This window comes from Tenrec ecaudatus, chromosome 15 (assembly GCF_050624435.1).
Source record: "Tenrec ecaudatus isolate mTenEca1 chromosome 15, mTenEca1.hap1, whole genome shotgun sequence".
NCBI classification, from domain to species: domain Eukaryota; kingdom Metazoa; phylum Chordata; class Mammalia; order Afrosoricida; family Tenrecidae; genus Tenrec; species Tenrec ecaudatus.
Window position 1 is genome coordinate 8,093,632 of NC_134544.1, and position 576,716 is coordinate 8,670,347.

Sequence of the window (576,716 nt, forward strand, 5' to 3'; positions counted from 1 at the left end):
CCATACAATGAGTTCGTTAGCCGCCTCAGCCCCCTTGTTGTTGTTGTTTGCCTTGGTGCTCGCTTCAGGGGCATGCACGGGTTATCCCGATGATTGGACTTGGTGACAAGAGTTTGTCATTTTTTCCTTTTATTTTTTCGTTTGCGTAGTTTTTTCAGTTTGAATTGTCTGTAGAGGGGACCAAGATGTTTGTTTTCGCCTCCTTTTTATGCATAAATGTCCTTTTGAGACCCTCCCTTGCTGCGTCCTCGCACCAGCTGTATAATTATACTTGGAGCCTCATTAATCAAGCAGGTAGCACCGTTAATTCCTCCTCTCAGGTCGCCGGCACCCCCCATTGGCCCACTTTCCAGACAGATTTATGCATTTTAGCACTTGGTGCTGACCCAATATGGGGAGTCCCTGATCTTTTTTGGCCACACAACAACAAGCACCAGAACGTAATAACGACGGGACCAACGGGGCCCCTGCAACAACCGATGGGGAAGAGGCCTCCTTCGCGACAAAAGTCATGGGGTCTACGTCTGCCCAGGACCCACTCATAGATCCTCAACACTTAACTACAAGTGTGGTTACGGCCCAGATTATTATTGCGCTTCCTGGGGCTGCAAGACCACCAAAAACACTTATTGGAAGCCCAGCTCCTCTTGGGATTACATAACAGTGACCCAGCCCACCACGAAACCCCCCTGTAATAAAAACCAGTGGTGTTTTCCCCTTATTATTTCCTTCACTGAAAAGGGAAAGGGCAGTTTACAAGCCTGGGAGTCGACAAATGTAGGGCTAGAGTGGAGCCTCCGTATATACATGGCTGGGCCAGACATAGGACTTCCCTTTAAAATAAAATTAACTAAATCACTTCCCAATGCCCAACGTCCAGCCGCTGTTGGGCCTAATCCGGAGCTCCACAATAGTCGTGGCCATGGCCAAGCCCCTGTACTAAGGCATAATCCGGCTGTTCCTACAAAATGGCCCTCTGTCACCCATTCCTCAGCATTGTTTCAACCTACCCTCCCCGTAGGGCCCCCCTCAACCGCGGATCTTTTGTTGGCAGTAGTTAACGCCTCGGTGCACGCCCTTCAAAAATCTAACCTTACTTTTTCAGATAACTGTTGGGTGTGTTATTCCTCCCTTCCCCCTTTTTATGAAGCAGTAGCTCATTTTGGCAACCCAGTATTCACCAACTCAACTACTGAGCTTCGATGGAACCCCGAGGAGCAGCAGGGCCTCACTCTCAGACAGATCTCAGGAGTGGGGCTCTGTCTTCTAGGACCACGCATGTTGCCACCCAAAGAATTAGTTGATATTTGTAACCAAACCCTTGTAGTGAACGCTTCTTTTACGTACGTTTCTTCTACAAATCATTCCTATTTTGCTTGCTCCTCAGGATTAACCACCTTCATAATCACTGCCACCTTTTTAAAAAATAAGGAATATTGTGTTCAAGTTTTACTTTTTCCCCATTTAACTGTCCACAGCCCCGCAGATTTTTTGCAGTTTTGGGAACAAAAAACGCCTCCCTCCTCAAGAGTCAAACGTGAGCCCCTCACTGTACTCACCTTAGCTGTGGTCCTCGGCCTCGGAGCCGCTGAGGCAGGTACTGGAATTGCTTCATTGATTACCACCCATCAACAGTATACCCAGTTAAGCGCAGCTATCGACAAAGATCTTCAAGACCTACAGGCGGGGCTTGCCAATCTCAAAGATTCAGTGAGCTCCCTCGCCGAAGTAGTCTTGCAAAATAGAAGAGGGCTAGATTTGCTTTTCTTACAACAAGGCAGCCTATGTGCCGTGCTTAAGGAAGAATGTTGTTTTTATGTGGATAAGTTAGGATTGGTGGAAAATAGTTTGCAAAAGGTCAGAGATAACTTGGAAAAAAGGAAAAAGGAAAAAGAGCAGCAGGAATCTTGGTATGAAAATTGGTTTTCTACTTCCCCTTGGCTTTCCACTTTACTTCTCAGCTTGTTGGGACCTCTTGTAGGTCTTATTTTACTTTTAACTTTTGGCCCTTGGGCCTTTAGCAAGTTAACCAGTTTTGTTAAGTCACAGATTGACGCCGCCTTACGCTCGAAGCCGGTTTCCGTTCATTACCATCGAATCGACACCCAAGAGCTTGATGACGTGACATCCCAGGAGGACCTGTCCCGGGAAACAGAGCCCCCGGGATTACGATTCTCCACCCTTGTATCTGAGGTCACTCTGCCTCAATTCTGGCTGCGCAGGGCCTGGAATTGGGCTAAAAGCCATTGATAACATTGTCAGTGCATACAAACATCCGTTTTGTTCCCTCCCCTGCGGTGCGTGACCGGGCCATGGTTGCCCTCTTCGGGGTGGCATATTTGACCAAATTGTAAGACCAAAAGCGGCATATTTGTCAATTGTAAAATCCCCTGCCTTCAGTGCTGAGTTTGCAGCCAATGACGGGCAAGGACTGGGGGCACTCTTTACCAACCTAGGACAGGCGTTGGCCGCCAAGAGGGCCTCTTAGCCGGTGACGGGTGAGGACCGAGTTGCACCCTAGCCACCTAAGACAGGCGGAATTCCCTGAAGGATGGTCACTGCACGCCATACCCCCCTTTTAATAATGTAAGGAAGGGGGAGATGTTGGGAACCGGACATTATCAGCCTGACAAAACAGACGCCATACTGTCTGCCCGGCAGGGCTAAAGCCAAGTCACCTCAACCTTATCTTATCCTGACACACACCAGATGGCCTACCCTTGTCTGCTCCAGCATCAGACATTCCAACCGCAGAATTGCGGCCATCTGCCCTGTGTGCTCTACACCCCTGCCCTTCCTTTTGTTATCTTCCCTTGGAATTCCTTTGTTTGCCTCACCCTTTATAGGGAGGCTTGTGTAGCAATAAACTCAGAACTTGACAAGAATCTGCTTGGTCTCGCTCCTCTCTCTTGCCTGTTCCTCTTTCAGGCTGGGTCCCCCTCAGAACCCCTCGAATAACTGAGTCCCGCGGGTCGGGGCAACCTTTATCAATTTTTTTCTTGGATATGCCATCAATGATATTATTCTATAATTTGCATCTTTTGTTGGGCCACCTTTTTTGGGGAAGGGATACAAATCTGGATCTCTTCTAGTCAGTTGGCCAAGTAGTTGTCTTCCAAATTTCCTGATGGTGTTGATTAAGAACCTCCAGTGATTCATCAGTTTGTTGAAACATTTCAAATGATATTCCATCAATTCCTGGATCATTGTTTTGGCTAATGTTTTCAGTGCAGCCTGAACTTCTTTCTTCAGTACCATTGGTTCTGGTTCATATATGAATGTTGACTAGTTCTTTTGAGTACAGTGACTGGATTCATTCCATCCTATTTGATGGGTTCTGCATCGTTCAATATTTTGTATATTGACTGTTTCAAAACTGCTGCTCAAGGCTTGCATTTGTTTTTATCGAGTTATTTCCGTTTCAGGTATGCTGAGCTTATTCTTCCTTTATGTTTTTCAAACTCTAGGTATTTGCACATTTCAATATATTTTACTTTGTCTTCTAAAGATGTTCTTGAAATTCTCTGTTCAGCTTTTTGACTTCATCATTTCTTTCATTTGTCTTAGCTACACTATGAGTAAGAGCACGTTTCCACGTCTCTTCTGACATCCACCTTGATCTTCTTTTCTTTCCTGGCATTTGGATGACCCTTTGCTTTCTTCACGTAGGGTGGTGTTGTCATTCCCCAGCTCATCGGGTCTTCTGTTAACAGTGTCTAATGCATAAATCACTTATTGAGATGTTCTCAAATTTCAGTGGGATATATTCAATGACACATTTTGGCTTTTGTAGATCTGCTTTAATTTTCTTGAACTTCAACCTGAACTTATAAATGGGAAATTGACGATCTATTCCACAGTTGTCCCCTGGCCTGGTTTTAGCTGCTGACATTAAACTTCCCCCATCGCTTCCTCCCACAGAAGTGGTCAATGTGATTTCTGTGTAGTCTGTCTGGAGAAGACACACATCGTTGCCCTGTTTGTGTTGTTGCAAAAAGGTATTTGCTATGAAGCTATTGGTCTTGCAAAAATTCCATCATTTCTATTACCAAGTCCATATTTTCTAACTACTAGTCCTTCCTCTTTGTTTCCAACTTTTTCATTCCAATCACCAATAATTATCAATGCATCTTGATCACATCTTTGATCAATTTCTAACTGAAAAAACTGGTAAAATGCTTCAATTTCTTCATTACTAGCGTTTGTGGTTGGTGTCTAAATTTGAGCATTAGATGTACTGATCAGATTGCCTTGTATGAAGATAGACATCCTCCTATCACAGATAGTGTTGCCCTTCAGGATCTTCAAGCACTTTTTCAACTCTGAATGCAATGTCAGTCTTGATAGTGTCATTCCTGACCTAGGAAATCGTGTTATTTTCTGATTCAGAATGGCCAATTCCAGTCCATTTCAATTCACTAACAACTAGGATATTGATCTTTAGGTATTCCATTTAAATTTTTAGAATTTCTAATTTTCCTCGATTCATATTTCATATATTCCAGGTTGTGGGTCTTCATTCATGTTTATGACTGTTTCTTCTTCTTTTGAGTCAGGCCCCATCAGCAAATGAAGGTCCCAAAGGCTTTGCTCCCACAGGCTTTGCTCCATCCAGGGCACTACGGTTGACTCTACCTTGATAAGGCAGTTCAGCGTTTTCCATAGTAAGATTTTAAGAACTTTCCAATCTGAGGGGCGAATCTTCTGGCCCTATCTCTGACAATATGCTGTTTCTGTTCGTTCTTAGGTTTTTAGCAGCTCACGGTGTCTTGATGCTGTCCGTAGGGTTTCCAGCAGTGAATTCCTGTGAAGTGGACTGCCTGTTCCTTCGTCATAGTCTGTTCTTAGTCTGGAAGCTCTTCTGAAACCTATTCATTTTGGCTGACCCTGCTGGGATTGAAAACATCAGTGATGTAGCCTGTGGCGTCACAGCCACATACAAGCCATCATGGTTCGTCAAACGGACAGACGAGTGGCGAACACATCACGATAAAAGCAAACACATGTCCACATCACTCTATATCATAGTGCTTTCGGTATTTCGTTTTCACTTTCCCCTGTGTCTAAATGGGCATCTCTTGCAGCATGGCAGTAGTTCCCTCGTAGGACAAAGCTTGGTGTGGCTCTGCTGACTCCTGATGTGCTGTAGATTACCATCTGTGTAGCTTCTCTGGAGACATGTCTGTTCACCTCTTTTGACCATTTAAAGGTTGAATTATTTGACCCTTTATTGGTCGAGATGCAAGGCTTCTTTCGGTGTTTATTTTCAGCCAGGCCACCTCCACCGTGGACAGTCCTGGACCTTCTAGCCCCGAGGGCAGACATGTTCATGTCCACTGCTCTCTCGGAGTCACCTCCCTCCCCCTCTCTGGCTGGTTACTTCTTCCCTCACCCTTTCTGGTAGTTCCTCTTACAAATTCCCCTCTCCTGATACCATGTGAATGCACTCGCTTTCCCTGACCGGATCAGGACTGGGAAGCTCGGCGCCCAGGAGAGCCATTACTGACACTTCTGTCTAGGTTGGTTGACAAACGCCTGGCAACCAGTTCCTTTCTCTTCCACCGCATGGCGACCATCTTCGCCCAAGACAAAACCATCCCTTGCTCACATGATCACAGTGTCCTAACAATTCCTAGCCCCTCTTCTTGTTCCTTTTCAATCTAGTTTTCATTCAGCAGCCAGAATGATGGAACCAGCAAGGGTGTCCATGGGCCCAGGCAACAGGGACCGACTGATTTATAGAACAAGAAAATGTGTCACCTTACCCAATAATCTCAGACTCCAGTGTCAGTTGGTCCAGTAGCTCACTGATGCCATCAGAGAGCCGAGTGATCGCGGTAATTTTGTTTTCTTTCCCTTTCTGCCAGCCTCCATGAACCGCCTGTATTTTCAGGCCACTTCCTTTTCTGATGGCCACCTGAAGTCATTGGGACATTTTTTTTTTTTTAGTTCAAGGATCGTTTGTTGGCCTTTAGGAGTGTTTTACAGTCCAGTCTGTTGGGGCACCCCGCCCTGGCCCCAAAGTCCACTTTCAGCATTCCCTGGGGACCTTGCCACTCCATTCCATTGCTGTTCCGCTGCACTCCCCCAGTGCTTTGCCTCGGTGTGGTGGGATCAGGTCAGGTGCAATTCCCTCACTTTGTCTCCGGTGCTGTCCCCTGTAGCATCATTGGTCACTGAGGGGCATCATGTCTCAGTGGGGCCAGCCATGTTGTCCTCTATGTGGACTGGCTGCTCTACTCAGGATCATCATCCTCATGGCCTGGTGGGCCAGGCTGTGCTCTACTCTCTCCTCCTCCCCCTTCATCTGCTCCCGTGTGCTCTGATTCGATATGTCCCTCTCCCGGAGCTGCAGAATTAACCACATTTTTTTTATTGCTACCATGGGATTCAAGAGATTGGGGACAAGAAGAGAAGTAAAGAGAAAGAAAGGGAAACTTGTCTTTCTGGCATGGGATAAAAAGATGACAGTGCCAACTTAGCCGGTGGATTGCATCATGGGCTGAAATTTGCCCCTGTCCGAAATGTGTGAATGAGACACTGAGGGTGTGCCTTTTTAAACATTTTATTAGGGACTCATACAACTCTTATCACAATCCATACATATACATACGAGGGTGTGTCTTGAGTCCATCTCTTGCAACATATAAAAAGCAGATTAGGACCAACAGGCAGAGATGCAGGGAGCGTGATGCCACCCAACAGGCAGAGATACAGGGAGCGTGATGACACGCCACATGAAGGTCAGCCAGGAGGAGAAGCTCCAAGAGACAAGGACCTTCCCTCAGAGCTGACACACAGAGAAAGTCTTCCCCAGGGGCTGGCACCCTGAATTCAGACTTCTAGTCTCTGGAACTGTGAGAAAATAGAATTTGGTTTGCTCCAGTCACCCACTAGTGGCATTCTGTCATAGCAGCTAAGTCAGATAGCTTCCCCCGCCCCACTGCCCTCTCACATTAAGAGTCAGGGGAGACCTGCAGGTGGAGCGGCTGCATGCTGAGCTGCTGAGGGACAGGACAGCAGTGTGTGAGTGCTAGCCACACTGCAGGAGACAGATGGTGCTTTCTATCCACGGAAAGAGGTCCAGCCAGGGGACTCACAGGGCCAGTTCTTCCCTATGCGATATGCCCCCTGGGGTCAGTGTCAGCTCCATGACAGCGAGTTTGGGTTTGCTTTGTTTTTGAGTTAAGGGAATGGCTTATTGTAATCCTAATATCTTTGTGATATTTGGGAAGGAGTGACATTTCCCAACAAAGTCAAGCTTATGTTAGGAATGAGGAAGGAAGACGGGCAATGTTCAGTTACCTTCCTAAGATTTCAAATCAGGTCCTGTAGTTCCAGTATCTGACAGCATCAACTTTCGGTTGTCTCTGAGTCAGAAGTCTACATGTGCAAATACAACTTCTCCTGATCTTTCATGCAATCTCCAGCTATTTTTGGCACCCCTCCTGCTCCCTTCAAAGGTGACAGCACCCTTGAAGAACTTCCAACTAGTATCTGAGTTTGTTCACCTGCTCTCCATCTGCAGGGAGATCTTGCCTCTGCAACTGACCACCAACTACAGCCTCATTTTGATGTTGAGTAGGTAATACCTATGGCTAACCTCTTGGATTGACTCTCATGTGAAGTTCATGTGGACACCAATCAAACCTGTCTTTAGTGAGTCCTGCTTCCTCTTTCCCAGTTTTTATCTACCTTTCCTGCGGACCCTCTGGTGATTAGCTCAATGCATGCATACAACCCCTCTTGTTATGGAAGAACACACGGAGTCTTACAGTGTCACGCTAATGTGTTCCCAACAAGGCCGACAAAGTCTGTTGACAAGAGAGCAAAAGAAGCCGTGTAGGACCTCAGAAATCAACCACATTTTTATATTGTACTAAATAATGTGAGATCTGGCCACTGGGAGAAACTGGGTCAAGGCCACACAGATCCTCTCGGTATTATCTTTGCAACTTCCTGTGAGCCTATGATTATTTCAAACTAAAAAGGTAGAAAAAACAAACAAGCCGACAAACAGGCAAACTCAGTCACGGAAGGTGGGCCTGTGTATATCTTTCATAATCCTTGTCTTATATCTAGAGGGCCTCCAAAGCCCCGTCCGTGGCCACCAAAGTGGATATCTGAGGTCAACAAGGGGTGAGTGTGACAAGAAGGCCAAGGGAAGCCATTTTCTCACCCTGTGAGCTGTCAGTTCTGGATGAAGCCCCCCTGCCCCACCCTGAGAACCACAAGACTTCCTTGGCTTCCTGTTTAAAAGAACACCAACTCTACCCAATTCCTGGTGCCCCTGTGCTGCCCGCATGGTCCTCCAGCCCCTTCCCCCAACCTCTGTGGTGGTTGTTAGCGGCCAGTGGGTGACTTCCAACTTGTAGCAGCTCTGTGTGCAGCAGGAGGAGGCCTGCCACGTCCTGTGCCACCCTCCGCATGGCAGTTACATTACGCTGCAGCTCATTGTTGCAGCCCGCGTATCACCCCTCTCCTGGGGGGACTTTCTCTTTTAGCTGACCCTCTGCTTTACCAGGCATGGTGTTCTTCTCCAGGAACTGGTCACTTGAACACGTGATGCTCTTTCACCTCCTTGCTTTAGTCTCTGTCTCCCTCCGTACCCCACTAGACTGGTTGTTCCATATTGGCAAGAGATATATCTATTTCTCTCTATATATTTGTAGATAGATATTTCTGTCTTCTCATCACTTAGTGTGGGCTCTGTGCACATATGTGGAATACATGAATCTTCCTCGGAGATGAAAAGCGTGGAAACAAGCTATTTCCCCGAGAGGAAAGTCATTTAAATCTACCCATCCTTATACGAAAGCAAGCCTGCCTTTGAAGCTGAACCCTTTTTCCTGTGCTCTTTCTTCAGAAAAAGAAGCCACTGCTGAGACAATCTGAGTGGAAGGAAGCATCGCTGTGTGTCACATCATAAAAATTGTCTGTTTTATAGAGCAGAGGGATCACCAAAGGCTCCAGAGATGGATTACCGAACTTTCCTTTTTGTTATTCTTCATGTGTACAAAGGTAAAATAAAGAAAGAAATAGGGAAAACCCTATGTCTTCATTCCAACCTTTTACTGTTTTCCTGGTCTTATGGTTGTGACCTGTTCAGAATGTACTATGCTCTTTAATTGGCTTAGGCAATTTCTCACTTGTCCATAAAAATGTAACGTTGGGATTTTCAGTGGTAGAAACCTTCTCAGACTAAGGTGGAAATCTTAGACTTGTATGATCATCTCTATAGACTCTCTTCCTGGGTCTGAGAAAACACAGAGTATCGATTTGATGTTTCACTCCCCAAGGCTAAGTGGATGAACGTGGTATTGTGTATTCCAGCCCTAGGCAAGGAGATAATGTGGGACACAACTGTGAAGTTTGCAGAGAACATGACTCTCGATTGTGTGTATCCATCGACGGACACTTTAACCCAAATGGAATGGTTCCGGATCCAGGCAGTGAAAAGAGAGTCCATCGCGATTTTCAACCCCATGTATGGTGCCCTCATCAGAGATCCCTATGAAAATAAACTATACTTCTTAAACTCCACCATGACTGCCAACGATATGACCCTTGCCTTTTATAATGCTTCCGAAGCTGATCTTGGGTTCTACTCCTGCTTCCTCTACATGTTCCCGTCCGGACCTTGGGAAAAGGTGCTACGAGTGGTTCATTCAGGTAAGGGCATGCTTCTTCTTCCTCTCTACCTTCCAAACCAGTGGGTCTCAACCCATGGGTCTCGAGAAATGACCCTTTCACAGGGGTCGCCAGATTCATAACAGTAGCAAAATTACAGTGATGAAGTAGCACGAAAATAATTTTATGGTGGGGGGAATCCCCACAACATGAGGAACTGTATGAAAGGGTCACGGCATTAGGAGGGTTGAGAACCACTGTTCCAATCTGTGTTACTTGAGTCCATACGACCTAAGTGGATACCAAAAAGCAAACAAATTTTAAAAAAAGTAAACTGGTTGTCCTCAAGTTGAAAATTCAAGTAGAAGTGACAAAATATATTATTTTTCCAATTCCCAAATCTATTCTATTTGGTTTGATTCGTTTTTTTTAAATAATAGTGAAAGTCAAATTTAGGTTTCTTAAGATGCTCCCATTTCTATGTTTCACACCTTTGGGTGTCAGGGGAGAAAGCAGAGGTTTCATATTGTTTGAAGACTAACTGGAGCCTAGATGTACCTGGTAGTGACAGTGTTTGGGCTTGGGAATCAGGGATCTCTGGGTGCTTTATCCCGGGGATGTTACACCGTTTCCCCTCTCCACTAGCCCTCAGCGCCAACCTTAGTGTCCGGACGTTCAATAGCCTGTCTACAGCATGCAATCGCGAGCTATTGGTGAACCCTGGGAGGGTCCCATTTTGCACTGCCTCTTCCATCTCATCCACATTCAGCTAGAGAGAATTTAAGAGGTGGTTAACTGCCATGTTGGAAAGCTTCTAACGATCTCTTGGAGTGTGACCAACAGTGCTTTTGGCGTGAAACTTAGTATGTTCCACAACCCAGTATTAGCCACATGGCGTGAGTTTGTTAGACTGGAAACTCTTGAGTTTTACAGTCATTACATTCTGCATAACCTGTGTTAGCTGCAACATAAATTGGAATAACAGTAGCTTTCTCCTTGCTGACTGGCTCAACGAATGGTCCATCCATGGCAGTCAGAGGAAAGTAGTTATGATTACTGTCCGTAGTACTTTGGTTGGTTCTTTTCCTTTTGGCATAAGAGCCCAGTGGTGTAAGAATAATAATCAAAGACCCCCGGTGTGTAGTGGTTATCTGCTGGGTCTTTCACCCATCCTTTCCTTATTTGAGAATCCTCCTCGCCATGTCAGTCCTTGTTTGCTATTGTTGAATGTGTTTGCCAGCTTTCAGTTGGTGGTCCACCTGTGATCAGCTGTGCCAGTATAGGGGTGCACTGGCAGGGGTCTTACAGAGACTGAGCCTCCAGCAAAGAGGCGGACCCGCTGAAGCTGCACAAGAGGGACCCATCACTGCCCTGTGTGGTGAGTCTCTGCCATGGGACCCCCAGGTCGGATGTGCCATTTTCTGCCAGAGGATGATAAGGGAGCTTGATGTTTTCTTGTAGTTCAAGGTGGAGGCTTGGGTAAATTGAAGAAAGTTCAGTGGTGCTGCACCACCAAAGGAGACCTGTGAGCATCATTATGGGGGGAAATGGCAATATTTTTGTCACTCAGATGGATTGCTTCTGTTATCTTTTGAGGACAGGGAATGAGCAGTGGTCATGATTCTCCGTGTCCTTTGACTTCTTGATGGTGTCCTTAGCTAGGGTTGTTGCTGCTGCATTTGGACATTTAAATTGTGCAAGAATGGTTAAGGTCAAGATTCTGTGCTGGTGTTGCATGTACATTCATTTTGGCTTGGTTGCTGTTGAAAATACGCACTGTTTGACATACGCCTACCCAATGGTTTCTGCATCCACAACTCTGTGACACATTTGACGAAGGCCTTTGCTACCTTCCAAGGTGCTCTTGTCATTTTGAGCTCCTATAGAGAGTTCTTCAAAGAGCAGTCCAGAGACTTCAGGATCACCTCAGGGCAAGCGGGTCAGGGGTTCATCCTGCCATGGCTCCCGACAGTCTGGAGTCCACGGAAGTGGGAAGCATCTTCCACCCACTTTTGAGATTTGGGAAGAATCTTTTATTTTAAAGTAAGAATTAAAGTGAGTTACAAGAAATCAGAATAACCCATTTTTCGAAATTAACCTTAATATAGTTTTAAAAAATTCCCCTTTGTGCTTTATTAAAAACACACCAGGGTTTATGAATATTGAGGTTTTGTGTAAGGTAAAGGGAAAGTTGAAGATCTACTTGACAGTGGAAAAAATAAAGGGTGGTGGTGGTGGTGAGGGGGACTTGGACTCCAGAAAGCCCCATTGGCATAAATGATTGGAAGTGCTTCAAACGAATTGGGAATTAAGCCACTGGCTCTGGAAGCACATGGATTTCTGCTCTTTTCTGGTGACTTATCATGTGCCAGGCACTTGGTCTGGCCAGGATGCACATGCGGAGGTTTCCTCACATGTTCCCCTCACCCACGTTGATGGGTTTTTACGGGGCACGGGGGCAACATAGGAGCGGTGTCCTCACACTGGGGACTACCCTCAGGGCTCAAACATGACCCAGTCCCAGCCTCCCTTCTTCTTAAACATTTCAATAACATTCACTTGCTCAGGCAAAAATATTAGCCTGTAGTCCCTAAAGGCAGGTAAGACTAAAACAAAGGCTATGAGTGAAAGGTTGGAGATGGAGGTGTGGAACAGAGATTTAGCCAGGAATGTGAAGTTGAGAAAGATTTTATTGAAGCAGGGAAAGAACTCCCCAGAGGGAAGGGAGAGCAGGGAATGGGACAGGGGCATCTTGAACTCCCGGATGGGTTCCGTGACCCAAGGAGTTAGGTCAGGGAAGTCGTACCTGGTACTGGGGCAGTGGGACATGCATGAGCTTAAAGGCATATGAGCCCGTAAGGGGAAGGGAGGTTCTTAGTTTTTGTGGTTGCAAGTCTCAGGCCAGGTGACGTTTTGTTAGTAAATCATGTTGTTCCTAGGAAATAATGTGGGGAGAGAGGGGCTGTGTTCTGTCCGAGGAGGTCATTTTGTTTTTAGGAAACAATGCTAGGGAAAGGGGGCTGAGTTCTGTCAGGGGAGGTAAGCTCTGTGAAATGCTGAAGGCAGGTGCTTTGAAGTTCAGGTGCTTTGAAATTCAGCCAGGTCATTTGTCTTTTCGAGAAGCTGGTACAAGGGGTTGCCTTGGTCTGGACCCAGCCCAAACAATAAGGATGGGTGTCAAGCACATGGCTAGTCTCCCCAGCACCTGCTAGCCAGCCCAGCAACTGAAGTGGCCAGTTCTGGGCACCTCAAGAGCAATAAAGCTTGCAGCAAATCCCAAAGAGACCCTAGACCCTGGCCCTGGAAGAGCTATGCCCTGCTATGCCCACAGAAGGTGCAACTGCTTCATGCCCCACCCAGTCCCTTGCTTTCTGATGCCCATGTCTAAGCTCCTTGCTTGCTGCCAGATGGGGCTTCCTCTCGCTTCTGTTTCTAGAAAGTCCCTTCTCGGGTAGCTCACTCTGGCGAGGATTTGTTCAGCGAGTGTACATAAAAGTGAACTGGCTAAGAAACAAACACTCATGATGGACCCATTCTGTAGCCCACAGGGGACAGTGAGAACCCACCCAAAACCAACCCAGCACTGCCTTGTGGGTTCTGACCCACAGAGACCCTGTGGGACAGAGTGGAACTGCTCTATAGGGTCCCCAGGACCGCAGTCTTTCCAGAAGGTGACTGACTGCCTCGTCTTTCTTTCACGAAGTGGCTGATGTATGCACTGGAAACACCAAGCGCTTCACAACTCTGCCACCGAGGCTCCTTCCAGTCAAAGCACAGCGGTTACGTGTGTGGAAACTGCTCTCAAGAGAAGTGGCTCATTTAGAGTATGTGTCAACAATAACAAAAAAGTCACGGTTACAGTCAATTCTGATCCGCAGAGACCCTCCAGGACAGACTGCGGCGGGTTTCTGGGACTGGAACGCTTTATGGCAGTGCAAAGCCCCCGAGAGGCTGATGGTTTCAAGCGACTGACCACGGCACCACCAGAATACGTGTTACCTAACTTTCCTCGGGTGTCTGCTTTGTATAAGGAGGGTTCCTGGTGGCATCGTGGTTAAAGTGCTTGACTGCTAACCAAAAGGTCAGTGGTTTGAGCCTACCAGACCTTTCCAGGGAGAGAGATGAGGCTCTCTGCTCGTGTAAAGATCTACATAACCTGGGAGTGTCTGTGTTCTACTCTTGGACCTAACAGCCGGGGGCGTTTGGTTCTAGTCTGTGTGAGGAGTCCCACCTGGTGAGCTTGGCTGCTAAACCCAAAGGTTAGGCATTCCAGTCTAGCAAGAGGTGCCCCAGAAGAAAGGAACTTCTGAAAACATCAGCCACAGAGAACCCAGTGACACTCAGTGCTACTCTGACACACAAGGGGTCGCTATGAGTCAGCAATGACCTTATGCTAACTTTCTATTTACTCCCATTGAGGTAGATGAGCGCCATCTTGTTTAGTGCCCAGGAGACACTGGGGGGCAGGTCAAGGTTTCCCATTCTGAGGCTCAGGCTGGTGAGCAGACTTGCCCCCGGTCAGCTCGAGGCTGAGTCCAGACAGTGGTTCTGGGGCTAGGAAGGTGAACGGGCGATTCCCACAGGCAAGGACACCTGGACAGGGTCTTGAGTGGGAAGGAAGCTTCTAGACAGAGATTCTCAGGACAAGAGAGGTGAGGCTGTTGCAGCACAGGTGCAGTTATTGAGGTAAGAGCAGAAGACACCCCTCTCATTGACAGAGGCAGCTCTGGGAATCATGTTCCGTACTTCAGAGTGTGTTGAGTTAGCGGTGCCCCATATTTTCCCCACTTGGTGACCCTTGAGGATGACACTCTTTCTCCGGCCCTCTCTCAGCTCAGCACACTCCCTGCATGAGTTGTATTGGGGGCTTGCGTTGTTAGCTTCCATTGTGTCGATTCCAGCTCATGGGGACCCTATGTGACAGTAGAGTGACTTGGGAGGATTTTCTTGCCTGTCATCTTCACAGGGCAAGCTGCCAGGTCTCTTTTTCAGAAGGGCTGGTGAGCTTGAACGCTAACCTTTAGGCAAGTAGCTGGTTGCTTACTGGTCTTAACCACCCTGGTTCCATCTCTCCTTGGTGGGAGAGCCGCTCTCTGTTAGACCCCTTCCTCTCTCCATGGCCACAGTGTTCTCTGCCCAGGCTACTTACTTTGCCACATCATTAGAAACCATCTTCTCTTGGTTGTCTGTGGGGCTGAGAAGCTATGGAGACTCCATTGGTCCTGGGGCTGTGCATTGCCTGGCAGTGCAAGGTGTCTCCCCCAAAGCTCATGCTGCCCTGGGGCCTCACTGGATCCACCATGACCTTTGACTTTCCTCTTAGCCAGTGGTTTCTTTTTTCCTCAAACTGGCATGGTGGGGCGGTTTGAGGGTGACTTAAAGCTGGGGAGGGGCGCTGTTTGTGGAGGTGGTGACATGATCTTGCTTGAACTAGTGTGAATGAGTGTGCTGACTTGTGGGGACAGAATTCACCTCCCAATGAGCTCATGCATCGAATCTTCATTTGGAATCTCCACCATTCAAGGTGACCATTGGATGACCTTGAGGATGACAGGCACCGACCTCAGCACTCAGAATCTTAAGAGAATCTGTTCTGCAGAATCTTAGGAGGGAGATAAGCCACAGGGGGTAGGTTTTCACTTCAGGTAACAAGTAATGTGTTGTTAGAGTTCAGAGAATTAGAATTTGCATTTAACCAAGAGGTTCAGGACAGAGTCCTTGAGGAAGAATGACTTGAATGTCCTTGGAGTGGGAGAGGGAGAGATGGGGGGAGGTGCATGGTTTACAAATATGTGGACAAGAGATGGCTTTGGCTCTAGCCTGGGCTGGAAAGTACATACCATTAAATGAAAGATGCTAGCAACGAAAAAGACAGAGAAGTACGTTGACGGAGGGTTTAACTGGATGCTGCTGTTGATTTGATTTCTTGAGATGGCTGTGTGTGTTTCATTAAAAAAAAAATGCCTCCAGGTTTCTTCCTTGTCTTTCCAACCTAAATAGTGGCTAAAGAAAATCCAAACACAAAGGAGGACAAGTCATACTGAAATGGGCTTGCAGCCTGTAGTCACAAACAAGTCCAAACGGAGCCATGCAAAGCCTTTATTAATCAGCAGGTTAATGCCATAAGTTGTGGTTTGTAATGCGTGGCTTGGTTTACGGTGACACAAACCATCCGAAAGCAGAGGATGCTGGCCGCACCGTCCCTTTTTATTGTCTAATCGCTCCTAAGGCGTTTCAAACCCATGAGCAATTGCGAGGATGGCGCAGGACCACAGTTTTCCTTCTGTTGGACACAGGGCCGCTCTGAGTCGGAACCCACTGGGCGGCACGTGACACCAACCACAGCCACCAGTAGGCACATACCTCCATCCCAGGTTCTGTGTGTGTCTGCCCTGCAGTCAGCAGGAGGGAAACAAGTGTACGAAAATGACGCTACTTTATATACATTCTAGTCCCAGGCACAGCGGTGCCGACGTGGCCTTTCCTCTGTGGATCTTCCACAAAGGGTTAGATCGAAGCACCACACGGCCTCTGCCGTGTTCTCCATTCCTAGGCTCACCAGGACATACCAGCTGACTCTCTCCAGTGTGGATCCCTCTGGATTTGCCCCTTGTGTGCAGCTGGATGTCTTTTTTAATTTTAAAAAATATGGATGGGAAGACATTGCTTCACATGCGATGATTAAACATGGAAACCGTGCACCCGCTCCTTGAGCTCATGCTAGCGAGCTCAGAAGGGAAGCATGCCTCATCTCCCTTTGCTGATCTGCGAGTGTGTGAATGAAACAAGGGGTGCTGTCCAATCCTACCCCGCCACAGTAGTACAAAAGATGGTCTATCGTCACCCCTCCCAGAGAAGGTCCACGCTGAAACAAAGACCTTGCCAGGGCACGGACAGCACACTCCTCACGCACACGCCTCATAAGAGAGCGTGTCCCTGGAGAAGACAGACCGTCAAGAGGATTTTAGGGCTTGTTGAGAGCCAAGTGATGGGCTTGTACTTCTCCAGGGTGGGAGGAATGGGAGCGGACCAAAACCTGAGTCCAGTCATTCTTATGGACTTGTTTTCCATGCTGCGGGCATGCCTCGCCCATGGGGTGAGGCTCTATCAGCAGACACCACCGGCAGAGAAATGAGAAAACAATGTGGGGAGGTCATCAGGCTGCACTCCCCCGTGCACACATGCAGGCGAGGTTGGATTACAGAGCTCACAGTGGTACATGCTGGGCTTTTGTGGGAGAGCTGGCTCCCAGGGATTCTCCCTGCCTGTGCCCTGATGGGCGGAGCCCTGGTTCCAGAGTGGTTATGCCTTGGACTGCCAACCACAAAGTCACCAGTTGTAAATCATCAGCCACTCTGTGGGAGAAAGAGGAGGCTTTTTACTTCTGTAAAGTGTTGTAAACTTGGAAGTCCACAGGGGCAACTCTGCTTTGCCCTACAGTGTCCCTATGAACTGAAATGGAACAGATGGATCTATCTATCACTACCTGTACCTCTATCTATCTATCTATCTATCTATCTATCTATCTATCTATCTATCTACCTACCTACCTACCTACCTATCTATCAAGAGGTGTCCTGAGCCAACACCTCACCCCTGAGCCTGCCCCCATCACGGTGGCCCCAGGCAGCACTGGATGAAAAGCTGCCTGGCCCAGCATCACCCTCAAGATCATTGCAGATCAGACCGTAGTGATTCAGAGGGTTGTCTCCAGGAAGTAGATCTCAAGGCCTTTTTTCTTAGACTGTCTCATTCTGAAGGCACCCTGGTGGCAGAGTGGTTTTAGCACCTGTCTGCTAACTACAAGACTGGTGGTTCAAGTCCACTAGCTGCTCTGCAGGAGAAAGAAGAGGATGTCTGCTCTGTCAAGATGCCCAGCCATGGAAACTGAAGGACCAGGCCTACTCTGCCCTAGAGGGTCCATTGTGAGTCGGGGTTGACTCCACAGCAGTTCCTAGGTCTAAGCATGGAAACTCTGCTGAAATAAAACCTGTCCACTACACCCATCCCTCCATGGCAGACAGTGGTGGCTGCATCAGCAGCATCAGCTGAAAGGGAGCCAGGGCCTCCCAAAGGGGTGTCCAGAATTGCACTGGACCACCTCATTCCCTTTCACATGTTCTCATTCTTGCCTGAGAGTTGGATCTGACTCACAGTGACCCTGTAAGACACAGTGAACCTGCCTGTGTGCATTTCTGTGGCTGTAAATCTCCAGGGGGGCAGCAAGCCTCATCTTTCTCCCTTGGAGGGCTTGGTGACTTTTGAACTGCTGACCTGTGGTGAGCAGCAGAGCACGTAGCCCACTCTGTCGCCAGGGCCCCTGGCAACTCCTAGCTTCAGCAAGTTCCAGAAGAAACCCTTGGCTCCCGAGTTGTTCCAAAGTGCATGCCGGCCACGGCGTTTGTAAACACTAACGCCCCTCTCTGTTAGAAGTGGTTTGGATTTCCAAAACGACCTCAGGGACGGGGCTGTGTCTGAGTTTCCAGCTTGGAAACAGGCCTGTCCTCTCCCCCACCACCCGCAGACTGCGCTCCTGTGTGGAGGCTGCACCGTTTTTGGGTTTTCCTCCTTTAACTCTCAGTAATCAAGCATGTTCGCACTTCTCCCACCGCTTCTAACCACAGCGACTCCTACCCCAGCGCCCCAGAGGCTGCCAACCACAGGCTTGGGGCCCGTTTCCTCTGCCAGTGGGCGCTGGCGGGGGCAGGGCGTGGGACAGGAGCAGGAGCTAAGCCAGCGACCTACAGCCTGCAGTGTCTGTTGGAATGACTGGGGGCCTGGCCGGCCTGCTGGTGGCCCAGCCACTGCTTACTAGAGAGGGACTCTTTTAAAAATCATTTTATTAAGGGCTCGTACAACTCATCAAAATCCATACATCAATGGAATCAGGCATGTTTGTACATATGTTGCCCACATTCTCTTTTAGACATTTACTTTCTATTGAGCCCTCGGTACCACCTTTATTCCCCCCCTAGCCCTTTCTGCATCCCCCTTCATTTGTCCCCGGTAGATTGTACATTGTTATTATTTTAATCTCTCCCACCGACTGCTGTCTCTATCACCCCATGTTTTCTGTTGTTATTCCCCCTGTAGAGGGGAGTATGGTTATGTGTCGATCATTGGGATCAGTTCCCCCTTTCTCCCTTCCTCTCCCCCTCGCCCCGCTACCCTTCTGGCATCACCATTCCCACTCCTGTTCCTGGACTCTGTGTGTCATGAGCTCCCATCCCTTTCTTTACCTGTGTACAGGTTGCAGTCTAGTTTGAACTGGGACGCATCACTGGGGTCATGGTAGTGAGAGACTCTTTTTTATTGCTTGATTTTGGTGAAACGTTTCTAGAAGCAAACAGTGGCCAGTTCTCTCGCGCCATTGATGACAGGTGTGTTCCTGTCCCCACCATCCTCCCTTACTCATGGAGGCTCATGCCACTAAGAAATCACTCTGCTTTCTGCCCCACCCCTGCCCTGGGGACCTCCCTAACTGGCAGAATCACTGCTGTCAGTCGAGTCTGACGCATAGCAACCCTATGTCATCACGTCATCACGCTTCTAAGACAGTAGATCTTTTTGGGAGCCGACAGCCTCATCTTTCTCCGGTGGAATGGCTGGTGGGTTTGAATCGCTGACCTTTCAGGTATGCAGCCGAGCTCCTTAACCACTCCACCACCCGTGCCCCTTCTTCCTCCTCTGACTACTCAACCCCATGGCCATCGTGCCACCCTGACTCACGGCAACCTGACAGGACGGGAGAACTGCCACTGTGGGTTTCTGAGACTTTGCCTTTTTATGGGAGTGGACACCTCCTCTTTCTCTGGCAGTGTGGCCGGTGGGTTTGAACCTCAGACCTTGTGGTTAGCAGCTCAGTGCAGACAGCCAAACACTTTCAAAGTATGAGTGATGAAGTCTTGACTTCAGTCTTACCATTTAAATATAAAATAGAACCCTTAGCCCTAGTGTTACCTGGGCTCCATTTCATCCCTGGTGACCTCTAGTAAGCCCTGGTCCCCTTGCCCTCGCTGATCTCCCCTAAGCGGCATTGTACTGTAGCTCCTCTTTTGTAACTGGGTTCTCCACTCCACACAGTGTTTGCCAATCCAGCCACGCTGCGGCGGCATCCAGACCCTGCTCCTCTTTATGGCTGCGAAATATGGGAACCCTGGTCTGGTGATCGAGAGCCCTGCAGGTAGCGTGCTGCTCCCCAGAACCCTCTCTGGGAAATGCTCTAGAGATGTAACAGGCAGATTTCAAGGTGTTGTTGACCTTCAAAAAAATGACAGGAATTACACACTGACTGATGACATTGCTGACAAAAGTCAATCTCTTACTATAGTAGCTTTGTTTTATATCTAAATGGTAAGACTGAAGTCAAGACTTCGTCTGCCCTACTTTGGACTTGGTGTCAGGAGAGCCCGGTCTCTGGAGTAGGACATCGTGCTTGGTAAAGAGCGAGAACTTGGACTAGATGGGTTGACACAGCGGCTGTCTCAGCGGTTGAGCTTGAAACCCATTGGGAGGATGGTGGAGGTCTGGGCAGCATTTCATGCTGTTTACAGAGGTCTCTATGAGGCAGAACCCCACAACAGCAAGTAGACACGGATATGGAACACAGGTGTTTAGAACAGAATACAGCAACATGACCCAAAAGGAGACTACGTGACTGAAGATTTGAGGAATAAGCAAAGCCCTGGCTTGCTGCCACCTCGGGAGCCAGGGTGGGTTTTGTTTCTACATTCGCACCATGTGGTGCCAACCTCTTCAGCACTGGTTCCAGGGCCTTGCTGTCTTGGCTCTGTGTTGAGTGTGTAGCTTTTTGGTTTCCTAAAGGATGGGTTTGCAGGCAGGACGCCTACTCATTTCTTCTGAGAAAATGACAGCAAGAGTCTATTTCTGAAGACAACCGTTATGGTTTTGAGTGGGTTCGGAGTTTGAAGATTATCAAGCCAGTCCTTCAGGGAGCAAAGCAAAATGATTCCCCCATGGAAAGTTTGTTCCTACTTACCCCAGAATAGTTTTAATTAAATAACTCAGCTGATGGGGCTCCTGGCACTTACTTCCCTGGAGAGGCTATTCACAACCCGGGAGGCTTGCCGCGAGACAATTTCCCCTGACTTCAGTGGCTGCTTCTTTTAAAAAGCCATCTTCGTAATCTGTTCATAGAGAAAGGCCTCCATTTCTGGAAGATGGATGGAAAAGGCTTCCCCAGGACTGAGATGAGGTGTGCAGGATCCACACGCTCCGTCAATAGCTCCATGCGTCACACCTGCTGATTGCAGTGGGGCGATGATTACGACCAATAAGAATAAAGTCAGTGTAAGGATGTCTGAGCTTGGAAGTGCACCATTGAAATGGCAGAATACTGATGGAACTCTGCACGCTCATTGCGCCAGACTGGCTCTTCAGAACATATTTGCCCATTTCTTGGCTGGCTGCATCAGCTGCTATCTGCTACCAGCATTGACATTTCTAGAACAGCACAGTGAAGGAGTCTCTCTCTCTGTATGTGGTATATAATTGAAGGAGTCCTGAGGGTATACTGGTTAAGTAGTGAACTGCTAACAGAAAGGTCACAGATCCATTCTGCTGGAGAAAGTGGAGGCTGACCACGTCTGTAAATACGACAGTCTTAGGGCTCTGGCGGGGAAGTTGTCCTCTGTCCTGTGGGGTCACCATGACTTGGGATCGACTCAATTGCAATGGGTTGCGTGTTGGTTTGATTGGTAGAATCATTTCCTTCAGGACAGGTCAAGAACCAAAGACTAGAGAAGGTTGGCTTGCCTGCTAATCGATCCCGCTAACAGAGAGAGGCCATTTGTTTCTATTTACAAGCTGGATGCTACCAGGGAGGCCAGCCATTCTTTTTATGTGAGAAACACCAGTGCATCCAGTCACTAGGTCTGAGGCAGAGCTTGGTGACATGAATGCATGCTTCCAAACAGGGCCGTTTCCTCTGTCCCATCAGCTTATGATGTCCCGTTTCTCAAACTCTCTTTATTCTCTTTTAAGGAGCATAGTTGCTCATCTAAATAAGTGAATACATATCCATTTAACCTGGAATTTGTCCCTTCTTACTTGATTTTTATTACATTTCTGGACACGGTCCCTGGAAAGAATGAAGGTTTAGTACAATGGAAGCATTTCTAGTCACGGCATTTTGTTTCTCTGAGCCGACACGGTGTTTGAAATTGTATACTCAACACAGACCTGCTATTATGTTTTCAGGGAAAATGGCAAAATTGAACCAAAGGGAAAATAGTAAGATTGAACCAAAAGGGGAAATGATTTAACTTCATTGTTTATGTGCCACTCTGATGTTTTGAACTTTGTTTTAGTCGATGAATGTTGACAACGGTAATTTCCCAATTTGGATCCATCCCTTCTAATCACACAGATAGGTATTGCTTGTTGGGGGCATAGAAATGAGTCTTTGTTTCTGAGAGGGGAGGCATGCAACTCGCTCTGCAAGCCAAGTGCTCACCATCAGGTAGAGAGAGAGGTGTAAGCAGCACAGAGCAAGGCTGGGGGCTTTGAGAGGGGACAGGAATGGCACCAAGCCCACAGACACCACAGAAAGTATTTGCATTAGGCGTGGAAATGGGCTTCTGACTTGTTGGGTGGAGATGAGGGAATGTGGGAAGGAGGGAGCTTCGAAGGAAGAGGAATGTCCCCTTTTTACTATATTTCAAAGAATAAAGTCATCATTGAGAGGCGAACATCTGAAAGCCGAGTCTGAATAATATAGCCCATCATAGACCTAGAAGTGAAATTATTCTCGGGCCCAGTGTTTGGCCTGGTCTCTGGACCCGTAGAACCATGCTTCGGGTAGTTAGCACAGCCCCAGCGGCACAGGGGTTAGGTGTGCCTGAAGTGGGGCTCCTAACTTTGTAAGGTTGTGAGTTCAAACTGACCAGTGGCTCCAAGGGAGGAAAATGAAGCTATCTGGGTAAGGGTCTAAGACGTGCTGGTAATTGTACAACCCCCCTTGATGTGATTGAACGATAGAACCGTTCAATTGTACAATATGTGAATCCTGTGCCAATGAAACACTTGGGACAGAAAAAATTTACAGCTGGGAAATTCTACACAGCATTGTTGTGAATTGGGATCAACTGGATGACGGTGGCAGGTTTGATTTCTACATACCGATGAGAACCATTGGTCTCTCTTAGTCTTCATTACCTGCAGAAAAAATACAGCTCAGTCTCTGGCGTCCTTGGAGTGGCTCCAGGCAGAAGATTCTAGAGGATCAGCATTGAGAAGTGAAAGGATTTCCCTGTGGATGAGAAGTTCTTGTGACGCAGGCTCACTCAAGAATAGCCCCAGGGTTCAGTTTGGGATCCTGGTCGCTCACCACTGCCCACTGCCATAGAGTCAATATCGGAATCATAATGACTCTACAGCACAGAATAGCACTGCTTCCAGGGGTTTCCAAGGCTGTAGATCTTTATTGGAACAGACTGCCCCATCTTTCTCCCTTGGAGCAGTTGATGCCTTTGAACGGCTAACATTGTAGTTAGCAGACAGTACGTAATCTGCTCTGTCACCAAGGCTCATCGGCTGACTTAGGGCACATGAGCTGAGCAGAGAGTCTGGGAATTGAGCAGGTTGGACTATGACATTTGAAGGGATCTCTGCCTGGCAGGATTGAGCAGTCAGAGCTCCAGGGGAAGCTGGGTTAGCGATGTCAGTGTGGTCACGCGAGGTGTGCATGCGTGCGTGCACACAGGGACCATTGACACTAATCACAAACCAGAGGGGCCAAACCACTCCAAACCAACCACAACTGAGTTGATTCCAACCCATAGCAGCCCCAGGGAACAGAGGAGAACTGCCCCAGAGTGTGTTCAAGGCTATAATCTCTAGGGGAGCAGAGCACCAAGTTTTCCCTATGGAACTGTGAGGAGTTGGACTCACCGCCCTTTTGGTTAGCAGCCACGTGCTTAACCACACTCACAACACAAAACCAAACTCGCAGCCACTGAGTCAGGGCTGATGCATAGCCATCTCCTGTGACTTTCTGAGACTGTGAGGGAAAGCCCAGTCTCTCTCCCTTGGAGTAGCTGGTGGTTTCACACTGCCCACCGTGCAGATCATGGGCCCAACTCATAACCATGACACCACCACCATGTATTTAGTGTTTGTTATGCAGCAGCCCAGGCATATGGATTGTTTAAAGGCTTCTCATAAATTCTTTCATTTAACTCCAATAATACCCATAGACCTCAGCATATGGTGGCAAATGGGACATGCGTTTGCCTGCTAACCACAAGGTCAGCAGTGGGAGTCCACCAGCCACTCTGTGGGAAAAAGAGGAGACAGTTCCTCTAATAAAGACCAACAGCTTTCGAGAGCCCGGGGACACTGCACTCTGTTTTCTGGAGATGGAAAGTTCTCAGTGACAGTGGGTAGGGCTTTGGGTTTATACCCACATGAAAAACAGCAACAAAATAACGCACATCAAAGCTGTTGTTTTTGAGTTGATTCCAACTCATTGCCACCCTTTAGAACAGATGAGAACTTCCCACTAGGATTTACAAAGCTGTAATCTGTATGGAAAGGAACCCTGGTCATGTAGCGGTTACCCATGGGGCTGCAATCTGCTTAGTCAACAGTTTGAAACCACCAACAGCAACAAGGGAGAAAGAGTGAATCTGACTGGAAGCAGAGAAAACAGCTCCTTCTCCCAAAGAGTGGCCAGTGGGTTAGAATCACTGACGTTTCTGTGATCAGTTGATGTCTAAGCAAGCTCTTAACCACTGTCCAGCAGGGCTCCTATTATTATTCATGCAGAATTTTAAAAAATAAATGAAAAAATAAAGTGAAGGCTGATGGAGAATGTTGAGAGAACAGCCACCCTTCCCATAAAACAACAGGCAAGCTGAAGGCAGGGTGCCCATTGAGCAGTGTTTGATGTGCATGAGGAAAGCCAGACAGAAGGAGGCCACGAGACTCGGCTTCCTCACCACCCAGGGACGGCAGACTGAGGGCTCCCCCACCCAGCCCACTGGATTCTCACCGTCCTAGGAGCTGGTCATCCAACAGGCTCGGTGGGCTGTCGATATTGGCCTGACCTTTCGACTGGCATCATTTTTCTAGGGTCAACCCAAATACATTGTCATGTGTTTGTCCTCTGTGGATGCTGTTTTCATACAGGATCAAGTTTCTCTCACCCGTTCTGTCGCTCTGATGTATCTGAAAGCTTTTTGGCGTGTGCTTTGCAGTCTTTCCCAGGATCGTTTTCAGATATTCCTTTGGTCTGCTTGCTTATCTGTGCTTCCAGGCTTCTTCCTTCTCCGCCATGGAGTGAATGGGCTCTTTGTTTGGGGCAACACCTTCATCCTACTGAGGCCCTTCGACTTTGCCAGTCTGGCCCTGGGGGTTTTATTTCCGGCTCCTAGCCCTTTAGGCCTGACGCACGTATTGTCCCAGGATTTTCAGAAATGTGTTTCAGCAGTCTTTGGGGATTCTTCTGGGACTTTTTTTTAACCCACTGTTTCAACTATATATTTTATGCAGTTTTTTTAACCTGAATATTTGCATTTCATTACATTTTCTGTTTCCAGAGAATTTCTTTGACCTTGCCCTTCGAGTCAGAATTGCCCTTTACTCATTTGAGGGTGTTGTGCTACAAGCGTACGCTGCATATGTATACATTCCATTCTGCAGTCCAATCTCAAGTTCAGAGGATTTCCACTGTTTGTGAGCTCAGGGACCAGTTTTGTGTTTGAGCCTGACATAATGGCCCATGATCCTTCAGAAGGAGAACTTAAGATGGGATGGAAATGATTGCTAGACTTCACGAATCTTCTCTGGTGGGATTTCCCAGGTTGTCAGTTGTGTTTAATCTCTCTTTCTTGGCTTTCTGCTGTTGGGTGTGGAACCTGTAGTTCAACCCTAGAAGTAGCTTCTACCAGGCAAGGCATTGATCTTTCTGCAGCCGCTGGCCTCCTTTCTGTGGATGCTGTGCTTTATAGGGAGGGCAGTATCTGTCTTCAAGAAATATCTCTTTAGTCTGCAGGCACAATACCCCATTGATTTCTATTGATTAACCTCCTTCCACTCCGAATCGCATGTGTCACTTATATCTAGGTTGTCACTTTCTTCCAAGTTTCCCATCAATCTCCTTCATTTCTTTAGTCCTTGGAGATTTGTAGCGATCACGTCGTACATTTCCACGGGTCACTTTCTGAATAAGGAGGGTTATAGAGCCATCACTAGGGAACAGTCATGTTTTAAAGGCTGGAGCTGATGGGGCAGAGCAGGGATGAAGGGAGAAGAACTTCTATCACTTTTGTCAGTTGCTACTGAGACACTAAGAAAGATAACATAAAACCCCCTCCGTTTGGAGAGGCTACTTAGTCAAAGCTTCAGTCCTTACGAACTGGACACAATTTGAGGGGTCACCATCTAACTTGGATGTCCTCTCCCGATAGCCAGAAGACGCCACTCCCAAGAGAGATGCCTCAGGAGGTTTCCAAAGTTTCCAGGCAGAGAGACCAGACATAGAGGGGTGGATAAGACCTGTGAGTTTGTCCTGAGTGCCTTGCAAATGTGGAAGGTAGTGGTCTGCGGTGTGGGCAGAATTAGGGTGCCCTTCATGAGATTCCCATGAGGCAGAAGCTTTAAAAAATGTAGGCTTGTAAGGAGACAGACTTTACCTGGGGAGAGATTGCCCCCTTGCAGGGAAGACTAGACAGAAATCTCCACAATCTTAGGGTGGAAGATAGAACCCTTGGCCTTGAAGGTGTCAGTGACCCCAGGACTGTGGCCCTTCGTCACCCTTCCAGCCTAGAATGGAACCCACCTCTGCAGATCAACATGGAGCCCAAAGCCTGGCAGACCTGTCTAGTGAGCAGTAGCACCTCAAGGAACAGGGCCCTCGGAGCAATCAGCCTCCCGAGGGGCAGCAAGAAACCAGTGGGAACTAGAATTGAAAGGGAATGTAACATTTCCATGAAGTTTTTTGAAGCTTCTGCATGTGTGACCCAAAGGGCAATATTTGACTAAAAAAAAAAAAAAAGTTCTGTGGGCAAGAGGGGGCAGAAGAGAACCGAGAGAAGCAGGAAACTGAGGGAGGAAGTGGGATGAGGGCTGTTAAATTGAGGGGACCGTCACCAAGGTCAGCAAACAAGATGCGTACACACAGCGAAGTGGGAAACGCATGCGATCTGTGAACGAACGGTCACCCCAAACACACACAGGCACACATACCCACGCAGACGCACACACACGTGCATGCACACACTTACGCATGCACGCACGCACGCACACACACACGGTGGCGGTGGGGCCCAAGGTGTGCGACTAGAAAGGACATTCCCGTGGCTGATTGACACCGTGCATATGAGAGTAGACATATTTTCCTCCAGCAGGTTCCAAACACCTAGCTTGAGGCTGTCACGTTAGGAGGCTCTGTGTGCTGCGTAATGGATATACAGCTAGTATTCTGATTTACGGTGAGTTTTTGTCACTTGGGCCAGAATGGAGTCACATGTCCAGGTTTTAAAACTGACCCTACCTTCCCCAGTTGTGAACTTTGTCCCTTTGTTGCTGTTGACAGGGGCCATGGAGCCAGTTCTGACTCAGAGCCACCCCTTGTTCATCAGAACCCATCCCCCCCCATCCTGGGGCCCCTCTCCCCTCGGGTCTCCTCTGTGTCGCTGCTCATCCACTTTACCAGGCACGATGGCCCCTTTCAGGGACGGCAGCGGCGACACTCTAGAAAGAGCCTGCTGCCTAACGGCAAGTGCTCACCTCATGCCTCCATGTCCCGTTTTGGTCCCTCTCACCATACTTTCAGACTTCTTCATCAGGTTATTGCTCACTTCATAGACTACACTGCAGGGTAAACATCACTTTCTATGTACTGAGAAGGGAAAACTTGTGTGTGACTCATTTTACGTTCACGATCACTTTGCTGAGGCGGTCTGGCCCGGAAACTGCGGCATCTCTCTCTGAGCCCTGCTTTTACTCTGGCCCTAACTCAAACCCGAACCCTAATCCTAACCTGAACTCTCCACCTCTCTGTGCGGCCTGGCTAATGTTCCCAACCATCTAATGTTCCACCTGTATTTACAGAGAATTCCTCCTTTGCTCTGTAAGGGGTCTGGCTGTTCGCATCTCTGTGGCTGTGCTGACAGTTAAGTCACGGCCCGTCAGCCTGGTGCCTGGACCAGAACGCCCCATCACTTCCGGCGCGATGATCTGCTCAGTTTCCTGACTTCCTGACCCGGCTTCGAGGAGTCCTGGGTGGTTGCAGCCACTCCATCAACCCATCTCCTGGAGGGTCTTCTTTCTCTCTGGTACCACACACAGTGTCTTTCTCCAGGGACTGGTCCCCTTGATACCATCACTACAGTTCCTGAGCAAGTCTCCTCCTCCTTGTTTCTAAAGAAACTTCTATCTGTACTTCTTCTGAGGCAGCCTTGTCCTGCTTCCGGCAGGCCGAGGCCAGTCCCATTGTCCTCGCCAGCACCGTCATTCAAGTCTGCCAACTCTTCTTCTGTCTTCGAATGCATTGTCCAGCTGCCGCTGCACATCGATCGGGTCCTTGAAAATCGCCAGGCTTGGTTCAGGCGTTCTTTCCTCCTCAGACCATCTTTGTTCTGAAACCTGTTAAGAAGGTCTTTTGGAGTAGACTTGGCCAATGCAGTACCCTGGGGTGAAGAGAGGCATATAGGGGACATCTCTTTCATGGGAGTGAAGAGAGAGCCAGCTCCTGGACTGAGACAGTGTTATGGAATGCAATGCAGGAACGAAGGGCAGGGGTGCAGCAGTTTAGTGCTTGGCTGCCAACCCGAGACGGCAGCACTTCCAGTCCCCTAGCCACCCCCAGCCTGCTTCTTGAAGACATCCAACCTTGGGAACCCCGAGAAGGGCTAGGAGTTGGAATGGACTCCAGCACAGGGTTATTTTGTTTGTATTTGGGAACAGAAGGAAGAACTACTAAGGCAGTTTGGAATCACATGGGTGCATGTGTGTGGGGGGAAGGTGAGGGGCTTCAAAAAGTTTGTGGGGAACGTCTTTTAATTTCATTTCCCCACAAACTTCTTCAAGCCCCCTCCTTTGTGCTGAACGGCATGGGGATCTGCTTTGATTGTGGATGTACCAGGCCATCTGAAGGGAGGAGAGGAAGTGCTTTCTGCGGGGCATCTTATGCTTCAAAGAACACGAAGAGCAGGTTCACCGAGGTGAAGAACAAAGAAAAATAAATCGACAAAGAGACCCCAACGGGGCCACCTTCTCTCAGAACCAGAGCAGGGGGTCAATCCTAATAGCGTCTCTGCAGTGAGCAGGATGGGTAAGCTCACCTCCCATTTTGCCCTTGTTCACTTTGGGGGAGTTGAGCCTCGGTGGGCGCCCAAGAACAGCAGGCACTGGCAATGAGGAGCCAGGCCCTGCTCCCCAAGGAAGCTCGTCGGCTGTGGTCTCAAAGGCCTCCATTTGGTTAAATCCTCACACTGCGTCTGTTCCGGCTCAGCAAGTGGCACATCTTGTGACGTGTGGTTTGGGATTGGTCACGACAAACAGTTCTCTCCGTCTGACTTCATCATCCTGGTGCTAAAAGGAGAAGAAAGCCCGCTCCCCTGCACGCTGTTTCCCACACGCAGAGATAACGGGCCTCGCTCCCTCGGCGGCCTTTCCCTCTTAACGCGGAGACCATGCTCTCCACTTTGCCACTCTCCAGAGCCAGTCACTCACTCTCTTTCGATGCTAGCCATTGTTTGTAGGGTTTTATCTGCCTCCCGGTGAGCCTGTAAATATTCTGGTGGAAATAATGCTTTGTCTTACATGATGAAAACCCCCTGATTCAAGGCTTCCTTTGCAACACTTCAGATATTCTATTCAGCTCTGATAAAAGGCCACCCTCCTTCCCTCCTACATGTGGGAAAAGCTCCTTCACCACTTTTGGGGGATGTTTGAGTTGGCATTTCTTCAGGGCTCTTCGCCTTCCTCACCTGGGGCCTAGTGGGGACGGAGAGACCGTCATGGGTTCTCAGGTTGGCTGAAAAAGTACACAGGCCTCCAGCCCCCAGAGTAGTTGCCTTATAAAGTGTTAGCTTTGCTCCATGTTTGCCTCTTGCTTTCTGCGGTCCAGGCCCAGGCGGGATTCCTGGCTAATGCCTCCCGAGCTCAGGCACCGCTGGTCTCTTAGTGCAGGCCTGTGCGCTGCTGGGCTGTGAAACAGATTTGGGCAGAGCTTCCACATTCACATGGCCTAGGGAGAAAGGCCCAATGATCTGACTCCTGAAACCAGCCAGCGGGACCCCCACGGGCTCTCCCCGCCACAGGTCCAGGGGAGGGTGCAGACTGGGCAGCACCCTGGCTCTGCCCCGAAGGAGGTCACCATGACTTTTGGGCAGACTCCATGCTGCGCTAGCGAACCACACCCGCTTGAAACCTCCTCTCCCTTATTTTTGCTCCTTCTCTTGTTTACTCTGCAGCAGCTCCGCGAGTTCCCACATGTTCCTGCATCTTACAGGATGCATCTTACAGGATGCAGGGTGTGGGGCAGGCTGCCATGCTTTCAAACGCTGAACAGCAATCGACCCGTGTCACTCCCTTGTTTGGGGGGCACTTCACTTTATTGTGCTTCGTAGATACGGGATTGATTTTTCAAAAAACTAATTGCAGGTTTGTGGCAACCCTGCATCCAGCAAGGCCGTTGGTGCCATGCTGCCTCATGTGGTCACTCTCACAACATTTCGGGCTTGGTTGTCATGCCACTGTGTACTGTGTGCGCTACTCTGTCGTGTAAACATCACTCTTACACATACTGGGAAACCAAAAACAAGGGTGTGACACACTTTAGGGCAATCACCACTTTATTGCAGGGTCTGGCCAGACACATAGCCCTAATCCTAATCCTAAACCTACCTCTTCCTGCACATTAGCTCATACTCCTGACCTCTGAGTGAATTTCCAGTGAATTCCCCTTTTGCTGTGGAATTATCCTGGCTGTTTGCCTACTCTGTGATTTTGCTCAAAGTCAAGTCGTAGCTCCTCTGCCCAGGATAGAACTCCTCTCTCCTCACTCCCATCCCCGCTTGGGGGTGATTATCTGTGCAGGGTCCCATCTTCCTTCCCAGCTAAGGGGAGTCCCTGGGTGGTGCAGGTGGTTCAGACCCTTGGCTACTAACCAGAGGCTGGAGGTTCAAGTCTACGCAGCGGTGCCTGAGAAGGAAAGTCTGGGGACCTACTTCTGAACACTCGGCCAGTAGGACAATGGATCCTTGTTCTTCCCCGACGCACAGGGGGCTCCAGCAGTCCCAGGCAGCTCCTTGGCAGCGGGTGTAGTTTCTAGTGCTTGAGCTTCGAGAGGGCGAGGACTCTGTCTGCCTTATTGCCTGCTGTATCCCAATTCCCTTTGCAGTCCATGTAGCCCATTATGGCATATTTTTTAAAAACGTGGGGGAAAGGAAACAGGGTCAGTGTAAGATATGAAAATAATAATATTTTATAATTTATCAAGGGGTGGTGGGGATGGGAGGAAAAAAGAGGAGCTGATACCAAGGGCTCAATAGAAAGTAAATGTCTAGAAAATAATGATGACACCATATGTACAAATATGCTTGATACAATTGATGTATGGATTGTTATAATAGCTGTAAGAGTCCCCAATGAAATGATCTTTTAATTAAAATATTTTTTTAAAGATTGGGATAAAGGAACCCCTGTGTGAGTGTCTTCAGGGGAGCACTTGCTCATGTTTCTCCCATAAATATTGCCTCACAGTTCGCTCCAAGGAAACTCTCAGGGCTGGGTTGGTCAAACCGAAGGACCCTCCCCTCTCTGTGGAAGGCTGGAAGCATTCTGTCCCTCGTGGGGAAGCACTGAGTGGGCATCTCCGTGTATTTGCTACCATCCAGAGCATCTAGATGTTGTCTGACAGGATCAGGACCTTGTCTTAATACTCCTCTCTCAGAAGGAACCCAAAGACACTTTCCTTGCCCCAACTTTCTGCTCAACACTTCAAAAGAAGAGCACTGGGTGGGCCTAGTCTTACCCTGGAGCCGCCATTGGTGATTCTTTTCCGGAACTCCCCACTCCCACAAGCTTTAAGAGGAATGGAGATGCTTTGGGTCACTGTTATGCTGCAGGATGGAGAGATGTGAATGAAGATTTGGGAAAATGAACTTAAACTAAGTAGATAAAACTCAGGCAGGAAACAAGTTCATCTTTCTGTTTTATTTTTATTGTTTTTAAGTTAGCAACTGTATGAGTGGGAGGTGGGGCCTCACAAAGTTCATGGAAAATTTTCATGATTTTTTAATTCCATTTCCTCATATAGATTTTTGAGGTCCTCCCACATAGCTTAGCAGAGCATTGTCAATAAAAAAAAGTAAATATAGGTTAAAACTCTAAACCATCTCAGTGAGAGGTCAACTAAGTCCCCATGGCAGAAGCACACCATCATCGGTCACCGACAGATTGTGAAGCACAGAGCCTGGAGTGAAAGGAGCGATTTGTATCAGAGCCTAAAATGTGAGAATCTGGTTTGCAGAAGGTGATGGATGACAGTGGGAGCCCATTACTGGAACCACATAAGCCATAACCCCCCAGAGAACTCCCCCTATCCACAACTGAGGGACCGGAGGAAGGCGGTCACTAAACAGAGTGTGTGGGAGAGAGGAGCAGACGATTAAGGCATGAATCTGACCTGAACAGTTAAAGTTTTGTCAGCAGATTCCAGCATAGGATACAGGCTGGACCTGATGTGGTTTCCAAAATTTTCTGTATTTTTTTGTTTGTTCACATTAGATTGTTTCTCAGAGGTGTTAGGTCATTGGAGGTCACCCTCTTGAAGTTGTGTTGTATGATTTTTGGTATATGAAATCCAGATGGATGGACCTATAGAGACAGCAAGTAGAATAAGGCTTTCAGTGGGTGTATGGGGGTGGGGGCAGGTCAGTGGTCATGGCAGGGTAAAGGGGAGACAATGTCCAGGAGTCCACGGAGGAAAATAATGTTTGGAAACTGATTGTGGTAACAAATATAAAATTCTGCTGGACATGACTGAACTATGGAATGTTATGATATATGGATTCATTCCCAATTAATAATAAAACATTTTAAATCAAAGAAAAAAATAGAGGACCTTAACTATGTGTAGAAATCTTGTTGGTGCACTAGTGACTTGTAAGGCTGTTAGCCACAGACTAGTGTTCAAACCAAGAGTCACTCTGCAGGTGAAAGATGTGGCCGTCTGCATCTGGAAAGACTTACAGCCTCATAAGCCCTGTGGGGAAGTTCTACTCCGTCCTCAGGCTGCTGTGAATTAGAATTTCCCTTGTGGCAGTGGCATATGGGTTCACTAGTTTGGTGGTGCAAGGGTTAAACAATCGCTTCCTTACAGAAAGGTTGTCAGTTCAATCCTCTCAGAGACGCTGTAGCAGAAATGTTGACAGCATATATATAGCAACACCCTAGTCTACGGAGGACGGAGAGGGGGCTCCGGAAGCTAGGGAAGGCACGGCACCTGATTCTGAAAGGCCAGAGGAGTAATGGCAGCCAAGATGGTGACGGAGAGGGGAGGGCCGCACCAGAGCTCACAATTGAGGCCACGTGTATGGTGGGTTAGTGGCCCTGTGTAACCAAAGGCCAACAGGAATGAAGCGTGTTGTGGAAGCACAGAGAACCAAAGCAAACACAACAAAATCCAAACCCACTCTCTGGAGTCTGTTGCGACTCATATCGACTCCACAGGACAAAGGAGAACTGGTCCAAGGGATTTCTGAGGCTTTAATCATTGTGGAAGTTGACTTCCTGCAGTGTGTACGGTGGATTTGAACCACTTCCCTTTTGGTTAGGAGCTCAATGTTTCACCCACAGCATCATCATGGCCCCCAAAGATTGGAGAAATAGAGTTTATCCCATCAGGTCTTAGACTATGTACCAACGTGTTTGAATTTTATTCTGAAGATGTTTTATTCTGAGACACATGTGAATTTTAAGCCAGAGAGTTACAGGGTCATATTCGTGTCTTGCAAAGATTGCTCGGGCTGTTTTATGGGAGGTAGATGGAATTGGGGCAAGTTTAAGCCGGGAGAATAATTACAAGGCTCTTGAAATAGCCCGGGTGAGCAGAGATGGGTAGGAATGTGTGGGTTTAAGGGAGGAAGACATGGCAGAACTTGGATGAGCGTTGAATTTCAGTGGTGGGCAGGGAAGACTGGCTTCTCTCTGGGGACTGGCTGGACAGATGTGTCATCTGCCAGGGAAGAGCATATCAGGAGACTGCCACCTGGCAGAACTTCACAATGTATGTGGCCAACATTATACCGTTACTTCCATAAAGCAACATTGATGAACATATAATGAACGCTCCTTGGATATAATTTATTGAGCATAATGATGTTCTCTGATACAAAAAAGGTCTACGAAAAGTATGCTTCATGCCTTTGGTACTTATATACTCAAATCGATGAGCCAGTAATGAATGACTCAAAAAAGGTTTTTGTGGTTCTACTCTCGTCTAAATGTGGAGAAGATGGGCCTTTTGTGTTGCTCTGGGAGTCAGCCCCATCTCTGTTTCTAGTTGAGATGACAAATGTTTTGAGTCATAGCTTTCTGTGCAACATATTGTTTCATAGAGATTAGTCTGACAGCCTGTTTTTCTCTTTTATTATTGAAAAGATATCTGTACTTCTTTTGCACTTGAGCATGCACACTACACACTGTGTGCACACTCTGATCCGACATTTTCTGCAGGCCCCACTGAGGGACTTCAGTGGCATGGTTTGAGTTGTTCAGCTAGGCTCCCTTTCCTCTTCTGAGTTGTTTCTCTTCCACGAGCATACACTCACCGCCCCTTGGGTTCCCATCAAATCATTGCAGTTATATCATGAGCGGAGAGTTCTGTGGCTATGGAGGCCTCTGCATTTGGAGTAAGCCTCAGCGGCATCTCCTCTGACTCTGGACGGGGGAAAGGCGTGTTTGCAGACAGAGGACGCTGTATGGCATCTGCTCTGCACTTGTTGTTAGGTCAAAGTGTGACCCATGTCATTTGATCTCCCTCTGGATCCAATGTACAATTGTTCCAGTTTTTAATGTTTTCTACTTTAATTTCGATTGAGCATTTTCTCTATTTCATTCTGTCGCTGTTGTTGGGTAGTTTGTTTGTGTTTTCTTTTGCGGTTACATTTTTTTCTCTATGTGAAACTCTGGATAAATAAGCCTGTAGAGACAGCAACTAGATTAATAGTCTCAAAGGGATCTGTCAGGGCAGGTGGTTGAAAAATGGGGAGCAACCCTCAATGCAAGAACACTTTATTCTATTAAACTGGCATTCCATGATGCTCACCTTCCCAACACAATCACTGAAGACAAAGTGGGTGCATAAACAACTTTGAAGAAAGTTGATGGTGCCTGCCTATCAAAAGATATAGCACCTGGGTTTTTAAAGGCTTGAAGATAAACAAGTGGCCATCAAGCTGAGAAGCAGCAAAGCCCACATGGAAGAACACACCAGCCTGTGTGATCACAAGGTGTTGATGGGATCAGGTACCAGGCATCAAAGAAAAAAAACCCATCATATCACTGTGGATGAGGGGGAGTGCAGAGTGGGGACCCAAAGCCCACCTGTATGCAACTGGACATCTCTCACAGAAGGGTTGGGGGGGAGGGGAGGAGAAGACAAGCCAGCAGTGTGCAATGTAGCACCGATGAAAGATACAACTTTCTTCTAGTTCTTTAATGCTTCTTCCCCCCATTATCATTATCCCAATTCTACCTTACAAATCTGGCTAGACCAGAGGATGTACACTGGTACAGATCAGAGCTAGAAACACAGGGAATGCAGAAAAGATAAACCCCTCAGAACCAATAATGAGAGTAGCGATACCAGGAGAGTAAGGGGAAGGTGTGGTAGAAAGGAGGAACCGATCACAAGGATCTACATATAACCCCATCCCTGGGGGATGTACAACAGAAAAGTGGGTAAATGGAGATGTCAGACAGTGTAAGACATGACAAAATCATATTTTGTAAATTATCAAGGGTTTGTGATGGAGGGGGAGTGGGGAGGGAGGGGAACACAGGAGGAGCTGATACCAAGGGCTCAAATAGAAAGAAAATGTTTTGAGAATGATGATGGCAACAAATGTACAAATGTGCTTGACACAATGGATGGATGCATGGATGGTGATAAGAGATGTACAAGTCCCCAATATAATGATTTTTAAAAATAAAAGAAAAATGAGAATTGAACAGCAACACATACAAGGAAGAAGAAATGTTGTGCACTTCCTTCTTTTTGATTGGGAATTTCTGTGGAATCTTTGATCAAAATGTTCACTAATGGTAGCCAGGCACCAGGCAAGTCTTCTGGTCTCATTCTCAAGGAGGCAGTTGTTGATGGAGGTGAGTAGCCACATATCCCAACTCTTCTTACTACTCCCGACTGTCTTTCCTCCACCATTCCAGGGGAATAGAAAACAATGCTGTGTTTGAACAGTGGCTAGCAAGCTATTAAGACCGCAGGTACCACGGACAGAAGAGGAGGTAGATCAGAGCACAAAACATGTTATTAGGCCAATTAATTTTGATGAATTATGAAACCATGATCTTAAATCTACAAATCAAAGAACCAAATCTAATGAGGTTTTGGGATGTACATAATCAGCCTTAGCACCTCTGTTTGTCCTTTATATTTTGATTTTGTGAAGATAAATTTTGGAGGGTGGGAGAGTGGGAAGGTGCAGTGACCTATGTCCTAGTCAATTATTTCCTAGGAGTAGAGTCAAGATTCATGATAGTGCTGTGGGTTAGATTTTAGGCTGTGAACCCAAGACTAGAGGTTCAAACCCACCAGCAGCTTCCTGGGAGAAAGCTGAGGCTCTTGGCCTCTGCCAAGCTTTACAGCCATAGACACCCACAGGGGCAGTTCCCCTCTGTCCTACAGGCTCACTGAGGGTTGGCATTGACTGGATAGCAGTGGACTTTCTTTTTAGGGATAGAATGATACAGAATGACATTCCTTAAAGTGATTCTACTTTCTTATTCTAAGAGAGCTATATCTATAAGTGCCTATGCAGCTCAAATCCATGAGCGGGAACAGTGTTCCTGTTTGTTTTCATACAGACTGCCAGCCTGTGGAATCCTGTGGGATAGTTGGATTCTATCCTTTGGCTCACTGTTAGAATCAACTCAGTGGCAACAGATGTGCTCCTGGCTGCACCAGGTTATTCTTTCCCTAAAAGATCTGTTGTTAGGTGCCGCTGGATCAGTTCCAACTCATAGAAACCCTGGGACAAAAGAATGGCACATTCCCATTCTGCACCATCCTCACCATCATTGCGGTGTTTGAGACCACGATTGCAGGCCCGGAGTCGCACTGTCTCACTGAGGAACGTTCTCTTCTTCAACGACCCTCTCTTTGCCAAGCATGTTGGCCTTCTCCTATGACTGGTTCACCTGATAACATGTCCAATTTATGGGAGACTAAGTCTCCTTGAAGCTCTTTGCTGACGAAGATCAAGGATTTCAGCCTTCAGGATATGTTACAACTCAATGTAAAGAAACCCATCATACTCATAACTGGATCAAGAGACACCATTATGGTACATTTAGAGCTTAATGAAATTCTCGTTTTTCATTTTGCTTGAATCCAAAAGCAATGCTCAAGGAACCAGCACTTGATAAAAAATTCAAAGGATGTATAACATTGGGCATATCTGCCTCGTAAGACTTCTTTATAGTGTTGAAGAGCAAGAATATCACTTTGAAGACTAAGGTGCACCTAACCCAAGCCATGATATTTTCAATGGCCTCACATGCATGTGAAAGTTGGACATTGAATAATAAAGACTGAAAAAGAATTTATGCACTCGAATGATGGTGCTGGTAAAGGATATTGACAGTACCACAGCGTGCTAGAAGAATAAACAGATCTGTCTTAGAAGAGGTCGACCAGAATTCTGCTTAGACTTGAGGATGGCATGGCTTTGTAGCATATACTTTGGACATGTTATCAGGGGAGACCATTCCCGGGAAAGGACTCTGTGCAGTTGCAGCAGCAAAAGAAGACTGTCATTAAGACAGATGGACACAGTGGCTACAGCCAGGAGCACACATGTCACACACCTGTGAGGACGGAGCAGGACAGGAGTATTCCTTTTCTTTGTACATCGAGTCCCTAGGTGTTGGAAAAGATTTAAGAGCATCTAAGAAAAGAAGTCTCCCATCTTTGGTTCTTAGGAATATTCTAGATCTACTTCTTCCAAGAGAGGTCCCCCCCCCCCCATTCTTCTGGCAGCCTAGGGTACATTCAGTATTCTTTGTGAATACCCTAATCACAGGAAGGTCGTTTGTTTGTGCCCCTAACAGACTCAGAGTCCCATTGGAGTGGTTATCTCTAGGCAGTGAGATCATAAGGGATTTGTTTTTATGCCCTACTAAGAAGGATAATTTCATCTTGTGAGCACTGTATGCTGGATACTGAAGATAATTAGTCTGTGATGGCCACAAGGGATGCTTTCTTCTCCTAACTGACTCCATGGCAGTATTTATCTGAAGGACAACATAGCTGCAGTCCCTCTGCAGCTGAGTGGAGTGCGTTTGGACGGATCTGGGGCTGCTCTGACTAATTCAGTAAGGACCTGGGATTAGGCTCCAAGCCCTGAATCTCAAGGCTTTTTGTTTGGTTCTGCTTTTAAAATGCAAACCCATCATTTATTATGAATGTTATTTCAAGATAATGGAGCCAGGAAGCCATCACAGAGGGTCATTTTGGGGAAAATGGAGAGTATACAATTATAACCTTAAAATATTTAAACTTATAGAGGTAGAAATTACATCACATCCTTTGGAAGGAAGTGTGTACCTTGCAGGGGAAATGGAATTCATCACTGATTTAGAGAGCATGGTGGGGAGGGGGCGGAGGAGTCATTTATAGAGACATAAAAGAGCCAGCGAGAATGACCACTGTTTCCAAAGTAACCCTTTTAATTTTTTTTTCACTGAAAAGAGTGGTACACCCAGGGTTCAAGTAGAAAGCAAATGTTTTGAGAATGATGAGGGCAACAAATGTACAAATGCGCTGGACACAGTGGATGGATGGATTGTGATAAGAGTTGTATGAACCCCCAATAAAACGAATTTTATTGAAAAGGAAAGAGTGGTACACAGCAATAGAAAATACCAACACGGCTCTTGAGCTAATTCTGATTCATAGTGAGCCCACAGGACAGAGTGGAAATGCCCCTGGGGGGTTTCCATGGCTGCCCTCTTTATGGAAATAGACTACCTCACTCGTTCTCACGAAGCCTCTGGTGAGTTTGACCCATCAACCTTTCAGTTAGCAGCTGAGTGTTTAATCATTATAGCAACAAACTTCATTTAGCAAGACATAGAGGTCTATTTATCTAAGCCCTTTCTGGTGGTCTAGCTTCAGATAATTTATTTGAGAGCTGTGACAACTGGGGTTTGTGTCAACTTGGCTGTGTCAGGATTCTTGCTTCTTTAGAGAACCCAGCCTAACACAGGAGCGAATCCAAAGCATTTTCTTTCTTCTTGGTGTCCAGGGGAAAGCAGCTTTTGGATGAGGTCTACAAATGGTGAGCAGCAGCAGCTGCACCGCACAGCCACACGGGCCTCTCTCACAACTGCTGCTACCGTTGGCCTCACTGCTGAGATTGCAAATACATCACACTGGCTCTTTGGCTGTCTACTGAAGGACTATGCATTGCTGTCTCTTTCATCTGATCAACTGCTAATAAATAAAAGCCAAGAGCAGTGCTTCTCAAAGGCCCATCAGATGCACCATTCCCTTGCATCATAAATACTCTGTTAGCCCCTGTAACTCTTTTGAAATCATATCTATAGGTAATGGAACCTACCTATAGAAAGTCAAGGGCCCATTTGTGGCACAGTCCTGTGAAAAGCAGAGCAGCATCTGCAGAAATCTCACCTTCCACAGGGGAGACCTGGGATTGACTCTGGCCAAGCCACCTCCTGCACAGTCCCCATCCATCTGTCAGTAGAGGTTTCAGTCACACTTCTAGACTATGTCAGTCAACAAGTGAAATCCCCATGGATCAGAGCTATTGGATATATAACTGGTACAGGACTGGGCAGTGTTTTGTTCCCTTGAGCCTGGGATGCCCCTGAATTAGGGGTTGAATTAATGACAGCTAATAATAATACTAACCCCACCCTACATAGGGATGACTTCACAAGAGTGAATATCAAGTGCTAACTCTAGTGGGAATTGACATGATGGCAGTAGGTGCAGCTAGGAAAGGCGTGCTACTTGTAATAGAATAGCCTGTCTTTGACTATGTAGATGACAAATGTCTGTCCTTGTACTTAGAACTGGTGTCACTTCTACAGCTGCTCTCACGCTTGCCTTTCCATCAGTGATGCTTCAACAGCAGCCAGAGTCTGCTAAAACAATTCTGGAAAAAAGCATGCGGTGTTTTCTTGTATTTCCTTTCAGATGGGCTGAAGGCTTCTGACATTATTCATAGTAATTCCTTTGAAGGTTGGTAGGTTTGGGCCCAGAACACCATCTTCAAAGAAGGTCCTCCTCAATGAGTGACTAGTGTCTATTCTTCAAATCCTGACCATCTCGGCTTCTGGGAGTTACACAGTGAGAACTGAACATGAAGGGGAAGAATGATTAGGTCTCATTCGCAGCCTCATGATTACTGTGAGTTGGAATCAATTGAAGGCATACCCAAATAGCCACAGCAGCGACCTGGGACCAAGCCCCTCTCATCCTTTCCCTCATGCCGATGACACTTGTATGTGAGGTTGTGGACAATCCAAGAAAGTCTCATCAAACTTCTTGAGCAGGCTACAGAGTGCACTTACTCTTGTGGCTTTTTGGCATTTGGAGAGTCCCAGTGTCATTGGACTGTGAGCCTCAAGGGTGGTGATTTAAACTCACCCACTGCGCCTTGGGAGAAAGCTGACACTGTCTGCTCTTGGATAGACTTACAACCTCAGAAGCTCTGTAGAGGAGCTCTCCCCTGTCTTAGAGAGTCGCTCTGAGTCAGAATCCACTCGAAGACAGTGGCTTGCTTTGGGTGCTTGGTAGGTTCAGGACTGGGCTGTGTTTCTTCTATAGCATCTCGGGTCACTATGAGCTGAGGCCACCTCAGCAACACCTAATAACCAGAACCTCGTGGTTACACCTGGGGCTGCTAACCACAAAGCCAGCAATTTGCAACCAGCAACCAAGCTGTGGGAGAAAGGTGGGCCATTCTACCACCATAAACATTGACTGGTTCAGAAACAACAGTAGTTCTATCCTGTCTTATAGGGTCACTATGAGTAGGCATGGACTCTATGGCACTGTGTTTTTATTCATTTTTAAAATATGTAAATCATTTTATTGGGAGTGCTTAAAGCTCTTAGAGAAATCCATACATCATATCTGATCAGGGCACATGGGTGGAGATGAAGGGGGAGGAGGAGAGCGTGGAGCACACCCTGGCCCACCAGGTCTTGAAGATGATGTTCTGGATTAGAGCAGCCAGTCCACAGAGAGGACCACATGGCCAGTCCCACTATGAGACATGATGCCCCTCACAGACCCATAGCCTTACAGGGGACAATACCAGAGACATAGTGTGGGAATTGCGCCCGATCTGATCCCACCACAGCAAGGCAAAACACTAAGGGGTGCAACAGAACAGCAAGGGAATGGAGTGGTGAGGTCCCCAGGGAATGCTGAAGGTGGACTTTGGGGCCAGAGTGTGGTGTCCCAACAGACTGGACTGGAAAACACTCCTAAAGGCCAACAAACAATTCTTGAACTAACTACAAGCTTTTCTTTCTTGTTGTGTTGTGTGTTTTTTGTCATTGGTTTGTTGTTGTTTTGTTGCATATTGTTGCTTGGTTTCGGTCTGTCTTGTTTTTGTGCATACTATTATCTCAGCAGGCCTGTCTAAATAAGTTAGGCTGGATGAACAATCTGGATGAGAAAACAATGGGACCGGCAGTTCTGGGAAGACATGGGAGAGGGGGAGGTGGGGAGAAAGGTAGTGGTGTTAACAAACTCAGGGACAAGGGAACAACAAGGGATCCAAAATGGTAAGGAGGGTGTGGGAGGCCTGGTAGGGCATGATCAAGGGTAATACAACCAAGAGGAATTGCTGAAACCCTGTTGGGGACTGAGCATGATAGTGGCACAGGAGGAAAGTCAAAGGAAATAGAGGAAAGGGCATTTATGGAGGTCTAGATAAAGACTTGTACATATGCAAATATACTTATATATGAGGATGGGGAAATAGATCTATGTGCATATATTTATAGGTTTAGTATTAAGGTAGCAGAAAGACATTGGGCCTCCACTCAAGTACTCCCACAATGCAAGAATACTTTCTTCTATTAAATTGGCATTCTATGATGCTCACCTTCCCGACACAACCGCTGAAGACAAAGAGGGTGAATAAGCAAATGTGGTGAAGAAAGTTGATGGTGCCCGGTTATCAAAAGAGATTACATCTGGGGTCTTAAAGGCTTGAAGGTAAACAAGCAGCCATCTAGCTCAGAAGCAACAAAGGCCCATATGGAAGAAGCACACAGCTGGTGCAATCAGAAGGTGTCAAAGTTATCAGGTATCAGGCATCATCAGAACAAAAAAATCTTACATAGTGAATGAGGCGGGAAGTACAGAGTGGAGACCCAAAGCCCATTTGTAGGCCACTGGACATCCCCTTACAGAGGGTTTCGGGGAGGAGACGAGCCAGTCAGGGTATGATGTAGCAACGATGAAAAATACAATTTTCCTCTAGTTCCTAAATGCCCCCCACCTCTCATGATCCGAATTCTACCTTGAAAGTCTGGCTAGGCCAGAGGATGTACACTGTTACAGATAGGAACTACTGGAAACACAGGGAATCCAGGGTGGATGATCCTGTCAGGACCATGGTGGGGCGATACTGGGAGGGTTGAGGGAGGGTGGGTTGGAAAGGGGGAACCGATTACAAGGATCTACATGTGACCTCCTCCCTGGGGGACAGTCAACTGAAAAGCGGGTGAAGGGAGACGTCGGACAGGACATAATATGACAAAGTAATAATTTATAAATTATCAAGGGTTCATGAGGAATAGGGGAGTGGGGAGGGAGGGGAAAATGAGGACCTGATGTCAGGGTCTTAAGTGGAGAGCAAATGTTTTGAGAGTGATGAAGGCAATGAATGTACAAATGTACTTTATACAATCGATGTATGTATGGATTGTGATGAGTTGTATGAACCCCTAATAAAACAATTAAAAATTTAGAAAAAAAAATCATACATCAATTGTATTGAGCACATTTGTACATATGTTGCCATCATCATTTTCAAACCATTTTCTTTCTACTTGTGCCCTTGGTATCAGCTCCATTTTTTAACCCCCCTCCCTACTGTCGCACTTGTGAATCCTTGATAAATTATCATTGTTATCTTCATATCTTACACCCTTTGCCGTCTCCCTTTGCCCACTTTTCTGTTATTCATCTCCCAGAGAGGGGGGTGGGGTTATACGTTGATCATTGTGATTGGTTCCCCCTTTCTCTCCCTTCTCCCTACCCTCATGGTATCGTTACTCCCATTATTGTTCCTGATATGTTATCTGTCCTGGATTCCAGAGCTCTTAGCTGTACCAGTTTACATGCTCTGGGGAAGCCAGATTTGTAGGGAAGAACTGGCATCATGATAGTTTGGGGGAGGAAGCATTAAAGAATTAGAGGGAAGTTATGTGTTCTGTCGGTGCTATGCTGCACCCTGGCTGGCTGTCCCTTCCTTGTAACCCTTCTGTGAAGGGATGTCCAATTGTCTACAGATGGGCTTTGGGTCTCCACTCCAATACCCCTGGTTTATACTGATATGATTGTTTGCTTTGGGTCTTCTGATGCCTGATACCTGATCCTGTTGATACTTCTTGATCATACTGGCTGGTATGCTTCTTCCATGTGAGCTTTGTTGCTTCCATGCTTGATAGTCTCTGTTTACCTCCAAGCCTTTAAGACACCAGATGCTATATATTTTAATAGTTGGGCACCATCAGCTTTCTGCACCACCTTTGCTTATGCACCCATTTTGTCTTCAGTGATCATGTTGGGAAGGTGAGCATCACAGAATGTCAATGGCAGTGAGTTTTTAAACAGCTTAAGAGTCAAAAAGTTTTTCGGCACATGCTGCATGGCATACTGTAGAAAGGTAGTGTTTCAGAGCCATAAGACTTCCCACTTCTGTGGTAAGATTTAAAAAAGAGTCTTCTGGGGAGTCTTAGAATTGAATTGCGTCATCCAAGTCGATGTTCTGTAAAGCTTAACTCCTGTACCCACTGTTGTGGTCTCATTTGAGAATGGACTAATTCATAAACCCCCACATTTATTTAGCCCACAATTATCTTTTCAGAAAAAAAATTACTCCATATTTTCTGGCAGTCACAAACATTTGTACTATATATAGCCCATAATCCAGGATAAAGGGTAGGCACCTGCTTTTGCAGCCCCTCTGAATCCTTCCGATATCCCGCCCCCTCCTGGGGGTGGGGGTTGTTAATAATCCACTTGGTAAACCCTGGGTTAAAGAGAAAGTAACATCTGTCTTAATCTCTTTTGAGACACAGAAGATCAAATTGACCAAGGAGCAAGCATGCACAGCTGAAGGGAGACAGATGCCACACCCACGTAGATGGCCATGGAGCCAGGGAAAGAAGCTGTCAGAGAAAAGGCCCTTGCCAAGAGGGGCCAGAGACAGAGTGCCTTCCCTTCCCACTGGGACCTGGCATTCAGGCCATTAGCCTTCTGAATTGTGAGAAAATCATCTTCAGGCCATTGGGGCCCCGTCCCACTCATGGCCTTTCAGTTACAGCAGCCGTAGAGATGGGATCTTAAGAAATCACATCAGTCTTCTGAAATAATTCCCATGTAACTTGTGTTAGTCTGGGTACTTTAAAGAATTAAACCCACAGAAGCTCATGTATAAGAAAGAGTTTTATAAAAAGGTTAAATGCTCATCAAGAAAACATCCCAACCCAGTACTGCCCAAACCCTCAAGTCCAACATTAACTCATATGTCCGACATCAATCCACAAAGTCCTCCTCCATGTCACAAAACACACACTATGGTGCCGACTGCAGGAGGAAAGCCAAATCAGTGAACGTGTAAGCATCTCAGCGCTGGCAGTGGTCTCCACACAGCTTCTCCAGCACCCAGGGATGCATCAGGGTAGGTCCATGTGGCTTCTCTTCGGGGCTGTCTTGCAGGAAGTCAGCCTTGCAAGCTGGAGCAGGGAACTGCTAAGGCAGCTGCACCCTGATGCGACCATCACAAAGCAAGAGACCTGAGAACTAGAAAGGTGAGGCTCACTGAGCCATTTATCCCACTGCCCTTCAAGTAACCCAACATGTGTTTATCAGCCAGGTTGGTACAATAAACTAACTAACAACTTCATCGGGAGACTGTGTTCTGAATCACAGAAGGAGGTTTTCCCAGACTCATTTTGTCCCATTTTGTTTCCGGAAAATTCTTTGACAGTTGCAGCTAGTCTAGAGAAAGCCTGGGGCATCCATTGATGCCACCCTCCTTTCCTCAGACGGCTTCCTTTCCCTTCCCTTCAGGAGTTGGCCTCTTGCCTTCCTACTGCCTAGGTTGTCCCCTTTCTCAGGGGATGAGCACCTGGACCTGCAAGGTCTCAGGCCAGTGCCTCTCCTGCTTTGCAAAGGACAGAGCAGTTCCTTCTCAAATCCCGCACTTCCATTCTCAGGGAACTTAAGCAAACAATGACAGAGGCTCAGAACACAGCCCAGGAGCCCTGCTGTTCTCAGAGGAGGAACAGCCCCCCTGTGCCAGATCAGCCTGGGTAATGGCGCTCTGGCCATTTCAGGCACGTAGAGAACAACACACATTCAGAAAATGCAAAGCTTGTGCTGTTGCCCAGTTGTGGCCATGCCAGTCTTGCTGCCACTCCCAGCATGAGTGTTGAGAAATTTCAAGGGCAAACCAGCCTCCTCGGTTATTTCAGCGCCGTTATAGGCTCAGTGGGGACTTGTTTTGCTTTCCAAGCTGGACCCATCTGCGTTCTGACGTGTGGCCGCAGTCTGTCCTTTTTCAATGGTGTTCCTGACCTTTTCCAAACCCTTCCTTGTGCCTCTCCAGACAAGCCTCTCCGCCCTGCACTGCTTCTTGGAAAAGGGCAGGTGTGTGGCTGGGGAGACAACTAGTAGCTTCGGACACACTGTTGCCTGGGGGCACTGGGCTGGCTGTGAGCTGCGTGTGTCTGTCTCTGGTTGCAGGATGCTCTGCCCAGCAGATATGACTCACCTCACTTAGACCTGGGGCCACCTTAGTCTAGGGACCAGAAATCTTGGAAGCCTGGGATTGGTGTGGTTGTTCTCCCAGATGCACCACCCGCTGGCTCCTCATCAGGCTGGGCTGCTGAGGGCAGGTGGGCACTATGCACACTGGTTGTGAGCACCTGTCTTCTCTTCATTCTCTGGCAGATTCACCATCTATATAACGCAGAGCTTCTTAGATGATTGTAAACGTGAAGGTGATGTAGGATGTTCAAAGCCAGGTATCAAGAGTTCTGTTGGTGAGCATCCTTACCTCAGAACCAGAGATTGGATGGTCACCATCCTGCGTGATGATAAACCCTCCCTGGAAGTGTGCACTCAGCAGGAGTGACGCTCCCCGCTCTCTGGGGGAGTCGCACAGCCTGGAAATCAAGACCTCAACTTGGATGACTCTTTTATCAGCCACTTTGTAGGACTAAGGAAGAGAGGGTCGTGTGAACAGAAGGACCAAGAGTTTTCAATGGACCTTCATGAATCCCCTGCTTTGGGAGTCTCGTGGATCCTTCACAATGCTGGACTCAGTCATTTTCTATTGAGAAGAAGCTCGGAGAGGAGCCTGTTGAGTAGGTGTGAGGAAATCATTAAACTTTGTACTCTTCTCAAATGAACAAAAATGTATGAAGGTGTTCACAGCCAAGGAGCATGGTAGGCAGAGCGCTTCCGGCGGACAAGATTTCTCCATTCAGTGTAATATCAAGTCATTTAGATTTTACTTTGAGAAACCAAAGCAAACACCCAGTTTGCTTTGTGATTTGCACCCAGGCCTTGGCCTCTTTGTCGTAACCATGTGATGGGCAGATAGAGGAGGCAACACGAGGGTCACGCTGAGGGGCAGTTTGTGGTAGGGAGGTCAAAGGACTTTGGTTCGGCTTGAGTGACACTGGTGGCTTCTCATACGTGGCCTCGGTGTCCTGCTCTGTAAGGTGGGAGAAGTGCTACTCTCTTCTAGGGACCACATGAGTGACCAGGTTGTTCATTTTCTTCCTCTCTATCAGCTTTGATTTTGAGGCTGTCTTTTTACACAAGGTTGGCAATCAAAGGAAGGCATCGTTTTCTATGTATTTTGGTTCCAGGACCTGGTGGCTTTTCGTAGCTCAATATTCCAGCTGGTTCCAGCACAGACCAGAATCTAGGGGACAGGATACTGGAGCCCAGAAGCTTTGATAATGCACTTCTCCCCTTTTTCCTTCCCCAGAAAACATGAGCGGCCTTCAAAAGGTGTGTGAAAAAGTGGAATGAAGAGAGACTTGGATTTTTTTCGTGAACTGTTTGAAGTCCTCTTATATAGTTTTACTGCCATCTTCAGCACGCAAAACGACCTCGCTGGGGCTTTTGCTGAATTTTCTGACACATACAACTAACTTAAAAGAAGGGGATTAAACTCTGCTTCTCCCTGAGGCGGAGAAAGACAGAGCTTCCACCCCCCCTCCTCGGGGGCGGGGCGTTCTACCCTGTCCCACAGGGCCATTGTAAGAGGGAATCGACTCGATGGCGGTGTGCTGGGTTTATTGCTTTTCTCCAGGGTGGCGCGTCTCAAAAGAAAGAGAGAAACTTGCATTTCTCAGCTAGGAAAACATGGGGCGATTTCAACTATGATCAGGTCTCATGTGAGATTTGAGAATGCTGGGCTAGCCCCCCCACTGCCCGCCCCTCCCCGCAGTATGGTCCCAGCCGTGGAACCAGAACTTCCTATTATCCTCCTTCTCTGAGCAGCTGTGTTCAGTCCCAATGCCCCCGCTGTGTTTCTGCCGTTTTCTTTGTACGATCCAAAATGACACCACAAAGCACTCCTTCTGCCTCACCATCTGCCTTTTCTCTCTCTGCTCTCCTCGGCTCCCAAGCCCCTCTCCCCTTTCTAATAAGATTTTTATTTCTGAGTGGCTTTTGATTTACAGAAACATGGTAGAGACCGTACAGGGATGATGCGTGTCCCCTGGTGGACTCTCATGCGGTCTTTGTCACTGCTGTTTGGAGTTGAGTCTGTTCCAATTCATGCTGGCTCCGCGTGTGAGGATGTGGCTGTTCTCTGCACCAGAGCAAGCTGCCAGACCTTTCTTCTGCAGAGACCAGCACCCTGGTGGTGCTTTTGGTCCCAGCTAGACACTGACTTTGGAAGACAGACGTACCTCAGAGACCCTTGAGCTTCTTCCAGAACACCACACTAAAGAGATCCTCACCATAAGGTGAGCCACACACACACTTAAAAGGGATGTTTATACTTGACTGTAGACTCTCGGGCAGTCAATAGCACGATGGGAAAGTGAGCCATCGTGTGAGACTGGCTCAGAGGTCACATGGAGGCAGGAAGCATGACCAGGCCGTTGGGAAAATGACACCGATAGATTTGTTCAAGTCAGGCTGGCTACACACCATCCATTTTGTGAAAAAGCATAGTATCTTAGAAGTCCCAGAAAACATAAGCCTCACACGCTGCCATTTTCAGATGTGGGATAGCCCTGACTGGTAGACTGGGGCTAGTGGAGTTTGTCCAAAGAGCAGAGCTTGGAAAGGAAAGGCAGAGGCTGCAGAGAGTCCCTGCAGATGCTGCCTGGACCACGTGACTTAGGTGTGAGGACAAGGATGAGGATGCTCCCCTGCTGTGATCCAAAAAAACCCAAACTAAAAGCACTGCCGTCGAGTGGATGCTGACTCATAGCAACCTTGTAGGACAGGGTCGTTCTGCCCCTGTGGGTTTTCAAGACTGTGAGCCCTTATGGAAGAAGAAAGCCCGGTCTTTCTCCCACAGAGCAGCTAGTGGTTTTGAACGACTGACATTGCAGATTGCAGCCCAACTCAGAACGCCTGTGCCACCAGGGCTCTTAAAATGTGATCGGGCTACAAACTAAACTCCATTTGGAATTCCCCACATTTCCATTAAGGGCCTCTTCCTGATCCTGGATCCAGTTGAAGGCCTTGCTTGTATCTCCTCATTTCACCTTCCCAGTCTCCTCTTTTGCTCGGGGAAAGTTTCTGCCTTTGTTCTTTGCAAACCTGGCAGTCTTGGGGTTGAGCCAGTTAGAATCCCCCAGTGTTGATTTGCCTGGTGTTTTGCTCATCATCCGAGTGGGGTTAAGGCTCTTGGAAAGAATACCACAGAGGGTGCGCTGGTGGTGTAGGGGATACACATTGGGCGGCTAGCTGCAGGGTCAGTCGGTCAACACCACTAGCCACTCTGTTCTCAGGCTTTCTCTCCTATAAGGGCTCACAGTCTTGAGAACCCACAGGGGCAGAACGACTCTGTCCTACAAGGTCACAATGAGTTAGCATCCACTCGATGGCAGTGAGTTTGGTTTGGGTTTTGGGCCACAGAGGGGAAGTGTCCTCAACCTTGTCCTCACACCTGGGTCATGTGGTCCAGGCAGCCTCTGCAGGGACTCTCTGCAGCCTCTGCCTTTCCTTTCCCAGCTCTGCTCTTTGGAAAAGCTCCACTAGCCCCAGTCCACCTGTCAGGGCTACCTCACTTCTGAAAATAATTGTTGATGTGAAGGACTAAGGATATTATAACCCCAAAGGGCGGGGGGATTTCAGAGGCTGTGACACAAGGAAGCTAAAGAGCTCGGGGTTGTCCGTTCTTCTGGATTCTTTTTTTGCCGTAGAAGCACCGCATGCTTGCTTCTCATCCACGTGTAGCATCATGTGAAATTCTTCTTTTCGCCTAACATGGTATCATAAACCTCCCCAATGTGGATCTATCAGTGTCCTCCTTTCTCCTATTCCATAGAACTGTACTATGTTGCTGGGCATTTAGATGATTTCCCTTATTTGTGGTCTCAAGTGATGAGGATCCCTTGTGGTACTGCAGCTGCTAACAGAAAGGTCAGCGGTTCAATCCCCCAAGCTGCTCTGCTGGAGAAGGTTGAGGCTGTCTGCTCCCACAGTCTCAAGATCCTCTGGAGGCTTTCTCTGAGCTGGAATGGGCCCTGTGGATGGCAGTTGGTTTCTTTAGACCCTTCTTCACACGTGAAATGCATTTACATTTTTCTCATGTCCTAGGATTGATGTGCAGACATTTTCCTCCGAGTTATCATGAGCCTGAATGGAAGCTGGATGATTGTCTGCTTCTACTGGGGCCTGGTTTTGTTTATGTGCATCCTGGAGTGCCTGGCAAATCCCAAATGTTGGGGCCCGACCCTGCCTTTCCCTTGCTGTCCCTGGCTCTTCCAGGCGCTCGGGGGAATGACAGCCATTCCTGCCCGCAGCCACACTCTTGCTGGCTTTTTGGGATCATTATATCTTCCAATTTAACTTCATTATAGCTGTGCGGAATCATTCAGCCTTTCTTATCTTGGTGGGTGGTGGGAAATACCGCCGCCTGAGCAGGGGTGTGAGAAACACAGGGGCTCTCTGCTGGGTGGGTATTGAAGCCGTATATATGACAGTGTGGGCTGTGTTACTGCCCCACTCGGTGAGAACCATGTGCACTGGGCACCTGGGTTGCAAAGGGCTCCCAGTTACTGGTGACAAACAGGTGCCATTCAGTCCACAGCCACTCACGCTGTTACTGTGCATCAGGGCAGAGCTGCGCTCTCCTGGGTTCTCTGAGGCTGATGTTTCAGAAGAACATTCCCAGGCGGGCACCCTGGTGACATAGTGGTAGGACACTCACCTCCATGCTGGAAACCTTGGTTCGATTCTAAGTCCAAGTGTCTCATACGCAGTGTGGTAGTTAGATAATTGTGTGTCAACTAGACACTCCTGGCTAGGGATGGAGTGAGTCTTGTCAATCAGGTCACAGCCTGAAGCTCCCTGGAGGACATGGCCTTGAACCTCCGAGGAGGTTCCCTTCACCTCTCCCCCTTCACCTCTCTGTCACTGACCCTGAGCACTGCCATGCCCTACTGTACCTCCACCAACCTTAAATCCACACCAGTCTGCACCCAACAGCTTGTGATCTTCCTGCATCCTGCAGCATTGCATGTGGTGGCGTGAGTCTGAAGAGGGACTTATGGACTAGTGTCGGACTTATGGACTTGAGATGGACTGGGCTGGGATGATTACTTGATATATAATTACTTCTTAATACAAAGTTCTTTCTTCTACATTCATGGGTGTCATTGGATTGGTTTCTCTAGTTAACATACACCGTCACCACTCGTCTGAAAGTGGAAGCTGGCTTGCTTGCTGCAGAGCTTCTAGATTATACTAGACAACGATGAAAGACTTGGTGATCCACTTCTGAAAACCTGCCACTGAAATCATTGTGGATCACAGCAGTCTGATCCCATTGTGCACGGGGTCCCAAGAGCCAGATGTTGATGTAACAGCAATTGGTAACAGTGACAAAAATAGCCAGACCTTTGTACTGAGGTGCTTCTGGGTGGACTCCAATCTCCCACTTTTGGGTGATCTCTCTTAGAGTTTCACAGCCTCTAGAACCCCAGGTTCCCCAGGTCACCCACTGACTTGACGTCACGTTGTCACCTTCCCTTTAGCCCTCAAACACTGAGTTCCTTCCTGTACCTGGCCTCTTGGCTGAGACTTAGACTGAGATTCCAGATCAGAGCTGGGATGGAGGACTGAGGCATTACTGCTCGCTCCCTCCTAGGTGATCGGCATAGCTTGCCCTCCTGTGATTTTGTGCTCTATCCATGACAGTTGGCTGGAACTGTTAGTTCACTTGGGTCCTACTAATTTGATTTTAAACATGTGTCTCAGTATTACAGATAGTGTGGTGCACAGGCCCATCACCTTGCACACTGATGGCAAAGAGGAATTTAAAATTAATTTTTAATTCCAAGATAAGCATTGAGTGCTCACTACAGGCAGAACCTCAGTGCACATTGCTTTTTCATGCTTCATGGAGATTGTGCTTTATGTGCAATAAAAGGTGTGGTGGCCAGCCTGTACTGAACAAGACCAGGAGTGCACAGGAAAGCCCCAAAGATCATGTGGCTAGTACACTATTCGCTTTATTGCTGTGGCCTTGAACTACACTCAGAATATCGCCAAGGGTTGCTAGGAGTCGGAATCGACTCTGGAGCATGGGTTTGGTCAAATTGGTCTTCATGGCTGTGCACGCTACGGTTGGCCTTAACTCCTCAGGGTACAGTGGCAGGTGGGGTAGATAAGGTCTGTACAAAGATAGATAGATAGATAGATAGATAGATAGATAGATAGATAGATAGATAGATAGATAGGTAGATAGATATTTATACCAAGAACATGGCTCACAGAGTTGAATAAGCAGGCAAGTCCAATCCAGGCAGGTTCCAAGGCCATGGGTGAGATGCTATGTTGGAGGTTTCTTTTTCTTGACTCCTGTAGCTGCATGGGATGATGAAACCAAGATAAACAGAAACATTACAGGCTGCTGGCTGCAAAGGTGAATGTATCCAAGTCAGGCCCTTAGCTCAAATGTAAAGATTTGTAGACAGATGAGTTGGATGCAGAATTCTCAACCCATCAAAAAGTAATCAAGCTTTCATACAGCATCCACTGATAATGGAAGCAGGCCACACACCCCTAGGAAGTATCTTCTAAATTGCGTTAGGGCTGTGACCTGAGTAAGGGGGGGTGCCATCTAGTTTAGTCCTCATTCCAACTGCTTGACTGCTCACAGCAGATCTTATGATGGAGTTGATTACATTGTCACATCCTGGAGGATCGGTAGGTCATGGCAGTCAAACTATGGAGAATCCAAGGCCATCCATGTTGACACAAAACTCAGCTCTCTCAAAACCTGGTGTCACCACACCCGGGGGTCTGTGGAGGTGATTGATGATCAATGATGCTGAGTTCCACAAGCAGCCCACAGAGCCTCTTGCCTGTAGGGATGGTGAGAGGCATATGAGGAAGTAGAGAGGTGACGGGCACCAGCCTGACCTGATATACAGCTCTGGGTATTCCTTGGAAGAGACACACTTCTCCAAAAATGAACAAGAACCTTTCTGAAGAGCCAATCTCAGTGCAGCGAGGAGTTTGGTCCTGATGTTGTGCAAAGATAACAGCTTCTTCTCGGTGTGTCCTGAGGACTCCCACATAGAAGGAGATGTTCACTATCAATATAAGGTAGAATGACCTTTGTTTCTATATAGAGAACTGAATGAGCTCACACGTTTCTTTCTCCCTCACTCTCCCACTTTGGTCCTGTCTTCTTTGTATGGCATCTTCCCGGTCGCTATTATTGGAGTCTCCTCATGTGGTCTCAGCTCAACAGGTGCTGTGGAACAGGTTATCTCACCCAAACCCAGCAAGCTGGGCCCACAGGCCTCATCTTGGTCTCCATTTCCACCTGGCACAGCCAGAGCGTGCAGTTCCGCACTTCTGAAGGAGTGCTGGTGGTACAGCAGTTCAGCTGCTAACCTGAAGCCTGGAGGCTGAAACTTGCCGGTGACTCCATGGTAGAGAGGTGTGGCAGTTTGCTGTCACAAAGACAGCCTTGGAAACCTTATGGGGAAGCTCCAGGTTGTCCTGCGGGTTCATTATGAGTCAGATCATCCACTTGCTAGCAGGGAGCTTGGTCTATTTCTACACCCTCTACTTGTGGCCCAGGGGCTGCTCCTTGGATGGTCCATGCTTGTGGACAAGTGGGTCCCTGCTTATGCAAAGGAGGGCAGTGGAAACATCTGTGCCCTTTTCCTCAGGGATAGCTCTTCTGCGCCTGCAGAGCTCGCCACTAACTCCTAGATTTTATGATAATTCAGACACTCCTCTGTGAGGCTCCCACTGGAGAATGGAGAGCACAGGTACAGGATGGGGCAGGGAGTGCTTCCTGAGAGCAGGCTATGGGGAGGTTGAAAGCCCCGAGGGTGGAGGAGGGCAGTGTCCAGAGAGGAAAGCAGTAAAGAAATGAGTGAACATAGTGTGTTAATCTGGATTGACTAGAGAAACAAAATCCAGAGACACTCGTATATGTATAAGAGCAATTTTACTTTAAGAAAACCTCCCAGCCCAGTCCAGAGTAAGTACATAAGATCACATGACCACATAGGTCAATACTGGTCCACAAATTCCTCATTAGACTCATGTAGCCATGCAATGATGCTTAATGCAGGAATATCACAGACCAGTGGGTGGAAAGTCTTGTGGATCCAGTGGTGGCGGAAGCATTTCAAGGCACTGGCAGGGGTCTCTATGGGGTTTGTCCAGCTCCAGGGCTCTGGCTCCATCAGGGTAGCTCCATGTGCTTGTCATCAGGAATACAAAGCAAAGAGTTTGTGTGTCCCACCTCTAGGGAGGAAGACAGGAGTTCCCAGAATCCCTAGGAGAAGGCCATGCCCACGCAGAGGCCTCTTTGGCTGTGACTTGATTGATAGGCTAGACTCCACCTTTTCTCAAGTTGACAGGAGCTGATGTAACTGCCACACATGGGTAAGTGTGACCACTGAAGATTGATGCTGATCTGTTCTACCTTCACGGTTTCCTTTCATTCCCCTCTTAGCTTCTCTCTCTCTCTCCCTCCCTCCCTCCCTCCCTCCCTCCCTCCCTCTCCCTGTCCCCCCCTTTCTTCTTCTTCTTCTCCTCCTCCTCCTCCACCTTCTTCTTCTCCTCCTCCTCCTCCTCCTCCTCCTCCTCCTCCTCCTCCTCCTCCTTTCTCTCTCTCTCTCTCTCTCTCTCTCTCTCTCTCTCTCTCTCTCTCTCTCTCTCTCTCTCTCTCTCTCTTCTCATCTTAAATAAATGCTCCCTTTCCCTCCAAGGACTAGTGGTGGTGTGTTACTCAGAGATGAATTTTTTTTCCGGGTGCTTGTTATGTGGGCAAAGTGTTAACTGATAGACAAGTCAATGGTTATAGACCCAAAACTGGAGTGCTGTGGTTTTCTCTTCCAACAACATTTTGCCCAAAGGAACCCTTTTCTGTGGGTTATGAAACTAACACAGACACAGAGTCTCCTTTAATCTGGACAGACATCTAATGGGGCACCATGCCACCAAAGCATCTTGCCGTAACTGAGTCTTAATTTCTCCCATTCTCTCTCTTTTTCAAGTGTATTATCATCCCTCCTTTTGACCCTTCCTTCCTTCTTTCCTTCCTCTCTCTCTTCCTTCCTTTCTTCTGCTGGAAATCAAGAAAGTGGCTCCCAGCCATCCCTGGGCAACATGGTGGCCTGGGTGAAGTGATGACAGGTACTTGTCACATTCTCTCATTCCTTACTGTGCCCAGGTGCTGGGTGACATCGTTATGACAAGGCCATCAACAGGATGCAAAGGCTGCTTGGCGGCAGTTGTAAAATGATCCCATTAAGCAGGGTGGTCAGTGAAACCACACCAAACTCGCCAGCATGGAGTAGACACTGACTCCTAGTGACTCTATCGGGTTGGGTAGAACTGTCCCTGTGATTTTTGGAGATTTGCTACTGTTTATGGGATTAGAAAGCTCTGTCTCTCTCCCCTTGGAACTGCTTGTGCTTTTGAGCTGCAGGCTTTTCAAATTGCAGTTCAACTCATAACCACGCTGAGACCAGGGCTCCGGGAGCCAGGTACAGTGACTAATAAATAGCTCCATGTGGGTCTTAGTTACTTAGTGCTACCATGGCAACAGAGGAAAACACATTGACCGAGTGGTTTTATAAAGCAGGCATTTGTTGGCTCACAGTTCTGGAGGCTAAAAGTCCAAATCAGGGTCTCAGTCCAGAGCAGTTGTGTCTGTTCAGTCTGGGGTCCTCTCCTCATTTGGGGAGCTGCTGCTGATCTCTGGTGACTCTGCTGGCAGATCTGTCCTCACTTGGCTTCTGTTGTCCCCCATGTTGGTCTCCATGTCTATTTATTTTACCAGAAACCACCCGGAAGTAATTGAGTTTAGGACCCACCCTATTCAGTGATGACCCCATTAACATCACAGATTTAACCCACTCTTGTAGAGCAGGTGATCATCCCAGGTTCAGGGATTAGGACTAACACATTTCTTCTGGAGTGGCACAGTTCAATCCATGGCAATTTCATTTTAGTTTTGAAAGATAATTCTTGGAGTTCATTCTTTATGTAAACTTCAGGATATTCTCTTAGCTTTTCAAATTTTGTTGGTCTCAGGATCCTTTTAAAAATTATAGGGGATTTCAGGCACTTTTGAAAAATATGTGGAGGGTTATATCTATTAATATTTTATGTGTTAGAAGTTGAAATTGAGTAACATTTAAGACCTAAAATTTAGTAGGGCACATCCAGGGCCTCTAGAAATACATCTACTGTACACTTGGGAGAGAAGAATAGTGAAAACGTAAATGCACCCATGATTACAAAGGAGCCCTTGTAGCACAGAAGATGAAGTATTGGGCTGCTAACCAAAAGGTTGGTGGTTCAAACCCCTCAGATACTCCAGGAGCGAAATTTGGGCCAGTCTGCTTTTGTCACGATCTATAGTCTCAGGAACACCATGGGGCAGCTCTACTCTGTCCTATGTGTCAGAATAAACTCTCAATGAAAGCATTTTTAAAAATGATGATAATTATTAAAAAATAGTTTTTACCTTGAACATATCCTGAGATGGGCACAGGGACTCCTGAAGCCTGCAGGACGCACAATCAGACTCCCACTTCACGTATTCACTAGAAAAAGTAAAACCTTTCAATTGTGAATTAGATGGAAGTTGACAGAGCAGATCATAGTTCCAACAATTCAACCATTCATGCATGTCATGATGCAACTCATCCCTTGCAATTTCCTCATTGCTCCTTCCACTCCCTCCCCCTGCTTCCTGTTTCCATTCCGCCATCTTTCTTAACCCTCTGGACTTTGTCCTTCCAGAAATCCTGTCCTTTTCATGCACATGGTTGATTAGTCTAATAAGGGTTTAGTTACAGACCTGATACCACATTCTGAGTTCTGCTCCGCTTTTTTCTCCCACTCGAACCAGGCTCTTCTGATGTGATTCTGTTCAGAGCAGTAGGGATTAGTAGCCGGACACCATCTGGTTCTGGCCTCAAGGTTGTATGTTTGCCTATAGACCTCTGCATTAGATCTTCAGTGATTGTTTACTGAGTACTTGATGCTCAATTTTCAGGAATGGTGGCAGGGTGGTGGGAAAGTATCGAGGGCTTTCGTATTGCTCCGGAATCCATATTTTATGTGGTCACTACAACACCTGTGCATAGGCATTTCTGTATGCCTGAAAAATGGATTCCTTTAACGAGCCCTACTGGTATAGTGGTAACACATTGGGTTATTAAGAGCAAGGTCAACAATTCAGAACCACCAGCTTTGCCAGGGAAAGAAGAGTCTTCCTGTTCCCATAAAGAGTTACACTCACAGGGGGCAGTTCTACCCTGCCCTATAGGGTCACCATGAGTCTGCATCAACTCGATGGCAGTCAGGTTGGTGTTTGTTTTTTAATGAAAATGATTTGGCATGTTTTCTGTGGTCATCACAGTCTGAAGGTTGTTGTTACGTGGTCAAGGGCTGTTGAGTGGACTTAACTCATACTGTCCTAGAGCAGAGTAGGACTGTCCCACGTTTTCTAGGCTGTCAATTTTCCTTTCAGACCATTTTATTAAGAGCTAATCCAGACATCACACCCTTCCATAGTTCAGTCATATCAAACAGTGTTGTACGACTACTACCAACATCAATTCCAAAATAGTTTCTTTATTCTTGAACTACTTCACATCAGCTCCCCCTTCCAGGAACTCTTATTCTAGTTGTCTCTATAGATTCACCGATCCTGGGTTTCATCTACCGAAATACATACAAACACACATAACAAAGAGACAAGAAGGCTACCAGCAATGACAACATACAAAGAGATCAACCCCAAGATTTTAAAAAACAACAACACAGAAAGTATTAAAAACCAGATCAAGCACAAAATGTTTCAGAAGGGAAATCAAGTGACAAGGACTTCACCATTCAAGTCAGATTTATCATTTTTATTTACTATAGTTGTCTCTCTGATACTCTCTGTCTGATTCCCACTCCTCAAAAAGTTGATGAAGGCTTATTCCCTGGGTAGATCCTGCAAACATATTTTGGGTTTCCATTGTCATCCATAGCCTTCTTTCTGTACACCAGAATCATAATTTACACTCTGATACTGTTCCCTCCTTTGGATGTGGATTATACAGTATAATCCTTGGATCACAGATATTGGTGTGCCTCTTCTGTAGGGGCTTAGTTGATGTCTCATTTAGATGGCGGCTTGTTTGGAAACAAAGCAGACCATCAGGTTTCCTGTTCCCAGCACAGCCAATGGGTGGTTTGAACCACTAAACTTTTGGTGAGCAACGAAGTGCTTAATTATAATTATCATCTGGAAATTCAGTACTGGAGGTCAATGTTTGAGTCAGCTTGAGTCAGCAGCCCAGTGCTATTAAGGAAGAGTGTTTTGTGAAATTCATCTCTTTAGGATGGCTCCTGTCAGAAACACCAGGGAGTCTCAGTTTTGCATCTAACCGTATGATTGACTAGGTCAAACTTAGGGGAAGGTGTGTGAACTCATACATATAACTCATACATTTTCTTTTGTAATTTCTGCACCAGACTCTTCTTTGATACTTTCTTTTACAAAAACATGTCCACAGATGAAACAATGGTAAATAACATAATCAATTATTTTAGGGAAATTTCTTGGCAGCTTCCACCTCCATATTTATGGATCTGATGACCTAAAACCAGTCACGCTTTTCTTTTTCAGATCATTTTGAGGCAGCTGTGCCACCCAATAAGAATCTGGTCACTACACCGGGAGAAAACATCACCCTTGCTTGTCAGCACCCGAGCAGGCAGCCCATGCAATTCGTGATGTGGGAAAAGATCCAGCCCCATCAGATCGACCGCCTTGTGATCTGCAACTTGTCCCAAGGAAAAAGCTACATTTCAAAACACCAGAGACAAATACTGACCAGCTGCAGCCAGGGAATGAGAAGTAGCCTCCTTATCATCCCCTACGTAGATGCCTCTGACTCGGGACTGTATCGGTGCTGCTTCAGGAACAGCACAGGGGAGGAGGAAACCTTTGTGGTTCAACTGACCGTGGCCCATGGTGAGTGGAGCATGGAGGTCGTCCAGCACCAGAAGGAGGAAGGTCACCACTGATCTGGGGTTTCTATTGTTTTCTCTCATCTGGCTCATGTTACTGTTTTGTTCAAAACTTTTCTTTCAGTAGTTGAGTTGAGGTAGGTTGACTCATCTGTAAATAACCAAGCTTAAACCCATTGCCCTTGAGTTGTTTCCCGCTCAGAGTGACCCTATGCAACAGAGTAGAACTGCCCATGAAGTTTTCTTGGCTATGATCTCTTCCCTCTTCCCTCTTCTTCCTGCCCCTCCACCCCCAGCCCTCTGTTTAGAACATACCTAGCAGAATGTTCACCAGTTTTGCTGTTCCTACATGAGCAATTCCACATCATTGATTATCTTCTTCATGACAGTCACTTTCATCCTCCTTCTCTGAGTTGGTTCCTCCCCCCTATAAGATAGGCTTGCTGCACCCCGAGGCACCTAGCTAATATTTCTAGTTGCTGTTGTCACTCTTAAAGAGCATCTTGCTCAAGGCAGACATTCATGACTAGTTAAGCTAAACTGAGTTTAAAAAGATTTTGGTTTTAAGAAAACTTTAGGAGATGTTCTCAGTGTGAATCAGCTATGATCTTTATAGACCAGATTGCTAGGTCTTGCCTCCCACAGAGCCTATGGTTGGCTTTGAACTGCTGACCATTTTGGTTAATAGTCAAGCAATTAACCACTGGGCCACCTGGGTTCTTAGCTTATGGATCACTGATTTTTTTTTTTTGATCACTGATTTAACAATAGTCGATTCCCCCTGCTATTTTCTTGATGTGCAACATTGCCATTTTTTTTTAAAAAAAGTCATTAAGCTAGAAAAATGCATGCTCTCAACAGTCTCTATATTTGAGATATGCAACTCCTATCTCTCTAATTGCATTACAACCTTCACCAATGGTGATGAGATCTCATCACACACACACACACACACACACACACACAGATAGCAAATGAAGATAAGGCTACCTGGGTGTTTGCTGACTTGGAGTGGGTTTGAATTCAGCAGGTACTCGATCCCATGGACACTCCTTTGCTAGAAACAAAGCCTGTACATTTCAGACATGGGAGCAAAGTCTTGGAGGTGGTAACCAAGTTCTCCTTCAGGGCTTCACTCATGCCCAGGTCCCCCTCCAAGATGTGATCCGTCTTGTGCCAGGTATGGAAATGAAAAAGGTTTGCATAAACATCAGCTCTTGCTGCTGGTGCTCTTTGCAGTAAGGACTCTGTCAGAGGTGTGGCGATTCTTCATATGTAACCCCCACCTTTCAAAGGAGAGCTCATGGGGCAGCTGGTTACGTGATAAGCTGCTAACCACAAGGCCAGCCATTGAAACCCACCAGCCATTCTGTAGGAGAAAGATGAGACTGTGCTTCCATAAAGATTGCAGCCTAGGAAACCCCATGGGTCAGTGTCCTCTGCCTGACACGGTTGTTATGGGCCCCTGTTTGAGGAAGGCTATTCCCGTTTCTGTTCCTCTCAATGATCGGAGCTGTGGGCGAGGTCGACTTAGGACTCTAGCGGAAGGTAAAGGAGGGGTTGGTGCAAGATGTGGCGAAGGAAACAGGAGCAGAAATTCCTCATTTTAAATGTGGACTCCGTTCTTTCCAACAGATACAGAGAACATATTTCTCATCACAAACAAACCAACAAACCTGGTAGTGTTGTCAGGTAAGCGTTGGACCACAAGTCGGACGGCTGCTCTGCAGGAGAAAGACGAAGCTGTCTGCTTCCCTAAAGACTGACAGCCTCAGTAGCCTGCTGCCAGGCCACTATGAGTGGGGCTTCGAGGCTGAGATCGGAGTAGTACAGGGTGTTCTTTTAATGTGGTAGGAAAAAGGGAACGTAATGTAGTTACTGTACTCACCTTCACTCAGAGACCCCGGCATGGAAGTGCTCTGTCCGAAAGTCCTAAAGAATCATGATCAAACACTTCTGAGCCAGAATCATACCCACTGCCTGCTAGGAGAATGACTCTGAATACCTGGGTTGGAGGGGAAACAGGGCCCTAGATTTATTTGTAGTTGGGTTATGTAAGTCTTAGCGATAAAGCAAAGCATGGCTTTTCCCCCAGAAAGGCATCACCTTTCTTTGTCCACTGTAAACACTGTCAGAAGCTGGATGAGGAGTGAAAGGTAGGGAATCTGGTGGTCAGTGCCTCCAGCTTCCATGTGGTTTGCATGACCACAAAAACAGACCCTCCTAATGTTTTAAACGTGAGGTGACTCACACACTGTTTCACGGTTGAAGGGCTCCCCAGTATGAAATGCTGTGAATTCTGAATGAAAGCGAGTCACTCCCATATGAGTAGAATGTCAACATGAAATACCTTAGATGAGCTTAGTAGATGGCTGGGGAACTTGAATGGCTCCCATCAGATTGCTCCTTCTTTCAAGAGTCCAAGATTAGGGGCCCCACCGGTATCTGTGTTACTGTCTCCTCTGTGTCTTGGGATATTAGCCGTTAGATTTAGGGACAATGCCAAGCTTGTCATCTGTACCCTTCTTGCAGTCACCTTGTCTAAAGACAAACCCCTTCACTGGGACCTGACATGTCTGTCATGCACAAAGCAGCCTGGCAGTTATCCAGGGGGCTGCCGTACAACTAAAGGCTGCAGAGTTGAGGATGCCTGTACTCGACTTGGGTTCTCCAGGAGTCCTGATGTGGTTCAGGTGGATCTCAGCTTGCTAGTCACGCAGAACATATTCTTCTGTGTCATCTCCCCCAGTGGGCAAATTGACAGGCTGAAAGAACGTTATCTGGACTGAGTACCCTTGAGTGAAGTGTCAACATTGGCAGAGGGTAACAGCCATTGGCTGTGTGTTTTGCTTGATTTCCTTTTTCCACTGGCTATAAAGTGAAGATTGAAATCAAAGCATCAATTGGAAAGTGAAATCTATCATTTCCCTTTTCTCTGGTGCAATTAGATTATTTCAAGTCTTGAGGCTGTTTGGTCAAAATCAATGTTGAGATTAAAGCTCAGAGGCAGGTCTAAGATGGTGGAGCAGATTTAATTTATTTAGGACGTCGAGGGAGATGTGGTTATGGCTCAGATTTCATAAACTGCTATGTCTCCTTTTGTTACCTCTCATAATAGATATATACATATATATAAAATATAAACGGTAGTATGTAGAATCCAAAGAGAGATTTTTTAAAAGGCTGTTTGGAGAGTATATGTGTGTAACAAGAGCACTTGCTATTTCAACATAGTTTCCATGGAAAGTTTAGTGACATGAATGGCATTGCGGTGCTGTGAAACCAGCACCCACCACTCCCATTTCCAGAATTCTCCATCTCTCCGAACACAAGTTCAGTGGCCCCCAACGAGGAGATGCACTTCATTCTCTCTCTACCAATAACCTGTGGTCTCTGGGCATGTATCCACCTGCTCTGGACACTTCATGTAAGGAGACAGGGCATGCCATGCAGTATTTATTAGGTCGACTGATTTCACTCCATGAAATGTTTTCAGAGTTCTTTCTAGGTATACCATGTTTTGTGACAAAAACAGATGTCTTCAGACTCTCCTGTTCTACACATCCACACACCATTTGATCACTCTTCCCTTGAGGGTTTTTTTGGCCCTACCGACATATGTCTTCAGACAAATACCCAGGAATCAGAAATCACCCTTGTGCCCCGCAGTGCATTCTCTATCCCGCCTGGGTAGTGTCTGAACAGAGGGAGAAAGCTGCCGAAGGAGGAGTTAGACCTGAATGTATGGAGGAGACTCTTTACAGAGCAGAAAGACTCTCCAAACTTGTGCTCTGCTGACCTGGGGAGTTGTGTGAAACTGCTCCATGCTCACTTCTCTGTCCCAGCCTGCAGGGGCAAGGAACCCGGGGGGCTGTTTGTCTATAGACAGTGACACTTATCATTCTGGATTCTCAGATTCCTCTGGATTCTCATGAACCATGCACTGAGTGTTTTGAGACCCACCCAAAGAATTGGTGATGTCTTTTGAAAGATTTTCTGAGTGAGGTTTGGATGAGCCATTCATTCACTCATTCATTTATTCAATAATTGAGTTTTTGGACTGTAGAAAGAATGAGCACAAATGAACTGAAAGTAAGTTTCTGGAGGTGGCTAGTTATGAGAAATTTCTGCTTGGTGAGGATTGTCATTTCTCATGTCTTTCTACAGCCTTCTTCCACCAACAAGACACCTCAGCTAACCCACTAAGTTTAAAATGACTCACTGGTAACCAGATTTGTGGCTCAGAATAAAACAGATGATGAGGATGAGCATAAAGAAAATAACATACTGGGGGACAGGGAAATTGTGTGTGGGTGATGAGAGTCAAATGGCAAGGCTGCTCCAGAGTGTGGGTTATGGATTGATTTAATAAGAGGTAGGCTTAGTGGTCACGGGCGGGAAATCCCGAGTTCCATGTAAGAGGTCGTGAAAAACCACACTCAGCTCTTGAGCAAAGGTAGCAAATTGCATTCAAGGAAGATGACGTCCAACGTTGGTTATAGATTAAAAAAGAGCTTTGAGGCCGAGGAAATTAGAGTCCGTTGCAAGATTGTATGTAGGAAATCTCTCAGAGTAGACCTACCACTCTTACAAGATAGACGGAACCCACTGCAGGGAGACAAATCGCAAATGGTACCTTGTCTGGTCACACACATGAAAACAAGGACTCCCATTCTGCAGGAGACACAGACCCTCGTGGGCTAAGGGATTGATAATAAAATGCTGAAAGGACTCTAAATAGGCTCCTGGTTGGCCACCTCAGCTGGGTATATAGGTGAGGGGCGCGGGTGTCACCAGGGTGATCTGAAGACTAGCACGCACTTGTCACTTAAGACGGGTACTTACATTTTCCTACTTCATTCTTCCTCTGTCTTAGTTCCTTAAGGCTACTCTAACAACAACAACAAAACCAGCAAAATATCACAAGGGATATTTTGAGAATTTCTGAAGTCATGGTTTTGGAGGATAAAAGTTCCAATTGAGGCATTGGCTCTGTGGAAGCTCCCTCCCTGATCGCTCTGAACGTTTCTTGGATGACTTTTCTTGGCATTCTTTGACTAGCTGGCAGTTCCTCTCATAGTCTCTTCCCTGCTTGTGTCTCTGTGTTCTTGTTTTCATGACCCATTCAGAGGAATGAGAGTTAGGACCCTTCTTCCTCCTGTACAACCTCATTCATATAACAGATAGGAAAACACCTCTTTCCAAACAGAACCATACATACAGGTAGGGACTTATTATAACTTTTTGAGCAAGGGGACACAATTCCATTCATCACACTAACCAATTTATACATTTTCCCTGATTTCACCTCCTTGGACGTTGTTTTTCCAAGTTCTGTTCAAGACTCACAGCCTCCATGTTCTTTTTATATCTCCTGTTACTGCCTTTTAATCATTGAATCCGTAGTATCTTGAGTTTCTCAGTTTTGTAACTGAAAAATCCGTTTGCGTGAGGGACTGGGTAATCGGTCCTATTTGTGAGTTCAGGCTCTTGAGCAACAGAGACGTTTCTTGAGGTTAGAGATTCGGAATCCCTGCATGGGGCTGTCAACGTGCCTTTTGAGGACACACTCAACACACGTTGTTGATGGGTTCTGGGTTGATATTTCGTTTTATTCTAGTCGGGGTCTCATGCGTTTATTAAGTTTTCCAGCCTGATTATATATAGATTTTCTCCGTCAACATTCGAGGTTTAGTGATGGCAGATCAAAGACACCTAAACGTTCAGAAGATCAATTGAAGTGTGTGGGTAGAGAAGAACTGTGAACTTTTGTTTCCATATATGCTTTTTTTTCTAAAATTCTGCTTCCCTTTTCAACTTCCTTTTTTAATTTTCCAATTTTGATGTCAATGATAAAACCATTATTGTTTATCACCAGCACTGAAGGACACACACACACACACACACACACACACACACACACACACCTGACATTGAGTTGATTCTGACTCACAGCAACCTTCTATAGGAGAGTTTCTGATGCCTTGTGAATCTTTATAGGAACACACTACCTCATCTTTCTTTGCAGGAGTGGCTGGTGGGTTTGAAACTCAGACTCTTGCAATTCATAGTCCAAAGCTTACCTGACAGCACCACCAGGGCTCCTTAGAGCAAGAGGATGGAATCTATAATAGATGGATTAACAGGGGAATCTTTCTACAGCTATGAGAATTTTCCCACATCTTTCCTGTCTTCTTTGAGCCTGACAAACAGATAGGATCAGTGAACAGTTTGATAGAAGTTGTGAATCTTGCTTAGAGATGGCCTGGGGCAGATTACTGGCATTGGGACCTTGTACTCCTTAGTTGAACTGTGGGCATCCTGGGGAAGAGAAATGGTCTGTTCTCACTTCCTGGCTTGTTTTCTCTCCAGTTGCCATCCTGTGTGTCCCTACTGACAGCCGCCCCATGTGTAACAGAGCAGAATGCTGCTCCAGGGTTTTCAATGGCCGGTTTTTCAGAAATCAATCACCAGGCCTTGTTTTCTTCCTGAAATACTTCTGGGGTGGTTTTGAACTTTTAATCTTACAATTAGCAACTGAGCATGCAAACCATTAGAACTGCCCAGGCACTCTGGGCCTAGAGTTTCTGCTACAAGTGAGCCGTTTGCTACCCACTAATTTTGATGCCAAACAACCCTGGTGGTGCTCTTGGGTAGGTCAAGGGTTCAAACCTTCCATCCGCTCTGAGGAAGAAAGATGAGGTTACCTGTGCCCCTTAAGACTCACAAGCTTGGGAGCCTTAACTAGGGTCGATGTGAGTTGGAATCAACTTGATGGCAGTGGGCTTGGCTTGGTTTGCATTTGGATGTCCAGAGAGTTTCCAACAGTGGAGAGGGAGTTGTGTTTTCCTTTCCAGATTGTGTTAATGTGGGGCCTTCTGTGAAACCTGTAGATGGGGGAACTAAACTGGTAGGCCTGCGACGGCAAGCATGTCTTTTTCTCTGATGGAAAATACATCGATAGCCCTTAGATTTTTTGCTATCTTTGTTGTTGTTGTTGGGTGTCAAGTCAGTTCCAACGCATAGCGACTCTTATGTACAACATAACACAACACTGCCCGGTCCGACGCCATCTTCACAGTGACTCTTATGTTTGAGCCCATTGTTGCAACCACTGTGTCAATCCATCCTGTCCAGGGTCTTCTAGTTTACCAAGCATGCCGTCCTTCTCTAGGGACTGGACTGTCGTGACAACATGTCCAGAGCACGTGCGTAGGGACACAGAGAATAAAGTGTCCAAGGCTGGTGGTTCACATGAGGAACACAACCAGAATTCCAGTGTGCTGGGAGCACGGTTTGTAAGTTAAAATAGCCACTTCTGAAATGGACCTGCTACAGACAGTTTTCAGCCCAATGTCGCACTGCTTTTAAAATGCTTGGCAATGACTGGCTTCCAGATGAAGCATGGTGTTTCCAGAACCACATGTGAGTTGATTACTCAATCTCTAACGCCACTGGTTTGTTCATTTGCTTTGGAAGCCCCATACACTGATTTATTCTTTACTTTTCTTACGCACAAAGTCCCAAAACGTTTGCATTTAGTCATAGTTTATATATGACGTGTCTGTGTTGATAGACAAGCTGTTACATTAACAGCGATGGTGGCAAGTTAATATCAGAGAGGGAAAAAAAGCTCAGGGGGTCAATTATTAGATTGACTTGATGAAATTTTTATATAAGCCTAAGACGTGGGAGCCAGACGTGGGAAATTTTGAAATTCTGAAACATACCCCCAAATACTCACACACCTTCAAAATTAAACCCATTGCCACCCAGTCGATTCCACTCATAGTGACTTACTGGATTTCTAAGGCTTTAGAGAGGCAGGTTGCCAGCTTTCTCCCATGGGGTGGCTGGTGGAATTGAACTACAAACCCTTCAGTTAACAGCAAGGCCGTGCCTCCAGAGTTTCTTACACCACCACCACCACCACTACTGTCAAGGTGATTCTGACTCACAGTGACCCTCTGGGACAGAGTAGAATGGCTCCTTAGGGTTTCTAAGACTGTAGATCTTGTGGGACTGTAGCCTCATCTTTCATCCTCAGAGCCGCTGGTGGATTTGAATTGCCCAATGTTCCCCCACTATGGCTCTTTTAAAGAATATGTATTTATAGAACTCAAGCTAGGTGCTCAAGAAAGATGAACTAATACTAAGAGCCAATCGAGTAGAAAGACAAGACATCTAAGCTGATGGAAACTGCAGTAGGTGTGGGAAAGCAAAGGTGTTCACCGTGCTGTATTTTCTATACCGAAGAGGAGACCCTCTACACACACCAAGCCCTAGACAGCATCATGGTTCAGAGAACATCATGGCAGGAGATGAACCAGAAAATGCAGTTGAGCCAGTCATGTGTGTTATGTTGGCGAATAGCCAACCAATTTTAAACTATATGCTTCTCTCCTGAGGTAAATTTTAAAGTACCTCAGGCATTTGAGAAATCACTTCCCATCAAGTGCGACAAAGCCATTGGAGTGAAATTGGTACACGGAGTTAGGGCCTCACTGCTGTGTTCAGCCGTCACAGTGGAGCTGCTCAGTCCCCTCCGTCTCTCAGGAAAGACAGGCATTCCTCATGTTGGGAGGAAGCTTGGATGTTGTTTCCTTACAAGAAGGAGTAGAAGTTGATGACATGACCCTTTCATTCTTTGCAAGAATTCCTTCCCTAGGGATGTCTTGCTATAAAACAGGGAGGTTTCTGAAACAGAGAGAATATAAAATGGCTTTGCACAAAGTAATTTGACCTTTTCTACTTGAAATATTATTACCATAGCCATAGCCACTGGGTGTCAGGAAATTCAACAACCTTGGGACCTGCTTTATTTCCCATGGTCCTCCAAAGCTACAGTTTCTTCACCTGTTCATCAGCATGAACTCTTCCCATTCTCAGGAAGGTATATTCCTAGCTACCAGAACAAATACCTCCCAGGAAGGTATATTCCTAGCTACCAGAACAAATACCTCCCAGGAAAGTATATTCCTAGCTACCAGAACAAAAACCTTATTTTTTACATGCCTACTTCAACCTGTTATCAGGAGGAACTAGTCCCTGGAAAAGAACATCATGCTTGGTAAAGCAGAGGGTCTCAGAAATAGAAGAAGACACTGGAGAAGATGCATTGATGGAGTGACTGTATCGGGGCTCAATTGTGAGGATGGCACAGGACTGGGCAGTGTGCGGTTCTGTTCCATCTGGGGGCATGATGAGTCAGAACTGACACAAGGGCATGAAAGTTAAACCTGCGAAGAATAGAAATGATTATCTCTTTAACCTTGATGTTGAATGTGTAGATATAAAATATAAATGCATTGTGAACACACTATATTGCTTAGTGTTTACATACAGAGAAAGCACATCTACATCTTTTACTGAAGCTCCACTGCAGCCCTTGTGGTTGATTTCATCATCCCCTCACTGTTGTCAAGCAAAGGGTCTGGAAGATTCAGGGTCCTACCCAAGGTCTGCCATTGAAAAGAAAAGAATTAGATGGTGGGACTCATTAATCTTTGTCCCTTCTGTAACCCAGTGTCTGCAGTGGATGTTGGTTAGAGATGCGTCCACATCATAATGTTGTTGTTGTTATTTGCTATTGATTTGGCTGATGGAGGACAATCCAACTTACAGTAGAGCAACGTGTCACCCTGACTTGTGCCGTGTTCTTGTTTCTTGCAATGGTCATGGTTGCGTCCCCTGTGGACGTGGGGTGCCTCTCTATGAAGGGAACCCCTGTTCCAGGACTATATCAGACTCCATTCTTCTGTGACCCATAGGGTCTTCACTTCATTTTCAAAAGTAGAGCTTCGGGACTTTCTTCTTTGTGTGTTCTACTCTGGAAGCCTTGCTGGAACCTCCCCACCAGGGGTGATGCTGCCTGGATTTGAAGACCCTGGGGCATAGCTTGTAGCATTGCAGTAACGTGCAAGCCAGCGCAGCACAAGCTAAGAGATACCTGGTGACTGAGTCATAGAAAACCTCAAAGTAAACTCACTGCCACTGAGTCAATGTCAACTGGTAGAGACGCTCTGAGACAGGGTGGGTTTCTGAGACTGTGACTCTGCATAGGAATGGAAAGTCACGTCTGGTAGTTTCAAACTGCTGACCTGCTGGTTAACAGTCCAATGTGTAACCACCACGCCAATGGGGCTCCTGCAGTGAGTGTGGCTGGGAGAAGGTAGAGTCAGGAATATGGCACAGGTCAGGACCGCATTTCGCCCTGTTAGAAATTGGGTTGCCCTGCATCAGTTGACTCAGTGGCAACTAACAACGACAACATTGAAAGGCAGACACATCTCCAACCAACATCCACATAAGGCATTGGTTTACAAACAGGACAGACCTCCCTCGTCCCAGTGAACTCACACACCTGTCCCCTGTGGTCATACCTGGAAAGACAGTGACTAGTCCTGCTCTTTTTATCTGGAAGCTCTTGACATCCCTACCCGCTCCTGGCTGCCTGGCAGCATTTCTGTCATGAGCTTGTTCAGGGGTTTATGACTCAACCATAAATACTTGTCATTGGCTCAAGCCTTGCCTGGTGGGTCACAGTCAGGCGTGAATCATTCAGTTCTATCTTTCCCCAACTTGCTTTGAATTGCTGTAACTTTGGCATGGGAGGGACCATTATTGCTTTATGGTTCAGGATGTGGTTGTCCTTCTGTGGGTTGGCTCAAGTGGCGACTGAGAAAGAATCATAACTCTTACATGGTTAAGAGGGGAGCTGCCAGAGGGAGCCAAGTTCATTAGCAGAACCTGGGGGAGGCTGTGAGTGGATGCTGTGAGCTATGGGCCAGCTCCCTAAAGCAGTCATCCGGACCCAGTGCCTTTTCTTTGATGACATTTTTCAATATCATTTTACTGATTGATTGATCTATTTATAGATCAATTTGATTGGGTATGATTTGGGTACAGTGCAAACTGATTTCCTGTTCGACAATTCATACACATTTTGTTAGTGACCTTTGATTGCAGAGCCCCCAGGTAACTGCGCTCTCCCCCTTCTTCCTGGGGTTTTTACCCTTTCCCTATCTCCTCCTCTCCTCCCCCTTCCTGCCCTTCTCCTTGGGAAAATGCTGCTCCTTGGGTCTCCTGGAGTTGACTTTTCTGAACCCATTCCCCTTATTTTTCATTGTGTTTGCTTTTAAGCCACACGGGACTGTGCAGGTCATGTGGGAAGACCAGTCTGGCTCCAAAGTACTAAACAGCAGGGAGAGGACAGAGAAGCAGAGAGAGAGAGAGAGAGAGAGAGAGAGAGAGAGAGAGAGAGAGAGAGAGAGAGAGAGAGAGAGAGAGAATGAGCTGTAGGCTAGGCTAGGACACTTTAGATTGTACAGTCTCTGGAGTGTAGCTGATATTCCGCTTCCACTCTGCCTCTTATGGGAAACACTTGTTACCTGGGCGTTTAAAAATTATCCAGAACTTTTCCAAACAGTTTGCAGGCAGTGAGCCAGTCACTGCGTTTGATTTTGCCCAGCTCCTTATCTCCCGTGACAGAGACCCAGCATGCGCTGGAAGGCTCTGTGTTAAAGTAATGGATGAGTAAGTGGATCTAACTCCGAAAGGTCAAGCATTATAGGAAGGGGAGAAAAGGAGGTGAACACATTTCATATCAAAGAGTGGCATTTGCGGTGTGGATTTATAGTTACCCACTGTGACACAAATGACTATGCTTTTCAGAAGATTCTCCTTCCACATTCATGTGCTGTCGAGCTTAATGAAGGATGGGGCTGAGTCGTTAAGGATTCTGAGTGTTCTCCTAAAACGAAGCTGTGCACCCTGCCCTTTCCAACAGAGCCACCACCGTTTGCTAGAGAAGAGTCTCAGCCTGCACACTTCACATTTTTGTACCAGGGCCCCCACACCACCCCTCCCGTCTCATCCTTCAAACTCCCCACCCTCCCCGAGGAAACCTGAAACCAATACTAAACTAGTACCGACCAGAAGAAACCAACCCTTCCCAGTCTGCTTTCTGGCGTCATCACTCGCAAAGGTCCCAGTCTTGCCTTGCAGGCTTCCCCTCCCCCATAGTTCCCTAGAGGAGGCAGTCTAGGCCTATGCAATTTGTGAATCTTGCTCTTCAAATTCTCTCTCCCGTAGCTGCTCGCCCTGCTGTCCCACTCACTGAAGAGAAGAAGTGCTCTGGTGGAGGTGCTTAGGTTCCCATAGCAGTTTGAAGGGATACAAACCTTGCTTGAGCCCAGGGCAGTGGCAACAAGGTGGGAAATGCTACGTGGATGTGGGACCCCACCCTTCAAACCCTTGTTGCTCAAGGTCCAGCTGCACTCTGGGTGATCCACCAAAGGTGCAAAGATACCTAGTCAAGGCATGAGCCACAGAGAAGGCCCTCTTCTTAGACATGGCTTATAGCAGCATTTGCTCCCCTAAGAGCTTTGGGTACATGCTCGCTGCTAACCAAAAGGAAAGGTGGGAGGTTCAAAGCCACCATATGCTACGGGAGAAAGATGAGCTCGTCTGCATCTGTGAAGATTAACAGCCCCAGAAAGCCTGGGCAACCGTTTGCCTCAGTCCTATCGGGTCTCCCCTCATTGGAATTGACTCCATGGGAGGGGTGTGGTTTCAGTATTGCTTAGATTATCACCTCATTATATGCTTCCTTTCATATAAATGTATTAAGTGGTTTCTGTTAAGAAGTTGTTTATGGCTTTTGATTATTTTATATGACTTAATATTAATAGTAAGGATTAAGTTAAAGGTACTAGCCTTTGATAACAGACTACAGAACCTTCCTTGTTGAAAGGTGGGGGACTTGAAGCAATTGCTGATGAAGATCAAGGATTGAAGCTTTCATCCAGGACTACAACTCAATGTGAAAAAAAAAACACCAACATTCTCACTAAAGGACCAATAGGCAACATCATGATCAATGGAGAAACGATTAAATTTGTCCAGGATTTCATCTGGCTTGGATCCACAGTCCGTACTCATGGAGGCAGCAGTCTAGAAATCAGAAGAAAGATGTCTGTTGCTAAATCTGATGGCACAAGACTTTTTAAAAGTATTGACTAAAAAGGATGCTACTTTGAGGACTCAGGTGCGCCCAGCCCATGTTAGGATCTTTGCAATCTTCACATAGGCGTGTGAAAGTTAGAGATCAAGGAGGGGAGACTGAGGAAGGATCGGGCGCACCCGAATAATGGTGCTGGTGGAGAATATGGAAAGAACCATGGGCTGCCAAAAGAACTGGTGCATCGGTGTTGGAGGGAGTACAGCGTAGATGTTCCTCACAGACAGAGATGGAGAGACTGCCTCACATGCTTTGGGTGTGTTCTCAGGAGAGACCAGTCCCTGGCAAAGGACATGATGCTTGGGAAAGCAGAGGGGGTGGTGAAGCAGAGGAAGGCCCTCGACATGACGGATGGACACAGTGGCTGCAAACATGGGCTCAGCTGTAAGACCTGGTCACCTCCTGGGTACCCCACGGGGCAGTTCTCTGTACCCGCAGGGCCAGTCACTCGGGGCTGGAAGTCACCGTGGTGGCCACCGTGTGTGGTTTCACTGCCAGCAACATCAGGGTAACCACCACCAATTATGAGGGTGGTGCAGGATCGGGTGGTATTTAGTTACATGGCTGTAAGTCGGGACCATGGCTGTAAGTCGGGACCAACTTCCCAGCACCTAACAACCACAACCACACCCATACCCACACCCTCTTTACAGAGCTGGGCTCCGATAGATGTGCTTCTCTCCCTGCACTGGGCTGTGACTTGCCCAGACGAGAGTGGCATTCTGTTCCCAGCTGCTGTGACAGGGATTGGACTCTGGTTCCCGGGGTCCCCCTGAGTGTCAGAGCACAGCTGGGTCCCAAAGTGGTTTCCATGGCTATGTTTCCACAAGTAGGTTTCCAGGCCTTTCTTTTGTGCCACCTTTGGGTGGATTCAAGCTCCAACCGTTGGGTTAACAGCTCTGGATACAACCCAGCATTTTCCTTCTCCCTGCCTGGAGCCAAAGGTCGACTCAAAGCAATCCTACAGGACAGGTGGAACCGCCCCTGGGAGTTTCCGAGGCTGCACTACATAAATTAGCCCATTTATTACAGGCCAGAGAGGTTTCAGATAGTAGAGCTTCTGCTGGTCTTTCAGTTCCTTCAGTCTTCTGATGGCAGGCTCTACTGTGACAGTGGAGGGGGTGCTGTAGGTCCAGGCCCCACCAGCCACTCTTCTCATGCAGGAAACATGCCCACAGCGCATCTCCTCATTTTGGTTTTGCAAGTGTACTTGGCATGTTGGCTGATTTCAATTTTCTTCACCATTTTCCTGAGGGAGGCACCGGAACGGGTCCCATATTTTCCGACGATCTTGGTATATTTGGCCACCTTGCCACAAACTAGTCCCAAGTCAGACAGCGAAACTGTACTCTTCAGGAGAGCAGAAAGCCCCTCTTTCTCCTGAGTTGCTGCTAGTGGTTTTGAACTGCTGATCTCCTGGATCTCAGCCCAGCCCCTTGACCCCTATGCCACCAGGGCTCCTTAGGTGTAGCAAATGAGGTCATTTTATATGTATGAGCATTAATGCAAATCACTCTTCATGTTCTGCTTATTTAATTTTTATTCTGTGACCAGAACTCTTTTTAAAGGGTGGGTTTCATATATAGTGGGGGGAAATGCTCTCTCCACTTGTGAGTCACTGGTCTGTGTTTTCGTTGAGAACGGCTTAGCTCTCTGTCCCCAGCCCACTCTGACGGAAGCAGGGTGGCTTTGAAGTGTCCCCACACTTCCTATATTCATTCACCTTGCAGGTGAAACCAGCTCGACAAATAAAGATGACATTCCTTTTGCCTTCTTAATGTCTCACCAAAGAAAGAGTAGGGGTAGACTTTGAACTCTCCTCAGGAGGGGAAAAAAGTGCAGTAAATAATAGATGAGGAAGGAAGACATGATGGGAGCAAACAATAGGGAGATACAGTTGTGTGGGCTTGTTTGTGAGAAAGGGAACATTTGCTGTCTGTTCCCTAGGCTTTACCTGCATGGCAGGGGGGAAACTCAGAACTTGCTGCCCCGATGAAGAGTTTTGCTTGTTTGTTGCCAACAAGCCTGCTTCCTCCCACAGGGACTCTATGTTCAGCATCCTGCGCCATTTTGATAATTGTTGGGCTGTTCAAGTCCATGGTTGTAGAGGTATGTGTGTTCTGAGTGCCTGCCAGTCTCTAAGTCCACTGCCTATGAGACCTTTCCAGCACACAGTGACACTGTCGGACAGACTAGGACTGTCCCTGCTAGCTTCTGAGACCATCACTCTTTATGGGAGAAGAAAGTTTCAGCTTCCTTTTTTGGAGTAACTTGAGATTCCAGACTGCCAACCTTGTGGCTGGCAATACACCCCTTATGCCCCCAGGGCCCCATGGTTCCCACCTGGGGGGCTTGTTTCCATTGACCGGTATTCCTTTGTGATGTATCAGGTTCTCACTGAGTACTTTTCAGAAATAGATTGCCAGGTTTTCTTCTGAGTCTTCTGAATCTGGGAGCTCTGCTGACGCCCGCCCACCCTTGGCGAGCTTGCTGGTATTGGAAATACTGTTGGTGCCACCTCATTGCTGCATGCAAGCCTCCCCGTGACTCCCAATGACAACCAGCTGGCGGGTCCCAAAGGGAGTTGGTGTTACACATCATTCTTGAAGTTCTATTCAATTCTATTCCCAACAACTCAGATCCATGTGTTGTTCTTCATGTTCCCACTAAGAGTTGCTTCTTCATGGAAAGCACCGCCTTTGACCCTCTGTTGGTAGGAGCAGGCAGGTGGTGCAGATGACCCAAACCCAAGGGCGTGAACTTGACTGTAACTCATAGCAACCTTACGGCTCAGAGTAGAACTGCTTCTTAGGGTTCACCAGACTGTATACTCCCTTTATGGCAGCAGACACAGAGATTGGAGCTATCTCCTGGCTGGCTGGGCTTCTCCTCCAGTTGAAGCCTCCCTGCTACCTGCTTGTCCTTTAGGATGCTGCCTGCCACCCTTGTGTGATGCAGTTATAACCAAGGGCATCACATCTTGGCAGCAGAAGACACGGATGCTGAGAAGGGACTTGGGTGGAATTCAAACCAACCAATTGTGAAAGAAGCGTGGTGAGAACCTCAGATTCTAGACCCCCATTCTGTTTGGCGAGGGACCACGTTGGAGTGACTATTATCACGATTACTTCTGATCCTGGACCCCCACTCCGTTTGGTCAGAGGCCATGTTGGAGTGAATATCATCCCTATTTTTAACACAGACTCAAATCAAGCAAAAAGACTTCTTCAACATGAATTTTTGTCCTAAGCATCCAGGTTACGTATGGCTGCATGTGGACTATGCTTGCAATAGCAGATATCAAAGTGACATTCATTTGTGAACGACTTTGCTCCCCCCACCCCAGAAGAGACTTTGTGTCTGTGATCAGATTTGTATTGGACTGTCGTGATATTGTCACCAGGGCTTCTCCCATCCAGGTTCTCTTTAAGGCCTTAGACCTGTGGGATCAAGGGCTTTAAAAGAGAGAGGTCAAGAGTAGGAAATATTTAGGGACTCTCCAAGAAAACATGTCATTTTCCTTGCTCTCACGCTCCTGTTTGCTGGGCTGGTAAGGTATGGACAGTGACTGTTATGGTCTCTGCAGCCTTCTGACCTCCTTTGTCCTGTGGGAATTGGGCTTCTAATTCCCATTTTTTCTTTTCTTTCTTGTAGGTCAAACCAGTAATCAACACATCTACTTCTTAGCTGGAGGGGCAGTTGTTCTGTTGCTGTTGGCTACCCCTCTTGCTGTCAGCACTGCTGTTTACTGTAAAAGGTAAGTATCGCGACTTCTCTGACTCCCTTCGCCTTGAGAAGTTTGATATGAAAGGATCTTTATTAATAACTCGATAGTGTGTCAAGCTGTCTCCAGACTCACATATGTTTGCTTTGAGCACAATTCCCTCATGAAGGAAGAGAAGTGGCTGCAGTAATGGGAGAGTAGAGAAAGCTAGTCTTATTTTTTTAAGAATTAGTGGGAGCTGGTAAGCTGCTGCTATGCTGTCCCGTATCTCAGGTATGTCTTTCTTCCCATCTATTTTCCTCTGTCCAGGAGACAGTGGGGAAGTGATGGAATAGGGTGTGTGTGTGTGTGTGTGTGTGTGTGTGTGTGTGTATGAAAGAGAGAGAGAGATGTTATTGATTGATTCTTGGGGAAAGGGAAGAACAAGGCTTAAGGCAATAATACCTGGATTTATCCATTCATCAGATGTGCCAGGAGGTTTAAAAAAGTTCATCGAAAAAATTCCACTATCTTTTAATTCCATTTTCTCACCAACTTTGTGAAGCCCGCTTGGATATTATGAACAAGCTGTATTTCCCGTTGTTGTCTGTGCTCTGAAACTAGCAATCAAGGTGCTCATCTTAAAAATGATTGAGGGGCAAAGGAGAACTACTTTAGGAGGATAGATCATCCTTTGCCCTCTCTAAGGCTGCAGTGGTTGACTCTCAGATGCTAACTGAACAGTCAGGGCTTCATACTTTCACTACTGACAGCTCAGCAGGGCAAAGATGTAGCCGTCTTCTGTTCCCGTAATCTAGAGCTTCCCACAATTATTTGGCCTACCACCTCTTTTTCAGAAAAAAATTTACTCAGCACGCTCCCTGCCTCTGGCAGTTAACAACTGTTCCATTCTAGTCCATAAGCCAGGAGAAGGTGTGGGTGTCTGCTCTGAAGCACCCCCGAGGGGGTCTGGGATGCTCAGGGAATGGCATTCCCACTCTGGGAAACACTGCCTGCAGCATCACAGCCTACAGACCCAGTGGGCAGTTCTCCATCTTTTGAGTTTCAAAATTCACTTTGCATTTTTTGTTTTTCTTTTTTGGTGGGTACATTTGGGATAGAACTTCCCCTGGTATTTCCAAGGCTGTAAGTTTTATGAAGGCAGCCTGCTGTAGCTTTCTCTCTAGCATCTACTGGTGGGTTTGAACCTCAGAATTTTCCCTTAATAGCTGGGCATTCACAGCGGCCCATGTAAGACTCAAAAAAAAAAAAAAAGGATAAATTATTAAGGGTTCATGGGGGTGGGGAGGAGATATCAAAGGCTCAAGTAGAAAGAAATTGTTTTGAAAATTATGATAGAAACATATGTACAAACATGCTTGACACAATGGATGTGTGGATTATGATAAGAGCTCTCAGAACCCCCAATAAAATGATTTAAAAAAAAGAAAAGAAAAGGATGATGGCAATATATGTACAAATGTGCTTGACACAATGGATGTATGGGTTGTTATAAGAGTTGTAAGAGCCCTGAATAAAATGATTTTAAATCTTAAATAAAATAGCTGAGCAGTCAACAGTTGTATGACTAGGACTCATTCCCATCCATGTTTGTCAGTCTGCTTCTCTAGGCATTTGTTGGATTGTTGGGTCTTCATTAGGCTGCTAACCCCAAAGTCAGAGGTTCAGAACCCTGAGCCACTCCTCAGGAGAAAGATGAGACTGCCTGCTCCATAAAGATTTACAGCCTCAGAAACCTTACATAGGATCGCTATGAGTTAGAACTGATCTGATGGTAGTGGGTTTGGTTGAACATCTTAGCTATAATTCTATAGTGTTGTAATTACTCTCTGTAGTTACCTTTCAACTGACATTTACCTTCTCAATGGAGGGAAGGGCCAAACCATCGATGTCCATCGTGTGAGTGTTCAGTGCAGTATAGACACAACATGTCTGTTGAATGATGGATATATCCATCTTTACTTTTCTCTTGCAGTGAATGTTACCAAGAAAACACACACTCACAGTGCACCCACCCATGTGTGGGCTCACCCAGGAGAGTATATTTCCCACCCATCCTTTGTTCTTTGGAGGCCCTGGATTTTTGTACCACTTCACAGTTCGCTCTCCTATCAGTCTCCTATCAGTCTTCTGCTGTCAGGCATCTCTCTAACCCACCCAGTTTTCCTGGTCCTGCTTCCAAAACCTGGACTGGCTGGCATTTCCTGTTTGAAAGCATTGTAGCTGCCACTGCCCCTAGAATGAAGTTAAAACTCATTCGCCCCGTAGTCAAACATATCTAGATTCTGACCCCAGAGTCATTTTCAACTTTACTTACTCCTCCAATACTGACTAAAAATATAATCTTAACTAGAAATACAGCCTTGGACTAAAACCACAACCATAATTGTCTACACTCCTATCTTCCCAGTTAATGGCTACCTTACCCAAACATTGCTTCTTTCACATTTGACTTTACCCAGGTGCATGATCTCAGAGCTGGGCACATGCCCCTATGCTGAAGTTTGCCCTGTGTGTGTCACTCTCTCTCTGCAAGTAGACATGATGCTACCATGTTCTCTGCTGCTCCCTCCCACCTTGCTTTGTAATTTAATTATCCTCATAGTTCTTTCCCCTGTTTTTTCTATGACAGACATGGTGTTTTATACAGTGTTAAGTGTTAAGTGTTGTGTAGGGTTCGGTACCCAATTTCCAAATAATGAATCTACTGTAAACCTTTGTTTGACTAAACCAGAGTTTCATACTGGTTCAAACTGGTCCAGGCAGGGCTGGAACAGAACTGGAATTTTAAAATTTCGGTGACCTGGAATACTAACTAGAATGGGATAATCAGGAGCTGGAGTGGAAGGAAGACTGGAGAACTGCCTGAACAGTGGAGAGGTCAACACACATGGAAAGTAGTGCCATCTGTGAGCAGAGCACCATTGTTTTAGACTCAACTGGTTAATATATTGGGGTTGCTAGGCAACATGCAGAGGAGTCCTGGTGGCAGAGGGGGTACACATAGGGCTGTGACCCATAAGGTCAGCAGTTTGAAACCACCAGCGACTCTATAGGATAAACACAAGGCTTTCTACTCCTGTGAACAGAGTCTCAGAAACACATGGGGGCAGTTCTACCCTGCCCTATAGGCTCGCTATGAACTGTCATCAACTTGATGGCAGGGAATAGAGTCAGTAACGTGTGTGCTGTCTTATTTTCTGAGAGAGGAAATGGAGTTTCCATTCAGGTTCTGATCTGTAAGTTTTCCTATGCTCTTTCGCATTGTCTCACTCTATGGGTGTCCTGTATGTTCACCATCACATAAAAAACTGGAGTTCCTTCTTATGTCCCTTGGTCGGTCATGACTGAACCAAGAGCAATGGACGCCAGGGCCTAAATTTACCTGAAACTTGAAAAGCAGGATTTTCTTTTTACTTGATACTTGAAAAGCAGGACATCCTTTTACTGCCCCAGTGATCAAATTAGGGTCAGAAACCCAGGCTGTTAGTGACACGGCATGTTTCTCTGCTGCTTCACTGTGGACGGGATCAAGTGCACAGAGGCCAGAGGAGCCCCGGGGATCAGGAGGGCGAGGGTCACAGTGTGGAGGTCTGCAGGGCACACCTGTTGGGCGTGATGGTGTTTGCTTCATGGTGTTTGCGTTGATTTGATACAAATAGATAAATGGAACTGTAGAATTGGTTGTCCCCATGTTGTGATGTGGCAAAAGGAAGATGGAGGGGAAAGAGGGTGTTTTCTTTACTTCAACATGAGGATCAGCTTGGTACCTTGGAGGGGAATGTTTTGAACATTGACCTGAGGGCTTCAACATTGCCCTGTGAACTCTGCAGTTAGGGGGCTGGTTCAGACAGAGGAAGTGGTAAGACAGGGCACATCACCCTGGGCACCAGGAGCCTGTGTGCAGGGCTGGTGGAACGCTGGGTCCAGCCACTTATTTGTATCCTTGTCACTAACTGGTAAGGGCAGGGGCACTATTCATGGGCATGACTAGGGGGAGTGTGCAGTGCTGATAAACATGGAAGGAGCCCAAATATATTCTGCACAGGGTGCCTGTGTGCACAGGGGGGAAAGCCTGTTTTGGTGAGACCTTCACAATTTTGGGTGCTGATTTTCTTTTTTTTTGGCTCTCAAATAAATTTTTTTATTTAAAAAATTTTAGTAAATAATTTTATTATGGGCTCCTATAGCTCTTATACCAATCCACACATCAATTGTATCAAGCATATTTGTACATAAGTTGCCATCATTATTTTCTAAACATTTACATGCTACTTGAGGCCTTGGTATCAGCTCCTCTTTCTACCCTGCCTCCCCACCTCCCACCCTCATGACCCCTTAATAAATTATAAATTCTTCATCTTCACATATCTTACACTGTTTGCTGTCTTGCTTCATTCATGTTTTTGTTGTTCATCCCCCTAGGTGGGACAGTGTTATATGTAGATCATTTCTCCTCCTTCTCCCTACTCCTTCCCTGCTGCCCTCATGGTATCCCCACTCCCATTATTATTCCTGAGGGGTTTAGCTGCCCTAGATTGCATGTTAGGCCTCTTTTCTGTACCAGTGTACGTGCTCTGGTCTTTCCAGGTTTGTAGGGAAGAACTGGGGCCATGATAGTGTTGGGGGTGGGGGGAGAAAGCATGAAAGAACTAGAGGAATGTCGTGTGTTCCATCAGTGTTATGCTATACCCTGACTGGCTTGTCCCTTCCTTGTGAGTCCTCTGTGAGGGGATGTCCAGTTGCCTACAGATGGACTTTGGGTCTCCATTCTGACTCCCCTCATTTGCATCGAAATTGTTATTTGTTTTGGGTCTCCTGATGCCTGATAAGGTGCTGACTTTCATCTTTGCTCTCCACTTGATGTCTTTTTGACATTAACCACAAATAAAGTGACAAGCTTGTTTCCTCAATTCTCCATCGAAATCCCCGGAACCCTCTGTCCCAGGCACACCGGAATGACTGAGCAACCTAGAATAATCTGTAGTAAATCATGTATATACTTGTGTGTATATTATGTATACAATTTACAGATAAGCTGACTAAACTTTAAAAATATAAAAGATTCAGCTGAAAAGTTACAGAATATAAGTAAATACTGTTTATCAGACTTAAAGATTTATATTCTGTTTTCATTACCATATTGTCTACTCTAGTCCAGCTGTTCTCAACCCGTGGGTCACGATCCCTTTGGGGGTTGAATGACCCTTTCACAGGGGTCACCTAGGACCATTGGGAAACACATATTTCAAATGGTTTTAGGAACCAAGACACTGCTCCTCTATCCATCTCCATGCGGGTCCACCCACATACGGGTACCTGACATGGTGGCATCATCATACCAACCCTATCACACACACCCCATACAAATACATGTTGATGTGGAAGGGTTGGCACCATAATGTACTTATGCGGACTAGTCACACATGTGTAGAGAACAGATACTATGTAGAAAGCAGCTCCTGTGTTGAAAGAAGCTACTGTTAAAAGCAGCTACTGTGTTAAAAGCAGCAATATTGGAGGTAAAACACTTCATGAATTATAATTACTGATATCTATACCATGGGAACTTAATCTGGATGCTGATTGCTCTTTTTATATTCAGCTGTGGTTGGTGTGAATACTGCCCCCTTGTGATAGTAACAGGTATATAAAAAACAGCAACAACAGAGAAGGGTAAATCATAGGAAACTTAATGAACTGTATTAACGGAACTATGCCATGTATCATCTTCTGTATTATTAAAGTTAGTATTATATATTATTTTCATTAGCAAACCATCCCATGACAATGGATTGTGTAGAGAGGGACATTAAGAAAAGAAAATACAGTGATGATTTTTTATGGTATGGTTTTGCCTCAATAATTGCAGCCTCAATAATTGCCTCAATAATTGAGAAACCGTAATGTGTTCTCTGTTGTGATATTCTATCAGCTGAATCTATGAAACCAAACAAATTAAAATGCCATTTTGATAGCAAGCATCCAAGCTTTGCTGGCAAGGATACCAACTATTTTAGAAGCAAAACTGATGGACTCAAGAAAGCCAGATGTGACGCTGGTGGCAAGTGCCACAAACAAAGCAAAGCAGCCATTGAAGCTTAATATTTGGTGGCACTCAGAATCACCAGAGCTATGAAACCTCACACCATTGCTGAAGATTTACAGATGCCAGTAGCTAAAGACATTGTTTGAGTTATGACCAGAGATGGATTTGTTACAAAATTGAATGCAATTTCCTTATCTAACGGCACTGTGCACAGAAGAATAGATGACATGTGCTGACATTCTTGATCAGGTAATCCAGGAAATTAAATCTGCTCCACTTCCAATATTTAGCATCCAGCTTGATGAATCTACAGACATTACAAACTGTTCAGAGTTACTGGTTTACATGAGGTATATTAATGATGGCGACTTTAACGTTGAGTTTCGTTTTTGCAAACCTCTTGAAATGACAACTACTACATGTAATGTATTTGAAACAGTTGGTTCATTTCTGAAAGAGCAACATCTCTTGGGAAAAGGTGTGTGGTGTTTGCACAGATGGTGCTCCAGCTAAGCTAGGATGTTAATCTGGATGGATTTCAACGTTTGTTACTGAATGAGTCACCCAAAGTCAGCGGAACGCACTGTATGATTCACCGACAAATATTAGCAATGAAGACGCTGCCACAGAGTTACAAGAAGTAATGAAAAGCATCATAAGTTCTGTCAATTGTGTAAAGGCGAGTGCTTTAAACACTCGACTGTTTTCGCAACTGTGCAATGAGTTGTGTGCGCCGAATAATGCTCTGCTATTTCACACTGAAGTGAGATGGTTGTCAAGAGGAAAAGTTTTAAGTCATGTTTTTGAGCTTCACATTGAACTCAAAAACGTTTTTTTAATCAGAAAGCAAGACCACAGTTTGAAGCACTTTTCAGCAATAAAAGTGAACTGCAGAAAATAGCTTACTTGGTTGCCATCTTTGCCATCTTGAATAAGTTAAATGTATCACTGCAAAGACCAAAGGCAACATGCCTCGATTTGTCTGAAAAGACCCCATCATTCCAAGTGAAACTTCAACTTTGGCAAAAGAAAATTAGATGAAAATAAAAATTACAGGTTGCCTACCTTATCTGCTTTCTTTGAGGAACATGACATTGAACCAGACAAAAGGATCATGGTGATCATTTTTTGTGGAAGAACATGTGCACGTGCTTGCCGACGAAATTTCATTGTACTTTCCAAATCTTCCTGACATCCCATTTGCATTGGCCGATTCACAAAGTTGAAGATGATCCTGAGACAGCACAAGAGGAGTTCATTGAACTTATTAACAGCGATGCAGCGAGAACTTATTTCTCTATAATGCCAGCAACAAAATTCTGGATCAGGTGTTTTCAGTCATATCCTGATCCAGATTATGACAGTCTCTGTGTTGCACCTTCTTCTTCCATTTCCAATAACATATCTTTGTGAAACAGGGTTTTCTAGCTTGTTGGTTATCAATACAGACGTAGACTTGTTGTGGAAGATGATCTTTGTTGTGCTCTTGCAAAGACTTCCCCGAGAATTTCTGCTCTGGTGAGAAAGAAGCTATCTCAACTTTCACACTGATGTTGGCATTTTATGCATACTGTCACAAAAGGTAGTTTACTCTTGTTATGTTAAGACTGTTAACCATTCTACACCATGCTTCAAGACAAAATTTCATTTATTTGTAATTAGAAATAAATACTTCACAATATATAATTATGTATTGTGTTTGTGATTAATCACTATACTTTAATTATGTTCAATTTGTAACAATGTAAATACATCCTGTGTATCAGGTATTTACATTATGATTCATAACAGTAGCAAAATTACAGTGATGAAGTAGCAATGAAAATAATTTTATGATTGGGGGTCATGACAACATTAAAGGGTCGTGGCATTAGGAAGGTTGAGAACCACTGATCTAGTCTTATTTTTAGAATGTGTATATGTATATTTATAGTATATATATTATTCACACATATACACACACTTAATTAGCTGGAATATATAAAGATGAATGTAGCCTGAGGATTGAAGAGAGACTCATTAACAACCTGTGATATGCAGATAATGCAAGCTGACTTGCTGAAAGCAACGAAGACTTGAAATACGTTTGGTAGGGATTACACTTCAACATAAATGAAACAAAATCCTCATCACTGCACCACTAAGTAACATCATGATAGACACAGAAAAGACTGAAGTAGTCAGGGATTTGAATTTACCTGGAACTGAATCAACACTCATGGAAGCTGCAATCAAGGAAAAAAAAACAAAAACAACCCACAAGTTGTCCTGGTGAAATCTGCAAAAGATTTCTGTGAAGTATAACAAAGCAAGGATGTCACCTTGCAGTCCCAGGTAATCCAGACCCAAGCCCTGGTATTCTCAGTGATCTCTCAGGCACACAAAAGTTGAATAAAGACTAGGAAGCCTGAAGAAAAATTGGTGCATTGGAAGAAGTACAGCCAGCATGCTCCTTAGAAACTAGAATGCTGACACTTTGACTCAGATACTTTGGCCAATTTCTCAGGAGGGGCCAACTCCTGAAGCAGGACATCCTGCTTGATGAGCTCGAGGGGCAGTGAAAAAGGGGAAGGCCCTCGACATGATGGGGTAACACAGAGGACCTATCAGGAGCTCAATCACGGCAAGGGTTATTAAAATGGCACAGGACCGGGTAGTGTTCCATTCTCTTTCATCTATTCTTGCTGTGAGTTGGAACCGTCTTGATGAAACCTAGGAACAGCAATAGTAACATATCATACGTGTGAGGATTAAATAACTTAGTCTCTATAAAACCCCCATTAGAAGCATGCATTACACACAATAACATTAAATCAATGTTGCATGCTATCATATATACATTAATCTTTGGAGGAAATAGCATGAGGGCATATCTGTCCTCTGGCTACACTAAAAGTAGGAGACTCCAACATCTTCGCAGCCCAAGGCCAATTGCCAATCACAGAGGCCAGCCAGGCCACATCCTTCTTTACCCGATTCTGAGAAAACCCTTCCCCTGCATCCCTGCTGGGTTCAACAAATTCTACAGTGGCCACCCAGAACTCACAGACGATACTCAGAATTAAAAGGTTTACCAGGACAGCTAACGGGTTACAAATTTTTGAGATAGTTCTGTCTGCAGTGCCTGTTGCCAGCCATGAAGGTTGGCCTCTCTCGTTCGTCACTTCTTGAACATGTGGTCCCTTGTTCTCTGGATTGTTCTGTGAGCTGAGAAGCCTAGTCCTCTGCCTCGAGGTCTCAGTATTGCTGCTCTGCTCTGTCTCATGGTGGTCCCTGTGCTGCAGCCTTTGGGGCCTCAGCTGATTCTGCCACTTCAGGCATGTTTCTTGATGGTCATGAAAGTCCTCTTCCTGCTTTGGAGGTGGCTTATTCTTGCATTCCCAGCAGTGCACACCCTATTTGTATGGTCCTAGCCAGTCATTTGGCAGAAGTTACAAGGATGTGTAGAGAAGAGCTATTCCAAGGAGTTTCATTTTATCACATCATTGTCTGTTGCCATCTTCACCTGCCATTTTGCTGAGAGGGATCTTGGCGGTCGGTTGGCACTGTACTGAGATTACAAAGAGTGGAATCAGTCAGGACTCATCAGCTAGGCATGGTCTCCTTGGATAGAGCCTATCTTGCCAGGTTTTCAAGATTTTTATGGAGTTACAACCTCGTCTTTAATTAAAAAAAAAATCAACAATTAAAAAAATAAAACAAACCTTTGCACTTTCATGTGACCCCCCTATGGTTCTCTAGAGAGATTAAATAATCTACATCTCCGGATAGCTCTTTTAAGAAACACCCGGCCCGTGAATGCCAGAATTTGATGGGACTGCCTTGCTTTTCAGGACCTCAAACTCTTTCTGTCTTAGGCAGGGTTCTGTCTTACCCCCTTTCTCTTGCTCTTTTTCGTAGAAGAGGTTTGCGTTTTCCTTCTCTGACAGGTTTATGCTTCTTACAGGTTCTGATCTTCACAGGTTTTACTGTACTCGGGTAGATGTTTCATCTGCGACATTCAGTTGCAGTGCTCACCTTTCATCTTTTGTGCTTTCTCTTCTAAGACTCGTCATGAAGTTAAGTTTCCACAGCTTTCTTTGGAATTGGGGAGTGTTGATTTAATACTGTGGCTCCACGTGGGCCCTGCTACACAAGGTCATGCTTCCTGAAGAGGCAGCCCTGATCCTACCGCTGATCCATTGTGTGATATGAGGCCCGTAACTGCTCTTCATTAAGCTTCAAGTTCCTAATCATTCAATATAGTGTAGTGATGGAATCTGAGTTGACTAATGCATATAGTTGATTTAGAATAACACCAGGATGATTCTAAGAAGCTTAAGTGTCATTATAATTGTCACCCAAGAATTATACCATTGGAATTTCAAAGGCTTTAATTGATGGGGAATCTTGGAGTAGAGGATGAACCACCTGGTGGCCTGGTGCTATAGTGATTATACACTGAGCTGTGATATTCAAGGTCATCAGTTCAAAAACACCTGCTGCTCCATAGGAGAAAGATGAGGATTTCTAAATCCATAGCAGTTACAGTCTTGGAAACTCATAGGGAGAGTTTTACCTTGTCCTATGTTGACTCAATGGCAGTGGTTTGGTTTGGAATTGGATGAGCCATCTTTGTCATAACCCCAGTATGAACCACTCTGGGAGGAAGCCACTGGAATGAACAGCTAGGGTGCCTTGGCTGGATGCCCATAGAGTTGCCTTTCCCAGCTGGGACCTTCTTGTAAAAGGTAGGGAAAATGAAAAAAATCAAGTTAAATAGAATTTTTGTTAAGTTAGTATAAGACAAGAGACCCAGTGGTATATGGTTACATGGTGGCCTGCTACCCACAAGGCCAGCAGTTTGAAATCACCAATCACTCTATGGAAAGAGACCGGATTTCTACTCTGGTAAAGAGTTGCTGACTTGGAAACCCCAGGGAGAGTAGTTCTGCTATGTTCTATCGGGCTCTATGAGTCGGCACCATTTCAGTGGCAGTGAGTTTGGTACTTTTGATTTCTGGCTCGGACAGCTACAGCGACCTCCCTGAACACAGTCACAGAGTACATATGGGGTGCGGGGACCGGTGAGAGAACATTTGACATAAGACTCATGCTGAAGTTTAACGTCTTAATATCCTTTCCTGAATATTCCCAGAAGGAGGAGATGGAAAAGAGCTCTAGTTCAACAGTCCCAGGAGGCCAAACATAAGGTAAATTCACTCAGAACTGTCGTTTTGACGCATCATAAATGTCTTATAAAGTCATTGTGTTCACAGTTAACAATTGTATATTTGTTTTTCTCCTTTCAATATCCTGACCATATGGTTGCCCGTAATTCAGCAGTTCCGTTATTTACTGGACTACTTTCCTTTTATTGATACCTTTTGATACTAAGTCTGTGAGCTCAGCATTGGCGTGAATTCGGCAGGCAGTCTGTGGGAGGGCGCCAAGGTTGGGCTTTGCAGCCAATATGCAGGCTTTGCTGCTCTGCTGTTCTAGTAGGGTGAACCTCACCATGTCGCCGAGTGCCTCAGTTTCATCATCTGTAAGAAGGGCACAATCATATTTGGTGTGTTGTGATTTACTCTGGGGACTGCATTACATTTAAGTATAGGAAAGACCCAGAAACACATCATGTGCATAAAAAGGTTCATGGCTTCTTATTTATTATCATTACATTTGAATTAATGTATTAATGACTGGATGCTCAAGGTAGGTAGAAAGCTCAAGAACAGTGTTGAGTCTTGGCAATAAGAACCTGAGAAAGTATAAAAATCTTCTCCTCACCCGAATTAGATGCTGCCCTTTCTTGTTCAATTAACATTGTCTGGTGCCTGTTTGTCAAATACTGGTCTTTTGGTCAGCTATCACTGGCTAGTACCTATTTGATTGTCCATAATTTTACAATAAAACCTTTTCCTCGAGTTGTATCTAAATTACATCAACTTCTCTTAGATTTAATTGAATTCTACATGACCAAAAAAATAAAACTTAGAGTTTCCAATGATCTAGTTAATGCTCTTCTGACTTCTTTTTATTTTTCTAATTAGCATCTTGCTGTATACTGGCTATAGTTTACAGAGTGGAGTAGTTCACTGTTTAAAAAATCATACCCACAGTGGTTGTATAGTGGTAACCACAGCTGCCTTCCAGATCACACCCATTTTGTTTCATGTCACTGATGGCAATCCCCACAAGGTACCGTCACTTATCTTACTTCCGCCTTGTGCTTCCTGTTTCCTGGCTTCCTCCTTTTCCAGCCCTTCTGAATTTGGTCCTTGGGTCAATGCTTCCACTTTTATCTCAAATAGTTGAAGATTCTCAGATGTGCAAAGCGCCCTAGTGTTACAGTCCCCTTATAGATCTGTTTATTGTTTGGCAGAAACGTCAGCCATCAGGGTGAGTTCATTTCCAGGTCTGAAGGTTGACTCAAGGACATAGTCTCAAGGTGGCCAGTAAGCCTGATGTCCATGACTTTGCGTTCTGGTCGATGTTTCTCTCCCACTTTATCCAGGATCTTCTTATTTCTTTCAGAGCAGTTGGTAGGGGTAGCTGGACACCATCTAGTTCTTCTAGTCTCAGGGCTGTGGAGAAGGATATTTTCGTGGTCAATTAGTCTATTTGAATAATTGTTTCAATGTGTCGCCAATTCTCTGGACTTCTTTCCCCCCATGGACCAGCGAAAGACCAACATTGCATTCTGAGTGGCTGCTTTCAAACTTTTAAGATTTCAGTTGCTACTCACCAAAGTAGGATGTAGACCATTGTCTTTGTGGACTATGTTATGCCAGTTGACCTCAGGGGCCCCTGAGCCCATGATCCCGAGTCTCCAGGCCCAGCAAGTGACTCATTCCCTCGAGGTGTTTGGTTAAGCCTAAGATATTTTCATAACTCCCTCCCACCCCTGCATGCTCCACACCATCCACAGATATATTTGTAACAAAGGTCAATGCCAGTGTACAAATATCCTTGGTCTAATCTATATGCGTGTGTGAGTGGAGTCCCACACTCCCTCCTACACCTGCTCAGCCAGGCATCTCCTGGTAGAGCAGTGTTAGGACGGGGCTGTGTATGTATCAGGACTTACCTCTCTTGCCTTTAACTCTTGCACTGTTTCAGACTTCTTACTCTAGCAGTATTTATTTAAGTAGTTATTCTTTTCAGAGAAAACTCCCTAGCTAATTCATGGGATGATTCTTTCAATTGCAAAGACTCTTCTTCCTGAGCTGTTGTCTTCTTGGTCCCTTCCAAAGGCAAACCCAGCAACCAGCATGTCACGGGAGGAAGGGAACTTTGACACTTTAGACCAGAGCTCTCCGATGCTCCCAGCTTCCCATTTGTTGTTATTTGGTACTATTAATTTGGATACAAATCATGGTAGCCTTATGGATAGCATAATGGGACAAAAAGTTGTCTGGTCCTGAATTATCTCATTAGTATTTCTGGAGAAAATTAGATTGCATGTTGAATTTGAAATCTTCAGACATTAGAACAAGTTATAACTTCTTGATTCTCTTGTTGAGATAGGCTACATTTGTATGAAGCAATGACACTTGGCGTCTCTCACTGAAAAAAAACAAAATCACTCTAAATGTTTAACTCTCCATCAAAAGATGGTTCTCTCTCTCTCCCCCTCCTTATTCCACCTTCCCTTCCTTTTCCTCACCTTTTCTTTCTCTTCCCTTGTCACCCCTTCCTCTTTTTCCTGTCATGTACACATGAGTCGTCTAAGTAAGTTGGTTTGGGTGGAGATCTAATGATTACATAACATCATCTTGAAAGTAAATGGCAGCTTGTTTTAATTCATTTTTCTCTTGTGCCTATTTCACTGCTGAAATGAGATACGTTATTCAAACCTTCTGCTGTTTGTCTTTCTAGGTAGTCACCAAATACAGACGTCCCATCTCTGCCAATCAACCCTCAGATGACGCAAGAGAGGATATTTACGTCAACTACCCAGCCTTCCCACGTAGACCCATGCTTAGAACCTAAGCTTTTTTCCTTGATTTGAGAAATCCACTAGGGTCATGATGAACATGAGATCTTCAGAAAATTTCTTCTCATTACTCAGCATCTACCTGAGATCCAAGTTGAGTGAATTAATTTCACCTGGTGGGAAGAATGCTGAATTACCAAGAAAAGATTTGTAAGAGGAATGTTTCGGAACACCAAACTCTAATCAGTTTATACATGAGAATGCCTTTACTGGCCCATGTAATGGAGCCTTCCAGGCTCAGTCTAACTTAGGACAAGGCTTAAAAGACCAGGGTTTCAACAGTGGCCAAGAATTAAGCATGAGCATAATTATATGGATTTCTGAATCCATCTCTGTGAGTTGGCTTTATTTTCAGTAAGGTTTTGCTTTGTGTTTTCAAGGTGGGTGCTGATAACTCCTGGCTATTCACAAACCCTTGTTTGCATTTGCTAGGAAGTTTACTTCTCTGATGGAGCAAACAGATTGGGTCATTTGCCCATTATTGAACTGGCATCGCGACCAGAAAGGATGGATTGGTTTAAGGGTTTAGTTCTAGAGCGTGGAGTGGGGTCAGGCGACACTACAGAGAAGTCCTAGGTATTGTGAGACAGAGGAAAGGAGGAATTGGAAGTGGGATCAGTGAACAAATGTTCGTGGCAGTGAAATCCCAAGATAGCCCTCATTAACCAGTGACTATGGTGGACATGGTGATGGCGCTCTCTCCGATCTTTCGGAAGTACTTGGTCAGCATAGTTGGAAAGAGAAGCTGGCAGAAGAGTAAATGGATAGGCATGGGGAACATAAGCATTGGAGGCAGTTCTCTACATTTTTCTTCCACAAACACATTTATCTTTGATTCTGTCTAGAATTTTGCCACCACATCCAGCCTCGTGTTTTTGACGTTGATTTTTTCTTTTTAAAATAATTACTTTTTAATATATAAATTATCTTACAATAATGTGAAACCTGACTCTGAGAAAAAAAAATGATGGAGGTGATATATAAAGTTAAAAAACAAAACAACACACACACAGAGGGAAACATCCAGTCCATTGCCCTTATGTCAATTCCAATTCACAGTGAGCCTGGGAGACAGAGTAAATCTGCTCTGTATAGTTTCCGACACTGTAAATCTTTCTGGTAGTCTCCAGCAGATGGTAGATTCGAACCGTCCTGGCCATCTTGAAGTCACAACGGCCCTTATCAAATGCAGTGAGTGACCTTTCATCTCTAGAAGATCCCTTCATAACTCATACTGATAAAACTTCATTTAAATATCAAAGTTCTAGACTTCTCACAACACTCTCACACTGTGAGGCAAAATAATTTTCTCACATCAAACTAGTCTGATTTTAAGTTACAATTTATTATTTTCAACAGATGTGTGAATATGTCTTATGACTTGAGCTTTCAGTGCTATCGGTGACAAATAATGCACATATTCTGTGAGTCACAGATGTGGTGAGCAGCCCCCCTTTACCCTCCCTGAGAAGTGAGGACAGTGGGCACTGTCCCTAGTTGGCTCGTACATATGCAAGAAGAGTGAGCCACTCCCATCTCTGATAGATCTGCATGAAGTGTGTCCTTCAGGGGGCGCCAGAAAGTTCACGGACCTTTTCCAGTATCTTTTAGCTCCATTCTTCCTTGAACTGTTTGGAGTCCCCTTGCATTAGAAAAACACTGTTAAAAGAGCACTTCGTGAGAACATGACCCATGTACTGTTAACGGCATTAGAACTAGGAAAGGTGGCAGCTGAGGTGTCAACTTTAAAAGGCAGGCTATCCACTTCCTGGTTAGTTGTTTCAGACAGTCCACAGGCTACTTTCTGAATGGTCCTGACAGCCATGTGCCAATGACCAGTGTCGGAGAGACGGAGAGCAATTCTACCATGGCAATGGAGGGGAGCATAAGTCCTACTTTAACAGAGGAAATGGCTATTGGGGTGCGAGCTGTGCAGACAGACACTGTTGTCCTGGGATCTTTTCTTTGTGGTTTTGGGCATCATGTTTGGTACAGGAGAGAGGGTCAGTGGAAAAGAGGAAGGCCCTCAACGAGATGGATTGACACTGTGGCTGCAACAATAGGCTCAAGCATAAGAACAGTTGTGCGATGGTTCAGGACCAGGCAGTGGTCCGTTCTATTGTACCCAGGGTCCCTGTGAGTGGAAATCCACTCTATGGCACCTCACAATGAAAATAGTTGACTTTTGGCTATATCACTTCAGGGGGATCTTGCCTTTTTCTTTTCTTTCTTTTAAATCATTTTATTGAAGGCTTGTAATAGCTCTTATCACAATCCATCCATCCATCCATCCATCCACTCTATCAAGATATCTGTCCATTTGTGGCCATCATAATTTTCTTTTTTTCCTTTTTTGCCATCATCCTTTTCAAAACATTTTCTTTCTACTTGAGCCCTTGGTATTGGGTCCTCATTTCCCCCTTCCTCCCTCATGAACCTTTGTAAAATATTATTATTTTTTCATGTCTTACACTGACCAAGGTCTCCCTTCACCCACTTTTCTGTTGTCCATTCCTCTAGGAAGGGATTGTATGGAGACCATTGTGATTGGTTCCCTCTTTCTCCCCCAACCTTCTCCTTACCCTCCTGGTATTGTTATTCTCATTATTAATCCTATGGGGTTTATTTTTCTAGCTCTTATCTGTACCCATGTACATGCTCTGGTCTAGCCAAATTTGTAAGGTAGAATTGGGGTCATGGTAGTGGGGGGCATTAAAGAACTAGAGGAAAGTTTTATGTTTAATCAGTGCTAGACTGCACCCTGACTGGCTCGTCTCATCCTGTGACCCTTCTGTAAGGGGATGTTCAATTGTCTACAGATGGGCTTTGGGTCTCCACTCTGCACTCCCCCTCATTCACATTGATATGATTTTTTTTTGTTCTGGGTCTTTGATGCCTGATACCTGATTCTATCAATACCTCATGATCACACAGACTGGTGTGCTTCTTCCATGTGGACGTTGTTGCTTCTGAGCTAAATGGCTGCTTGTTTATCTCTTTTGAAAGCTGGGCACCATCAGTTTTCTTCACCACATATCCTTATACACCCATTTTGTCTTCAGGGACCGTGCTGTGAAGCTAAGCATCACAGAATGCCAGGTTATTAGAACAAAGTGTTCTTGCGTCGAGGGAGTACTTGAGTGAGGTCCTATGTCCATATGTTGCATTAATATTTAACATATAAATATGTGTACATAGATCTATTTCCCTATCATTATATATAAATATATTTACATATATCCATGCCTGTATTTAGATCTCTATAAAAGCCCTCTGTCTCCTAGTTCTTTCCTCTATTTCCTTTTGCTTTCCTCTTGTCCCACTATCATGTTCGGCATTTATTCACGCTTTAATAATTCCTCTCAGTTACATTGCACTTGATCAAGCCTTACCAGGCCTCCTATGTCCTCCTCCCCATCGATTTTAGATCACTTATTGTTTTTCTATGGGTACTTTATATTTACTCCAGAAAAATCCCTCACATAACCATTTATGAAAGCCTGCTCATTTTCTGCTCTCTCTGTTCATCCTTCCGAAGCTTTTCAGAGCTCAGGAAGCCTCCAAAGTTCTGCTGGAAATTCTCTGACCTCCTGGGGGTTCCCATCACTCTGGCTGTGACTAGCCTGATACAGTTCAACTCACCCATTTCCTTTCTTTTTCATCCCCACTGAACAGAACACTTCTTTCATGCTTTACTTGGCGCCCTGGGGTGGTGCCAAGAGTTAATGGGACCAAGTACACTCAGATGCACCTCAGAAGAAAGGCCTGGTGATCTGAAAAATCACTGACAACCCCATGGAATTCTACTCAGACCCACACTGGGTGGTCATGAGTTCGAGGTGGCTTGACAATCACTGTTTTCCATTTTAATGTCATATACATATTCATTACAGTGCGGGGTCTTCACTAATTCTGCAGTTTGTCTTCCCCTGATGTGCTGTAGCTACTGTAAGGTTGTTAAGGAAGCAGATCCAATCAGGTCCACAGGATGGCAACAAAGTGTGTCTTCAATGTGTCTTAGGAAAGGTGCCACTTAGGGGCCAAGGTGTTTCCTGAGATTCTTTTTGACTATGGCTACGCACCCCAACATTAAATGGAAAGCTGATTCCACTGAGTGAAGTGGCTTCATGTCGACATTAGAGTGACCACTGAACGGGGCTGGCTGTGTGATAACAAGGTGGAACCGAGTCAGGGAACGAACACAACTTACGATGGCTCCCCATTGACCAGCCCATCAGAGAGACCATCAACCATTAGCCAAAGATCTTCATGTGCTCTGAGGAAATGGGTAGCAAATTCATGACCTTGTAATCATGTTTGTGGGTGGGAAGAAGGGTGGTGGAGGCTGTAATTTTCACTTAGTTGAAACTCCAGCTTTTTTTGAGTGAATTGATTTGTTTTTCCCTAAAAACACTATATGCTGAAATTTAAAGCAAGAGACACTTAAAAAGATCCTGAGGAAAATTTCAATGTATTTCAAGGACATTTCCACAGACTGTTTGAAGCCCCATCATGTGTTGGCTACTACTGTATAAGATAAAGTACAATAAGAACTGTTTGAGTAAGTTGAAGTGTGTTGGAAATATCCAAGTTCTTCTGGTTTACTATGTTAACCAAAATTCAGAGCTTAGTAACTGTAATCTTCCAAACCTACAGGGTCGTTTCAAATTAGAAATCACTCCATCAAATATGCTTCCTCTGGATTTATCATAAAGGTGTCTTTGTATATTTGGGCTGTTTTTGTATATTTTCCATGGGTCATCACCATCAGTTTGCCATGAATAAGAGGTGTCTAGGAAATGCCACCTCTTCTGTCCAGGTTGTATATAAATTAGTTTCTCGCTGGAATTATTCTAGTTGATTCTCTGGGCTCTTGAACATTCACCTGAAAAGTAAAAACAGCTATATTTTTAGAAAGGTCTCTATTGCTCGTGAGTCAGTAGACAGCACTACAATGCTGTCTGGAGATGGTCTATAAATTTTCAAAATTTGTTTACAGATCTGTTTTCCAGATTCCAAGCACTAGGTCATAAAACAATAAAAGAAATGATCTCACTGTGAGTGATGGGGTGAGGAATGTCTGAGGTGATCCTGGTTTCTGGCTTTTGCCCCTGTTTGAATGATCAATTCCATGCTCACCCTCTCTGGAGGATGCTGTTCAGTTTTCATCTTTGATTTCTGAATCTTTTCTTTTTTCAAATGTTTTATTGCGGGTTCTTACATTTTCTGAATCTTGATTAACGAAAGCCTGTATGTGTCTTTGCCTGGATGGCCTACATCCTGTGGTTTTGAATGAACCCAACAGTTCTCCACAATCATGAGTACTTCCATTTGCTAGCAAAGCGTAAGGGAGAGTTGTTCGAGAATGCAGCTACTTTGGAGCGCTAATGCAGGAGGAAACTCCAATCCCTGACTCTGGATAACTTTTAAATCAGTGCCATTGTCTCAGCTCTCCAGTGCTGCTGAAGTGGAAACCCCACGAGTGAGTGGCTTTCATACAAGTCCTTCCGTTTCTCACAGTTGGTGGTGGGGGTGGTGGTGAGGGGACAGCCAGTTGGTTTGAAGTCCCAAACACTGCACGCCCAGCAGATGGAAACAGTGCTCCGTCTTGCACCAGCCTCGCAATTGTTGTCTGTGCCTGTACTGGCAGCCACCCCACCGGGTCAAGCCTTCTCCTGAGAGTCTTTCTCCCTCTCACTGTCCCTCTATTTGACCTAGTCTGGTATCCGTGATATTCCAACAAAATGCGGAAATGACTGGACAGGGTCATTAAAGATAATGAAGATGATTTTTAAATGTCGGTAGCAGTACTTTGACAAGGAGCTGCGGAAATTCAAACAGATCCAGAAGAGGTGGTGGCTCGTGGAGTATTCTCGCTGATGACAAGTGAATCTTGGCTGAAAGCAGAGACTCCCAGATACATGTTACCTATTTTTTATTGACTATGTTGACCTTGGGACTTATAACAAATGATGGACAGTGCAGGGGAAATAAATTATTTAATGTGACTTTTCTAGCCAAAGCTGCTCACCAGCTACCTTTCCTTGCACATGTCAGGAAGAAGGCGGGGGGTGGGGGGGATGCTCATGGGATTCACCTATGAGTAATTATCAACAGGATTCCCTGGAGTGCTCTCCAGCTGTGTAGAATATGTGCCAGCCCTATGAGAAGCAGGAGGCTGGACTCTCATTATTAGCAAGAGCCAGGAGATCCCTGCGCAGTGAACCTTCTGGATCCTAAAGACAGCTATTGCATCTGAGGAGCAGCAGCTGAGCAGGCGCGAGGGCACAGAGCACAGCGACGGACTTCCCAACCAACTGAGCAAGTGAAGAGGAATGCTTCTGTTCCAGGAGGTTGGCTCATGGAGCAGGGCGCCTCTGAGCCCTTCATTCAGGGAGCTGCGTTTGTGGAGCCACAGAGCTTAAGCAGAATGCGTTTGGGTTGAGGCATGTAGCAAAGTCCTGTGCCCTTTGGGCATTTATTAGCAGTTTTGACAGAACTTTGCAATCTGTCCTGACAATCAACTCAACCCTGAGCGTCCCTCATGGGCATCACAACTTGTTACGTTCATTCATCAACCCTTCAGTCATGGATTTTGTTTGTGAGTCCTGTGCAGTTAAGAATTATATGTTACTTGGATCCACAGTTAATAATTATGGAAGCAATATTCATGAAATGATGTATCGGGCAAATCTGCTGCACAATACTGTTTTAAAAATCATTTAATTGGGGGCTCTGACAGTTCTTATAACAATCCATACATCAATGGTATCAAGCATACTTGTACATACGTTGCCATCCCCGTTTTCCAAATACTTACTTTTTGTTTGAGCCTTTGGTATCAGCTCCACGCTATATTTCTTTCAAGTGTTAAAGAGCAAAGGTGTCGCTATGAGGTCTGAGAAGTACCTGGACTGAGCCATCGTTTTTTTAATTGCCTCATAATTCTAATTGCATTGGAAACTTGGACAATGAATAAAGATCAAGAAATATTTATGCTCTTGAATTATGGCATTAACTGAGAATGTGCCATTAACATTGTGGAGAACGACCAAATCTGTCTTGGAAGAAGTGCAGCCAGAATGCTCCTCAGAAGCAAGGATGGGGAGACTTCCCTCAAGTGCTTTGGGCATGTTCTCAAGTGGGACCAGTCTCTGGTGAAATATGTCATTTGGTAAAGTGGAGTGTCAGCAAAAAAGACGAGGCCCTTCAAAGAGATGGTTGACACGCTCGTGGCCACAATGGGTTCGAACACAGTGACAAACAGGAAGACGGCTCAGGACCAGGCAGCGTTTGATCCTGTTGTCAATAGTGTTGTTAGCGGTCAGAACTGACAACAGCACTGAACATCAACGACCGCATGTGATGATACCAGAACATATCATCAATGACACATGATACCGAAACATATCATCAATGACAACACGTGATACTGGAACATAAGTAAATCCAAATACATTCAAGAGAGTTTTAAAACAAATTAGCGAATAAATGTACAAATGCAAGTTAATATCTATATCAATGCCCTTAACTAGTAGTCTCTGAGTAATGGAAAATAATTCACATTTAACAGTTCAGTTTTAATAATACATTCATACTGAATTTTGTAGACTTTATACTTTAACATCACTCATATTTATAAGTGATTTTTGAAATTGCAACTTCTATCCAGACACAGGTGTGTCTTTAAACGTTTTTTAAAAACATGCTACTTTAAAATTCTACATCAGAAGCTCACTTCTGTCCACTTGGTATGGAAAACAGCTAATTAGGATGCCCTAGTATTGCATCACTTGGCCTGTAGAAACAAGGATGGTAAAAAGCAGGAAGCCATGGGTTTGCAGTGTAAGTCATCAACTAAGTCAAGGCTGGGACACGTTTTCATCCACTGGAAGGCTCGGCATCACTTCTCTAAACGCTACAGAGCAGCGTCTTTGTTGTATTGCCAAACCGCCTTTACAAACAAAATGTGAGAACAAGTTTGGATCACTTTTTTCTTCACTACTCTAGATTTAAATAATCCCAACTGGGTTCATATTTTCTGAAATTTATTCTTAAGATGATCTCATTATTATTAAATTATCTTTTCATGACATCCTTTATCCCAGACATTCTAAAGCACTTAACAGCGACTATGACTATGATTCTTCAGTCTGGTGGCTGGAGAGGTTTGGGGTTCTCCAACTTACTGTCAGTGTTATTACATTTCCTTATTAACAGCTTTGGGTCTGGTTGCAGTTGGGTTGATTTGACCCACGTTGGTTTTTTACCATATGGAGGTCATCGGAAGCACATTCTGATGTTCTTTCTTGGAACATACTAGCTGTACAAAGAAATGTACACAGCCAGCTCAGTGCCTTCTGGGACATGCAGTAAGCTACTCTTCTTCCTTTTGTCACGTCGCATGTCTGTTGGATTCTTCTTTCTGTGACTAGGAGCAGCTAAGGATTCTAAAGTTGGTCTGTTGATTAAAAAATATTATTTGTATGTTTATATTATGAGCTATATATTTCAAAGCTATTTCTTTAGTTCTTCTAATTCTTGCAACCACTCTAAGATGGAGGCAAGAGAAGTATCATTTTCCCGATGGACAATGGAAGAAAACTGGACCAGACGGGTTGTGTGTCAGATTGAGCAATGCTATTTTGGTGAAGATTGGAATGATAATTCCCAGAATCCCCTTTCCTCTATGATTCTGGGCTGTTGTCAGATGTCATAACGTGACCTCTGACACAGTGACCCTGGGCACAACGGGATGAAACCGGTGCTGGGCCCCGCGCTGTCCTCACCCTCTACGGCAGGTTTGAGCGCCTTCTGGCGTCCATCTTGTGACAAGTCAGTCCATCTTGTGACAATTCTTCCTCTTTTTTTACTCACTCTCTACATAACGAACGGTGCTGTTCTTCACCAGGAAGTGAGATGTTTTGACACCCTCACTTCAGAGAAGCAGGATTAGTCAAAAGAGGAGGGAACTTTGAAAAGTGGGTAGAAATTGCAAGGAAAAGAGCCTGGAATTCTCCTGCGGCCATTTTGAAATTTCCTTGGAGAACTTGCATGTGAGTGAAGCACTGGACACGGCGCTTGAATGAATGAGACGCTGGACAGGAGCAGGGGGCCAGTAGGATGTTGGCCGCTCTGGCTCTCTTCTAATGTGTGTCTGTTCGTCTATTCTTCTGGACAAGCGGTTCTGGAGACCCTCTGCCATCCAGGCCCACTAGTCCCTCTCTGATGGCAGAGCCACAGAGGCAAAAACTCCCCAGAGGCAGCAACATCACAGGGATGCCCAAGCCTCTCAGTCCTACTCTGCTTTGGTGGCTGTCTATGGTTGGCTTCTCTGACAAACCTGGACGTGACTTTTTCTGAGCCTCTAATTTCTTCCCTAGACCTTCCTTACCTTAGTACCTTCTAATATTATCTAATGCCTATTGCTGGTAATCAATCCTACACCCCACAACAATCACAGTCACCGTATTCCCTTTATGAAACCACAATCATGCCGTAATTGGTATCAGAAGTAGTTCTAGGGGCATAGAACTGAATGAATGGAAAACTTCTGGAAGCAGGCTTCTGATCCAATTCGATTTAAAGGTGCTAATCATCCTGTTACCAGAGATAAATGGGACCTTAGTAGTCTGTGGCATGTGCTGTTACAACGGTCACCTACTGTGCTATCTGTAAACCATTGCCCAGAAGAGGCAAGACTTTATATGACCAAGGTACCTCGCTGAGGCTCTAAAATATTTCAGTGGAAAATGGGATATAATAGGAGTGAGTTGACTACTTCAGAGGATGCTGGATAACTTAGAGAAAAAGCAAAAGATGTTTTGGGGGCTTTCACCTCCCAGCTCGAGATTCAAATCAGGAGAGAGAGAGCACACTGTGTGAGTTCTGTAGCCAAAGGGCTGACCTCCCAGCAGCCAAACACCCACTCTCATTTGGTGGAGGGAATCACACTGTTGGAAGGGCTGCATTTTTCAGAAATTAGAATGTGGATATTTGGGAAAATTTGATGATTCTAAAGTCCCCAGGTCTTCAAATTTGACCGAGTCTCCTTTGACCACAAAACCATTCCTTCCCATATGTCTGAAGAAGGGGTCTTCTCTTGCCTGAAGAACCTTCCGTGAGTTGGTATTAGTTACTGATGACTGCTCTAACAAAATGCATAGTGAGAGACTGGCGAGACCATAAATGGATGGCCTTACAGTCTAGCCACCATTAGTCCAAATCAATGTATGGACAGGCCATGCTTCAGTCGAAGGCTCTAAATCTAGGGGATGGTTCTTTCTTGTTTTGCTCAGCCCTTGTAGCTCAGACATCTCTTGACTCCATCTCCACATGACCTTCCTTCTTCCATGTCTCTTCTGCTCCTCTATGAGGACACCCTCAGATTGGATGACCAGTCTGGTTTCAGGAAGTTTCAGCATTTAGGAAGTGAGGGTGCTTTCACCACCGCCACCACCACCGCCACCACTGCCACCACCACCACGTTTCAGCATTCCACACACTCCACAGGCTGCATAGACTTCAAAGGGACTTTGCTCATTATATTTCTTCAGGGTGTGAATTCAGACAAACCCACTTGTAGTGGGGCATTTAACAGGTTGAAACACTCTTTGAACCACTTGATTTCGTAGGGAAACTCACATTCTTTTTTAAAAGCATGATACCCTTAAAGGAACAAAAAGATCTAGAACTGAATGTTGTCAACCAAGAAGAAATGACTTGCTAATATTTAAAGGCAAAGTTTGCTGGCTTTGTATATAAAGACTAGGATTTCAGGGCAGGTCTAAATCCAAGTGCTTGTGGATTAGAAAATGGGAAAGGGAGCCATTGGTCTCTGTTCCAGCCATGACAGCATGCATGTGATGTGGATATGAAATTGTGTCCCCGAAATACTAATTTTTCCTTGGTTCTCAGAATAAACTCAGTGCAGGAGGGAAAGTTGTGCAATGCTGTGCAAGCCCCTTGAGCTTTGGGCTTTAATATAGATTTAATTGCACCCCTTCAATGAGAAGTTAGAATCCTAACCCCTATTTCTGTCAAGGTGACCTTGTTGTGGTGTGGAATAGGACCTTCAGAGCTGTTATCAGGCAGGTTGATAGGAGATCAGACTGGAGCTGTTCCATGCCTCACGTCAGCTCTGACTCGTGAGCTCCTGTAGAGCAAACCAGTACCCAGGCTTGTGGTATCCTCACGACCATCCATAGATTTAGGTCCATTTTCAGAGCTTTGTCAGTCTATCTTGTTGAGGGACTTCCTCATGTTCACCGACCATCTATTTTTCCAAGAATGATGTAGTGTCCTTCTGCAGGGATTGGTCTTCTTCCCGACCCCCCATGACATGTTCAAAGACAGGCAGACAAAGTCTCATCATCCTTGCTGCCAAGGCGCATTCTTTCGCACCCAATCTGAGTAGTGTCCTTACTGAGGAGCAGAAGATGGCCAGGTGCAGATGCATTAGAAGTCAGCAACTCCAAGGATCCCTGTCTATCAGCAGAAGCTAAGAAAGCGGCCTGCAACCCCTCCTCCTCAGAGTTCTCAGAAATAAAACCACCACCATCTGGGCTTCACACTCCTCGCCTCCAGAACTGTAAGACAAGACGCTCTTCCTGTTCCCATCAGCCACCATGCTTGCAATGTACTGTCACAGCACCGGCAGCACCGTGGGAAACCCCGACAGCACTGCTTCCTGTACCTGGGAACAGAAGAGTTTGGGCATTTCTCAGGCCATCTTCAGTATGGATCTTCTTCTAGATCATATCAAGGCAGAGTCATCCTAATCAAAAGCATCCTCGAGGATAACACAGAGTTGCGAAAACACTGGCAATAGTAATCAAGTCTCAAGAACCTTACATTTCACAAATGGCCCTCTTTTGCTTTACTTTGAAAATTGCCAGCTAGTAGAGTGAAGGACTAAGTGACGTTTTCAAAGTCAGCAGCATAGGGTTGTCAGAATTCTGCTTAATTACACCATAGCAGGCTCATCACATGATAACAGAAACCAAGGACACCATCTGGGATTACAGTGCTGACATTGTGAAGTTACTCCTGGGCAAAAACGACCCCTGTGGTCGTTCAAAATCTCCATCATGCGAGGTTATGGTGGAGAGTGGTACTTTGGAACTACGTCACCGTCTTTCAAGTGCTGGAGCAAAGGTTGGTATAGCGTGGCCACAAACGATTCTCCGGCCATCACACTGGCTGCCTACAACCACACGAAAGAAATTGACAACAAGGGACTTGGCTTATCCCTTAAGTACTGAGTTGTAGATACTACATATCCACTAATTAAGTCTTCAACTATATGTTTCATGTGTTTTCACTAGGGGGAAAAATCACACACACAGATTTTTAAAAATTGAATTTCCTAGTTTTATTATTGGCTCATTAGAATATTTTTCTGCTCTGCCAAAAGTTCACATTTCGGTTCCAGGGACAGATACTCTTTTGCGTTCCATTCCAAAAGGTTGTTCGAGTAGGGTGTAAGTACAGGTGTACCCCAAAGAAAAGTCATCTGGAATAGATTCCAACCAATTAGGAGAATGATGTCAAGTCACATACACGTATTTTGCAAAAGAAGCAAATTTATCAAGGGCGTTTTATTTCTTATCACAGGTCTAAATGTCCAAGTTCAATTTGCTCAAAGTGACCATCAACAGTATATTTAATCAACTACAAACGACATCCCTTCATAATATACAATATAAGACTTCACCAAGTATATATAAATTAATTAAATAAGGAGCTACAGAAAGCGAATGATAAGGATTTCATATATTTGAAAGATTCATAGGGATTGGGGCTTTACAAGACGTCGGTACCTTCATGTGTGGATCTGAAAGGGAGAAAAGGTAAAACGTGGTACAGACAGAGTTAGTCAAAAGGTGTGTGTGTGTGTGTGTGTGTGTGTGTGTGTGCTTGTGGAGGGGTATGATGGGGTCTTCTCTGGGCCCACAGATTACCAGGGAGTAGACAGGTTTGTTGACATGGTTTCTATACCACCTGCTTGAAGTGAAGTAAGACCAAGCTTCTTGTAATCAGCGAGAATCTTATGTGAGTTCAGGTTGTCACAAGGCTCATAGCTTTAGCCATCCATCCTACTCACTGCTACCTTTTCCTTTTGCACAAGAGTGAACATGGCTCCTTCAATTATGCAGCAGATTTATAAATTCAAATTTGATCCATTGCTTTATGTCATATTGATCTGTAGCTCATGCCACTTGGAGATTAGTATTGATTACTGAGATACACTTGGCATTTTAGTCCACATTTTCTCTGCATTTCTGCTGTCCCATCCTCAGCCCTGCCGTCCACTCTCTCATGACCTGGAACCACCAGAGAAACTGAGGATGCTCTCTTTAAGAAGAGTTCTTTCGAGACTTTTCAAACAACAATAAACCATTCGAATCATTCTATTAATCCTCTCTGCCTTCACTTGGAGTTTAAAAATGTTCTGATTCTAGGAAACAGCACAGTCTGAGGCTGTGGGTCACTTGCAAGGATGAGGACTGCAATAAAAATCCCTGTACTTGACCAATTACAGAGAGAGGGTATGGATCTGTGCCACTGAATGGGCAATGCTGGGCCGACTTCCTGTTCTCTGTATGTCGGAGATTCTGCTTACAGGCATGGGAAAGTTTGAGAAGGCCCATTCTGTCAATTACTAAAATTGGCTCCAAATAACTATTCCAAAAACAACCACCACCCTAAAACATCTCTCTACCCACTAGTTGATTCCGACTCATGGCCACCCTATGAGACAGAGTAGAGCTGGCCCTGTGCATTTCTGAGACTTGGAAATCATTACGAGAGTAGAAAGCCCCCTCTTTCTACCTCGGGGGTGCTCGTGGCACCAAACTGCAGACCTTTTAGTTACAGCCCAGTGAGTAACCTAGAAACCGCAGGGGCTCCTGGTATATTGAAACACTTAGATTCATTCATTCTTCTGACAATTGGAATGTGGACTAGGGAACAGAAAAAGGGATTGAATTAATGAAACACAAACTTATTAGTCAAACAGAATTATTAGGAGGAAATGGGATATTCTTATTACAAATGCATTTTTCCTCTCCATTGCATGGTTGCAGGGTACTAAGATTTTTTTTAAATGTAGGAGTTTGCCCCCGAATCAGTCCACTTTAACAAAATGTAATACATTTAGCTTACTCTGTATTTACTGAAAATTTATTTCATTTAAATAATTTCCGACTGGAATTTCTAAGGAAAAACTCAATGTGTCAGGCATTTGGATGTAAGAAATAAATCTCCCCAATCCTTTGAAAATGAAATCTGTTCAAAAGTCACATTTTTTAAAAAAAGCAAACATGTGGCCAATTTATCTTACAAAATTTTGACAAATGCATTAAATAATGACACCATAAAGTATCACAGAGTGGGAGAGATCTCCCAAATTATAATCACAAAATATGAGTAAGACTGCAAAGCACTCCTACTTAATTTTAAAACAAAATTCATAATCACTTAAGATTAAAAACAAAAGGAATTCAAGCAAAGAACAGGATGGTAATCTGAGGGTTAATAAAGCTTACAACATTCATTCATGGGCTTATGGCAGCAGGGTGGTGTGAGTCAAATAGTTTAAATGGTCCCAGAAAGCCTTTCCCAGTAATATTGTTGCAGAGTCCAGCAAGAGTTGGGACATCTGAAAAATACAGGAAAAGACTTGAATGCCAAAGGCTTATTTCTCTAGAGCCACTGTGCTGCTTGTCGACTTTTATTATGACAAGATGGTGTCCAGGCAACAGTCCTGGATCAGGATCTTGAGAGAAGGCCACACTTTGGTCATTTCGTGCATTTGGTCAAATCACAACATCTATGGGTTTGGTTTTCTACACGATCTTCTTCCAGAGTTAGCATTCTTCTTCTTTGTTTGGACTATGTACCCAGCACCCTGTGAGACTTCCATCAGAGCCTGCAAATCCACTAATGCCTGCTCCAGACATCATCATGGTAGCATGTACACAAATGAGATGCACAGTCTTGAGTAGGAATGTGTGGATTTGTAGTATCTTCCTGGAGAACAAAGGCATGAATCTTCGCAAGAATACTTACAAAGAATATAGACAGACGTGGGTTTGATTACCTTTTCTCAGATATGGGAGCCCAGCCAGTCTCAGTGATAACACACCTTCATGATGAAACTCCAGTGTCGCTGGCCACACAACAGTGATTCCCATGGTACCCAAGAGAGGTGTCAATCAGGATTTCATACATATTCATTTTTGTTCAATAATTTTCACTAGATGGAAAGCAGCATACTTATTGGTGATGTATTTCTTCCTGTGGGCACTTTAAGACACCAGCTTACTGAAGTACTCCTCCCATGATACACTCAGTACAAGCTTAAGCTGGCAAGAAGACCAAGGGTCATGGTGACAACATTCAGAAGGCGGTGTGATCTTAATCATCTTGTCTAAGTCCTTGCCCTCCTCACCAGGTCCCATCCTCAACTCTGCCCCAGCCTGGGAAATTGCACTAGATAAATGGCCCAGCCTACAAATATTCACTCTGTCAATTTCTTTGGCTAGAAATCTATTTGTGTGGCACATCACTTACTTGGATGATTACAAATGCACCTCAAATGGCAAGTGCTTGCTGAGGAAGTCAAGCCTGGGGGTTTACACAGCGTGGTGAGTAATCAAGTCGTCTGAGATGGCACCACAGCTCTCAATATCTCATAGGAATGGAATTGGAGAGCTACGTCTACTCTGAGTAGGTATAGAATTTATTTTGGTTACAAAACATGAATGAGTAAAGGTCAAATGCTCAGCCTTCACCCCCATATTTCTCGCCCACTTATTGTGCTATGTTATGATAGTCAAAACTGGCCTAAAAGGTTTCACAAGGATAATTGTCTTAGCTTCTTTTTCATTGTAGCCTGGACGGTTGACTTTAGCAAATGGCTCAGATAACTTAGGGATTTGGGGACTCATGCTTTTGTTGCCAAGGCTTCTGAATGATTGGCTGAAGGATAGCAGGAAACATCAGTTTTTATCATGTGCTTCCCATCATTATGAGATAGATAATTGCATGCAATTAAGTGGGACCTGTAGAAGCTCCTACTACCAGTGTACAGTTACTCAGGAAGCCCACTGTTTTCTATATTGGACAGCAGGTAGACGTGGCTGGCCATTTCATAGGAGAGAAGAGACTTTCAAATACAATTGGCCAGTGAAGACAGAAAAGAACTTTACAAGATCCTAGGACCAGTACTCTAGCTACAAGCTGCTAGAAAAGGGTGAGGGTTATTGTGAATAAATAGGTTTTGTTTTATTTTACATGCCCTATCAAAACAGCATCTTTCCTAAATTAGCAGCAAATTATGTTAATTTTTCAATTCTTTCAAGTTCAGATGTGGCAGTGGCCAGAACCTATTGAATCCTAAGTGACGTTGACACTGGTATAAAGCAATTAGCTCCGAGTGCCTAGAAGTAGTTTGGCCAGCAAGTCGCCGCCATGTTTTCTTTAGGCCCACCAGTCATAGGCAATTGGACCAAGGTGAGTTTACTTTGAATCTAAAGGTGTGGGTTGGCCAGGTGTCCCAGAAATAAGCATTATCAGAGGAGGAAACCAGGGCACATAAAAAGTACTCTCCTCAATCTCCCTCTGAGACCAGCTGGTGGCTCCCAGGTTCTCTCTGCTCTGAGAAGCGTTTTTATCACTCACTTCGCTCCTTCCCCCTCTCTTCCCACCTGATTTGGAAATTGCAAACATCTTCATTCATCTCCACAAGCTCCACTGCATCAGCCACACAAGGAGCTCAGGCTACATCACTGGTTCTTCTCAGTCCCTGCCTTGGAATGGAGAGCCACATGCATAGTCAAGGAATAACACAACCCCTCTGAACAGAGGGGATCAAGGGCAAGTGTGAGAACATCTCCAGGCCAAGGCCTAGGAGCTCCAGTGGATGCCATCCAAGTCTCTGCTCCAGCTGGATGCTCCGGCAGATGTTGCGGAGGTTCCTGGAGACAGACATCATCACTCTTCATCTTTGATTTCTGTGGAAGGCTTATGTGCTCGCCATTTTTATGATAGTGCCCGATGCCTGACGTCCAGTACATTTGGCTAGGTAAGATCTCTTATCTGTTCAGTTAGCCATTCTGACCTAGTGGCAACACGATCACCTGGAGGGGGATGCTGGGATCCATCTCCACAAATGTACCATGAGCCACTGCCCAGTTAATTCTAATTACGATTTGGATGGGTCGAAGACTCTGGTTTCTTTGTCTCGCATAGTCTCTCCGTGACTTAGTGTTGTCTGAATGGCCTGGCCCACTGTGAAGACTGATCTTTGGTGTCCCTCAGTGAGGCTAGCTGATGGGATCGGATCCAGAGCGTGACCCTGACACAGCATCCCATGGGTGCTCTGTCTCCCAGCAAGTAGACACCAGAGCAGACCCTTCTAATGGGCACCTCGCCTGGGCTCACAGACCAGGTCATGAAGCTGAGATGTGAACCAGGACCCCAGGGAAACGCCTGGTCTCTGAGCAGCAGCAGCTCGACTGAGTGAGCGGGCCGGAGGCTCTCTCAGAATGAGGCGCCACCAGGAGCTGTGCTGACTGGTCTCAGGGTGGGCGGCTGCTCGTGTGTTTTCTACACTCAGCCTTTCAGCAGCAGGTGCCATGTGCTACAGTAATACCGAGTGTGTATCCCTGACACCTGAGACCTCGGGGAGCCTGTGTCCCAGCAGACCTGTCACTTCCATTCAACCAGAATTCACAGCATTGAGAGTTTGGGGCGTTTCCCTTTAAGCGCTGAAAGCTGAGGATCATTTTATTTTTCGTCATATGACACTTCTGATTAGCATCTTGATCGAGTTTCCATACTTCTGTGAGAGACTCAGAGACTCTGGCTGGGTCAACATGCACATTGGTCCAGGAGGTCTGGAACCCTTTTGATTCAGTAGTTATTCACAGAAATGAATTGTCAACCTGCACTCCAGCTCTGGCGAGGGATGGGGTGGGGTGAGGGAAAGATAGAAACATCTTACCACTGATCAACAAGGTGAACCCCTTCCCCCAGACTGTTGAGTATCAAAATGCTCAGAGTTTTCCTCTTCCGTGAGCTAAGATCTGGCTGCATTGGCTTTCAGTCTGACCTGGGCTGTGTGAGAGCCCACCAGCTGAGCACCGTGGCATCAGGTGACTTGGAAAGAGCAGACACCAACGGGAAAGACAAGCAAAGCAATTATCCTGAGTTTGCCAAGCATGCTCCATTCATGGAAAAACCATCCTTCGCCTTGGTGACCTGGAAAGTGTCAGGGCTAAAAATAGGACATTTTGGCTTCTAGATTCAGCCAAACAGAAAACCCAACTGAACTGCGGTGCCCATTCCTTCCCCAGCCCCCAGGGCACTGTGAGATGGGGCATGGGCTTCCAGAGCTCTCAGTCTACAGCCCTGCACCTCTTGGTCTCCAACGGCTGGCAACCAATCGGTGCTCTTCCCTGTGCTCTTCCATTTCGGCTTGCAGACTTCTCACAGGCAGCCCTCTGTGTCTCGATGTGACCTGCTCAGGGCACGAACCCGATCTTTCCACGGGCCGGGTGGCCAAAGAGACAAAAAGGCTAAAACACCAGGGACTCCTCACTGGAAATGCCACCTGAGGGATCCTGCGATGAGGAAGACCAGCTAGACTTGGTGCTTTACTTTCCAAGCACGCCCTCTGCCTGCACTGCCATTTATGCCTGGGCTAGAATCGCCTTGATGACATAAATACTTTTGCTAAGAAGAAGCTTTTTTTTTTTAAATAGCACTATTTTAAAAATAGCCACTCAACATAACAAACTTAATTTTAATGCACCAAATAAACAATTGTCACCAACTGAAGTGGACGTATCCTGTCACCCTGAGCACACGTTTGAAATATATTTGTTATATATAGAGGGATATCGTGATACCCATTTCTCTATTTCGCTACCCACAAGCACACGCATGTGCACACACACACACACACAACACAGCTACAGGGCCCTGCACAAATGATATTGTGTTCTTTGCTTTGTGTTCCCGTCATTGTTAGGCATACCTATACAGAAGATTATGATGCCACTGGGGGAGCGTATTGGTTTGCTGGGTCTGTCCCTTTTGTCCCTGTTGATACCATCACAGCCACATACTGGGGGGGGTGGTGTCACCATTGATGTCTAAGGGCAGGTCCTGTGGTCATAAGGGCAGATGGAAAAGCCCTCTGTGAGGTCAGGGACTCTGACCCATCATGGACCTGCATCCAGGGTAGACAACGTCCCATGGTGCCATGGGTTCAGCTACCATCAGACCCAAAGAGATTTTTTTTTAATTTAAGTGACTGTTCACACGATTTAGAGTCTGTTTTTGTAAAATATAGTTCCCCACCCGAAAGAAACTCAATAAATAAAGGACTTAGCCACTAACTCAAGGAAGCAGAACTCCAGTTTGTAACCTTCCACCAGGACTGGGCCGAGAGAGACCCGACCCATTGCAAGTTGACGGCCCTCGCTCTTCCAAGATGCAGAGGAGACGAACTATTTCTTGACTCCCAGGCGGGTCCCGGGCAGACTGTCTCTCTGGTCAGCGGTGGCTCCCTGTGTGTCGTGTCATTGGATGAGGCTGGAGCTGTAGCTGAACCCGTAGCTGCTGGACCTGGACAATGGCTGCTGGGCCTCATCCCCCGGCTCCGAGGAATAGCTGGGGAACGTCTGTGCACGAGACATCTTTGAGGAACCAAACCCGTGACCTAGCGGGAAAACAAGAGAGCTGAGCTCAGAAGAACACACACGCATGCTCAGCCCCAAACACGACTGGTACTCTGGTGACAGAGTCGACTCCCTCAGGCCCATGGGGATGAGCCTAAGACAGGCAGGGGTGAAGGGTGGGGTGGGGTAGAACAAGAAGTTGTCTGCGCCTTTATCCATGATGAGTTAAAAATACTGTATTTAGAGCTCATTACTTCCCTCTGGTCCATCTTGTCAAATGATTGCTGGACAGCTAGGCGGATTTTCAAGGGCCTCAAGCCACTACTGTCCTCAACATTGGGTGCGGAAAAATGCCATTTTGGACAAAGAGGCTGCAAACTGCTTTCTTTTTTTTACTTCCTTTCAGTGCCTGAGAGCAAATCATGCACTTTGTGCAACACGTGTGGACAAGCAAAGTACCTTTATCTGCAAGAAAACCCAGCCCTTACTATCTAGTCGATTCTGACTCGCAGCGACCCTCTAGCCTTCTCGAGACTGCCGTTCCTTATGAGCAGGAGACCTCATTTTCCTCCTCAGAGTGACTGGTGGGTTTGAACCACTGACCTTCTGGTTTGTAGCTCAGCATCTGACCACAGTCTCACCAGGACACCTTTCTCATCAATTAGCAGAAAGTTTTTTTAATCAAAACTCAGTTTGTGGCCCTGGGTCTGGACTGGGTGGATTGGTGAGTCCCTGTGCTTGAAGCCTCTTCATATTAGCTACACCCATAAACTTAAGCAACTAACAAGTACATCATAGGTTTTTGCCAACCTAGAAAACCCCTCCTCTGCATATAATTTCCATGTGTGCTATGCCAATTTCCATATAACATCTGTGGGCGTGTTATTTACATGGGAATATTAGTTGCTAAAAATTGTTATTAAAATGGCTTAAACTACAACCAAGGAAAATGCTTATCTATGATTGTGGCAGTCTACTTGCACCCCTGTGAGGTGGAACTTTGCCTTCCCGTAAACAAAAACAAATATGTGGTTGAGAAATGGGTCAGGGTGCTAAGAATGTGTAGAGCCGGGGGGTGGGGAACCCCAGACATGGGTGAAATAAGGCTTAGGAAATCATCACTGCCAGCTAATTGCACCCTTCTCACCCAAGAGGAGCGGCCCCTGCCATCACCTTCACCCAAAACAAATACCCTGCCATCGATCGGGTCAACTGCCCCACAGGGCCCCTGTAAGACAGGGCAGCACTTCCCCTGCACATTTCTGAGACCGTAACTCTTCATGGAAGTAGAGACTTCCTTTTCTGTTCCACAGAGTGGCTGCGGGTTTCACCACTGCAGTAGGGGTGAGTTAATTAAATGTTTGACCAATATGGCCTATGAGTGATAGAATATTCAAATGGCCTTTGGCAGAAAAAAAGTGTCTTTGCCCCTGGTTTGGAGAGACGTGCTTATCCTAAATCTTCACTGGGACCCCAAATGAAGTTTGTCATCCTTCCCCTCCCTTCTCAAAGGCCAGGCTGCTTCGCAAAGACCAGTGTTAGCAAAAATGGAGGAGGACCACATCAGATCCCAGAAAGGAGCTGGACCCCAGCGCTCCACTGCTAAGTTACGCCGTGATCTAAGGGCCGTGCTTCATCATGACATAACTGCTAAATGGCATCCTTACATAACTGCCAGGTTACAGCATTATTCAATGGGCACACTACTGAGAATCACGGCCTGGTCAGGTTGACACATCCCCTTAACCATTACAATCACAGTGACTCTTGCTTCCCATCTGGGCAGTTGTTATCACCAGATAGATGTCTACAATGTACAAAATAGTCTGATATTTATTGATTATGAAGATGTGAAAATGTTAAAAGATGGAGACAGTCGCTATGTGAAGACTAGGCGTGTTAGTCATGCTTGCGAATGACTGGCATCCAATGCAGCATGAGCTGAGCTTAGCAGGAAAGGCAACAACTAGAGACTCTTGGCTAGAGATGCATCGAGTTGGATTTGATTTAAAAGCTTGGGCTGAGCTCCATGGAGAGGGGTCCACAGGAGATATTTGGGGACACGGGGACATGGGGACATGCCGCTTCTTGTTCACCTTGTCAAGTGGTTGAGCACTACAAGCACGGTGCCACCAGGGCTCACTTCCTGGCACAGTGGGTGCCCAGTTAATGTTAGTTTCCTGTCCCCCTCCCCCTCTGCTTGGGTCCATGAACTTGTCATTCCTCGTAGCCCACCCTCTCCATGTGCTGTCCGTCACTACGACGTGTTTCAGATAACATTTTCCTTCAAGGACAAAAGCTCTCTCTTTGCCTCCTCTAGAAATAATTTCCAGTCTAAATGGAAGCTAAATTATGATTTTGCGTACTTCAACTATTTCTTGACAATTCACAAATGAAGGGTATTTACCACTTATCACAAAAATAGCACACCTTAACAAGAATTGTACATTGGAAGGCTGTCTGGTTTTAGTGACAACGGGTGTGAGAACAAAAGAGAGAAATAATTAAGCATTTTCCTCTACGATTCTTCTGCCCTTAGGGACTGTCGGTAAAAACAAAACAAAGCAAAATCGATGTTGTGATTTAAACAAAGTGGACAGAATGGATGCGCTCATCTGGGCTACGTCAGTTTCTGGGGAGCGGATTGTAACTCATGGGGTTCAGATAGTATGATACTCCCGAAGGTTTTCAAGGGTTGGTTGTTCATGAATGGGTTCACCAGGCCTTGCTTACAAGGTGCCTGGGTGGACTAGAACTTCCAACCATTGGTGCGATGTGTTAGTGATTTATACAACCAGGTGCTCTGTTGCCATATTCTTCACCGGTCTTCCACAGCACCCTGGTAGTGGTTAAGAGTGACTACCTCAGACCCAAACGAAACTCACTGCCACTGAGCTGGTGTCAACTCACAGCAACCCTACAGGACAGGGTAGAACTGCTGCTTTAGATTTCTGAAATGGCAAACCTTTATGGGGTCTGACAGATTCATCTTTCTCTCTCAGCATGCTTGCTGGGTTTCAAACAGTTGACCTTGTGGCTAGCAGCTCGAGGTATAACTCTATGGGTCTCTTACAAAAAACGACACTCACTGCCATCAATTCGATGATGATTCACAGTGACCCTACAGACAGCTTCTGTGAGCAGTTTCTGAGACTGTGACTTTTTATGAGAGTAGAAAGCCTTGATTTTCTTCCAAGGTGTAGCTGGCGATTTTGAACTGCTGACCACGCATGCATGAGCAGCCCCAGCATAACTGCTATGCTAGCAGGGCTCCAGGTCCAGGGCTCCTTCAGAGTAACTCCACACCCTGGGTATCTGACAACGACAAATCCAGTTAGTGCCCGTTGGCCTATCTGGAAAGCCATCTTGAATTTTGATGACTAGTGTATTGTAAACTTGTTTGTTGTAACAGGAAGTGATATCCAGACAAGACTGATCATGTGCAGGTGGGAACTTCTCATATTTGTCTGGTGATTTCAAGAACCTTTGGAACAAAACTTCCCACTCCTCCTGCCCCGTCTCCCTGCCAGGGAATCTGTGCTCCAGACTGGGAAATAAAAGGGACATGCAAAGTCATGGTGTCAAAGGAATCGTCCACCTTCAACCACTTCAGGAGGTAGCGTATGATGGGGAACCAATGATGCTGAAGGACGAAGTTCAAGCTGCACCAAAGGCATTAGCAAAAACAAGACTCTAGGAAGAGACGAAATACTGATTGAAGTGTTCGCACAAGCTGCTGAAGCACTGGAAGGATTCAATCATCGATGCCAAGACATTTGCCAATTGCCAATTGGAAGAGACTCCACTTTGGGTTCTCTCCAAATAAAGGTGACCCAACAGGTGTAGAAATTACCGGACAATATCACAGGCAAGTAAAATTTTGCTGAAAATTATTCTTGAATGGTGCCACAGTCATAAATGGAGAACTGCCAGAAACCCAGGCCAGATGCAGAAGAGGAAGTGCAGCAAGGAATATTAAAGCCAGGAGCACTATAAAGACACAAGGATGTTCAACTGTGTGAATCCTCACAAACTCCAGCTAACCCGGTGGAGAATGGGAACCTCAAAATACTTGCTTGTACTCACACAGACCCCGTACACAGACTGGAGGAATACTGAATCCTTTAAAATCAGGAAAAGCGTGCAAAAGCATTGTCTCCTACCACCAAACATATGCACTCTATATGCCGAGCAAGAAATTCCAGAAGCTAGACGAGATGAAGAAGAACATGGCATCAGACTTGGAGGAAGGCTGGTGAACGACGTGTGACTGAGAGGAAAGAGGACCTGGAACACGTGTTGATGAAAATGAAATGTTACAGATGTCAGCGTGGATTTCACCTGAAAACGAAGGGGGAAACACATCCTCACAACTGCACCCATGTCAACTGAAGGAGAAAAGGTGGACGTTGTCAAGGATTGCATCTGACTTGGGTTCATAATCATCGCTCATCGAAACAGCAGCCAAGAAATCAACATGGGTGTTGGCATTGGGCAAATCAGCCATGAAAAGATTCTTTAGATCTGTGAGGAGGGAAGACGTCCGTCTGAGGATGAACGTTTTCCAGAATCAAGGCCAGGTATGTCTGACAGTTTTCTGCACGTGGGGCAGCTGGGCAAGGCATAAGAAAGATGAAAAGAGGAACGCGTGCATTTTCTGTTGTTGGCAAAACTATGGACAGTACTGTGGAGTGTGGGAAGAAACAAAGACATTTGCTCTGGAAGAAGCACAGCTTGACGGCTGCTTCCCTAGAATTGAGACGGATCTCAAGCACTTTGGACATGCTTGATCATGAAGGATGGACCACAGTTTGCTTATCGCTTCCTCCGCTGCTGGCTTCTAGGGGGTTCCACTGCTTGGCTGCTGCCAGGAGCGCTGCTGCGGATGTGGGTCTTCTGTGCTGCAGCTGTCAAGAGGCTTCCTCGCGCTTTCTCTCACGCATCTGAGGCGACTGGAGTTACCCTGGCTTGATTCCGATGTACCTGAATATTCAGTGCAGCCCCCTTGCTTTTCAATCCTTTTCAGAAGTCGCATGCAGCCAATTTTCCCAAGGCAATGCGTCACTCGAGTGCTGCTTTCGCTAGCATTGATGTGGATGAAATCCTTGACAACTTCAGTCTTTTCGCCAGTTGCCATTTACCCATTTTATCCAAATCTTGTATCCATTTCTCCACGAACTGGACTTTGTGTGATGTTCTGAGGACTTGGGTTTTCTTTACATCAAGTTGTAATCCTTGATCTTCATCAGCAAGTGCTTCAAGTCCTCCTGGCTCCTTAGAGGCAAGGATGGTGAGACATCCTCTGATGTACTTTGGACATGTTGTCAAGAGAGACCAGTCTCTGGAGAAGGACATCATGCTTGGTAAAGTAGAGGGGCAGTGAAAAAGCAGAAGGCACTCAATGAGATAGACACAGGGACTTCAACAATGAGCTCAAACAGAAACACAATTTTGAGGCTGGTACAGGACCGGGCTGTGTTTTATACTGGGTTGTACATCAGGCTACTCTGAGTCTGAACTGACTCAAAGGCAACAACAACTAGCTCTTGATTTATTTTATAATTTATTTTTTAAATTTTAATAAATCATTTTATTAGGGCTTTTACAGCTCTTATAACAATCCATCCATTAACTGTATCAAACACATTCATATGTATGTTGCCATCATCATATCTCTGGATTTAAAATTCATGATTTTTATTGAACTCACTGGATGTGGAGTGTTACTTGGTAACTATTTTATAAATTATTTTCCAGGTTAAGGAAGTGAATGTTACAAGGTTAAACATAGATCTTTAGGACCACTGTCCAATTTACAGCATCACGTTGCTTGGGTTGGTGTCCACACAGGATGGTCAAGTGCCAAGAGGGCAGACGATGGGGCCAGTCCTGGCCCTCACCTGCTACCTCGGTCCAATGTCCTCAGATATTAACAAGCACAGTGGTGGGCTCAGAAGGCTACCCACAAAACAAAACAGATAAAAACAATAAAACTCCAATACAATCAAGCTGATTCTGACTCACAGTGGCCCTATTGGGTACAGTAGAACTAGCCCCTTGGGTTTCCTAGGCTCTAAGCATTTACAGGAGCAGAACACCTCATCTTTCTTCTTTAGAGGATATGATGGCTTTGAACTGTTGACCTGTGGTTAGCAGCTCAGCTTGTAATTCACTATGCCATCGGGGCTCCTTTCTTTCTTTAAATCATTCTATTGGGGCTCTTACAGCACTTATTCCATACATCAATTGTATCAAGCATATCTGTACATATGTTGCCATCATTTCCAAAATATTTTGTGCTTGAAACCTTGGTATAAGCTCCTCTTTTGTTCCCACCCTCTTTCCCTGTGAATCTTTGATCAATTATATATTATTATTTCGTATTATACACTGTCTGTTGTCTCCCCTCACCCACAGTTCTGTTTTCTGTCCCCTTCAGTAGGGCGACTATATATCTAACTCTGTGATGGGTTCCCTGTTTCTCCCTCTTCCCCATCTCCAGTCACCCCCCTACTACTCTTCCTGAGGGCTTTACCTGTCCTGAGTTCCATGTGTCAAGAGCTCTTATCTGTACCAATGTGTGTTCTCCAGTCTAGCCAGATTTGTAAGGTAGAACTGAGTCAGAGTGGTGGGAGGTGTGGGGAGGAAGTATTCAAGAACTAGAGTAATGACGTGTGTTTCATCGGTGCTATACTACACCTTGGTTGAATCATCCCTCCCTATAACCCTTCTGGTGTGTGTGGGGGGGGGATATACATTTGTCTACAGATGGACTTTGGGTCTCCACCTCAAACCCCTTCATTTGCATCAATAAAGTTGTTTGTTTTGGTTCTTTTGATATCTGATGCCTGATCCCATGGATACCTCATGATCACACAAGTTGGTGTGCTTCTTTCATGTGAACTTACTTGCTTCCCTCCTGGATGGCTGCTTGTTTATCTTCAAGTCTTTATGACCCCAGACGCTATAGTTTTTGATAGCCGGGCAACATCCGCTCTCTTCACCATGTTCACTTATGCACCGATTTTGTCTTTAGCAATTGTGTCGGGAAGGTGAGTATTAAAGAGTGCCAGGTTGTTAGAATAAACTGTTCTTGTGCTAAGGGAGACCTTGAGTAGAGGTCCAAAGCTTGTCTGGTTATCTTAATATTTAACATATAAACATATGTACATTGGTCTCTATCCCTTTCATTATAAATGAGCATATTTACATATATACGTGCCTTTAGTTATACCTCTATAAATAGCTTTGCCTCCTTTTTCTTTCTCCTATTGCCTTTCACCTTTCTCCTATCTGGGCTCCTTTTTGACTGATATGGACCTTATACTTAGGGTTCCTGAGGCTGTAAATCTGTACAGGAGCAGAAAACCTCAACTGGGGGATCTGAACTGCTGACCTTGTGATTAGCTACCCAGTAGGTAACCCACTGGGTGACTGGGACTAGTCCAGGAGAGGACAATCCACAGGCGATTAGCACTGAGGATGCGCCTCACCTGCATTCTGTTTATTTTTTTGCCTGAGTTCTCAGCTGCGAGCACCACACAAAATTTTCACAAGGTATTTCAAATTGTTTTTCTTGTTTATCCCTACGTATAAAAGAAGCCAGAGTATAAAACCAGGCCATTCACGCCTGTTTAGGACACCCAGTCTGAAAGTCAAATCCCGTGTCTACCTTCTCTGGATCCTAATGGCAATCTATCCTTGGGAGCCTTGCTTTCAATAAGGATTTCCCAGGAAAGAGTGGTGTGGAATTCCTTATTTACTCTCATTAGGTATTCGGACTTGAGCCTGGGAGCTCTGAGGGTGAGGGGTCATGAGGGCAGTGGCAGGTGGGCTTGGTGGGGGTGGGAGACAGTGAATTGTTCAGGTGGCAGTGTTATCTAATGACTAATTATGCATCGAACTTCTAAATGAAAGGTCAGTGGTTGGAACCCACCAGCTGCTCCTTGTGAGAAAGATGAGGCTATCTATTGCCATAAAGGCGTAAAGTGCCAGCAACGCCGAAAGGGCAGTTTTTAGGTTTAGGCCAAGGGTGAGCAACTTCTGGTCCTCAAAACCAGCAATGCTCGCTGACAGTACATACTTCAAGGAGAAGTAGTCCGGCCATCCTAACGGGCGAGTCACTGAGATGACCAAACAGCAGAGGGTAAGTGTGAAGTTAATAGTTTTTCATGGCATTCGAATGATACTGTGAACGTCCAAGTGGCTACTGGCAGGAAAAAGGCTGGATCCCCCACTCAGCTGTCAGTCTCTCGGAGTTGGATCTGCTTGGCGGTGAGGTTGATTTGAGTTTATTTTAACTTTTTAAAAAAATTTTCGGCCTGTGAACATGAAAGACAAAATCATGTTTTGGTAAATCAGCTCCTGTGTGAGGAAGCTGGGAATGAACCTCTGGTGCAGACAGGGTCCTGTAGAACCCGAGACTCGGCCCCCTCGGTGCTCGACATCCTCGGATTGCGACACAAATGTCTGAGCTTGAACAAAACTTTGGAATCTGGCCCAACGCACGTGGTTTTTATAAACGAAAGCAGCTTGTGTTTTGGTCACTCGGCGTTAGTTGGCGTTGTTAGTACGTGTTTAAACCTTTTGCGGCTGTGTCCCAAGTGTTTCGCTATGATTTTCTTAGTTTCTGTGGTGTTTTATACTGTTTTCAGATAAAAAACAAGGGTCATAAGAGTTTCTTTGAAAATAATCGTCATGATAAGGAACTGGTTAACCGTGTTATAAATATTGATAATTTAGTAAACCTTTTTAGAAAACAGTTAAGGGCACGCCAACAGCAGACCACATGAGGCAGATTTTGTTTTTTTTTTAGAGAGGAAGCCAGCAGGTCCTAGTGAAAACAGGCAAAGGGTAAAAACCTCCTGAACAGCAGCTACCAGATGATTTTTATGGAAGGGGGACTGCCCTTCCAAACAATGACTTTCCCTCCATCCCTCTTCTCCACATCCGTGTCCACAGATCCAGATCCTCATCAATCTCAAGCTGCAGTTGGTAAAAAGTAAAAATGTTGTTTCTAATATTATTTAACTCTGAACTTTAGTTTGAAATTTCTGTGTCATGTTTTGTCTACAAAGCCAAGGTTAGGGTAAAAACTTGATGGTCGAGAATGGATTAATCCATGTTCAGTTATTTCTTATGGGAAAAATTGATTCGGAACTTGACTGCGTCACATATCAACGCTCCTTCTAGAATGGATTCGCGTGGAGGTGCGGGAGCCCACTGTCCTCTTAAGGTAGCATCATTGTTCCCCTGGATGGATGAACTGAATTGACCAGGGACAGAACTGCAGTATGAGAGCGCACCCTGAGGCTGCTGCTGGTTCACAGAGCTGTGGCTCAAACAGCAAGTGCGGTGCAGGGGTTACGAGCAAAAACTGCAACTCCCAGGCATCCTATCCACTCAGGGCACAAGGATTAAGCCTTGAAGCCTTCAGCTGCTCACCGGAAGGTTGGTGGCTCAGTGGGAGAAAAGACTTGGTGGCCTTTTCCTGTGAGGATCCCAGCTTTGGAAACCCAATGGGGAGGTAGTTCTGATCTGCTCTGTAAGGCCAGCCATGAGTCACGAATCGGTGACACAGCAAACATGGACAATGGGCTGTTTTTAATACTAGACTCACTTTGGGATTCCAGCCCATATTAACGACTATATTAAAAAGAAAATCATGATTTTTCACAAAATGGATGACACCTTGCACAAAATAAGTGGCAAAGGGATAATGTTCAATGTATCAGGGATGAGGTTCTGGCATTCAGAAATGGCTGGTGACTGGACTTTGTTAATAAGAGTAGATAGAGATGGTGATGACCTGTATGCCGTTCATGTAACTTTCTTGTTCGCTGGACACAACTTTAAATCTCAAAGGGGGAGATGCAGAATCTAAGAATGGTGAACTTGAGGCTGAGTGTCCCTCCCCTTCACCCTGTGTCCTAATCCCCCAAGCATGCTGTGGGGCCGAGCCAGGCTAGAGTTCCCAGGTATTTTGCTTGGAGCGTCCTCAAGTGTGTGTGAGTGGGAAAGAATTAATTACCTGCATAATTAAGCAGGGAGTTCTCTTTAGTTTCCTCTGAAAATTGGTTTGCATATTTTAAAAGCTACAGGACAGAGATCCTTTTTGCTGTTAGGTCTTTGTGCTTTGTGGTCCGAGTCTGGTGCTCAAGACCACTGAGGGGGCTTCCAGACAGCCCCATGGGATGAAACGGATCTTTAATCGTTACCACAAAGTCCTGGGGAAGGGACATTTCACAGGTGCGCTCACAGGTGGGCAGCTAACTGCAAGGTCAGCAGGTCCAAACTAGCAGTGCTGCACGGAGAAAGAGGAGGCTTTCTACTTCCATAAAGAGCTAGTCTGGGAAACCCGAAGAGGCAGTTCTACCCTGCTCCATAGGGTTGCTCTGAGTCGGGAGTGAGTGTGGTTTCGTTCACCAGCTTCTTAGGGATTGTGGGCTGCAGATGTGTTGAGAAGCTGCATTAAGGCGAGAGCTTTCTGTGTGGCTGATTTTCTTGATAGGCTGTGATATTTTCCCTCCTGTGATTAAGAATCTCCTGCGAGATGGCTGGCGTTCTGAGGAGCTCGTGGTACGGAGGAGATTGGGTTACAACGAAGAAGTAGATGAAACTCGGGGAAAGTAACAGAGCAGAGTGTGCTCTTACGGACGCGATCCGCTCAACACCGTGTCCTTACTTGTCAGAACATCCAGTTAGGGTAAAATTTGACACCTTATTTGATCTCCCTTCTAATACATTCTAAATTCTAGTTTTTAATATTCTGTTCACCTGAGGTTCTTTGGATTTTTATTTTTGTGCATTTCTCTGTACTTGAAATTCAGGATAGGTAAATCAATAGACAGGAAATGGATTGATGGTTTCTTGGGTGTGGCAGGAGAGATTGGGGTGGGGGCTAATTACAAGTACAAAAAAGATGACTGTGGTGATGATTGGACAATTCAATATGATTGGACAATTGAATGGAATGATATGAATCATAAGTCAGTAAAACAAACAAAAAATATCTACAGGTTGTAGAATAAAATGTGGACCTTACATGAAAGCAACACTAACATGGTTTAAAAAAGGAAAAAGTAACCGCAAACTCCAGTGTCTGTGGGCAACACTTGTTAGAAAGACATGTTCAGTTTCTAACAGCCTTGTAAAGGCCGGTCCAATGAGAATTACAGCTGAGTTCACAGGCGCCATATTGGAGCTCTAGCGGTCCCTTGTGGTCCCAGGTCCCAGGGCTATGACTTGCTCTGTGGAGGTAATCGGGGTCAGTGTAATGTCTGGCCAACAGCAGCTCCTGGCTGTCTTTAGAGAGTGATGAAATGCTTCCGTGCTGTGACATTTTCTGTTCGTCAGTTGGGTGAGGCTATCACCCAGTTTGAGTCTACTAGTAATCCACGTGGTGCCCTGCAGGCATTTTGCAGTTATGGTTGCATTCTATCATTGGGGAGATTATCACTAGATAACCTGGGTGGGCCTCATACAATCAGGTGACCAGCATTTTGAGCAGCCTTTGGGGCCTTTAGTTAAAAATCCTATGGGTACAGTGTAAGCCTAGAGTACCAGCCTTGCCTTTCCCTTGAAGACAGCCCACCCATAGATAGAAGACTTGCCTGGTGGCTTTCACAGCTGTATAAGCCAATCATCAGCACTAAGTCTCTTTAAGATGTACCTCCAACTGGCCCTGCTCCTCTGGTTGGACCCTGACTGATAGACACACAAGGATGTCCACTGCTAGCTCTTCTCATGCTCAGCACACTTCCTGTCCTCATCGTTCTACCAGAAGCACTGTGGTTCGATGCCACTGACCGCAGTGGCAGACTAGAATGGCTCTCCAGGGTTTTCAAAGCTACAGCCTTTCTGAAACGAACTGGTCAGGCCTATCTGCAGAGGTGCCTTTGGGTGAGATTGAACCCAACAACCTTTAGGCTGGTAGTTGACCATATAATCATAGTTGCCAAATAGGGTCCACCTGCAAGCTCTCAAAATAGCCCCTGGTCAAAGACCAGGGGCACTACTGGTCCTACTAAAGTCTCAAGAGTTGAATGGTTTCCAGGCACCCAAGTACCTGTTGGGGGAAGCATGTACATGCTCTCTCTCTCTCTCTCTCTCTCTCTCTCTCTCTCTCTCTCTCTCTCTCTCTCTCTCTCTCCCTCTCTCCCCCCCCCCCCCCTCTCCATGCACACACTTAAGCACACCTTTGTTGTAGTCTGGATTAAAGCTTCCTGAAACCAGGGTCCTGATGGGTTTTTCTGTGATACTAAAGGTGATGCCAATGGGATGCCTAGCTTGGGAGGATGGCACAGGGCAGGAAATGTTTCATTCTGTCACATACAGGGCGGCTGTGAATCGAACTGACTCGATGGCGCCTACCAACCACGGCTTGTGGCTCCTGGGGTCCTGCAATGAGCACACAGTCACGTTGACCAGTCCCAAAGCTGATGATCTTTAGCAGAAACCTTTTCATCGCTGCCCTTTTTCCTCATGAAAAATATTCACTAGAGGGGAAGCACATCTGACATCATCTCTAGTACTGATCATACGATGCGCTGGCGGTTCAAGCAGCATTTGTTGGCTAGGCGCTGAAAAGGTCTAACGTGTCCCAATGAAATAGAAGAAGGGAATAGAAACCCTGGACAACAATCTCGAAAAGCCAAAGCCTACTTTCAGAGACTGGTGACAAGATGACACGTTTCCGCTGAACTGTTGATCTGCGCACCTTTTGGGGTCCACGGAAGGAAAGTCTCTAGTTACTGTTTTCAAGGGCAGGCAGGAAGGTGTGAAGTGCTCTGCTCTCTGAAATCGAGTGTAGATGCAGAACTTGCTTCCTTCAGGATTGTGGCTGGCTGAAGTGATTCCTGATGGGATTTAAGACGTTGCTGTAAGAGGCAGGCATCCTCAAACTACGGCCTGCGGGCCACATGCGGCACGTCGGGGACATTTATCTAGACCGCCTGTGTTTTTGCCCCATTTGTTACTTTGCTTCAAAATAAGATATGTGCAGTGTGCATAGGAATTTGTTCATAGTTTTTTTTTTTAATATGGTCTGGTCCTCCAATGGGTCTGAGGGACAGTGAACTGGTCTCCTATTTACAAAGTTTGAGGACCCCTGCTATAGGACCTTGATTTGGCCCCATCTTCCTCTTCTCTTGGTCTCATTTGCCCTTATTTAGCTCCCATTCATTGGAAAACTAGTGGCTCAAAAACTGACCTCTAAGGCACAGGACAGGCGTTTGGCTGCAGGCTGAGCTAGGCTGAAATCCTGTCTGCCTTTTTCATGGGAAGTTCCTTATAGACCCTAGGTCGTTCATTTTTAAAACCCAAATCCTTCAAAAACCCAGCTTCTGATGCCCTTGAGTTGACTTTTTGACCACCTGAACCAGTAGGATAGAGGGAGTGCTGCCCCACACGGCTCCCAGGTCTGTCAGCAAGGAGCTTGATGGTCTGTCTCTACCATCAGCAGCTGCTGGGTTCTGGGTTCCAGCTGCCAGCCCTTCCTGCTTGTTAGTAGCCAAGCCTTGAACCATGGGGCCAGCAAGTCCCTTTGCTTTGAAAACAGGCTGACACTTCATGAATAAGGCTACATAAAATGTTTAAATCGGGATCATGTGTGTGCATCCCTTCCCACAGCGCTTGCCTGCATACATGTTTCATAAACACCAGTTGCTCACGTGTACTGCCACGGAAGAAGACACTCCAAAGTGACCACGCTCTGACATTTCGCTGAATGCAATCCCATCACCACGAACCTGCTCTGGGCTATCTCATTAATTCCCTCATTTGCTTATTGGGAACATGGTCTCCTTCTAATGATATGTGTGGTCACAACTTCCATTAAGCACAGTTCCTGTTCTTTGGAAGAAAAGAAATTGCATGAGAGAGAAAAGGGTGAGTGCTATTGGCAGAAAGCAATATGGGAACAGCTGCTCTCGTTTCTGTAACCAGTGGATGGGGAGCTTTGGAAAAGGGAACTGGCAATGCCAAGTCCTTTAAAGTCAGGAATTTGATTCTTCAGTAATTCCAATTAGGCACATTGGGAATGGGCATAGTCTCCCAGTGGATTCACAAACCTGTTTGTTATTTTCTAAGATGAGTTCAGTTGTTTGTTCTTTCTTGGACCGCCATTAATGCTAACATACTTGGATGTATTCCTTTTGCCCTCTGGCGCATACTTAGTGCTTTATTTTTGGATAACATCCTACCCGTGTTACTGTTAGATGCCATTGACTCAGTGACACTCTGCACATCTGAACAAAGCACCCCTCGGTCCTCCGCCACCCTCACCACGGTGATGCTTTAACTCACTGTTGCAGCCATTGTGCTGATCTGTCTCAAGGGTCTTGCTCATTTTGGCTGCTCCTGTACCTTACCAAGCGATGTCCTTTCCAAGGATTTGTCTCTCCTGACAATGTGTCTCAATAACAGACCAAGTCTTGTGATGCTTTCCTTCTCCCAAGATGGACTCGCTTGTTGTTTTGGCGGTCCCTGACATGTTCAATATCTCAGGCAGCACCACCAAACGCATCCAGTCTTCTTTGGTTGTCCTGATTCAGTGTCCAACTTTCACATGAACACGAGGTGAGTGAAAGTTCCATGATGTGGGTCAGGCACACCCTAGCCTTCGAAGTAACACCCTCGCTCTGCAGCACTTTCAGGAGGTCTTGTGCAGCAGATGTACCCAGTGCAGGGCGGCATTGCTCTCCCACTGCTGCTCCTATGGGCATGGACTCTGGATGGCTCCAAACCCCACAGGGGTAGTTTTCTTCTGTTCTCTGTAAGGGTCACAGTGACTTGGAATAGACTCTAGTAGTGAATGTTTTGGGTTTACAGCTTACATTTCAGAGCCCCTTGGGTTTATGAAAAAAAAAAAAACATCCATGTATAAGATTGGACTGGACAGGGATCCTATCCATACATGCTGTATTTTTCCGTAAATATTCCAACTTGCAGCCATTGGTTGAGTCTGGCTCCTAGAGACCCCACGGGATAGAAATCCCCCCATGGGTTTGAGATGGCCTTGAATGTCCTGTCTTTCTCCTGTGGAGCAGCTGGAGTTGGAGAGCTGCTGACCTTGTATATCAGCCCAAGGAGGAATTACGATGCTGCCAGGTCTCTTCCTAGTGGATGTGAAATTTAGGATAAACCCCCAAACGCTCAAGTACACCTCTCCTGATTTAAACCCTTGGTTTCTTTGCGCAACTGCCTCTTGCTCCATGTACAGGTTCTGCATGAACACAATGAAGTGTTCTGGAATTCCTGTTCTGAAGTTGATCTAGTTTAGAACCACACAGCTGAATGCCTTTGCATAGAGCAGTCCCTTCCATGGCAGCAGGGTGTTCCTGAGGAGTCGGTAGAACTGAGGATCACTCTGATGGTGCAGCATCCCTGTATCGCCTAGAACTGGACAGACGTGAGGTGAGGTGACAGTGCCTGGCATCCAAACCAGTCGCGGAATTGTGCACAAGGTTTGCTTAGTTGGATTCCTTGGGTCTGCTTTCCTTCACACCTAGATTTCTGGCCATGCAAGTCTGAGGAGGAGCCTGAGAACTTGCATTCCTAACGTCTCCTCGGGGGGTTGGAGGGGGGAGGATGCTGCTGCTAATATAGGGACCACACATGGAGAGTCACTAGTCTAAAAAGAATCTCCAACTTCCTTTAAGCTTTAATATTTTACAACTGGAGTGTTGAGGTGTGGTAGCTGAGCCCACCAGACCATGGCACCTGGACCGTTCAAGGATGAACATGCAAGACAATGTCCTCCCGGTCAAAGGGGGGGGGGGGCTCAGTTTGGGGGGGAATCCCATTAGCTTTTGATTCCACTTCTCCATGAAACTTTTGAAGCCCCCTCTCAGATCCACCAGGCTGGCAGAAAGCTTCATCTGGCCTAAATATTGGTTCCATTGGAAAACATGATGGGTTTGATGGATGAGTTTGTTCTGAAAACTTGTGGGGACAAGAGTTAACTTGTGTGTGGTCCACTTGAGCAGGAGCTAGCCCTTTAAGCCAACGATACGATTCAATCTCCTGTCCAGTGATGAGTCCCTAACTGCCTAGCCAGACTGGTAAAATCCTGATCCTTCAGGCTGATGGCAGTGCAACTGTAGTGGTTTATAACATGGGATTTGTGCTGCAAACCTGGGTCTCACGAAATTAGATAAAAATCCATTTACACTTGAGCTGCACAGCTCGTTCTACCCGGGGCAGCAGCTGCCACCGGATGTTTATCCGAGCATTAGGTCCATGAGCTCTAAGGGAAATAACCCTATTTCCCAGCTTCATAAAGACAGGGCAAGCCCACTGATTACTCTGAGATTAATGTGGCATTTAGGGTAGGCACTAAATGCATAGTTTCTGACCTTTTACATTATTAAAAGTTGGAATAACATTTTAACATGCAGCACAGTCCTGAAATAGAATGAGCATGCATCCAAATTCTTGTATTCAGCTTCCTCTCTGTAAGGTTTTAGAGGCTGAAAAACCATCCAAAAAAGCATGAATGAAATGAATTGGATGAACAGCTTATGAACCTCACTTATTGGACTAATTGGAACAGGACGGGCTGGGGTGTAAGGAGAGAGGACTAGAAACAGTCCAGAGAAGAACGATGTTCCGATATTTACAGGAAAAAAGTAGCCCTGTAAAACTCAGATACACATAAGGTAGCTGGAAGGGACTGTAAAAACAAACCTACTTTTCTCCTTGAAGCAGTCATCATATGTGCATACCTGTGCACCCAGAAAAGGAGACCTGATGCTGCTGCCGCCGGGTAGCCATCGGACCACTAACTACAAGGCTGACTGTTCAAACCTACCCAGCACCTAATAGGAGAAAGCTGAGGCTATCCACTCCCATAAAGATCTACAGCCAGATCCTCCTCACTGCCAACTCACAGTGCCCCTACAGGACAGTAGAACTCCATAAAGTTTGGGGCTTTAAAAGAGTGGCTGGTGGCTTTGAACTGCTGAACTTGAGGTTAGAAGACTAATGTTCAATCCACTACCATGTTGTGAACCCAGGGACCTTGTATTGGAAGGCAATTGGCACCATGGGGGCTTTCATGGGCTTCTCCTCACCCTTGAACTCATCCTAACGGTAATTGGGAAAAGAATCCATGCGTAAGGGGGGCTGGCCCAGCTCACTCCCAAGGTGTTAAAAGGACAATTGTTCATTATAGTTGGACTTTTGATGAAGAGGCCAGAATCCCACCCCCCGTGTTATTCAAGGCCCAACCCCCAATTCATACGAAGTGGAGAAGGAGTTGTCTCATAAGATCTATGCTGTCAGGAGAAGCCGGCCCTGGAGAAGGCCATCCTGCTTGCTAAAGTTAATAAAAATAAAAAATAAAGACCCTGGACGAGGCAGCGCACACAGTGACTGCAACAAATGGCTCAAATACAACAGACGGTGGGGGCGGCGTAAGTCCAGGCCATGCTGCTTGTTCCATTGTGCACGGTGCAGCTACGAGGAGGAGCTAGCAGGAGGGCCCTCGGCCATGAAACAGCCTCTATCTTTGTGTTCTTGTAGGGTGTGGTTCCCAGCCTTTGCTAGGTCTCGGCTGCTCTCAAACCCTCCTGTTGGCATTTCCTTCCTGAGCTGGTCTGGAGTGGACAGACTGCAGCAGCTTGTGAGTCAATAGTGCCTTTTGCTGTCCCCTCCCCACTCTCCCCCTCCTGTGGGCCAATGATTCCCATCCTGGCTGCTTATTCCCTGGAACGTTTTCTCAGTGCTGTATGAAACACATTGTCATCTTGCTTTGCTGTACAATTAACCTAAGATTGGACGTGTGTGAAGTTTTGCTAGGAATGATGAAGTCATTTTGGCAATTCTCACATTGTGAAGTTTCCCAGAGTTTATTGGTGTACGAGTAACTTTGACGTTTACTGTGAAGCCAGAAGTCCATGTGCCTTCCTTGAGTGTGTGAATCTCTTCTGTGGCGGGGCTCGGAATGCGTCTACAATATCTCTGAGGAATGGCTATGTCCTCTCATACTCCATTTTCATGATATCTCGGGGACTATCCTTTGTGTAAGCTCTGTATCGTGATTTGGGTGGAAGCTTACAGAAAAATGGGTATCCCACTCAATCGTGCACAGATTTTGCTTGCTGAAATTGCTGGCGATGGCCACAGTGTAACTTCACCCCGCTGACTTCTTCCCTATGTTCTCCATTTCCACCTGTCCTCTCCACTCCCTTCTAAGCTCCGTCTCTCCGCAAATGATGCCCTCCTGATCGTCTGTGGCGAATTGTTACGTGTTACTGTCTATTGGGTTGTCCATCATTGGGCTGAAAGTTGAGCTGTAAGAGAGAGTTCAGTTCCATCCTGAAAGGGGACGAATGGTTCCATGCCTCAATCTCTGACCAATACCCCTGGTTTAGCAGAGTACGTATCATTGGAGTTCCATGTACAAGAATCTCCCTCAGAGTGATGGGTATTGGGGACTGGGCATCCCCTCGTTCTTGTTTCATCCACGGAGGCTGCTGTTTGCAGGGTTTATTGAGATCACCGTCTCCATTTCTCTCATGTCCTTCACTCTTTTCCTGGACAGGGAAACCGACAGTTGCACTGGTGAAGAGTTCTTCTGAGCTTTTCGGACCTGAATAACTTACTACTAAAGTAGGATGTAGAGCGCTGTCTTTGTGGAGGAGGCAGATGAACCTTGGAGTCCCGTCAGTCTAGGGCCCTGAGCTTCTAGAAAGAGCAACTCTGGGTCATAACTTCTCATACCCTTGACGCCAATGTGTTCTATGTTCAGTAATGTATTTGTAGCATGTACATATGTAGAAATATCCTGTGCCAAACTTAAATGAGGAGGTTTTAGAAATGTGGTAGAAAAATTGTTTTCTAAATTCCATTTCCCCCCCATGAACTTTGTGAAGCCTGTGCGTATATGTCATGAGCCAATGTATATGGCCATAGCTGATGTCTTCACTGTTGTGGGATTGGACAGCTAACAATTTTGACCTTGGTGGTCTTATGTCTTCCTGTGTTTGACTCTCCGGGGCTGACTCCCCTCACCGCCTTATATGCAAAGGGGGCTTTAAAGAGTTTGTGGGAAAACGCCTTTATCTTGTAGTTTCTATTTTTCCACGACCTTTTTGAATGTCTTCCGACTATATTAATAAGTTGTATCTACCCTCTAGTGAGTGGTGTACCCTAGCTTCCTCTACTGCCCCTGGTGGGGACACGTGTCAAAAGATGTTTCTTACTGTGTGTAAAACTCCTCGTCACTTGGTACAGTAGTTTTCTCATCTCTATTCTTGCTGTTTGGCAAATGTCACTCAGCATAATGCCCTCCAAGTTCCTCTGTGTTGGGAGTTTTTCCTGAAAGAACTCGCTAAGTTAGGGACCTCTTAAACTCCTGAGTAGGTCACTCCAGATTCTGGATCTGTGTTTTGCTCACTTTTTTGGAGCTGTCTTGTCTTGGTTGCACATGTGTGCATGTGTGTGCACATGTGCTTGTGGTTGTCTGATGTCTGAGACATCACAGTGCTACTGCATGATTTGTGGATTGTGTGTGTTTCACTATACCTGGGCAGCAGGGCTGGTCACCTGTCTTGCAGTACTGCAGTGCCTACCACCTGTCTTTATGCAGATCTGGCAGCAGTGGGCTAGACTTACGACTGAGGACCTGAGAGCAGGCTGAACCAGTGTCACCACTGGTTACCAGAATGGTGGCACTTGCTCAGTGGATCGGGTGGCAGGTGGCTATGGTCGAAGAAGTAGCAGAGCTATTCTGACTTCTGAGAAAAATAAAAGTGGGGTGCAGGGGAGCAAGAATGGAGAGGGAAGACTTCTGAATATAGATCACCAGTGTGCTCGCTGATGCAGTCCTGGAAAGCAGTCTATTCCAATTGGAATGTGGCTGTGATCATTCAACATGGCACCTCTACTGGTCGTCTGTTCCCTGTTCCACATGCCTCCTTTTCCTGTCTCCAGTTTTGTTTTTTTTAACATTTTATTAGGGACTCATACAACTGTTGTCAAAATCCATACAAACATCAATTATATAAAGCACATCTGTACATGCTTTGCCCTCATCATTTTCAAAGCATTTGCTCTCCACAATCCCTTTGAATCAAGTCCTCTTTTTCCCCTCCCTCCCTGTTCCCCCCCATGAGCCTTTGATAATTTATAAATTATTATTTCGTCATATCTTGCCCTATCCGCCGTCTCCCTTCACCCCCTTCTCTGTTGTCCGTCCCCCAGGGAGGGAGGTCACATGTAGATCCTTGTAATCGGTTCCCTCTTTCCAACCCACTCTCCCTCTACCCTCCCAGTATCACCCCTCTTACCCCTGGTCCTGAAGGTATCATCCACCCTGGATCCCCTGTGCCTCCAGCTCCCATATGCACCAGTGTACAACCTCTGCTCTATCCAGACTTGCAAGGTGTAGAATTCGGATCATGGTAGTGGGCGGGGAGGAAGCATTTAGGAAGTGGAAGAAAGCTGTGTTCTTCATCGGTGCTACATCGCACCCTGACTGACTCATCTCCTCCTCTATATCCCTCTTTGAGGGGATCTCCAATGGCCGACAAATGGGCTTTGGGTCTCCACTCTGCACTTTCCCCTTCATTCACTATGGTAAGATTTTTTTTTTTTGATGATGCCTTATACCTGATCCCATTTGACACCTCGTGATCCCAGCGGCTGGTGTGCTTCTTCCATGTGGGCTTTGTTGCTTCTGAGCTAGATGGCCGCTTGTTTACCTTCTAGCCTTTAAGACCCCAGACACTATCTCTTTTGATAGCTGGGCACCATCAGCTTTCTTTGCCATATTTGCTTGTTCACCTGCTTTAGCTTCAGTGGTTGTGTCAGCAGGGTGAGCATCATAGAATGCCAATTTAATAGAAGAAAGTATTCATGCATTGAGGGAGTGCTTGAATAGAGGCCCAAGGTCCTTCCGCTACCTTATTGCTAAACCTATAAATACAGGCACATATATCTATTTTCTCATCCTCATATATATATATATATATATATTTGCATGTACATGTCTTTGTCTAGATCTCTATAAATGCCCTTTGCCTCCTAGCTCTTTCCTCTATTTCCCTTGACTTTCCTCCTGCCCCACTATCATGCTCCATCCCCACCTGGGTTACAGCTATACCTCTTCATTACCTTACCCTTGATCATTCCCTACCAGGCATGCCACTCCCACCTCACCACTAATTTGGATCACATGTTGTTCCCTTGTCCCTGTATTTGTTAACACCACTTATTTACCCCCTACCTCCCCCTATCCCAAGTCCCCCAGAACTGTCGGTCCCCTTGTTTTTCCTCCAGATAGTTGATCCAGCCTATCTTATTTAGACAGACCTGTGGAGATAATAACATGCTCACCAGGATTCACTTGGCTTTTTTCTTTCCTGGCTAGCTCCAGGTTCCAGGGTAGCCGCCTGTATCTTTCTCCTGAGTGTGTGTGGCAGCGGGGCTGGGCGTGTGTGCGGCAGTGGGTCTGCTGAGTATATTTGCCTATTCTGTTCCCTTACTCCTCAGTATTATAAAGACAATTCTCTTGTGGGTAAAGTATGTAACAAAACCTTTGTCCTTTTCGGCCATCTCCAAGTGTACAACATAGTGACATTTGCCGTAGTCATCACATTCTGCAACCATGACCCCTGTCTGAAGAGACCCTCAGCATCCTAGTAAGCAGCAGTTGCTCCAGGCAACCACTACAAAATGTTGTCTATGTTTCACGGGGCGTGATGTTTTTCAAGACTGAGTGATGCCACGGCTTGCATCAGGATTTCCTTTCTCTGTGTTGTTGGGTTCTGCCCAGTCTATTTTGACTCATGCCACCCCATGGACACACTGCTCCTATGCTGTGCTCACGGTTGTGACATTTGAGCCCATTGCTACAGTCACAATGCCAAGCTGTGCTCTGGAGGCTCTTCCTCTGTTTTATTGACTCTACTTTCTTCCAGGACATAGTCTCCCCTGATAACATGTATCACAGTATGAGAAATGGGGGTCTTACTATCCTTGACTGTAGGGAGCATCTGGCTGTACTGCCAAGCCCCCCTTTTGGGGTTATTTTTGAAGTCCATGATATTTTCTCTTTGTAGCTGAGTAGCAATCCATTGTTTCTCTCCATAAAATCATTTTTTCCATTCATCTGTTACTGGACAGTAGGTATATTTCCATCTTTGGAATAATGCTACAATATGACATGTTTCGATAGTTACTAATTATCACTTCTTCCTTCTTCAGTGTTTCTAATAATAGCAGAGATTTTACAGGATTAGTTTTTATTTTTTTTAGAAATGTGTACTTCCATTTGCTTGGATTTTTTTATAGAAAAATGTTTGGATTATTAAAGGTACATCTCTATAAATTTGACACACTGCTTTGTGGTAGGCATTCTGCATGAGAGGGAAGGAACGCTGTCCCTGCTCTTTCGGAACAGGAGAGCTGTTGTCGACAGAGACCATTACACAATTCAGTGTACAGCTAGCTCTGTAATGGTAATGCACCTGGTGAAGGGGAGATGCTCCAGACGACAGCAGGGAGCCTTCTGGGGGACACAGGGTGGAGAAGAACGGTGATCAGGAGTAGTACATCCTACAGAAAGGGCTATTTAAAAAAATTCATTTACATTTCTTGTATTTACATGGGCTAATGGTAAGGGTTCCATGTAAGTCCTATCTTGTCTGACCTGATTCTATTAAAAAGCCTGAGTTTTAACCAGAAATGGGAAGCAGTACAGAAGCAGTACAGACGAAGCTGTCCAGGCAAGGGGAATAACATAGAGCTTGAATTTACTGAGCATGAAACTTTCAGGAGCCCTGATGGTATACTGGTTATGTGATCTACATGGTTGGCAGTTCAAAACCACCAGCAGCTCAGAGGAGAGAAAGACTGGGCTTTCTACTCCCATGGACAGTTACTGTCAGGGAACTGCATGGGGTGCCCTAGGGGTCAGTATTGACTGGCCTGCAGTGAGACTAGGAACCTTCAGTGATTAAATGAACATCTCATGACTGGTGCCACAGCACAAGGGAACAAGCAAGAAAGACATGGAGGTGGAGATGCAGATTAAATGGAACCAACCTTGAGGAGGGTGACTGGTGGCACAGACTGTATTTGAAACAGGGGAGCCGCACCACTGACAATGATTACCCAGAGAGGAGAGACTGCAAGCGGGTGTGCAGGAGGAATGAGTTTGGAAGATGAATTGTGAGTTGTTTTCATAGCCTGTCATCCACAGATATGTGGTGGCCTTGAACATTATCATGAAAGAGGACATTTTAATGTTTTGGGTTTTCTAAGCAAATATGTTTGAGTGTATATGAAATATCTCTTCACAACGGTAGAAAGTCTTGTCTTCTGTGGAGCAACTGGTGGTTTTAGAACTACTGACCCTTGTGGTTTGCACCCCAACACAAGCACTGCACCACCAGGGTCCCCAGTGAGACCCTATCTTTGAAACGGGTCAAAGGGCAGGAGGTGGCTTCTAGCTGTCTGGAGTTCATTGTGATGGGAGAAACTAAACCCGTGCAGTCAGTGGCTCTCAATGGACAGCAACCTGGCGCGTGCCCACGTTCTCTGATCACTGGGCACTCTGCCTGTGTCCCGCTCAGTGTTGTCTGCTGCCCCAGCTTCACTCCCAGCGCCGGCACTGCACATCTTTGAACAAATAAAGAAAACTTACACGGTCTTAAACTATGAAGAAAGTCTGCTCTTTGATAGTTTCTCGATGATTAATGAAGCTATTTGTCAAGAGCCCAACTGTTCTAGAGCACAGAAAGACTATTCCAGATACACACTCTGCTCTAAGGATAAGCCCAAAATGCAATAGGGGAAACTAGTCATCGGAGAGGCAGAGATGAAGTGAGAATTCTGGAAACATCGATAGCTACCAGGATGGTTGTACTAGTTCCTATTGCTGCTGCAACAAAGTACTGTGAATTCAGTGGTGTCAAGCAACCTAAAGGTAGTGGTCTCCGTGTTCAGGAGGCCAGAAGCGGAGTGGATTTGCCTGAATGGAGGTTGAAGTGTAAGCAGCGCATGCTTTCCAGGGTTCTCCCTGGTTTCTGCTTCTGGAGGCTGGTCCCCTGGTTTGGGGCATGGTCTCACGTCACCTCCCAGCTTGAATAGTGACGTCACTTGCATTCTGTCTTTCCTGTAGCCAAAGTCTTGTTCTCCCTCCCTCTTAGAAGGTTGCTTGTCCTTTTGTTGGGGCCCGCACCTGTATGATGGGTGTCTGTCCTGAGACCCTTAACTCTGCATCATAGCTACCAAACCCCCTTTTGCCACAGGTACAATTCACAGGTTGCAGGATTGGGAGCTGAATCACTTTGGAACCATGAGTCATCTCATATGGTTGTGGTGGTTAGCTGCCCTTTCGCTGCTCCTCCCCCCCCCCCACTAACTCCCTACAATAAGAGGGGCATCAACAGCTTCCTGGAAAAAGCCCATTATCTTCTAAATCCATATTTTAGTGAACTCCTTGAAGCTCCCGTGTTCAAGGAAACATTGTCTGATCCTACCCTCTCCTCAAGATAATTGTGCGTCATAACACTGGCGGCTGCTCCAGCTCCGGGTCAAACCAGCTCTTCAAGGGTCGTCTCTTTCTCACTGCCCCAGTACTGAACATGATGTCTGTCTGCAGGGTTGGTCCCTCCTGGTAGCATGTTCAAAGTACGAGTCAAAGTCGTATCATCTTCACGTGTAAGGAACATTCTGGGTGTATTATAAACCAAGCTCGCCAAGTTTTCATTCAGTCTAAAGTATATTAATAGTATTCCTCAGCACCATAATTCAAAGGTAATATGAATTGGCTTTTCTTATTTTTCCCATGCATATTGAAATGATTAAAAATAAGATTGAAAATATAATTACCTTAGGCAATTATGTAAACCAATGCTGATACTTAATCCTTATTGTATTCTATGCATTGCTCTAAGACCCCAAAGACCAGAAAAATAGAAAATATTTTAAAGGATGAATATAAATCCATTTAACACTCATAAACACAATTATCCTCCTCTAACAGATAAGGTATCAAACCCGAGAGAAGTTAAGAAATGTACCGGAGATCCTAATATTTGAAAATAACAGAGCAGGGATTTAAGCCTAAGAAGAGCCCTTACTTTGCTTTAGGTCACACTTGTCCTTGATCTTTGGGGCTCTAGTTTCATGGGTGGTGGGAGGAAGTAGAATTAAATGTTCTCTATTTCTTTTGAGTCTTAATATATAAGATCTTTCCCAAACTATGTAAGTATAGTTTTCCTGGTAGGAAACATTCCAATTGCATATTTGTTGAGTCATTGAAATCATTAAAGTAAAAAAAAATTTAAAAGTCATTTATTTTGCTCTTTGGGAAAAGTGTAATGCAGGAGGGAAAAATCATATTTCTGCAACAGTAAACTTCATCCAGGTATGCTAGTGAAAAATTAAGACAGACTGGCCCAACCAGTCAAATGCTGATTCTGAGGGAACAGGTCAAACAGGCATGTGATACACCGTATATACTTGAGTCAAGGCACCTAATTTTACCACAAAAACTGCATAAAAATGTGCTGGAAAACTCAGCTTACACACAAGTATCTATGATAAAAGAAAAGGGGAACTGATGCCTTTAAGTTATGGTGCTAAACCATGTTAAAAACACCAGTGACTTGTATAAGAATGAATGTGGTCCTGGAAGAAATCTAGCTGGGATGTGCCTTGGAAGCAAATGTGGCAAGACTTTGTCCTCCGTGCTTTGAACACAGAGGTGCACTAGCTTCTGGAGAGGACCTTTGTGGCCATTTAGAAGGGAGAAACTGGGAACTTCTTTCTCTTGCCGTTTGCCTTCCTGGGGCTCTGTGCATGCGTGCCTCCAGGGGCAGCCTCAGGTGGGCTGCCGGACCCTGACAGCTGCTGATGCCCTGTCGTGTTTCCACTGACCTTAGATCCAAGCCACTCTGCTCCCACTGGCCTGAGTCCCTGCTTCTTGCTTCACGTCTGGGCGTCACCAGCCAAGAGTGAGTCTGAAGAGGGCCCTGACTAGCATCAGACACATGGACTTGAGTTGGCCTGGGATGCCTTCTTGACATGGAATTGCATGTTGACAAAGTTTTTTTCTTTTACATAGATGAATGTCATTGGATTTGTTTCGCTAGACAACACAGCTTTGCTAGGTAAAGGACCAATGGATTGACAGTGATCTCAAACGAGCTCAACAGCTGTTAGAACAGTGCAGGATGGGACCACCTGGTTTGACACAGGGTGACCATGAGTCCGAATTGACTTGACAAAAAGTGCAACCCAAGTTGTTCGGAGGTGATTTTCATAAATAGGTTGATTCATTGATTCACAATTTCTGTACCTTGTTATGTATGCAATGGAAAGGGTACCAAAAGAGAACAAGTCTTAAGAAAACATTCACGTAAAAATTACTGGCCCCCTTTAAATTGTTGACAAATAGTTGTTTGGTTAAACCAAATCTATTCAACATGTATGTATATAAAGTGCACTGGATGAGTTGTGTGTAAAAATAGCACTGACTATCTTTTCCTGAAACGAGTAATTCCAGAAGTATCAGTGATTTCTGAAAAGAACTAAACAGACAAAATGTAGAAGTGATTTACCTTCGTTACTATAAGCCATCTAAAAATACAATGGCGAAGAGCGGAAGCTAATTGTAACGTAGAACATATCTGAACATCCCTCTGAGGATGCCTTCAGCACGTAGCCCAGCACAGGCAGCCATGAAGGCACTCAGTGGCCAAGTGCCCTGACAGCTAGCTTGGACGTTTGGCTGCTGTGATCTCATACTGTGCCAGGTTGAGTGGCGCCAATGCCTGGGTCTTTGAAGCAAAACTAAAATAAGTTTACGGAGTTCTTCTGGAGACTTCCTTAAGAAAGAAAATCTGAACCACAAATGCTTCTTTCCCACTGCTTTCAATTTGTTGCCTGAAAACTGCATGTGCAGGAAAGGGATTCCTACCCCTTGCAAGATGCCGATCATAATCACTCACTTGCTTTTATACTAAAATCAAAGGGCTTGTCCACTTACAAGGGCTTCTCAGCTGATGAGAGCTGAGCCTGGGAGCACTGGATGGGAGATGACAGTGACAGGATGCTGCAGCCATGGAGGGCCCCGTGCCCACCGACCAGAGGTTCTCAACCTTCCTCATGCCCTGACCCTTTCATACAGTTCCTCACGTTGTGGTGACTCCCCAATGATAAAATTATTTCCGTTGCTACTTCATAACTAATTTTGCTACTGTTAAGAATCAGGCAACCCCTGTGAAAGGGTCATTCAACCCCAAAGGGGTTGTGACCCACAGGTTAAGAACCGCTGCAATAGACCATACGGCCATCGAGTCAATGCTGATTCATAGTGACCTCCTGTGGGTTTCTGAGACTAACTTTACGGGAGTAGAAAGCCCAATCTGTTTCCTGAGAAGCACCTGGTGGTTTCAAACTGCAGACCATGAAGATCATAGTCCAACTGGTAACATCTATACCATCAGGGCTCCTTAAGGGGCACATTTGGCGGATTTCATCCCAAGATGGAAGCACCCCCCATATTCACACTGCCACTTCTTCCCCAAATGAATGGAGCTGTTTGAATTCTCAAGACATTGATTCTGCATCAGAAACCCATTCTGTCCCCTTTATTGCCCGGCCGATTAGCTCTGGCTGACTTGCTCAGGGCTGGTCAGGATCTTTGACGCCTGATGGGACACTACTAAAGATACCTGAGTGATGCTAAAAAGCAGGGGTTTCTGTTTTATTGAAATTGATGGAGAAGGTATGAAACTTTGTTTATCTTCCCCCTCCAATGGACAATTTCAGTGATTTTGAGAATGATATGCCTTCCCTGGCCCATACATTGGCTTTTGGAGCAGAGTCAAGTCAGAGTAAATGAGTGCATTTATTGAGAATGAGGTTAGCTGCTCCCAAATGTTAAATATTTAATCTTAATTAATGTTCACATTTCTGTTGATACATTTCTGGGGAAAAAACAAAATTTAATTCCTAATGTTTACATCTCTGGGTTATTAAAAACAACCAAACTCACTGCCATTGAGTTGATTCTGCCGTCATGACAGGCCTACGGGACAGGGGAGCACGGCCTCTGGGTTTTTGAGGCTAAAACTCAGAGGAGACAACCTGTCTCCATAGGAGCAGCTGGTAGTTTCAAACTGTTAGCAACCCAGCGTGTGACCTCCGCATCCCCAGCGTTATGACAGGGAGATGATATAAAAATGTGTAAGTGATCTGGAGAAATACTATCATTTAGCTCACAATTCAATTTCTTGTAGGACTGTGTATTAGTAAAAATGTGTAACGATAACCAAAATAGTGACAGTTAACAGATTCTAAACTTAATATACATAGGTTCATGACTTTTCAAAGACCTTCAGTTTACCAACTGGTGACTGAGTCAGCCCTGGTTGTGGTGTGGTTATGCATTAGGCTGTGATCCTCGTGGTTGGTAATTCAAAACCACCAGCAGCTCCTTGGGAGGCAGACTTGGCTTTCTACTCCCAGAAATACACTCAGAAAACCACAGGGAGTCACTATGCATCAGCATTGACTCAGTGGCCGCAAGTCTGGTTCGGGATTTTTTTAACTGGTGACTTGCTAATGATGGTTATTTTATACATCAGGAGACCAAGGCAACATAGTTCTCAAGTTTTGCCCCCACAGTTGCATCGCGAGGACTTGGCAGGGAGTTTTGATAAGATTGTTCTGCCCTTAAAAACCAGTGTACTTGCCGATGAAACACAATATTTCTCTGGTTCCTGGAGATGTCCTCATTCCCTCTCCCCACCCCCACCCCCCTATCATGACTCCAGTGCTGCCTTTTACTGCAGGCTAGACTGGGTATGTACACGGGTACAGATAAGAGATGAGAGATCATGACACAGGGAATCCAGGGATAGGGATGGGAGTATTCATATCAGAAGAGCAGAGGGGAAGGTGGGACGGTGGGAGGGGGGAGAGGAAAGGAGGAAGGTGGAACCAATCACCATGATTGACACATAATCCCTCCCTCCCCATTCCCTCAAGGGGGACAAACAACAGAAATCATGGGGGAAGGGAGACAGCAGATGGTTTATGATGTGAAAATGATTTATAATTTATCAAGGTGTCAAGGGGTGAGGAAGACAAAAGCAGCTGATACCAAGGGCTCAAATGGAATGTAAATATCTAGAAAATGATGGCAACATATATACAAATATGCTTGCTATAATTGATGTATGGGCTGTTACAAGAGCTGCAAGAGACCCCAATAACATGATCTTTCAATTAAAAGCAATCAAACCCTGGGTGCTTGTCCACTTTGTGAAGACTAGCGGCCCGAATGAGTTGAAGCAAAATCCATCTGTGAAGATGCCTGTCTTTGACTGGAAAACAGCAGTGACATGTGGGTTATTTCTATATTGGCAGCGATAACATAGTTCATTTTCCTCTTTAAGTGCTCCCAAAAGTACACAGAAAGGAAGATGAACATTTTTTTTCTCCTAAAATCTAGTAAAACCAACACCTATTGAAAATTGGGTATTGAATTTTTAGTAAAATTTGGAAACATATTTTCTGCACAAATGCTTTCTAATGAAATCAGTTAACTTGGAAATGACTCAAATATACGGTAAAATAATGTACAGAGAAACCCACAAAGGAGGTATATTTACCTCGGTGAATCATCAGGAGAACATTCTGGGAGTCATCAGGCAGTCTCCCCTCTGCCCTGCCCAGAAACCGCTCACTTTAGGCGCCCCATGAACCTCACTAATCTCCCTCTTTGCCCCCACCCCCGCTGCCATAACCACACCCCTGGCTGTTACAGGCACATCTTCCTTGTATTCTTTTGGAGTTTGTTCCCCAAATAGTGATCCCTAGATGTTGGTCTCTACTACACAAGGGTCCCACCCATTTTTAAAATGGTCTTTTCGTATTCAGGGTCCTAATTCATCCCTTTGTTTACCAGACACTGCTCCAGTGAAAGACCCCGTACATTGACAGTGACCTGTAGGGTTTGTTGGCAGACTGGACTTCCCACTGCCCATTCACAGCACAGTCCAGTGCATTGGATCCCTCCATTTCCCCTGAATAGTAGCAGATGAACATATCAACTGGCTTGGCTTCAGGTTCCATCCCTGGGTTCACGGGTCTGGGGGCCACAGCGTGCCAAGAGTTCACTCCTTTGGTGTAATCAGCTACTTCATTGTTGAGTATGGTGATAATATATCTTTCAAAAAGTCATCACGTTGGATACATTTCCAAGGAGATGTTTCCCCGAGTCTACTGTATGGTTTCTCATTGGCACGTACAGAGAGAAAGGCAGAAAAAGAACTGTTGACGTATTTTCCAAGATAATGAATTGTTTGCATGATCATTGGACAGTGACCAAATTTTGTCTGATGATTGTAATGATGAATGCTTTGGTTTAGATGTACCTGGACTTCAATCCATCATAGTCTTATCCTTACTGCACCTCGAAGTGATCAATCATTAGCTATTGTTGTCAACAGAACTATACCAAGATACAAACAATTGTTTATAGCTTTCTTGTCATTCTGAGTCATGATGTTCAGGCTCATGTTGTAGGTAGTTGGCATTAGGTCTATTTTCAAAATCATCTGTTTTCTTCTAATGGCAACTAAAATAGTGTGAATACCTCAGTATACTGCAGATACGCCAGTATAAGCTGACTTGAACATCAACGGAGGCACCTAATTTTACCACAAAAACTGCATAAAAAGATGCTGAAAAAACTCAGCTTATACTCAAGTATATACGGTATATAAAAATTTATCTCTGTATCCTAAGGGGCTGATGGTGATGACCCTTCTAACTTCCTATGGATACTTCCAATTCAATCTGTCTGCTTTCTTCCACATCATGGATCTTGGTTGTTAAGGACACAGAGAATCATATAATTAATTATGCCTTCATTATTCATCATCCCACATTTCATAACCCAAAGTCTAAGAATCAATAACACATAACCACAGATATTGGTTATGAAAAATGGACAAATATTTTATATGCCGTGGTTACCTCCACCAATTTTGAGCATGTTTGCACTATCTCTCCATAGCCGAATCACTCTACCCCATACGCCCCGCCCTTTTAGCTCTCATTCATATATTAACCTGTAGTTATCCATTAGCCTACTCACTAGTCATGAGAGTGCTTTCATCATTTTGATTGTGTAAATCCTTTCCTCGCCCACTAACCACCTTAAGATACTTTGTTCCCACTAAGTAGCCCATTTGTGTCTAAAGGGATTACGAGGACAACTGACTGTAGCTACATGTGGAAGAAATTTTTAAAAGCCTATATTTCTACTGCACTGCACACAAATCCATCCATTCGAAGGAGTCGGAGATCTGTATGTAAAAGGCCAATAGGTAGTGCACACAAGAAAATGGGGGAGTTTCTCCGTGTTCTTGATACATGTAGTAGTTTTTTCTTTTATCTTTATCATAATCTTTTCCTTATTGCATCTCAAAATGCCCAATATTAGCTATCATTTTCTATGGGCCTTTTCCACGACCCTAGCAATTTTTTGTAGTTTCCTTGCTATTCTTTTGTTCTCTCTCTCTCTCTCTCTCTCTCTCTCTCTCTCTCTCTCTCTCTCTCTCTCTCTCTCTGTGTGTGTGTGTGTGTGTGTGTGTGTGTGTGTGTGACCAAGTGGAGTCTGACACACATGGACCATGCAGACCATTTACTTGAAGCATGTATTAAAAGCATATAAAGCATAAAAGAAACAAACATGAACGTACACTTCAAAATTAAAAGTATGCTACACTATCAAGAAAATAGGGAAGAAAAATTGCAATGCACACTCTGACAAATTGTATTAAAATGCATGAAGAACTCCTATAGAATAAAACCCAAATCCCTAATAACACAAAATAAACAGACTTGAACAACTACTTTACCTGGAAAGGTGGCTAACATAATTTGTCAATAGTTTCTTGCAAATGTGTAAGCTCAAACACGGAGGATTATAAAAACTCACAAGTTTCACAATATCAAAGATTGCCTAGCCAATAGAACGACTGAACTATATGGCTAAACGTGAATATGAACAGATAGTTACAAACATTGAGAAAGATAGGACCAACTGGTAATCTCATACACAGCCTGGGTAAGTGTGAAATGATGATGCCTGATTGTTTCTTATAAAAGTAAGAAGGAAACTTCTAATTCCTCTCAAATTATGGATCACCCCTGCCATTAAATAAAAACAAAGCATGCGCACTGAGACTTGCATGAAAATTCATAGCCTACACGAACGACAATAGGGATTCATAAGTATAGTAATGTGCAATTGAGTACCCAGCTACACAGGGAAATAATGCCCTACAGTGTACAATAGAAATTAAAAAGATTTGTTGAGTTAAAGGAGCTGGAGAAAACATACAGAATGGTGCTAGAAGTGTGAAAGAGTATGGTTTGGGGGGTGGGGGTGAGAGATTTCCATAGCAGGAGACACAATGAGCATCGTGGGGTGATGGAAATATCCTGCATCTTGTTTTAGGTGGTGGTTACATGGGTGGACTTCCAAAACTCAAAAGATCTGAAGTTAAGATCTATGCAATTGTACATAAGCTAATATTTCAATAAGCAGAATACTGAATCACTGTATGAACAAATCATACAGGAAAAAAATTCAATGAAGTTCATCTAATCTATAAATCTACCTGGGACTTTAGCATAGACATGGTATGAAAATCTGTATCAAGAATCTCTGAGATAAAAGGAACATAACACCTTATCTATTGTTTGATCTCCCTTTTGATTCTTTTTAAAGTTTCAGATTCTCATAGTTTCTTTCCTTTCAATTGAGGTTTTCCAGTTTTGTCATGTCTTTTTCTATTTGCTTGTTTGCTTTCTGTGGGTTTTGTATGACTTTCTGCATATGAAACCCAGGATAAGGCAATCTGTAGCGGCAGTAACTGGGTTAATAACTGCCTAGGAGCATGGCCAGGGGGAGCCTTGGGAAAATGTGGGGAGCTAACAGGAAAGACGAGAAGAAAATGATCTGAAACGGATTGTGGTGATGACTGCACAACTCTTCAGTGAGGAAATGATTAAATTGTATGATATGTGAATTATATGCCAATAAAACTATAGCAAAAATCCACAACTTGGTAAAATGCAACCTTCTGGATCAAGTGAGCCTAATATCTCTCTCTCTCTCTCTCTCTCTCTCTCTCTCTCTCTCTCTCTCTCTCTCTCTCTCTCACACACACACACACACACACACACACACACACACACACACCGTGTCGCATTCACCACTACCCTTTCATAGCTGCTGCTATCGTAGGTTTCTGACTCACAGCAAGGCCGTGCACAACAGACTGAAATGCCACCCTGTCCTGGGCCCTGCTCATAATTACTCTATTTGTGTCTATGGTTACTGTGTCAATCCATCTTACTGGGGTTTTCACTGACCCTCCACCAAGCATGGTGTCGTTTTCTTGGGACTGATCTCTCCTGATAACATAACCTAAGGACAAGAGACTCACAGAACAGAGACCTCGAATGAACAAAATCGAATCAATAGCAGGCCTCGTCACCGGCATTGCGAGAAGGTAAAAAGTGACCTTAGCTACTACTCCACGCCTTCTCTGAGTTGACTGGACTCACAGCAACCCCACACAAGGCTTGTGAGAGTGTAAATATTCACTCGTCTTTTTCCTGGGGGGTGGTTGGTGATTTTATGAAATCCATGAAATGATAATTGTGTTGCAAATGAAACAAGCAGTGTCACTAAGAGGGGTGTGTGTGTGTGTTCTCTTTATTTTTCATATTTTTATTTCTTTGGTACCGAGTAGGGAGAGGTCTGAGTCATACACTATTTCTATTTGATGAAGGAAGCACCATGCACTGTTTTCCGTAGTGCCTGCACAGTTCCGATCTGCAGAATTTTTAAATAGGCTACTTATATCCAGTTTGTTCCGCATATTCTTTCCTTTCAAAGGCATCTTTTAAGTTTAAGCTTTTGGTTGTTTTCTGTACTAACAAAACAATACACCCCACCCCTTCTGTTTCTGTCCTGCCTTCATGCATAGAAGCTTACTCTAAAGGTGCCAGGTAATTTCAAGATGTGACTGTCCTGCGACAATCCGTTACCTTCACAGCTTTCCTTAATGAAAACTAAAAACTGCTCTTGCCAGCCAGTACGGTAAACGAGACAGGGCACATCTTGAGGGTGGCAAACAGTTTTCAGGTGAAGGGGAGAAATCTGCAACAACAGAATGAAAGCAAATGTGGGTGTTTTTTAGGTTTGAGCTACAGTTTCAATGGGTCAAATGATCTGACTTGATGGGGACCGAGTGGGCTGGCATCACCCCCAAAGGCCCGAACTCTTGAAGAATCTCAGAAGGGGGATGCCAGAGCGAGACCTCTGAACGTCTGACTTGCAAGCCATCCCTGTCTTAGGTGGGGACTGTGCTCTCTTGCGGTGTGGATTTTTACACAGGCAGTAAGTCTTTGAGTTCTAATTCTTCTCTAATAAATACAGGCAATTGTGTTTACCAGGACAGAGACGAAGACTTGGACGTAATAGATTAATCTTCTGACACTGTTGAGCTGACAGGAACGATTTCCTAAAGGATTAGTCATCCCAGGCTGAGACGGAGTCGGGAATCAGGGATGAGTTGCTTTCAAGAACCGTACTAAAAATAGTCGGGTGAAGTCATGACAGGTTTAATCCAAAGCCTTGTCTCTGCTCAGGCCAACTCCCCCGGGGCATCCGTGCGCACCCCCCCCCCGTGGCATCCGTGCGCACCCCCCCGTGGCATCCGTGCGCACCCCCCCGTGGCATCCGTGCGCACCCCCCCGTGGCATCCGTGCGCACCCCCCCGTGGCATCCGTGCGCACCCCCCCGTGGCATCCGTGCGCACCCCCCGTGGCATCCGTGCGCACCCCCCGGGGCATCCGTGCGCACCCCCCGGGGCATCCGTGCGCACCCCCCGGGGCATCCGTGCGCACCCCCCGGGGCATCCGTGCGCACCCCCCGGGGCATCCGTGCGCACCCCCCGGGGCATCCGTGCACACCCCCCAGGGCATCCGTGCACACCCCTCGGATCCACAGGAGGCTGGGCTGGTCCCTGGAAGGCATGGTTTCTTGGCCTCTGACTGGCTCAGCAGCAGGGGGCTCTGGCTGTGATTTCTTCCTCTGGCCCAGTCAGTCTGCAGTCTCTAACACAACTCCTGCACCTTCCACACCCACTGTTGGTAGAATTTCAACAAGTGGCCCCATGACTTCAATCTTTCCATAAACTTAAAACAATTCCATTAGCATAGAATTCACAGATCCTACAATTGAATGGCTTAGTCATATGAAGAGTTGCGTAATAACCACCACAATCAAATCTAGACCATTCTCTCCTGTACTCATTTCTAGTGCTCATGCTCCTTGACCTCCCCTGCCACACCCCTCTTGTCGACACCAACTGATGGCAACCCTGTAGCACAGGGTAGAACTGCCCCAGTGGACTGCTGAGGCTGTAACTCTGTACGGGAATAGATAGCCTCACCTTTCTCTCCAGGAGCAGCGGGTGATTTTGAACTGTTAACCTTGTGTGGTTAGCAGCCCAGCATAAAACCACTATACAATCAGGGTTCCTAGGAAACTAATAATCCAGTTACAGCCTCTCTAGATTCACCTCTCCTGAATTTCACATGGAGAAAAGTGTAACCCCCCAAAAAGTGGAGAAAAACTTCTATATTTCATCCTCCCCAAATTTGGTTGGACTTCTGGCCCTTTTTCCTGTGAGTGTGGGTTTGTTGTTGAGGTCATGCTGTGTGGACTGAACTCACTGCCCTCAGGTCAGATGCTACTCTTCGTAACCCTCCAGGACAGGCTAAGAGAGAGCGTCCTTGTGAGTTTCTCAGACTCAGTTCATGGGAACTGAGAGCCCCATCTTTCTCCCAAGGAGCAGCTGGTGGCTGCTTTCTGTTGACTCTCCTCCAGTGTGCACTTCATCAATATCATGTTGATGACAGGCACCACAAAAACACATCATGTGGCTCAGATATTTGTGAGCCTGTGAGCCGCTAATCACAGACAGGTAGTTTAAATCCACCAGCCACTTCATCCCAGAAGGAGGCGGCTATCTACTCCCTTGCAAAGATTGGCAGCCCTGGAAGCCCTGTATTGGGTTGTCATGGGTTGTCACAGACTCTGCGGCACTGGGTTTGGCTTTTGGTCAGGAAGGAGCATTCCATCCAACTTCTCACTCACTGCGATGGAGTCAATGGGGACTCATAGCCCTGTGGGTTTCCAAGACTGACTGTTGATGGGAGTACAAAGCTCAGTCTTGCTCCTGAAAAGCTACTGGTGGTTTCGAACTGCCCTTCATGTGGATCCCGTTTTATGTGTAACCACTGCACCATCCAAATTATGGCCTAGCGCACACGAGGGGGCAGTTGTACTCTGTGCTCCAAGGTCACTGTGAGTCCACATCATCTTGAGGGCACGCAGCAGGTCGACTGAACTTAAATGACCTTACCTATTATCTTAATGACCTTACCTATTATCTGGTATGTTTTACACAAGAATGTGGCAGCCCAGGAAGGCAAATGAACTTGTCTAAGTTCACACACAAGCCAGGCGTCCTGAGTCCCAGAATCATGTCCTCCTGCTCTGCCTGGGATGGAGCTCTGTCCAGGGCATGGTGACACATAAGCGGGTGAGGTATCAGCTCTGGCTCCAGTCATTTGGCTTCTCTGACCTTTAGGTTAGTCACCAGACACTACTGTTTTCCCTCCAGGGCTCGTCTGCATGTGTATAAGGGGTCATCGAAAAGTTCATGGAAAAATTCCATTGTCTTCCATTTTTTACATTAAAATTTTGAAGATACCGCTTATATGCTATCTATACAGCATCTCTCTCTCTCTCTCTCTCTATATATATATATATATATGTGTGTGTGTGTGTGTGTGTGTGTGTGTAGACATTGGTGGGGCAAATATGAAAAAGACCTCTTCAAAGGTTTAGCAAAGATGTCAATTGGAGGACTAAGGTGTGCCTGATTCAAGCCAGGGCATTTGTAACCGCCTCCTATGCATGGTAACGTTGGACAGTGAATACAGGAGACAGCAGCATAATGGACCTGTTTGCATGGCGGTGTTGGCAAAGAATACTGAATATATGATGTGCCGCCAGAAGAATGAACAAATCTGGGAAGAAGGACAAATCTGATTGTTCTTTGGAAGTGAGGATGGTGAGACTTGATCCCTTGTACTTTGGACATGTGATTGGGAGGGACCAGTCCCTGGAGAAGGACAATATGCTTGTTGCTTGTTAAAATAGGTCTGCATAAAACAGGAAGAACCTCAATGTGTGTGTACTGACACAGTGGAGGCAACAATGGGCTCAAGCATCACAGTGGTAAGGGTTGGTGCAGGATGGGGCAGTGTTTCATCTTGTGCCAGGGGCCATTATGAGTCAAAACTGATTTGATGGCACCTGGCTCTATTTATAGGAGGGATTCTTTCATATGAATTACATGGGAATTATTTTGGAGGATGGATATATGGACATCATTCAATAAAAGGATGCATTAAACATTTTTTATTGAGCTTTACTTAACATCAGATGCGATGAGACTTGCTGATCCTTCAAGGTGAGACTTTGAAACCCAAGGCAGCTCTACCCTGTCATATGCGGTTGCTATGAGATGAATCAAATCAAGGGCAGGGAGTTTGAGTTTGTATAAATAACATCCTACAATTCAGTAGTTCAATCATATCAAGAAGGGTTGTGCAGTCATCTCCACAACCAACTCCAGAACCTTTCTTCCTTCTTGTCCCATTGATGTTGACTTCCCGTTTCTTCCATCCCCCCACCTTTCCATTTCCCCAGGCAACCATTAATCCAGCTAATGTCTTCATCAATGCACCCATCAGGGTTTCCCTATACAGATGCAAAAACAAGGGCAAACAACAAAGTAGGTCCCAGCAGCAGGAATCCTATAAAATGGGTAACACCAAAATCTAAGAGAAAGTAGAGAATATTACAATTTTAGAATAAATTTACCTTGTGTGCAGAGCAACGGCAGACAAGATGTTGCTACATTCCAGCTTTACAGTGGCAACAGTCCACTTAAGATTCTTTCACTCTGTCTGCTATCAGGAGCCCTGGTGGGGTAGTGGTTGTGGGTTGGGCTGCCATCCTCAGGGTTGGCAGTTTGAAAACACCAGCCAAGACTGAGATTTCTACTACCGTAAACAGTTACCATCTGAGAAAACCAGGGGTGGGGGGTTTCTATGAGTCATTGACTTGATAGCAGTGAGTTTGGCCTGGTTATCAGGGATGTTACCATTCTTAGTCTGTGGTCCCTATGGATTCACGGGGGCCAATCCATGCAGGACCTTGCAGAGGGATTTGGGGCTACCAATGGTTCCTGTAGCTTCCTGTAGTAAACTGGGCCTTGGGAATTTAGGCACTGGTGTGCTGTTCCCTCTCCCAGGTTTGGATTTATTTACAGAAAAGGGGGATGAGCTTTGAGCTCTGTACAATCTCTAGCCATAAAAGGTCTGCATCAAGATGTCTATTCAATGAATGTATAGGCTGGCTGATTTTGGTTACACAAAAATAAACTCTCTAGTTGTCGTCTTGTAATACAATATAGATCAATAAATATTGGAATCAATTTTGGAAAATACCATGTTTTTGGAAGTAGCCCTTAGCAGTCTCCTTTTGATAGTGTGAAAATTAACTAGAGTGGCAATGTAGTTATTGAAGCCCATCAGAGCTCCACATCTGATAGAGCAATGTATTATCTAGAGTTATATCAGGAGATCTAAAGGCTTAATGAAAAATTCTCGGAGTCTTAAGGACTTAGGCATGAGAGAGGTAAAACAAATCTGTAATATATTTTTCTGGGAAGAAGGCTTTTTCACCTCATAGGATGTAAGGTGTCACGGAGCCTCTCGGAAATAGCTGGCGTTGGTTAGAGTGGAGCGCCTTGCTCACATGGAGCATGCTTACTCTCGACATGTTCTCTATTGAGCGAGTGGAGAGGAAGGTGCCCGGTGGGCTTGCGGTTCTAGGAGCAGAAGATGGATGTACAGGGTCCATCCATCAGGTAAGCCAAGGAAGGCAGCCTGCTCTGCCCTGGTTGTCCACACAAGCCAGCCCACAAAGCCGGCAAGACCCAGATCACTGTATGCACAAACCAGACTGTAACCTTCTCAAACCCAGTGTCACACTTCAACTCCTCATTGCACACGGCCCTCGGGTTCTCGCATGGAATTTAAATAAGTTCAGCTTTTGTATTCCCCACACTGAGGCAGGTTGGAGCAAACAGGAAATGAGAAAGTGGGGGTGTTTGCGTACAGAGAAACTAAAATGAACACTTCACTTCCATCGATTCGATGCCAGCTCACAGCAGTCCTGTGGGAACGAGAAGAAGCGCTCCTCTGAGTTTCCAAGACAGGTGACTCCTTCTGGGAGGAAGAAGCCTAGTTTTTCTCCCAAGTCGTGGCTGGTGGTTTTCAGCGGCTGACCTTACAGATGGCGACCCAGCTCATAATCACTTCAGCACCCTGCTCCTCAGGAGACAGACACACCCACTGCAGGGAGAGGCAGTAGAGGGGACTTCTACAGCATCAGTGTCTTTGGCAGCAAAAACTAAATGAACTCTCCAAGGGGAGCCCCCAAATATTCAAAATCTATAAATATGTTTAATAGCAGGGTATAATTTATGTTCAAAATAATGACCATTTATCCTAAAAAAGTGCAAACGATACCATAAGACACTATAAGAAGACAGCGGCATTTTCGCTATGTTGCAGAATAATTTTCCACCCGAATAGTTAAGCTGAATCTTAATTTTGGTGTACACATTAATTACAGTCATCAGGAAATGCAACTAAGTTTGGATAATTTACTCTAGGTGTTAGAGAAAGAGGAGGTGGTGTGACTTCTTTGAGATATCTTTTGAAACATATTTTGTACTGGTACCATATTTAGAGATTAATTCTAGGTTAGAAAATAGGCATTCATTTTCCATAAAGGTGCTTTCTCCCTGGCTAATGAAATCTACTTAAACTAGGGAGATAGTGTTAATCACCCCAAATTTCCCAACGTGAGCACTGGTGCAGAAACCCAGTTGTGATGTGTTACAATAAGAATAGGCCTAATGAAAAGCCAGACAAAGGGTTAAGACTGTTGACACATAGTGTAACACTCCATTACCGCAGACATTGCCTAATAAAACTGAACACTCTCCCATGGCTGTGGAGTGGATTCTGACTCATAAGGGCGCTGTTTAAAGTTTCTTAGACTGTCCATTGTTACAGGAGCAGCCTCAACTCTGTCTAGTGGAGCACCTGGTGGAACGCCAACCTTGAGGTGAGCACCCAATGCTTAACTCACGTCACCAGATCACCTTTATGTCTATTGCATTATAAATTTCTTCCGTTTCTTATTTCAATGAATTGCATCAATTTCATTTTGTTGAGAATACGAGAATATGCACAGCAAAACATGCGCCAACTGGACAGTGTCTGCAGGTACAATCGGGAAGAGGCGATGACCTGGGGCGGGCTGCGCATGCGCTCTCACTCTCCTCAGCTCCGTGGTTCTTCCCTCCCTTAACCCCCCATCAGCAGGATGCCACCACCCCTAAGGCTCCGTCTTGTCTGTCGAGTTGCTGCTGCCACCAAGCAATCCCAGGTTATGTTTTGAAAGGACACAATCCTGTAGGCTGGAGCCATTTCATTGTGAAAGTTAAACGTTTGTTTTAAAAAGACTTCAAGGGCTATTGTTGGGGCCAGGTTGACATCGAAGTAAAAGCCATGGTTTCAGAGTAAAATGCAGCCTCCGTACATCCAGAGGTCTACATTCCATGAGAATTTGCAATTCTGTTCTATATTCCCAATTCTGATCCAATTTTCAGATATTTTGGGAATTTCCAAATATCCTTAATAGCACCAGTATGTAGGAGCACTTCATAGATGGTAAAGTTTTGTGGCTCTTCAAAAGACGGGATTTTTTTAAAAGCTAAAATTTTCAATAAAACTGGTATTTTTTAAAAGTTTAAATTTTCTTGGTGCTTCTTGAGTGGATATGAGGTGACATCTTCCCTCTGTGATACATCTCTGACCAAGACCTTTAACTCCACTTGGGAGGCACTGGTTCAGATCAGCTGAACCTTCGGACGGAGCCCTGGTGGCACCACAATTGAGCGTCGACTGCGCTGCTCAGCTGGTGGTCCCATTCCTCCCAAGCACCACGGTAGAAAGGCCTGGTGCTGTCATGCTAAAGGTTGTTGTGGTTGCTAGGTACCACTGAGTCTGCCTGGTTCCCAGCGACCCTATGTATAACATGACACTGTCAAGTCCTGTGCCAGCCTCCTAACTGTGACTCTGTTTGAACCCATCGCTGGTAACCGCCCTGGCAATCCATCTCATTGAGGAGCTTCCTCTCTCCCCAGTGCCTCTCCTTTCCTGAGCAGGCTGTCCCTCTCTAGAGCTGGAAAAGTCCAAATGGCACGAGACAATCCCTGGCCATCCTCCCTTGTAAAGCAGCAGTTTGACAGTGCCTTGTTGAAGGCCAAAGTTCTTTGGTGACGGTCTATAAGATATATGGGGGCCAGGAATGGCCATCCACTTGATGGCACCTAATAGCAAGGTGTCTGCCAGCATGCGGGTGCACCCCTCGGGGATAAGCAGGGTCTCAGTCTCTCAGTGGGGCATCTCTGACTCCACCCCTCCCCCTGCTGCACCCCCTGTGAGGTCTGAGTGGCAGCGGCTCACGTGTTAAAAACTCCTTACAAAGAAAATGTTTAAATGTTTATTTTGAACCCGAGTTCTAAAGTTCTACTTCTATTTTGGAAATGGAAATGTTGCCAAAGCATATTCTTACAAACAATTAAAAAAATTGGGGGCAACAGCAACAAATTCATGTGTCCAGCTCTACTCTCCTCCCCCCTCACCCCCCAATGCACAGACACTGCTGACATTAAAACAGTGATTTTAAAAGCCATTTTCTTTTTAGTTCCTACGAGGGGGAGAGATGAGATGCTAGAGTTTGTGTGAGATGAGGCCCACATGCAGTCTCCTTTGCTGACACGCAGCCACTGAGAGCGCCAGTCCTAGAACTTATTTTACCTATTGTTAAATTTTTTGTATTACAGCCTAAACTCCAGGATGAAATGTAGGTATCTGCTTTTACATTCCCTGAAGCGAACAGTATCAGCCACTTTGGGAAGCTCTGATTTGGAGGGCAGGTATTTGTGAAGCATGAGGGAACAGGACTCAGGCAGGTGAGCATTTCCGTGGTGGAAGGAACAAAAAGGAACAAGGTGAAAGTCAACCGGGAACTCATTGAGAAGGGGCGGAGTTTGCTTGCCAAGCTGGATGGTTTACAAGGGTATGGGCATATTTGTGTGTGTATCTGTGTGTGTGTGTGTGTGTGTGTGTGTGTGTGTATGCCATCATACATCATTTTACTATGAACTTATATAATAAGTCCACAATTGAGTACTAATCACGTCAGAGGGATTGTAGACCTTCTGCTAGTTGCCATGGAGATGACAGGTACGGGTAGTGGCTTCAGAACTCTAGAAGCAGGAACATTACATCTAACAATTGTCATTAACCCTTAGACTTTTATGATCCTTTTTGCAAGCTAAATATATGATTATAGTGATTGTATTCAATTTTTTTTCAAAAGTTTTGAAAGAAATTAAATATAAAACTTATCTTTCAGGAGCTACAATCCATGTCATTAGCTTCACATTACAGGGACATGTTTGCTGGGAATCATGTCCTTGTTAAAATAAGTTGAGGTGAGACTCTTATGTTCTGATGATCCGTATTAGTGATTTTAGTCCTTCATTAGCCAGAGGAAAACTTTTCCCAGATTTCCGGAGACTTATCTGGCTAGAAGTGCAAACACGGGGCAGCAGGACCCGTTTTAGAGGCTTGTGATTTCTAGCGACGGCAGATTAAAGATGCAAGTGAGAAAGCCCTTTCTGATCACATGGCCAGACCATTACCTGGTGACGATTCTGTGACTAGCATGGGTACATCCAAGAGCCGTGAGGATGACCATGCAGGCGTTCTGATTGCGCTATTGCACACTATCTTCATGCCAACTGCTCTTGGCAGGGTTCCACGTGATTGGCCAGGAGCCCTCGGCTGGCCCCACCAGCTGTGTGAAATGCCAAGTGTCCATGGATCATATGCTTAACCACCACTTTGGTGTGGGAGTCTCCACCTACTCCTTCATTTGTATTTGTTGCACAACATTGGGCCCATCAATGGCTTGTTGTAATGCAAATCGGAGTTCACTGGTATGAGTGCGTTACAAAGGGCCTGTCTGTGGTCTGAGCTGTGACTGTGTTCTCTGGGTGTCAGTCACAAATGCTAGCTCACTGAGCTGAGTGAAAGGGGCTTGAGAGACTCAAGAGGGTCTGGAGACTGGGGAGATGCTCACACGTAAGTGGGACCTTGTGGATGTTGACCTCCCTGTGCGTGGATTGTCAAGGCAGCTGGTTCAATCCGGGGTAACTCCTGATGGCCCTGGATTTGTCCATATGCCTGCTAGTACTGGGCCATGGAGACCATAGGATGTAGGCAGTGTTGCTATTCTTCAAGCTTCCAAACCAGACTCAACTGCTGGGGAAACCTCATGTCTTTTAAATGGCTCTGAAGGAACTATGCCATTAGAGGGTTTCAGCATGTCAAAGAAGGGGTCTAGAGATTTGAGTCTTCTTCAGATAAACTCTCTCTGGCTCCTAAGCATCCATTAAATCTATAAACTGGAACACAGAGTGGAACTGGGCTAAGGATAGTGAAGTCTCTCAGAACGTGGGGCCCGGTGGTAAATGCAGTTAGTCTGAACCTTATATGAGGAGAGCCCACATAAGAGAATGCAGATCACTCTTACATGTTTAAGATAAGACTGGACATATTTAACTTTTCTGCTGGACATAAGACTGTGGACATATTTAAATCTTGGGCTTTGTCCCTAGACCCCTGGAGGACATGCCTCCTGTCTTTTCGGTCATGCGTTGTCCTGTCCAGCGGGTACTTCAACGTGGATCCTGGAGGAACGTGTGGGATTTGGGGAGACAAGAGGCACGGAAAATGGAGACAAGACAGTATCCTGATCAAGTCTCGTTTAATGAACAAAGAGTTACAGCTTATATGGGCCAGCAGTGGGGGAAGCATCCGTCGCACATGCAAATTCGGCTACTTTGGCAACAGGCCAATCAGGGAGTTCAGGGGAGCGCGCCCTGCCTGTGAGTCAGTAACGACTTAGTCTTCAACCAGGTACGCCGCCATGGAGTGGCATGTTTATGCAAATCAGGTGTGGGTGAGGTCAAGCTTATCCAATCAAGGGGAAGCAGGACACAGGTGCTTATCTAAAGAACATCACACCTTGTTTGCTCAAGTTTTACAGCTGCAGTGCTCTGTCACGTAGGCTGGGGTGGAAGAACACCCAGAGCTCAGGCTAATAAATTCCAAGTAATGGCCGGGCCTCATGGCTCCAAACAATGCATGGCTCCCTGAGCAGGGAAGTGTGACAAGAGACTATGTCACCTACAGCTACTTCTTGGTTTGAGGTGGTTGCACAGTACACCGGGCGATGCAGGAGTACCCAGACGTGGACTGTGTTTACCTTCCCCAGGCAAACCACGGGAAAGCTGGGCTCAGTCATGGAAACACTCAATTTTAGCCACTGGGTAGCTGACCCAGCCTCTTCCCCCAAAGAAGGAAAACCAATGTGGGGACCCCATGATCCTTCCTCTTTATACCCTGGTCCCCATGAGGGAGATCCGAGTAGACAGGCCACCCACCATTTACATGACAAGAACCCAGAAGGACCCACAAGGAGCTCCATCTAAGATCCAAATCAAGCCAACACCGGAGGAGATGGCGGTGAATTTGGAGGAAGGATAGGTGGTCATGCAGAGTCCCTTGAGCTCAGGTGACCTTGGAAATGCACGATCTCCCCACTAAACTCCTCCCCATGGCTTACCATGAGTCGTGTCACTTGAGAGCTCGTTCTAGTCTACTTTGTGTCAGGTGCCCCTTGTTCATATCAAAGGCTCTACTCCACACAGCACTTGGGTTTATCTGCAAAGGATCCTTACAAGTAAAATAATGCCCGAGACCGAGCCGGGACCACAACATCATAGCTGAGCTCTGTTACTCAGCATGTCTTTAGCAGTATAGAGAGATCAAATCCAGGAAGGCATATTCGGCTTGTTCTAAAAACATTGTATGGAAGCAGAGTACATGGATCTTTATTAAGATTGTTTTTTGGTACACTGTCAGCTTTCAGCTGATTTAAAATACATGATTGTTACTGCACTGCCTAAATGTGTAGGTACCTACCAAAGATAGATTACAAGGAATAAAAGGTAGTCTATGAAATGTTCAAAAGAAATATGTATATTAGAAATATTTTGCCACTAGCCAGCACTTTAATGATGTCCATTTGTTTACTCAACAAATGTCTCTCATGTATAAGACAATACAGTAAAAATGGGAAATACCAAGAGAAATCAATAGCAGGCCTTGCCCACAAGAATTCTCAGTCCAGTGAGGAAGAGATTTGGAAGACAACTAATTATCTGTGAGGATCCCAGGTGGCATGGTGGTTATGCATTGGTTGCTAATTACCAAATCAGTTCACAACCACCAGCTGCTCCACCAGGAGAAAGATGAAGTGTGCTCTATTCCCGCAAGGGCAGTTCCCTACGGGGGATAAGAATCAGTGTCGACTGGATGGCAGCAAGTTCGTTCTTCTTAATGACATGCTCTGGTTCAATCTTTCAAGCACGGTGGAACCATTTTAAAATGAAGCTATTTTTCCCTTTCTTTCCATGAATGCTGTAGATAGCTATTACACTCATTTTGGTATGTGCTCTCAAACAAAATCAAACTCACGGCAATCTGTGATGTGGTGGCTACGCAAGTTGGCGAAGGCTAGGATACTTGTGTCCATGTGCCATTGATCTCTGTGTTTCCAGTCTCATGTCCGGACATAAGTGCTTTCTATCCTGAAAGTTTACGTCTGGGCCACCTAGATCCTTCAGCTACAGTTTGCTTGATGGGTTAAAGGGAAGCAGTGCCTAGGGCTGGAAAAGAAAGTGTGGGTGATATCCTATGGAGTCTTCCATTCATTCAACTTGGGATTTAATTTTAAGATGCAGTTCAGCATGACTAAATCAAAGCACCATCCCATACGGGGTGCTGTTTGGCCCACTCCACGGTATGTGCATCTGAAAACTGTCAAGGCCATTGAAGTGACCGGGAGAGGCAACAGGATGGGGAGGGACAAGCCCCAGGGAGCAGGATGAAAGTGGAGGGGGGAGGAGGGAGGCAACACTTATGAGGGCATCACTGTCCAAGGGGCAGGCACTGCAGGGAGGTTACCTTTACCGTGTGCCTAGGTGTTCATCGGGCTGCCCGGGGAAGTGGAATTATAAGTAGTAACACCTCATTTCTCCAGCCCCTCATGAGACACAATGGACCTAGAAAGGTTAAGGGGGCAGAAGCTTCCCAGACCCTTGGGGTGGCTCTAGACGAGTGGTTCTCAACCTTCCTAATGCCACAACCCTTTTATACAGTTCCTCATGTTGTGGTGACCCACCCCCCCAACCATAACATTATTTTTGTTGCTATTTCATCACTGTCATTTTGCTACTGTTATGTTTTGAAGCTTTTTGTTCCCATAAAATAGTGGTTCTCAACCTGTGGATCATGATCTCTTTGGGGCTTGTGAGTTTGAACTGCTGGCCTTGCAATTGGCTGTGCAATTTGTAACTCATTTTGCCACATGTGTACACACACACACACACACACACACACACACACACACCACAAAAACCCTCACTGTCATTGAGTCAATTCTGACTCGTGATTGTGGACCTCGGTAGAACTGCCCCTGTGGGTTTCAGAGACCGCAAACACATTGAAGCCATTCGTTTTTTCTGCCTTTCTTTGAGGTCAGTGATCCGTGGCCATAAAAATGGAACATGTGGTGCTTTCTCGTGCACTTTTCTCAACACGATGTGAAAACCTCACGAGAAAGAATGTTAGGACTGGTGGCCTGGCCCTGATGTCGACAAAATGTGTTGGGATCCTCCCCTTCCCCTCCCCCCTCCACATGTGGCATAAATGTGAACTGGAGGACTAGTGGGTTAGGCACTGGGCTTCTAACCGTGGGAGAAAGATGGGCTATCTACTCCCATAAAGATTTGCAGTTTCTGAAACCTACAGGGGCAGTTCGAGCACACCAGTCACTCAGTAGGATATGGATTTTTTAAACAAATAATTTTACTGGGGATTCTTTCAGCTCTTCTAACAAACCATACATCAAATGTATCATGCACGCTTGTGCATATGTTACCATCATCATTTTCAAACGTAGGAGAAAAGTTTTTGAGGCTTTTTGCTCCCATAAGCAGTGTTTCCCAAACTGGGTCCCGACCCCTTTGGGGGTTGAATGACCCTTTCACAGGGGTTGCCCAATTCATAATAGTATCAAAATGACAGTTATGAAGTAGCAATGAAAATAAATTTGTTTGAGGGGGGTCTCCACAACATAAGGAACTATATTAAAGGGTCGCAGCATTAGGAAGGTGAGAACCCCTGGAATAAAGATTGACAGCCTTGGAAACTAACTCCATGAAGCAGTTCTACTCTGTCCCACTACGACAGTGAGTGTGGTTTGCTACACCTGTAGAGGTGATTCTATTTGTGTAGGGTTTACTATGTTAGTAAGGCCATCAGTGTAAGGTGTGTCTTAAGTAAGGTTTGAGATACAAAGAATTTGTAGATGAGTTATCAGGTGCACATGCTGGACTTACTTAGTCTGTTCTTAGTGGCAGACAAATCCTGATGGGTCAGGGGTTAAAAGTATTTTTCTATACCTCACAAGATCAGGCGTTCAGACAAATTCACCCCGTGCTCCTAGAGAGAAAGGTGAGGCTATCCATTTCCATGAAGATTCCCATCCCGGGACACCTTATGTGGGTGCTCTCTGTGAGTCAAAATCAAGTCCATGGTTTCTGGTTGTTGGTAAGGCCACGTGTATGGCTCTGGGACCCCGGACTATGGCCTGGTAAGGCCCCTAGTCATCTTTGAGTTCTTGTGTCAAGTATTATGAGGCAAACACAGCCTGTCAACAATTTCAGGTACTCAGACTCTGGATATCGCTTCAAGTTAATCACCTAGTCAGGTCAGAACAGCCGAAGAAAACCTCCCATACTTAAATACCAGCAATGCTGGCCTCTCCACTTCCCCCACTGGGCCCTTTACCATGGTATAAACCGGCCCTCACTTTGAAAGGACTGAAGGAACCCTGGTGGCATAGTGGTTATGTGCTGGGATGCTAACTGCAAGGTTAGCCGCTCAAAACGACTAGCCACTCCTTGGGAGAAACACAGGGCTTTCTACTCACATAAAGAGGTAAGTCCCTGGAGCCCACAGGGGCAGTTGTTAAGAGTTAGCATCACTCAGTGGCAGCGGGCTGGTTTTGGTTTCTTTTTAAGGATTGTACCAACTCCTCCTAAAAAATCAAACTCACTGCGCCTCCTGTAGGAACATTGTAAAAATAATTGGTGGGTTTTGAAGACTGCAACTCTTTTGGGAGTAGAAAAGCCCCTCTTTCTCGCATGGAGCAGCTGGTGGTTTCAAACTGCTGACCTTATAGACTGAAGCCCAACTCGTAATCGCAGAGCTACTGGCCACAAAAATTCTTCATTACATCACCTTCTTTAGGCTGAAATTGCAGCATTGAAACCATTGCAAACAAAAAGTCAGACCATGTCTTCAAGTAGATTCCAACCCATAGAACATAGGTGGCAAGTTCAATGTCATTCTTTCACATAAGCCAGCTGGACAACTAATGTGTTTGAATCCTGAGGACTACCTGTAATTTGATCTCCTAGTTTTTATAACATTGTATATAGCTGGTAAGCCTGGCTATTTCCTCCTGTGATGTTTCCTAGATTTCTTCTGGAAAACATCCTTGGGTTATAAGCAATCATTCTCCATTTGTTCGACAGATACTTTCACATGCAAAATTACCCCTGGCTTGTAACAAACTCGCCCCAGTTTCATCATCAGCCTTGATCATGGATGCTCTAGGACCAGAAATAACTGCTGCTGGTGCCAAGGTTTATTTCTCATCCAGACCTATGTTTATGCAGAGAAAGCAAAACTATCATGGCTAAGAGTGTTCCATTACTCCCTGGAATGAGTATGTGCCCATATTGCACAATGACTCTACAATTATTTTTATAGTTTACTATCAAATGTGTCTGCTCCAGGGAGAATCGCTGGATTAAAAGGTAAATTTAAAGTATTGTCACTTGACGTTCTATCATGATTCACATAGTTCAGTTTTGTGGATAAAATAAAAGCATGTTGAGCAAATAGAACAAGAACCCTTTCTGATCTCGTGGTGATTCTGTGACTAGCGTGGGAACATACAAGAGCCATGAGGACTACAATGCACGTGTTCTGATTGCGCTATTGCACACTATCTTCACACCAACTGCTCTTGGCAGGGTTCCGCGAGATTGGCCAGGAGCCCTCGACTGGCCCCACCAGCTGTGTGAAATGCCAAGTGTCCGTGGATCATATGCTTTACCACCATTTTGGTGTGGGAGTCTCCACCTACTCCTTCATTTGTATTTGTTGCACATCATTGGGAATGTCCATTGGGCCCTTCAATGGCTCGTTGTAATGCAAATCAGAGTTCACTGGTATGAGCGCATTACAAGGGGCCTGACCATGGTCTCAGCTGTGACTGGGGTCCCTGGGAGTCAGTCATGATTGCCAGCTGACTGAGATGAGCAGAAAGGAGTAGACTCCTGAGACTCTGTTTACAAACAAGTGGTACTGAGCCAACTCTGGGGCCTTGTGGGCATTGGCCTCACTGTGTGGAGACTTCCAAAGCCATCAGTTCAATCTAGAATTGCCCAGATGGCCCTGGATTGGTCCCTATGTTTGCAAGGACTATGAAATGAGAGGGATACTCATGGAGACACTGGGACTTAGGTAAGGTGTTAATACTGAGTGTTGAAGGTTTCAGGCAGGCGCTGTTCTTGGTTAGACCCATGTCCCGTAAGTGATTCTGGAAGAGCTATGCTAATAGAGGCTATTCCCAGAAGTCCCTGGATGCCTCCCTGAAGTGTTAGCATCATGGAGAGAGAAAGAGGACTAAAGTCCGATCTGGGGCATTGTCTCCAGGAAAGGTGCCAGGTGTGTTGGTTCTGGGCAGAGACTCTTCCCTGAAGCTTCTGCCCGAGAATCTTTGGTGGTGGTCTTGTGGCGTGGCACCGATCCTCTGCCTTTGGTGTTGGCTTACTCATGTGTCTAATCCTTTTATATCTGGCCTTGTGAAAAACCAAACTCATAACCCACAACACCACCAGCGTTCCTCAATCCACTCACTGACTCACAGCAGCCCCACAGGGCAGGATAGATTGCCCCGTGACTGTTAACTCTCCACCAGAGTAGAAAGCCTCATCTTTCTCCTGCGGAGTGGCTGGTGGTTTTGAACTGCTGACTGTGTGGCTAGCAGCCTACTGTGTAATCACTACACTGGGATTTGAGGTTCCATGTATGTACATATGTACACACACACACACACACACACACACACACACACACACACACACACACACACACACACGAAAGCACTAGGCTATATTCCCAGTCAGTCTTGTAGGTGAATCCTTACATTTTGTCCACATTCCTAAATGGCTTTGTTTTGTAAAGCCTGACAGTTGTCGAGTTTTCATTTTCAAACATTACCCGTTTTCCTCCTCTGAACAATGAAGCTTTTGTTCTGTTCCTTGTATGCCAATGTCCCCTCCGTGGCTCCTCTGAAGATGGTTAAACTTTCAAGTGGTCTTCAGAATCTGTGTTGCCAACAACGATGCAGCAATTACTCACAAGCCAGCCACGTCCTGGGGGGTGGCTTCCATGTCTGCTCCTCTCAAACGCAGACTGGCTGTTGGGGGCCAAGTTCGTTCCAGTGTGCACAGCATGGAGCGATGCTCCCCAGGGTGGTCAGGACTGTGACCGGAAGTCCACTCCAGTGCAGTGGACAGGAGCACACACTCCCGGAGTTTTCAGGACTTTGGACTCTTGGAAGCAGGCCAGTAGGCCCTTCTTCTGAAATGTTCCTGGTGGTTCTGAATGCCAGCGTCCTGTTCTTAACCATCTGCACCACCGAGCGGCCCCTACTGGAGACTTAAAGCTGGTCATTTGCTTTCAGCATTGTCTCTTACTTTCCAAGTCCTTTAGGGCAATTTATCTCCTGTGGCTTCTGAGCTGGGTTCTGTTTTCTTCAGGTCACTGGTGGCCTGATTGGTTGATCTCAACATCATAACCCATCTGGGCATCTGCTCATCAGAAGCCTTGAGCTATGTCCCTGTACTTCCTTTATGTCAGGAAAGACATGTATTTATTCTCAGTTTCAGGAACCTACTTACCATCTGTTCAATTTTTGTCTTCGACATCTAGTCGTGTGTGTGTGTGAGACTTTCCTTTCCCCCCTTAATACCTTTCATGTTTTTGTTTCTTTCTCTGTGTGTGTTATTTATTGAAGTCATAACAGACTCATTTTGGCTGCAATTACTGAGTGTCTAATTGCTATAAAATAGTTTTATTTGTGTCCAGGATTTATTGTTATTTTCAATTTACTTTGCTAAAGGCACTTAAGCCTACTTTACACCCCTCCCTTGTTTAATCTAATCTAGGGTGCCTGGCAACTCTTGTAAAACTTCTTCCAAGAGTAGATATGCATGTATTCATTCTTGACTGTCTAGACAAGTGTTTGCATATATAGATTTGGTTTTATCTTTTTTTCATCCTTTCTCTTTGTAGATTTTTGTTCTGCTTTGAATCATTTTTATTGTCTATGGATGTCATGGTGAATCCTCTTTGCTTATTGTATGTCTTCTAATAATACTGTTGTCTCTAGAGCAGATGCACTCTGTGTGTGTGTGTGTGTGTGTGTGTGTGTGTGTGTGTGTAGGAGGGGGGGTGACAAGGGGCGGTTATCAGGCAGGAGGCCATTTTTAACTGTGTTGACCTCAGAACTTTCTCTGACCCATTGGGTGGTCCATGTTCTCACTCCAATCTCAGCTAACAGATGGCCATAGGCATGGCCCACGAGACCTCACCTATCTTTGTGTGGTGTTTTAATAACAACTAATAATAGTCTTTGTTCAGTGGCTACAAACCCCACTGTTGCTCTGCCTCTAACTCACCTTAGAAATATCTTCTGCTTTGTAGTTTGGGGTGAACAAGCCAGTCCCCCCACCCATTCTACTTGCCGTACCACGTGGCCATGTAAAACTGCATCCCTGGAGGGGGGTTACCTTTTGATAAAGAAATGGTCATTTTACCCAATGATTTTCGGTGTCTATTATCAGATATTTTTAGCTTCATCTTCCTGATACTAAATTATGTATTGGATTTTTAAGCTATTTCTGGGGGCTCAATATCAACAAATTATGATACCTTGTACATTGATGCTTATAAACAGATTGGCTGATTTTCCCTCCCCCCCCATGTTATTTTGTAACATCCTCATGTAACTTATTCAGCTGAATCACTTGTAGCAAGTTCTGTCTCCTCTTTACCCCAAATCTCTCCTCGATGTACATGTAAGACTCTGTACCGTCCTTCCCCACCAGGAGTCAAACCTAATGGGCTCTGATATGGTGCTCCCATTTTCTTATGATCTGAATAGTTCCTATTTTACCATCCAAGACAACATAACCATGTCTTTACATTTCCAATCTTTAATTAGATTATGGTCAGAAAGCATGAACATATATTCTCTCTTGTCTTTAAAAAATTTTTAACTTTTAATAAATTATTTTGAGGCCTTTTACAGTTCCTATTGTCTCAAGTACATTTGTACACATGTTGCCATCATCATTTCCCAAATATGTAAAAACATGAACATATGTTCTAGACCAAACAAAACCCAAACACACTGCCATCAAGTTAAGCCTTAACTTCTTGCAAACCTCGGTCTTTACTGTAGCAGATAGTCTCATTTATCTCCTATGGAGTAGCTGGTGGGATTGAACCCCCAACCGTGTTGTAAGGAGCCCAGTGCTTGTTCAGTGTAGCCAGTAGGCCATGTGGATTATTTTATATGTGTTGAGACAACCTGGGGCTTTTATGTAGAGCCAGTTTTTATCAGTGCTCCATGAGCATTTGGGAAAAATAAGCATTGTGGAATTTGTCTTAACTGAAGTTCTAGGTTAACATTTTTTCTTGTTTTTTTCCCCACTATATTTTTGTACATCTTTAAGAAAATGTCATCAGGCTTGTCAAGTTGTCAGCTTCATCTTTTAATTGTTATATATTTGACAAAGACCTATGGCAGTACCAGTTGGTTCAATCAGCTCGCTCTCTCTCTCTCTCTCTCTCTCTCTCGCTCTCTCTCTCGCTCGCTCTCTCTCTCTCGCTCGCTCTCTCGCTCTCTCTCTCTCGCTCGCTCTCTCGCTCTCTCTCTCTGTCGCTCGCTCTGTCGCTCGCTCTGTCGCTCGCTCTGTCGCTCGCTCTGTCGCTCGCTCGCTCGCTCGCTCTCTCTCGCTCTCTCTCGCTCTCTCTCGCTCTCTCTCGCTCTCTCTCGCTCTCTCTCGCTCTCTCTCGCTCTCTCTCGCTCTCTCTCGCTCTCTCTCGCTCTCTCTCGCTCTCTCTCGCTCTCTCTCTCTCTCGCTCTCGCTCGCTCGCTCGCTCGCTCTCTTGCTCTCTCCCTCGCTCTCTTGCTCTCTCCCTCTCTCCACACGTGAGCAATGGACTGAGGGACATGACATCATCTTGGTAAACTCGTTTTTCATAATAAAATGCATTTACCATCTTTACATACAGAACATGGCGCATTAACTTTCCTTTTGAGCTCAACATCCTGCATCGTTGGTGTTCTCTGTGTCTTGCTCACTGTCATTGAGCCCAACCCCTGGTGACCCTATAGGGTAAGGTGCAGTTGCCAAATTGAGTTTTCAAGATCCATATGGTAACTCATTATAGGAGAAGAAAGCCTCTTTCTTCTGCGGAGGGGGTGGTGGTTTTGAACTGATGACCTTGATTAGCAGCCCACAACATCAGGGCTCCTGTTTTCTGCATAGAAGCTTTTAAAGGTTTCACTCTTCCACTTCCAGGACCTTGCTTGCTTGATCTCCTGTAGCCGTTAACTCCTTTGCTCTCGGCAGTGATCTCTGTACATCTTCACAGCCGAATGTCTTCAAGGAGTAGTCTATTTGCTATTTCTACATCTTCACCTCTGATTGCTGGCCATAGGGGCCACGGAAGGAGGCAGGAGAAGCATGTCATTAGTTCTACTCGGTACAGGCCAGGATCCATAGACAAAGGAGTGTGTTTAGATCAGGCATCTGATCTAGGTGCCAGCTGTCTGCGGAGCCCGGGGGCTGTCAGGGCTGGACCCTGAGACCTGGGGTACTAGTACCTGGGTAGTTGAGTTCAGTCACGGGGGATTCCAATGAAGCAGCAGCCAGCTTGTTTTTTTTCTTCCCACTCCTGTAAGCAACTCTCAACCCAATAGTCCGTTTCTACTGTTGTGTGCCACCAGTTCCAACAGTGACCCTCTAGGGCAGAGTGGATCTGCCCCATTATGTTTCCAAGGCTGTATGCAGTCTGACAGAACTGTCTCACTTCCACAACGATCTCCTGCTGAGAGGCTGCTGGGTTCCAGCTGCTGACTTTTGGTGAGCACTTTATTACTGTGCTACCAGGGCTCCTCGGTTTTTGGCTAATACACTGAAAAGAAGGTTGATCTTCTCCAGAAACCACTGTTATCCTTGCTGTACAACCTCTGTCGGACCGAGTTTGTTAAAATCACTTGCTTATGGTGCGTGTTATAGTAGCGCTAGGTAACTTGAGACCCTCAACACTGAACGGATCCTGTCGTTGTCTTAACTTGGCTATTGTTATCTGTTTCCATGCAAGCATACACTACACCTTGTTTATCTATGCCCCTAACCTAAGGAGCCCCGGTGGCATAGTGGATTACATATTGGGCTGCTAGCCAAGGTCAGCAGTTCAAAACCACTGACTGTCCCATGGGAGAAAGATGAGGTTTTCTCTTCCAGTGAAGAGTTCATCTCAGAAACCCACAGGAGCAAGTCTACCCCCGTCCTTTAGTATCAGGAAGAGTCAGAATTTACTTAATGGTAGCGAATTTGATGGGCTTTTGTTCCTAACCTAATTCCACATATAATCCTTCTTCCTTACACTGACTCCTTCCGACTTCCCCTTTCTTTACGTGCCCCTGTACTAGCACATCGATGATGGTGGGATGGATGAATGCACCTGCCAGGACTGCATTCCATCGTTCCTGTAAGGTTATCATGTGTGTAGGTGGGGAGACCACTCACTTCTTGTTCTCTGTAGCTGAGATGTGTCCAATGGTTTACCGCCACAAAACAATGATGCCACTTCTACCGATGTTAACTGCAGCCAAAGATGATAGTCACGTGTGTATCACAGCAGTGTTTGAAACAGCAACGAGCGTGCGCATGCTCCACAACAGGCAGGGAAAAAGTGCAAAAACCAGGGGTTTCTATGGAATATGATGCTGTCATGAAATGTGACATCGTCAGACTGCCCCAATTAAAAACAAACAAACAAACAAACAAAAACCCCACTGGAAAGTGTGCCAAAACTGCATAGAAAGCACAAAGTGAATTTTGTAAATACATATGTAAATATAAATATGAATTTTAGCTCCATCTATTCTTGTCTCTCTATGCATATTGTAAAAGGTTAATGATGTTTATGTATTAGGCTTAGTGGTGATTTTTACTTTACCATTCATGTCTTGATGTCTTTTGAGGAAGATGTAATCTTTTTACAACTAAAACACTTCATTGAAATTAAGTTTCATGATTTATTCCTTGGGATTTTGGGTAGATGTTAGAAATTGTACTACACTTAAAAATATCCTCCTGAGACTCAAAATTAGTTTATTTAAAGGAAATAAAGCTTGGTTAAGAAGATGTGTATGCTGGTGGAGCTGGAGGCACAGGGAATCCAGGGTGGATGATACCTTCAGGACCAGGGGTGTGAGGGGCGATACTGAAAGAGTAGAGGGTGAGTGGGTTGGAAAGGGGGAACCGATTACAAGGATCCACACGTAACCTCCTCCCTGGGAGACGGACGGCAGAGAAGGGGGAAAGGGAGACTTGGATAGGGCAAGATATGACAAAATAACAATCTATAAATTATCAAGGGCTCATTAGGGAGGGAGGAGTGGGGAGGGAGGGGAAAAAAAAGAGGACCTGATGCAAAGGGCTTAAGTGGAGAGCAAATGCTTCGAAAATGATTAGGGCAAAGAATGTACGGATGTGCTTTATGCAATTGATGTATGTATATATATATGTGTGTGTGTGTGTGTGTATATATATATATGGATTGTGATAAGAGCTGTATGGGCCCCTAATAAAATGTAAAAAAAAAGATGTATGAGCAAGTGCTCATGTACATGTGTGTCTGGCAGGCAAAGTGAAAAATGTAACACATCTATGAAGCTTAGAAATAGAGGTAACTTTACGTGGGGTGGGGTGGGGGGAGCAGAGTGGTTTCTTGGCAGGCCCAGCATGACCCCAGAGATACAGTGAGCTGCCAAGGACCCCCTATTAGTAAGGAGAAGGCCAGGAGAGGTGGAGCACAGCATTCTTTTCCAATCCTCAGAATGAGTCGGGCTCCATTTTTGAAGGCGGTAAGGCCAGTCCTTCCTAGAATGTCCTTGGAAACCTTATGTCCCCCAGCTACCCAAGAGCACTCTCATCTAGCCCCCTTCTGACGGCTTGTTCCCAAAACTCAAGGAGCGCTTTAAAGCAATGGTTCTCGACTTCCTCATGCCGCGACCCTTATGGTGTGCTGACCCACAACCATAACATTATTTTCGCTGCTACTACATTACTGTAGTTTTGCTAATGCTATGAATTGTAATGTAAATATCTGATATGCAGGATGTATTTTCATTGTTACAAATTGAACATAATTAAAGTAAAGTGATTTATCACAAAATATTATGTAATATATTGTGAGATACTTACTTCTCATGACAAATAAATGAGATTTTGTCTAGAAGCACAGGAAACTACATTGCTACGTTTGGCAAAAGTGTGCATAAAAAGCCAACTTTAGGGCAAAGGTTGAGATAGCTTGTTTTTCTCTCCAGATCAGCAGATCTGCATGTGAACAGACCTGCATGGAGACGGATAAAGGAGGGGTGTCTCGGTTACTGAGATCATCAGAAATATGTGTTTCCAATGGTCTCAGGTGACTCCTATGAAAGGGTCATTCCACCCTCAAAGGCATCATGACTCCCAGGTTGAGAACCACTGCTTTAATGGAAGACAGTTTGAGTCCCTGGAGGGTGGCCACACGCGGTGTAGCAAAGATGCGGAGTTCTCCAGGGAAGGGTTAGAAAGAGGGAAACGCGGTCTTCAGAAGTGCGGAGACCAAGATGGAGGAGATGTCAAGAAACACTAGTTTCATATTTGAATACTCCTGTTGGGTCAAGGAGTCTATGATGGTGTGGCAATGCTGTTCGACTTACCTTCACGCCCTGTGATGTGGATGTGGCATAAAGGCCAGGCCAGGGAGTGTATATTCTTGAACTCTGAATCAATGATAAGCCTGACTGTCCCCACCAGCTTCACAAAGTTTGTAGAACATTAGCAGTATTCCATTTTAATTCCCAACAGCTTTTTGAGGCCCTTGTTTTGAGAGCCTTTTTCTGGCGATTATCACTAATCTTAATATATTGTTGGCACCTCTCCTGAGAGCCTGGCCCCATAGGTACCTTTATAGCAAACAAACAAAAATGCCTGTGTAATCAGACAGGTGGCAGGGCTGATGTCTGAAGGCTTACATGGTCGCAGTTGTGAGGATGCTGCAGGCCTGGGCAGTGTTTTGTCCTGTTTCACCTCGAGTCTAGGGCCGTGATGTGGAGCCGCCTGAGCAGAATCCTATGAAGATGTCGATGGGATGAATGGAGGGAGACCTGCAAGAGCTGGGGTTTGAAAGGGGTCTGAATACCAAAGGCAGGACTTTTGTGACAACCACTTGGTCATCTTGCTCCAAAGTGACATCAAAGTTAAGGCTGTGTAAGACTGAAAGTATATTCCCTCTACTTTTTAAATGTTAAAACAAGTGACTAAATGCATTGGAGGAGATTAAAGGCTCCATCGTCTGCTTCCTAGGACTCTCCCATTCAGCTCCCCCTTTCCCTCATCAGCCTGGCTTGTGGGGAACTCGGTCGATCCCTGGAGGGAAGCGGCCGCTGCAGAGGGAAGGAAACAATTACCAAGTTAAAGGTCAGCTCTATAGCCATTCAGGGCTCCTCTCCTTGCGATCAAGACAAAAAATGGCAAGTACCTGTGTTCAGTAAAATGGACCCAAAGCATGAAGAGGACATCCAAGTGATACCTGCTTACGCTCAAGGGAAGACGCCAATCTGTACGCTGAGCCAATCACCTGCGAGGCTGGGCAATGTGAAGGAGGCAGGATCAGGGTGGCAGAAGGCTCCCTAGCTGCCTGTTGTATGCAGATGTAACAGAACCTTAATTGCTGAAAGCAAAAAGCACTTGCTGATGGAGAATGACTACAGCCTTCAGTACTGAGTTCAACTCAACGGAAAACAAAGAGCCTCCCAAATGGACCCACAGACACTGTCACAATGAAGCAGACGTAAGTTCTTCAGGATTTCATTTATCTTGCCTTCACGATCCCCATGAAAGCTGAAGTCAAGAAATCAAAGACAAACTGCCCTGAGAAAATCTGCAAAGGATTTCTTTATCAAAACCAAACTCAATGCCCTGGAGTCCCTTCCTCAGGCCCCACTACCTATCCCATCGTCTAAATGTGCACAGAAGTAATGCAGCCTGCAGGTGTGAGCCTTACACTAAGCCAAGAGCTTCGAAACTGGGCCTCTTTATGGTGTTTTGATTTTCTTTCTTGAGTGTGCTGCAGGCTCCCAATTTTCTCTTACAGGGTTTAGAACAGAAATCACCACTGTATCAGTATGCAAGCCAAATACTAGGTTTTAAGCACTGTTTTTATTTTTTTATTCAGAAGCATTGCATTAAAAAACTTGGCTCTTTGCCTTTAAGTTCCGGAGCTCAGACACAGTAGTGTGAACAGTTCAGCAGGTGATCATTGGTGGAAAGTTAGATGGTTCAAAGCCACCCAGAGGTCCCCTCGGAACTCAGGCCTGGCAGTCTGCTTCCAAAAAGGCCTGGGAAGCTTTGGAAAGCCTCCAAGAGCAGCTCTCCTCTGCACATGGGGAGTCACCACGATTTGGAATCAACCTAAATTGAACGCCCCTATCTAACAAGTCTAGGATTAACGTGTGGGGCAACAGAATGTTTTGGGGGAAATAAGAAGGCAGTTGTAAAAACATTAATTTGAAATCACCTCCTGATTTCACTCCATCACCTTTAGTGTCTAGCAAAAGGCACGGGAATGTCTTAACTGTCCCTTCTACAAAGGTGCCTTCTTCAACTGCAAGCTGTCTGTCACCGGCACCATTGAGTGCATTCTAACTCGACAAGGACCCATGTGACAGAGTAGAGCTGCCCCGTCGGGTGGCCTAGGTTGTCATCTTTCTGGAATAGCCCTCAGGAGAGCTGAGTGAGCTCTGTGGAGCCACGGGGTGGGTTTGAACTGCCCACCTTCTGATTAGCAGCTGAAAGCTTCCTTGTTGATACCATGAGAGTTCCCCACGAGCTAATTAAGGGTAGAGCTTTTCGCAGGGGCTGCTTAGGGGTTAAACCCAGCAGTGTGTCCACAGGGAATTATTCCTTTTCTCACCCTTTGGGCCTGATCAAGCGGGAGCAGAGGACCCAAGTCACAATGACCTACCCTCTGGGCAGGGCGGGACAGGGTTATCTGGGGGGCCTCTATTTGTTCTCCAAACACAAAGGGGCAGGTAGGATTTCGGAGCTGTGGACTCGGGCTTGCAGCGTGCATCTTGCCTTTCGCAATGAATGCCAGAAATGCCCACCGTGGAATAGCTCACTTCCCGGCCTTTGAGAGTGGACAGAGAACCAGAACTTACCTCAGGGGAAGCCTTGGCAGAGATCAGACTAGTTTGCACATCATGCTGCTTCTTTGATCCAGAACACGTACCACTTATTAATGAGTCCAAACCTACTAAACTGTAGATTCATGAAACCATCTCTCTCCTCGCCACCTCTTTTCCTCCGACCGACAGCCTGCTGAGTTCAATTCATACTGATCTCAGCGTCACAGCTGGATTGTGAAAATGAAAAAATATATAGGATGGCAGCATTCGACGGCTCCGTGTGCGTTCCTCCCTGCGGCTCACTTGATGGCCTGGCACCCTCCGGCCCGAGGATTTGAGTCTGACTCAGAGAGATCAATGGCCGGAGCTGGCAGGCGAGCTGGTTCTTTGTGGGGAAGCAGCAATACAGAGCTGAGCGGTGAGGTACAACATCACCGTACTTTCACATGCAGGCATGTAGTAGCAAGGCTGCGGTGGGTGGCTCACCCACAAGAGCTCCAATTCTTTCTGGCAGTTTGTGTCCCATCTCCACGAACATGGGTGACCCAAGAAAAGAGTATCAGAAGTCTCCTTACCTGCTTAAACAAATCCCAAGGAGCCTGGTGGTGTGAAGGGTTATGCATTGGACTGGTAACCCCAAGGTCAGCTATTTGAAGCCACCAACTGCTCCTTAGGATGCAGTTGAGTCTGCCTGCTCCTGCCTCAGGCCCACAGGGGGGTAGTTCTTCTCTGATCTGCAGGGTTTCGAGGGGTCAGGATCCACTCGATGGGAGGGTGTGAAAGGGGGTCACAGGATCAAGAACAACTATTCTCTAGATCCAGCCACATCTGAGCCCTCCTAGCCTGACTGAGATCTGAGGAGGCCTGTGAGCCACAAACTTCAGTTTGAAACTCTCAGCTGCTCCAAAGCCTTTTGTTCTGCTGAGTCGCCTTGGGCTAGGAGATTGGGTGGCAGCTCACCAGCATGTGTATGTAATGAACCAATAACATGAGGGGCATCCAAATGGTAAACAGTATTGCTCTAAGAGCGAATCCCAAAGTAACACCGCAGAAGAATAAGAGGTCATGTACACTGACATAGCATTTTGCATGTGACTTAGGCATTGACTGATGCAACTCCCGTAGTATGTTTTCTGTTACACAAAATCAAAAAATCCTCCTCTCCGTCCCCCACAAGGTGATAGGGAGGTCTTGACGTAAACTGCTACTGTTCATCTTGCTCCCACAGAGCAGGGGGTGGGTTTGAACCGCCAAGCTTTGTGTTACCAGCTTCACCATGGCACTACTCAACAACCACAAGCAAGGCCACCAAGTCAAGGCTGACTCACAACATGAAACACTGATGCCTTCAGGAAGAGTTCCAACTGCATTGCTTGGCAGAATAGATGTTTCATCATTCATCCATGGGCCAAATGCCTTTAGTTGAGGTGGGATGTCTTGGTCAGTCAATACTGCTTTAAAAATACTCGTGCAATTTCTGTTAGTGTGAATGCTTTGGTCAGAAGGTTTAGTGTGATTAATTTGAGCCACCAAGGCAGGACGGGCGAAAGAAAACACTCCTCACAGGCCATTCACTCCTCAGACATTTGTTGAACGTCTATTATGTGCAAGCCCGTGGTGTTCCACCCATGTGCACCGATGCCACCGCCACCGCCGCCCTGCTTGCTTGCTGAGCCCCTTCCTCCAGCTTGGCCTGCTGCTGCTCAACTGCCTGCAGTGGAATAGCTTACTTGAAGGGGAATAATGGCTTCATGAGAAGGGGCAGAGGGAGACAGCTGAGTTGTGGCTGCTGCTGTCTAGATACCTGGATCATCTGGAGAGAAGACCCATGCTGGCTACCCGATCATTTATTGTAGGAAAATAGAGGGCAGAAGTAGTTCTGGATCCCTTGGGGTTGGTGTTAGTGTGATAACTTAAAGGTTAATGGTTCAAACCCACCAGTTGCTCTGTTAAAGACAGATGGTTGCTATCTGCCGTCAGAATGATGGATAGGCTCAGAAACCCATGAGGCAGCTCAATTCTGATGTATAGGACTGCTGTGGGTAACAATTGACTTGATTTTAGTATTTCTAAAAATATTGTTATAGGGCATTTTTTGCTCTTCATAAATGCTATCTATGCTAAAGCTCTGGCTCAATCTGAAAATGCCATGGGCAAGTTTATGTAGCTATTCATGACTCCAAAAGTTCTCATGGCCATCAAGTCGATTTCAGTGTATAGTGACCTCATAGGATTCAGTGGTGGAACTGTTCTTGGGATTTCAGAGGCCATAAATCTTTACAAGAGCAGAGAAGCCTCATCTTTTCCCTTCTTGTAGCCTCATGGGTTTGAACCACTAACCTTGCCATTAGCAGACCAACAAGTAATTTACTAAGCCACCAGGTTTCATCTTTTAATGAGAGAGCCTGAGTTCTGCATCTTGACCAGAGACAGGTGCTACTGTTAGGTGTTACTCAATCTTTCCTCACAGTGACCCCACAGAGCAGAGTGTAATTGCCCCACAGTGGTTCCAAGGCTATATATACTCTTCAGGGATAAAAGGTGGTGGTGCAGTGATTAAGCACTTGCTAACCAGAGGTCATAAGTTTGAGCCCACCAGCCACTCTCTGGACAATGGGGAAGTCTCCTTTCTTAAAGAAACCTTCTGTGGCAGCTCAGCTCTGTCTGGCAGGCTCTCTGAGTCTGAGTTGGAACTCACTTGATGATGGAAGCCTCCTGCCACATCTCTCCCCATTGGGATGGCTGATGGGTTCAAGCTACCAGTCTTTGGGCTAGCAGCGGATGCTTAGCCGTGGTACCACCAGGTTCCTCCTCAAGCCGATACTCCATCCTTGAAGGGATGACACGCCAAGACAGGTCTTTCATGTGTGGAACAGAGACTGGCACCAGCCACTTTCAATCTCGGATGCTCCTTAAAACATCCCTGGCTGGCAAAATGATTCCTAGATGAATGGCCGGCCATGCATCACCATAGACAGCTTTGAGAATGTCCCTGTGGACCCTGCCAGGACTCCCGCAGGTGCCCCTGATGGCTGAAACATGGAACTGGAAGACGTGTGCCTGGCTGCTGGATGCTGCTGGGGAGGTGCTTTGTGGGGGTGTTGAGGTACTTGCCTTGCAAACTGTAGAGCTCCCCGACGCTGTTCTGGCGCGTGATGTGATGCCAGTATGCGCTGCGAGGAAGGGAGATGGACTTGGATAACGTCATGGGCTCCGTCACGCTGGTCTGAAGCTGCAAGGGACAAGAAAAGTCACCTTAAGGGCCACTTAGAACAGCACCCTGCCACATCCCCTGTGGCACATGGAAGGAAAGATGTGGGCGACAAGGCATTTGTCAGACACACTTGTGTGAGCCCGAATCTGCTCAACTTTGTTTTTAAGAAGTGCAATCATGACTAACATCGGTAAGAAATGAACACATGGGTAAACAATGTATTATGCCATTATCTAATACGGGGGTCAGGAAGATGTTATACTTGATTATTCCCTTGTATATTGATCAATATACAGAGTAGTAATCAGTCAAAGTCCACCTGGTGACTTTGAGCTGATTCCAACTCCTTGTGACTTGACAGGGAAGAGTTGGACACAGGTCTGTATGGAAGCAGGCTGCCTCATCTGTCCTCTGAGGAGCAGCTGGTGGGGTTGAACCACTGGCGTTTGAGGTAACAGCTCAGTGCTTTAACTGCCATGCCCCCAGAGCTTTTTCTAGTCTAGTGTACAACTTTGTGTCCTTTCTGTGGATTAGAATTTGCTCAAGGTCTTCGGTAGGGGCACAGACCCTTGACCACTGCATTTCACAAGTTTGGGTTCTTGACACTGGGGCTGCTGTTCCCTGTCGATGGCTCCCAGCTGTGCATCGAATGCAAAGGGCAGGTGATGGTGGGCCCCGGGTGGCCAGTAGATCGTGACTGGGGCCCCTCTAATCTGCTTACTGTCAAGGATGAGAAAGGTGGTCTTTCTTGAGGGCAAAGTGGGGCATGTTTTCCAGCAGCCACTTTATAAAATTGGGAATTCTCTAAAACGGAGTCCCTGAGCTGCAGGTTGACTGCACATGGTCCCCCACCCCCGGGACTATGGAACTCACGACACCTGCTGTGCAGTAGCAGTGAGGAAGCCCGGCCTGGTCTCAGACCCAGGTCCTTCTGTCTCCCAGCAGTATCTGCGACTGGCAGGTGAGGGAGATCTGGGTGGTACCCTCCTCCTGCTTCGGTGAATCTTGAGTTTCTCCTGTACCACCTACCTCAAATGGCAATTCCCTGACTAACTTCCTTTTCCTGATGTACTGGGCATGGCCCTGCTTTCCTAAGCTGGGACTTTGTAATAAACACAAAAGGCTACTTCAGTATTGAGCACATTCACCCTTCAAAACATAACCTGTTCCTGCTCATTAAATACCTGTTGGTAGGTGCTGCAGAGTCATAGATTTGTAGAGCCTACAAAACCAACAAATCCCAGTTCCACAGGGTATTTGAGAAACTTAACACCCCCCCCCCCACACACACACGCACTTAAGACAGGGCTTCATCTGGGACATGAACTTTTGTGCAAGCAGGATTATGGCCATTGCTTCCCAAAGCATGAAGTGTCTGATCATTTGGCATTTATCACTCTAAGTCCCCTCGTGTCTCCAGTTTGTATATTTGCATTTTTCTTTGTATATGTTCTTTCTGTATTTTCTTTTAGAGATAATTGGGGTTTGGTTTATTTTTTTTTAAAAAATTGAAATCATTCAAATGATTTCCTCTTTAAAGTTGGTTTCTTGCCCTTTTCTGCTGTCTGCAATGATCGATGAAAGCATTTGCTTCTGATGACCGACCACATGGTCGACTCCCCACTGCTTTGATAAACTCAGCACTGCCGTCAAGTCAATTCTGAATCATAGGGATCCTACCGGGTTTCTGAGACAGGAACTCTACAGCAGTCGACTGCTTCCTCCTTTTCCCGGAGAGCCGCAGGTGGTTTAGAACCGCTGCCCCTGTGGTTAGCAGCCCAATGGAGGACCATTACTCCCAGGGCTCCGGGGTTAGGTAAGTAGGGCAAAAAGATCACACTATGCTAGAATTCTATAGTTCTAGTCATCTTCTTTGATGGTTTCGTATCTGTTTTATAGAGATATATTACTATTTGTGCACATTAATGATTTTCTTTGTTATGCGTATTATAGAGAATCTGGCCTGAACAGTTCACATTCTGAAATGTATTTTTCACTGTGAGTCACTTTACATGTGTATAGGCAGGTCAGATGATGCAAGGTGGATATCCTTCATTGATCCATCCACTCAAAGAACTTCAAAAGTTGTGGGAACTTGAATTAAAAGTTACTAGAACTCGTCCCACAAACGTTTGGAAGCCCCTGTGCATGTTAATGCTTCTGCATTTTCTTCCCTAGTTCTTGGAATTTCTGGTCTACTTGGCAGAATCTTGAGGAAAGTGTTCATTTCTGATAGTTTAATGGCCATGTTTCTGTCCATCCCGCTCGTATTGAAAATGCTGATTCATGAAAATGGATGCTTACTTCACACAGAAAGCTCGCTGACAGGACTATGAGCCTGGAATGTTCTCTCTCCTTTCACTACACCTGGGTCAAGTTATGTGTCAAAGCTCTGCCCACCTGCCCCAAGACCTGGTCTCATTTCCCTTCTTCATCCCCCACTCCTGCAAAAGAAAGAGGTAAAAATTCTCCCATTTTTCTTTGCAAGTTTGAGCTGCCTTAAAAAAAATCATTTAATTAGAGGCTCATACAACTCATCACAATCTATACATACATCAATTGTGTAAAGCACATTTGCACATTCATTGCCCTCATCATTCTCAAAACATTTGCTCTCCACATAAGCCCCTGGCATTAGCTCCTCATTTTCCCCCTACCCCTCCCCCCTCTCTCATGAGCCCTTGATAATTTATAAATTATTATTTTGTCATATCTTGCTCTGTCTGATGTCTCCCTTCATCCACTTTTCTGTTTTCCATCCCCCAGGGAGGAGGTCACATGTAGATCCTTGTAATCCACTCCCCCTTTCCAACCAACCCTCCCTCTACCCTCCCAGTATCGCCACTCACCACTGGTCCTGAAGGGATCATCCGCCCTGGATTCCCTGTGTTTCCGGTTCTTTTCTCTATCAGTGTACATCCTCTGGTCTAGCCAGACTTGCAAGGTAGAATTGGGATCATGATAGTGGGGGGGGGGGGGCAGGGCGGGGTATGTGTGCTGAGCTGCCTTTTCAAAAAGCACTGTTGTTCATCAGTAATATCTTTTAATTATTTTTTAAATTAACCTGAATTCCTACTTGGGATTCCTGGACAGCTTCAACATGTTGTATGCTTTTAAGTTGATCTCAGACACAAAAGATACCTATGATATACTTTGATGAGCCCTAGTGGAATTGTGGGCCGTGTGTTGGGCTTCTAGCTGCGAGGTCAGTAGTTCAGAACCAGCAGCCACTCTGCAGGAGAAAGATGCCTCTGAAACCCACAGGGCCAATTCTCTCCTGTCCTATAGGTCACTATAGGCAATGAGTTGATAACGTAAGCCCTATTGCCCATACTAAATTTACTAAAATTCATGTGTCTTCATACCTGACCTCTGACTCAGAGAAAATGCCTTTAGTGACTTCCTCATAACATTTCGGAAGGAAGGGACTGAAACCGTGAGAGGAAGGCGAGGCCTTGTGTTATTCCTGGATTGTCCCAGGGCCACGTAACTGGTGGCAGTGTTTAGAATCCTGATTCCCTTCTTTCGTGCTTGCTTTTTGACCAGGACATTCTGTGTACTATCTTAGGAATGAACACGGCTCACACCAAAACCAATCCCACGGGTTCTAGGTTCTGACTCACAGGGAGCATACTGGGCAGAGTAGACCTGCCCCTAAAGGTTTGTTAGGCAGCATATGAAAGCAGACTGCCATTGTCTTTTGCCCAGGTGGGGGTGTGATGGATTAGGTTTGTGGACCTTTTGTTTGGCATGGACTCCTGTATTCCTAGTACCACCAGAAGTCCCATTTACTTCTTTATTTTAGAATTAGACATTCCAATGTGATATGGGGCATTTACATTACATCTGGGTTGGTGGGCTATTTGAATGACCCAGGAAGTGTGGTCACTAGGTCTTTCCCCAAATGACCTTGAAGGCTGTTCTGTCACCTTCCTTTTGTTCTGGGCTATTGGGTCAAGTCTGACTACATTCACAGGCTGCCAGAGTGTGAAGGAAGCCATGCTAGCCAGACGGCCAGGCCAAGTGAGTTGAACTTTGAATTTAGACAGCCTAGCCAGCCCCATATTTTCAGTCTTGACCATTCTTTGTGATAAACACCAATGCTCATTTGCTGTTCCCCTGTATAAAATTAATTTATGCATAATCGAGTCAATGTAGCTTTACTTTTTCACTCTAGCTCCCCAGAGATTGCCGAGAATTTTTTTAAATGCTGTTTGCCTGCAAGTCTACACCTAAGTCTATACATCGTCACACACAGTGACTTTCTGAGTCACTGTCACTCCTGTGCCTCGAGGGCTGGCACACTGGTTTCAGAGGCTGCACCATTTGACAGGCACCGACACTGACAGCAGATGTGATGGCAGGTGGAGGACGGAGGTGGGTTTGCAGACAAGAAAAGTGAAGGGCAGAGAGACGACAGAATTCCCTCTGGGTGACACAGCCAGGGGCTTCAGAGTGCCTGAGGTTCTTTCTCTTCACCATAACTCACTGAGAGGACATGGAGTCGGGCACCCCTCTTCTTTGGGGATAAGAGTATGCCCTCCGTTGGGAAACTGCTCTGGTACAGGCCAGGAATGTGGAGGGCTCCCTTCTTTTCCCAGTACTAGACTGCCATTATGCTGGGCAGGGCAGACTCGCAGGGTCATTAGGTTTGGCCACCAGCACACCAAGACCAGCACACCAAACCTGCTGCTACTGGGTCTTTTCTGAATTATGGGGACCCTATAGGTTTGTGCCAAATTGCTCCCCAAGATGGTCAAATTTTATGGGTGCAATTGGCCTCCTTTTTTCCCTGCAAGAGAGCTGGTTGATTCTGATCACTGGCCTTGGGGTTAGCAATCTATGTGCAATCCCCAGGCTGCCAGAGTCCACCAGAGGCAGATCGAAACTATCAACTCGATGGGGACACTCATGGGGCTTCAGGAAGATCCCTCAACATTAAAAAAAAAAATTCAATTCTTTTGACTTGGACCAGGGGCAGTGGTGGTTTGGTGATGGGGTCTCCAGTTCCACGAGTTTGATTCCAGGCCAGTGCTCCTCGTGTGAGCAGCAGCAGTCTGAGTGTGGTTATGAATCTGCCGTGGGATGTGCTTTCTGTATGGGGCTCAGTGGCTGCCACGGCAGATGATCCGTAAGGAGCACTTCATTGCGATGGCTACTGCTCACGGGGGTGGGGCAAGGCACGCAGGTCAGCACTGCACATGCACTTGTCAAGGCACGGGGATATGCCCAAAGAGGGCAAGAAAGACAGGGACACAGTTTGGATCTTAGCCTCCAAGTTAGACGGACACACTGTGGTCTGCAGAAGACTAGGGAGCAATTTCTGTGGTAGGGTGTGTTTTCTTTTGTGACCAGGAGAAATTAGGAAGGGGTGGTTGAAGCTTTGTCTCCCCTGTTCCCTGGCAAGACGACCTTGGGGGGGGGGATAGGGGTGCAGTGGGCGAAGGGCATGGTACATAAGAGGCACCTGAGCAACATAGCCCATGTGGTGATTGGAAACGTAGGTGAGTGGTACAAAGGTGTAGCCCTGGCTTGAAAGGCTGAATTTAAGTGCTACCTATTGAAGATCTTTCCTTGTATTCTTAAGGATGCCCTGAAGCCCAAAAGTCTGCATGGGAACAGAGGCTGCCAGCTGGCTGGCCAGTTGAGTGGGGGACCATGTGGGTTCATGCCTCCAGTCCCTGGGTTACCAGCAGTTGATGCTCACAGACTTGGGTTAATTTTCAGTTGGGAAACAGCACCCTGAATTTTATTCACGTTAAACAAAAAGGTGTTTAGAGAGAGACCTTGCTGAGTCGTGGGACAGGTACGCAAGGACGCTGTGGCTTAGAGTGGTTTAATGGAAGTTGTAGACGCCATCTAGAAATGGGCTTTGTAGACCACTCTTTTCTTGAAATGTGGCTGTTATCTGCCCACCAACCATGCACTCCCTAAACTACCTGTAGGAATTCTCCAGGGTTGTCAGCATGTACATAACACAACAGCATCCTCTTCTGTAGTTGGTAATACTTGCAAGAGTCTATATGTACCTAAATTTCATATGTATCTGTTACTGTATATCATCTGTTGTCGCTGTTAGCTGCCATCCCAGTCACTCTGGGCCCACATAGCTACCTCTGGTCCCCCCATCTGGGTGAAGGCACGGAGAGAGGACTGCTTCCTGTGTCCCTCTCCATGGGTTCCCTGCCTAAGCCTTCCGGTATTCGCCAGAAGGTTGGTAGTTGGTGCCCTCTGGCTAGCATATAGGACACATGTGGCAGTCTGCATCTCTAAAGATTAGAGCCTTGGACACCCCATCCGGAAGTTTTATTCTGATGATATACAGGGTCACTTAGCCTGAGCATTGGCTTTCCCTATGGGTTTGGTTTGGTTTTAGGTAACTGTATTAGCAGGTCACGGGTTCCTACACAGATGTCCTACACAGATGTCTGTGTAGGGGTCCCTAGTTTGGGAACGACTGTCAAGACACACAGTAGAGGTGCTGAGGAGCTCTGGTGGTGCAGTGGTTGAGTGCTTGGATGTTAAAAAAAACAAAAAGGTCAATTGCTTGAACCCACCAAGAGCCCCCTTGGGGAGGGAGACAGGCAGTTTACCGCTTACATCAGCGGTTCTCAACCTGTGGGTCGCGACCCCTTGGGGGGGTAGGGGTCGAATGACCCTTTCGCAGGGGTCGCCTGATTCATAACAGTAGCAAAATTAAGGTTACAAAGTGGCAATGAAAATTTTATGGTTGGGGCTGTCACCACAACACGAGGAACTGTATTAAAGGGTCGCGACATTAGGAAGGTTGAGAACCCCTGGCTTGCATGAAGATGTCAGCCTAGGAATCCCTGGGGCAGTTCCACTTGGTCCACTAGGGTCCTTCTTGTCAGAATCTACTTGAAGGCAATGGTTGGGCTCGGTGCCTGAGCAGTAGTTATTTGAGCAGAGGGGAAGAAGGTGGAAGTCCTCAGCATGGGCTAGGCATGGTGCTGACACAAACACCCCCCCCCCCCTTAACATGCAGCCTCACCAGAGGGCTCTTACCCGGGCCTTCTGCTCCATTTCTAGCATCAGTCGTTCATGTTGCTCAGCTATGGCCAGCGTGGCAGAATGCACCTTCTGATAGATCATCTCTCCTTCCCTCGTCTGAAAGGTGAACAGTCCTTCCCCGGTGTCACACATTCTGTGAGGACAGATGAGGAGAGACATGGGCCTTCACGTTTAACAAGGCTCCAGCTAAGACCGTGCCCAGTGGTCCAGGAGAATCAAACCGAGACACAATTATCCACACACATCTTGATATTGTGGTAAGGAAGTATTCCCAGCAGCATAATTAAATAGGCAAATGTGACTTCAGGTATGCATTACCCTCCCTTAACAATATTTAAAGAATCAAAGGGACCCAACCACCACTGAGCGCAGGAAACATTTCCTTGGCCGATTTCATGTCTGTGATAGAATGTCATTCCTCGCCTTGATTCTGGAAGCACTTGAAATGTTAAAGGTCTTCAGAACATTCTCCAATTTTCTACTTGTCACTATAGGAACCCAGGAGAACACAGTTTATTTTTGAGCTGATGGATTTGCTTACAGGCGGGGGATTTTTCTTCATACCGAGCGAGCCTTGGGCAGAGCACATCCAAGGGAGCAGTGGGGCGCACGGGAAGACTCCTCAAGAGGACAGTATTGCTTTGAGCTCTGGTGCTGCCACCTTAGGAGCAAGCTGTTCCCAGAGGCCCCGCCCCTTTCCTCTCGAGCCCCTCCTTCACCAATCTCCAAAGCAGGAATCAAAATGGGGTCCATCACACAAGAGTCTTATGGAAACGAATCAAGTCCTTGAAACACAAAACATTTACTCACTCTAAATTTACTGCTGTGGGTAAATCTGTGGGTTTCTGAGACTAAATACTCAAAGGAGTAAAAAACAAACATACATCTTTCAGCCTTGCAGCAGCTGGTGGTTTTGAACTAACAGCTTTGTGGTTATAGCAATCCAACACATAACCTACGACACCACCAACCCCACTGTCAGGCAGTTGATTGTGTCTTACAGCAACCCTATGGGGCATAGTGTAAATGTTCTCTAGGGTTTCTGATGCTGTAACTCTTTAGAGCTTCAGCATTCTCTACCAGAGCAGCTAGTAGATGAGAACTACTGACCTTGCCGTTAGCAGGCCAACATGTAATCCACATGTCCTGAGAACTTCGAATAGTGCTCAAAACATGCTCTTACTTTTGTTGTCAAAAATCAAATGTGGGCTAATCCCCACCATTGAAAAATATTAGAAGAATAGTATTTTCATTGGCTGGCTTACTATGGGGCTGATATTTTGTATCATTTATTTTTTTTAAATGTCATTTTTTATTGGGGGCTCTTACAGCTCTTATAACATTCCATACATCACTTTTATCAAGTATATGGTGCCATCATTTCCAAAACATTCTCTACTTGAGTCCTTGGTATATGCCTCTCCTTTTTCCCCCCTCCCACCCTCGTGAATCCTTGATCAATTATATCTATATTGTTATTTCATATCTTACACTGTCCATTACTTTGTCATTAGGAATGCATATCACAACATTGACAATTCCTATGTCATATTAAGGGGACATCAGAATACTTACTATCAGTTATGTAGCTGTCAATTTAAAAGCATTGTTGCATGTCATCGGGTTGGTTTTAACTCATGGTGACCATGTGTATGTTTTCGAAAACATGAGAAGTGTCTGAAAAGTTGTGAGGTGACAGGATTGTAGGTAAATTTTCCTAAGGCTGACTAATTTCTAAAGTGTAGATGAATTCTTATCAGTGCTTTACAAATGGGGTCCTTCGGAAAGATCCACCCACAGGATGGATGTTAACTCAATTTGCTGTGTTGCTGTTTCTCATGTTCTCACATCAAAAGTCTTGCACAGGGTGCCTGTGAGGCCAAACTTTCTTCAAGCACCAGGGAGATTCTGGAATCTTCACTGTGATTCCCTGAGGAGTTTCTGGGAGTGAAGAAGTATCTTGGGAGGTGTCAGCCATTACAGAGGCTGCAGCTGAGCTCCCTCTGGGCCCCATCAAGCCAGCCCTTAGCTTCTGCAAAAGAGATCTTAATAAAATCCACACTGCGTGAAATGGGAAAGCCTGGGTGGGAAATGAAGAGTTTTCACAAAGTGAAACAAATGAGCTCGCTGTGTTGATGCAGGGAGATAGAGACACCCAAGCCCGGTGGGGAGTGTGCCTTGTCCCTTGTCCGGAACACTCTGCTGATGAGCCATTAGAGGGCAGATGAGGAAGGCAGGAATCATCACTCTGGCCTCGGTCCTTGCACTGCCAAGGTCTGAGTCCCTTAGTGGCTGCTGGCACTTGGCCCTGTTCACCGGGGGCTTTGAAAGCTCAGCGAAAGATGACATGAGAACAACTGTAAACGACATCCTCTCACCCTCTGGTGAAGAAACACTGGAATATTGGCAGCAAAGGAAAAGTCATTTGGGCTGGAGAATGCTCTCCCTTCCTTGGGCAGCCACGCACGGACGCCCTACTGAGCTTCAGCATGGACACTGACAGGTACATGATTGACTCCCCAGATCTGGATTAAACTCATGTTCTTGGGGGACTAGCAGTTCAGCTCTGGGGCTGCACTGAGAATCATGAAGACCCTGCCGGACTAGCACATATATTTCTGTTAGGAAACTTTCAGCTGCTAACTGCAAGGTAGGAAGAAAGCTGTGGTCGCCTGCTTCCGTAGAGTCTACAGTCTCGGCAACTTGAGGGGGCTCAGTGGTGCGCGACCCTCCAGGGTGAGTCACTATGAGTGGAAATTGATGGGCAGGGACATGTTTTTATGTATGAGGAGGGGCAGGCTACCTAGTTGCTGACAGAAGAATCCCTGGGAGTCTTAGATTTAGCAATGCCCAAACTCAAGTCCCACCCAGACCACCCACCTGCATCCTCCTTTTAATGAGGACACCAGGTGATTCACGCAGGGGAATTACCATTTGAGGTCACTCCAAAGGTACACGGGTAGTCACAGGACTGAGAGGGAATGGGGCTGGGAGATGACATGGGGCCTCAATGTGAATCCTTATTCGGGCTGCTTATTCTAGCCTGTGATGTATGGAACTGAAGACTGGAGGGGAAGTGCTGTGGCGCCAAGAGCAATGACCCAACGAAGCCCTTATCTGGAGCAGAACTGAAACAGGTACCTGTAACACGGGACTCGGAATCTGGCTGCAACTCACATGCACTTCCTGAAGGTGCTTTTGCTTTGTGAGGAAGGACGCAGGTTTACCCTGGCCCCAGACAGCCATTCTGTTGACATGGGCAGAAAAGTGGACCTTTGACCCCTGCTCTACTGACCAACACACAGTGACAATGGGAAGGGCCAAAATGGTGTCAGGCCTGTCTGAAAAGGACAGCTCCCATCGTCTCCACGAAGAGAGCGTGACAAGGGAAGGTGGGGACACCAGCCCCTCAGTCGACATCTGTGTCTCACCATTGATTCCCCCAACTAGTGGGAAAGGTGATTAAGAAGTTTCTCCTGTGTTCACATGGAGTACAAGGAGGAAGAGGTGAGCTCATAGGGTTGTCAGAAAGGACAGGCCCACTTGCTGTGTGGCTCAAGGGTCAACTGCACACACAATTAGTATTTCTTAGACACAATGGCTAAGGGCTCTTTCAGCTCCAAGGAACAGTCTTTAGCTCAGCACATTTTCAGAAGCAGGGAGGACAGTCACATACGTGTATAGATTGGTCTCTTTTAAAAGAAATGCCATTAGATGCTAGAGATTATACACAGTATAGGATTCAAAAGACTTGGGCTCAAGTTCCTGGCCACCGTTTCCTGACCCATCGCGTCCATGGTCACATATTTATATCCAGGATGACTGTACGTCAAGGGGGCTGTCTTGGACCTGGAGATAGAGAGAAGGGAAGAGGCAGGCTCCTGTCTTTTGAGGCTTTGGAGACGAATGGGGGCAAGAATGAGCAAAGTGTACTCATGTTCTGGTAATTGCTTCCAAGGAGAAGCACGGGACTCCCTAGCAATGGCCGGGTTGATCCCGCGACCTACGTCACAGGGCACTGCGGGACTCCATGCGGCAATGTGTGAGCCACTTGGTGGGAAAGGGTTAGCTGTCCAAGCCTGGGCTCTGCAAGCACAGGCCTGATTGTAGGGCTGGTCCCTGTGCCATTCCTGGTGAACTCTTAGGAGAATCTGCCTTATGACGAGTGTTTGGATCATTTTATTAGGGGGTCTTACAGTTCTTCTAACAATCAATATCTCAATTGTATTAAGAATATTGGTACATAAGTTGCCATCATTTTCTTCACTTTAAAAAACTGTATTGGGATCTCGTACAATTCTTATCAATATTCATAAACCATCAGTATTTTCTAAACATTTACTTTCTATTTGAGCCTCTGGTGCTAACATTTCTTTTATTTTTATATTCTTATAAAATTTATTTTTATTACTGTTTTTAATCATTTTATGGAGGCTCATACAACTCTTAGCACAATCCATCCATCCATCGTGTCAAGCTCATTTGCACATTTGTTGTCATCATTCTCAAAACATGCTTTCTGCTTGAGCCCTTGGTGTCAGCTCCTCATTTTTGCCCCTCCCTGCCCGCTCCCTCATGAACCCTTGATAATTTATAAGTTATTAATTTGTCACATCTTACACTGTCCAATGTCTCCCTTTGCCCACTTTTCTGTTGTCCATGTCCCAGGGGAGGAGGTTATATGTAGAACCTTGTAATCAGTTCCCCTTTCCACCCTTCCCTCCCCCTACCATGCCAGTATCACCACTCTTACAAATGATCCTGAAGGGATCATCTGTCCTGGATTCCCTGTTTCCAGCTTCTATCTGTACCAGCGTATATCCTCTGGTCTAGCCAGATTGGTAAAGGTAGATTTGGGATCATGATGGGGTGGGGGTGGGGGTGGGGAGGGAGGAAGCATTTAGGAACTACAGGAAAGTTGTATGTTTCATTGTTGCTACATCGCACCCTGACTGGCTTGTCTCCTCCCCACGACCCTTCTGTAAGGAGATGTCCAGTTGCCTACAGATGGGTCTTAGGTCCCCAATCTGTATTCGCCACATTCACAGTTACTCAGTTTTTTTTTGTTCTTTGATGCCTGATACCTGATTCTTTGATACCTCGTGATCACACAGGCTGGTGTGCTTCTTCCATGTGGGCTTTGTTGCTTCTCAGCTAGATGGCAGCTTGTTTACCTTCAAGTCTTTAAGACCAATTGGGCTGAATTTAATCCATCTCTTTTCTCAGCAACAGACTACGACCTCACATAACGCAGCTTCCCTGAGTTCTGTGACACATTCTAGCACACCACTCGAAAGGGGCTTTGGGAGTCAGCATGTGGTGGTGGTGGTGGTGGTAGGTGGGAGGAGTCAGTTCTCACTGTTGGTGACCTAAAGCACAACCTGCCTTGTGCCATCCTCAATTGTTCCTCTGCTCCAGCCCATTGCTGCAGCCATGGGGTCACTCCATCTCATTGAGGGCCTTCCTGCTTCTCACTGCCCGTCTACTTTACCGAGCATGATGCCCTCCTTCTCCAGGGACTAGTCTCCCTGACAACATGTCCACAGTGTGGAAGGCCAAGTCTCACCATGCTTGCTTCCAAGGACCACTGTGGCTGTACTTCTTCCAGACAGATTGATCCTCCTGTTATCAGTCTGCGGTGCTTTCAGTAGTTCTCTCCAGAACCACACTTCAAATGCATTGATTCTCTTTTCGTACTCTTCAGTAGGTTGTCAATAGGTGGTAGTAATAATAGATTCACTACAGTCAGGGGTCACCGAGTCAACCTACTCATAGTGACCTCATTGATACAGAGCAAACCCTCCCTGGTCCTGGGCCATCTTCACAGTTGTTGGATTTCAGCCCAGTCTTGCGGTCACTAATTCATCTCTTTGAGGGCCTTCCTCTACTGAGCACTGTGACCCTCGCCAGGGACTACTATCTCCCGACAACATGTCCAGAGGAAGGACAACATGTCCAGAGGAAGGACAACATGTCCAGAGGAAGGACAACATGTCCAGAGGAAGGACAACATGTCCAGAGGAAGGACAACATGTCCAGAGGAAGGACATGTCCACTGAGGAAGGAACATTGTGGAGATCCTCCTTCCAAGCCAGGTGTGCGTGTTCTTTTGGCAGTTTCTCAATTCTTCCCAGCATCTTAATTCAAATGCAGACATGTCCTGTCTTCCTGACTCTGATGCTTTCCTTACAATTTTTCCAATTCGGTTTCTCTAGGCATCTATGGAAACATTCTTCTTCTACACCACTTCCCCCCTTGAGCCCAGAAATGCCTCAAGTGCCAATCGTGTAATTACATTGTGTTCTAATAAGTAATATGCATATTCATACATATTCAAAGTACATAAGGGCTGTCTCTTAACTGAATTGGTAGTACTTTGGGACACTGGCTTGTGTGTGGCTATGATGTTGGAGGCTATGCTACTGGCGTTTCAAAACATCATCAGGGAAACGCATGGTGGGCAGGTTTCAGGGTAGCTTCTAAGAAAAAAGGCATGGGACCTATTTCTGAAATTATCCAAAGAAAACCCCATAGATACCAACAGAAATACTATCTGATGTCGTGCCCTCAAAATGCACAGTGACCCTTCCAATGGACTTGAGCCGGCCAATGGTGGGAGAGATGCAGGACCAGGCCACATTCTGTCCTGTTGTACAGGGCACTGTCTTGAATCAATGACTGGATGACCATACACTGGGAAGAATGTGTGTGATTGACGTGTTTACAGGAGGCAGAATTCAAAATGAAGGGGTTCCTTTCCCTGTAACCTTGCAGGAGAGAGGGCACTTTGAATCCTGCTGTGTAGCAGCAATTTCACTGGAAAGTAGGCCTGTACCTGTAACTGTCAAACCGCCAGTCTCCAATTCTCAAACCTAGCTAATCCGAAAGGTGATTTCAAAATGCAGTCTTCCCTCCAAATGACAAGTGGGAGAAATTTACCAAGTCAAAAACTGGAATGTTTGGAGGTCTTGCTTTCTGCAGCTAAGTTCTTCTTTGGCAATGTTGTCTGACTTCACAGCTGTGTCATCCCACTACCACTGTCAGTTCTGATTATGCACGCATGCGATAATCAAATGTGAGGGCACTTCAAAATGCCATGGAGTTTCCCCTGAACTTGGAGCCCCTGGTTTACAGGCTCCGGGAGAACAGCGTGTTTACTGTGGAGTGAGTACTCTTGTCAAAGAACTCAGCGGTGCTTCTATTCAGTATTTAACATGTAATGTTTAATTTTAGAAAGTAATGGAATTCCAAAAGGACAGCTTTTCTGCTGAGCTCTTCAAGCCAATTAGCAACTTTATCTGGTTAACAGCTTGATCTTCATTGTCATTTCACAACGCCAGGGTCTTACATATTTTAGCATTTCACTTATGAGCTCTGGTGAGTTGGATGCTGTGTTTAGACCACACGGACTAGAGAATCAAATCCAATGAAGTGTGTGGATAAGAGAGCTTTATATCAAAGAGTAATTGTATATTAAAACATCCCACCCCAGTCCAGAACAAGTCCACAGGTTCACTATTAGCCCATAAGTCTAATACTAGTCCATACATTCCTCTTCCAATTCACACAGCACGTGCAATGATGCAAAATGCAGGAAGATCACAGGCTACTTGGTGCCAGTCTTGGGGATCCAATCCCAGTGGAAGGATCTCTGTTCTGGCGTGGGTCTCCACATGGCTCTTCAACAGAAAGGTGAAGCAGAGAGAGAAAGTCTTTCAGGGCTCAGCAATTCCCCGCGGGGCTTGTCAACAGAAAGATGAGGCAAACTGGGCTCATCAGTACATCACCACGTGGAAATATATCTGGATCCATTTAGCTACCTTCAATGATACAAATTCCAAAGAACCCATAGCCCATCATTTTCTGAGACTATAGCCCTTCACCTGTACGAAGAATGTCATCTTTCTCCTTTGCAGCAGAGGGTGAGTTTCAACTCCAGACCTTACTGTTAGCGGCCCATTGCTAAGCCCAGGGGTCAGCAACCATCTCCTGTCTCTCACAACAATTTAAAAATGATTGGAAATTCATAAAAATATGTTTGCAAACAAATCAAAATTATCTGAATAACATCCTTAAGACATTTTCAATTTTTCTTCAAAGCCATGTCTTACCCAATGAGTTGCTTGTAGCTCATGAGCTGCAGTTTGCTCTGCCCTGGCTTAGCCTAGCCTGGAGCATCACTCAACTCCAATCTCACATACTGACTCCTAGCAACTCCACAGGATTGTGTAGACCTGCCCCTTGTGCGTCCCTAAGGCTGCACGTCTGTACAGGAGCCGAAAGGCTCATATTTCTCCTGCGGAGTGGCACTTGTGGTTTTGACCTGTTGACCCTGTGACTGGCAGCCCATCTCATAACCCACCCGACCACCTGGGCTGAGGCTTACATTCCAGAGTAAGCAAATCGGGGGGATAAATAAAAGTATTATAAGAAACTATGAGATAATCCCTATGAACTCAGAGTTCAAAAGGGATTTTAAAATAAAGTTGAAGGCTAAATGTGATAAATCAAAAGATGGATAAATGCATTTGTGTAAAACTTCTTAAACAGACCACTGGCAATGGCTCATGGTCTCATCTATAAATTAGGTGTACTATTTTGTTTCATAGGATAAATGAGTCTATGTAAATCCTATACTAAATACAATTACCCCTATAGAGAGGGACAGATCTCGAACAGTGTTACAGGAAATCGCATCAGGACGACAACAATGCATACAGTGTATAGAAAGCCTGGGACTCCTTCAGCGTATATGCCTCTCTGTATTCTGAAACCTCTGGGATTATCCACAAGGGACAAGCAACAGCTATCCACTGGGGAGGAGGTCAAAATCCAGGACAGGGGATGCGTTCAGTCTGTGTGAGAGACACTTTGCCCTGGTACTTCTGTACGAAAATGATAAATACATGTATCTAGTGAAGTCTAGTGGTTTGAAATAAAACCAACACATGGGTTGTTGAAATGAGGGCACAGTGCGTTCTCAGCCAGAGTAGTTGTGAAGAACTTGTTGATAATGTGCCATCCTCGGTACATCCACTTAGCATGAATGGGTTTTGCTGTTAAACTTATGAAAGTGAAGTGGGAACTGTCTTTGAGTTGCGGTTACATTTATCCAAAATTATGAGATAACCTACCAGTTTGTTTAGGGGCCTCCCTTCCAAATATTTATGTCTCTCTCTGTGTGTGTACACACTATATATGCATATATATACACACAAACACAGACATACACATGAGTACATATACAAGGGAAGTCCTGGGTGTTACAAATAAACAGTGGACTGCCCACTGACAGGCTGCTGTGGGACTCCACCTGCAGGCACCTGGGAGGAGATATGGCATCCATGCTGGAAAGGCTCCAGCCAGGGAAACTCTATGGAGCTATTCTACTAGGCACACAAGGGCCTCCCGAATTGAACATGACTGTCTCATCTTTAAAACCACCTACCTGTGGTATTTGTGTGACAGCAGCTGCTTGGGAAACCAGTCTGGTTGCGGAGGACAGTTTGACCTTTCTAGTGGGGCTCCTACAAGCTCATGTCACCCATGCTCACCTGCCTGTGTGCATGCATGTCCCTCTACAAGGTTGTGAGCTGAGGGGCAGCTAGAGTTGTTCAGGGTATGTCGTAAGTGTTTAAGGTGTGTGTGGGGTGCAGTGTTTAACCTCTAGGCTGCGAACTCAGAGGTCTACCATTGGAACACACCGAAGGCTTCAACTGAGAAAAGAAGGGGATGCCTGCTGCTGGAAAGATTTACAGAAATGGGTACCCTACGGGGTTTCTCTACTCCATCCTAGAGGGCATCCGCACATTGGGATCGATGCAATGGCAAATGATTTTTAAAAAATGTTTTATTAGGAATTCGAAGAACACTAGGGTATAAGGATCTGCACGGGCTGTTTGGGTAGTGACAGCTGAGTACTGCTCTGCTCTGTCAGCGGCTCTAGCTCAGCTCCTCCATGAAGCCGGGACTCTTACTGAGGGTGTCCCTGGACAAGAGAAACTGCGGGAGTGACCATTTTTGTGGGAAATAGATGATCTACCTTTCTAATAGGGAGGAAAGGAAAATCAATCTGACGAGCTTTATGCTCTGATTCTGCTTTTCAATAAAGGCCAGGCTATTGCTACATTTGCTGATATTTTTAATACCAGAGAAGAAGGACAGGAAAATGTGCAGTGACTGAAGTGCCTCCTCAAAAGTCCAAAGGAAAATCAGGCAGTTTAGCACCTCATGGGGTAGCTCACTCTTGGGAAAGTGAGTCCTGTGTTTGAATGGCTCTTCCATCACTATTTCTGACCCAGCCTCACCTCCTCCCACTCGACCTCCACCAGCACCCTAGATGCCCAGGCCAGGGCGAGTCATGTGAGAGAGCAAAAGACAGAGAAAAATGCCCTAAAAGGGGGAAAATGGAAGTTTTACATTTGAGAAGGTTCTGATATATTCTATTTTTAGACATTTCCAAGTCTATTTCCTTTAAAAATTGGGTTTGGCCACATGGTCAAGGTCCTACATATAGAAGTCCATGACTAAGCTTCGTAACACAATCTATAAGACATGAGCTGCCATGGCATGTTGCTTCAGTCTTGCCCCGGGAATGTTTCCCGCTTAGGCACCTCTGTGTAAGGTAAGAAAGAGTAGAGATACTTGGAGACATCTTGTTATTCAGGAGATCATGAGATGGTGATGGAGAGGGTGCCCCATCAGCATGCAGTTCATAGCAGGGCTCAGTCTCCAACGTCCCTGTCCATTCAATTTCTCGTGTATTGAATTTCAGTCTTTACATGGCTGCTCTTGAGTATTCACACTCAGATTCCCTGCATCTCTCCAGAAGTCACTAGTTACTCTACCAGCTTGCTGTGTGTTTCCTGAAGCCGCCTCTACCTATTTGGACCGCTGTTACCCTGACTGTGGCTAGTTTGAGAGGGAGCCATGGGATCCTCTGTGGTTGCTGTCAGAGATCAGGGTGATGCTTGAGAGAGATGGACTTTGGGGGAGGACGTTCTATATTTTCAGGCTTCATTGACTCTAGATGTTGTTTGGAAGGTTCTCTTTCTACTGAGACCTATTTGAGCTTTCTCCAAGTCCAGCTCATTGTGAGAAAACATGCTGCCCACAAGATCCAAGGAGCCATTCTCTTTGCTACACATAGAGCTGCTCATTGCAACTTCAGTAGTTCAAACACACCCGATGTCCTGCGTGAAAAAGATAAGGCTGTCTACATGAAGTATAAGGAATCCAAAAGGGCAGTTTCTACACGGTCTTATAAACTTGCCATGAGTTGGAATCAACTCAGTGACAGTGAGTTTGGTTTTGAGTTATCCTGGCAAAATATTCACCATCCCCCCTCCCAGGTTATTATGTACTTTTGTCTACTGATGGTGGTATGGGATAAGCATTGAATTGGTGACTACAAGGTCAGTGGTTCAAAGCTACCAGCCACTCTGCTGGAGTAAAATGAGGATGTCTTTTACTGTGAAGATCTAAGGTTATAGAAACCTTATAAAGGGTCACTCTGAGTTGGAGTTGACTCAATGACAGTGGGGTTGGTTTCTCTACTGAGAAAACACTGGGAATTTCTCACAAATCTGCCAAGGGGCGTTGATTTACTTTGGAATATTGCAACAAATGAAATGTGGAGTTGGTACACTGTTTCTGAAGTAAGATTTGAAGCAAGCTTTTAAGAAATGTCTAAGGTTATACCCACATGATTGAAGCAGAGTTGACCATGAGTGGTGAGAACTTGAGACATAATTTCAGAGTTCCTTCTGCATTTGGGTTACTGAGGGACAGAGGTAGAGTAAACATTGGGTGAATTCTATTCTAAAGTCCTTTAGCTGAGTTTGGATTCTGAAGAAGACAGCAGCAGTAGTTTCTCTGTAGAAGAATGGAGCTGGAGAAGAGAGTGCGGGGACTCGGGCTGAGGGCGACGGGAAGGATGAGGAGCTCTAGTGGAGAATACAGCACATTCCACAAAACGGACCCATGAGCACAGCCACCCTTCAGCAGACCTCAGTGGGGTCAGGACTGAGGCTTCCTCTCCTACATGAGGGCATGTTGAAGTCCCTGTGTGTTCACACACCCTGCTAAAGAGAACGTGTCTAAGAAGAGGAACCACGATGAGGCATCAGAAGGAGGGCCATCTACTGTGGTGTCCAATTTCTTCTTCATTAAGGGTTCATAACAAATATTTGAAAAGAAAAAATAACTATTCAATGGAGTTACACTAAATTCTTTAAACTATTTTGTTTGGTAAATATCGGGAAATGTGTAACTGCTCAAGTCCACAGGACACCGGCTGCAGTTGCCACTGTGTCATGGATTCAATTATTGACTGCACTTGTAAGCCATTTGCAAATTTCTGTCGCTGACATGCTCATGTCCTGGTCTAGGAGACTCAGTGGACAATGTCTCCATTTTCTGGGATCTTACATTTATGCCGTACTAGAGGCCTCTGAAGTCTCTCCAGGAATTTGTAGGAAGAGATTTCTCCTTCACTTTCTGCCAACCCTTCCCCAGAATCATTGAGAGAAGATATTACGAATTAAGACTTCATCACTGGCAAAACAAGTCCCTAAAGTAGCTCACACCAGTCAACCTTTCTGAGCTGGTCGATATTTAGGTGGAGAAGTGGGTACGAGGGGCTCTGATGATCGAGGTTTCAATCACTTCAGAGAATGCACCTTGAAGAAAAAGTTATGAGGGACACGACACATTTGATTGCCAGTCTTTCCTGCTATGATAACTCAACCCTGGAATTGAGAGAGTCCTGATTAGTAGGGTAAGAGTGCTCTGGGGTGTGATTGGTGTGTGGTAAGTGAACAGGGTAGGAAAGAAGAGCCGCAGCAAAGGAACACAGGAAAAAGGCGGCATCGAAAGGTCAGCGAGTTCAATGGTAATAAAATGGACAAGGAGTCCTGAGCGTGCCTGCTTCAGCTAGAGTACTTCTCAGTAAAGGAGTGGGCAGTGTCCAGGGGAAATGAAAGGTCGGAGGATCGGGGAGGGAGGGAGGGAATGCATATCGGAACAAGCAGGGGAAATGGAGTCAACATGCAGAATTGCAAAGTCCTGGTCAGAATCCCGCCCTTGGAGACTAAGCTGGGCATCTCTCTCATTGCTCATGCGGCCTCAGCCCTGGCTGACTCTGCTGGCTGCATCGTCCAAATGATGCCACCTGGAGGCTGAGGAGACCAACACTTTCTCCCTGTCCAAGCACTAAAGCTCTGAGGTTCGAGGGGATGTGCTGCTGCTCTCCAATTTTCCAGCTCCTTTCTCATGTTTTGAGGGTTTGCATTCCATAAGGTTTCTGACAAGAAGTTCTCTCTTGTTCCTGAAAAAGCTCATTTGCTTGTCTCTTGGGGCTGCCATACAGATGACAGCAGAGCAGGCACTTCTGGTCTTCTGTCTGGAGACCGGGAGTCCAACTCGGGCTTGGGCCAGGTTGATCCCTTTAGACAGCATAGAGCATGGAACCGGCCCATGCCCATCTCTCGGCTTCTGGTGGCCACCAGTATAAGTTCATTTTACTCTTCTTACGGCCACAGCCCTGGATGCATATTGCAAAACACCATCATGGATCAAAGTCATCTCAGTGGGGGAAAAAATAAAACAAAAAACATTCCATCCAGTTCTGCTACTCATTGAACTTGTAAAGTTTTCACTGAAGAGTTTTTTTCCCCTCCCAAACATAAGCTCATTTGCTTCCTCCACAATACCTGTAATTTCATTCTCTCTATTGCATGTAAGATCAGTGAGGGAATCTCAGTTAGATGCAGCTTTGTCTAGCTCTGGTGTCTGAGATTTTGAATGCTTGGGCTGCAAAGTTAGACTTGGATAAGGCATAGTAACTTTTTCCCCCTTCCTTCCTGGAGTTGATTCCTTAGTTCAATGCCTGAAACATGCCATCTTTGGCTATTCTTAAGTTTTTCCCTAAGAATGGAAGAGAAGAGAGGGATTTGTGGAGGTAGAAAACAAAAGTACTTCTGATATCTTGTTTCCAATAGTACAGTAAAAACTGTGAAAGATGGAAACCTGTCAGAGAAGAAAAGTTCAACTAGTTCCCCTGAAGGAAGAGAAGATGGCTCTGCCCACCAAGGAAGACTTGGGAGACCTGGATAACAAAGCAATGCCACCAACTTCCAGCATTCACAGGTTTCGCTGCATTACATCAGAAGAAGTGAAAAGGTTAGCTGCATAGGATTACACTTGCAGTAGTCAAGACAACTGCCCTCATACAGTGATGCCTTGGGGTTGGGTGGAACATCATGGCAAAGCCATTGATGAAAAGTCAATGAACTTGGACCACAGCTTGAATGCTGCTACAATCTAAGATGCTCTCACATTCCACCAGCAAACACGGCCTTATTTAGAGTAAGGTCTTTGAAGGCGTTATCAAGTAATATGGGGTTATAGTAGGGATTTATTAACCAGTAAGCATGCCTATGTTTTGGCTCTCAGATGTGAATCACTTTACCCTGGCAAAGATGTGAAACCCAGGTGAAATCAGCACTCACAGAGAAGCAAGCAAGCACAGTTCATCCAGTGTATACCTAGCTTTGCATCCTGGGCAGTGCTTCTTCCTGTGGCACACAGGGTGGAGTTGGCGCTGACCACCTAGCAACCTGCTGACACCTAATAACAACAAATCTTGCTTAGTGGGTAATTCCTCCTGGGTCAGCTCTTGTTAAGCACCATCAAGTTGGCTCCGACCCAATGCATAGCAGAACCAAGCACTGCCCTGCCCAGCAACACTCTGCCTTATATACTTTGGGCTTTTGGTCATCTAGGCCCTTCATTTGAGAGGAATGGGCACAAAGAAAAGATGGCTAGGTGACAATGATGCTATGCTGCAGGGAACAAGCCCAGGAGCATCTGGAGAAGAGTCAGGTCAAATGAATACGCAGGAGGGGGTTCAGGAGTGGTCCGAAAGGTTTAAGTGCTTGGCTGTTCACCAAAAGGTTGGTAGTTCGGGTCCCCCTGGAAGCCCCTCAGGACAAAGGTCTGGCGATCTACTAAAAACTAGCCACAGAACACTCCACGGAGAGCACCGGTGGTTCTGACACATGTTGGGTTGCTCTGACGTGGACCTGATGTGACAACCATGAGGGCCAGATGTCTAGGCTTGGGAACCAAGACTCCATATTCTCAAAGGTCAAACAGCTTGAGTGACTGTCTAAATTCTATGGTGAATGACACTTCCCTGGAAAACCAGGACTAGTGCCTTAGGCTAACCTCGAGGCTGCATTTCAGGGGCCTTTTTGACCAGGGGTGTGGTATGGAGGTACCGTGCAGACTGAGGGGAAAGACATGTAGGAGCTGATGCACAGGGGCGCACCTGAGCCTCTACGACAAGTGCTCCCTGGCTGTGGCCTCTGCTCCTTTCCCTCCGAGAGGCCCCATGGTCAGTGTTTGTAGACTGTAGCCACAGCACCCCAATAGGCCCATCACACCCTCCTTGTGCTCTGACTGTCGGAATCTTCCTGTGAATGAGCCGGCAGCCAAGAGGCAGCTCGACACTGCGGAAATCTTCCTTCTGCGTTTACCAACGCAGACAATATTTGAGAGGGGAACACAAACCACTTAGCTGTTTCACCCGTGCATGTGAAAGGCATTTTTCAAGCGGCTTCTCCTGCAGTGGAAGGTTGATAGTACAGTTCAGGCAATGCTGCTTTTTTGAAGACCCTTTTTCACTCGGGGGGTGGGGGGGTAGGCTACCCTTTCCCCAGGGCATGTTTCATTCTGTGGAGGGCAGCAGAGCCAGTCCAGGATGTAGTGAGAATCGTTAGCACAATACTCCGTTACCATGCCTAGTGTCAACTTTGTTTATATCTCATGCACATACAGGATGCAAAACCTATTTAGACTTGGTCTCACCTTGAAGACATGAAAAAGGTTGAGTTTCTTGCTTTCTGGGTTTGGGTGACTTGATGTATTTTTCTCTGGGGTTCTATTGAAAACCGCAATCTGCGTCTGTATACGGTGAGAAAATGCTCTCTTGGCCACTCTGAGTGCTTTAGAACTCATTTTGGTCCATTGGTACTAGTAAACACAGCAATATGATGTGTGTGGGGGGGGGCTTCAAAAAGTTACTGGAAAGTCTATTTTGTTTTCTAATTCCAGTTTTCGTGGATTTTTTTTAAAGGCTTTTGCATTTCCTCCACACATTGTGCTGCCATTATAGATTTTGGTGTTGGGTATTATCACTCTAAGTGATCAGGTATGTCTGTGTGGGAATTTAGAGTTACACGGTATGCAAGCATACATCAAAGGAGATGAAGCAATAGTTCATAATTCCAGATCTGAGTTGCAACAGGCTGGGTATAGGGTTTCTAGCTGGGGCTGGGCTAATAGTGACTGACGTGTGCTACTGTGTGTTGGCTGTTCTCTCTTGGTCCTAATGTCTAAACCTCTCCATTCTCTATCCTATTTGTCCCACACAGAGCTCTGGGACCCGAATTCTAGAGGGCCCGGCTTGTTTGGTATTTGATTTGGCCAATGTGGGGAGGGGATCAGCAGGGGACAAGGAAATAGGAAGGAGCTGTTAGGAATTGCCACACTTCACTCCCTGTCCCCATCGTGTGTCAGATACCAGTTTTCTCTGTCCTTCAAGGCCAAGTCTTGGCGCTGGCAGTTCCTGTTGGCTTTGACTTACGGCGGCAACCATAGGTGTAATAGGACAAAGTGGTGCTCCATTGCTCCATCTGCAGGCCATTTCGGTGGCTGCTTCCTCCATCTTCTCAGTTGTTCCTTGCCATGTGGCTTGCAACTTGAAATAGGTCTGTACCTTCCAGACTTCCCTGATGGTTACTCTGGAATCCAGACACCATGCGAGAAAGTCCTGGCTGATGACTGACCCACATCAGGGATGCTCCTCTAAACATCAGCCGGCCTCCGGACCAGCCAGCCTTTGAGCTTGCCCAGGCCTGGACCAGATCATTTGAGGCTTGGTCTAGTTTAGACTGGCTCTGATGAACATAAAGAACAGAAATGGCAGTCGTTGAAGCTACTGAACTTCGGAGTGGGTTGTTGTTATCCATAAATTGATGGCTGATGAATCAATCATTCCTCACCAGTAAGATAAACAGGAATCCCCCATTATCAGTGTGGGATATGTTCCAAAGCCCCCAGGGGATGCCAGTCACCAAGGAGAGAATTAACCGCTACCTATAGTGTGTTTTCCCCCTTCATACAAAGAATCTGTACACAGCATCCTGTAGAGAGCAGTTTGGATCCGTGGGACACTGGCAGCCAAGCTACTTATACAACTGTGTGTGTTCCATGCTTCTGCTCCTGGGAGGAGGAGGTGGTTGGCAGACAATTTCATCATGCTGCTCTGCATGCAATTTAAATTCTCTAGGCTGTGGAAAGCCAAAGTGTGGACAAGGGAGCTACTGCCCTGTGGGGCAGAGAGGAGAGGTTAGTGCCTAACATCCTGAACAACATGTCATGGTGGCAATGACCACGTGCTCTGGGGACCTGCTTTCTGGAGTCTCTGCCACCTTAAGGGCCAGACACTGCTGACACTGGTGTCAGGGAATGAATCAGTAAACAAAATTCCACCCAAACTAAGAATTTTAAAATTATTTAAAAAAATATATCAAAAGGGAAATAAGACCTGTAGGATAGTCTTAGGATACGGAAAGTATGAGTATATTTAAGTGGAAAATAAACAATTAAAACCTAATGTCTTCACACTCACTCCAACATCAAGCTATCAGTCCCCTTGAAGAGAACAGAACAGGGCCAGGGGGAGGGAGGGACTGCAGGCTGGAATCTTTATGGAATGGCAGCTAAAAAACCTGAGTTAATTACAAGTGACAGAGACACACTAAAAAGTCTTTATGGGAGCAGACAGCTTCATCTGTGTGCCCAGGAGCAGCTGGTGGGTTTGAACTGGTGCTTTGTGGTTAACAGAATTGCTCACCCTCTGGAGTGTGTACTGGGTTCATACTGTGGGGGTTTTGATTAGCAGCTGAGCACTTACCTACTGACATGGTCTGGAGAGCTATCCTTTGACTTGAAATGTGAAATGGTACCTTGTTATTTTATGATCTTGATCCCAATGCACTTGGACCCTACAGGGCACAGAATTGACCCTTGGGGTTCTCAAGGCTGTCATTCCTTACAGGAGCACAAAGCCTCCCACTTCTCCTACAGAACACCTGGTGGGTTCAAGGTGCCACCCTTGTGGTTAGCAGCCCCACAGGTCACCCCTGGGCGACCTGGGGACAGGACTGACACAGAACACAGCCCGAAAGGACTTGCCATAACATTGTCATGAGTGGGCTGAGAAATCAAGAGCTTTGTTTTCTCTGGGTACCTGAAATAGGGAGCTGGTTTAGATCGAGAGCTCATCCACTCTATTCTTACGGCTCTGACAGAGGGAATGGTGGACCCACTGAGGAAGAGGACATGGTTGAACCTTCAGCTTGGTCACTCATGTCCTGCTCCGAGGGATTCCACACTGGTATTTTCTGCATGAACGAGGATCTAGCTGGGGTGAAGGTACCTATTAGAAGACAATAAGAACTCGGACAATCCTTTTTAGAACCCCCCATTTTGTAGAAATTAGACTCAGGCTTATTAGGATGAACTAAGGTGTCTGCCATGCTTATTTAATCTGGTTAGTTAATAAAACAATAACTGCTTTCCAGCATATCTTCTTTAAGGGAGCTTACAAGATAGTTTAAATCTATATGTACCATTGACCCTGACCCTCCCCAGTCTAGAAATGCTCACACAAAGGAAACTCTTGCTTAAAGATGATGAAATAGGTTTAACCCAACATTCGCACGGTGCTCAGAGCAGGAAAGAAACTTCCCGGTGAGCCTTTGGTTTCATTTCATGGAAACCGTCACCATGGCTTTCATGATTCAGGTGTTTCTAGGTTCCCCTTTTACCACAGAGGGAAGTCATTCCTCGGTGGCCATCGTCCACGCCACCTTGCCATGGCGCCTCCACTGCTCTTTAACAATTCCTCCCAAGGAAGATTGCCAGGAGGGAGATAAAGCACCAAGCATCCTTTGATGGCCGGCTCAGTGCCACTGAAGGACACAGCTGGCTGTGGTACACAGCCACTGCAGCTCAGTGAGGGAAACAAAGGGGAAGCAAGCCCACTAGTTCGGCTTTCCAGAACCAAGGCGTCATCACTTCTCCAAGTCTTACTTTGATGGAAAATCCTGGGTTGATTTCCATTTTCACGCTTGGTCAGTCATGGTTATCCTGGAAGCCCCTCCTGTCACTGGAGGCTGAAGTAAGCCATCAGGCAAGCAAAACACACTCACGTAGAAACACTTGATATAGGCTGCAAGCTCTCAGAATAATTAAGCAACTGTCCTGGAGACGAGCACCTCAGAGCAGGACCTGAGGTGGTAGGTTCTGCAATGGTTGTTGATTTCCTGACAACAGGATAGGAAGGAACTTGGGAAGGTAGAGAGGAGTGCACGCCACATTCGCAGAGGCAAAAGCAAACCGCTGTCTAGGGGATCACGCGTGTCTCAGTAGAACGTGCTCATGGGGTTTTCAATGCTGGAATTCTTTTTCAATGGGAGAGCAGTTCGTGTTTTATTAACTAACCAGATTAAAAAAATAAGCATGGTAGACACATTAGTACATCCTCCTAATAAGCACGTGAGTCTGATTTTCTACATATTTGGTGGTCTTTCCCCCATTCTACCTCGTGAAGATAATTTTAAGGGCTACAGGAAGTGACTCACTTCTCTGAAGCGTGTTCAACAGGGTAGAGATCATGAGGCCGATCCTTCAGCAGAGAATGCCACATTTACTGTCTGTTAGGAAGATGTGCTTCTTCCTGATTGTGCCATCACCACACACTCGTAGATCAGTTCATTCACTGACTCCCATGCAGTGCATGGTCCCATAATCCTCAGCGTGTTCATGGAGGCCTTGTTAAGCTTAACACAAGTGCCACCAAAGCCCTGGTGAAGGCCAAGGAGCTCTACAACACTTTTCAAACCTTTAGGTTCACACCTTGATGGCTGATCTGTTTCCAGACACTGCTAGTTGATTTGACCCTCCAACGTGCTTGACCACACACGCTGACATTCAGGGTAAACATTTACAACGTGTATTTCTGGGGTATACATTTCATTCCATAGCATATGTGTATCACCTCATTGACTCTTACAAACAACCCAAATGTCAAGGGGAAAAAAATCAGTCTGTTTTTTAGATGAGGAAATGAATGCTGGAAAGAATTCAGTGTCTTACATGAGGGTGTGTTATCTATTAGATTTCAGTTCTAATGTCCTTCATTTGACACTCATGATTAATGCCCACCAGGGCACCCTGTGTGTACCCAGTCATGGAATACAGGGGCTTCTTGGGTTACAGACTTCCTAACAATTTGTTACAAGCAGCGTTGGTGGCACTGTAGCTTGAGCATTAGGCTGGTAGCTGCAAAGTTGGAGGGGCACCGGAACCAGGTGAGATCTGCTCCTCCACCCACCCAAGACTAAGTCTCAGAAAGCCAGCATGAAGTCACTGTCAGTCAAGGGTCCAGTATCCCAGCGGATTTGTAATATATTGCAACAAAAAAGCAAACACTGACACCAGATCAGGATCTGTGGAATGATTTGACCAATGCACATATGTACTTCTCACCATAATCTCTTTATTCACTTGTTTTGAGGTAAGGTTGGAGTATATGAAAAAGTGCTTCACTTTATCCAAATTCTTTTGCTGCAGACAAATACATCTATAATATTCCGGGGAATGTGACTGCATAAATAAAATATTTATCATATGAAATGTGGCTAAATATTTAATGATCTATACAAATATTGCTAAATATTTAAGGCGGATTGTCCTGCAAAATTGCTTTGTCAACTCTTTATTCAGCTAAGGTGTTACATTGGGATTTATAATCATCTACTTGAGACAGTAATGTATGTCCCATTTTTTCTATGGATGACTCAGCTGTGCTGTTACAGTGCATTTTTAGAGAGTACTCATTTATGTTGCCACTTGCCATCCTGCTGTCTGTGGACAACAGAAGCGATAGCTGTTGGCTCTGTCCCACCCCCACCATGATTATTGCCGAGTTTCTTGTGGCAGCAGCTGTGCGGATCCTGTCCTGGAGGGGAATTCTCTTTTTCACCCACTTTCTAATTTGCCAGGTCCCTTAGAATAGATAACCTTCTCCAAGGACTGGTCTCTCCTATAAGATTAAGTCCCATGACCTTTCCAAGGAGCATTCTGGCAATGCTTTATTTCAGCATAGTTTTGTTTGTTTTTCTGACAGTCCACAGTCCATTTAATAGTCTTGGTCAACACCACGATGCAAAGACTTATTCCCTGTCTGGCTTCCACGTGGCTTGGGTCAGGTGCAAATGGAAAACGCTTGCTACAGATTTACCTGGTACATTACATCATCTGATTTCCTGAATGGTGTGTCCATGGGTATTGATTGTGGATGCAGACAAATGAAATCCTTGACAACTTCTGGTTTTCTCCGTTTTTCATAATATTGTATTCCCTGACTGAAAGTAAATAAACTTGATTACATCTCAATGTAAAGATAACAAAAATCCTTACAGCTTGATTAAATGATCAATATTATGATAAACAGAGTAGTAGAGTATCCTTTTGTTATATTTGAACAACGGCCTCTTGGTCTATGTACAGGCTCTGCATGAGCACAATGAAGTGATTTGAACTTCTATTCTTTTCAATGTTAGCAATAAGTTAAGGTCCACACACAGATGAACATCTCTTTGGTAGTCTGTTTTGGACTAAAATCCATCTGATATTAAAAACTCACTGGGATCGAGTCAATGCCAACCCATAGGGTACTGGGTAGAATACATAGGATGGGGTAGAGCTGCCCCTGTGTATTTCTGAGACAGTAACATTTTATGGAAGGAGAACACCCCGTCTCCTTCCCACGGTGTCAATGGTGGTTTCAAACTGCTGAGTTTGTGGGTCCCTGTGTAACTCCTATGTCACCGGACTCTGACATCATTTATAGGAAATATGAATGTACCACATTATCAGTTGTAAAATGATGCTTCTTCTTTGCTGTCAATCATTTTGTAACTTTATAAGCCAAGCCAAAGACCAGAGGGTCACATCAGAATGTCATGAACCATACTATTCTCAGTATAAGACTGACCACTGGTGGAAGCAAGTAAGAGCCACAGACAAGACAGGAAGGAGGCATCCAAGACAGTGTCCTGGCAGCAGACAACAGGTGGGCTACTCAGTGCAACCCAGCAGGGAGCACGTGGCTAGAACACTGGCAGAGAGTGTAAGGGCCGGGAACTGCATTTTATGGCCCAAATAGTTGTTTTGTTTCCATGGTATTCTCCAGGTATCTGTGTTATGGATGCTAGGGTTGTTTACCATAAACCCCAAACACCACTGAGTCAATGCCGAGCAACAGTGACAATGGAGGACAGAGTGGAACCACCCCCAAGGATGTCCAAGGCCAGGTATCTTTGCCACAGAGCAGTCAGTGGGTTCCCATCCCTGACATTTCATGCATGAACAGCTCAGTGCTCACTCATTCTGTGACTCCAGGCAATTCTAAACCAAGGACATTGTGTTGAGAAGACTCCAGAAGTAGGGAATGGCAAAAATGAGTTGTCTCCTGACCAGGCACGTCTACTAGGAGATTAGACTGGCGTACATGTGTTCTTTGGGCACACCCACCCCGCCCAGGCCGAGTGTCCCTTTGGAGACAATGCAGGAGAGAAGTAGGCCACACTTCAGACCCTTTAACTCCTGCTACTCCGCAAGGAGTCATAAATTATTTCACTTTAAATTATGGTGAAAAGATACCTTGCAGAATCTATGCCATCTCAATTTCTACACAAAGAATTCAACATCACTGATACCATTCTTCTCTACCAACCTCCTCTCATCCCTGGCAACATAGCTAATCCTTGTTGCCATGTGGACCGCTCATTTGCTTGTGCACCGCAGACAGGTTTTACAAATATTGAAGCTTGTTGGCAACCCTGTGTGAAGCAAGTCTATAGGTGGTGGGCTCACCTCAGCACAAGTCACTTTGTCTCTGTGCCATACGGTGGTAATTCTCATAGTACTTAAAAATTTTAAATTATTACAAACTTAAAAGGCTGCAGTCAAGTTTCTTTCATGTGTCCTGGGGGTGGTGAGTGACCTAATAGAGCTCTTCTGGCCATAGCCTTTGTAACTACCATCAATGAGTGGGTGAAACCATACAGATTGGGTGTATTTCCTCTGTTTGATAGATTTGTGGAAGATGGCATTCTTCAGACTGATTAACAGGGCTAATTGTGATATAAAAACTTGGTACTCTGACAACTGGGTATAAAATGAGACATCTGGGAAGCAGGATTTCACTACCTTGGAGAAAGGTAGACAAGGAACATGTCCTCTGGACCCTGAGATCCCTGAGCCAGAAGACAGAGAAGCAGGGACAATTGCCACACTAAGAACTGTAGGCAACGTTGCAGCCCATGGAGCAAGAAAGCTGAGTGCCCTCAGGTAGAAGACTCACTTGCAATGTGGACTTTCTCAAGGTACTTGTGCAGAGTAGGTCTACTGACTCAAGGAACTAAACTGGAACACCTTTGGGCATTGATCAGCAGCACTAAAATACTTTAACATTGCTTGAGCAGGAGAGACATGCCTGCAGGCACAGCTGAGAAGGAAGGGGTGCTGCTGGCCTGAAGAACTGTATCCTGGGCTTTTCTAATCCTAAATTGTACCTTGTTAGTTAACCCTAACAAACACTAGAATTGTGGGTATTATCTGTGAGTTGTGGGTGGACAATACAATGAATTATCAAGCCCAGCAGAGAAGTAGAAAATACCTTGGGGAAGAGTGGCTACTGTCAGAACTGGTCAAGAAGGCTGCAGGCAGATATGACCACCTCAGAACTGGCGGGTGCTGCCCTTGACTCTCCTTCTTCCTTGATGTGAGAGGAGGTGAGAGACTACCCTCACAATCTTCTTACAAGGGAATGGCTTTATTGGGCTATTAACTTTATTGTGGTGGTCTGAAAGCAAACATGAAAGCTCTGCATCCGTGTATATATAATAAACATTTGCTTATTTAATATACATGAGATTACACGGAATTTATCTTTTCGTGCCTGTCTGATTGTGCTCAGCATGGTATTTTCAAGGTTAACCCGCATTTCAGGAAGCATCATTTCGCTTTATGGCTGCACATTCTATTGCATGTACATACCACATCTCGCTACTCCACTTATCTGCTGGACACTAGTTTTCAGTGTTTGACTATTGTTACACGGGGCCGTGATGAACACCAGCATCCAGGTTGCTGTTTGCAATCTTGGTTTCTCTTCTGAGCATGCACCTAGGGTTGGGCTTCTCGGTTATAAGGTTAGGGCTATGTTCAACTTTGCGGGGCTCTCAAACTGCTTCTCCTCGTGGTTATGCCATTTGACATTTCCACAAGCCCTGGATGAGAGTCCTTCTCCATAACCTCACCAACAGAGGTTCGCATTCTTTTGGCTATTGCCACCCTTGGAGGAGGATGAGGTGGGGTATCATCACGATATTGATCTCCCTAATGGCTAGTGAAGCAACCCAACTGCTAACTAAAAGGTGGGTGTTCTGAAACCACCCCCAGCCATCCTGTAGCAGAAGGGTGTGGCAGTCAGTTGCTGTAATAGGTTCTGAAACTCACAGGGGATGTGCTATTCTGTCCCATAGAATTGCTCTGGGTTGAAGTTAACATTAATGGGTACTGACACTGTATGTCTTCTCATGAGCTTGTTAGTCATTTGGATATTAGATTCTTTTTATAAATCATTTTGGGGATTCTTACAGCTCTTACAACATTCCATACATCAATTGTCAAGCATATTTGTACATGTTGCCATCATCATTTGAAAAATATTTTCTCCTTTATCCTTTCATCTAAGCTCCTTTCCCCGTTCATCCCCCATCCCTTCCACCCTCGTGAGTCCTTGATCAATTATGCATTGTTCTTATTATTTTGTATCTTATACTGTCCATTGTCTCCCTTCTTATCAGACATATGGTTGCTGAAAAGTTTTCTCCTGTGATGTAAAGGTTGGCTTTTCACTTTGTTGATTATAAGTACTCTGAACAATTTGAAAACATATATAAAATTAGGGCCAAGATCATCAGAGGTTTAATCTCTAATGATATCCTGGCAGATCCCTTCTCTGGTGATGTAACACCAATGCAGCCTACCATCTTAAGGATGTACTCTATTGATTTCCATTTGGGAAGCGGGGCTGGTGGAGATGGTAAATGCATTTCTACAAATCTAGCACCCATGAATTCATGTAATGGAGTGTGCAGGGGCAGATCCAGGCCTTGTGAGGGATAAAGCTTATGCACTTTTAAAGGTCCCTTTCTTTGATTAGAAAAAAATGTGTATAAAATGAAGACACCAATATGATTACACATCTAAACTGATTATTAGAGCCTCTCGGGGAATTACCCTTTGAGTTGGCAAGACTGTAGCTGCTTATGGGAGTCGAAATCCCCGGCTTGCTCCTGAGGTGTGGCTGCTGGTTTTGAAGGGTGACCTTGCAAATTGCAGCCGAACTCATGGCCTGGCACCACCCTGGCTCCCTCTGTGGTTACCATGAATCATGCTTCTCTTTTAGTCTGTGTGCTATCTTGCCTTCCTTCCAAAGGAACCGGATGCATGTTGCTTTTTTAAAACCTCTGCCCCACTTGCTGGTCCAGTGATTAGAACCCACCCTCCAACCTGCTGGAGAAAGATGACAGCCTGGGCAACACAGTGGAATGTCTCTGTCCCTTCAGGGTCAGAATGAGTCAGCAGCAACTCACTCGCAGAGGGTTTACTGTTTTATATTCATACTGTGCTTCCCCCTCCCCTTTACAAATGGTCCAGAAAATGCAGACATGTCTTGATGCCAACAAAAAGAATACTTCATATGCAACTGCTTAGTCTTTGCCGTTTCAGGGTAACTTAGAAAAACCAATGACTATCCAAGTATAATAGAAAACAAATTTCTACCAGTGCCATGAAGAGTCTTGTAGCATTTGTGTGTTTTCTAGCACTTCTGACATGCAATTAGCCTACCATTTCTACTCGACTTGACATTTCCCTTAACAAAATAGAACACAATGAATTGATACTCGGCAATATTGATGGATGACTAAACACTTCAAGTGATGAGTGTTGAAGTGGAAATGTGATATTTTAAAAGCGCACAAGCAACACTACATGAACGCTGTTCAAAGTTTCAAGGAGCAGCAATTACCACACGTCAGACAAGCTGAACAATATTACATATCTAACTATTGTAACCCAAGTATATATTTGTGAAAAGAAACCGCCGTGGATATATGGTTTTTATCACTGCAAAATAGATTTGACTAGAGTATTCGTTAACCTTGTTACATGATTGCACTGTTACTGTTGTCAGGGATATATTTCCAAATGTCATACTCATTGTTTCTGGATGTGCTCATTGTTTCCTACTTACAAACTAAACCTCTTTACTTGGAAGTAGGCTGGAAGGGCAGAATAGCAAGGTTTAGTTTTCTTTGATCCTCTTGACATCAACTTGGGGACTAAATTTGGGGGATTTTCTGACCCCCACTTGAAGGTTTATCTGGCTCTAATCCTCCTCAATCTTACCTGAAGCATAACAACAGAAAGCCCAAGAACAGTGATGCTGTGCCACGCCATGAGATTTGTAAAGCCATGCCAAGGGCCAATGGAGCTGGCTCCAATAGGTTTCATCCAAACCAGGCATCTTCTCGAGCTGGTGGTAAGGTCTGTGCGGACATGGATTCCGCGTACCAAGTATGTCACACAAAAACGTCACTTTCAATGATTTCAGTTCACAGTGAAATTCAACAACCCGACTGGCACGTGCTGTTTCATGGGATTCTGATCTCATGCTAGTGGAAGGGATGTTCTTTTAAGGTCACTATCAATTCCACTTAGAAGTATACAGGATGAAATCTCAGTGTGTGGAATATTGAATTCTATTGCTACTCTCCATTTAACTCTATATTCCTTCCTCTTATCTTCAGATTTACTCTTGGGGCTCATCATCATCATCAAGATATCAATGAACCAGTATACATGTTGTGGTCTTGCCAGATTTGTAAGATAGAATTGGGGTCATGGTAGTGGGGGTAGGAAGCATTAAAGAACTTGAGGAAGGTTGTGTGTTTCGTCAATGTTATACATATACACTGGTACGCATAAGAGCTCACAACACAGGGAATCCAGAGCAGATAAACCCCTCAGGACCAAAAAGGGGAACAGCAATACTAGCAAGGTAAGGCTGAAGTGGTGGAGTAAGGGGGAATCAATCACAATGCTTGACGTATGGCCTCCCTCCCAGGGGGACAGATGGCAGGAAAGTGGATGAAACAAGACGGTATTTGGCGTAAGACACGAAAAAAAGAATAATATATAAATTATCAAGGGGACATGGGGGAGGAAGGATGTCGAAGACATAGGTGGAAAATGGGGAGTTGATGTCAGGGGCTCAAGTAGAAAGAAAATATTTTGAAAAAAGATGACAATATATGTACAGATGTGTGTGACACAATGGCTATATGTGTGGATTGTGGTAAGAGTCCCCAATAAAATAAGGAAATTATATAGATACATATATAAAAGAACCCACAAGTCTCAAAGGAGACATTTCCCTCTTATATATTAAAAATGTACACAGAATAACATGCACCTCCTCAATTTTTTCTACCTGCACAGTTTAGTGACATCCTTTGAGGTGGGCCCTGTGAACAAACTCACTGCCCCTCAGGTTCTTACCCAGTCTTGGAAGTTGCTGTCATCATGTGGATCTCACCTAGATAGCTCTTGAGAACATAAAATTCGGCGAAAACATTTTTTTTTTAAATCAGTTAAGCTAAACTACGGATGTGTTTTTTTTTACTGAATCATTTTATAGGGGGCTCTTACAAATCTTATAACAACATCACTCAGTAGTATTAAGCACATGTGTACATGTTACCACCAACATTTCCAAAACAACTTCGTTCTACTTGAGCCTGTGGTATCAGCTCCTCTTTTTGTTCCCCTCTCTGCTCACTACCCTCCCACCCTTGTGAATCCTTGACCAATCCTGCATTGCTATTTTACACTGCCTGTTGCTGGTGATGGGTTTTAAGGTAACTTCAACAGAATAGTTTTCTTGCATCTGGATTCCACTACAGTTTGAAATCTTGGTCCAGCTGTTTTGATCAAGATAATGGTGTAGGGCAGGGGCGTCAAACTCAATAAAACACAGGCCATTTGGTACAACAGGCAAGACTCACGTGGGCCACATCACACTTACACATTTTGTTAAATTTATATTTTGAAGTGAGGATTCAGAAATATGGGTAGGACAATTAAAATGCCATATAATTGCTTTATTTAAACATTATTTAATGTATTTATAAAACTAAAATTATTCTTTTTTACCCAAAACTTCCCAGCGCTTTCCTCCTCCTAGTTTTCACTTACCTCTTAGGTTGTGACCGGAAAATATAACAACGTAACTAAGATAAAACACAAAATGTTGGATAGCTGAAAAACGTGATGCACAACCATAATGGCTTCCCTCAACTAGCACTGTTTACATTACGCGACACTGAGCATGGCAGACATATCGCTTCCAAATGTCGCTGGAAATGAGTCACTGCGTTTGTAGATGCCAATGTTCCCCAGGAAAGGCAGTGGGCTACAGGTATACATGCTTCTGTAGTTAGAGGGTTAACGAGGGACTTGTGAGTGCTGTATTGCCTCTATCAACCCTAAGCATTATTTTCTTCATAACTATTTTTCTCTTTTTAATTTAATTTCAGAGCATTGCAGGCCATAAAAAAAATTACCTTGGGGGCCGTATGCGGCCTGCGGGCCACCGGTTTGATACCCCTGGTAGAAGGCATCTTGCAGCTTTTTATAATCTCACAGCACAGGAGGCAGTTGTACACAGAAGCAATTGCCACCCATTTTACCCCTGGCTTTCCTTCTTCCGTGGCTGTTCAGGTGGACAGAGACCAACCAACTGGCTTAGAAGTTTTAGGACCCAGATATTCCTTAGTGAACCGGGAGTAGAACAGAAACACAAAACATGTGGCTAGGCCACTGAAATCTCAGGAAGTAATTCCCATGAGGCATTAGGGTATGCACAAGCAGCCTCAGAAGCTACTCAATGCTTTCAGTTCAAGTTTGGACCGGGAGGTACAGGCCTGCTATTCACAATTCTTTCATCATTGTTAACTTTCCTTTATTCCCTCCTTCTGTTTCTAATAACCACTACATCTGCTCCTCGCTTACTGGCAGTTATCTGAAGTTTCACATTGGCAACAATAATGAAAAATCGATTAAATTCTTTTGTATCTGTCTGGTGGCAATGGATGCTGTGGGCTGTGTGTTAGGGGGATGGCAGCAGTTATGTAATGATCTGGTCAATGTCCATTTTCACAGAACCTGAATCTTTGCATAATGACCTGGTCTTTGGAACCTAACCATCTGAATCGGAGAGGAGGAAGTATAATAGATGCGAGTTTGTATAAGGCCATGCAGCATTTGTCTTCTTGGAGTTGGCTCCTTCAGTCAACATACTGCCTTCATCCTTCTTCCATACTGTAGCATGTAGCACACTCAGATTTAAGAGAAGTGAATTTCTATTTCATTGTAAGCATGTACCACATTTACTCAGTCCATCTGCTGATAAGCATTTAGGTTGCTTTCGACTATTGGGAACAGAGCTGCGATGAACAATGGTGTGCAAGTCTCCTTGGAGGTTTCTTTCTAGATCTCTCTTTAGTTTTCTGAGGACATGTCACCCCCAAAGTTTGTAACATTCACATCCTCACTAACACGTGATTCTAATGATTGTCTTGACCATCTTCCCTTCAAACATCGCTGACTCAAACTCTGACTCTTTGTAGGAATAGCAGGCCCATCTTTCTCTCTCCAGGCAGCTGACTTTATGGTTAGCAGCCCAACTTGAAACCAAGATGCCATGAGGGATCCTTTAACCATCCTGCGACGACTGAGATGGCACCTCATTGTAGTTCTAATTCACAGCTCTCTGGTGCGTAATGATGCTGAGCATATTTTTTAAGTGCTTATTCATTTCTTATTTCTATTTTTGCTATTGCACCTTTGTCAGATACTTGATTTCTGAAAATAGGCTCCCCTCATCCTTAGCTCACGGAACAAACGTTTTTCATTTTGTCTCCGGCTATTTGTGCTTTTAGTATCACAGTAGCTGGTACATTGTTGAGAAAACAGCCTAATGCTGTTGCTGCAAAGAATTGTATGGTTTTAAATTGCACATGTAGATCTTTAGAGTCTTTGACTGCTACCCAGACCTTCATTTAAAGGCTCTCCAAAGCACCTGGGACAAAGTATAGTTCAGAACGCCCTTGTCTGTTTACAACTCAGTACCTCTGTTAAGACTGTCCCTATTTTGCAGACGCACTAAGCTGATCCTATGGAATCATGCTGTGGGAATGTAGCTTCTTCCAGAGAAGCATGCTGATTTCTCCAAAGCACAGGATTCTTTTGTGATCCCTCCTTTGCCTCATCTAGGACTGTGCACGTCAAAATAGGTGTTTGCTGAATTTAATCATCCCTTGCATTTGTGCTGCCGCTGGTAGCTCTGACAGCACTTTCAAATATATGATTTCACTTGAGCCTCCCATCAGTGCTGAAGGTGGACAGAGCACACAGTATTTTTATCAAGTGTTCACAGATGAGGGAAGCTGAGTCTTAGAAAGGTTCATATGGTGGAGCTGAGGTCGCTCTGGAAGCAAGTGGCCGGCAGATTCAAAAGCCGAGCTTGGGGTGTCGGATTCCGTTTCGGATGTTTTCCTGTACTACTGTCACTGGGAGAAAAATGGCCTGGGGTCTCTATCTAAAACCATCAACCCAGTTAAAGGAGTCATTATGAAGACATCTTCCCCAGAGTTACTAGATAGACGTATCTAAAATTTAAATCTATGTTTTCTTGCTGTATTTAAAACAGCCTCTGACTGTATCTGAGATAAAGCCCAAGTGCTATTGGCATGGCTTTTAAAACATCAGTAAAACCCTCCTGGATCTGAGCTTTTACCAGGTTTCCTAAGAAACGGTCTACCTCCTTGTTCTGTAACCTCCAGCAGCCATGACCATCCATCTGTGCATCACCCAGGCTTTCTCCATGAAAGATGAGTAGCCTCCTCTAGCCACACACCGAGCCCCGGCTCATCTTCCATGGTAGTGTTTCATAGTCCGTTTGCTCACCATCTGCAGAAAATCTGCCCCAAGTCCCTAACACTAGAATTGCTCCGTTGCCAGGAGTGTGTCCTTGGTTGCTATTGACTAGGCCCTGAGCCCTGGGGAGTTTCTGTCTAATCTAAACAAAAGCGTGTGGGGGCCTGCACCATCTCTTCCATTATTTTATTTCCCAAAGTTTTGGCTGTCAGGTGAGTCCTAGTTTCCCCTGATGTTCTCCCAACCAAACATGATGTCCTTTCCTACAGGTCCGAAGTAAGTGAGTCAAAGTCTCTGGTTGAAATCTGTCTGCAGGATCTCCAGGATTCAGTGCCTAAACACAGTGGGCTTGCAGCCGCTCCTCTGCGATCTTCCTTTTTCAGGGTGCGGCATTCACACACACAGGAGGTGCTTGAAAATGTCATGGTTTGGGTCGGGTGTTCCTTATTCTTCTAAGTGACTTTTAAAAAACACTTTAAAGGACATACTTTACAGTGGATTTGCCCAATACACTGTGTCATTTAGTTTCTTGCATATGGATTTGTGGATGTCGATTTGAAGAAATTGCTATCATTGGCAACTTCACAAACCTCAAGCTTTCTTGTATTTCCAACTCCAAGTGGGGCTGGGAGAGGAGTGATGCTTTCAGTGCCAAGGGTTCCCAGCTTTCTTTTTTGCTGCCCTGGCAATCCTGTCTTCTGGAATGCTAGGAAATAACCACAGCCCCAGTGGACGAGCATGAGTCAGAAGAAAACTCCTGGTGTAAACAGTGGATACTTTGTTGTATGCATCAGACCACCTAGGTGAATCCTTAAGCAAGTCCTTGGGGAAACAAACACTGCATTAAAAACCGGAGGCTGTGAGTCTTGGACACAGTGTTTGGGCCCGAGGGGTGGGGGATGGGAAGCCAGCAAGCTGAGAACTAACAAGATGACAGTGCTTGGGTGCTTTCCATTTTAGCCATTCTAACGGACACCTGGTTGTACCGCCTTGCTTCAGTCTCCTAATGCCAGCATCTCTTCAGAAGGTCAGGCTGTTTGTTGTCTCTTCATTGCACAAGAGCATTTCATACCAGAGTTGGTAATTTCATCAAACCCATTGTCACCTAGATTTGGCTCCTGTGTTGTTATATTGTTTTGCATATTACATTTGATTCTATGATCCATTTTAAGTGAATGATGTGTGATAAGTTAAGAACAGGCCATAAAAGAATATCAATCAGGGAAGGAACCAATACCCCTTAGACCATCTAGGTAGAAAATCTCCCAGAACAAAGGAAACCCTAAAATTGATTATTGCAGGATTGTAGGGTACAAGGCTAATGCATAAACGTTGATTGCTTCCTTGATTATAATGAACAATTGAATTTTGAAATGAAAAGCACTGTTTACATATATACCCACCAAAGAAAAAGCCCAAGTGGTGATTTTGGCCCGAGATGACCCTGTATGAGCAGAACTGCTCTCTCTACAGGGCATTTGGGGTAATGACCCCTTGCTTCAAAGCAGACCCCCAGGCTTGTCTGTCTAGTTACCTCTGGGCTAGAGTTGCCAAACTTTTGGCTAGTATTAAACCGAAATTTTTGACTGTCTAAATGTTGCTGAGCCTCAAAGAGTATCCTCACAATGCCTGGTTCAGAGATGGTCAAGGAGGCTAAAGAAAGAGGACCGCCCTCCCCCCCACCCCCTTCAACCTCACACAGGGGCAGTGCCCGTGGAAAGCTTCCAAACAGCAGGATGAAGGCAGGTGGTCAAGGTCTTTATGGACCACGAGGGTGAGAATGTCACCGTGTCTGCTATCATATTTGAGAAGTACCAGAACCAGGGCCTCCCTGCTATGTCTTGCCTTCCTTCGTGATTGGAAGTGTTTCTGTTAGACGACTTCCTCTTCTTCCTAAACCACTGATCATTGGGTGGGATTCTATAGGAGCAGCACGGTTGTCTCCTGTCTCAAATGAATGAACTAAAAAGCTGTATCTGCAACTGATGAAACCACTGTCGCATACCAGAAGATATTAGGATGCTGTGGCTGATTTCTTTATGATCTTCTCCCTTCAGGGAAGCTTGAATGCATTCTCTACACACGCAGCAGAGGGATCACTCTGGCCCTCTCAAAAAGGAGCTTGTAGTAGTGGCAGTAGAATCATGGGTCACAAGGTCTAGACGTGGGTTGCTAATGAAATGAACAAGCCTCACTTCTATGCCAAAGTCTTTTGGTGCCTCTTGAGGTTGCCCACTATCACTTCCAGTGTGCCAATCCAACTGACCTGGAAATTTGCCCAGCTAGTATCAGATAGCTAACATAAGAACCCTTTGTTATGTGAAGCTTCTAAGAGTCGGGGTTACTGTTATTATATTTAAATGATCACAACATAACCCGTCTGTCATTTCGAAAGCTATTCTCCAAACAATTTCTATTATAACTCCTACATTACATTGTGATTGTTGCCTGATCCATCTGTCTCTCCAACTATCCTATTCAGAGCAAAGATTCTTTTAGCCATTTTTCCTTCTTTGTACAAGGAACAAAAGTTGCCCAAAGGGGATGAATGATACTATACAATATTTAAATCACTATATCCACTGAATATTAGTCACCTGGCAGAGAGCAGGGGCAAGGCTTGCGTCTGGGGTGCAATGTGATGTGAAGAACCCCCTTGTCTACATTAACTGCCATGATGCTAAGTTGAGCTTGAAGAACTCAGAGGTCTTTATTTTTTCTTGCATCTAATTTGGTAAATCTCCTGCTACTCTAATACTAGGACTGATTTTTACCCCCTAGGATAAAGCATTAATTAAAATGACTTGGGAAACCATTCTTATCAAGAAATAGAAACTCCGTTCTTAGTTTGTGCTCCATTAACTTTCAAGTTCAATACACTTTTATTGAACCCACACATACGTTAATGTGAATTGCTTTTCACTAATTGGTCTGTGGGGACCACAATGACAGTTTTGGTCGTCTTCTTGGGCTTTTTGTTTTCTTTCAAAAAGTTCCTAAACTTTATTAGTAGTCATTAGGTCAAGAAAGGGTGACTGGAATCCAGGGAGAAGGATGACACGTTCTGTGCTCTCTTGTCCACTGGCCACTCCAGAGAGATGATTCCCGCTCGCTGTACTGCAGCAACTAGACCAAGTTTTTATTCATTTTCAGTTTAGCTGTTTGTAGTGCCTTGTGTTTGATAAGGAGCCCTAGTGGCTAAGGGCCTGACTGTTAGTGGAAAGGTTGGCAGTATAATCTGCAGCCTCGGAAACTATAGACTGTTCTCTTCAGCCCTATGGAGTCCCTGTTGACTGAGTGACCATGGGTCAATCTGATGTCTCCGGGCAGTGCTAACCTATAGATAGACAGTTCAAACCCACGCAGCAGTGCTGCAGAGGAAAAGCTGGTGATCGGCTTCTGTGCCACACGGGGTTGGTTCACTGTGCCTTGGGAATGACTTAATGGCTATGGGTTTGAGTGGGCTTCGGTTACAGAGAGCCCACAAAGGGCCTGCCAGTTGATAGATGTTCTTACTCACAGATTAGGTCAGTAATGTCCCTGCTGCCCTCACTTCTACTCAGGGTATGTATGGTGTGGGAATTTTCTGAGTTGTTTCAATCAAGGAATCCCTTTGGACCTTTGATAAAGAAACATGAGTTATGGTCTAAACCTATGCTGGGCACCTTCTAGTACAGCGGTTCCCAACCTTCCTAAAGCCATGACCCTTTAATCCAGTTCCTCACGTTGTGCTGACCCCCAAGAATAAAATTATTCTTGTTGCTACTTTATAACTAATTTTATACTGTTATGAATCATAATGATATATAGGAATGTATTTTCATTGTCACAAATTGAACATCATTAAAGCATAGTGATTCATCACAAAACAGCATGTAATGATATATTGTGAAATTATTTATAATGACAAATGAAATTTTCTCTTGAAGCATGGTGTATGTAGCATGGGTAACAGTCTTAATATAACAGTAGTAAGCTACATTGTGCAACAGTATGTGCAAAAAGCCAACGTCAATGTGTGAAGGTTGAGATATGCTGATCTGGTGAGAAAGAAGCTATTTACATGTGGGCTGACCCGCCTGGAGACAGAGGAGTGATGTCTCGGTTCTTAAGACCATCAGAAATATGTGTTTTTCGATGGTCTTAGGTGACTCCTGTGAAAGGGTAGTTGAACCCCCAAAGGGGGTCACAACCCACAGGTTGAGAACTGCTGTTCTAGTAGATAAGGTAGAGGGCAGCATAAAACTTACAAAATTAGTGCCACTGACTTAGCAGTTGTTCTTCGTGTCAACAACAGCACATTTTATAAGTGAACAGATGTAACACTCTTGATAGCACAGAATATATATATGTATATATATATGTGTTTTTTTATTTTTAGGATAAAACTGCTTTGTCATTACAAAGCGTCTAAGTTAATGGGGGCAAACAGAAGGGTAAATCAGTATAAACATATAATACAAAGGAGGTTTCAAAAAGTTTCGTTCAATTCCATTTCTGAACATCAGCTCAGTCAGTGGTGATACCAGCCGATTAGTCCATCTCTACAGAACTGAGGGTGCTGGGAATATGACCATGTCAGTAGTTTCTTTTACATAATTAACTGATGAAAATGCGTGGATGCTCATTACAGATTGAGGATAAGGAGAGAAATCAACTGGAAGTTGGGTGCCATGTGATTTCCCATGGAAACTTGTTACTCACTAAAGTTTTGTCTAACTTTTGTAATAAGTAGATGCTGCCACTCTTTAGCTTGCTAGAAAGTCAACAATCCAAATGCCGTCAGCAACCCAAAACCTCGTTGCTGTGAATTTTTCTCTCGACAGCCATTGCTCTGTCTTCAGGATCAGATGAGTAAAGCCATGTGTCATTTCCTGTTACAATTCTCTGAAGACCTCGATCACCCCTTGTTTAAAATTTCCACCAGATTCCATTCTTGCCTGCAGCTGCTCTGGGTGTGACAATTTCAACCCCTGGTGAGAACAGCTGGAACTGGGTGAGCTGAACCAGTGGAGATGGCAGTGGTGTTGGGCGGTTTCTCCGGGTCTGTGTCACTCAGGGCAGGCACAAGATTTTCTCACTAATTAAGCTCTGGTCTGAAGCTATAGGGACCCTCCAATATTGTCTAGTATCCTCTTAAATGAGCTGTCTCCATTGTTAAACTGAGGATTTGTTCAGAAAGCATCGATGATTTCACCCTTCTTAAACCTACGTTGCTCCGGACATTTACTGTTTGTGCTTGTTTTGATTGTAGCAGATGTCAGGTTGCACCAAAGGAGGCTCTTTTAAGACAAAGTGGCTTAAAGCTAGATCTTTAAACATGTTAGAACAAACTGTTGTCCGGTGTCAATTCCCACTCAATTCAAGTGACCTACCTCATAGATAACAGAATGAACCACTACCCAGTGCCTGTCATCTTCAGGATGGTTAGAATTCAAATCTATCCATTCTTCTTTGGTCTTCCTTATTCAATGTCCAATTGTATATGAGGCCATTGAAGATACCATGGGTCAGCACACTTGATTTTTAACACTTTCTTGGGGGAGTCTGGTACACAAGCCCTCTTTAGAATGTGTCATTTGATCTGCTATGTCATTGACTGACCTGTGATTGTGGATCCACACAAGATGAAATCTTTCATAACTTCAATCTTTTCTCCGTTTATCACAGTCCAGTTAGGAGGATTTTGGTCTTCTCTACGTTGTGCTATAATCCATTATCTGTGATTTTCCTTAGCAAAGTGCTTGCAGGCCGCCTCACTTTCAGGCCATCTGCATATTGCCTGGATGTTGCTAAGTTTTCCTCTAATGCCCCATTCTTCATATAATCCAGCTTTTATGATGATTTGCTCAACGTTCAGATTGAAGAAGCATGGTGAGAGGCTACAACCTCGAATCACACTTTTCCTGATTTCACACTGTGCAGGATTTCCTGGTTCTTTCTGCATAACTGCCTCGTGAGCACAACAAAGTGTAATGGGATTCCCATTCTTCTGAAGGCTATCCACAGTTTATGATCCACATAATGGGATGCCATCACATAGTCAATAAGATTCAGGCATCTTTCTGCTATTCTCAGCTTTCAGTTTGACAATGACACCTTTTGTTCCCTTCTGGATGCGTCTTGAACCTCTGGCAGCTCCTTGTCCAATCTTTAGCAAAATTTTACTTGCCTGTGATATCAGTGATATTGTTCTACAGAATATGCTCATTCTGTTGGCTCACCTTTGGTGGAATGAGTCCCAGTATAGGTCTCTTCCACATATTTCCTGGCATCAATGAGTAAGTGCTTCCTTAGCTTGTTGCAACATTTCATTTGGTCTTCCATTACTTCCTGGAGCCTTGTGTTTGGCAAATGCTTTCAGCACTGCTTGGACTTCTTCCCTCTGTACCCTTGGTTCTTGCTTACATGCTACCTCTTGAAGTGCACATGGTAGGTTAATAAGCCTTCCTCTGGTCTGATCCTGTAGTTTCCTTCGTTCTTTTTTCAGGAAAACAAAAGAAATCTATGCATAAGTTTTGAAGATCCGTGGTACACCAGAGGATGAGGAGTGTTACAGGCATGTCTATTTGGAAAAGGTACTCTGAACAGAGAACTCGAACCTAGCATATCTGAGGGATAGACAGTATGGCTGCAGAATGGCAAGTAAATATAGGCTGGCTTGGGGTGGAAGCTGGTCAGAATAAGTAAGGTGCCTTGTTGGTCATGAGCATGAGACTAGAAGATTTATGGCAAAATGCTATAATTGTTTTAAAAAAAAGTAAAGTTCTCAAGGCCTCCAGTTGAATGAATTCAACCAAAGTTACTCCCATGGGACCCAAGACTTCCAGGATGATCATCACCACTTACCTCTGCTGGTTATAATGTTTCCTTTTAGCGGCATTAGTCCCATTAGCATGCATGCTTAAATCTCCTATATTTTTCCAACAGTTTTATTTGCACACAATTTACATACCATCCAATTGAATAATTCAATCTTTCCATCATATCATATCTTTCAGTTCTGCTTTGGCATCACATCTCTCTATTTCTCTGGGGTATGATCATAGAATCCTTAGTTATACCACATATGCATATTTCAAGCATCAATTTTGTTATACTAAGCATTGTGAAGTCATGCCTTTTTGAATAACACTGTGCCAAAACAGAGTTTTGGGGATTAATCCAGTGTTTTAATGCAGGCAGTTCAACTCATCCTGGTTTGTGCTCACAATATTTATAAAGTTCTAAGAGAAGTGAAAATGCTACGGCACCAGTCACACACACACACACACACACACACACACACAAACAACAAAAAGCAAAGTTCCTTTGTAGGGCTAGTGATTTTTTGTTGTTGTTTTGAGAAATGGCTCTGCATCTGTGAGAAACTGATGCCATGCCCCTGTGAGGACCGCACTTGCTCACTGCATGCTCACTGAGGCATTGGGGCTGGCTCGTAATGAAGATGAAGGATGGAGGTATGCTCCAGCACGGCTGGAGCCATCCTCTATTCCGGAGCAAAGCCTTGCCAAACCTTCGGCTTTGTCAGGATGCTGGCCTCCCTTGCCTGCCTTGTCTTTGGAGTGTCCTCATTATCAATACCCACATGTTCACTTCTCTGGATCAAGAAACAGTAGTGTAGTGTTTATAAAATAATTGCACAGAACAATAGCCTCGAGGAGAAACTCTGAGGTCTCTTTGAATCGGCATCAATTTGATGGCAGCTGGATTTGGGGGATACCAATTACTAGGAACCCCAGCAGTGGAACACTGGTGAATGTTCAAGCATCTCCCTGCTACCCAGAACTCAGCACTACCAGCTGCTCACCAAGAAAAGGACATCACAGTTGGTTTTCAAGGTCAAATATTTACAGAGACAGGGTAGGGGGCATTCTACTCTGTGCAGTGAAGTAGGGCGATGGCAGAGTGGATGTCAGGGTTCTCGGTGGTTTGACATCTTTTGTACCATCTTCCATTTTGTGATCTCATGTTCGGCAACCCTCAGTGGAGCGTGCCTGGAGGGTTGGACTGAGTCCAAGATGGCAAGTGTTCTAGGAAAGCTCACTCTGGGTCCTGTATTTGACCTTTGTAGCCACTCACCCACAAATTTGGGATTTACCACACTCGTGAGCCAACAATGTACCATCTTACCTGCTGCTGCCCATCTCCAAAGCTGTATGTCCCTGAAATAACTCTCTATAGATGCATTTATATATACAAAATAGGCTTATAAATTCAAGGGGGAAATTGGGTTATCTTTCAATTCTACTTTTGTGAAACACTTCTGAAACCCCAGGATCCATATATCTCTAAAGGAACCTTGGTGGTATAGTGGGTCTTGTGCTGTGCGGTTAACCACCAGCCACACCACAGGAGAAAAGAGTTTCTACTCCTACCAAGATGTACTGTCTGAAAAACTCACAGGGGCAGTGCTACCATGTGTTAGGGGGCCACTCGGGGTCAGAATCTACTTCATGGTAATGAGAAATGACCCAACCTATTTGTGACTGGAAGAGTAGGGTACTTCTTGACTAGGAAGAGGACAAAATATATTATCGAGACAAAGCATGTGAGATGGAATCTTACCACACATGATTTTAAAGACCACCTGGGCTGTGTTTTTCTCAAGAGAAACATTTGTTCCTCATTCTGGTCTAAAAACCCACTGTATTGATTCCAACTCAGAGTGACCTTATGTAGTGGTTCCGAGACACTAATCTATCTCCATCTCTGGATGTCTGCATTTCCCAGGTGTAATCAGGCCATTGAGACTTTCACAGAAGGCTTGGATTAAGTTCTCAGCTGCTAAGGGTTTAACTTATAGGTGCTGCCTCAGAGAAAGATGAAGCAGTCTGCTTTCACAAACGCTTGCCACTTAGGGCGTCACATCCAGCAACGTTTTATTTCAATATTAGTTATAAAATATATCAAGTGGAAGTATAGCTAAAGGTGTTATCTTAAGGAATCTGTATGAGTTTAAGTAAAAGTGCAAAACCAGTCCAGCTTATGAAGAATATAGCTGAGAATACTTGGGCCCACATTTTCCCAGAGGAATTATTCTATGAGAGTAATTCATTTTCCTTGAATTTTGATGTCCCCCAATAAAGAAAACTTGACAAATGTCAAAATTAGTAACTGCTACTATAGTCAGGATTCAGAATGCTTTCATCATCCTGAATGTTCCACCTTTGACCTTCCCACTCAGTCCATTTCTGGCTCCAGCAACTCCGGATGCACTTTGTGATTATCATATATACTCAATTATAAGCTGACCTGAATATCAGCCTAATTTTACCACAAAAACTGAATTAAAAATGTGCTGAAAAAACACGGCTTGTACACCAGTATATACGGTAGTTTTTGCCTTCATAGATTTTCTATACAGAGTGCCATACATATAAAAACTGGCTTCTCCAGGCACATATTAAGGCTTATGGGTTGTTTCCAGTTTTGTGAACATGTCGTTCTTTGAGAGAGAGGCAAGTATCTTAAGACCAGAATTGCTCAGTCATATGGTATGCATAAGAAATAGCCAAGCACTCTGCTGATATTACCTCGTTAAAGTAAATGCCTGTAGGCTGAAGATTTAGACTTTAATTATTGGACTCACTTCACGTTAGCTTGATTCTCCAGTTCTAAATGACACTCTTGGGATCGTACCTGTGTGCTGTGCCATGACTACCTAAATGAGTTTATGCACGAGAAACATGAACTTTTATCTATTTTAAAATTAACAGCCACCAGAATTGGAGGCAACTCAAGGAAATGGAGGCATGCACATGACCACCAAGCTAACTCAAACTTGGTTTGGTTATCAAAGTGGCTGTGGGCCAGCCAGTGAAGTTATGAAGATGTCTGTCACTGGAAAGCACACGAAACACCAGTCCTAAGGAAATGCACCCACAGCCCAAGGTCAGATTGCCTCTACTACCAAAGCAGCACGACAATATGTATATTACTTTGGTGATAATATATGCAAAACTTAAAAATGATCTGCAAGAACAGTCTTGTACCAACTTATGTTTACCAGGTTTTGCCACATGGTCCTTAAGGATTGAAATTCTGATTCTAGGATCCAAGGCAAACAAAGCCTGGCATCATTTTTAAAAAATCATTTTCTTAGGGGCTCATACAACTCTTATCACAATCCATACATACATCAATTGTGTAAAGCACATTTGTACACTCATTGCCCTCATCATTCTCAAAACATTTGCTCTCTACCTAAGACCTAAGCCCCAGACATCAGCTCCTCATTTTTTTCCCTTCCCTCCCTGCTGCCCACTCCACAAACCCTTGATAATTAATGAATGATTTTGTCATATCTTGCCCTATCCAACGTCTCCCTTCACCCACTTTTCTGTTGTCCATTCCCCAGGGAGGAGGTCACATGTAGAACCTTATAATTCCCCCTTTCCAACCTACCCTCTCTCAACCCTCTCCCAGTATCGCCACTCACACCACTGGTCCTGAAGGGATCATCGGCCCTGGATTCCCTGTGTTCTAAGTTCCTATCTGTACCAGTGTACATCCTCTGGTCTAGCCCGATTTGTAAGGTAGGATTTGGGATCATGATAGTGGGAGAGGAGGAAGCATTTAGGAACTAGAGGAAAGTTGTGTGTTTCACCGTTGCTACATCACACCCTGACTGGCTCATCATCTCCCTGCGACCCTTCTGTAAGGGAATGTCCAGTGGCCCACAAATGGGCTTTGGGTCTCCACTCCACACACACCCCACCTCATTCACTATAAGATATTTTGTTCCGATGATGACTGATACCTGATCCCTTCGACATCTCGTGATCACACAGGCTGGTGTGAGCCTGGAATCATTCTAATCTAGTCCTTGATGCTTTCCCTACTTCCGAGATTAAGCAGTTTTGTGGAATAGCAGATGTGTCATCAATTTAGGGTAAAAATAAACCATTGAGACACACTTTACTGGATGCCAAATATAACAATGCAACGTAAGGTAAATTGTCAATTTTATAGAGCACTGCTAACCAGTCATGAGGGACTTTCAAGGGACGGTACTTAAAGTGCTCACCTGCTAACCATTAGGTGGAGCTGAACCACTGACTTTGTGGCTGGTAGTGCATGTCTAAACCCACTGTACTTCCTTCCTAGGCTCCTCTTATGAAATCTAAATTCACTTCCGAACTTCCGTTTCATCTTCTTCAGATGTTACCAGAGCCATGCTGGCTTCTTGGATCCCTATAGCTTGCACTGATTGTCAAAGAACCCCAGGTCAACCTGACACATTTTTCTTTCAGGTATTACCATTTCAATGTGTGTCACAAGATCATGGTAGAAGGGCTCTGCCCGTTCACATTTACCTCCAATCAGGAAGAGCCACTGGTCAGTGTTTACACCTGGACTTGGACCTAGAAAATGAGATGGGTTACTTGGGCTCATACTTGTGTGTTGTGCCTTGAGTCTTTGCAATAAATTATATGAGTTTCCTGATGACAAACCTGAGCTCATCTCCTTCAGACTTATGATGTTTATGGTAATTGCTCTGTACTCTGATTTCCCCAAGGAACTTGTACCTATTTCTGAAGAATCACGCATGGTACGTTAGAAGGCTCACTCTATTGTGCCCTCTGGTGTACTAAGTTACTCCATTAGGTAGAGGTTCAAACCACCACCGGATTAGACTCTCTACTCTTACAGTCTCAAAAACCCACGGGGGTCAGTTCTCATCTCTCCTAAAGGGTCACTAAGAGTTTACATGAGACAGGCACTGAAGATTTTCAGGAAGCAGGGGACAACCTGAGTTTACAGAGAGAGTGCCCCATCTGGACGTTGCAATGATGTGCAGCAGCGAGGCCATGAACATTCCTTGATCCTTGAAATATTGTAACCAAAGAGCATGAAGAGTGCCAGCACACAGGCTCACAGCTATGGAGGCTCCGCTCTCACTGCCTGTTTAAGGACATGCTGTAAGTTACACTTACCAAACTCACCGCCACTGAGTCACTTCTGAGTCACAACTACCCTAGCACCTCACTGAGGTACATTATGGGAGCAGCAGTAGATGCTGGGTTCAACCACTGTGTCACCAGGGTGCCTACCAAAAACGAGGCCTACTTCCATGGAGTAATTTCTAACTCAGTAACCACATAGAGGGTTTCCAGACAGTAAGTCTTTGTAGGAACAGTCAGCAGCCACATTTTCTTCCTACTGAGCAGGTGGGTTTGAACTGTTCACCTTACCTTTGCAGCCCCGTGCCTAAATCCCTTAGCCACTGGGACTCTTGAATACCTAACACAGAGAGACGGAGAACTCCGGTTTCCCAGGCCTTCTGATTAACACAGAGCCGAGCTCTGAAGGCACGCAGGGTTGGGCCAAGATGCTAAGAAATTATTCTGTCCCAAAGAGGGAAAAAAGCCCTTCCTAAAATAATGAAACATCATGAAGATTTTTTACCTTTTCAATTCTCTACACTAGATATCAAAATTATTAAAAATCAAGATTATTGAGGAATCTTGGTCTTTTGAGATAAAGCAGTGTAAAACTTGCAGTACCTGACCTTTCAAACCGAACGCACAGCCACAGAGTCAATTCTGGCTCATAGCAACCCTGTAGGACAGGACTGCCCCTGTGGCAGTCTGAAACTATAATTCTTTATGGGAGTATCCTGCTTACTGTGTGGTTATAACATCCCAGAGCATAATCCATTTTGCCTCTAAGGGCCCTGTGACAGTTACATAAACTGTCAACTTGCCAAGGGGTGGAGTCTAGCCTGTCAATCAGGTCAGAGCTTGACCTCAATTGGAGGCACAATGGACATAAATAGCTCTCTAGAGGTGGGACAAGCGCTCTCTGCATGAGATTCCTTTTGAGAAGCCACATGGAGCTATGTTGATGGAGCCAGAGCCCTGGAGCTGCTAAAGCCACGTGGAGACCCATGCCAGTGATGAAATACTCCCACCACCACTAGATCCACAAGACTTTCAACCCACTGGCCTGTGATCTTTTTTGCATTCAGCATCATTGCATATGTTGTATGAGTCTGAAAAGAAATTTACAGACTGGTATCGGACATATGGATTTAATCTGGACTGGAATGCTTTAATTTACAATTGCTCTTTGATATAAAGTTCTTTCTTACACACATTTCAGTGTCTGTGATTTTGTTTCTCTAGTCTGCCTGGATTAACACAATGCTGCATTCCCCTTCTAAAGGCTTTGGAGAATAAACACAGAATAGACTCATTGTGACCCTATTGTACAGAGCACCGTCCAAAGCCGTTATTACAGAAACCAGCTGCCTCATTCTCATTCCCAGAAGAAATGCCTTGAGGATCAAACTACTCACCTGTTAACTTGAGCACTGCACTACCAGCACTCTCTGTGTACACAGGCCAAAGTAAGGAAATATTCTGGATAACCACTATCCAGGAAAGATAACACTTCCTGGTATTTACAGTTTTACAGTGCTGTCTTAGATGCATACATACATGCCAAATGAAAAGGGGGAGCAGGCAGCTACTTCAGTTACTGGGCGTTCAAAGAGGAGCAGAAGAGCTTGTAGGGGGAGCAGCCAAGTAATAGTAACACACCGTCCAGCTCATTTCTATACAGGCCAGTACCAGAAGCTCAGTAAAACATGCAGCATGGATTTTACATGCTTGTATCTGGAAGCTTTCGTTGATCTTTACATGTCTCAAATCATTTTTTTTAAGCTGAGAGTTTTAAACACAGCCACCAAGATTTGTTCACATCTATACTAAAAACCAACCTTCCTGCTATCTAGTCACTTCTGCCTCATGAACATCATACATAGGGTCTCTGAGACAGTAAAGGATGCAGGTGGGTTGCCTCCGAGACAAGCAATAACCCTGCCTTATCAGGAACTAGGAACTCTTGTGGTGCTGTCAGGTGAGCATTGGGCTGTTAACCGCAAGGTAAGTGGTTTGAACCCACCAGCTTCCCAGTGGAAGAAAGATGAAGCTGCATGATCCCATAAAGACCTACAGCAGTGGGAAAGCAAACAAACAGTGGGTTTGGTCAGGAGCTAAAGGAAGGGGAGGGGAGCACTAGCAGAGTGGTAACCTGTGCAAACAGACAAGAACCTACTCAAGCCCTGGGTGCTTTGTGTCATTTTTCTTCCCTGGAAACATTTGAAAACATTATCACCCACTGAGGGTCTTAAATGGATATGCTTATTAAAATCTAAACTTGAATAGAGAGTCTGGGGAGGTGTGTTAAGGGGGGCAGTTGCTGCAGACCTAAAGGTGGGCCTATAGCCAGCAGCATTTCAGAAGAAAGCCCTAATCTCCTTTAAAGAACCAGCCATGGACAACCCCTGGGGGACACTTGTCCTCCAACACCCATTTGTGCCCATTCAATGGCAACTGGTTTTCCCGCAGCTCTGTAAGAAATAAGTTGCTGGCTTTTGGCTTTTCATTGCTATATCAAATACAATGAAAGCTGACTGAAATTACATTAGAACACAACAGATTCATTTCCAAAATGTGATAATCATGTCCCTTGTTTGGTGAGTAATGCATTGTACATTCTTCTAGGGCCTGCCCCCACCCCCCGGCCCCCTGCCAAAGTTCAGTCGTATCTTGTGAGCCTGACAACAGGTCATAGTGCAATTGGTTAGTGGTGGCCCTGGTCTTCCCCTCAGGTCTGTCAGTTTGGGATACAGCGGCGGCTTGCTTCCTGCTGTGATGTTTAAAAATCAGGAGAGGTGTGCATTGAGGCTGTATCTTTTCACCATACTTTTTCAATGTGTATGCTGAGTGAATAATCCAAAAAGCTGGAGGATAGAAACACTGATTCAGAATTAGAGGAAGGCTTATTAACAAGCTGGGGCATGCAGATGACCCAGTCTCGCTGGGCATTTTTGAAGTATTTGCTGATGAAGATCAAAGACTACAGATTTTTGTATGGATTACAATTCACGATGGATAGAGAAAAGACTGAAGTCTTTCATCTTGCTTGAGTCCTGGTGGCATAGTGGTGACAAGTTGGGCTATCTAGAAAGGTAGTGGTTCAAAACCACAAGTAATACCAAAGGAGAAAGATGAGGTTTTCTACTCCTATCAAGAGTCGCCGTCTCAGAAACCCATAGGGGCAGGTCTACTGTGTCCTGTACGGTTGCTGGGAATCAGAATGGACTAGATAGCCGGGAGTTTGGTTTCTTTTGGGATCCACAATCAACGCACATGGGAGCAGCAGTCGAACTATCAGAGGACATATTGCATTGAGAAAATCTGCTATACAAGAGGTCTTTAAAGTGTTGAAGAGCAAGGATGTCACTTTGAAGACTAATGTGTACCTGACCCAAGTCATGGTGTTTTCAATTATCTCACATGCACATGAATGTTGGACATTGAATAACTGAGCCATTTGAACTGTGGTGTTGGTGACTATTGAAAGTACCGTGGACTGCCAAAAGAACAAACAAGTGACTCCTAGAAGCAGTCTAGCCAAAATGCTCCTTAGAAGCAAAGATGCTAACACACTGTAACGTGTATTACATGTATAAGGACACATATGTACTTTAGATGTAGTATCAAGAGAAAGTCCATGGAAAAGGGTATCATGCTTGGTAAAGTAGGTCAATGAAAAAGGACCATGCCCTTTATAAGATGGGTTGACACAGTGTCTGGAGCAATGGGCTGGGACACCATTGTGAGAATCATGCAGGACCAGTGTCTCCATCTGTTGTACATGGGGTCACCGAGTGTCAGAGCCAGCTCTATAGCACCCAACAGCAGCGTCAGCGACTGTCTAACCTGGTGTCGGTGAGTAATAATTGTGAAACAAGCACTCCTTTTTAAATAAAAGGCTTCCAGCCACATTATAAAATCAAGACACCCATAAGTTTGCCACCACACATCAAGTTTAAAGTCTGAGTCACAATGGATGGTTGTAAGGATTATGAAAAGCGTTGTACGAGCCCCCAATAAAATGATTTTAAAAAGAGTCTGAATTACACACTTTTTAAATGATGGGTTTGCAAATATTTCTGTGATCATGTTTCAGAAGCCCCACTCCTAGGTCAATACCCTAGAGTCCCAATAGCAGTGGCATGGAGAGCCATACACACCAATGTGCATTGCAGCGTTGCTCATAATGGTGGGAAAAATACAGAAACAACCTAAGTGTTCATCAATGGAGGAGAAGATAACAAATATGATCTATTCATATGACTAAATGCCACACAGCTATAAAAACAATGATGCTCCTGGTAGACATCTTTCAACATGGATGAACTTTATGCTCAGTGAGAAAAGTTAACCCAACCCAAAGGACCAATACTGTGTGGTTCCACTTTTATAAAAAGGCAAAACCAAGTACTGTATACTCTCGTGTATAAGCCGAGTTTTGCAGCACAAAAAAAATGTGCTGAAAACTGGGGTTCCGTTTATACACGGGTCAGTGGTACCCCAGGGAGGTGTAATATCTCACGGGTGATTGCCATTCCTCTGCTGTTCATTCAAAGTCCGGCTGATGCTGAAGGGCTTTGAATGTTTGTTTATTCACATCTAACCAATCAGAGCCATCATATGACATGGACAGCTCCAATTCACAGAACCACCCATAGTGATTCACTTACGCCAGCAGCTGAACTGGTATCTGTGGCTGCGCTCCGTCTCTCCCCTCTGGTCTCTGTGTTAATTCACATCCTGCATTTCCCACCCTAGGCTTATATTCGAGTTAATCAGTTTTTCTGGTTTCCCAGGTAATAATTAGGTACCTCGGATTATACTCGGGTCGGCTGATATTCGAGTATATACGGTAATGCATTCACAGAAATCAATCTTACTTGATGGTGACCAGCTCCAGGGGAGTGGAGAGTCACACTCTGGATAATAGACACTATTACTTCAGGTGGTCATAAAGGGACCACTGAATATTGGTAAACCGAGCTCACCTTAAAATAATGATGACACCAACTACACAGAAATTAGAAACATTACTGGTAAATGCTGTGACGGATTCAATTTAACATCAAAAGTAACAACCAAAACAATCTAGGTGAGAGGTTAGCCTGATATATGCATGCATGTATGTAATAAAATATTTCAGCATACATACAACTATCTAAAGTCACATCTATACACATGCTTGCAAGTGATGCATATCTATTTATACATATAATAACACACAGGGGCACGGCCTCAACTCCCAGGAATAATCACACACCTCACAGCATTGGTTAACGGCATTTGAAGTCTTTGGACCACAGTTATGTAAGAAAGCTCCGTTTAATGGCAGAGCAGAGTCTATAGAAATCGGGCTCTGACCCCTGGTTTGGTAGGCAACATTTGGGGTCTTACAAGCATGTGAGTGAGCACGATCACTGGTTTGTACTCATCGGGAGCAAAAGGGAAGAAGAAAATGGACTACAGCACCAACTATCTACACAAACCACAGCGTCACCCATTCGGAGCCCAGAACTAGATGGTGCCCAGCAACAAAGACAGATGATTCTGATCAGGGCCATAATGTATGGTCCTGAATAGAACAGGAGAAAATGATAAAACTGAAAATTTTAAAGAAAATATACAAGCGTTACTAGACGAACAAAGACTAAGGAGCCTCTGAGACAAACACACTTTAAATTTTGAACTGAGAAGAATCCTGGAAGCCACCTTTACCTACAACACCCAAAATCGATTGGATCATGAAAACAGCAATATTACACACACACACATCATCATCATCACAAGGTTAAACCCCAAAGACCACGTCATTATGCAAAATCAGTGAACCTGGTGGATGACCACATCAAATCACAAAACAAAAGACAGCAGCATCATTACCTATCTGTCAAATTCCTTCATTACATAATTGCCAAGTACTGAGAAACATCACTCAGTCAAGGTAACCCATAATCATCACAGTTTTACTTTCAAACCTCAGCTTTCATTACTGCAAAACAGTCGATGTGTTACTGTTACCATAAAGGAGCAATGATGGTTAGGATAGGGTTGATGAGGGAGGAACAGGTGGAGAAGGAGACTTCCAAAGCTCATGGGACGTTGGAATGAAAAAGTGGAGTTTCCCCACAAACCTTTGAAGCCCCTTCATATACATGTATCATCTCTGAGAACAGCGGTCAGCATTTGCTACAGCCCTATGATAACAAGGTCTCTGGGGGCAGGAAAGCCAAGTCCCATATGAAATGGGACAAATAGATCAGAAATGAAAATGTTGACATTTGGGAAAATGTGGAAAGTGTAACCAGATATGTGCAACAATTTTTAAGCAAAACCCTAATTTGCTGCATAAACGTCCAACAAGCATTCAGGAGTAGTAAAATAACGTCACACAAAGAAAGGACACATTGAATTTCTTAAGAATACACTTGCCCAAAGACACATCAAAATAAAGTACTGCGATACCTTGCTCCAAATGGTATATTGAGATAATTATGAAACTAGTTTGATGTCAGTGAAACAGAACAAAGTTATTGTGAATGAGGCCATTCTCATACCAACCATGAACACAACCCGACTTAGGTTATCACCACAAATCTAAAGAAATGGCATCTTTTGTTATTTCTACCCCTTAAAGCAAAGCAAACGGCAGCAGTGGTCACAACCTTCCTTTCAGGAGGGCCTGTTCCCATCTCTCTCACTCGCTCGCCGGAGCACTCACCTTCCCGACTCAAATGTGAACCACGTCGAGTCCCGACCGTATCTCCTCAATGAGCTGAGAGGCCACATCACCAGCTTGACCTTGGCATTGTGGATATCCCAGAGATAAATATTCTCATGAGTGATCTGCATGGTACATTCGCCATAAATATCCAGATTGGGTGTAGGCATGAGGTACACGTTGAACCGTTCTGTAGGAAACAAAGAGTGGAGGGCATTGAGCATGAACGAGTAGGACTCATGGGTGACTTGCAGCTGTCAGGAAGCTCTTCCACCACCCTCAAACCTCCATCACAGCTTTTTGTGTGAGGAACTCCAAACCCAAACCACTGAGGATGAGTCAATGATGACACAGCCCTCCTGTAAGACCAGCGGAACTGCCCCAGAGGGTTTCTGAAGGGGAGCACCTTTATGGAAGTGCCCTGCACAGCCCTCTGCTGAGGAGTGGATGGTGCGTTGGTTCTCTTGCCCTTTTAGTTAGCAGACGAGCACTTGAAACGCAGCACTACAGAACCTCCTTGAATGAGGAATGGGGTCACCGTTAAAATCCCCATTCATTCCCATTCCGTAGCTTTTTTATTGCATGCATTCTCCATGATACAGATCGATCGATCAAATTCCATCATGAAAAGAAAAGGGTTAAAGATGGACAGGGTTTTTGTCCCAGGGGTACTCACTCTTCAATGACACAATCAAGATGGGTATAGCACCTATGTTGTCTTTACGGATTTTATTATTCAATCAAGAACTGACTCAAATTCACCTTTGAGACTTAAAGTAGTCAAATAAACCCCAGAATGATTCCCTACTTCCTGAACAAATAATTCAGATTGTATCTCAAAACAAATTTTATTCCAGGTGACATTCAGCATAGGATAATTGCAGATGATCATGACTGCCTTCTGCAGAGTTAAAGACATTGTTTTGATATGCAAATGGAGGCAAACTTTTTTCTTTCTGTCTTGGATATGTTAGGTTGAAAATCTGATTATGAGGCAGTGATTCCAAATCTTGTTTGGTAACTGTAGTAGTTACATAATCTGTTGTACACTTTAGACTTAAGAGTGAAGGGGTGAACTCCAGGGTGAAATGCTAAGGACATGCAACAGAGCAGTTTGAGCAAAGCGATGAAGTCCCCGAGGTATACAAAAAATAGACTTTGGGGCCAGGGCATGGCACCCTTTCTCAAGTACTCCCTCAATGCAAGAACGCTTTGTTCTAATAACCTGGTATTCTGTGATGCTCCCCTTCCCAACACAATCATTGAAGTCAAAATGGGGGCATAAGCAAATAAGGTGAAGAAAGCTGATGGTGCCTGGCTATCAAAATAGATAGCGTCTGGGGTCTTAAAGCCTTGAAGATAAGCAAGGGGCCATCTAGCTGAGAAACAACAAAGTGCACATGGAAGAAACAGACCAGCCTGTGTGTCATGAGGTGTGGATGGGATTAGGTGTCAGGCATCAAAGACTGAGGACAAAAAAATCCTATCCATGTGAATGAGGGGAAGTGCGGAGTGGAGACCCAAATCTCATCTGTAGACAACTTGGCATGCCCTTACAGAAGGGTAACAAGGAAGAGATGAGCCAGTCAGGTGTACTATAGCATCGATGAACCATACAGTTTTCCTTTAAATCTTTCATGTTTCCTCCCTTCCACTATCATGACCCCAATTCTACCTTACAAATCTGGCTATACCAGAGCATGCACATGGGTACAGACAGGAGCTGGAAACACAGGGAATCCAAATCAGATAACCCCCTTAGTTTCAATAATGCGAGTAGAAATACCAGGAGGGTAAAGGGACGGTCGGACGACAAAGGGGGAACCAATCACAATGATCTCCCAGGGAGATGGACAACAGAAAAGTGGGTGAAGGGAAACATCAGTCAGTATAAGATATAATAATTTATAAATTATCAAGCATTCCTGAGGGAGGGAGGGCAGCAGGGGATGAGGAGCTGATAGTAATGGCTCTAGAAGAAAATGTTTTGAAAATGATGGCAACAAATGTACAAATCTGCTTGACACGATGGATGGATGGGTAGATTATGATAAGAGCTGTACAAGCCCCCAATAAAATGATTTTAATACCCTCCCCCCAAAAAAACAAAATGAAGGGGTGGAGTTTAACCTGTCAACCAGGTCACAGCTTGATGACCTCATTTGAAGTCTCAGGAGGTACATAGTTCACTGGAAGCAGGACACACAGGCTCACTCTCTGCAAGACATTACTGACTAAGAACTTGATGGGGCAACACTGATGCAGCCAGAGCGGGAACTGCAGGAGCCACGTGGAGAAACTGACAGCACTGAGATGCTTCTACCACCACTGGATCTACAAGACTTTGCACCTACTGGCCTGTGATCTTCCTGTTTTAGGCGACATTGCATGTGAGTCTGAAGAGGAATTTATAGATTGGTATTGGGCATATGGGCTAATATTGGAATTATGGACTTGACCTGAACTGGGCTGGGAAGTTTACTCAAGATTCAATTGCTCTTGTATATAAAGCTCTTTCTCATACACATTTGTCTATGAATTCATTTCTACCAAGACTAACACAGTAACATATTTCCATGGATACTGCAAAATTCTGTATCACCCAGTTCTTAAAATGGATTAAATGTACTCTATTTTGATAAGCAATGTTAGATGATTCACTTCAAGTACTAAATATGCTTTGTAAAACACCTTTGGCTTCTATACCAGACTTGCTTTGTAGTAAGGGATGCACACATATTGGTTGAGTGAAATAAATGTATGCCATGATGAACATGAGATTCGTGATTGGGGAATGACAAACAATTAGTCATGACAACAAGAGTTTAAGAAGTGCAGGGAGGTATATTTTTATAAGTTAGTGTGACTTGTGAGCAGTGATTCAATGGAGCTGCTATCTGGGTTAAGTAAGGAGTCCCTGGTGCTGTACTAAGGAGCTCGAATGGCCCTGTGGGATGCATGTCAAAGCCACCAGCCACACCTTGGGAGAAAGTTAAGGCTGTCTGCTTCTGTAAATGTTTAGTCTCAGAAACCCTATATAAGGACTCTGAGTCAGGATCAATTCACTGGCAATGGGTTTTGACTTTGTGGAGCAGTGGTTAAAGGGCTTGGCTGCCAATCAAAGGGCCAAGGGCTCAAGCCTACCAGTCACTTCAAAGGAGAAAGATGTGGCAGTGTTTCCACAGCGATTTTACAACTTTGGAAACCCCATGGGGGGCAGGTGTGGAGGGTAGTTCAACTATGTCATATAGGGTTGGTATGAGTCAGAATTAACTCGATAGTGGGTTTGTATATTGAGTTATTTTGAGAGCAAAGTGGTGCATCTAACAGCAAAAGAGAATTGGAATGTGTCATTATCCGTCTCACACCATGGTCTTGACATTGAATGTTGGTTGGTCTGTGGAATCGAAGGACTGATGTGTGGTAGGTGCTTTTGTTGGGATTCACTGACCTCCATGAACAATATGCGGATTCCAAATAGATTTAATTTACAGAAGCACGCTAATTTTAGCAAGCACACCAACTGAAGTTTGATAACTGTGCAATTACTATTTGTATTCAAGGGACCAGGTATCGTTGTACAAAAGATAATCTGAAGATTAATTGTTCTGCTTTGATGATTGCTCCCAGGAGAACAACATGTATGTGGATTTAACATTCAGTCACTATAGAAATGGCCATTGAGAAAAATTTTCTAGTTGAGAAATTAAGAACACAGTCCTATTGTATCTACAGTTTTAAAATTCAAGAGCAGTAAATGCATTCTATAAAGCTTGAAATTCTGGGTCACCAAGGAAAGATCCAAAACAAATGCATCAAGTCAAGGCTGACTCACAGCAGCCCCCAGTGGGCTTCCAAGACTGTAGCTGTTTACAGGAGTAGAAAAAGCCGTCTTTCTCCCAAGGGCTGCTGGTGGTTTTGAGCTGCCCACCATGCGGATCACAGTTCCATGTGTAACCGCCACAGCACCAGGGCTTCTAGCTGAACACATATCCCTCACCTTCCTGCTACAATCCCCACTCAGGCTGGCTGACAAGTAATAATCACTCCAAGGGGACATGATCTTGCATAAAGGGAGACATGAAGCTTGGCCTCCACACTGACTCCCTCGGTCATGCCTGCTCAGCAACCCTCTTTCTGTTGGCCAAGAGCCTTGTGATCAAGTTCGGCTTCGAGTCATATGCCAGTGGCCTCCCTCGTGCACAGGGAGACTGTGGTCGCTGTAAAGTGGAAAGCTGATAGATTCCAACTAGAGAGTTGCTGCTGTGAGGTCAAGAGCTACAACTTGACATTATGTGGGAGGAGAAATAGCATCAAGCCGTTTCATTGTTGCTTGAAATGCTATTGGTTTTTAACTTCTGCACCCATGGTGTGGTATTTTAGAGAAAAAAGAAAAACAACATGCAAAAGAATAATCCTGATATTGAGGGGTCTTCAAAAAAAACCAAAACAAAACAGAATGAAATGGTTTTGGCATCTCTCAGCAAACTTTGTGAAGACTCTTTGTCCTTCAGGCTGATGGGACATAAAAGATGACATGTCATCAAAGTAGTGTAGAAGGAGACCCGGAAGACTCATCATAGATGCCCAAGCATTCCGATGTTAGCAGAAAAGCCCAGTGATCCACAAACGGCCCAAGTACCAATCTCCTCATGGAACATTAGAGAAAGGGGGAAGAGATTGCCTAAGTGGATGTAAGACTCCTATGACTTAGGGCCCTGGATATAAAGCATCTGTTAGGCGCATTTACCTACAAGCACTCTTCAGGAGCTGCCCCAGGCACCTTCCAAGGGTCCTCTTCTAGGCAATCAAAAGCACACGAAAAGCCAGAAATGGTTCTCCTTCTCCCTGGCCCCCACTCTCCCTATCTGCACACTTCCCAGAATCTACCAACAACTTCTTGTTCTGGATGCTGTTTCCCACGTCTTATGGAAGAAGTTATCCTAAGAAATGCTATTACCCATAATCAAGATCCATCTTCTGCTGGAATTCTGACAGGGTGCAAGTCACTGGGAACTTGGGAGATCTTAAACCACCAGGTGATGTGGCATGAAGAGAAGAGGCAGTTCCCAGTGAATGATGCTCCCAGGAGCTCACCAAGGCCTCCCGGAGAGAGACCATGTCACAGTGGTTGTTATTAGGGACCATCGAGCCAGCTCCAACCCATAGATTCCCTGTGTACCAAAGAACGAGACACTGCAAGGTCCTGTGCCAGAGGAATGGTTAAAATTGGTTCTAGGAAGAGAATGTTTTCAAATGTTTACCTTCCTGAACCTACCAGCAGACAGGTGTTCTTAATTACCTTTTTACAGTTACTTATTTGAGATCCTCCAGTTGGTTGCTAAGGAGCCCAGGTGGTGGTAAAAAAAAAAAAAAAGGGCAACTGTTGGGCTGCTAACCTGAAGGTTGGCAGTTCGCAACTACCTAGCACCTCTTTGGGAGAAAGGCCTGGCTAACTGCAGCCATAAGGATTACAGGCTGGAGAACACATTAGGGGGAATTGTACAGTCACACGGGGTCACTTTGAGAGGAAAGTTGACTTGAGGGCATCTAAGAACAGCAGCAACAATTGGCAGTCCTGCCTAGGGTGTATGGAGCCCAGCTGGTATAGTGGCTGTGCAATGGGTTGTCAACCACAAGGTCAGCAGTTCGAAACCCCCAGGGCCTCTGAGGCAGAAAGTGAGGCTTTCTAGGCCCATAAAAAGTTAGTGTCTTGGAAAGCTGCAGAAGCAGTTCTACCCTATCCTATAGGCTCACTATGACTTTGCATCATTGATGGCAGGGAACTACGATGTTTTTCTCCCTAAAGTGTGGTTCCTAATCACTGCATGGTTGACTCCCACACGGCTTGCTAGGCCCACCATACTACCTGCCTTTTGGATTCAATGGCTTTGGGGCCAGACTACTTCCTTCTTCCTAAGAAGTGGTAGGAGCACACATTGAGACCTGCTGGTTTGTGAACCCAGTCTTCATACGCAGCTAGGGGAGCTTGGAAAGTTATAGCAACCACACGAAGTGCCTTTGGACAGTGATTCTCTCTCTGTTCTTTAACAAAGACCAGCGCCTGCTTCCAAATTGCTCTTCAATATGCATTTGAAGAAGAGCGTCCCATCTCAAAGAAAAAGCTCTTTTGGCAAATGACAGGAAAGAAGTGAGAAAAACTTAAAAAGAATGGGAACCTTTTGCAACAGTTCATTTTTCTTTTAAGAGGACCATCAACAAAGCACTCCTAACGAGAACGAACAAGCCAATAGATATCCTGTGACCAAATGAAGGTGCAAGAAAGCAAGTGGCCTACACTCTAGGCCTGGTTGGTCATTGGAGTCTGCTGGGGATCTGGTGAAACCAGGGTTTCCTGGAGGCTCCTCACCACAAGATTCTAACTCACTAGACTGAAAATGAAGCCGCGGACTCTATTTTTACAAGTTCCTCAGGTGACTTCCAAGCTCAGCCGAGTTTGGGACCCTAGAGCCTCGTTAATAATAGTATCCTGAAAAATAAATAAAAACTCAAGTATTAATGTAGAATTGTGTGAAGGAATGCATGGTTGAAAAGGTTATATGTCACCAAAATTATCATTGGATTACAACGTGCTCTTCTACATGAATTCATCTCGCGTACTTTGGATAGATTGTCAGGAAATATTAGTCCTTTGAGAAACTCGTCAAACTTCATACAACCCACAGGGAAAGCCTCTCAATGAGATAGACTGGCACAGGCTGCAACTCTGGGCTCACACACAACAACTATGTGAGGGCAGACGGGACTGGACAGTGCCTTGTTCTTTTGCACTTATTTCCAAGTATTGGCCCAATCTAGATTCCTGTATTAGGCTCTGCTGAGGGAGAGGGGTGTGGTAGTCACCTTCCAGAGAGATTAAGGGTTTAGAAATCCCCTGGGGGGAGTTCAGCTCTGTTCTATGCATTGAAATGGCCTCCAAGGGTGCTGATTTTGGTTTTTGTATTAGGTGATATATAAGCAAACATGAAGAGAAAGGTCTATTTTATACTTGTTTATTGCTAAATAACTACTGCTTAACCCATGAAATGTTCATAGCAATACAAAATCAACCCACAGTTGCCAAATACTCAGCCATAATCCCTGGTCTAATACTGAGCACCAATACACAAATCTACTAGGATTTGGCCTTGGATAAACCAAGGCCATATCCTGTGATTCGTCTTCCAGGATTCCTCTCAGCTTGGAATCTGTATTCACTCTATTATCTAGTACTATGCACTTGGCTTTCAGCTGTCATTCAAGTGCTGAAGGCATAGTCTAGACCAAGTGTTACCTAGAAAACATTTCAGGATCACTCCATTCTTATCTGCAACATCACCATTGTCCTGGCGCCTGGCAGCGGGCCTCACTCACCAGCTCCAGGGGCTTAGCAGGGCCACTTGAGGCAGCAGACCTGGGCACAGTTTGTTGACCAAATCTTGAGCACAGCACTGGGCAGCTGAACCACAAAGGGTGACTGATGCCAATCAGTGTTTGTGAAGCTCTTCAAAAAAATGTCTCTCCATTTCCACGACAGTACTCAATTCCACCAGAATATAATGTGTTTTTTTTAAGTTGCTGTTGTTTTTTGAATAATATGGCACGAGGCAATGAATTCGGCTGCCAGGTGCCATCTGCTCCGAGCACATGGCCCCTGTGAATGGCAGCAGCTGCCGTCCTCGAAGAAAACCAGCCATGCTCCAACAAAACAAGTCCCAGGCGAATGTTTGAATCCTCCCAGCCATTTCTTTTTCTTTACCAAAAACAAGGGACCGCAGATTATATCTTTTTTTTCGCATCTGCAATGAAATCGTGTGCTTTGCAGTAACGACAGAGAAATCATTCTGAAAATGGAGTGAACTCAACTGGTGGTGTCCCTTAGATAATTCCCACCAGAGTCATAGTGTATTATTATTGTAAGAAGCAAACATAGTCACATACATGTCATTAGACTGAAATTAAATAGTGACCATTGTAAATTACACTTAAGAGAGAACACCCAATTTCAAAATGCTATCAACTTTCCCTTGGGAACATGATGTTCCATGAATGTGTAGTATTCCATTGTTTTACTGTGTCGCAATTATTTAAAAATCCCCCATTTGATGAACATGGATGTAATTCCCATTTTTGCCAATATAAATTAACCTGCAATAAAATGACACATATTCTACCCTATTTGCTGAGTAATTCATTCTGTTCCTATCGATCCATGCTGTGTCCTCTATTCTTGTTTATAAATCTTGGATCATTTTTAATATCCTTGAGTCGTCCCTTGCATTGGGCCCCTAATTCTGAATCATTGGATTCATGTGCACAGCACCCTGTGCAGGTCCCTCGTCAAGCTGCTTTCCAGACATCATTGACTAACCTGCCAGTGGTGTGCTGTGGTCACCGGATGGACCAGGGCAGGGCAGGGAACATCATGTGGACGACCTGAGGAGGCCTGTAAGCCCATTCAGACTCACAACCCAAGGGAACTGCTCCTGGGGCTTTCTGAAGCTGTTAGTCTTTACGGAAATGGGCAGCCTCACCGTGATCTCCCACAGAGCCACCGGTGGCTTTGAACCTTTCACCTGGTGAGTTAATTTATTGTGCCAACCTGGCCGATAAATACATGTGGGATTAATTGAAGGGCTGAGGATAAACGGCTCAGTGAGCCTTGCTTTCCTAGTTCTCGGGTCTCTTGCTTTGTGATGGTTGTACCAGGATGAAGCTGCCTTAGCAGTTCCATGCTTCCGCTTGCAAGGCTGACTTCCTGCAAGACATCCCCAGAAGCCACATAGACCTACCAGATGCAGCCCTGGGTGCTGGAGAAGCCACATGGACCTACCCCGATGCGGCCCTGGGTGCTGGAGCAGCCATGTGGGGACCCCTGGCAGCGCTGAGATGCTTACGCATTCACTGACTCAGCTTTCCTCTTGCAGTCAGCATTGTTGTGTCTGTTTTGTGAGATGGAGGAGGACTGTGTGGATTGGTGGGGGACATATGGGTTAATGTTGGATTTGTGGGCCTGGGCAGCACTAGGCTGGGATATTTTCTTGATGCACAATTAACCGTCACATAAAGCTCTCTCTTATACATGAGTTTCTGTGGGTTTGTACTGGTACTTAGCAGTTGCTTGCTTCAAGTTCCCTCTAAAGTACCCAGAATAACACACCTGGTTAGCAGTCCATCAGGGCTCTTTCATGTTGATGGTATTGTTTGCTCATTTAGTTTTCACTCTAACATGTTGTCATTGTGTTACATTATTACTTGTGAAATTTAACTGTTTTACACATTAGCACGATATTTTCTTCTCAATATATATTGCAGTTTTTTTTTTTAAAGAAACATTGTTAGGCATATTTTTTTTCTTGTTGCCATTAAGAATTCTGCATGCCACACATGCTAGCATGGTCCTATCATTTCTGTGAAACATATTTTACCTCAAATGTTCATGAAGAGTTTGTTTATCATATCTTCAGATACTTAAGGCCCCCAAATGCCCTGATCTTGAGTTGATTCCGATTCATAGTAACCTTCTCCAAAGGTACAGCTGCCCCCAGGATTTCTAAGGATGGATATCTGATAGATGTTGATGGCCACGTCTTACTGCTCTGGAGCAGCTGATGGGTTATTACCATTGACCTTTCAGTCGGGGGGGCCCAATGCTTCCCCCACTAGTCCACTAGGGCTCCTTAATGAAGTACAGTCGGTGGGAAATAGCTTATTTTCTCTCATGTTTTATAACAAATGCTTGGTGATAGAAAACATGGTTTGCATAGCAGTTGTTGAACAAGGCTGAAAGATAAGATTTGAACCAACCTAAAACTTGTAGCTAATCCCAGTAAGATCCCAACCTAAGCATGGATATCAAGCTGAGCCTTTCCTGTGGGCCTACTTCTTACTGGACTCACAGGCTTCCTACCAGTGGGTTGTTTAGTGCAGGTGATGTTTACCTCTTCTGTGAAGGATTAATGACAATTATTTCTTGTCTGTACCTACTCTTTTGTGTAGTGAATGCTTTATAAGTGACCACCATACTGCAACACCACACCCCAATGTTTCCGAAGGCCAGCGGTGTAGGCTAATGTCAAGGCTGAGTACAGATCAAGCGATTCTGGAAATCGGAAGGATCTGAAGCTTGAACCACCTACTTTAATAAGGATTTTCCTGTGGCAATGTGATCTGCAGGCTAAGAAGGAGTGAGTGAGTGTGTGTGTGCGCGTGTGCGTGTGCGTGTGTGTGTGCATGCGTGTGGGTGATCTACCGAGCAGGTTCGCTTCCCTGCTACCCCTACACCATGTGCCCTTCTGAGTCCACATGAAAGCAGATGATGTTTCTAAGTAAAGATGATTACCAATGACAATGTATCTGAGAGGAATTACTGAGAGGGCAATGAGGGGTAAGCATGAAATTAGAAGGAAAGGAAAGCAAATAAGAAATGGAAACATCTAGGGAGTAAAAATTATATATAGGTATAAATATATATATATATATGTACTTAGGTAAAGATATAAATATGTGAAGATATAAGTATATACAGATAGGTGTATTTATCTAGGTATGTACATATAAGTATAATAGGGAAGCAGACAGAGTTTCAGCTTCTACTTAAATCTTACCTCAGTACAAGAATGTTTTATTTAATAACGTGGCAATGTAGGATATTCATCTTCCCAACAAGGTTGCTTAAGACAAAGAAGGTGCATAAGCAAATGTGCTGAAGAAAGCTGATACTGCCTGGCTATTAAAATACATAACTTCTGGGGTCTTAGAGGAAGGCTTGAAGTCAAACAGTCATCTAACAAGGAAGTAATAAAGTCCACATGGAAGAAGCACAGCAGCCTATGTGATCATGAAGTGTTGACGGGAAAAGGTGTCAGAAGTTCAAAAACAAGCAATCAAGCCCACCAGGCCGTGAGGATGATGTTCCTGAGTAGAGCAGCCAGTCCACAGAGAGAACAACATGGCTGGCCCTACTATGAGACATGATGCCCCTCAGTGACTAAGGGCGATACAGGGGACAGCACCGGAGACACAGTGTGGGAATTGCACCTGACCTGATCCCACCACACTGAGGCAAAGCACTGGGGGAGTGCAGCAGAACAGCAAGGGAATGGAGTGGCAAGGTCCCCAGGGAATGCTGAAAGTGGACTTTGGGGCCAGGGAATGGTGCCCCAACAGACTGGACTGGAAAACGCTCCTAAGGGCCAGCAAACGATCCTTGAACGAACTACAAAACAAAAACAAACAAAAAAAACCCCCAAGCAATCAAACTGATGTGAAGCAACATAGGCAAGGTGGAGACCCAATGCACATCTGCAATACAATTGTACAGCCTCTCACAGAAGGGCCACATGGAAGGGATGATGCATCCAGGGTGCAGTGTAGCACTGAGGAAATACACAACTATCTTCTAGTTCTGTAACATTTCCTCTTCCCACTATTATGGTCCTAGCTTTGCCTCACTAATCTTGCTATTCCTGCGTATGTACTTGAATGCAAACAAGATCTTTCAGTGCACGAACTTCAAGATAGCTTATCCCCTCAGACACAGAAAGGGGAACACTGATGTCCTGAGGATACGGGAACAGAGGGGCAGAAAGTGGGGAAGGGGGAACAGATAGCTATCATGACTCTATCACCCCCACTCAAGGGAACAAACAGAACTTAAGGAGGATGGGTTAGTTTAACTTAAGGCAAATAATAATAAATATCAATGTATAATATAATGAAGATTCGGGGGGCGGTGGAGAAGGGAGGGGATAAAGCAGAGCTGTTATCAAGAAGTTCAAGACGAAAAGTAAATGCATTGAAAATGATGAAGGCAGCAATTTTACAATTATGCTTGATCCAATGGAACTATGGATTTTAATAATATCTGTAAGAGTGCCTAATAAAATGCTTTAAAAAGATGATTATAACGGAGACATTAAGTAACAGCCACCTTTATCTCAACACCTGAGATTTTCTTTCCCCTTTAAATCATTCATTCACATACATGCATCTTCTTAGCTAGTCTCAGGGTAAGTCAGGTTACACTGCAGGGATTGTCAGAAGCCTCTGGGAAACACTGAGGGGAAGGTAGCACTTCTGAGCCTTAGGACAATGCTGTGGTCTCCGCTCAGTCATATGCATTTTCCTGGGTGACAGGTGACCACAAGGAAGCGGGTACTGCTGGGATTCCTCATGCCTATGGCTCTTGTCTCTGACCTCCAAACTCTACGCAAGTACATTACTGATAAAGAAGTGTGTTGTCTGTTGGAGAATAAAGGATGAAATCTCATACTGGAATGGCTCCAGGGTACCAACAACATAATGTGCACCAACCAATCCTCACCAGGAATGTCTTTCTCTCTGTACATGTTAATCACATCACCCAAGTAGAGGGACGTGGTGGGTCTTGTGTATTCCCCAAGATGGTGTGCTTCTAAGAGTGTGCAGTACCCTGGACCTACTGCGGTGGGCATACAACCTCAGACTATAGCCCTGAGCTTTGTTCAAACCAGGAATTGCAAGCACTGCCAGAAGTCACCTTTACACGAATCAGTTTGGTCCCAAGAGTCACTTTTGGTATTTGTGTTAACTATGTTAAAAAAAACAAAACCCCAAACCCCTAGAATGCAAAAGAGTCACCAGTTACTTTAAAACCCAAGAAAGGTGGGAGGCAGGAAGAGAAAGCCAATGGAAGTGAGGCAATCGGCACAGGAGCCTCACCGACAGGAACCACGTGGAGATGGAGACCCACGTCACTGGTCACTGAGGAGACTGTGGAATGGATTTTGCTGCAGTGCACTTCTTCAGCAGAACCAAAACCTAACAGTCTCTCACAGTGAGAGCTAATGAGAGGGCCTCTTTAAAGGCTCATATGGTGTGCAAGATTTTAATTAGTTGTTTGAAATCCTATGTTTTAAATAAGTGGGCTTATTGTTGAGAGGTGTGATGCATGGGGCCCAAAGTAGTCCTGATGGGGTGAGGAGGTGAGAATCTGAATTGGCTACAAGGCAACCTTGGCCTTGACCATGCACCAAGTATCCTGCTGCCTGTCGTTCTTGCCCAAAGCTAGTCAAGCAGAGCCACTGCTCGACTGACAGGGAAGCGTTGCTACAAACGCTGAACAGATTTCAGTAGATTCCAGAGTAAGATTATGAAGACAAACTCTGCTACTTACTGTCAAAAATCAAGGTCAGTAGTTCAAAACCACCCATCGCACCAAGGGAGAGAGATGCCGCTTTCTATTCCTGTAAAGAGTTGCAGTATCAGAAACCCACAGGGGCAGTTCTACACTGCCTTTAGAGCCAGCATGACTCAAAATTGATTCGGTGATGGTGAGTTTGGGTATTTGGTTTTATGGGGATACTGGGTCGAATCCTGTTACCCAAAATAGTATGTTCAAGTCCTACATCCCAGGGCCTGAGAACAGGACCCTAATGTATATAGTCTTTGCAGATATGGGCAAGAGAAGGTAAGTCAAGCAGCAAGATGGGCCCTAAGCTAGTGACTGGTGCTTTTATAAGAATAGGAAACCAGGGTCGCTCTAGCAGGGACAACTGTAGGTCATCCAGGTGCTGCCAACATGTCCTCCGAGGGCCTGGATGTGGCCATGGTGGGTGCAGCAAGCACAGGTAGTTCCACCCTACCAGCAGGGATGATGAATTGCGCCCCAGGTAACAGCATGAGTGTAGTGTTTGCAGGAGTGGCAAATACCAAAAAGCCCACCCCAGAAGGCTTGGCTGGGCCCCCTGCCCAACCTTGCAGGGTGAAGTCTTCGTGAGTGAATAGAACAAAAGCCAGAAGGTCTCCCAGCCCCTCACCGAAGCTCACAAGGAAAAAAGGGAAAGCAGATTAAAGCAGGACAAAATCCAAGATCCCAGTAGGAAGAGTTCCCATCATCAGAGGACAGGTGGAAACAAACCAACCCGGAAACCATCCTAGCATTGGTCCTTAGCCAGCCGTGGCACCACAAGAGAGTGCAAAATAAGAAAGGGGGCACAGGGCCCAAAGGACAAAGGATGCAGGTTCGCTTCTCACGAAACATCAGCCACGGTCCCACAACAAAGGAGTCTGGAACAACCCCAAATTAGGGTGGATCTGGTCTGTAACCAGCTCTACTTCTGTAAATAAGAAACCCAGCAAGATTGGCTCTTTCTTCAAAAGTGCCAAACCTGTGTCTGGTTCAAGAGCTGTAACAGCATTCCACAAAAGAGGGGTGGACCTCATGGCCAAGGCTGTGGAGAGGCACAGCATGGAGGCCAACATGGAAAAAGCCCAGGGCGGCAAGGACGCGGAGATCACCAGCACCGTGACATCACAGACCAGAGACAATCTTCTTTGAATCCAAATCCCTTTAAACAGCCACCACACCGCAGGAAGCCACCATGGAGAACAGGGCTGAGGGCTGGATCCCGAGTGAACCAATTTCAGCTTGTCTTCCTGCTGTTTAAATAAATAACAAAGCCACACAACACCGAACTTAAAAAAAAAAAAGAATAGGGAACTTTGGACAAAGATACAGGGCCATATGAAGGTGAAAGTGGAAGCTAGAGTTAGTTATCCTACCACAAGCCAAGGATTCCTAGCAATGGCCCCACCACAGGAAGGGAACAAAGACAAGTACAGGGGTGGATTCTTAGGGTCATCAGAGGTGCCTTGACCCCGCTGGCACCTTGATTCCACACTTCCCGCCTCTAGACCTGTGGGAGAATAGAGTGGTGCTGTTGTAGGGCACCAAGTTCGTGGTACTTTGATCCTGCAGTCCTAAGGGACCAGTGGGGAAACTCTAGAGCAGCCGTTCTCAACCTGCAGGTTGTGACCCCTTCAGGGGTCCAGCCACCCTTTCATAGGGGTCGCCTAACACCATTGGAAAAAAAACACTGCTCCTCTATACGTCTCCAGGCAGGTCTGTCCACGTGCAGATATGCCCACATATAAGTACCCAGCATAATGACATCATCGTGCAAACCCCATCACATACACCCCATACAAATACAGATGTTTGAGACAGGGTTGGTGCCATAATGTACTTATGCAGACATGTGTAGAGAGTAGCTACTGTGTAGAAAACAGCTGCTGTGTTGAAAGCAGCTACTCTGTTAAGAGCAGCTGTGTCAAAAGCAGCAGTATTGGAGGTAAAGTGACACTTTATGAATTATAATTACATATTGTTTTTGTGATTAGTCATTATGATTTAATTGTGTTCAATTTGTAACAATGAAAATACATCCTGCATTTCAGATATTTACATTATGATTCAGAACAGTAGCAAAATGACATTTATGAAGCAGCAATGAAAATAATTTTTATGGTTGGGGGTTCACCACAACATGAGGAACTTTATTAAAGGTTTGTGGCATTAGGAAGGGTGAGAACCACTGCTCTAGAGATTAGGAACTAAAAGAAAAAAATCCAGGAATATAGGTTATTATGCCAATCCGAGCATGTGTGTGTTTTCTTGATCAGTTGCAGCTACACAGTGGGATTATTAAACTATGGGCAATAGGCTCTGATGCCTGAATATCCCATGTGGTTGCCAGGTGGCATCAAGTCTGTGCCGACCCACAGCAAGGCTCTGCACTTCAGAAGGAAACACTGCCTGGCCCCGTGCCTCCTCACAATTGTTCCTATGCCTGAGTCAATTGCTGCAGCCACTGTATCCTTCCGTCTCATTGAGGGCCTTCCTCTTTTTCACTGCCCCTCTTCTCTACCAAGCATGATCTCCATCTCCAGGGACTGGTCTCTGGTGCGTGTCCATATTATGTAAGATGAAGTTTCCCCATCCTTGTTTCTAAGGAGCATGCTGCCCCTACTTCTTCCAAACAGATGTGTTTGTCCTTTTGGCAGTCCATGGAATTCTTCATAGTCTTCTCCTGCACCACAATTCAAACGCATCGATTCATCTGCGACTTCCATATTCAATGTTCAACTTTCACGTGCACAGGAGGCGATTGAAAACACAACAGAAGTGCATTATTTTTATTGCTTTCCCATATTGTGATGAAGCGAACTCTCATTGTAGACATTTGTCCTGTTTTTGTAAATGCAGATTTCCCCCCTGTAACCCTTTTGCCTCACCTTTCTACTCCAGAGGGCTTGTTTATGGGGCCCCGGTTGGTTGACATTTCTTGAGTCTAAATTGCAAACAACTTGTGGTTGGTTACTTTTCATTTGGTCTTTGTTTGTAGCCTGTCCTGTGATTGACATGTCCCTTGAAGAGACTGGTCCGTAGACACTGCAAATGAGGTCAGTCGTTGTAGCCTACTATGCTAATGAAGTGTACGCGTCTGTGGGCTACTTGGTACTCAAAGGAAGTTTAGGGGCACCTATGGAGAAGGGACTGGTTTGTTTGTGGTCCTGGTTGGAGCACCATGCCTTGAAATCGACAAAGGTTTGTCAGACAGAAAGAAGCAGGATGGGAAGCAGCAAGCAGCAGCTGGAAGAAAATCTGAGAGAGGAAATAGAGAAAGAGGAGATGGGGAGTTTCTGGGAAGAGCCGCCATGCTGTCAATGGGTTGGGACACTGAAGAGAGTAATAGGCCTGGAAGGGACCCCATGGCAGAGTCCCTGAAGACAGGTGGCAGGGTTCAGAGGGGCCTGTCCTCAGGGAGCCGAGAGGAGCTGAGAGAACCGCCCTGTCTCGAAGTAAGAAGACTTTGTCTCCATGCTTCCTGATCCTGCCTTCTTAATAAACGACTGGGTGTAACTTTGGTCTGTGAGTCCTGTGCCATCACTGCAGTGGATTCGCTGCCTCGGAAGAAGCAAAGCACAGAATTGCCGTGGGAGGGACAGCTGGCGCCAGGAGTCCTGGATTGGCTGGAACATATGTCTGACTTCCCTCTTACAGTACCTAATATGACCTTCATTCTCATTTCCCCCCTTTCCCTGAAGTCAGACTGGCTCTGGCCCCCACCCTTCCTCCCATCATTTTACAGTTAGTACAAATGCCTCTTTCAGAACGCTTGAGCTAGCGTTGGCCGTGGAAGAGCAGGAGGGCTGTTAGCGGCACTTGAACAGGAGGTGTCCAGGAAAGACATGCACTTTGAGAGGCTCCGAGGCAACAGCTACCAGTGACCTGGGTGACGAGAGACAGTTCACGTGGGTGGACAGTGATCCTCAGAGAAATGAGATCCTCTCATCTGAAACGCTCCCTTCAAATCCTAAACTTCCATGGCGCTTCATCAGCATGGGAAGCCCCAAGGTGGCCAAACAGCTTGCACTCATTGTTCATCTGAACACACTCAGCAGTCTCATGTAAGAGAGGGCCTGGCGGTACATGCTTCCTCAGCCAAGGTGAAGGCTAAAAAACCTCAGGGGCCGCAGTGGCTCTCTCAAACAGACTCACCACGAGCCGGGGTTGACTCCACATCCCCTAACAACTTGATGGCAAGGCTGGGCATTCCTTACAAAGTACTGAGCACTTAGGAATGTGAACCACACACAGGTGATGCCTGCTCCTGATCCCCAACTACATGGCCTGTTCATCTGAGCCTGCTACTTTCTTGCACTCTGCAGACACTGAGCTCCTTACAGATTGAAAGTTTGAAGCAGCCACGCTTGAGTGAGTCTGTTGGCACCAATGATCCAACACTTCCTGCCTTTGTGTCACATGTTGACCCTTCTTACAATATTTCACACTTTCTCAAAACTGCAACATAACTTTTCTGTGTTGTGATTAAAAAACCTCACTGCCATCGAGTGGATTCTGATGCACGGTGACCTTACAGGTCAGGGTAGGGCAGCTCCTGTGGGCTTCCAAGACAGTGACACAGGACAGAGCCTGGATTTCTCCCACGGAGAGGCTGGTGGTTTCGAATTGCTGACCCCTTGTGGCCAGTCTCCTAGTGCATAACCACTAGCCACCAGGGCTTCCAGACTAGAATAGGATAAATTAAATTGCCCGAACACTTCATATTAGATACATTTTGACATCCAATAGCCTCATATTAGTGTAACAGCACTAAAGTAAATTGTAAAAGAATTTTTTGTCAACATGGTAACAATGTCTCTGGCTGTTTAAGGTCATGGCTCCTCAGTCTAGTCTAGCAGGAATGGAGAGCTGAGGGAGTAGTGTGGATCGGTGCTGTTACCCACAAGGGCAGCAGTTGGAAACCCCCAGCTGCTCCAAGGTAGAAAGAGGAGGGTTTCCATGACCATGAAGATTACAGACTTGGAAGCTCACAGGGCCAGCTCCACCCTGTCCTACAGGTCATGTGTGAGAATCAAGTGGACGGCAGTGAATTTGTATGCACTAGGAAACTGGAAGGAAAAGAAGAGGAGAGACAAGCACACGACTCTCTTCAATGGGCCCGTCTGAAACCAAACCCGCATTATCTCCAAGGGTTACCTCTGTGACCTTCCTCTGCTAAACAATTCCTCTGCAATTTGCTACACACATCTTTTAGCTATGCTAAACATAGCGATAGATCCTTCTGCATGTGTGGAGTGATAGAGAACATCTAACTAAAACAATGATAGCATTTGACGATAAAATTCCAGTCTTTTAAAATGTATGAAAGAATTAATTTTAACTTATTTTAAATTTGAGTTTTGATAAGAGTAGCATCTGTATGGGTCCTTTCCTAACAAACCTGTATTCAGAATGTCCCCTTACATCCTAGGCGCATGACTCAGACATCATCAAAGTATCCCCATTTTCACAAGGCCAGCGAGTGCTTGATCCATTTGGATGGGAACCTCATGAGATGACAAGTCTTTAAAATGGAAGGTCCGAGCCCAGGAGCCTAGGCCGCCAACCCTCTGCCTGGGTGCAGCATCTGACAAATGCTTCTCACAGAGTGACAGGATGTCCATTCCCAGAGCACCTCTCAGAATACAAATCACTGGATGGAAATCCCGGGAGTGTGTGGGCCTGGAAACAGAGACACTGGAGTGCTCACGACTTTCTGGAAACGATGAGCCTGGGCAATTTTTCTATGTACTGATGTCCCCCGTACACGGGCAGTACACACCTTGGTGTTTTTCTCTCCTTAGCAGCAAACAAAAGTGCATTGTAATGTCCTCTGAGACCTAGAGGACCAGTGACCGCAGCTTTGTTCATCACAACACTATCATCATCATCAAGTACTCTGCCCCGTGCTAATTTGTCATGCATGGATTGATTCCAGAATTCCATTTTTAAAACAATTCATCTCAGCACCAATCACCCCATAAGCAAACACTGCCATTACAATAGGAACACTGAAATGGTCCACTGTTTGCATCACTAAATTATCCAGAAGTGGTGCAAAAGGTTAAAATAAGATGGAGAAAACTGAGCGCATCATCCACTGATAATGACACATAGTAATAAAGGCAGCGGTCCCATTTCATTATGACAGGTGGGCAAGTAGAGAAGATGGAGCACAAATGGTTACTAGACTGCTGACATATCTGTGAATGAGACAAAGAATAGTAGAGCATAAACTCAACTGGATATTCTGAGGTTCCACTCGCGCGGCTTCCCTACTTGTGCAATCAACCAAATGCCCCAAGAATTCACCGGCAGCCTCAGAGAACAATGCGACACTCATTCACTGCCATTGAGCTGACTCCAGCTTACAGCAATCTGCAAACTGCACTTGTCTAGGTTTCCGGTACCATAACTCTTCCCCGAAGAAGCAAGCCTAAGGTTGATATAGATTCTAAATCTGTCATAATTCTCAAAGAAGAATGTAGGTATACAGCATTCCACATTTTCTGTACAGCAAGTCCACTTCTTGGCAGTGAAGACAGGAGAATTGGATTTCTCCTTTGCATTTCACTGGTTTTACATTATCTTGGAGACAACCCTTAAACTTGTCAGAAAATAATGACCACGTTACTTTATTATTATTTTTTCATAAAATGTATTTTCAGTAATAGTGGGCATGCTTCAATGAAGGCTGAAACATGTTTTCGAGGTAACATGGGTTTTAAAACAATTATGTGGGACACCTATGCCCCCAGGTAAACTTGAATAAAGTTGATTGCTGTATTCTTCAGATTCATGGAATTATAAAGGCCCCCACCAGGTGGCAGCATGCACTGCAACTGGGATAAGGGTTTCCCAGGAGCTGAAAAAGTTGGTGGATAATTTATGTCCCAAAGTGCCGAAATAATTTAATAACCCAAATTGATCAACCTCTATTCTTGAAAAGAAACACCAAAATTCGCCTGAAATCCTATTAGGGCCCTGGGGTTCAGCCTTGAAGCGCCACAATAAAAAATGTCATCAGAGATGGTGCTCGCCAGCTCACACTCACCGTTCTGCTCACGCTGCACTCCCGCTGCCAGCAGGTCGGGCTCGCCCAGGCTGATGTCGTTTAACCGGGTCCCCAGACACTCCATGCAGAGGTGTTTGCACCACTCCTCAGCCTCCAGCTCTGAAAGGAATCACACATGCCCAAGGTCAGGCCAAGTCCCACATCCCAGGGAAGACACCCATTAAAGTTAAATTCTATCTTGGGAAGAAGAACTACATTCAGCAAAAATAAAAGGAGAGTATCCAGGTCCCCCAGCCCCATCGACTGGCATTCTTTTTAACAAGTCCTTTTAATGGACTTTATTTGAAAACAATATTCCTAGAACGTTTAGTATTATCTGTTTCAGATATTCCAGGTTCCCATGGACAGTCCAAATGTCAGGCCACAGCCCTGAAAATCCAAAACACTGATCTAATTGACTAAGACAATTGGGAAGTTTAGAAGGCTGTGAGTTTGTATTAATGGGAGAGGGGCAATTTGGAAAGGGTGGGTGAGACTAAACCAGACCCAACAGAGCCCAGTTCTATTCCGATCCAAGTGGAGTCTCTATGACTCAGGGCTGACTTTAATAGTGACTTGCAGCATATTTTAGATTGATTTATATTTTGAAATACAATTACATAGAAAAAACTAGATTACAAAGATAATAGTGCAATAATGCCAGATATGATTAAGTGAATGATTACCCAACAGAAAGAAAAGATACATGAGGTTGAAAGCCGGATTCCCAAGTCATTCTGAATTGTAATTGAACATAAGTGCGGCATGGGAATCGGCTCGCTTTTCCTTGATAAACATAATGTGCTGTACTTATATTTTGAAGAACTTCTGGGTAGAATACTCAAAATGACCCTCTTGGGAAACTGATATATCTAAGATGTTGATGAGATCATTCATTTTTTTTTGCCTATTGCCACTCCCCAACTTCTTTATATCCAAGAGTGTCCCTCCTTGTGTAAAGCACTTGAGTGTCTTACATTGATAACAAATTTTGTAGTATCTAAAACCTTTGAAGACCTTAAGTAATCTGAGAATCATATAAACATATAAAGATAAGATTTGAATTGCATTCCTTGACAAATCATTGGTCTATTTTGAATATACAGAGATATCAAATAAGGATATGGCTGGCTATTTTGAGACAAGTCCCCAGATCACTGCTCAGAAATTGGAAGTGTTGATGGCAACATATGGACAAGTGTGCTTAACACAATTGAATGGAGTGTTATATTTTTAAGAGCCCCACCAATAAAATTATTAATCAAAACTGAAAGTAAAAGAAAATTGTAAGGGCTTTCCTTTTCCACCTGCCCACCTACCTTTCCAAGGTAGCATGGATTTGCACACAAACAGTTTAGTATAGATTTCCTTCAACTCCCATGTTGCTCTCTGGATGACATGCCAACCTCTGCCTTGACATTTCAAGTTCTTATGAAAAGTCAGCTGTGGCAGGTTTTCTCGACTCAAGGGATCTAAATACCAACCACTCTGTACAACAGTCCACCACCATCAAACCCAGGCAATGTTTACTCCCACAGCTTAGTCACCCCAACTTAGCATCAAACAAGGTGTGATCAATGAGATGTCAAGCCAGATTTACCACTTTTTGTTTTTATTTAAAGGTTTATCAAGACCATAAAAGACTATAAAGGAACCTCAAGTCAGGTATAAGGTATCATTCCACTTAAAACCGATGTTCCAATGCTCATCCAGGAAAAGCATTTTCTTCACTGGAGACCTCATTTGCATACTTAAAAGACACCTCTCAACTTGGCTCAAACATTGATTTTGCTGGGGAGTCAAGTCTATTTCTTGTGAGCCTGAAGTTGGCCTCTTGGCCATTCCTTCAGTAGACAGCAGCATAGGGGAGCTCAGTGTTTTACAGACTTTCTGTTCTCCAACTCTGATTCCCTACAGCAACTTTGAAGTAAATCCCAGAATTTTACACTGCCCAGTTATAACATGCCTGTCACTAAAGGAGACCAGGATTACTGGCCACATAGAGATGAGACCTGCATAATGATGGCCCTTAGTCACCTTACAGAGGTTTGGAACTCAAATCATCCTCAGCTTAGAATGGTCACCCACTTATGAAGGACCAAGTTCAGAGGGTAGGCGAGAATTTGGAATGGAAACGAAAAGCCCACTGAGTCAAATTGGGATCTACGGTGATACATTAAGGAGCCTGCAATGGAGGAGCTGAAGCAGGAGCACCCAGTGTTCGACGGAACCTCTGCTCTGTAAACATTCACCGACTCACAATAAAATAGTTAAAAAGCTAAACCCAAACCCAAACTGATGTGCCTGTCAGATACAGCTGATTCAATATTCACCGACCTTGCCAGTCCAGCTACGGACCCTGTATGCCAACGACAAAGCACCCATACAAAGGGGACTTTAAAATGTTCATGGAATAGTGGAATTAATATATAATTTCCCCCCAAACTTTGTGAAGTCCCATGGGATCATTCACATAGGCTAAAGATTCACAGGTATCTTAAGGTAACCATGTGCCCCCCACTGAGAGAATATTCGATGTCATTGAAAACTTCCACAATCATTTACAGAAGCACATTTATAAGTTGTGTTTTTTTAATAGAGCTTTGAGTTTTGGGAAAATTATCAAACTTTTGGAAGCTTTTCTGACACTCAAAGACAAAACACTAGTAAAGGCTAAGCCGATCGACCTCTGCGATGTGGCGATGTTCTTGGTATGGCTCTTGTAGCCATCGTCTAACTCCCACCAAATAAGGTAGAGAGAGAGAGCTAATGATGGGATTGGGCGTTTGCCACCCCAGTAGGTTTAAAATGAAGCATTTCAGAAGCAGGGTTGGGGGGAATCTCACAACCATCAAGAAAGAGAAGGCAGGAAAGGAGCACTCCTGTTGAACCCCAAGACCCCTAGGTACTGAATCACCTCAGTCCAGGACCCGGAGCTGGGATTCCAGAACAGAAGAAAAGGAGCAGAAGCAGCCGAACCAAGAGGCCAGGGCAGAGCCGTGGGCTTCCCCACCCATAAGACCCGTCAGGCTGTCTCTGGGAAGAAGGCTCACTTGTGGAATGGGGTGTCTCTAGGGACTTAATTGGGGGAGCTAAGCTTGCTGACCCAGAGGACTAGAACCCAATACCTTAGAACTGAGTCATATGGCAGAGTGGGGTGCCCTTTGGGTATCTGTCAGTAGGGCTAAAGGAAGTTCATAACACTGCCAGAGCAGAGAAGAAGCCAAGGGGCCCTGTGGGTAAAAGGACATGGACCAGAGAGGGGTGCTCCTGACCCCATGAACTGCAGCCTTAATTATAACCTGCTGGCATGCCCTGTGGTTGCTGGGGGCTGTTGTTCAAGAACAGCTTTCCAGTTAATGGCAGTGGGCCAGAGCAATACTGTGATGTATGCATGGGGCTGTTCCTTCATAGCCTGGTCACTGGTACATGGGGAAAAAACCAAACCTGCTTGCATTGGTGGTGTCATGGTTACACATTGGGCTGTGGTTCAAAACCACCAGCAGCTCTGCAGGAGACATACTGAACTTTCTACTCACATACACAAACGGCTACAGTCTGAGAAAGCCACAGGGGGTTGCAATGGGTCAACAATGACTTTATGGTAGTGAGTTTAAAAGTTTTTTAACCCATAGTCATGCGTATTGTCTGAGTTCTATGTGATCATTACAGATGACTGAACCCAGCTGAGAGGTAGAGGGTGCTCTGGCAGGGATGGCTGGCACCAGAATGGACAATGAAAGGTGGAAAATGATGACATTTTTGACTACACCTCAGAAGAATCAGCCTTGGGTTGATCTTGAGTTGGAGTCAATTCACTTTTAGAACCAGGAGGTCAGATGTTGCCCTGTCATTTTGACAATACCCTATTTATTAAGTATCTGTGACGTTACTTGAGAGGAGCCCTGGTGGTGCAGTGGGTAGGCCCTGGCTGCTAGCCAGTTTGAAAGCACCAGCTCCGCCACGGAAGAGAAAAAGATGGGCTTTCTGCTCCCCCTGGAGGGTTCCTGTCTCAGAAGCCCAGGGCACTTCTACCCTGTCCTTTGGGGTCTCTGAGTCGGATAAAAGGGCAGTGACTTTGGTTTGGTTTGAATGATTTTGCTTCTGGGACAATCAGAACACATTTTTTTTTGGGGGGGCGGGTTGGTACAGAAACCTGAGTGAACAGATTTTTTAAAATTAATTTTTTCCCTTGTTTTGAACTTTCTCAGGTGGGCCTTTCTCACAAGAGTTTCAACCCTTTTTCACACACCAATGAGCACTCAATAGCACTCGATACAGAGTAGTGTCAGCCACTGTTATATGCACTGTGATATTTGCTCTCTGGAAGTGATCTGATATTGAGCCACCTAACATCTCCAAAGTCTGCCGGAACGATACCTGGGGATGAGGATACCAAACACATACCTTGTAATTGGGTAAAGAGAGAATGTCACTCAGGCCAAAGCACCCCTGTGCCAACATTCTCTTAAGTCTACGAGGGCTTCAAAAATCCATGAAGTTGTCACGATCTTTAATTCAATTTTTTCATAAACATTTTGAAGCCCTCTTATCCTTTGTCAACAAAGGCCTGAGGTTTAGAGGAATATGTCATTCCTTCGGCAAACTCTTTCATCCTGGGCTTTAATGAGACCATGGAAACAGCTCTGGAGCTAGGGCTTCTGTGCAAGAATGAAGGGAGGGAGGTGACTTCTTCAAGTAGAATTCTAAGAGGTGAGGGCCAGGAAGGTCTTCCCCCCACATCACTGTCAGGTATTTAAATAATGCAGGAGCTGGAAAACAGAAGCAGCCAAGGCAATGCACACAGGTAACTGTGGCCACCTCAGAGCCTTCACTGTAAACCATTTCAGAAACAAAGAGTGAGTGTGAGTGTTTGTGTGTGTGTGTGTGTGTGTGTGTGTGTGTGTGTGTGTGTGTGTGTGAGAGAGAGAGAGAGAGAGAGAGAGAGAGAGAGAGAGAGAGAGAGAGAGAGAGAGAGAGAGAGAGAGAGAGAGAGAGAGAAAGAGAGAGAGAGAGAGACAGACAGACAGACAGAGAATGAACGAACAGCCTGGGTAAATTGGCAAAAAGATGGCAGTGCTGAGAAACATGTCCAGGGCAGTGGGAATGACGTTCTGTTCAAAGCTGGGGGCACTTTGTGGTCAGATGACACACTGAACGGCAGTGCTCCAGCCACTCAATGCACGACTTTCCTGAGTTTGATTCAATTAAGTCGTTCCTTATCCTTCATCTCAAAAGTCTTCACCTTTTTTAGTCTACCTGTTTTATCTCCCAGCTTTGCTGTAGATAAGTTGGATTTTGCTGTATGGGTTTTTCTGTCTGTTCTTGACAGTCCCCTTTCAAATCATCACAGCAATGTTTTTATTCGTTCTTGCTTAGGCAAGCTTTATATATTGAAGTCTTTAAATAAATTGCTAGTGTGTTTTGTTCAATCATTATTTGATTAGTGCTTTTCTCTGAATTATTTTCCATCTTTCACCTCTCCATAATGATTAAATGTGGAGATTAAATAGAAATGCAATTATCTGAATCTAGTGCCTTAAAAAGGGGGAGATATAGACTTAGTGTCTTCTGTTTTCTCCTTCAAACTTCTGTCTCCACCTCCACCGAGTGTGGAAATAATCAACTTCTTCATGGAGTAAAGATGACAAAGAAGTGTTCTACAGGAGCTTCTATGCTTTCCTCTTCATGGAGCCAGTGCTTTTGTGTTAAGATCTTTTCTCAGCACTTGTAGTTATCATCAAATTCTTATTTCAGCTAAACTTATTCACTACCAACAATTTCATTACATAAAGGAATTTTAAAAGCACACAGAAAAATTCCATCATTTATTCTTATTTTTTTTCTCCACACACTTTTTGAAGCTCCCTTATGTATTTCAGAGTCAGGTGAAAGAACACTAGTCATTTCCAAAAGAAACATGGATTGGAGGCTGTTTGGGAATTACAAGACAAATGGTAGAGAGATTAAATACACGATGAAAGGTGATTAATGGGCTTATGACTTGACGAAACATGATCATCAGACATAACCCACACACAAAAAATTGCAAAACCACTGCCCTTGAGACCATTTCAACATAGACCCTGGAGGATAGAAGAAAACTGCCTGATAGAGCTTTGAGGGCAGAGTGAATTATGTATTGAACTGCTAACCACAAGGCCAGCAGCTTGAGGCCACCAGTGGCTCCTTAGAAGATGGAAGAGGCTGTTGACTCCTGTAAAGATTTCAAGTCTTAGAAACACACGCGCCAGTTCCACTCACAAGATGACAACGCGTCAGAGCCAGATGGAAGAGAATGAGTTTGAGGTTTGTTTAGTTGGACACATTTCCCAAGAACAACATTCTCTAGCTCACCGACCTCCTGGTTAGCAGCTGAACACTGACCTCTGTGCCACTACTGCTCCTGTGCAATCAGGGATGGTGACAAGAGAAGCACACCAAAACTGGTGGCGGCCTCCCATGACATTTCCCTCCATCCGTCTTCCAGTCACCTCCACAGTTCTTTGACCCAGAAAAGAGATCTTTACACAGCAGATCCGTAATAAATACCCAATGACTAAATGCTCAGACTCGGGCTTGTTTTAACTTAATTTCGGCCTTAGGATGATGCTGTGAGAGTTAAAGGGCCCCAAATGAGCTACAGTTGAAAATAGAGTTTAACAAAATCTCATCCCATCTTCAGGAAATATGTTAACATAAAAAGTCAGGGAGCATAATTTAAGATGGCAGCATATATAGAAGGCAAGATTAATTTTGAATGGAAACACTAGTCACTGGTTTTAGCTTTCAATAATCACTGTAGTCCAGCCATGTGTCTGCTTCAACTCTCCTTTTCTGTTGTTATGGTATCTCCTGTGGTCTCTATCAGCGTTCGCGTGTTCTCTCTCTCTCTCCCCCCCCGCCCCCCCCCTAGCTTCAGACAAAGGACTGGCTCTAACTTTCCTCTAGGAGAGTACCCTAAATTGCTTTCACCTCACCTCCTCTGATCTCCCTTTCTCTCTAAATCTCGTTTCCCTAAATAAAACCTATTAATTAAAAATCTCACTCCTGTTTTGTTTCTGAAAACGTTTACATAGATGATTCTTCAAAAACACCAGTATGTCCTTACTTCCTGTCTGGATTCACCATGTTGTGGTGATACATGTGGTATTCATAGATATTAGCAGTTTTCTTAAATACGTACCTTACGAAAAGCTCTCTCCATATTGCTTAAAGGTTACAAAGGATGTGTTTTATCACCCTTTAAAATTTACAGTGCTATTAAAATGTCAGGCGTTTGATAAGGTTATATATTTTGAACATGCCCTGGTGGAGTAATGAGTTATACCCTGGGTTGCTAACCTCAAGGTTAGAAACCACCAGCTGCACTGAGGGAGAACGGTGAGGCTTCCTACTCCCATAAAGATTTACAGTCTCAGAAATCTACCACAGCAGTTCTACCCTGGCCTGTTGGGGCCCTGAGTTGGAATTGATGTATTGAGTTTTACTTTCCTTCCCTGGGCTGGTGGGCACCTCATGGACCTTTTTCTCTCATCTTGTCTGCAATCAGATGGCAAGGGTCCAGTTACTACTTGAATTATTGCTTCAGCCACATGGACAGAAGGGGCTTCTGTTATTCTGAGCTGCCCTGGGGCTGGCCCTCACTTGAGGCAACCCTAAAACACAGTCAAGGAAATTGCTGCCTGGTCCCATACCATCCTCAAGATGGGTGGGGGTCTGATCTGGTCAGCTCTAAAGTCAGATTTGTAGCAATGATAAAGTTAAAGGATGGAGCAAATAGTTGTTTACAGAAGGCCTGGTTAGATTCCCTCTTCCTAGAATGGCCCGGACTTTTCCCTCCCACAAAGCATCACACTAAAAAAAAAACAAAAAAACCCAAACTCACTGCCATCAAGTTGATCTGGCTTACATGAACCACATGCACCAGGTAGAGCTCTCCCTATGGATTTTCCAAATCTGCCTTTATGGGAGTAGAAAGTCTCAGTTTTCTCCCAGAATAGCTGGTGTGTTCAAACTGCTGACCTTTTAGTTAGGAGCCCGTCTGGCTACCCCCTACACCCCCAGGGCTCCTTCACCCAAACCCCCTAGTCCTTTAAAGTTGATCTGAATATGACCTTCTCAACTTACCTCCAATACCCATGCATGGACATGCTATCTTTTCTTTCTACTTGCTTTCTCTTCTTTCAGGGTTTTAGTGTGGCCCCTATACGTCACAGGAGGGGCCTGTGTCGCATTGGTTAAAACACTTAGTTGCCAACTAAACTGTCAGCTTTTGGAAGCAGACTGTTTCTGTAGAGATGTTCAGCCTTGGGAATGCTCTGGAGCTGTTAGACTGTGTTCTCTGGGGTGGTGATGAGTTGGAATTGACTCAGTGACAGTGGGTTTTGGTATATGTTACTGGAGGGGCTCTGATAGTTAAAGTGGGCTTGGAAGCTAAGCTAAAAGTTGGTGATTCAAAACCACCAGCATTTTCCACAGCAGAACGCTAGGGCAGACTGCTGCTGTGTAGGTTCACAGCCCTGGAAACTGCAGGGTGGGTCTTTCCTATAGGGTTGGTATGCATCTAAATGGGTTTGACAACAATGAGTTTCTGTCATTGGATCTTTCCAACAAGATACTTGAAGAATCTGGCATGTGATTTGATTATCAAGCTAGACCCTAGCATGAGACTTGGACATAGAAACTAATAAAAGTGGGAAAAGAAATAGTTGCCATTTGCAGTTAATACTCAGAAATTCAGGGCAGATTCAATCAGTTAATTGAAAATGAAGTTGGGAGTAGCCATTTTTGGAATCAACCTCACACACACACACACACACACACACACACACACACACACACACACGTCTGGGCCAGTGAGTCAATTTCTGTGCATAGCAATCCTAATGAACAGAATAGAAGTCCCTTTGTGGGTTTTCAAGGTCTTAAATCTTTACGTGATGCCAATCATTTTTTCTTGAAGGACAATTCAAATAATTATTGATTGATTAAAGAATAATTATTTATTACTATTGATGAAATAACCCCTAAAAATAGCACAACCTCCAACAGATAATCTTCATGAATTAATCGACTGTTTCACTTAAAGATGGCTGACAAAAAGTAAACTGCAGCTCAACATTTAAGTTTCAAAGATTACCTCCGAGAAATAAAAATTTTAAAAGACACACACAAAAATCCCAATAAAAAAGAAGTGTTCCAACGGTAGTTGGGAACATCCCAAAATGTGCCTGGTCTTTGGTCATTGTTCAGCGTGGAGCTGGACTCGTGAGATGATCTCTGGGCGCACAGAGCTTAAATTCCTTACGCTTCCACTTGAGCTCCTGCCCTCATTCTGACTGAAGGTATTGGCGTCTCCTTAGGCTCTTTCTACAGATGTAGTCAATTCTGAGTCCTATTTATTTCAGTTGGCCATTTATACTGCTAGTAAGAGGTAAATGAAATGAGTGAACAAAAAATAAACCCTCACAGCAGAATGTTTCATCTTTCTCCTGCAGAGCAGCTGGCGGCCTCACACTAAACCGTGTGGTTAGTATCCTGATTCTTGACATGCTAATGCCACCACGGCTCAATTTACGGCCCTGGGAACCCTGTGGGGCAGTTCTGGGCTCTGTTGTATAGGGCTGTGTATATAAGACATTTCACTGCTTAGGCTAAAGCTTACAGAGAAGATGATTTCCACTCAATGATTTCTACACATGCTATTCTGTGACATTAGCAGCAGTATACTCAGTACAGCACTCTTCCCACTTCTGCCTTGGGTTCCCCTTGTCCATTCATTCGCCTTTCCACTCCTGTTTCGCCTTCTGAGCTTTGGTTTTGGGCAAATGCTGCCCTTTTGTTCCCAGATGGCCAATTCTTCAGAAGCACATTCCTCCCAGTTCTCCTGTTTTCTTTTTAGACCTGCCGATTAGTCAGCTGAAAGGAGATCTCTGGAAGTGGGTTCCATTCCAGGTTTGAAAGGGACCTGACGGCCATATTCTCAGGGATTCCACCAGTCTCTGTTAGAAGAGTAACCATAGTCAGGATTTTGTTCTACATTATCCCCTCACTCCGTCCTGGCTATTCTGCTATGCGCTACACCAGAGTGGTAGGGAGTGGTGACTGGGCACCCCGTAGTTCATCTGGTCTCACACTAGCAGAGGCTGTGGTGCACAGGACCCATTAGTGCTTTAGACTTTTCCTCACGTCTCTGATTTTCTTCCTTTGGAACAGTCAGCGACTGAGAGGCACATCTTCAATAACAGCTTCTAAGTTTTCAGGACTCCAGTCTAAGGGCTGAACAGTCACGCTCTCAATGTATACCTCTATGTGGCAGGGCCAATTTTTCACTATTCAAAGGAAACCTTGATTAAGGAAGGGAAGAGTGCCCGTTTGAGAAGAGATGTTTTATTAAGCTTTTTTTACCCCTCTCCCCCTGAGAGTGGTATTTATACTTAGAGCCTATATAGCTTCTACATGTGACAAGTACACAATCACTAGTTATTTCCTATAAACCTAAGTGTGGAATCTGAGGAGAGCTCAACTCAGAGTCACCAGCTGTGTGTATCCCATTTTTGTGTGTGCAGATCATCAGAACTTGGTTTCCTTAATTTAGCAGCACGTTGGGGAATAGCAGCGATTGACAACACCCTTCATACAGTTCCTCATACTGTGGTGACCCTCAACCCTAAAAATATTTTTGTTGCTACTTCATAACTGAAATTTTGCTGTTATGAATCTAATGTAAATATCTGATATGCAGGATATGTTTTCATTGTTACAAATTGAACATAATTAAAGCATAGTAATTCATTATGAAAACAATAATTATATATTGTGAAATATTTCTAATTACAAATAAATGAAATGTTATCTTGAAGCATGGTGTAACATGGGTAATAGTTTTCACACCAGGTACTCGTATATTGGCACATGTACATGTGGGCAGACCCACCACAGATAGAGGATAGATGGATAGAGGAGCACTGTTTTCATTCCAAAGATCAGCAGAAATAGGTTTTCCGAAGGTCTTAGGCAGCCCCTGTGAAAGGGGTCATGACCCACAGGTTGAGAACCGCTGATCTAACAGCCTGGGCTTTTCCTCCAGGAGAAAATACATCAGCAAAGAAAGGGCAACGCTTTAGAAAGAAGTCGAAATCAAGGTGCCTGAGACTCCAGATGTACTCTGTGTGCATGCATGTTTGGGTGTGTTGTGGAGATGGGAATCAGCTGTTAAAAGACTTAAGTACTCAAGATAAAAGAGGCCTTTGTAATAGCTCCCCAGAATGATTGCCTTTCTGTGCTGGGAAGATGCAATCAGGGTTTAGAACTCTCCCCCTTCTAAGGGATTCTTGACAGACACCAGGGGAGGGTTTTGTCAGCTCACAAGGACACAGTTCCCAAGCACTGAACTTGTGAGGGGTGATCGAAAGCTTTCATCTGGTCTGAGTGATGTTTTCTTACAGCCCTGTGAGTGCGTGCTTCTCAAAAGGTTATTGAGATGGGAAACAAGACACCAACCATGTAGAGGGACAAGTTCGGATAGGAGACTGATGGCCATGGAAGCCCATGGTCTAACAACACCCCAGAGCTCCCAAATGACTGCTGTGTCCAAACCACAATTTCTCAGATTGAGACAGCGATAGGATCCTGGTGGCAGGGTGGATTAATCATGGGTTGCAAAGGGAAAGGTCAGTAGGTTGATTCCACCAGAGAAATGTCAGGCAGTCTAATTTCCTAAAGGTGTGCAGCCTGGGAACCCAGAGTGGCCAATTCCGCTGTGTCCCATGGGGTCACTGTGAGCAGCCAAGGTGGTTTTTTTTAATTGTTTGGAATATTGACTAGTTATTTTAATCCATTTATTTCAAAGCCAGTTACTGAGAATCTGTGATATTCTGACCACGGTGTATTTGGCAATGATAGCTGACAGGGGGGCGGGGTGGTGGTGGTGGTGGGGGTGGTGTGTGTGTGTGTGTGTGTGTGTGTGTGTGTGCTGATTGAAATGACCAGGCCTATCTTCCTAATCTCACCAAATCTTGAAACTCTTCAGAAACTCCTCAGCATGCAAGCCTGAAAGATGGCCAAGTGTAAGGTACACTTGCGGATAATCAAATTTAGGTCTTCCACATGAAAGAGGAGAACTTTAACAGTGAATTATCACTGGCTGGCCCCAAAATATATAAACTCACTGCCACCATGCTGATTCCAGCTGATACTGACTGTCACTGTGGGTTTCCAAGACTCTAACTCTTCATGGCAGTAAAAAGGCTTGTCTTTCTCCCGAGAAGCAGCTGGTGGTTTTGAATTGCTTATCTCTTGGTTAGCAGTCCAAAGTAGAACCCCTATACTACCAGGGCTCCTCTGAATCCACATAGACTCATTTCTTTTCCTTTCCGGGAGTGGTTCTTGGGTGCTGTCAAGTCCGTTGCATTTCACGGTGACCTCATGTACACTGGATCACCTTGCCCAGTTCTGACAATCTCTTCCATGGCCAAGCCCATTGTTACAGCCACAGTGTTGATGCACTGCACAGAGGGACTTCCAGTGAACTTTACAAAGCAGGATGTCCTTTACAGGGACGAGGCCTCGTTGGTCAGATGTCCAAAGTGCTCAAGACATGCTGACATTCTCACGTCTAATGAGCACTCTAGCTGTCCTTTATCCAAGAGAGATTTGTTTATTCTTTTGGCAGCCCATGGTACTTTAGAATTCTTGCCGACATCCTAATTCAAAGGCACCCTCATCCCCATGAGAGGCATCAGACAACCGTGCTGGGGTCAGGTGCATGTCAGTCCTCAAAGTGCCATCATGGAATTACATGTTACTAATTTTTATACTTTAAGTAATAGGTGGTTAAAGGCTGCCTGGGGCTTGCAGGCGTTCTTAGAGAAGCACTTGTTCAGATTCCTCCGGTGGGGGGATGTGTAGACAGACAGTAAGAGAAGGCGGAAAAGATTGCCTTGCCAGGCAGTGATGAGGATTCAAGAATATGCCATCTGGCTGCTCTGCTCTAATAATATCCAATCTATGGGGATGATGTGCTTACTCGGACAAACCAGGTCTCATTTGTGTGTGCAAGATTCCACTCATGCTCTTGACCCTAATTTATGGATTTCTCCTTTTCTTCCAAAATGTATCCATACATCTAGAAATGGCCAGGGATCTGACCTTTCGCTTAAGAATCAGACATCAGTGACACAGTTACTACTGTTCCCAGTTATACGAACAGCCCTTTTACTGCTGATGGGAATAGGGGATTGTTCTGATCAATTTCTAGAAGCTCTGGTGTGTCAGTCTGGGAGCTTTAGAGAAACAAATCCACAGAAACTCATGTATAAGAGATAGTTTTATATAAAGGTTAAGTGCGCATCAAGAAAACATCCCAACCCAGTGCTGCCCAAGCCCACAAGTCCAACATTCACCCATATGTCCAACACCAATCCACAAAGTCCTCCTCCATCTCACAAAACAGACGCAGTGATGCCGACTGCAGGAGGAAAGCCGAGTCAGTGAATGTGTACGCATCTCACTGCTAGCAGGGGCCTCCACACGGGTGCTCCAGCGCCCAGGGCTCCATTGGAGTAGGTCCATGTGGCTTCTCCTCAGGGATGTCTTTCAGGAAGTGAGCCTTGGTCAGGTAAAGCAGGAAACCAGTTAAGGCAGCTGAACCCTGGTCCAACCATCAGAAAGAGACCCAAGAACTAGAAAGGCGAGGCTCACTGAGCCATTTATCCCTCTGCCCTTCAATTAACCCCACATGTGTTTATCAGCCAGGTTGGTACAATAAACTACCTCATCTGGCCAGATATAGGCTCATCGGCCACTGGCTGGTCAACAATCCCCTGCCTGGTTCAGTCAAGATCTTCTCGTTGTCAGTTAACCCTGGGCACTTGGGACACAAAGCACTCAGCAATCACCCACCATGTCAGTGGTTCAAACCCACCAGTCTCTCCAGGGAAGATCGGTCAGGCAAAAAAAAATCCCCAGTCCAAGTGGTTCTACTCTATCCCATGACATCACCACCAGCTGGTATTGACTTGATCGCATCCAACATCATCATTAGATAGCACACACATTTTCCTACGCACTTATCTTCAACTCTTAGACTTCATTCAAGAGACATCAGTAAGCCTTTTCATGTGATTACGACGTGTTCCCAGTCAAAGGTCATTCAACTATAAACTGAACAGAGAGATGATGACCCACCCTCTTTGGTGAGAAAGGAAATGTTCTTTCTCTGTTTCTTTCATCTGGAGCAAACCGCTGCGATACTGGTTTGCACTTCAACCTGCAAAGAGCCTCCAATCAGCACATCAGGCACTTTCCTGGAATCCCCCTCTGCCACCATCAGAACCAGAACGCATTTGAAGGAATGGGCAGGTCTGTTTCCCTGCCTGGGAGTGTGGAGCCAAAGATAAATTGTGAAGGTTCTTTTCAGCAAGGAAAAGAGGAACAGAGAGCCACTGAGCTTCAAGGAAACCTGGTGACACCATGGTTAAAGTGACTTGCCGCTAAACCAAGAGCGGCAGTTTGAACTGGTTAATGACACAGCTGCTGAAAATATTTGGGAATTAGCTCCTGTAGAGACAACTGTGGCTGCTATGTGCCGACTAGCGAGCCCAACTGACGGAAACCCTCTGTACAATAGAACCGAACCGAAACCCGCGCGGTCAGTGGCACCTTCACACTGGTTATGTTCAGCCCGTTGCTGTAGTCACTCCATTGAGCCAACTTCTGAAGAGACTTCTTTCTGCTGACCCTCTGTTTTGCTGGTCCCTTCTCATCACATGTTCTGAGAAGGCGAGACCAAATCGTGGCATCTTTACTTCTAGGCAGCATTCTGCCAACTTTAATGTGTTTGCTTTTCTGGCTCTTCAATCGTCTTCTCCAACTGCATATTTCAAAAGCATCTACTCCCTCTTGTTTCAGGCTTCTTTAGTCATTGTCCAGCGTTCCCCTTGGACAGGAAATGGTTCAAAAGACGGTGACTTAGGACAGGCATACCTTAGTCCAAGTGACTTCTGTTTGTTTTGTTAAAATCATTTTATTGGGGGCTCATACATCTCGTCTCACAATCCACACACCAACTGAATCAGGCATGTGTGTACACGTCTCCCACATTCTCTTCTAGACTGTTTCTGAATCCTTCCAACACGCCTTTTGCAGATCTGCCCGGTGCAAGGTGTCCTTGGAATTCTTGCCTCCTGCTGTTAATGGTAGATCTAAGCAAAACGAAAACCTTGCCATTGTTTTTTTTCTTTTTTAACTTTATTGTGTTATGTTGCTTTTGGGTTCGGTGCACTTTTAGGTTCCACATCAGCCCCTGTGAGGGCTGTAGCGTTTCCCACACAGCTTGGGAAATCCGAGGGGCCGCTCAACTGTGTTTGGTGTGGTTCTGACAGGCTTCATGATGATTCTGAAGAGAAACTTAAAGAGTACTGACTCACCTCTGGGCCATTGAAACGCTGTCCTAAAATAACGCAGCAGTGAACAAGCAAAGGAATGGAGGAAAAACAGACTCTGGTTCCCCCCGACGAGTGGACCACAGCCTTCTCTCCTCCCCTCAGACTATTCGGTTTAGGGCCTCAGCCCTTCCATTCTCAGAAGCAGATTCTTAAACCACAGCAGGACTTCAAGCTTGTGATTCTTGAGGTTTTCACACTTAGGGGAGTCTTTGCTGGACTTGGTTCCAGCTTTGCAAACTAATCACTGAGCATCAACTTGGTGAAGACTCTGCCGACACGGCTGTGAGGGTCACATGTGGGGGTCTTCACTGGAATTAGCACGCACCTGCCTAGCTCCCGGTGTGGCAGCCTGTAGGGGCCTACAGCCTCAAGCCAGCACCCACTGCCCTGGGGGCTGTTGGACAGCAGCAACAGGGCGGGAATGCAAGCTGCCTGCGGGCAGCCCATCATGTGATGCAAAGCAGCATGCTTTCTCTCTCCTTCCTCTCACGCACTTTGGACATGACCTAAGGAAGGATAAAAGGGTCTCACTTCCTTGGCCCATGTTGTTTTGGAAAGTGTTGCACGTGCAAAGCTGACTGGAGCATTTTCAAAAGGGAGACATATTCAACATAGCTCAGCCTCTTCCTGGGAGAAAACCCAGATTCCATCATGTGGATCCACAGGCTGTTGTTGGGCAAATGGGTGACAGAAGAAACGCAAAAGGCCAGGTAAATGTGGTGGAGGCCAAGCAGGAAGCCGTGCAGAGGAAAAGTCCTTTGTGAGGGTGACCCCGCATAAGGATCAGCTAGGATTCAGGGGACAAGGAGACACATGAGGCAGGCTGTACCCCTCCAGGCTAACCATTTGTTTAAGGTGAATGATCTATACATGCAACTATCACTCATCCTAGAAAACTACCACTGACTACAACAATGGCAAGTCTCTTCACTAGTGCGTGCGCGTGTACACACACACACACACACACACACACACACACTCCGTGCTCAGCCATTGCCATCCTTTCTGACCCAGAAGCTCGCTTTGAACTGCCCTCAGCAGGCCTGTGCTTTCGAACATGGGCCACATCTTTCAGGACTGGGACACAGACAGGTGCTTTATGATCAGAACACCTCTGGGAGCCCTGGATCCCTGTCCCAGGTAAATATTGATGGTGGCAAGGAGTGTAAAGTCACCTTAGAAGGGGCAGTTTCATAGAGCGATAGAGAAGATGAGACCATCTTTGATGGTGGTTGGGAAGGACTGACAGCTTTGTGCTGTCCCGGGAAGCAGAGCTGGCAGAAGCGATTCTGGCCCAAGAAAAGATGCGTCTTTACCTTGGTCCTTCAGAGTCACCGTTGTGGAAGCAGAAGTTCACTGTTGGTCAGCAGAGTCAGGTTCTGCTGGTTGATTTGTGAGCCACTGGCATTCAACCTTCTCCTGTAGTTGGTCAGACAGCCCTCTGTAAGGCCAGGCTGGAGTAGGTGCTGTGCCCACTGCTCTCCTAATATCTTCAGTTTTCTGTGCCCACGAGGGCTTCGTCCCATGTCCATGGTCATATAGGTTCCTGTTTTGTTCTTTCAACCTAGAAGTCTGGTAGATTGATCCATTCCAGCTCATGGCACATGAGTACTTAGTGACCTTTCCTACTAGGACTGGTCCCATACGAGCAGATGTTTCTAGAGTGGAGAGCTTTTCTCCACGTAAGGCATGAACTTGTTTTCTTGACCCCCAGGTGCCCACACTAATCCCTGCTGGGGCTCGCAGACTCCACCCAGCATCCCATACAGACCCCCCGAGGACCATTAGATAGGCTGGTGTCCCTCAACTCTCATGGAGAAAGGCTTGCCACTCAGCTAGGTCAGGCTCAAGAGCCCTTTCCGGCTTTGCTTTCTGCTCAGAACTTTCCAGAGAACCGCCGGAGGGAGCTGGAAATGCTCTTCTGGCACAGGCGTTGTTTATTAACCACAAGGAGGCTCTCTGAGTGGGGCCTGCCTTTCTTACTGGAGGCAGGTGCTACGGTCCTGTCTTCTCTGGTATCTGAGAGGAGATATCTGGGTAGCTGGCATCCTCACTCCAATCCAGGGTCCTCCTGCTCATCGCCGAGACAAGTGGAGCCATTGGTCTGTTCATCTCAGTGAAAGTTTTGCTCTTTCTTTCCCTCTTTACTGAGCACAGTGTCCTTCTCCAGGAACTGGTCCCACCTGATCCTCCCAGTCCAAAGTTTATGAGACCAAGTCTTGCCATCCTGATCCCACTGCATGCTTTCTAGGACAGATTTGCTCACTCTTCTGGAAGTGCGTTGCATATTAAGCAGGCTCACCACACCATATGCCAAAACCATCACTTCTTGCTGTGTCACTGTCTAGCTTTCACATGCATATGTGGTGACTGAACGTATCATGGTGTAGGTCAGATGCACTGCAGTTCTTAGAGTGACTTCTACAAAACACAGTAACTAAAATACACTTCAAAGAGATCTTGGCATCAGATTTTCCAAGGCATTAACTTTGTTGATTACTTGACTGCTATTTCCATGGTGCTGATTGTGGATCCAAGTGAAATCAAATCTGGGTCAATTTCAATACTTTCTCCATTTATCTTGAAATTGCAGATTAGTCCAGTAGTGATGATTTTTTTTGTGTTCTTTACAATGAGGTGCAATTCATGCTAATGGGTGTTGTCTTTGACTTTCCTCAGTAAGTGCTTTAAGACCCCTTTACACTCAGCAAGCATGTGTCACCTGCATACTAGAGGTTGTTAATGAGTCTTCCTCAGTTTTTAAGGCCACGTGCTTCATATACTCCATGTTCTAGGATTGTTGGCTAAATGAACAATTGAATAAGAATGATGAACAGATGTTCCCTGTCCCATACCTTGCCTGATTTAAAACCATGCAGTGTTTGTGGTCAGTTCAAACAACTGTTTCTTGATATATGTACAGGTTCTGTGTAGGCACAATGAAGTACTCTGGAATTCCCCTTCTTCACACTGTTATCCGTCAACTGTTAGGATCCACACAATTAGATGTGTTCGCCTAGTCCATAGAACACAGATGATCATCTTTCTGGGGCTGCTATGTTCAGGCAAGACCCCTCTGAGGTCAGCAATGAATTTGGGGCACAGGCTCCAGGGGATTTCTTGGCTCCAGGAGAAGATCCTTGTCTCTAACATCGGTGAGTCCAGCGACCCTTGGAGATCTTAATGTATTTTGGCATTATTTGTAGTTTGGTCCTAGAGCAGTTTCTCACAGGATCCCTCCTTCCAGAGACTGCTTCGCCCCTGGCTCTTTGGGGGAGGTGATGGGTGGGGTGGGGTATGTAGTCACGGGTTGTTTTAATTCTCATTGATCTCTCTTTATTTCTTAGGAAAAATGATGCAGGCTATACAGGGAGGCTGTACATTGGATGAGGGCTGTGACCACTGTGAGGTGTTACATCCCATCATATCTCCTTACAATAGATTCGTCACATCAGATAGCATCATGGGGGCTGATTGCACCATTATATGCCTGCCAAATTACATATTACGTCACTGACAAACCACTGAGAATCTCGTCTGGCCAAGGCAACGCCTACTTTTGGGGTGGGGGGAGATAATCCAGCCCTTCACACTGCTCTTATCTAGAAGAGACTAGAATGCCCACCCTGCAGAGTAGACTCTCTTGATACTATTTTTGAAAAATAAAAGTCTGAATGCAGAACTTCTGAAAATTTCACAATAATTACTTTTATAGGTCTCAAATGTAAAATTCAGAACAAACAGAAGAATATACATGTATTAAGAGACTTTCTTTTAAAACATGAAAGTATCCTCAAAGCCCATCAGCCACAAAACCTAAAGAATTGAGTGCATTATACAGTTCACTCAATCTCCCGTTGTCTGAGGTTCTACTACCTACTGGGCGAGCAAATGAGTCTCCTAGGACCAATGAACCAAATCTGTTTTTTTGCAATAAAGTGTGTACTGAGCTTATGTTCTCTATTGCAAGGTCACCAAGGAGAATGCAAAGGCATTTTAGAAAATTGCCAAATAATGATAAAAGTTTCTATAACTTCAAAGACACATCTATAAGGTTAAAGACAATCACATTTTCCCAATATTTATGGAGTCAAGAAAAATACAAATATTCAAAAGCTGAAAGCATTTCATGAATCAAACTTTAGACATGTTATCAGCATTAAAAAGAAAAAATAAATTCCCATGGAGTGACTGCTCACTGTCAAGAAGTGACATGCTGCATTGAACAAATCTGCTGCCCAGGACCTCTTTTAAAGTAAGGTTGTTCATTTGAAGGCTAAGACGCGATGGAACAAATCACGGTATTCTCAGTGGCTTCATCTGTTCGTGACATGGGACAATGAAAAAGAGAAACCCAGGAAGAATCGATGCATGTGGACTTTGGTGTCGGCAGTCTGTGGAAAGTACCTCTGGCTTCCCTAAGAGCAAACAGATTAGTCTGGGAAGAAGTCACGCCCAGAGTGATCCTCAGATGTGAGGATCTCACGTGTGTTGGGCCTGTTATCTGGAGAAAGCCTTCCCGGAAAAGGACTGCATGCTTGGTAACGTAGAACAGGTCAGCCAAAGAGGCCGACCATCAAGGAGGTGGATGGACACAGGCTGACACAGTCGGCGAGACCAATGAGTGTGAAGATGGCACAAGACTGGGCAGTGTTTCCTGCTGTGTGGGGAGGGTCCCTGTGATCAGGAACTGACTTGAAAGTGCCCTGAAGCAGCGACGATGTGTTTGTAGGATGACGTAGTGTTCATGACACTTCTGATCAGAGTGCGGCTGAACAGTGATAGAACATTAATAAAGTATTTCAAGTAAGGCACCGTGAATCACCATTTTACCCTTGGGATGTCTCCTCAGCTCAGCTAGGTGTACATCACACTGTCAATACCACAAATTCTATTTAGACGAGGTCAAGGATTTTTGGTGCTGCTGATACCAACAGCCTCAGAAGATTCTAGATTTATATCTTCTCCAAAACACTAGTGCTCAAAGTGCCCCAGTCACAGAGACAATTAACACAAGAGTTCCCTCCTATCGTCTGTTTCCTTGATGGTTCCTTAGTGTTTCATCCAAAGGAACATTGTGAAATATGCTGAAATGCAAAGGTGGGGTAATTTTTCATGCAGAACCTGCCAAGCCAACCAAAACTGTTCGTCACTGAGTAGGTTTGGATCCACTGTGCTTCAGGGCAGAATCACACACCAAAGGGTTTTATGTGAAGATACATTGCTAGACTTTTCTTCTGAGGTACCCTGGGTGGATTTGAACTACCAACCCTTTGGTTCATAGCTGAGCCCTTAACTATTGGTTTTACGCACGGGGTTAGTCATAGCTAGAGAAGTGACAGAGTGAGATTGGCCGATAAGGACATACTTCTCACCTCAATTCAGCAATGAAGAAACCACTCTGAGGACGGATTACTTAATCATTTGAATTCACTCCTTTGACTCCTTCAGGTTCCTGAGCTGCCTCCCTGTTCCTAAATCTTGAAGGTTATCTGGGCCATTTGCTATTCCCAGCCTCAAAAAAACTGTCTTAGGGAAAGGTTTATAAATTTGTATTTTTCCAAAAAACACAAAAACTGCTCAGCGATACCAAAAGCATTTTACAGAAGCAGTGCAGGGGAATTCAATAAAGATTTGTAATATACAATGCAATACATAGTCAAAGTATAATTTGACCATTCAACAGAGAACAAAGAAATCCAAAATAATGCCTGGAGCCTTGAAAATAGAAACGAGTATCATGATTAATGCTTTTTGAAACTTGGGGCACATTTTCCTAGGGAAGAACTATATATCTACCCCCCATTATTATGACTTCAATTTTTTATAGCTCTTTTGATGGTAGCGGCAAGCCTCTTACTTTAAACTATAAGCCCTCTGGCTAGATTCTGACAGTCTATTTGTGTTTGGAGTTCATGAATAATGAATGACCAAATGTGAGGAAACATATAGCTTTCCTGACTCATGCAAAAAGTTTTAGAGCACAATGCATTTTAACACAAGTCCTAATATATATATATATCCCACTCAATTCATTCCCAAAGAAAACTACAGTCTTGGAAACAACAAGGGAGTCAAGATACTATCTCCAGAAAGATGGATTAAAAATGACCAGGGTGACCTTTAAAATGATTATGGCCTTTTCTGAATCTTTATTGTTTGCTTGTTTAATGATGCCAAGTAAAAACGCAAGCAGGGTCCACTTTCAGACCCAGCTGGTTTGGAATTAGGAATCGATAAACGTGAACAAGTTTCAATTCTTAATGTAACAAGTAAGGAGCCAATCGAGTATTAATGTTCTGAAAATTTGAGGGGTCCAACCCACCCAGCAGCTCCATACTTCTGACCTGCTCCCCCAATAACCTCAGCCTCGTCATCTGAGTGGGACAGGTCTACTAGGCCACATCAGGTCACTATGGATCAAAGTCACCTCCACGGCATCTAAGAACAAGGACAAGACTTGGAATGTCCCCTGAAGATCAAAAGAAGACAAAGCCCAGTGCGGAAGAGCACGCCGGTCCCCTTGCCCAGTACCTGGAGGTCTCCTTTCAGGCTGAACAAGGACGTCACTGCCTTCTTGTTCAGAGACATCAGCCACGTTTTTAAACATGTCACTTTCTCATCCCATCACCACAAGGGACCTTAGAGAATAGCTCTATGCTATCCTCAAACGCAGTCCCGTTAACTGATTACTAAAGGATACTGTCATAGTGGGACTCTCCTAAGATAATGAGGAATGAAAACTTATCAGAATTGTTTATATTAAATAACATTAAAAACACTAATGTCAATGCCTTCAATGTCAAACTTCAATGATTGGCTTGTTCCTCTTCTAAATAAATACAAAAATAAATTCCTATGATGAATTCCTCTATGGGAAGGCAAGGGAAGCAGAGAAAAACGTAAGAAGTGTTAGCTTCAGGTGTAACAATTACATGAGCTCTCATCGTGGCCTCGTAGATGAATGTCGTATGTCCTTCTTTGGTGAGAAGCGACTGGGGTCTCCAAAGCTTATGAGCAGCTAGCTAAAGTGCAAATGCTGGTCTCTCCCTTTCCTGAAGAAGTAAGACTGAGGGAAACCAAAAGCCATCAAAACAATTAGTCCATGGAAACAATGAGCCAATGGCTTAATGGAGCAGCAAGCATTGGTCTACACAGCCCTGAGACAAGAACTACAGGATGTGTGGCTGCCCTACCAACTGCTCTGACAAAGGATCCTATTGCAGTGGTTCTCAACCTGTGGTCACAACCCCTTTGGGGATCCAACAACCCTATCACAGGGGTCGCCTGATTCACAACAGTAGCAAAATAAGTTATGAAGTAGCAACGGAAATAATGTTACGGTTGGGGGGGGGGTCACCACAACATGAGGAACTGTATTAAAGGGTCATGGCATTAGGAAGGAAGAGAACCTCTGTATTAGATGATTCTGGATAGAGTGGGAGACAAATGTGGACCCGAATGTAAAATCAGAAGATCTGACACAGATCAGCAAGTCCTTAGCCATCATTCTTAGTCACTCTACAGGTGGAGAAACTGAACTCACTTACGTTAGCATCATCAATCAAGGGGGCATGCATGAAGGAGGAGCAGGCCTGGGAAACAGCCTCAGAAAGTGGGATGTGTAACGGCCCGCTGGAGGGATTTGCTATGTATAGATGGAAGAAAACATGTATGATTTGTTGAATGTAAAATCAATGATGTGCTCTATAAGCCTTCATCTAAATTATAACATTTAAAACAAAGTAGAAAAATGGACTTGCCAGGTTCTGATCTCTTCACTGGGCCCAGACCATGGTGGTGGGGGCATGGGAAATACGCTAGCAATATGTTGAACATATAGCTGTTTCGGATGAGAGGAATAATGAAGCAACAATCACTTTTGATATCTTGTTCTGAACTTCAGCAAGCTGCCATCTACACTCTTGGGGACTGAGAAAATTACAGAAACAATGCCATTCACTGTCTCTCTAAAGACACCCCCTCCCCCCCCCCCAGTCTTCTCTTTTGCTCCAGAGATTGCTAGACTAGGCCCATGGCGTCAATGAAGCTGCTGAGAAAACTTGGAATCACTTGAATGCTCTGCAGAGAGTTGCCAGGTTCACTTGGCAGGTGCAGTGATCCTGAAACTGGCCGACCCCCAATGGCCTGCTGACTGGCTGTAAGACCTTAGCACATCTCTGACTTTGTGCATAAATCAGCTTGCTTTTGTACCTTATGATCTGCTCTCCAGGCAGGGCAGAGGTGCTCATTGGTATTTTTGGTAAGCACTTAACCTCAGAGCCCCTGAAACACTCTCAGTCTCTTTGCATTTTAAAGTTAACTCTTTAGCTCCCTGGAAACTTCTTTATACAGGACGCCCCAGTCCTTCCCACACTTAAATCAACCCAGTTTCAAAATATCCTCAAATCCATAAGCAGACTAAATGTTTTTATATCTCTCTGTAACATTCTAGGTCAATGATCTAACCAAAGGTTAAAAAAAATTCCTGACATCGATTATATTAGCAATTTTTTTCATACTATATGACCTTGCTGTTGTTAGATGCTATTGAGTCAGTCCCGAAGCACTGTCTATTCCTGTGCCAGCCTCACAACAGATGTTATTTTGAACGTTTGCTGCAACCACTGTGTCGATGCATCTCATTGAAGGCCTTTAAAAAATGTACATAGGTATAGGTAAGAGATAAAGCTCACAACACATGGAACCCAGGAACAGGACTGGAAATAGAGATACCAAAGTGTAGGAGGAACAGGGGTGAGGTAGGGGAGCACTGATTGCCATGAGTGGCACATAACCACACACACCCAATTCAGGGGGAAAACAACAGAAACTGAAGGGGAAGGGAGACAGCGGTCATGTGAGATTTGAAAATAATTAACAATCTGTAATCTATCAAGGGGCCATGAGGATGGGGGGTGTTGGGAGGGAATAAAAGAGAAGCTGATCCCCAGGGCTCAATGGAAAGTAAATGTCTAGAAAAGAATGATGGAATATCTGTACGAATATGTTGGATACAATTGATGTATGACTTGTACCCAGAGTTGTAAGAGCTCCCAATAAAATGATTAAAAAATAATTTTTACTGGGGGCTCTTACAGCTCTTTTAACAATCCATACATCAATTGTATCAAGCATATTTGTGTATATGTGTTTATCATCATATTCAAAGCATTTTTTTTCCTACTTGAGTCCTTGGTATTAGCTCCTCTTTTTTCCCTAACCACCCCCCACCCATGTGAACCCTTGATAAATAATAAATTTATTGTTATTTTCATATCAAATTGGCCACAGTCTCCTTTCACCCACATTTGTTGTTCATCCCCCTTGGGCAGGGGTGTGTGTGTTATGCATTGTTCATTGCGATCAGTTTCCCTCTTTCTACAACTCACCCTTCCTCCTACCCTCATGCTATCGCTACTACCATTACTGATCCTAAGGGATTGATCTGTCCTGGATCCCGTGTTTTGAGGGCTCTTATCTGTATCAATGTACATTCTCCAGTCTAGCCACACTAATAAGGTAGAACCGGGGTCATGATAATGTGTGTGTGTGGTGGTGGGGGGCATTAAATAACTAGAGGAATGTTTTTTGTTCCATCAGTGCTGTGCTGCACCTTGGCTGACTCATTCCTTCCTGGTGATCCTTCTGTGGAGGAATGTCCAATTATCTACAGATGGCTTTTGGGTCTCCACTTCAAACCTCCTCGTTCTCATCGATATAATTGTTTGTTTTGGTTCTTCTGATGCCCAATACCTGATCCTGTTGCTACATCATGATCACACAGTCTATTGTGCTTCTTCCGTGTGGGCTTTGTTGCTTCTCTGCGGTATGGCTGCTTGTTTAACTTCAAGCCTTTAAGATTCCAGATGCTATACTAATAGCTGGGCACCATCGGCTATCTTGACCACATTTGCTTATGCACATTTGTTTCAGGGGTCTTGTCGGGAAGGTGAGCATCACAGAATGTCAGGTTATTTGAAAAAGTTTCTGCATTGAGGGAGGGCTTGAGTAGAGACTCAATGTCTATCTGTTACCTTCACACTTGCATATAAATATATATGCACAGACCTATATTCCTATGGTTATATATTAATATATTTTCATATATATGCCTCTATTTACATCTTTCTAAATGTCTTTTGCCTCCTATTCTTTTCTGTTTCCTTTTACTTTTCTCCTGTTCCACTATCATATTCAACCTTCATTCGGGTCTCCATTATTCCTCTCAATTACACTGCACTTGTTCAAACCCCACTGGTAATTCTAAACCCTCCTTCATCATCGATTTTAGGTCTCTTGTTGTTCTCTTGTCCCTGAGTTTGTTGCCTTCCCCCTGCCTTTCCCTCACCTCCCACTCTCCCATACCCTCCTAGAACTATAGGTCCCTTTGTTTTCTCCTCAGGATTGTTTATCCTGCCTATCATAGAGATAAGAGATAGGGGGAAGAAAAACAAACCTATAAATAGTTTCAGACCTATCTGCTGACCCTTATGAAAGTTTTCTGATTGGGTCTGATGAGGTGCCAAGCCTTAACCCCAACTCTGAAATATATTTTCGGATTCCTCAGAAACTTCATTGCTTTGCTCCCCTCATGTTTTATCCTGAGTGTGGAGAGGGGCAAAATTCCCACACTGGGTCTCCAGTGCTGTGTGTGTCAGTGAGGGGATGTCCGGTCTCATGGTGGGGCTGACCTTCCTGTCCTCGCTGTGCATTGGCTGCTCCACGCAGGAATGAGGGGCTTCCTATATGTTCACCCTCTGCTTCACCAAGTATGCCATCCTTGTCACCAGACACCGGCCCCTCTGGAGACCAGGTCCAAATTGAATACGTCAGTCTCACCAACCACACTTCCAAAGAAAGATTCCAGCTGTACTTATTCCAAGAAAAACCCCTTCTTTGGTCCATAGTCCACGTAATACTCTCCACCAACATCACAATTTGAAGGCACTGGTTTGCCTTTGGTATTCCCTATTCGCTCTCCATCTTCCACATGTCTGAGAGGTGCTTAAGGAGACAGTCTTTCAATGGCATCTTTGCTTTTTAGCATTTTAATGGGGTATTTTGCTGTAGAAATGCCCACGGCAATGCATGGTCCTTACTTATCAGACCGCATCCAAGGCTCCAACGAGCCCTGCCCTAAGTAACCTGTCTCTGCTGCATGCAGATTCCTCAGACGTGAGACCACTCAGCCCTCGCCCTCATTGCAGAGAGAGTAACCGTGGCTGACAGAATGCAACTTGAGAAAACACTAATCTAGAAATGCCCCCCCCAATATTATCTAGGAGGAAATGACAGTTTGAAATGGATTATATTGGAAGTACTGTGGGAAAGAACTGCTTTTGTACATTATATATAAGGTCCATTAGCAGCCAGATGAGCATCTCATTAATGGTGTTCTCTTCATTTCTAATTTATGTAGACCTATGAAGTGGTATCTCTATGGCTCACACACAAATATAAACACTGGGTAATTACAATGAAGAAAAATGGCCATTCAAAAAATGGATTCCACTGAATCGCTAGGATTTTGCCAAGTGTCTTCTGCAGTCTCATCCATAAATAAATGCTCAGTATAGTTTCACTTCAAGACCAAAGTTTCTGAGATTCATGAAATGATTCATACAAGATCACCATGATCTCATTGGATGGTAGAAAATACCCCGAAGAGCAATGCAAATTGCTCCACATGTGGGTTCAGCAGTGAGCACCCAGTATTCAGGGTCTCGCTCCCCACTTTGGGCTGTCATAAGAGACGTGAGTGGTGCAGATACCTACTCACATTCTGTCTAAAGGGCTGTGCTGAGCCTTTCTCTGCTGGCTGCCAACATACCCTCTACTACGCTCTCCCAGTTCCACTTCCATTTGTGTAAAGCCTTCCTCCTCTTGTCTTGATCCTGCGACCTCTAGGCCTTCATCCTCTGTGCCCGGCTTTACCCAAATGAGAAACAGGATCATGACCCCACTCAGATCTAAGCCTCCAAGACCTTCCCATGTCACAGGGGCCAAAGCAGAGCCCTCCCACAGGCCTAGAAGGCCTTCCTCCCCTCCCCTCCCTGACCAGGGAGACCAACAAACCCCATCATGACACCCGGAGCAAGACCACATCAAGGCTGTTTCTTTTACTTGGAATCACAATGGGTTCCCATGAAAGCAGCAGTCAAGAGATCAAAAGACATACTGTATGGGCCAGATTTTCTGCAAATAAGTTTTTAAAATCTTACAAAGCAAAAGCTGTCACACCTAGGTGACAAAGGTCATCCTGACTAAATCCATGGTTTTTCAGTGGCCGCCATCATATGCAGGTGAGCTGGACAATGGAAAATCCAGACAAAATAACTGATCCAACGGTTTGTGGTGTTGGAGAAGAATACTGAAGGAGGACATAGTACCATGGATTGCCCAAAGGACAAGCCAATCAGCCTTCTAAGACATGCATCAGGAAGCCCCTGAAAAGCAAGGATGGCACACCTTTAACTCGCTTACCGTATCTACTCGCGTAGAACCCGAGTTGTTCAGCACATTTTTAATGTAGTTTTTGTGGTAAAATTAGGTGCTGCAGCTTATACTCAAGTATATATGGTACTTTGGACATGTCCTCATAAAAGACAAAGCACTACAAATGATATGTTTCATACAGTAAATGGCCAGTATAAATGAATTTTTCTAGGAGATGCGTCTGGGTGCCATGGTAGCTCAGCACATAGCTCTGAATGGCAAGGTGAGCGGTTCGAGTCTATGGACCGTTAGGTGGGGGAACGCTGTGGCAGTCCTGTTCCGTCAAGGTGGACCCTGGCAGTGCCTCGTTCTGTTGCACACAAGGTCCCTATGAATTGGAACCTAACACAACCAGGACAGTGCTGTCTACTGATGACAGGAAATAATTTTCATCTGAAGGGCATGCTTCAGAAGCCTCAATCATTTTTCCTGCATTCAGAATGGGTGTGTCCCAGTAGGAATTTGCCTGTGCACATATGACCTTAGCTGTTGTAGGAAAGGTGCATGCTTATTATATCCATGGGAGAACTCCTGAGCCTGGCCGCAGTGTGGTTCAGGGGAAACTGAGCTCTCTTTCTGTGCGCAGACAGTGGGGCTGCTTTACCGTCGGAGCAGAAGGCTCAGCCAAGGCAAAGCAAGGTGAGCCATCCTCCGGGGACAGAGGGCCCAAGGACTCCATCAAGCTATAGATCGTATTTTTCTGACACATTATAAAACAACCTTACTCTCTTGGCCATAAAACAGGCTCCTCTTAGGATTTTAACTCATGGAAGTGTAATTAAACAGCTCCAACTTGTGACCTTAAAATGAATTCTAATTCTGTCTTGACACCCATAACGAGTTTGCAGCATCCTCAGGTCACCGGCTGCTCTACTTTATCGCCTTTAAAAGGCGTTCACCTTTGCAGTGAGGACACTCCGAGGCCAGAAGAAATGGAAGGACACTCCTTTTCAGGTTCTGCTCTAGAGCCGCCTCGTCAAGCTGTTCTGGAATATGCATCATCCTCCCCGAACTCAAAGCAAAATACCTGTTAGTCGAACCCAAACTAAACCCACCGTCCCGGAGTCAACTCTGACCCATAGAGACATTGTGGATTTTCTAAGCCTGTAAATACTTAGAGGAGCAGACAACTCATTTTTTTTTCCTCCCTGAATGAGATAGTGGGTTTGAACCACTGACCTGAGGGTTAGCAGGCCGACACGTAATTCACAGAAAAGAAAACTGTCCATTGTTGCCTCCTCTTCACAGTGTGTCATGTGCAAGCCCACTGCTGTGATTGTGTCAACCCATCTCGCTGAGGTATTCTGACAGTCTTTGAAAAATAAAATTTTATAGAGACTATCCAGTTGAGTGACAATGTATACCCAAACCTACTGCCACTGAGTCCATTCTGACTCTCAGTAATCCCATGGAGGAGGGTAGAATCACTCCCTATGCCTTCCAAGACTGTACATCTTTGGTGGGTTCGAACAGCTGACTTTGCTTTTAGTAACCCAGTGTCTAACGCACAGCACCACCTGGGTTCTTTAGAGACATCAATTGAGGTTTGAAAACAGTCCTGATCTTCCAAACAGTTGGGGCAAGCACAGAGGGACACCACACTAGGAGCAGGCTGAAGAGGATGTGGTGGAGCTCGTGCAGCAGGAAGTGGAATATCACATCCAACCCTCGGCTGACAAGTTGAGACGGACTGGCATTTCTGAATCACTATGACCCCAAACCAGGACTCATTATAAGTTCAATGGAAAGTCAATGTTAAGAAAACAAACATAACAATTAAAAAAAAACATCAAAAAGATACAAAGTAGAAAAGATATGCACACTCACACAGAAGTCATTTGATACATTTTAAAAAATGGCCTCTAAAAAGAATCGAATACTATTTCATGAAATTCATTCCTGGTTAACATTTTGTTAGGCTAACTCTATAGGGAGTAGGTGTATACTGGGAAGACCACATAACTCAAGGGATTAGAGGTTCTTTATTTGTAAAGAGAGATACTGAAATCCGCCACCCCCCCAACCAATGATTGTGATTGCTTTCTAAATTTTTCTCCAGTTAGAGAACAAACAATTGGTGGCTGATTGGTTTTAGATTCCAAAGGAATCCAGCATGAAATGTCGTAATATTTCTAGGACGGGTTATAAAATAAATAAGGCAACAGAAATCTTCCCATAAGTTTGGACGTTAGGGCATTTCTCTTGAACTAGTGCCATGCAGAGGCAACAGTGGCTGCAACTGACTACAACCTGCTTGGCCCCAGGCCATGGTGCTGATGGAAGGGATGGGGATGACAGTGCAGTATCATTCAATTCCCTCGATAAATAAGCATAGGTCCTTTAAAGAGGAAGAAAATTCCACGGATCAACCAAGAAAGAGAAGTTTATTCATGAGCTGTTCCCAGATGTATTTAACATCGAAAGTCCCCCCACCCTCCCAAATGAAACATCACTCTCGCTGACTGAGCACATGCTGATGGAAGCAGAAGTCATGTGAGCCACAGTACTAGTGGTGACAAGTCACCAAGGTTTGCCACATGCTTTCCACGGTTCCTTTCTAGTTATAACCACACACTACATTATTCCTTTTGCGGCTGAAAAGACTAAGGCTAAAATACATGTGGGGGAATGGTCAGGAGCAAGATTCTGGAGTAGTCCTCACTCAAGGGACCCCAGCTTGGTTCTGGGGTACTAACAACAGGAGTGCAGGCACCCGGGCCTCTCCATGTTTCCTTTCATCACCCCCAGAACAATGGAACAGTAACCTTGAGGAGTGCCGGGAGAATGATGAGGAGACTTTCATGAGTTCATACTGTAGATCATTTGTAACAGCAGCAGAAACACAATCACATCCAATAAATATCAGTGACCATCCCTCGTGCGATCTGGACTCGCTCAGGGTCATGGAAAGTAGCCACTGAACGAGTGGGAGTCATCAGTTCTCACTTCCCTGTATGGCTTTGATTTCTTGGAAGACAAAAGAACTTTCTGGTTACTGTGATGATGTTTATCAAGAGCCAAGAGGTATCCAGACGGCACAGAAGACCAACTAATTACTTAGAACAAAAGTTGAGCTTCACCTTCCCAGTTAGCATGTTAAGAAGATTTTTACCATCTTCCAAAGACACCAGGAAACACTTCTGAATGTAGCACAGAGAGTGTTCTCCATGATTGTCTTCATGCAAAAACACAAGGCTGTGGACACAGGGAACCGGCCATCCCAACTCAGGTGAGTTTCGAGTTAACGGATGCAGGAGTGACCGTCATTACACCAGGAGGTGTTTCTCCTCATAGTTAGGCCACTCCTACAAACTCTTCTCTCAGAAATCCTCAAGGGGGAACTGGTCTCAAGAAGTACAGTGTGATTTCCTAAAGTTATTTCCTGTGTTTGTGGCCTTAAACAACAAAAATGGTTGTAGCCACCAATCGCTTCAATCTTTGCATCTCAATTTCCCTTGTGTCGTGCTGTAAATTTCCATCTCGTGCCTCTAAGCTCCTTATCTAAAAAGACCATAGTGACCTGTAGTAAATCCAATTCGCTACTGACATCTGCCTCACTGTTTATAAACCCATCCTGTCCCAGGTAGTGGACCAGAACTGTGATTTTAGAAGCAGTGCGTTTAAAGAGGGAAAAACAGAGCTGGTAGCTAATGGCATCTGGATACTTAAACACAAAATCCGCTTGCTTCTTTCGTGGCCTTTCTTGCGACAACCAAAGAAAAATGCTTTTGGCAGCAGACGTTCAGAGGCAGTTTTGTGATATATTCTGCCCCAGAAATTATAGTTGTCAAAACAAATAAATCCTGCAGATGTCAATGTGATGTGCTTCTATAATGCAGAGCTTCAATTCACAGGAGACAAAGGTTATCAAAATGAACACATAAATATAATCCCCTGCTCTCCACTTTCCCTTTTTATGAGGCTGGAGAAGGTCATAAAAATAAGGCAATGGGCTTAGAAGCAAATAAGCAGGTTCGGGCGTTGTGCGCACATTAAGCACAGAGACGTGTTTTGAGAATTCAATGGGTTTTCCCAAGTGCTCCTTTTCTTGGGAGGCACACTCCAGGGCCAGTGGGTGCTAAAAGTCGTTTCTGGATTCTGAAATGGGTGGAAACAGAAAAATCAGGGGGCCAAATCTGTGCAAAACTTGTTCTGGTACTTGGTGTCGACATTTGAAAGATTTACACTCAAATTATTATTTAAAAATCTGCCCACAAGCTGACCAAGAAGTGCATTATGATAAAGTTTTAAATACCTCCATTACATCATTTTAAATATACTTTAAAGGCATTCTCTTAAAAAAAAAAAGTACATCACCAGCAACAGTTTCTATGCATTGTGCACCTAGTACGTACACAGTATGAGGAGCTCTGGCGGTGAGGTGGGTGTTACCATTAGGCTGGTAACTGAAAGGCTGGTGATCCAAACTCAGCAGCAGCTCTGTGGGAGAAGCCGCTTGCTTCGGTCGAGATTCACAGCCCCAAGAACCCTGGGAGTGGTCCTATTCTTCCCTCTAGGGTCACTGCCAATGGGAAGTTGACTCGAGAGCAGTGGGTGACTCTGTGCAAGACATCTTCTTCTTCTTCTTTTAATCACTGAAGAAGTACCTATATCCTAAGGAAACACTTCCAAACAACTGAACACCAAATAAGAAAGACTGCAGAAGGGTTGATGCATTAGCATTGTGGTGCTGGAAAAGAACACCGGAAGTGCCACAGACTGCTATAAGGACAAACACGCCTGTCTCAGAAGAAATACAGCCAGAGTGCTCCTTAGAAGCCAAGACAAAAAGAGTTTCTTACATACTGTGAACATGCTGTCAGGAGAGACTAGTCCCTAAAGAAGGACATCCCCTTTGGCAAAGTAGAGGGGCAGAGAAATGAGGAAGGCTCTCAATGAGCTGGACTGACACAGCAGATCCAGCAATGGGCTCAGGCACAGCAACACCTGTGAACATGACACAGGGCCATGCAGTGATTCATTCTGTTGGGCATGGGATCGCTCTGGGTCAGAACTGACTCTGTGGCACCCAACAGCATGCCCATCTTTTAACAGATCTAATTTGAAAGAGATTGGCACTTTCTATATTTTTAGCTTATGCCATCGAGTAGCTTAATGACAGCAATCTTTCCTCCTCGTCAGCACCCTGAGTCCACTGCTCACCCACCCATTTGATCAAGCTCAGGCACTCCTTTGATGTCACTCTTCCCCTCACACCAAGCTCCCGCTGTGGTGTACAGTCCAGTCCAATTCAGAGCATCTCTACAGACAGTCCTGCACAGTTGCGGGTAGCATCAACCCACCCACCCCCCTACCTTAGCAGCTGGGCACTTTACCTGCAGTGCCACCAGGCCTCCTCTCTCCTCCACTTCCACTTTAAATTCGCGAGTCCACCAGGGCAATCAAACTCAACTTCCTGTCTCTAATCAATTCTAACTATCCACTGGGCAACATTGTTACTAAAGAAAACGGGACCACTTACACTTTCCTATGCATCTTAAAGCACATATAAAAAGGAAGTACAAGGACACAATGTCACAAATAAGAAAGCATAAGAGAAACTCAAAATATCACTCCTGCCCTCTTCCTTCCAGCAGAACACTTTGTGTTAATACCTTGTAATGATTCTGTTGACAGTGAATATTTTACAAATGCATGACTATTGAATGGAAAAGTTTGCTAAGAAATAAATTCAGTTGAGCCTATTGGATATTAACTGTCTATGTGTTCTAGAAAGCTCAAAAATCATTTTCCTGGTGTTACTGTGTACTTTCAAGCTGATTCCGGCTCCTAGGGGCGTCCTGGGAGAGAGTAGAATTATCAGTCCAAGAAGGGTTCATCTGCTCAATCTCTATTGGGGGCAGGTCATCACGTCGTCCTCCCGTGATTGGCTGGTGGGTTGCAAGAATTGATCTGCCGGCGAGGGGCGGGGCGCTGTACAATGAGGTTGTTCAAAAATAATCTTACTCTTCTTAATTTAGGGAGTTTAACTGGGTTGCCACGCTGAAACTGTAGACTCAACATGCCCTCTCTCAACAGTTTCAAATTACGGTTCTTTTCTTCTTCTCTCCCATGGCATAAAAAATTCAAAAAGATTTTCTGCTTCAAGATTTCAAAAGAGTCAAGCACAAAATTATAGATGGCTTGATTTCTCCAAAGAGTACACTTGTACAAAAATATAAAGCAGCATCTGGTAGAACTTTGGAGAGGCACAAAGCAGAAATCCTTTATGTAAATTCTGAAAATAAAGCCCTAAGTGCATTTCCTTAATGTACCAGAATAGCAATGATGCCTCTCAAACTGAGCACTTCCCAGATGGCAATACAAGGCATTTAGTGGCACGGCGGGCAAGCATTGCACTTCTAGCCGAAAAGGTCAGTAGTTAGAATCACTGGGTGCTCTATGTTTCCAGGAAAGTGGTGGTAGTGGTTGGGTGCCAGTGAGTTGGCTTCAATTCGTAACTACCCTACGTATAAGACAGCGACACAGAGCCGAATCCTGTACTCTGCTCATAATCCTGGCTACATGTGTAGCCACTGCTGTGGCAACGGTGTCAGTGTATGTTGAGGCTGTTCTTTTTCAACGATCTGTTTTATCCAGAATGATGTCCTTCTCTATCTAGAGACTACTCCTCCTGTGAAAATATCCGAAACACATGGAAAAAAGTCATGCCGTCCCCGCATCTGCAGATCATTCTGGTTAAACTTCTTCTACTTTGGAGTTGCTCTTTATTCTGATTGGTCACTAACGCCAGACTTCAGATGCATCCATTCTTTCATCTTCCACATTTCACCTGTTTGAAGTGACTGAAAATAGCTTGGCTTGGTTGGGCACACTTCAATCCTCAAACTGGCATCTTTGCTTTTAAATATTTTGAAGAGATCTTTTGCAGGAAATTTGCCCGATACAATCAATATAATATGATCAATACAATACGCTGTGATATTGACTGCTGCGTCCCCTGGGCATTGAATGTGGACGCAAGTAAAGGTAAATCCTCGACAACTTCCCTCTTCCCGTGTATCATGATGGTGCTCGGTGCTACCACACACAGGTAACCACATGGGAAGGAAAAGTGAGCGATCAGATTTGCATCCAGAGCTGCCGCAGCAGATAACAGCAGGAAGCATTTATTATAATTTGTGTAGATCAATGATGAGCAGCAACACAGGACCCGGATAAAACTGAAGGAGGAAATGATTGCTGTTGGGGAATTGAGTGAAGACCCTCAGGATTTCTCTGAGAATGTGTCCTTGAGCCATTAATGTCCCTAGAGCCTAACAGCCATGAAGCAGCTCTGGCTGCATGGTGTTTAAGAGCTCACTCACAGAAATGTAGGCAGTGGAGAGCAAATTCTTTGAAAATGATTAGGGCAAAGAATGTACCGATGTGCTTTATACAATTGATGTATGCATATGTATGGATTGTGATAAGAGTTGTATGAACCCCTAATAAAATGTAAAAAAAAAAAAAAAAAAAAGGAAGAAGAAGAGGCAGGCCTCTCTCTCTCTGCTCCAGATTCCTGTGGACAAGCCACATGGAGTCACACTGATGGACACCCTGGAGATGTGTCCACTGCCACTGGACCCACAGGACTTTCCACCCACTGGCCTGTCATCTTCCTGCATTAAGCATCATTGCATATGCTGTGTGAGTCTGAAGAGGACTTCATGAGCCAATATAGAACTTATGGACTTGATCTGGATGGGTTGTTTTATTGATGCACGATTAGTTCTTGATATAAAGTTATCTCTTATACATTAAACAAAAAGAAAAAAGAAATGTAGGCAGTTTCAAGCCACCACTGCCAGGGTATGGTCTATCCATATACCATGAAGATAAAGCCAAACAAATCCTTTGGGCGATTCTCCTGTGCTAAAAGCCAGAATCAACTTCATGCCACCAAGCAGCAACAACAACAAACACATAACACTTACTACAGCAGTTCTCAACCTGTGGGCCGCAACCCCTTTGGGGGGTCGAATGACCCTCTCACAGGGGTTTCCTGATTCATAACAGTAGCAAAATTACAGCGATGAAGTAGCAACGAAAATAATGTTATGGGTGGGGGGAGGGTCACCGCAACATGAGGAACTGTATTAAAGGGACCTGGCATTAGGAAGGTTGAGAGCCACTGACTTAATAGGTAGTAGCCCTGGTGTTACAATGGTTATGTACTCAGCAGCTAATTGAGAAGTCATTGGTTCAAACCCACCAGTGACTCCCTGGGAGAAAACATTTGGAAATTTGTTCCCATAAAGTTTATAGCTAAGGAAGCCCTATGGGGCCATTCTCCTCTAGCATATAGGGCGGCTGTGAGTCAGAGTCAGCTTGCTGGCACACAACAACAATGACAACAGCCCTTAGTGAGTAACTAGATTGCACCAGAAATATAAATAGTACACTCAGCCTTATGCTTTCATTAATTCTTAATCAAACCAACTCATTTTCCTCTCACAGTGAACAAATTCCTTTCTGATTCCAAATAGCCAAGGCTCCTCTTTCAGGTATGAGTCTGGGCCACACACTTCCTGTCAGGGCTTGGCCTCTCAGTCCTGAGAGTGGTGCTTATGTGGGACGGTTCAGGAGGCCCAAGCAACCAGGCCACTTCACTGACTCCCCGCTTTACACAGGAACTCACCCGATGGGGTGATTCAAGTCTTGCCATATTGCACTCAGACCTGTCTCCAGTTTGTGTCAGCCCAACCTTAAAGAAATTATGCCCACATCCCCGCCCCCAAAAGGATTTAAACTTTTATGAGATGTACCTTAAGGTCTGATATTTTTATTCCAATATTGGGTCTGAGAAGAGCATGAAAAATTCAAAGTCTCATTACACCATCAATGCTACAGAGCATTTCATTTTCTCTAAAGAATTAACCTCAAAATTCCAACACATATTTCAGATCACATAAGCCCAACTATATTCTTTCTTACAAATCTCTTTGCAGGCTAGCTAAGCAGCAGACGGGGATACATCAGAACGTCCACTCCTCTGTAACTGAGTCAGCTAAAAAGAGAAGACATCCCAAGTTGTCTTTTGAACTCAACAATCAGTAGACAGGAATGCCCCACCCCCAGCACCCCAATTTAAGGATTGGACGGATGTCAATGGAAAGTGTTTGGCCAACTGTGGGGAGCAAGACCTCCGGACAAGCCAGGGTACCTTATTTTCTGTTTCTCTTCCTTCTGGGGTCTGGAGACAGCAGACAAGCAACCACTCCTACTGAGGCCTGACCCTTCTCAACAGGGTTAAGAGACAATCCTGGAAGTTAGGAGGGTCTGATGCAGTAGGATGCTTGTTAGCAGGATAAAAAAATACTGTAGAATCACTTAGGTATGGAGCATGATGACAGGGGTAGGACCTTTTCTGGGATGTCTCAACTGTGATTTAGGTGGACACACAGAGCAGAAATTTATAGTCCACCTATGTGGTGGGAGGGGTGGGAGACTGGCAAGTAGACAGGGTTCGAGACAATCTCCTCATCCTTGGCAAAACCAGGCTGTGCAAAGAAGTATCAACTCTGTCCAGACAGCTCTGGAGCAGGCCCTGCTCCGGATGGAGTGTTGGGCAGTTCCTGTGGTTAGTAAATAAAGTGACTTTCCAGGTGCTCGTGTGTGTTCAGCTCTCATCCAAAGACGTTTGTGCAGCCACCTGTGTTAGCTTGTGTTGCCATTTTTCTTTCAGCCTCCTGGTATATTAGAACACGTATGAGTAGCCGGCAGGTTGGGAGTGTTATCTCAGCCTGGTGGCTGAGCAGGGCATGCTGACCTAACATCCTGAGATCAGGTAATTCTGAGCAGCAGGAATATTTCTTTCTAGCATCAACACCCCCCCCCCCCCCCGACAATGTTGGCTTCCAAAATGCAATAGAATGGACCAGGCAAAGACTATACCAGCTGGGGGTCTTAAAGGCTTGAAGGTAAACAAGCAGCTATCTAGCTGAGAAGCAACAAAGCCCACATGGAAGAAGCAGACCAGCTTGTGTGATCACAAGGTGTCCAAGGGATCAGGTATCAGACATCAAAGAACACAAAGTCAAATCACTGTGAATGAGGGGGAGTGCAGACTGGGGACCCAAGACCCATCTGTAGGCAACAGGATATCCCCTTACAGAAGAGCTGCAGGGAGGAGACGAGCCAGTCAGGGTGCAGTGTAGCAATGATGAAACATACAACTTTCCTCTAATTCCTAAATGTCCTCCCACCCCGCCTCCCCATTGTGATCGCAAATCTACCTTAAAAATATGGCTAGACCAGAGGATGTACACTGGTATAGATAGGAACTGGGAACACAGGGAATCCATGACAGATGGTCCCATCAGGACCAGTGCCCAGAGTGGCGATACTGGGAGTGTGGAGTGGATATGGGGAACCAATTACAAGGATCTACATATAACCTTCTCCTTGGGGGGTGGACAACAGCAACGTGGGTGAAGGGAGATGTCGGACAGTGTAAAATATGACAAAATAATAATTTATAAATTATAAAGGGTTCATGGGGGGAGGGAATACCAGGCAGGGGTGAGGAGCTGATGCCAAGGGCTTAAGTGGAGAGCAAATGTTTTGAGAATGATGAGGGTAATGAATGTACAAATGTGCTTTACAAAATTGATGTATATATGGATTGTTATAAGGGTTGTATGAGCCCCCAATAAAATGATTAATGTCTTGGGTTATATAAAGCTATGTTTACAACCACATACAGCTGTGTCTGACAGTACAGTTGACCAGATCCCATCAAAATCCACTTGCTTCTTACTGGTTTACTCCTCACACAGGTGGCTCTATTAGCAAAACATGAACCATTCTGTCCTCTGGGCGAGTCTCTGCAGGACAGCCTTACATGAAAGATGTGTGACCTGTGGGGCAGAGCCCTACTTATAAGTGGAAGCTGAGTCCTTCCCCAAGTCATCAATGCACACAGTTGAAGGGATTTTTTTAATGAAAAATATTTTTAGTTCCTGTTTTCCTCCTGTCTTTAGGCAACATTGTTCAAAGTTGACTCCCTCAAACTCATAATTAAAAAATTATTTAATATTTAAGTTTAATCTGCTCCATAAGTCTTTTTATCTTTATATTGTCATAATTGTTATATTGTTGTGTACCTTCCAGTCAATGCTGATCGTGATGCGATGTGACAAAATGAACTACTCCAAAAATTTTCCCTAGACTGTCATCTTGTGAAATGGGAACATGTTTTTAAAGACGCAACACTTTGGTGACATCATACAGATGTATATTCTTTATCATGATGAATTAATGAATAGAGATTGGACATTTCAGTGGCTTGTCATCTAAGCACAAGTAGAGATGACATGTCTAGGGGCTGAAGCTACATATCGGATACACGAGAGCTGTTTCCAGTGTTTAAAGGTGGTACTGAAAAGGCATCAACATCAGCTTTGTAATTGCACATTCCCAGGGGCTTCAAGAAGTTCGTGAAGAAATGGAATTGCAAGACAATGGAATTTTTTCCATTACAATCAAAATTTGGTTAACCCCTTGAAGGGGCATCTTTCATTTCAAAAAAGAGTGCGTTTCAACTTCATGATCTCTAGAGTGATCCACTGTAGTAAAAATTATGTCAATCCCAAGAAGCAGAAATTCATTATAAGGGATTCTTCGGGGGAAAATGTTTTCTATCTTTTTCTCTTTTAAATTATTTTTTTGGGGGCTCTACAACTCTTATCACAATACCTACATCCATTCGTACATTTGTGACCATCCTTGTTCTCAAAACAAGAAAATGTTTCTTAAAGAAATTGTAAAATGAAATACAAATATCATCTTCTTGGGCAACAAAAAATGTGATTAAAAAGGCGTTTCATAGGTAGTGGCCTGTCCTGTCCCACCTCCACAGTGAGGTGGACATGGCCCCACAGTTGACGCATTCTCTGCCTTCTGAGAAGTCATCAAACATATCAAGGTTGGGGTGGCAGGCGGCCGGGTTGTCTCTGTCCGGGCAGGTTGGGCAGGACCGGGCTGGAGAAGGGGCCTGCGGCGGGCGGCCCAGGACACCCCCACATCGGCCATGTAGTTGGGATAGGGGCTGGAGTAGGAGCCCGCGAAGCCAGTTCGTCCATACTGCTCACGGGGCATGGGGCACTAACCCACTCAAGGGGAGGGTATTGTTTATATCTCCACAGGGAAAGTGGGACCAGACTTCAACCCAGTACCGCAAGGTGTGAATGCAATATCCAGGGTGGAATAGGGAACCAGTGGAGAGGTCTGGGAGGCTGGCCTCAGCACCAAAAATTAAGTGGATTCCTGCCCCTCCCCCGAGAAGAATTTGTTTCAAAGGACAACATTGATTCTGAAGCTCCGGAGAGGGACATATCATATTAGAGCACATGGGAGCAGATGAAGGTAGAGGAGGAGAGAGGGGAGCACAGCCTGGCCCACCAGGCCGTGAGGATGATGTTCCTGATTAGAGCAGCCAGTACACAGAGAGGACACATGGCTGGGCCCCACTATGAGACAATGATGCCCCTCAGTGACCAAGGGCGATACAGGGGACAGCACAGGAGACACAGTATACGAATTGCACCTGATCTGATCCCACCACACCGAGGCAAAGCACTGGGGAAGCGCAGCAGAACAGCAAGGGAATGGAGCGGCAAGGTCCCCAGGGAATGCCGAAAGTGGACTTTGGGGCCAGGGCGTGGTGCCCCAACAGAGTGGACTAGAAAACACTCCTAAAGGCCAACAAATGATCCTTGAACTAACTGCAAGCTTTTCTTTTTTGTTGTGGTTTGTTCTTTGTCAGTGGTTTGTGGTTGTTGTTTTGTTGTCTGGTCTCTGTCTTGTTTTTGTGCATGTTATTATCTCCACAGGTCTGTCTAAATAAGACAGGCTGGATGAACTATCTGGAGGAAAAACAACGGGACCGACAGTTCTGGGAGGACTTGGGATAGGGGGAGATGGGTGTGTGTGTAAGGAAATGGTGTTAACAAACCCATGGACAAGGGAACAACATGGGACCCAAATTGGTGGTGAAGGGGGAGTGGCAGGCCTGGTAGGGAATGATCAAGGGTAAGATTATGTAAAGAAGAGGTATAGCTGTAACCCAGGTGGGACAGAGCATGATAGTAGGGCAGGAGGAAAGTCAAGGGAAATAGAAGAAAGAGCTAGGAGGCAAAGGGCATTTATAGAGGTCTAGACAAAGACATGTACATATAAATGTATATGAGGATGGGGAAATAGATCTGTGTCTATATTTATAGGTTTAGTATTAAGGTGGCGGAAGGACCTTGGGCCTCTACTCAAGCACTCCCTCAATGCATGAATACTTTCTTCTATTAAATTGGCATCCTATGATGCTCACCCTCCCAACAGAACTGCTGAAGCCAAAACGGGTTAACAAGTAAATGTGGTGAAGAAAGTTGATGGTGCCCGGCTCTCAAAAGAGATAGTGTCTGGGGACTTAAAGGCTTGAAGATAAACAAGCGGCTATCTAGCTCAGAAGCAACAAAGCCCACATGGAAGAACACACCAGCCTGTGTGATCACGTAGTCCTGAAGGGATCAGTTATCAGGCATCAAAGAACAAAAAAAATCATATCATTGGCTGTACACCTCCATGATACGATCGCCGAGGACAAATGAGTGCATAAGCAAATGTGGCAAAGAAAGCTGATGGTGCCCGGCTATCAAAAGAGATAGTGTCTGGGGTCTTAAAGTCTTGAAGGTGACCAAGCAGCCATCTAGCTCAGAAGCAACAAAGCCCACATGGAAGAAGCACACCAGTCTGTGTGATCACGAGGTGACAAAGGGATCAAGTATAAAGCATCATCCAAAAAAAAAAATACCATAGTTTATAAAGGGGGAAGTGCAGAGTCGAGACCCAAAGCCCATTTGTTGGGCACTGGAGATCCCCTCACAGAGGGGTCTAGGGGAGGAGATGAGTCAGTCAGAGTGCGATGTAGCACCGATGAAGAATACAGCTTTCCCCCAGATCCTGGATGCTTCCTCCCCTCCGCCCCCCCCCCCCCGACCAAATACCATGATCTGAATTCTACCTTGCAAGACTAGATAGAGCAGAGGTTGTACGCTGGTGCAGATAGGAGCTGGAGCACAGGGAATCCAGGGTGGATGATACCTTTCGGACCAGGGGTGTGAGAGGCAATACTGGGAGAGTAGAGGGTGAGTGGGTTGGAAAGGGGGAACCGATTACAAAGATCTACATGTGACCTCCTCCCTGGGGGATGGACAACAGAGAAGGGGGTGAAGGGAGATGCCAGATAGGACAAGATGTGACAGAATAATAATCTATAAATTATCAAGGGTCCATGAGGGATGTGGGAGCGGAGAGGGAGGGGAAAAAATGAGGACCTGAAGCAAAGGGCTTAAGTGGAAAGCAAATGCTTTGAAAATGATTAGGGAAAAGAATGTATAGATGTGCTTTTTACAATTGATGTATGTATATATATGGATTGTGATAAGAGTTGTATGAGCCCCTAATAAAATGTTTTTAGCAAAAAAAAAGTACTGCCATGATTACACTACTTCTTATGTGCATGGGCTCATCCCAAACCAAACATGTTTAAGTATGTCTTTGATATCAGTCATTGACTACAGACATGTTCTCTAAGTAATACCCTTATCTCATTATTAGGTACCCACCCCTCATTTATATCAATATGTTTTTTTGTCCTGGGTCTTTGATGCCTGATACCCAATCCCATTTACACCTCATGAGCACACAGGTTGGTGTGTTTTCTCCATGTAGACTTTTTGTTGCTTCTCAGATGCCATTTATCTTCAAGCCTGTAAGACCCCCAAATGCTAGACCATTTCAGAGTCAGACAACATCAGCTTTCTTCGCCACATTTGTTTATGCACTCATTTTGTTTTCAGCGATTGTGTTGGGAAGGTGAGCATCAGAGATGCTGGGTTATTAGAACAAAGTGTTTTTGCATTGAGGGAGTACTTCAGTCAAGGCCCAATGTCTGTCTGCTGTCATAATACTTAACATATAAGTATATGCACATAGATCTATTATCCTGTCATATATAAATGTTTTTATACATGTTCATGCCTGTATTTTGGCCTCCATAAATGGCCTTTGCATCCTAGTTCTCACTTCTATTTCCTTTTACTTTCCTCTTTTCCCCCTATCATGTTTGGCCTTCATTTGAATTTCAGTAATTCTTCTTGGCTACATTGACCTTGATCAAGTACCACCAAGCATCCTATACCCTCACCATTGATTATAGATTACTCATTGTTCTCTTGCCCCTGGGTTTGTTGACACTCCCCTTGCTTTCCCCCACTCCCCTCTCTCTTGTCCCCGGAACCACCAGTCCCACTGTTTTCTCCTCCAGATTGTTTATCTCACCTGGATAGGCACGCAGAGACATAAAAAAGTCAAAGCAAAGCAGACAACAACAACATAAACCAATGACAAAAAGAGAAAAGGCTATAAATATGTCCTGGTCTGTTTGTTGCCCTATAGGAGTGCTTTCTGGTTGACTCTGTGGGGAGCCATGCTCTGGCCCCAAAGTCTATTTTGGTATTCTTCAGGGACTTCATTGCTTTGCTCCCCACCTTGCTGCTCTATTGTATGCCCTTAGCGTTTCAATCCAGTGTGGTAGGGTCAGATTGGCCACAATTCCCACACTGTCTCCATTGTTGTCCCTCATAGCACTATGGGTCAGGGAGGGATATCATGTCATGTGTGGGTCCAGCCCTATGATCCTCTGTGCACTGACTGCTCTGAGCAGGAATATTGTCCTCAGATCTTGGTGGGTCAGGGTGTGCTCCACTCTCTCTCCTTCCCTCTCCGTTTTCTGCTCACACTTCTAACCACTCATCCAGCTGCTGTTCCTCAAGTTGATGCTTTCCCAAGATACTGTATAAATGAAGCCATGTTGATGAAAATCAAGAACTGCAGCCTTCAGTAAAGATTATAACTAAATGTATGAAAAACCATAATCTTAACTACACTGACAGCATGATAAATGGAAAAATGACTGATATGGTCAATGATTAAATATGACTTTGACCCGTAATCAATGCTCACAGAAGGAGCATTCAAGAAATCAACCACACTGCACTGGGTCAATCTGCTGCACAGATCTCTTTAAAGTGTTGAAGGGCAAGGATGTCACTTTGAAGACTAAGGAGGGCCTGACCCAAGCCATGGAATTTCCATCACTTAATATGCATGTGAAAGTTAGACAATAAATAGGAAGATCAAGAATTGATGCATGCCAATTATGGTGTCATTTATAGAGAAGAAAGAATATTGAAACTATGATGGGTTTCCAGAAGAATGAACAAATGTGTCTCGGAAGACATAAAAGGAGAATGCTCATGGGACGACAAGATGACCATCATGTATTTTGCACATATTATGGGAGACCAGTCCCTGAGAATGGACTTTGGTAAGTGAAGTTTGGTGAAAAAGAGGAAGACTAAATGGGATGAGTTGATACAGTGGCTGCAACAATGAGCTCAAAAGTAACAACTGTGAGGCCGCCACAGAACTGGGCATCATTTCCTTCTGTGGTACATGGGCTCAACTTCGTGGTACCCAATAAACCACAATACATGAAATCACACAGGTTGTAACCTGTTAGGGTTGTAACCTTCTGGGATTGTTTACACCCCCCCCACCCAACCTGAGGTTTTCAATGCGACAGGGTTTATCACCCTGTGGAGGTACCGCCATGGGTTCAATCCATTTGAGTTCTTTCTAGTTTTCAGCAATTATAGAGAAAGCTGCTACAAACACTTATGGGGTTTTGTTTCATTTTGCTTGCACTTTCATATGTGTACAAGTTTACTGCCTTACTCCCTGTACTTCTGGGGTTAAATACTCAGCAACAATGGCTCATTTACTTTCATCAGAAGCCGCCAGACTATTTTCAAGGGAAGCTGGATCACAGCAAGGTACGAACAAGCTGGGGGCTCTGCATGTACACAAGTACTTAGTGATGGCACCATTTCTTCATTATAGATACTCTGTCAGATGTGTGGTGTTATCTCATGATTTTAATTCGAATGTCTTTTCTTAGAAATAGGGTGACCTTAATGAGTTGGGATACAGGCACGCTCACCTTCACAGCTCCACGTGAACACGGGAAAGGGAACGTGTTGGCTGTGTTCTCTGGGGCACTTCATGTTCTTCCTCGTCCTTTTTGCTTGTCTTTTGATTGATCCTTTTTCCCCATCAACATCATCTCACCTCACTCAACATTCCTTAAAACTCATTCACTCCCATCTTTTTTATACCAGATGGGGTTCATCAATACATACTTCTTTGTTGGCTGCTTTCCTTAAGCAACTGGGCTTACCAGAACTCTCTGTGAGTGCAGAAAGTATGTCTAGCTGGGATTTATCTCAATATATAGATCTATGTGTGGTTCAGTGGCCCAGATGGTCTCTATCAATAGATCTTTTGACAGATCGATGGTAGTCAGCCCATTTCTATAAAATAGTTATCTATACGAGTTTTCGCCTTCCTTGAAAAACAAGCTGACAAAATTCACACGCACACTAACCATTATGAGAAGTCACTGCCATCTGCTCCTCTGCACTAGAAATAAACATGAGGTCTCCTTTCTATTTTTGCTTTCACCTTACTATTGCAATTTTCACATCTCCACTTCATATTGTTTTGCTATCTGGACTTGTAAAAATGTGGACTGCCTAGTTAAACATCATTGCATTAAAAATTATCCATGTGTTCTCCTTGTCACTTTATAAAACGTTTTTGGACATGATAGTTATGAACTGTCTCTGTTGCTTACATTCCTGATATTATCCTACAATGTTCTCTTGCCCAGAGACTAGATGTGTGTGGTTGTGTACGGTCAAATTTATGGGGCATCCTTTCTTTTGTGAACCTTCTTTCTTGTAAATTTCTCTCCAACCTCTAGATTTTCCAGCTTTCTTTTAAAAATCGTTGTGCATTTATATCAGTTTAACTTGGATATTCCCAGATAGTATTCCACATAGGACTGGCTATGTGTAACTAATGTGCTTGAGCTAATTGAAAGATGTGTGTTGCAATCCCCCCCCCCCCGACTCCCCCCTCCCCCCCGACTCCCCACCCCCCAGAGGCTCCTTGGAAGAGAGGTTTGGGAGCTACTCCTGAAACACCAGCCACTGGGAACCCGATGGAGCTCATGCCACACAAAAGGCGAGCCTACCTTAGAATCGGATGGACAGTAATTGGTGGTTTTGGTTTATTGTTCCACATATAATTTTAATAATTTCCCCTACTCCAGAAGTAAAATCTTGTTGGAACTCAAATTGGAATTTCACTAAAGGCACTTAATACAAGGAGAGATTTTATTTTTTTAAAAATGTCTTGCTAGCCAAGAAAATAATGTGTTTTATGGGCTAAAAGACTTCATAGCTTCCGTTATATAGCAGCCTTTAAAATTGTCTCCTGAATATTTTAACTTTTGTTACTTTGGCATTCTAAATTTTTGCTAGTTTTTTATTATTATTTAAAAGTTATCTAAAAGTGAAGCAGGTATCAGATTTTCTATGCTGCCATCGCGAATCAAATGAGAACACTTGTTATTTCTTTTTTTTAAGCCATCAGTTTTAATATGAACAAAATTTAATTTTAAAGGGGAATTCAGATACTAAAAATTCGAATCTTCGTATATTTTTTGAGTAACTGATTTGGGGGCAATGAATAAGGAAGAGCACAGATTTTACGCGTTTGAGTTATGGTGTTGGAGAATAATTTTAAAAGAACTGTGGACCGCCAGAAGAGCAAGCAAATCTGTTTTTGGAAGAAGTAGAGCCAGAATGTTTCTTCGAAGGGAGCATGGCAAGACTTTGTGTGATATCCTTTGGACATGGCATCAGGAGCGACCGGTCCCTAGAAGACACCCTGTTTGGTAAAGTACAGATCAGTGAAACATAGGCTGACCCCTAATGACATGGACTGCTGACACAGTGGGCCACAAAGGACAGAAGCATCATTGTGAGGATGGCACAGGACCCAGGGGGGTCCGCTCTGTTGTACACAAAGTGGCATGCATCAGGATGGTCTTGATGGCACCTAACAACAATCCTCTTTTAAATCCTCAGGGTGGAGTATAGACCAAACAATTGGCACGCAGTAAACCAAACCAAACTTGCTGCCATTGAGTCAATGCTGATTCACAGCAAGCCCCATGGGTTTCCAAGATTTTTACTGTTTGAGAGAGTAGAAAGCAGAGCATTTGTCCTGAGGGCTTTTGGTGGTTTTGAACTATGGACCATATGGATTGCCACCCCTCATGTAACCAATATACCACCAGGGCTACCTTGGAACATAGTAAGTACTCAGTAAACATGGATTCAATGAATGTTTGTCACAACAACCTTAAGGATTTCCATGCTGGAGTGAAACAAGAACAAGTGAGGGTAATAAAGTTATTCAAGATTATACTGAGCAGGTAAGATTGGTGGTTCAAACCTAGTGGGTAGCTTTGAAGGCAAAAGGCTCCATAAGTTCCCGGTAATGATTACCCATTTCAGTTCAATATATTTGAACTCAGAACGGCCCCATGGGACCAAATAGAACAGTTGCACGGGGGTTCTGCTATTGCAGATTTAAGGAAGAAAACTACCTGTCCTCCATCAAACAGCTGGCATGTCTGAACTGCTGAGATTGTGGTTCACATCCCAACACTTAATTCATTGCACCGCTCTTGCTCCTCCTCACAGTTGTGACAGCCTAGTAAATCCTAAGGGGCAGTTTTAGCCTGTCCTAGAGGGTTGTTATGAATCAAAAGGCAGCCCTGTGGGGTTCTCTCCTCTATTCTGTATGATACCTACAAGTCTGAATCCCCTTCGTGGCAGTCGGTTGGTTATGAGTATAAATTGATTCACTGGCAAATAAAAATGTAAAGAAAACAAAAATCCTCACAACTGGACCAATAGGTAACATCACGATAAATCAAGAAACGGTTGAAGTTGTCAAGGATTTTGTCTTACTTGGATCCACTATTAAAGCTCATGGAAAAAGCAACCAAGAGACCAAAGGACACATCACATTGGGTAGATCTGCAGCACCAGACTTCTTGAAAGTTTGAAAAACAAGGAGGTTACTTCAAGGGCCAAGATACACTTGTCCCAAGCCAGGGCATTCTCAATTGCTTGATGCGCCTAGAAACATTAGCCACTGAATCAGGCAGAGTGAATAAAAGTCAATGCAGTTGAATTATGGTGCTCTTGAAGACTATTCAAAGGAACATTGCCAAAACAACAACAACAACAAATCTGTCTCGGAAGAAGTAAAGCCAGAAGGCTCCTTAGAAGCAAGTATGGCAAAGACTTTGACTCATGTACTTTGACCGTGCTGCCAGGAAGAGATCAGACTCTGGAGAAGGACACCCATCATGCTTGGTAGAGAGGCAGCCCCAAAGAGGAAGGCTGTCAATGAGATGGAGTGACACAGTGGCTGCAAATAATGGGCTGAGACGCACATGTGTGAAGATGGTGGACTGTGTACACGGGGTGGCTATGCTCTGGGACAGCACATAACACAACTACTGAAGCTGAGCAGGCAGCCCACCACGATTTTTATATGGATATAAATGTTGATTTATCTTGGATAAAGATTCTGAAGTCTAATCTCTGGGTTTCATATAAATTGAGAATCTATTTAATTTGACAGCTATCAAATAGCAGCCCCAAATGCCTGTCCCACTTTGTTTCTGCCAGCACTGTGTCAAGTTTCTCCCATCTACCGGAGTACTCTGTGCAACCCCATTTCAGCAATGATAATTTGACCAGTCTTGGAGATGTATCCTAGGTATCTCATTGTGCTCGTAAGTTGTTGTGGCAGTTTCACAGTCTAGCCTGTCAACCAGGTCACAGCCAGATGATGCTTCCTTATGGGTATGGCCTTCTCATGAGGATTCTGTAAACTTCCTCTCTTTCTCCGTGGAAGTGGGCACACACTGCTTCACCTTCTTGGGGAGGAGCCACACTCCAAGAGCTGGAGGAGCCTTGGGGATACCTGCGCCAGTGCTGAGATGTTTTCACTGACAATGGATCCACAAGAACTTTCACCCACCAGCCTGTGATCTTGGGGCATGTGCTGCATGAGTCTGAAAGGGAATTTATGGACTAGTATCACTCATATGGGCTCATATCAGACTTATGGACTGAACTGGGCTGGGATGTTTTCTCAATATACAATTGCTCTTTGATATAAAGCACACACACAAGTGTCTCTGACTTTATCTCCCTAGTCAACCTGATGTCACACAATTGTGTTTTGCTAGTGACTGATGTTGACATCTTTCATTCATTACTAGTTATCCACAGACCTTCATTAATATGTCTCTTCATATCCTTCGTCCATTTTTAAAGACTTTTAAAAATATCTATACTGAATTCTAAAAGCTTTCCCTAGATTATAGATTGGAGTTCTTTGCCCAATAGGTACTTTGCAAATATCTTTCTCAGTCTATAGCTTGGGCTTCCATTCTCTTGTGCAGTGAAAATGTTTAAATATTGATGACATGAATATATATATTTTTTTCTGTTAGGGATTATGACACTCCAAATGGTATGTCACATCTGCAACATGCCCTGGAATTCCTTGGTCCCTCATTTTTCTCCTGTGAAATCTTCCAAAACTTTTGTAGTCTCCAAAGTCATACTAAAAACCCTCCTGCCATGTCGAGTCCATGTTGACTTACAGAAATCCTGTGAGACAGGGTTGAACTGCCCTCCCCCCATTTCCAAGTGCGCAGATCACGAGGAGAGCCGCTCAAATCCCGCACCTGACAAGCAGTAGCCGAGCGCTTAACCGCCACAGCCCCAGGGCACCTCAGCAATGGACGCGAGTATGGCCACATCATCACTCAGCGCAGTTCAAAAGCGAAAAATGAAAACAACAGTGAACATTATTTTTCATAGGCTTTCTGAAAATCAGTTTTCTGGTGTGTTATTGGTTTTAATATGAGATGGTTTTAAATATGCAGAGGATGGCGGGGGTGGGGTTGGGGGGCGGGGGGGGGGTAAGTGCTGCAACAGTGTCAGAGTGAACAAAGAGAAATCCTCCTGGGGACTCGCTATATGACACCAGCACGGCCAGACCGGGTCCATTATGGACCGGAAGTTATAAAAGCAGGAAATAGAATTCTATGCAGCCCAAACATCCAGGCACCGAGCTCCGGGAGGGGCTAGTGAAAGGACGCCAGAACGCACGCTTGATGGAGGCATGCGCAGAACAAGGAACGCTGTCCACGTCCACTCCCGTTTCACCAGCCTAAGGTAAGTAAGTGTGGGTGCGGAGATGTGCGATCGGTTTTTGGTGTAAGTTACAGTGAAAAACGGTACCTCAAGGAGGGGGAAAAAAGTTTAATCTTCCCTCCAAAATTTTTTTTGATAAAGCTTCCTTTAAGGCTTAGCCATGTTCTTAAATTCACGGAAGTCCTTAGCAACATATGCTTCTACCCACTCTAAAACAAGTGAACTATTTCGCTGAGACAATAAAATATTTTAAATGCTGTAATAAACTCAAATGTGACACATCACCAAGGGTACAAAATGAATTAAAGAAAATCCAGACTCCAAAGCTCTATGTCCCCACAAAGCCATGAGGTTTTATGAACGGGGATGCTAACATTCAATCTGAAATAGCTTTCACTTGTTTGATGGAGAATCTCTGATAGCAACACAGGGCTTCAAGTTCCGTTTCTAAGTGTCTGGGATGTAGACAGTACGTGGCCACGTCTGACTACTAGCAGGCAACATGCCTATAGAGACACTTTGGCAGAACCCCATGCTTACTGGGTGCCAGCCAAGTGTCCACCCCAAGGGCAACTTCTGGCCTTTCTATGCTAAAAGCCTGGAAATTAACTTCAAGAGTCCCCAGACCACCTGGGAGCAAAATGCAAACATAGAGGGATAAACAAGCCCCCAAGCATCAATGAAAATCAATGTGCCAGGGTGACTCAAGTCTTCTACAACACCCTCCCCTCACGGGAGAGCTCTCCTGTCCGGTAGAGCAGTGTCATCCATCTGGACCACTGTCTCAGGAGCACCTCCGCTTCCCCCTGTTGTCCATGGGCCATAATTGCTTACCTGACTCACAGGCAAATGTTTTAGATGTTTCGTCATGAAAAATAATCGCCACCGCGTGCTTTTTCGTCTCTCGTGGCAGCCTGGTGATATTTTTGATGTTGTGCAGTTCAGTTACCTTGAAAGAGAAGCACACTTCACTTAGTGTCCAGCATACTCTTTATACTGCAGCACTGAAACCAAACAATCCGTTATCCTGGTCGACTCGCCTTCCCAGAAGCCCTGCTGGCACCGTCAGCTAAGGGTTGGACAGCGAACTGAGGTCGGCCGTCCAAACCCACCAGATGCTGTGCTGGAAGGGGTCACTGTCTGCCTCCATTAGCACGGCCTTAGAACTCCTGCGGGGCAGTTCCACACGATCCTACTGGGTCACTATGATTTCAAATGTACTAAACTACAGTAAGTTCGGCTTGGTAAATATGTCCCAAAGCTTATTCACCCCCATTTCTAATAATCGACAGCCCCCAAACAATAAAGGACAAGACAGAAACCCTCCCAATTTCAGATTAGAATCACAGATACTGAATGCTAACGAAACCCTGTTGGCACAATGGCTCAGTGCCAGGCTACTGACCAAAAAGTTTATGATCTGTAACCATCAAGTCACTACCGGGGAGAAAAGACCCAGTACAATAGCCAAGATGCTGTTAAGAAGAGAAACTCCCAAATTTGGGGAGTTTCATTAAGTAGCAAATATTCCCCTTGGCATAATGCACCTACTGCTCACAGACCCCACCAGCTCCCGGTTTAAGGTCCATCCACGATTCATGGGCTCAGGTGAATATATCGTATTCATTTGACAATCAATAAATATTTAATCTATCTATGGATTTTAGTTTTCAGCTCTTTAGTGGTGCATGATATTCAGCTACAATCTGTGAATCTCTATTCCCTCTAGTTCATAGAAATGTTTATTTCATCAACTTCTCTACAAATCAACATGAAATAAGAATTTTGTATGAGATCTTTTTTGCTAACGCTCCTTTTAGCATGCCAAGTTTCATTGTTCCTAAGATTTAAAAAATATTCTAGATGAATAATATGGCAGAAACTAGGCATAACTAAGATAATAAAAAGTCAATTAATATATCCCTACTGAGGCATGTTTCAAGGAAATATTTTAAGTAACAAAATATTATAGATCTTTTATCATAGAGGTAAAGTAGGTTTAATAATTAGTATTGAGAATGATTTTGATTTTGGGAAAAATTATACCTAGAATTTTAAAATGATTAACTTTCACAAATATATTATCATTTTACCATTACTTAATTGTACTTTCATATAGAATTTTCCTTAATATTTTGAATGTTATTCTGCTGACGGATAATCTAAGATACAAGCACTAAATACTAAGCTTTTACTTTTTATGACATACACACACATATGAATATATAAAAATGCCTGCAAGTTTGTTGGGAAAAAAAACCTTTTAATTCCATTTGCTTTCACATGAACTTTTTGAAGTATCATTGTGTTGAACTCTCCTTGCATTCAATATTATAATACACATATATTAGACAAAAATTCCCCCACAAACATGAGAAACCAAATCATAGGCAGCAATCACGTCAACCAAATCAAGTCAACCATGAGAAACTGAATCACAGGCAGCAACCAAAACAAGTAGAAATCATATTAAGTATGAAAATGAGCAGACACCTTTGCTCAACTGGAAACAAAAGGGAGCTGCTACAAGTTATTCTTTATTTTTATGGGTTTTTATTAAGGAGAGAAGGTGATAGAGAAGAGAAAGAGAAGAGAGGAGAGGAGAGGAGAAAGAGGGGAGAGAGGGGGGAGGGGGAAATAAAGGATTGAGAGAGACCACAGCAAAAGAGCCAAGTTATTCTTTTAAACTAAATCATTTCATTCATCTGATTAAAATAACAGGCTGCTTCCATCACCCATGAATGACATTACAAATGTATTGTAGGTGAAGTCACTGGTTCAAACCCACCAGCTACACTGCACAAGAAAGATGAGGCTGTCAACTTCCATAAAGATTTGCAGTCTCAAACTATGTAAGGTCTCTGAGTAGGAATCAACTCAATGATTTTTGTTTTTGTTTGCTATGTTTGAACCAAGAGATAATGCCCAAATAGTTCTCCTGGAACCTCTATGATGAGTTATTATCATCACTCCTCTATTAAAGGTAAGAAAGCTGACATCCAGAGACAATAAGTGTATACCTAATCCAAAGCTCTTCAAAGGGAGAGACCCTCAGCCACTGTTGACTTCTGTCGGCCAGATTCCCTGAATGATTTGGTTTCTCCAGTGACTGTACTGTAGAGAGAGCTGCCTTTGACCAGGGCCCCCGTTTGGGTTGCTTGATTAACGATCAATGCTTTTCATTTTATCACTCATGCTTCAACTTTGAATGAAGGATTTTGCTGAAGGAAAAGACCTAATTTCATTCATAACTCACAATGCCAGGCCTCAAGAACTATCAGTCACCACACAGAATGTTCTAAGTGTGGAGGTGAGTACAGATATATTTAACATTCATTTCAATTTTAGTGTCCATTTGTGAAGATGGTATATCTTGCTAGGGTATTTGCTGTGAGGTGTGGTAGAGGGGTTCTACCCCTAGCAACCCCATGTACAACAGAAGAATATATGGGCTGATCCTACGGCATCCTCACAAGTATTTCTATGCTTGAGTCCGTTGTTGCGGCCATGCTGTCGAACCATCTTGCTGAGGGTCTTTTGTCTGCTGACCTTTTAGCAAGCATGATGTCCTTGTCCAGGGACAGGTCCACAATGGTATATAAGATAAAGTCTCATCATCCTATTGCTAAGGAACATTTTAACTCTACGTCTTAAAAGACAGACATGTAAGATGTTATATATGTTATCTGCTTGCTACCAAAAGTATCATTAAAACCATTTTAAATGTATTATACAGAGGTCCTTGCTCAAGATATAAAAAATTTGCTCAGAAATGAAATATTTTTATTTATAAATGCAACATAATTTATGGGCAATGATGCATAAAAATGTTCAGAACTTTGAAGAGTGCGTATATTTTCACAAAGTCAAAGTGTATCAACAGAAGTCTAGGAGCTGAAACAGTCAAGGTGGCAGATTTTACCAAGGCTGTTGAGATCTCTGTATTTAAAGTACATCCTTCCAGCTCCAAAATCATCTTCAATATTCAGAAGAATGTAACAAATACTGCGGACTTGATCTCTGTGGCTTCTTCTAGAAAAGAAACACCAAACACTTCCCCGGGTCAGTACAGGACAGGGAATGACTTGCAGTGACTCTCCTAATCACAGTCCTCCAGTGTGTTATGTATTGCCAAGGTTAGCTGTGCTAGACGGGTTTCTCAAGAGAAAGAAAGCCTGAATGCTAAGAATTGTATATATATTTATACAGAGAGAGATGTCACATACGAAATAAACAGTTAATTAAATTATAAATCAGTACAAATGGCTCAGTGCAACTCACTCCTGTGAGAGAGTTGTGAGACACTGGCAATCCTTCAAGTCTTGAGGGCTGCCAGGGAGTCCTCTGTAGAGTAATTCGGGCTATCCAGGCACAGGCAGCAAACAGCAAGGCAGGTCACCAACAGTCAGCCAGATGACAGGGTCCGACAGTCCCCAGCTCAAGAGATGTAAATTACAATGGTGTGGTGAAGCAGGTCTTGAAGGAACCTCAAATTACAGTGACACAGTACATGGGTTAGGTGTCCCACAGGTAGTGTAGCTTTCAAATTGAGGCTAAGAACAAGCAAGGTAACTGCACACTGGTCCGATGATCAAAGAGCAAAAGACAAGAAAGGTGAGGCTCGCCAAGCCTTTTATCTCTCTACCCTTCCATTAATTCCACATGTGTTTATTGGCCAGGTTGGCACAATAAACTAACTACCTCATTAGCCTCTACGCCCACAGGTGAGTTGTCTATCATATTAGCGAGGTAGGATTAAGATGAAAAAAGTCCTGACAACTTACTGCTCCACACCAACTATGCAAAATCTTATGGGTTACAAGAGACTGGACATATATATTGGATGGAGAACCGGCAGGGCCCCCGACAATTACGGCCCATCATCACCCTCCCTGTCTGAAACTGACCTCACTCCTGTGATAGAATAAACCATTTATGATCCAAAGGGGAACATTTACCAAAGGACAAAGCTCCTCTGATAGGCAAGACAGAGCAAGACACACAGGAAGGAAGTGGGATACCTGATAGAACAATGATGGGACTGCATGGCAGAGTGGACACAGAGTGTACGTGAGCTGTTGAATATAAAAGTAATGGTCTTCTCTGTAAACCTTCACCTGATGCACACAAAAAAGTTCAACACGACGACAACAACAAGATGCGAGGCATCTTGAGTTCCTGCATGCTATAGGGTGTGACTCGCCACCACCCTTTCTTTCCTTGGAGGTGTGGGCAGCAAATAAGCCATCCTCTTTGATCAACCCCCCCAAAACCAAACAAACTTACTGCCAGCCAAGGAGTTGATGCTGACTCATAGTGATTCTTATATAGCAGTGTAGAACTGCCTCAGTGCGTTTCTGAAATGGTAATCCTTTAGGAGAGTAGAAAGCCCTGACTTTCTCCCACAAAGTGGTGCTGGTGGTTTCGTTCTATCCACCACCAGGGCTCCCTCTCTGACATCTATGTGCAAACGAACAAACTTCCTGCTTTAAACTGTTCCCTTATTAGCCTAACTTCCAGCTTTCTGCTAAGCTAATAAAATCAAGAGGTTGGAATCAGAGAACCTAACTTGTGTGCCATATCCCTATGCTGACCTTTCAGCATGGTGTGACTAAATACACACCACGATCAATGACATAGACAAAATGCCTTTTTGTGACTCCCCTTCCCAACTGAGAATGTGCAAAGGATGAATTCTTATGCAGAATCATCTTAATGAACAGCAGTCAGATCCCTCTTGTGCTGCACAAAGACCCCTGGGGTGGAGGACTTGGGGAGCAGTCTTGGTGACATGAGCCCCACCTTACTCATTGGCTTGGCTAATCAAGTAAGAACATTTCCCTTTCAGCCTGTTTAGCTTCTCAATACCTGCTCAGAGACAGACCTGGGAGATTATAGTAGCACGTTTGTAATTCAGTTTGCTGTCTTGCCCTGGATCTAGCATCTGGTTGACCTCAGTCTGACCTATAGCCTTTGGGACTTGAACCAGCAGCTTATCACCTGACCTGATTCACCAGCCTTCACGTTTCCTCAGTGATTCTTGAACTTGGACATGGCCACAAATTACAGAATCCCAAGATATGAGATAGAAGAGTGTGAGAGGGAGAGTTGTCATTTATATCGGTGATGGAGTGGTGCAGCATTCGGGGGGTGGGGGGGGAGGGATGAATGGACATTTGAAACATCTTTAACCTCCATCTCGTTGGGACCAGCCTTGTGCTGATCTTTCTAAAGAAATTCTTGTAGTAGGCTAACAACATGCAGCCCACACTAGGGATTTTCTAACTCTAGTGCCTGAGGCAATCTGATGAAAGATATATCATTCAAACCAAGTGTTTGCTCTTCTGTAAAAAGTGCATTTAGAACTGCAGACGGCACCTTCAAACAGGCATTGCTACTGTGGTTTCCAGAGTGCAAGGCCTTTCATGGTCACTTGAAGTATGATGCCATCCACCTAAGAGAAATGTCAGGAAAAGTCAAAGATTGTCTCCAGGAGGATGATCAAGTGTTCTACTTGATTATCAAAGGTTGTAAAAATCACACCAGAAAATGTTCTGCATAGTTCGTGTCATTCATTTTTATTCACAGTATGCTTTCAAAAAATTTTGAGTCATAACCATTTAAATCAATAAGACAGACGCACACACAGGGACTTCAGAAAAATTGCAGGAAATAGACATAAAAGATAATGGATTTTTCAAGTCCCCGTGTGTGTGTGTGTATGTGTGTATACACACACACACACAGTCATATATAGCTTAGCATCCACAATATATTCTGTGAAATAGGATGTCAATGTCATTTGGATGTTGTCAATACAATATTGTTGTTGTCTGGTCCTGTTTTTTAAGCACCTTGGACAAGCTTCATGCTTTAACAATGATGTTCAATGTGTTGAGGGATATTTCCTTTTGTGCTTGGTCCCCAATCCACGGCATTAGTCATTTCTCCATATCCTGATTTCAGTTCCTCTTGTATTTCTATTAGAGTTTTGTTTCCTTCAGTGGAGCCTATCCTTAGCACACCGGGGGGCTTTTCCCATGGTTTTTGAGAAGTAGTTGCAATTGTGAAAGTCAACATGCTTCCATCATGAGCATCCACTGATCTTTCCACCTTCCATTCTTTAATCAACTTTGGAAATGAAAACAAATGATTACGTCATGTTTACCTGTTGATGCTGGGGATCACGAGCACTGGTTGGATGCATTTGGGAGCCATGATGTATTTCGTGGAAATATTTTTGAAGAAAAAGTAAACAAAGATATTGCTTCAAATTACTCATTAGGCACACAAGACATAAGATCAGATGCTGCTGCATACTAGAACAAGCATGATGTAAAATAAAATAAATTTTTCAGATTTAAAATACAGTGTAGTACATATACCAATTAAGCTTTTATGGCAACTGTCAACACATGTGTTTTTAGGTACCACATTTTTAGTAATGCTCAAGTGGACGTTTCCCCAAATTATTAAGACTCTGCACTACGTTTACCATACGACCTTGATAAAACAGTTTTAAGATGGATCGAGTGTGTTTGGGTTTGAGAACCTAAAAGAGAAGCAAGACTGTCAAATCCTAACAAATGAAGACACTGGAGCTCAGGTTCAGAAACCAGAAGCTGACAACTGTGCATTTCCAATAATGACACAGCTATTGAGATAAGGACCTCACATAGTTTGGCATTTTCGATTTTAAGTAAACATCTTGGCCTCAGCAAGCTATGTGAAGATAAGCTAGCCCCAAGAGATGGTCTTTTCATCAGTCTTCTACAGATTGAAGTTCATGCTCAAGAATTTTTGGAATAAATCACAATTTTGGACATGCCTCAGTTATACCAATAAGCTCTAAATAGCAAAGTCCAATCAAATCCATAGCTTCTGAGGGGATTTAATTTCTCAGTTAAATTCAAGGTTAACAGGTCAGTTCAGAAGGTAATGATGACTGGAGGAAATTCACAAGAGATTATCTTGATAGATATTCTTACGAGAATTTCATAAGGTAATTTTAACCACTCTACTCTAGAGGTCTTCCTATGCTTAGTCAGTAGTCTCTTGGTTCAAAATCAACAAACATTTAAAAGGAACATGATTTGAGTCCCTTAAAAAAATCCCCAAACTTCCGATTTGATGTGGTATAAATCAAACAGCACAAAATTCTCAGGGAAAGGAGCCAATGACTGTTTTTTTGCTAAAAAAAAATTTAATGACTTGGTTATCGGAAATAGCTTGCTCATTCAAATCTACTTTGGAATACAATCTGTGGCAATATATAGTTCTGATTATAGTATATGAAGAAAAATAAAGCCTCTCACAGGTATGAGGTGGTAAAATGAAATAATATTGTAAAAGTCTTCCAATCAATTGGATAGCCTTCTCTGATTTTATCTTCAAGCTTGATGTATGTTCTTAATGATTTTTCCACAGGAAGCTAAGATGAAGTCAATGTACTTTTTTTGCTGTTTCATTAAAATCTATTCAATATATTTTGATTTTCAATAGGTGATTAACTTCTGTAAAATCTGAAGCACAATTAAAACAAAGACAAAAAACCCACTGTCATCGAGTTGATGCCGACTCATATTGGACCCCTACAGGACAGGGTAGAACTGCCTTTATGAGTTTGAGACTCACTTGACGGAAGTTGAAACCCCGTACTTCACCCACAGAGTGGCTGGTGGTCTTGAAATACTGATGTTGAAGCTACCAGTCCCACACTACACCATCAGGTGTCCTATAAAGCAGAAGGAGGTATTCTGAAATTCCCGTCCTTCAAAAAAGTTCTCCCTCATGTTTGTTATGATCTATGCAGGCAGAGGCCTTTGAGTAAAAGAAACACAGACACCTGCTTGATAGTCTCTCCTTTCTGCCAAGACCCATTTGACATCTTCAGCAATATCCTTCTTCCCTTGTCTCCTTCTGAATTCAAGTTGAATTTCTGGCAGTTTACAATGGATGAACTGTGGCATTAGTTTTTCTACAAATGTAATTTTTCATCATACTTACTCAATATCTCTACTTAGCAAATGATCTTAGAGAAACTTTATGACAAACTGGCATCAATATTATAGGGAGGTTCATTGACAAGCTGTGATGTGCAGATGATATAACTCTGCTTGCTCTCAATCAAGAGGGCTGGGGCCACTTCCTGATAAAGAACACACACACAGGGAGAGGGCCGAAGTTGTCAAGGATTTCATTGTACTTGGATCTACTACCAAATGTTCTACAAACAGCAGCCAAGAAATCACAGGACGTGGGCATCAGACAAATACCATATATACTCGTGTATAAGCCAAGTTTTTCAACACATTTTTAATGCAGTTTTTGTGGTAAAATTAGGTGCCTCTGCTGCTATTTGGGTCGGCTTATACTTGAGTATGTACGGCACATTACAGAAGCCCTGCTTATAGTGTTAAAGAGCAACAATGTCACTTTGAGGACTAAGATACATCCTGACCACGAAGCAATGGAATTGCAATTGCCTCATACGCGTGTAAAAGCTGGACAATGAATAAAGAGGCTCAAAGAAAAATGGATGCATTGGAATTAAGGTGTTGGGGAAGAATGATGAAAGGACTATGGATTGCCCAAAATAGAAAAACACCCCTCTTCAGGGAAATATAACTGGAACTGCTCCTCAGGAGGATGGTAAGATTTCACCCCATCTTACCCAATGAGACCAGTCCCTGGAAAAACATACCCTGGAAAAAGAGGATGGCCCTCAGTGATAGGGACTGACACGGTGGTCGCAAGAATGGGCTCACACGAACTGTAAGGATGGTGCTGGGCCACGTCGGGTTGAGATTGTTCTACGCTGGGTCCCTGTGAGTCCTGGCAAACACATTGGCGTCTGACAGCAACTAGGTTTAAGACCAAGCGAGAGAACTCTTGCAGCTGGAATTCAAAGCTGTTGCCGACTCGCTCCTCCTCTGCTGGGTGACCTGTCTGCGAGCGGAAGAACACAGTGGCATGTTCTCCAATTAAACCGATGATTTTCAGAGTAATTTTACTGAGATATGTAGCAACATTCAGAGTAAACAAATGAAGATGTATTGTACGATTTTCAAATCTGCTTGCTCTTTGTGGTGCGCGTCGTTTTCCTTCAGCATACCTATGCAAATGAACTAAGCCGAATATTAGCACTTATTGCATTATCCTTTTCCAATTATAAAGTTTCAATTAGGCCATGTAGATAAAGATGCAGTACACAAAGGGTAGGTGAAATTATTATATTTCTTGCCATTACTCATAGTTCTTTATTGTTATAGCAACTGAAATTAGATTTTTGCTTATTTAGGAATCAGTTCTTTTTAAAACCTAATTATCTTCTGGAAAATGAAAGAATATTAACTTCTATTTTCTTAATAATTAGTTCAAATGAGTTAGAATACCTGAATATAGTACTAATGTGTAATAATTTTACTAATAGTTATAAATTCTAGTATCTCACTAACTTACAGTTGTTTTAATTATTTTAAAGATTTTTATTCTTTTAATTAATATATTTTAGGAACAGGCTTAATAAAACTACTTCATTATAAAAGAAAATATTAAGTTTAAAAAGATGCTAGAAATTGTGTTTTTTATTATCACCATTAAAACATAGAAACTCTATTATGTACTATAGCTTAACTTCTGTAACAACATAGAGACTAGTACTACACCATAAATTATATGCTTCTCTATGTAGATAATAATATTTACATAGAAATTTGACTTGCATCCCTTCCAACTAAATTTACATCCACTTTCTACTAGATGCTTCCTTAAGTTTGCCTTCTGGTGTTAATGAAAATGAATATGTATCACTGGAAAACATCGACATAATTTTTTCTTAAAGCTAACGGTACAGTTATGATGTGCTCTGATATGGTCTTCCCACATTAACGATTTGAATATCCCAACATGTTCCCTATCTATGCATACAATTTTAATCTTAGATCTTTGACAGACTTAAGAGCTCTCAAATATTAAGCAGTATTATGAAATTCGCCATCTGGAAACCAATTGATTACTATGGATAACATGAGATTAGAATTGCACTCGACTCAAAACTCACTGTTGGCCATCTCCTGTTCCTCCTTTCTCACCAGACCCAGATTTGGGGCCATCACCCCTGTGCCATGAGGGGGAAAGCTGGCATCACCACGAGCAAAGGCAAACAACTTTCTTTCCAAGAGCCATGGGTAATGGGTCAGGAAAGAGAGTATGACCCATGTTTGATGACTGGATTGTGAAGAGAGTTTTTCTTTCTTTGAAAATCATTTTATCATACAACTCTTATCACAACCCATATATACATCCATTGTGTCAAGCACATTTGTACATTTGTTACCATCATCATTCTCAAAACATTTGCTTTCTACTGGAGCCCTTGGTATAAGCTCTTCATTTTTACTTCTCCCTCCCTCATGAACCCTTGATAATGTATAAATTATTTTTTTCATGTCTTACACTGTCTGATGTCTCCCTTCACCCACTTTTCTGTTGTCGCTACCCCAGGAGGGGGTTATATGTAGATCATTGTGGTTGGTTCCCCTTTTCTCCCCCACCTTCCCCTTCTCCTCCTGGTATTGCTAATCTCATAAATGGTCCTGAGAGATTTATCTGTACTGGATTCCCTGTGTTTCCAGCTCTGATCCATACCAGTGTACATCCTCTGGTCTAGCTGATTTGTAAGATAAAATTGGGATCATGACAATGGGGAGAGGAAACATTAAAGAACTAAAAGAAAGTTGTATGCTTCATCGGTGCTGTACTGCACCCTGACTGGCTCCTCTCCTCCCCAGGACCCTTCTATAAATGTCCAGCTGCCTACATATGGGCTTTGGGAATCCACTCTGCACTCCCCCTCATTCACAATGATGTGATTTTTTTGTTCTTTGATGCCTGATACCTGATGCTATCCACATCTCATAATCACACAGGCTGGTATGCTTCTTCCATGTGGGTTTTGTTGCTTCTCAGCTAGGTGGTCGCTTATTTACTTTAAAGCCTTTAAGTCCCAGATACTATATGTTTTGATAACCGGGCACCATCAACTTTCTTCACATTTGCTTATGCATCCACGTTTTCTTCAGCGATTGTGTTGGGAAGGTGAGCATCATGGAATGCCAGTTTAAAAGAACAAAGTGTTCTTGCATTAAGTAAGTACTTGCGTAGAAGTCCAATGTCAATCTGCTACCTTAATACTAAACCTATAAATATATGCACATAGATGTATTTCTCCATTGTATTATATAAATACATTTACATAGGCACATGCCTGTATTTAGACCACTATAAATGCCCTTTGCCTCCTAGTTCTTTCCTCTATTTCCTTTTACTTTCCTCTTGTCCCATTATCATGTACAACCTTTATTTAGGTTTCAGTAATTCCTCTTGGTAACATTACCCTTGATCAAGCCCTACCAGGCCTCCTACACCCTCCTCACCATTTATTTTGGATCATTTGTTGTTCTCTTGTCCCTGGGTTTGTTAACACCCACTTTATTTCCCTGCCTCCCCCTCTTCCATGTCCCTGGAGACTGTAGGTTGGTTGTTTTCTCCTCCAGATTGTTTATTCAGCCTATCTTATCTAGATAAACCTGCAGAGATAATAATATGCACAAAACAAGGCAGAACAAAACAAAGCAATAAAAAAATGAAAACAACAACAAAAAACAATGACCAAAAAAAGAGAGAAAAGCCTGTAAATAGTTCAAGGTCTGTTTGTTGACTTTTAGGAGTGTTTTAAGGTGCCACACCCTAGCCCCAAATTCTATTTTCTTTATTCCCTGGGGATTTTGTTTCTCTGTTCCCCTTGCTGTTCTGTTATATACCCTTAGTGTTTTGCCTCAGTGTGGTGGCATCAGTCCAGTGAAATTCCCGCACTGTGTCTCCAGTGTTGTCCCCCATCACGCTATGGGTCAACCAGGGATGTCATGTCTCCTAGTGGGGCCAGCACTATGGTCCTCTCTTTGGCTGCTGTGAGCGGGAATATTAATCTCAGGGCATGATTATCCAGGATGTACTCTACTCTCTTCCTCTCCCTTCATTTGCTCTCTGTGCGCTGATCAGACATGTTCCTCTCTCTGAGGTGTAGCTTCAGTGCTGTCCTCTGAAGTGAATTTTTCGGGTGGGGGGCAGGGGCGGGGGCTGTCCTTGTAGTTGAGATTGGAGTTTTTCTGGTTGACTTCTTTTCCATGCTTCAAACCCAAAGGGACCTTCTCAATAAAATCAGCCTGATTTCTCACTGAAAGTGGTCCAGCCTGCATGCTCTACCCCACAGGTGCCATGGATGTCATTCTACTACACTGAGGGTGAAGGTGACACATCTCAAGCAACCCTAAGCCTTCACTTTCCATTGAACAGCCTGCCCTGAATCCAGCTTTTTCTTTGGCCCCAGCTGTAATGTGAGACACTGCAAAATTTAAAAGTAGGTGTAGTTGGAGTTTTCAGTATTTTCAGCCAAATGCATTCTAAGTGACAAAGTAACTTAAGAACTAAGCTTTCCTTGCTTTATAAATGGTAAATGGTTATCCTCACCTGAGTGGCTATCTCAGTTAGTTGACTATGTGAATAAAAGCCTATGTCTCCTGTCTCTTGAACCAGCGCTTTTTCAATCAATGTGTGTACTAATCATTTCTCTCAAAGTCATGTGATTTATTAAAGGCAAATCCCAGGCTATCCAGAAGTCATTACAACAAAGATAACTGCAAGAGCATCAAATTGTAGGAATGATGGAAGGAACCCAAAAGGAACCTCACTTTACTCCCCAGAAGTTATCATGAAGGAATCTATTGAACAACAAGGAGCGCACACGTCACTGTGAAGATGGTGCAGGCCTGGGCAGTGTTTCACCCTCTTGTACCCACGGTCCTTAGAAGGTGGAACAAACTCGAAGGCACCTAACCCCAACATTATGGACAAAGATAATCTACAGTTAAGTCTGAGAAATGCAGAAGACACACAGGGAAACAAGTAAGTATAAAACCTGAACACTTCCCTCTACTTTCTCTCTCCATATGTAAATTAAACATGTCTCATCTTCCTGACTCTAAGAACTGAAATAACATAAAAACAGTTCAGTCAGCTACAACTCCACTCTTCATATTAAGGGCCATGCCTTTACAACACAGCTATTACCAGCTGTGATGCAGATACTATGCCTTGACTTAGCAGAGGGGCACAATTGAAATGTTGACGTATATTGTGGTGGGTTGGATGATAGCACCAGAGAAGCTTGATTCAAATCCTAAGCCCTAAGCATGTGCTTTTAATTGTATTTAGGAGAAGGGTGTGCTAACTACCTCTTTTAGGAGAATGAATATCAGACTAGGCCAACGGATGATGCCCCAATGTCTAACTTTTCCATGATGCTCTACAGCCCTCTCCCTGCCAACTCCTGGATTTCTGGATTCTTTAAATGCCTGCAGAATCCTATGGAAACACACTGAAGTTTGAGAAATTGTATAATATGGTCGTAGGTGTTGTTCTGCCCAGAATCTGAAGGTCAGGCAGGGTTAGGTCAGATGCTGGGGCTAGAGTATGCACTCCACTCCTGGCCCTTGCTAGTGATGAGATCTCCTCCTCCTGCCTTTATGAGAGCTCATTTTATATGCAACAGGATGTCACTGCAGAAAATCCTGTTCACAATTATTCATAGGAAAATCCTATCCAGTATCTTCCCGCCCCCTGCCACTTTCCTATCAGACCCATTTGAGGTTGCTTGGTGTGAATTATATTACCATATATATTCGTGTATATACATTCTTAATGAATTTTTTGTGCCTTGGCTGATATTCGGGTTGGCTTATACTCTAGTATATTCAGTAAGTTTCAACGGTGCAATCAAACTAATATGTAACTCTTCACCACAATTACTACTCTATTCTCCACACTTGCACTGTATTTTACTTATGCACGTATCACCTGGAGCCTTTGGCAGATGTTTCTAGTAGGTATTGGTCTCCTATTAATCTGAATCGGCCAGTATTTTCATAGACCATTCTAGAAGCAGCTTGTCACCTCTCAGCTATAGCATATTACTCTTACATCCATTTCAGGAAAAGTAATCAAGATGACAATTAAACAAAGACTGTGGTCCCACTCATGTAATCTATCAAGGTCAGTTTTCACTTAGGGATAGAAACAAAGCTGGTGATAACATGATAGAGTTTTCCAGATGAGTGACTTCATACATAGTAAATGCCTTATTTCAACCAGACAAACAGCCATTAGAGACATGGACTTTCCCAGATGGAACACACCAAAACCAAATTGATGTCATTTGTGAAAAGACACTGGAAAAGCTCAATGTCAGCAGCCGAAACCAGGCCGTGGGCTGACTGTGGATCAGACCATCAATTTCTCATGTACAAGTTCAGGTTGAAGCTAAAGAAAATGAAAACAAGTTATGAAAATCAAAACACAGCCTTGCGCCTATCCCCACACAGACTCTGAGGCCATTTCAAGAAAAGAACTGAAGCATTAAACACTAAAATGAGCGAAGACCTGATACACTGCTGGAGGACATCAAGAACATCATTCACTAAGGAAGCCAAAGGTCATTTCAAAGAGGAAATAAAGATCAAAGTGATGTCAGAAAAGGCTCTGAAACATGCTCTTAATCATGGAGTGGATAAGACAGATGGAAGAAATGTCCTTTAACGCTATTTAACTTCATGAGGAAGCACTGGGGACATCCACTGTGGATGTGGGACAGGGGTCTGACCTGAGTCCATACTACTGAACCTTTCATGGCTCTGCCCAATATAAAACAGAAAGTAGGGAAGAAGCAGCTAAGAGTGTCAATGTTTATATGCAATATAGTCAATTACACAGAAGCATGAACAGATCAACAGAAAACAATTAGAACTAAAATACTCAGTGTTGTTGTCTTGTCAACACACTCACTCACTCAAGTCTAATTTGTCTCATAGTGATCTTATGGGACAGTGTAGAACTGCCCTGTGGGTTTCCAAGACTAACTCTTTACCTGAGTAGAAAGTCCATCTTTCCTCCCATGCCAAGACAGTCAACTTAAAAAAAATAAGCCTTTGACAATACCAACAATGCTTATTGAGCAAATAAACTGATTCCTCTGAACTGAAGTTCTACAAAGTACCTAGAAATTGTTTTTAGAGAATAAAAAGTAAGGTGTTAGTTAGTTAGGAGAAAAGTATCATAAAAGAAGGGGCAAGTGTGGCGTTTTGCTGTAAAGCAGCGCAGGGAACGCAACTTTAGAAAGCAAACCCAGACGGAGGGCCTAGAGCCAGTTGTCCTCCCAAATGTGACAGCCGGGTCTGTGTGTAGTAGTGTAAAACAATGGTGCATGAAGGGCACAAGAAGAAGGAGACCCATAGGATAAAACCGAGAACTCATGAACACACCCATATATGTGCACGTGTGTGTACATGGTCGGGGGTGAGGTAGAATTTCGATTTACAAAATAGAAGCTGCCAGTCATTCACAAGGATAAAGGGTTTAATGGATGGGATGTGGAGATGCGCTCCCTAAGTACTAAATAATAAATATATTTAACTCCAGATACAAATGCCAACTTTATGTAGATGAATGACTAAAATATAAAGGCAAAACTATGCTGTTAAATGTAATGCAATGTATAGTATAATGTAATTATGTATACTTAAATGTAAAATGTAGGATAGTATCTTCTTGATGTATGGTGAAGTAGTTCTAGTTTTTATTGGGGGCCCGTACAGCTCTTATAACAGACCATACATCAATTGTATCTAACACCTTTATACATATGTTGCTATCATTTTCAAGATATTTTCTTTCTGCTGAGCTCTTGGTATCAGCTTTTTTCCCCTTCTCTCCTTCACCCTCTCACCCTCATGGATCCCTGATAAATTATAAATTATTTTCAAATCTTATACCATCTACTGTCTCCCTTCACCCACATTTCTGCTGTTCATCCCCTTGGTAGTGAGGTTATACATCAATCATTATAGTCAGTTCCCTGTTTCTCCCCCTTCTCCCCCCCCCTACTTCCTCCCTACCCTCATGGTATCACTACTCCCATTACTGTTCCTGAGGGGTTTGCCTGTCCTGGATTCCATGTGTTGAGCGCTCTTACCTGTAACAGTGTACATGCTCTGGTCTAGCCGGATGTATAAGGTGGAACTGGGGTCATGGTAGTGCGGGGGGGGAGGGGGAAGGTAGGGAGGTCGCATTTAAGAACTAGAAGAATTTTGTCTGTTCCATCAGTGTTATACTGCACCCTAGCTGACTCCTTCCTTTCTTGTGACCCTTCTGTGAGGGGATGTCCAACTGTCTACAGATGGGTACTATGTCTCTACTCCAACCCTCCTCATTTGCATCAATATGATTGCTTTAGTTCTTCTGAAGCCCTACATCTGATCCTGTCGACACCTTCTTATCACAGAGGCTGGTGTGCTTCATCCATGTGGACTTTGTTGCTTCCCTGCTAGGTGGCCACTTGTTTAACTGCAAGACTTTAAGACCCCAGATGTTATATGTTTTAGTAGTCGGGCACCACCAGCTTTCTTCACATTTGGTTATGAACCCATTTTGTCTACAGAGATCATGTTGGGAAGGTGAGCATCAAAGAAAGCATGATTATTAGAACAGAGAGTTCTTGCATTGAGGGAGGACTTGAGGAGAGGCCCAATGTTTGTCTGCTACCTTAATACTTAACATATATGTACATAGATGTATATCCCTATTGCTTATTTGCATGTCTGTATTTATACCTTTATAAATTTCTTTTGCCAAATTCTTTACTCTATTTCCGTTCACTTTGTTTCTGTCCTACTATCACGTTCGACCTTTGTTCGGCTTGCCATAATTCCTCTTGACTATTTTGCTCTTGATCAAATACCACCAGACATTCTATGCCCTCATCACAGATTTCAGACCTCTTGTTGTTCCCTTGTCCCTGAGTTTGTTGGCTCCCCCCTCCCTTTATCCTGCTTTCTCCTCTTCCATGTCTCCCTAGAATCATTAGTCCCATGTTTTTTCCTCAGGATTGTCTGTCTATCTATCTATCTATCTATCTATCTATCTATCTATCTATCTATCTATCTATCAATCATCTATCTATCATGAGAGAGCAGCAGAAGCAGCATAAGAAAATCCTATACTAGTTCTAGGCCTGTCTGCTGACCCTAATGCAGTTTTTTTTGTTTGGGTGAGAGTCCTGACTCCAGAGTCAGAAGTCTATTTTCAGGATTCCTGGGAAATGTCTTTGCTTTGCTTCCCTTGCTCCTCTGTTTTGCTCCCTTCGTGTTTTTCCCTGGTGTGTGTGTGGGGGGGGGGGGAAGGTTGCAGACTGGGCACCATTGGGTAGTCATTCTTGAAGAAACCCGTCCCCTAACACAAGGAAAGTTCGCACAATCAAACTGAAAAATTCCATTTCAAGATGCCATACACAAAGTTAACAGTGCAAAAAGGTGCAAATTCATTTCTGATGTTCAAAACTGAAGTATGACTAGAGTTTAGAGTAGGTAAGGAATTATTGTAAGCCCGCAAGATGGACACAGAAAGTCCAGTAGGAAAATGGACATGTGATCTGATCTGGAAATTCCTGAAGAAGAAAGCTTATAAGGAGTTCCTCAAAATCAGTGTGAACAGAAAAACATGTGTATTAAGGTAACTGGACAGCAGAGGGAAAGTTGAAGAATGATGGAGAGTGTCAGTACAAAGCTGAAAGGTGACGGGAACCCCCATGCACTGTAGATGTTGCTCACTGAGCATCTATTCTGAAAAACCATCTGGTTGCCCTCATGTAGGTTTTCACTTTTTAAAACAATGACCTCATCTACTTTAAATGTCTGAAAACAGCGCTCACAGGGGGTCACAAGTAGATGGTGGTACAGTCTTCATTACAGCATTGTTAGAGGTAATGAGAAGTTTCTAGTAATCTAGTTTCTTTCACTAGGAAAAAGGAGAAGTCAAGTACACTGGGTATGAACTAGGAGGTATCAAATAACAGCTCAAAAGCACTGGCAAAAGGAGAGTAACTCTTTAAAACCATGATGCGGGGTTCATGCGCATGCAATCAGCAGGACACATTTCTTAGAATCATACAAACACCAAGATTCCCATGAAACTCACCATGATTAAGGAATGGGAATAAAATAAAACCCCAGATCCACTGCCACTGAGTTGATTCCAATGCATATGACCTTACATAGGGATTTGCAGACTACATTTTTCTTCATCTTTCAGCCTCATCTTTCTCCCTTGTAGAAGTACATCATTGGCTTTGCAGTTAGCAGCCCAGTGCCTAACACACAGTACCACCATGGTTCCACAGGGACTAAAATCAATCAATCAAATTTTGTCAAGTAATGTATGATAATGTGCATACATCCCCCCACCCCCCCTGAGTTCTATCACGTTAGGGGAAGAAAAGTCTACTTCTGTTCACAGACTTTTCGGTGGCCAAGTCCTCAAAAGTGGACAGTCTACTAATTTTTTTAAAGGCTAGGAAAATATATTGCTGTTTAAATACTTGCTGATGAAGATCAAGGATTATAGCTTTGAATATACAACTTAGGTTAAAGAAAAATCCTCACACTGGACCAATAGGTAACAAGATAAACAGAGAAAAGATTAGAGTGATGAAGGATTTCATCTTGCTTGGATCCATAATCTAGTGATCTAATGACACATCACATTGGGTAAGTTCATTGCAGAAGAGATCTTTAACATGTTAAGCAGCAAAGATGATACTTTGAAAACTAAGTTGTAGTAGAACCAAGTCATGGTATTTTCAATCTCCTCATAAGCATGTGAGTTGGACATTGAATAAGGAGACCAAGGAAGAATCTATGTATTTGAATGATGGTGCTAGAGATGAATTTAGTCTGGGTAGAGAAACAAAATTCATCACCATATTTTATAAGAGTTTTATATAAAGGGTAAGTGGACATTAAGAATGCACCCCAACCCAGTGCTGTCCAAGCCCATAAGTCTGACATTAGCCCATATGTCCAACACCGATCTACAAAGTACTCCTCAATCTCACAAAACACATGAAATGATACCAAATGCAGGAGGAAAGCTGAATCGGTGAGCATGTAAGCATCTCCGCTCTGGCAGGAGTCTACACATGGCTGTTCCAGCACCTAGTGCTGCTTCAGGGTAGGTCCATGTGGCTTCTCCTCACAGATGTCTTGCAGGAAGTGAGCCTTGCCAGCTGAGACAGCAAACTAGCTAAGGCACACTTGTCCAACCAGCAGAGAACAAGAGACCAGAAAGGCAAGGTTTGCTGAGCCATTTCTCTTTCCATCCTTCAATTAATCCCCCATGTGTTCATTCGCCAGGTTGGCAATAACCCTTAACTATCACAAATGCCATGAACTGTCAAAAGAACAAGGCAAACCTATCTTGGAAGAAGTATAACCGGAATGCTCCGTTAGAGGTAAGGGCGGCCAGACATTGTGTTCTATATTTTACACATGTTTTTACGAGAGACCAGTGTGCCATGCTTGATAGGGTAGTAGAAACTAGGAAGCCCTCGACATGATGGGTTGACACGGTGGTTGTGTGGATGTGAGGATGGTGCAGGACCAACCACTTTTTCCTTCTGTTGTAAGTCACTGGGAGTTAGAACTGACTGAAGGGCACCCAACAACACAAACAGAGAATGAAAATGCTGGTGGAAGGAGGATGAACTCGTGCAGGGAGGGAAGAACGGATGGAGAAGGAAAGGAAGGGAGTTTCCTGTGCAAAGTCAATTTGCTGTGAGAAGGAATTATCTGCATAAAGAAATGACAAACTGGTGCATATGAGGGCTGGAGGCACAGGGAATCCAGGGTGGATGACACCTTCAGGACCAAGGGTGTGAGTGGCGATGCTGGGAGAGTGGAGGGCGAGTGGGTTCGAAAGGGGGAACTGATTACAAGGATCCACATGGGACCTCCTCACTGGGAGAGGGACGGCAGAGAAGGGGGCGGGGGAGGGAGACTCCAGATAGGGCAAGATATGACAAAATAACGATGTATAAATTACTAAGGGCACATTAGGAGGGGGAAGAGGGAAGCGGGGAGGGAGGGGGAAAAAAGAGGACCTGATGCAAAAGGCTTAAGTGGAGAGCAAATGCTTTGAGAATGATTGGGGCAGGGAATGTATGGATATGCTTTATACAATTGAAGTATGTATATGTATGGACAGTGATAAGAGCTGTATGAGCCCCTAATAAATTGTTTAAAAAAAAGAAATGACAAACTGATTTTCTGAAAGATGCACTAACTTTTACTAACATCTTCCCATCGATTAAAGTATCATCACTAGGCTTGGCAGAGGTGAGCTCAGAGGTTCAGCAAACACGTTCCCAAACAATGGACCAGGCAGAATTCGACTATGGCCCCTCACGATTCCCAGTCTCGGTGGCGCATAGTCCTGTATCGGGTTTTGCTTATGGTACAAGTAATTACAGAAGAGATTAGATTATCTAATTGTCCTGACCTAACCAAACGAGCTGTTAAAAGCATACAGTTTTGTCTGGCCACAGAAGTTGGCAGAGACTTTCCGTTAGGAGAAGGAAGGATGTGCCATCACAACGAGAGAGGGTGGAAACCATGGACTAAAGCTGGTGGACAGCTTCTAGTTGCCGAGGGCCATTGCTTGTAAAAGGGAGTAAGACCCTCAATCCTAAAACTGAAGGACTGGATTCTGCCAACAATAGAAGGAGTTCAGAAGTGGGTTTTTTCTCCAAAGCTTCAAACCAGCACTTAGCCTGGTACCAACGTATTTCTTCCTGGAGCACTGCAGAGCAAGGAGCCCGGCCATGCTGTGTGCGCCTGAGCTACAGAACTGTGACAAATGCGTGTATCCAGCAACAGAAAATGAAGCTAGCACTCCATTTGTTGTGAGTTTTTTGTTATCAAGAGATTGAGCCCTTGGCAACAACAATGGGTGTGATAGGATGACAGAACTGAAATGAAATGTGGGGAAGTATGTTCTTGGTCTACCATCACTGCACCAGCTTTATGACCAACAGAGTCGCAGGGATGCCGCCAGTAGCAGAGAATTGCCAGAGGCAATTTTCAGTTTTCTGAGCCACATCCTTTATGAAGAGATGAGCAGCTTAGAAGGGGCATCAAGGCTACTGAAGACCAGTTTTGACTGTCATGTCACAGCATACATTTTATTTAAATATGATGGAGCTTACTCAAAGATACGGAAAAAGACAAAGGGAAAATGAGCAAATGGGGACTCTCTTTTCAAGCAGACAAAACTAGTTTCCCTGAATATTGTAGGGGAAGCCAGCCATCTCATCAGGTAATCAAGTTAGGGGCGACCCTTCTGAGCAGAAAAAAATTGGAACATTTATCATGAAAACAAGTAATTTCATCAAGTCCCAAAGCTCATAGTTCTCTTAGAGACTGTGGTATCATCAATAAAATCAAGTGAGTAGCTTCCCTTTGGTATGTAACTGAGCAATAGTCAGCGGCCAATTGACATTTTAATGTGTGTGACAGGTTGACTGAGACTCTGAATCAACCAGATACCGGTGGGATGAGGCAAAAGGCATTAACAATTTAAAATAATATAAAACATGAAACAGGATTACTGATACTTTAAAAGATACTAGATGAATATCAACAGTGAAGTACAAAACAGTAATTCAAGGATGATTTTTTAAATGTAAACTGTCCTCAGCTGTAAGTGGTAGACAAATATGCATGTTCATTTCTTGAAGTATAACAGATAATTTTCTGCTAACGGTAAAAAGAAATTTACCCCCACTCTACATTATAAAATAAGCACTTTTCTTGTTGCACCTGTCAAACACTGAACTATTAAGACAAATTTGTTAGTGGGCAAAACAGACTTTTTAAACACAAAAATGCACCCATGGTATTTGGAAATAATGAGAGGCAAAGAATCCCTGTCTATTAAATACATGTAAAATACACCCCAGTAATGAGGAAGATAAATCAGAATTGTCTTAAGTACCCTTTTCTTAGGTTAGCTGATTTCTGGGTAAAATGCCTTTTCTGAAATTACAAGGTATCTTATGCCCAAACTTGGTCTCAAGAGATTTATGAGGTTTGCATAAATGAACTTTACAAGATTTCCATGATTCAAAAATCAAAGGCAGAAATCATTTTTACAACCAGTGAGTTTATAGTTTACACTTATTTTACAGGAAAATGTTCCTTTTCCATACTTTGAATTCGGTGTGGCTATTGCAATGTATTATCTAACCCAGCTGGAAAAGTAGAGCTGTAGGACAAACATCCTCCAGTCCAGAGCAATCACGGTCGTCTTCTGAGACCAGACCGCTGTAGTGGAGGTCATGTACAAAAACTTTGTCATCAATTCCCCACTACATCGTTAAGTCATACAGAAAAAAATCTTTATCTTTTGCCTTAAAGCTTTTAGTTTTTATACAACTGTAATCAACCTTAGTTCACAGCTCTGAGGGAGAAAGACTGGGCTTTTCACTCCTGTAAAACCCACAAGAGGCTTGCTATGAGTCAGTATTGAATCGATGGCAGTGAGAACCAAAAGGCATAAGGCTAGGTCACAACCTGCCAAGGACACCCACCTCCACACTGTATCATCCCATGGACAAATCTTCCCTTCCTTTTGTGGACAAAAAAATCCATCATTTTACATGCCACCTCATTGTGCCTTCTCCTCAGTGACCAGATAGTATGCATAAAGCTCTTGATGATGAGTTCATAGGAGCCAGCCCTGGGAACCAGGTGTTACCTGTGACTTTTGTCCAACAGACTGAGACCTTTCCATTTTAGCCTGAGATTACAAATCCACAAATAAACAGATGCATGAAGAAATCAACAGGATACTTTAATCTCCAAATGAAGATCATTTTGGGAATTTCAGGCAGGTAATTTTATGAGACAGCAGACATTTGAAAACCCTTTGTATCCATCAAGTATGCACTCAACTCACAAAGTCACTTCAGGGATTCAAAATTAGTATGCGTAACTCTGTACATATGACATTTAGAGACGCACTATTGGTCTTGATGCTACCTTCAGGAATAGTGAGAGCTGCTTCCCAGTGGATGCTAGGTCATGGTGACTGCACATACACAACACTGCCAGTCCTGCATCATGCTCAGAACCAGCATGAGCAAGTGCGTCATCGCGACTACTGTGCCCCTCTATCTCATCCAGCGTCTCCATTCACCCTCACTGCGCCTTGTGTGGTGCTTCCTCCAGCCACCGGCCACTCCTCCTGTTATGTCAAAGCAAGCCAAGTCAGAGGGCATTCTTCTGTGATTCCTGAGGTTTCCATGGACTAGTTTTCAGAAATAGATTATGACATTTTTCTTTCTAGTATAGCTTGGTCTGGAAACTCAACGGAAACACGTTTACCCCGCCTGACCCTGCAGATGACTTGAAACACCAGTAGCAGAGCTGCCAGCATCACAAAAGAGTGCAAGCCACCACAGCAACAGGCCGGTGGCCAAAGGAGTAATTATACCATCACATACATGAAAGGAAAAAAGCCAATAAAAAGGCAAAGGAAAAGACAAAAAATGAGTATCTGAAGAGACTCTGAAACTTGCTATAGAACCCAGAGACACAAAAGTAAGAAGACATAATGAAGTAAAAGAACTGGACAGAATCCTTCGTGGAGCAGCTTGAAAAGACAAAGCACAACGAAGAAGTGTATGGAGGCAGAAAGCACAAAGGGGAGAAGGTGCTTAGCATTTCTTTCTCCAGGAGCTGAAGATGACATCGAGCATCAAGCAGCAGTCGTGAGAGACTTGGTTGTGAACAACATAGAAGCATCAAAGATGAAAAGAAAGACTGAGAGTCCCCGTGATAACAAGTCTTGTAGATGTTCAGCTATTTCAGGAGGTGTCACATGATCACGAATAGATGGTGTGCAAAGAGGAAGCTCAAGTGGCGATGAAGTCACTCTTGTAAAACAAAGCTCCAGGAATTGACTGGACACCAAATGAAATGTTTCAGCAAGCCGATGCAGCCCTGGACGTGCTCAGTCATCAATGCCGAGATAGTTGGAAGGCAGCTCCCTGGCCAACCAACTGCAAGAGATGCATATCTATTGCCATTCCAAAGAAATGTGAGCCAACAGACTGTGGGAATTATCAAACATTATCATTGATGTCAGACACAAGGCAAAGGTTACCTTAGCTAAGCTAAAAAGAGGTGTAGCAGTGTGCAGACAGGGAGTTGCGAGGAATTCAAGTCACATTCAGTAGAAGATACAGAACAAGAGATACATTTGCTGATGTCAGATGGAGTTTGGCTGGAAGCAGAGACTATCAGAGAGATGTTTACCCACCTTCCATTGACTTTGTAAACGTGACTACGGGGGTTGTAGCACCAAAACACATTGCAAAGTACAGTACTTCCCCAACACGTCATTGTGCTCACACAACACCAGTGCGCAGGGCCAGAGGCAGCTTGTTGGATAAGAATCAAGAGTGTGTCAGGGTGATGTCCGTTCTCTGTATTGATTCAGTCGATCTGCTGAGCAAATAATCCAAGACACTGGGCCATGAAGAGGGCAGCATCAGGATCAGAGGATGGCTCATTAACAACCTGCCTTATGCAGGAGACACAACCTTGCTTGCTGAAATTTAAGAAGCCTGGAAGCATTTACTAAGAAGATCAACTACTGAAGCCGTCAGCATGCACTGAACCTCAACATGAAACAAAACCCCTCCGAAGTGTACCAAAAGCAGCACTATCACGATACATGGAGAAAAGACTGAAATTGTCAAGAATTTTATTAGATCCACAAGCCCGTGGTCATGGCAACAGCCGTCAAGAACTCACAGAACAGACGACACCAGGCAAATCTGCAGCAAAAGGACTCGTTTGTAAGTGTTAAGGAGTCAAGCCTTCACAATGAGGATGAAGGCTTGTCTGAGCTAAGCGACGGTATTTCAATCACCCCATCTGCACGCGAAGCTGGACAATGTGTACGGGACACTGAAGACAAGTTGACGCTTTGGATTCTGGTGCCTTGGAGAAGACTGAAGCTGCAAAAAGAAGGAACACACCTGTTCGGGAAGAAGTACAGCTGGACTGCTTCTGGGAAGTGAGGACAGAGCCCTTCTCTCTCACATAGGTTAGTCATGTTTTCAGGAGGGCGAAGGTCGGCAGTTGGTAAGGCAGAGTAACACCAAAAAGAGTAGCATCTGCACTGGACAGGCTGGCACTGGGGCGGCTACAATGAGGACGGCACGGGAGCAGGCAGGTCCTCATTGTGCTGTATGTATGGTTGCTATGGGTTGGAACTAACCAGGAGACATCTAACCATCTTTTTCATAAGAATGTCTTCATCTATTTTTCCCAGCTCTTTCAGCTGTTTGCTTTACATCAAGATCAATAATGCTGCCTCCCTCCGCAGAGGCGTAAAGCAGAGAGAGCACAATGATGTGTTCAGCGTGGGGTTACAAGGGTGATAAAATGGGTCCTAAGATTAGTATTGCTCTTTTCACAGCCCTGTTAATCATCACCCCTGTCTGCCATCACCCACAGTTCTACCTCCATTCTACTTTCCAAACGATTTTATTTTATTTATACTTGCCTCCCTATGGACAGTACTCTTATTTTATTAATTTTTTTAAAAAACCTGCTCTTTCTTCATCTGCTTAGAAAATTAAGCAAAATTTATTAGTTGATTCTATGTAAATTGCTCTAGTTCAGTTTTCATTGAGGATAAATTTGTTTTGAATATCTGCTATGACAATTATATACAGCTACATTTTCAGCCCTAATGCATTTTTAATAACATCCTTTAGCATCTAGCGATTTGAATTTCAAATTTCTTTCTACCCAGAAAAAAATGTTTTATAGCAGTTTCCTATAAAAATTGATTTATGCAGTAAGCGCTCTCTCACAGTAAACATATCAAATGTCTAAATGAAACCATTAATACTCATAAGCTTTATACTATTTATGTTCCAGATAGAACATGGTAAAAAGTTAAAGCTAGTGAAGCAACAATTGAATCTTTAGCTAATTTCTCAGGCACCATAGTTCAGTTATGGTGGAACCATTCCATTCATTTATTGGTTTTGATTTCTTGCTATTGAGCACTGTAGCAAATTGCAGGGCCTATTAAAATAATTGATTCATTACAAGTCCAAACTATTTAAGCATTCACAAAAACATTTAGGAAAGTGGAATTCCATAAAAATTTATTTATGTCTTGTTGGAAATGAAGACGTCTTGTCACCCAATTCTGGAGATCTAATATTTGGGCAGGTCTTAAGACTTCCAAACCAAACCTCAATATGCCAACCTTCTTTGAAATTGGTACTTCTTTTATTATGTGACCTTCCTCAGGGACTCAGAAGTTAGCGAGATTGCCATGGACTGCTGAAAGGACACAGAAACTCTCTTGGAAGAAGTACAGCCCAGAACAATCCTGAGCAGACTAGCCAGACTTCATCTCTCACACTTTGGATATGTTATCGGGAGAGACCCATCCCTAGAAAAGGCCATCATGCTTGTTAAAGTAGAAGGGCAATGGAAAAGAGGAAGACTCTCAAAGAGATGAAACTGACAGACAACTGTGAGATAGTTCATGCTCTGGCAGGGTTTCATTCTGTCAAAGACACTGAACAAAAAACACGTATGAGAAGCTACTGAGTAGCTTTGTCATTCCTCTGGCTGTAAGAATAAGGCATCTCAGGAGCCAGGAAAGAGAATTCTTGGGATCATCAAGGGTGAAAAACTGCCACCAGAATGTTTAAAAATCTCGGTGTGAAATGGTAGAGGCAACCGAAGCCATGTCACACAGTAGTCAGAGACAGACAAGGAGCCCATTAGACTGAGCAGCGTAGCAGCTTTGAGGTGATGAGACATTGAAGCAGACAGTGTGCAGGCTTCCTGGCTCTGGAGGCAGAATCCAAGGTACTATGTGTGTCAGAGGGTGAGGAGCAATGACTGGATCCTCACTGTTTACTGAGTCTGACTATGGCAACCTGTTAACATCCCTAATCAAACTAAACCAACCCAGACACATTCCCATCAAGCAACTTCAAATTCAGAGAGACCCTCTAAGATAGAACTATTCCTGGGGGTTTCTGAGACTGTTTAAAAAATTATTTTATTGGGGGTCGTACAACTTTTATCACAATCCATCCATCCATCCATTGTGTCAAACACATTTGTTCATATGTTGCCATCACCATTCTCAAAACATGTGATTTCTGCTTGAGCCCTTGGTATCAGCTCATTTTTTCTCCTCCCTTCCCTCTCCCCTCATGAACCCTTGATAATTCATAAATTACTATTTTGTCATATCTTACACTGTCTGACATCTCCTTTCACCCATTTTTCTCTTGTCCATCTCCCAGGGAGGGGGTTATATGTACATCCTTGTAATAGGCTCCCTTTCCACCCCCCACCCCTCCACTAACTCTTTATGGGAGTAGAAAAACCTCCCTTTCTCTAGAGGAACAGCTGATGGTTTCCAACTGCTGTCCTGGTAATTAGCAACCCAAGGCATCATCCACTCCCCCACCAGGGATCCGCAATTTCCTAATAAACTCCCATCATTGTGAGTGTTCTCTGTGAATTCTGTGCAGCCATCACAACAGATTATGGAACTCTGCAGAAAAGGTGTCATGGAAGGAAAGAGGGATAAAAGTATGGAAGGTGGAGACATGCCTGACCTCTGCTTGTAGCAAAAGACCCGGTGAAGAATTGGATTCCTATTCTTGTATAGCTAGAGGTGGTCAAGTGAGCAAACATTCTTGTAGTGGCCCACTCACCATTCTAATCTGTTGTGTTAGGCTGGGTTGATGGGAGAAACAATATCTATCTAATCTAATCTATCTATTTTAAAGAGCTTTATATCAAAGAGTAATTATATATTAAGAAAACATCCTAACCCAGTACAGATCAAGTCCATAAATCCGATATTAGCCCATAAATCCAATACTGGTCCAACAATTCTTCTTCAGACTCGTAGTCACATGGAATGATGCAAAATGCAGGAAGACCATAGGCAGGTGGGAGCAAAGTCTTGTGGATCCAATAGCGGTGGAAGCATCTCAGCACTGGCAGATCTCCGTCCTGTGGCTGGTAAGCAAAGAGATCGGCTCTCCCAAGTCTCCCTGTGGTTTGTAATCAGGAAGACTAAGGCAAAGAGTATGTAACCTGCCTGCAAGGAAAAAGAGGAAGTTCCCAGAATTCTCATGAGAAAGCCATGACCACAAGGAAGCATCATCAGGCTGTGACCTAATTGTCGGGCTAGACTCCACCCCTTCACTCTTAATCCCCGCAATTGACATGAGATTATACAGCTAGCACATCTGTCTTCTCACTTCTTCCCAAAGCTTACAGGTAGTTTTTATATGTTTTGGTAAAATAAATATATTCTCTTTAGAATGATTATTCAACTAGGTGCAGATCTAAAGGGCTCTTGGTAATTACTTTTATGTTTGACTGCTGGTTGTATTTGACATTTATTGCGCAAAATAGCACTTTCCCATCAATTTCTAGCATTTTTTCAATAAACTTGCTTTCCTCTCATTTAAGTGTCAATAACTTCTCTTGGAAAATCTCACTGCCACTCTAAAAGGGTACATATTTTAGAATAAACAACCAATAGATTATTATACAGTAATCAGGCTTTCAAAGATAGACATTGAAATAAAACTGAGGATTAGTTCATTTCTGAGATGCCCTTGGAGTCTGATGGCATTTCCAACTACTGAATCAAAACACCCCTGTGTATAGTAGACACACCTCAACTAGAATATTCTGACAATGAATTGATGCTTTTTACTTCTGCAAACATTGCTTCCTCAATGTCCTCATCTCTGAACAAGACAGCCATTCACATGGCCCAGCGTGGCAGTAATTGGCCTTGGGATCCCTTTCACCCTGACTCAATCTATTACCAATCAGTAATTCTATACAATTCTATTCGGACAAGTTCATCTATCTCTTCCTCTGTCCTCCTCTCCAATTTAGATTTCATGTACCTAAGTGTACAAGGATTGATGCCTTTGGAATTGGAAGTTGACAAAGAATATTGAAATAACACGCACTTCAACAAAAACAAAGATCTTGGAGGAAGTACAGCCAGAAGGTTCTTTGGAGGCAAGGATGGTCTGACTTTGTCTCGCCTACTTTGGACTTGTCATCAGAGAAGGTCAGTCTCTGAGAGAGGACATCAGAATTGATAAAGTAAGAGGGTTAGTGAGCACACCCTCAGCCCTCAGAAAATGGACTGACTACAGTGGCTGTAGTAACAGGGTCAACCCTAACAACTCTGAGGATGAAGCAGGGCCAGAGAGGGTTTCCTTCTATCATACATCGGGCTGTCGTGAGTCACAACAGACTTGCAGGCACCAAAAGTATCCTTCCCTTATGGTGCTGTGCACATGATCATAATTCATGATACCTAGCTATCTATAAACCCAGTTCCATTGGATTGTAAAATCTTCAAGCCAATCGATACCATGTATTAGCACTCACAGAATTCTCCTGGAACTCTTTCAGAAACATCCTACTTAAGCCTTCCCAACAGTCCTCAGGGAACAGGGCAACGGAGAGGACCGGATTATTCTGCTATTGGTCTTCTGAGACTCAGTATCTACCTGCACTCCAGCTACTCAGAAGAGTTAATCCATTATCTATGAACCGAGGAGCCCTGGTGGCTGCGAGGAGTCACAGACGAGGAAACTTATAGGGACAGGTCTGCCCTGTTCCAAATGGTCGTTCTGAATTGGAATCAAGTTCATGACACTGAGTTTGTTTTTGTTTTGGTGACACCAAGGGTCAAGCTGCTAACAGAAAGGTGGGTGTGCTCAGAGAACGCTCCCAGTAACACCACAGGAGAAAAGCTGACGATCTTCGCCCACGAAAACCACAGCCTAGGGAACACTGGGAAGCAGTTTTGCTGCCTCTTGTTTGGGTCACAACTCATCAACACTGACAGGACAGCACATGGCATCAACATCAGTCATCAACATCATTTTCCAACCAGAGGGCAGTTTCTTGTTTCCTTTGTAGCATATATTAGTGATTATGGTTGAAAACATCTTTCTGTTATTTATTACACCGAAAGAAAGCAGTTCTGTACCTCAAAGATTTCTAGTTTAATCCAATGTTAAAATTTACAACTATTGAATAGATTATGACCCTTGCTCAGTGACCCTCACTGTCCCAGAGAGCTTCCCCGAGTGAAAACAGAAGCAGACATCCATGTTTCTCTGAAGGAACAGCTGGTGGGTTCAATGTATGGAGACTTCCCCGCTCTCTCTACCTCTGGCTTATTAATGGCACCACCACGGCTGCTAGAGTGATGCTTAATGCTAATATAGGAGTGATAAGGAGTGACAGGATTATAGTAGTGGAACATTCACAGGGATCATTTGAATAACAGTCCTGGTGTGTGAGTGTGTTGGGCTCTGCACTGAACTGCTAATCATAAAGTTGACAGCTTGCACCCCTCTCGGTGGGAGAAGGATGAAGCGGTCAACTCCTGTAGTTTCCACCCAAACCCCAAAGGGCCGTTCTACTCTGTCCTAGAGGGTTACTATGAGTTGGAATAGACACAATGGCAATGGATGCTCTGACGATAAAAAAAGCAAGCAACAAAACAAAACAAAACAAAGCAATAACCAACTAGGTGGACATCGTTAAGATTGTGGGAAGGTGTAGAGGCTATTTTAAAAAGGCTGATCTTTAAAAAAAAGAATAAAGCCAGGAGGAAATATTAGTTTCTAAGGTAAAACTAAGAGCATTCATGTAAAATAAATTGTTATCAGGAAGAATGATTTGGCCACAGTGCACTGTTAAGGACAAATATGGAAGATGTTTTTCAAACGAGCACTGATCTAACTTCATTGTTTTAGTTTACAATAAGAGAGGGGGAATGATGAATGGCCACAAAGAAAGCTGAAATCATTAGAAAACTGACTTTGATGCTATGAAAGAAAGGAGCCCCTGATGTGCGATGGTTAATCAATCACCTGGTAGGTACAAGTTAGCATTGTGAACGCAGTAGCCAGTCTACAGGAACAAGAGGAGGCAGCCTGCTTCCGTACAGATTTTCACCCTTTAATGTCTTTCGGGGAAGTTCTCCTCTGTCCAACAGGCAGAAATGACTTGGTAGAAGAGGGTTTAATGCTATGAAAGTTTGAATAAAAAGTTGAATTTGCACAGCACTGCCCAGAGAAAAGCCATCTTCAACTATCACAGCCACTGACTCTAGTTATGCAAGGGCTTTAGGGAGCCTCAACTTCCAGTTAACGAAATCTCTTCAGTGACTTTTAAAAAAATACTTTTATTGGGGGCTCTTACATTTCTTATAAAAATTCATACATTCCTCCAGTGGGTCAAGCATATTTGCATATATGCCGCCATCATTTTCAAAGCATTCTCTTCCCACTTGAGCCCGATATCCACTCCCCATTTCTTCCTTTTCCCTCCCCTCCCACCTTCCCTCATGAACCCCTGATAAGTTATAGATTATTTTTTCCTTATCTTACATCAACCTCTGTCACCCCTCACCCACTTTTTTGTTATTCATCCCCCTGGTATCTCTATTGTCCTTGCTGACCCTGAGATGTTTATCTATCCTGGATTCCCTGCGTTTCTGGCTCTTTTCTTTAGCAGTGTGCATGCTCTGGTCTAATCCAATTTTTAAGGTAGAATTGAGGTCATGATAGTGGGGTAAAGGAAGCACCAAAGAGCTAGAGGAAAGTTGTGTTTCATCGGTGCTATACTGCACCCTGCCTGGCTCATCTCTTCCCTGTGACCCCTCTGTGAGGGGATATCCAATGTCTATAGATGGGCATTGGGTCTCTACTCCATGCCCTCCCCCTTCACCTTGGGTATGGTTTCGTTCTGGGTCTTAGATGCCTGATATCCCATCGACATTTCGTGATCACACAGGCTGCTTCTTCCGTGCGAGCTTTGTTGCTTCTGAGCTAGATGACTGCTTGTTTATCCTCAAGCCAGAGACAATTCCCTTAATGCTTTCTATTCTCGCTGGATCCCTTGTTCTCTTTGGCAGCTTAATTTTCAAAGACCTGAAGGAGAATGTTCACACAGACTAAGCATGTGTGTTTTCCTGGGCATGTTGATCAAGCATGAAGTGCTATTCAGTGTTCCAATGTTAAATTATATCCTACCTACATCTGTACTCACCTTCTTGACTTTTTGTTACAAGTACAATCTGTCGAGTGGCATCTACTGTAATTATACAGAGGAACCTTGTTATTACATCTGCCGTCTATTGGATCCCTCTGGCCAACACAAGTGTTTCAATACCAGTAGCTCCTGACACATGATGGGCTCCGTGCTGAGAACTCTGCTGTAAATCAGTTCTAAAAGAAATTGATCATTTCCTTTGTGTGTGTGTTTTTAAAGTTCTCATTATTATTGCCTTTTGTTATCAGTATCTTAATAAATTTGATCTTGAACAGTAAATCCTAACATTGAATGTCTGAGTGAACATCTGATAATGATAAATCCAAAACCAAACTCACTGCCATCAAGTCTACTCCAGCTCATAGCAATCCTATGATAGAGGAGAGCTGCCCATTTGGTTTTCCAAGACTTGACATCTTTACGGGAGCAGACAGATCAATCTTTCTCTCTCAGAGTGGCTTGTGGCTTTGAACTGCCAACCTTTCGACTAACAGTAGAGCCCACAAGCACTGGGCAACTAAGGCTACTTTCCTTCACAGCACGAGCGTGCCTCATTTGGCCTAAGTCAAGTGCAACACTGCATCTCACCTTTAAAACCATCCCTGCTACACAGCATGTGGCTCAATGTCTAGGCACAGCATCCTTTCAAGTGTCCATCGAAGTAGAAGCCTAGTCCTCACTTCCCAGAAACCCACTCTTAGTCCCCAAATATCATTGGGAGAACTATGATAAATGGCAACACCTCCATATTCTACTCAGTCTCTCAATGGTATTAGAAGGAATAGAACTTGTTCTATTAATTCCTTCTCAATATTAATACAGAGGGGCTGGAGGAAGAAAGCATGCAGAGACTTGATTTTTATCTATACAATTCCACCTTGAAAAACAATAGTTTCTACGTCTCTGTGACTGGAAGCCCTCACTGGTCTATGTGAAGAAACTGGAATGAAGCTGCCTGGCCAGCAGATTAGAAGAGAACCATACTTGTACCCATTTCAAAGAAAGGCGACCCAACACAATGTGAACATTACAGAATGGTATCATCAGTAACATATGCAAGTATAATTTTGCTGACAGTCATTCAATGGTGGCTGCAAGAGTACATTATCATGGAGCTGTCAGAGATTCAGGATATTGAGAAGAGGACGTAGAACAAGGAATGCCATTGCTGAGATCTGATGGGTTTGGCCTACTAGCAGGGAGTACCAGAAAGAAGTTTACTCATGTTTTACCATCTATGCCAAGGCATTTGACTTTGTGGCTCATAAAAAAACCATGGTGAGTCTTGAGGAGAACAGGAAACCCAGAACACTTTGTTGGGCTCATGTGGAACTTGTACATGGATCAAGAAGCAGTTGTGCAAACAGACCTAGAGAATGAGCCACAGTTTAAGATCCAGGGACAGCATATGTCAGATCTGTATCCTCTCACAACATTTCTTCAGTCTGTATGCTGAGCACGTATTAAAAGGTGAACTAAACGAAGAACACAGCATCAGAATTGAAGGAAGGTTTATTAACAACCCGCTACCTGTAGATGACACAATCTTGATTGCTGAAAGTGGGGGGGACTTGAAGCATTTACTGATCAAGATCAAGGATTACAGCCTTCGGTCTGGATGACAACTCAATGTAAAGAAAACCCACACAACTGGACCAGTGGGACTTACCATGATCAACAGAGAAAAGATGGAAGTTGTCACTTTGCTTGGATCCATAATCAGTACTCATAATAGCAGCGATCAAGAGAACAAATGAAGTCATTCATTAGAGGTAACTCTACTGCAGGAGACCTTGTTAAGGGGAGGGAAAGGATTATACTTTGAGGACTAAGGTGCACCTGACTCAAACCAGGGTATTTTCAATCAGCTCCTGTGCATGTGAAAGTTAAGACACTTGAATAGGAAGGAAGATGAAGAATGGGTGCAGCGGAATGATGGTCCTGGCGAAGAATGTGAAAGCATCAGGGACTGCTAAGAGGACAGCCAGAAGACTCAGCAGCACGGAGAGTGAGACTTCATCTTAGGTACTTTGGACCAGTAATCGGGAGAGAGAGGAGATCCTGCGTGGTCAAGTCCAGGGGCAGCAGACGAGAAGGTCCTAACTAGATCAGTGGGCACAGTGATGGGTTGGGTGGGACATGTGTGGCTAGTGCAGGACCGGATGGTCTTGTTCTGCTGCAGAGAGGGTTAGTATGAGTAAAAAGTGACTCAAAGTCACTTAACCATTCTTTGCTGAGAGCTCGTCATTTATAAATGTGATTACGCTCTCATTTCCTTCACTAATCGCTGGTCCTATTTCTGTTAAAAATGCTTAGTGGGTAAGTCTACCATCTAGTTCTGGGCAGATACGACTTCCTGATCAAGATGTGTGGCTCCGTGAGCTTAGGTCACGCTTGTCTTTTCAGGTCTCGAGCTTAGGCCTTCATCCTGGACATTCTGAAGGCCATGTGCAGACTCGCTATCATGCAGAGTGTGGATACTCAGTTCCAGCAGCAGTTACCTGGTTTAGACTGAAATACCGGACTGTTTGTTTTGTACCTCCATAATCATGGGTTCGACTCAGCCACAGCTTTGGGTTGCGCTTATGTATGTATTTAGGGGCTTCTACTTCCTTTCTGTTTGTAGTGTTTCTTCCTCACTCCCCGACACTCTTGTAAGGCACCCATGTAAAAGTGGAACCTCATATTGATAAGCAGTATTGACGGTGTCCGTTTGTTGTGTGGTACAGAGGGGGAGATCTCTGACAGAAGCACATGTTCTTGTCACCACTTTGTCTCTGGAACAGAGCCACATGCCACACATGGGCTACAGAGGAATCTGCATGGTCCATGCTGATGAGTTGGAGATCTATACCTGGGATGACGCTCCAATTTTTGGCCATTCACAGGCTAACTCAAGCAGTGGTTTCCTTTGACATGTCCAGCTCGGAGTGGACACTGAGGGACGTTCAATGTGGCCAACTCCAAGGCACAGAATGGTGCTTCCCTCAGCTGGGAGCTGTGCCATGGCTGGTGCCTGGGGGTGACTGCAAGGGTCACCCATGCAGAAAAGGCAGAACAAGCCATGAGTGCCCAGACTGAGGAGGAAAGAAGACAGAAAGCCCTCAGGGCAGGGTGCTACCCTCCAGACCAAGGTCTTTCAGAAACTAATTTCCTCTTCATTCGGCTGAGCCACCAACATTACTGGTGTCTTCGTTATCATCTTTGTCAGGAACTCCAACATCAGTCCCAGATGAGGTCGAATGCTCGTTCACAGCCACCGTCCAACTTCCCCAGATGTACTTGCCACATCTGACCTAGAACGGATCACGGTGTGCACATTTCCCACTAGGCTGGGAGCTCTCTGAGAGCAAGGACTATTTCTGGTGGTGCAGCCTTGAAGAAGGCAGCCATTACCTCCCTGTCCTTTTCACCACATGTGGCTGGTATGGTACACAGAACAGAGTCATAGGCAGCACATAGGCTTGGCAGGAACCTGCGTGATCATTCCTGAGAGGTGGAAGTTCTACGCCTGGCTGATGCTCCAATCTGCGCAATTCACACACGAAGTCATGCAGTAGCTACACCTACTGTCAGGGGGCGGGGGTGGGGCAGAATATGAGCGTGTGTTTCCTTTTAAATAATATTTTGGTCTAAAATTTCTGTTAGCTACTTCAAAGTTGTGCAGAGGGTTTAGCATTGCACTGCTAACCACAAAATCAGTGGTTCAAATCCCCAAACCCCTAGAAACTCTAAGGAGTTCTACCCTGTCCTGTCAGCTGACTCCAAATCAGAAGCGACTCAATGGCCATGGGCTTAGTTTCTACCACGTGAGCCCCGACTAATGGTGACCCTTTGCACAATGGAACAGTGTCTGATGGGTTGCCGAATCAACCAGAAAATCCCAATAGGTTTTTCACTGGCTGATTTTTTAAGAAATCACCAGGCCTTTCTAGTTTGTCTTTCTCATCTAGAAGATTCATTAAAGCCTATTAAATATCATAGCAACATAGACTCCTTCAATGACACATGGATGGTAGGTGGGCAAGAGGGAATTGACTGGGAATGGGGTTTGAATATCCCACCTGAAAGGTGAGAAATCTACCACGGACATTGCAGTGTCTCACTCCTAAACGAAGGTAACCACCAGACCCTGCTTTGTGACTGTACCCACTTTCTGTTAGGAGAAATAAAGGTGTGTTGGCTAGAGGGTATGTGACCAGTGCCCATCACTGCCTTCAGTGGGAATTCCCTCAGGGATCTACAGAAGTCCTATTATACCCAGTCTTCAAAAGTCCTCTCAAACCCCATCATAGAATTGCCTTTCACCACCTGCCAGCTTGTTACATCAGGTTAAAATCATTGCCTTAATCATAATCCAACAGTACTAGGCTTACATTTATAAGCTAGTAAGTAACAGAGGACAGAGCAGGAACTTTTAGATACGGAGACAGTAAACCTGTCTTTACGCTATCGAATATTTCAGAGTTACTCATTGCCATTAAATTGGTTCTGACTCGCAATGACCCTATAGGACAGAACTGTTCTGTAGTATTTCTAGGGCTAATGGTCTTGGGAAGCTGAGTGTCACATCTGCAGAGGACTGGCGAGTTTGAATCCGGGGCCTTTCAATTAGCAGCCTTTCAGTTGAGACACGGTGCCACTAGAACGCTTCAGTAAGGGCTCATCATCTGGCCCTCTAGCTCCATGTCGGAGGAAAATGGCCACTAGCTCTTCAGTGAAGAGTCCTGCTGCCCTGCTGCCATAGTGGATTGCTCACAGGGCTGCTAACCCACAAGGTCAACAGCTCAAAACTACCAGCTTCACTTGAAAGATGAGACTTGCTGCTCCTGTGACGATTTACACAGCCTGGGAAACCCACACGGGCAAATCCCCCAGGTCCTACAAGGTCAATCGGTTAGCAAATTACTGTCAAATAACCAGGTTTTTACTGAAAGAGGAAATTAGAACTGTGTACCAAAAGAAAGAAAATTCTGCAGATTCACTTTGTTAGGGTAACGGACTCTACATTCCTATCAGTGAGGCCATTAAAGTGTCCACGACTGTGCACTCTGCAGGCGTTCGCCCAGCAAGCAGGAGCATTGAGTGCTGACCAGGAATCCTCCATACGATTCTTCACTGTGCGCTGATGACCTCATCAATGACACCCTTCAGCAGTATTTTTAGGATAGATTTAGCATTCTTGTTCACATTATTTTAATTCTTAGAAAATGGATCATTCCCTTCCCGAATTTATACATCTGCACATGTCCGTGTATTGAACCATTTACATCTCTGCCAAGTTGCTGACTAAACTGGTACAGAGTTCGCCATGTATCCCCCTATCATCATTAGTACCGCTGAAGCCCGGCCCCAGGTTCTATCTCCCAGATACCCTCTATTTAAATCAAAGTAACAAATGCGCAATTGACCTGAACAGAGCGCGGGAAGAAACGCTCACTCAGCATCCTAGAAAATGATCTCGTCGAGCGAAAAGTCATCTCATTTTGCAAAGTAGCAATAAAAATGAGTCTCCCATTCTTCCAGAGTCACCACTGGCATTTATGGCAGATGATTCAAGTAAAGGAGAGAACTAGCTTTTGCATTTTATCCGCACAGGAGCATTGTATCCTGGCCGTGCACTGTTGCCTCTGCAGACTCTATATTGATGGACAGAACAGTCCTCACAAGATGCCAGCCTGGTTCCCTGGGGGAATCCAGGGACCGTTGACTTACCTTGTGGAAGTTTCTGAAATATGCTGCCTTTTCATCTGGAAATTTTTCTAGCCTTCTGGGTCCTTTGCTGGAAGCCTTCTTGAAAACCAGCCAGCAGCGCCGGAAAATCTGGAAGGGAAGACAAGGCTGTTAGCCATCTTTCTAACACCGGTGGCGAACACCAGGGCGCTGCATTTTCAATTAATTCATGCTCGGAAAAAAATTGTACTGGCACTTATCTGACTGACAAGCTCTTTTAAGTCACGAGTGTTGCTCATTCAAGTGACAACACAATTCAAAAACACAAACATTCATCTAAAAATGCCTTCTTTTCGTGGGAAGGTTTTCAAGGATGGAGCTTTCCAATAGGCTGGTTTCGATCATTCTTAATCTAATTAAATCGCATGGGTGTCAATGCAGTTGAAAATATTTATTCTCACCATCTAGAGGCAGGCAATTCCCCAACACCCATGCTAATGAAGTGGAAACTTAATAAGGGTAAGTGCAACATTTACATAATGCTCAATTTTCTATCCTTGAAAAACCCTCACCTTTCAAAATCATCTTACAGAATTTTAGTTTTTATTAGTTTTTTAAGGCTCACCTATTAATTTAGAAAACAAATAAATGCACTTTCAGAATGGGTCAATCTATGTTTGTCTCATTCTTTTACTTTTATAATTAATATGCATCAACTACGGTATGCACTCAATGCTAAAATGTACAGGCAGTTCATTGCTCTACTCCTGGAGGAGGTAGATGCAGATAAACAGGGGTCAACATCAGGCTCTGTGCCCTGGACTGTTGTGGACTAGGCATGAACCTGCAAGGTCAGCTGTTCAAATCCACCAGGAAATCCTCAGGAAAAAGATGAGGCTGTCTGCTCCCATAAAGATTTAAAGCTTTGGAAATTCTGTGTACACTCCTCCTGAGTCAGCATCAACCACAGAGCAGTGGGTTTGAATCAGAAGATTCCCTGAAGACAGCCAGCCTTGGAAACCTGGGGGCCACAGTTGAATGATCTCAGAGTTGCCCTGAGTTGGAATTCACTGTGGAGACTTTTTTGGTTTATTTTCTGACTAGTATGTTAAAAAAATCAGGACTAATAATTACACAAACCAATGATCATTTACTGGGCCTTTCTTCATACCTTACAGAACTAAATCATATTGATCTTCAGATTTGCTTATCACTTTCCCTCCACAGTCATGTTTTAAGGCAAAGAAGTGAAAATGAGTGGTCTTCTCTAGTAATTAAAAACATCGAGACACAAACTGACAACTTCAGATTTCAACATTAGCACACACACACACACACACACAACTTTTACTTCAGTACATTCTTTACAGTCAGATAAATTCAAAGCCTCTGAAACTCTGATTATTAGATGTTCTCTTCTATTTCTTTCATGGCTAAATTGACATGTTACACTTTTGTTTTCATTAACACATTCACTCTCATCAAGTCCATTCCATCTCCTAGCATCCCTCCAAGACTTAGTGGAAGGGCCTTGGAAGGGATTTTCAGAAGCTGCCAGTCTCTAGGGAAGCGGAGAGCCTCATATTTCTGCTGCTGAGCAACTGGTGGTTGTGAACCTCTGACCTGTGTTATCAATGCAGTGCTGAACTAACACAGGCCAGAGGCTCTCATTCTTTTGGAGTCTGCATTGTTTACTGCTCCCTAGAAGACAGTGTTCCCCATCTGAAAGGCAGTCCTAAGCCAATCACGCTTTAAGGACTCTCAACAAACGCAGAACACAGACAATAATCACTGAGTTCCCAGGCTTGCTGTGAGCGTGCCTTGGCAAAGCTACCCATTCTGGCCACAGAAAATGTGCACAAACCCTGGTTCTGATGCAGCTGAAAACAGTGGTGCATGAATCCTCAGACTCTTCTTTAGCACACTGTGTTTATCAGCACATTGTCTTGTGGTGAGTCGCATTCATCACCTCCTGTATCCCCCCTAAGTGAGCAAGTGAAAATCAGGCCTTATTCACTTCTAAATCTAGGTATCAGACAAGAAACGCCTGAGACATGGAAGTGCAACTTTCACCCCCCCCCCCCAAGTATCATGTATATACTCAAGCATTAGCCAAGTTTCAGTGTATTTTTAATGCAATTTTTGTGGTAAAATTAGATGCCTCGGCTGATATTCGGGTCGGCTTATACGTGAGTGTATGTGGCAAGTGGCTGTGGGCTTTAATTATTAAAACAGAAAAGTACAAGTAGTTAATACAATATCGTACCAGCATATATTTTAGCTTTACTTCAACTCTACCTGAATTGACTTTGAATATGTCCTTCTGAACTTAAAACTATACATATACTAAGGGGCAATAGATGTAAACAGCACAACCAGATATGAAGGGAGAGTTTGGTGCTGTGTGAAATGAATAAAGTTTTGAAGTCAGAGGGACTGGCTTTTCTATTATGCTAAATGACTTACTATCTGTGCAGACTAGAATTCCTGACTTTCAGCTTCTCCTGACAACAAGGGAAGTCTGGTAGGATGGATAGATAAGACAGAATAAGAGGAGCTCTTGTCTCACACCTGGAAGGTTTGTAAGAGGGTCTGTTCATTTCCTCTTTTAGGGAAGATGTTCTTGGTGCACATGGCAAAACTGTATGCAGTTTGTTTTCAATGAAACATCATTCAACCAAATATTTAAAAAGCCTTGAATCCAGAACAAGTAGAGCAAAATCTGCTTGCTATTAAGGTTACCAGGTAGGGCTGTGAGTTAGGTGCTGGGTTCCTAAGTGCAAGGTCAGTGATCCAAATACATTCAACCCTTGGCTGTGAGGTGGTCACTTCCAGTCAAGATTTCCAGGGCTGGAGGCCCTCTGTCCTACAGGGCTGCTTCTAGTTGGAACTGACACCATGGCAGTGGATGTGGTTTGGGGGATAGGAATAAAAATACATGATCTCTACAATATGCAAAATTGTGGAACTAGAAAGAATGGAGTTGGAGTTCCAACTGAGTCCACTGTTGGCATCTTGAAACTTTGAAAAAGCTAATAAGCACTTTGAGCTCTGCCCTTAAAATGGAGAAAAACTATTTGCTATATTTCAGGATTATTGTTATGATGAAAGAAATGAGGCATAGAAAGTACTTGCCACACAGAGGTGTCAGTGACTACACAGCTGGTAGCACACTTCATAACAGTAAGAGGATCTTAACTCTTTTTCAGCAGATCCGTCACGATAATGGATATTCACATGTATTCTAAAAACAATTGTTTGTGCCAAGAAGCTTGCAAAAGAGTCAAGTGATTTCTGCACATCTCTCAAAACCACAAGACCCGTACAGCCATCAAGCCCATAAGTAATCACAGTGATCCTGGCAGGGTAGAATTGCAAAGCCTTTGGGTTTGCAAGACAATAAACTATGGAATTGGATAGCTTCATTTTTCTTCCCCCAGAGTTGCTGGTGGGTTCTAACCACTAACCTTATCGTTAGCAGCTCATTGCTTAGCCTATGATGCCTCAAGTGCTCCTGCCATCTCACCCTTAGTCATATGTAAGTATCGATGAGCAACACTGCTTCGATTCTATTGAATAAAAAGTAGATCCTGCTAAATGCTCCAGGGTTTAGATATAATTAGCCCTTATAGCTACTATATTTACCAATCCAGATTTTAAAAATGCCTCAGATTCACTTTCTTAAAAACTACTCTCCACTACAGCACGATATATCATGTGTTGTTTTTTTTTGCATGAGTTTTTCACTTAGGCTTTAATGTAATTCACACACATTTATGTATGAGAATTGGCGCATTATAATAGAGTATCACAGAACATGAATGTTAAGTTGGAACAACTTGATTTCTATTTCAGGTCTGTCTTCAATTAAACATCGTGCCTCACAGAAGTGATTTTACTTTCTCTAAGGCCTTATTTCCCAAGAGCCCTGGTAAGGTAATGGGTTAATCACTGGGCTGCTAACCACCTGGTCAGTGGGTCTGAAACCAGCAGATGTTCCACGGGAGAAAGATGAGGGATTTATACTCCCATAAAGAGGTAGTCTCACAAACCCACAGGGACAGTTCTACTCTGTGCTACACGGTCAATATGAGTCAAAGTCTACTTGGTGGCAGTGTTTTCTCAGTTTGAGGTCTTACATCCTCCCCTGTAAATTCACTACAGTGTATTTGTGAAGTGTAATGACTTGAAGTGAATCATCTATCCACCTCTTGTGCAACATCTTACCAGATGATTGAGTGGGACCATGCAAACAAGGCCTGAGAGTCACTTCCTGACATGCTGTACATACTCGAGTATAAGCTGGCCTGAATGTCAGCCGAGGCATCTAATTTTACCACAAAAACTGCATTAACAATGTGCTGAAAAAACTTGGCTTATACACAAGTATATACAGTAAGTCTCTTTCGATATTCAGATACATACAAAAATCACTGGTTTTACTTCCCTACAGAACTCATCTTAACAGACATGGCCACTGCCAGATGGAAGAAACAGGAAACAAATGAATAACTTCTGTGGGAAGTGATCATGGGAAAGTTTACTATCAGGAGTCAAAACGAGGCCCGGAAGTGACTATAGAGCATCCATTGGCCACATGAAAATTCATGTTGGCCACGACTACTTGTCTGTCATCCTGTGGTGGCTTGTGTGTTGTTGTGATGCTGGAAGTCATGTTACTGGCATTTCAAATGCCAGCAGGGTCACCTAAAGGGAATAGCTTTCAGCAGGTCTTCCAGACTCGGAGAAGGAGAAGAACAAGAAGAAACAGTCCAGCAAGCCCCTGGGGCCAGGTCTTTGGTTGGCGTGTGCCCGTGAGTTGGAATCAACATGGTTGCATCCTACAAAACCCTGTTCACTCAACTACAGGCTTACATCCTGTCACGCCAGCTTCCCATTCACATCTTGGTTCTGGGTGTTCCAGGACTCAACACTGCATTTCACCATCGTGTCTCCATCTCTCATCTGTCAGCTTCTTGCAATTTCCTTGTCCATGGGCCTGGGGAATGTGGAAGAGCACTGGTCACACAGCTTGTGCAGTGTCTCTTTAAATTTTGTTTATCTCAAATAATCTTGATTTTCCAACAGTTTGAGAAGTCTCACGATGGCACGATTAAAACAAGTATCTTCCTTACGATTAAAACAAGTATCTTCCTTTGGGAAAATATGAATTCCTCCTCCTGGTTATGGACTTGATCAGAGAGCTAGTTGGCTTTTTGTTTTCATAAATGAGTTCAAAACTATAGACTTTTGGTCTATAGACGGTTTGTCTGTTTTCAGATATATTTTGAACTTCATTGGGGAAGTGGTCAGAACATACAAGTCCCCCAAGTGAATTGTGGGTAGTTCTTGTCCTTCCGTGTGAACTCCAGGGAGTCTGCAAGCCCGCAGCAGCCTCCACACCAGGCTCGTGGCTTTTGCAGTCGCAGCGGGAGGAGATGACCCCTGTACTCTTCGCTGGTAGGGTTTGATGTCTGAATGAAGTCTTGCATTAAGCCCTAGAAAGATGCTTCATAGGAGGAGCTGGAGAAAGTCCACAGTTGAACAAAAAAAAGTACTGTTTGAATCCAAAAAAATCACTCCTGGGGTTGGACAGTGGGTGGGAGGAGGTTTGTTTTTGCCCTTAAAGTGAATTCATAGATCTTTAGAGCACCTGAAATTCAGTACCTGGCTTTATTTGCTTCCCATGAATATAGGGCAAGCTAGAAGTGACCTTCCTGCCACAGTGTGTGGGAGTAGATGCTGTTCTCTCATTGGCTGGCACAAGGACACTGAAGGGCACAGTGACTCTGGTTGGGGAGCAATAGAGCCAGGCTTGCAAGGAGATTCACCTTGCCCCATACTCTGTCTCTGTAGATGACCCTCTGGTCTGCCCCATGACTGTCCAGGGGGATTAGCTGATTGCACCTTGCTCAGAATCCTCTCCCACAAACAGTGGTTTGCCTCTACCAGCAGTCCCTGGATAGCCCCCAAAGTGTTCCTCACAGACAAGTCTGTTGGGTTGCCGGGACTCCAGAACCCCCCAGGAGCCTCCTCAGACCCACATATCCGAAGTTTTCCACCACATTAGGCAGCCAGTTTGCCCTAATTAACCTGGACCCCCACCCTCATTCCCTTCCAGTGGATGAAACCTGGGACCTCCCAGGGCTCGCATTTCCTCGGGGCTTTCTCCTGTTCAAGGTGATTTTACAGAAAGGGCAGTCCTGCCCTCCCTCCACCCCTCCCCACCATTTTAGACTCACTGCGAAGGAAATGGCAGGTTTCATGGCTTTAGTTCGTGCTACAAGTACATTGTTTAGCTGGGCCTCATTCACCAGCTTTAACTTAACCAAAAGTCAGATTTAATGGGCTTGTTCCATCACAAGCTGTTGACCTAATGAACCTTGTACTTCAGACAGGATTTTGGATAGAAACTTGGAGAATTTTCTGATTACAGGAGTTGTGAGGTCTGTGGGAATGCTGCCCTGGATTATCGGGGTGAGGTCGGGGTGGAGTATCAGGGAAATGCCCTCCCAAAGGGTTTTAGAGAAAAGGACATGAAGTGGCAGGTCTGAAGTGTTGTATGTTTGTGTGCCAATCTGAAAGTAAAATGCTTCAGAAATGCTACCTTGTAGTGTAGGACTTATCTATTCAAAACAGCCCGTTCAGGTGAAACCAAAGCAACCAAGCCCACTTGAGCAATAAGTATTTCTGCAATCTCAGTGCTGGCGTGCTGGCCATTATCCTCTCAGTCTATATATGTAGGACATTATGGAACCCAGCGGACTCTCTGAAGAGCAGCTCCTACCCTGAGTTATGTTTAATTGCTCTGGTAAGAGAGTTGGTTATTATTTCAACGATGGCTTGTAAATACAATGGCTGTTAAGTCTCATCAATACCAGAATCATTCTTTCCATCAATCAATACTGGAGACTCCATTACACCGCAGGTATCATGCCAGGGTCTGTGGCCATCGTCATGATAAGAACAATAAAATCAACAGCCCCAGCCCCTCTTCCTCATCTTATGGAGGAAGGATGGCAGTACTCAGAGAACTCGTACATCAACAAGTAGGTGTGTCTGTGAGCACTAGGGTCAATCGTGCTCATGCTGAGGGGGACAGGGCTGGGGCCCGGCAGTAAGAAAAGAGGAAAAGTCTGTATACCTGGGGAAACAGCGTTTCCCAGAGCATTTGGAAAAAACAAACAAATCCAACATTATTCAGTTAGCAGTGAGAGTGACCTACTGAGAGTGACCCTATACTGGGTGTCTGAGACTGTCATCCTGACTGGATTTCCTGAAGCAGAGATAGCCTCGCGTCCTGTGGAAAGGACGGCCGTTTAAACCACAGAACTCTGCCCTGAGACCTTGCCCAAGGACTTTCAGGAAGGCAAGAGGCTAGTGAGATGGGTGGTCGACCAGGTTAGTGGGACGTTAGATTGAAGGACCAGGCCAAAGAAGGCGATGACTTTTCTTAGAAAAAGCCAGTGCCGATTGTGGAGTGATAAAGCATGACAAAACTCAACATATTAAAAAAAGCATTAATTAATAAAGTATTAGAGATAAAGATAGCTTATATCACCCAAGGTTAATTGAGGAGAGTTCAACAATTCTGTATCTGTAAGCACCTACTAGCCTAGCCTCACACAATGGACCAGAAAAATGGTAAAATCATAGTAACACTTAAAACAATTCATTATTTGAGAAACAATAGCAAATTGATGAAAGAGATATATGGAGGATACTGCACCCAATGATTGACACACTACAGATATTTTCATGACCACAGGAACATAACAGAAATTGACCGCACGTTAGAAAGCATAAAATTAAAAAAGAATCATTGAAAATACAAGTAAGAAGTTCCCAAGTGTTAGACATTATGCAATGAATCTCCAAATAGACCTTAGTTTAAGTAAAAATGGGATTTAGAAACTATTTCCTAAGTGTGATAACAGAAATTGTTTAACAAAACTTAATTGTAGTTAAAACAGTACTTGGAAATTAGTTTTATATGGAAGCGTTAGAAAGGAGGAAAAGTTGAGGATTAATGGGCTAAATAGCACTTTGAAGAAATAAAGGAAAAAGGAAACTACAAAGAGAAGCATAGAAAATAAAACACTAAACATAGCTAGTGAAATAAAAAAATAATAAAATTCAGATATCAACCATAAGGGTGTCCTAAAACAAATATTTATTGAATGCTTCTTTCCCATTTAATTCATTTCAATTATTTATAGTTAATAACTCGTAATAAGACTGATCATAAAAGGCATAAATGGCAGTATTAGGATGGAAAAAGAATTTCAATTAAAATGTTGCAGATACTAAGTGCTTAATATTGCTAATAGTTTCGTCAATTAAATTGAAGGTTTTAAAAGGATAGATAAGTTCTTAAAATTAGACAACTTACTACATAGAATTTATAAGTGAACAACAGCTAGAGAATCTATGAGGCTCAGTAAGACAAAAACTGAGTCTCTGATGACATATTCTCTACCACGCCAGGAAGCAAGCTGAAGCTTTAACAGTGAAATCTGCCAGACATTTGTTTGGGAAAGAAACACCAGTGGGCTCACATAAAATGTTCCCAGTCTACTAACAGGGAAAAAAGTTTTGGTTTTTTTAAACTCAGATTAAAAATTTTAAGAAGGGTGGGGGAAATTCATATGCAAAGATGAATCGCCAAAACCAATTTGGGCATAGTCCAGTAACACAATCAGTGCTTAAAGTGATGCGACCAACCAAGGCCACTGATGTAGCGCAATAAGATGGAAAGGCGATCTCAAATTCTGTAGAGAAGATTGTAAATGAAAGTCAATGGATATTAATTGTAATAATGCTTAGCAAACGCAAACAAAAGGTGTCTGCCTTCAGCACTTTTATTGGGCATCACACTGGTAGTGCCGGTCAATGCAATGAAGCCGCATTTTTTACATGAACATAGGTATAAACATGGGTGTGTACATATATAAATACAGAGTTATTGGCCTAGGTACATATATTTATAGGGCAATACACTGAGGTAGTGGACAGACTTTGGGCCTCTGCTCAAACCCTGACTCAACACAAGAACACGTTGGTGTAACAACCTGGCATTCTGTGATGCTCACCTTCATGGCAAAATCACTGAAGACAAAATGGGTGCACAAATAAATGTGGTGAAGAAAGCTGATGGTACCTGTTTAGCAAAAGATAATGTGTCTGGGCTCTTAAAGGCTTGAAATTAAACTAGCAGCCATCCAGCAGAGAAGCAACAAGGCCACCTGGAAAAAGCACACCAGCCTGTGCAATCATGAGGTATCAATGGGATCAGGTAACAGGAATCAGAAGACTCCAAATAATTATATATATATATATAGATATAGATAGATATAGATACAGATATATTCTTGTTGCGAATGAGGGGGGTTGGAGCAGAGACCCAAACCCATCTGGAGACAATGGGACATCCCCTCAGAGAAAGTCACAAGGAAGGGATGAGTCAACCACCATGCAGTATAATACCAATGAAACACACAATATTCCTCTGGTCCCTTGAGACTTCCTCACCCCCCCCCACCCACTATCATGACCCCAGTCCTGTCTTTCACTGTGGGTTAGAGCAGAGCATGTACACAGGTACAGGTAAGAGATAAGAGCTCATGACATATGGAATTCAGGAACAGAAATGGGAGTAGTGATACCAGAAGGGTGTAGGGAAAGGTGGAGAGAGGAGGAGAGTAAGGGGAAACTGATCTCAATGAGCCAAAGATAAACACACACACACACACACACACACACACACACACACACACCACCGCACCCCCTACCCCACCCTCAGAAGACAAACAACAGAAACCATGAGGGAAAGGAGACAACAGTCTATGGAAGATATAAAAATAAAAATTAATTTATAATTTATCAAAGGGTCATGAGGATGAGAGGGGCAAGGATGGGGAAAAAGAGGAGCTGAGACCAAGGTTTCAAATAGAAAATAAATGTTTAAAAAATAATGCTTGCAACAAATGTACAAATGCGCTTGATACGATTGATGTATGGACTGTTATAAGAACTGTAAGAGCTCCCAATAAAATGATATTTAAAAAGTTAAGGATTATGCATTAAAATTGTCATTAATATTGGATGTTATTGCATATGCTGAATATAACTTGTAATCTTAGAATGAGTTGAGCAAGGTGTGTAGACACTAGCGCTAAATACAGAGGGGACTCATTGGTACTTTGATGTATGTAATATCCATGAACACAAGGGAAAAATGTCTAACAGTTATATCCATTAGAATTAGCATTCTCAAACATTACTTATATAGCAATTAATCTAATGAGTGATGGGCAAGATTTCAGAACTGTAAATAACTGAGATGCCCAGAGAAAAATACCGAGACAAAAGGATGCAAAATAGCAAGAGAGAAAAAAATCATTTGCAGTATAGCAAAAAAGATCAACCAGGCACGTATTAGAGTCTTTCACGGAAAAGATAAGAGTATAAAAAACCAGTTCTCAACCTGTGGTCCCGACCCCTTTGGGGCTCAAACGATCCTTTCACAAGGATTGCCTGATTCGTAACAGTAACAAAATGACAGTGATGAAGTAGCAATGAAAATAATTTTATGGTTGGGGGGTCACCACAACATGAGGGACTGTATGAAAGGGTCACACCATTAGGAAGGTTGAGAACCACTGGTCTAAAAGAAGCAATGCTTGAAGAAAAAATAACTGATAATTCTTACAAGAGATATGAACCCAAAGATTTAAGAAGCACTATGAACAAACAAACAGGAAAACTATAAAATCAAATCAAAGCAATTCAAACTAAAACTACTTAGAATCTGTTTTTAAAATTGAGAAAACATAAGAAATAAACAATTACACAGCTAATCTTGTTGGAACCAGACCTCTATGGGCTGCCACATTTTTCTGGGTCGGAAAGATTCTCACCTTTGACAAGGTACACTCTCACCGTTCGTTTTATGTGCTTTCTATTAGTGAAACATACTTGACTTTCTCTCTCTGGCAGGTTTCTACCAGATGCCAGCTCTCACTTTCCCAGGCTTTCCTGTGGCTTCTAGGTAGAGCATCTGGTTATGAGTTGGGCTCTGATCCACGAGATCAGTTCAAAACCACCAGCTGCTCTGAGGGATGAAGACAAGACTTTCAACTCCCAGACAGAGTTACAGTTTCTGCAACTCTATGTGGGAAACTCCATCCTGTCCTATAGGATCACTGTGAGTCAGAATTGACTCAATGGCAGTGTTTGGGGTGTTTTTTGGACTGTAGTTCCGAAGACTGAGTATCATAAAAACAAAAATGTTTCTCTCTTACCTGATCTATAGGCTCAATTCAAGTGAATTTAGAATTGTTCCAATGGTAGAAATTCACAAAATGATAACACGTGTGTGTGTGTATACACACAAAGGTCTACTTATAAGTCAAGATACTTTTGAAGATAGCAATTTTGGAGAATTTGCAATGGGGAATACCAAGAATTGTTCGGTACACACTCAATACTACAGAACAGAATTGGAGCAAGACCAATGCCTGTCAGCCCAGATGTGGACATGGAAGGTATATCCAAAGGAACACTAGCACAATAGTCTCCTGACTAGATGTCTCTGGTACAAATGTAAACAATGAGATTTTGAGTTGTCCCTCACGAGATACTGTAAAATGTTTCAGGTAAATGGCACACATAAAAGTAATAAAATACGTGGCATGCTAATATGCTAGTGACCTGAAAGTCCTTTTGGGAAGCACGCACACAGTCACCGAGTTAATTCTGACTGGAACAAAACTCACTGCCATCCAGTCAGTGCCGGCTCACAGCGACTCTACAGGACAGGTTAGAACCACCTGTGAGTTCTCAAGGCTGTAATACTTTATGGGTGTAGAACGCCCCATCTTACTCATAGGACACACCAATATAAAGGGAACAGATAATGAAATTAAAGTTTTAAATTTCCTTTCTACCGGAAAATATTCAGTTAAAAACCAAACTCTAGATTAAAGACATTTCTGATATACTCAATGAAAAGCAAATATCCAGACAATATAGAAACCCAAGAAATCCAAAAGAAGGACAATCCAGGAGGGAAACGATGGTGAAAGCCCCGACTAGACACTTCCCTTTCAGAGCAGTAGGCACAACCAGAAAGCTGGGGGGAATCATCATGTCATTCCAAACGGAATAAAGGAGAGAATTTGGGGTTATTTAAAACATTTTGTTGTGAATTGTATGAAATTTTACAGAGGAGCTCAGTTTTATATTCAATAATATATACACATTTGGTTTCATCCATTGACCTCCGTGTATAGCACTGACCTCACTTTGTGTCCTGTTCCCATTCCCCTCCTTTCCTACGCCTTCTCAACGTTGTCATTGGGGAACAGCTGCCCTTCCGGTAACAAATGGGTGAGTTCACCAAGGTGTGAGTATCCCGTTAGTGCAGTGGTTCTCAACCTTCCTAATGCCGGGATCCTTTCATGTAGTTCATGTTGTGGTGACCCCCCAACCATAAAATTATTTCGTTGCTACCTCTTAAGTGCAATTCTAATTGGGTGACCCCTGTGAAAGGGTCGTTCGAGCCCCAAAGGGGTCATGACCCACAGGTTGAGAACTGCTTTAGTGTTACTATTCCCCTATAGATCTATTCTTTGGTGGGAAATTCATCCAGGGAAGCAAATTCAGTTACAAATAGGAGTAGGCCAGGAACTCAGGAGTAAAGAGGGGTTTTCCCACAAGTCCCTAGCTGAGACATAAACTAATTGTCACTTAGTATTTTGGGTTTTGGTCCATCTTTTTCTCCCAACTCTACTAGGACCTCCTTAGATCTATAGCTACACTCAAATAGCCACACAAATGAATCTCAAAAATGTAACCGACTACAAGAATTGGGCACAGGTTAAATACATACACCTAGTCTCATTTACAGAAATTAAACTTCACCAAAGCAGGTTAGATGGTTGGGAGATTCTGAGGTGTCTACTTAGATGGTGAGGATATCAAGAAAAGCAAGTAGCCAGTTACCATGGTAATCATCATCATGGGTTCCAATTTAGGGAAACGTAGAGCTGTGGATTAGAAGCACTGGTGTCTTAGTGGGTACTTGTTGGGTTACTAACTAGAAGATCAGAAAGTCAAATCCACCAGCTGCTACCCATTTGAGAAAGATGAAGCTTTCTACTCCTTTAAAAAGTTGTAATTTCAGAAACGAACAAAAGACAATATACTGAGTATACTGTAGGCTTTCATAAGGAATGGACAGTGGCAAGAGAACTACGAAGGGAGATGGGATGTTCAGGGTTGTTTCACTCAGTAAATGTCCTGGACTTCTTGCCACAGCAGTAGATATGCATGTGTGGAATCATTTTAATGGTGACTCATAATCACGTTTATGTGTTCAATATTTCCTAAGAAGTGCCTAAGAAAATGAATGCATGAATATGGATCTTCTTGTCATTGGTGCTATAAAAGATAAACTAGAGCTCATATACATTTAAATATTTACTTAATAGGAAATTCACTTAGTATAGTATTTTGCCATAATATTTATATAAAATATGATTATACATTTAAACATATACTTACATATTTTACATATAAAAGTGTCCTAAAAACCAATTTAGAAAACAATTCCTTCAAAATAGCCCATGGCTTCACTTCTTGGATGTCCATGACGTCCAACCCCCTCACTGTATTTGTTCATTGGGCCCACAGACAATGTGTTTGTGAAGTGTACCTGCTTTTGCATCTTGTACCATCCCCACCTCAGAGTGCGCCTATGAGACAGAGAATTGCATCAAGGTGTTCCGGGGGGCTGAAAGTCTCCATGGAAGCAGACTGCCGCATAAGGACAGCTGGTCTGTTGGGGCCACCAGCCAGGCAGCTAGCAACCCAGCTGTCAAACCACAGGACCATCGGGCTCTTCCTGGTGCCCTGGCTCCTCCCTACATCCTTGGAAGGTGTTCCTGTGGCACGGGGGTTCTGCACTTGGCTGCCAACCAAAGGAGCTACCATTCAAACCCAACAGATGTTCCACAGGAGAAAGAGGTGGCGACATGTTTCCCCATAAAGGTTTCCAGCCTTGAAATCTCTGCTCGGAAGTTCCACTCACTCCTTCTGGGTCCCTGGGAGTCTAAGATCAATTCAATGACAGTGGGGTCTTTTGTTAGTTGGTGGTTTAACTTCTTGGAAAGCCATTTTTAAATATTCTCTTCTTAATTCATTTAGAAAGCAAGCAACAGATCAGCTAACTGTAGGTGGAAATATGTTTTCCCTTGAACATGATTAGGCTTTATTGAACAGGGCTAGTGCCTCCTGCATTTTTTGAAATGTTTATTCATGCAAACTTTATTTCAACTTAATTGCCCAAAGAGAATTGAATAAATCAAAATATAAATATATCTTTGCCTCAAAAGAGTATTAAACATTTGAAACCAGACATGCAATTATTTAACCAGCAATGTTGTATCTATGAGAATTTATGAATCATCTAAAAGTCTCTGGTGTAGGATGGAACATGACATCACAATCTGTGATGTAATCACCAAAGACCACCCATTAGTTTCTCAACGCAGTACCTGTAAGCCCTCATGCGTTATTTTTACAGATAGCTCCTTGATTTTCTCAACAGGCAAACCTCAGCTCTTCCTGTTGCGTGGGCCCAGGCCCACTCCTTGTCTTGGTCTCTTATTTCAAATGTCTGATAGTCAACAGTGCCATAACTGACGTCTAGTTTTTAGTCCACGATTTATGCCTGCATAATGATCAAGTTCAATTCTGCACAAATGGCAGCTCCTGAACATGGAAACACCCTGTATCTTTTTGATAGGGAGTTGGGTGAATGAGGTGTTCTGCTAACATTTATTCACCTTATATTATTCAACATGAGAATCTTAGGTTGGGATTTGATGGTGCCTGGAGCCCTTTAGCTTGCCTATAAAGCCTCTAAAATTTTATGCAAAATGACTGTCTACACAACTGTCTCAACTCTGAAAAACATGTTCTAATTTTCAGCACATGCACAGAGGAGTCGTTTCCGGCTGCCTTACACTTATCTGTGAGTCTAAAAGGGAAATGGAAAGGCTTAAGAACTCAGCCTCATCTGTTAACTAAATTAAGTTTCACCTTTCTACCGCTTCTCTAAATAGGTTCTAGAAAATTAAACCTATTAAATGTTACAGCCTGTAACTAAGGTTTTTTGTTTTTGCTTTTTTAAGTTGACTGAAGAAAACTGTCAAGTTACAGCAGTTGGGAAAACAATACCGAGCCACCTTCTAACATCCTTCTCAGTGCTCTGCCCTCCCCACATCCAAGCTACCACAGGGGACTCATTGCCCATCTGATGCTAATGTATGTTCCATGGGAAGGAACCACGATTCTATTTAAGAAGATTCTGCAAAATGTTAGATTAAACTGAGTTAAATAGCGTTTTTTTTTAACTGAGTCTCAAAGCCTTTAAAATATGCATTGGGTGGATCTAGAGGGAGAGTAACTATGTTGTTTTTTCCCCAAAATTAATTTCACTTAAGTTTTAATTTTGCTAGGTTTTCCCGCAATGCTTTTATCCTAAGCAGGTTGATGGGGAGTTCTGGGAATGGTCACACCCTCTCACCCATTGCTGTTTGCTAAGAATAGTTTCATTGGGGTGGATGAGAGTGAGAGGGAAAGGGAGAATTTGGAAAATTATTCAGAAAGACTCATAGCTACCGTCCTATGTTTGTTCTCTGAGGCTATGCATCTTTACTGGGTCAGACAGCCTCATCTCTCCCAAAATCATAAGATGAAGCTAGGGAGCATTCCAACAGTTGAGATGCACACCCACAGTTTTACAATGAATATTCTTATTTTAGGCAGGATAATTATTAGGCCACTCTGAGTTATATTTCACTTCCCCAATGCCTTCATTGTCTACTTGGGGAGCCAAGGCACAGAGAAGCCTGCTGGCAAGTCACAGATGATAGCTCTAGCTATCACTACAGGAAGGGCTGACGTTAAGTCCTACTGACGTCCTGTGTAATTCTCATTGCAGGATTGTTTTCTTTTCTCCTCCATGCTGAGATAAAGCCCATGATGGTCTAGAATGTAAAATCCAGAGGAATATGTATATAGACAGAATGTGGACCCAATGTCCTCCCCCTGAATACAAGGCTGTCTGGGATAGACCACTTTACTGAAGCAGGCACATTTAAAGCAGGGGCCCTGGTAGTACAATGGGTTAAGTACATGGCTGCTAACCAATGGCAGGAAACCTGATGAGTTGTGGGGGTGACAAATATGGTACATGAAGAACACAAAAGGTCATTAAAAAGACAGGAAAGGAAAAGATCAAAGGGGAGGTCAGAGGAACTTTGAGTCATGCTCTTGATCCTAGAGTACTTAAGATAAACACACAAAAAATAATGAGGCCAAAGAGCAGAGCAGAACATTTGAAATGTCAGCTTCAGACAAAGTAAAATATTATAATGAAATGTGCAATTACCTAAGAGGTAGCAAACCCAAAGAGGACACACCCAGCATGTGTCAAGGTGAAAAGAACTCAAGAAGAAATTCAGGTTCTGAGTTGCAATATTGAATGATTCAGAAAGCATCAAAAGGAGATGGGAAACATATATTTAAAGAAGTCACCGTGCTGGAAATAATGAGCTGCCTTCGAACCTTTTCCAGAGGTAGCATATGACCAAGAGCCAACGGTACTAAAGAAAGAAGTCCAAGCTTCAGTGTAGGCACTAGTGAAAAGCCCAGCTCCGGGAACTGATGGATTTCCAAGTGAAATATTCCAACAAGTTTATGAAGTACCAGAAGCATTCACTTGTTTGTGCTAAGAAATATGGAAGATAGTTACCTAGCCAATAAATTGGAAGGGTTTCATATCTGTGCCCATTCCAAAGTGACCCAAAAGAATGAGAGCACTGAGCAATATCATTACCACTACAGTGACAGGGGTGGTCAGAAGTGCAAGCAGCTTTAGACGAGGACGTGGAACAAGGGCCATCACTGCTGGTATCACAGGGGGCTTGGTGGAAAGAAAAGAAGATCAGAAAGCAGTTCATTTGCATTTTATTGAATATTCAAACTCATTCAATTATGTGTATCATAGCAAACTACAGATAGCACTGAGCAGAATGGGAATCCTCTAACACTTAAATCGTGCCATTGCAGAACAGCTAAGTAAACCCAGAGGCAGTTGTTCAAACAGAACAAGAGAATAATGCATTATTTTAAATCAGCAAATATTTGTGTCAACGTTGTGTATTTCACCATTCTTAGGTAATCTGTATGCTGAGTAAAATAATCCAAGAAGTTCGGGTATATGCTGACATCAGGTATCAGGATTGAATGGTGGCTTATTACCAACTTCCCTTATGCAAATGACACAACCAGGCTTGTCAGAATAAGGAGGAGGTGACACACTTGCTGCTGAAGATAAAAAAGTACAACCCTCAGTATGGACGCCAATTCAATGTAAGGGAAGCCAAAATACTCACAACTTTACCAATAGACACCTTTATGGTAAATGAAGAAAATACTGAAGTCATTAAGGCTTTTTATTTTGCTTGCTTTTGGAAGCAAGTCAAGAAATAAATCAGTTCATTGAACATTGAGCAAGTCTGCTGCCCAAGACCCCTTGTAGAGTACTCCAGAGGAAGAGCACCACTTTGACTTCTTGGGTGGTCTGTCCCCAACCGTGGAGTTTTCCATGGCCTCTTGAAGGAGCTCTGGAGACATGATGATGCCTGGGACTAACAACGGCTGTTTGACACTGAGGCTCTCTCCTCCTGCCAAGATTTACAGTTGTAGAAAGTCACAGGGCAGTTCTCCTCTCTCCTATAAGGTCACTGATTCAGAATTAATGGTTGCGAGTGAAGTTCATATGCCTGTAAATGTTGGGTTTGGCATAAGGAAACAGTAAGAAAAGGGATGCAGTGGAATTCTGGGTTGCAAGAACATTTGGCAAAGAACATTGAAAGTCCCAGAATGAACTTCCAGGACACACAGGTCTGGCTTGGAAGTAGCACAGACAGAATGCTCCTGCGAAGTGAGTGTGGCCAATTTGGTTTCACATCCTTTGAGCATGTCATTAGGAGAAACCAGTTCCTCGAGAAGGACACTGTGCTCATTGAAGCTGAGGGTTAGCGGAAAAGAGGAAGAATCCCAGTGATATGAATTGATACCATGGTTGCAACAATGGGTTCAAACATAACGATTGGGAGGGTGGTCCAGGACTGTGTCCTGTTTCCTGCGGTTTGAACCTAGAGTTACTATGAGTTGGACTCAACCCAACAGGGTATAAGAACAACATCTGTCATTCCAGATCCTAGAATCCTGTGGCTGCTGTACGCTCAATGAACCAGAGTTGCGAAGGCAAACCCTAGAGGTAAGCATTTTGAGTCGACCTTTGGACATATGATCTCCTGATGTAGTTCAGTCCACCATGCTCTCTGAAACATACATTATAGCTCTTTAATAAGAACAAAGCTCGTAAGTATTTTTATCCGTGATTTTATTAGAAACACTGAATACAAGAGTAACCGGAAAGGAAGTGTCAGTCAGAACCATAAAGCTTTTACCAGGAGAATCAACAGTACAGAAAGAAGACCAGTGTAGTATCAGGGTCTACCATGACTTTGTGAATGGAAACATTTCATTAGGTGTTTCACATTATACCAGGTGACAAGACTACAAGTCAGCCATGGTAGAAAGCAGTAAGGGGAAAGGAGATGAGCTGAAGATGAAAAAGATTATTAATGTAAAACTACAAAGTAAACTCAATATAAGATTGAGAGTGACAGATGAGTCGATGCCCAAGCTTTTACACCTACGCAATGAAGTGAATGACGGCATTTTTGCAATTGTCAAAATAAAAAAAAAGGAAAGCTAAAAAATAAGTCCAGTTTTAGTAATATTGAGTTTCCTGTTATTTAACCATCGGCATTAGCCAAACTGTTCTTTTCAAAGTTAATTCAGATGGAATCTTTTCAATCTCTCTTAACAATTTCTCATTGTTCACTCTTTGTAAAAATAGTATCTTACCTTCGATTTGATATAAATTTTTATAAGAACCCTCTAACTGCCTACGTCAATGCTCCTGTTACATCCCCTCAGGGCTTTCCTCTAACTCAGAAAAGTAGGAAGGTCAATAGACTTAAAGAGCCAAGTCCGCAAAGAAATGGCCGTAACTTCTGCTGCAAACGAGCCGTCAACAAGACATAGCTATGTACGTCCTAAACTGTCTTGAGTTGAATGGTTAAAGCTAAAACAGAATTATCCAGTGCCTGTGATGATGTATTACTCTTAAAATACAATATGCTACTCAGAGGTTGGTTTCAAATGAAGCATATAGCCGTAGTATGAATGGATGTGAGTCTTTGGGTAATGCAAAGGACTATTACTAATTGTGTTGGCAAAGAGCATTGAATGCACCGTAGGCTGCCAGAACAACAAGCCAATCTCTCTGGGAAGAAGTACAACGAGAACACTCCTTAGAAGAGTGTATGGTGAGACTTCATATCAGCTAAGTCGGTCATGTAAGCAGAAGTGACCAGCCCCCGGCAAAGAACATCCTGATCTGTATAGAGGGTCAGCAAAAAAAAGGCAGCTCTTCAGGACCCAGTGGCTGCCTCAATGGACTGAAACAGAGGAATGATTCTGATGATGGCCAAAGACCAAGCATCATTTTCATTCATTTAAGGTTGCTTCAAGTCAGAGCTGACTCAATGTCACTAACAACCTCACTGAATGTACTGGTTCTATTTCAAGTGGTCATAAAAAGCTGCTGGATTTGGTAATGACCTTAAAGGATCACTAAAATTCCAACTGTGAATGAAACTTAGTCATGATTTAATGGAAATGCTAGCATGTGTAGAGCTAATTGTCACCCTAATTAAGCTATCCTGGGTGTGAGCTGCTCACAGACACCCACGCATATATCATATCAGTATCAATGTACATTATTTTCACCTTTCTGTGAATTAGGGGAAGGGCTCCAGTGCAGGTATGTTCATTTGTACGTATTTCATTTCAACTCATCCAGGGCGACCCCTTGAATGTATCCTTTCTGATGCCACTTCCTCCCTGTGTCGCCTGTTTCTATGCCTCCTCTCCAAAGTCTTGGAACTTTGTCCTTGGACAAATGCTTTGCTTTTTCTCTGAAAAGGCTGATTACAACTGAGATGACTAAGGACCACTTGGGAGGGGTGTAGGGTGGGGTTCATATGGTTATCTAATCAGCAAGTCTAGTCTTGTATGATAATTTGAGCCCCATCCCATCATTTTCTCCCAATCTATTCAGGGCATCATCTGATCCTTTTCAGAGCAGTAGGCAGTGGCGGCCAGGTCCCACTCTAGTTCTTTTAGTCTGATTGTACAGACAGCTACATGCTTGGTCAAGCAGGTCACTCAACCAATTGTTTCCACGTGTCTTTTGCTTTTCAACACTTTTTCCTCTGGATGTGAAGAAACCAACTGTCACACCTTAGATGGCAGTCCAAGCATTAAGCAAGCTTCTGCACTTAACTTTCAATACCATATATACTCAAGTATAAGCCAACCAAAATATCAGTTGAAGTGCCTAATTTTACCACAAAACTGCATTAAAATGTGCTGAAAACTCAGTGTATGCATGAGTATATATGCCAATTTAAAGTATAAATCTTTATACATGCTAAGATTTTGTTTCCATTGGCTATCTTTCTATGAATTGGTGAATTGTTACCACAGAAAACAAAGAGCAAACTAAACTTTTTTTTAAGTTTTCCTAAAGGCATTGTGGTTATGGACCTCTCTCTGAATGTCATTCACTGTAAAGCATTCCCCCAAAGCTCTGGCTGCTAATGAGTTGGTTGAATTCTTGCTTGTTACTCAAGCCACATACCACGTTCTTAAGTTTCAGACTACTTTCTCATGTTAGGCTCCTATTTTTACAACCACTACACTTTTTTTACTACTTGATTCCATATTTGGACTAGAAAACACAGACTTCTGTATAACCGGAATATTCAAATAAATCACATTCCTTGACTTTACAGACCCCAGAATTTCAACAGCTCGGCTGTGGAGCTGTTAGTTGCTATTGAGTTGGCTCTAACTCAGAGGCCTAAGGCACAAACAAAACAAACAAACAAACGAGTATCTGTGAATTTCCTCTATGATGAAATACAGTCAGACAAAAATGAACTCTGTTCTAACTAGTGTCCTGCCATTCAATGACTTCACACTGCTAAGCAGCATGGAGAATCTGTTCACACTAAGTGGATACATTTGAATTTATGACCATCTGCTTTGGGGTCGAAGTTCTCTTTTTAAATGTTTATTATTACCCCACCCCTCTTTGTGATGAATCTATTCAGATTTCTAAGACTTCCTTTTTCCCCCTGCACCGATTTTGAAGGTAGAGGTTGTGCCAATATGTGAGGACTGCTTATCATGAAAAGTGTCACGCATACAGACATCCATCTTTTACAAAAAAAAAACAACCTATGATCATTGATCTTAAGAGTGAAACAATAGCAAAGTTTAACCACCAGGTGGATATCCCAGTCTTCACCTTCCACTACCAGTACCTATCCTGGACCATATTACTTTTTTTTTTAGTCTGAGAACTTAACAAAACTCTACAACTCCAATTAAGCAGATTTAGCTACACATTTGATTATATTCTGTGTTCACTCTTGTCTGTTTGCTTTCATCACAATTCTACAAACAAATCTAATTATTTCCAAGTCAACCAAGTCTATACTATTTTCCACATTTAAAAACATTTGTGTCTCTCTATTCATTTCTAGCCAAATTCAACGAGACACCCCAAATCATGCCTACTTCAACCTGCTGTTCCTCGTTTTTAATCCTTGGACTTGGCATATTAGTCTAATTATACAATCCTGGGAAGCTAATTGGTTTTCCCTTCCCATTCCAAAAACTATCCATTTTGTTGAAAAATAGATTGCCCTCTCCCCCAACAATCGCATCTCTCTCCCCACTGTCTTTTCATCTCCACTACTAAAACTGCATGGGGTTCCACTTCACCTCTCCAAAGCACAGTGCGACTGGCCTTCTTCCTTCCGGTTTGTTCCACGCCCATCCAAAATATAAGCCAGTGCCGTGGGAGAGTTCCTAATGCACAACTCTGCCTATTTTCTATCGTGGAGAAACACACACTACACAACATAATATTTTAATCCTCTGCAGGGCTCTACTGAATATAGAAGAAAGTTCAACTTCTGAAACTCGTCACTCAAGAATCTCCATTCATCAGTTCCAAGGTCATGTAGAACACAGGATCACTTCACCTCATTAAAATCCTAGCCCCAAATGGCACGGTAAATGCATACTTATGTCCTTAAATACATTTCCTTCCATTTTAGAATCTTCTTTTTACCTAAAAATACCATTATTTTCAGTTCAACTTCTTCAGGATCTTAACTACAAATATTTTTCTTATGACATTTTCTGATAACATACATACTTAATTACAAGTAACTTAAATGTTTCTTCTTCGCAGCTGTTCTTGGTCTTCTGGATATTAAACTCCTTGTGAGATCTCTTCCTTCAGCAGCGCAGCCATCCCGCCAACATCACTTATTTCTATGTCCTTGTCTCAAAGCACGGTGACTAAAACATGCACACTTCATAATTACTCTAAGCAAGTCCTCCCTCTAGGCCATATTGTGATGTACGGATTCATTTTAGCTCTAAAACTCCAGCACTGGACTATACTGTTCTGATCAGGTGAGAAACTGAGGTATAGAACCCTTTCATTACGTATGCAGTCACCAACGAATGCAGGAAGAAAGCACCGGTAAACTGGTCACAGAATCTGACTTAAATATCACTGTTATTATACTCTTTCTCATTGTGTCATTTGACTCTTCAAGTAAGGGAGGTCTTAACTGATTGGTTTTAAAATTGGGATGATTCCACTGACTGGGAAAGAGGTCTGCTTCCCCAGAGGGCCTGGAAACAGAATTGAGGCTGAAAGGAGAAGTTGCCCAAGGTTGTCTCTTCATATAGATTTTTTTGGAAGTTACCGTACGTATGTGGAAATTGTCTTCCCTCTCTACCTCCCTCTAATATCCCCAGTTCCTACTTGCTCCTGGCTCATCCATCTCAGGAAGGATTCACAGCAACCTAGAAAGCCCCTGCTTCCAACGGCAGGAAACCCGCCACTGGAGGACAATCATCTACTCAAGTACTGGGCCACATGAACCTTTCAGAGGACAGGAGGAGATGGCAGCTGCGACAGCCCAGGTGGCAGATGGGGGCTGGCGTTGGAAATGACTGAAACTGAGAAGCCAGAAGTCTGACTTCTTCCAGCTACAACTAGCACGATGAGGTTTGGGATTCAATTAGTGAAGAACTTTTTAACCCCAATCCTTCAAGCCAACTGCTGTTGAGTGGGTCCTGACTCTCAGCAACGCTACAGAAGGCTGAAGTAGGGTCACTCCTGGGAGTTTCGGAGAGAGCCCCTCCTTAGGAAATGCAACACCTTGTCTTTCTCCTGAGGAGCAGCCTGCCATTTGAATCTTTGGTCTTTCAGCTAGCAGTCCAGTGCTTAAACAGCTTAGCACTAGGCCTCCCAGGTTTTTTTACTTAAAAATAACTCATTGTCCAAAAAGGCCATTTTGAAAACCTTGGCTAACAGCTGTGCATTCTTTCTTTTGAAGCATGTAAAACTTCTGTAGAATTAAAACAAAAATCCTGAAACAGAAATGGCCCGTATTGAACTTCACCCCTTCTGCACCGCGCCAGGCTCAAAGGCTGCCAAACTTCCCAGCCCCTTGCAGGAGATAGCTTCTGCAGTTGAGAAACCTCCAGAAGAAACAGCTTAGAGGGGAATTGATTTCTACCATGTAGAGCTACCGTCAAATGAGCCATCGTAAGCAAATGGTTTATACCGAGACAGTCAATTCCTTTGCAAAAAGAGTAAATGGCCTTTCTTGCCTGTTTTACATTTTTATCTCTACCATTTCCTCTCATTTAACTTTGGCTGCTGTCCACTAAATGGCAGGCTTTCTCTTTGGTCCTCCAGAATGAGATCCGGGTGAGCTGCATGGACTGTTGGCCTACTCCAATCTGATGGTTAACCAGATTTTAACCTCAGGGGCAACTTTAAGGCATTACTTCCATCAGACAGTGACCATAATCCTGATTTTCAGTACGAACGAGCATTTTAAGTTCTTACTGCTTTGCCTCCTATTCCTAGTGACTTACAAATACTCATAGTTTAAAACTCACCAAAACCCCAGCAAGGCAGTAGCCAGTGCCATTGGTGCCCTTTACAGAATTGGTAGCCCAGGCACAGAAGTTTAGAAACTTACTAAAAGTGTAGCATCATGACAGGTTTTGATTTTTGTTTGCCAAGTTGGTTTCCTCTGGGCTTATTTTTTTTCCTATTCTGTATCCCAACATTCCAATAATCAATAAAGTTCCCTCGATTCCAAGACTTCTGTCTGCCTGAAATAGAAATTCTAAGGACATGACCCTAACATACAAATGGCCTTCTACCCCATCCCCATCTCATCTTGCCTTCTCAAGGCTGCCTTCTCTTTTATCTACAAATGAAGCCTACCAGGGGATTTAACACCACCTGCCATGATTGCCGCCTTGAGGTAACTTTTTTTACCTAAAATCAAAAATAGCCTTTCTGAAAGATACCAAAAAACAAACACTAACAGTGTAACCACTGAAACAGTCTCCCTTGTGCATTATGTTTTTAAGACACTGTATATATGGGACAAGCTGGGAAAAATCAGTCAGGAATGTTGGGGGCAGTGAGCTTACGTTAGCGGGTGAGGAATAGCCATTGATGAAGGTCAAAGATGGTTGCACAACTGGAATACTGTCATCACTGTGGAAGCAGTGTAGGGTACACTGTGCATATGACCAACAGCACAATACGCCAGCCAGCAACCGGACAATACATTCTCGTGTTCTCGGGTGGCCCAACATCTGGTCACCCCGATTCGTTTTTTTGCTATGGACATCATACTCCTTCTTCAAGGAAGGAAGCCTCCATTGAGAGTGGCCTCATGAAAGCTAAGCATCCTTGATACAGACTTACAAAGAAATGTCAAAATCCATAAAAGAGTGATGGGGGGGAATGTTAAAAGAATGATGGGGGTTCTCTAGAAGGAATGATGAGGCAGTGCAAAGACATACCCTGACTGTTGACTTCATCTCCTGCATTAGTGAGTTTATTGACATTCCAGTTGAACTACCCCTCCAGAATTAGACATCCTGTTTCACTTGGAAAAGGAGCAATAGCAAGAACTTTTGGTAGGGATAAGAGAAAATTTAAACAACCAAGCCCTTGGCTGCCAATCAACACCTACTCATGTCAATCTTGGAGGGCAGAGTGGGACTTGCCCGCAGTGTTTCCAAGGTGTCAATTTCCAGAAGGGACCAGTCACCTCTTTCTCTTGCAGAGACGCTGGAAGATACATATTTTTTTAAGCCACTTATTTTTTTCTTTTTATTTGGTAGCTGAGCACCTGAACCACTGTTCCACCAGGGCCCCATTATAGCAACTCTGGCATACACAAGATGATGTAATTAAGAAGCAATAATACACACACACACATATACACTGAGTCATGTCTGACTCAGAGAACCTATGAAAGGTTCCCGAGGCTATAAATCTCTATAGGAGTAGAGAGCCTCATCTTCCTCCTGAAAAGTCAGTGATGGGTTCAGATACTGCCCTTTGTTTAGTACCCACCACATACAACCCACCACAACTCTAGGGCCCTAAGGCATGAGTGCCTCAATAACAAATACAGCATGGGAATAGCACATGAATAATCAGGCCACTGACGCAGAATGGGAAGTACAGAAAGAATGCTTGATAAAACAATTCAAACCATGGAGGTAGGCTAAAGAACTATGTGTTACTGTACATGCAACTTTGAATCATGTGCCCATTCCAGGATTTACATCTTAGAAACACTTGTGTGTATCACATGGCTATATACATACATCATACATCGCAGGACAGCAGCTTCTAGCAAACTACTGGGAACACCACCATTACCCACTGCGAGGCAGCGGATTATTTAACCATTGTGTCTGTGCCTCCCAGCGGCCCGCCTTTTCCTGATGGGGCTGGGCAAGAAGGCATGGGAGGATTCACCACTGAGCAATCGCCACCCTGTTGTGTACCGTGAGCTCCCTCAGAACCAGGAAGGAGGATCGCACTACCGGCAACAAAGAGCCAGGTGTGGACCTGTCCTTTAGGACACCGAGATCTCTATGCATTCAACCTCCTGGATCCAGGAGATGGCTTTGCTTCCAGAAAAATGACAAAGCAGCAGCAGCTCCAGGTGGCAGAGCATGCGACGGAATTGTGGTCTTCCCAGTCCACAAAGCCAGGCTTTGGGAAGGAGACTGGCTGGTAGAGTCAGCAGCCTCTGGGTACTTACCTTGGGGCCCTGGATTTGCTGACCCCCACAGCTCATGCTGGGTGCCCATGGACTGAGGATCACAGCCATGTGGCATGCCACTGGGAATTTAACAGCAGCCCTAAAAGAACTGTATGTAAACTATGGCTCTTCCACATAAGACAGCTATGTACAGATGTAAAAACTCCAGGCTACAAGCCAACAGAGTCAAGGTGCTTTGCATGCTCTACAGATGAAAAATGCTTGGGGGGGGGGGTCTTCACACTTCGATCTCCACACAGAAATGTTCCGCGTGAAAGCTGTGAGCAGAAATTCCACAGGATCACCTATTGTTCCCCATGCTTCCTCTGCCTCCCACTCAACCCAACCCCATGTGACAGTCAAGTGGTCCCAAAAGCAAAAGGTCACGACCTTCAGAGTCCATTCTGACTCATAAATACTGCCAAAGTTTTATGAGACTGTATCAGGAGTCCTCAAACTTTTTAAACAGGGTGGCCAGTTCACTGGCCCTCAGACCCGTTGGAGGGCTGGACTGTAGTTTAAAAAAAAAAAAACTATATACAAATTCCTATGCACACTGCACATATCTTACTTTGAAAAACAAAAAGAGGCAAAAACACCCGGTGGGCTGGATAAATGTCCTTGGCGGGCCGCATGTGGACCATGGGCCATAGTTTGAGGACCCCTGCATCTTTGCTGGAGTAGAAATCCTCATATTCCACCCTGGAGCAGCTGGTGGGGTTGAACTACAAACCTCAGAGCCAGCACACCACCCACTATTCCAGAAGGGCTCCTGAACTGTGCCCCAGGGGGGTTTCCTACTCCATAATCTTGGCAGCATAGATCTTCCAGGCATTTTCTGCTGCCAAGCCTCATGGTAGGTTTGACTGGTAGCTGAGGGTGCTTAACCACTGCACTACTGAATTGCATTCCACTTTCTAGATGGAACAGCCGAGGCGGACAGAACTAAGGCTTAGGGGTCTGAGGAGTTCAATTTCCCGAAGGAGGGATGTCTTTAGAGGGTGGTCATTGAGAGTGGAGTGGAAAAGCTTTATATCCCGTGGGAATGGGGAGATGGGATCCTGAGGAAGAGACTCAAGTTTCTGGGATAGGTACACATGGAAAGATCCCAGCATCCAAAGGAGAGAAGAAACATAGACAAAGAGAAAAGAAAGTTCAAGGTCAAACAGTTTCCAGTTTATTGAGGGGTTGGGGGAAGCAAGGGCAGCCTACACTAAGAGATGGTGCTGAGAAACTGCTCACAAGTTCTCAGTGATCTCCTGGATCACTCACATGCTGCAGAAGTTAGTTTTCTCCCCCTTTTCTCTTTTCTTTGCTGCTATGTAGCTTCCAGATATCAAAATACCATTTCCTTCTCCAAAGATGGCTGTCTGACCAAGCGAACACGTAGGGAAAATGCCGATTTATCTTATGTTCTAATAAAATAATGATAGCCCTGTAACTTCACAGCATTTTTTATATGTCACAGTAAAAAAAAATCAAATTGAACATGACAGTTTTATTTTAAATCTCTGCTTAGATGGAAGTTATTTTTTTTCCAAATCCCTCAATCATTCTCGAGCAGTATCACCACCGAAAGCTTCAGGAGGAGCTTATTTTCCTGGCTGCCATCCCTGACACATCTTGGCAAGTCGGACACTACTGTCACTGTGCTTTTAAGACACGGGGCTATATGTTTTCAAAAAATCATAATAGCATAGAATTCCCCCTGTAAAAGTGAAAAAAGATCGTATCCAGTTCTGAGCCAGGTAACTGTTGATGGTATTTGTGAGATGTTTTTCACCAGCTAGAGATAATAAATGACTCTCTTCAAAAACATTAAACCTGAGGTGAAGGAGAAGTGTGTGCATTTATTAGGGGGCATTGAGGACACACCCTTCTACACACAAAGGAACAATACACCTTTTATTCATGGCTTACTCAGAGTACGCCCTCCACCCTGAGTGTAGACGCCTTACACCAAACTCACAGTCAAGAGGATTCTGAATCCCAGCTGCCCTACAGAACAGAGTCGCACTGCCTCCGGGGACTGATCTTTCTCTCATGCACCATCTGGTGGGTTGGAATCCCCAACACATCACCCACCACATGCCACCAGGGCTCCTTGATAGACTCCCAAGGACAATGGAGTAAGGTTAGCAAGTGTCTGTCAGATCCTTAATCCATGATGCTCTGTTGGGCATCACGGAGACTGTGACGACCAGGCTCCTGCAACCTATGGGGCAGATGAGCACTGACAATGCACTGAAGCAAATCAAACCAGAGACACACTAAGTTCCAAGTCCCTGGAGACAGAGCTGCCAGAGTGACACTCTTGGGGTGTCCCATGAAAGAATAATGCTCTGCCAGCAGAGCCAGGAAAGAGAAGCTGTCAGGAAGACAGGTGTGTCAGCTGCCTCTGAAAGCCAAGATGCCTGGGAGACCTAGTTAGACCAGGGAGGTCCCAGAACAGGCCAAGTGCTTTACAAAAAGCAAAGCAGAGTCTAAGCCTTTTCATTCCGTCTGGAATGACTTGAAGGGGAAGCAGATGCTCTGCTCTTGTAAGATGATGGGAACATTTTGTTGTATCATAATTTTTAAACCATGTTTCTGTTGTATCATTTTTAAATAGTGTGCCCCTTTTCATGACTCTGTTTCCGTCCCCTTGATGCCCCTTGGGAAGGTGCTATCCCGGTTGTTCCACAGACCAATGCCTGGAGGGGGCAGGGAGGGAGGTTTCTCTAAATGGCCATGACTCCATAGGTCTCACTCCAGCCACCCTACCACCAGGGTACACTTCAGACATAAATGCCTCACTTAATTATATGAAAATCCACTAAAAAAACCCCTCAAAAATGCTTCTCCTTGCTTTCAGTATGCCTCCCATTACTGAAAACACATGGTAAAAAAGAAAAATGCAAAGTAGAAAACAAGACATGAAAGGGTTATGATATTGCATTGAGGTTGTCAGTCACGTAGTCAATCACCAGTTATGTGGTAATAACTATGCAATCTCTTGGACTTTATTATTTCCTCTACAATGAGGAAGTTGAAATCACCATTAAGAGTGCTATACACATAAACACACACACGAAACAAACCCATTGTCATTAGTTTGATTCCAAGTCTCTGAAATTCTGCGTTGGGTTTTTGAGATACTACATTTGTATTGGAGAAAACAGCCTCCTCTCTCTCCCATAGAGTGGCTGGTGAGTTGGAACTGCTGGCCTTGCAGTTAGAAGCCCAAAAGTCTATCCCCAAGTTCTGTAATATACAAACGTGTGTGTGTGTGTGTGTATAATGAATCCATGAATACACATGGGTAGATGAACTGTATATTGCTGTTTACCGTTAGAATTTCCCATGAAATGACTACATCATTATTTTCTATGCTAATTCTACCCAACTTCAAACAGCATCAGCAGCACAGGAGAAAGACAAGCAACAGGCAATTCTACCTGCTGAGCAGAAGAATCTGGGGAGCCCCGGCCACCATTTGCCATTTTGCCTTAGTTTTTCACAATCAGTATTTGGAAGTTTGAAAGTACTCACTGCCATTTAATCAACACCCACCCTGTCGAACTGCAACTTCTGTGCTTGAGACTTGAGACTTACTCTTTATTGGAGTAGAACATCATGATTGTTAAACATCAGCCCAATTCCTAATAATTACACCACTAGGGCTCCTTGGATGTTCTAGTCCTATGGCCACCTATCAAGTTCTACAGCATTTACCTTTTACATTATACTCATGATTGTCCAGCTTTATTTCTAATAATGGGTTCAATCTATTTTTACAAATTCCCCATTTCTGAGCCAATTATACCAACTTTCATTTGACTGGACTTTATCTCATCCCATTGTATAAATACAATTTCGACCCAAACCCTGACCAACTTATGTTGGGCAACTCTGTACAGTGTGCCTAAAACCATGGCCCAAGCAGGCAATGGAGGGTAAGGTCTACCTTGTCCTGAGAGGAGAACGTTGCATTAAGTTAAAAGAGATTAGAGTGTGGTTTTGATAGAGACCAATGAAAATTGGCATGGAGCTGAGGAACTAGTATACACATACCTGTGTTGTTGATACACTTTACAGTTATGCTAGTGGTGATGGGGTCCTGGCAATATTGGGTATTCATATGGAAGAGTGTTATTTCTACCTCTCACAATATACATAAATATCTATGTGCATATCTATATGTAAATGTCAAACATCTAGAAGATAAAACAGTAACCTATTATCTTGAGCTTGAAAAGGAGGGCTCAGACATACATCTGCATGGACAAGACATAAAAGGTTGCTAAGTATAACTGCACCAGAGGTTAAAATGCTGTTCACTAGAAAGCCAAGATTTGGAATGAGATCTTGGAGACAGGTTAACAAGTGGCAGGTGCTATGTATAAATGCAGACACACATGGGGATTTTATGAATGAAGGCTAGTGATGCTCAGGGAGAAAAGTAGGCATGCAAGTCCAGACAGGAACCCCTCCTCCCAGCTGACAGTGACAGATGTCTATTTTACCGCCCCTCCCCACCAAAAAAGGCAAAGCTCCTCAGCTTCCTGTGGAGAAGAGGTGTGTGCTGAAATGACACAGCAATGGCCAGAAGGATGAGAAACTGCCGGTCAGAGCCACAGTGCAGAAGCCAATGAAAAGTAATGACGACCATCACCCTTACCACCACCACTTGGGAGAGAACAGTGTGACCTGAACTTGAAGGGCAGCTGGTGATGTAGTAGGTCTACATGACTGAGCTCCTAATCACCAGGTGCCCAGTTCTGAACCACCAGTCACTCCACAGGAAAGGGGAGGCTGTGTGTTCCTCTGAGGATGTGAAGTCTTGGAAAGCCGAAGGGCCACTAGGAATTGGAATGACTCTATGGCCATGAGTTTGGAAGGTTTTATTGTCTTAACAACAAGTTCACCTAAAGCCAAACCTCTTCACCTAATTTGCAAACACACACACACAGATACATGATAACACCAACAACACAATAAGATGCCCAATTACAGAAGACTTAACATGGTGGTATTTTCATACACTGAAAGCAATGACCATGAAAATGAATCAGAACTACATGCTTCAACACAGAAACACACACACAGAATGCAATGACCATGAAAATGAATTATAACTACATGCTTCAACACAGACACACACACACACAGACACACACACACACACTGAATGCAATGACCATGAAAATGAATTAGAACTACATGCTTCAACACAGACACACACACACACACTGAATGCAATGACCATGAAAATGAATTAGAACTACATGCTTCAACACAGACACACACACACACACACACACACACACACACACAGACAATTGAGGGAAATGCAGTGCTAAGGATGAAGATCCTGAATTCATCTTTTGGGTGAAAGAGTGTGAATAACTAGGAAAGAACAAACACACTGGGGCAGGGGTTCTCAACCTTCCTAATGTTGCAACCCTTTAATACAGTTCCTCGTGTTGTGGTGACTCCCCCACAACCATAAAATTATTTTCGTTGCTACTTCATAACTGTCATTTTGCTACTGCTATGAATCGGGCGACCCCTGTAAAAGGGTACTTCAACTCCCAAAAGGGTTGTGACCCACAGGTTGAGAACTGCTGCACTAGAGTATTTAATACTGTTATTTAGTACTGAGAGCATTCTTTGACACAAGTGGATGGAGATGTAGTATTCATTTTACTATTCTTTATGTCAATTAAACAATGAATAAACACTTTAAAAGAATATAGCCACCACCACCCCCTCGCCTGCCTTCATTCATGTCACATCAGGACATTGTTCTTATTCTTACTATCTCCCATGTCTTGGGGAAAACAAATTACTTTTGCTTATAAATATGGGCTCTTTTTTCTCTGAGAATCAGAATCAGGCTCTAACCATGTGTGGATTGATTTTTCTGTTGGAAGACGACGCATTTAGGCCTCCAGGGATGAGTTCATTATTTGAGGTAAAAGTCAAGGCACTCTGGATTGAAATCTTCCTCATAAAGCCGAAGGAAAACCAAGAGACGCTGTTGGTTTGAGCCTGGATCAATTAGGCCTGACACACGTTCAGGGAGCAAGGACCAAAGCTGAGACAGGCAAGGATGATTCCATTAAGAAAGCGGGGAGGGGGGGCATGGGAGGTCAGCCACAGCAGGTGTTCCCAACTAGCTGGGTGATAAAGAGGTCAGCTGTTGACATTCTGAAGCGTCTGCTAGGCGTCTCATCTGGAATTCATATGCACCTGTAAGTTTACAAGTTGCAAGACAATTGTTTTCAGCGATTTTCAGGTTGGTCTCCTTCCTCGCAAATTGATGCCCACAGCAAATGCTTGGGAAATATGACAACTCAGGGCGGGGCCATTGCTCACTGTTAACTAAACAAATACCATCCCTTTCATGCACATACACTTTCCAGAAAAAATTATAGACTAATTGTGGATTCATTTCGAATGAAGCTCTGTATCCATAGCACCACAGCAAATATGATTGCAGCTGGGTTTTTATTATTATAATTAGGGTGAAAGGACATATTGTTCTCCAAATACATTTCTAAGGAGATCATGCATGGTCCCAACTTTCACTGTATAGGGGTGAAAGTGGAGAATCAACATACCAGGACCACCAACACTCAAGCAGGAAACGCTGTCCCTGAATTCTCTTGATGCCGGACAACGTCTACTGATGCCTCCTCTTGAACTGTTCCATTATAAAGTCAGAGAGCTGTCGCTTACCTTATAAACATGGCAGTGCTGCCTGATTTCCTTTCTAATGTTACTAAAATGCAACACCTAAACTGATGTCTGAAAACAAGCAGGAAGATTGGGGGGAGGGGGATACCCATCGACAAAGACGACACCTCTGTAACAAAGCCATTTGCAGTTCAGCTTCAGGACTAAAAATCATATTGGAGCACAGAATAAACTATTTTTTTCATGCAGCACCCAGAAGACTATTTTTCATGCAGCACCCAGAAGATAAGCATCTATTTTGCTGAATCTATGTGATGTCAACCCCCTGACAGAACCAAGGAAAGATAAGGAAGCCTGCCGCCAGAAGGACACAAGACATTTCATAATGAGCCCACTTCTTTATCCCTGTCTTCCTCGTGTGATAAAATAACACTTCCATTTGGTGGTGGGAGGAGCGATGCCCTTCCTTTATTCACAAATAGGCAACCCACCTATTCACAGCTGACACAATTGGCCGCTTGCATGTGGGCATTTCCAAATGGGAAGAGCAGAAATAAGCGTCGTGCCTGCTAAATACTTAAAAGCAAAATTGATTTTCTAAAAAGATCATTTTTATTACAAACACTGGTGAGTGGTTAGGTACCTACTAGCAGGGATCCCCAAGGGGCAGCCCCGGTGGCACAGCGGGCTACATGCTGGGCTGCCCAACTACAAGGTCAGTAGCTCAAAACTACCATCTACCCCTCAGGGGCAAGGTAAGGCTTTCTACTCCTGCGAGAAGTTATAGTTTATGAAACGCACAGGAGCAGTTCGGCCCTGTTCTACAGGGTCTGTGAGTCAGAACTGACTCACTAGCAGTGAATTTTTGTTTTGATTTTAGCTTTTCAAATAGTCTGGAGTTCAGCGTGAATATTGTGTATTACTGCCCTCTTCCCACATCAGCTCTCCCGCATGAGTACCCAGGCACAGGGTGGGTGGATAGGAGGCATTTAGTGACACTGCTGGGTCACTCTGCTTAGGACAAGCTACCCCCGCGAAGACCCTCAATGCCCACACTTGACAGCTCTCAAAGGTTGCAATTCGCCCATTTCTGTATTGACAGTTTGATAACCCTGAATTCATGTGAGTGAGATCAACGACGACGATTTCCTTTTAGCTAAACATGCTAATTAGGAGACTTGAATCACTGGGCGGTAAGGAGAGCAGAGTCTAAAGTCTCTGGTAGAGCTGTAACTTAAGTAGCATAGGTGGTGGGAGGGAAGAGGCCTGGATGTGCGTTACTTACTCTTACTAACTCTGCTTTCTCAACCTACAATATAGCCAAAGAGAAAAGTCAAAGACGAAGTCACGAAGCTAGAAGAAGGGTCTAAGGACACATGGGTTCGTGGCAGCCACTAGAGATCAGGATCGTAAATGATGGGCAGACGCTGGGAAAATGGGAGAAAAGGGGACACAAGAAACACACATTCCTTTAAAAGAAGCAACAATACACCTACTGGCGTAGTTGAGACTGGAGAATTTCTGAGAGACTCTTCCCACCCTGAGTAGTAGGGAGGTCCTGAGGTGACCTTGTACTGAACATCAAAGGCGCCCCTGTGGTGATGAAGACCACCTGTAAGTAGAGTGCCTTTAGAAAGCAAATCACTTTCAGGACGCCGGATGATCAGCACTGCTTCCAAACAGAGATGAGACCATGAGGGGGCAGGGGAAGCTAGATACATGGAAATGGACCACCAGAGCAGAAATAATGAAAACATTCACAGGATGTTACCAACACCCTGTGCAGAAATTGCTGATTGGGAAACTACACTCCTGGGGAAACCCTCACAATAAAACATCATTCAAAAGACCAACTTCCAGAAATCGTTGCCAGAACGCACATGCTTCACAAAACCCTGAGCTTCACACCCCCAGAGGTCCACACAGAGCACAAACAGGTTTCTGGGGTGCCATACAAAATACCACAGAGTGAGTGTAATAACGACATTCTCACAGGTATGGAGGCTGGCAACCCCAGCCCAGGTCCTGACCTTGTAGATTCCTTGGAGGCTCTGAGAGGCACGGTCCCATGACCCTCCCAGTTCCTGGGGACTTCCGGCACACCCGGGGGTTCCTGGGGGAAGACAGGCTATCTTCCTCTCCTGTGCGACCTCATCCGGAGAGGCTCCCTCTCTTTTAGAAAGCGGTGCTCAGCTGTGGTAGATGAGGACCCACCCCACTTAGGCATGGCATGGTGAGCCTAACTGGAAACGTCTGTGAAGACTACGCCTCCTTCCCCAAGGAAGGTCAAATGCATCTGTAGGAGGCTTAGGAACTCAGCACACGAGTACTCTTGTGAGAAAGACAATTTAATCTAAAAGGGAGGTCATTTAGGCTTACATATCTGTCTATCTCAAGAGCCCAGGTGGCTCTGTGGGGTTAGGTGTCGGTCTGGTAACCCCTGAGTCGATCTGCTTCAAACTCACCAAGCATTCCAGGGGAGACGGAAGACTGATAAGGTTGTCTGCTCTGGCAAAGACTTACAGCTTTCAAAACCATTTATCAGGATATATATATATATATATAACTAATCTATGAGTTTCTTTAATAATCTATACATTTGCCTAAAACCTCATGTGGCGTCATGGATTAGGAGTGTGCTACTAACCAGCAGGTGGCCAGTGCAAAAGCACTGGCTGCTCCTCGGGAGAAGGAGGAGGCTTTGTACTCCCCTAGGGCCGAGCCTCAGACACTCACAGAGGAGCCTCGCAATTGGACTGGACCTTGGCAATGAGGTGGGTGTTTGGTTATCTATCAACAGGGACAGAGTGAGCCAAAGAGAAAGAAATAACTGGAAAACTTCTTTACAGAAAATACATGGAAAACCATGTGGGGCTCCATATGACAGGACCATCTCTATTTTGCAAAACCCGTATTAACACCTCAGGCAAGGTCGCTGTTAGCAACAGAGTTGAATTCCATGGTAGAGAAGATAGTTGGGGCGCATGGCATTTATTAGGTTTAAAATATTACCCCACACAACAGTGATGAACCATCACAAAGTGCGCCCTTCCCATACTGAGCTCTGCGAAGTACAGTGTGATGGCATATGACTTACAGCGAGTAGCTGGGGGTGGGCATCAAGCAGAGCTGCTGCTGTGCCCCTGCCAGGAGCATTTGATACGGAGAAATCCACTCCTCCACAATGCAACGAGCTTCTTCCCTATGGGGAGTTCACTTTCAACGGGAACAAAACAGGCAAAAGAGGACCGCGCGGAACTGTCCTGGGAGGAGAACAACAGAGCACACATAGAGACAGCTGCACTAAGTGAACTCTCATGCATCCGAAACCCAGGAGCCGCCATCATTCCACGCCATCCCATCATTCCATGCCACTACCACACAGCAGCAACACAGTGGCTTGAGAAGAGCCCTGTTTTGAAAAGGGCCCTGGGATGTGCTTGTGGCTGCCGAGTAACATCTTTGACTCTGAGGCCTTTGGACAAAAGGCACGAGAGACACACAGGCGGGAGGCGTTCACAGAGGATGAGGAGAGATGAAGAGCATACAAGTGTCTGTTGTCCTATTTCAATACTTCTGGAAGGTTGAATACTGTCAAAATCAGAAATTTTCTTCCTCAAACAATTATAATTAAAATCATTTCCTAATGGTGAAAATAGCCAACAATAGAAAACGACAAAATTCTTTGAGGGAAGCAGAACTCTAAGTTGATGCACGAGGTTCCTTCCTCACAATTTAGTTAAAGTGATTGTTGTTGTTGTTGTTGCTGTTAGGTGCCATCCAGTAGATTTGGACTCATAGCCACCCTCCATACAAGAAAATAAAAACACCACCCCTTCCGCACCATCATTACAAACGTTCCTATATTTGAGCCCACTGTTGCAGCCCCTGTCTCAAACCATCTTGTTGAGAGCCTTGCTCTCTAGCAAGCATGATGTCCCTCTCAGGGGACTGGTCTTTCTTGACAATATCGCCAAATATCCTGAAACTCAAAGTCTCCCCATCCTTGCTTCTAAGAAGCATGCTGGTTGGAATTCTTCCAAGACAGATGTGTTTGGTCTGTTTAGCCATGACAGGGATGAGTCACTGAGCCTGAAGCTCAGGACCATAGTCCCAATGGACATCAATTTCAATTGGCAGAACATAATGCTCACTATTCTACATCCTTTGTTGAGTAGCAACTTGGGTCTTGAAAGTTTGTGAGCAGCCACCTAAGGTGCAACTATTGGTCTGTCCCCATTCATAACAAAAACGGTGAAGAAAATCAGACTTGAGGAGCAATTCGTTCAAAGGCCTGATGATCTACATGAAGGTCAGCCTCCACAACCCTGAGCCCAGAAGAACTAGATGGCATCCAGCTACCAGTACTGAGCACTTGGACCAGGATTATGATAGGAGATCCTGGGTAGAGTAGGAACAAAATGTAGAACAAAGCTCTTAATCAGAGCAAAGACCAGGCCGGTTAGTCAGACATAGACTGCCCAAACCATGAGACTCTGGCCCTTTATTGCCCATTAGACCTGAAACTGAACTCACCTCTGTAGCTCACCTCTCAGCCAAAGGATCCAGAGATTATCAACTAGACAAGATCCAAAGGGCGGCCTTGGCCCAAGGATAAACGCTGGAGGGCAGGAGGGGAGCGGAACGAAGGATAAGGGGGAACACAGGGAGGAGGAAGGACCCATGAGGTTACAGCAGGGGGCCAGCAAAGTCTGTGTATTATTTACTGAATGAAAAACCAATTGCTCTGGAAACTCTTGCCCAAATAACACAGTGACAAAAAGTATTTTAGCCACCTATTGTATACAACAGCTTAATACACTTCCCAAGCAAGGATAAGACCTGACATTAAATATAACAAGTCGTACTTCTGGAGGTGAGAAGCCTGGGTGGTGTGCATGTGAAAGGGTCGCTGGTTCAAACCCACAGCAGATCCACAGGAGAATACGTGGCAGTCCGCTTATAGAAAACATCCCTCTGCCCAGTGTTATCATCAGATATTTCCCCAAAGAAACCATCAGTTTCAATCAGAACTATCTTCTCTAACTCAGAATGTGCTGCTTATAACCCGCCATGCTGCTTCTGTTTAATCCTCTTCCAAAATTAGCTGAGCCCTTGAGAAGAGCGGGAATTCCAGAACACTTCGTTGTGCTCATGTAGAACTTGTACCTGGATCCAAGGGCAGTTGTGTGAACAGAACAAGGGAGTACTGCAGGGTTTAAAACCGGGAAAGGTATGTGTAGGGTTGTATCCCCGCACCATATGTATTCAATCCATATGTTGAGCAAATCATCAGATACGTGGAATGAAGTGAAGCAGAATCTGGCATCAGAATTGGAAGAAGACTTATTAAGAACCTGTGATATGCAGATGGCACAGTCTTGCTTGCTGAAAGTGAAGAAGCACTTGCTGATGAAGATCAAGCATTGCAGCCATCAGTATGGATGATAACTCAACATAAAGAAGGCAGAAATCCTCATAGCAGGGCATTGTCTTTCTTGGATCCACAATAGTTGCTCATGGAAGCAGCGGTCAAGAGATTAAAAGACGTGTGATATTAAGTAAACTTGCTGCACAAGACCTCTGCAGATATTGAAAAGCAAAGATGTTACTTTGAGGACTAAGGTGCACTTAACTCAAGCTATTGTATTTTCATTTGCTTCATATGCATGTGAAAGCTACATATTCAATAGGGATGACTGAATAAAAAATGATACATTTGAACTGCAGTGCTACAGAAGGATATTGAAAGTACTATGGACAACGGCAAAAAGGACAAACCAATCTGCATTAGAAAAAGTATCTAGGGCGGACGAACCCCTCAACACCAGTGGTAGGAGTGGCAACACCGGGAGGGAAGGGGGTGTAGAAAGGGAGAACCGATCTTGGAGATCTATGTGTGACCTCCTCTCTGGGAGATGGGCGAGGGGAGACACCGGGCAGTGTAAGATAAGATATAATAATTATTTATGAACTATTAAGGGAGCAGGGGGAAGGGGGGAGTGGGGAGGGAGGGGGAGGGGAAAAAAGGGAAACCGAGCTGATTCCAGGAACCCAAGTGGAAGGTGAATTTTGAGAATGACGAGTGCAACGAATGTATAAGGGTGCTTTGCTCAATCGATGTATGTATGGATTGTGATAAGAGTTGTATGAGCCCCAATAAAAAGATTAATTAATTATAAATAAATAAATAAAATAAGTACAGTGGAATCACAAAAAAATCACGTGTTTCTTTTTCTCTAAACTCTAAAAAAAGAAAAAGTAAGACAAGAGTGCTCCTTAAAGGAAAGGATAGAAAGACTTTATCCATAATATGGACATATTGTCAGGAGAGATCAGTCCCTGGAAAGGGGCATCATGTTTGGGTAAAACGGAGTGGCCACAGAAAAGAGGAAGTCCCTCAATGAGATAGCTTGACCCAGTGGCTGTGACAATGGGATCAGGCAGAGGAACCATTGTGATGTTGGTACAGGACCCGCAGTTTTTCTTTCTGTTGTACACAGTGTCACTGTTGGTCAGACCCAATTTGATGGCATGTAACAAAAACAAGACCAACATCGGTACAACAAAATCCCTGTTTCTAAAAATCGAATGCATTCGGGTACTGGGGGAGAATATTACCAATACCATGGACTGCCAGAATGATGAACAATTCTATCTTGGAAGAAGCAGAGGTAGATGCTACTTAGAAGTGAGTCTGTCTCACTTACAGGTCATCACGAGGGAGCAGTCCCTGGAATAGGATATTGTGATAGTCACATAATCTGTCAACTTGAGCATATTAAGAGGGAAGGGGTGCAGTCAAACCTGTCAATCAGGTCACAGCCTAATGATATCTCCTTGTGGGCGTAGCCTTCTCATGAGAATTCTGAGAACTTCCTCTCTTCCTCCCTGGGGGTGGGACCCTCCCGGGTTGGACCCTCCCTCTCTCTGCTGCAATTCTTGTGTTGACAAACCACATGGAGCCGCACTGATGGCAGCCAGAGCTCTGGAGATGCTTCCACTGCCATTGGATCCACATGACTTTTCATCCACTAGCCTGTGATCTTCCTGCACTTTGCACCATTGCATGTGCTGTGAGTCTAAAGAGGAATTTATGGACTAATATTGGACATATGGGTTAATATTGGACTTGCAGACTTGGTCTGTATTGGGCTGGGATGTTTTCTCACTAAACAATTGCTCTTTGATATAATGCACTTTCTTATATGTATATGAACATCTCTGGATTTGTTTCTCTAGTCAACCAGGACTAACACAGATGTCATGTTTGGTAAAAAGAGAGAGACCCACACAAGATAGATTTCAATGATTGGCTGACATGTAGGAATGATTGTGGGGATGGTGGAGAACCATCTGAAGGGTACTCTGTCCTGCTGTCCCTAGGGTCCCTATGAGCAGGAACAGACTGTGGACACCTGATAATACTAAGTAGGCAGAAGAGGAGACAGGAGTCACAGAGATGATCCCCTGTTGGAGTGGAAATCACATCGGGGTCTCAATAACAGGTGGTCTCTTGAGGATAAGGTGTTCTTTATCATACTACAAGGAACTGACATTGCTAACAGGTGAAACAGAGGAGAACCCAGAGCCTTGGACATCTTGCTCAAATCCTTACAGGCCTGTTAGGAAGCATTCACTGAACCTGTTCCCAGACCTCTTCCAGTGGACACTGTATGGTAGTCCAGGTAGGATGTTTTCAGCTAATCCATTTGGTGAGTTGTAAGAAAGTACAGAAAACAGAGGTGTAGTGGTTATCCATTAGCTGTGACCCCAAATGTCAGAAGTTTGAAAACACCAGCTGCTCCCCTAGAGAATCACAGCCTTGGAAACCATTGGGGAAATTATTCCCTGTCCTAGAGAGTCACTGTGAGTTGAAATCAACTTGTTGTCAGTAAGTAAGAATGAATCTTAATTTGAGCAACCTGGAGCCACAGTGGTTAAATGCTTGGCTGAAAGAATTGGCTTGCTCTCCAAACCACCAAACACCTCCCCAGAAGAAAAACCAGGTGATCTGGCCCCATTAGATGATGTCTTAGAAGACACCATGTGCCAGCTCAGCACCATCTCCTGAGGTTGCTTTTAACATGTAGTGGATGCAAGCTGCCAAATGAGACAGAAGATAAACCATTCAGTTATTGGAGGACTTGGAGGTATCTAACAATAATCATGGTAATTATGCTATTCTCTGTAGCACCCAATCTTTTTTATTTCTCTTCCATAAATACAAGAAACAAAACAAACCCCCAAAGCCCCACAGGATCATCATGATTGGGAAGTAGATCATATTTTCCAAAAGGAGTTAGAGTCACTGGTCAAGTGTGTCATGAAGGTTTCAGAAGAGATGCCCAGTACTGAGCACCTCTGCTTGTTAGAGGTTCTGCATGCTATTCCTAATAGCCCCCAAGACCTACCCAGTAATAAATCTGAGCCCAGATCGCTTCTGGGGAGCCAAAGAAATTGTCTTATGCATACACATCTGGGTTCAAAGCCTGCCTCCTCACTATTCTGTAACGTCATCTCCTTCAAGCCTCCAACTGTGGGAGCTCCCAAAGCACCAAACAACCACACATATTAAGTCCCTAAGTAATCCATGGAAGCAAGCTCAATAGACAGTCCCATTACAATAATCAGTAGCAGTAACAGGCATGTTGATGAAGGAAATGAAGGATGGGTTTCCTATTTCTTCTGAGAAATCATTTCTGACTCACTTATTTGTATCTAAATAGCAAAATCTTTTGCATGACTATTTAAACAGTGCCTCTTGCAAATTCAGAGATGCTTCATTTATGAATGTTAGTGACTTTAATTACAGTCAAATCGGTTTCATCGTAATTATTTGCTTATAAGTGGGTTCTTTCTGAGACAGAGGAACTCTATGGAACTGTATGAAAATTCAGTATTTTAAAACTTGTTTTGACACACACACAAAAACCACTGTCTCTTTAAACACACAGAATCACGTCAGTCAAATGTCACCATAACTTCAGCTACCATAATTCTAGATAAAGGTGTTCCATAGAGTTAGGATGTATAATCAAGTCATTAACATGTAGTGGATGCAAGCTGCCAAATGAGACAGAAGATAAACTATTCAGTTATAATAGAAAGAAAAAACTGTCAATATCTGCCTGAAATTATATAAATAGGGCCCTGATGGCACAGCTTCGCTTTTTCAATGATATTATACATATTTTGTCAATTCTCTTTTTCTTACTCAAACCAAAAAAACCTATGGTGATTGTGTTGATTCCCTCTCCTAGTGACCTTTAATTGGGTTTCTAAAGCTCTAAATCTTTATAGGAGCTGACAGCCTCATCTTTTTCCCATAGTGGGACTGGTGGATTTAAACAGCCAACCATGTGGTTCACAGTCAACCCCACATTTAGCCAATGTCAGCAGGCCTCCTTTTCTTTGTGACAGATAAAATGTGGGTGGCCGAAACTTAGTTATGCCAAATGTTATCAAAAAATTATTCTGTATCTTCTTTGGTGGTTGTATCTAACATACAACATATAGATGAAATATATATATATATATAACATGGAGTATTTAAAATGGGAAACTACAGAGCTTTAAAACAGATTGAAAAGTGCCTAAATTGACAGAATTAAATACAAGAAATCAATGAGCCTACAAACATCTCTTGGACATTTAATGTCCCCCTAAGTAACTAATAGAAAATGAGAACAAGAATCATATAGATGTAGCCCAAAGTCCTGAAAATTTAACTGAAAATATTTCTAGCACAACACATGCAAGAGTTAGAAAACACACATTCTTTCCAACTTCAAGTTATTTCATACCCTGGACACAAAAATAGCTCAGTATATTTCAAATACTGTAATCACACAGAGAACCTTCTGCAAGTACAATAACATTAAGTTAAATGCTAAGGTTAGGCATGTGCACAGCTCCAAAGGATTTGCACATAAACATTAGGAACACAATTATATGTAACGATTGGTCCAAGGAGAAATCAAAAGATCCTTTAACATGTGGAAACTAGAGCATCATTCTCAGGATGCTGCTTCCAACTTAAAAATGAGTGATGTTTAAGTAAAATGTCACCCTTTCGAGCAATGGAAGTCCTGGTAACATTCTGGAGAAAACACAGAACTGTTCACTGCAAGGTCAGTGGTTCAAACCCACTAACTGCTCTGAGGGAGAAAGATGAATCTGTCAACCTCCATAAAGATTTAATCTCAGAAATCCCAAGTAGTTCTACCCTGTCGTATCGGGTTTCTATTAGCCAGAATTGACTTGAAGTAAGAACTTTTTAGTTCAGTTGCACACTCCATAACATAATTAAAGGATAAAATTACTAAAATCCCAAAATACAATATACTGAACACTTACAAAAACATCTCTGAGAGAATTTGAAGAAGATCTAAGTTAAAAGCTATGAGCCCTGTAAGCCTGGTGGTTATGTGTCAGGCTGCTAACAAGGTCAGCAGTTCAAAACCACCAACCACTCTGAGGGGGAAAGATGAGGCTTTCTACTCTGAATCATCTCAGAAACCCCCGGGGGCAGTTGTACCTTGTCACATGGGGTCATTATGAGGTGAAATCCACTCTATGGCAGTGAGTTTGACTTTGGAAGTTAAATGCAACTGCTGTAAGAGAGAAAGTTAAGACCATCTGCTCCCATACAGATTTACAGGCTAAGAAATCCTGTGTATGATCACTGTGAGTCCGAATTGACTCCTTGTCAGTGGGTTCATTTTGTTTTATTTCATTTTAACTAAGATGCAAAGATATGTCATTCACCTATAGGTTCAATGCTATTCTTGTCAAAATCCTAGCAGGTTTTTTTAAAGTAGAAATTGACAAAGTCATCCTAAAATGTATCTGGAAGTTCAAAGAACCAAGTTCAGCAGCTACCAGTGAAAAAGCACTGGAACTTGAAATGTTGACACTGGTAAAGGCCAATCTGACAGCTCACTGGAAAGTTAAGCACAGCTGAGATCCAGCGCATCTTCTTCTGGGCAAAGGCTCAGGAGATCATTGCAGAAGACAGGTGGAGCGATGAGCTACAGCCCAAGCAGAGAGGGAGGACAAAGATGCCAGCCCTCACTGACTTAGAAGAAAATGGACAGAAATGGAAAGTGTTGCTGAGGGAGATGAAGGTTATACAGTGAGTCTCTCTCTCTCTCTCTCTCTCTCTCCATCACAGACCCAGGCCTGGATTTATATGTGTGCTACTTACAGTGGGCGCCATAACTTAATTCAGAAACTCTAAAATCACTTCCCCCAGGCCATGAGTTCTCCTTGGAGCTGTGGGCCTCCTTAGATCACAGTGAGCGAAGCCTAGTGTGTGTATGTGTCTTGGGAGGTTTCAGTGTATGGACAGGGAAACAGTGAGCACAAACACATATTTGCTTTAAAAAACTTTTACCTGGCCCTAACTCAAAACTTTCCGCTAGGGGACAAGACAGACATATGCATAAATAGATAAATTTGATCGCATTATATAAAAATATACAATTACTATAGAACAGTAAAAGATGCATATGAAAGGCTTGGCTCTCTACGGAGTGATCTCGCTGCAGACCAAAAACGCAAGGGTGAAGGACATATGGATATCTGTACCATAATTCATGGGTCACACAGGTCAACCAGGTAATCCACTCAGCCCAAATCTTTGGTGAAGCATGGGAGGTTAGTTGGCATTAATTATTTCAAGGCCCCACCCTTGAATTTAAGGAGCTATATGTGAAAGTCACTGTTGTATTTGGAAAAAGTCCGGGTAGGCTGCTAACTGCTGTGTTGGTGGTACAAACCCACCATCCACTCCGAGAGAGAAAGATGAGGCTGTCTATTCCCACAAAGATGTCTCAGACTATACAAAGCGTCACCATGATTCAAAATGGACTTGGTGGCTGTGGGTTTTGTTGTTGCCGCAGGTCAGGTATATACAGAAATCTATAGAACCACCAGGAATGTGTTGCCTTTTAGGCAACTGTACTTATTTCTGGGAGTTCTGGTGGCATACTGGTTACATATTGAGCTGTGAGACATAAGATCGACAGTTCACAATGACCAGCTCCTCCATTAGAAAGATGGGGCTTTCAACTCCTGTAAATAGTTAGAGTCTCTGAAACTCAAAGGAGCAGTTCTACCCTGTCCTGATAGTGTTTCTATGGGTTTGGTTTAGGTTTGAATATTTCTTTCCAGTTCTTTAAAGTGACTGAAGACTGACGGACCTAACCTCGGCCTCTCTTGCATCACAGTGTCCCCATTGCACGATAAGCATTCCCTCCCTGTGCCCACCAGCCCTCGATCAATGTGAAACGTTTATTTCTTAAGCCTCAGGGAGCTTCAGTGGCTAGATCTCAGCCAGACTAACTTCGGCACTGTTCCATCCCATCTCTTACTCCTTAAAAACATATATATACACACATGCACTGTGTGAGTCTGGGTAGACTAGAGAAACACATTCATAGAAACTCCTATGTGTATAAGAGAGTTTTATATAAAGGGTAACTGTACATTAAGAAACCATCCCAACCTCGTCCAGTCCAAGCCCGTAAGTCCGATACTAGCCCATGTCTGATACCAATCTATACAGTCCTCTTCAGACTCATAAAACACATGCAATGATGCCAAATGCAGGAATGGTCACAGGCCAGTGGGTAGAAAGTCTTTGGATTCAATGGTGTTGTAAGCATCTCAGTACTTGCAAAGGTCTCCACGTGGGTTCTCCAGGTCAAGGGCTCTGGCTGAATCAGGGTTGGTCCATGTAGCTTTTCCTCAGGATGTCTCCTGGAAGTCAGTTTTGACTCCAATGAAGTCAGCAGAGAGAGATGAAAGTGTCCCCCACCTCTAAGGAGGAACTCCTGGAATTCCCAGAATTCTCAGGAGAAGGCCATGTCCATCCAGAGGCCTTATTGGCTATGATCCGATTGACAGACTAGACTCCACCCCTTCCCTCTTAATCCTCTCAAGTCCCAAATGGACACCAGATTATAAAACTACCACATGCACACACCCAACACTTAGGCAATGCTGTCTGTCACACTTGGATTCTCCTGAAAACACCCACCAACAAGCCCCCAAAGGGGTTTCTGATGGTACCCTACTCTTCTCCAGGCTTGAATGTCCTCTGACAGGCAAGTGTTTCTATCAAAAGGTCTTGCTGTGAGGTGGTCACAATTCATCCCGAGCCTACAAACAACAGAACAAAATACCACACCACTCTGATTACACTTAAACTCATTGATTTGCCTACTGTGCCAATCCATCTCCTGGAGGGTCTTCCTCATCTCCTCTGCCCCTCTATACTACCAAGAATGATGCCCGTCTCCTGGTCACAGGCCTGCAGTAGGTGAAGCAAAAGTTCCCCATCCTTGCGTCTAAGGAGCATTATGATTGTACTGACATTTGCTTAATATCAAAGTCTACTCACTGCCCTGGAGTTGATTCTGACTCCTGGCAACCCCATAGGGCAGAATAGAACTGCCTCTGGGTTTCTGAAACTGTCACTCTTTATGGAAGAAGACAAGTCTCAGTTTTCTCCCACGGAGCAGCTGCTGGTTTCGAACTGCAGACCTTACAACCATCAGTCTAATGTGTATTTTGTTACATCACCAGGGCTTAGACACCAACAAATGAGGAATTGAAAGAAAAAACAAATCTCCTTGATTATGAATAGAAGCAGGTCTGAGAAAAGAGGGAAAACAAGACTGGTCCACTTCTCAGAGGATCTAAACTCATAAATTTTAAAATTCATGACGATTTATGTTTAAGTGCTTGGATTAGTTATTGCAATAATTCTGCCCATATGTATTATACTCTAACAGAAACTTCCCCAGAGTAGTCATTTAAATTAAACAAATTACTGAAATCCCTTTCTTGCAGTTGTCAGGTTAATGATTATATTTGCATAATATGAATCCTTTCCATTTTTATACTTTTCTGGTGAGATAATGCCGAGTGTCATGTTTTTATTCAATTTGACTGAATAGAAACCCTGTTGGCATGATGCGAGACACAGTTCATGCTGTCTAGAAGACAAGACAACCCCCACTAATAATTTTTTTTAATTATTGAGAGCACAAAGTGGCTGAAAGTGAAGGAAAGTAGTGAAGACTAATTTTAAATTCACATCGGCATGTTGGAATGATGCTATTAATGAGCATGCTTGCGCATGAAGTCTATTTCACACACATGTGGTGGGCGGGGTGAAGCGCATCGCAAGCCTGGCCTATCCACAGAAGATCGATGATTCGGTGTTTGACTGCAGGTCTCCATCTCCCTTGTTGCTCTGCAGGAGGACCGATGTTGGGCTGTAGTCACTAAATAGGTGGCCCTCCTTAGAGAGGACCTCTTTGCTACTGTTAACCCCCTTGTTTCATTGGACATATGATATGTGAAAGTGACTGTCTCTTTTGTAAGTGACTCTCTTTTCCTGTTGTTCCCACTGAATCTGCGGATTCCTCACAAAACTGCTCTCTGAGAAATCAGTAGCCAGGTGTGCACAGAAACGGACATTGGGGCACATCGGTGAACAAATACACGTGAATCTGGTGCTTTGAAGCAATTGTATCTCCAGCAACATATCTCAAGCAAAGACAGTGAACATGCACTAAGAAATAAATAGAACTTTCATTACTGACAGGTGTTGACTTGAGTGAAAGGCAGGATGGATGAACACCCGAGGGAGCGGAGAAATCAGAGGAAAGGGTGGAATAGACTGGGGGTGGGGGTGGGGGTGGGGGACTTTGATGAGCAGTGTGAACCACTGAACGCAGAGCTGGTGGCCTGAAATGAGAAACACCCCATTCAATTCACAGCAACATAAATGAATAAATGAAACTCAAGGCCACCGAGTCAATTCTAACACCTGGGTAGCCTGTGGGAAGCAGAGAAGAACTGCCCCCTTTGGGTTTCTGAGGCTGACAAGCTGTCTGGAGGCAGAATCCTTCGTCTCTCTGTGGAAGAGCAACTCACAAATTGGAGCCGCTGACATGGCAATCAGCAGAACAATGCATAACCCACTACACGCCAAGATATTTTCATTGTTAAGAAAATGTTACTCCAACAACTATCTAATGTAGTACAGACGGTATTGAAACGGACACACACATTCTGACTAGGGAATGGCAGGGAGACTTCATTCTCATCAAGAAAAATTGAATTAGGACAGTGCCCTTTTTAGGGTTAGTTAGCAGGAGGGTCCCACGAGAATCCTACATGGAGAGTAACTTGCTACGCAGTCTGAGACTGCGAACACTGCCAGTACTAATTGTTCTACCCCCAGGGTGGTGAGGCTACAAGTGGAAGAAGGAAACGAAGACGTTCGTTCAAAGAGCAAGGAGGGCTCTTCTGTCCTTCAAGATCTGTATGGGAATGTCTTGAGAGAAGCTTTTGACAGAAACCTGCGAGTGGTGCCTTCACGATGCCACACTGGTGAATAAGGACGGGGATTCAGGAATGAACGAATGACAGGAACACGGGAAAGATTAAGAATGGGAACACAGGAACACCTCATTGTCTTGGGCTCTGCTTGGTTGCACTGCATCTGTTTTATGATAAAGTGAAGAAGCCAGTCCATTTTCCCAAGAGCATGCACACACCCTTAGTGAGTGTGCCTCGTGTTGCCCATTCTCCCGACAGAACGTGCACATCACTCCCCTCTGCTGGCAAAACAACTCTTTGTGGGACTAGCTTCATCGAGGTGGGCGATCCACCTCGACAAGAGCCTTATTGCGGAGGCCTGCAACATCCATGAGATGCCCAAGTAAAGCGGAAACCAGAGACAAATGGGGTAGAGGGTGGTATCCATGGTGTTGGGATGAAGAAAATATTTATTGAGAAACAATAATGTGAATGCAAATAACGTGAACAAAGATTGTGAAGGGCAATGCTCTGTACACTGAAGCTGCTGAGGTGGATTTGCTCATGAGAAAAGCGCATCATACACAGTTAGAGAATATATCATAAAGACATAAAACTACTGAAAAAGAAAGAAAATAGGGAGTGAGGAAAATACTGGACTTAGTGTCTTAGATGAGAAATTCTTCCCTCTCTGGCTTTGTGGCCTTCCCAGAAACACCATGCAGAGAGTGGAACAGAACCCTTGAAAAAGGAAAATGCATTTAAAATATCATTTTATTGGGGACTTGTACAATTCTTATCACAATCCATACATCCAACCATTGTGTCAAGCACCTACGCACATTTGTTGCCATCAGACAATGTGCTTTCTCACCTGCATCTCTCTGGGTTCAGGCCATGCCGTTCTTTCTGTGAGTCTGTCTCCTAGTTTCTGGTGATTGTCATTAGTTCCTGAAATTCTTTGGTTAAGATGCTCATGTGGTGTCCACTGTTGCCACTGTGTGTCTTTGGATTTAGCCACATATTTTGCTCCGGTAGTGTAATGGTTTATACGCAGGGTTGCTAACCCCAGTGTCAGCAGTTCAAAGCTACCAGCTGCTCCTCAGGAGAAAGAGGAAGCTTTCTACTCCCGTAAAGAGTTAAAGTCTTGGAAACCCACAGGAGCAGCTCTAGCCTGACCTCTAGAGTCACCATGAATCGGAATCCACTTGATGGCAGTGAGCGTGGTTTTTTGGTGGCGTTGTTTTGATATTTCACAAGTTGGGAGTTTTAGAATTCACCTGACTTGGAGGCCGATGGCACAGTGGTGAAAGCCTTTAGCCACTGACTAAACAGAAGGTCTGCAGTTCAAAACCACTAGCTGCTCTGGGGGAGAAAGATGAGGTTGTCTGCTTCCGTAAAGATTTACAGCCTTGCACATCTTGTGGGTAAGTTCTGTGCTCTCCTACGGGATTGAGTCGAGTCAGAATCAACTTGCTGGCAACAGGTCTTCTGTCCTTTCTCGGGCTTCTCTAGCTTTCTCATGAATGAAAGAAAACCCATGTTCCCAAACACGACCCCGACCACAGGCAGGAGGGCCACCACTTCAGTCCATCAGAGGGTTGGAGAGGGGACAGGAGGGTAGCACAATTTCATTTATGACATCTCTCTCTCTTATAAATGTCAACAGAAAAGTTAAATCAAGTAGCAGGAATGTCTATGCTCCCATCTGTTTCCATTTTATCACAGAAGGTCTGACTTGAAAACGACTGAATTCACTTGTCTCACTTAATTTAAAATAAAATTTCAAGCAATTCCTATTAGTCAAATACATCCACTGAGCGACACTCACTCCTTACCACTTAGCAGCTGTCCTGGGAGGAGCGTCAGGCCTCTGGTAAGTGACCACAACAGAGAAAGTAGACACTCTTCCTAGATTATACACCGCCAAAATAACTCTAATAGACAGGGAAAGAGAGATATCAAGCCACATCAAGGTCACCCCGGAGGAGAAGCTCTGAGAGGCAAGGACCTTTCTTCAGAGCCGACCATGAGAACCACCCCCTGTCTCACAGCTGGCACCTTCACTCTGGGTTTCTAGCCTCTGACAGCCAGGAGCCGTGGGGGGTGGAGGGGACTGGGATGCTGACCCCAAGGTAAGCAGTTCAACCCCACAAGTTTCCCTGTGAGAAATATGAGGCTTTCTGCTCTTGTAAAGATTCACAGTTGTTTCGCATCCTTGGAAAGTCAACTCTGACCTACAGCGTTGCTATGAGTCAGAATAGACTGAACAGCAGTGGGTTATTATTTTTGGGAGGGGGTTGTGACAGAATAAATTTCTGCTATAAGCCACCCCCTTTGTGGTATTTTGGTTATAGCAGTTCTAGGCAACTCAATACACTTGGGAATGACCTTGGTTTTGCTTTTAGAAGCCAGCCAGTTAAAATACCTTAAGCAAAAAAAAAAATTTTTTTAATCCCAAAAAACAAAAACCCCACAACCTACAAGTATCGACCAGAAAACCAAACCAATTTAGTCTGTACAGTTTCACAATGAAAGCAAAACAAAAAATTAATAACTACTGACTTTTCACACATGCCATCACGTGCCACAGCCCATCACAGGAAAGATGAAAATACTGCAAAGATGGTAACGTCCGTCCGCACACTTGTTTCCATCAGTTTATAGTGATAAATAAGAAGCAACTATAAAAACTCAGGGCTTGATCCACTCTTTGTCATTATCATCCATCTCGAGTATCACACATCTGTCCAGGCATTTAATTTCCATATTAAAAGTTGGATATCTAGTACAAGGCCTAAAAGTCTAGGCAGAATCTTGGTGAGGTCCTTGACAATGAACATGAGCTACTGAAGCATCTACTGGAATCTCAAATTTCTCAGGCAGTGGTTCTCAAAGCTAGGTCTTTAACAGTTCTCAAACCACTTGGGAACATGTAAGAATGACAAAAATGAATAACTTTAGGATGGAGCACAGCAAGCTCTGTTTGAAAGCACCCTCCTGAACTTCAGAAGCACATTGAGTTGGAGGTCCACTGCTTTTAAATTGCAAAATTGAGATGAGGCATTCAAAGTGCCTCACACACCGTTATCATATAACACTATCAGACTCATTGCCATTGAGTTTATTCTGACTCACAGTCACCCTGTAAGATGGGGTGGAGGTGCCCTGTGGGTTTCTGAGGCTCTACGGGAGTAGAAAGCCTCATCTTTCTCCAGTGGAGTGGTTACAAGTTGCTAAACAGCCCAGCTCAGAACTCCTCTGCCACAAGGGCTCCTTACAAAACTGTAGGGTTTTGTAAAAGGTGAAATACAGAGGTATCCAAGCTAATTAATGTCAAACTTTAACAAGAGGTTTCATTGCAGTTTGAATTGTCATTGAAGATTCCATACATATGGGGGGCATTAAGCCTTAAGTGTCAGATTGTTGGATTTCAAGGAACTGAGAAGGAAGTGAAGTGTTTTATCAGCTGTAAGAATCCCTGGCAGAAAGAGGCTACTTATGTCCAATCACGAGGAACCCTGGTGGCCCAGCGGTTATTTGTTGGGCTGCAGTACACATGGTCTATAGTTCAAAACCACCAGACATTCCAAGGAAGAAAGATGAGGTTTTCTACTGCTGTAAGAGTTACGGTCCCAGAAACTTACAGGGGCAGTTCTACCCTGTCCTATAGGGTCATCATGAGTAACTGGCAGTGAGTTGTTGTGTTGTTGTTGTTGTTGTTGTGTGTGTGTGTGTGAGACCTCACGGGATTTGTTTCCTTGGTTTAGAGATTTGGAGTCATGGCTTCATGGGATATCACAGTTCATTGCATCTGCTGACCTCCAATACACTGTGCAGGCCTGGGCTCTGCCCTTCCCCTCTGTTGACTTGAGGCGACAGAAGAAGAAAGAGAGGCAGGAAGGAGAGGAAGGGATGGCTGAGGTGATTATTTGCCTCCCTGAACAACTCTCTCCTTTGCCATGAGATCAGAACTGAATGGGGTTCAGATGCCATTACTGATTATTTTGATCAAGGATTATACATCAAAATATTAGGCAAAAGGTAGAAAGTACAAAGCAGAATTTAAGATTCTCCTGGACTCTGACTTTTGGAGCCGTGTGGGCTGGAAGGTCCCCTAGAATGACTGTCCTGAATGAATTTTCAAAACTTAAATTGAAAATATCCCATGAAGTCTTCCTAAAACCAAATCACTGTTTAGCTTAATGTGTACAAGCAGTCTGTCATGAGCAGTATGCTCTTTTAAGAACTTTCTATATGGGAAAAACAACAGTACTCTAAATTGACCGCCATTTAGTCAATTCAAACTCAAAGTGCCCTGTAGGATAAGTTAGAGCTATTCTTATGGGTTTCAGAGACTGTAACTCTTTGCAGGAATGGAAAGCCGCATTTGTCTCATGGTGAACAGCTGGTGGTTTTGAACTGCTGACCTTGCAGTTAACAGCCCAATGCATAACCGCTGCACTGGCTTAAAATACAGACAGGAAGTATAGGAAGCATGTCAACAGGGAGGGAGGGCTCAAAAAGGTGGATGTAAAGGGCCACACCCCTCCAATGACATCAGCACTGTCACTGAATTGTGCTGCAGAAACAATTGAATTGCTGTGTGTTTGCAACAACCATAAAATAAAATGTATTAAAATAATTAACATCATGTAATATATGAATTAAAAAATAATAACCTGAGCAAAGACCTAATGGGAGAAAATACAGATTATGTGAAGTGGAAATTGTACCACTCAAACCAAAAATCCCTCACTGCCATTGAGTGGACAATGAGTCACAGCCACTCTATAGGACAGAGCAAACCTGTCCCTGTGGATTTTAGCGACCAAAACTCTTTACAGGAGTAGAAAGTCTTTCTCCAGCAGAGCTTCTGACTAGTGGTTTCAAACTGCTGATTTGCAGTGAACAGCCCACTGTGCCAGCCACCAGGGCTCCTTAAATAGGCAGAAAGAGCAGAAGGGAAGATGAAAGGGTCAGGTGATCCAAGTCTTCTTCAATCCCTCTTGCACTACTAATTCTCCACCAGCTATGTGGATCGATCGGGGAGGATGCTTGACTTCTGTTTCCTCCTTTCCTGGAAAGCAGGAATACGGAGCAGCATCACACAAAGCACTACCACTTGCTTTAAAAATTGATGCTGCTTTTAATCGCTTTCCAGCAAGACAGATGTTGAAGAATGGATCACACCCCATGATTGTGCTGATAATTAATGGATGGGGACCAGATAAGACCACCACTGAGTGATGGATACTTGAATGAATCGTTTTTAAGCTTAGACATAAAAAGCCCGTCTAAATAAATGCATGCTGGAATAGAGATCACTTTCAGGCTCTCGGGCATTGCAGAGACTGGCAGGGTGAGAGCTTCCCTTGGAAGCAGTCCTCTTACCAGAAGTGAGGATCAGGCTGCACTTCAGGGAAACTCTTGGATAAATGCCAAATCCTGGAATCAAAGTTCTCCCTGGACTAATTCACCTTAATTCAGAAGCCTAATGTGTTATTACAGCCTATTGGGGAGTCAAGTTCCTGCTTATTTCATAGTTATTTTTACCTCTTAGAGAGACTCTAGGCAGTTTAGAAAATTTTAAGTTCTGAAAAGAATGTAATTAGAAAATCGTACTGTTATTTTTATTTTTAAATGGTATCAGAAAGAATATTGTAGAAACATTTCCAAAAGATATATCTAGGAAATACAATGCCTAAATGCACGCTAGCTGTATTCAGTGCCAATGAGGGGGTTACAACTCACAGTGACCCCACAGACAATAGAACAGAGACCTGCCTGGCCCTGAGCCATCGGCAGCATGGTTGCTAGCTTTAGAGTCACTGTGAGAATCCATGTAATTGAGGATTTCCCTCCTTTTGATGACCCTCTATTTTATCATGGGTGGCACCATCCAGGGGCTGGTTCCTCCTGCTAAAATATCCAAAGTACACAAGATAAATTATCACCATTTTTGTTTCTAAGATGTACTTCTAAAACATTGGTCGATTCATCTAGAAGTCTGGGGCCTATTCAACATCCTTTGAAAAGATCATAATTCAAATTCATCATTATTTCTGTGACATTCATAAGCTATATATCTTAGTTTCTGCATCTCTAAGCCGAAGAACGTGTACTGGAGGGTGACTTCTACAAGCAAGCTGGCCACCAGGGTTAAAGCCCTCAAGTCTTGAGTGCTGTTAGGCACATACAGTCGTCAGAATCACTAAGTTTTATAAAATCAATTCAAATCCAGGGCTCTTAAGTCGACCCTTTTCTTTGAATAAATAAGAAAGCAGTCAGGGTAAAACGTGCTGAAGTACATGACTTTGGATACTAGTAAATGACTGAACATACGAACCACGGGAACCCCTGAGGGAAGACAGGGAAAATCTATTTGCGGAAACAAAGGTTGAAATCAAAGCTGAAAACTTCACAGATTGCATAGAAAAAAATTGTTATATCCAAGCATCCCCAAGAAATCTTGGCATAAGGAACACACAGAGATTCCCACCCACACATGTCAGAGTAAAACGCAGAGTGTCAAAGACAAGAAGCAAGTTTCAACTCTGTAAGAGGAAAATGACTCGACTCCCTCGCCGCCTACCACACAGCAGTTATCTCAGTAAGAACCGCAGACCCAAATGGACAATCTACAAATGGTAAAACTCTTAGAAGAAAAGGCACATACTTTTTGTGATCTTGCCTTAGGATATGAGATTGTGAGGTATGCCACCAGAGTTATAAGCAATATAAGAAAATATATACCTTTGTATGTTGTGGTTTGTCTTCATTAAAAAAGATCTTGGTGATCAAAAAACACCACCAAAAGTCAACTGGCAAAATGGCGACTATGTTTACAGATCAAACATCTGAGCAGGGAGTTGTGTCAAGACCACCTGAATGGCTCTACTGTATCTACAATAAGCACGCACACAACCACCTTTCAAAGGGCCAAAGACAATGAAGAGCCATTGATCCACATAGCTACCAAAGGCCAATGAATACAACACGCATTGACAAAACCAAAGCGTTGCATTTCGTTTTTGTTTTTTTTAAATCAGTTTACTGGGGGCTTACACAACTCTTATCACAATTCATACATACATCCATGTGTCAATCACATTTGTTCACTTGTTGCCATCATCATTCTGAAAACATTTTCTTTCTACTTGAGCCCATGGTATCAGCTCCTCATTTTTCCCCTTCCTCCCACACGTTCCCTCCTTCATGAACCCTTGCTAATTTATAAATTATTATTTTGTCATGTCTTACACGGTCTGATGTCTCCCCCTTCACCCACTTTTCTGTTGTTCATCCCCTAGGGAGGGAGTTATATGTAGATCCTTGTGATCAGTTCTCCCCTTCTCCACCTCCCTCTTCCCCTCCTGGTATCTACTCTCATTATTAGTCCCGTGGGTTTTATCTGTCCTATATTCCCTGTGTTTCCAGCTCTGGTCTGTACCAGTGTACATTCTCCAGTCTAGCCGGATTTGTAAGGTAGAATTGGGATCATGATGGAGTGGAGGAAGGGAAGGAGAAAGCATTAAAGAACTAGGGGCAAGTTATATGTCTCATCGGTGTTATACTGCACCCTAACTGGCTCGTCTCCTTCCCGTGACCCTTCTGTAAGGGTATGTCCAGTTGCCTACAGATGGGCTTTGGGTCTCCACTCCACACTCCCCCTCATTCACAATTTGATTTTCTGTGTTTTGATGCTTGATACCTGATCCTATCCACACGTAGTGATCACACAGGCTGTTGTGCTTCTTCCATGTGGACTTGATTGCTGAGTTTTAAGTATTTGGGAGCAAGAGATTCCTGGGAAACGTCCTCCTCTGGCAGGGAAACTTCAGCATGGGGCAGCATCTTATATAATTTTAATCTACCATTTCTGCTCCTATTGTCATCAGTTCAGTTCCAACTCACAGTGACTAAAGAACAGAGTGCAACTGTCACAGAGGCTTCCAAAGCTCTAAAATGTCATAGAAGCAGACTGCTTCATCTTTTTACCCAGCAGAGCAGCAAGTGGATTCAAATGGCGAACCTTGAGATTAGCAGCCAAGTGCTTTAATCGCTATGTCACCAGGGCTCCTTCATTTGTACCTATCTAAAAAGAATTGTAGACTACAGTATTTGCCTTGAGCACCGAATTCACTGCAGGTAGTAGTTTTAAACTCCTGTCCATTTATCTATGAAATTTAGGATTCATCTTCTGCAGAAAAGAACCGTTGACTAATTGTATCTTCAAAACCGCAACTCTTTCTTCTTCCCAGGGAATCTGTCAGCAGTAGCATTACAAAACTTGACTAGCCTATGAATTGAAAGGAATAAATGCTTGGGAAAAGAATAATCAGATTATACTAATTGATACCAAAAAATATTGTGGGAAAATCATGTAAAAACAAGTCATTGGATTCATTCCGATTTTCAAAACTGCTTTGTGGTTTCATTCTTCTACACAATTTGTTACCTGGTTAAACTTCAAAATGAATCATTTCATTTTGAATCAAAATTAATTATTTCATAATTAAAAAACAAAACCAAAGCCAGACTGATTGCCATCAAGTCAATGCTGACTCCCAGCGAGCCCCTCTGAGTTTCCAAGACTGTAATTGTTAATGGGAGGAGAAATTCAGTCTTTCTTCTGGGAAGCTTCTGGTGGTTTCAAACTGCCTACCATGCGGATCACAGGAATTTTCTCGATCTCTGACCTAATATATTTGGTTTGTATCATTTCAATTATACTACAATTATGATGCTCTAAGGAGCACAGGTCATATTGAGTTGGCAGCATGTAGCAATAACAAAGCAAAGCTACACTTAAGACATACGTGGAGAACTAGGAGATAATCACTACAGTGGAAGTGATATTTTAATTTCATAACACTCAGCAGAACTGCTGCTAACAAAACCTTAAATCTAGTAAAATAAAAAAATTAAAAACCCCCAAACAAACTTGCTGCCTTCAAGTCAATTCCGACTCCTAGCCGCTCTATCCGGAAGAGCAGAACTGCTTCAGTAGTTTCTGAGACTGTAATGAGTTGTGGGAGTAGAAAGCTTCATCTTTCTCCCAGGAGTGGTTGATGAATTCAAACTGTTGACCTGGCAGCACAACCTGTAACCCACCTGGACTATGCCACCTGGACTCCTGAACTTTCATAAGATACCACATGAAAATAGAACAACATTCAATAAAATACTTCTCCAAAGCAGTTATAACACACCAAAACTTTGCAAAGAGGTACCTGTTTTCTGTTTATGTGTGTATTGCACAATCTAATAGGACGTCCAAATTCTTCACTTCCAATCATTTTTCCACTCAGAACCTTGACTCTCAGGAAGGATTGTCTGATCTGACTAAAACTGTAAATCTCAGACACAAAACTGACGCAAAGTACCTCCTCCATTCCAGGACACAAACTTCATCCCACAAACAAGGGATTGAAGAGAATATCTTCCTAATAAAATGAGACATGATTTTAGGTAGAAAATCTCAGGACAATACAATGCTAAATTCCTGAGCTGGAGGTTGGGAAACCACTGGAAATGATAAGTTTTAGATAAATGTCCAAGGCAATATTTAGCTTGCAGATCATGGGAGCTTCGTGCATTCACAGACGAGGTTCACAGACTCCCTGTAGGTCAGATAATTATAAGGAAAAGCTTCCACAGGGCTCCGGCCACACCACCATTATTAAATCACTACTGACAGCAGGCTTGGCGTCCTGTTCTCAGAGCCTGACCAAAGGAGTTATCTGAGCACATAAACAAAATACATAAAACCAAACAGCCAAGGAAAATAAACTTGGTAGAGAGAAAAAAAAATCAATGCCTTTCCGTTGTGGCAGATCAATAGATGTGCTGTCTGGAAAACCAGTTAAAATGGGTTTTTTTTTTGGGGAATTGTTAAGTGACCATCCAGTCAATTCTGACACACAGCAACATTACATACGTCAGAGCAAAGCATTGCCCCGTCTGGCACCGTGCTCACCATATTTCTTATGTTTAAGCCTATTGCTGCAGCCCCTGTGTCCATCTGTCCTCTCAGGGGGCTTCATATTTGACCTGCCCCTCTACTTTACCAGACATGATATCCTTTTCCGGGGCCTAGTTCCTTTGGAAAACATGCAAGTAGCAATATAATAAGCACAAGTTTCCGAATGCTTTGAAATGAAGCAAAAGATGATTCCGTGTTAATGAAATGAATAAAAATATCAGAATTAATTGAACGGTGACATTAAAACTTGCAGGATTAAAGCAAGGCAGCACTTTCAGATTTTTAATGTTTCACACGATTATTTACAAAAGTAAGGCTGCAGAGAAGTATTCTTTTACAAGAAAATAAAAGGCAACTTACAGTCAAGGTGTCTCAAAGAAAACAGACTAAATATAATGAAAATGTAAGCCAATGTCAGGATTGAAAAAAATATTCATAAAATTGGTAAATTCCTAGCAAAAGGGTGAAACAAAACTGCAATAAAGTGCAAATTTCCAGTACAATGGGGTTAAAAGGTTGACATCATTACAGATAATAAACAAGTGGTTATTATGAATAAATTAATGGTAATATACTTTATAATGTAAATGAAATGGATGAATGTCTTTAGAATCATAATATGGTAAATGGGTCACAAAAGAAAACAAATCAGAAAGGTTGAGTTTTAGTAATAAAAATTTGATTATGAAAGTAAATAAATGACAAAGAGGATGCTAAGAGCCTCGGTTTGTGTTTTCATGATTTTTACATGTACTGTTTTCCACTGACCCCTTCAATTCCGCTTGGACTGCTTCCTTTAGTACAGTGGTTCTCAATCTGTGGGTCTCGACCCCTTTGGGGGCCAAACGACCCTTTTACAGGGTTTGCCCAATTCAGAACAGAAGCAAAATGACTGTGATAAAGTAGCAATGAAAATATTTTATGGTTGGGGGGTGGTCACCACCACATGAGGAACCGTATGAAAGGGTTGTGGCATTAGGAAGGCTGAGAACTACTGCTTTCATACCGTTCATTTATCATCACATTGCACTTCTTGAAATGGTTTAATTTCTAGGTTTAAGCCTCTGATCCTTTGGATAGGAACCAGATGCCGGCCGCAGCACCACCAGAGGCCCTACCTTAGATTAGCAGACCATAGTAAAGACCTAGAAATAAATCTAATGAAAAATATTTAAGATCTCTGTATTTAAAATGATAAAATATTACTGATAAAAATTAAGGAATAAATAACCAATAATAAGGAGCCCTGAGGCATAACCATTGCCGGCTCCTTGCTGACTCTGAGGGTGTTGGTTGCAACCCAAGCAGCAGCTCCTTAGAAGGAAGACCCGGGTATTTGCTACAGAGAGGTTGGAGCCCAGGAAACATGCAAGACAGTTCTCCTCTGCCCCGTGGAGCCATTCTCACAAAGCATCTCACAGGCGCCCACCAGCAGCAATCAATGAGGATTGATATGTAGTCAATGAAGGTGGCCATTCCAGCCATACATTTGGTGATAGTATTATAAGTCTGCATGCTATGCCTGAGACTATGATACCATTTTGGATGGAGCTCTCTGCTATACTGAGAGACAGGATTGTTGTTGTTCTTGTTGTTGTGGTTAGGTGCCAGCCAGTGGACTCCAACCCAGAGACTGCACACACAGCAGAACAACACACGGCACAGTCTGGTGCCATCCAAACAACTGTTCCTGCGCCTGAACCCATTGGTGCAGTCACGGTGTCAGTCCACCTCAGGGTGGGCCTTCCTCTTTTCCGCTGCCCTTCCACTTTACCAGCATGATGTCCTTCTACAGGGACTGGTCTCTCGTGACAACGTGTCAAAAGTATGTAAGATCAAGTCTTGCCATCCTTGCTTTAAGGAGCCCTCTGGTCTACTGTACTCTAGTACAGATCAGCTTGTCCTTCTAGCCCTTTAGGGTACTTTCAATATTCTTCTTGAGCACCACAATTAAAATATACTGATTCTTCGTCGTCATCTTTATTCAATGTCCAACTTTCATATGTGTGTTAGTTACATAATCTGGTGTCAAATTGAGAGGATGAGAAGTGAAAGGGCGGAATCTAGCTGTCAATCAGATTACAGCCAATGAGGCCTCTGTGTGGGCATGGCCTTCTGAGAATTCTAGGAACTCCTTTATTCCTTCTTGGTGGTGGGAGACACTATCTGTCTCTCTGCTGACTCCCTGCGAGGCATCCCTGAGGAGAAGCCACGTGGACCTACCCGATGCAGCCCTGGAAGCTGGAGAAGCCACGTGGAGACCCCTGCCAGCGCTGAGATGCTTGTAATGCCACTGGATCCAAAGACTTTGTACCCACTGGCCAGGGATCACTCTGTAGTCAGCGTCATTGCATGTGTTTTGTGAATCTGAAGACGAATTTACTGACTGTTATCAGACAGATGGGCTAATTTCGGACTAATGGGCTTGATCTGGAATGGGCTGGAATGTTTTCTCAATATTCCACTGCTCTTGTATATAAAATTCTTTCTTGTACACATAGGCCTGTTTATGAATTTGTCTCTCTAGTTTACCCTGACTAACACAACATGCATATGATGCAATGGAGAATACCGTGACTTAGGTCATGCACACCGTATTTATCAAAGTAATAATATCCTTTCTCTTCAAAATTATAAATAGGACTTGTGCAGCATATTTCCCTAATGGAATGCATTTTTTATTCTCTTTACTGCTGCCTCCCTGAGCATTGATTGTGGATCCAAGCAAGATAAAATCCTAGGCAACTTCCACCTTTTCTCCACTGATCATGACGTGACCTATTGGTCCAGTTGTGAGGAGTCTGGTCTTCCTCACTGTGAGTTGTAATCCGTACTGAAGCCAGGCTGCAATCCTTGATTTTCATCAGCAAGTGCCTCAATTACTCCTCAGTCTCGGCAACCAAGTTTGTGTCCTCCGCATATCGCAGGTTGTTAATGAGCTTTCCTGTTATCCTGAGGCCATATCTCTAAACCAGCTTCTCGAATGATTCGCTCAGCATGCCAACACAACCAGTAGAGTGAGAGCATACAACCCAAATGTTCACTTCTCCTGATTTTTAAATCATGTATTGGTCCCTTTTTCTGCCCACACAATTGCCTCTTTCTTTTAATTGTGAGTTAATACATATATCATAACATTCCATGGTTCAATCGCATCAAGGAGTGTTGCACAATCGCTACCCCAATCAGTTTCCAAACATCTTTTCCTTCCTGAAGTCCTTGACATCAGCTCTCTTCAGTGAAACAGGGAGTGGTCCCGAACTGCTGACTTTGTGGTTAGCTCCCCAGTGTGTAACCACTGTGCCACCAGGGTTCCTGAAAATTAACTACATGGGTTATCCAATATACTAGTAAAGAAGATGAAAACGAAAATGCTGCAGAACAAGAAGTCACTAGACAAGCATCTTTGTTTTTTTAAATCAATGTCTCCATGGTAAGTAGTAACGAGTTTCTCACTGTGTCGTGTAATTTGAGAGTTTTCTTTAACTCTCGATGTTTTCTACACATGCTTTTTCTGTAGCTAGAATGTTCCTCTTGTCTTCTCTTGGTGAACTACAAACACATATTTTACAAGACACAGTGTGATTGTCAGTTCCTGCACAAAGCCTGCCTAGGCTCCTTTATCAGATTGGATTGCTCTTTCATTTGATCAAATGCGGTTTTAATAAGACCTGTGTTACACCCCTACTTCGATAAAGGATGAGATTGTGTGCCCGTACTTGGGAGAAAAATGAAGCTTTGTACTCTCATACAGAGTTGCAGTCTCGGAAACCCACCAGGGTAGTTCCACCCTGTCCTTTAGGGTCTCCAATTGACTCGACGACCGTGCGTTTGTTTGTTCACACCCATACTTCCTTCCTCACAAGTCAAGACTCTTATTTTTAATGCAGAAAAGGCATTCCTTGATTCCTTCACAATTAGGACAGTGGCTAGAATGTAAACCTCTCTTGGAGGAGGAGTGGTTTGCAATGCATTATGGGTGCCCCAAGATGATCAAGACACAGCCCCTGCTCCCAAGACATCTTGAATGGTCTGGTCTGATGAATTACAGAGAAGTAACAGTTGATTAGCATTTTCTAAACAGTAAATCTAAACTAGCCTACACCCTAAAGTTAATCTAATGTGCCCTAGAAAGGCCTGACACATATCGGTATTACCAGGCTTAAACTTGGAGAAGTCCAGCAACCAGCATTTCCCACTGTAACCTTTCTCAGCTTCCTCGAATCCTAGGTGGAGAGGAGCTATTCTGTGAAGCTCCTCTGGTACAATCTCGTTTTTTCATTCCCCAAAATGTTGGTCTTGTCTATGATACGTGGGAAGCAAACTCTCTCTCACTTCCAAGGCATGCATGCATCCATCCATCCATCCATCCATCCATCCATCCACATCTCTGCCAGCGCCCATGTTCACGTGGCCGACACTTGCACACAGTTTCAAATCCATCCTCTTTTGGTTTCATCGGAGCTGTTATCAAAACAAATAAAATTAAAAGCAGCTTTCATGCCTTTTAGCTCCGATCTGGCCCTCGTTTATCCATTCTCTCACCGGCTTCGTGGTGATGCCAAGTTCCGATGGCCCAGAAACTAGGGAACAAGACAAGTGATTGACACAGGGCCAGCACGAAAGGAAGGTATCTGTGACTATCAGAGAAGAGCTTGCTGAATTTATTATCAGGATCACCTCAGAATCAGGAGAAGGAAAAAAAAATCACAAAGGCTCATCAGTCTGCTTTTTAAAAATTATTATTATTTTTTTAATTAATGCATTATAAAGGTTATCACACCAGTGGCATCTAGGGCATTTCTTTTTAGTTAAACGTATTTACGGAATAAATGAGACCTTCAACAACATGAACTGACCATGCCTGCAACAATGGGCTCAAACATACAACAGTCGTGAGATGGGGCAGGCCTGGGAGTGGTTTCCTCTGCTCTACATTGGCTCGCCGTGGGTTGGGACGGACTCAAGCGCACCTGGACCATAGCACCAGGGCAATGCCTCCTTTGCATTCCCATGCCTCTGGTCTACCCGGAGTCAGAGAGGAATGAGAGCTACTCACAGTGTGGGGACTAGTTGAGTACTCTGCCTAAAGCTATGCTTGATGGGAAAACATTTGTCTCTTCTCACATGCTGTCATGTGGGTTAAACATTTCAAAAAATGTAAGACAAGCATGATCTAAAGCTTCACAGAGAGAATCCCAAATACAAACAAGGATCTAAAGTTAGTCAAGCATTACCATGAGTCATGTTAAATTCAAGTTTCAAAATGGCTCAGACTACTTCAGTGAGGTCTGGTGGAGTACACACCTAGCATTGTAACCCCATCTTTTGCTCCTGGGATCCTGACCAAATAAGAAGCAGGCCCCAGGGTCCCGCTTCAAGAGGGTGGCAGACAAGCCACCAAAGCAGTGCAGTCAAAGGCCTTCCTCAGAGTGAGGCGCCACTGCCTGTTTCCTGCTCAGCTCCCAGCCCCCGTTTTAGAGGTCGGACTCCCGTGGGGCACGTACATCCGCCGGCCAGCCTCGATCGTTCAGAACTGGTCTGAAGCCCTTTGCATGCGTCATATTTACCTATGTATTTTGATTTTAATTTTTGCATGGCATCATATTTATCGGGAAGAGCTTCCCACGGGTCCAGAGGTTCAGGCGAGATAACGCCGAGTGTCAGGTTGAGGGGGGTTGCCTCCTATGTGAACAGCTGACTTCTTTGGAGTGAGTGGGGTGCTCTCCTCAGAAGGGGGTCCCCAAAAGGAGGGACATACGGCGCCACTGCATGGAGATTGTGATTCCCTTGTCTGCAGGGCCAGGGACCCCATTCAGGAGGGAAACACAGACTCACTTCCCTCCATTTTTGAGAGAAGAGTAAGGGATGATTTTGTAGATTTGAAGATTGAATGACATCAATTATAAGTTTATTCACAAGGTAAATTAATGGCTCCATGCTCTACTAGTTTATTATCAACGAAGCCATTTACAAGACTTACATGGTGCTGTTTTGCATTTCAGAGTTTCTGAATAAATTAGATGGGTTAGTCACTGCATTTCAGGATTCATTCAACCCCTGTGGCTGTTAGACAATTTTATGACAGACTTTCATATTAATTTTCTAGCGAAGTAATTTTTTTCTGTTAGGAAATTTGTGCACAGATGAAATGTGAATATTGATACAGAACAGAAAGGAAATCTTATCAGCCAATGTCTTAAGAGAGCAGTAAAGGAAGGAAAGAGCTGTTTTCAGTGTACCCTCTGGTGCTTATTCTGTTCTCTCCTTAATTTTTTCTTCCTTTCTTCATGTCCTTCCTCCCTCCCTCCATCTCCTCTTTCCTTCCTCATTCATTTTATTAAGTGATTAGTAATAAAGGATACATATAAATTAATACTGTTAAGCACATTTAAGTAAATCCATATGTCAAATCCTTGTTTGGGACGAGACGAGTGACCAAATCATTGCAAAAAAGAATATAAATTACATCCTTACATTTCATCTTTTTTGCATATTTTGATTCTGGAATTATTACTTCATAATATCTTATAAAATAGGCTTCAATGAGATATCTTTACAGAGGAGTTAAAGTAAAACCTAAACAGGAATAATAATATACTTTAAAGACATAGCTGGAGTTAGCATTTTATTAAAGTTTAATCTGGCAAATACTAATATGAATTGAGAAATGCATTTTATTAAAAAAAAGAGCTTGTTTTCGAGCTAACATACTAATATTTTAAAGGCACATTACAAAATTCCAAGCAATACACTGTACTAGTGGCAAGTAACACCTGCATGCTCTTATTGCCTAACAATTTCTAAAATGCATTACAGGGAATTCCACACCACGGCCTCTGCATTGTTCGGACACCAGAATTTCCCCCGGAAGACACATGCTGTCAGAAGTCTCATGCTACAACTTTCAGGTAAGAGAAAAGTGGAATCTAGTTTTGAACGCAAAAGGATAATACTATTCCTCATCCAAGTCAGACAAGTGAAAACACAAGAGACCCTTTCTGTTTTGAAAGCACTTATTGCCCCAGCTAGGTGGCTAGAAGCCTCTCACCCACAAGGGCTACGTCTCAGGATGTACTGGGCCAGACTTCATGCAGAGAGAGGGAGAGTGTGTTTGAGTGTGAGTGTGTGTGTGTGTGTGTGTGTGTGTGTGTGTGTATACCACGTACATTTCAAGCCACACTTCAAAATTCATTATTTTAAGCTTTTCACAGAGGGACAGTTACTGCCTAAAACAAGACAATAAGAACCCTGAAAAGCCTATCCCTCATTATTATTTTATACAAAAAACCCCAAAAACCAACTCACTGCTATTCACAGTGACCCTATTGGGCAGGGTCGCTCTGCTTCTCTGGGTTTCTGAGACTATAACTCTTTAAGGAAGTAGAAAGCCTCATCTTACTCCCAAGGAGCAGCTACTGGATTCCAACTGCTGACTTCTAGCTTCAGCAGCCCAATGTGTAACCCCCTCAGACCCCCAGGACTCCCTATTTCACACAATGTGGCATAGTTTTCCATCAGGATTTTTCTCAACAGAAACACATGTGCAGGAATGAACACATCTTTTGTGCAATAAATGTGTATGATTTAACTAGCAGATTTAAACAGTAATTTTAACAAAAATGTCACAGTTTAAGTGAGTGTTTTTATTGTTCTATCATTCAGAAAATGAAAAGAAATAGACATCAAACTTGGATAGGTTTAAGACTGTTTTGCTTATATATTTCATAAATGCTTGTGTTGTTGCATTAGGGAAATAATGCTAAACATCCACCTACGACACACAGCTAATGATGCATAGTCACACTAGAAAATAACACTGGGTCATCAAACACGTAGCATATAAGACACAACCAAGGAAAGTCCAAACAGTTGAGCATGCATTGCCTTATTATTATTATTTAAATAATATTCATAAATAGGGGACAATAATTATAGGGCCACGTTGAGTTGTAACTGACTTAACCATTGGTTAGACCAAAGCCTTCCTTTTCTACATGGGAAGCCCAAGCACAGTGTCTGGATGGCAAATATAGAATAACAGCTACCATTCATACGACAGGGAGGACGGAGACTTAGGTCCCACTGATTCCTAGTTTAATTCTCATTTCCGGATGGTTTTATTTTCCCCTCCATGTTAAAGTTCTCCAAGATGATTTAGAACGCAAAGTTGTAAGAAAGATGCCCATTGACATGATAGGGATGCAATGCTCACACTTGCATGAGATGCTGCACCACAGGAAAAAGAACACTGTAATTAGCCAGGCTTGTTTGAAGCAGGGGCCCAGTGGGTGCAGTGCATTAAGTTTCAGCATGCTAAGCAAAAGGTTAACAGTTCAAATCCACCAGCTTCTCCATCAAGGTAAGATGAGGCTAGCTGCTCCTAGAAAGATCTAACATCTTGGAAAAACCATAGAGTAGCTCTGCCTTTACCTAGGGAATGGGTATGAATCACAATTGATGATGGAAGTGGGTTTGTTTTATTCCAGGTTTGTTTGCAGTGATCACGTGGGTTTGCAGTGGAATATATTGCTATGACATGAAGGTCATCCATTTGAACACTGAAAATATGGTTTCCCCAAAACAGAATGTGTTTTAAAATCAAGAGAGAGACTCAATGTCTGGGTGGGGAGCAAGGAGCAGAATAATCTACTATTCACTAGTAGAAGTTATTTGCTAGAGCACCTCACGTATGTGCCCAAGAATGACCTGATATCATCACTGACATCTCTGCTCAAGTCTGCATCCACGTCCTGCCAGCGTATCAGCAGTACCTCTCTCACAGGACATACCTACAGGTGTTCTGGTAGGTACACTGATAGTAGCCTACTGGAAGCTTAGTTTGGAATTGGATTTCAAAGAACCAGAATATTGAGAAAACATCCCAGCCCAGTCCATATAAAGTTCATAAGCCCGATATCAGCCCATACATCCGATACCAATTTATAAAGTCCTCTTCAGACTCACAAAACACATGCAATCGCAGGAAGATCACAGGCCAGTGGGTGCAAAGTCTTGTGAATCCAGTGGCTGTGGAAGCATCTCAGCTCTGGCAGGAGACTCCACATAGATCCTCCAGTTTCCAGGGCACAGGGTCTTTCAACTGTAATGTTACGTGTCTTCTCAGTAGAGCATCTCTCAGCGGGTGAGCAGAGAGAGTGTGTTTCTCCCACCTCCAAGGAGAAAAAAAGGAATTCCCAGAATCCTCAGGGGAAGGCCAAGCCCACACAGAAGTGTCACTGGCTATACAAAGATTGACAGGCTAAATTTCACTCCTTCATACATAATCCTCTCAAACTGAAAACAGATTATATAACTATCACAGATCCATAAATGAAAAGCATGCATGAACATCAGCAATAATGCCAGGCACCTCACATTCACTCATGGCTATTATCTGTGATGCTCCAAAACAATGTTAATGAATTGGGAGAAAGACAGTGTGCATAAGTAGGTATACAGTGGAACCCATCTCCTCTAGTGGGCAGCTGGACATGAAAGCTAAAAGCAAGATTGTGTGGATTTGGAAGATTCCTGACTCCTTACTGAACCTGGGGCCATCATTCTTAAGTGCTCAGTTTTTCTATCCTAACTCCCAAATGAAATACAAGATTAGTGAGACAGTGAAAAAGAGTCATCAAATCTTAACTAAGCTTAACTGGTTTTAACTGAGAAGCAATCAGCTGCTAACAAAGGAATATTGGTTCGATTCTACCAGCTAGTGCACAAAAGAAAGATCTAATGGTCTTACCCTATAAGAGAATTCAGCCTTGGAAACTCTGCGGGACAGCTCTGTTCTCTCCTAGAGGAGGCTATAAGTTGGAATCAAGTCAGTGCACCACAGTGAGAACAACAATGTCCCAAAGGCCTCATCTGATATATTTTTCCCACAAATGGAATATCATCCATGTGAGAAAAGGATGACAGAGTACATAAACAGAAATCACCTGGGAGGAGGCTGCTTGTAGGTTGTGAAGAGTTCAGAATCTGTACCACAATGAGCCTCCAGCCGTCCCCGTATAGATAATGCAATAGTGAGGTACATAAGGCACGTTTTGGGAACGCAACTGCAGCTAAAGAAATGGAGCCATCTCTTTTCACCAACCATCTCTCCTCAACACCAATGTCCTCTTAAGTTCTGTTCAGCTTACTATTATTTCTGGGAGTGAAGGGAGTGCTTTCAGAATTGTTTGGTTTCTTTGTCAGTTCCCCTACTTCATGTACGCTTTGCCAAATAGGAACGTATTCAACTCAGGTTAGCCAGCAAGAACAAGAAAATGGCAGCAGACAGGAAGCTAGTAGACACAAAACCAAAGAAGATGAAGAAAAGGAAAATACGATAAAGAAGGAAGAGGAGAAAATAAAGATTGCCATAGGAAGAAACTAGAAAACCCAAAATTAAAATAATTTCCAAAAATGACTAAAAGGACATAAATCATTGAGTGGGACATACGTATTTTGTATTTTTTTTTCAAAATAATTCTCCAAACGACTGAAAAGAATTGGATTTTCTTTTTTTCCCTATCCTAAATCTGAATAGAACGCCCCTTTTCATATTGTAACAAAGATAATTCAATTATTGTTCCTGGCTTGTACTGTGTCCAGTATACCAGAATACTAAACCAGTTCTTCCCAGTTTAATCATAACCAACAGGTGATGCTGAAATGGATCCAAATATGTATAAGGAGGGCAGAGAATGATAAACAGAATGGGAAAAATCATGGGACGATACCCTGCCCCAAACTTAAACTCTCACTTAGGAAACAAGCATCACCTGTGTCTTGCTAGCCACCAGTTCTCTAGACAAGCAGAATGGAAACAGCAGGACCCCACTCAGAGATGGCAGTCAATCACAGTGATCAACCACCCCATGCTGAAGCTGAAAGGGTGCACTACACCCCTTAGGAGTCTCTCAGACCAAGATTTCGACCCATAGTTTTCCTGATCCTGCGATTCTCCACTTTGTTCCAGTTTAAATTTGGATCTTCAGTTTAGACTGTGTCAGAGTTGGTGTGCCTACCTATATAAGACAGCATGGGAAGCATACCCAAGGAGAGAGCAGTACAACCAACAGTCCTGGGAGACCTGGGGGGTGAGGGCAGTGAGGGAAGCGGGTGGTGAGCGGGCAGCACCATAAACAGGGAACAACTAGGATATTAGACTCAATAATAAGGAGGAGATAGGGATCCGGTGGGTGGGGACTGCTGTCGGAGCAAGAGCAAACTAGCTAAGAGGAGTACCAAGAGACAGGAAGAAGGGAAAAGTGATGGTGGGGCGGGAGGAAAGTAAAAGGAAAGAAAGGAAGAATCTAGGAAGCAAAATAATAACTAGAAGTATAAACGTAGAAGTGTACCTATGTAAATATATTAACCCACAAAAATAGAGGTATTGGCCTATGTACATATATTTATACAGCGTCACACTGTGGTAGTGGATGGATTTCGGGCCTCTGCACATACCCTCCCTCAATACAAGAATACTTCGTTCTAAGAAATCAGCAGTCTGAGATGTTCAGCCTCCCAATACCATCGCTGAACACATAAGCAAATGTGGGAAGAAGGAGAATGGGGCCCTGCTATTAAATGATATAGCGTCTGGAGTCTTAAAGGCTTGAAGTTACACGAGCCGCCATTCAGCAGGGAAGCAACAAGCCCACATGGAAGAAGCACGCCACCAGTGCGATCATGAGGAGTCATAGGGACCGGGTAATAGGCATCAGCAGACACATTACAAACAACCAAACAAAAACATATTGTTGAGAACGAGGGCAGTTGGAGCAGAGATCCAAACCCCATCTGTAGACAATGGAATGCCCCCACAGAGGGGCCACAGGGAAGGGTTGAATCAACCAGGGTGCAGTAAAGCATCGATGAAACACACTATATTCTTTTGGTTCCTTGAGGTTTCCTCACCCCAACTACCATGAAACCCCAGTGCTGCTTCTCAATTCAGACTAGACTGGAACATGTACATAGGTATGGATAAAGGATGGGTACTCAGCACACACAGAATCCAGGAACAGGAGTGGGAATAGCGATACCAGAAGGGTAGGGGGAAGAGGGGAAGAGAAAGGGAGAAAGGGAGAACCGATCTGTATGTATGGTTATGTAATAATTGATACATAACCATACACACCTCTCCAGGGAGGAAAACAGAAAACATGGGGGAAGAGAGAAAGTAATCTATGCGAGATATAAAAATAATAACGATTTCTAATCTATCAAGGAGATATGAAGGTGGGGGGAGGGAGGGGAAAATAATAATTTATAATTTATCAAGGGTTCATGAGGGAGGGAGGGTGGGAGAGAGAAGGAAAAAAGTAGGAGCTGATATCAAGGGCTCAAGTAGAAACAAACTGCTTTGAAATTGATGATGGCACCATCTGTACAAGTGTGCTTGACACAATGGATGAATGCATGGATTGTGCTGAGAGCTGTAAGAGCCCCCGATAAAAGTGTTTAATAAATTTTCTTTAAAAAAAAGATTTGGATCGGTTTTGATTTCACTTTATCAGCTGCGACTAAACTGGTTCACAGCTGTGCCCTCCACAGACGTACAGCCACGTTGGACAGCACACAATGCAGTGGCCTTTACCCGGCTAAGGCTCATCCAGAATACCACAGACAGCACTTGACAGGAACTCACTCTGTGCTTTGTTATTCCAGTTTAATAAGCTTCGCAGCACACGCCCAGGTCAGTTCATTCATGTTTTCAAACACATTTTCCATGAGTGCTTTCAGAGTCAAGAGTGAGAAAGCTGATATAAACTGAGCAGTCAATATTTACACACCATGCTCAGTGAATGGCAGGCTCTCCTGTCAAGTGATCGAAGAGGTGTTCAATATGTAACGGGGGATGTTATGGCCAACCAGTATTACAAGATTCCATGAACACGGGCATAAAAACGTAAGTAATGCAGAATTAACTCGGCATTATCCAGCAGCTCCAATTCAAGGTGCTTCATTTGCATTTGACTGCTTTCCATGCTTAAGCAGAATGCTGGGAGTCATTTGTTTCAACTAATTTTCAAATTTCAACCCCAAAGATCTCTAAAAGAATAATAAACTCATGAGACGAGACTGAGAGTATTAATCTCCTGGGAGAGTAATCACAGGGTAAAATTTACATCTAATCACCAGTCTTCCATTAAACCCGTGTGCTGCAACCCTGGTTTAATAAAAAACCCCTCTGAACAGAGCCGCCCAATCAAGCGGAACATTACCAGCGAGAAACAGTGGCTGCCGCCGCTGTGCCTATATGGGAGAATGAAAATCAGAAAGGCTGTCACCGCCGCTTCTCATGACGGGAATACACAAGCACCCCAAACGTGTCAGCAATGGCTGGGTGACAACTTGGTTGGGTTCAGCCCGGAGTAACATTACCTGGGGGCTATTCTGTTTGAAGGTGAGACCATCCCAGGCACACCTTGCAGGTGAAGGGAACAGTTTCTTTCAAAACATGCTGCCGGGAGGAAAGAGAATTACAAATCCCCCTGTCACCAGAATGACCAAAAAGCCTAGCTTTTCAACTTCATTTCTTTCATTGCTGCCATAATATTGTGCCACGATTTGGGCAGATCGCTGGATTTCATGTGTCCCTGGGGTTGGAGACAGTAAACCGTGCAGATAAAAGGATGGAAGTCCTACCACTGTGATTTGGGGAGGCAACTTGGGAGAGTTGGTAGAGACGTGGAAGGCAGGATGAAGATAAGTCGCTCTAGAGCCCTGCAGGGAAGCCAGGATGGGCAGGTAGTGCTTCTCCAGGATGGGATTAACGTTGAGTAAATGTTGGGAGGGTAACCAAATGAAGCAGGTGGCTCTCTGAGTGTCCCCGGCCTTCTGATCGCTATGGGTGCAAGCCCCAGCAGACTGTGCCAGGCTCCAATGAGTGTGATCACTGAGAATCACACCTGGTGGCACCTCTGGGTGGAGGTGAACCGTAAAGTTAGTAGCTGATTGCTGAACTCTCTGAGCCACCACGGGGCTCCTTAGAAATGTAATCGGAGTGTTCAATGTATTTACAGTAAAATTTGGCCATGATAGCTCTGTTCTCTTTATCCTTTGATAATAAATTTTTAAAAATGAATCATGATAGACTATTTCAAAAATAACAACAAAGATAGTATTGCCATCAATTTCCCTAGCTCTCCATCACTCCTGATTCACTGCTTCTCATGCGCTCTTCTTGTGATGACCATCTGGGAGAGAGTGGCCCAGGATCCTGGAGCTTTCAGCTTGGAATTCCTGGTTTAAGACTGTCCATCAGGTCCAGGTCATTTCACTAGAAATCATTACCAGGAAATTTGCTACAGAACTGCTACAAAAACTGCTGCTCAGAATAGAAGAGAACATTTCTCCACCCATCCCCGGAGCTTGCCATTTCCCAGGCTGGGAAAACACACACACACACACACACACACACACACACACACACACACCCAAAACGCTTCTAGAAAAGAGCAAAGCTAGAAGCCAACATCTGTCAGTGAGGCAGGGCTGATTTAGGACCTCATAGGACAGGGTAGAACTGCCCCTGTGAGTTTCTGAGACTATAAATCTTGACTGGAATAGAAAACTCTGTTTTTCTTCTGCAGAGTGTCTGATATTTGGCATTTCAGATCTTGAAGCAAACAACCAAATGTGGAACCACTACGTCACCTGGGCCCCTGGATGAACCATAGCAAATAGAACACCTGTGTTGATACATGGAGGTACATCCTGAAAAATGAACTCTTCTTCCAGAAAAGCAAGGCTGGGTGAACATTAGAAAACCAGTTGTGTGGGGCTCGGTTGTCTAGAGAAACAAAATCCATGGCACGTAAATATGTGTAAGGAAGAACTTTTTATCAAGAAAACAACATTCCGGGCCAGTCCAACTCAAGTCCAGAAGTCCCATGTTAGCCAGAGCCAGCTTTAGACACATGGACTTAGGCAGCTGAGGCAGGCAGCAAGGGGATCGCAGGTTGTTGAGTGGAACTCGAGTGGATCCAAGGTTGGGGGAGGATGGCAGGGCGCTGGCAGTTTCCTGGGTCAGAGCCCCACATGGACACACCCCTGGAGGCAGACACAATATCTAAGCAAGCAGGAGGCTTTATACTAGGAGTTTAAGCAACGGTGCCCAAAGAACCCACGGGAAACTTAGATAAGCTGGGTTTTGATCAAAATACATAAACAATGCAGTAGAGAATGCACAATTTTCAACTAGCATTGCTGGATCAGCTAGACAGCCCCGTGCAAAATAAAATGAACGTCTACCTGTATTTTGTGCCAAATGCACGATTTACCACAAACTAGAACACAGACACAAATGTAGAACATAATCCCACACAAGTTTTAGAAGAAAATATCAGGGGGGTGAGGGGGTGGATGGTTTGTCACTAGATTAAGCAAACACTCTTAAGCTTGACACTTACTATGATTGATGAAAGACAAAAAGAAATTTAGTGTTATTAAAACATCTGCTCTTTCAAAGACTATGTATATGACATAAGCAACAGCCAGGAACAATACTCACACATGAACCTCTATGCAAAGCATCAACCAAAGGTCTGAGGTTTCTCCTTTCCATAGGAGAAAGATGGGGCTGTCTGCTCCTTTAAAAATTTAGAATCTTGGAACATTTTACAAGTTCACTATGAATCAGCATCAACTCTTAACAGTGGGTTATCGGTAGCCAAAAGTCTCATTTTACTTAATATTTTCTAAAAGAAAACTTTCCAACATCATCATCCTTCCTCCTAAACTTAAGGTGAATTAAAAAATGAACACATCAGTTGCTACTGGACAAAATGCTAATGCCCGTCCTTACTCAGCAACATGTCGGAGTAGCCCATGTGTGGGTAGCTACTAGACAGAGGACACCTAGAGCAGATGATCCATCTGAATAGGAAGTCTTAACCTAGAGACCCAAATCAAGGATCCTAATGAACGCAGTTGTAATGGCAAACAGGGAAACCAGTGCACAGGGAGCTAGGAGAAGAGGTGAACACTCTGGAAGACTTTCAGAGGGAGCTTTAAATCATGGAAAAGTCCGAGTTGGAACACGTGCCTAGTGAAACAGAAGGTGCGTTTTAGCACTGTGTGCAGGGGAAGTGCAGCCCAAGATGGGGAGAGAAGATGAACTGAATATACCCAACAGCAAAGTGGCTTCTAAGAAAAGAATATGGCACATTAACCAATCTGCACATTGATTTCTAAAGAGAGAATACACTGCAAATGCAGAATTAAGAAAAAACACTGGGAAAGAGTAAAAAATATCCACATTCTAAATAAAAGATTCCTATGCCAAAGTTATGAAATCCTTAACTTGTCTTGTTACATGACCATATACTCACACACGTCACCTCTCCATTGTAATACACCTGCCAAATTATGGTACTGTTTTTAGCAGTCTCCAGCTTGCATTTTGAAGAGAACTTAAAAAGAGAGAGGGAGGAAAACAAACTGCCTTTTACTGAAACTACATTTTTTAAAAGGTAAAAGTGCTATTGTTCTGCAAGAAACAGTAGATTGAATTAGTTTGATTGCACCAATTTCAGGCCACTTCCCACAATAAGGATTATTGCTTTCTGTTCATACCATCAGCCTATTCAAATGTTTAAAAAAAAAAAGCAATTGTCAATGTTCCAGGGTGGTGGAAGTATTTTGAGAAATAAATAAAAAATACTTATGGTTTCTCTTTGTCCCGTGATGTCATTTTTATTTTGCCATATGCCCGTGACTGCTCTTAAATAGAGAACCTTACAGTAAAAGTTTGGATTTATAACCATATATCTAAATGCTAGAGGGAAGATTACCCCCTTATTAATTCTACATTTATTGAATTTCTTTCTAAAAAAGAATAATTGTCAGACAATGGCACTTACATGTCACATCTACCAGTATAAAATGCAACCTTGAAAACTTTATTAAATACTAAACAGATGAGTATGTTATCCCAAAGGGAGTCAAGCTGACCGCTCCATAATCAAAACGTCTTTAAAAAGAATGTTTCTCAAACGGTTACTTGGTCATACCTACCCTGTAATTTAAATATTTTCATTCTCATTTGTGAAATTGGGCTAATATTTCACTCTGAGACGCTGGGGACAGATCGTCTTCAGGCAGTGAACAAGAAAGTACTCAACGTACACTGAGTACCAGACATCTCTTTAGCCTCAGTACTACCTCCAAAGAACAGCCCTGCCCAGCCACGATAGGAGAAACATAGAGACCTGTGAAACACTTCGCTCTGAGAACAGGGAGACACAACAAGCTGAGCGGAGGCTCACTAAGCACAGTGTGAAAGGCAAGCATATCAGCTATAGCAGTCCCTCTTCGCATTCCTGAGTACAACAGATTAACATACGAATCAAAACTCTCCCTGCGAACTCTGGAATTGCAGAGATTCTATTTTCACCGTATATGATGATGAAAGACTATATATAGTTGAATGTTGCTAAAGAAAGAACAAATTACCGCCTTTAAGATCTCATTTGACATTCTGCTTCATATGAAATTGCTTACATGGAAAAATGAAAATGGCTCTGCCCGTGACTCATCTATCTCAACTCTGTTCTTCAGAGAAAAGTCACTGGATCTATCATCATAACTCTTTGGACATTATGAAAATAAACTTCTGGGGGTCTGAGGCATAATGGGATGCTTTTGTTTCAACATAAAGAAGCCAGTTAAAAGGTAAGGGTGTCGTATTACAAATTTATTTTATTGAATGTCCCAAAATAAAGTAAATTTTGGCAATGTTCTGGTCTCCTATAAATGTGTCAGGATATGTCTATGTAACGTCTTTCCTTTGGAGTGAAGTTGGTCATGGGAGGCAGACGAAAACTTTATATGTTGGTAAGGGCAATATTATTTTTCTCTGAAATGTGGGGGGAAGTAGAGTAATGTCCTCCAAAAATCCAGACTTCCACCAGAGCCCTGGCAGCAGAGTGGTTACAAGTTAGACTGCCAATCTCAAGGTCAGTTTGAAACCACCAGCGCCTCTGAGGAAGGGAACATGAGGCTACTTTCTTAGAGTTCTAGCCTCAGAAACCCACAGGAGCAGAGCTGCCCTGTCCTATCAGGTCTAGATCCCACAAACACTGTGGTCTTTACAGAAATGCTTCACCAGACCTTTCTCCGGCACTGATTTTCCTGACTTCTGCCTTGTGGTATGCAAAGGAAGTATACATCAATGAAAATAGGATTTAGCTCAGGGCCGCCTTCAAGGATTAATGTTTTAGTACAAGCAATATGCTTAGTCTTCTGAGGATGTGCCCGCTACATCCTAACCCAATAGGATTACCTCCTATTGATCAAAACAGATACATGCTACTAGACAGATTGTGTGATTTCATAAGTGTTTACATCTTATGCATTACATACATATTCCACTGATTGTCCTATGCTAAGGAAGGATCTGAACACCTGGAAAAGTATGAGATAGAATCTATGTCCTAAAGATTTCCATATTTCATGGAGAAAGAGAGATTTATGGAAGTACAACCTGACATGATATGTATTATGATACAATGAACCACAGAATGTCAATGGAAAATGTCCAGGAAAGGCTATGCTACCGAAGTGAAAGAGGTGAGGATTTTTCTGGAGCTCTCACCTGAGTTGAGCTGTCAAATGGGACTCTGTCAGGTGGGTGTTGGACTGCTAAGCCAAGGTCTGTGGTTCAAACCCATCAGCCGCTCTGAGGCTGAGAGATGAGGCTCTCTTTTCCTCCTAATATTTACCAACCCACAGAAGCCCTCCAGCAGGTGTGTGAGAGTCAGAATTGACCTCATGACAGTTTATTTTATGGGTGCTAGCTGTAATGAAAATTAAGAAGAAAGGTTGATGGAAAATCACTGGCTTGGGTATATGTAGATATTTGAACAGTCAGTACATAAGTGACCATTAAAGAAATGAAAGATAATGACATCTCTAGAGAGGTATGAGGAAAAATTCAAAGCTAAGGGCTATGGGTTGGACAACATCAATATTTAGCTCCTGGGTAGAAAATAAAAATGATTAAATTTAGGAGAAATCCAAATAAGAAAAGATTTATAAGTGGTCGTTCCTTCATAATTCAGTAAACACAAGTGAGCTTCAAAAAGTTTGTGGGGAAATTCCACTATCGTTTAGTTCCATTTTCCCATGAACTTTCTGAAGTGCCTTCAAAGAATATCGTTATTTCCTGTGCCAAACACTAGCACTATTAGTTGGCTCCTATAAAGCGTGACCATCTCAGAAACACACCGTGACAGCTCTCCTCTCCTGCAGGCCCCTGTGCATCTGGGTGTACTTGAGGGCAGGGCGTTGAGTTGTCTTGTTGTGTGCCACCGAGTCCACCCTGCCTCAAAGCAAACCCAGAGAAACCCGAAGCTGATACTAACGTTGTGAAAATAGAAACTACCAGGTGGAAGGATTTTTTTTTTATCTAAAAGGCATCTCATTTCAGCTGAAGAAAAATGTGCTCATCTGGAAAACTTCATAAGGTAACCAACACTTGAAAATCTGAAGGCAGAAAGTCTCTGGGATTTTGAATATCAGAGGCTTCCTAAAGAATCCTCAAGAGGTGCTCCTGGGTACACCCTCCTGAAGTACCACACTGGAGCTAAGCACAACTGCTCGGATGAACGGGTAGCTTCCTGTCTGCTTTCAGGGGTTTCTTCAGTCATTTGTAGAGATACCACCTATGGAGGACACACACACATCCACTGGCATTCTGGAAGACCTGGGACATATTCAGGGACCACTTCCAGACTTCCACCATTTAGGGTGCACTGCAAGAAAGTGGGTACAGGACTTTGGGGGTTTCCTAGTGCCTGTAGAACTGATAAAGTGGGTGGACAGTGAAAGGGAGGAAGACCTTCAGTGGCCCAGAGGCTGTAACAATGGGCCAGAACACCCTTGTTCAGTGGTGAGGATGATGCAGGACCAGGCAGTGTTTTGCTCTGTCATACACGGCTCTGTGCTATGGGTTGGAAATGACCTGACAGCACCTAACAACATAAAATATATATTGACACTATATTGTTATCTATTCAAGGCGCCCTAGCATTTTGGAAAGTGTTTGAAATATCCTGAGAATGATCACAATGGGGGCAGAGACACGAAGTGAGTACCAGATGCTGGAAACATGGTATAAAATAAGGCCATATCTGTGATCTACAGTAAGGCAAAGAGCATAAACTGATGTCTACTTGGAGGTAGCTCTGGGGTTGCCAGGACTGATTGATGATTTAGTGGCTGTTCCTCATTACTGATGCACTATCCTCAGGTCATCTCATATTTCCGCATGCATTAAAATCACCAGGAATGCGCCTTCAAAAGCAGATCTTGGGTTCCACTCTGGGAGTTCCTGAGTCAGGACATGTGGCCGGGGATTGGGTCTTTGCCTCTCGAACCATTTCCCAGATGCTGCTGCATAGCAGACGAAGAAGGAACAGTGCAGAGGACAACGTGGTGTCCTGCCCACCTATCCATTTGGCTTGTGTGCGAGTCAAAATCACAGGATAGATGATGCAAACTTCGCTGAGAAGACCAGTGATTTACAAGGGCACTGTCTTTGACGTGTTACTCAGAGATGAGGTATTAAAACAGTGGTTGTTTGTTTAGGTAGAGGGATTATGGAGAAGCACTGGGTAACATTGAGTGTGGGCTTCGTCGGGTGGGCAGCATCGTTCTGTTTTTCTAAGACAGCGAATGCACCATCAGGATGAAGAGCACACGTGTGTTGCCAAACCCTTCTCCAAGACCTTGAGGTGGAGTCCATGATCTCTCCATAGAGCCGTATAGACACAGATAAGCCTCATAAAGAGTCTCTGTTGGAGATAAGGGTGCAGAGCTGGGTAGTCTGGAAAGCAAACGCCAACCAAAGTCAAGAGATAGGATGAGGATTTCTTATATTAGCCTTTAGCAAAACTCAAATCTTGATTATAAAAATAATAAGAATTCACAGAGGGTTTTATGACCATTATTAACTCATGAGGACAGCATCTCCACTTCCTACCTGGTCAGTGGAGCTCTTAACTGTTCCCGGAAGTGACTTGCCTAAGGCTGCTTTCAATGGCGTGAGGCACCATACATTTCAAATGGTGTAGGACATAACTCCCAAGCTTAAACTACATTTCCCAGTAGTGTGAATGTTATCACTTGTTTAGACTCTTTGGTAAAAGCTACCTATGAATCCTTTGATGTTCCTTTTTCCTCTGAGTGAGGTGAAAATCCGGTGTAGATTCACCCCAGGTTCTGAAGGAAGCTAGCATCTGCGAAGCTCTGCAAAGGACAACTGGGGAGTGAACCTTCCTAGCAGAGACCATCAGAACAGCTCAGGGCTGGTCCATACCGTTCCTTCACTCCTGTCATTCTCTGCACCTTGACTATCCTTGACTCAGTGGTAAATGTGATCAGTTGGCAAAAAAAAGATGACTTAAATATGTCAATGGCATGGTTCCATTTCAGAAACCCATCTGGTCATGTGTTTGTTCTAACTGTATTCAGTATCGCTGAAAACAGTAGGAAACAAATACATACATCTGCCAAGGTCAGATTATTACGCAAAACCTCTTCCCAGCTGCATGACTCATAAAGCCTTCCTTTGCGGCTTGAATGGACCTTCAGTACAGATCTTACAGTTGTCCTTGCTGTCTTTGGACATGCACTGACGATAGCAAGGGAGCATTTTTTCCAACATGCGATTGGAATTATACCAGACAAAGGACAATGCATCAGGTGATCAAGAAGATGTCATTCCAGAGTCTGAAATTTGGCCCTGTCTGCTTTCAGTAATATTTTAGAAAACATCTTTCCTAGGAATAGAGCTACTTCAAGAAGAGTCCAGTAACCCAGGAGGGGGATGTGTGTGTGTGTGTGTGTGTGTGTGTGTGTGTATGTGTGTGGCGGGGAACAAGACAAAAACTTGTTTTATTATGTACACAAAACACGCATTTATTGTATCAGAAAATGACAAGCCAGGTCATTCTACAATAGTTTTCTTTCTGCTGTGAAGAGAATTTGAGCTAATCAAGGGAGCAAAGTGCGAAAAATGATTCATTTCCTCTGAGAGGCAGGGAAGCAATAGAATTCCGAAATGGTCTAAACAAACTCTATAGATGTTCTGCACTGACACGCTGGTTCAGTCAATGTAAACAATTCCATTTCATTATGTCTATTCTTACTATTGTTAGCTAACACTGACTGTGAATGTATTGTATGCCATGCCTTTGGTGGGCATAATAAAGGCTAACCAATTCAGTGGTTTTTATCAATTACAGACAACGAAACTGAAATTTGTACTGACAAATAGCTTGATTACACAGCTAGTAGCCAGAGAGATATGATGTCAGCCTCTCATTTAAACACTATACCATATTGTTTATCACATACTTGGATAATTATTCTTAATGAATCAGTAACTCTGACAATGGATAATCAACAGGAAGAATAGATTAAGTCTATTTTCCTCTATCATCTAAATGTCTAACCATATGGACATGAAATGATTGAGCTGGAAAAATGTTCTGATTTGTGAAAATGTTATTTTTCAACAAGAATTTATGTCAAAATGTATATACGGTGCTTCAGAAAGTTTGTGGAAAACCGGAATTAAAGATAATAGCATTTTAATGAATTCTTTAATGGGGATATATGGATGTATACCCTTTTATGTACATATATCTACCTGTGTATATATTCATGTGTGTGTATGTACATATACTCATATATGAGTGTCTGTGAAAGTTGGACACTGAATAAGGAAGACCAAGGAAGAATTGATGCATTTGAATTGTGTGCTGGTGGAGAATGTTGAAAGTACCATGGACTTCTAAAAGGACATACAGATCTGTCTTGGAAGAAGTACCGCCAGAGTGCTTCTTCGATGCAAGGATGACAAAGACTTCATCTTACAAACTTTGGACATGTTATCAGGAGAGGCCAAGCCCTGGAGAAGGGCATCGTGCTTGGGAAAGTGGAGGGGCAGCAAAAGAGAGGAAGGTCCTCAACAAGACGGAGATGGATCAACACTGTGGCTCCACCAAGGGGCTCAAGCATAGGAAGGATTTTAAGGATGGTGCAGGGCCAGACAGTGTTTCATTCTGTTGTGCATAAGGTCACTATGGGTCAGAACTGACTTGCCTAAAAGCAACTATGTATGTATATATTTGTACCTCTAAATACATATATACACTCATATTAATATTATGAATGTACTGGTATGTATACATACATCATTATATATACACACTCCAAAAAAACTCACAGACATTGTGTCAATTTTGACTCATAGCAACCTGCTAGGACAACTCATCTACCTGAAAGGACAGGGAAGCACTTCCCTGTGGGTTTCCAAGAGTCTTCATGGGAGTAGAAAAACCGTCATCTTGCTCCCACATATATACTCAAAAGAGTTAACAATCATATGAGGGACTTCAAAAAGTCCATGGGAAAAACCGTACATACATATCTATACATGTATGAAAGCTGAGGCTGTGTGAGCCTATAAAGGGTCATAGCCTTGGAAACACTGTGTAGTGTCCTTGTCAGTTTGAGTCAACTTGATGACAGTGGGGATGTCTACATCTCGATCTCTGTCACTCTATCTACACATGCACGCACACACCCATCATATACATACATGTACATATGCCTACTGCCACAGAGGAAATGTGGACTCAAAGTGACCCTATAGACTGCGTAGAACTGATCTATAGTGTTCTCAAGACTATACATCTTACTGGTGTAGACAGTTTCATTTTGTTCCCACATTCATGTCTATGTACATGTAATGTACGTGTATGTGTACACGTATGGGCACCTGAGACTGTCAATCATTACTTGAGTAGACGGCCTTACTTTCCTCCCACACTCATGAACATGCACACAGGTGCATATACATGAGTCCACCAAGGAAAAGCTTGGGAGTTTGTTCCTGAGAAGCACAGATGGGGAGCCTTCAGCTCACATGCTTTGGCCATGTTATCCAGAGAGACCAGTCTCTGGAACAAGACATCATGCTCGGTAAAGTAAAGGGGCAGAGAAAAGGGGGAATATCCTTGACCAGGTGGATTAACACAGTGGCTTCAACAATGGACTCATAAGTAGATAGTGCAGGGCCAGGTGGGATTGTAGTCTGTTGTATATAGGGCCACTAAGAGTCAAAATCAATTCGATGACAGTTAACTGGAAGCTCTTTATGAAGAAATTCAACTAGTGTATCTAAGTATATGAGCATATATTAGAAAATTAATGTTGAGTGAATTAGGTAATTAAAATACTCAAATAGCAAACAAATGATAAAATACTTATCACAGTGGATTCTCTAGCTACAAATGACTCCCTCATAAATGTATGTTCTTCAACTGAAATAAACACCAGACCGGAGGCCACTGAGTTGATTTTGACCCATAGGCACCCTAGTGGGTAGGAGGGCTCCAGTCTGTTCCAGTGAATAGCGACATAGAGTCCCATGGGCTAGACCCCGCCGAGCCCTGCACCGTCCTTACAATTGCTCTGATGTTCAAGCCCATTTTTGGAACCATTGTGTCGATTCGTCTTGTCAAGGGCCTTCCTCTTTTCCCTGGCCCTCTACTTAACCGAGCATGGCCGCCTCCTCCAGGCACTGGAGCAGTACGTAAATGACCACCTGAAGCGTGCCTCTCAACTCTCTGCATGCCACCGGACACGCCTTTCTCTTTTCTCGCTTTGTTTTCTCTTTAACTCCTATCTGTTATGATCTTTATAAAGCACATTAAAATGAATTTCTAAAAATGATATAAGTAAAAACTCTATTTTCTAATTAGATTTGACAAGTGCACAATCACGATGTAGCTCGCTACCCTCATCTTGAAGTGCTCAGTCTCACTTTGCCCTTAGCTCAGGATGGACTCCGCTGCTAACTGCAAGGTCAACTGGTTGAACTTAACCAGAGGCACCAAAGGAGGAAGACCTGAGAGTCTGATCCCACAAAGTCCTTGGGCCTGACTGCATCCCATGTTGGTCAGGAGCAATTGGGCTCGTAAAATCTTGTTAGCAGCCATGTATGGGGGAAAAAAAAAGAGTAAATAAAAAAGTCAAGACTTATGAAAATGCTTAGTTCAATGGACTAATGGGACCTGCAAACATCAGCCTCGAAAGCCCTGAGACTAAAACTAGATAGGAGCTGACCATCTCTACCATGGCTCTGAAATGGATCACACTAGAAGATCCAAGACCGAATGGGAAAACAATAGGGCACAGAACTCAGTCATAGAAAGACAAAAGTTAACTGGTCAAATAGCGAGTATTCGAATTCACAAGAGAAGGGCCCGTATGCACCCTTCAGGCCTGGAAATAAACTCACCTCTATGGTTCAGTTTGCACCAAAAATACGCCTAGAAGTTAAGTGCAGGGCAGTGAGTTATTTAATGTGGATCTTCTCATCACAGTCTTTCTAACTCCCACCAAATGATTAAATGGAAACATGGAAATAGGGCGTATGAAACTCTCGTGAGGAGATCTGTTTAGTCAGCTCACTGGGTTTTAAGTGAGTGATTTCAGAAGCACATGCAGGGAATGTCACCGCCACACATAAAGAAGAGCCAGGCATGGAGGGATCCTGATGGACAATCTCCTTTATCCAGGAGACAGAGGGCTGTGAAGGAGAGACATTACAGCAAAGCGGCGGTAGGAAGGGCACAGAGTGGTGGGTTTCCTGACCCACACAGTCGGAAAGGAAAGTGCCTTCTGGTGCCATTGACCATTTGAGATCAAATGGGCAGCATTTTCAGCACTAGCAGAAGGGTTAAGAAAGAATGAGGTGTGGGGAAGATTCACATAGGGAGGAAGCAGCAATTGCAATCAATGATGTGAGACAAGATGAGTATGAATTATTGATTGGAAAACTGATTTGCTTCTATAACTTTCACCCAGGCCACAGTAAAGAATTAGAAGGGGGAAAAAAAAGCTACAGCCTAGAAAATCCTGCATTCTACTATGTCATCTTGAGTCACAGGGGCCTGGTAATTGACTCAAAAGTGCCGAACAAGCAAGCAACGTATGTAGCCGTGGTCCGCACCAATGGGGTGCTGTGCAGCACACATGCCACTTTCCAGACCTGCATGATGTCACTTGGTTTCATGCATTTGTTGAAATTTGCCAAAAAGGTATTCTAACAATAAATTCGGTTCATTTGTGAGGAGTCTTAGCATTGTTGTTGTTGTTTCTCAGTTAGCGAACCAAATGGTCAGTGGCTTAAGACTCCCAGTGACTCTGCAGGAGAAAGAGGAGGCAGGCTGCTGCCGTGCAGACGGAAAGTTCCAGAAACTGCCCAAGGCAGTTCTGCTCAGGGTAGCTGTGGGTCAAGATCCCATCTAGGGCTGTGCAGTTTTGGTAAGCTTATTTTTCATGACTCAGCATAAAACAGATGACTAAACAGATACCTTTTGAATATACTATCTGCTAACAGACATGGCTAAACTTCTTCCATGCTGTGGTGTTCATTCTTTAATTCAAGGAGCAAAATTTAATAAAGAAAATTATAAAAAGCTCACAATGTCTGGAAGTATTTTGGAGCTGTACTAGAAAAGAAAGATAGCTTCCCAATGTAGGCTTCGTTCCCATGACCACAAAGAAATCCACTGAGTGTGTACATGCCTATTTACAACACCAAGGACTGTCTCTGAGCTCCTTCTATCAAATTGTTACCTCGGCTGCTTATAGCATACAGAGTAGCTTTCTTTTTTTTCTATTTTGCATAAGATCACATGTATATGCCATAAAAACTGGTTGATCAACGTACTTTCCAAGAATATCCTTTCATCCAGTCTTAGTTTCTCAGAGCTCTGTGGAGAAGGCACTCAATCATTGGAGGCGTGGCTCGGGCCCCAGAGTTTCCAAAGTCAGAGAACAATTCACTGAAGATCAGGAGAACAAGTGTGGCAACAAGGGGCAGGGAAGCTTTCCACCTGTTGCTTCTGATCCAGGGAGAAAAGCAAATGCTAAGGTGAATTTCTAAGGAGTTGATGATGCTTGTTAATTTGGCGGGGGGGGGGGGGGGGGGGGGGGGAACCTGACAGGACAATTTAAGAACAACAACCTTTGTTGTTATTACAGTTTACAACCCTCCACTTCCCCTTCTCACTCCAACCTGAGAGAACCCGTTCTCAATGTTCCCGTCTCCAACTACGGAGAAAGGAGTGGCACAGATGCCCTCCTTGCAAGGGTTCAACGTCCCGGGTGACAAGGGAAGTGGAGAAGAAAGGAAATCAGGTGGAACGCGATCACTCCATCGTCTGTATCATGCCCAGACCGCTGCAGATGATTGGCCTTCACATTGCATCAGAGGCTGCCGTCTACAGGGGCAGCCCCACCTCCAGTTTGAGTACCGACACCATGTGACTTCCCCAATATGCTCGTTGACCATTAAAGCAGCAATGTGGCTATGAATTGACAAGTCCCATACCAATCCAGGGAGGGGCAGTTTGCCTTCAAGAAATAGATGATTTACTAGGGAACTGTCAAGGGCATTTACCTAGAATACGATCAGACACACACTAACTGATTAACATTGAGGGGACCCTGGTATGAGCGTCTTAATTGCTTGCTGTAGCGATGACTCAGAGTTGTATGATCATGAGTCACAACCAAACCACCGAATAGCCGCAACAGAATCCACATCCAGACCACCCCGACACCATTCACAGCCTGCAGTTACCTAGGTATTATTCCATTCATGGCCCTGGCTCACTCCTGCAGCCTCCGGGTAACCTGCCACCAGCCAATATCTTGTGATGAGGTCTTTTGTTCTCCAGTATGTGCGTACAATAGAAACTGGGAGCTGGGGTCCCTCGGGTCCCAGCGGTCTCTCTACTGAGGGTTTCCATCAACCAGCAGGACTGTGCTGCTTTGTCTTTGTTTAAGGCTAAAGAAAAGGGTCTCTACAGAACATGTGAGGAGTGCCCTAGTGGCACAATAAGTTAAGTCTGTTAGGCTTAACTGCAAGATTAGTGGTTTGAGCCCACCGGGTGTTCCTCATGCGAAAGCTGAGCTTTTCTGCTTCCTTAAGATGTACAGGCTCAGGAACCCTAAGGAGCCATTCCACTCTGTCCAAAGGGGTCCTTATGAGTTGGAATTGACTCAGTGTCGCGCTGTTACCCAGAAGCTGGAGTCTTTTCCTCTAGCACAGTAAGACATGTTTTGCAAACAGAGTGCTTCTAAAAGAGATGCCTTGCAAATATGGCATCATTGTGGTTATTAGCGGCTGTGGAGGCCATTGTCACTCAGAAGGAAATTGCCTCAAGGGGCTTTCTGGACTGTGATCACTCCAGAGCCATTGATTCTTTACAACAGCAGACTGCCAGGCAGTTCTCCCTTGTAGGTTCTGGGTGGGTCAGAAGAGCCAACCTTGCCTTTACTCCACCAGGGCTTCTTTTGGAGACAATATTAACAGACATTTAGAAAGCTTCTCCTCATCCCAAACCTTGGGCATGTGTTGTGTGCCTGTTTTAACAAAGTCTATAACGTTTGCTTAATTTCATCTTAAAGAAATTCTTAAGAGGGAGGGAGGATTGAGGAGGGAAGGGTAAAAATAAGGAGCTGATACCAAGGGCTCAAGTGGAAAGCAAATATTTTGAGAGTGATGATGGCAACAAATGTACAGAGGTGCTTGACACATGGATGGATGTATGGATTGTGATAAGCATTGTACAAACCTCCAATAAAATGATTTTTAAAAGAAATTCTTAAACACTTCCTGGGATCACCAGGTAATGCAACTTTGAGCAATGTAAGTTGTATGTTGAAGCGAAGGTTAAATGGTGTGTAAGGCATACCTGCACACAGTAATTGGGTAGTGGAGGCCTGCAGGTGCAGTGGTCAAGCACCCCATTGCTAGCAGGAAGTTTGGCTATTGGTACTCACCAGCTGCTTGGTGGAAGGGTGATTTGGCATTCTGTTTCGTTGAAGTTCACAGTGCTCGAAACCCAATGGGACCGTTCTACTCCATTCTACAAGGCCACTAGGAGTCAGCACCAACTTGACAGCCATGGATTTTGACAGCAGGAAAAGGTTTATAATAGGACCATTTAGGCATTAGCTATACCAATTGCTCATACATAAGCATGCTTAAATTGGTAATCTATCCCACAAGCGATTATTTAAAAACTGAACCCTATAATTGATTTTTAAATGAGAATTATTTTGAAGCAAGTTATCACTGTTATTCAAATACATTATTTCAAGAGTTGCATAGTTGATTAACAGAATTGAATGCATTTATATTAATATCCGAATAAATAAATTGCAACACTTCATTAGTTCAGATGCTAAGGAATTAAATGAGTTTCAAGGGTGTTAATTTATTAATAACTTTTGAAATTGACCTGCTCCCTGATGATTTATGTCTAAATTTATTAGTGGTTCTGATAATTAAATTAAAAGCAGGTCACCACTGGATACTCACAGGAGACTGAACAGATGCAAATGAAATCTTCAATCAGATTACTGCCATGCCTCCTTCAAAAAGCTTATGGAGCTTTAAGCCTTCCAAAGATTATTTTAATGTCATATCTGAGAGTGTTAAATGTCCTTTTTCTCCTGGTCGGAGGAAATTATTCCATTCTAATCAAGATCAGAGAAGACCAAGAGTCTTTTCCATTTTGGAAAAAGGTGCCCAAGCTGGTGAAGAAATATCTTAAAATGTGTACCTTCACAAGAACGACTGAATGAGTTCCCTAGTTCCTTCCCAAAGGTTCACAATTAAATATCTAAAACCATACGATGATCACAACATGGTAGCAAAAGCACATGGAACAAGGTACAATTTTTTAAATGATCATATTTCTATCGTCCCAGAACCTTGTGAGACTTTCTCCTATACACCGCCATGTGTGCAGAGAAAAGTGGGGAGTCGCACACACTCCATGAAGTTAAATGTGTGCATGTTGCTAGGTTTTAGAGGGTTGTGGACCAGTTCTAAATGGTTCAGTCAAGGCTGAATGTAATAAAGGTAGCATGAGCACCGAGCTTTCATGCATGTAGGATCTTGACCCCAGCAAGAAACAGTCCTGTCAATATTTCATGTCCCATGGGAGAGTAGTGCAAATCCACAGTACTGTGGGTGGCTGCCGTCGATGACTGGGGTACTGATGCCTGTTTTCCTTAACGAAATCAAGCCCACTGCCACCCAATTAATTCCAAATCATAGCAACCCTGGACAGGGTCTCTGAGGCTGTAAATCTTTACGGGAGCAGACAGACTCATTCCTTCTCTCATGGAGTGGCTAGTGGTTTTGAACATCTGACCTGGTGGTTAGTCATCTAGCATTTTCCTAGTTGGCTGAAAACCCAACATGGGAGAGGTTTCCTGGCTAGATCCTTGTTCCAGTTGGCGGCCACTGAGTCCTGGAGAACCAGTCCCGAGGCCTGGGTTACAGGCTGACAGCGTGGCACTGTCCTTCCCTTTATTGTGCTGTACAGAGATTGCTATTTCACAAGTTCAAGGTTGTGGCAACACTGCTTCAAGCAGGTCGATTGGCACTGTTTTCCCAACAAGATGGGCTCACCTTGTGTCTCTGTGCCCCTTCTGGTATTCTTGAAACCCCCAAAACCACTTGAGTCACCTTATTGTCATCGTATTGTGAAGAAATGGAACCAAACCCACAATCTCTGTGGGGCATCTGTGCACCAACTTAAGTTAAGAGGACACTCAGCACTCCCCTTGACTTGCATTCTCCTGTTTTACCCTTTGTTACTAGAACCCTTGCTCCAAACTGTCCACAATGACCTTAATACCCCCATTGCTGCCTATGTAAGCTGAATGCTATATTCCATGTTCATTTCATTTTTGCTCATATGACCTTCAGGCTCAAGACTAGAACACATGGGTGTGTGTGCCACGTGTGCCTTTTCTGACCTACACCCACAGAAGCACTCCTCAGCGTGCTGAAACTTCGGGAGACAGTACTTCAGAAAGGAAGCGAACAAGACAACTATCAGAAATACGTCTTAGTTTATCTTAACTATATTCTATACCATATAGGAGTCGTTTTTTTTTTTTTCTTTCTGCAACTGAAATGAGGCGTTAAATTTAAGCATGACTAGCTGCTCAGGACTGGCCACTGAAGTGAGTACTGAAGATACAGATGCCACAGCAAGAAGTCAGATGCCAGGAAGAACAGCGTCTGGTCTTCAAGGGTTGTCTTATAACACGCAGCTCTCTAAGAGTGCTGTCAACAAAGTCCACAAAAGAGAAGCCACTCTCACAGAATAACCAGGTTATTAGAACAAAGTGTTCTTGCGTTGAGGGAGTACTTCTGTAGAGACCCAATGTCTGTCTGCTACTTTAATACTTAACCTACCTGAATACTTTACATATAAATATATGTACATAGATCTATTTTGCTATTGGTATATAAAAATATATTTATAAATGTGCATGCCTATATTTAGACCTCTACAAATGTCCTTTGCCTCCTAGTTCTTTCCTCTATTTCCATTTACTTTTCTCTTGTTCCAGTACCATATTCTGCCTTCATTCGGGTTTCAATAATTCCTCTCAGCAACATTGCCCTTGATCAAGCCCCACTGGACACCCTATGGCCTCCTTACCATTGATTTAAAACACTTGTTGTTCCTAGTCCCTGGGTTTGTTGACAACCCTCTCCCTTCCCCCCACTGTCCCCTCTCCAGTGTCTCCCAGAACCTTTCATCCCGTTGGTTTCTCCTCCAGCTGTTTAACCCACTGTCTTATCTAGATAAATATGCAGAGACAATAATAAGCACAAAAACAAGACAAAGCAAAACAACAAAAAATGGACATAAAAAGAAAAGCCTGGAAATAGTTCTAGGTATGCTGTTGACCTTTAGGAGTATTTCCCGGTCGAGTCTGATGGGATGCCACACGCTGGTCACAAAGTCTATTTTTGGTATTCCCCAGGGACTTCGTTGCTTGGTTCCCCTTGCTGCTCTGTTGCATGCCCTTAGGGTTTTGCCCCAGTGTGGTGGGGTCAAATCAGGGCATATTCCCGCATTGTGTCTCTAGGGTTGTCCCCCATAGTGCTATGGGTCAATTTATGGACATCATGTCTCATTGTGGGGCCAGCCCTACAGTCCACTCTGTGCACTGGCTTCCCTAAGCAGGAATAACATCCTCAGGGCTGGGCTGAGCTAGAATGTATCCCCTCCCTCTGCTTCCCTCTTTTTTACTCCTGTGTGCTCTGATCAGACACGGCCCTCTCCCTGAGCTGAAGCTTCAGTGCTGTCTTCTGAAGTGCATTCTTCTGGGGCGGGGAAGTAGGAGGCATGTACACCTAGTTGAGATTGGGGTAGGCCTCAATTGCTGAAGACAAAATGGGTGTGTAAGCAAATGTGGTGAAGAAAGCTGATGGTGCCGGACTATCAAAAGATTAAAGCATCTAGGGTCTTAAGGACTTGAAGATAAATAAGCGGCCATCTAGCTGAGAAGCAACAAAGCACACATGGAAGAAGCACACCAGCCTGGGTGATCATCAGGTTTCGATAGGATCAGGTATCAGGCATCAAAGACCCAGAACAAAAAATCATTATCAATGTGAATGAAGGGGAGTGCTGAGTGGAAACCCATAGCCCATCTGTAGATATTTGGACATCCCCTTACAGAAGGGTCACAAGGAAGAGACAAACCAGTCAGGTTTCAGTATAGCACTGATGAAACATACAACTTTCCCCTAGTTCTTTAATGCTGCCCCCCCACCACTATCCTGACCCCAACTCTACCTTACAAATCTGGCTAGACCAGAACATTTACACAGGTACAGATAAGAGCTCACAACACAGGGAATCCACAACAGATAAACCCCTCCAGACCTATAATGAGAGTAAGTGATACCAGGAGGGGAAGGGGAAGGTGAGGGGAGAAAGGGGGAACAGATTACAATGATCAACATGTAACCCCCTCCCAGGGGGATAGACAATAGTTAAGTGGGTGAAGGGAGACAGTAGTTGGTGTAAGAAAATATGTGTTCATGAGGGAGGTGGGGATGGAATGAGCTGATACCAAGGACTCAAGTAGAAAGAAAATGTTTTGAAAATGATGATGGCAACATATGTACAAATGTGCTGGACATAATGGCTGGGTGTATGGATTGTGATAAGAGCTCTGAGAGCCTCCAAATAAAATTATTATAAATAAACAAACCCAAGACCAAAGGAGAAAAGGTATTAGAACTTAAATTCTTAGCATCCAATTTGCAGAGGCAAAATATGACAGTAAAAGGCCAAAATCCGTTTGTTGGGGCATGCCTTGAATTAAGCTTCCAGTCAATTACCTGGAACCATTGACCAAGGATCTGAATAGCATTTCTATCAGATTCCATCTGCATTGGAAATGAGACTTATGCAGATGTGTTAGTTTAAAATTGGTTAAAATCTAGCACCTTATCATTTGTTTTCCCTTTTCACCAATTTTAAATCTGTCCTTGCTTTTATGTATTTTCTGCTTTCTTACAAGTTTGGTTTTTCTGTTTTACTTTGTTACTGTCATTGGGCCTTTACATTTGTGTTTCCGGATACGTTTCCTTTTGTGAATCCCAGGATAGGTAAATCTAGAGAAATAATACCTGGATAATTAGTTTCTTGGAGTTATGACAGGGGCGGTGAGGGTAAATAAGTTGCTAATAAAAATTAGTACAAGGAAGAAAATAATGTTCTAAAGTTGACTGTGGTGATAATTTCACAACTCCTTTTAATATGCCTAAACTATTGTATTTTATAAGGAAAACAGAAGAAGAAACGATGCGTTGGAATTGCGGTGTTTGGGAAGAAGACTGAAAACCCAATGGTCTGCTAAAAGGACAAAAAGGTCTGTCTTGGAAGGGAGTCAGGCTGGAGTGCTCCTTAGAGGCAGGGATGGCAAGACTTCGACTTCAGTACTTTGCTCCTCTTGTCAGGAGAGACTCGCACCTGAAGAAGGACATCCTGTTTGGCAAAGCAGAAGGGCAGCGAAGGGGAAGGACCTCACGCGGCTGTGTCAATGGGCTCAGTCGTAGGAACCTTTGTGACAATGGAGCAGGACCATGGCGTGGTGCATTTTGTGGTGCACAGGGTTGCTATGGGTCCAGGGTGACTTGGTGAGACCCAATCACAACAACTACTACAATTGAATTGTGTGCCATCTGAATTTTATGCCAATAAAACTGTTAGTGTTTTGTTCTGCTTTGCGTTTCATCTTTACAGGAGTTGACAGCCCTATCTTCCTCCTGAAGAGTGACTGATACGTTTGAATTGCTGCCCTTACAGTGAGCAGTCCCAGGTTGACCTGCCAAGGCCACCAGGGTAAGTGGTAGAATTTAGGCTTGCAGTCAAACGCCAAGCACCTGTGCTGCCCAGGGATCCACCTTTTCTAGAAGACCCGCTAGACCAAAATATATGCAGGTAAGTTTCCAGCAGATCAATGGCTCATGCTAATGCCATTAAGAACCGGCTCCTGCCTTTCAGGAACACCGCTTCATGTACAGCTGGGACCATCGAGATGAGGGCTTTCAGGGTTTAAAAAGTTCAAAGACAATATTTAGCAGCTCAATAACGGAATTTCTGTATTCACAATATAAAGCAGTTTGTCAGTGCCATCATATATCTTTTCAGGGGTTTTTGTTGTTGCATAATTGTGATTTCAAAGTGTTCTTTTCTCCCCACTCTCTCATCATGGACAATTTACAAAACATTACATAGGTACTTACAATCAGTATGAGAACATATCCCCACAGGGTCTATCCTTAAGGCTGAGTTTTACTTTTCTCATGTGGAAGCCAGCTGCTCTGGGTGAGATCATTGGTTCCGTCTTTCCAATGTTCCAGGGAAATTGAGAATTCCTCATGATCTACTACCTAATCCCGGTTTTCCTTTCCCGCCCCTGCAACTAGTTTACTATGTTCTAAGATTGCTTTTTCAATTACGCTAAAGTTCCTAAAACACTGAGACATAAAGTTACTATGTTCTAACTGCCTTATAACTTCAATTCTGATTTATTAAACAATTCTAAAATATGTTAAAAATTATTGCAAATATCTCCATGTGGGACTTCTAACTGGTTTGTTGTATTGGGGGATTTTTATGATATTCAAATGTTACCCAAGGTACACATAAAAAAATTCAGGATCTGAAATGTGTGCTCATTGCTTAGTGAGTGTATTCTGTCAGAGATTTAAAAATTGCCTTCCAGAATTAGCTTAGAGGTAATGAATATAATTTATTGGGTTTTTTAGTTACAAAGTTTGCTCACTTAAGAGTAAAAATTAGAAATGTGCATTCAGTTTTGTAGAAGAATTTCCCCAACCATAAACACACTGATGACAAAAATATGGCATTGGAAAAATAGAACTATTTTAGTTATGCGATGCCCCTACATTTTCTTGCAACAAAAAAAAACTCCAGGAAATTCCCCAGTGAGTGGTCTATCCTTTGGTTCAAAAAGGGGAAAATGGTATTCAGAACAGTTTTTGACACAGTTTTCTAAGGAATAAGCTTATGGAATATATCAAACTGCATATTAAGTGTCAATTTCAAATTCATTGTAGGTAAAAATTTTACTCTGCAGACCCAATGCCATATTTTCTATGTGATCCCAAATAAAATGAATGATCCTTATTCATTTTAGAATAAAGCAACCTAGGATTTGTCTTATAAATAACTCAATGCATCATCCAGCTGCTTACCCTTTCCAATGGTTTGTCAGTTTCTCAGAGTTTTCAGGGGCTGTGGTACTTTCATCAATACACAAGGGATTCAAAATGCTCATGGAAAAGAGATTTGAAAAAATATCACAACTTTCCATGAATGTTTTGAAGCCCCCTTGTCACCTGATGATACGATTCAAAGAAAGAGGAGGGAGGCATGTTGGTTGTCGCAGTAAGAGAATAGCTGTCACAGAACAAGAGCGGAGGAAGTGCCAACCACTAATTGATGGCACAAATAGTTATGCATCTGGCTACTACCTGAAGGGCTGAGAGTTTGAAGCCATGTGGTTACCGCTGAAGAAGAGCCTGAAGTTCAAGTTCTACACAATGACGGCTATGAAAACCCTGAGGAGTGGTCCTTCTCTAGCTCTATGGGTCACAGTGTGTCAGGATGGACTCAGAGCAACGGTCAAAGACACCGTGAGGATCACCCAACAGCTTACCCTCAATGACTACTGGTGCCAGTTCTCATCCTCCCAGGGGCCCCACAAAGGATGGGGCCAGGAGACCAAGAGCCATAAACATGGCTTCCAGGAACACCCGAGTGGCAGCTCGACTCTATAACACACAGGGCCACTAGGAGCAGAAATGGAATTGGCAGCGATTTCGTTTTTGCTTGAAGTTTTGTGTTGAAGGGCAATATAAGCTTGACTAAGGCATAGTTGTTTGGGGTTTTTAAATCATTTTATTGGGGGCTCATACAACTCATCACAATACGTTTTTTATCTTAAGATGTCTCAAATTGAGAAAGGGGCACATATAAGGCAGCAAAAAGCAGAGGCATGCATTGTTCTAGGGACACAGGAGAAAAGTGGAATATGCTTGTTAGCATTCTTCAGACGCTCAGTCCATTGCTGTCTTCTACATGTTGTAGAATTCTGAAGAACAGGAGTTAATGATTAGCAAATATTCACTGATGAAGATCAAAGTGTGACACCTGCAATATGGACTACCATTCAATGTGAGGATAACGGAGATCCTCACAACTGGACCCAGAGACAGCATCCTGGTAGATGGAGAAAAGATCAAAGTTGTCAAGGATCTCATTTTACTTGGATCCACAACCAATGCTCATGGAAGCTGCAGCCAGGAAATCAAGTGCTAGATTCTACTGAGGAAATCTGCTCATAAGGCCTTTCTAAAGGGGTAAAGGGCAAGATGCCACTTGGAGCAGTCAGGTCCTCCTAACACCAGACACTATATTGTCAATCACCTCATATGTGCATTGTTTAAATTCAGTAAAGATGTCCATCAGGGTTGTAGCCCTTTATTATACTGATTCAACCTATATGCTGAAAAAAATCAGAGAGGCTGGGTTATAAGAAGAAGACTGCTGTATCAGGATTGGAGGCTTATTCATAACCTGTAATATGCAGATGACACAGCCCACTTTGCTGAAAGTGAAGAAGACTTGCAGCACTTGCTGATGAAGATAAATGATTGCAGCCTGTAGTATAGATTACAACTCAATGTGAAAAAGATCAAAATTCACACAACTTGACCAATAGGTAAAACAGCATGGCCAATGGAGGAAAGGCTGAAGTTGTCTTACTTGGATCCACAATCAATGCTCATGGAAACAGCAGCCAAGATATGAAAATACCCTATTGCATTAAGTAAATTTTCTGTACAATACTTCTTTGCAATATTGGAAAGCAAGAATGTTACTTTGAGGACTGAGATGCGCCGTACCCAAGTCATGGTATTTTCAAACACCTCCTATGATGTTAAAGTTGGATATGAATGACAGAAGACAGAGGAGGAATTATTGTCTTTCAATGGTGATGGGAAGAAATATTGAAAACACCAGGGACCACTGAAAGGACAAAAAGATCTGCCTTAGAAAAAATACAACCAGATGGCTCCTTAGAGACAAGGCAGCTAGACTTTGTCTTACATACTTTTGACATGTTGTCAGGAGGACACCATGCTTGGTAAAGTGGAGGGGCAGAGGCAAAGAGGAAGGCACTTGAGATGGATTGACACAGGCCTGCCACAATGGGCAGCGGCACAGAAAGCTTTGTGAGGATGGACATTCCAAGACCATCTTTTCTTTTGTTGTGCAAAGGGTCACTGATGGTTGGGAGCCAAGTGGAAGACCCCTCACAACAACCACCTCTGTGTGTGAAGGCTGGTCAATGACTACAAAACCCAAAGACCCAACTAAATTTGAAGTGTGGGCTTGGTGAAGGACACTGACTGTACCACAGATTTCTAGAAGAATGAAAAATAGCTGCCTTGACAGAAGTAGAACGAGAATGCTCCTCAGAAGCAAAGATGGCAAGACCCTGTCTCGTGTACTTTGATTGTGTTATCAGCAGGGATCCATCCCCGAGAAAGATATCATGAGTGGTATAGCAGAGAGAAAGTGAAGAAGAGGAAGACCATCAATGAGATGGCCTGACACTGTGGCTGCGATCATGTCCTGAAACCTGGCAATGACTGAAGTGTGAAGGGCTCATGACCAGGCAGTGGTTCTTTCGGCTGTCCCAGAACAGGGAGAAGTCAGAATTGGCTGGATGACATCTGAGAGCAACAGTTGACTGAACCCCTACCGTCAGCCAACTACTGTTCTAAGTCAGAGTCTGTCACTCCATCACTGTTGCTGTCAAACCAATTTGAGAAATGTTCACACCTTTTAATTATTTGGCCTAAATACAACTACAATTAGTCATATAACCACAGTTATAATTAGTATTGCCAGATTTAACCAAAAAGAAAATATATTGCATGGGACATACCTGGAAAAACCCTAAATGAATAACTGAATAACATATAGAATACCAGGTTATAATGAGTGATGATGATCTTTAACTTCTGCCCCTCTCCCCCTTTGGAAATCCTTGGAAAGCAAAACTGTATTGTTGCGATTGTTCGGTGCCATCTAATCAGTTCCAACTCATGGAGACCCTCTGCGCGACAGAAAGAGACACTGGTCAGTCCTCCATCATCTTCACAATGCTTCCGATTACCCAAGCATATGTTGAAGCCCTGATCTCAATCCGTCTTGTCCAGAGTCGTCTTCTTCCTTATTGCCTCTCTACTCATGTCTTTTCCCAGGGACTGGTCTCTCCTGGTAACACGTTTGAAATATGTGAGAAGTCTCACCATGTTAGCTTCTAAGGAGCCTTCTGGCTGTACTTCTTCCAAGACAGATTTGTGTGTTTCTTCGGCAGTCCATGGTATTTTAAATATTCTTCTCCAGCACCGTAATTCTCTGCTGAAAGCTGTTCCCTGGAGTAACCCTGCTGGCATTTCAAATACCAGCCTCAGAGCAACACGCAAGCCACCACAGTAAGACCCACCAACAGACACATGGTAGAAAGTGTGTCAGTTCCATGATACTAAGAATATTAATATCTCCTCCTGTGTGTAATTGTTAAGGAGTTCTGGTGGAGCTATGGGTAAAAAGGTTGGGCCACTCACTGCTATAACTGCTCTCAGGGAGATAGAAGGGGCTGGCCGTTTGATCCCCTGAAAGTTTAGTCTCAGAAACCATGTGACAAAGTTCTGCTCGGTCCTATTGGGTCCCTATGAGGCAGAATCAATTCAATGGCAGTGGGTGGGTGCTCTGGTATTGGGTTTTCTTTCTGGTACCCTACTACATTAATAATTGGCCTGGGAGTAATCAGAAACCTCAAGGTAAATGAGGTCATCCTAAATTGCACTTCTCCTTCTTTTGGAGACAAGGGATCAAGTGCCCAGGGCCGCCTTTGAAGAGTTTCAACCGGGACAGATTCCCAGCACAGACAAGAACAAGCCCCGGCAACGTGGTGTGCCTGCTCATGCTGGAAAGCCTGGGTTTTGCAGAAAGGCAACTTGAATCAGGTTGTCCGTCTGTCTCCAGGCCAGAGTTTGGTAGTGTGAAGACAAATGAAAAGAAAATAAAAATACCAGAAAAAATAATGGGATCAGATATGTGTGGTTGGCCTCAAAATGTTTCTCTTCATGAAAAAAAAAAAATCATGGACATAAGAAAGAAAGAGGAGGGAGAAGAGAAGAGGAGTGAAAGGACTTCTTGCTTCTGGGTCTAAGTGGGTTTTAGGGTGGAACCCTAACAGGGAGCTGGGAGTGGGACAGAGAGAACAAGCTACTTGACCAACTGGTCACCACAGAAGAACACAGTGTCCAAGGGCTGTGAGGCGGCTGCAAAAAGTTCGAGGTTAAATAGAACTAAAAGATGGCGTATCCCCACCCCGTGGACAAACGCCCAGGGTGCAGATTGCTCCACCGGACACTCAGACCCCTGGACAGGAACGTCATCTACCACTTTCTTGTCTGAGGGCTGCAAGTACCCATGGATATCTTGGGAGGAGTTCTGGAGAGAGAGAGAGGCACGCCGAAGACATATCAAAAAACCCAAACTCACTGCCAACTCCGAGACCTTCTAAGACAAGGGACAGCGGTCCTGTGGGCTTCTGAGACTCTGACTCTTGACAGTAGAAAGCTTCATCTTTCTCCCATGCTGTGGCCAGTGGTCTGGAGCTGCTGACCTTGTGGGGAGCAGCCCAATGTGAAGGCAAGGATCCCAATGTGAGTGCAAGGATTCCACCCCTGTTGCTTCTGGGTGAGGTCATGATCCTCAGGAATTCACTTCCCATCTAGAAATGGGATGGGCCATTCTCTTCCCAGCCCTTTCAAGGAGCACTTTCCCAGCCCCCAATACTTGGGCCAGGTCAGGGACCAAGGGCTTCCCTCCACTTCAGCCCAGCCCAGCCTTCTGCCTACAGCACTCTCAGGGACAAAGGACCCATCCACTCCCTCCGCCCCCAGACTGCTGGCTCCCTCTGCCCACTGACTTCCTGGGAAGTCTCACTAGAGTCAGAGAAAGCATCTATCCTTATACAACCCACTGCCACTGAGCCAAGCCCTAACTCCTGGCAACTCTATGGGACAGAATAGAACGGCTCCCTATGGTTTCTGGGGCTGTAGATCTTTAAGGGGTCAGATAGTCTCGCATTTCTTCAGAGGAACACTTCACAGGCTTGAGCCACCAACTTTGTGGTAACAACCCAGTGTGTCTATCACTGCCCCACCGGGCCCCTTTCTATACATCCAGTTAGTGTACAGATCAGAGCAGGTCTTAGAGGATGGGTTTCCAGCTTCCTGCCTTGAGGAGGATTTCTGTTCCACAGAAGGGGAGCTGTCCTGGAGACAAGGGGAGTCTCGAGATGAAACCCCTTCCAGACATCCCAGAAAGCAGACCCCCATCTCCCCTCTCCCCTGGGACCTGGGAGCAGTAGGTGATGGCATCCATGTGGGTACAGGGTGTGCGTTTGATGGTTACGCTTAACAGAGTTTCAAATCCCAACCAGGCCAACAGTTAATGTGAGTTAAGTTCGGTGGCACAGTCTGGTTGTTCAGTGAACATCCATCTTTTGCTCCCTGAAAGCAAGACGCCCCCTTCACTGCATACCAGGAAAGTAATCCCATCGTGAGAATGACTGTCCATTGGCGCCGGTTATATAATGGCAACTCTATATACAATAGAAGCCAGGGAAAGAGACATGAATCATCATAATCACCGAGGGAGGATGGAATCTGAATTAATAATAAGGTCCAGGGTAAGAAACAGGGGAAGGGTTCACTTCATTTGGATATGGAATAAAATCACCTCAAAATTAAAATAGTGGCCGACTGTATGCCAATGTGCTTTTCAAAGTGGCCAGTCATCTCCATGCTACTATTCACAGGATAACAAGGGAGCGGTATTTCCTTTCTTGGATCTTCTGATGACTGATTATGGTCTTTAAGCACATGAGTGTGTGTGTGTGCACGTATGAAACCCTTCCTCGCGGCTAAACCAGTCACCGCAGCAGCAGCCATCACTGCACACAGCAAGACTAACCGGGCATGGGCACCTTCTGCTGACAACACAACCACAATGATACAGGAAGCTCCATGTTTACTGCACAGGGTTGGCCTCATTCCAATTTAGGTAAAGGTTCACTTACCTGCAGCCACTGAAGGTTGTGTGCAAAAGAAGGTGCCTTCTCCCATTAGATAAGAAAAATATGAAGTGTACATGATTTCAGAAGGGCCCAATAGCTTTCTAGGAAAAACGAGGTAAACTAGGAATCATACTTGAGTTAGAACAGAGAGTAGGAAAAAACACTCAACGTTTCCTGAGGTAATTGTGAGAAAGGGTCCAAAACAACGAATTTTCAAATGTGTCTTATCTCTTATTCAAAACACATCCTTACTCAGCTCTGTAGAGGTGTTGTGGTCCTATTAAAGTAACCAAAAGCAAACTCACTGTCCTTCAGTCAGGTACGACTCATAGCGACCCTACAGGGTCCGGCAGAGCTGCCCCTGTGGGTTTCCCAGACCGTCACTTTTAGACGGCGTCGAAAGCTCCCCTTGGCTCCAGTAGAAGGGCTGGTGGTTTCAAACTGCTGACTTTGCAGCTGGCAGCCCTTTAACCAGGGTTTCTGTGTTAGAGAAGGCACGTGTTCTATTTGTGTCTTTAATTCATTCCCCTTGTGTCATTTGGAGATGGTCCTGTGTGAATTATCAAAGGGAAGGAAGTTCGCTGGGGCCCCCACCGGGTATGTACTCTCTATGGAAAGTTCTTGAGAATATTTCTCAGTCTTAATATCCTTAGCACTGTGCAGCCCTACTAAATATGACTGCAGACTGACTTCTTGCTCGAGGATCATATGCAGCGTAACAAATCCTCGGGGGTTACAATGGTGCCTTATCTCCCATCTCTCTGGTGTGCCTACGGATTCACACACTCCTGGATACATAGCGCCATGGCACCCTCTCCTCCTTGCCCTTCAATCATATGAAAGGAAGGGAAAGGAGAAGCATGAGGGTAAGAAGAGAAAAATGCCCCACCCCCCGCACGCGCTTTCTGGTATCAATACATAAAGCAACTTGGACCAGCCCCTTATTTATCAGAAAAAGACATTTCATTTTGAACAAAAGAAAAATAGTGTCTTTTCTCCCTTCCTCCCACGCTCCCTTCTCTCCTTCCCTCTCTGTCTCTCTGACACCACCACCCATGCCTTCTCTTTATCTCCTCCTTCCAGATCTCTGTCCATTCTGTACTCTTGAGATCCTATAAGGTGATTAACTCACCACAGAAGAAGTGGAGGTTTCCACCGTCTTTCCCTGTCCCTTTTTCCCCCCACTTCTGTTTCTGAGAACTTCTCCACAGGTAGAAAGCATATATCAGACTTTAATTTTTTTGAGCATTTTAAAATATATAAATCATTTCATTGGGGGTTCTTACAGCTCATAACATCCATAAATCAACTGTATCAAACACATTTGTACATATGTTGCCACTATCATTTTCAAAACATTTTCATTTTACTTGAGTCCTTGGTATCAGCTCTTCTTTTATCTCTCCCTCCCCCAGACTCCCACCACCATGACTCCTTGATAAAGTATAAGTTATTATCACTTTTATATATTATACTGTCTGCTGTCTCCCTTCACCCACATTTCTATTGTTCATCCCCCTCAGAGGGGACAGGGTTATATGTCCAATATTGTGATCGTTTCCACATTTCTCCCCCATCACATTACTAGACAATTAGAAAAATATCCCTTTATAGTCACATCACAAACATACAAGAGAAACATACAATTTCCTCTGTGTTATAAAAAATACAAATAATATGTGCTTTCTATTATTTTCATATTATAAGGACCATAGGTCCTCCTATCTAGGACAAACCAAACATGCCATAAAACTGTGTGTGTGTGTGTGCATATGTGTACACACAACCTTATTTCCCCCCAGTAATAATTAGCTTCCATTGAATTTCAGACTTCAATAGCTTGGAACAGCATTACATGAATTCAAGTTTAACTGTCCTTGCAAGTGAATGTGTTTAACAGCCAATTGAATTATGCATGCAAAGGTGATGGAATTTTAAAGAATTTGACATATAAATTCATTCAAAGTTTACATGTAGGGAGGGCAGAAGGTGGGGGGGGGGCTGATGCCAGGGGCTCAGGTGGAGGGTGGGTGTTTTGGATGATGGCAACGGGTGTGCAGGTGTGCTTGACGCAATGGATGTGTGTATGGATTATGATAGGCGTTTTGTGAACCCCATTAAAATGATCTTAAAAACAACAGAGGTGGTCTCTGCATTGGCAGGCTGCCGCTGTTCTCAGTACCCTGAAGTGCTCTGAGAGCAACAGCTCTGCTACCACACGCCAGGTACCCAGTGTCGGCGTGGGCAGCAATGTCTTGTTCTTCTGATGCGTTTCCATTCACACTGCGCACTCATTCAGCCTGGCTCTGCCACGCGGCAAACATTCCACTGACAATGCCGAGGCATCTGTGGTATTTTAGCCACAGATTGTGCAGAGTGTTTTTCTACAATATTCTATGGATGATTCTTCAAAAGTCTTCACGAAACAACGTCTCTACCCTAGATTAAAACTCCCCGCCATCAATTGAATTCTGTCTCACAGAAAAAATTCACACTCCTAGCAAACCCATAGAATGGAGTCGGACTGTGCCTTGGGGTTTTCAAAGCTGTTTAACTCTTCAAGGGGCCAGACAGCCTCACCTCTCCCACAGAATGACTGCAGCTTCCTCTGCCCCCCGTCCCCCACCCCCAACACATATGAAACGCACTGCCGTCAAGGTGATTCTGACACCTAGCGACCCTGTACAACAGAAGAGAATTGTCCCGCTGAGTCCCCCAGGTTCTTATCTTTATAGAAGCACGCAGCCTCATCTTTCCCCTGTGAATCGGCTGGTGAGTTCAAACCACTGACATAGTAGTCAACAGCTGAATGTGTGCTCCACTGTGCCACAAGGGCTTGTATATCCTAGACCAGAGGTGATGAAATAAAAATATCACTGTGTGTTGGCTTCTTATATTCATATATCTTGGATGAAGCCTCCCCCAGCCCCCCCACCCTTTTCATTAATATCAAACTGCTAACATCGAACTGCCTGCACATGTGAAGACAAAGATGTGGCTCACACTGGAAACGGGTCTGTGTTCTTGTTGGTAGCCATCGGGCAGACACCATCCCAGAAGGACCACATGCACCAGAGAAGGGAACAGTGCACAGCCTGGTGCCAGCCTCCCCATTGTTCCTATGTCTGAGCCCACTGATACAGCCACTATGTCCATCCATCTCGAGGGTCTAACTCATTCCCGTTGCCTGTTCTTGTTACCAAGCAAGTGTCCTTCTCCAGGGTTTACTTACAGGACAGGAAAGACCACGCAGCACACATGTGAAACAGAATAAACACTGACGTGCCGTCTTTGCCTCGAGCCTCCTGAGACAAGCTTTCAACTAAACAAATTTTTAGAAATGTCAGTCCCCCATCAAGACAGGTCACAAATTACTGAAATGCAGATTCATTCAGTGAGTTCTTTTTACACGGGAGCCTCTCATCGCACAAAACAATGTGAAGCCTACTAAGATCATACACTCATTAAGGGCAGTTCTGTTGAAAGCACAGAAGAACCGCATGCATGTTAAAAATGGCCAAATCGTTAGATGGTCCAGATCTATACAGTCGTAAGGTACACAGTTCACCATGCCAGCAACACAAGGGGAAGCAATTTAAGTGAGAGAAAAAATATTGACAAGTGCCTATTCTTTGCAAACAAAAAGAGCACTAATTACCATAATTACACTTGAAGATTTATTTGGTATCAATAGGAAGCTAAGCACTCATCAGATGAGACAGGCACAGAGGCAAGGCATCTGCATAAGCAAGAGGGCCTGACGGGTGTTAAAACAGGGACACATGCTTTTTGCTGTTAAGCATCTTCAGGTTGCTTCGGACTTCTGGAGATGAAAGGAGAAAGAGAAGTGAGCACTGCTCTGTCCTGCACCACCCTCACAGCAGCGTCCACACTTGAGCCCAATGTTGTCATTATGTCTATTGATCTTGTGAGCAGCTTCCTCTTCTTGATGGACCCTCTACTTTTCCAAGCATGATGTTGTTCCCCAAGGACCATTCTTTCCTGATTTCTCCTTCAACGTACACGAGTGAGGAAACGTCCCACCATCCTCTCTTATAAGGAACATTCTATCGATGCTCTTGCCTGTCCTTCTAGCAGTAAATAAACATTTACTGGTCCTTGCTGACACCATGATTCAAGGTGATCCTTCTGCATTGTCCAGCTTTTGAAAGCATAGGAAGTGACATAGTTAAAGTTTATTGTGCCAACCTGGCTGAGAAACACATGTGGGGTTAACTGAAGGGCGGAGAGATAAAGCACCCGTGTGGAGACCCCTGCCAGTGCTGAAATGCTTACACGCTTACTGATTTGGCTTTCCTCCTGTGGTCAGCATCATAGTGTGTGTGTCTTGTGAGATGGAGGAGGACTTTGTGGATTGGTGTCAGACATATGGGCTAATGTTGGACTTGTGAGCTTGGGCAGCACTGGGTTGGGAAGTTTTCTTGATGCACACTTAACCTTTATATAAAACTCTCTTATACATATGACTTTCTGTGGTTTTGCTTCTCTAAAGCACCAAGACTATCACAGGAAGCGAATGAAAACACCATGGCTTGGGTCAAAAACCAACCTCACTGCCCACGGAGTCAATGCCAACTCACAGTAGCCCTATGGGATGGGGCTGACTGGCCCTTGAGTTTCTGAGATGGTGATTCTTCGTGGGAGTTGAAAGCCCCGACTTACTCCCTTGGAGTTGCGGGTGGTTTCAAACCGATGACTTTGCGATTAGAAACCCAATGCGCGCCCACTATACCACCAAGGAGGCTTGGGTCAGGCACCTTAATCCCCAAAGGCAGATATGCACACTATTAAGGCAAGAAAGTGCCCAAATCAAAATCCTTATAGCTCGAGACTTCCCGGTGCTGTCTCCGCCTGTTTAAGGGAAAAGATTTAGTGTGTGTTGAACAGGAAACATCCTTAAAGGGTACAGGCAGTGAGAGAGGCCAACGAGAAGCCAGGGCTAACTGGTGATGGAGAGATCGCCAGAGGAGGGCACAGCAAGCCAAAGAAGAATGGCGATGGGCACGCACACGCCAGCGTGCAGGGCCAGAGACCCGAGTGCAAGCCACTGGGTGAAAAGAAACCACCATGGAAATGAAAGCCCTTATGAGTCAAAGGCATGAAAAGGCAGGAGACTCAAGCTACTTGAGCACAGAGGTAAAATAATTGTTCCGGCTTCCACAAGAAACCAACTGCCCAATGGGAAGAAGCTCTTAATATGGATTTGTTTAATTCTGCACAGATGTGAAGGTTTCATCACCTTCTAACAGAGGGATTAATTGGTTAATACCCTCCCTGAGTGCATTTTGAAAACACGTTTCCAAAGCCAGAGGCATTCACTGAAGCCTTTAATAAAAATAAAGACTAAATATTCGCACATAAATGGGGGCTTTTCATCATTTGCAAGAATGGACTTGAATAAATATCTCCTTAAATACCCATGGAATTTACAATTTCTAATGCATAGATGGAAAGAAGAAATAATGTAATCAAACTATTCATGGAAGCTGTGTACGGAGACACTGCGTAAATATCCTAACCCTCGCAGTCCACGGGGAAATTAGAGGACACACACGCGCTGGTCCCAGCAAGAAGATGAATAACTAGCAGACCCTTTACTACAGGGGGAGCCCGTGACCTGTACGTATCCAAGACTAAGCTAGATCCGGAGAGCCCACACAAACACACACACAGTGCTGGCTTTCACAAATGCTACGGTTAGCAGAACACAGACAGAAACAGTTCTCGTGCAGCTTGAATGGTGGTTTGTTAAGTACATAGGTGCGACATACAAATGTCCCACCTGGGGTGGTGAGCAACAAGTCAGGGAAAAGAAAGAGATGGTGCCGTGGAAAGTATTCCTGGGAGAAGAGGAGCGGAGGGTTATAGATGGAGGGGGGCAAACAACAAGGGACTGAGGGTCAGTGTTGGTCTACAGAAGCTGGGGACAACATCCAGGTGGGAGGCATGTCAGAAAAGGAATGAAAGTGCACCTGTGAGTTCAGGTGCTGGAGCTCTTCCCAATGATTCATTGCTAGGTGCCATCGCATTGGTTCCAACCCACAGTGATCTTGTGGGGATCACGTAAGAAAACCCTGTTGGGTCCTGCATCACCTGGCAAGCATTGCTGCATTTGAGCCTATTGTTGCAGTCAGTGCATCAATCCATCTCACTGATGGTCTTCCTCTTTCCTACATATTGATGCCTTTCCCAAAGGCTGGTCTTCCCTACTAACATGTCCAAGGAATATGAGGTAACGTATTAACATCCTCAAGCCTAAGGAATATTCTGGATGTACTTCTGATGCAGAGTTCTTCATTTTCCTGGCAGATCATAGTATCCTACATATTATTTGACAACACGATAATTCAAAGACAACACGTCTTCTTAGGTCTTCCCTAAGTGCAGCTTTCGCATGCCTACGAGGTAACTAAAAATACCATGACTTCGGTCAGGTGTATCTTCGGTCTCAAGGTAACAATTTCATTTTTAACATTTTTTTAAAAAAGGTCTTTTTCAGCATCTTTTCCAATGCTATGTATAAGTCACTTGACTTCAGAACTACTCTCCCATGGGCATCGATGTGGAGGATCTCCACAGAATTCAATCCTTGACAATGTCAATATTTTCTGTTGGTCTAGATGTTGTTTATTTGTCCAGTTGTGAAAATTTTTGTTTTCTTTACGTCAAGGTCTAATCCATGAACTTATCAGTTCCGTTTGTACTACTGTGCTGGCTTGCACGATGGTGGAAGCTGTTTCGGTAGTTCTTCCTGACTAACGTAGACCAGGAGGAAAGACCTGGAAATCTATTTCTGAAAAAAAAAGTGATCAGAGAAAAACTTAGGCTAGTAATGTAAAATGCACAGGTCTAGTGCCGGTAGTTGGTCTGGAGAGTGATGCGTTAGTTCAGCTTGGAAGGCACTCAAAATAGAATGAGGAAGGACTACCATGTGAAAACAGAGCTAGCGCAAATGATGTAGCTAGACGAAAGCTTTTAGGACATGCCTTTAATGCTGGGGCACACATATCTCAAAATGAGATCAAACAATGGCAAATATCTGTTAAATATTAGAATCTGGGACTTGGGAAATATTCATCCACGAAAATTTGAAAATTTCCGAAATGAATGGAACACTTGAATATTGGTATCCTAGTGACTGGTAAGCTGAACTGGACTGGCAGTGGCCATTTCCATCGGACATACCCTATAGAATCGGTCTACTATGGTGGGAAGGACACATTGTAGAGAAGCAGCGGCACATTAATCATTAATACCTATACACCAGCAAGAGTGTTCAGTTAATAGGCCTATTATTAAAACTTAGGTACCAACTACTAACCGTAAAGAAGAAGAAATCAAAGATTATTATCGACTTCTGCAATTTGAAGTTAATAAAGTATATAATTAAGATGCAATAATTTTTACTGGTGTTGGAAATGTGAAAGCTAGAGACAAAGAAGCATGAGGAGTTGGAAAATATCACCTTCATGATAGGCATGATATAGACCACATGACAGAATTTCACAGGGCTGGTAACATTGCACATGGCTCTGCACAAGACTATAAATGATGAGCGTCCGCAGTGGCAGCACAGCCCAGATGGACAGCCAGGGAAAGGACAGCATGCGCTGGATCAATTTTAATTCACTGTGTGGAGGGCACAGGTTTGGGTTTTTGCCTATTTGTCCCTTTTGGTTTGGGGGAGGAGCATGAGCTTCAAACTCTCCCTTCTAGAGATTGCTCTGAAGCTAATTTCTGCACCTCAGTGAACCCTTTTGTTCTTACATGGTCAAAAATACCATCTTGTCTCTTCCTACAATTTAAAAAATACATCTTCTGGTTTATTAAGAATCCTAGGCAGTTGTAGCACTGCAAGGCTCTCCACTTGCTTTTCATGATGCTGCTGAGTGCACTCTCACATTCTCTCACTTACATCTCTCTCATGTTCTCTCTCTCTCTCTCTCTCTCTCTCTCTCTCTCTCTCTCTCTCTCTCTCTCTCTCACACACACACACACACACACACACAAACACACGCACGCGCACAAACACAGTGGGAGAAAGAGAGAGGGAAATCACATTGGTGATGGGAGGTAGCCTGCTTTGTGTATCCTATGGCTTAGTGGTTAGAACTGCTAAGGACAGGTCAATAGTTCAAAACCGCCAACTGCTCCATGGGAGAAAGATGAGGCTTTCTACTCCCATAGAGATGTATAGTTCTACTCTCACTTACCGGGTCCCCTCTGAGTCAGGGTGGACTCTGTTGAGGTAGTGATATTGGTTTGTCATTATGGTAGTTTATCAGGAACCCAAAAGTGCCCTGGTGACATCGAGAGTTACACCCTGGGCTGCTAACTGCCAGGTTATCTATTTAAAACCACAGCCACTCCACAGAAGAAAGATGAGGCATTCTTCCGTAAAGAGTTACAGCCTCAGAAACCCACAGGGACAGTTCTACCCTGTCCTTCAGGGTCGCTAGAAGTGGGAAGTGGACTCATGACAGTGAGTTTGATCTTGGGTACCACGTGCACACTAAGCTCACTTGACCATTTCCCCTGATGGGGGTTGCTAAATTTCACCGCTTACTTTGTGAACATCCTACCTGCTAACTCTGTTCTCCCAGGGTGATGATGTTCAGCTAACTCACTTGCCACTGTTAAGTTCCACATTCTGATTCATGGCGACTGACCCTATGTGTGCAAAAAAGGGATTGTAAAAAATAAAAATAATTCTGTCTCGTCACTCACTTCACATATTTATTGGGCATTCTTCAGTTCAGAAGCATTTTTCCTCTCCTTCAAAACCTTCATGTATTTTGGTACCAATTAAGAAGATGCCTACGAACTGAAGGGAGTCTCCCAAAAGCACAGAAGCCATTTGGAACCACAGTTGGATCTTTTTATGCATCAAAACAAAAAATTACAGAAGGGAATTATTAATTTTAAGCATTCATAAATAATACCAACAGAGTCAGAACAGCTCATTTTTAAACACAGATAAGAACTCCCTGTCATCACATCCATACCATCTCCTAGTGAGCCCATAGGACAGGCTGGGAGCGGCCCTGTGAGCTTCCAAGATTGTAACTGTCTAAGGATGCAGGAAGTCCCATCTTTTTCCAAAGGAGCAGCTGGTGGATTTGAACTGCTGACCTTGAGGATCACAGCTGTGGTAGCTACATGATCTGTTGTCAATTTGAGACTTAAGAGTGAAGGAGCGGAGTTGAGCCTGTTAATCAAGTCGCAGCTTGATGACTTCATTAGGAGGCACTAAGGAGATAAATATATCTATCACAGGAGGCAGAACAAAGATTCATCCCTGTGTGACATTACTGACAAGGAGCTTGATGGAGCTGGACTGATGAAGCCAGAGCCCTGGAGCTGAAGGAGTCATGTGGATACCCATCCCAATGCTGAGATGTTTCTACCGCCACTGGATCCACATGACTTTCTACCACTGGCCTGTGATCTTCCTGCATTCAGCATCATTACATGTGTTTCATGAATCTGAAGAGGAATTTAGAGATTGTTGTTGGGCATATGGGCTAATATTGGACTTATGGACTTGATCTGAACTGGGCTGGGATGATTTATCAATATACAATTGTTCTTTTATATAAAGTTCTTTGTTATATACATTTGAGTGCCTATAAATTTGTTTCCCTAGTCTACCAGACTAACACAACACCTTCTTTGTCTTAATGACTTTTGCCCATAGATATAAAGCAATTCTTTTGTTGCTATCAATTAAACCGATGCAAGCCAACTGTCAGACGTATAGCTTTCAAATGTGTGTGGTATTTTCTCTTCCCCTCGAGAATGTGAATTATGAAATGCTAGCCCCTGTGCTCAGTATCGGGGAAGAACTCCCTGCAGTGACCAAGCTTGGTCTCGGGATATAAATATGGAGACAGAAGTATGTGCTTTTCCACAGCCATCACATCAAAATCAGGAAGCACACAGAGGCAGAGTGCTGGCCCTGGGAAAGAGACAAGTGGCCTTTCATCTTGGCTTAGGATATGCTACTCGCTAACCTGATTCGATGTCCCTTAGGTTCAGAGAAGTTGATATGAGGAATACATTATTTAAGAAGCAATATGCTGGGGACATGGGCACCTTTTAAATATTCAATAAAGGTTAGCCATTAATTAGTGTTTGGAGTTTTCACCCCGAAGGCATGAGGGCAACCAAAAGGTCCAGCAGCAACGTGGAAAGATTCGAGATGAGCAAGCAGACAGGCCATTCAGAAAAGTGGATGCTGTCTAGATGAGGAAAACGGCGAGTCTGGGCTGTTGCTCATGTTTGAGCTTTGGGGTTTGACGGGTTATAGTAACTGGCATCTGCACAAAGGGACACCCCACTGCCACCCCGACACAAAGCAATCTTTCCCTGTCAAGGTTAAAACAATGTTTTCCTGTCAAGGTCAATTGTGAGGTGTTACCCTTGATGAAGATGTTCGATGGATACATGGTTAGCATGTGTACACGCTAGAAACATATTTGAAATGCTTCATTCCTTATATTTCCAAGGAATCTCAAGACGCTCAAGATCCCTTTACATCTTTTGTCAGTCTCTGTGCATGTTAATAGTCGGTGGAAGCCTCCCTAGGGAAATGGCATTTCAAACAAGTTGTACATTCTTTGGTTGAGTCAAAAGAGATTAATGGTGCCATTATTTGCATGGATTTTAAAAAGATAAATGAGTTCTGATTGCCCATAATTTAGCTTTTTGAATATAAATGACAAGTCATTTGCCAATACAGCTGCAGGTCATTGCAGTGAAAGTGGAGGCCCGCCCACATTCCACATCCTCCGCTGGGCATTTACACCACCCTCACCTGTCCAGCCATCGAAACAAAGCGCCATCTAGATCCAATATGGTTCGGCATGCAACCAAGAATTCTAATGCATATATCACATAGGGAGGAAGAGGAAATACTGCGTAAAAATAATTCATTGAGATATTTTACACAGTGAGTAATTCATTTACCACAGTGGCCCTGTAAGAAGGTAGGCAGGATTCTATGTGCGCTTACTTAGTAATCTGCAGTGAGCAATTAAAATCACATCAAAGATTCTACTGCTGGATCTGGCTGGTACCTGTCTCTCTCCCATCCCCAAAGTTCTTTCTTACAGAATCCAAACTGCTTTTCAAATTTACAGTCGGAAAAGTACAGGGAGCCCAGGAGGCAAGGTAAACACAAGCTTACTCATTTGTGCATACTGACTAATCTTTAGAGAACAATGTCAATGGTGGCCCTGGAGATCAAGGGTTGGCCTGTTAACCACAGGTTGATGGATTGAACCCACCAGCTTCTTCAGAGGAGAAAGGTTAAGTTGTCTGGTCTCATAAAAATAAATATTTAAAATTATGAAATATATAAATAGAGATTTACAGTATAATTTAAAAGACTATGACATTTTTGATTGCTCATAACAAAAATACTATAAGTTGGGCCTGACTCCGTGGCAGTGGGTTTGGTTGGAGAGGGAGGATGCTTTCACATGGGCTTCATCCCCTCTCAAGGCAGCCCCTGCATATCTTGCTTTCTGGGGAATCCAACCTGATGTCTCTGTTAAAATAGTTCCCACTCGCACCTCCACCCCTCCTACCTGTGCCTCCTCTCCCCTCTGCCCTGCTCTGTGTCTTCACCTATTAATGGATTTCTGCTTTGTCATTGGTTTGCTTTTTTACAGCTACTTCCCACACGCCCCTAAAGAAGGGCTCTGTCTTCAGAAGTGTCCCCTGACTTCCGTCCACGGAGTTCCAGAGGAACACAAGAGCCAGTGCTATTAAACTGAAACCATGGTGACAGACAAACGCCTTAATTCCAATGCTTAGGCACTGTAATGCACTGTAATATTTAAAACATACATATATCACTGAATTATATTCTGATAGTTGGCTTTCTCTGAAAATTGTGGTCAGTCTAATGTAGAGAGGGGAAAATACACAAGAAAATCTCCTAGTCCTCCCCCTGAGTATGAAAAAGCACATCTCGAGAACACCGCACTACAGGCTTCTTGTGTACTGTCTGCTGTATCAGTGTTCCTCAGTGATAACAGGAAATATTTTTCATTAAATTATGACATTACAAGCGAGCCTCACTGATATCCAGTTCTTTGGGGGAACAAGGTCTTTGTACCACTACATTATATCATCGTTGTCACTAAGTCCATTCTAACTGACAGTGACCCTCCAGGGCTGAGGGAAGCTGCCCAGAGGGTGTCCACGGCTGTAATCATTATAGGGAGCCCTGGTGGTGTCGTGGGTAAGCATTGGGCTGTGATCTGAAAGTTCACACTGAAACCACCAGCCATGCAGTAGGAAAAAGACCATTAAGAGTTGCTGTCTCAGAAACCCACAGGGGTAGTTCTACCCTCTTACAGGGTCTCTAGGAGTCAGCATTGACTCAATGGCAGTAAGTTTGGTTTGGTTTTATTTTTAATCTATGTAGATGCAGACTGCCTCATCTTCCTTCTACAGGGCAGCTTCTGGGTTTGAACTGCCAACCACTCAGCTCCCTCTGAATACCATTGCTTGAGCTGGGCATCGTGGGTGGAAGTCTGGCTCCTGGGTCCCTTTCTGAAAGCACCCTCTCCTGGTGCTGGCTGAGGTGAGGCTGTGTCACACTGATGTCCCTCTCACAACATAAGGGTCTTTTAATATCAGCACAGTAGGGAAAGCTATGTCCAGAAGCCTCCAGATTTTGCCTCAATATGATTTTTGACGTTGAAAGGTTATTGACTCAAGGTGCAGACTCCAGCAATACACTCAACTTAGAAGTCAACCACCTTCTTTGTGTCCTCTTTCCAACACAAGAAATGCCGGAGTCCTCTGCATTATTTTTGGATTAAAAGACCATGAGATAATACGCATACACACCCCCATTCATGTGTGCATTAATTCAATAAGCATGGATTCAGCACCTGCTATAGGTCAGCTTTGTGCCAGGAGGCCTCAGCTAGAAACCACAAAAAGGGTCCCTGCTCTCTCAAAGAGCTCACAATTACAGGGGTTGAGGGGCTAATAGAATAATCACACATATACTAGGAGGACTTCAAAAGGTTTGCGGGAAAATGGAATTTAAAGATAATGGAATTTTCCCGCGAACTTTGTAAAGGACCCTGCTGTACTATCACCTTGTGTGTGTTGTGTTAATATTAGGGACACAGTGTCCCTGCACCCAAGAGAAGGAAGCCTGGCCCTTTCCCCTGCCATCCTCACCACCACCGCAGTGCTGGAGCCCACTGTGGCAGTTGCTGTGGCCAAACAGCCCTCCCGATCGCGTGGTCAAAGGAAGGGAGACAACATCGCACCGCTCTCACTGTGAAGGCGCACCCTGGCTAGACTTCTCCAAAAACACACTTGTTTGTTCCTCTTGCAGTCAGTCCTTGGAGGTGCTGTGGATGAAGCTGTGAGCTAGTAGCTGAAAGTTTGGCAGGTCAACCTCCCTTCCACTCCATGAAGAGTTACACCCTTGGGAACCAGGCTCACCAGGGGTGGGACCTGGCTGGACAGCCATGGGTGTACCTGCTACAAGGGGCAAATGCTTCATGCTGATAAGCAGCAGGTAACCTACAGTGATGCAAACTTGAATTTCTGTGTTGGGAAGAAATCTACCAAAAAGTCAATTAAGAATCCTTCAAGATGTGTAATGATAAAAACAATCCCTGAAAGACACTGCGTACTAATGCTATGCAAGTTGCCTCCCTATCTGTGCTAATTGACCCTGCTTTCCAGAGACAGGAGAAAACAAAGTGAAAAGTCACATCAAGGGCGACATTTACAAATAAAAGCAATTAAAAATAAGTACAACATGAAAATAAACATTTTTAAAAGACACACACACAATCATTAAAAAAGAGGCATCAAATACTTGCCGCAGGTTCCTTAAAAATAAAAAAAGACAATTATGGTATGAGGCTGCTGGTATAAAAGAAAAATATCAAGGAAACAACCCCGTTTTCATATCAAGGAGTTGGATGGTTACCGCCAGAGGGGTCTGAAGAGGAGGGAAAGGGAGTTAGGGAAGCTCTAAAAATATAATAAAATAAAATAAAAAGGAAGAAGAGATGATGGGGTAGAAGGGACAAGGACCGGTGGTCAGAGAACCCCGTATGGATTCACTGGGCATCAGAAGACACTTGGTGGCAGTGGGTTGAAAAAAAAAAATAAAGATCTATGTCCCTATCATTGTATCCAACTAACCAGAGAGGCAGGGAGAGGCAGTTACTGGGATACTGTCATTCTTTGGATGAGATTGGCTGTGTGACTACATATAACAAGTATATGCTTTTCTGTGTGTCCTAGTCCACAAATAAAAGGGGAAAATCATAGTAACAATAACAGTGATTTTTTTAAAAGAAGAACATCAGAAAGGATTTAAGAATTCTAAGCCAGTGTTTCCCACAGTGAGTGATACCCAGGCCCAGGGGCACTGGAATGATTTTGGGGACAGGCAAGGAGCTGCTACATTTTACCCTGGAGTAGCTCATGCAAACAGTGTACATTGTCCAGGCAGTGCTGAACACTTATTTTCTCTGAAAAGGACTGAAAACCTATGTTCTATATAAATACTTGGGGGGTTGATCTTCATCATACTAAAGGGCTGGTTCTGCCCTGGGATGTGTGCGTAATGTAGGGCTGTCCAGTTCCGCTGTGTCCTTCAAGGTCTTCCCTTCTGTCTGTACATCCCCATGACAGCCACAATTCAATGCCCAGCTCAAATGTCTTCTTTTTCCAAAGTAATTTTCTGAACTCTGCCCTTCTCCCACCCAGAAAACTAAGTTCTCTGCTCTCAGAGCCCTTTACAGTGCCTCCCTATGGTGCAACAGGAGCTCCGGAGGCAGTGTTCATGTGCATGTGTGTGTGCGTGTATTTGTGCACGTGTGCATGCGTGAGTGTATATGTGCATGTGTGCATGTGTGCCAGTGTATGTTTCACTCTTCACAATGGAACAGCTCGGGAATGGGCAATTTCCTAGGTGTTTGACACCGCCTGGATGTTAATATTTAAACTGAAGAGGATGATGAAGAAGAAGAATTTGTCCTTACCTGCATTGTTCAATATGAATATTCTGGTGAAACAAAAGATAAGAAATACCTGATTCAGAAATGCCCATTTATCACTGCTCCCTGCAAAGACCCAGAGGGAATTGTTTCTTGAAGAAGGACAGCATGCCTGCTAAAGCAGAGGGTGAGCAACAAAGAGAAAGGCCTGCCAGCAAATGGCCCGACACAGTGGCTGCAGCAATGGTCTCCAACCTCACAGGCTGGTGCGGATGGTGTGGCGCCAGGTGGTGCTTTCTTCCGTTGTCTACAGTGATGAGCTCAATCATCAACACCCTGTTCTCAGAGAGGAGACCTCACACTCTAATATAATGAACAGACACCCATTGATTAAGTCTGAAACGGGATAAAGACAAGACCAAGACAAATCATCCAGATGAGGAGATCATCGGCATGAGGCCATAACAGTGTCCAGGAGTCTGAGAAAGACATGGAGAACAGAGGAAGCCATCACACAGCCCAGGATAGCTGCAGGTGGGCTCGCAATTACAGAGAGAACATTTACAGGTTTGGCTCAGGCCTCCTGACCAAAGCCATCAGGGTATGGCTTATGACTGAGGGTCCTAGTACCCCAAATTCCATCAAAGGCACACCCAGGCAAGCCCCTAAGGATCAGGCTGCCTTTCTCTGGGCTGACTAGGATACTGGTTGCAGCCTGTTTTCAAACATACTATCCCTGAAGACAATGGTATTTGTCTTGAATTCAGTGGAGACTGAATCTATGTAGTGATGCAAAAATAGATTTAGGGCACTCTCTGTGCACTGTGGCCTTCCATACATACACCGAGTGCTCTGAATTTAAGCTCTACCACATCGCTAATGACCAGGAAGTTGCAAGAGAATCTGACAAAGTTTTGCTATGTTTACTTGGGTCCATCGTGAGCCAGAACCCCCTCGAGGACAAATACCAACCACCACCATCATCATTGTGTCCTGGCACATTGGGAGCACAGTGGCCTTGGCTTTGAAGGTATTTTCCTTGTAAGAACGAGAGTACAAAATAAATTCTTGTTACATGGAATGGTAGGTATGTTCTGGGCAAAGGTGTTTTATTGAATTTATGTTCTCCTCTTCCAGTGCCTCCAACTGCAAAACCACTTCAAATAGGCTGGAAAAGGGAGATCTTTAAGGGAGAACTGTCTCCCACAAAGCTTGTTTCCCAAAATGGACAGGAAGAGAACAGCCTAATAATTGCAGTTCAAAAAAGCAGCATTATTTTGCCAAAATTATTAGCATGAAGGCCACCCTTTTCAATTCACCCTGTTTTCCACAATACGACTAATTCTAAAATTACTGTAACTTCATGTGCTTTTGATGTAAGGGTGGGCTTTTGTTGGCTATTACAATAAAACAAATTAGAGGATTTAATATGCATCACAAAAGAATCAACATTTACCAGGGACAGGGAAGTATAGAGAATTAACTAGAAACGTTTCATTTTACTGCCTGTCTTCCTTCTATTCTAACTTCAAAAGCTTAAAGCAATCAACTCATTTCTTAATGAGCCTATTGAGAATCAAACAGTGGGATGGGAAATACTTTTAGGAGCTGTTGCAATCCAGGACCCACTCACTCAGTTCATTGTGCATCTATGGACGTTTCCGTCAGACAATGCACACTTGTTTTTCCCAACAAAAGGTCACCATTGTACATGGAGTTCTTCATTTAAAAATATGGCTCTGTGTTGAATAGTTCTTGTAGTCAACGCTAAAATCAGTATATTGAATAATGAAAAAAATAACATGGGGAATCGTGGAATGAAAGGCAAATTATGCAGAACACAGAGGGTAGCTGAGAGGCTGAAACTGCTACAGAAACCATAAATGTCATCAGACAGTGGGCAGCACCACAGGATCTCCAGGAAAAGACTGAAACCCAAGAAAGAAGTCCAGGCTTCCCATCTCCTTCCAGGGTCCAGCCCCGGGCAGCCCCTCCCAGCTGTGAAGGAACTCAGGCACCAGCCTCTGGCTACTCCTGAGGCCTCCCCTTCTTGTGACCAGCTACTTCACCGTGCAATCCAGCGAACCCAGGGCTACACGCAAACACATCAAGGACGGGGAGACTAGACTAAGGGGCACGGGGGTCGGGGTTAGAGGCGAACCCCACCCGCATCTAAATATAAAGCTGAGGATTTTAGAAGGTGTACAGGCTGTAGTTATCAAACTAGATGCAGACATTTATAACCATCTGACGTTAAAAAAAAAAAGCATCCCAGAAGCCCAGTGCCTTCTAGTCAATTCTGCCTCAGAGTGCCCTTACACAGGGCTGGAAAGGCTATAAATCTCTACAGGAGTAGACAGCCTCCTCTTTCTCCTGAGGAGGGGCTGGTCGGCTTGAACCGCTGACCTTGCAACCTGCAGTCCACAGCTTACCCAAGAGTGCCACCAGGGCTCTCGTTATAAAGCAGAACGCGCACAAATTAGGGAAAAAGGAGACCGGGTGTTAGCAGGTTTCAGCACAGAGAACAAACCAATTATAATTCCCCTTAATACTTTATCTCTTTCAAAAGAAAAGTACCTAAAAGCAATGTATGAAGTGGTTAGATAAGGTACAGAGTTTTGGGGTTTTTTAGGAAAACATTGCTATATTGGGGCCTGAAATATCTGTGCACATTCTTCCTACATTGGCCATGCTTTGGGAAAATGGTAGGGTCTATGTAAGTATCAGGAGTGAAAAATACACGGAGATGTCTGTGCAAACCTCCATTCCAAAATGTGAAAATCGTAGAGTCCCTTTCCTGTTTCTGCCCATGCTCTTGAGATTTGCATGCCTTGTGCTGAATCCATTCCTGGAAAAGAAACATTGCTATATATATATATATATATATATATATTTGGTAAACTAGTTATTTCCGGGTCTTTCCAAAGGCTTTCCCAGGACTTCCCTGGCCTCTGCCATGTGTGCAGACCACACAGAGAGACTAGACTCCACGCTTCCCACCCTATACATGGACCTGGGTCAAGGCCGCAGCGGCAGGAGCCTGGATGCCGCTCTTCCGAACAAGCCTGCCTCATGTGTCTCCTGGCATTTCCAAGTGCAGCCTCCCTTCCACCGACTTGGACTGAAGTGTGTTTTTTGGCTCTGTCTAGGTCACTGGGGGGGGGGGGGCTGTCAGTTTCGGTGACCGTGCATTCGTTATGATGTTGTATGAACTTGCACACAGCCCCTGCAGTAACGAAAGGCCCCTCACATCAACGACGGCGCCTTGTTCATAGCCTTCTGGTGGTTCCTGCAAAAAGTCTGCGCAAGAGCTTTGCAGAACTCCGAACGCTTATGCTTTGTGCCGTTCCTGGAGAAGAGGATCGGAAAGAAGGAAGTATCAGAGCAAAAAGAGAGAAATCCAAGCCTGTTTTAGAATAGGGGTATTAGCGACCCCACCAGCAGCTGTTGCTCAAGCAGATGCTGTGGCCAGGTCCACCTGCCTGTAACACCAGGAGTGTTAGCCCACCTCCAGGAAGCCCAAGGGTCCTACTGGAATTTAAAAGTTAATGCAAGTCATATGGATCTATTGACTAGACTAGATCGCAATCCCTGACGAACCACCAACGCGACTGTTTAAATACAGTAAATGAGGTAGAGAACCACGCCTAGGATTTCATTTCCACCCTGGTTGTCACACATGGCTCAGTATGTGACTTGGCAATCATCCAAACCAAACAATCAAACTGCTGGGCTTTGGGGGCAAGCAGGCATGTCCCCAACCTTAATACCACAGCTTAATGACACTGGATAACACTTCATAGCAATCGTCATTTCATCTTTAATTGAGAGCTCTTGGAAGGCTACCCATTAGCTTCTTGAATTCAAGAACAACCTGCATCTCACTGCCAGCCAGTCAATTCCCACTCAGAGCAGCCCTATAGGACAGGGTAGAAACTCTCCCTGTGGGCTTATGAGACTGCAGCTTCTGAACATTACAAGGAAAACATGCTTAGAACACATACTAGGTGGCTCTGTGGTTAAGCATTTGGCTGCTAACCACAGGTCGGCAGTTCTAAACCATTAGCTGCTCAGCAAGAGCAAGAGCTCGCTATTCCTTCAGGCAGTGGTTCTCAACCTTCCGAATGCCATGACCCTTTCATACAGTTCCTCATGTTGTGGGGACCCCCAACCATAACATGATTTCCGTTGCTACTTCATCGCTGTGATTTTGCTACACTTATGAAGGGGCAACCCCTGGGAAAGGGTCATTTGATCCCCAAAGGGTCACAACCCACAGGTTGAGAAGCGCTTCTTTTGAGTTACATTCTCAGACACTCACAGAAGGCAGTTCTACTCTGCCCCATAGGCTGGTGATGAGTCGGAATGGATCAAGCTTGTTGAAGCCAAGGGGCTGCAAAAGGAGAAAGACCTGCAGCAAGATGGATTGACAGGGCGGCTGCAACCCTGGGTTCCAGCATGGGAAAATGTGTGAGGCCAGTGTGAGACCAGTCAGTGTTTAGTTCTGTTGCACACAGGGCCTGTGTGGGCCAGACCCAGCTGGATGGTATCTAGCCAAACCTTTGCTGTGAACATCTGAAAACACTGCTTCACTGAACTTGGTCCAACCAACACTTTTTTCAAAAACGGACTCTAACAACTTTTTTTGAGTTGAGCACCTCAGAGTTCCTCAGCTGTGGGGACTCCCACCTGACTGTTGGGGTTGTCAGTTGCCTTCCAGTCTCATTGTAACTGAAACACTGGCTGATCCTTCACCCACGCCATACTCCTGGTGTTATCTGGATCCACAGTGGCAGCCATTGCGATGATCCTTCTCATCAAAGGTTTTCCTTTCTTTGACTGGCCCTAACCTTGACCACACAGGATGTTGGTTAAGGACTGGATTATGTCCCCCCAAAATATGAGTTGTAAACCGCAGAAGGAGCCCTGGTGGTGAAGGGTTTTCCCTTAGGGCCTCTAACTAAGAGGTCAGCAGTTGGAAACCACCAGCTACTCCTTGGGAGACAGACAGGGCTCTCTGGTCCTTTAATGAGGTACAACATCAACATGATAGCATTGTTTGATTTTGAGGTTTTTTTGTTTTTTTGAAGCCTATGGTTAGAGTTCCATTTGGGAATGGGCTATCACTGGAATATTACGGAGGCAGGTTTATTATGGGGTGTGTCTTGAGTGAATCTCTTTTGATATCTAAAAGTGATTAAACTGCCCAAGCTAAGAAAGGGATGCCATAAGATAGCTGCCAAGACATGCGGAGATCCTCATTAAACCAAGAAGCAGAAGGTTGAAGACACACGTCGGCTCTGCTCTGGTGGTTACTGGGAGAACGCCTTCCCTTGGAGCAGGTCCTCTGACTATAGACTTTGACCTTCCAGACTGTGCGGAAGGGCATTCCTGTTTGCTAATGCCAGCTCTGGAGGCACTTCTGTCAGAGCAGCACTCAGAAACTGAGGGGTTGTCCTTCCTGCAGCGAGCCTTCCTCCTGATGATGGGGCTCAAGAATTCAATTCCAGCGCTCAGAAAAGATCCTGTGGGCCAGGGCTGTTCACACTTTTTCAGCATGCGAGCTACTTATAAAACAATCAAGTCAAAATGATCTACCAACTACAAAAATGCAAAACATTTATTTGTATTTATTTATTGCATTTATTCATAAATGCACTGGAAGTTCTTTATATGTACAATGTATGTTTATGTACCTTGCATAACTGCATGAATCCAAATGGCACAACACAACATAATTAACTATGTACGTTTCTTGTCATTACCTGAGTTTACTCTCCTGACTTGCACTGACTGGAATGAGCATAATCCAGACAGTAGCTGCTGGCAGCCAGCCTCAAGCGCTCTTCCAAATGATCATCAGTCGTGGTGGAACGGTGCTTGGACTTAATGATCTTTGTGTGAGAAAAGGCTGACTCACATAAATAAGTAGAGCCGAACAATGCAGTCAAGGAGGTAGCACATTTTCTCATGTTTGGGTACTTTCCTTCTGAGTGTAAGTTCCAGAACTGTTCATGCCCTCTGGACTTCAGCTGAATGTCGGTTTGTAGTGTCAAAATCTCCCATTCTGTATGAAAGTGATACATTTTTGTCTGCTTACTTGGTACAGCTTCCCCACTCATTTTCAACACCCTTTCTCACATTTAAGAGAAAACCCAAGGTCTAAAAATTGGCGATCACTTGTCAGTTTTGCTGCACTGAGCGCAGTTACTTGTGCATGTGTTTGACACCTATGATTGTCAAATCTGATTGGCTGCGTAGTATATCAATTAAATGACAGGACTGATGATAGGCTTACGTCTATTTTTTTAATGCCATGCAATCTACCCAAACTACATTTGTAATCAACTAGTAGATCGAGATCGACCATATTGAGCACCTCTGCTGTGGGCCATTGGGTTTTCAAGATTAAATCACCAGGGTTTTCTTCCTGGCGTTTCTTAGTGTAGAGGCCCCATAGAAATGTGTCCTTCATGGGCAGCCCTGCTGATATCTGAGAAACTGGTGCCACAGCTTCCGGCAACATCCCAGCAACACACAGGCCACCCCGGTATGAACCCTGGCAGATGGTGGTAGTTCCTCGTTGTTCTGAGTCAATGAGACTCGTAGTTTTTAAGATGACAGGCTTGCCCTAGGAGATTTTAGGCTGATTGAGCAAAGAACAATTGACTTAGAAAACCTTGACTCACTGAGGCAGTTCTAACTCATCATACCCTGTAGGAAAAGGTAAAACACCCATAAGTGTTTTCAAGACTGTAACTCTTATCGGAGGAGAAAGTCTAGTTTTCCTCGCACAGAACAGCTGATGGTTTTGAACTGCTGACCTTGTGGTTAGCAGCCCAATGCATAAATACCACATCACCAGGGCTCCTTGGAAAACCTTCATAATCTATTTTAAAGTAGGCAGAACCAAACTTTGAAGCTATGCACAAACTCTATGCCATTTTGATAAATCATAAAACTATTTTGTATATCCATTTAGGACAAGAAAAAGTTTTGGGGTACATGCAAATATTGAGTAATGAGTCATTTCTTTCTGCTCACTAGGAGGCAGAGAAATGATGGATGAGCCTCTTGTCTTTACAGTTTTTATTCTGCCTTTTATTCTCCTTTTTACAATGAAAGAAAATATGTTTGAGAATGATGATGGCACAGATGTACAAATATGCTTGACACAATGGATGAATGTACAGATTGTGATAAGAGTTGTACGAGCCTCCAATAAAATTATTTTAAAAGAAAAATATATCAATAAATAAAATATAACTTACATATTTTAAAGAAAATAGATCTTGCTCACAAAAAATTGTAAAAATAGAAATAATGATACTGTGCCTTAAATATCTGAATCAACTTCTAATGATCGCCTTCCTTTGTCATGAACTATTTGACTGAGGACATGGTTTAGGAATATTCTACACATGGATGTCAGAAAGAAGAAGAATGTCGATGGAGGCAATCTAAGGCTTTAGGTACACAATGGGCAATTTCTTTTCTCCCTGCTCATCATGTTAATCTTAGGCTTTTCAGCACAATGAAGATCTAATAGTTGCAATTGTCCCTCTACGCCCTAAATGCCTTTGGACAATTAAGAGATGAAATAGGTACAGATGTTGACCGGAAGCTGGTGCCTACCTCCCCACATATAGAAGAGTCTTTTTCTGCTTCTTTTGTTAAAGAAGGAAATTTCATTAGATTAAAGTGGTCAATTTATCAGCGTTTCCAGCAATCAATACCTTATCCCATTTGTTAACTGGGTATATTCAGAAGTAAAGAGCAATTCATTTCCCACCCTGCATCAGGCTTGGAACAATAATTAATTTCTCCTTAAAACAGCTTTTACTTGTTTCACAAAAGCTTGGACAATACCACTGGGAAAGCTCACACATCTACAAGGAGCACAGACACACAATGCACACTTCTGTCTTCTAGAAGAGGCATCGATGATGCAGGAGCCATGGTGAAAGGAGCTTGGGTGTGGCTAAGGCTCAATGTCTAGCTGCTCACTGGAAGGCTGATGGTTCCAAGAGGAAAGCCTGGAATCAGACTCTGTACAGGACAGCCTCCAGGCAGCTCTCCCTCTTCACAGGTGGTTGCTGTGAGTCAGATGGACTCACAACCACACTCCAACTCCAACCACAAAGATGGCTTTGAAGTACAAGCACCCAGAGCTCTGGCAGGTGGTGAAAGTGAAATGAAATGTCATGAAAATACACACAGTACTTCCGAGAGGTATTCTGAGAATACATGCAAAGGACTGCAAGACATGTGAGGGCAACTCATTTAAGGGGAAGGTCCTCCTGTAGGAAATGCAGACAAAGTCCGCCCTGGACACCGAACACTGGTACACTGCGAATGGGGAATGCCACGTAAGAGTGCAATTCACATTGGGAAAAGGACGCAAAGAAGGGGTGGGGGTGGGGTGGGGTGGCTCGAGTCCATGGGAAAACCCCATTGTCTTCCAATTTCATTTCCCATGCACATTCTAAAGCCCCTTCATATAAAATTTTTTTTGTAATTCTTTGTGGAAAAGTCAACTTGCTGGAAAATACACAACCGATATAAATTTATATGCTGTTGGAAATATCACAATAAATGTTAAAAATAAATATGTACATAATCAGTCACCCAAATAACAACAGAAACAGACAAGAAATTATAAGAAGTGCACCTAAAAATAACATTGCCAAGCTCAGTTACTTTATTTAGGTAGCCTTTAAATCAAAACCTAGACCCTCAGAAAACTAAATGAATTTGCTTTTTTATGGAAGGTTTTGCTCTTAGCAAAGCAAAATGTAGTGCTTTCCTGCAGAATTTCCTAAGGAGTGCTTATGGGTGAACGTATAAAAAGTATTTGGTAAAAGTTAGAGATGAATAACACAGTTTAGATGAGACAGAAGACATTCTCTGGCTATGGGATCCATCAATTTACAATTCTAGGCTTTATTTCTTTTTCCTTATCTTTTTCCTTATTTTTTTAAACTTCCAACTTGAGAAACATTCTTTTCCTTTGGCTTTCTAACTCCCAGGTCTTTTCATATTCCATTACAATGCTTCACTGTGACTTCTAGAGGCAAGCTTCAAAAAATTCATGGAAAATCTCATTATCCCTAAATACCATTCTTACATAAACATTCTAAAGCCCTCTTATATTCCCTGTTACCCCCTTTTTATTGGAATCCCATAGATACTTCCAAAGTCAATTTTTGTTACCCCCTTTTTATTGGAATCCCATAGATACTTCCAAAGTCAATTTTTAAAAGAGGGCATTACAAAATGAGTACCAAATGAAGACAGTAGTAAGACTCCTGCCCTTACTCTCAGAAATGTGGTTGCATCAGGTAGCATGTACGCTTACTTGACGATTTCGCAATTGTTTCTTGTCTGTCCTTTTTGAGCTTAGCTTGACTGGTCTAGCATTTGGGCCACAGCCACCCTGTGTCCCTGTGCGGGCACAGTCTGTGCATGTTTGAAAGCAAGGCATGGTTTTTCTCCCATTGCTCCTCCTCTCAATATGTTCCCTATTACACAGCAGCCATTAATGCCAAAGACAAGAAAACTGATGACTTTTACTAACTTCAGTAGTTGGAAATTAATGAAACAGGTGATCAGAATACATTGATCATTTCAGCTGATTGGAATTAGAAAGTTGGAAAAAAGGAAGGATCAATAGTTGGAAAATCTGGCCTTGGTGACAGAATTTAGATGAGCAATCTCACAGCAGAATGTCACAAGACTGATGACTTATTCATTGGAAAAAATTTTTTTCTAACAATGTAAGTGCCAACTATATCCGTGGACTATATGCCCTCATGAGATGGATTGGCACAGCAGCTGCAACAGTGAGTTCACACACAGGAGAGATTGTGAGGCTGTCACATGACCAGGCAGTGTTTCCTTCTGGGACAAGATGAATGGGGACAGACTCACTGAATGATGCCTGACAAGGACATACCTGTGTCCCTCGCCAGATGAACAACGCAGGCATCAAATCAATGACATCTGAGGAATGAATCTATGGAGAAGTTCAATATCATTAGTCAGACCAAGGCCAGGGGTCAAATGTGGAACACACCCTCTACTACTCCTATGCACATGCAAATTGATGCTAAAGAAAAAGAAAACAAGAGCCTATGCATCATAATGGGTTTTCCACCTGAATGTAGGCAACATCTCAAGAACAGATTTGATACGTTAAACATTAGTGGCCAGACCAAAGGAGTTGTGGGACAACACCAAGGATGTCCTACATGAAGAAAGTGAAAGTCATTAGAATGAGAGAAACAAACAGAAAACACCTAAATGGGTGTCTCAGAATAGACTCTGAAACTTGCTCTTGAACATAGTGTAGCAAAAGCAAGAGGAAGAAATGATGAAGTGAAAGAGCTGCACAGATTTCCAAGGACAGCCCCAGAATACAAAGTAAAGCATGATCATGAATTGTAGGACGACCTGGAGTTACAAATTCTACAGGGAAAAGCACCCTGGGTATTTCCCAAGCTGAGAAAACAGTGAAGAAAACAAATGAAGCCTCGAATTGTTACACTGACTGATCATATGGGAAAATATTGAACCAAAGAAGATGGACGTACAACAGAGTCACGGTTCCGAAAACAAGCTGCTGGTGTTCAATCATCCCAAGAGAGAGCATCTGATCAAAAGCTGTGGATTGTGATGTAAAAAGTCCAAACTTCACTGAAGGCATTGGCCCAAGAATAAAACTTCTAGGAACTGAGAGAATAGCCACTGAAATGTTTCAATACATCAATGCAGCACTGGACTAGATCATTAATTTATGCCAAGAAATGTAGGAGACAACTAACTATGGGGCCAATCAGCTGGAACGGATCCATATTCAGGACCATTACAAAGAAAGGTGAGTCAACAGAATAGAGAAGCTATATGAAAATATTAATTCTACCATACACAAGATCATTCAAAATCAGCAGCAGTAGCACACCAACTGGGAACTGCCAATAATTTAAGCCAAGTTTATCACAGGACCTGAAAGAGGGATATCGTTGCTAATGTCAGATGAATCTTGGCTGAAAGAAGAAAATAGCAGGGAAATGTTTACCAGTATTTTGCTGAGACAGACAATGAAAAGGTCTGGTAACATGTTTACTGGTTGAAGGTTTACCATTGTTTTGCTGAGACGGACTGTGCAAACGTATGCATGGCTCCTAACAGATGATGGTCAGCATTGTAACAATGGGAACTGCAAAGCTTGTCACTGCGCTCATGTGGAAGCTATACGTAGATCAAGAGGCGGTTGACCAAGTAGAATAAGGGAATGCTACCTGGTTTAAAATAAGGAAAGGTGTGCATATGGGCTGTATCCTTTCACCATATTATTCCATCTGTATGCTGAGCAAATAAGCAGAAAACGGTACTACTTTCAGAAAAGCATGGTACCAGGACGAGAGGAAGATTCATTAATCTACAATACGCAGATAAGAAATAGTATTTGCTAAAAGTGAAGACCATGTGCAGCATTTACTTTAAGTGCTTTAAAGTCAGATCAGAGACTACAGGATGGATTACACATCAACACAAAACACAAATCCATATAACTGGATACATGAGAAACCCCTGATGGAGAAAAGGTGAGGTTGTCCAGGATTCCATTTGATTTGGATCCACAAGTCCATGGAAGCAACAGTCAAGAAATCAAAGCACCCACCGCATTCAGCAACGCAGCCAAGAGGTCATCTGGAAGATTAGCATGTACTTGACTGGAGCCATGGAGCTTTCAATCTCCTCACATGCATGTGAAAGTTGGATGATGAAGAAGGAAGGGTGAAGAAACCTCGTAGTTACTTTATTTTGGAATTTTACTTCTTTGTATTCTGGGCAGTTTTATTAGCATTTAAAGAGAATTTCTGATTAAGTATCACCTTGAGTCTTAAGATAGCTAATCATTTTCCCCCCCTTTTTTCTTTTTGGGTAGGAATGCAGCCAAGTGGTAATCTATCTTTTATGGAAGATACAAAATTAAATTTCCTTGACATGCTGCTGAACTTAATGTCTTTGTAAGTAATTACGTTTTCAACATTGTGGCCTGGATGCCTCATTCAGGGCTGAAAATCAAAGGCAGATCAGTGTTGTGCTGCTGTTTCTTTCAGGAGTCAAGGGCACGTTCAAACCACTTGGCTCCTGGTAATTAGGGGGTTTTGTGGGGGAAGTCTGTCTTATATGATTCTGCACACGAGAGATCCCCGCACTTCAACTTCACCGTGACGAGCACTAATGACATCTCCCACAATTCAAATAGGGGCGAGCAAGTCGTGAGCATGCTGCAGAAAAACCTGCACTCTCTCTGCTTGAGACAAGGTGAGGCTTAACCTTGCCAAATTTAAGAAACAGCTCTTTCTCAACTGGGATTAACAAATTATCTCCATCATATTTACTGTAAAGCTCTCTAATATTTAAATGAAAGTCCTGTTTTATTTACAAGCAATTACAGATTTTAGAACTCATCATGCATCCGTTTTAGAGTAAAATAAATAAAACCTGTCAGCTAGAATAAAAGAAAACCCAGTTATCTTAGACAAGAAATGCCACAAAAGCACACAAACACCAGAACAGATCCAAACACAAGATGGTGTTCTTCATAACTGCTACTCAGTGAAACATAATCAGCAAACATTCACAGATTTTCTGTAGGATTACTTCGTCTTGAAGGTTGGAGATAAAGCTATAAATAGCTCTCCTAACTTCCACCAATCTAGATCATTTTATAAAGACTCAGGTGTGCCTGACACGAGCCACGGTAGTTTCCATTCTTTCATGCGCTTGTGAAAGTTGGACAAAGAATAAGAACAAATGTATGATAATTGATGTATTTGAGTTACGGTGTTGGTGAAGATTACTGAGAATACCTTGGACTCCCAGAAGAACAAACAGATCTGTCTTGGAAGAAGCACAAACTGAATGCTCCTGAGAAGCGAGGATGAAGAGACTTCCTGCGATGTATTATCAGGAGAGAAGAGTCCCTGGAATGAGACTTCATGCTTGGTAAAGTGGAGGGCCATCAAACTAGAGGAAGACTGTCACACAGTAGGATTGACACAGTGGCTGCAACAATGGGCTCAGACATAAAAACTTGTGTCAAAGCGGCACTTGTGTCAAGCAGGGTCTCCTAAAGGTACGATGACCTTTCTTATGTTGGTCTTACATGTGAACACACATCACATTTTCATTTCTCTGGGATTCATACTCATAAATCCAAGCCCTGGGTCGTTGGATAGTTGTATATTAGTTTGTCATCAAAATGACAAAAACTGTTTTCCAGAGTGCCTACCTCATTTTGCCTTTCCACCAGAAAAGCATGCATGACCCACATTCTCCACCGTTTCACCAGCATTTGGTATTCTCGCAATTTTTCATTTTAGCCATTCTTCTAGGTGTGCAGTGATGTCTCATAGGGGTTCTAATTTGCACTTCCCTAATGGCTAATGATGTCGAACATCTGTTCGTGTGTTGACTTGCCATCTGCATATCAACTTCAGTGAAATGTCTGCTCCTATCTTTTGCCCATTTCCTAATGAAATTGTCTTCTTAGTAGTGAGTTTTAAAATATATTCTATAAACTATATCTTTGCCAGAGATAAGATTTGCAAATATTTTCTTCCAGACTATAATTTGTCTTTTCAACCTCACCATAGAATCATGCATATTCTTAATCTTCACGCTGATTTACAAATGTGTCTTTTGATAGATAGTTCTTCAAATGGTGGTTTTGGATATTTATGCTTAGACCAAGATCCTAGAGATTTCTGGATTTTCCCAAAATGTTTCATGGTGTTTCATGTTTCATTGAAGTCAACCATTTATCTTGCATTTACAAGGTGTCAGGCATAAACAGAGATGCGCGTATTTTGCTAATGGAGACCCATTGATCCAGCACCATTTGCTGAAAGCCCATCCTGCTTCCCCTGAATTTTTAATTTTTGCAACTTTGTAAAAACTCTGTTAGGGACAATTGAATTGATCCCCTCTTAGTTTTAAATCAAACTTTTAAAAACCATGTTACTGTGAATTAGGTGAAAATTTCCAGAGTTGAGCATCAGATTTTCATTCAACAATTCGTACACCTTTTGTTTCAACTCCTCCACTACCAGCCCATCCAGGCAGCATTGTGTGTCCCACTGCCTCCCTGTGGTTCCCCTTTGTACCCTTTTGCCAGCACTCTTCCAGGAGTGAGCAGGAGAATTCTAAGGAGGTTCTTAATGCCCAAGATCAGCAGGATCCCAGAAGGAAATGAGTTTTAGAATCTACATATTTCAGGAAGTCTGCTCAGTAGCCATGATTCCACCAGGAAAATTGGGGATTTGGTCTATTCCTTGTATCTTGTCCTGTGTTGCTGCTGGTGAGTACCATGGAGTCAGCTCCAGCCACTCAGGACCCCGTTTCTACCTGTACCCCATCCTGCCGGGGCCTGCTCTGGCTCACAAGCATCCCAATCAATTTAATCACCTCCAACAATGGTCTCGTGGGGCATGGTTGTTGGGGTCATAAGTCAATGTCCAGTAGGACTGCCCACAGGGTTTTCTGAAGCTGTAGTCTTGCCTGAGGCAGACCACTAGGTCTATCTTTAGGTGGGCTTGGCCCACCAACATATGGTGTCAGTCCAGTGCATGACCACTCTGTAAGCAGGGCTCCTCATCTTGTGTTACAAGGACCACGACTTCACATTAGGGCTGCAGAGATGGAGAGCCAGGTTCCAAAACAGGCAGCCAGAAATGATCCCCAAGACAGTGAAAACACCTTGGTGAGGATACTGCTGCCACTGTGGTTGGAACAACTGGCCAGGTTTCCACATTCAAATCAAAACGCTGACCTGAGAGAAAGCCCCCTGTGTCCTCCTGTGGTGGCCCTGCCACTTGGCTTCCACCGTGTCTACAACAACGTCTGACCCAGGTTATCATCATTGACAAAACCTGCCTCATACCTTAGCTGCAAGGGAAGCCCAGTCAGTTCACTTTCTACCACGTGGGGCATATTTCCTACCCACAAATCCCATAACATGTGGGTCCTGTCCAAATATCAGAAGAAGAGTGAAATTAGTGAGCGACAAGTAAATGGTAACTCTCTGATCGAATATTCATTTTGCTAATTTTGAATCCTAATGATCCCATATTAACAGGGTTCTGTAGGGGCTCCAAGAAGCTCCTGAGTAAATGGATGTGAAAGAGAAGACCTTGTTTTTTCGTGAACCTTCTGAAGTCTCCTTACATGTAATGATCATCGGCTTGTTCTCAGAATTGTTGCCGTGAAAAACACGTCATTTATTCTGGCATCATGAAGATAAACAATCTGTTTGGACATTTTTTTCCTGCAAAAAGTTGTATGTTGGTTATTCTAAGATCATTTCAGGAAATTAACGCCCGACAAAACAAAATCAACATTAACTCTTGACTAGGGATCAATCCAATGAGAAATCACTGAGTAGCCCTTATGATTTCACTTTCCCGAAACACACATTTTTTCAAAGGAAAAACAAATAAAGAAAAACCTCAAAGACATGCTCTAGTGATTGCAATGTTTGCCCGGAGTTGACAATCACTACGGGAGGGGGTAGAATGTCAAGGTCTTAAACAGCCAATGAAATTCAGGAACAGCTTATCATTGCTTCTTGCCTCCCGTCCCACTTCTCTTCACGAGGCCACCACCGCTAGACTCATACTCAACACTGCGTCTTCCTTCAGCATCGATATCACAAACCCTGGTGCCACAGGAAGTAGCCTATCTGCTTTGAAAACTTTCAGTCGAAGTTATCTCAGAGAGAGTCTCACTGTGAGGGAAGATCTATGCCCCAGTCCTTTGATTTGAGCGATGCTCTGCAGGGCCACATGGTTCCTTGGCCCCACTAAAAAACAAATTCAACCAAACAAACAAAGACTAGGTGCCATCAAGTTCACTCTGACACCTAGTGACCCTCTAGAATGGAGCAGAACGATCCCTGTGGGTTTCTCAGGCTGTAACTCTATGGGAGCAGAAAGCCTCATCTTTCTCCCAGGGAGCAGCTAGTAGGTTTGAACTGCTGACCTGGTGGTTAACTGCCCAACTTGTAACTCACCTTACCACCAGGGCTCCTTCACTTATCACAAGGAAATCACTATAAAAGTCAGCCACCTGAGACACCCTCACTCCTGGTAATGTCAAACACGGTGAATCAGGCAAGACCTCCCACAGGCAATGACATGACTACAGATGTTGAACAAGTACCAAAGTCATTATGCTGGCATTGAAGACTAGCATCAACAAAATTGAGAATACCTGGTTTTAGCCATTAAACAAGGAAAAAAAGAAAGATAATAAACATAACTGAAATTGACAACTCCACGAATAGTTCTAACCATAGATTACCCACATTAGTGAACTGGTAGCTCTGTCAGGGGTAGAAGAAATCCAGGATTCAAAGCAATAAGAAACTGGGCACATCATCAATTTTCAGGAGCCATGGTGGAAGTTAGACAGTACTGAGTTAGTTAGTGTGTTGTGCCAATCTGGCTGATAAACACATGTGGGGTTAATTGAAGGATAGAGGGATACATGATTCACTGAGCCTTGCCTTTTGAGTGGTCGGACCAGGTGCATCTTCCCTAGCCAGTTCCCTGCTTTAGCTGGCAAGGCTCACTTCCTGCAAGACATCCCTGAGAAGCTGCATGGACCTACCCCAATGCAGCCCTGGATGCTGGAGCACCTGTGTGAGGACCCCAGCGCTGAGATGTTTACAAATTTACTGACTCAGCTTTCCACCTGTAGTCAGCATCATTGCGTCTGTTTTGTGAGATGGAGGACGACTTTGTGGATTGGTGTCGGACATATGGGTTAATGTTGGACTTGTGAGCTTGGGCAGCACTGGGTTCGGATGTTTTCTTGATGTGCACTTAACCTTTATATAAAACTCTCTTTTACACGTGAGTTTCTGTGGATTTGTTTCTTTAAAATACCCAGACTAGCACAGATACATGACGAAGACAGAAGAGAAAGAACAAACAGAATTATGCTTGGAAGATGCAAAGGTGAATGGTTTTACTAAACTGAAGGTATCAAGCCATAGAATCAAAGCACACCAAAACACCCCAGGAGAGAGGAGAATGGAAACACGGGATTGATAGTTATCACTAAAAGACAAAGAAGCTTAGAGCAGCCAAAGCAAAACAGACTGATCATTTTGAAAGGGCAGCAATAAAACTGACTGCTACCTTCTCCATGCAAATGAGGTAGAAGACTAATTTCTTTCCCAAGGCTTGGGTGGGGGTGGGGTGGGGTGGGGAAGACTTACATAGTCAAACTGGAAAACCTAAAACTCCCTATCATCAAACTGGTCCCCTCTCACAGTAACCCTATACAGAAAGGCAGTGCTGCTTCTGTGGGTTTCAGAGACTGTAACCATTTATGGGAGTAGAAAGCCTCTTATCCACGGGAGCAGCTACTAGTTTCAAATGGCTGCAACACACCGATTATTTCGTATTTCTTTACTGGATGGCAATGGTACTCCACTGAGACCCATGTGGGAAACTAAAATGAACCAGAGCATGTGTGATCATGAGGTGTTGGTGGGATCAGGTATCAAAGACCCAGAACAAAAAATTCATATCAGTGTGAAGGAGGGGGAGTGTGGAGTGAAGACCCAAAGTCCATCTGTAGACATATGGACATGCCCTTACAGAAGGGTCACCAGGAAGAGACAAGCCAGTCAGGGTGCAGTTTAGCACTGATGAGACATACAATTTTCCTCTAGTTTTTTTAATGCTTCCTCCTCCCCACTATCATGACCCTAATTCTATCTTACAAATCGACTAGACTACAGCATGTGTACGAGTTCACCTAAGAGCTGGACATACAGGAAATCCAAGACAGATATACCACTCAGAACAAATACTGAGAGTAGCAAAAGCAGGAGGTAAGAGGAAGGTTGGGAATGAAAGGGGGACCTATCACAATGATCTACACATAATCCCCTCCCAGGGGGAGGGACAACAGAAAGTGGGTGAGGGGAGACAAAGGCCAATGTAAGACATGAAAATATATATATATAAATTATCAAGGGTTCATGAAGGAGGGAGGGGGAAAACGAGGAGCTGATACCAAGGGCTCAAGTAAAAAGAAAGTGTTTTGAAAATGATGATAGCAACAAATGTGTAAATGTGCTCGACAAAATGGGTGGATATATGGATTGTGATGAGAGTTGTACGAGCCCCAATAAAATGATTAAAAACAAAAGCAAACAAAAAAATGGACCAGAGCTCACACTCCCTGCAGAGTCAAGGATGAAAAGCCCACGCAGAATGTGAGCAATTCTATCTGTGATTGCAGTATTCCATCATGACCGAGCACCAAAGGAAGCTTAACCGGAGATCAGCAGCGCATGAAACCCAAGTAGAGCCGCTGGAGACAACAACCCGTGCAATGAGTAACCTTCCCTATTTTAAATCGTGTTCAGTGTTATATATGTGGACAAGCAAGTGCCATGCCTACACACAGATTTGGTAACTGACAGTGATGATGAAAAGGAGGGAGAGTTAGAGCACACCAACCGCTGTAGAATGGCATCAATGGAAGTGAAATTGTATCCACTCAAAGTGAGCTGGAGGTTCCTCCTACTTTGGGCTTAATTTCCCTCAACAGCTCGCTCTTTCATCCAAACAACATCACCATCAGGAAGTGAAGGATCCAATTAGCTTTAGACCATATTATTGGCGGAGGGGAGGGGTGAGGGGGGGCGGAACGCTTTCTTTAGAGGACCCATGATCACACTTCATTTGTCTATCTAGACAACAAAGTGTTAGCTGTTGGAGACAGAACAGTTACTGTTAACACTCCAAAACCTAGATTGAACATGCCATCACTCACGCAGAACCTGCCTCTCGATCTCCAGCGGATTCATTTGACTTCTCTTGATCCTTACGTGTTTATGTGCAATTGTGGGCCAGCAGGGATTTTAATACGCATTCTCAACAATGCTGGGAGAAAAATTTCAGTTGGTTTGTGTGACGTATTTTTCTAAGTTGTCAAATGTATGGTGCACACGAACAAGCAGTTTGATAGTGCTACTAGTAACCCCCAACTCCCAACGTGGTACAGTCGGAGTCCTTTAAGATCAAGTCCAAGTGCCCCAGGAGATTTCCAAGGGTCACTGTTATGAAAGCTGGCAGCCACATCTTCCTCCACACGTGATTCTTAACCCAAGAACCCCCAAACTGCTGGCCACAAAGTCAATTCTGATTCACAGAGACCTTACAGGACACAACAGAAGTGGTCCTATAGGTTTATGAGACTCTACATTTTATGGGAGTACAAAGTCTCATCTTTATCCTGTGGGGTGGTGAGAACTTTCAAACTGCCAATCTTGGGGTTAGCAAACCCACATACAACCACTCCCTCATGTGATGATGAAGAAGTCCAAAATTTAACTAAACTTCAAAATGGTTATGTTCCCAGTAATTTTACTGTGAAAGCCGAAATAACAAAATAACTAAGTCTTTTGCAAATAACTCCAGTAATGTTACGGGAGATATCCCCTGTACCTATGTATAGATTACAGCCACCAGTGATGATCCCAAGAACACAAAGAGAATCATTTTCCTTATTTGATGGATTCTGTTCTCTGCTAATAACAAAACACCATGTCTTAGTCCATCCACTTGCAGGTTCAAGATGCCTGTTGAGGATTAGTGTTATAAGAAGGGGAAAAAATGAGTTGGAATAATCCTGCTCTGTATCTTCAAAGTAGTGGGGATTTATGCAGGAAGTTAATGAAAATGCTCTCTGCTCTGACTGCATCAGCCCTCTGGCCATGTTCTCGAATGCTGAGAGAACAAGCCATACTGTGAGCAAAGAGGTCCAAAAACTGTACAACAGAGTCCAACAAAATATAGTGTAGACCACTTTAATTTTTGTCTCATTCAACAGAAGTCCCTTTTCCCATAAAATTGTCTCTTTAAAATGTAGGCAATCTAGAGATGCTCTACAGGTGGTGGGAACATAGGTGCCTTTTATTTTGTTTGGATATATATTCCTATATATAATTTCTGAAATAAAATTTTGCTCATCATGTAATAATAAAATGCATGCTGTTTTTTCAATGAATGGATGAGATCTAGTCAATAAGATAAAAGGAACTGAGAGCCTTTGCAAAGAACTTGGCACACACATGATTGGGTAAAATCCTCGGAAATTTTCTCTGCGTAGAAACAATGTAAAAGTCCAACAATGTAATGCTTAAATGTCCTACTCAATGTATCCTTATCCCAGCACAGTTAGTCATTACTTGCCCAATAGCTTGAAAAAGGACCCACCAACGGCAACTACACAGACTTTGAAACTATTTCCATTTTCCTCTTTTGTATTTCTACTTATAGACAAGGATGGCAAGATTTCCTCTCCCCTCCCATGCACATGTTGACAGGAGAGATCAGTCCCTGGGAAAGAGCAACATGCTTGGTAAAGTAGAGGGGGAGCCAAAGAGCAGAAGACCATCAGAGATGGATTGACACAGTGGCTGCAACAGTGGGCTCAAACATCCCAATGATAAGGCCAAGGCCAGAACGGGCAGTGTCTTGTTCTGTTGTATATAGAGTACTTACAAGTTCAAACATGCCCCAGGGCACCTAACATCAACAATGATTTATGCTTTCTGAAAATATCAACCATTACCCTACCCATTTGAAAGACACTTATGGAAAGTTGGAAATAACATGGATCGGAGGATATCTGATGATCATGTTCCTACCTGCCATATTCACAATGGCTTCATTCTAACCACCCCCGTGTCTTTGAGTGATTTCCCCAAGACTTGAATACAATCTTTCACACCTGAGCAAATGAATACCATCTTTCAAGACTCACCTTACCAACAGTCATCTGCATATCTATCAGGAGAAAAATTGCGATTATGAGTCCCCATACTTCACCCAGATTTAAGAGTTCCTCACATGTATTATGATACTACCATTGATTGATTCAACAATCAAGCCAGAAATAGAGGTGTCCTGGGTTGAAACCCAGGGGGAAGAAAAGGCCAAGAGATAGGTACATCCCCAATGAAAGAGCAGACAAGTGAAGAATCTACTTAAAAAGGGAAAATCCAGAGAGATCATCAACTACTGGTTATAGCCCTCTGTACCCTTGTTTCCCTCCTGGCAAGGTTGGAACTCACATGTCTAGTACTAGGCCAAGGTACTATGAGAGGAAGTGGTTTAGGGATTCTTAGTGTTAATAACCCTGCCTAACAACACAGGCAGGAATACTCATACACCCACACACACTAGTTCACTTGCCTGATGAACATTAGGGATTCCGTAATCATTTATTGAATGTGCAAATTAAAAAACCACATCAATGTGTATTTATATGTATAACGGGACTTCGAAAAGTTAAAGGAAAAATGGAATCAAAAGAGAATTTTTGTTCACAAAAATTTGTTAAGTCCTCTTGTGTGTGTCTGCATACATATATATATTTATATACATACAATTTTATCATGTTTACATGTATGCAGAGAAGCACTGCTACAAAATCATAGCATCCATCATTAAACAAGACTGAGCATTGAGTTGGAAGAACAAACCTCCTTGGAGTGACTTTTCTGGCCATTTGATTTCGAGCACGTCTTCCTCACCAGCTCAGCTGATTATCGCTTGCCTGTCAAGACACTCCTATCAAGATGAGCCTTCTGGAACGCCACTAAAAGCACCATAACCACCCTTGCTTGGATGTAACTGGCCACCAGGTGCCCTTGGAAGCCACTGTTTGATTAGACCTTTTCTCTCTTCTTTTGTGAAGCAACTTCAGCAGACAAGGACAAGTGTGCAAGAGTGGCATAAGTTGTCTGCAGCCACCCACTGACGTATCTGCCTGCAGAGGCATGTTCAAGGTTTTGTTTGGACTAACACCATGCCTCTGAACTGCAACCCCAGCAGCAAGCCCTTTGGAGTGACCGCAGTCTACCTTGGGATTAATGATTTTGTAAGTATATAAAGACCAAGAAAATCCATAAAAGAAAACTGATCACTGATCCAAGACAAATTCGAAGCTGATATTCTTTAACACGGTAAACTTCTTCGTGGAGCCCTGGTGGTGCACTGGTTAAGTTCCCAGTTGCTAATGCCAAAGCAGGTGGGAGACAGATACAGGAATCTGCTCTGAAAAGATTACAATCTTGGAAACCCTATAAGGGGCAACAGGTTTGGCCATTTTCATTCATCATTTGTTAAACAATTAACATCCCTAAAAGGTTGGCTTATGGACAACACTCAACAGACTCATAAAATGTGTGGGAAAGCCCTGTCTGACCATTTACCTTAGAAACACTCCAACTGGGGGTCTGACCCAGCACTTTCATTATGACTGGGGGTAGATGGGATTTGGTTTGGTGGGTCCTTATGAGCGGGCTTGGTTTAAACTTGGCCCTGACACAACATCACACTACACACTGGTTAGTGATGAAGAAAGACCCCTAGGGATGCTTCATCCTCATGATCCTCAAGGCAAGGAGCGTGGCCTCCTGGCCTCCAGGCCTCTTTCCTCCCTCCCCCAACCACCCCCAACACTTTGAAAAGTCAATCGCCCCCAGGAGCAATTCTGCCCACGATCACGCTAATAGCAATACATATATAAAAATCATTTTGGTTTATTTCATTTGAGACATAAACCTTAAAATGTCATCGACTGTTTGGATCAAAAATAACATTTGGGGCAGTTCATAGTGGAACAATTACTAAAACAATAAATTATGTTTAGGTACATTATGTGATGAGTTTGGGGTATGAGTATATCTTATTTTTTTCTAAAGGCACATAATTTTACAAAAAGCAGTGCTAGTCTATCTGTGCACTGTGCTAAGGGAGCCACGTAGCATCTAAATCCACAGAGCAGTCCCTCGACCTTTGGCCATTTGAATTCACCCTCTTCTGAAGAGTTGACTATTCCAAACAGGAGAGTGTTCACAGTTGGCTGTGGTTGTTCTTTAATACATTATCTTCCCCACAACAGTCAAGGTGAATCTACTATGCTGACTTTCTATCAAAGCACAGCACATGTGTTTCAAGATCGCTCTTACAAATTGCCATTTCTGGAGTGGGAAAAAAAAAGCCACAGACAAAAGCCATTGATCAGCACAAAAGCAAGCTTTTCCCATTCAAAAGCAAGCTTTTCCCATTCCTGTGGAAACTGCCCTGTAAACGGTGTAGCCCTGCACATGGAATCTAGGCAAAACCTCATCGCAAGTGTAGACAAATTATTTCCAATTCAGCGAAAACAATGCTATGAAAATGACATTTTAAAGGCGCTCAATGCCAAGGTTATCCAAGACACATTCAATGTCTTCTCACTCCTAATTAGTCTTCATATTTGGCTTCTTCTATTTGATCAAATCCTGGAAAGCTAACGCAGGGGGGGGGGGCATCCAACTGACACCATCACCACGGACACCACCACTCCAACCCAGCCCCCACCCCTCAGCTGAATGGGTAGGACAGAGGTTGTCGGTTGACTGTCTGCGTCTCATTTCCAGGCACAGGGTTTTTTTTCTGGAAGCAAGCACGCCCGCACACACACACACACATGCCTCCTCCGGGGAGTAAATCACCCATTAGCTTATTAACCTCAGAGGCATCAGATGCAGCTGGGGTTTCAAGGAGACAGAGGGCCCAAAGGAGGGCAAGAGCCCTGCGCAGTGCAAGGTTTGCCAAAGGGCAAATCGGGCTGAGGAGTCTAGCCTGGGATCCTGAGCTGCGCCCCTTTCCTGGCTGACAACTGTCTGGATGACAATTTTGAGCACTGCGTCCCAGCACATGAGTGTGTGAACCAAGGGCAGCTCCGCACGTGGTCCTTCCTTCTCCCTCCTAATGCAAACCTGGCACTTTCAGATCTCCCTGAGTGAAGCCGTGATGCCTCTGTGCTCTCCTGTCCTGGAAGGATGCACAGGGGCACACCGGACTACAGGCTCGGAGGTGAGATGTTAACCAGCTCCCATTCCTGTCTTGCAGCCACTCAGCATCCTTCCTGGGCGAAGTTCAAGGATGTTCCTTGATCTCTCAAAGGAAAAACTAACCGTAGCTACTGACAAACCAAGTCTGTGGACCCCGCGTTTCCTCCCCCACACCATACCCTGGAATCGCAACTTAGAATACAGCCACTTCTGGGGGATGGGGGTCTTCCCTGTTTCCTTCTATGGAAACATGGCAACATTCCCTTTCCCTGGCCTCATCTCTCCAAGTGGGGCTATCTACCCTTTCCTCAGGGGGTGCTGGTCCCTTGCTCTAGGACTCCTGAGTTTCACAGAAGGAGAATCCTGAGGGCAGTAGCTCAGTGACAGCTAGGACTCCGGAAACACACACATACACACACACACACACCACCACCACCACCACCACCACCACCACCACCACCACACCACACCACCCCTACGCCCATAGAGAATCTCCTTTTCTGCTTACAGGATCAGCTTGGTTAGTGGGTCTCAGGTGCCCATCTGAGAGGCCAGGTGTTCTCGGGGCTCCACCGCCTGGCCATCCTCTTCCAGTACACACTCAGGTTGTCAGGGACCCTCTTCGCTTCTTTTTACCTCCCTGTCTGCTCCCTAGACAAGTTTAGAACCTGGATGGCCATTGCGTCCCTCCTGGTCAAGCCCACCTGCTCTCAAACAGGCTGGACACTGAGGGTTCCAGAAACTTTGTGCCGCGTCCTCGGTGCGTCCGCGAGCACACCTGCAGGTGCACACCTGCGTGCACATGGGTGATGCACACTCATTTCAAGGGACCCACCAGCAGGCAAGGCTCAGGGCACAAGGAAGTCTTTCTTCACTGCTGGCGGGGAAGTGCGATGCCAGGAGAGCCACCAATGGGAATTTCCAAATGGGCTGGTGAAGCCTTTCGTAGAAATGGTGCTTCTAAGACGCCCCAGCTTGCAGCCGCTCACTGCCCCTGAAGCGCCTCCACAGCAGGCACCCACTTTCCAGAAGAGACTGGTGTAAATCCCCCAGGCATATTCCGTCTGGCATTGCCAGTCCGCCTTGTCCCTTGGACTTCCTAGTCCAAGTACAGAGCAGGCGGCTCCTGGAGGGGACCTAGCCACTCGCTGTGACCCTGCCAGGCCCAAGAGCCCAAAAGGAAGTGGGGCGTCCCCGCCCAAACCCAAAGCCCCCAGAAACAGCGGTGCCCCATCCCTGTCCCAGATCCCCCGCATCCTATTCCTGGATCTTCCAGCCAGAGCGGCGCCCCATTCAGTACCCAGAACCTCCAGGCAGGTGCAGCACCCACACCCCGGTCCCTGGAGACCCCTCCCCCCACCGGCAGGAGCGGCGCCCCCAGCGCGGCCCCAAAGCCCCCCAAGCAGGTGCAGCGCCCCTACTCTGGCCGAGCAACAAGCGGGCTGGCGCGGGCGACCGCTCCCTCCCGCCCGGGCCCGGCGCGTGCCACTGCTCCCCGCCGCCAGCCGCGCCGAGGCGCCCTGGAAGGAGACCGCTGGGCGCCACTCACCCCCAGCTTCCTGCTGCGGAGCTTCACGTAGCCCTGCTTGACTATGTCGTTAAAGTTGGAGGCCATGGCCGGCGCCGGCGGGCTGCTGCGCCCCAGCAGCGTCCTCGAGCCCCAGCCCCAGCCGCGTCCGCCAGCCGCCCCGGGACTCGCGCCGCCGCCGTGCTCTGCGAGTGCCCGCCGGGGCCGCGGGTGGCAGGGCCGCGTCGGCGGAGAGCGGATCCGGCCGGTCTAGGAGCAGCGCCGTCCTCGGCGCCGCTCGCACCTTCGCCCCCGCGCGCCTAGCGCCGCGGCCCGCGCCCGCCGCCCCCGGCTGCACCCCCGGCGGCGCCCGCTCGGCTAGAGGCTCCCCGGCGCACGGCTTGGCGCTCGGCGCTCGGCGCTTGGCGCGGGCGGGGCGGGGCGGGGCGGACCGAGCGGCGCCCCCACCCCCAGGCCCGCGGCCGCCGGGCTGGGGGCTGCTCGCCGAGCGCGCCGGGCCCGGCCTCCCTGCGCGCAGGACCCCTCTGGAGAGGGCGCGCTGCGCTCTGAGACCCCCGGGCAGAGGCCGAGGGCAGAGCTGAGCAGAGGAGAGCCTTTATTTCAGTGACCGTGGGCACGGCGCATTTTATTCGCAGAAGCGCGGCCGCTCTTGGATCTGCCTGGTTAGGAACTGGCATCGGAGCCGAGCCCTGCCGGGCGAACACAAAGAGACCAACCGTGCGCATGTGTCCAATCCCTGGCTGCCAGGCCCGCGCGGGCCGGGCGGCCAAGCCCTCGCCTCCCAGGCTGCTGGAGCCCCTGGGGCTGGATGCCTGTGTGTGTTCGCGTCCTCCCTGCCCCAAAGTGCCTAGTGGGTTTTCATCTTCTGGGAGATGGAGACCAGGGGCAGGACTGCTCCGTGGGCACGGTTTCCTGAGCTCTGCAACTTGAGGAAACAAAAGAAGGAGCAACTTTCTCTCCCCTTGGTGTAGGACAGCCTGGCATTTAGAAGTAGCCTTTTCCTTTTGGTAAAGGACTTTTCTTTTTCATAGTTTTTATCATTTTTATAAGAGTCTAGGGAGATGGGGCGTTTGGAATGATGGCTGGAGACTGTATATGGATTTGTGCTGGAGGCAAGAACATTTAGTACCCAGTAGCAAATGATGTTCCCAATTAGGAAATAGATTATACAGGCAGATATATATTCAAGTTTCAATGGCTATTCATATTTATAAAGAACTTACATTCAGTAGAAGCTCAAAAGCTCGTGTTTATTTCTGCGTGTTCTAATAAACAGAAATTTGCCATGTTCTCAGTTAAAATTTCACCTATGAAATCAGGCCCACTGCAATCCAACTTATAGTGACCCTATATAGGATTTTTGATTTTGTAAATATTGTCGGGAGCAGACAGCTGCGTTTTCCTATCAGGGAACAGCTGATTGGTTTAAACCATTGAACTTGCATGGGCAGTCCACACCTAGCCCCCGGCACCAGCCCTATTAGGAAGTCCTGAGAGGAAAAGCAAGTGAACTTGTGTGAGCTGAGGAATAAAACACTGCGATGCAAAGAAAAATGTCCCCGGCCCACAGCGGCATCCTCTTGGTAGTCTGTCACACCACCAGCAAGTCTCCCTGCAGGGCCCATAGAAGACAGTGGAGACTGGGCTCACAGTTCCTACTCAAGCCTGTCGGTGGCAAACACTCTCTCTGTGTCATGAACCCTTCTAAGTACTAGATGGCTCGAAGACTCAGCTCAACATGGCAAGATTCTTAGGGCCTTTTCTCAGAAATAAACTCCAATTCTGACCTTCCCAGGCAAGGAGCATCCATCCCATAGTACCTGCATGTGAGCCCCTGTCTCACTCAGTCCTTTTATCTCCATTTCTCCAGCAGTTTTCATTTCGGCTCTCTCTTACTAAGAAGCTGGTTTGCTATTTGATTGAACAATGATCTAGCTACTTCATCCTCTTTGCGATCACTTAAGTCAAGTGGATGTAGACTTGCCATATTAAGGCTGGCCAGAGACAGACATACTTTCAGATGTAATTTCATAACAGCAAGATTGGCTTGGGGTCTGCAATCATTTCCAGGACCACTAACTCCCACCCTCTTGTACAAAAATTTGTTTCCACAGTCAGTTGCCAGGTCTTGAACGCTGGAATTCCTTATGGTCTCGACAACTTCACTGCCTTTCATCATGCAGTCAGGTAGTAAGTGCCTTTGGCCTCCCATGACTTAATCTTTTATAGCTTGTATACCTGTGTTCATATACATATCTGCAGCACCCCAAGGCAATTTGATTATTCACCTGTAGTTCCTGTTTATTTTTTTTACATTTTCCATTACAGGTAGTTTCTTCCTCTTTCTTAAACCATGTCTCTGCCATTTCAAAACATGATGTTATTCATCATCCTGTAAAATTTCCCATTTCTGGAAATGGTCATCATTTAATGAATTGACTTATGAATCATATTTCCTATTAGCTCCTAGTATGACCTAGATGGTCAATTACATTCTATCCAACCCCCTACTCCCACAATCACACAAGAGCAATTCCTAAAAGATGGCCTTGGTGCTGCTCACACCAAAGAATCAAAGTACCTGTGGGTCCTATTAGTTAGAGCGCTCCAGTATGGTCAACCAGTTTTACCCAGTATAAAGTTCTCCATCAACCTTACACTAATGAGTTTTTAGTCACCATGGCAGTGGACAGGTGCCTATCTCATTAGGGAGAACTAACTTGGAATTTCCTACTTTGACCTTTTCGGGAAATGGCTAACTCTTATTTTCCTTAAGACAGAAACAAATTTGAAAAGGATCCACTTTCACTCATAAATGAATGGCTTGCTTTGAATTAGATTTCCATGTAAGAAATACATGGTGTTTAGTTTTCATTCTGAGTCCCCAGGGGCATTGGGAGAGGTTGGAGGGAGCATGGAAAAAGTTAAACATTCAGCTACAAGCCTAAAGGGTGATGATCTGAGCCCCTCAAGAGGGACTCTGAAGACAAGGCTGGCATCTGCTTCCGCAAGGGCACAGCATTACCCTGTGAGGCTGTTCTTCACTGCATAGATCACCTACTCACCATAGAATCTACTCAAGGGCAACGGATAACACCAACAACCTTTGTCAGTCATGTTTTGGAAATACTGAGTCGATAACCGCTGCTTTCTTTGGACAATCATCAACTAGAATTGGGCTTTGTACCCGTGATATGTTTAGGCTGTCACCATTATCCACTGCTGTTCTTTCTGTCTTTCAATGGCCAATGAGTAGAGAGCTTATTTAGAGGTCTGTGTTGTTTGAGATGTATTAACACATCAAAATTAAATAAACAAATACACTTTTCAAGAAGCCATCATTCTTGCTGGTGTTTGAAATATCCCATCTATGACCAGCAGGACTTGCCCCAAAATGACCCTTCTGTATTATATCCCTAAAGTTGTAAAAACTTCATTGTGATCAATCACACCCTTTCCCACATCCATTTCCAGTTTCAGACTAGGGTCTGCTATTTCTTCTAGGAAACTTTGTTGCTTTAAGTGAAAAATGAAATTTCATTTTTCCTAATATGGGTACTCAAGAAAGAGATGCGACTTTCTCTTCCCGGGAAGACAGATTTACAGTCTTGTTGGAGTCTACTAGACAGCAATAAGTTTGTTTTGCTTACTATATGTACCTACCACTCATCTGACAGCTTATTGGATTGGTGGCTTTCGGGTTTCTCTGATGCTAGAAGTTAAACCATGCACATTTCCAGTATCACCAGGGTCATCTGTGGTGGACAGGCTTCAGGCAAGCGTCCAGACAAAGACAAAGAAGAAAAGTCTGGTGATCTACTTCTGACAGCATTGTTGTTATTGCTTAGTGTTTTCAGGTTGCTTCTGACTCATAGCAACTCTGTGTACACCAGAGGGAGAACCTGCCCAGTCCTAGACCATCCTCATCACTGTTCCAACGTTGGAGCCCATTGTTGCAGCATCTTAATATGTCATTGTGGAGTGCCTCTTTTGGAGGATCAGCTACTTTCTCAAAAAAGGATTAATGCATTTGAATTATGGTGCTGGTGAAGAATATTGGAAGTACCATCAACTGCTAAAGGGAGAAATAAATCTGTCTTGGATAAAGTACAGCCAACATGTTCCTTAGAGGCAAGCATGGTGACACTCCGTCGGAGACAATTTGGACATGTTGTCAGGAGAGACTAGTCCCTATAGGACATCATGTTGGTAAAGAGGAGGTACAAGGAAAGAGAGGAAGGCCCCAATGGGCGCAAATAGAGGGACACGTGTGAGGACAGCACAGGGCCGGGCAATGTTTCCTTCTGGTATGCACAGGGCCACTAAGGCATGGAAATGACTAGGTGACCCCTAACCACCAGCACAACCACGACTTTACCAAGCATGACATCCTTCTCTATGGAAAAGTCCTTCCTGATAACACGTCCAAATTCATGAAAGTCATGCCACCCTTGCCTCTAAGAAGTGTTCTGACTGTATTCTTCAACAGTCCCTCTCAATCTCTGAGTGGTCCATAGTACACACTATAGTTTTCTCCAACACCAGAACCCAAAGGCACCCCTTCTGTTTTGATCTTCCTCATTCATTATCCATCTTTGCATGCACATGAGGTGATTGAAAGATGATGGTTTGGGTCAAGTGCACCTGAATCTTCAAAGTTTATCTTGATTTTTACACATTAAAGAGATCTTCTGCAGCAGATTTATCCAAATGCAATATATTGTTTGATTTCCTCTTGGGGCCTTGACAGTGGATCCAAGTAAAATGACATTACTGACGATTTCAATCTTTTTGATGCTTATCATGCTGGTGCTTATCTTTTCCCCTGTAGGTTGAGGTATAATCTTTCTATTCCTGTAGAGAGTTACAGTCTCAGAAATTCAGAGGCCATTCTCCCCTGTCCTATAGGGTTGCTAAGAGTCAGCCTCCTCTCGAAGGCAGTGAGCGGAGAATACACTCTGAAAGCTGTAGTCATGCTCTATATCTGTTAGGGCTTTAAATATTCTAGCTTCCATCCGCAAGGTTGTGATCATACAGAGAAAAATATTCAGACTTTAAAATGAACACTTCATGCTAGAATTAGTGATCTATTTTTCTAAATATTAAAAAAATGTGATGGTTAGAGGGGATTTTTGTTTGTATTTTGCAAACATGGCACCTGTAAGAAGATATGAGGTGGAGTATATAGCTTCATAATCAGGTTACAGCTGATGATGCCTTGTTGGGGGGTGGCCTTTTAATAAGAAAGACTGTCAGAAATTCTCTCTCTCTCTCTCTCCCTTCACCTTCCCTGCTTATGGGGGACCAGCATCCACAGTGAATGGGTCCAAGGGGCAATTGTATAATTGAAGGGCAAATGAAAGGAACATCAGACAAGGCATTCAAGGGCCCACCTCTTCCCCAGAGACCAGGACCAGAAAGAGAGGGAATGTGTTCTCTTAACGGCCTTATACAATCTTGAAATAGCAAGCCACACTCAAGCGTAACAGGAAGGGGTTGTACTAGAGGCATACACGTAACAAGAAGAGGACACGCCTAGGGCATACATGTGATAGGAAGGTCCATGCATAACAAGATGAGTAGGTTCTAGAGTCCAGATGGTAGCTTAACCTTGGTGATCTCTGAGCTGGCTCGACCTTAAGTGTCCTTGAGTTCTTCTCAGGCGGAACAATGTATGATCCTTGTTACAAGGGAGGGAGTGGACCAGACTTAGGGTGGGGTGGTCTGATTGCTTTGAAGGCAGATGGCCGCCAACTCTCAGGCAGATTGCCTTCCGGCAGTTAATCTGCAAACATATGGTAGCAACTATGTGCTCCCAAGCAACATCTTAAAATTGGCATGATTACTGGGGTTGGGGGAGGGGGCATTGTGAGAGAAACTTTTTAGTTAGGAGAATGCGAATGGGATACATCTCCAACTCCCGAGCTTGAAGAACCCCTTTACCAAAGTACACCTCCCATATGGGCATAGACAATATGTCCACATATGAGGGGCAACTCCCGCCTGCCCGCCCACCCCTCAAAAAAAAAAAACCCTGAAAAAAGCTCCACAGGGCGGAGTTTTGTAGTGTGCCTATTTCCCACTAGGCAAGAATCAAACAAACCACTCTGAGTTTGTGCACACAGTGACTTGGACTGGGAAGGTTCTCTCTGGTCACGGTGAATTTTTCATAAAAGCAGTTTCAATTGAACCACATTTTCTGTGATGGTAGATTTAAGAGAACAGCATGCGGCTGCGAAATTTTGTTTCCTGTTCAGGAAAACTATTGTGATGTTGAACACAGCTTGCAAGGGCAGAGCTATGGGGAAAACTCACATGTATGAGTGATTTTATCATTTAAAAAAAAGGTGAAAAGTTGATTGATGACTAAACATGTTCTGGATGTCAGTCAACTTCCCAAATGGATTAAACTGTTGACACAATTTGTACACTTGTGCTCAAAGACTGAAAACGGACCATTGAAGAAATAGGAAAGTTATCTGGACTATCTTGGAGCTCAGTTCAGCGAAATTTATTGGAAGATTTGGCGATGAGAAGGGTCACTGCTAAATTTGTGCCTCAGGTTCTGACTGACCATGAAAAGGAGCTTTGGGTGGACACATGCCATGCTTTGAAAGAACAGCTCCAAAAGGACGTCCCCCCCCCCAAAGGTCATTACTGTTGATCAGATATGGTGCTATTCTTAGGAACCTGAAAGCAAACATCATTCAAGCCAGTGGAAGATGCCATCATCACCTCTCCCCCCCAAAAAAATCTTATCAAGTGAAATCAAAGATAAAAATGATGCTCATTTGATTTCTGGTGTGAGGGGATAATGCATTGAGAGTTCATTCCTCTAGGTCAGACTGTTAATCAAGCTTTCTATTTAGACCTTCTGAAAAGATTGAGTAACAGTGTGTGACCAAAAAGCCTGATTTGTGGCAGATGGGGGTTTTGCCACCATGACAATGTACCTGCTCACACTACCATCTCAGTGTGTCAGCTTTGGGCAAAAAAACAGCATGCCTCTCTTGCCCCATATACCTGAATCACCTGACCTTGCTACTTCTTATTTTCCCAGATGAAGAGGGTCATGAAAAGACAGTGATTTGAGAATGTAGAAGAGATTAAGAAAATAACAAGGGAGGTGCTGCCAGCCTTCCAAAAAGATGAGTTTGAAACATGCTTCCAAGAATGGAATCACAGATTTGACAAACATATTAAGTGTAAAGGGGAGTACTTTGAAGATGATAAGGTTGTTTTGTGAAAAAACTTTAAATGCATAGCTTTGAAAAAAATCCATTTTTTATTGGGTACCCCCTTGTACATTCTCTTCCGTGTTCTCAGTTTCCCACACCTGCTTGCTTGGATTCGTATCTGCCTCAAGGGGCACCCCATGTGGGTTGCTGACCCTGGGAGCCAACCTGGGAGCTGTCGGCACCCTGCCATGTTGCCACCGACCTTGGATCTGTGAGACTCTACACCCACCAGCCTGTGATCTCCCCGCATCTCTCTTCACCTTTCCGTGTCATCAGCCTGTAGCTAGGTGAGTCTGAAGAAGGCTCTGGCCAGCATCAGACCCAAGAATTTGAGGTGCATGAGCCTGGGACACCTTCTTGATCTAAAATTACTTCTTGATACAAAGTCCTTTCTTCTAAGTCTATCAGTGTCAGTGGCTTTATTTCTATAGCCATCATAACAAAGTATACCAGGGTAAATCCAAACCTATTGCTCCTAGAGTTCTACTTTATACCTTGAGGTAGTTACATAATCTGGTTTCACCTTGACACTTAAGGGTGAAGGGATGGACTTTTTAGCCTGTCAATTGGCTCACAGCTTGATGACCTCATTTGGAGGAGCTTAGGAGATAAATAGCTTGCTGGAGGCAGGACACACACACACACACACACACACACACACACACACACACACACTCCCTGTGAGACATTCCTGTTGACAAGACACGTGGAGCTACATTAAGTCCTAGAGCTGGAGGAGCCACATGGAGACTCACCCCTGCACTGAAATGTTTCCACCGCCAATGGATCCACAAGACTTTTCACCCCCCGGCCTGTGATCTTCCTGCATTCGGCATCATTGCATATGTTTGGTAAGTCTGAAGAGGAATATATAGATTGGTGTCAGACAAGTGGGCTAACATCAGACTTCGGTACTTGATCTGAACTGGGCTGGGATGTTTTCTCAGTAGTCAACTGCTCCTGTTTATAAAGTTCTTTCTTATACAGCTATGGCTGTCCTGGATTTGTCTCTCTTGTAAACCCAGGCGAACACATGCATACAAAAATTTATTTCGAACAAAATACTTACAAATGTGTCTCTGCAGCCCATGGATGGATGTAGACAAGTCTTCTGAGTAATACATTTGCCTTATTCTCCTTAGTGTGACTTAAACAGAAAAAATCACATCAAAACAGTGGCTACCAAGGGGGCTGTACTGTGCCAGTTAAAGTCAAGGCAAAGGGGTCATCTCAGAAGATGTCAGGGACAGCTTTGGGAGATTCCCAAGGGTTAACTTGATAGATTTTCTTGAAGGATGCAGGACAATCATTGAGGGGCGGGTACTTAGGAAAAGGAGTTTAGAAAATTGATTACTGCATTGGCAAGGAACAGGGCAAGAAAATTGTGCTGAGTAATTGGTTTCCATGATGACTATGAATGTAATAATTCATCAAATACAGCAAAGGGTACCCTCCAAGAATTTCATCAGGAAATCCTAACACAGTCCATATAACCCGATCTTGCCCCTTCGGACTTTTTGGGGTCCTAAAGTTCAAAGAACTTCTCAGAGAAAAGGTCTTTGGAGAACGCCCAAACTGCCATTTTGATACGGTGTCTGTCAAAGGGCCCAGAAGTCTTAGTAAAGACCACCGTCAGAAGTGTGTAGACTTAGATGGAGGGACTGTCAAGCAACAATAGTTTTACAGTCTGATATTTTGATTTCATAAATGTTTTTATGCTTTTGTAACAATACTTTTTGACATCCCATTTTGTTTCTCTCTTAGGGTTTCCTATAATTAATGCTCTACTTTCTGTTGTTATTTTGTACCGAGCAGTCAATTCAGGCACAGAATAACCACATGCCATTGGGAACCGCCGCATTGATTTCCTAGGCTGGACTCCTTAGGGAGCGGGTGGCCAGGGCTTTCCTCAGACAGCATTTCTCAGATCAACCCTGACCTTTGGGTTAGAAACTGAGCACTTGACTGCTGGGCCAGCAGGGCTCTTTCTGCGTGTGTTGATGCCTTTGGCAGGGTCAATGTTGCAGTTTGTCCCGCTGCCCACTTCCTCACAGACCCCACCCTCTGATGTGCAGGGAGCTATAAAGCCGCTGTTACTTTCAGTGAGTGACATCACTCTTCTGTGACCAAGATTCAGGCATTATGCTTATTCTGTTGCTCGGTCTTACTCTACTGAATGGAAACATTCCATTTTAAAACATATCGTTGCATTTCAGGATGATTATCCATCGGGATACTCCTTAGTATGTAGGACTGACAGACATCTTACAAGAATGAGAAGAGGGAATCATATTTTGTGCAATGGAGTTGTCCAGATTTCACCTTTGTTCTTTGCCCAGAGTAGTCCAAATTTGTGAAACCAGCAGTTGGTTGACAAGTGTATAGGGCTTTTATTTTAACCCATAGGGTATTTTTGTTTTGTTTTGTATTGATTTGTTTTTTGGTAACAGGGCATGCTAAAGTACAGCAGATGTATGTGAACCTGACCGAAGGGAAGTTGGTTGTCAATTAGGAAGCAGGACACGCCTGATCCATTTGAATAGAGAACACCGACTGGAATGATAGATGGGCATGTGCCTATCTAGGAGCCCCACACACCCCGAGGGCTGACTTCCTATTAGGACATTGTAGACACTGTATTTGCAGATCGGTATCACCCATGATAAACTTTTTAACACTCCTCCTCCGTCTCTAATAGCTTCTTAAAAAATCTTTGGTGCTAGCTCTTCCATATGACATGCAGTTTCTTCTCTGTTCCTCAAAGGCATCATTAATCTCTGCCACTCATGGCTGCTCTCTGAAGCCTTATCTGCTGTAGAAATAGCAGGAGTATTAGAGCGACACACAGCAGTACTCCTGGGACCTCAGCCTTCCCTAACTAAAGGAGGTGAATCTTAGCAACTCAGCGAGGCCTACTAGTATCAGGTGGGAGGGCAAGCTAAACACACTGCCCGCCCACCATATAGATGACATAGCCTGTCTTCTTCTGTCTTAAACCATGCCTTTGGGGAATAAGAGCTTACCTCTTCAGAAATTCTAGGAATATTCCATCTTGAAACACAGACAGGCCATCTCATGCCTAAGCAATCACAGTTCTGTTCAGTATGCTTTGTTTCAGGGTGACAAACTCTTTAGCTTAATCAGGATTATTAATGTAATGACCAGTCCAGAAAAATCATTTCTCTTCTTGTTGGATAGGAAGATTGCATCCTTCGTGAATTTATACAGTTAGCAATTCACTAAAGTCAAAATGAGATGATTCTTCTAAAGGAGCCCCAACTTGTGCTCAGGTAAGTCCGATGTCTAGAAAGAGGCTTACAAAAGTTCACAGTTAAATGGAATTAAAAGGTAATGGAATTTTCCCACAAACTTTTTGAAGCCTCCCCCTGTAAGCAGACCTTATAAACAATAATATAACAAGCAAAATGTTCAGTAACATAGTTCATTATAGAACTATGTTATACTTAAAGCAACAGAGAGGTAGCTTGTAATCGAATAAAGACTGAGGTATTTGAGATCAAATGCTCTCATTGAGGGTCTTATGGATGCACTTGCAAGCTCTGTAAATTGCAGAAACAGGGAAAGTTATTCCTCTCTTCCAGTCTCAGGTTTTCTGGGTAAATCTCAGGTGGGCATGCAATACAAGCACAATGTTCCACAGACTGGGCAGGAGGAGTACATAGCCTTCAAATTGAACACTGTCACCTTAACACCAAACAGAACAGATAAAACTCATTGTTATTGAGGCAATTCTGACTCACGGGGGCCCTATAGGGCAGGCTGTGTCTCTGAGGACTTGAACAACTTTGGATAAGTAGAAAGCCTGCTTTGGCTCCCGTGGAGAGCGGGGTTAGCAGCCCACTGTGGCATCCACAACACCAGCAGCTTCATTCTCAAGACGTCCTTTTACCTGCACCTTCAGTTACAACCAATGATTCCAGACGCATTACAATGATACAAGAGAACGAACATTCACGTCACAAGGACGACACTGCATGCTCGAGATAGTCAACTCAGACAAAAGCCAGACATGTAGGTATCTTCTTATCTGTGTGGAAAAGAATTCAACACATACCTCTGATAGCTATCTAAATCAGTAGGCCTTTAGAGATAGCTCCATAAGTAAATAGGAATTGCTACTGCAAGGGTGGGAAAGAACTTTTCCAGGGAATATTTTCAAAGTGAGAGTAATATTGATTTTGCTGAAAGCCAAAAGTGCCGGTATTAAAGGAGACCTGAGTGGGAAAAGGAACTGCTGTCTACTGAAAGAGTGGTAGCGCAAAACCTGCCTCAAAGAAATCAAGCGAGAATCTCCCAAACAGAAAATCAAGTCAGTGACAGTTAGGTGGCTTATACTTGAGAACTCTTCCAAGCATGAACAGGGAAACGCCAAGGGCAGGTTATTTTTCCCTTGGCGCATTGTCACCTCTGTAAGGCTCTCTGCTTCAATGAGTCAGAGAAGACTTTTAGCCCACTCTATGGGGGACAGAGAAGGCCATGGGTGTTCATGACTCAAAGAGGTAATTTCCCACCCAGGCTTCACGAGCCCCAGTGATTCGTCAGCACCTCCCCTCTTCAATCTTCTCTCATTGCCAAGGCAGTTCACACAAGCAGAAGAGACCCAGAAAAGCCATCAGACTCCACTTGCTCCTGTGCCTTGAGTTTAAAGAGCCGCTGGATAACCTTCCTCACAGTAGGCAGGGCGGGGCCTCGTGTATCTCTTAAGCAGTGATTTCGGCAGTGAGAAGAAAAGTGGGGCTATTGGGAAGTGTGGAGAGAAAGGTTGGCCATTAAAATAATGGTCTGAATTGATGCCATTCTCTCAAGTCGGGGGCAGGTAATTAGGGAAACTGCTCATTTGATTTTGTTTTTTTCAGTCTGCCTTTTGGAGTGCTTTTCAGTGTCATTTGAATATTAGACCCCCTTAAGATGAATTTTGCGTTCCTATCACATCAATTCTTTTGAAAATGATCACAGGTTCAAAATAGCCTATCAAGCAATCTCAGGAGATAAGATAAAAGACCAAGAACCACAAAGGTGGAAGGATAAATGTTCAAACCATGAACTATGACTTTTAAACTGAAATTTAGACTGTTTCACTAAGTATATGTCATACTTCCTTTTATACAAACCTTAATATGTCCACTGAGATATTTATAAATCTGAGTGTAATGATAGCCTGGGTTAGATTCACGTTCTCAGAATATTCACAACCACAAAAATGGCAGTAAAGTTATATGGCGTGAAACTATACAATTTCAATAAACCTGGCAAAAACATACAAATAAATAACATTTTACAGTAATGAGTGACAAAACTGGAAATTAATATTAAAATGCTGAACAAAACCCCAAATCACATTTTAAACAACTGCTTTAATCAAAGATTTTGATTTTTCCTCTTTAATCAAAGGATAATCGATTACATTTCAGAAGGCTATTTAAAATATGAAAATAGAGCTACATAAATACAGGCCACATTCCAAGCATTCATGAGAAACTGTGCTATAAATTATGTCATTCTTTTTTTTTAAAGAAAAGAGATAACAGGAAAATGTAACATGTTGTGCGTGTGTGTGTGTGTGTGTGTGTGTGAGGAACTCCCAGAAGCACTTTAGATGTATTAGCTAATTTATACAAATGGTTAGCACACTTGCCTGCTAACTGAAACGCTGGAGGCACAAGCCCACCCCGAGGTGCCGAAGAAGAAAGGCCTGGTGATCTACACCAAGAAATCAGCCACTGAAAACCCCACAGCACTCCGTTCTCCTCTGCTACAACAAGGGTTGCCACCAGGCAGCTCTGTGGCAACTGGTTTACTGATGAAGACATGGAGGCCCAGAAGGGTGGCTGTCACCAGCCTGCAAACACACAGTTTCAGTGCAGTAGCGCTGTCTGGCTTAGTAAATGTTGCAGTTGTAACAGAAAGACCCAAGCAGTGAAAGAACGAATAGAAATAAAGAAACTACTCATTCAACTGAAAAATACTTTAAGGACCATGGAAAGATTAGGATAACAGACAGAAGCATAAAGGTAATGAATCCCAGAGCTGATTTTGGTAAAATTCTCCCCTATGCGCTTAAGAAGCTGTGGTGGGGGAAATGCTTAGGTCTGGCTCTTTGAACCAAAGTCCTTATACCTCCCAGGAAATGGCTGGGTAAGACCATGCCAGGGGGGCGTATTGAACTCCGTCTTGGGGTGTGATAGTTCTGCCATCGCAGTGGATTTAAAATGAGGTTGGGGCTCACATGACCTCTAAGAAAGAAGTGCCTGGCATGTAGTATGCCATCCTTTAGACCCCACGGGCCCTGAGTGTGCAATCATCTTGGATCTGGAGACAGACAGAGGTGACACCAAGGAAGTGGCAGTCACTGCAGCAATAAGAGCACAAGGTGGAATGGCGGGCTTCATGACCCCTAGAATTAGGAAAGCTGCATGCTTTCAAGCAGGAGGTTTGCCTGCCGAATGGGCTGCCTCCTGGCAGAGAGACATGTCTTTTAGACATTTATTGATATTGGCTTAAAGAAAAAAAAAAAAAAGCTTTGTCACATTGACCAAGCAGGACAATGGACTACTTGCTGAGAGGCCAATGTGCACCAAGGTAGCACCCTTTCATTCTACTTATTCAATCTGTATGCTGAGCTAATGATCCACGAAGCTGGATTATGTGAGGGAAATGCAGCATTAGAATTAGAAGAGGATTCATAAACAGTCTGTGGCATGCAGGGGATACAATTTCCTTTGCTGAAAGCAGCAAGGAGGACTTGAAGCACTTACTGATGTACATGACCCGAGAGATGGCACTTTCAATCCCCCACTAGGCATGTGAAAGCCGCACACACTAGTAAGTAAGGCTGAAGGAGAGTGGATGCCTTTGAATACGGCATGTGCAACATCCACCGTGGAGTACCAGGAGAGGAGTTCTGGGGATGCTGCAGAGCAAGTGCTGGACTGCTCCTTGCAAAGTCAGCAGTTCAAAGTCACTACCCATTCCTTGGGAGAAACATGAGGCTGTTTGTTCTTGTAAAGATTTAAAATCTCCGGGACCCTAGGTAGAGTTGCTATGATCTTAAATCCACTCGATGACAAAGCTCTGCTGCCGCCCCCCCCCTCCCCCTGGGACAGGGATAGAAGGAGAAACATCTGTCCTGAGGAGGTACAGCCTAAATGTCTCTTGGAAGTGAGGATGGAAAGACGTTGTTTTGCATATGTTGGTAGGATTATCCAGAGAAGGACATCATGCTTGCTCAAGGGCGGAGCAGTGAAAGAAGAAACCCCAAACCAGCTGCATTGACACAGTGGTTGCAACAATGGACTCACAACATAAGGGCCAGGTGTGGAGATGGTGCGGGACCCAGCCAGAGGAGCTCTGCTGCTCACAGGGCCATTAGGATCCAGACTGGCTCATGGGCACCCATCACCAGCACCATCCCCCAGGTACTAGAGCAGCGGTTTATGGTTGGGGGTCAGCACAACCTGAGGAACTGTATGAAAGGGTGGCAGCACCAGGAAGGTTGAGAACCATTGTCCTAGATGATGTCTACAAAGTGTTTTGAGAGAGGTGGGCACCCAGGTGCTGAATGCAAGAACCCAGTAGCGTTTCTGTCTGACAGAGGGCTGCTATGAGCCAGAAACAACTGATATCACTTAGCAACAGTGCCTTTTAGTGGGGAAGGAAAAAAACACAGAGTGCTTTTATGTTGTTAAATATTTCAGTGTGCTCTGAAGGTTGTTTCTGAAAGCCCATTACTGCTTTCTCTAAAAGAACAGTGAATTGTGAGTGCCTTTAGCCTTGTTTTTCTTCCAAATGAAAATAAGATAAAAAGGAGTAAGGTGTTCCATTTCTTGATTTTATAATCAGGACAAGGACTTGCTCTTTGGCTGGAGTCAAGGTGGGAAGCAAATTCAAAATGCCTTCTTGTCTTTTTAAAAGCTTGCTCTGTAATACAATTTTCTTGCCAATCCGACTCTGAGAAATGGAAGTCATGCTAAGAAGAAGAGTGAAAAGTGGGGGTTGTGGTTGGGTGCTATCCAGTCCTACGGACGCCAGACAACACAGAGCGGCGAGATATCCTCCGCCATGTGCAATCGGTGTGATAGTTGAGTCCAGTGTTGCAGACACTGTGTCAATCCATCTTGTTGAGAATTTTTCTTATTTCCCAATAATGTACTTTTCTAGAGACTGGTCCCTTCTGATGAAATGTCCAGCATACCTAAGATGAAGTCTCATCATCTTTACTTCTAAAGAGCATTCGGGTTATACTCTAGTCAAGGCAGATTTGTTTGTTCTTCTGGCAGTTCACGGTACTGGCAATGTGCTTTTCCAACATCATACTTCAAACGCATCAATTCTTCTTCAACTTTAGTCAATGTTCAGCTTTCACAGGCATCTGAGAGCTGAAAACTCCATCGCTGCGTCAGGTAAACCTTATTCTTCAGAGTAACTTCTTTTTCTTTAACACTTTAAAGAGATCTCATACAGCCAGTTAACCCAAGGCAATATGTCCTTTGATCTCTTGGCTGCTTCTTTGATTACTGTTGATTATAAGCCAAGGAATATGAAGTCTTTGATAACTCTTTTATCCATTTGTCCTTATGCTGTCTGTTGAGCCACTTGTGAGGTTTTCATTTCTACATTGAGTTCTAATCTATACTGAAGACTGTAACCGTTGGTTTTCATCAGGAAGTGCTTCAAACCTTTTTCAATTTTCAACAATAAAGATTTTGTTGTCTGCATCTTGCAAGTTGTAAATCAGCCTTCCTGCAATCCTGGAGCTACACTTTCTTTATAAAGTCAAACTTCTCATATCATTTACCCATCAAATGAATGTATTAAGCGTGGTGAGAGGATACACCCTGCTGCACACCTTTCTTGAATTTAAACCGTGCGTAATTCCCTTATTCTGCTCTAACGACTGCCCCTTGGTTCATGCACAGGTTCCACCTGAGCACAATGAAGGGTTCTGGAATCCCCATTCTTCTCAGGGCTATCCCTAGTTTATCACTATACACGCAGTTGAATGCATTTGCAGTCAATAAAGTAGGAGTGAACATCTTTCTGGTATGCTCTGCTTTAAGCCAATCATCATCTGATGTCAGCAATGATATCCCTTATTCCACATTCTCTTCTGAACTCAACTTGGATCTCTGGCAGATCCTTGTCGATGTACTGCTGCAACCATTTTAAAACTATCTTATGTAAAATGTTTACTTGCATGTTATATTAATTCTATTGTTTAATTACTTCCTCGCTCGATTGGGTCACCTTTCTTTGAAATGGGCACAAACATGGATCTCTCCTAGTGAGTCGAACCCTTCTGTCTTTCACATTTCTCAGCATGGACTGATGAGTGGGTCCAGTGCTGCATCCGTTTGTTGAAATATTTCACTTGCTAGTCCAACAACTCAGGGCTTTGTGTTTTATCTATCATGATTTGATGTTGGATTCATTTCAGACAGAAGAAGGTGGTATAATACCTCAATTTCTTCATTATTAACTTTCGTGGTTGGCAAATTTAAATATATTCATATTTATTGGTCTTCCTTGTTTTCATATAGATATTAGCCTATCATGGGTTATATTATATTTCATGATAGATCTTGAAAGGTCTTGTTTACAATGAATGAGGCACCATTCATCTGGAATTTGTTATTTCTGACTTATGATTGTCTGATGCCAATTGGCCAATATGCATCCACTTTAGCTCACTCATGCAGAAGATACCAGCCTGTGTGCATTCTATTTCCTTTTTGCCAACTCTAATTTTTCTAACTTAGGGTTACTTGGTTCATTCCACGTTCTGATTATTAATGGATGCTGATAGCCGTGTCATCTCATTTTCAATTATAAACTGAGTGAAGGTCCCGAGAGGTTTGCTCCATCCACATTATTAAGATCAACTCTTCTTTGAGCAGACAGCTCCTACTTACTCTAGAAATTTCTCGGACAATGCTCTGCTCCTCTTTTTAAAGTTTTATGTGGCTCATCTTTAAGGAAGGGGCCACCTATTCCTTTTTCCTAGTCTGTTCTTAGTTTGGAAGCTTCCTTGAAACCTGTTCACCATGGATGAGACTTTCGGTTTTGAAATATAGGTGGCATAGCTTCCAGCGTCATAGCAACACATCAACCATCACCATCCACCAAACAGACAGCAGTGGAAACAGATGGAGGAGTCTGATAAAATGGCAGGTTATTGAACTGAAGACTTCAGAGCAGCGGTTCTCAACCTGTGGGTGGCGACCCCTTTGTGGGTAGAACGTCCCTTTAACAGGGATCTCCCAATTCATAACAGTAGCAAAAATATAGTTATCAAGTAGCAACGAAAATAATTTTATGGTTTGGGGTCACCACATCATGAGGAATTGTATTAAGGGGTGTGCATTAACTGCATGAGGAAGATTGAGGACCATTGCTCTCGAGAGTTCCTGAAAGATAAACTAGTTGTTGTTGTTGTGTGTTGTCCACTTTCTTCTGACTCATGCGGACCCTGCAGGACAGAAGAGAACTGAAGCATGGTGTTTCCTATGCTGTAAACATCACAGGATCACATTTCCTTAGCTTTCCTCCCATAAAGTCGCTGGTAGGGTAGAATCGTTGTTTTTCCAGTTAGCAGCCGAGAGCTAGGCCGTTATATCACTGGGGCTTCTTGACAGAGAGGTAGACTGGTTCAGTCTGAGCAAATCTGTAAGACTGATGCTTGTGTTTACAACGGTGTTCATGATATGTGCCTCTTCCACATTGCATTTCCAACCGCCCTCTGAGTCCATGCTGCCCCAGTTCCTAATCACCAAGCCCCACTCCTATCTCCTTCCACACAAAATGCAAAAACATTGAGCTATTCACTGTGGAAAAACTATTTGAGTGTCAATAATTCCTCATAATAGCCTTTAAATCATGGGGTTGGTACGACTGAATGGCAAGTATTGTTTCCAAATTGCATCCATCTCTGTGTACTATGTGAATAAGGAAGACCAAAGGGGGATGGATGCATTTGAACCATGGTGTTGATGAAGAATATTGAAAACATTCCCATCTGCCAAAAGAACACTCCCATCGGCCTTGGAAGAAGTATGCCAGAATGCCCCTTAGTGGAAAGAATGCCGATCTCTTCTCATGTACTTTGGACATGTTATGAGGAGAGACCAGTCCCTGGAGAAGGTCATCGTACTTGGTAAGTAGAGGGGCAGTGAAAGCGAGGCAGACCCTCGACAACCTGGACTCACAATGTGGAGTTTCAAACAAAAAGAACAAGTGCGAGGACAGTGTGGGCCTGTGCTTAATTCTGAGTTGGAATGGACCCGTGGGTGCCTGGCAACAACAACAAGCAGAATAGATGAAGTCTAAAAAAGTGTTTTGAAAGAGGTGGGCATGCAGGTCCTAGAATCACAAGTCAAAGGTAAGACTGAACGAACGTCCTGTTTCAAGTCAGCTTAAGCCTCTGATTCATGCTTAACAGGGAGAGCAACCGAAAGGACATATTCACATGCACTTCATTCCTTTGGGGGACAGATATATGCTGAGTGTTCACCATAGAATAAGGAGTCCATTCTGAGTGGAAACAAAAGAAATCTGGGAGATGTGTTGAACGTAAGCTACATGCAGACAAACTCTAATTGCAAAATCACTAAATAAGTGAGTAATGAGTAGAAAAGTGTTAAGATAGCATCTCTCTGGTGAAAACATCTGTAGAATCATGTAAAGACCAAGATATTCAAGCTAATAAATGGAAACCTGGGGAACAAGACTTGGGGATAGCTGAGGGCAGAGGCCAGGTTCTGCAGCCATCTTCTCCATGAGCTTCACCATGGAAGGGTACCAGTGGCTCGGGTAATGTTTGGGCACTTACAATCACAAGTGGTGTCTGAGTCTTGGAGAATTTTCAAACGATTGTTAATTTTAAAAGTTCATCCTCGAGTGATTCCAACAGTCCTGGTGGCATGAACAGTTCACTATGCAGTCGCTAACGGAATGGTTGGTGGCTTGAAGCCCAGCTGCTCCACAGGAGAAAAGACCTGAGGATTTGCTCCTGTGAAGATTACAGCCTGGACCACTCTCTGTACACATCTGCTCTGTCGTGTATGTTTGTTCGGAGTTGGAATCAATTGGGAAGCACGCAACAACAATCATAACATATGTGTACAAACAAAAAGAATTACATTATCTTGCTAGCTCCACTCTGGTTTTGTTATAGTTACATAATTTCGCATCAATTTGATATATAAAAGTAGAGGGGTGGTTGGAGTCTAGCCTGTCAATCAGGTCACAGCCTGAGAGTACCATCTTGTGGGTGTGGCCTTCTCATGAGGAGGACCCTGAGAACCTCCCTCTCTTGCTGCCTTGACCTTCCTGCTGGCTGACCTTGATGGTGGACAGAGCCCTGGAGATGTGTCCACCACCACTGGACCCACACGAGTTTACACTCATCAGCCTGGGATCTTCCTGCATTCTGCATCATTGCTGCATGAGTCTGAAGAGGGACTTGTGGACTAGTATCCGACTTATGGACTTGAGTTGGACTGGGCTGTAATGTTTTCATTATACACAATTTCTTGACATAAAGCTCTTTCTTGCCCATATATGAGTGTCACTGGATTTGGTTCTCTAGTCAACTCAGTCTAACACCGGTTTATAACACAAACAGAATTTTATGACATACAGGGGCATCTCAATTGCAAGCATTCTATTATCTAACACCCTTGGACACTTTGTCCAGCTCATTCCAGTGCTACTGACTCCACCAGTTATGCATTGTCTCCCTATCTCACTGTCCTTCTCATCCTGCCTCTCTTGTGTCCCATCTCACCCTTGTACACTCTCCGCCTCCCTTTTGATGTCCATTCTCCCCTCTCTCCACCCAGCTTTCTATCCACGGAAACTAGTCCCCACAGGGCCCCGTTACCCTCTGACTTCAGGGTGGGTGAGCTGATAGGGATGCCCAGTAGATCACATAAGATTGAAGGGGAGTGAAGTCAGGTCATAACGTTTTGGGTCCACCCTTTGGGGAGCTGGCCCCCTAAGCTGTGTGCTTGAACAAAGGTCCCTGATTCCATGAAGAATCCTAACTGAACTGAAACACAGATTCCAATAGTCTCTCTGGATTAGAAACAGAATGCTTCCATGGACAGTAGGTATAGCTCGGTGCTTGAAGTTTTCTTTATACTCACATGCTTGTAAAAGAGCATATTTTATGGAAAATCTTTATAAATCATTTTGAACCTACCTTTTGATTTTTAATTGAAACTCACTCCGTTTGCTATCACCTCTTGGCCACCAATAATTTAAAAATAAACTTCCCTTTTACATACACTGTCAACTCCTCTGCCTTTTTTGTTGTTGGGCGTCATCAAATCCATGCTGTGTTGTGTTGACCCAATGTGGTAGAACAGAACGGCCCCACAACGTTTCCTAGGCTGGGATCTTTACCTGGAGTCAAGCGGCAGGGCTTCTGTCCCGTGGATGAGCTGGTGGGTTTGAGCCACTGACCATTTAGCTAGAGCCGAGTGCTCAACCGCACCAACTGGGATGTTTAAAATGATGATACTGATATTAATAATAACTCAAACCACTGCATGGGAGCTTGTTCTAACTATAGGACCCTATAGGACAGAGTAGAACTGCCCCTGTGGCTTCTGAGTCGATGCATCTTCACAGAAGCAGATAGTCTCCTCTCTGCTGGAGCGCAGCAGTTGATTTTGAACTGCACACCTTGCAGTTAGCAACCGACAGCTTAACCCAAGAGCCTTCAGGACTTCTTACCTCAACCTACCCCCCAAACAAACCCTTTCTGATCTAGTTGCTTCTGGCACATTTCAACCCTGTTTGGGTTTCCAATGCTAGAAATCTTTACTTAAGTAGTTAGCTTCATTTTTTTTTCTCTGACAGAGTAGCTGGTGGGTTTAAATCACCAACCATGAGGTTAGGGATAATGCTTATCCAACAGTTTGAGCGGGGCTGATGAGCTCCTTACATCTGTTTAATCCCAAATGCTTACCTTTCCTAAGTCTCTACCTTAGTGGATGAATTGGCAGAAATCCCCCAACCATAGTGAAATAGTGGGGTAGTTTGGATCAGGTTCTCTAAGGATGTCCACATCCTAGGCTCAGGAATTAAAAGGGACTTGGAAAACGTGATTGAAGTTACAGACGGAGCGATGGGGCAATTATCATGGATTATCATGATGGCGTTAGTCTACGTGGGTTCTTAAAGCAAAGACATTTCCTCAGCTCTGCCACAGGGCTGCAGGGACACAGGAGGGCTCTGCTCACAGCTGCTGACTGTGAAATGGAAAAAGGGCTCACAGGCCAGCATGTGGTGCAGTCTAGGAGGGGACATGAAACCCGATGTGCAGCCAGCAAGTGAGCAAGGACCACATCTTTACATCTGAATGAATTTTGCTGACAAGGCAACTGAGGAGATGAATCTTCCCTTACCTTTAGAGAGGATCACACCGCTGTTGGCATGGAGAGTCTTGTCCATATTGCAGCATTCTGCCCTGCAGGTTTGGAGAATGATACATTTGTGTTGTGTTAAGCCACTGAGATTGGGGGGAAATGTATAATGCAGAAGCCATCGTTGCTGTCAGATGCTGTCAAGTCAGCTTGGACTCAGAGCAGCCCTCCCTCTGCACTACAGAAGGTGCACTGGTTGGTCCTGCTTCCCCCTCAGAGTTGTGCTGTCAGAGCCCATTGGAGCAGCCCCGGTGTCACCCCATCTCCTTGAGCGTCTTCTTTTTCGCTGACCCTCCACTTTTGAAAACATGGTGTGCTTTTTATGGTGTACTGTTAGACGAGACTGATCCCTTCTGGTAATATGTCCGAAATATGTGACATAGAGCCTCACTATCCTCACTCCTTTGGTTAATTTTGGCTTTGCTCTCTACAAGATAGGCTTGTTCGTCCTGCTGACCATCCACAGGACTTTCAGCAGTCCTCACCAACATCAGGATTCAAATGCATCAATCTCTCTGGGTCTTCCTCAACCATTGTTTGACTGTTGCATGCGTATGTGTCCATTGAAAATACCATGGTTTGGGCCTAGTGCATGGTAATCTTCCAAATGGCGTACTTATTCCTCAGTACTTTAAAGCAGTCTTGTGCAGGAGACTTTCCCAACGCAATACATACGTCATTGGGTTTCTTGACTACTGCTTCCAAGAGCATTAACTGTGGATCCAAGTAAAATGAAATTTTTAATAACTTCAAACATTTCTCTATTTATCATGCTAGTGTCTATTAGTCGAGTGGTGATGATGTGGGTTTTATTTGAAACTCACACTGGAGGTGGCAGTTCTTGATCATCATCAGCAAGGGATTCAAGTCCTCCGTGTTTCCAGCTAGCAATGCTGTGTCACATGCATATTGCAACCTGTAAATTTTCCCCCTCCAATCCTGATGCTAGGTTCTTCTTCATGTAGTCTAGCTTCTAGAATCATTTGCTCAGTGGACAGACAGCATTTTGAAAGGAATCAGTGCAGAAATAGAATTCTAAGAGATTAGATTTAATAATGAATTCCAGGAGAATGAGCCACAGGAAATGTTACACACTGCCCATCCAGTCTACACTCGGCCTCTGCAGATGACTATTTTCTGGTGTCTCTCAAATGCTGACGAGTCCCAAAGTGGCAGCTGACTACTAGTTGTAAGGTCAGTGCTTCACATTCTCACAGTTTCCAAAAGGCAAGCCTGGTCATCCCTCTGAAAGGTCACGACCGTGAAAACTCCCAGGAGCCATTACCCCTTCCACACATGGAATCAGCCCGAGTCAGATCTGTGCAGAGGGCACCCAGTAACTCAAAAGTCCATTCTTTTTCTCAAATCACCTTATTACCTGACTACTTACTACCTTCTTTCCCTTAGGACAGCGGTTCTCAGCTTTCCTGATGCTGCAACCCTTTAATACAGTTCCTCGTGTAGTGGTGACTCTCCCAAACGTAAAATTATTTTCATTGCTACTTCATCACTGTCATTTTGCTACTGTTATGAATTGGACAACCCTTGTGAAAGGGTTGTTTGACCCCCCCAAAGGGGTTGCGGCCCACAGGTTGAGAACTGCTGCCTTAGGAGAAATACTGAGAAGAGTGTGGGCGCTTTCACTTCAACTCCCTTACTGAAATCAAGCCCATGAATGCTTCCTTCTTCCCTGTCGGGCTACCCATGATATGAAGCCAAATCTCTTCACTTGGCCAATGCATTCCCTCCTCTTCATTGACACAGGACCTAACTCTTGCACTGTGACCCTGTCTCCTCATTATTGGCCTCACCTCCAACCTGCGTTATTCTGAGGAGCAGACCAATGGACAAGAAACTGCCTCTTCAAAAGGCCTTTCCCTGTACTCCTACCCACTCTGAGGCGTTAGCATTGTCCTCTTTGCAAGATCTCCATTCTGCTTTTGTCCGTGTTAAACTTATTTCCACCAAACGTTGGGGGTAGAAATGGCTTGTTTTGGATCACCAATAACTCTGCCTGGATAATCGATGTACAATTTAAATCTACCTGTTGACCTATCAGCAAGATTTGATATCACCCATTACTTCTTCCCTGATATATGTCTTTGGCCTCCATGACACAATTTCTCTCACAGTGTGGCAGTTACATAGACTCCTGTCAACGTGCGCAGGGTTGGATCTAGCCTGTCAATCAGGTCATAGCCAATGAGGCCTGTGTGTGGGCATGGCCTTCTCCTGAGGATTCTGGAAATTCCTGTCTTCCTCCCTGTAGGTGGAAGACACACTTTCTGCTTCATATTCCTGGTGAAAAGACACATGGAACTACACTAGAGCCCTGGAGCTGGAAGAGCCACACAGAAACTCCTGCCAGCACTGAGATGCTTCCTCTGCCACTGGATCCACAAGACTTTCCACCCACTGGCCTGTGATCTTCCTGCATTTGACATCATTGCAGGTGTTGAACGATTGAAGAGGAATTTATAGATTGGTATTGGACACAGGGGCTAATAGCGGACCTATGAACTTGATCTGGACTGGGCTGGGATGTTTTCTTGATATTTAATTACTCTTCATATAAAGCTCTTTCTTATATGCATACAGGAGGGTCCGTGAATTTGTTTCTCTAGTCTACCTGTACTAACACACCATCTTTCTCCAACTTTAATGGATGTTCCTTACCAGAAAGCTTAACCAGAGTTTTCTCATAAAGAGCACAGTCATGCATTAGGTAAAAAACCCCACCAAATCTGAACCAGACCAGCAAGGTAAAACCCACCTGTTTAACAGTCAGACCTTGGATAATTACTAAATTCTTCTGTGTTTCCATTTTACATTCGTATATGGGATAGTCATAGTGCTAATGTATCATGTTCTGAGGATTAAGTGAATTAATATATACATGAATATAAAGAATGCTCAACATGGGTGGGCACTTTGTTATTTTTAGTAATGTTGACAGTTGTTATTTTCTCTCCAACTTTTAAGCCTTGGCCGGCCCCAGGAAATGCTTCTCCATCTGCATGCCTGTCCTCTGCTTTCTCAGGCCTTTTCTCATCATTCAGATACCTTCTCAGTATCTCAAGCACAGTCTCACAAATTACTTTACCGGGATGTCCGATAAGCATGTTAAAGTTGATCTTTCAGTCCCACAAACCTGTTCTTCCGGTGTTGTTGTTAGGTGTCTTGGAGTCACTTTGGACTCTCAGTAATCCCATGTATGACAGTAAACACACTGCCAGGTCCTGGCATCCTCACAGTTGTGCTTGTATTTTCTGTTGAGCGTCTTCCTCTCTTTGGCTGCCTTTCTTCTTTGCCAAGCATGGTGTCCTTTTCCTGGGACTGGTCTCTTCTAATAACATGTCCAAGATGAAATCTCAACCTTGATTCCAACGAGCATTCTGGCTGTTTGTCCAAAGCACATTTGTTTGTTCCTTTGGCAATCCATGGAACTTTCAATATTCTTAGTCAACAAATGAATTGATCTTTTATACTCTCTTTTATTTAACATCCAATATTCCTATATACATGAAACAATTACAATGCCAGGTGCACTTTACTCCTCAAGTGACATCCTTGCTTTTGAACGCGTTAAAGAGGTGTCCTTTGATCTCTTGATGCTGTTTCCATGATCATTGATGGCTGATCCAAGGAAGAGAAGATCCTTGACAATGCCAAGCTTCTCCATTTAGCATGGTGTTACCAACTGGTTCAGCTGTGAGGTCTCGGAGCTCTTTACACTGAGTGGTAACCCACACCTGAGGCTGCAATCTTTGTTCTTCCTCAGCAAGTGCCTTCAGTCCTCTTTCAGCAAGCAACGTTGTATCATTTGCAAATCTCAAGCTGCCTTCCTCAAACCCTGATGATGGCCCCTCCGGTCCATGTAGTCCAGCTTCTCCGAGTGTATGTTCAGCAAAGCCTTCAGCATACAGTTTGAGTAAGTAGGTGGGAGAATACAACCTCGAAGCATACTTTTCCTGATTTTAAACCGTGCAGTGTTCCTTTGTTCTGGTCACACAACTGCCTCTAGATCCATGTACAGGTTCTGTATAAGTGTTCTGGAAGCCTCATTCTTCTTAAGGTACCTATAGTTTGTTATGATCCATGCAATCAATGGTCTTTGCATAGTTAATAAAACACAAGTAAATGTCTGTCTAGTGTTCTCTGCGTACACCCACATTCTATCTGAAATCAGCAATGGTAGCCCTCATTTCCAGTCCTCTTCTGAATCCTGCTTGTAGTTTTTTTTTGACAGCTTCCTCTTGAAGTCCTGCTGCCACCGTATTGAATTATCCCCCAGCCAGACTTTATTTACATGTGATATTAAAGGTACTATTTGATATTTTCCCAAGTGAAATGGAAGAAGCAACTCAAACAAACACCAAAGTGTTAGTAATTTATTACCTCATAGAGTTGAAAAGCCAACAATATATGTTGCCTAAGAGACAGGGCCAGGCAAATCGCACCAACCTAATTAAGGGTGTTACCTTTGTCACCCATATCATATTTCTCATTAGCTCAATGTAACAACCATTAAATTAAATTGGAGAGAGGTTAAAAAAATCAAATCCCAGGTGTAAGTGCTTACAGGTATGATTAACTCCATGTGGTGCTAGCTGAGCATAGCTAACCATTATGCATTGCAAAGATTGAAGAACTTATATTGCTTTGAAAATTATAATTTTTAACCAAAAAAAAGGGAGAGGGAGAAAACTGTAGCTTTTTAATTCTTAGAGTTGTTCTCCGTTTTATGCCTCTCGTAGCCCCACGAGGTAACATAATATCATGAATATTATAGGCTGCCACTGAGGACAATGGACAAGGCAAAAGCTCCCAAATACAAGGGAGAGTCCAAATAGACTTTTAAAAATCTCTAGAGAAGACAGGAACAATCAAGGTCTATTTTTCATTCTTCTTATTTCTGACAAGATGTTTGCTTGTTATTATTCCAACAGCATAGATTGAATGGCTAGGCCACTTCTAACACATTGGCATAGGAAGAAGTATTAAAAGTATACCTAACAGGACAGGTTTTGAGCTTGGATGTAAGGCATGAAAGATGGACTTTTGGATGACTAGATTAACCATTTAATCTACCAGTATTTCATTAGTTTGGGAAGATTATGGGAAAACAAAGACAGAGAAACAGTTTGAAAATATGGTCTTGGTTATAGAAATAAAGCTAGATCACATAATAGAATTTTGCAAGACCAATTTCTTCATCCGTCTTCATCAGACACCTTTTGTAAAACATTTTATTAGGGACCCATACAACTGTTATCACAATCCATACATATACATACATCAATTTTATAAAGCACATCCGTACATTCTTTGCCCTAATCATTTTCAAAGCATTTGCTCTCCACTTAAGCACTCCGCATCAGGTCCTCTTTTCCCCCCTCCCTGCCTACTCCCCACTACCTCATGAGCCCTTGATAATTTATAGATTGTTATTTTGTCATATCTTGCCCTATCCGAAGTCTCCCTTCCCCCCCTTCTCTGCCGTCCATCTCCCAGGGAACAGGTCACATGTGAATCCTTGTAATCAGTTCCCCCTTTCCAACCCACTCACCCTCCACAATTCCAGAATCCCCCCTCACACACCTGGTCCTGAAGGTATTGTCCACCCTGGATTCCCTGTGCCTCCAGCTCCCATATGCACCAGTGTACAACCTCTGCCCTATTCAGACACCTTTCTTTAACAACACAAAAGAACTTCTTCAAATGGAATGCACAGAAATAAATGCACTTCAAATTGTATCTGTGGGAAGAGATGATGGATAAGGTCAATATCAGCAGCTAAAAGTGGCCTGCTGTGGAACAGATCATCAGTTGCTCATATGTAAGCTTATGTTGAAATTAAAGAAAATTAAATAAATCCAAGAGAGCCAAACTGCCCCACCTAAATTTTGAGAACATCCCAAGAACAGATTTGATGCATGAGGTAGTTAGTTTATTGTGCCAACCTGGCTGATAAACACATGTGGGGTTAATAGAAGGGCAGAGGGATAGATGGCTCGGTAAGCCTCCTCTTTCAAGTTCTTGTAGCTCTTGCTTTGTCATAGTCGGACCAGGGTGCAGCTCCCTTAGCTAGTTCCCTGCTTCAGCTCGCAAGGCTCACTTCCTGTGAGACATCCCCAAGGAAAAGCCACATGGATCTACCCCGATGCAGCATGGGTGCTGGAACAGCTGTGTGAAGACCCCTGCCAGTGCTGAGATGCTTACACATTCACTGACACGGCTTTCCTCCTGCAGTCCGCATCATAGTGTGTGTTTTGTGAGATGGAGGAGGACTTTGTGGATTGGTGTTGGGCATATGGGTTAATGTTGGACTTGTGGGCTTGGGCAGCACTGGGTTGGGATGTTTTCTTGATGTGCATTTAACCTTCATATAAAACTCTCTTATACATGAGTTTCTGTCGATTTGTTTCTCTAAAGCACCCAGACTGACACAGTGCATTGAACACTAATGACAGAAACTCTGATGCATTGTGGGAGGACATCAAGAACATCATACAGGAAGGAAACAAAAGGTCATTAAAAAGCTTCGAGAGAAAGCAAAGGCCAAAGTGGATTTCAGAAGAGACTCTGACATTTGTTATTGAATATAGAGCAGCTAACACAAAAGGAAGAAATGATCAAGTAAAAGAACTGCACGGAAAACATCAAGAGGCAGCTTGAGAAGACAAAGTCAAATGTTTAATGAAATGTGCAAAGACCCAGAGTTAGGAAACCAAAATGGAAGAACATAATCAGCAAATCGTTAACTGAAAGAACTCAAGAAAAAATCCAGGGCTCAAATGACGATACTGGAAGCTTCTGTGGGCAAATATTGAACGATGCAGGAAGCATCAAAGGAAGACGGAACGAACACAGAGTCTCCGAACCAGAAAGAACGAGTCAGCATTCCATCACTGCAGGAGGAAGGTAGCATATGATGAAGAACCACTGTCACTGAAGGATGAAGTCCGACTTGGACTGAAGGGATTGGACACAAAAAGGTTCCAGGAATTGATGGAATACCAATTGAAATGTTTTATCAAGCTGATGAAGCATTTGAAGCGTTTATTCATCTATGCCAGGAAATTGGGAAGACTGCTGCTTGGCCAATTGACTGAAAGAGATCTGTATTTGTCAACATTCCAAAGAAAGGTAACCCAACAGAATGTGCAAATTATAAAACAAAACCATTAATGTCACACACACGTAAAATTTTGCTGAAGATCCTTCAATAACGGTTGCAGTAGTCCATTAACATGGAACTTCCAGAAAGTTCAAGCTGCACTAAATGCATTAGCCAAAAACAAGTGGAATTGGTCCTCACTATGCATGTGCAGGATGGACAATAAATACAGAAGGTTGGAGAAGAGTTGTTGCCTTTGAATTATGGTGTTGGTGAAGGATCATCAGTATATCATGAATTTCCAGAGAATGAACACATGTCTTGGAAAAAGTACAGTGGCACAGGTTCTTAAAAGGCATGGTGGGAAGATTTAATTTCACATACTTTGCACATGTCATCAGGAGAGACCAGTCCCAGGAGAGGGACATTATAATTGTAGAGGGTCCATGCAAAAAGATAGACCGACTCACTGGCTGCAATACTGGGTTCACACATAGGAACAATAGTGAGGCTGGCACAGGCCTGGATAGTGTTCAGTTCTGTTGTGGATAGGGTCATTATGAGTAGGAACTGGTTTGCCAATACCTAAGAGCAACATTGATCTACAGTAGAGAGCAGAGCCTCCTTTAACTTAAATCAACCCCCTTTCCTTTTTCTAGGTAACCAGCCAAATCACACCACATACTTCAATCATGGCATTTTGTTAAAAGCAGCAAGCATTGTGAACTTTCCCTCCCTGTTAGCTACATACACAGCAGGTGTCACCTCTACGTCCAAACACTTTATGTTATCTTGTCTTCTTAGAGACTCAGACAGCCCTGGCATCTTAGTCATTACACTTTGACTGCAGCCCGCAAGGTCTGCAGTTTGAAACCACCAACTGCTCTTCAAAAGAAACACATGGCTTTCAATTTCCACAAACAGTTACATTCTCAGACACTCACAGGGACAGTTTTACCCTGTCCCATAGGGCCACTGTGAGTCAATATTGCCTTGATGGCAGTGAGTGAGTGAGCGAGTGAGCAAGTGGGTGAGATTCACTCTAATTCTGCCTATCTCACAGTGGCCTTATAGGACAGAGTAGACCCGCCCCGTCCAGGTTTCCAAGGTGTATTTCCTATGGCAGCGTCCCAGGTGGGTGGTAGCTGTCAACCATTCCGTTAGCGGAAGAGCACTTTAGCTATGGCATCATTTCTACTTTCATAGTCATACTCAGTCACGTGCCCAGTAAAGTATCTTCCAACTTCTAATTACTTCTCCAAACACAGTAATCATTTCCTATCTCCCTTTAGCCGCTTGGACAGAAAGCTCACTGGTGGGCAGAAGTCATTTAGAAATAAATTATATTTTTGGCAGAAACTATATTCTAATAATAATCAAGGAATAGCTACATAAAATAAATATGTTGTCAGTTTGAGATAAATATGCAGCAGTAATTCCCCCAGGCTAATATGCAAGCACATGAAGTGAAAGGGTGATACATTCATTTGCATAAAATATATTCCAAATCTACAGATTCTGTCATCTTTTTTTGGTTAGGTCCTAGCAGTGCCAACCAATGCTTTCCTCTATGAACTATGGAAATCAAGAAGCAGGAGTTTTACTCTTTAGACTTTTAAATACAAATATCGATTTGTTGATCAGACAGGTCTTTCCTGGTGGGCACTGTCTGCCCTGCACTAGGAACTGCTGACAAAAACGACATCATTAAAAACACAAACAAAGCACAGCCACTGTGCAGGGTTTAGTGAAAAGATGGATATTGTGCGACTAACTAAAAGCACAGAAGATTGTATAATTACAAAGTCAGGCGGGTGCCATGATAAAAATAAGATGCTTAACAAGAAAAATGTGTACAAGAGCATATCTTGTATTGGATTTTCAAATCTGAGCTCTCTGAGAAAAGCATGGCAGCTCTCGAAATGTGTCCACTTTCATTTATATTATTGCTTATTCTGCACCCTCATAGTCCAGAGACACTTACTTTGGAATCTAGGGATTAGAAACAAGCATGCACATATACTACACATGGGTTAAACCTGAATATTCTTGGTCACTGCTTCAAATAATAGACATCAGAGGACACCTGTAATTTTATGACCTCATTTAAATTATTTTTCAGGATCCAAATAATGGAGGGACATCTTCTCTTATTTCTCATCTGTTCTTCCTCTAGTCTTTTGAGTCATTGCCCACCAATCAAGTCACAGTGATATATATATATATATATATATAAAATCAAGTTACTTCTGTGCTTAAAAGCCTTTACTGTTTTACAGGAAATTTAGAATTAAACCCACATTCTTGCTCTAGGTCTACAAGTCCTCTTGCCTGACTTAGCTCTGCACCCCCCTCAAAACACACCACCCACATCCCGTCTTACACTCTGGAGGGAATACGATTAGCTCTCACATTTAGAGAAAGCAATCTGGTGGCATGTGTTAAAATTAAAAATACGCAATCACGTTGACCCTTCATTTAATTTCTGGTAATAAGGACAGGTACATGAGTATTTAATGTCAAAATGTTCTTTGTTGCCTTTTTAAGCAAAAAAAAAAAAGAATCAATCATGAAATGATCTCATGTTCATCATCAGCATGTGAAAAACCCTGGAAGGTTATTGCAAGGAAGCCCTTGTCACCAATTACTGAAGAATATTTGATATTGGTTTTAGGCTGCCTTTAGAATTGTCCTAGGGTGAGCACCGCAGAAGGGCGAGGGGGCTGGACTTGGCCCGAAGGAGAGAGGGAGATGTCTCTCTGGTGGAGCCAGCCAGAGGGCTGCAGGTTTTCCCTCCACCACTTCCTCAGGGCTTTCCCAGTGACCAAGTTGAGTTTGACCTGGGGAAGACAGTCGCATATCTTCCAAGGACCTGCACCCCTAGAGGCATCAACAGCAAACAGCAGTGGTTGTTGCGGGGGTCCCCGGATGAAGGGAAAAGCAATGGAGAGAAAAGATAAAGACAAGTCACAAGAAATAACCAAGTCACAGAAAGAACATTCATTATGTAACAATGCAAAGGAGCTCCCAGATACGAAGGGGCTTTACAAGGTTCATGGGACAAAATGGAAGGAAAAGACTGTGGGATTTGCCCATGATCTTTTTGAAGCTCCTTGGTGTTTTACCAAGAAACTACAAAGAAGTGAAAAGTCAATCAGGCATAATAATAATAAAGTAAAACCACGATCACGGTTTTGAAGACGGATGAGTGGAGTAGATTCTACAGAGGTATAGCAATGGCTCAGATATGCATTATGTTACTAGTTGAGTTGCTCTTTCTACATAAATTTGAACATCCATTGCCAAGTTCCATTTTGGGTTTTCAGCCAATGATTTGGGCTGGCAGCAATACATAACCTCAAGGTTGACCCTTAGTATCACGTCTAATAGTCACCGTTGCCCAGTCAATCCCAGCACGGAGGGGTCTCTCACGTAGGAGTGACACTGACCTCCACACTGCTGTCCAGGCTGCCATCCTACGGAGTTAGGACCCCAGGGCTTTCTTCTTAGGGACCTCTGAATGTCTTCTCGCCTCCAATCTTCCAGCTAGTAACTGAGCATAGCCTGTTTACACCACCCTGGTGCCACACTAGGAATAAAATAGCATTAAAATCAATGCCACAGCAACACTGAAGATAAATAAGGGCAGGTAAGGCAGAGTCTTATTTGTGTTGGGGGGATGGGGATGGGGTGGTGGGCGGGGGTCAGCATAGAGTTCTGACAGTGGGGCAGGCTTGTGACTCAGGGAGGCAGATTTCTCAATCAAGTTCTCTGCCAGTTTTGTTTGGAACCAGGAGGGGTCTCTGGCAATAATGGTTCTGACCGTTTTCTAAGACTCCAGCTCATTTTTAAGTTGGAAAGTTCAAGTCTCTCTAGACATTTCAAAAGTCAACGTGGCCCATGTTGATGGTTCTGTTTCTGACTCTCCCAGCTGAGTTCCATTCAGGGGGAGAGACAGCCATTTCACTGATGGCTGCTTCCTGGAGTCCCAGGATGAAGTTCAATACATTTCTTTTCTTTTATATTATTTAGGGATGTTGTAGAATAAATTAATACAATTTAACACTGGGGCTATGCAAACAACACCAAAAATTGAACTGATCCTGTCTTCCATTACAGTAAGCACCAGTGTCTATTCTGAAAAGAGATGTTTTGGCTCAATGATTTGATTTAGCCTTTTGATTTTAAACAAGCTAATATTTAGAAGAGCAAGCTGTATGGAGAAGTTAGAAAGGAATCAATGGGATAATGTATTTGAGGGAAATTCTACCCAGTCGGTAACCTCCAGTAAGAAATAGGAATAGCCAAGTGAATTTAAGTGTCTTTGGTAAAAAAAAAAAAAAAAAAAAAATCACAGTCACTTTGACTGTGCTTGCATTTCCCACCTCAAACTGACCTAAGAAGGTGAGATGCCAGTGACCTTTGCTGCTAAGTTTGCCTGGTCTGTCCTCCTTGCCTGATGAACAAGCTTTTCTCTCTCTCTCTCTCTCTCTCTCTCTCTCTCTCTCTGTCTTTCATTTTCAATGAAAGCTGATTTCCACTCACCTAGTTCTAGACTGGCTTTGCTCTTCCGATGGGAATTACATATTTGTCAAATTTCAATGTGATAGACACAATCAATGAAGGGCAAAATATTCCATTAGGTGTTTGTTTTTAGCAAATGCACAACATAAGTTGTCAATGAGCACATAGCTTAAGAAGTTGGGAAAAGAGAATTTAGCTTAAGAACTTGGGAAAACAATATCAAAGTAGGTCTATAATCAAGGGAAAAGAAGTAATAAATAAAAACAAAGGTATCCGTCTGTCATGAAAAGAGCCATTACCAACAGAAAACACAGTCAGACACACAGTTACTTCCTTTGTGAAAGCCGTCCCAACAGAAAACAGCGAAACCTCTGAAAGTTATAGCCAAGACTTCGAAAGTGTAGTAAGGGGTTGTCTAAGAAATGCAAATTGGATTCAAGGAAAGGCCAAAAATCTTGAGATAGAATCTATGTGTGAAATGAGATGAGTAGTAACAGTGGCCTGGAAGTCATTTTCACCTTGAGTGATTTAAATCTTTTCAACAACATCGTTCCTATGTTTTATGCCAGGTTAGGAACCCTGTAGAAACAGAAATCATCAATGTCAGACTTTATTGAGCATGGACTCTTAGCCAGGAAATCCTGTAGCTAAGCCCATTGTCTGCTTCAGTACTGTTTGCCCCCACCACTGTGTTTGGTCAGGCGGCACAGATTACACCCTTTCCCCCTGGTTTCCAGTAGGAGACCTTTGCCAGTGGACACAGAGATCTTCTCTCTGTCTATGGACTCACTCAGTAGGTAGAATTGGGAAGAAGAATATGAGTGAGAATGGCAGAGCTCCCTGACTTCAGACACTTCTGTGAAAAGACCACTCCCTAACAAAGGGTGTCATGTATGGTGATAGAGCTACACAGTATTCTTAGGGAGCAAAATAAGTTCCTCCCTAAGTTCATGCAAAACACCCTTTTCCTGGTTGTCCTGTTTCCATGACGGAGCCCTGGCGGCACAGTGTTTATGCACTAGGCTGCAATCAGCATGGTGGGCAGTTCAAAACTGCCAGCATCTGCTCTGGAGAAAGACTGGGCTTTCTGCTCCTGTGAACAGTGACAGCGACAGTCTCAGAAACCCACAGCGGGGTCACCGTGAATAAGCATTGACTCGGTGGCAGTGAGTTTAGTTTAGATTCCCTGAGACTTTTTTCACTAAACAAGTCAGAGTGACTGCATCCCAATGTCCACACTATAAGTGATTTCTTTCTCTCTACAACTTTCTGGGGACACAATCCACATGTCATGTGATTCAATAGTGTTCTCTTTATTATTGCTGTTGTTAACTGCAATCAGTTCAGTTCTGGCTCGTACAGATCCTATACAAAACAGAAGGAAACATTGCCCTGCTCTCTACGATCCTCAGGTTGCTCTGTTTGGGACCTTGTTGCAGCCACAGTGTCGTTCCACCTTGCAGATGAGCTTCCTCTGTTTCACCGCCTGTCCACTTTAGTGAGCATGGTGTCCTTCCTAGGGACTGGGCTCTCCTAGTAACGTGTTTAGAGAAAGTGAGACAAACTCTCATTATTTGAGATTCCAAGGAAAATTCTGGCCGTGCTTCATTCAAAGGCACACGTGCTTGCTCTCCGGGCAGGCGGCGGCACTTTCAATATTCTTTGCCTGTGCCATAACTCAAACGCCTCTCTTCTTATGTGGTTCTCCTTATTCAGTCTCAACTTTCACTTGTTTATGAGACAATTGGAAATACCATGACTTGGGTAGGGATCACCTTAGTCCTCAAAATGGTATCATTGCTCTTTGGCACTCTAAAGAGATCCTGTGGATCCGATGTTCCCAATGCAATATGTAGTTTCATTTCTTGACGGCTGGTTCTTTGAGTACTGACTAAGGATCCAAGCAAGATGAAGTCCTGACACCTTCCATCTCTTTTTCTATTTGTAATGATGTTGTCTATTGATCCAGTTGTGAGGAATTTTGGTTTCTTAACATTGAGTTGCAACCCATATCAGAGGCTGCTGTTGGTCACTGATCTTCCTCAGTAAGTGCCAAAATCCTCCTCCCTTTGAACATGCAAGGCAGATTGAAGGTAGTTAATAACGCTTCTTCCAATGCTACATTTTTCCATGTATCATCCAGTTTATCGGGTTATCTACTCAGCACACAGATTGAACCAGGATGGTGACTGCTCAGCACATCTTCCTGATTTTAAAACACTACATATCCTCACAATCATGGTATTCAGGCAGGACATGGGCAGACGGTCGTTAACAGCATATAACAACTTTTGAACTCCCTTCTTCAATGGACTACCAAAATCAGAAAGCCGCTAGAAAACCCACTGAAGTCTTCAGCTGATGCTCTGAATGGGGAAAGTTTAGAGTGAGGATGGACATTTCACATTTAGCATGTTTTAACCACTTTTCATGAGCTGACCCTGACTTTCAGAAAATGAAATGAACACACCAGAATTGCCAATCTGAACAAAGATGGAGCTGCTCTTTTGAGGGAGGCCTTGAGGAGGGCGTCACTGGAAAGTCCAGATCGCCCAATATACTAACAACCAATGTTTTGAGGTCAGGTGAAAACAGGTCTCTGGGTTTGTGGGAGTCAAGTCTGTGCTGAAGGCAGAGGGGGAAGAAGGTATGGAGGATGTAAAAACGAAGCTGTACTTACACCCTCTCACAAGGTGTTGGTGCCAAGGTGGCTAAAGTGGGTCATGTCAGGGAATCCCTCCTCCTGGGACCTCAGGGGAGTCTCTCAAAACTAGCAGGACAAGGTATTGTCTTTCACTCCATCCAGCTTTGGAGACAGTCGATGAGTGACATTTGCCCCTCCCCCCAAAAGACAACAATGAAATGTTCTGCGTGCTAACAACATAGCTTTATAAAAAAGTACAACAAAATTCTACATTTTTATAAAACTTGATTAAACATAGTATTTCAAACTGTCCAGTCTCCAGAAGTACACAGTTATCAAAAATGCACACACTTCACTTAGCATCTCCAGTACTTTCAACTCTCTGTGCCTGGTGTGTATTGGCATCTCCATTTTCCACAGGGTTGTTCCCGTCCTCGCCAGCATCAGCCTTCCCCTCTTTCCCTTTAGATACCTTCACTCCCATCTTCGCAGGGGCCTTTTCGGCTTAGGCTCTGGTTTTGGAGGAGCGGGTTTAGCAGATAACCTTGCTGATCTCCTCTGAAGTTTGTCCTTCCCCTTGGCTTTATCTCCCTTAGCATCCCCTTCAGCCTTTCTCTTGGGCACGGTGACAATGGCAGCACGGCCCAGGAGCATCAGGGGATGCAGCAGTGCGCAGGCTCTGGTCGATATGGGAGTCGTTCTCACCGCTTCTGCACACTGCTCCGTATTTTTTGACTTTCTAACTTAAGGCCTTTGCACATTTAATTACATTTTATTTCGACTTCCAGAGTTATCTTTTGAAATATTTTGTTCAGTTCCTTTACTTCGTCTTCCATTTCCTTTAGCTATGTTACATCCAAGAGCAAGCTTCAGAATCTCTTTACTTTGGTCTATTCTTTCTTTTGTTGTCTTTATAATGACCTTTGATCTCTTCAGATATGATGTTATTGATGCCATCCCACAATCTGGCCTTCTACCACTATTGTTTAATCCATCAGTCTTTTGTTTAGATGTTCTCTAAATTGATGTGGAATATAGTCAAGGTCCTATTTTGGGTCTTTTGTACATTTAAAACACGATCTTCAACTTCAACCTAAACGTACATATGAGCAACTACTAGTCTTCCCAAAGTCAGCATCTGGTCTTGTTTGGCTGCTATGAATAGATATCATCAGCAAATGCAAGTCATGAAGGCATTTTGAGTAGGCAGCCCGTTCCCAGTTGTATTTCAGTGCCGTCCAACCTGAGGGGCCTAATCCAGGCACTAAATCAGACAATTTTCCACTGCTATTCATAAGATTTTCACTAGTTAATCCCTCAAATTAGACAGCCTGCTCCTTTTTGGTGGTCTGTTCTTAATCTGGAAGCTCTTCTGAAACCTGCTCACAATTGGGTGACTGCTGATATTTGGAAGAACACAGTGAGGCGAATTGACAGATGAGTGGTGGATCGGTAGTCAGAAAATAAAACGAGGTATTTCACTAGGCAGATTCTGCTGCAGAAGACGTCTTTAAAGGGTTACAGATACCCATAGATGTCCCCTTGAGGACTAGTGTGTGCCTGACCCAAGTCTTGATATCTAAAATCATTTTATATTCACCTGAAAGCTGGACACTGAAGGAAGACTAAAAAAATGCAGCTGTATTTGAACTCTGGTGTTGGCTCAAAATATTAAATGTGCCACAGACTTCCAGAATAACTAACAAGTGTGTCTCAGAAAGAATAGAAGAGGGCTTCAAAACTTCACAGGAAAAATGACATTCTTCCACAAACTCCTTGAAAGCCTCTCACACAACCACAGTACTTCTTAGAAATGAGGATGGGGGACTTGGTGTAATGTACTTTTGATGTGGTTTCATGGGAGACCAGTTCCTGTAGAAGAACACCATGCTTGTTTAAAACAGGATCTGGAATATAGAAAAAAAAAAGAGGAAGACTCTTGGGATGGATTGACACACAATGGGCACAGATGCAAGGATGCGGATCGTAGGGAACAGAGCCCCGTTTTGTTCTGTTGTACACAGGGCTGCAAAGAGTCAGGACCTTCCACGCTGCACCTAAAAATAACAAAGCCTCTTTTTGGATGACTTCAATTAATTGACTTCACAAAAACCCAGTTTAACGTCCATTGAAGGAATATTATTTGTTGGATGCTAATCTTGAGATCATAAGTTCCAACTCAAGAACCGCTCCATAAGTGAAAGATGAGGCTCTACTCCATTATTATTGAAGTCTCAGACAAGCAGCACAGGGTCACAATGAGCCAAGTAGACTCAATGGCCAGGAGTTGGTTATTAGTCAGAGGCAATTTTCTTACTTTGGGTACTCTATAAATTTCAACCTTAATGAATCCACAGAGGAATGCAAATCCTCAGAGGTAGCCCAGGGAAGATCACAAGAAAATACAAATGGAAAAGCAAAGCTGTTAGAGAAATATACAACTGGAGAACAAACACTGGATCTCCTAAGGAGGTTTAAAAGTGACTCTACTGAAGTAAAGTTAAGTTCTCATTTGCTAATCAAATGTGTCTCTACTGGAGAAAGTCCAGGAAGTCTGCTTCCGTAGAAATGACAGCCAAATAAAATCCTTGGGGCAGTTCTACTCTATCATGTGGGGTTGAGATGAAAGATAAGTAGTTTGGAACATGATCTAAAAATAAAAAGGCAAACCAAACCCTCCTGTTATCAACTCAAAGCAGATGCATAACAATAATCCTACATGAGGTTTTGAAGACTTAAAATTTTCACAAGAGTAGACAGACTCATCTTTCTTCTGAGGAGAGGATGGTAGCTTTGAACCATTGACTGTCAGGTAGCAATCCAATGTTTGCCTGATGTTGCCAACAGGGCTCATTACAAAGAGGTACAGTGAGTATCAATATAAAATATAATTTGACAAAAGGCAAAGGTCATACAGTTGCCCCATCATCCATCTTCTTTAAAAGAATTTGTGTTTAAACAGTTGTGTTGACATAGAGAGTCACAAGAATTTTCAGTGATTTTATAACAGTTCTTGAGAAAAATGCCTTGAAGGATATGTCTGCTAGTTTTGGCAACCCAATTAGAATGGGTGAAATACTTGAGTCTAAGACTTTCTGCTGCTGCTCAGTGTTAGAGGCACCTGAAGCAATGTCCCCACCCAGCTGAGGGCTGGAGCGCTGTTTTCTGTGTGCCCTGTGCTAGAAAATGCACCCCCCCCCTCTCTCTCTCTCTCTCACACACACACACACACACACACACACACACACACACACACACACACACCAAAATAAAAGAAAACCTCCCTGTAATTCTGACTCATAGGAACTCTACAGGGCAGAAAAGAAGTACTCCCTAGGGTTTCTGAAGCTGCAAATCTTTTCAGGAGCAGAAAGCTGCTTCTTTTCCCAGTGGAGCAGCTCAGGAGGTTGAACTGCTGACCACCTGGTTAGCAGACCAACCTGTGTGCCAGCAAGGGTCCTATAAAGGTCACAGGAATGATAGTGACTTACACTGCTGCTGTAATGCATAAATGCACATGTGTCTTTGAAATATTGCTCCATTAAAAGTAGTAGGAAAGGGAAACAATCTACTTTCTAGAAAACTGGAAACACAACTTATGAAACAAGGTGCTCCGTGGATGGACTGAAGAGCAAAGTAGACTCATCTTAACTGAATGATGGGATTGAGGGAATATCTTAAAAACACCTCAAAAGTGGAAAACTTATTTTTCAAAACAAAAAAGCAAATTTAGAACTGTTAGAGATCCAGAAATTCCATTATCCATCATTGAATCCCAAAGGGAAAGGAAAGAGAAAGGAGAGAGGCCAATGGTAAGATAAATTGCAGGAAGCAAGCAAGGTCCACATATAGATACATACTTGTTCATGATCAAAGGCAGGGGATGTAACATTCTGGGTAGAAAACATAAGATGCCGATTGGAGAATGAAAATTAGACAGTGAGTTTATTCTTAGGGGTACAAAATGCTAGAAGAGAATTCAGAATGTTGGTGTTCCCAGAGAAAGATCACACCAATCTATCAGTGTACCCCTATCCAAACAAGCATTTGAATGTGATGGGTATGATCTATTCTTACAAGCAAGAGAAAGACCTTTTCCACTAGGCACTATTTCTGGGGGGGAAAAAAAACAACTTAAAATGTGACACAGAGCACGTTATATCAGGATGCAAAATGAAGCAAGAGAATTAGAACAACCACATATCAGACCAAAATAAACCCAATGCAATCACATCAATTCCTATGCACAGTGATGCTATGGGACAGAGAAGAACTGTCTGTAAGATAATATTGATATCAGGAACAGCCCTTACCTTACACCACTAATGGGTTTGAAAGGGGCATGATCTATAATTGGGAAAGCTTATACACAAAAGGTGACAGGATAGGTGCAGTTGGAGCACGGGGGCCTCTGAAGCACTGCAACCAGACTTTAAAATTTATGAAGGTATTAATAAGTTACAGGGTTATCACAAAAATGAAGACATCTCATCAAAATTTTGAAGAGGAAATGTATTAAGATTTAGTAAACAGTAAAACAACAGTGATGAAGAAAATGGCAAATAACCCTATGTGTTAGTCTGGGTAGACTAGAGAAACAAATTCATGGACACTGATATGTGTATAGGAAAGAGCTTTATATACAAGAGCAATTGAATATTGAGAAAGCATCCCAGCCCAGTCCAGATCCAGTCCATAAGTCTGATATTAGCCCTTAGGTGCGTTACCAATCTATAAAGTCCTCTTCAGACTCACACAACACATGCAATGGTGCCGAATGCAGGAAGATCACAGGCCAGTGGGTGGGAGGTCTTATGGATCCAGTTGTGTTGCAAACATCTCAGGGCTGACAGGTCTCTCCATGTGGCTTCTCCAGGTCCAGGGCTCTGACTGCAACAGGGTTGGTCCATGTGGCTTCTCCTCAGAAATGTCTCTCAGGGAGTAATCAGAGAGAGAGTGTGTGTCTCCTGCCTCCAAGGAGGAAAATCAGGAGTTCCAAGAATCCTCAGGGAATAGCCATGCCCACACAGAGACCTCATTGTCTATATTCTGATTCCCAGGCTAGACTCTACCACATACACTCTTTAATTCTCAAATTGACACCAGATTATGTAACTACCACACCCTACAAACAAAGTTAACTCAGCATATAAAAATATGTGGAAGAAAGGAACCAATAGCAGCAGAAGAAAAGAAAAGAAAAAAACAGTAAAATGACAAAAATAAATTCCTACCTCTCACTATTTATCCTCAATGTAAATGGATTAAGTGCACCACTCAAGAGACAGAGAATAGCACAGTGGCTAAAACTACAAGACCCAGAGACAAGAGGTTTACAAGAGACAGACCTTAGACAAAAAGAGAAAATAGACTAAAAATTAAAGAATGGAATATATATATACGAAGCCCAGCGATTAAAAAAGCAGGAGCTGCAAATTTACTTGCTGATAAACTCCAGCATAACAGACAAAGAAGGATTATATAATGATTAAAGGATCAATTTTTAAAAGATGACATGAATATAATAAATACCTATGCATCCAATGAAAGAGCCTCCAAACACACAAATCAAACCCTTACAAATTGGTAGGCCCCAAACACTGTCTTTCTGATTGAGTGAGACAATCATGGAGTTGGCCTGACAGAACCAAATTCAGCGGTGGTTAAGTTCACATGCAGCTCAATTTTCCATAGCTTTTCATGTAAGGCGCAATCTTTCCCTCCTTAAACACTAACCGTTAGGAGAAGGTTCACTTGAAATAAAGACTATTTGATGATCCAGAAGAAACATGCCTCTCTGGGTGTGTCAGGTCCTGTCTACCTTTGACTGCTACATCTTCCCAATAGACGGTGTCCTTTTTGGATGCTGTCAAGCCAGTTCCTAATGATCGCAACCCAGGAGCGGAATGTCACTTCTCCTGAGAGTTTCTTTTTGGGCTGCCATCTTTTAGAGAGAAGGTCACCAGGTCTTTTCTCTTGAGGTGATACTGGGTGGCTTTGAACTGCTGACCTTTAGATTAGCAGTAAGCGTCTCACCATTGCAGACCAAGGCTGCTCAAATGGAAGGATACTTGCTCAAACAAACCCAGGAAGATTAAGTCTAGTCTGACTCGTAGCAACAGTACATAGGTGGCCTAAGGCTCTAAATCTTTATAGGAGTGAACAGCTTTATCTTTCTCCCACAGATGAGCTGTTGAGTTTGAACTGTCACCCTAGGCTTGCAGCCCAGTGACTAAGCCACCAGGGTTTTTAAAATAGAAAGATAGTCATCACAAATTGGAATGAAAATGCACTTCATAAAAAGCCAAACTTTTAGGTGCCTCGTTACATTCGTTGCATTCCAAGACACAAGATTCAAAGAAGTTTCTTCATATAAGAAATGTATCTTTATGTCTGTGAACCCTGATGTTATCAGATGCCAAACTATATTTCTGTATTTTTATCAGTGTTGAAATTAAAATATTTTTAAAATTTATAAGTGTATGAATTTTCTTGCACTGCTTATTAAATGGAAGTGCTTTAGGTTAGCAGGGTAGCTGAGTGTGAAATTTTCTTATTCTTGCCATTATGCAAATTTGAATGAAGTAGTCATGGGTTTAATATTATTTAATACTCACTTCCTGATTGTTCTCTGATTTAAATGATCTTTACTGATAAAGGGGAAACATCTTTCATGCAGAAAAATGATAATCATGATGATAGATAATATTCATTCATGTTTACTATGTGCTAGGCACTATGCTTAGCAAGTTGCACATGCCAGTTCATTTAATAAGTCAACTCTGCACTTAGTTCCTTTATTTCCAATTGAAGAATAGCATTAAAAAAATCCTCACTGCCATTAAGTCTATTCCCACTCCTGGTGACCCTGCACAGGGGTTCTGAGGCTGTCGACGTTTACTAGAGGAGAGAACGACATCTTTCTTCATTGAGGGGCTGCTGATTTTGTACAACCTATCTTTTGGCTAGTACTTCAGTGCTTGCCTGTCAGCACCAACAGCTATGCCTCTAGGATTAGTAAGTTACTGGCATTTACCAAGCTGTTAGAAGCCAATAAGTAAGTTCAGACCCATAGTGACCCTAAGTATTATAGAAAGAAACCTCTGCTCAGTACTGTACCTTGCTCACAATCATTGCTTTGTGCAAGCTCTTTGCTGCAGCCACTGTATCAACACATATCATTGAGGGTTGGTGGTTACTCCTCTTTTTCACTGACTCTCTAATGTACTAAGAATGATGTCCTTCTCCAGGGACTAGTCATTCCAATGTATAAAATATATGATGTGAGGTTTAACTATCCATGCATCTGAGGCACGTTCTAGCTGTCTTTATTCCAAGATAGAGTTTTTCAGTCTTAGAGACCAGAAAATACACCTATTTAGCCTTAGTAATCCACCCACATTTACACAGGTCATAGGAAGGAAAGCAGCAAAGCAATTTGCCCACAAATTATGACTACTTTGGAACAAGCTGTTCCTGGGGAAAGAAAGAAGATTCAATCGGTCTCTGATCTAATCTTCTTGTAAATCTACTGAAAACTGAACACTATTAAAAATAGACAAGCAATAGGGATTAAGAGGAGAGACCCTACTTCTGTAATTATTTTATAAAGTCATCCCTACTTTAGGATTGCCTAATAACAAGCTGTCAGGAGACACCAGTTCCTGGAGATGGACATCATGCTTGGTCAAGTGGACGGGCAGCCAAAAAAGAGGAAGGGCCTCAATGAGATGGAGTGACACAATGGCTACTATGATGGGTTCAGGCACAGGAACAATTGTGAGGATGGCCTAGGACACAGCAATGTTTCCTTCTGTCATGTGCAGGTCACTAGGAATTGGAACCCACTCCATGGCGCCTGATAACAGCAAATGACAGCAAAACACCACTACTTGGATTTAAGAGGAATGACTCTCGGTAAAAGTGATATAAGTTAAGCATGTACTTGGGTATAAGATTATGTTTCACAATCTTCATATTTTCTCATGCGCAAGGCAACATATCACTTCAAGGTCTTATTTTTACTCTTGGGTAAAGAGTGTTCGTGCTAGGTGGGAAAGAAGAAATAATAAGTGGTGTCCTGAAAAAGCCCAATCCTCTCTGCTCTTCTCAGGCCTCTTGATTGCTTGCTTGCATTTATTTGCCAAGATTGACATGAATAAAATTTCTGATATGAGTGAGTAGGCTTGACATTTCCATTCTTCATGCAAGCTTAGCTCAGGACTGGTAGAATTAGCATCTATTTTCAATATCAATAGCCAAAAATAAGATCGGGAACAAACTGTGGAACAGACCATCAATTGCTCATATGTAAGTTCAGGTTGAATTTGAATAATTTAACACAAGTTCATGAGATCCAGGAGGTAGCATATGATTAAGAACAAATACTACTGACGAAGAAATTCAAACTGCACTAAAAGCATTAGTGAATTATAAGAGCCTAGGAATTGTTGGAATAAAAATTGAAATGTTTGAAAAGCTGATGAAGTACTGGAAGCTTCCATTCTTCTATGTCAAGAGATTTGGAAGACAAGTACCTTTGTATCCACTCCAAAGAAAAATGACTCAACGGAATGTGTAAATTATTGAACAATATCATAAATATCACATGCAATAAAATTTTGCTGAAGATAATTAAAGAATGGTTTCAGCAGTACATCAACAGGAAGCTGCTAGATATTCATGTCAGATTTAGGTGAAGATATGGCATGAAGGATATATTGCTGATGTCCGAAGGATCTTGGTTGAAAGCACAGGATACTGCAGAACTGCTCACATATCTTTTATTGACTATGTAATGGCATTTACCTCCTTGGATCATAATAAATCATTAATATCCTTAAGAAGAATAGGAATTCCAGAACACTTCATTGTGCATCAGGTTTGAATCTTTTCACCACAATTCAATATAATGCTGAGCAAAATATTTAGAGGAGCTAGACTATATGAAGAAGAACATGGCAGCAGGATTGGGGGAAAGCTTATTAATAGGCTCCAATATGCAGATGACATAACCTTGCTTGTTGAAAGTGAAGAGCACTTGAAGCACTTGCTTATGAAACTGACTGCAATCTTTAATATTGATTATAAGCCATTGTATAGAAAATCAAATCCTCACAACTGGACCAATAGATAACATCATGATTAATAGAGAAAAGATTAAAGCTTTAAGGATTTCATCTTGTTGATGGAAGCGGCAGCCCATAAACCAAAGACAAATCTGCAGAAAAGTTCTTTAAAGCATGAAGATCAAGGATGTTACTTTGAGATATATTTGACCGAAGCCATGGTATTTTCCATTATTTTCGATATTGGGGGAACCTAGAGAATGAATAAGGAAGACCAAAGACATCTTCATGAATTTCAATGATGGTGCTGGCCAACAATATGCAAAGTACTATTGGACTGCTAAAAGAACAAACAAATCTATCTTCCAAGAAATACAGGCAGAATCTCCTTAAAAGCATTCTTTGGATGGACATGTCATCGGAAAAGGTCAGTTCTTGGAAAAGGCCATCATGCTCAGTCAAGTAGAGCATCATCGAAAAAGAAGAAGACTTTCCGTGACAGGAACGGATACTGTGGCTGCAACAATGGGTTCCACAATAAAGGCTACTATGAGGATGGTGCACAACCCGGCATGGATTCATTCTGGTGTGTGCTTTGAGTGGGGCGTGACTGGATAGAACCAACAACAACAACCACCACAAAATTATGCTCTTGAAATCCATTTTTTTTACTCTGAATAAATGCAGATTAAAGTGCTAATTTAACTAATGCTCGTGAAGATGCCAACAAAGTGAGCCACAACTTTAGGCCTAGTGATAATTCACATAAAGGAACAATTAAAGTATTTCCAAAAGTACAGGGGGGAAAACTGTAATTAAAATCTTCTGCTCGCTTCAGTTAAATTTATGAGCTCTGTTCCCCACAGGACATACCCCATGGTTTCTTTCATGAGTTCAGATAACTAATGGGAACTGTGAGTGATGGATGACTATTGCCATGGGGAGAAGGACACATCAGCAATCGTGGGCGAGGGCACATAAAAAGAACATAACTTTCACTACTGAGACCTCAAATCTTTACTTGATTCTGTCCCTCAATGCACGCCAACTCAGGACCGAGAATGGGGGTGGGTATAACTCAGCATTTAAGTGTATTTCTTTGTTTGTGACTTGAACTATGATGAAATGGAAATGAAATAAAAACGAGAGTAGCAGCAAGTGATATCATGTCACCCTTGTGAAAAGTCTGTGAGCACGCTAGTAGCTGACAGACGTGGGTGGGAACGGAACAAGAGCCCTGTCTTGATGTTGTGACTACAAGTCAGAATCATCCGTTCTACACTCAACGTGAGGTGTGTGGGTTCACCTAGGACATCACTAAATCCTGGGAGGATTTCCTCCATCTTGCTCTTGAGAATTACCCAGACATTTACTTTTATAACTTAGGAAATAAGAAAATCATAGCTGCCAACGAGGTGGTTGGCTCATAAGGGATGTCTTTTCTTAGAGGATTATGTATTTTACAGATTTATGTGAAAGCTGATGAGTCAAACCAGAGCTCACTGCCATGGCGATAGCAAAACTGTTTCTCAAAGAAGAACTGGAAGAAGAAGGGACAATGGTCCTAAAGATGGACACAGACGGGGGTTGGGACTTAAGTGGAGGGGAGTTGGGAAGTCTGCATAAGAGACACAGGTTTTTGCAGGTCAACAGTCTCTAGGAAGCAAGGTTGTGGTTCTCCATAGCTCATTTTTCAGTTCTGAACTTCCCAGTGGGTCCCTGTTCCTCAGAGGGAAGGTCAGATTTCCTATTGCAGCCAATACTGCCCCCACAGAATTTGACCCCGGGGCCATTGCTCTGAACGCTTCTCTTTGTCCTCATGATGATCCAGGCAAACTCGTGACTCAGATTTCCTGAGAAGTAAAGTTTCAGATCTAAGCACCCTGGCACTAACCAAAGGTCAGCTTCTTGGAAAGACCTACAATGGTAGGGTCCTGTAAAGATTCAAACTCACTACTCTGCAGTGCTTTCAACTAATGGCAATCCTGTAGCTCAGGGAAGAACTACCCCACAGACTTTCCTATTACGCCATCTTTCTTAAAAAGAACTATTACTCTTTTAAACTGCTTAAACCATTGGTCTTTCTGTTAGCAGTCTACAAACTCACAGACATCAAGTCAATTCCAACTCAATCATGCCCTTATAGTACAGGATAGAACTGCCCCTTGGATTTGGGGAGACTTAAAGTCTTTATAGTGGGCAGAATGCCTCCCCCTTCTCCATGGAGAATCTGGGGGGCTTAACTGCCCATCTTGCAGCTAGCACCCCAATGGGTAGCCCACTACACTACCAGGACCCCAGGAGATTACGAGCTTTGAGACCCAAAGGGATGATTCCACTGTGTTCTAGATAGTCGCTATGAAACAATGAATTCCACTACTGTTCACAACCACCATCAAGATGGCTTCACATGTTTTCCTTTCCACGGGGAGTGCTGGCCTAACCCCTCGAATCCATTTATTTCTAGCTTGGATTTTACAAGAATTAAGCTGGGGAAAAGGCAGCTTCCCAAACCACAAGTGGCAGCCCAGGACAAGCTCTTTTAGGATCCCACTGCAGTGCAGAATGCAATGGATGATGGGAAGGAAAAAGACATCTCTCTGCTTCTAGCAAGATGCATGGCCACTGAAGCCCTTTCCTTGGCAGTTTCTGGAGCTGGATGTGAAAGAGCAATGCAGTCCCCTCTTGCATCTCATCTCAAGTGGGAGAGCTGGACTTCTTGTCACGTCACCCACACTGTTCGTTATTTCTCTGAACCACAGTTGGAGCCACTAGACGTTATTTACACTGAGTGCATTGAGAACGCCTTAAAGATAACGACTGAGGTGATCTTCGTGTACAACATTCATAACTTCTTTGAAACTCGATTTTCTGCAGGCTGCGACTTTTCTAATTGGCTGAGGCATTGAATTGTATAAAATTGTTTTTATGAATACATATTTCCTTGCTTATTTTTTAACATTTTATTAGGGGCTCATACAACTCTTATCACAATCCATACATATGCATACATCAATTGTATAAAGCACATCTGTACATTCCTTGCCCTAATCATTTCAAAGCATTTGCTCTCCACTTAAGCCCTTTGCATCAGGTCCTCTTTTTTTCCCTCCCTCCCCGCTCCCCTATCCCTCATGAGCCCTTGATAATTTATAGATTATTATTTTGTCATATCTTTCCCAATCTGGAGTCTCCCCCCCCCCGCCCGCCTTCTCTGCTGTCCGTCTCCCATGGAGGAGGTCTCATGTGGATCCTTGTAGTCAGTACCCCCTTTCCAACCCACTCACCCTCTACTCTCCCAGTATCGCCCCTCACACCCCTGGTCCTGAAGGTATCATCCACCCTGGATTCCCTATGCCTCCAGCTCCTATATGCACCAGTGTGTAATCTCTGCCCTAACCAGTCCTGCAAGGTAGAATTCAGATCATGGTAGTTGGGGGGGAGGAAGCATCCAGGATCTGGGGGAAAGCTGTGTTCTTCATTGGTACTACATCGCACCCTTGCTTATTTCTTGATCATGACTACTAAATTTAGATGTTGGAGTTACTGACAAAATCACAGGCACTGAAATGAAGCACTAATTTGGAGTTGTTTGTCATTCCATCCGGGTCAGTATTAATAATTATACATTGTATTTAGTCATAGTCAGTGGAACCTAATAAAAGCTTGCAAAAAAGAATTCATATTATTTAAACATCATGAGGCTTAAGAAAAGTCTTAATTGGTTGTCTTATTGCAAGTAAAAATACCCCACACCATCAAAGAGGAGAAACTCTGTTAGCCTGTTTAATTGGCACTAGCGGAGAAATTTATTTTTATGCAGATTAATAATCACTAATATCAAAACCTAGAAATAGGTTAAATTTTAATGCTGATGTAATTTAAAACATCTTCATCAGTGATGCATGAATCCATGCAGTCACTGTTGGCACTAAAGCTTATTAAAGTAATTATTAACTAATTCTTTAACAAGATCTCATTTCCACTTTTTGTACAAAGTGCATACTAAAAGGTGGTTCCAAGATTACTTTAAATGGCAAGCATATTCAGTAGCTTCAGGTGAGATGGCTGTACGGGCTGTGCTTTGTAGGTCTTTACTTTCCTTTTCCAAGACGTTTAAATCAATGTTCGTGAGAGAGCATACTCTTACACGTTAGAGACAAGTCAGCCTGTTTTTCAGTAAAACGAAGGAAGATATATTGGGGCCCATTGGGAATAGCAATGGTTTTGCTCTCCCTTGAATGCAATTCAATTATTCTCTGAGCCTCAGTTTCCCAAGAAAACATATCCCCATTGCTGTTAAGTCTATTATGACTCATAGCAACCCTATAGGACTGAGGAGAGCTTTGCCATAAACATTTTGAAGGCTATCCACCTTGTGGAAGCAGACTGCTACATCTTTCTCCCATAATGCAGATGGTTAATTTGAACTGTAAATTGTTCAGTTAGCAGTTCATTGTTTTAACCAAAGCAACACCTGAGCTCCCTAAGAAAACATAGTTGGTGTTGTTGTTAGGTGCCCTACAGTTTGCTGGAACTCATAGCAACTCTACGCAGTCCTTCTGATCCTCGCCATTACCATGTTTATGTTCATTGTTGTAGCCACTGTATGAATTCATCTCAGTGGGAATCTTTTCCTTCCTCACTGATCCTCTACTTGACCACACATGACGTTTTTGCCAGGGACTAGTCGCTCTTGATAACACTTCCAAAGTTCATGAGACTGTATCTTGCCAACCTCATTTCTAAGGAGCATGATGGTGGTACATCTTCCAGAGCAGATTTGTTTGTTCTTCTGACAGTCCACGGTGATTTCAATATTATTTGACAGCACCGTAATGAAAATGCATCAATTGTTTCCTGAACTTCAGTAGTCATTGTCCAGCTTTCACACATATATGAGGTAATTGAAAAACCATGGCAGGGTCAGACACCTTTAGTCGTGAAAATGACATCTTCAAATTTCAGCACTTTAAAAGATGTCTTGGGCAGCCGATTGCCCCATGCTATAGACTGTTTAATTTATTGTTTGATCCTTTCATTAGCATTGACTATGGATCCAACCAAGGTAAAATTCCTGATACCTTCCATATTTCATCTGCTTATGAAGAAGTTCCTTACTGGTTCAGTCATGAGTGCTTTGATCTATTTTGCTTTCCTTTACATTGAGGGGTAATCCATACTATTGGCTGTATTCTTTGGTCTTCATCACTTTGATTTCAGTCCTCTTCCATCAGAGAGACAGTGTCATCGGCATACCATGTGGATAATTAATCTTCCTGCAATCTTACTCATAGAGCCCAGCTTCTTGAGTTATTTATTCAGCATACAGATTGAATAAATATGAATACAGGATACAACCTGGAGACACAATTTTCCTGATTTTAAACCACTCATCACTCTATCCTAACAACTGCCGCTTGGGTTTGGACAGGTTTCACAAGGGCACGATTAAGTGTCTTGTAATTCCTTTTCTTTGAAATATTATCCATATTCTTTAAAAACACAATTGCAAACATATTGGGCCCTAGGAACCCAGGTCTGTTTGAGTACTAAATTTTGCCTTTGGTTTCTGATGTAAAGGGCAAACTGTTCCACGAGTAAAATGGAAAACAAAAGTGCCTCTTCATTACTATTGTTACTATTGTTATCGCCAGCCAAATTCTGCTGAATTTAACTCACTGTTTACCATCATGGTCATCAGTTCCATCACCCTACTATTTATTGCTAGCAAATAAAAACAAACAAACAAAAACTTCTGTGCTTTGGTTTCTTAGCCAATTATTATGCTAATCCACATAAGGGGGCTTCAAGCATTCATAGTAAAATTGTATTAAGATATTGTTTCTTTGATACAAACGTTTTTGAAATTCCCACATACATAATATATACCTGTAATATATTATATTTGGTAATAATAGTGCTTTCACATAATCAATTCAACTCATTCAAAACAAACTCACTGCCATTGAGCTGATGCTGACTCACAGCAAGTAGACAGAAGAGTGTGGAAGTGCTCCTGTGGGTTTCTGAACCCGGACATCGGTTAGGGAGCAGAAAGCCTCGCTGTTCTCTCTGGCTGGTGGGTTTGAACTGTTGAACTGGTGGTGAGGAGTCCAGCTCTTAACTACGAGGCACTGCTGATGGCAGTGTGTTTTGCAACGTGCAAAAGAATAGAAGGGATGACCTGCAAGATTGAAGTTTTGATCCAATTGGTTTCCACATATATTACTGTCCAGGGAAATAAGGGATACTTCAGTATTACTTACTTAAAATTGAAATTGCTTTCTCTCAAGTATTAGAATACCATATTCTAGTTAATACTTTGTTGGAATTTCTTGTCAGAATGGGATTGAAGCGTGGTTCTCCTTCAGGTAGGTTTTCATAAAAAGCCACTGCGGTTACGTTCTAATAAATGAAACCCTTTTTTCTTAAGACAGATGGAATTCCATTAAATAAACAAAATAAATCTCTGTTTTATCTTCTCCAAACTGCGAGGATTTCACTTATCAATGAACACAGAATTGTTGCTTTGGGGGGAATGAAGTGCTATTGCTTGAGCCAATATCATTATCTCTTAGCTTTCTGTAACAAGATAAGCAATACATCTGCATAAAGATAATCTTACATTAAGAACAGTCAAAGAACAGATCGATTTAAGTGAATAACTTGGGTAATTGAAATCAAGTAGTGTAACGATATATTCCTTATGGTGAAGAAGAAGAATAGCTTGAATTGAGGTTGTGCAGGGGGTTTCCGTGGGGAATTAAGAGCTATTTTATCCAGTTTGTTTTAATTTATTTTAAGTTTTTCAAGAAATCATTTTATTAGGGGCTTGTACAAATCTTATCACAACCCATATATCCATCCATTGTGTCAAGACCATTTGTATTGTTGTACATCATTTTCAAAACATTTTTCTTTCTACTTGAGCCCTTGGTACCAGCTCTCTTCTGCTTTGTTTTTCAAGAGCCATTTAAAAATGAGCTTTCTGACCCCACTGTAGTACGACTGCACATACACATGTGATTGAATGGCCTGGCAAAACCATTTCCATTTTTAAAAAGTCTAGTAAGGGTAGCTCACGGAAATCTTACAACAAAACCAGGACGTAAGACGGGTTACTCAAGTCACCATCATTGATTCAATTCTGACTCACAGAGAACCCCAGAGATAGAATGTCTATAGCCCTTTACCAGAGGACAAAGCCTTCTCTTTCTTTTATGGAACACCTGGTGGGTTCAGACTTCTGCTCTTGCAGTTAACAACCCACTCCATCACCCAGTACTCCAGCAGGTCTCTTGAAGGAAAACTAGTAGTTCCATTTTATAGGTGAGGAAATTTAGGTAAATAAAGATTGATAGACTCAATCAATTAAGTTCACACCCTAAATCACCAGATCAGGAGTGAAAATAATGCCCAGGCTCAAGATCCGAGGCTGGAAACGAGTGGCCACAGAATAAATATCTAGCTCACTACCTGTTGTATAAATAGTTTGATTGGACCATATCTGCATTTAATTATTGTTTAGGTCTTCTTTTGTTCTTAACCACAGTACTGTGGAGTAGCAGCAGAAACCATGCACATATGACTGACATACATACTCTTCCATCCTTTGGAGAAGAGGTTTGTCGATTCTGCCCTTGAAATGAAAGTCTTTAAACTCTTTCTAATGTGCTGTGTATACGTATTTGGGCCACCTGTTTCCTGATGGGGACATCAGTGACAGCATAGCTAATGAAATTCTGATGAGGCAGAAGGTTTTCTATACCTTTAGTCTTTTGTGTTTTGTCAAGACTGGCTCAAAATCACATTTAATTAATGTTCCTTTTCTCTCAAAAATCTATGATGTGCTTCAGCATCATGTGAATTATGATGCTCTGGCATGCATGCTCTGTGTGTATCCCTTGTGGCAGGCAATGTGGCTATTTTCTCAGTTTACCCAAAATCTTGTGGGTTTTCTTTCTTTTTTATATATCTGATTTTTCTTTTTTCCTGCATGTTGAATCACAGTACAATATGAATGTTACTAGCGTTTCTCAATACTTTTGGAAAATGTACCCATTAATATTTTTTGTTTTGTGTTTTTCTTCCAGCCTATTCTTTTACTTTGCCTTTTTTCTAGGGTGCCTTTCATCCATAGGTGGGCCACATGCTGCAGTGATTGAAGTAATTGGCTGCTAACCACAAGGTTGTCCATCGTTCCATGAGAGGAAGTTGTGACAACCTTCTTCTGGAAAGACCTACAGGCCTCGCAATCCTAAGGTAGCTGTTCTACCCTGTCCTATGGGGTCTCTGCGGGGTAGAGTCCCCATGATGGCTCTGAGTTTTGCTGACCTGCATTTTATTACATCGATTTCCTGTTTTCTGTCTCCTTATTTTTCTGCCCTCCTTTCTCAGATCACTTCTTCTAGTCTATTCTTCTTCGTGAATTCCAGGTTGTGTGTTTCTTACTGGTCGAAGTTATGTTTTTATCTTTGTCTCACTTTTCTGTTTCCTATAGATCCTTCAAAATATTTTCAGTACTTAAATGCGAAAAGCATCATTTATTTGGAATCTATAGGATGTTCTCAATATCTGAACTCTTTGTTCTCCTCTGTGGATTCCCACGCATTGTTCCCTACCAACTTGTGTTCAGTAATTCATTTATTGTTTTTGCAGCGAGACACTTATTTTCCTTGGAAAATTAGCCATGTGAAGATTCTGAGCCCTCAGGAGCTCATTTGCATTGGTTTTTACCAGACACCTAAGTCATCCCAGTCTGGGGCCGCTTTAAAGTAAATTCACAGTTTAAGCCTTGATGGATGACCCAAGGGGTATTATTTTACCATTGGGAACAATAACTGTGATGGGGACAGCTGGCACCTTAGTCGCTCTCCTCTTGTACTGTTCAGTGCCAAACACAATTTCCTCTGATGACTCGGTGGGTGAGAGGCCGGTTTTCATCCCCTCTGCCTTTGCCTTTACTTGGGAAAATTGACTTTAGCAATAATTTGCTTTTCTTTCTTCTGTTCCTTGAGAGAAATTGGCTGTCTGGTTTATGCTCCCTTTAAAAATCGATAAACTCTTCATTATCCTCTATTTCTCCTTCATTTCTTATTTTGTCTTTTATTCATTCATGTAGCCAACACCTTCTAAATTGCTTCATGGGGATGGAAATAGAATAAATACATTACTTCATATATTTTTCAAAATCAAGAGTTTTCCATTGAGAAGATTAGGAAGGTTTAGAAACTGCAGTTGTGATGGATCTGTGTTTTTACTCCTGTTAGTCTTGCTGTCATCTCAGAAATGCTTACCATGATTTGGTTCTCCACCTTTATCGATAAACTCTCCCATGGCTCATCAGAAACAAATACTGATAGCTCCCCGACGCCCCCCACAATTTCTCTAGCAGTCATATCTCTCTTTACGACATCTATGATTCCCCCCTCTCCCCTCCCAATTCTAGACTAACTGTCAGGCTTGAACGGCTGCAAAGAGCTTCCGATTAGATTTATAGCGGTACGATTTGGGGAAGCCGGAAGAATTAATGATACCATTTATATGATCCTTTGTGATACTTTGTTTCTTGGTATACTATAAACTCCTTAATATTTCGGCTCCTCTTTTTGCTCAGTGAATATCTGGTCTCTAAAGTAATTGAGTGGAAAAAGAGTAACCCAACACATCATCCTACAGTTCGGCCTTTCCCTTTGTTCTTCATTTCTTCTTAGACCCATATTTGGAGCTTTTCATTAATTATTCTGGGGATACACACTCAGGTATGCTTCCCCCCCAAGAAAGAGTTACTATTTTCATTTAATTATATACCTACCTACCTACCTATCTGTCTATAAAGATGATAAAGTGCTGGGTTACCTGGGATTTTCTTAATTAATGTATCTCTCTATCTTCTGCTGGTTTACATGGCTTCTGAAGAGTTGTAGGCTGCCATCCAGGTACTTCTCCCTGGGTTTACCTGCACCATCATTATCCTTGATGGACTTCTCAATTATACTATTTTGAAGCTTGTTGCTGATGAGTTCTTTTGTCTTTGTATAGCTAAAGAGTTTTTATTTCATGTATGCTTTTGCAAAATATTTTTACCAGATAAGATTTTTAGATAGACCATTTCATTTCAATGTCTTAAACATGTGGGGGTGGTGGTGGTGGTAAGGAAGTGGTGTTAACAAACCCAGGGACAAGGGAACAACATGGGACCCAAATTGGTGGTGAGGGGGGAGTGGCAGGCCTGGTAGGGAATGATCAAGGGTAAAGTTACATAAAGAAGCGGTGTAGCTTAACCCAGGTGGGGAAGGAGCATGATAGTGGGGCAGGAGGAAAGTCAAGAGAAATAGAGGAAAGAGCTAGGAGGCAAAGGGCATTTATACAGTTCTAGACAAAGACATGTACATATGAATATATGTATATGGATGGGGAAGTAGACTTATGTGCCTATATTTATAGATTTAGTTAAGGTGACAGAAAGACCTTGGGCCTCTACTCAAGGACTCCCTCAATGCATGAATAATTTCATCTATTAAATTGGCATTCTATGATGCTCATCCTCCCGACACAACCACAGAAGCCAAGTCGGGTGAACAAGCAAATGTGCTGAAGAAAGCTGCCCGGGAGAGGTTGTACACTGGTACATATGAGGGATGGAGGCACAGGGAATCCAGGGTGGATGATACCTTCAGGACCAAGGGGCGATGCTGGGAGAGTGGAGGGTGAGTGGGTTGGAAAGGGGGAACTGATTACAAGGATCCACATGTGACCTCCTCCCTGGGAGAGGGACAGCAGAGAAGAGGGGGAAGGGAGACTCTGGATAGGGCAACATATGACAAATTAATGATGTATAAATTACCAAGGGCACATGAGGGAGGGGGGAGTGGGAGGGAGGGGGAAAATAAGAGGACCTGATGCAAAGGGCTTAAGTGGAGAGCAAATGCTTTGAGAATGATTGGGGCAGGGAATGTGCGGATGTGCTTTATACAATTGATGTATGTATATGTATGGATTGTGATAAGAGTTGTATGAGTCCCTAATAAAATGTAAAAAAAGAAAAGAGGAGAAAAAAAAGAAAATGTTTAGGGCAAAGAATGTACAGATATGCTTTATACAATTGATGTATGTACATGTATGGACTGTGATAAGAGTTGTATGAGCCCCTAATAAAATGTTAAAAAAAAAAAAAAAGAAAGCTGCCCGGCTATCAAAAGAGATAGCGTCTAGGGTCTTAAAGGCTTGAAGATTAACAAGCAGCCATCTAGCTCAGAAGCAACAAAGACCACATGGAAGAACACACTCACCTGTGTGATCATGTGGTTCCGACAGCATCAGTTATCAGGCATCAAAGAACAAAAAATCATATCATTGACTGCACACCTCCATGATAGGATCGCCAAGGACAAATGGGTGCATAAGCAAAAGTGGCGAAGAAAGCTGATGGTGCCCGGCTATCAAAAGAGATAGTGTCTGGGGTCTTAAAGCCTTGAAGGTGAACAAGCGGCCATCTAACTCAGAAGCACCAAAGCCCACATGGAAGAAGCACACCAGCCTGTGCGATCACGAGGTGTCAAAGGGATCGCGTATAAGGCATCATAAAAATCAAATCTTACCATAGTGAATGAAGGGGGAAGTGCAAAGTAGAGACCCAAAGCCCATTTGTTGGCCACTGGAGATCCCCTCACATAGGGGTCTAGGGGAGGAGATGAGTCAGTCAGGGTGTGATGTAGCACCAATGAAGAATACAGCTTTCCCCCAGATCCTGGATACTTCCTCCCCACCAACTACCATGATCCGAATTCTACCTTGCAAGTCTGGATAGAGCAGAGGTTGTACACTGGTGCATATAGGAGCTGGAGGCACCGGGAATCCAGGGTGGATGATACCTTCAGGACCAGGGGTGTGAGGGGCTATATTGGGAGAGTGGAGGGTGAGTGGGTTGGAAAGGGGGAATGAATTACAAGGATCTACATGTGACCTCCTCCCTGGGGGATGGACAACAGAAAAGGAGGTGAAGGGAGACTCCGGATAGGGCAAGATACGACAAAATAATAATCTATAAATTATCAAGGGCTCATGAGGGAGGGGGGAGCGGGGAGGGAGGGGGGAAAAAGAGGACCTGATGCAAAGGGCTTAAGTGGAGAGCAAATGCTTTGAAATGATTAGGGCAAAGAATGTACAGATGTGCTTTATAAAATTGATGTATGTATATGTATGGATTGTGATAAGAGTTGCATGAGCCCCTAATAAAATGTTAAAAAATACGCTTATCTTCATATTTGTGATGTTTGGCTACCCTGGTTTAGTTGAAAACTTTCACTGCCATCAAGTTCATTCTGACTCAACCCTTGGGACAGAGTAGAACTGCCCCTGTGTGTTGCCAAGACGAACTTTTGACAGGAGTAGAAATCCTCTTAGGGTTTTGTTCGATAGTACTAATTTTTCATAAATGCAGTTAAAATGCAGTTACTGAGGTATATTACCTGTGAATTCTTGCACACTGTACAAATGTCACTGCCTTCCTTCAGTGGCCAATTTTGTCAATTCTTCTAAATTCTATCAGTCATTGGATGCCAGACATTTGTTACCAAATTCATTTATTTCTCTTAATTCAATGATATGTTTTAATATATTTAAAATGCTATATCTTGGTTAATGTGGCAGTTAGATTTTAGGCCAACTTGCATTTGTGTACCTGTGTAGGTGCGAAATCCAAGCTGTCAACCAGGTCATTGCCTGATAATACATCTTTTGGGGTCTGGGTTTTTCTATAAGAAAGGCAGTGAGGGCTTCTCCTGGTCGCTCCAGACTTGGCCTTCCTGCTTGTTGGAGCTATGTGTCTCTCTCCAAGGGCGGCTCAATATGGGCCACTGATCTGGAAAGCTATTTTTGATTTCCATGTCTCCACCCACTTTGGATCCATGCGCCTCTGTCCCCACCAGCCTGCGGCAATCCTACTTTCTGTTTCACCTTTTGGTGTCATCTGCCTATAGGTGCATGAATCTAAGGAGGGCCCCAACTGGCATTGGACCTATGGACTTGAGTTGGGTAAGGCTGAGAAGGTTTCTTGATATAAAATTACTTCCTGATATGAAAGTTTACTGATATATGCGTGCATGTCACTGTTTTCTTTCTATAGGCAACCCAGCCTAACACAGTTTGACAATTTTCTTAGAGTCAAGAATCAATGCAAGAGTTTTGCAAATGAAATCATTCTTTTCTTATACAGAATTTTATGAAAAATACATTTCAAATTCTTATTTTCAGAGTACAACAGTAAGGCTCTTTTAAAATTAGAAAACACTCTCATCTTCCATATTGAGAGCAATGGAACAAAAGCAAAATTTTCATTGTAAGACCAGTTTTTCCTCAACTCAAAATCTGTTTTCATTTATGTCCCTAAAAAGGGAGTGAAAGATTATTTTTCTTATCTTCATGTGAACTGTTCACGATTATTTTCTTACTGCTTCTTTTAGAATCTTTATGTGTGTGTGGTTCAGAAATATTGATTCATTGGAAAAACAACTGAGGCTGGATAATGAGTAAGCACATATTCATATAGATGAAATCTACACCTGAAAAATTTTATGAACAATGGAAAAAGAAAGCAAAGTAAGATATGAATTGGTAGCAAACAATAGATTACTTTGTTAAAGTAGGAATTTATTAAAGGGCATAAAGAATAAAACTCTGGCAAATTAGGTAGGGACCAAATGATGGAAACATTTGATTTTCTAGATTCCTGAGACACTTGGGCCTTATTCAAGATGGATAGCATATCAACTGACTTCTGAAGTGGGGAGTCATGCGATCAAAACTCTGCCGGTTCAAATAGAATAGAAGCATTGAAAGTCAAGCTGAATAGAAACGTAATTCCAAAGAAAACGATAACTACCAGGTAGATTATCACAAGCATCTGTCTTGCTTTTACTTGATGGCTCATTTCTGACTATTTTTCTTAATTGTTGTAAATTCCATCAGATTACAATTTAATAATTTATGATTAAGATGTTTTGCTTTTTCTTTAAAACCTTCATTGAGTTAAGAAAACAAGTTGAATCCAGCATTAGAGAGCTGGTGTGCTTTCTTTGGCATTATCTTTCTTCCTATGGTGAGTTATATTTTATCAAGTGCAGAATAACCTGTCCAAATAACAGTCTTAATGGGACTGTTCTGTTAATTAGTAATAACGTTTGATAGGAAATATATATAATTTTAACTTTACAAGTTGACATAAATCAGAACCTAAATTAACATCTCACAGCTCAATCTTCATCTCTCTTAAAGAAATATTTACTCCTGATTTGGCAGTAGATTAAGTCATACACAAGGGACCCCTGAAGCTCAACAAGACTTCCTCTCATCCCACCATGCCCACCATTGACTACAGTAGAATTCCAAATTCATAGCAGCCAGTTCTTTAAAAAATCAAAGGAAGAGATAAATTAATCATAGAAGACCAACTCTAAGTCCATGACAGTAAACGCAAGTACCCCCATCCAGTTCCAGCTGGCCAGAATAGCATTCCTGCTGTCAAGATGATAAATGAACCTTTATGTTCTAGCACATTTATAATATCTAGACTCAATGTTACCTGGCCATTAGCACAACAGACATATAAAACTACAGTAAACACACAGAATACATCAACCCATTCACTTGTAGGACCAGGTCCATATGGAGCAGTCACCACCACCACCACCATCACCACATGGACAAGAGTTTTATAGATTTAAGGATCTCTCTTGATTCCTTCATGAGTATAAGCCAAAAAATCCCACTACCCTTGAATCGATTCTGACTCATACTGACCCCATCTAACAGAGTAGAACTACCTCATAGGGTTTCTGAGCCTGCCATCTCAATGGAAGGAGAGAATCTCATGTGCCCCCCCCTCCAGAGTATCTGGCATGTTTCAACCAGCACGCTTTCAGTTAGCAGCTGAGTGCGTGAACCACAGAATCACCAGGGCCTCCAGCGTTAATCATCTTTCTTCTTATGATGATTCATATTTTATCAAGTATAGAATAAGCTATCCAAATACCATTCTTTTAATTGGGGGCTCATAACTCTCGTCCCAATCCATACATACATCTGTTGTGTCAAGCACTCTTGTACATTTGCTTCCCTCATCATTCTCAAAACGGTACTTTCTACTTGAGCCCTTGGTATCAGCTCCTCATTTTCCCCCTCCCTGCTCCCACCTCCCCAATGAAACCTTGATAATCTATAGATTATTATTAGTTTGTCTTATCTTATACTCCCTGGAGTCCCCCTTCACTCATTTCTCCGCTCTCCGACCCACAGGCAGGAGGTTATATATAGATCCTTATAATCTGTTCCCCCTTTCTCCCTCCCCTTCGCTACACCCTCCCGGTATCGCCACTCTCACCACTGGTCCTGAGGGGTTCATCTGTCCTGAATTCCCTGTGTTTCCAGTTCCCATCTGTACCAGTGTACATCATCCGGTCCAGTCGGATTTGTAAGGTAGAATTAGGATCATGATAGTAGGTGGGAGGAAGCATTCAAGAACTAGAGGAAAATTGTATGTTTCATCATTGCTACACTGCACCCTGACTGGCTTATCCAATGGCCCTTCTGCAAGGTGATATCCAATTGCCCAGAGATGGGCCCTTGGTCCTCACTCCACACTTCCTCTCATTCTCAATGCTATGATTTTATTATTATTATTATTATTATTTTCCAGACTCTCGAAATGGAGTTTTATTTTAATGTACCAATCAGGTCCCATCAAAAGCATCTCTCTTATTTTAATTACCAGGGAACATTGTCAAACTTTTAAATGAAAGCAATTATGTTTTTTTTCCTCCCTGGAAATATTTTTTTTATTTTATTATTATTTTTGTTTGATGCCTGATACCTGATCCCTTCGATGCTTAGTATTCTCACAGGCTGGTGTATTTCTTCCATGTGGGCTTTGTTGTTTCTCAGCTAGGTCACCACTTGTTTATCTTCAGGCCTTTAAGACCCCAGATTCTATATATTTTGATAGCCAGGTACCACTAGCTTTCTTCACCACCTTTTCTTGTGCACTTGTTGTCTTCAGTGATTGAGCCAGGAAGGTAAGCATCTCAGACTGCCGAATTGTTAGACCAAAGTGTTCTTGTGTGGAGGGAGTACTTGTGTAGGGGCCCTCTGTCCATCTGTTTCCTTAATATTAAACCTATAAATCTATATACAAAGAATTCGTAGTAACCTTTGATAGGAAATACATGTAATTCTAACTTTACCAGTGGAAGTACATCAGAAGCTAAATTAATGTCTCACAGATAGTTTGCCCATTATTTCCCAAAATACAAAGTCTGAATTATTCCCTTTACATGATCTTCATAAGCTGAAGAAAGGTCTTGCATCACTATGAAACATTTCTCTTCTTTATAAATTGTATAATTTCTGCTGTGAATTAAGCTGTTTGCTAAATTATAAATCAAAAGCACTTTATTTCTGGGCAAAGTTACGTTGAACTGAACAGATTAGAAAGTAAGATTTACCCAAATATCCAGTGAGTGTGTTGTGGGGTAGGCATGAGGTTGTGAGCATTCTTCTCAAATGAGAGAGCAGGTTATGGTCCACCCCATGGATTTTTAGAGCTTGTTTAAACCCAGTAGAAGATGGGGTAGAAGCCTACGCATATGCTGCACAATACCTTCAAGATAGGAGGATATTCTCATCTCTTAAATGGCCTTATTTGCAACTCCTCTTGCCGTTCCTTTTTGTGGGGTCTAGTCTCACCCACAGTGACCTGGTGTGATGGGTGTGGGTCTGCCCACAGAGTTCCCCGGTCTACCAGACACACAGAGCAGATGCCTGGGTCTTCTCTCCTGTGGAGCAGCTAGTGGGTTTGAGCTCTGGCACCACTGGGTTAGCAGTTCAGAGCCTGCCCCTCGTCTCTCCAGAGCTTCTTAGACCTGTGAGAGGTAAGGAGATGAGCCAATGTCTAGTCGACTCCAAGCATGGTCTGGTCCAGAGAAGAATCACAATGGACGTGATAGGAAGGACAATAATTCAATACTTCATTAGCTATTTTTATTATCCTACACATTTTTTATTAAACATATGCTTCTTAGCTTACAACAAACATTTTGAAATATGAGTTAGGAGTTTGTAGACTATCTTTGTATAAAAATACTTCTGAGCGATTAAAGTCTGTGGACTATTTATGCCATCCCTAAGAATTTCATAATACAAATCTTCTATGGGAAGGTATAAATTATTCATGTTCTAATGATATTACAAAACACAGATAAAGGCTTTCACAAAGGTCTCACTGAATATTAATCACACAGACTGGTTTAGGACCTATTTTCTGACCCCAAATCAAATACTGCAAAATTATTTATTGTATCTTACATTTTTTCTTATGCAGGAAATACATGTGTAAGCAGTCTGTTCAACCTCGGTCTTATTTGGTCAATGTTTTCTGCACTTTGTGAAGCTGGTCCTCAGGCAGCCCACAGCCCAGCTCTTGCATTCTAAAACCCTAGCCCACTTCCCTGGTGTCAAATCCAGCTCACAGTGATTCGATAGGACAGCATAGAATGGGCTCATAGGGTGTTGGAGGCTATACAATTTTACAGAAGCAGTCTGCCTCCTCTTTCTCCTACAGAGAAGCTAGGAATGGCTCAAACTCTCTTTGATGTAGCATCCCAATGCTTACACCCCTGTGCCACCAGAGTAAAACTGGGCAGAACAGATTGAACAATTTATTTCAGGTATTGAACGAAAGGATGTTCAGGAGTATGATCATTGAGAAAAGGTTAACTGTAATGGTATCATTGACAGGTGCTGTCGGGATTCAACTTAAAGCCAGACACTAGGTGAAAGAGTAGAGGCACCCCATGGAATTTTCTTGGTTGTCACCTTCTCGCGAGCACTCATAACCTTGACGCCCCCAGAGATCTTTATAAAATACAACCTATAAGCTAATGCACTGCCATCGAGTCAGTTCTGACTACTAGCCAACCTACAAGGCAGAGTAGAACTGCTCCCAGGGGCTTCTGACACTGTCAGTCTTTACAGGACTACAATGCTTCATCTCTTGTGCAGCGCTGGGTGATTTTGAACTGCTGATTCATGATTGGCAGGCCCGGGGATACTCCACTCTACCACCTGGGCTCCACACAAAACACACTAGATATATGGTTGGCTTAGTTTTCTGCCAGGAGGTGCTGCTAACCAAGAAAGACCTCAGGGTACATCAGACCCATTGAATTGAGAAGACAGAACTTGATCTTTGTAATGGCTGAGGTAGCTTGATTGTATTGCAGAGGTGGTGGGGGGGGGGGCGGTGGGTAAGGAAGTGGTGTTAACAGCCCAGGGAAAAGGGAACAACATGGGACCCAAATTGGTGGTGAGGGGAGAGTGGCAGGCTTGGTAGGGAATGATCAAGGGTAAGGTTATGTAAAGAAGAGGTATAGCTGTAACCCAGGTGGGGATGGAGCATGATAGTGGGGCAGGAGGAAAGTCAAGTAAAATAGAGGAAAGAGCTAGGAGGCAAAGGGCATTTATAGAGGTCTAGACAAAGACATGTACATGCAAATTTATATAGGAGGATGGGGAAATAGATCTATGTGTCTATATTTATAGGTTAAGTATTAAGGTGGTGGAAGGACCTTGGGCCTCTATTCAAACACTCCCTCAATGCATGAATACTTTCTGCTATTAAATTGGCATTCTATGATGCTCACTCTCCCAACACAATTGCTGTAGCCAAAGCGGGTCAACAAGTAAATATGGTGAAGAAAGCTGATGTTGCCCTGCTATCAAAAGAGATAGTGTCTGGGGTCTTAAAGACTTGAAGATAAACAAGCGGCCATGTAGCTCCGAAGCAACAAAGCCCACATGGAAGAACACACCAGCCTGTGTGATCACGTGGTCCCGAAGGGATCAGTTATCAGGCATTAAAGGACAAAAATCATATAATTGGCTGCACACCTCCATAATATGATCGCCAAGGACAAACGGGTACATAAGCAAGTGTGGCGAAGAAAGCTGATGGTGCCCGGCTATCAAAAGAGATAGTGTCTGGGGTCTTAAAGGCTTGAAGGTGAACAAGCGGCCATCTAGCTCAGAAGCAACAAAGTCCACATGGAGGAAGCACACCACCCTATGTGATCACGAGGTGCCAAAGGGATCGGGTATAAGGCATCATCTAAAAAAAATAATAAAATACCATAGTGAATGAAGGGGGAAGTGTAGAGTGGAGACTCAAAGCCCATTTGTCGGTCACTGGAGATCCCCTCACATAGGGGTATAGGGGAGGAGATGAGTCAGTCAGGGTGCGATGTAGCACCAATGAAGAATACAGCTTTCCCCCAGATCCTGGATGCTTCCTCCCCACCAACTACCATGATCCGAATTCTACCTTGCAGGACTGGATAGAGCAGAGGTTGCACACTGGTGCATATGGGAGCTGGAGGCACAGGGAATACAGTGGGGATGATACCTTCAGGACCAGGGGTGTGAGGGGCGATGCTGGGAGAGTGGAGGGTGAGTGGGTTGGAAAGGGGGAACCAATTACAAGGATCTGCAAGTGACCTCCTCCCTGGGGGACAGACAACAGAGAAGGGGGTGAAGGGAGACGCCGGATAGGGCAAGATATGACAAAATAATAATCTATAAATTATCAAGGGCTCATGAGGGAGGAGGGAGTGGGGAGGGAGGGGAAAAAAAAGAGGACCTGATGCAAAGGGCTTAAGTGGAGAGCAAAATCTTTGAGAATGATTAGGGCAAGGAATGTACAGATGTGCTTTATAAAATTGATGTATGTATATGTATGGATTGGGATAAGAGGTGTATGAGCCCCTAATAAAATGTTTAAAAAAAAAAAAAAGAAAATGAGCCACTGAGATCCACAAAGCCTATGATCTGCATGCCTAAGCTACAAGTCCAACAGGCTGACAGAACACATGGCAAATGATGAGTTGACTGTTTCTCAAAATGAAAAGGGAATAAGAAGCCATTGAATTCCAATTAGCCCTACTGGGAAGTCTTCATTAATCACGAGAAGGCATTTGATAGATAACACAGAAGACCATCTCTCAGTAATGAGCTATCCCCCTCCTCTTTTACATATAATTTCACATACACTCAAAAGAAGAAATTTTCAAAATCCCCAAAAGGATAAAATATAGTTAGAGATAAGTTACCCTCATAACAGAAAAACAATTTCCAAATGGCTTTAAAGAAAAAAAATAAAGTTTACAAATGAGGAGTATAAAAATAACAACTCCCAGGTCCCACTAAGGATTACTAAAAATGCCGAAAAGCAGGAAAAAATACCCATAAGCAGAGAAGAGTCAGTCAGTAGATACAACTCAGCAATAAGAGATGATGGAGTTAGTGAAGATGTTAAAAGAGGTATTTAAAACATGCCCAGCAATGGAATATAAACATAAACATTTTCAGGAGAGATAAAGGCAATATAGAAAAGATCTAAGTGGTATTCTAGTTATTAAAAATCTGAGAATAACATCAAACTTGAAATTACAGATAAAATGATTAGTAATTTGAAGTATAATTACAGAAGCCAGTCAGAAGTGAAACATGTAGGAAAAAAGACTGAACATGAAGATCCAGAGCCCCAGGACAATATACAGTTACACAACTTGGCTTTCGGTATGTTGCATTCACAGAATAGAAAGTGAGTAAGAATATTTGAGCCAGTAGCCACTGGGAAATGCCAAACTTCCAGTGTACCACAAACCGACAAATTCAAGAATTCAATTAACTTGTGGTGTTGGTGAGGCATTTTCAAAGTACTGTGGACTTTCAGAGAGAATGAACAATCCTCGTGGAAGAAGTATAACCATGATGCTCCATAGAAGCAAGGAGGGTGAAAGATCGCCTGACATATTTGGATGTGATTCGGAGGGCAGTCTGCTTGGTAAAGGAGAGGGCAGCAAAACAGAGGAAGGCCATCAAAGAGGTGGATGTGGCAGTGTCTGCAACAATGGGCGCAAATGTAACAAGTGCTGTCAGGAGGGTGCAGAAGCAAGCAGGGTTTCCCTCTATGAGACAGAATGGATTCAATGGCACATGAAAACAACAACAAATTCCAAGCAGGCTAATTAGAACTAAGACCACCAAAAGGTACATCATCACCAAAGTTTCTAAAAACTCATCAGTTATTAGCAAAGATATGATTACAACAAAAAGAAAAGAAGAGAGAAGGTCTTCTTCCTGTACAGGGTGTCAGAGACACAAAGCCTGCACAGCATTTCTCTGAGGTAGATGACCATGGGAGGAGAGGTTCAAAAGGCCACAAGACAAAAACAGCGATTTAGAATGCTTTACACACTGAAAATATCTCTCAGAAACGGACATGATATAACAACTTCCTCAAGGAAACAAATCTGAGAGTTCAATAGTGGTTGACAAGAATTAAATGAAGGGAAAGGTAAATTCCTATTCCTAAACAAATAAAGGAAGAGAACGGAGAATAGCAAATCAGGGGAACATATAAAGTCTATATGGTATCATTGAAAACAATCTTTTTAGGAGATAGTATTCTGTGTACATGAAATAGCAAACATTGAATAGTGGAAAAGAAAATGTACCAGTACATATGCGGGACATAGGAAATGAAAGTCCATTGTCGTAAGTTTCTTCCATTGTATGATGGTGGTATGATGTCATTTTGAGAAGGCTAAAATTAATAAAGATCTCTGTTTTAAACCCTGGAGCAGCAGTAGATCACAAAGTTTTATATTTATAGGAATCAAACTCATTGGCTTGAGAAAGCACATGATCTGTGTGTTGTCCCCAGAATCTGATATAGGATAGGTGGAATCTGAGAACATGAATAAGGAATAAATTACCAGGTGATACTTAAAGTCATGGTCCAGGGACTGTCCTTTGAGAACAATTCTCTAGAGTAATCTCTGACTTATAAAACATAGAGCTAATAATCCAAGATTTGTAATAAAACACAATCCTGTGAGTATATTTAAGTGATCAAATGAAAGCAAACAAAGGAATATCGGACCAAATAAAAACAAACAGCAAGACAATAGATTTAATCCCCACCCCAATAATCAGTAACATCACAAATAAATTATCCAAACCATTTTAGTAGAAAGTAGCAGGTTCCAGAAAGGGTAAAATAGCGAACCCCAACTCTACGTTATTTTAAAGATGAAGAGCAGACACAAGGAAGATGGAAATCGATGAAACAAACTTTGAACCGACTACTACTATGGTACATAGATTCAACACATTTTAAACCTCTACACGTTGCACAGTTTAAAGATATTGATTATTTGCTAGAGTTTTTCTGACAGCATTGAAGAGGAAATTCATAAGATTTGCTATTTGTCACTGAGTAGGTTTCAACACGAACCACCAGAGGAAACTGCTCGCGGCTGCGCCATCCTCACCCTCCACCCTGCATGGTTACAGTTGTTGGTGTCGATTCATCATTTCCCGAAGCATGAGCTCTTTCCCAAGGGAGTGATCCCACCCAATAACCTATCCAAAATACAAGAGACAACATCTTGCCATGTTCTATTCTAAGGGGGATTCAGTGTGTTCTTCTTGCAGCACACATTTTGTGTTCTATCTTCTGACAATCTTTCATATATTCATTATTCTTTGCCAGCACGTACTCACGGTCCAGCTTTGGTCAATGATCTTGGCGGGCGTCAGGCATACATTAGCTCTGAGAGTGACTACTCTGCTTTCTAACCCTTATCCGAGGTCTTTCCAGAAGATTTTTCCCGAATGCTATTTATTGTTTGATTTCTTTACTGCTGGTTCTGTGGTCATGGACTGTGGATCTAACTAAAATGAAATCCGTGGCAAATTCAATCTTTCTCGCATTTATCATACTGTTCCCTGTTGATCCCCTTGTGAGAATTTTTGTGTTCTTCACTTGGAATTGCAATCCATACTGAGGGCTGCAGTCCTTGATCTTTATCAGCAAATATATCAACTTCTCCTCACTGAACAAGCAAGGCTTTGTCATCCGCATAGCACAGGGTCTTAAGCCTTCCTCCCATCCTGATGCAGAGGCCTCTTCAGAGTCCGCCTGCTTTGATTACCTGCTTAGCCTACAGATTGAATGCTCTTGATCCCAGTACAGGTTCCACAGGAGCACACTGAAGAGTTCTGAAATCCCCATTCTTTTTGATGCTATCCATAGTTTGTTATGATTCACACAATAGAATGCCTTTACATAGTCAATAGAACACAAGTCACCATCTCTCTCACATCCTCTGAATTAAACCAAGACCTAGCTGACATCAGCAATGATATTGCTTCTTCCATGACCTCTTCTGAATCCAGCTTTATGGCCCCATTTCAGAATTATCTTCAGCAAAATTTTACTTTGGGGTAATTTTAATGATATGATAACCCTTTCTGCCTTCGATTGTCCACTTTTCTTTGGAGTAGGCACAGGAATGGAGCTCTTCTGAACAGTTGACAGGGAGCCATCTTCCAAATGTCTTGTCCTTGCAGATGAGTGAGCAACTGCAGCACTGGACCCATCTGTTCAAACGTCATAGTTGACATTCCTTCAGTTCCAGGGATCTTGTTTTTCCACTAATGCTTTCATTGCACTTTGGATTCTTATTTAATGCCATCAGTTCTTTATTATTGATTACTTCTTGGAATGACTGAATGCCATCCAATTCTTTTTTTCATAGTGACTTTTATTTCTATTTTCTTTCCATGTTACTTCTTTTTAATGCTTCCTGCATAGTTCAATCATTTGCCCATAGAATCCTTCAATATTGGAACTCCAGATTTGATATTTTCTCCAGTTCTTTGAACTTGAGGAATGGTGACCATTACAACACCCCCTTTGATTTTCTAACGCCATGCCTTCCACATTTTATTAGAGCCCTTCCGTTTTTCTTCTTGTGTTGCTTACTGAAATGTTCTGTTCGGTTATTTTACTTTATTTCTTCCAGTTGTGTTACCTCCTTGTAATGATTAAATTTGTATGGAAATTTAGTTGGGTCAAGATTCTCAGGGGTTTGGTTGTTAAGATCGAATAATCCCCACTGATATATATATGTCCTCAGGTGCCATCTGCTTCCAATATAAGTGGTTGCTGTGGGGGGAAATGTTTGCTGGCTTTTTGCTGGGGTTGGATTCAGAGTCTGACTTGCCATTTGAACTATGATTTTTTTTTAACTTCAACAAGTGGCCTGCTGTGTTGCTTGCTACTCCAATAGGTCATTAGCAGCCTTTCATTTTACTTCCCAAATTTGGATTCATTCACCTCTGTAGACAGAAGGTTTCCATCCACCATGCTGATGTTGGATTCATCCTCCTCTGTAGCCATGTGTGTCAGGGGGAGCCTCCAGCCGGATATCTGATCCACGGACTTGGACCTTGCCTCCTTCTACAGCTATGTAAGTCATGTCCTTGATATAAACCTTTCTGTATATATCACTCACTCACTGCCATTGAGTCAATGCTGACTCAGAGACCCTAGGACAGGGTAGAAATGATCCTGTGAGTTTCCTAGACTATAATTGTTTATGGGCATAGAAAACCCCATATTTCTCCCACATTATATATACATACAAAGCTATATATAGATGTAGATATACATACAAAGCTATGTATACATATAGACATATTACATATATATGGGTATGCATATATATATTATACATATACACAAAATATATAATATATCATGTAAATAAATATTATAATTAAGTCACATTCATTTTATCATAGGGATTTAAGTCACACAACCTATTATTAATGTGGCTGAATGTAAATAGTCCAATTTTGGATCAATAAGACTCATCAATATATGAACTTTGTCTTTGAGTGGTTGTGTGATAAACTAGGCTTAACTTTTTGAGTAAGGGTAGTTTCTAAACACATTTTGCATTGTCCTACAAATGTAGTCCACAATGCCGATATTTATTTTTAGTCTAAATTAGCATAATAAATGATCACTTAGGCATTCAGATTTAAGTAATGATTAATGTAGAATCTATTTAGAATGATGTATTATGGTGTTCTTTAATGATAGTATTTTATCACCATGATTTATCACTTATGTCCACTAGTACATTCAACCTTCTAAAATATGTAACTTTTTGACAAAAATGTGCTTTCATTGTTTTAAAGTAAGCAAGAAAGTATTATTAAAAAATTTAGTATATATTTTCATCTATTGAAAAAAAGTTTTTTTTTAGAAAAATATTTTTTTGTGTAGAATGTCGGAATTGTCCAGTTGAGTCACTCTATGTATTTTCCATGTTACCATTACATAAATTTTATACTTATCTTGATATTTCAGTAATAAATCAAAAGGCTTTTCATTGTACATATAGAAATGTTTACTTTTCAATTACTGATAGATTTCTTTTTCTTTTGTCTAAACTGTCTTTTTTAACCAAAGAAAATATTCTACATTTATCTCAATAATAAATGGTCTGGTGATTTAACATTTGTAAGAGTATTGTTAATTACATGGACTGTATTGAATTCTTCTGTATGTGTCTGAGAGTAAATTATTAAATGAAATTTAATTAAATTGATTACATTAAAATTTGAACTTGAAAATAAAACAAACTGTATTCATTTCAGTGCTTACATCTCTTCTGAATTGTATATAAGATTTTTGGGAAGTATTTTTAATTCTTCTTAAGATGTTATATCAGTATTTTTTAATTGATGTGAATCCTAAAGTATCTAGTTCTCTCGAGTAAAGGCACAATAGAATAGTAATTGTTTGAGCATCAAACTATTACTTTGTGCATATTTATACTATCCTTAAAAACTAACTTATCCACATGGTGAGACAGAAGAAGAAGGAAAAGATGGCTTAGTGAAAAATTATATCTCAGACCTTTTAGCTTTACCCTATCATGAATTTAGTGTTAAACTACATAGACTCACCCAGGGTGTGAGGTGATCTTTTCAGATGAACAGCAGCTCTGACAAAGGGAAACACACAGAGCAAGACCCACAACATCCCAGCTTTCACCTTGTGGGTATATTGTACTTCTTGGAGAAGTAGCGCCCAGGCAGAGCAAGGAGGTGCCGGTGAGGTTGAGTTCAAGGGTAATAAGGCAGTTGGAATTTCCAAGAAAGAATACCAGTTTCCTTGGAGTTGACTATGCATCTTACGGATGTTATAAGAAGCCCACAGTGTTTCCAAGGCTGTAATATTTACAAAATCAGTGTGCTACATCTTTCACCCACATTGTCGATGACTGGTAGATTCAAATTGCTGATCTTTTAGTTAGCATCAACGTGCTTAACTACTGAAACACCAAGCTTCCTTCCAGGAAGGAACAGCAGGAAAGAATGTACCCCTGGAAGAACCTTGAGCCATCTGCACACAACTGCCCCCAAGCTTTTGAGAGAGTACTCAGGTGTGCGTGTTCAGGACAAGACTCCACACGGCCAGGCATAAAATCGTTTCTATGGAGTTATGGGGTACATTGAGCTATAGAATCCTTGAGGGATCAAAAAAAAATCCAACACACCAGCCACAGGAACTCAGATCATGACTCTGAAACCCATACACACCTGCAGAGCAATGACTGCTCCAGATATCTCACTGTGATAGCATTGAGGCCAGAGCTTAGCAGACTGTACATGATTTCTGAAGTTGTAAATCTCTGCAGGAGAAAATGGCCTCCTCTTCATCCCGTGGAGCTGCTACTAGGTTTACATCACTGACTTTATGACTATCAGTCCACCACTTAGTCAGTGGCACCACTAGGATGCTTAATATGCCCTCTACATGTTGAAAAGAAGAATTTGAGATGATGAATATACTATATCAGTCACTGATTGTCTGCCAAAACAAAACCCAATGTTTTCTAAAAGATGGGGTGGGGTGGGGCAACAGAAATCCCCCAAGATATAGAATTCTCAAGGTCCAAAATAAAATTGGTCATACACCCTTGACGTCAAGATGTTGCAGGAACTTTGGCCATCTGAAGGCTTGCTAGGGGATGAGATTCTACTTCTCAGGAGTTACAATTAGTGTGTGTATTGTGTGGGGGACATGATTTATACAAACCAACAAGATGATATAGATACTAGGATTGACAGTGAAGGACTCTAAATAACTTATAAATATTTTGAAGAACTTAAAGCAGCAGTTCTCAACCTGTGGGTCCCGACCCCTTTGGGGGTCGACTGACCCTTTCACAGGGATCACCTAAGTCAGAAAACACATATTTCCGATGGTCTTAGGAAGTGAGACACTGCTCCTCTATTCATTGCCAGGCGGGTCTGCCCACATGCAGATACACACACACAGAAAGGAGTACAAGCATGAAGACAACATCACACCAACCCCATCACATACACCCCATACAAACACAGGTGTATGTGTTATATTAAGACTGTTACCCATGCTACACCATGCTTCAAATCAAAATTTCATTTATTTGTCATTAGAAATAAATACTTCACAGTATATAATTGCATATTGTTTTTGTGATTAATCACTAGACTTTAATTATGTTCAATTTGTAACAATGAAACTAAATCCTGAATATCAGATACTTACATTACGATTCATAACAGTAGCAAAATTATAGTTATGACGTAGTAACAAAAATAATTTTATGGTTGGTGGTCACCATAACATGAGGAACTGTATTGAAGGGCCATGGTATTAGAAAGGTTGAGAACCACTGGCTTAAATGAAGGTATGATCATAATGAATGAAGAAAAGGAACTATCATCAGGGGCCAATATAAAACACAACACACATATCTAGAACATCTCAAGTGAATATTCCACTGCTTGTGCTAAGCAGCAGAAATGTAAGTGACTGAGGGTAAGTCATTAGAAGTTTTGAAAAGCAGAAAGCACAAACATGAACAGTATCTCAGGAAACAAACTGTCTTGCTGATATGCAAATTGAGACCTATGAAGAGAAGAGAATATGGGGCAGAAAAAAAAGCTAACAAAATATTGTCTGAAAATCTCCCCAATTTGGTAAAAAAACAAAGTTATCATTCCAAAATTTTCAGTTGTTGTTTAGCTACATAAATGCAAACAGAAACAAACAGGTGAAGGAGTGAAAATCATGTATACAGATAATGATAAAGATAATATCTTGAAACTGGGAAGAAACATATCATGTACGGGGAAGCAATGAATCAATTTAAAAGTGACTTATACAGCTGAAAAAAATAAGGCCCCAAAACAATGGTTCAACACCTCTAAAGAGTTGAGACATTAAATACAACCTGTTGGTCCAGTGTTCCAAAGCGGAAGTGTTGGAATTGACTTGATGGCAGCGAGCAATATTTTCATGAGGGTGAGCTCTTTGATTTGCATTACACTAGAATGGTAATTTTAGCATTTTCCAAGGCGTGTTTCAGGGTTGTATCCACTCTGATACTTATTCAATCTGCACACTGAACATTTAATCAGTGAAGTTGGATTATATGAGGAAAAATACAGCATCAGGATTGGAGGAAGACTTGTCAACAACAGACAGTTGACACACCTTGTTTGCTGAATACGAGGTGGACTTGAAGCACTTGCTGATGAAGAGAAAGGACTGCAGCTTTCAGTATGGATTCCTACTCGGTGTAAAGAAGACCACAATCCTCACAACCGGACCAAAAAATAATTTCACGAGAAATAGAGACAAGAGTGAAGTTGTCAAGGATTTCATCTTCCTTAGATCCATGATCAATTACCGTGGAAGTGGCCGTCAAGGGCAAAAAGGACACATGGCATTGGGTAAATCTGCTGCATAAGACCTCTCTAACGTTATTAGGAATAAAGAAAGCTATTTTGAGGGCTAAGATGTGACTCACTCAAACTGTGTTATTTTCAGTTGCCGCATATGCATGTGAAAGTTGGAATTGAATAAGGAAGACCAAAGAAAACTCAATGCATTTAAACTACAGGGCTTGAGAAGAATATTGAAAATACCATGAACCCCCAAAAGGACAAACAATTCCCTCTCTGGATAAATACAGCAAGAATGCTCATTAGAGGCCAGGCTGGAGAGACTTTGTTTGTTCTACTTTGGACACGTGGCCAGGAGAGAGGTGTCCCTGGAGAAAAACCGAATGCTTGGTAAAGTAGATGAGAAGCAAAAGGACAGTTTTCAACAACATGGACTGACACAGTGGCTGCAGCAGTGGACCTAAACATGAGAACATGGTAACGTTGGCACAGGACTGGGCATCTATTGTTCATTCTGTTGTACACAGAGTCCCTATGAGTCGCAACTGCCTCCAGGGCACCTAACAGACACAGTAACAGAAACTGAAGCCATTTTCCTTTGAAATGTCTTTCAGTTGTATGAATAAAAGTCTTTTGAGAGTTTAGATCAGGGTTATAAGGTGGAGAGGTGCAATAAGAGACATGGAAGGTAGTTGGCCATTTCTGACTCCTCAGGTTTCCCATTGCTCTGTTCCATGGGTCAGACGTGCATCCACCCTCCCCGCTTCCTTATGCTCTTCTGACGCCAACCAGCCCTTCCACTCACTCTATTTCTAAGCTAGGTTTGATCATATATTGCACTGGACACACAGAGCTCATAGACAAAAGTCACACTTCAGGGGGGTTATTCAATTTGTTGCCGATGCGTCAGTCCTGATGCATAGCGACCCTATAGGGGAGGCTAGAACTGCCACTGTGAGTTTCTGAGACTAACTTTTTGGGGGCAGGAAGGCCCGTCTTTCTCCCAGGACTTTTGGATCATAGCCCAACTCGGGTTTATAGGGGAAGTTACTAGTTTATCACAAGTCAGGATCAGTAAACAATAAGAAAACAATCGTTAATCCACAGCAACCTCTCTCCCCAGTTAGCAGCCAAGTCTCCCTCCCTTCTTCAGCCTCTTGTCCATGTGGTTCCTTGACCTTAACCTCCATGAGCCAAGAAGCCAGCCCACCTGTTGCTCTGTCTCATAGTTCCATAGTCCTGGACCAGATGAGGAGAAGGTACGTTGGTCCAGAATTCGAATACATCCCATAAGGAATTATGGCTAGATGGGCAATATTGATTAACTATATCTCAATAGGGTAAGACTTCCTAAGGAAATTCTCTTGGATAGACTTCCCTGCCCTCTCCTTAAAGACTGAGCAAGTGCATTGTTAGATAGAGAAAATTCGCTGGGGGCAACTTTCCAGACTTTTCTCTCACCAATGCACTTTCCAATTTTCTGAAACCTCTTTCATAATATGCTGGGTGATTGTCCTGTGGAGAAAATCTATAAGGATTACCCATTTCTAATCCTAAAAAAGCAGTCACCAAAAACTTCTGTGCTGACCTCTTCATCTTGAATTTAACTCGCCCCTTAAAAACCACTGTTTGGATGTTTAAGAAGACACCCAGCCAGACTGAAAGAAGTGTATTACTGAGAGCACTTTTCTGAGTCCAACCACTGATCCCAGGGATATGTTTAAACATGGTTTGCTTGGGATGTATTGGAGGTTAAATTCTGAGTACCCCCTTTGAAAAGGTTTCAGATAGCAGCCACAGCTTAAAATCAATTTGCAGAATCCCCACATAGATTAAGACTCCATTGAATTCTTTCTGATCATTAACCAAGGGTGGAGATAAACTTGCCCTCAAGCAGAGTACTTTGGAAATTGAATTAACCTCTACTCCTCTCTGGCCAGCCCAGGGAGGGGCAGTCTGTTGTAGGTGCTTACTTGTGTCTTTGATGAAGGTCATTGTATTGGGGACCCTGTAGGGGGCTGCCTAGTCATGAGCCCTATCCTATGATTTCTGCCCTGACTACCTTGGTTGGAGGGCCCTGGACCAATCTTGAAATAAGCCCTTCTATCTAACAATGTATGTTCCCCAATCATGGTCCTTTTCTTGCTTCTCTAGTTCCACCAGTAACTGTGATGTATTGATCTCTCACCAATAATTAATATGTGACATTTCCTTTGTTCCATGCCCTATTTATCTAGCTCCCTGATTGTGCATAGTGATGCCATTTTGACCTCCTGCTAATGTTCTCCCTCATCTGATGACCTGTCCATGTCTTTGTTCCTTTTAGAATTAATAAATATTCTCTTAAAATTATATTTGAAATTGGTATCTCTTTTGTATCCTAAAACAGAATAAACTTGTGTGTATGTGAATTGAAACCCAAACAGCAATACTCTTTTTAATCCTCGTATGAATTTACACACAATTATGTATATGAATATGAGGTTGTACCCCCAAAAACTGGAATTGTTTTTTCAAACTATGTATTTACATTTCTTTACAAAACAACTTTATTACCTTCAAAGTATTCTCCATTACACTTAATATATTTGTCAAATATGTGATTTCATTCTTGGAAACATTTTTCAAGCTCATCTGTTTGGATGGCTGACAGCATCTCCTTTGTTTTTTTCTTCACCTCTTCTAGTCATCAAAGCACTGTCTTTTCATCCCTCTTCATTTGTGGAAACAACAAAAAAAAAGTTGCACAGAGCAAGGTCAGGTGAGTAATGTGTGTCATGCAAGAAAGGCATACATGAACAGGTGTATTGTCATGGTGGCAAAACCTGTCCTCTGTCTGCCACAAATCAGCTTTTTTTTGGTTGCATGCTGTTATGCAATTTTCCAGAACCTATAAATAGAAGCTAGTTTAACAGTCTGACCTGGTGGAATTAACTCCAAATGCACTATCACTCTCACATCACAAAAACAAATGACCACCGGTTTTTCAGGGGGTACCCCCTCAGATACTGTTTAATATGTGTATGTCTATAAATGTAATGCACATAAGAGTATATATATATAAATAATTATAAAAAGAACGTCGTGGTGGCAGAGTGGGCTATGCACTGATCTACTAACCATAAGGTTGGAAGTTTGAACCCATCAGTTGCTCAGGAGAAAATTAAAGCTATCTGTCCCCATAAAATTTTATAACCTCTGAAATCTTATACAGGCTCACTATGATTGATAATTGACTCAAAAATACTAAGTTTTCTTCTTTGTTCTTGTTGTAATACATATATATTTTTATTTAAAAACCTATTTTTTTAAAGAAACGATTATAACAACAGGCTAATATATTGAGTTTTCATAATATGTGTTCATGTAAATTTTACAAAGTAGCTATTCTGTGAGAACAGGATACTTTGCAAATTTTAATTCTTTTACTAACATTTGCATGTTGAGACAAAATCCATTCTATCAGAAATTGCCACAGAGGACAAAAGTAAATTAAAAATGACTCTTTAACAGGCAATAGTTTGGGTTATTTTTGTGTTTTTTTCCCTCTTGTGCTTTTTAAATTCATGCCGTTTCAATTCCCCAAACTAACATGATTTAGTGCCCATACATTTAAAAAAGTTCAATGAGTTTTCTTCTAAATTGAGAAAAATTACTTCACAGTGCATACTTTTCAGCTACTTCATTCATACAACAGATCAAAATCATTCATTGTTATTGAAAAGATTTAAAAGATAGTGTGGATTAATGGAATTAAATGTGAATTATTTTCCCACTTGCCTGGTGCAGATGTAAGTGAAGGAGGTTGTGAAGTAGTTTATCACTGACACTGTGAACAGCCCAAAATCGATCTTCATCAAGTCCTCACCTGCGAGTACTCTATCAACACCATCCTAGTAAAAAGATGGCATCGAGAGGCAATTTCCTTATACCCACAAACAAGAAAAGCTACCTCAAAGTGACCCATTACATTACCTCTGTAAGTAACTTGTTGGTTAATCAATAAAGTGATGTTTTATGTCCTTCTTGGCATTTCAGTGTCTTTGTTCAGTCATGCTGCAGTAGGATAATTAGGTGTGTTGTTGTTGTTGGGTGCCATCCAGTTGGTGCCAACCCCTGGGGACCTCACATGCACCAGAAGTAAATAGTGCCTGGCTCTGGGCCGTCCTCCCAGGCAGCATTATGCTGGAGCCCCTGGTTGCAGCCCCTGTCCCCAATCATCCCATGGAGGGCTTTCTTCCCACCACCCCATTCCACCAAACTCAGCTTTCCCCAGCATGATAGCCTTCTCTGGGATAGCTCTCTCTCGACAACCTATCCAAAGTATTTGAAATGAAATCTTTAGAGTTTCAAGATTATTCTGTCTGGTTTGGAAGTCCATGGCACCTTCTATATTCTTCATTAACACCATGGTTCCAGTGAATCAGTTCTGCTTCAGTCTCCTGTATTCACTGGCTCACTCTCACATGCAGATGAGGCCATTGAAAATAGCATGGTTTGGGTCAGCTGCACCTCAGTCCTCCAAGAAAACGCTCGACTTTTCAACACTGTAAAGCGCTCTTAGGCAGCAGATGTACCCAGTGCCCTGAATGCATTGTTTGTTTGTTTTGGACTGTTGCCTCCATGAGCATTGATTGTGGATACAAGCAAGAAGAAATCCTTGACCACTTGAGTCTTTGTTTATTGTGGAGTTACCCATTGGTTCAGTTGTGAAGATTTCGGTCTTCTTTACATTGAGTTGTAATCCTCACTGAAAGGATATTAGGGTCAAATATTAGGGAAGGTGTTTTGAGCTCATTTTCCCCCCTGGGAGGTGGGAACCCTGTGAACTTTTGCTGTAGATGGATATATTAACCTGTCTCAAGTGGCACTAAGCCTGATGTTATTTCTTAGAGTGACTTTCAAGTATTTTGTAAATATGTGAATATTTTCCTTCTGATGTTGCGATTGTTAGCTGTTGAAGCACTTCCAAATGATAGCATCTTCATAAGTGTATTAGACCTAAATTGAGGGTATGTTGAGAAAACAGTAGCTGGATATTTTGATATTTCTATTTGATAGAGTTTTCTATAATTTTGTAGTAGTATATTTTTACATATCACTGAGTGTATAAAATTTACATTCCACTCAATTTTTAAAATTGATGAACCATAATAGAGAAAGTATAATATCTGGGAGAAAGAGTAGCATATACATATATTCATGAATTTATTATTATAATTATATATATTACTTAAGGAAACCTGGTAGCACTTCTTTTTTTCCCCCTGAGATTATTGTCTTTACTTTTTAAAACATTTAATTAGGGGCTCATACAACTCTTATCACAATCCATACATATCCATACATCAATTGTATAAAGCACATCTGTACATTCTTTGCCCTAATCATTCTCGAAGCATTTGCTCTCCACTTAAGCCCTTTGCATCAGGTCCTCTTTTTTCCCCCTCCCTCCCAGCTCCCCCCTCCCTCATGAGCCCTTGATAATTTATAGATTGTTATTTTGTTATATCTTGCCCTATCCGGTGTCTCCCTTCACCCCCTTCTCTGTTGTCCGTCCCCCAAGGAGGAGGTCACATGTAGATCCTTGTAATCAGTTCCCCCTTTCCAAACCACTCACCCTCTACTCTCCCAATATCACCCCTCACGCCCTGGTCCTGAAGGTATCATCCACCCTGGATTCCCTGTGCCTCCAGCTCCTATATGCACCAGTGTACAACCTCTGCTCTATCCAGACTTGCAAGGTAGAATTCGGATCATGATAGTTGTGGGGGCCTGGGAGCACTTCTTATCAAATTATATAAATAAATAAGTAACTCGATGTATGTTATTTTAGGAGCTCTTGGGGTGCTGCTGGTTAGGTGTTATACTGCAAAAGTTGGCAGTTAAAACCCACCAGTCACTCCATAGGAGAAAGATGAGGATGTCGGCTCTCATAACAGAAAATCTATCAAAATTTCTTATGAATTCCAATCAACATGATGGCAATGGGGAGCTGTGTGTATTTTTGAGATTAGTAGATGCTTTTCTATGTGAAATAATAACCATGAATTGAAAGCAATGTTTCTGATAATTTTAAATGAATATTTTGCACTCTTCATTGTAATATTATATGGGTGTGTAAATTAATCCTAATTCTGATAGAATTGTAAATGATTACGTTTGGTAAAGATCGCTATCATATATCCTATATAGATTTTTCTTGACAAAATTATGTTCTGTGCTTTTTATAATTAAATCTGTGAACCATCTGGAATTTATTTTCATGATGTTTGAAAGAAGGGACAAAATTATAGTTTCCCAGATGGATATCTGATAGCACTAACACATTTTATTAAATGGACCATGCTTTTCACACTTGCCGTACCACATTTGTCGTACAATAAATTTTCAGATAGAGTGAGGCCTGCGTCTGGATAGTGTATTGTGATCCATTATTCCAGTGACCTTCTGGCATGCCTGTATAATGTTACTATATTCATTTTGATTAATTAATTAATTTACTGTATTAGTGTATCTGTGTTGTTGAAACCGCCCTACCCACAGTCTAATTCATTTTCCCCAGGATATTCCGTTTTCATACATTGTCCTGCAACAAAGGATTATCTGGTTCAATGTTGTGGTCATCAGGAAACAATGTTACCTTTGATGCCTCTGGTTTATGCACCACTACAACAGACTGTATGAACTCTGGTTGCTTCCAGTACCCTCAGAATATCTACTAAATCAAATTGGCTTCAGAGTTACCCTCATCACCACTGTACTGCAGGCACAGTCTGTTCTGTATTCTCACTGGCAAGTCCTCTGAGTTCACCTTTGTCTTTATGCTGTCATTATCCATACAATGGCAAGATGAAGTCAATAGGACAGGACTTTTGTTCCTACCCACCTGGAACTAAGAGGAAGATGTACACCAAAGACTTAAAGACGATCATAGTACACTGGACAAAGCATCTAAACGAACCTCATCAACTCTGAGAGCAGAAGAACTAGATAGTGCCCCGTAAATCACAATAGGACTTATGGGTAAGCAACCCGGAGGGTTTCAAAGACTGTGACCCTCCTCTTTTATCTGTCTCTACTGGTAAAATGTTAATTTTATCCATTTTTATTTTTCGATATTATTTGTGGCATATAGCACCTACAAAGAAAAACATTCTATCTCATCCTATCTCATGGCCCATCTCATCAAAACAGTGACCAACCCCAAAACTATCATCAAGTCAATGTCTACTCAAAGTGACCCTATAGAAGAGACAGGTCCTGCCTCATGAATTTTTCAGCTGTCATTGTTTATGGGAGTAGAAAGCTCCCTCTTTCCCCCCCAGAGCAGTCCACCAACAGTAACTGTATCTCATGAAACCCACCCCACCCAGGTCTGTGCCTCTTTCTTCTTTTGCTCCTCTTTCTATTTTCTTTTACCCCCAATCCTCCCTTCTTACTTCCCTGTCCCTTCTCCCACATCCTCCATAGCTCCCAGCCTCCTCAGAGTCACAAAAGGCATTTCCTTTGGCATGAAAACCATTTTTTATTTTTACATTTTCCTTTACAATAATGCTTATAAAAGATTTCCCCTATTTCCATGATGCACCCCTTCCCCACACGATTGCTGAAGACAAATGTGTGCAAAAGCAGGTGTGGTGAAGAAAGCTGATGGTGCCCAGCTCTCAAAAAATATAGCATCTGGGGTCTTAAAGGCTCTCAAGTAAACAAGCAGCCAGCTAGCTCAGGAGCAGCAAAGCCACATGGAAGATGCACAGCAGCCTGTGTGATCATGAGGTGTAGAAGGGACCAGGTATCAGGCACCAAAGAACAAAAAATCCTATCAGTGGGTGCCCACCTTCCCGATATGATCACTGAAGACAAATGTGTGTATAAGCAAATATGGTGAAGAAAGCTGATGGGGCCCGACAATCAAAAGATGTAGCATCTGGGGTCTTAAAGGCTTGAAGATAAACAAGCGGCCCTCAAGCTCAAGAACAGCAAAGCCCACATGGAAGAAGCACACCACCTGCGTGATTATGAGGTGTGTTAGGGATCAGGTATCAGGCATCAAAGAACAAAAAATCATATCATTGTGAGTGAGGTGAAGTGCGCAGAGTGGAGACCCAAAGTCCATCTGTAGGCAACTGGACACCCAAAACAGAAGGGTCGTAGGGAGGAGACAAGCCAGTCAGGGTGCAGGGTATCAACGATGAAACACACACCTTTCCTCTAGTTCCTAAATGCTTCCTCCCCCGCCCCCACTATCATGATCCCAATTCTGCTTTACAAATCTGGCTAGACCGGAACTGGAAACACAGGGAATCAAGGACAGATGATCCCTTCAGACCCAGTGGTGAGAGTGGCAATACTTAGAGGGTGGAGGGAAGGTGGGGTAGAAAGGGGGAGCTGATTACAAGGATCTACATATAACCTCCCTTGGGGGATGGGGGATGGAAGATATTGGCCAGTGTAAGCTATGACAAAATAATAATTTATAAATTATCAAGGGTTCATGATGGAGGGGAGTTTGGGGAGGGAGGGGAAAATGAGGAGCTGATGCCAAGTAGAACGCAAATGTATTGAGAATGATGATGGCAACAAATGTACAAAGTGCTTGACACAATGGATGGATGGATGGATGGATTGTGATAAGTATTTTACAAGCTCCCAATAAAATGATTCAAGAAAAGATTTCCTCCCAATATAATATCTTCAACCTTGCCCTTTATGAGATTGACCACCTTTGCTGGGCATCATGTCCTCTCATTTTGTACATGTCGTGAGGTGTTTGATAGACTAGCCATTGCATTTCAGGGATGCGTAATATTTCCTTTGTTGCAGCTGCTAGTTTGTTTATTCTTCTATGAACAGGGGTTTAGATTATATCCACTTTTCTGCTATTTTAGAAATTTCTGCAATAATTAAAGGTGTACATATTCTTATTTACATTTTGTTCTTTATTTATTACAGTATAAATAGTTTGCAAGAGCATAAAATATTTGTCTTTGTCTTTGTTGAAGGAAGTGAAAAACTGTTTTCCATGGAGGTTGCACAAGTCTTCAATCCCACTAGCAATGTAAGAGCGTTCCAATCTCTCCACATCCTCTCCCGCAGGTATAATGGTCTGATTTAGGGTTTTAGTTAAGACTACCAGTGTGAGGTGGTATCTCTTTTAATTTGTATTTCTCTTATGACCAATGAACACATTGCTTGAATTTTTAAAGTATGAAGTAATAATTATAAAAAATGTTACCTGATATCATAGCACTTTTAACTTCTATTTTCCTTCTTATCTCTGCTACAACTTCCCAGATAGTGTTTTAACAACACTCACCACCATACTACCCCTATCTGTCTCCAGAGATTTTACTTCTTCATCTAGTTTTTCTTAAAATATTTTCCCCTGTGGTTGATAGCAATTTTTCCCTCATAGAATATCATGAACCTTAATTTGGGCTTTTATACTTGGCAGTTTCTCTTTTGTGACATCTATTGAACTTTTAAAATTGTGCGTTTTTTGAAATACCACAAATCTCATGATTTTTAGTACCGGGGACTTTGACCTCCTCCTTTAACTGGCTCTCGCTCTCGCTGTCATCAAGTTCCTGCTGACTCAGAGGGACCCCGGCGGGCTTCGGAGCCTGCAACTCTTCACAGGACTGGAAAGTCCAGTCTTTCTCCCATGGAGCTGCTGGTGTTTTGAACTGCCGATCATGAGGATAGGATTGTAGCCCAACATGTAAGCACTGCCCCTCCTCAGTCAGCTAAGGGGCCTAAATAAGGCAGTGACCTGCTGCCCTCTGAGGGTGGGCGGTTTGATTCCGTGAGTTTGGAGGGTTGAGGTCCAACCATCCAGTAGGTCGTGTGCTCAGAGTCCAGCAGCATGTCGGTCTCTTCTGTTTGGAGTCATGTGAGGGGCATACTTGAGAGGACCAGCCCAGGGAGGCGAGGTGCAGCAGGCACACACTGGTAAGGGCACCGTTCCCTCTGGGGCAACAGTGGTGGGTCACGTGTCCCCGGATCTACACGTGCAAGCCTCACCACAGAATCAACAAAGGTCTGTTTGGACCTGCGCAATGAAGTTTTTGGTGCCCCGCAGTCAGGTGGAATCAGAGTGAGGGCATGTCATAGAGTACACTTGCCCCCACAGGATTTCCAGGCTGTAATCTTTACCGAAAGAGCTCTGGTAGCATACTGGATTAAGCCCTGGGCTGCTCACCTCAAAGTTAGCAGTTCGAAGCCATCAACTGCTCTGCAAGAGAGAGACTACAGGGGCAGTTCTACTCTGCTGTAAATAGTTGGAATGAGTCAGAATCAACTCGATGGAAGTGAGTCCTGAGTCAAGTTTACTGTAGATGATCACTCAGAGTGATCCTGGATCCGTTCAAGGCCAAAGCAAACTCACTGTCATGGAGTCAGTAGCACTTCATAGTGACCCCAGGACAGTGCCTGTGGATTTCTGAGCCTGGAACGCTTTCCAGGAGGAAGAAGTCCCATCCTCCTCCCAGGCATCAGTTAGTAGCACATAGCTTTCAGTTAGTAGCACATGGCTTTCCAGACACTCCCAGGACTCCTTGGATAATATTTGAGGCAAATTGACTTTTTACCTTTATGGGATGTGGTGTCCTATCAGATTGAGCACCTTGTGCAGCTTAACCCTTAATCTCGAGAAGAATTTCTTGTTCCAGAGTCTGCCACCCCTTCCTCCCAGACTCTCTTCCAACTCAAAGACCAATAGCTCTGCCCCCTCAGATTGCTTTCAGAAGCACCGATCATTCATCATCTTATCCACCACCTCATTGTCCATCTTCTATCCCATCGTATCCTCCATTTTAGCCACCATCTGATCCATCACCGTATTGTCTGTTTTGTCCAACACCATAACCTTCATTGTATCTAACAACTTACCCTCTATCTTATCTACCATTCTGTCACCACCACCCCACCCCACCCCCATCGTGAGTTTCATCTTGTCTTCCCTCTTATGTCCCGGTTCTAAAACTCATTAGCTACCACAACTGTCTGGCTTTAGAAGGGTGGCTGGATCTCAAGGTATCTTCCAAAGGCAGTCTTTCCTAATAATTATGACCTGGTATGAGAAATCTCTTTCTAAAGCTTTCATAAAATAAGAGATAAGACACTTAAGCTTGCATTTATTTATAATAAGTGCACAATCGCAATAACATTATATGGAAGAAGGTAATTACAGTAATTTCTGATCTGTGTGATTTAAACCTCACATATATAATTTCCTTTTAAGGAAATGTCAGTTTTATAAAGTCTAATCATAGTTCTTATAGCACTTGATGGAAAAAAATGGACTAAATCATCATGATGCATGATACTTTTTATAGGTGATAAATTGCTTTATGAAAGATGAAATAAACATTTTATTTACTCTCCTAAAGTTTTCAATTATCAGAATGCTAAAAATGATTTCAAAAGTCAGCTAGTTCCCACTAAGTTTGAAGATGTCGCTATCACCAAGCTACCAGATGGCACGATTACCAGAAGTAATCAAAATTTTATGAGCATGTAGTTGGAACTTTAGGAGCTGTTCTATTGCAGTAATGGTCCTGGAGATTTTAGTGAACTGTTAATTATAGTTTTGAAAATAAATTAATTTTAGAGAATCATGGAATTTATCCCTGAGGGTTAGAGCTTAATCTCATAGTGGAGCATGGCTTTAACTTATCATTCTCTCTGATATCTCTAATGTCTCTATTAAAGAGAAAGAAGTCATATAAAAGATTTAATGTAGCCATGTGAACTAAGAAATCATCTCTCTTTAAAATGCTGCTTTGCTCCCTGGACGGTTGTTGTATCTTGATGTACGATGGTCTCGCTGCTAAGTGTCAAGACCTGGGAAGGATAGTGGAGTAGAGAAATGAGTAATGTCTTATGTGAGCTGTCACTGTCCCCAAGCTCTCCTTTTCCCTAGGAGCCAGGTCGTTTTACCTCGTGAGATGCACTTGCTTCAGGCAGGTCAACAGCAAGCTCAGCTCTCAAGCAAGGTTAAATATCTTTACTTGTTCCCCTAAACTGCCATCAAGTTGAGTAGGACAACCCAATAAGTTAATTTAACTTGCCTAGTGCCTCATTTAGAAATAAAGTCCTTTAAAAAAATATGCCATAATGATAGTGCAACGCTCTCTTTCTTTAACGAGTCGGTAAATCAGAGTAAAGGCAGCCCGTCCACATGCTGGCCCAGTCAGTAGGCGTTTCTGTCGGTATAATGATTAGGTGCTTCCTACTTCACACTCTCCATAACAATTCTTTCCAAAATAAGGGAATCAAGGGAAACCATTGACAAAACCACTTTCAAGTATGGTTATATTAACATTCTATTCAGGAATACTTTATACTCATAATTCTTTTTTTGCTTCTAAAAACAAACCAACTCACTGCCACCAAGTTGATTCTGGCTCACAGTGGGCCTATAGGACAGGGCTGAACTGCCCCCGTGAGTCTCCAAGATTGTAATGCTTTAGAGCAGAAAGCCTTGTCTTTCTCCCGCAGATAGGCTGGTGGTTTTGAACCGCTCACCTTGGGGCTTGCAGCCCAAAGTGTAGTCATGCCACCACCAGGGCTCTTCTTGAGGGAGGAAGAAGAGGCTCTCTTCTCCCTTCAGTTTCCTTCCAGCCTTGGAAGCCCACAGAGGCCAATCCTGTTTGTCCTTCAGGATACTCTGAGTGGTAATGGAATCCCCGGTAGAGAGTTTGGGTCGGTTTGTTTATGTGTGTCACATTTCAGGTTCTCTTTTGCTTCCTTTCTCACTTAACGACCAGATTGTCAGAGGGAACTTTTCTTTCCATTTTGATTTCTTCTCCTGTAAAAGGAAGCATTTCAGTGTGTCCTTTAAAACCTCTGACTGCCCCCTAAGTCACACAGACTCGGAGGTTTTATACCTTGTTGTACACGACCTGCCCAGAGACTGCCTTCAAATAAAATATTTTGACAGAGTTTCTCGTGGCAGTTTGAGATCAACCTTAGGCTCTCCCCAGGCTTCCCACTGTCTTCCCTGAAGACAGCCTCTATCTGGTTTGCTTAAAACCATCCCATCTGGAGTGTTAGCCTGTTCTTTGGCTAATTCATTGTAGTACATACAATACCTTTCAGTGGGTTTTCAGAAGCCAGAAACTGCACAGAGAAGATAGCCACACAAAACCAGACTCAACTAGTTTGGGCCCCTATGCCTACTGGAATCCTTTCAGCCAATGATTCAGTAACCCACTCACCCTCTACACCCCAACTCTCCCTCCCCCTCCCCCATAAAATTGCTGGTTTTCCCAAGATCAAAAGTGCAAATGCTTCCTACATAGCAGTGGATTAAAGATTGCATGGTCCTTTACATTGAAGCTTACAGGAATTCAAACAACCCTTAGCCTGAATCTACCCCATTTTATGAATTTCTATCACTTTCTTCTCCATTACCCCCTACACTTGAAAACTGCCAGCTACTTTGGGAGTGAGATACAAGAAACATTTCTCCTGTGTTTTCTTAATGGTTTGCCATGAAGCTACTTTTCTTCCTCAAAGAATGGCTCCCTGTGATTGGGCTTCGATGCTCACTGGGTGGGGATGCTGTTTGGTTCAGTTGTGTGCTACATTAGAGTTTAAATTCTGAGCATTGGGCTTGCAGAAAGCCACAGATAACAGGGAAAGTCCATAATCCATCGGAAGAGACCTCACATAGATTAAGCTTCCATTGAATTCATTCTGATCATAAACGAGGAATGTGAATAGTCTAGCCATCAGGCAGGGTTTATTAGAGAGTAGATCACTACCTCTAGCCTATCCATCACAAGAAGGGGCAGCCTAATTCAGTGGCTTTTATGGGTGCATCCTTGATGGAGATTGGGGTGCTGGGGACCCATAGTCATTAGTGAAGTTCTGACAGCTTTGGTCAGAGGGCACTAGACCCATCTTGTAAGTTCTAATGTCTAGCCTATTGTCTCATGCCCTATTTAAGGCCTAGGCTTTCTGTAAACCTGGATGCCATTATGACCTCGTATTAATGGTCTCCTTCATGTGGATGATATCTTTGTCTTTGTTTTACTTTTGTCTTGTGTGATCTCCTTTAATTATTTTTGAGATTTGTGGTCTCTTTTGCATCTTAAAGATAAAGACAAGTTTTCTACTCCCATAAACAGTTACAAGCTTGGAAACTCACAGAGGTAGTTCTACCCTGTCTTTTGGGGTCCCAATGAGTCAACATTGACTCAATGGCCATGAGTTTTGTTTGTTTGTTTGTTTTTTATAACTTAAGTCAATACTGAGCAAAAAGTCTTATGGCCAGATGGATGGAATGACCTGGAGAAATTGTTGCTACTGAGTTTTAATCATTTGTTTACCAATAATTATTTGGGATAATTTGACTTACTATTTAAAAAAAGTTTAGTAGCCTAATTTGAAGACATATAAGGGACTTTTCTGTATTTTATTAAATTTGAAGAATACCTGCCTTTAATTAATCTTTTAATTGTTTACAAATATTCATTGATAATATCAGACCACTGAAAACAATAGGCATAACTATTTGGTTATTAAGTGTTTTTATATGGATCGAATTTTAATAAATACCTTTATTCACATTTAAAAAGCTGGGGGTGTTGCTTTCCAAAATGAATGCTTGAGAGACAAATCCTGTCAGAATAATAGCAAAAATAAATAAATGAATCAAACTTTACCCTCATACAAGTTTTAGAATAGCTCCAGAACACAGTATTATAAATAAATTTTAAAGAAGACAAGGAGAATCTCTCTTAGGCCGAGAGATCTAAGTTAGAAGTATATTTCACAAAGCTATTATGTGAAGGAACCAGATCCATGTCCACATTCTTGGAGCTTCTGCTTAATGATACTATGTTATTTTGTTCATAAGGAGTCCTAGTAGAGTCTAGGGTTACCTTTTGTGCTGTTAACCTCAAGATCAGACATTCTAACTCAAGAAATAAAACTAGGACAAATAAAAAACTTAAAAAATTATTTAAAATAAAGTAGGAGACCTTTTACTCACAGACCTAAAAATGTACTATATAACCAGGGTAATCAATACCATCTAGCACTGGTGCAATGGTAGATATGAAGACCAGCGGATTAGACTTGAAAATCCAGGAATACAACCAAGTACCTATAGACAGCTAACTTTTTATAAAGAAATATGTGTTAGTCTGTGTACTTTAGAGAAACAAATCCACAGAAACTCATATGTGTAAGAGAGAGTTTTATATAAAGGGTAGGTGCACATCAAGAAAACATCCCAACCCAATGATGCCCAAGCCCATACGTCCAATATTAAGCCATAAATCCAACACCAATCCACAATGTCCTCCTCCATTTCACAAAAAAACCCACAGTGACACCAACTGCAGGAGGAAAGCCCAATAGTGAATGTGTAAGTATTTCAGAGCTGGCAGGGGTCTCCACATGGCCGCGTCAGCACCTAGGCTGCATCAGGGTAGGTCCATGTGTCTTCTCCTTGGGGATGTCTTGCAGGAAGTGAGCCTTGCAAGCTGAAGCATGGAACTGGCCAAGGCAGCTGCACCCTGGTCTGACCATCACAGAGCAGGAGACCCGAGAACTAGGAAGATGAGCCTCACTGAGCCATTTATCTCTCCACACTTTAATTAACCCCACATGTGTTTATCGGCCACATTGGCACAATAAATTTTAACTATATAAAAATAAAACACACTAAATGAGCAAGATACATCCTTTTCAACCAATAGTCCTGGAAAAGCTGGATTTCCACCTGCCAAAGACTGAAACAAGACCCACACCTCACACTTTGCACATAAACAAACTAAAGATGGATCAAAGAGTTAAATATTCATTACACAATTATTATGACTATCAAGGAAAAGATAGGGACAAACTTAAGAACTCTAATGCAAGGCCTGAATGCACTACTGAGCGTGATGAAACATATCCACACTGCAGAAGACAAGATAAAGAACTGGGACCTATTACAAGTATGTCATTTATGCTCAACATGTCTCCCTCCGAAAAGTCAACAGAGAATCACCGATTGGGGAAAAATATTCGACAATAACACCTTTGATAAAGGACCAATCTCCAAAATCTCTAGAAAATGACACCTTAAGCAAAACACAAGCTCCTTATTCATAATTTAGCACGATTTAAATATATATCTTACAATTTTATAAGGCTAGCAAGATGTCATTTCAGGTACTTTGGGCGTGTGACCTGAAGGGATCAGTCCCTCATGAAGGACACCCTCCTTGTTCAAGAGAGGGACAGGGAGAAAGGAAGACTCCCCATGAGATGAACTGGCCTTGGGACAATGGCACATGCTCTTGCATACAGGGCCACGAGCAGTAGGGACTGGCTCTCTAGCATCTAAGGACAAAATGGTATAGCTATCACTGAATATCACGTACATACTGATCTAATTTCTATCAAATTGATAACTACATAGACCACTTCCTTCTGCTGATTTTCCCAAGTTCATGATATCATTTATAAAAGTGGACTAGAATCTGGGGGAAAGCTGTGTTCTTCATCAGTACTACCTCGCACCCTGACTGACCCATCTCCTCTCCTAAACCCCTCTATGAGGGGATCTCCAGTGGCCAACACTTGAGCCTGGGTCTCCACTCTGCTCTTCCCCCCCCCACTACCATGATCTGAATTCTACCTTGCAGGGCTGGATAGGGCAGAGGTTGTGCACTGGTACATATGAGGGCTGGAGGCACAGGGAATCCAGGGTGGATGATACCTTCAGGACCAAGGGTGTGAGGGGCGATGCTGGGAGAGTGGTGGGTGAGTGGGTTGGAAATGGGGAACTGATTACAAGGATCCACATGTGACCTCCTCCCTGGGAGATGGACGGCAGAGAAGGGGGGCGGGGAAAGGGAGACTCCGGATAGGGAAAGATATGACAAAATAACAATGTATAAATTACCAAGGGTACATGAGGGAGGGGGGAGCGGGGAGGGAGGGGGAAAAAAAGAGGACCTGATGCAAAGGGCTTAAGTGGAGAGCAAATGCGTTGAGAATGATTGGGGCAGGGAATGTATGGATGTGCTTTATACAATTGATGTATGTATATGTATGGATTGTGATAAGAGTTGTATGAGCCCCTAATAAAATGTAAAAATAGAAAAAAAGTGGACTAGATACCAAGAAACAATTTGTGCTCTTGAGTTACATTCTTTACTAACACACGTTTACAATTTAGAGTCATGGTGTTCGAATCAGTCACAGATGTTGCTGGTAGAATATTAAAAGGACCTAAGGTGTCACAGATAAAGAGGAACACTATCTGCTTCCCCCGATTGCTCTCCGTTTGTTCAGGATACCCTGTGAATGTACACTTGCTACCTTCCATTCTTGATGTATATCCTTACTCTGTATCGGTCTCACAACTTGCTGGAAAACATGGGGCAATTACTCAAATGGTGTCAGGCTGTCAGGAAGGAAGCCAAAGCAGAATGCATTTTCCATGGCAAGAGCAGATGCGATTCTGAGCATAGACCTATCCATAAACACAGTAATAAAATGAAGAAATAATAGCTAAGGTTACTCTCACCTACTCTTCAAAAATTATGAAATCCCAGCAAATTCAGGCACATTGAAAAAATGGCAGTAAGAAGAGATTTCAGAGCAATATTTCCCCCATGAATGTCAAAGAATCAAATATTTCTTAAAAACACATTTGTCTCCAGATGGACTATCGACAACCTTATCTGAAGGACTGAGAACACAACAAACAAAAAAACCAGATAAGTTCTTTATTTTAGAATATTTTTAGGTTCACAAGAAAGTTATAATCCTAGTTCTCATGCCACCCTATCCAGCGTCTGCTGGAGTTCACATGTTGCCTTTCTGTGGGACATGTGTCACAATTAGGAACCAACATTGGCACAACACAATGAACTAGATTCTATATTTTATTTAGATTTCCATTATTTCACCACAACTCTTAGACAATGTTCCACTATTTCATCCAGGACACCATGTTTTATTTAGTTGTCGTGTTTGCCTATGCTCCTCAAGTCTATGGGCCCAAACCAAGCAAAATCAATACCCTTGATTCAATTCCAGCTCGTCGTTGTTGTTGTTGTGTGTTGTCAAGTTGGTTTGGACTCACAGAACAACAGAATGCAACACTTCACAGCCCTGCGCCATCCTTACACTCATTCCCGGGCACGATCCCAGGGTGGCAGCCACTTTATCACCCCAGCTCATGAGGGGGCCTTCTTTTCTGATGCCCCTCCACTTTCTCAAGCATGATGTCCTTGTCCAAGGACTGGTCTTTCCTTACAATATGTCCAAAGTATGTAAGACAAAGTATTGCCACCAATGAGCACTCTGGCTGTACTTCTTCCAAGACAGATTTGTTTGTCATTTTAGCAGTCCATAGTATCTTCAATGTTCTTCTCCAGCACCACAATTGAAATGCTTCTATTGTTCTTCGGTCTTCTTAATTAAATCTCCAACTTCCCCAGGCATATGAGGCAATGGAAGATAGCATGGCTTGAGTCAGGCACACCTTAGTCCTCACAGTAACACCCTTGCTCTTCAGTGATGTAAAGAGGCTTCAGCAGCAGATTGACCGACTGCTACATGGACACCTACTGCAACATTTACAACAGGTCTTTGGACTGCTGCTTCCATGGGCTTTGATGGTGGAGCCAAGAAAGACTACATTCCTGACAACTTCAACCTTTTCTCCATTTTCAGTGCTGTTGCTTGTTGCTCCAGGTTTGAGGTTTGATCTTTTGACACCGAGGTACAATCCACACTGAAGGCTGCAGTCCTCGATCTTCATCAGCAAATGTTTCAAACCCGCTTTACTTTCAGTGAAGGTAAGTCATCTGCATATCACAGGCTGTTAATAAACCTTCCACCAATCCTGATGCCACGTTCATCTTCATTTAAGCCACCTTCTCTGATGATTTGCTCCGCACATAGATGGTGTAAATACAGTGAAAGGGCACAACCTTGACATACACCTTTCAGCTCATAGCCAGAGACTTTCTGAGGCTGTAAATGTTCATGGGAACAAACAGCTTCCTCTCACTCCCACTTGGTACTCATCTCTTAGAGTTTCTTGAATCTTCCTGCTTTTTGATGAGTTTGCTGATTTTGAGGATTATTAGTTTGCTATTTTGCTGAATATTGCCCAATTGGAATTTGCATGATGTTTTCTCTGGGTTAAACCAAAACTCCAAATTGACTGCCTTCAGGGTTGATTCTGTCTCACCTATAGGTTAGGAAACTGATCTTTAAGGTGCAAAACTGTACTTCTTTATGGAAGCTAATAGCTTCACTTTTCTCCCATGTAGTGACTAGTGGGTTTCGATGGTCACATTTGTGATGAGTCATCTAAGGATTATCCTGCAGAGGTTAGGTACTTTTGAGAGACAGACCACTAGAGGGAGAGTGCTAGTCTCATGGAATCAGGCCAAGGGCACATACTATTGACATGATGCATGACCCTTGAAGTTGAACGTGTTCACTTGGCTGAGGTAGGGCTTGTCAGGTTGTTCATAAAATGACTCCTTCCCCACTTTTTGGCATTCTTTATAATAAATTAATAGCACAAAAGAACCACAGGACTCAAGCGATATATAAGCAGAGTACAGCAAGTTGCCAGAGAGTCACACATGTCTTGGGGATGGCCTTCTATTTCCTATGGGAGACATTGCATTATTTGGGCTGGTAGGCTGCACCCGAATAGTAGGGACAGAGCTGTGTTTCCTCCTGCCAAGGTGATGGCGGTTCCTGTGGAAGAGCTGGAACGTTCTCCCGTTGGCCCACTGCAGTTTGCCTGAAAAGCATGCCTTGTGCTCCTCTTGATATTGGCGTGCCTTCTTAAGGCTCTTCAGAACAATTCTTCCCAAACTGTGGCTCACAGACCACTGCACTACAAGAAGGAGGCCTCCCAGCATAAAAGCAACTTCCTGTTGAAAAGTGTCTCAGGAGCATTGGGTCAGAGGACAGAAGACAGGGTTCATGATCATTAAACTTTCTCTTTTTATTTATTTCCTTTGCCTTCTATCTGCTGCTTTTTTTTTTTAAGATACCATGATTTTTTTTGGTGCTTATTGTTCTTAAACTTTTTCTTCATTACCACAGAGAAGTAAAGTGAACCAAAATCAGAAAATGCTGTCTCTGAGCTGGCATGAAGAATTTGTCATTAACCTGCTGCCTTCAGGGGCCTACAACTCAGAGCGGCGCCACAGGACAGGGAAGAACTGCCTTCGAGGATTCCCAAGAATACAAACATTTATAGAAGCAGCCTGCCTACTCGCTTACAAGTTATAGGCATATATACTTCACACTTTCATGATAAGAGATGGTGCCATTTTAGGTAAGGAGCTGAGGCCGGTGGTGAGGGAGAGTACTTTATCTGGCATCTTTGAGGTGAGGATTCATGGAGAATATCATTCAAAGGGAATGATATGTAAGTGTGATGTAAAGGCTTGGAGCCACATGTAAGTATATAAGTTCTGTGACTCGAGGTTAGCGTGAGAGAATGGCGTGCTCTGTGACTCGAGGTTAGCGTGAGAGAATGGCGTGCATGCGGCAGGACTGGATTCCTTATGCAAGGCAGCAGGCACCTCAATCTTCTAGAGATGCTCCTGTGGTTGAAGCTTTTTCTTTGGGCACGTAGGGGAGCGAGCTAATGCAGGAGAATAGGTGATCCCAAAATGTATTAGTAGGAAGATGAATTTGAAAGAAAAGCGAGAGGGGAGGGTAAGCGAGGAATAGAAAGGAGAGGAGGAAGCAGGGGACTGAAGGAGAGGATGAAGGAGATGAACTATCCATAATTTGAACAGAAAATGTAAGTTGTATTTGGGATGGAGGATATATAGAGACGTGATCCTTCTTAATAAATGCTTCTGTGATTTCAACGCAATATATACAGAAAGAAATAAAAATCATGGGGTGTCATCCCCCTCCCCCACATAAACAAAGGTGAACTAGAAGGATTAGTACTTTAGACTATGGACAAACGACCTGAGTCAAACTAAATGAATCAGATTTCTCTTTTTCTGGACACCCTGTACTGTAGCCACCGAGGCTTGGTGGTGAAGCAGCAGCAGTGCCGACAAGTAAGCTTCCCTCACACCAATGATTTTCTTTGCCCTACCAAAATACATATATATTTCTGATTCAAAATAAAGAAAGACAAAAACTCCACCCATTATATATATTTGCACAATTTCTCTTGATTGAAGCATTACCTAAATAAAGCAGGGCACACAAGTCTTAAGCCTGTAGCTCAACATAGGCATATGTGCTGAGAAACCTAAACAAAAATTGAAACACTGACTACCTGCCTCACATGTGAATGGCTCCGTATTCGTTGCAGTCTTCCTACAAAGTTTAAGACATATATAAGGGACTGAAGAATGATAACCATGGGAAATGACTGGACATAGCTGGAAAGACTGTGTGTCAATATTTTGCTTACATCATCAAAGTGAGAGATGCGTATAATATGAAGAGAAATAGATGGATGTGTCCCCAGGAAAACAAATGTAACTGGAATGACAAGATTTTCCTGATATGTGCATTTCCAGTAAAATAAGAGCCATGAAACAAAATATCTTAGGAATTACTCAAACAATTTCATTTGCTAGGAGTTCATTTTTAGCCCATCCTGATTTGTGGAATAAAGCATTATCTTACTTATGTAGAGTAGGTGAAGACTCAAACCAACTGTCTGTCCAGTTGATTCTCATCCAAAGAGAACCTGTAGGATGGAGTAGCACTGTGCTACTGGTTTTTGGAGGACTCTTCATGGGAGCAGACGGCCTCAACCTTTCCCTCGCAGTGACTGGTGGGTTCAAATCACCAGCCAAGCAGTTGGTAGCCCAATGCCTAGCCCAGAGGACCACCGGGTCTCCTTGTAGTAGTCAGCTCAATCTGTTGAAATATGAAGATATCTTTGTAGAACATGGTGCTTAATAGTTTATAGTGCTTGACAGTATGTAATATTCCATATGAAATAGTCACAAATAGAAAAGTTTCCAGGTGCTGTCATATCAACAAATATTTAATGGCACATGACATTCAAAGAAAACTTTGAATAATTATTTATGTGCTTTTAAAGGAACAGTGAATCAGTGGAAAATGCTACTTTTTTCTGTGAAAATAATCAAATCAGTTAAAGATTACGTAGGGGAAAATGCCTCTTTCTAAGAGTGGCAATTGCAGTAATTTTAAAAGACTAAATGATGTTTTTTCAAAGATAGTTTTTGTCTAATTAAAAGTATAGCTGAAACCTACATCTTATATAATAGCCAGACAAAATGAAAATTGCCATTCATTATATTCTCACTGAGAGCTAAACAGTTTGTCAGCTTTATAATTCTGTTTCAAAGCAGATCCTGAGGATTTTAAAATACAGATAAAAGACATGTTCCTTATAGCAATTTATCCAGAGTGACTTTTGTCAATACTTTCTTCCCAGGTTTTTTCTTTCTCTAATAGTGGTTGTCTCCTGGTAGACTGTGAGAGACGGATGAAGCTGCATTTATGATTTTAAAACTCTGGCTGAGAGAAAACTGGAGTTCTACTAATCAAGGAATGTTTGCATGTGTGTGTAGTGCATACAGATCCTCAGGAATGTTTTAGATGCGCTTGGTCCAGAAAATCTCCTTCTGCTTTATAAATGCTACACAACCCTATTTTCTTTCTTTCTTTCTTTCTTTCTTTCTTTCTTTCTTTCTTTCTTTCTTTCTTTCTTTCTTTCTTTCTTTCTTTCTTTCTTTCTTTTTTGCCTCTACATACCAAAAGTCAATCATCACAAGCTGTTCAAGGCCTTATGTGTTATACAAGAATGATTCATGTTTGTCCTCCATTGATTTGGGCTTCAGTTCATCTTTTAAGCCATCTCTCCACTAAATATAGAGCACAGGTTTATTATCTCACTTCATCTAATCAGTGTTTTAGCTCAAGAGAATCACTTATGCAAACCACATTTGTAAAAGTTTGTGTAATTGGTCACAAAACTCAGTGATTTTCCTTCTTCTTCACTATATTCCTCTCAAGACATAAATCTGGTGAGATTAAATGCATTTTTGTGATGTGGAGCAGTCTTCTATTACCCAGGGATGAAAGTGGCTGAAGTCTGTGGTCTAGACAAGGGCAGGTGTCATTCAGTTGGGCGGCTAGAAGCAGAAACTCCCCTACCTTCGCAGGCTACCTCCCATCTTGGGCTTGGCTGATCCTCCCAGGATGAATCTAATAAAGATGGCTCTGAAATGACTGTTTCCCTACCTTGTTGGACTGCAAGCACAGGCAGAGCACATTGTAACATACTTAGGCTTTTCAACTGCATATTTGACTCTTCATGAGAGTTTTATTAACTTAAAATCATTTTTAGATGTGTTTCAGGAGCCAGATTTCATTACTACTCAATAATCTCTGATATGTATGAAAGCTCATGCACACAGAAACCCCTTGAAGTAATGCAAATATTTTATTTCACATCTCTCCAAAATAATGAGAATTTCATGAGACCAAATAATTCATGCTCCTCTTAATGTCATGGACACAGTATGGATCAGGAATTTTATAGGACTTTCAGGGTTTTTTTTAAAAAAGTTTTTTCTTCCACTATGATTGGGTTCCTGAACAAGGTGTTAAGCAGATTCCTTAAAACTGTTTTTTTTTTTGTTTTGGTTTTTGTGACAGAAGGCTCCTAGGGCTTAGGTGCAATGTCACAGCTAACTAAATGACCAATCCTTGTCCATGTTATGCATATTCTGAGTTTGTTTATCACATTTTATGCTACATGCAAATATCAATGCACCAAAAGGTTTTCTTCTTTATAGAACTCAAAATCTATCAACTCATGTCTACCAAAAATGAAATTACCCTGAGCTCTCAAAATCCCTATAAACAAGAATGTTAAAATATTGTAAAAGCCCTTGAAGATATTTTAAATGAAGGAACATGACAAAAATTATTTATTTAAAATAATATATACTTTTGTCATTTCAAATTGATAATTATTGACTG

At 43.8% G+C, this 576,716-nt stretch overlaps 2 protein-coding genes and 2 pseudogenes across 3 annotated transcripts; 2 read left to right on the top strand and 2 right to left on the bottom strand.

The window, feature by feature from the left end:
• The first annotated feature begins 8,975 nt into the window (after nucleotides 1-8,975).
• Nucleotides 8,976-89,863, top strand: CD226 (CD226 molecule). The gene is made up of 6 exons (XM_075533042.1): nucleotides 8,976-9,021; nucleotides 9,334-9,672; nucleotides 58,485-58,832; nucleotides 75,504-75,606; nucleotides 86,760-86,814; nucleotides 89,483-89,863. Exons 1-6 carry the CDS (start codon nucleotides 8,976-8,978, stop codon nucleotides 89,594-89,596), a joined length of 1,005 nt encoding a protein of 334 aa, XP_075389157.1. The 3' UTR covers nucleotides 89,597-89,863.
• A 12,124-nt stretch (nucleotides 89,864-101,987) lies between these two features.
• On the bottom strand, nucleotides 101,988-479,397 carry DOK6 (docking protein 6). Of its 2 annotated transcripts, XM_075532718.1 has the most exons (8): nucleotides 479,056-479,397; nucleotides 338,583-338,690; nucleotides 300,592-300,706; nucleotides 249,594-249,713; nucleotides 229,372-229,561; nucleotides 179,554-179,692; nucleotides 172,428-172,545; nucleotides 101,988-109,332 (listed from the first exon to the last, which is right to left on the bottom strand). In XM_075532718.1, the coding sequence occupies exons 1-8, from the start codon at nucleotides 479,119-479,121 to the stop codon at nucleotides 109,193-109,195; spliced, it is 996 nt and encodes a 331-aa protein (XP_075388833.1). In that variant the 5' UTR covers nucleotides 479,122-479,397; the 3' UTR covers nucleotides 101,988-109,192. The 2 variants fall into 2 exon arrangements, with proteins under 2 accessions (XP_075388833.1, XP_075388832.1); XM_075532717.1 differs by lacking the exon at nucleotides 101,988-109,332 and having other exon boundaries at nucleotides 169,212-172,545.
• Nucleotides 252,906-253,026, top strand: LOC142428462 (small nucleolar RNA SNORA84; annotated as a pseudogene).
• Nucleotides 479,398-515,359: 35,962 nt separating the features above from the next.
• Nucleotides 515,360-515,661, bottom strand: LOC142428064 (non-histone chromosomal protein HMG-17 pseudogene; annotated as a pseudogene).
• Nucleotides 515,662-576,716: the final 61,055 nt, after the last annotated feature.

Coding starts and splice junctions, on each gene's coding strand:
- CD226 (XM_075533042.1), top strand. CDS start 8,976: ATGGATTACCGAACTTTCCTTTTTGTTATTCTTCATGTGTACAAAG. Junction 9,022..9,333: donor TATTCTTCATGTGTACAAAG/GTAAAATAAAGA, acceptor TGTGTATTCCAG/CCCTAGGCAAGGAGATAATG. Junction 9,673..58,484: donor GCTACGAGTGGTTCATTCAG/GTAAGGGCATGC, acceptor TTTCTTTTTCAG/ATCATTTTGAGGCAGCTGTG.
- DOK6 (XM_075532717.1), bottom strand. CDS start 479,121: ATGGCCTCCAACTTTAACGACATAGTCAAGCAGGGCTACGTGAAGCTC. Junction 338,691..479,055: donor TCCGCAGCAGGAAGCTGGGG/GTGAGTGGCGCC, acceptor CTTCCCTTCCAG/ATTTTCCGGCGCTGCTGGCT. Junction 249,714..300,591: donor AACATTTGCCTGTGAGTCAG/GTAAGCAATTAT, acceptor GATTCCTTTCAG/AGCTGGAGGCTGAGGAGTGG.